Genomic DNA, 576,716 nt, shown 5'->3' with positions numbered 1-576,716 from the left:
CGTTGCAAATGCCTATGAGCATCATCTTTTTCTAGGATGGTTTCACTTTGACTTCACTTTCATTTCATATGCGTTCACTGTCCATGGTGTAGATGATAGTTTAAGAGGGGGTGGGGGAAGCAGCAACTTGGTAATCATTCCACAGCTGACTTCACGTGTTCAGTCATCCTTTTTCTCCAGTAAAATTTTGTGCAACTCATCTGCATCCTCGCTGGTTTTTACCCAAATCAACGTGATAACTGGGATGGTGGCATTCTTCTCATCAGTTGGTGGATTTGGAACACAGATGATAAGAACATTATTTTTCCCTGTTTGGGTACATGGCATATTGGGCGGAATCAGAACATTCAACAATATGTTGCCTAAATGGGTGTCTGCCCGCACCAAAAGCTGTGTCTTCTGATTCACTGTAGGTTTTAAATGCAGGGTACCTATGCCTTTCTCTTTGAACTCATTGTCTTTCTTGTAAAATAGTTTACACTTTTGGAAGTAAAAAGCATCGTCTTCTTTTACTTCAGTAACTACTACTTTGGGTGGCTCATCACTCTCTTTGTCATCTCCACCTTTGCATTCAGTACTGTCACCTTCTATTTGGCCCTCCAATGGTTTAGCAGGAAATGGTGAAGAGACTGGTTTACTCTGGGTAATATCTTTGCCAAATAAACTGGAATTTCCAGGGGAAAATGAAAATCCAGTCAGGGGGTCAGAGCTTAATTAGCCCACAACAGAGCTATCAACTTTCTTGCCGAAGTTCAATGAGGCACTTGCTCCTAGTGATAGGTCTGTTTGCTTTTCAGTTGCAACCTCCACCTTCTTTCCAGGTGTATCTTCAGTTTTGTTGCCATGAAACAAAAACGTTGACTCTTGCTGTAATTTTGTTGAGCCAAAAAGGGAAAGAGACTGTTTCAACTGCCATTTATATTTAAATGCCGTTTAGATTCACTTTCAGAATTCCTGCCACCGTCCCCGTGCTGCTGTTCAATGTTTGCTAGATATTTCTCATAGTCTTTAAAGATAGGCGTCAGATCACAGAGTAGGTTTGTATTCATGTGCTTCACTATCCAATCCCGGACGGAGCAGTTCAAGGCAGCCAACTGCTTGTGATAGGCATTCCTGACACAAGTTTTACTGGAAGCAAGGCCAGAGGAGGAGGGCTGCTGACTGTCCCCATTCGTTTTGGGATTTGAAACTTTTTTCTCAACCAAGGCAGTAGGGCCATTTGCAGCAAGAGAACCAAAGGCTACCTTGGGCTCTGCTGCTGCCCTTGCACTGGTGAAGGGAAGGGCACTGGTTACGTTGTTTCCTTTTGAAAGTCCTTCTAAAGGCTTCCCTCCAGCACTGCTACCAAATCCAGGAAACCATCCTCCACCAGAAGGTACAACCAAACCTTTAAAACCTTTAAAGTTTCCTCCACTGTCAGACTCAAACCCCACATTTCTGCGCTTTGGTTTCTTTATTGCTCTGTTCTTCAAGACTTCCTCACTGGCCAGTGAGAATGTTCCCACCTCTTCAGCTTCATCCTCTTGATCCCAATTCTTATCTGTCAGTTCCTTCTCGGCAATTATTTTGGCCATGTTTCCAAACCTGCCCGGCGGCAGCCGCAGCACTAGCTGGTCTTGAGCACGGCGAAACACAAGGTGCGGCGACACTGGATTTTGAAGTGGCTGGTGGTGTCCGGGCTGTGCGTGCTCCGCCACTTCGGGTGCTGCACTGTGACTCTCAGAGGACTTGGTGCTCCGCAAGCCCTGAGACTCAAACACCATGTCCCTGGGGCGGGGGGCACCTCATGCTGTGTTCAGCAAGGAGGTGACAGCACCAGCTCAGCCCGAGACCGCTGGAGGAATGCCGCAGAACACGCTCCGGTCGGCCGTTTTGTAACTCCAAAGAAGAGAGGTTTAATTGGCTCATGGTTCTGCAGGCTGTACAGGAAGCATTTACAGCAGAGCTGGCCATCTGCTCAGCTTCTGGGGAGGTCTCAGGAAACTTAAAAACATGGTAGAAGGAAAATGGAGAGCCAGTACTTTTCACATGGCAGAGCAAGAGGAAGAGAGGAAGCGGGGAGGTGCTACAAACTTTCAAACAACCAGATCTCATGAATACTCTATCACAAGAACAGCATTACCGGGATGGTGCTACACCACTAGAAACCACCCCAATGTTCCAGTCACCTCCCACCAGGCCTCATCTCCAACATTGGGGATTATAATTCAACATGAGATTTGGGTGGGAACACAAATGTGAACCATGTCATTCTGCCCCTGGCCCCTCTAAAATGTCATGTCCTTCTCACATTTCAAAATATGATCATGCCTTCCCAACAGTCCCCCAAAGTCTTAACTCATTTCAGCATTGACTCAAAAGTCCACGGTCCAAAGTCTCACCTGAGACAAGGCAAGTTCCTTCTGCCTATGAGCCTGTAAAATAAAAAACAAGTTAGTTACTCCCAAGAAACAATGGGGGTACAGCCATTGGGTAAATACTCCCATTCCAAAAGGGAAAAATCAGCCAAAAACTGGGTGCTATAGTCTCCATGCAAATCCAAAACTTAGCAGTGCAGTCATTAAATCTTAAAGCTCCAAAATAATCTCCTTTGATTTCACGTCTTGCATCCAAGGCATACTGGTGCAAGGGCTGAGCTCCCAAGATCTTAGGCAGCTCCACCCCTGAGGCTTTGCTGGGTATAGCCCACACAGCTGCTTTAATGGGCTGGCATTGAGAGTCTGTAGCTTTTCCAGGCACTGGGGACTAGAAGACGATGGCCCTCTTCTCACAGCTCCACTATGCAGTGCCTTAGTTGGGACTCTGTGTGGGGACTCCAACCCCACATTTCCCCTCTGCACCAACCAGCAAAGGTTCTCCATGAGGGCTCAGCCTCTGCAGTAGGCTTCTGCCTGGACATCCAGGCTTTTCAATACATCCTCTGAAATCTAGGTGGAGCCTCCCAAGCCTCAACTCTTGTACTGTGCACACCTGAAGGCTTAACACCATGTGTAAGCTCCCAAGGCTTATGGCTTGCACCCTCTGGAGCAGCAGTCCAAGCTGTTTCTGGGCTGCTTTTAGCCATGGTTGGAGCTGGAGCAGCTGGGATGGAGGTAGCAGTGTCCCAAGGCTGCATATGCCTGCCCCACGAAACTATTCGTCCCTCCTAGGTCTCTGGACCTGTGATGAGAAGGGCCACCACAAAGGACTCTGAAATTCCTTGGACTCTGAAATTCCCATTGTCTTGGCTATCAACATTTGCCTCTCTTTTAGTTATGCAAATTTCTGCAGCCTGCTTGAGTTCCTCCCCTGAAAATGGCTTTTTCTACCATGTGGCCAAGCTGCTGATTTTCCAAACTTTAATGCTCTGCTTCCCTTTTAAATATAAATTCCAGTTTTACATTATTTGTTTGCTCAAACATGTGAACTTAGATTGTTAGAAGCAGCCAGGTAACATCTTGAATGCTTTGCTGCTTAGAAATTTATTCTGCCAGATACCCTAAATCATCACAATCATCACTCTCAAGCTCAAAGTTCCAAAGATCCCTAGAGCAGGGGCACAATGCCTCCAAGTTCTTTGCAAAGCATAACAAAATTGACCATTGCTCCAATTATCAATAAGTTCCTCATCTCCATCTGAGTCCTCTTCAGCCTGGCCTTCACTGTCTGAATCATTATCAGCATTTTGGTCACAACAATTTAACAAGTCCCTAGGAATTTCCAAATTCTCCCTTATCCTTGTCTTCCGAGCCCTCCACATTTCTAACCTCTGCCCATTACCAGCAGTGGTTCCAAAGTTGCTTTCACATTTTCAGGAATCTTTATAGAAATGTCCCACTCCTAGGTACCAATTTTCTGTATTAGTTGGTTCTTACACTGCTATAAAGAAATACTGGATACTGGGTAATTTATTTAAAAAAAGAGGTTTAATTGGCTCATATTTCCACAGGCTGTATAGAAAGCATGATACTGGTCATCTGCTCGGCTTCTGCAGAGGCCTCAGGAAACTTAAAATAATGGTAGAAGGTGAAGGGGGAACCAGCACTTCTCACATGGCTGGAGCAGGAGAAAGAGAGAGAAAGGTGAGGGCTACACGATTTTAAATAACCAGTTCTTGCGAGACCTCTATCACAAGAACAGCCCTAGGGGGGTGGTGCTAAACCATTCAAAACTACTCCCATGTTCCAATCACCTCCCACCAGGCCTCACCTCCAACACTGGGGATTACAATTCAACATGAAATTTGGGTGGGGGCATAGATACAAACCATATTAGGGAAACATTCCTTCTGTTTGAGAAAAGATGAAACAAGAGTAAAAGGGACTTTAGCTCTCTTGAAGCTTAGGTGCCAGCTCAGCCACACACCAAGAGCCTGCTTGGGGTCCCCAGTTTTAGGCTGTGATTCTGGGATGGCATTTCTGGACCTGCCCTGGGCCTGAGGGGAGCCCACTGCCAAGAAGGGAGAGTCCCAGGCCTGAAAGCATTCACCATAAACTGACTGAAGAACTCTTAGGCTTTCGATGCATTTAAGTGGAAGCCAGGGGCTACTCGCCACAGGCATGAGGTGGTGGTGGCCATGGGGAGAGAGTTCTCTGCTTATGGAAAGGGGAGGAAAGAGTGGGAGGGATTTTGTCCTGTGGTTTGAATGCCAACTCAGCTGCAGTAGAATAGAGAAACAGGTAGATTCCTAAAGTTTCTGACTCTAGGCCCTGGCTCCCAGACAGCATCTCTGGACTCACCAGTGGTACCAATGCAGTGGTTATTGTCGGCCTTGGGCAAGACTCAGTACCATGCTGGCTTCAGGTCTGACCCAACAGATTCAATGGTAGTGGTCACAGGGGTACTTGTATCACTCCCCCCACCAGCTCCAACCAGCTCAGTACAAAGAGAGATTCCATTTGTTTAGGAAAAAGTAAGGGAATAGAACAAGAGTCTCTGCCTGGTAATCCAGAGAATTCTTCAGAATTATATCCAAGACCACTAAGGTGGTACCTCTATGAGGCTACAAGAACCATAACATTATGGTGCTTCCTAATGTAAATATGGCTGCAGAGACCAAAATCTTAGATGAAAACCCTCAAGTCTCTTTGAATACCTGGAAAGCTTTCCCAAGAAAGATAGGTACAAACAAGCCCAGACTGTGAAGACTACGATAGATATTAACTCTTCAATGCCCACACACTAATGAACATCCAAAAGCATCAAGACCATCTAGGAAAACATGACCTCACCAAACAAACTAAATAAGGCACCAGGGACCAGTCCTGGAGAAATAACAATATGTGACTATTCATACAGATAATTCAAAATAGCTATGTTGAGGAAAGTCAAAGAAACTCAAGATAACATTGATAAGGAATTCAAAATCCTATCAGATAAATTTAACTAAGATATTAAAATAATTTAAAAAGATTCAAGCAGAAATTCTGGAGCTAAAACATGCAACTGGCATGCTGAAGAATGCATCAGAGTCTTTTAATAGCAGAATTGATCAAGCAGAAGAAACAATTAGTGAGCTTGGAGAAGGGCTATTTGAAAATACACAGTGAAAGGAGGCAAAATGAAAAAGAATAAAAACTGAAGCATGCCTACAAGATGTAGAAAATAGCCTCAAAAGGGCAAGCCTAGAAGTTATTGGCCTTAAAGAGGAGGTAAAGAGAGAGACAGAGGTAGAAAATTATCCAAAGGGATAATAACAGAGAACTTCCCAAATCTATTGAAAGAGATCAGTATTCAAGTACAAGAAGGTTACAGAACACCAAGCAGATTTAACCCAAAGAAGACTACCTCAAAACATTTAGTAAACAAACTCCCAAAGGTCAAGAATAAAGAAAGGATCCTAGGCTGGGCATGGTGGCTCACGCCTGCAATCCCAGCACTTTGGGAGACCAAGGCGGGTGGATCACAAGGTCAGGAGATCGAGACCATCGTGGCCAACATGGTGAAACCCCATCTCTACTAAAAAAAAAAAAAGAAATTAACCGGGTGTGGTGGCATGCACCTATAGTCCCAGCTACTCAAGAGGCTGAGGCAGGGGAATCGCTTGAACCCAGGTGGCAGAGGTTGCAGTGAGCCAAGATCACACCACTGCACTCCAGCCTGGATAACAGAGCAAGACTCAATCTCAAAAAAGAAAAAGAAAAAAGAAAGGATCTTAAAAGCAGCAAGAGGAAAATAAGCAAATAACATACCATGGAGCTTCAATATAGCTAGCAGCAGATTTTTCCAGTGGAAACCTTACAGGCCAGGAGAGAGTAACATCACGTATTTGAAGTGCTGAAGGACAAAAACATTTACCCTACAATAGTATATCTGGTGAAAATGTCCTTCAAAAATGAAGGAGAAATAGACTTCTGAGACAACAAAAGGCTGAAGGATTTCATCAACATGAGATAAGTACCATAAGAAATGCAAAAGGGAGTTCTTCAGTCTAAAAGACAAGGCTGTTAATGAGCAATAAACAATCATCTGAAGGTACAAAACTCACTGGTAAGAGTAAGTACATAGAAAAACACAGAATGGTATCACTCTGTAATTGAGGTGTGTAAACTACTCAGATCTTGAGTAGAAAAACTAAATGATGAACTGAAGAAAAATAATAGCTATAAAAAAATTCCAAGACATAAACAGAACAATAAGATATAAATAGAAACAATAAAAAGTTAAAAAGCAGGGAGACAAAATTAAAGTGTAGGGTTTTCATTAGTTTTCTCTTGTTTAGTGAGAATTGAAAATGACAAGGATTCCCCACTTTCAGCACTGTTATTCAACATAGTACTGAAAGTCCTAGCTAGGGCAATCAAATCAGTGGTGAGAACAACAAACAAGGTTTCCCCATGAAGTAGGGTGTCTTGTAACAGGTATGCCCCTTACTGTTACAAGACACCCTACTTCATGTCTGCCTGGTACTGAGTAAGGGGCATTCCTGTTACAGACCAAGGAGAACTGGAGAAAGAAAGAGAAAATCAGTTCATGGTTACATTGTGGATACCTATTTGAGTGTTCTCAACTTGGTTATTGTTAAAAAACAGAGAGGAGGATATTACTAAACTGACTGATACTACATTGTCTTGTCACCTGGGGCCCAAAAGAGCTAGCAGAATCCACAAACTTTTCAATCTCCCTAAGGAAGATGATGTCCGCCAGTATGTTGTAAGAAAGCTCTTAAACAAAGAGGGTAAGAAACCTAGGACCAAAGCACCCAAGATTCAGCATCTTGTTATTCCATGTGTCCTATGGCACAAATGGCAGTGTATCGCTCTGAAGAAGCAGCGTACTAAGAAACGTAAGGAAGAGGATGCAAAATATGCTAAACGTTTGGCCAAGAGAATGAAGGAGGCTAAAGAGAAGTGCCAGGAGCAAACTGTGAAGAGAAATTGTGAAGAGACACAGACCTTCCTCTCTGCGAGCTTCTATGTCTAAGTCAGAATCCGGTCAGAAATAAGATTTTTTGAGTGACAAATAAGATCAGATTTTTAAAAATTGAAATTATATCAAATATCTTCTCTGATCATAATGAAATAAAATAGAAAGCAATAACAAAAGGAAATTTTAAAACTATACAAATATATGGAAACTAAACTATATGCTCCTAGACAACCAGTGGGTCAATGAAGAAATTAAGAAATTGAAAAAAAATCTTGAAATAAACCATAATGGAAACACGACATACCAAAACATATGGGATACAACAAAAAAGATACTAAGAGGGAAGTTTATAGCTGTAAGTCCCTACATTGAAAAAAACTTCAAACAAAAAATTTAATGATACATTTTAAAGAACTAGAAAAGTAAGAGCAAACCAAACTCATGGTTAGTAGAAGAAAAGAAATAATAAACACCAGAGCAGAAATAAATGAAATTGAATCAAAAAATACAAAAGATCAACAAAACAAAAAGTTGGTTTTCTGAAAAGATAAATAAAATTGACAAAACCTTTAGTCAGACTAAGAAAAACAAGAGAGAAGATCAAAATAAATAAAATCAGGGATGAAGAAGAAGACATTACAATCAATAGTATAGAAATTGAAAGGATAATTAGGGGCTACTATGAGCAACTATATGCCAACAAATTGGAAAACCTAGAAGAAATGGATAAATTTCTAAACACACAAAACCTACCAAGATTGAATCAGAGAGAATTCCAAATCTGAATAGACCAATAACAAGTAACGAGATCAAAACCATAATAAAAAGTCTCCCAGCAAAGCAAAGCCTGCAACCCAATGGTTTTACTGCTGAAGTTTACCATTTAAAGAAGAACTAAACCAATCCTACTCAAACTATTCTGAAAAACAGAGGAGGAGGGAATACTCCCAAACTCATTACGTCAGTATTGACCTGATACCAAAGTCAGGCACCAAGATACACTACAAAAAAAAAAAAAAAAAAAAAAACACCAGCCAATATCTCTGATGAGCATTGATGCAAAAATCCTCAACAAAATACTAGGAAACCAAATTCAACAACATATTAAAGAGATAGTTCATCCTGACCAAGTGGGATTTATTCCAGGGATGCAAGAATGTTTCAATGTACACAAATCAATCTATGTGATACATCATATCAACAGAATGCAGTACAAAAACTATATGATTATTTCAATTAATACTGAAAGGGCATTTAATAAAATTCAGCATCCCTTCATAGTACAAACCTTCAAAAAACTGGATATAGAAGAAACATACTTCAACATAATAAAAGTCATATTTAATGGAACCACAGGTAGTATACTTAATGGAGAAAAAATGAAAGCCTTTCCTCTAAGATCTGTAAAATTACATGGATGTCTGTCTCCCTTCAGTACTGTTATTCAACATAGTACTGGAAGTCCTATCTAGGGCAATCAGAGAAGACAAAGAAATAAAGGCATCCAAACTGGAAAACAAGAGATCAAATTATCCTTGTTTACAGATATTATCTTATATTTGAAACGGCCTAAATATACCAGCAAAAAAAAAAACATTAGAACTGATAAAGAAATTCAGTAAAGTTAAAGGATACAAAATCAACATACAAAAATCAGTAGCATTTCTTTTTTTTTTTTTTAATTTTTTATTGGATTTTAGGTTTTGGGGTACATGAGCAGAGCATGCAAGACAGTTGCGTAGGTACACACATGGCAGTGTGCTTTGCTTTTCTTCTCCCCTTCACCCACATTTGGCATTTCTCCCCAGGCTATCCCTCCCCACCTCCCCCTCCCTCTGGCCCTCCCCTTTTCCCCCCAATAGACCCCAGAGTTTAGTACTCCCCTTTCTGTGTCCATGTGTTCTCATTTTTCATCACCCACCTATGAGTGAGAATATGCGGTGTTTCATTTTCTGTTCTTGTGTCAGTTTGCTGAGGATGATGTTCTCCAGATTCATCCATGTCCCTACAAACGACACAAACTCATCATTTCTGATTGCTGCATAATATTCCATGGTGTATATTTGCCACATTTTTCCAATCCAGTCTATTATCAATGGGCATTTGGGTTGATTCCAGGTCCTTGCTATTGTAAACAGTGCTGCAATGAACATTCGTGTACATGTGTCCTTATAGTAGAACGATTTATAGTCTTTTGGGTATATACCCAGTAATGGGATTGCTGGGTCAAATGGAATTTCTATTTCTAAGGCCTTGAGGAATCGCCACACTGTCTTCCACAATGGTTGAACTAATTTACACTCCCACCAACAGTGTAGAAGTGTTCCTTTTTCTCCACATCCTCTCCAGCATCTGTTGTCTCCAGATTTTTTTTTTTTAATTTTTTATTGGATTATAGGTTTTGGGGTACATGAGCAGAGCATGCCAGATTTTTTAATGATCGCCATTCTAACTGGCGTGAGATGGTATCTCAATGTGGTTTTGATTTGCATCTCTCTGATGACCAGTGAAAATTATATGATTGTTGGCCTCATATATGTCTTCTTTCGTAAAGTATCTGTTCATATCCTTTACCTACTTTTGAATGGGCTTGTTTGTTTTTTTCCTGTAAATCTTTTTGAGTTCTTTGTAAATTCTGGATATCAGCCCTTTGTCAGATGGGTAGACTGCGAAAATTTTTTCCCATTCTGTTGGTTGCCGATCCACTCTAGTGACTGTTTCTTTTGCCGTACAGAAGCTGTGGAGTTTCATTAGGTCCCATTTGTCTATTTTGGCTTTTGTTGCCAATGCTTTTGGTGTTTTGTTCATGAAGTCCTTGCCTACTCCTATGTCCTGGATAGTTTTGCCTAGATTTCCTTCTAGGGTTTTTATGGTGCCAGGTCTTATGTTTAAGTCTTTAATCCACCTGGAGTTAATTTTAGTGTAAGGTGTCAGGAAGGGGTCCAGTTTCTGCTTTCTGCACATGGCTAGCCAGTTTTCCCAACACCATTTGTTAAACAGGGACTCCTTTCCCCCTTGCTTGTTTTTGTCAGGTTTATCAAAGATTGTATAGTTGTATGTATGTTGTGTTGCCTCCAGTGCCTCTGTTTTGTTCCATTGGTCTATATCTCTGTTTTGGTACCAGTACCATGCTGTTTTGATGACTGTAGCCTTGTAGTATAGTTTGAAATCCGGTAGTGTGATGCCCCCCGCTGTGTTCTTTTTGCTTAGAATTGACTTGGCTATGCGGGCTCTCTTTTGGTTCCATATGAAGTTCATGGTGGTTTTTTCCAGTTCTGTGAAGAAAGTCAATGGTAGCTTGATGGGTATAGCATTGATTCTGTAAATTACTTTGGGCAATATAGCCATTTTCACGATATTAATTCTTCCTAACCATGAACATGGAATGTTTCTCCATCTGTTTGTGTCCTCTCTGATTTCGTTGAGCAGTGGTTTGTAGTTTTCCCTGAAGAGGTCCCTTACGTTCCTTGTGAGTTGTATTCCAAGGTATTTTATTCTTTTTGTAGCAATTGTGAATGGCAGTTCATTCTTGATTTGGCTCTCTTTAAGTCTGTTATTGGTGTAGAGGAAAACTTGTGATTTTTGCACATTGATTTTATATCCTGAGACTTTGCTGAAGTTGCTTATCAGTTTCAGGAGTTTTTGGGCTGAGGCAATGGGGTCTTCTAGGTATACTATCATGTCGTCTGCAAATAGAGACAATTTGGCTTCCAACTTTCCTATTTGAATACCCTTTATGTCTTTTTCTTGCCTGATTGCTCTGGCTAGAACTTCCAGTACTATATTGAATAGGAGTGGTGAAAGAGGGCATCCTTGTCTAGTGCCGAATTTCAAAGGGAATGCTTCCAGTTTTTGGCCATTCAGTATGATATTGGCTGTTGGTTTGTCATAAATAGCTTTTATTACTTTGAGATACGTTCCATCGATACCGAGTTTATTGAGGGTTTTTAGCATAAAGGGCTGTTGAATTTTGTCAAATGCCTTCTCTGCATCAATTGAGATAATCATGTGGTTTTTGTTTTTGGTTCTGTTTATGTGGTGAATTACGTTGATAGACTTGCGTATGTTGAACCAGCCTTGCATCCCTGGGATGAATCCTACTTGATCATGATGAATAAGTTTTTTGATTTGCTGTTGCAATCGGCTTGCCAATATTTTATTGAAGATTTTTGCATCTATGTTCATCATGGATATTGGCCTGAAGTTTTCTTTTCTTGTTGGGTCTCTGCCGGGTTTTGGTATCAGGATGATATTGGTCTCGTAGAAGATTTGGGTAGGATTCCTTCTTTTTGGATTATTTGGAATAGTTTCAGAAGAAATGGTACCAGCTCCTCCTTGTGTGTCTGGTAGAATTCGGCTGTGAACCCGTCTGGACCTGGGCTTTTTTTGTGTGGTAGGCTCTTAATTGCTGCCTCGACTTCTGACCTTGTTATTGGTCTATTCATAGTTTCAGCTTCCTCCTGTTTTAGGCTTGGGAGGACACAGGAGTCCAGGAATTTATCCATTTCTTCCAGGTTTACTAGTTTATGTGCATAGAGTTGTTTGTTATATTCTCTGATAATGGTTTGAATTTCTGTGGAATCTGTGGTGATTTCCCCTTTATCATTTTTTATTGCATCTATTTGGTTGTTCTCTCTTTTCTTTTTAATCAATCTGGCTAGTGGTCTGCCTATTTTGTTGATCTTTTCAAAAAACCAGCTCTTGGATTTATTGATTTTTTGGAGGGTTTTTCGTGTCTCAATCTCCTTCAGTTCAGCTCTGATCTTAGTTATTTCTTGTCTTCTGCTGGGTTTTGAGTTTTTTTGATCTTGCTCCTCTAGCTCTTTCAATTTTGACGATAGGGTGTCAATTTTGGATCTCTCCATTCTTCTCATATGGGCACTTATTGCTATATACTTTCCTCTAGAGACTGCTTTAAATGTGTCCCAGAGGTTCTGGCATGTTGTGTCTTCGTTCTCATTGGTTTCGAAGAACTTCTTTATTTCTGCCTTCATATCGCTGTTTATCCAGTCAACATTCAGGAGCCAGTTGTTCAGTTTCCATGAAGCTGTGCAGTTCTGGGTTGGTTTCTGTATTCTGAGTTCTAACTTGATTGCACTATGGTCTGAGAGGCTGTTTGTTATGATTTCAGTTGTTTTGCATTTGCTGAGCAGTGCTTTACTTCCAATTATGTAGTCAATTTTAGAGTAGGTATGATGTGGTGCTGAGAAGAATGTATATTCTGTGGATTTGGGGTGGAGAGTTCTGTAAACGTCTATCAGGTTTGCTTGTTCCAGGTCTGAGTTCAAGCCCTGGATATCCTTGTTGATTTTCTGTCTGGTCGATCTGTCTAATATTGACAGTGGAGTGTTAAAGTCTCACACTATTATTGTGTGGGAGTCTAAGTCTCTTTGTAAGTCGTTAAGAACTTGCCTTATGTATCTGGGTGCTCCTGTATTGGGTCCATATATGTTTAGGATCGTTAGCTCTTCTTGTTTTATCGATCCTTTTACCATTATGTAATGGCCTTCTTTGTCTCTTTTGATGTTTGTTGCTTTAAAGTCTATTTTATCAGAGATGAGGATTGTAACTCCTGCTTTCTTTTGCTCTCCATTTGCTTGGTAAATCTTCCTCCATCCCTTTATTTTGAGCCTTTGTGTATCCTTGCATGTGAGATGGGTTTCCTGGATACAGCACACTGCTGGGTTTTGGCTTTTTATCCAATTTGCCAGTCTGTGTCTTTTGATTGGTGCATTTAGTCCATTTACATTTAGGGTTAATATTGTTATATGTGAGTTTGACACTGCCATTTTGATGCTAGCTGGCTGTTTTGCCCGTTAGTTGTTGTAGATTCTTCATTATGTTGATGCTCTTTAGCATTTAGTGTGATTTTGGAATGGCTGATACTGGTTGTTCCTTTCTATGTGTAGTGCCTCTTTTAGGAGCTCTTGTAAAGCAGGCCTGGTGGTGACAAAATCTCTGAGTGCTTGCTTGTTCGCAAAGGATTTTATTTTTTTTTCACTTCTGAAGCTCAGTTTGGCTGGATATGAAATTCTGGGTTGAAAGTTCTTTTCTTGAAGAATGTTGAATATTGGCCCCCACTCTCTTCTGGCTTGTAGAGTTTCTGCCGAGAGATCTGCTGTGAGTCTGATGGGCTTCCCTTTGTGGGTGACCCGACCTTTCTCTCTGGCTGCCCTTAGTATTTTCTCCTTTATTTCAACCTTGTTGAATCTGACGATTATGTGCCTTGGGGTTGCTCTTCTTGTGGATTATCTCTGTGGTGTTCTCTGTATTTCCTGCATTTGAGTGTTGGCCTGTCTTGCTAGGTGGGCGAAATTTTCCTGGATAATGTCCTGCAGAGTATTTTCCAGCTTGGATTCATTCTCTTCATCACATTCTGGTACGCCTATCAAACGTAGGTTAGGTCTCTTCACATAGTCCCACATTTCTTGGAGACTTTGTTCATTCCTTTTTGCGCTTTTTTCTCTGATCTTGGTTTCTCGTTTTATTTCATTGAGTTGTTCCTCGACTTCTGATATTCTTTCTTCTGCTTGGTCAATTCGGCTATTGAAACTTGTGCATGCTTCGTGAAGTTCTCGTATTGTGTTTTTCTGCACCTTTAATTCATTCATATTCCTCTCTAAGGTATCCATTCTTGTTATCATTTCCTCAAATCTTTTTTCAAGGTTGTTACTTTCTTTACGTTGATTTAAAACATGTTCTTTTAGCTCACAAAAGTTTCTCATTATCCACCTTCTGCAGTCTAATTCCATCATTTCGTCACAGTCATTCTCCGTCCAGCTTTGTTCCCTTGCTGGTGAGGAGTTTTGGTCCTTTCTAGGTGGCGAGGTGTTCTGGTTTTGGGTGTTTTCCTCCTTTTTGCGCTGGTTTCTTCCCATCTTTGTGGATTCATCCACCTGTCGTCTGTGTAGTTACTGACTTTTTGATTGGATCTCTGAGTGGACACCCAGATTGTTGATGATGGAATATTTCTGTTACTTGGTTTTCCTTCTACCAGTCTAGCCCCTTCGCTGTACGACTGCTGAGGTCCACTCCAGGCCCTGCTTGTCTGGGGTGCACCTGTAGCAGCTGCGGAACAGCGAGGGATGCTACCAGTTTCTTTTTCTGCTATCTTTGTCCCAGGATGATGTCTGCCGAATGTCAGTCTTATGGATATAGAGGGGTCAGGGAGTTGCTTGAGGAGACAGTCTGTAGGAGCTCAAGTGCTGAGCTGTGAGCTCTGTTGTTCATTCAGGGTTGCTAGGCTGCTATGTTTAGTTCTGCTGCAACCTAACTCGTAAGAAAACCCCTTTTTTTCCTCAGATGCTCTGTCTGGGGGGGGTTGGGGCTTTCCTTGTGAGTGTCCGCCTCACTGTCCTGCCCAGCTAGGAGGCAGTCTAGTCACTTTTTGCCTGCCGAGGCTCCGCCCTGCTGGTATGAGTTTCGCCCTTTTCCTGCAGGCTCCGCCCTTCTGCTGTGGTCTCCGCCCTGTTTCCTCAGGCTACACCCTGTGGCGGAGTCTCTCTGTTGTACCGGGTTGCCTCGGCGGCAGCGGCAGGCTGCATCATCAATGGGCGTGTACCTCAGTAGGGGCTGATTGCCTCGGTAATGGCTGACGCCCCTCCCCCGCGGAGCTGCACTTTAAAAAAAAAAAACCTATTCACCGGGAGCGTTTGGAATCGCCGTTTTGTTTGTCGCACTGCGCTCCCCCAAATGCTGAGTCCCTGGGATTTCCTGGGCTGGGTCACAGTTCAAGACCCGTTCAGTCTCAAGTTCAGCCCTCTCGGGTCTTAGTTTGCCGGTTCAACAGGGCACCCGTAACAGTGCGCTTTTGTATGGAGTGCTGTGGAGCGCCTCTGCGCTCCGGCGCGGGCCGGAGCCGCACCGGCTGCCGGCTACGCCAGCGGAGACCTCTGCCTGGCGTCCCGCGTCTCTTTTATACCTGGGAATTTCCCCGTTCTGTGGGCAACTAAGATCCGTCTGGAAATGCTTCCCCGACTCACCCTCTCCATGCGTCCAGCGAGAGCTTCAATCCTGGGTTGTTCTCACAGCTCCATCTTGAGTCCCTCACCGATGCAAGAAATTAAAGAGGACACAAAGAAATTAAAAGATGTTCCATGTTCATGGATTGGAAGAATCAATATTGTTAAAATGTCCATACTACCCAAAGCAATCTACAGATTTAATGCAATCTCTATCAAAATGCCAATGACATTCTCCAACAGAAACAGAAAAAAAAAATCCTAAAACTTATATAGAACCACAAAAGATCCAAAAAAGCCTATCCTGAGCAAAAAGAGCAAAACTGGAGGAATCACATTACCCAACTTCAAATTACACTACAGAGATATAGTAACCAAAATAACATAGTATTGGCATAAAAATAGACATATAGACCAATGAGACAAAAGAGAACTCAGAAACAAATTCATACATCTACTGTGAATTTGTTTTCAACAAAGGTGCCAACAGAGGCCCCAACATACATTGGGGAAAGGATAGTCTCTTCAATAAGTGGTGCTGGTCAAACTGGATATCTATATGCAGAAAAATGAAAGGAGACACCTATCTCTTACTGTATACAAAAATCAAATCAAAATGGATTAAAGACTTAAATCTAAGACCTCAAACTATGAAACAACTACAAGAAAACACTCAAGAAATTCTCCAGGACATTGGCCTGGGCCAACATTTCTTGTGAAATATCAAACAAGCATAGACAACCAAAGTGAAAATGAAAAAATGGGATAATATCAAGTTAAAAAGCTTCTGCACAGCAAAGAAAACAATCAACAGTGTGAAGAAGCAACCCACAGAATGGAAGAAAATATTTGCAAACTATCCATCTGACAAGAGTTTAATAACCAAAACATATAAGGAGTTCAACTCTATAAGAAATAAAATTTAAAAAAAAAGAAATAAAATTAATAATCTGATTTTAAATGGGCAAAAGATCTGAATAGATATTTCTCAAGAAATACAAATGGCAAACAGGTATATGAAAATGTGCTCAACATCACTGATCATCAGAGAAATGCAAATCAAAAGTACAGTCAGCTATCATCTCACCCCAGTTAAGATGGCTTTTATTCAAAGGACAAGCAGTAATACATGCTGGTGATAATTTGGAGAAAAGGGATTGCTTGTTCACTGTTGGTGGGAATGTAAATTAGTACAACCACTATGGAGAACAGTTTGGAAACTCCACAAAAAAACTAAAAATAGAGCTACTATATGATCCAGCAATCCCAATGCTGGGTATATTCCCAAAGGAAAGAAAATCAGTATATCTAAGAGATATCTACACTCCCATTTTCATTGTAGCACTATTTACAGTAGCCAAGATTTGATGCAACCTAAGTGTCCATCAACAGATGAATGGATAAAGAAAATGTGGTACATATACACAATGGAGTAATATTCAGCCATAAGAAGATAATGAGATTCTATCATTCACAACAACATGGATGGAACTGGAGATCATTATGTTAAGTGAAATAAACCAGGCACAGGAAGACAAACTTACATGTTCTCACTTATTTGTGGGAGTTAAAATTAAAACAATTGAACCAATGGAGATAGAGAGTAGAATGATGGCTACCATTGGCTGGGAAGGGTAGTGGGGGTTTGGCGGGAGAAGTGGGAATAGTTAATGGGTACAAAAAAATAGAGAGACTGAATGAGATCTAGTATTTGATAGCACAACAGAATTACTATAGTCAATAATACTTTAAAATAATTAAAAGAGTGTAATTGGATTGTTTGTAACATAAAGGATAAATGGTTGAGTTGATAGATACACTATTTACTCTGATGTGACTATTACATATTATGTGCCTTTATCAAAGTATCCCATTTACCCCATAAATATATACACCTGCTATGTACCCACCAAGAATAAAAATTTTAAAAAATTGAAAATGCACTTCAGGAAAGAATATATATTCATGTCCAATTAACATATAGAAAAGTGTTTGATCTCATTAATCATCATGGAAATGCAAATTCAAACCAAATGGAGGTAACAGTGTACCCCTATCAGAATAGATTTTTTAAAACCCCAAATATTGGCCAGGTACAGTGGCTCACACCTGTAATCCCAGCACTTTGGGAGGCAGAGGTGGGCAGATCAAAAGGAGTTTGAGACCAGCCTGGCCAATATGGTGAAACCCCGTCTCTACTAAAAATTCGAAAATTAGCTGGGAATGGTGATGCACGCCTGTAGTCCCAGCTACTCCTCAGGAGGCTGAGGCAGAAGAATTGCTTGAACCCAGGAGGCAGAGGTTGCAGTGTGTCGAGAATGCACCACTGCAGTCCAGCCTGGGCAACAGAGTAAGACTCCATCTCAAAAAACAAAACAAAACAACAACAACAACAACAAAACAAATACCAAGTATTATCAAGGTCCTGGAGCAAGTAGAAAATTCACTCACCTCTCATCAGAGTGTAAACTGGTATAACCACTTTGGAAAACTGGTAATAGCTACTAGAGCTGAAAATGAAAGCATACTATAAAATTCAGAAGTTCCATTCTTAGGTATATATGAAATAGAAATGTGATTAGGTACAAAAATGTTCATGACATCTTCATAATATCCAAAAACTACAAAACAACCCAAATGCCTATCAACAACAGAATGGATGAATAAACCAATATATTCAAGTAATGGAATTTTCTTTGGCAAAGAGGCAAAAAAGAGCTATTGCTACACACCATAAATGAATTTTTTAAAAAACCTACAACCTCAAGCAAAATAATGTAGACAAAATATTATACATATGATTCAGCTTATAAAAAGTACAAATCCAGGCAAAACTAACCTGTGCTTTTAGAAGTCAGAATAGTGGTTACCCTTCAGGGAGGGGAATGTGATTAGAAGGAGCCACAGGGAGATTACTGGTAATAGGCGTGACTTAACATTGTAAAACATCATTGAGGTGTACACTTATGATTTGTGCATTTCTCTGTATGTATGATATACTTCAATAAAAATTTTCCTTAAAAATGCAAAAGTGGGACATAGAACAGTATGTCTATCCGGAAAAACATACCAAATGTTATTAGAGGTTATTGCTGGGAGTTGGGATTTGGAGATCTCTTTACTTAATTCTTATACTTAGATATATTGGGTTTGGCTTCCACAATGAATCATCATCTTTGTAATGTAAATTCATAAATGTGATCACATATATGCCTTTTCTAATGAGGCTTTTTTCATTTTTTATTTGCTGTCTCCCTTCCAAGTCAGCATGACCCTTATCCTACAATAGATAACCTATCTATAAAACCTGTGTCCTTCCACATATTTCTCTGTATTCCTAAAATCCTACACAGATCTACATAGATATATACACATACATTCAGGGTGTTTTTTAGGTTATTGCTTTACAAAAAAAGCAGGGGATACAGAATTGTATCCACACTTTCCCACATATTTCTATTTGCACTAAACAATACTTTATGTACTATATTATTTTTATGATCAAAACAAGCAATAACGCTGTTTTCATTTGGAAAGCAAAAGAAGTACAGGGCTCCTCTTAGCTACCACCTGGGTAGTTCTAGGATTAGTCCATTGGGAAGGATTAGGAGGATCTGAAATAGTGTCAGCAGTTCTCACCTCTCCCAAGCCAAGAATCCCTTCAGAAACGGATACAGGCCTTTCACGGGTGAAGCCCAGGGATGTGTGGCCTAGCTCAATATGAGGCAGGTAACCTGGAAGGGAGGTGGTGCTTATATTTCTGCTAGCTCTTTAAAACAGCCAGCCCTCCCAAAGGAAGGTTGCAAGCATTGCAACAGGCCATTTTCTCTAACTGTGCAGGACCCTTCCCGCTTATTATTCTGGATCATCCCCCTCGTCTTGTGTTCCAGTGTCCACTTTCTGCTTCTCTCCTCCCAGGACAAGTGGTCTACACTCCTCTCTTCAGACTGCTAGTCTTGTTCTCAAACCACCGCGTTACCTAGCTTATGGAGGTGCCTGACAGATTCAGGTGAGAGCATCACTTCTGTCTTATCAACACAGTAGAGTGCAGAGCTACACCTTTAGACAGGGAGGATTCTTATGCCTCAGCCCTCTACAGAAGATATTTCGAGGACACCTTTTCCTCTTCAAGATCTCAGTATGAACCCGCATGCCGCAAGAACAGGCTCTGGCCTCCATTCCTCACACAAAGGCCAAAGGAATGTCTAACTTAGCGCCAAAATTCTGTCCTCTGTGAGGCAGAGCAGGAGCCACCCGCCCCCAGTGAACCGGAGGCGGCAGGAATCCCACCCCCAACCCCCCTTCCTCTCCCCACGACGATCCTCCCGGGGGCGAAAGTCTCCCGGAAGAACTACCGCGCCTCGGCGTTGGTTTCCTGCTGAGCCCCAGCCGGATAAAATTAGTCGATTGCTCACGCTAACTAGTGTCAGAGTCCGCGTCCAGCTGAGGGGGAGGAGAGAGCAGCACCGAGCCGGGCCGCACTCCCGCCCGGGCCTGTCAGACCAGCGGACAGACAGCACCTGTCGTGGGTCTCCTCGCTCCCTCGCTCCCGCCAGAGCCTGTGTCCCCGCCGCGGAGACCGGGGACTGGAGACCGGCGGGATGACACTTCCTGGAGGCATCTTCTCGCAACTCTAGCTCCCGCAGAGACCGCGCCGAGCCCACCTGCTAAACGTTAACACACTGGAATGCCAGGGGAGGGGAAAAGAAGGTTGCACTTCTACTCTCCTTTCCCACCACACACCCTCCCTCCACTGACCTCGCAACGACTGGGCCCTGGCATCTGGGACTGGGGGTGCTAATCGACACTATTTCCCGCCAGGTCCCCATGCCCATTCCACACTCCGGGACTGCCTGGGGATGCAGATGGCCCTCGTCGCTCTGGTCCTGCCGCCGGCCTCGGGCCACCTTGGGCGGGGAAGCGGAGAGTGGGGGGTGGGGTGGGGTAATAACCCGGGAGCCGCGCCACGGAAACGCATCTGTCCCAGCTACTCAGACGGGAATCCGCCCGCCCAGGACAACCGCCCTTCCCGCCTAGGGGAAGGGGGCGGAAGACCTAGTCTCGGGCCCTGCCAAACTGTCGGCGAGCCGGACGGACAGACAGCAGCTGCCGCTTGTCGGAGCTCAGCTCCTCCTCGATCCCCCGCCCTCTCTCTCCCTGCTCCCGCCACCGACACCAGGGGCCGCAGCGGTGGCGACGCCCCATTCCCAGCGCTCGGTCCGGAGGCCTCGAGGTGAACCGGGCTGGGCCGGTTCGAGGACCCCGTACAAGCAGCGGCCCCCTATTCTCTCCCGACCGGCCCGGTCCCTAGCGCCCCAAGGGCGGGATGAGGCCGCTGCTAGCGAAAGACCTGCATGAGACAGACTCGAGGCGGGCCAGGATGAAGAGGCTGAGGGCGGGTTCGGCCTCCAGGAAGCCCTCCCTCCGGGGCAGCAGCCATCCTCCTCCGCCGTCTTCTGCAACCTCCAACCCTGGTCCGGCCCAGTGGGGCTGCTTTCTGCCAAAGACTTGGCCCACCCTTCAAGCGCTTCTTCCCCACAGTCTCCATAAAAACTCTTCCAGAACTCCGGGGATAAACCATGCTAGTAGGAGCTCCCAGCTCAGGCCTGCTCCCCCATCTCACAGTTCCCAGTCGCACAAGGGAGCAAGCGGGATTTCCTAGGCTCGAGAACCCTCCTCCAAGCCTGGACGGAGCCAGCCTCCTCAAGAGTGGTGAGAAGGGCCAGACTGACGCGAAGAGCCGCCTTCCTCAGTTTGCTCCTCTCCTATACTCCTCTACCCTAGTCTCCACCGACTCGCTTCCTTCTGCGCTTGCCTAGTGGTGGGTGAAGGAGAGGATGGACAACCACCTTCACTCCTCCCCCCAGCTTTCACATACACCCTCTGTCCCCTAAGGTGGACTCTCCTGGGAGCGGGGGCAGCCTCACAGATCTGTTTGCCTTAGGCCTTGCAAAGGCAGAGTTTCCTCCTGTCAGTCTGGGATCTTCCAGCTCCCTGCCTCATTCGCCACCTCCTCCCACACTCCTTTCATTCTTCCCCGCAGCATATCTGGACATAGACCACCGTGCACTCCCGGAAAAAAAAAAAAAAAACGTCAGAAATCCCCTCCGAACACCTGTGCGTGGACAAATTACAGTTCACAGGTGTTCCTATGTCCCTCATCAAAAATGACCTTCTCCCCCCACCGTGGGAGGCAACTGCTCTCATGCTGGGTTACAGTAGGGGAATTGAGGCCTGGGGGGAGCTGAATGTGGATTTTGAATGCTTCTGCAAGTCCCTTTCCACCCTACTTCACAGAAAGTAGGGAGGTGAGCACATCTCTCTTCTTCCCTGCTTTCTGCTTCTGCTGTCAGCATCTGCAATTTCCATGCCCACTCTATCACCCAATGAAGGCACTATTTGGGAGTGGCACTACAGCCCTAAGATGGAGGCATGGAAGGCAGCAGAAGCTGAGCCACAGTCCTTGTGCACCCCCTGGCCTGCCCCATGGAGAGCACGTGAAAGAGGAAGTACGCGTCTCAGATCTGCCTTTATGTGGGAGTATGAGTGATTGTCTTCTGTGTTCCTCTCCCCCTTAACATGGAGGAAAAACTCCAAAATGAGCATGCTTGTGCTCCACTTTCTCAATCCTTCTCTCATAATTAAATAAAATTTTCATCACTGAGGGCTAATTTCCAGGGCTTTGCTTTATGCCCACGGGCCACCAAAGGAAGGATTCTTTGAGCTGTTATTGGAGGGGAAAGCAGATGGTCATTTTTTAAATAATTGTTATCACATATCTTCTCTCTCATAGCATGCATTCCCCAAGTCTCTGATCCTTCCTTATCTGGTTTATTGCTAGGGCTTAAATGAATTGCCCAATTTCCCATGGCAACTCAGATGGCCCCAGAAGACTAGCTTAACTCCCCAGGACATTTGTATGACTTTCTAATTGGGGGCCTATCTCGAAAAAGAAGATCACTATCTATACCCATCTATATGGGCTTCCTGCTCTCTAACAAGAACATGTAGAATAGTGTTTATGCTCCCTAGGCTTACATCTTCTCTTTGTCAATTATTTGTTCATTAGTTTAGATAGTTTGCTGTTACTGTTACTCTTCAAGTTTCAGTTTCTTCATTTATATAATTTGATTAAAAATAATTACTCTTTAAGGATGAAATGAGACCAGACATATGAGTGAGTAAATGTAAAGTGTCTGGCCCAAAGTAGTTGTATAATAAGTTTCCCTGTAAGGGAGCCATAGCCTTTCTACTGTACAGATCTGAGGCCCTTTCTCAGGCTTAGATTGACTCCCAGTGTTCCTTTGCTGTGGACACCAGTGCCTCAGCCACTTTCTTTGTATCTCATGTTAGATACCACTGCCTTAGTCTCTTGTGGACTTCTGTAATTTTCTTTCATGGATATATTAAAGTACAAGTTTTACCCACACTGTATTCTAAGTAAAATGGCCTTGCCCAAAGCTGATGCTGCCTACATAGCCACATTTTTTACCATATGATTCTGCCTATCCTCCTTCCCCCCAACCACAGGTAAATTTTTGTGGTAGGGTAGAGAGAAAGACCTGTTCTAAGGATGTAAGCTGGCCTGTATGGGCTGGCTTGAAAAAATTAGCTAGGCCAATCAGATTCTCTCTTTCTTAAATGTAAAATATGAAACAGAAAATGACAACAACGAAAATAGTGAATTTTTTTTTTTTTTTAAACAGTCTTGCTTTGTCACCCAGGCTGGACTGCAATGGTGTGATCTCAGCTCACTGTAACCTGCGCCTCCCTGGTTCAAGAGATTCTCCTTCCTCAGCCTCCTGAGTAGCTGGGATTACAGGCACATGCCACCATGCCTGGCTAATTTTTTTATTTTTAGTAGACAAAGGGTTTCACTGTGTTAGTCAGGCTAGTCTCGAACTCTTGAACTCGTGATCCACCTGCCTCAGCCTCCCAAAGTGCTGGGATTACACACGTAAGCCACCGCATCTGGGCCAAACAGTGAATTATTGCAGCTAAACAGTCATGAGATATAGTTGAGGCTGAAGAAGTCATGATAGGCCATGTACAGGAAGATTTGTTAGTAACCATGAGTAATTAGAGTAATTAGAGGCAGTCATGTGATAGTGGAATGGAAAGAAGCATGCATTAAAAGCATAGCGAAGTCATTATAATGAAGACCTTAAACTCCTGCAATAAGTCTGTAGGTTCACCTTGAAGCCCAAAATATCCCTTACTCCAATCTTGCTGTGGTCCATTCCTGTTACTTTTCAATGAGTGAATGATTCTCATCTCATCATCTAGTACCGCCTACCTACTCACCTCCCATTTCCCTGCCCTGAACTGCCTATCTTGTCTGGTTACTTACTCTTTAGCTCTGTTATATTTCTTCCCTCCCTGCCTTAGAAGCAAACCTATGCACCATAAAGCATTTTGCCTATCATAGCAACTTGATTTCTGGAGAACTGAACTAGTGATCCTGCTCTATCCCCTTTGACCTCCCTGGGTGAGATTCTAAAAATTATCTGATAAATGTGTTTCATTCCTCTACTGACTTGGTGTCTATGTTCACTCTGGAACTCCTCGTCTTTCCACTTTCTCTACAAAATCTCTCAACTCACACTAAATACATATATAAATTATCTACTGCTACAGAATGGAAATAAATGCAGCTACTTTGCTGTCACTGACTTGTGGTTTGGCTCTGACTCAACCTCTTGGGTGCAGGCAAGAGTAATAACTGAACAGTGGCATGTCAGCCAGTGGAAAGAAATGGCCTGGAAATAGACTGAAGCAGGTAGGATATTGGGCTTTCTTGGACATTGTTCTGAATGAAGTGATAAAAGACAATTAATTGAAAGAAAATTGGTCCATGAATTTAGGCATAATGATCAACCTGAATAAGGTGTCTGTACTACTGGTCTTCAGCTACAAATAACAGAAACCAATATAACCTTAGGCAAATAGGGAAATTTATTATAAGTCAGGGTATCTTACAAAACCCAAGGTTAAACAAGTTACTGGACCACAGAAATGGACTAGAACAGGCAACTTCAAAGTCTTTAAAAACTCAGACAACAGGCAACATCATTTATTCTTCTCTTTATTTTTCTCCTTGTTTGATCCTCTGTGATGAGCAGCTTTCTCTGCTTCTTAGAAAACATAGGAAAATAGCTTGCCCATACTGCCAAGGCAGTATTGCTACAGGAAAAAAAGTCTTTCCCTTCTCTCTCTCTCTCTCTCTCTCTCTTTCCCCTGAAATTTCAAATTTTTGGAAAAAGCTTCAAAACAGTCAGGTGCTCCTCCTTGGGCCAATTGAGTTAGGTCTAGGGTTGGAACAGCAGTTATATTCCACATTCACTTTAAGGATCCCATCCCTATGAGAATGGAAGTGGAAAATGGGAGATAGTTTAATGGGTCACCTGAAGTACACAGTCACTCCAAAAGGGATTTACTCAGTGGCCAAGCAGAGGGCATGTATCTGAGAACAAGCCCCAAAGGTCTCTGCTTCCTCAGTAACTGTTCTCGGTTTTCAGTTCCTTAAGAGTGAGGAAAACAAAGATTTAAAATGGGATGGGTGTGGTGGCTCACACCTGTAATCCCAGCAATTTGGGAGGCCAAGGCGGCAGATCACTTGAGGCCAGGAGCTCAAATTCAGCCTGGCCAGCATGACAAAACCCTGTCTTTATTGAAAATACTGAAAAATTTGCCAGGCATGGTGGCACATGCCTGTAATCTTAGCTACTTGGGAGACTGAGGCATGAGAATAGTTTAAACCCAGGAGGTGGAGGTTGAAATGAGCCAAGATCTTGCCACTGACCTCCAACTGGGCAGCAGAGAGACTTCATCTCAAAAAAAAAAAAAAAAAGATTTAAACACAAGAAGAAGTTATACTAGTGAAATAAAATGACTAGCAGCCTGTTTAGTGTGTTGGGTCAAACCTATGACTAGGCCTGCAACATAGTATACACTAAAAAAATGTTATCTATTATTATAGCAATCAGAAGAGGCTAGGTGCAGTTGGACTCTGAGCAAAAGGGATTAAGTAATCTTTACAGATAGTTGCTGCAGAGCATGAAGAAGCCTGAGAGAGGTTTCTGCTATAAAGGAGAATATACCTCCTTAGGAACCAAGACTTAGATTGCTACATACAATGGTCTCTTCCTTGCACAGGGCTGATCAACAATGACAAATTCTTGGGTTAGGACTCTATTTTTTTGAGATTCTGTGCAAACTTTTCTTTTGTTATGACAACATAACAATTACCTCATCCTTGTTACAGTTGAATGCAAGACAACTCTCTGCACATCCCCCCAACCAAATAATTCTATTCCAGTTGTTTCTACTTCAGAATCAGCCAGATTGAACATGGAAAGTACCTGGTGTTTTCGATTATGTTTAGAAGATGTATACTCTCCTTTATAGAAATATGGAAAACACTCAAGTAGCAATATTATAAACACACAACATCCCTCCAGGTTGACTACCTTTTGCTAATCTCCATTTTCTGTTGATTTCTTGAGCATTCCAACTGGAAAGGCTCTTTCTGACCTTGTCCCCAAATGTACCCTTTTGGGGGCCTGTGACTTCCTCTTGATGGTGGAGTCACATCATACACACATATGGAAATAATAATTGGAGTGAATCTGCCTACCATTCCACTAAGTCTATGTCCCAGAGTGGGTGAAGGTTGGGAGACTTAAATCTGCTGTTCAATTGGATGATTTCAGTTTCTGTGTACTTCTTATAGTGTATTTCATCACATTGCGTGAGTTACTAGTGTTTAAGTATATTTAATTTTCATGCAATAAGGGTCATAACCACAAGCCAGCTACTTAATCTGCTGCTTAATTGAAGAAACAGGGATCTGTTCCAACACCGACCTCATTGATAAGCATTATGTAGATATTTAACATGGAGCCTTCATAAATGATTTTCAAGGATAATTTTGACTATATGTAATTTTCCCTTAAATTTTGAATCTCCTCTAGAATCAGGCCTGAATATAAAATGAAATTTTACTGTACCAACTATAATCTGCTGGCTGAGAAAAATTGCTTTTGTCCCTTACCAGCCTACTAAGAGTTTGCGTTTTAGACTACTACAAAGTAAGTATAGCATAGAGAGAACACAAAAAAGCTTGGTCATGGACACCAACCCTCTGAACACTTGGCTAGTGATTGTGAAATTTTCTAGTTGGTGCTTGGGAACTGGGGACTAGAGATGGACATTGTACTTTCCATATACCACCTTACAACCTGTCTTAGTTCATTTGTGCTTCTATAACAGAATACCTGAAACTGGGTAATTTACAAACAAAAGAAATGTATTTTCTTACAGATCTGGAGGCTGGGAAGTCCAAGATCAAGGTGCTGGCAGGTTCAATTGTCTTGTGAGGGCCTTCTTGCTGCATCCACCAGAGGAAAGGAATAATATGTCCTCACATGGCAGAAGGCAGAAGGGCGTACAAGTGAGCAATTCTTGAAGCTTCTTTTATAAGGGACTTAATCCCATTCACATAGGGAGGTGCTCCCATGACCTAATCATCTCTTAAAAGCCTCACCTCTTAATACCATCACAATGCCATTAAGTTTTAACACCTGAATTTCGAAGAGGACAAATTGAAACCATAGCACCTAAGATTCTATTCTGCCAGTAGAGCGAAAGTTTATGGAAAAATAATGAATAGGGTAGTGTGTTTTCAAGTTAGCATCCAGGAAAAAGGCAATTGTAAAGATATGTGGGATGAGGAATGGGGAATAAGATGCAGAAGTTTTGTTAAAAAGGGGACATTGATTGGGAAGGAATGGGATCCTGAAAATTGGAGTGGGAGACTATGAGAAGATCCCAAAGAAGATGGAGACATCAGACTCCTAAATTCTACAGAGTTGTCTTTGCTAGGCATTCTAGTCTTGTCTGAAAAGGTTAGCCCTGCTTTTCCTGAAGAACCTGCAATGACCATCCTTGAGGTAGTTTCCTTGCAAGGCACTGCTGAGTCTCATCAGAACCTATCCACAACCCCTCTTTACTTCTAGACATATAGTTAGGCTCACATTCCAAGAGGCCTTTAAAGGTGTGCTACACACAAAAGCAACTGTATGACTTTCTTCATACAGACAGAAATCTGGGGAATATGTGTGGAAATGGACATTAAGGGTGTGGGATAATTTTAGAAGGGGTAGGAAGTTGAATCAGGCTAACTTTATTAATATGGGTCCACTAAGAAGAAATAGTGAATTGAATGTTTTAGCCCAAGGTGTTAGGGCTCTAACAGTTTGGTTGGTTGGCTGAAACATGGACCAAAAGTGGCCTACACTACATGAAGTTGAAATGACAAAACTGCATTGGTATACTAAAAAGGAAGGGATCTGAAGGCTTACATAGATTAGAATGTTAGAGCCGATTTATTGTTTAAGATCCCTTCACCCACATTGGGAGAACACGCTTTTCATCATGACTGTGAGAAATAGATTTGTGAGGGGAAACCCCAGAATCTTTGAAGAGTTCTGTGGTTGCTTTCCTCTGTAGGTCAGAAATTACAGTGGGAGCTGCTGCCACCAAACTGGGATTCCTAAATGCAATAAAGACAATTGGATCCTGGGCCTGCAGTGTGCAAACGGTGGAACTAAATCATCAAAGAGAAGGTGAGTGTGGTTACTGTGATGAACAGTGGAGTCAAAGCAATAATCAAAATAGTGTAACTTTCAGAGAACTTTGGCACTGACTCGTTAATCATCATGTCCCTAGAAAAGAAATAGATGGGCTGTCTTATAAATTCTTCCTTGACCTGTATAAGTAGGAGCATTCTAGTTTGAATGAACAATGTCTAACTTGAATCACCAAAACATAGATCCACTGTCCAATCAGCTCCCAGACTTCAGCCAGTTAACAGACCCAGAACCCCTTGAATGAAGGAGAAGCCAAGTCCCCTTGAGGAATAATCCTATTATAGTGCCAAAACTTTATGCTGTTACTCTTTTTCATAGACTTCCTCAAAGGAACCTATAGCCATTTATCAAGTGGCTATGCATTGGGGAAAAAGAAATAATCAGACATTTTGGATATTACTGGACACTGACTCTGAACTGACATTCATTCCAGGAGACCCAAAATGTCACTATAGTCCACCAACTAGAGTGGGGGCTTATGAAAGTCAGGTGATCAATGTAGTTTTATCTCACAGCTGTCTCACAGAGGGTCCACTGGATCTCCAAACTCATTTGGTGGTTATTTCCCAAGTTCCAGAATGCATAATTGGAATAGACATACTCAGCAACTGGCAGAGTTGGCACATTGGTTCCCTGATTGTAGATTGAGGGCTACTATGGTAGAAAAGATTAATCGGAAGCTACTAGAGCTGCTTCTACATAGGAAAATAGTGAACTGAAAGCAATACCACGGTCCTGGAGGGATAACAGAGATTCGTACAAACATCAAGTACTTGAAAGATGCAAGATAGTGATTCCCACCACATCCCATTCAACTCACCCACTTGACCTGTGCAGAAAGCAGATAAATCTTGGAGAATGACAGTGGATTATTATGAACTTAACCAGGTGTTTGTCTCCAATTACAGTTACTGTTCCAGGTGTGATTTTGTTGATGAGCAAATTAATATATCTCCTGTTACCTTGTATGTTGCTATTGATCTGGCAAATGCTTTTTCTTGATACTTATTAATAAAAAGGACCACCAGAATCAGTTTTCTTTCAGCTGACAAAGCCAGAAATACATCTTCACTATCTTATGTCAGGGGCATGTCAATTCTCGGGCCCTGTGTCATAATTTTTTCTGCAAGGTCCTTAATCGCCTCTTCTTTCCACAAGTCATCATACTGGTCCATTGAATTCATGATACTATGCAGACTGGACCTAGTGAACAAGTAGCAATTACTGTAAACATATTGGTGAGAAATTTGCATGTCAGAGGGTAGGAAAAAAATCAGGGACCTTCCAACTCAGTGAAGTTTCTAGGTGTCCAGTGGTGTGAGGCATGCTGAAATATCACTTCTAAGGTAAAGGATAAGTTGTTGTATCTGGCCCCTATCACATCCAAAAAAAGAGGCATAATGCCTAGTGAGCCTCTTTGGATTGTGGAGGCAACAAATTTCTCACTTGGGTGTGCTGCTCCTGACGCATTTGTCAAGTAACCTAAAAAGCTGTTAGTTTCGAGTGGAGCCAAGAGAGGCTCCACAACAGGTTTTGGCTGCCATACAAGCTGTTCTGATATGTGGGCTACTTGATCCAGCTGGTCTAGTGAGACTTGAAGGGTCAGCAGCAGATAAAGGTGCGGTGCAAAGCTTTTGTAAGGCCCCTATAGATGAATCAAGTGCAGGCTGTTAGGATTTTGGAGGAAAGCCCTGCCATCCTTTCCGGATAACTATTTTATTTTGGAGAATTGGTTTTTGGCTTCTTAGTGGGCTTTATTTTTTTTAGAGAGAGAGACAGTGTCTCATTCTGTTGACCCAGATGGAGAGCAGTGGCATGATCATGTAACCTCAAATTCCTGGGCTCAAGTAACCTCCAGCTTTAGCCTCCTGAGAACTGAGACTATAGACATGCATCCCCATGCCTGGCTAATGTTTAAAACTTTTTATTTGCATATTTAAAAAATTGTGCATTCCAATAATTAAAATTATTTAAACAAAAAAAAATGACACTCTGATTATACTGCATTACAGACTGCAGGATATCTTGGGCCAGCTTGGCTTTACTCTAGATTTCACATTCGTCCCAACCCACTTCCTCCACCCCACTTCTTCCTTCACCAACATGCAAGTTCTTTTGTTCCCTGCCAGCCAGATAGACAGATGGGAGAGGCAAGCGTGGCCTTCATTGTCAGTAGTTCTTTGATGTGAAATGGGCAGCACAGCTATTTAAACTTGATCCAACCTCTTTGCATCTTACAAAGTTAAACAGCTAAAAGAAGTGAAATAAGAAGGCAATGCTCGTGGAATATACAGTGCATATTGGCGGCACACGACTCATTATGATTCACCTGCTTGCTTCTCCTGTTCAATCATCTCTTTGGAAGGCAGTGGATTTTTCTCTTGCATTTCTGTCTTCTTCAGTTTTGGCTGATCGAATTTCTCAATCTCAGCCATATCAGGTTTGTCAGACATGGTTGCAGAGGAAAAGCGGAGCGAGGCGCACAAACAAGTGAAGTCTGGTGTGCGCAGTGGCCACCACCGAGTTCCAAACTCATTCTTTATCCAGTTTTGTTCCCATGCTGGTGAGGAGTTGTGATCCCTTGGAGGAGAAGAGGCATTCTGGGTTTTGATGATTTCAACCCTTTTGCGCTGGTTTCTTCCCATCTTTGTGGCTTTATCTACCTTTGGTCTTTGAAGTTGATGACTTTCAGATGGGGTCTCTCAGTGGATGTCCTTTCTGATGATGTTGAAGCTATTTCTTTCTGTTTTTTAGTTTTCCTTCTAACAGTCAGACCCCTCTGCTGCAGGAATATTGGAGGTCCACTCCAGACCCTGCTTGCCTGGGAATCATCCCCGGGGCCTGCAGAAGAGCAAGTATTGCTGCCTGTTCCTTCCTCTGGTAGCTTCATCCCAGAAGGGTACCCGCCAGATGATAGCCAGAGCTCTCCTGTATGAAGTATATCCAGAGTGTTTCTTTGGATATACGGGGGTCAGGGAGCCACTTGAGGAGGCAGTCTGTCCCTTATAGGAACTCAAGTGCTAAGCTGGGAGCTCCACTGCTCCCTTCAGAGCTGCTGGGCAGGTATGTTTAAGTCTGCTGAAGTGTGACTCACAACTGCCCCTTTTCCCTGGTGCTGTGTCCCAGGAAGGTGGGACTTTATTTATAAGTCCCTAATGGCCTGCTGCCTTTTTTCAGAGATGCCCTGCCCAGCAAGGAGGTAGTCTAGTCACAGTCTGCCTGCAGAGGACTTGCTGAGCTGCTGTGGGCTCAGCCCAGCTACTGTGTAAACTTCCTTGTGCTTTCATTTACACAGGCAAGGTTAGAACTGCCTCAATAATGACAGACACCCCTCCCCCCACCAAGCTCGACCATCCCAGGCTGAGCTCAAACTGCTGTGCTGGCTGCAAAAATCTCAAGCCATTGGGATTCAGTTTGCTGGTCTTTGTGGGGGTGGGAGCCGCCAAGCCAGATCACTTGGCTCCCTTGCCTTCAGCTCCCTTTTTGTTTCAGGGGAATGGGCAGTTCTGTCTTGCAGGTGTTCCAGGCATCAGCTAAAATGGCCACCCAGTTTTGTGCTGGAAACCCACCGTGCTGGTATTGGCAGTTGTGGGAATCTCCTGGTCTCTGGGCTGTAAAGACCATGGAAAAAGCACAGTATCTCAGCCGGAGTGCTAGAGTGCCCAGAAAAGTCCCTGATGGCCTTCCTTGGGTATGAGGGGGAGTTCTCCAGTCTCTTGTACTTCCCTTGTGAGGCAACACCCTACCTTGCCTCAGTTTGCCCTCCTTGGGCTGCACCCACTGTCCAACCAGTCCCATTGAGATGAACCTGATACCTCGGTTAGAAATGTGGAGATTACTCGCCTTCTGCATTGCTCTCACTGGGAACTGCACTCTGGAGCTGTTCCTATTTGGCCATCTTGGTGGAAGTCTCCTCTTAACTCTATCAATTGTTTCTTTGCCTGTGCAGAAGCTTTTTAGTTGATATAATCTCATTTATCTATTTTTGCTTTTATTGCCTGTGGTTTTGGGTTCACATCCAAAAAAATCATTGCTCATACCAATGCCATGAAGCATTTCCCCTAGGATTTCTTCTAGCAGTTTAACAGTTGTAGTTCTTATTTAAGCCTTTTATCCATTTGAGTTGATGTTGGTATATGATGTGACATGAGGGTCTAATTTCATTCTTCTGCATGTGGATGTCCAGTTTTTCCAACACTTTCCTTTCCCTATTGTGTGTTCTTGATACTTTGGTCAAAAATCAATTGGCTGTAAATGTGAGGATTTATTTCTGAGTTGCCTCTTCTGTTCTATTGGTCTATATGTCTGTTTTAATGCCAGTACCATGCGTTTTTATTACTCTCACTTTGTAATATATTTTGAAGTGACGTATTGTGATGCCTTCAGCTTTGTTTCTTTTGCTCAAGATTGCTTGGCTATTTGAGGTCTTTTGTGGTTCCATACAAATTGTGGATTGTTTTCTATTTCTATAAAAAAGGTAATTGAAATTTTCTTTTTTTTTTTTTTTTGATGTCATGGAGGACAGTAAGTCATTGAAATTTGATAGGGATTGCATTGAGTCTATATTGCTTTGGGTGGTATGGACATTTTAACAATATTAGCTTTTCTAATCCATGAACATGAGATTTTGTTGTTGTTGTTGTTGTTAATGAAAGCTTGTTATGTTGCTCAGGTTGGCCTTGAACTCATAGCCTTGCCTGTTCAAGCACCAGGACAACTAGCCAGAGCCACCACGGCCCCTGAACATGAGATTTTTAAAATTTATTTGTGTCTTCTTCAGTTTCTTTCATCAGTGTTTTATAGTTTTCAGTGTACAACTCATTTATTTCCTTAGTTATATTTATTCCTAAGTATTTTTTGATGCTATGATAAATGTGATTGTTTCTTGATTTCTTTTTTGGATAGTTCATTATTAATGTATAGAAACACTTCTGGCAAGGTGTGGTGGCTCATACCTGTAATCCCAGCACTTTGGGAGGCTGAAGTGGGTGGATAATGAGGTCAGGAGTTCAAGACCAGCCTGACCAACATGATGAAACCCAATCTCTGCTAAAAATGCAAAAATTAGCTGGGTGTGGTGGCATGAACCTGTAATCCCAGCTACTTGAGAGGCTGAGGCAGAAGAATTGCTTGAACCCAGGAGGCAGATGTTGCAGTGAAATGAGATTGTGCCACTGCACTCCAGCCTGAGTGACAGAGTAAGACTCCATCTCAATAAATAAAATAAATTACCAAAACAAAACCTTTACCAGGCACGGCATCTCACACCTGTAATCCGAGCACTTTGAGATGCCAAGGTGGGAGAATCATGAGGTTAGAATATGGAGACCATCCTGGCTAAGCCACTTTATTGCATTTAAAAACCTGTCTCTACTAAAAATACAAAAAATTAGCCGGGTGTGGTGGCACATGCCTGTAGTTCCAGCTACTCAGGAGGCTGAGGCAGGTGAATCACTTGAACCCTGGAGGCAGAGGTTGCATGAGCCGAGATCACACCAGTGCACTCCAGCCTAGGTGACAGAGTGAGAGACTCTGTCTAAAAAAAAAAAAAAAAAAAGAAGAAAGAAAAGAAAAGAAACACTTCTGTTTTTGTATGTTGGTTTTGTATCTTGTAGCTTTACTGAATTCATTTATCAGTTCTAACAGTTTTCTATGCGTTTTCTATCAATAAGGCCATGTTGTCTGCAAACAGTGACAATTTAACTTCTTACTTTCTAATTTAGATGCATTCCTTTCTCTTGCCTAATTGCTCTGGCTAGGACTTCCAGTACTATGCTGAATGGAAGTGGCAAGAGTGGACTTCTTTGCTGTCCTTAAGTGCCATCAACTCTCAGCTGCCTTTAATGTTTGTGGGATTTAACAAGTAACACATTCTGTTGGGTTTTCCTGGTATACATATTTCTGGGGAAAAAAAAAAGAGAACTGTATAATGATTTTTCATTTACCTGCTGAAAAGTAATTATCACTTCTGCACAACAACAGATGCAGGTTATTTAAATGCAGTTTAATTTATCAAATTAATATGCAGATGACAATACTGTCTTTGTGACTATGTTCAGCTAATTTAGGTTTTTGAGATTAATATTAGGATTTTTTGTTTTGTTTTGTAAGACAAAACTATTATTTGTGCAAGCATTACTCTTTGAAATAAAAATTGGCATGTAGCCAATGTTTGCTGCCCACATTTATTTTTTCTATAGAGCTTTAACATAATTTGACTTGGAACTAATGTTTTATTTTTAGATTTCTTATTTATTTCTTTATAGATTATTTTGCTTCAAAATATGTATCAGATTAATACATTGGCAAAGTGTCATTGTGGAAAAAATGTAACCATATTGAACTATTTCATATTTGAAGATGTGTATATATCAGAAATATAATCACTGGGAGAAGTCTGAGAAAGCTATATTGCCATTACTTCTAACATTTAACTGTAGTTTCTTATAGCTCTTATTGTATCTCTTACATTCTATAGTGTAGGCAGGGCCATCTAACTTACCAATTGCTTCCCTTTTTGATGACTGGTACCTTCATTTGTTTTCAAAGGAATTTACTGATCATGAGGTTGGAAAGTCTGTACTTCTCTTGTTCATTATGTATTAATAATCATAAATGTCTAGATTCACCAGACTATCTGTCTCAGTGAAGAAAACGTATAAAGCCACTTTATTGCATTTTGTGTTTTAATGTTACAATTTGAGATCTGTATATTTGTATACAGCCCCGTGGGGTTTTTTTTTTAATAATGTACAAAGGAAAAAAAGAGTGGACATCTTTGTCTTGTTACTGATCTAGAGAAAAGGCTTTCAACTTATTACCATTGAGTATTATGTTATCTCTGGGTTTGTTACATATGACCTTTATTATGTTGAGGTACATTCCTTCTACACCTGATTTGTTGATAATTTTTTATCATGAAGAAATACTGAATTTTATCAAATGCTTGTTCTGCATTTGTTGAGATGATCATATGGTTTTTGTTCATCTGTCACATTTATAGATTTGTGTATGTTGAACCATCCTTGCATCCTTGGGATAAATCCCACTTGAATATCATAGATTATCCTTTTAATGTGCTGTTGAATTTGGTTTGCAAGTTTTGTTTGAGATTTTTGCATCTATATTCATCAGGGACATTAGCCTGTAATTTTCTTTCTCTTTTTCATTTGAAAGAGTGTCTCACTCTGTCACCCAGGCTAGAGTGCAGTGGCACAATCACATCTCACTGCAGCCTCAACCTCTCCAGGCTCAGGTGATGTGCTGTTGAATTTGGTTTGCAAGTTTTAATGTGCTGTTGAATTTGGTTTGCAAGTTTTGTTTGAGATTTTTGCATCTGTATTCATCAGGGACATTGGCCTGGAGTCTGGGTTTGCAAGGGGTGGTCTTGGAGCCTTCATTCATAAGATTCAGCCTGGCACTCAGGTCTAATGTGTTGCATCTGGAGCCTGGGTATGCTGGAGCAGGCCTGGACCCTGGATCCTCTGGAGGCTGGGGCCACAATAACATACCTGGAGCCTAGGACTAGCACGGTGCTGGGCCAGTGTAAAGTCTGGGTATGTGGGGGCTAGTCTAGTGTTTGGAGCTCACTAAGGCTTGCCTGAAACCAGGAACTATGGGAATCAACCTGAAATTTATCTCCTGGTGCCAGCCTGGACGTTGACTATACAGATCCTGGTCTACAGGCTAAATCTCTGAGGGCTGTCCTCAGTCGTTAGGCCTTGGGAACCTAGATACATAGGGTCAGCCCTGGAACCTGGGTCATGGAGCCATGACAGTGCAGGGGTCTACTGGGATAGGCTTGAATCCTGGGTCTGCTAGAGCAGTGTTGGACCCTGAGTCTGCTAGGGCATGGGGCTGCAAGGGCCAGCATAGAGGATGGAATCACAGTGACCTGCCTGGTGCTGGACAAACCTAAAGCCTGTGTCCTCAGGTACTCACCTGGCTTTTGAGGCCAGAGGTACTGACCTGGTGTTGCAGCAGGCCTGAAGCCTAGGACTGCAGGAGCTGGCTTGACACTGGGTAGGCCTGGATTCTACAACTGCAGGGGCAATCCTGGAGGCTGAGTCTACAGGTGCTGGTCTGATGACTAGCGAGATAAGGGCCAGCCTGATACTGTGGTGGGCTTGAAACCCTGGGCCATGGAGGTCAGCCTGGTGCTAGGGATCGTCTGGAGTTTAGGGCTGCAAGTGTGAAGATCAAGTTCACTGGACAGGCCTGGAGCCTCAGGCTGCAGGATCCTACCTGGTGCTGGGGTGGGATTAGAGGCTCAGTGAGTGGGTACCAGTCTTCACCCTGGGGCCACAGGGGCTGGCCTGATACTAGGTGGTCTTGGAGCCTGTCCATAGGGGCCAGCCAGGAGGTAGGGTCCACAGGTACTGGCCTGATGACTAAAGCTGTAGGGATCAGCCTGATGCGGGGTAGGTTTGAAGCCTGTGGCATGGGGACCAGCCCAGTGCTGGAAGGGCAGGGGGTCCAAGGCCTGGGGCCACTGGGGTGGGCCTGATACCTGAGGCCATAGGGATTGGCTTGGTGCTGGGTGGGCCTGGATCCTGTATCCACAGAGTCTGGCCTGATGAACTAACTAGGGCTGTGGTGACCAGTTGGTGCTGGAGTGGGCCTGAAGCCTGTTGCCATGGAGGCCAGCTTGGTTTTGGGGCAGTCCAGATCCTGGGACTGCTGAGGTCATCCTAGTGGTGGAGCAGACTGGAAACTGAGTTCACCATGCAGGCCTGGAGCCTGAGACTGTGGGATCTTGCCTAGTACTAGGCCAGGGCTGGAGGCTCAGTCCTTAGGTACCAGCCTGAAGTCTGAATCTGTGGAAGACTGCCTGGTACTGGGTTTTACAGAGGCTGACCCAGTTTAGGGATCCAAGGCAAAGTATAGTGCTCACTTCCCTCTCCTTCCCCCAAGCAGAGGATATCTCCATGCTGTCTGGTGCTAGGGGAGAAGTAACATGGGTAATGTAAACTGGTGCTTCTTACACTCTTCAATGTGTCTTTTCTTATTTTTGTGCTACACCCAGGTACTATAATCTCTCACCCGGTTTTCTTAGCCCTTCTGAAGGTATTTTTATGTGTGGATAGTTGTTTTAATTGATGTTTCTACCAGGAGACAAGCACTGGAGAGTCCTATTCCACTATCTTGCTGATGTCCATCCAAAAGTCCACTGATTTAACTATTAACCTCATCCAAAAAACATACCTGCACAGAAACACCATCACTGAAATATTCAGAATAATGTTTGACCAAATATCTGGGCACCATGGCCCAGCCAAATTGATACATAAAATTAACCATTCATGGCAAAGTGCCAATTTCTTTCCACCTCAATAAATGGAGCTTGTACTGGAGGAGGAGAGAGATAATAATAATTCATAGAAAAACAGGCCAATAGTTGTTAGGGCATACATTCTTGGTTGGGTTTACATTTATCATCATCCCAGGGATTAGGAATTATAATTTTAACTCTGTAATCCCAGATAGTTTGTTGGTATTTCTTGTGGATTACAGTGTTTTTAATTTTACTGCAATAATCATGAGCCTCCTAGATGCAATATTGTGTGCATACTATCATGAGGAATTCCTTAAATGAGATTTGATAGACAGTGGACAGTAGTTCCAATTGCTTGATTACACTAATTAATAACAGTGGGTTTCATTTGAGTTTAAGTAAAAATTGGTTCACAGAGCTTAGAAGGCACCTCTGGGTCACCAGCAATGTAGACTCTGGCTTGGCTGGAAGAAGTGTTACTAGCAATAATAGAGATAGGATGTAGAGTGCTAGCTGGAGTGTTGATATCTGTGATCATGTTAATAGAATTAACAAATCTGATTAACCAACAGAATGGTTTTCATTGTCCCCAGTCTGACCAGTGCTGTGTATCTCTCTTTTGTAAGCATGTGGAATGCTAAGGTGATCCACCAATGGACATGTAGTTGACACTGGTGAGAACAGGAAAAAGTCAGAAGTCATCTGTGGCCAGCAGTAATGGATCTGTTTTTCCCCTTTGTATTGCCCAAGGGCAATTAATTATACCTCCTGGTAAGTAGATCCAGATTTGTTCCATAGTGTCTTTAGAGGAGCAAAGTATGTGAGTCATATGTCTTTCTTTCTTCAGATAGTAGTGTGTGGTTTACGCTGGAAGCCAAGGTTGTTCCAGAGTTGATGGTTTACTTCAGGTCCTCATTGGGATTGAAGAAGAAGTGGCTAGGCTCTGTACTTTCTATGAAGAGGAAAGCAAAAGTGAGAGTATCAGGTTCTTTTTCTGTAGGTGGTAATGTCAGGGCTCCCATGTTTGTAAAAACTGGTAACTGTGTTGCATTCAGTGTGGGTATAAACAACAACAACAGAAGTTACATCTCTGTTGGTGGTCTCCTGGTTTGTTGTAAATTTAAATATAGTATAGTTGTGCCATAGAGGTGTGAATTTAATGTAATCAAGACTGTGAATAGTATTTTTATACGAGATCACTGTCCTCAGAGTTCTCTCAATAGCCATTGCTTTTTAAAAAATTAACATAGAAATTTATCTGAATTCAAAATAATATGGTTATATCTCAGTAATCCCTGTTTTAAAAGTCCATTACTGGTGAAACCCCAACTCTACTAAAAATACAAAAATTAGCTGGGCGTGGTGGCATGCCTGTAGTCCCAGCTACTCAAGAGGCTGAGGCAGGAGAATCGCTTGAACCCAAGAGGTGGAGGCTGAAGTGAGCTGAGATTGCACCACTGCACTCCATCCTGGCAACAGAGTGAGACTTCGTCTCCAAAAAAAAAGAAAAAGCCCATTACATTTTTTTTTTCTTGAGACAGGGTCTCACTCTGTTGCCCAGGCTGGAGTGCAGTGGTGCAATCAGGGTTCACTGCAGCTTTACCTACCAGGTTCAAGTGATCCTCCTACCTCAGCCTCCTTCATTTCACCATGGGGTTTCACCATGTTGAAAGCTAGGACCACAGGTACATGCTACCATGCCCAGCTAATTTGTGGATTTTTTTTGTAGAGACAGTGTCTCACCATGTTGCCCAGGGTGGTCTTTTTTTTTTTTAATTTTTTATTGGATTTTAGGTTTTGGGGTACATGAGCAGAGCATGTAAGACAGTAGCGTAGGAACACACATGGCAGTGTGCTTTTCTTTCCTTCTCCCCTTCACCCACATTTGGCATTTCTCCCCAGGCTATCCCTCCCCACCTCCCCCTCCCACTGGCCCTCCCCATTTCCCCCCAATAGACCCCAGTGTTTAGTACTCCCGTTTCTGTGTCCATGTGTTCTCATTTTTCATCACCCACCTATGAGTGAGAATATGCGGTGTTTCATTTTCTGTTCTTGTGTCAGTTTGCTGAGGATGACGTTCTCCAGATTCATCCATGTCCCTACAAACGACACAAACTCATCATTTCTGATTGCTGCATAATACTCCATGGTGTATATGTGCCACATTTTTCCAATCCAGTCTATCATCAATGGGCATTTTGGTTGATTCCAGGTCTTTGCTATTGTAAACAGTGCTGCAATGAACATTCGTGTACATGTGTCCTTATAGTAGAACGATTTATAGTCTTTTGGATATATACCCAGTAATGGGATTGCTGGGTCAAATGGAATTTCTATTTCTAAGGCCTTGAGGAATCGCCACACTGTCTTCCACAATGGTTGAACTAATTTACACTCCCACCAACAGTGTAAAAGTGTTCCTTTTTCTGCACATCCTCTCCAGCATCTGTTGTCTCCAGATTTTTTAATGATCGCCATTCTAACTGGTGTGAGATGGTATCTCAATGTGGTTTTGATTTGCATCTCTCTGATGACCAGTGACGATGAGTATTTTTTCATATGATTGTTGGCCTCATATATGTCTTCTTTCGTAAAGCATCTGTTCATATCTTTTGCCCACTTTTGAATGGGCTTGTTTGTTTTTTTCCTGTAAATCCGTATGAGTTCTTTGTAAATTCTGGATATCAGCCCTTTGTCGGATGGGTAAACTGCAAAAATTTTTTCCCATTCTGTTGGTTGCCGATCCACTCTAGTGACTGTTTCTTTTGCCGTGCAGAAGCTGTGGAGTTTGATTAAGTCCCATTTGTCTATTTTGGCTTTTGTTGCCAATGCTTTTGGTGTTTTGTTCATAAAGTCCTTGCCTACTCCTATGTCCTGGATAGTTTTGCCTAGATTTCCTTCTAGGGTTTTTATGGTGCCAGGTCTTATGTTTAAGCCTTTAATCCATCTGGAGTTAATTTTAGTGTAAGGTGTCAGGAAGGGGTCTAGTTTCTGCTTTCTGCACATGGCTAGCCAGTTTTCCCAACACCATTTGTTAAACAGGGAATCCTTTCCCCCTTGCTTGTTTTTGTCAGGTTTATCAAAGATTGTATAGTTGTAGATATGTTGTGTTGCCTCCAGTGCCTCTGTTTTGTTCCATTGGTCTATATCTCTGTTTTGGTACCAGTCCCATGCTGTTTTGATTACTGTAGCCTTGTAGTATAGTTTGAAATCCGGTAGTGTGATGCCCCCCGCTGTGTTCTTTTTGCTTAGAATTGACTTGGCTATGCGGGCTCTCTTTTGGTTCCATATGAAGTTCATGGTGGTTTTTTCCAGTTCTGTGAAGAAAGTCAATGGTAGCTTGATGGGGATAGCGTTGATTCTGTAAATTACTTTGGGCAGTATAGCCATTTTCACGATATTAATTCTTCCTAACCATGAACATGGAATGTTTCTCCATCTGTTTGTGTCCTCTCTGATTTCGTTGAGCAGTGGTTTGTAGTTCTCCTTGAAGAGGTCCCTTACGTTCCTTGTGAGTTGTATTCCAAGGTATTTTATTCTTTTTGTAGCAATTGTGAATGGCAGTTCGTTCTTGATTTGGCTTTCTTTAAGTCTGTTATTGGTGTAGACGAATGCTTGTGATTTTTGCACGTTGATTTTATATCCTGAGACTTTGCTGAAGTTGCTTATCAGTTTCAGGAGTTTTTGGGCTGAGGCGATGGGGTCTTCTAGGTATACTATCATGTCGTCTGCAAATAGAGACAATTTGGCTTCCTCCTTTCCTATTTGAATACGCTTTATTTCTTTTTCTTGCCTGATTGCTCTGGCTAGAACTTCCAGAATTATATTGAATAGGAGTGGTGAAAGAGGGCATCCTTGTCTAGTGCCAGATTTCAAAGGGAATGCTTCCAGCTTTTGCCCATTCAGTATGATATTGGCTGTTGGTTTGTCGTAAATAGCTTTTATTACTTTGAGATACGTTCCATCGATACCGAGTTTATTGAGGGTTTTTAGCATAAAGGGCTGTTGAATTTTGTCAAATGCCTTCTCTGCGTCAATTGAGATAATCATGTGGTTTTTGTTTTTGGTTCTGTTTATGTGGTGAATTACGTTGATAGACTTGCGTATGTTGAACCAGCCTTGCATCCCCGGGATGAATCCTACTTGATCATGGTGAATAAGTTTTTTGATTTGCTGTTGCATTCGGTTTGCCAATATTTTATTGAAGATTTTTGCATCTATGTTCATCATGGATATTGGCCTGAAGTTTTCTTTTCTTGTTGGGTCTCTGCCGGGTTTTGGTATCAGGATGATGTTGGTCTCGTAAAATGATTTGGGAAGTATTCCCTCTTTTTGGATTGTTTGAAATCGTTTTAGAAGGAATGGTACCAGCTCCTCCTTGTGTGTCTGGTAGAATTCGGCTGTGAACCCGTCTGGACCTGGGCTTTTTTTGTGTGGTAGGCTCTTAATTGCTGCCTCGACTTCTGACCTTGTTATTGGTCTATTCATAGTTTCAGCTTCCTCCTGGTTTAGGCTTGGGAGGACACAGGAGTCCAGGAATTTATCCATTTCTTCCAGGTTTACTAGTTTATGCACATAGAGTTGTTTGTAATATTCTCTGATGATGGTTTGAATTTCTGTGGAATCTGTGGTGATTTCCCCTTTATCATTTTTTATTGCATCTATTTGGTTGTTCTCTCTTTTCTTTTTAATCAATCTGGCTAGTGGTCTGTCTATTTTGTTGATCTTTTCAAAAAACCAGCTCTTGGATTTATTGATTTTTTGAAGGGTTTTTCGTGTCTCAATCTCCTTCAGTTCAGCTCTGATCTTAGTTATTTCTTGTCTTCTGCTGGGTTTTGAGTTTTTTTGATCTTGCTCCTCTAGCTCTTTCAATTTTGACGATAGGGTGTCAATTTTGGATCTCTCCATTCTTCTCATATGGGCACTTATTGCTATATACTTTCCTCTAGAGACTGCTTTAAATGTGTCCCAGAGGTTCTGGCATGTTGTGTCTTCGTTCTCATTGGTTTCGAAGAACTTCTTTATTTCTGACTTCATTTCATTGTTTATCCAGTCAACATTCAAGAGCCAGTTGTTCAGTTTCCATGAAGCTGTGCGGTTCTGGGTCGGTTTCTGTATTCTGAGTTCTAACTTGATTGCACTATGGTCTGAGAGGCTGTTTGTTATGATTTCAGTTGTTTTGCATTTGTTGAGCAGTGCTTTACTTCCAATTATGTGGTCAATTTTTGAGTAGGTGTGATGTGGTGCTGAGAAGAATGTATATTCTGTGGATTTGGGGTGGAGAGTTCTGTAAATGTCTATCAGGTTTGCTTGCTCCAGGTCTGAGTTCAAGCCCTGGATATCCTTGTTGATTTTCTGTCTGGTTGATCTGTCTAATATTGACAGTGGAGTGTTAAAGTCTCACACTATTATTGTGTGGGAGTCTAAGTCTCTTTGTAAGTCATTAAGAACTTGCCTTATGTATCTGGGTGCTCCTTCATTGGGTCCATATATGTTTAGGATCGTTAGCTCTTCTTGTTGTATCGATCCTTTTACCATTATGTAATGGCCTTCTTTGTCTCTTTTGATCTTTGTTGCTTTAAAGTCTATTTTACCAGAGATGAGAATTGCAACTCCTGCTTTTTTTTGCTCTCCATTTGCTTGGTAAATCTTCCTCCATCCCTTTATTTTGAGCCTTTGTGTATCCTTGCATGTGAGATGGGTTTCCTGGATACAGCACACTGATGGGTTTTGGATTTTTATCCAATTTGCCAGTCTGTGTCTTTTGATTGGTGCATTTAGTCCATTTACATTTAGGGTTAATATTGTTATGTGTGAATTTGATACTGCCATTTTGATGCTAAGTGACTGTTTTGCCTGTTGGTTGTTGTAGATTCTTCATTATGTTGATGCTCTTTAACTTTTAGTGTGATTTTGGAATGGCTGGTACTGGTTGTTCCTTTCTATGTGTAGTGCCTCTTTTAGGAGCTCTTGTAAAGCAGGCCTGGTGGTGACAAAATCTCTGAGTACTTGCTTGTTCGCAAAGGATTTTATTTTTCCTTCACTTCTGAAGCTCAGTTTGGCTGGATATGAAATTCTGGGTTGAAAGTTCTTTTCTTTAAGAATGTTGAATATTGGCCCCCACTCTCTTCTGGCTTGTAGTGTTTCTGCCGAGAGATCTGCTGTGAGTCTGATGGGCTTCCCTTTGTGGGTAACTCGACCTTTCTCTCTGGCTGCTCTTAGTATTTTCTCCTTTATTTCAACCTTGTTGAATCTGACGATTATGTGCCTCGGGGTTGCTCTTCTTGCAGAATATCTTTGTGGTGTTCTCTGTATTTCCTGCATTTGAGTGTTGACCTGTCTTGCTAGGTGGGGGAAGTTTTCCTGGATGATGTCCTGAAGAGTATTTTCCAGCTTGGATTCATTCTCTTCGTCCCCTTCTGGTACACCTATCAAACGTAGGTTAGGTCTTTTCACATAGTCCCACATTTCTTGGAGACTTTGTTCATTCCTTTTTGCGCTTTTTTCTCTAATCTTGGTTTCTCGTTTAATTTCATTGAGTTGGTCTTCGACTTCAGATATTCTTTCTTCTGCTTGGTCAATTCGGCTATTGAAACTTGTGCATGCTTCGCGAAGTTCTCGTATTGTGTTTTTCAGCTCCTTTAATTCATTCATATTCCTCTCTAAGTTATCCATTCTTGTTATCATTTCCTCAGATGTTTTTTTAAGTTCCTTAGTTTCTTTGCATTGATTTAATACATGTTCCTTTAGCTCACAAAAGTTTCTTATTATCCACCTTCTGAAGTCTAATTCCGTCATTTCATCACAGTCATTCTCTGTCCAGCTTTGCTCCCTTGCTGGTGAGGAGTTTTGGTCCTTTCTAGGAGGCGAGGTGTTCTGGTTTCGGGTGTTTTCCTCCTTTTTGCGCTGGTTTCTACCCATCTTTGTGGGTTTATCCGCTTGTTGTCTGCATAGTTGCTGACTTTTCGATTGGGTCTCTGAGTGGACACCCAGATTGTTGATGATGAAGTATTTCTGTTAGTTGGTTTTCCTTCTACCAGCCTAGCCCCTTCACTGTATGACTGCTGAGGTCCACTCCACGCCCTGCTTGTCTGGGGTGCACCTCTAGCAGCTGTGGCACAGTGAGGGATGCTACCTGTTTCTTTTTCTGCTATCTTTGTCCCAGGCTGATGCCTGCCAAATGTCAGTCTTTTGGATATAGAGGGGTCAGGGAGCTGCTTGAGGAGACAGTCTGTACTTTTTTGGAGCTCAATTGCTGAGCTGTGAGCTCTGTTGTTCATTCAGGGCTGTTAGGCTGCTATGTTTGATACTGCTGCAACAGAGCTCATTAAAAAAAAACCTTTTTTTCTCAAATGCTCTGTGTTGGGGGGTTCGGGCTTTATTTTTCGATGTCCGTTGAAGTGTCCTGCCCAGCTAGAAGGCAGACTAGCCACTGTTTGGCTGCCGAGGCTCCGCCCTGCTGTTGTGTGATTCGCCCTGTTCCTGCAGGCTCTGCTGTGGTCTCCGCCACGCCCTGGGGTGGAGTCTCTTCGTTGTAGCGTGTTGCCTCGGCAACGGCAGGCTGCATCAGCATTGGGCATGTATCTCAGTAGGGATGGGTTGCCTCGGCAACGGCTGGCTGCGTCAGCAGTGGGCGTGTATCTCAGTTGGGGCGGGTTGCCTCGGTAGTGGTGGACGCCCCTCCCCCACAGAGCGTCTCGGACCGTCTGCTCGGGATAGTTTGAAATCGCGGTTTTGTTCGTCCCACTGGGTATCCCAAACGATCTGTCCCTGCAATCCCCTGGGCTGGCCTACTGTCCAAGTCTCATTCAGTCTCAAGTCCAGCCCTCTCAGGTCTCAGGTTGCCAGTTCAACAGGGCACCCGGACAAGCGCGCCCTGTGGGGATTGCTGGGTAGGGCCGGCCGCCGCCGCCCCGGCTGCCGGCTTCGCCAGGCAGACCTACTGCCTGGCGTCCCGTGTCTTTTTTATACTTGGGAGTTTCCCCGTTCTGTGGGCAACAAAGATCAGTCTGGAAATGCAGCTCCGACTCACCTGTTTGTGGATTAACGAGTGCTCCAATCCTGGGTTGTTCTCACAGCACCATCTTGAGTCCCTCCGTCCCCAGGGTGGTCTTGAACTTCTGTGCTCAAGCAGTCTTCCTGTCTCAGCCTTCCAAAGTTTTAGGATTAGAGGTGTGAGCCACCGTACCTGGCCTCATTACAACTTTCTATATCTCTTGCTCTAGGATGATAGGGCAGGTGAAAAACCTAAGCAATATTCCTTAATAAAGCTTATTGTTGCATTTGCTTTGCAGTGAAGTGGGAGCCCTGATCTGATTGTATAACTTGTGTTTCTCCTTAATTCTATAGAAACTGTTTTGTTAACTACTCAATATAACATTAGGAGACATTGGTGCTTCACATAAGTAGGGCAATAGAGGCCTAATCTGCATTGTTAAGGCATATCTACTGGCTTCAACAACTGCAGGGAAAGGCCCAATGAAGTTGATTTGACAGTCCTGATGTGGCCCTCCTCCTCTGTAAATTTGTCCAGTGTCTACATTTCTGGCATGTGATATAGTCCCTGCTGACTGTGTAAATGTCTCTGTACTGCACCAGCTCCTATATTAATAATCCATTTTCATAACCCCATGATACCCAAATGCCCTGACCTCTAGGGTACCCACCAAAAGAAGGGGTAGGGGTGGCTCATATCAAAGTTCTGGGAACGCTCCCTCCTTTAAAAGACCTACCTGTTTTGGTTATCTGGTTAGTTCATTGGCTTTAGTGTTTTATCATCACTTCTCTGTGTCTTGTTTGGTATTTACAAAGATATGGTGCACTAAGATGAGCAAAACAGAAACTAATGTGGCTGTTTTTTTCTTGTATCTCTTGACCTCAAATGTCTTGGCCTTGTGTTTTCCAGCTGTGATTTTTGTCAAATTTCTGACCAAATAGTGAGCCCATTAGACACCTACCAAGTATCAGTGAAAATAAAAACCTTAGGAAAATGTTTGTCAACGGCGTTGTCTATAGCTAGGAGTATTGCACATGGCTCAGCTCATTGGGCACTTTGTCTGTCCCCCTTATGAAAATCAGGGTATTTGCATATGTGTGATAGGCTGTGGCTGTCCATTGTCTGGCTCCCTTATACACTGTGCTTACTTCATTGGAAGACAGGCCATTGTTCTTCTCGATCTGAAAGTGTTAAGCATCCTCTTTATTTCATATTGAGCAAGAGGTGAAGGCATTTCTGGGGGTTATGGCTAGTTAACCTCTGAAGCAAAGTATGTGATTATTTCCACTCCAATAAGGACAGGTTTAGTTCTATTTTGTAGATACCATTTCCACATTAATAGGAAATCCTCTGTTACTGATCTAATTTTACAGGGAAGTTTTTCCATTACCCAGGGAAAAATAGGAATCTCAATCCATAGGGTAATTGACTCTGCCTCAGTAAGGGCTTCAGTTTCAATAAGTGCTCAGTACTCTGCCAGGAGTTGCCTCTCTAGTGGTGAATAACCTTTGGGCTGAGTCAGGGAGCCTCATACATCAGAAGCCCATGTATATATAAGCATTTACTTGTTATTTGGTTCAGAGCCTCCAGAAGGCAAATCTTTAATCTGCTATGATTTGAATGTGTTCCCCAACATTTATGTGTTGGAAATTTAATCCCCAATGCAACAGTATTGAGAAGTGGGAACCTTTAAGAAGTGATTAAGTCATGGGGGCTCTGTCCTCATGAGTGAATTGATATCATTATAGACTGACTGGGATCCTTATAAAAGGATAAATTTTGCTCAATTCCCTGTCTCTCACCTGCTTGATACCTTTTGCCATAACGGCAATAAGGCCCTCATCTGATGCTGGCACCTTGATCTTGACTTCTCAGCCTTCAGAACTATGAGAAATAAATTTCTTTTCTTTATAAATCACCCAATCTCTGTTATTGTGTTATAGCAGCACAAAATGAACTAAGATTTGGTTGAAATTTCTGATGGTTAAGTTCTGTTCTCAAGACACTCGTGGAACTTTCAAAGTGATAGCCTCCTTCAGTTTAGTGACTGTTGTTGGTCAGAGCCCTACTGAAAAATGAAAAATGATGGGCTTTTCAATATATAGGGACCAGCAAGTATTGGAGGTGAGGAATGTTTTGACACCAAAATTCAAACATTGGTACTAAATGTGAAGCCTTCTTTACCAATGTGGGAGGTTGGAGCGCTAGGTGCTTATCCTTCACCAGATCAGAAATAGTTTGGCCTTCTAAATTCCAGATATAGTCCCCAAATTTAATAGACTGTGATGGCCTCGTACCTATGCAGGAAAATGGACCATCCTTTCTCAGTGAGGTGTTTATTCACAGTTATGATGGACTGTGAGACAGTCTTGGTCAAATCCAGTGAGAAGGATGCCATATATGTAACTCAGCCAAAGCTAAGTTTCTGGTGGAAATGCAGGGCATGCATTTAGGTCCTGTTTACAAAGACCAGACAATTCCAGAGCTATTTAAGTTTCCGATAGGTAACTGGGAAAAGGCATACTGTTGACCATCAAAGGCGAAGGTAAATTGTGATTGACTTTCTTGTGAAATTTTTATGAAATGAACATGTTAGCCAAATCTGTAACTACAAACAATTTATCCTGTGTTGTTTTGAATGTTGTTTACTAATGCAACAATATCTAGTGGGGATGCTCTAATAAAGGGAACAGCCTTGTTAACTCTCTTTAGGCTACAGTTTGCCACCATTTATTAGTTAGTGGTTTTAAGCACAGCCCATATTTAAAGAATTTAAAGGTGAGATGGTAGGAATCAGTGCCTTTCTTTAACTAAGTCAGCTCTGAGAAGCCATAATCCTTCAGTGCCTTGCCTTAGCCTGTATTGTGGTATATTTACCTTCCACACCAATAGGGGAAGGATAACTGATTCCCACTGGGCAGCACTCATCAATACTGTAAAAAGCCTTAAGCTTGTTCCATGAGGTTACCTGCTGACTGAGGAGATACATTCTATTAATGGGAAAAGGGGGTGAGGGTAGAGAAGAAATTAGGACAAACGCATCTTTTAGCAGAAAGTGGGCCAATTTTAATAGTTAAGCAAGTAATTTGCCATTTAAGTAATCCTCTTTGGGGAGGTCGGAGGAGAGGTCCCTTTAAAACATGAGTGATTTGGGGGATTAGAGAGATTTGGGTACCCATGTACAACAAAGCCAGCCAGCATTATTTCTTTCTTGGAGCTCAAACCACAGTTAATGTGGTAAATAGTGATATTCTGCCAGAAGGGTTTCACTTCCATGACCATTGGATCCCTGTGTGGAAGTGGGTTCCTGTTACTAACAGAGATAGAGAAAAAGTATGGAAGGTAAAAAGGTGCTTCGAAATAGGAAGCCTGGCTGAGTGCGGTGGCTCATGTCTGTAACCGCAGCACTTTGGGAGGTTGAGGCTGGCGGATCACTTAATCTCAGGAGTTTAAAACCAGCCTGGGCAACATGACAAAACCCTGTCTCTACAAAAAATACAAAAATTAGCAGGGCATGGTGGTGTGTATCTGCAGTTTCAGCTACTCAGGAGGCTGAGGTGGGAGGATGGCTTAAGTCCAGGAGATGGCTGGGCGCAGTGGCTCACACCTGTAATCCCAGCACTTTGGGAGGTTGAGGCAGGTGGATCACAAGGTCAAGAGATCGAGACCATCCTGGTCAACATGGTGAAACCCCGTCTCTACTAAAAATACAAAAAATTAGCTGGGTGTTGTGGCGCATGCCTGTAATCCCAGCTACTCAGGAGGCTGAGGCAGGAGAATTGCCTGAACCCAGGAGGCAGAGGTTGCGGTGAGCCGACATCGTGCCATTGCACTCCAGCCTGGGTAACAAGAGCGAAACTCCATCTCAAAAAAAAAAAAAAAAAAAAGTCCAGGAGATGGAGATTGCAGTGAGTTGAGATTCTGCCACTACATTCCAGCCTGGGTGACAGAGCCATACCCTGTTTCAAAAAAGAAGAAAAAAAGAAATGGGAAGTCTGCAACAGGTTGTAATCTAACTCTAGTAAGTATTGTGAATGTTGCACTGATTTACCAGAGATTATCCAATTTGGGGCCTTCAACCCCTTTAAAGTGCAATATCCCTCTTGTTCATCTCAGGGTTCTTGCTTAAGCAGGGCCCTGGCTGTAGATAGTTTGTTTGACCTAGGAAGGAGGTGACCTTACTGTTGATAGTTATTTTAATTTAGGCCAGGTGGGGTATTGTTTGTAGAATTAACAGGTAACACTTGGCTTTGAATTTGTCTTTCATGAGTTTCTATTAAATCTATGGCATCTATGGCCTCTTTAATATTTTATTATTAGCCATCATTGCCAGTAAAGAGGACATAACACATATTTGTTGAGAGCCTTTCTGAAAAACAACTAGATGAATTCAGGACTTAATTCAACCTCCTATGGACTTGCCAAGTCATCATACCACAAAAAATGTGTCACCTGATAAGCCCACTCCAACATCCCCAAGTAGTGGAGATCATTGGCCTTGACTAACATTTTCTGTTGACAGTTGGCCTGGGCTGTTGAAAGGTCTACCACAGCCTGGGAAGCCTTTAAAGCCATAGAAAAATCCATATCAAGAAGACATATTTGGGCCAACATCCAAAGTCTCATTTGGGGATCATTACAACCTTCTGCACAAATTGTGCAGGATCCTTTAATAGACATACCGTTTTTTCATCACATACTATGGCAGCCAACTATTTAATGTCAGTCCCCTTTAGGTTGAGCTAGCTCTTTGCCAGGTACATTCTTTCTTTCTTTCTTTTTTTTTTTTTTTTTTTTTTGAGACAGAGTCTTGTTCTGTTGCCCAGGCTGGAGTGCAGTGGCGTGGTCTTGGCTCACTGCAACCTCCACCTCCCGGATTTAAGTGATTCTCCTGCCTCCGCCTCTCAAGTAGCTGGGATTACAGGCACACATCACCATGCCTGACTAATTTTTGTATTTTTAGTTGAGACGGGATTTCACCATGTTGGCCAGGCTGGTCTCGAACTCCTGACCTCGTCATCTGCCAACCTTGGCCTCCCAAAGTGCTGGAATTACGGACATAAGCCACCGCTACCAGCTGCCAGGTACATTCTGTATAGCTAGGCAGCCCCTTTTTCATTCAGTTTCTGGGCTAGGTCCTTAAGGAGAAAAGGAGCCTCAAGGTGAGAGGGAGGCTATGTCTCCTCCACCAAGTAAGAATTAGCACCTCATTTTTGGCCCTCCCTTTTTGTCTTTTCTGTCTTCATTACTTTGCAGGTGGTTACCAGCAAAGCAGGGGCAAGTCATCCCAGTCACTATTGTGACACCATGCTGCTTTTTTTTTTTCCTAGAGGGCATCTGTCCTCCTCTACAGGTAGTTTGGGGTCCTACTTCCTCTTCATGTGGCCTGCTAATGAGAATCTGTATAACAAGGTCCAGCATATATCTTGTGATTTGGAGCACATGTATAGCAGGACAGTGACCTCTTTTAGAGTCCTGGGAGGAGCAGGGGTATAAATTTCCTTAACTTTGGTCACTTTAAGCAATGCAGTGGCTCATGCCTATAATCCTGGCATTTTGAGAGGCTGAGGTGGGCAAATCACTTACGGCTAGGAGTTCAAGACCAGCCTGGCCAACACGGTAAAACCGTGTCTCTACTAAAAATACAAAAATTAGCTGGGTATAGTGGTAAATGCCTATAATCCCAGCTACTCAGGAGGCACAAGAATCGCTTGAACTTGGGAGGTGGATGTTGCAGTGAGCTGAGATGGCGCCACTGCACTCCGGCCTGGGAAACAGAACAAGACTCCATCTAACAAAGAAAAGAAAAGAAGAGAAAAATGCTGTAGCCAGCTCAGCACAAAAATTGGGCTCTCAACGTCCTTCCAAGGAAGGAATAGAATGACATCACTCTCAACAGCATAATCCTGTCACAACACAGAAGCCTACTAACTGCTTGCAAAGGCATCTTTCCCAACTGCTTTTATGTGACCTACCCTAATCTGATGTAGCTACTTTATTAGTTCCTTTGCCTACCATAGTGGCCGCCAAGGACAAGGATGTCCTCTCATCTCAGAGGACTTCAAATCCTTAGCTGAGCTAAGGGAGCTCCTTTCACTGTAGCTGTTATGGGATCAGGGGCAGCCCACCTTTGGTCCAGAAGCATGAACTCTTCTCCTTTTCCTGTTTGGGACCATGGATCTTACAATTTATAGCACCTGCCTAGTGAGGAACCCAGGTGGGCTGGCTGATCTTTCCTGGGCAGCTTAGGACTTCTGACCATAAGTCAGTTCTAGTGGTGTGAATTCACTAAAATACTTGTGCTACAACTTGGCTAGGCTAATGAGGTATATGAAGAGACCACAAAAACTATAGAATGAAGTACAGCAAAGAGTAATGCCATGCTAAATTGATGCAGAGGTATTCCAAATATTGAACCCCAATCACTTAAAGGCCTTCCAAGATCAATTTGCCTATTTATTGTCCTACTGATGGGGATAGACCTCTTGCCAATTGCTTGATCACCAGGATTTTGAGGGTGATCAAAACAACTGACCACAAGGTGGCAGTAGCACACAACAAGCTCTATTTGGATGGCACTTGGACACGTTGCTTGAGAGTAAGACTATCTAGAGGCAGCTATACCAGGTCACTACCTAGAAGGGGAAAGGGCAAGGGAACTCCCAGGGGAGAGCTAAGAGCTGAATCAGAGATTGTGTTTATTTGTGTAGGTGATATTACTCAGCAGCAAGATGGGGAATGTACTAGTCCATTCTCAGACTACTATAAAGAAATACCGGAGACTGGGTAATTTATAAAATAAAGAGGTTTAATTGATTCATAGTTCTGCAGGCTACACAGAAGCATGGCTGGTGGGAGGGGGGCACTCAGGAGACTTTCAATTATGGCATAAGGAGAAGGGGAAGGAAGCACGCATTGCATGGCTGGAGCAGGAGGAAGAGGGTTTGGGGAGGTGAGGTGCCACGCATTTTTAGACCAGATTTTGTGAAAACCCTATAACAAGACAGCATTACGGGGATGGTGCTAAACCATCGGAAACCACCCGCATTATTCAATCACCTCCAACCAGGCCCCTCCTTCAGCACTGGGGATAACAATTGAATATGAGATTTGGGCAGTGATGCAGCTCCAAACCATATCAGGGAGTTTCTGGGTCAGAGAGCATCAGAGGTCAGCATCAGCTTGGATTTTTATAGCTACAGGGTTTGTTTTATCTATGTTTAGTAGATGTTAGGTATAGGTTTTTAGAGTATATAAAGCAAGCTAGCTCTAACTGGTCAATCTGCCAGAATTGGCTTAGTTGCTTTATATTTAAAATAACTGGATGTATACATTTTTGGGCTTTTGAGTTAAAGGCCTGCTGTGAAGAAATAAAAATATGGGGGCAATCTTCAGCTTAATTATATAACAGTAGTGACAATACAGTTTATAATTGAAACACTTTGATATAGACTTTGTTTCCTGGTCATTAGAACACTTTGATTGTAGAAATTGTTTTCTGGTGGATATCAATGGCACACCTCCTCAGAGGGGTTGTTTCAGCATCTGGCCATACAATGGTGTAATGATGCCAGAGAACCAGCAAACTCTTTGAGTATTGTATCTGATCATAAATGTTTTCCATTGTGTCTAATAAGGAGTTAGAATTAAACTCTAAGTTCACAAATCTTCCAAACAAAAACTCAAAGGGAGAAATAATACACTTGCTGAAACAGATGACCTTATTTTAATAAAATCAATGCTAAAGTGTGATAAGAGTCTGGGTTATCATAAGCCAGTGGTTTGATGTTATTTAGCCAAATAATTCTTTGGAGTATGGCCTTACTCTGCCATCATGGTATGTGCAGATGACACCATTCCTTTCCTTGTCATCTCATAAGACACTCAGGATCAAGTGATTCCTAGCTAAGAAACAAGAACGAAATCATCCCATTCTGGATTTAGATGAAAACTCATGATAAAAATGAAGTATAACTCCTGGAGGATACATTGGTTAAGAACCAAGCTTAGTCTATAAGGAATTGCACATGAGATGGCACACATATTTATGCTGTATCAAGGTCACTATTATCTTACTATACCAAACTGAAAACATCACTCTCTGGAAAGTTGTACATGTTTTATTGGGAAAATTATTTTTCCCTTTTGCTCTGTAGTAGTAGGTTGGTTCATTAATAAATATTTGAAAACTTTTGTTTGAAGAAAATTATTTAGGCTAGGTGCAGTGGCTCACACCTGTAAGCCCAGCACTTTGGGAGGCCGAGGTGGGTGGATCACCTGAGGTCAGGAGATCGAAACCAGCCTGGCCAACATGGTGAAATCCTGTCTCAACTAAAAATACCAAAAAAAAATTAGCTGGGCATGCCTGTAGTCCCAGCTACTCAGGAGGCTGAGACAGGAGAATCACTTGAACCTGGGAGGCAGAGGTTGCATTGAGCAGAGATTGTGCCACTGTACTCTAGCCTGGGCAACTGAGGAAGACTCCGTCTCAAAAAAATATATATATATTTAGAGTATGCTTCATTCATTCCTTTTGTCCATAAGAGTGGGGATAATAAGGAGTATTGTAAATTACTGGCTTTTTTGTTTATTTACGGAGCTCTTAAGTTACCAAAGAAATGAAATGATTTCTCCCAGCAGATTCCAGATATTTAGGAATTCCAAAGGTTGAGATGATAACATTCAGTAAGGCCTTGATTGCTATTTCAGCATCTGCCTTAGCTGATAGGAACACTTCTGGTAATTCAGATATCATACACAATTATTCTAATCAATATCTCTTACCTTCTGAGGGTGGAAACTCTATAAAGTTCATTTGCTGCCAGATCCCAGGTAATAATGCCTTTAGTAGTCTTCCTAGGCTTCCTTATGTTCCCCCTATAAACAATTTTTCTGACAAGCAACATATCTTTGTATTATATTCTGAATTATTTGATTTTTATTCCAAGCGTGATAAGATTCCAAGGCATTCAGTATATTTATTTTGTTTAAATTAGCTTGTTGGTAATATGAAAAAGCGATCTGTTCGAAACGGGTTTATAACGTTAGGAAAAATTCACACACTGAGACAACAGATGACTCAGCAAGGCTAGTTTACTTCCTGCAGAAAGGGTGCAACTCGCCGGCAGTCACCACAAGAGCACACCTAAACAAAGGAGACAGGGACATTGATAACTTTCATAACCTGATGCAATCTTCCTACTTCTGTGTCCAGTTTCCATTGGCTGGAACAGAACCTCATATTCTATGCTTGAACCTATTGGCTGAAAACTTGGAAACTTCCTGAATAGATAAGGGGAAAGAAAATGAGGAAGAAGAGAAAGCTAAACAGGAGAATGTCAGGAGAGTTTCTAAATAAGGAATGGCATGACCCAGGGTTTGGAGCTTGCCCAGTTCTGTTCAGACATGCCAGAGCAAGTCAAGGTAGCTGATTTAAGACATAGCTGATTTAGAGAATAAATATACATGGGTATATGTTTGTGCTAATAGTGGATAATGGCCATAGAGAAAGAGATTGTAACTCCTTATAATGTAGTCTAAGATATAAACTTTGAAGAAGAACTTTCCCATCTCTCACAATTCCCTCCTCTTTTTATTTCATAATTCTTCTTTAAACTTATCTCATAGGTCCTTGCTTCATTGTTTGGTTTGGCCTTCCAACAGAAGTAATTTCTCTGGATAGGGTGGAGAAGGAGTTGGAGACAGGTTGGCGAGGGTAGTATTAATGAGCCTTTGCATGAGTCCTCAAACACAGAGTATAACAAAACATCCTACAAGAAGTATACCTAATACTGACTGCTACCAGGGAAGTGAGAACTGATGACAAAGTGTCCTTCCATTTGCCAAACCAATTCTCTAGCCAGTTTGAAATGGGGCTATTTACTCCTGAATTTTTGGCTAGTTCATTAGATAGGGCCATAAGTCCCTGTAAGGCTCTCTTGATACTTCCATCTGGAGCTGTGTTATTTGGAATGAAATTACAGCATTGGGTCTTAATCATTATGCACACACCACCCTTTTCAGCTAATATCATGTCAAGAGCAATCCTGTTTTCCTATGCCATGACCTTAACTGTTTTGCAATTCCCTTAACAGCATACTTGGTATAGTTAACAAATCGTTGTTGATTATAATAAATATAATTTATCCAGTCTACATTTTTATTTATTGTCACCTACTAAAATAGTGTTGATTTAAATCCAGCAGCTATCTGATCTCTGGCTTTAAATTCATTTGGAACTCCTCTTGGGACCCCAATTGCATCTAAGTACACATGAGAATCAAAGGACCCATATGGGGCTCCTCTTGTATGTCACTGGTGGGTTTCCTTTATCTTTGGTTGATGAAATGCCAGGGTAAAAGGGATAGCCAATTGGACTAGAGCACAAGTACCACTCCAGTTATTTGGCAGAGTGTCCAGTAAGGGTCCCCCACAATAACACCATATATCTGTTCGGGGATGAGTAAGGGAGACTGGTGAACCAGGTCTTGGAAGTGCCTGACTTCACTGCATCCTGTAAGTTTCCAGGGAACACTAAGTTCTCCCCCTGTTGTGAGAGACACAAGGTGAACTTCACTTTGGGAGATGGAAGCTGTATGGCCCTAGGGGGCTGACCCTGCAGGGTGTTGAACCTCAGGAAATAGCAGAGAAAGAACTTGGCACAATTCATTATTCCAGGTGTTGGAATTCTGAGAAAGAACTGTGCATTCCATGTCCACTTGATTTAAAGACCATCCAAGTTGAAAGGGGACAACCTGGGCCTCTGGCCTACCATGAGCATAAGCTAACAGTCACATTTATTTAAGGTCAGAATGGAATATTCAATCCATTCTAACCAGGCATTTGCATCCTCATATTCTGTTTCAATGGCTATGATTTTTTTTAGGTCCTCTATATCTACCATTGAGAGTTTGGTTTTGTCATTGTGTCTAGGAGGAATGATTGATAAAGAGGTTGAAGAAGCAATAAAGTGCATTTCAAAAACTTCTTTAGGATTCTTTCTTGAAATGTTGGCTCCTATGCCATAAATACGACTTACTGAAAGGGAAGAGTTTTCAGATGTTGCAATAACAATAGTTACAATGTAATCCTATAGAGGATTACATTGGTTATACTGACAGCTAGAAGGAGTAATTCCTTTGGTGAAATTGATATATAGTTTTAAGGACTGACGAAGACCTGTGGAAGCAGTCTATCTTAAACCTTTAGTGTTCCATATGTCATTAGACTAAGCAGAACATAGAGATTCTGTTTTAGAGAGACATGAGTCTGATTCCTACCAATTAATACAGCTACTATTCCTTGGATTACTAGTATACTTAGAGGAACTCATTATGTCTTCCTAATCTGAGGAAGTCTAAGAGGGACAGAGACATTCTTCCAAAGCAGCAAGCTGTCCTTGGTTATGCAAATTTTTTTTTTTTTTTTAAGATGGAGTTTCCCTGTTGTTACCCAGACTGGAGTGCAATGGCGCAATCTTGGCTCACCGCGACCTCCGCCTCCTGGGTTCAAGCAATTCTCCTGCCTCAGCCTCCCGAGTAGCTGGGACTACAGGCGCACACCACCATGCCCAGCTAACTTTTGCATTTTAAGTAGAGATGGGATTTCACCTTGTTGACCAGGATGGTCTCCATCTCTTGACCTCATGATCCACCCAGAACTTTGGGAGGCCAAGGTGGGCAGATCACAAGGTCAAGAGATTGAGACCATCCTGGCAAACATGGTGAAACCCCATCTCTATTAAAAATACCGAAATTAGCTAGGCTTGGTGGCATGCGCCTGTAGTCCCAGGTACTTGGGAGATTGAGGCAGGATAATTTTTTGGACCCGGGAAGCGGAGGTTGCAGTGAGCCAAGATCGTGAGCCTGGTGACAGAGCAAGATTTCGTCTCAAAAAAATCTAGAGCAAACAGGGGTGTTGGGGCCAAAAAAAAAAAACCCTTGGTTTCCAGTTTTCTAAATCTTGTGGAGTTGGACATTTCTTAAATTGTGAATAGGAATCCCTGGATATAAGCAATGGGGCTTAAATTTCTCCAGTCAAAACATTAGTAGCCCTTTTCACAGCTTGGTGTCAAAATTAAATTTCTTTAGACATTTTACTGTGTCTGGTATGAGCTCCACAATGAATTACAGAAATCTGTTGGTGAAGCTGGAACAACTCTAATAAATTAAGAATTAGTTTACAATGTGATATTTTCATTCACATTGCTGATAGAAAGCCTCTATTCTTCCATATTTGTTACATAGCATGATAGACTCCAAATGCAGATTTACTATCAGTATAGATATTTATTTCAGAATTGGTGACTAATTTAAAAGTTTGTGCAAGAACCATGAGTTCTACTTCTTGGGCTGATTTTATGTTTTCAGAGGATAAGCCTCTAAAACCTCATGAGGAGGTTCTGGGAATATGGCAGAATAGAAAGTCCCAGAAACCTATCTCCCCACCTAGACAGTAATCAAACTGGAAGAATCTGTCTGATGTAACTCTTTGGAACTCTGGAGACTCCAAAGTCTGGAGACTTCTAAAGGCTTGGAACTTCCTTGGAAAGGCTTAGATGGTAAATTGTGGTTAATGCCAATCAATTTCAGCTCTTAGCATAGTAGCAACTACCCATCCCCTACTGCCAGCCATGTGGTAAGCAGGTGTGCACATATTTCTGGAGCAACCTACACACAGCTTGTTGGAGCCAGGGTAGGCAACAATAAGCCCCATCCTCCAAATATCAGGGATTCATGCTCTCTGATTACTAATTGGTGCTTTTAATTACAGATGTGTAGACAAAGAGGTAGGTGGACATCACTGTGGCACTTCCCAATATTGTTTCAAGTCCCACCCACTCTGGCTAAAGTGACTTCCAGGGCATCTTAAGGTCTGGTTCTCTTTTTTCTCCCCTTCATTTTTCTCCTTTTCCTTTTTTTGGGGGAAATAGGACATTCAAAAGCAACTGCATATATAGGGAAAAGTAGAAAGTAACTGTGCACTCCCAGGGAAAGTTACAGACTCAGAAAAGAGCTATGAAAACCTTAGGTTTGTTCCTCAGGCTGCTCCTTGGTACAAAGATAGCCTATAACAATAAGAAACAAAAACAAAACCAATAAGCAGTAATGAAAAACAGTAAACCCTGGGGGAGGGGCTCTGAAAAATCTCAAAAGACTGACTCTTGGCTGGGTGTGGTGGCTCACACCTATAATCCTAGCACTTTGGGACGCCGAGGCAGGTGGATCACGAGGTCAAGAGATCGAGACCATCCTGGTCAACAAGGGAAAACCCCGTCTCTACTAAAAATACAAAAATTAGTTGGGCATGGTGACACGTGCCTGTAATCCCAGCCACTTGGGAGACTGAGGCAGGAGAATTGCTTGAACCCAGGAGGCGGAGGTTGCAGTGAGCCGAGATCGCGCCATTGCACTCCAGCCTGGGTAACAACAGCGAAACTCTGTCTCAAAAAAAAAAAAGACTTACTCTCTTTCCTTATAAAAAGAGAGATATTGGCTGGGAACAGTTGCTCATTCCTATAACTCCAACACTTTGGGTGGCCAAAGCAGGAGGATGACTTGAGCCCAGGAGTTTGAGACCAGCCTGGGCAACATGGGGAGACTCTGTCTCTACAAACATTTAAAAACTTATCCAAGTGTAGTGGTGCATGTCTGTAGTCACAACTACTCAGGAGACTGAGGTGGGAGGATCACTTGAGCCAAGGAGGTTGAGGCTACAGTGAGCTATGATCATATCACTACACTCCAGCCTGAACCACATAGTGAGACTCTGCCTCAAAAATAATAAAAATATAAATAAAAACAAAAAATAAAAAGAAAAAAGAAAAATATTAAACGAATTAGGCTATTGATATGTTAAATTACATGGAAAGCATTGTCAAATAAAAATGATATTTAAAAATTTTTCAATGGTGTTTAACCTTTTTTATATTTGTATGGGTATCTGTCAGTGATATAAATGTTTCAGAAATCATATGAAGTTCATAGAAATTTGTCAATACCCTTGCTCTTTATTACATGTCCAGCATAATTATGTTATCAGTCACAATTCCAGTTTTTATGTTAAAATGTTGTATGCATCAGAAATAGCTAAACTTGTTTATCAAGTAAACTCTCATGAGATCTTTAACTTCGACTATTTTAAGTCCTTTGCCATCCCAGATACTTTTTATTTTATTTTGATTCTTCTCTGAATGTGTTATAGGACAAAGGCCCCATCTTCAAAGAAACTCACGAAAAAGGCAGGTACTCTGAAAGAGAAACCTCTGATAATTTGAGACCATGCCATTCCATTGAGTAAGAATTTCTAGAACTAACAAAGAACTTGATGGATTTGTAAATTGCCAACCCAAGATTAAGCAGAAAAATAATTAATTACATGAGACTAAATTAGCTGATGAGGGTGATTTTCTTTTTTTTTCTTTTTTTGAGACAGAGTCTCACTGTGTCACCGAGCTGGAGTGCAATGGCACAACCTTGGCTCACTGCAACATCCATCTCCTGGGTTCAAACAATTCTCCTGCCTCAGCCTACCAAGTAGCTGGGACTGCAGGCATGCGCCACCAGGCCCAGCTAGTTTTTGTATCTTTAGTAGAGTCAGGGTTTCACCGTGTTGGCCAAGATGGTCTTGATCTCTTGACCTCGTGATCCACCCACCTCGGCCTCCCAAAGTCCTGGGATTACAGGCATAAGCCACCGTGCCTGGCCATGATCAGATAGTTTTAAATAACTAAGGTTGACTTTATGAATCCAATGCTTATAAAGCCCCCTTGGAAAAATCAGTATGCTACCTGATTTACAAGGTTCCCAAACTTTTAGGTGAGTAAGGAAGGTCACTTCCTGGCAGGTCCAGGAACCTTATAATATTTTGGAGACCTCAAGAAGAGAAGAATTTGCTGGGCACGGTGGCTCAAGCCTGTAATCCCAGCACTTTGGGAGCCTGGGGCGGGGGGATCATGAGGTCAAGAGATCGAGACCATCCTGGTCAACATGGTGAAATCCCGTCTCTACTAAAAATACAAAAAATTAGCTGGGCATGGTGGTGCATGCCTGTAATCCCAGCTACTCAGGAGGCTGAGGCAGGAGAATTGCCTGAACCCAGGAGACGGAGGTTGTGGTGAGCTGAGATCATGCCATTGCACTCCAGCCTGGGTAACAAGAGCGAAACTCCATCTCAAAAAAAAAAAGAAGAGAAGAATTTACCCAAATCAATAGGTATTGCAGGTGAAGTCTAAAGGCAAGATCTTGACTTGGCATCAGAGCCTTAAGAGACTTTTAAAAGCCCATTCTAAGATTTCTTATTAAAAGTTTCATCAAAACAGGGGAACAGATCCAAGATGGCTGATTAGAAGCAGTTCAGGATTGCAGCTCCCAGCGAAAGCACAGAGGGTGAGTGGACACCACATTTCCAGATGGATTTTTATTGCCCATAGACCAGGAGATTCCCAGATGGAGAAACCCCACGGGTCACCAGTGTGGCTGTTTTGGCCAGCACAGCTGTTTCACCAGAGCGGCTGTTTTGCCCAGCGCCCCAGTACGGCAGTTCTCCAAACAAAGTGCATGGGTCCAGGCACTGTTTAAGCCAGCGATTGGAGCTCAGGGAAGACAGAGTCACCCATTCAACTGATAGAAAAGGGGACTGAAACGGGGAGCCAGGCCAGGAGATTCCCAGGCAAAAAAGCGCCATGAATCTCAGTGAGGCTATTTCAGCCAGTGCAGTGGGTTGCTGCATGGGAAATCACACAGATCCAGGCGCCTTTTCAACAGGTGACTACAACACCTGGGAGACAAAAAAAAAAAACTGCTCTAAGGCAGAGAGCCAGGTGATCAGGCTCGGCTGGTCCCACCCCCACAAAAATACAGCAATCTGAAACGCTCTGGATTGAGAGTTTCACAGCAAGCACAGCTGAACCCGGGACAGTCCAGCTCTGTGGGGGAGGCACTCCACCACTACAGAGGTAGTCCACCATTACGGAGGCAGCCCACCATTACAGAGAGAGTCTGCCATTATAGAGGTGGGCCACCATTGCTGAGGCAGTTCTAACTATACCCGTATAAACAGGATTGCAGGGAAGTTCACATGGCAGCTGGGCAGAGCCCACAGCAGCTCAGCAAAGCCTCTGCAGGCAGACAGTGACTAGGCCGCCTCCTCGTTGGGCAGGGCAGCCCTGAAAAAAGCCAGCAGCACAACAGAAATTCATAAGTAAAGCCCTAACTCCCCGGGACAGAGAACCTAGGAAAGAAAAAGGGGGGTTTATGAGTTCAGCTGCAGCAGACTTAAACGTACCTGCCCAGCAACTCTGAATGAACAGTGGAGCTCACAGCTCAGCCCTTGAGCTCCTATAAAGGACAGACCATCTCCTCAAGCAGTACCTGACCCCTGTATACCCAAAGAGTCACCTCATAAAGGAGAGCTCAGACTGATATCAGGCAGGTATTCTTCAGGGACAAAAATAGCAGAAGAAACTGGCAGCAACCCTTACTGTTCCACAACCACTGCAGGTGATCCCCAGGGAAGCAGGGCCTGGAGTGGGCCTCAGCAGTCCTACAGCAGAGGGGCCTGATTGGTAGAAGGAAAACTAAGAAACAGAAAGAAATAACTTCATTATCAACAAACTGGACGTCTACTCAGAGACCCAATCTGAAAGTCAACAACTACAAAGGTAACAGGTGGATAAATACACAAAGATGGGGAGAAACCAGCACAAAAAGCATGAAAACACCTGAAATCAGAACACCTCCTACAAGGGATCACAACTCCTCACCAGCAAGGGAACAAGGCTGGATGGAGAATGAGTGTGATGAATTGACAGAATCAGGCTTCAGAAGGTGGGTAATAAGAAAATTCTGGGAGCTAAAAGAACATGTTCTAACCCAATGCAAAGAAACTAAGAACCTTAAAGAAAGATTTGACAAAATGCTAACGAGAATAAACAACTTAGAGGGGAATATAAGTGAATTGATGGAGTTGAAAAAGACAACACAAGAACTTTGCAAAGCATACACAAGTTTCAACAGCCAAATTGATCAAGCAGAAGAAAGAATATCAGAGGTCAAAGATCAACTCAATGAAATAAAATGAGAAGGGAAGATTAGAGAAAAAAGGATAAAAAGGAATGAACAAAGTCTCCAAGAAATATGAGACTATGTGAAAAGACCTAATCCACATTTGATAGGTGTACCTGAAGGTGACAGAGAGAATGAATCCAACCTGGAAAATACTCTTCAGGATATTATCCAGGAAAACTTCCCCAACCTAGCAAGGCAGGCCAATATTCAAGTCCAGGATATACAGAGAACAGCACAAAGATATTCCTCAAGAAGAGCAATCCCAAGGCACATAATCATTAGATTAACCAGGGTTGAAATGAAGGAGAAAATGCTAAGGGCAGCCAGAGAGAAAGGTCAGGTTACCCACAAAGGGAAGTACATCAGACTCACAGCAGATCTCTCAGCAGAAACCCTACAAGCCAGAAGAGAGTGGGGGCCAATATTCAACATCCTTAAAGAAAAGAACTTTCAAACTAGAATTTCATATCCAGCCAAACTGAGCTTCATAAGTGAAGAAAAAATAAAATCCCTTGCAAACAAGCAAGTACTCAGAGATTTCATCACCACCAGGCCTGCTTTACAAGAGTTCCTGAAAGAGGCACTACACATAGAAAGGAACAACCAGTACCAGCCACTCCAAAAACATACCAAATGGTAAAGAACATCAATACAATGAAGAATCTGCATCAACTAATGGGCAAAACATCCAGCTAGCATCAAAATGGCAGGATCAAATTCACACATAACAATATTAACCCTAAATGTAAATGGGCTAAATGCCCCAATCAAAAGATACAGACTGGCAAATCGGATAAAAGCCAAAACCCATCGGTGTACTGTATCCAGGAAACCCATCTCACAAGCAAGGATACACAAAGGCTCAAAATAAAGGGATGGAGGAAGATTTACCAAGCAAATGGAGAGCAAAAAAAAGCAGGAGTTGAAATTCTCATCTCAGATAAAATAGACTTTAAACCAACAAAGATCAAAAGAGACAAAGAAGGACGTTACATAATGGTAAAAGGATCAATGCAACAAGAAGAGCTAACAATCCTAAATATATACACACCCAATATAGGAGCACCAAGATACATAAAGCAAGTTCTTAATGACTTACAAAGAGACTTAGACTCCCACACAATAATAGTGGGAGACTTTAACACCCCATTGTCAATATTAGACAGATCAATGAGACAGAAAATTAACAAGGATATCCAAGACTTGAACTCAGACCTGGACCAAGCAAACCTAATAGACATTTACAGAACTCTTCACCCCAAATCCACAGAATATACATTCTTCTCAGCACCACATCACACCTACTCTAAAATTGACCACATAATTGGAAGTAAAGCACTCCTCAGCAAATGCAAAAGAACGGAAATAATGACAAACAATCTCTCAGACCACAGTGCAATCAAGTTAGAACTCAGAATTCAGAAACTAACTCAGAACCGTACAACTTCATGGAAACTGAACAACTGGCTCTTAAATGTTGACTGGATAAACAATGAAATGAAGACAGAAATAAAGACGTTCTTTGAAACCAAAGAGAACAAAGACAGGACATACCAGAATCTCTGGGACACATTTAAAGCAATGTCTAGAGGAAAATACATAGCAATAAATGCCCACATGAGAAGGAAGGAAAGATCTAAAATCGACACCCTATCATCAAAATTGAAAGAGCTAGAGGAGCAAGACCAAAAAAATTCAAAACCTAGCAGAAGGCAAGAAATAACTAAGATGAGAGCAGAACTGAAGAAGACAGAGACACAAAAAACCCTTCAACAAATCAATAAATCCAGGAGCTGGTTTTTCAAAAAGATCAACAAGAAGAATGATCCAAGATGGCCGATCGCTAACAACCCGGAATTGCAGCTCTCAGGGAAGGCGCAGAGAACTAGAGGACGCCACACTTTCAGACAAATTCTGGTCGCTCACGGAGCAGAAGATCCCCCAGTGGAGGAAACACATGGGTGGCCAGCGCGACTCGTGGCTGGTGCAGCAGTTCCGCCGGCACCTCCGCACGGCAGCTCTCAGAGTAGAGTAAACAGGTTCGGAGGACCCGCACGGGTCCCCAGCAGGACACCAGAGCCTGGAGCAGTGGCTGTGACAGCACCTCGGCGCAGTAGCGCTCAGCACGGCAGCGCTCGGCGCAGAGTAAACGGGACCGGTTCCCCTTCTGACCAAGGTTTGGAGCCCCAGGAAGGCAGAGTCGCCTACTACGGAAACAAGAAGGAAGCCCGACAGGAGAATCCTGGGCAGAAAAGCACCATCAGTTTTAATGCTGCTGCTCTGGCCCTAGGAACTAACAACCTGGATGCCTACTCAAGAGACCTAATCTGAAAGTTAGTAATTTCAAAGACGACAGGAGGATAAATTTACGATGACGGGAAGAAACCAGCGTAAAAAAGCTGAGAATACTCAAAGTCAGAACGCCTCTCCCTCTAAAGATGATCACAGTTCCACATCAACAATGGAGCAAGGCTTGATGGAGAACGAGCGCATCCTGATGACAGAATCACTCTTCAAGGAATGGATAATAACAAACTTCGGTGAGTTAAAAGAACATGTTGTAGCCCAACGTAAAGAAACTAGGAACTTTGAAAAAAAGTTTGATGAAATCCTATTGAGAATAGACAACTTAGAGAGGAGTATGAGTGAAATAATGGAACTGAAGAATACAATACAGGAACTCCGAGAAGTATGCACAGCTTTAAACACTTGAATTGTTCAAGCAGAAGAAGGGATATCAGAGGTCAAAGTCCAACTTAATGAAATAAAACGTGAAGAAAAGTTTAGAGAAAAAAGGATAAAAAGGAATGAGCAAAGTCTCCAAGAAATGTGGGACTATGTGAAAAGACCAAATTTATGTTTGATAGGTGTACCTGAATGCGACGGAGAGAATGAATCCAAGCTGGAAAATACCCTTCAGGATATTATTCAGGAAAATTTTCCTAAACTAGCAAAGCAGGTCAACATTCAACCCCAGGTAATACAGAGAACACCACAAAGATATTCCTCAAGAAGAGCAACCCCAAGGCACATAATTGTTAGATTCACCAGGGTTGAAACGAAGGAGAAAATACTAAGAGCAGCCAGAGAGAGAGGTCAGGTTACCCACAAAGGCAAGCCTATCAGACTTACAGCAGATCTCTCAGCAGAAACTCTACAAGCCAGAAGAGATTGGGGGCCAATATTCAACATCCTCAAAGAACAGAACCTTCAGCCCAGAATTTCATATCCAGCCAAACTAAGCTTCACAACTGAAGGAAAAATAAAATCTTTTATGAACAAGCAAGAACTCAGAGATTTTATTACCACCAGGCCTGCTTTACAAGAGCTTCTGAAAGAAGCATTACACACATAAAGAAACAACAAGTATTAGCCTTTCTAAAAATACACCAAAAAGTAAAGAGCACAAACATAAAGAAGAATTTATACCAACGAATGGATAAAACAGCCGGTCAACATCAAATGGCAGTATCCCTAAATTTAAATTGACTAAATTCCCCAATCAAAAGACACAGCCAAAACCCAATGGCATGTTACATCCAGACCTGTTTCACATGCAAGGATACACAAAGACTCAAAACAAAGGGATGGAGAAAGATTTACCAACCAAATGGAGAGCAAAAATAAATAATAAATAAATAAAAAGCAGGAGTTGCAATTCTCGTATAGGATAAAATAGATTTTAAAGCAACAAAGATATAGTGGTAAAAGGATCAATGCAACAACAAGAGCTAACGATCCTAACACCCAGATACGAGACTTAGATTCAATGAGACAGAAAATTAATAAGGATATCAAGGACTCGAACTCAGATCCGGAAACAAGTAAACTTAGTAAATATTTATAAAGCTCTCCACTTCAAATACACAAAATATTCATTCTTGTCAATACCACATCACACCTACCCATAAGTTTAAATGAAACATTGATTGGCCATTATTAATACCCAATTTTTTTGAAAATAAAGCAATATTTCCATTTACTCTCCCTCTTTCTCTTCCTCTTTCTTCCTCTCCTTTACTTATTTTTTTTTCTTTCCTTCTCTCAAAAAAAAAAAGAAATCAACTTGTAAACCTCTAGATCCAGGTCGGCAATGTCTCTCTCATTGCTTGATTTCCTTCCTTCCCTTCCCTCCCTCCCTCCCTCCCTCCCCGCTTCCTCCCTTCCTTCCTTCCTTCATCCCTTCCTTCCTCCCTACCGTCCTTCTTCCCACCCTTCCTGCCTTCCTCCCCCCCAAAAAATAAAAATAAAAATCAACGAAATAGACCACTAGCCAGATTAATAAAAAAGAAAAGAGAGAATAATCAAGTAGATGCCATAAAAAATGATAAATGGGATATCACCACAGATTCCACAGAAATACAAACCGTCATCAGAGGTTATTACAAACATCTCTATGCACATAAACTAGTAAACCTGGAAGAAATGAATAAATTCCTGGACATTTGCATCCTCCCAAGCCTAAACCAGGAAGAAGTGAAATCCTGAATAGACCAATAACAAGGTCTGAAGTTGAGGCAGCAATTAAGAGCCTACCACACAAAAAAAGCCCAGGTCCAGATGGGTTCACAGCCAAATTATACCAGACATACAAAGAGGAGCTGGTACCATTCCTTCTGAAACTCTTCCATACAATACAAAAAGTGGGAATCCTTCCCAAATCATTTTATGAGACCAACATCATCCTGATACCAAAACCCGGCAGAGACTCAGCAAGAAAAGAAAACTTCAGGCCAATATCCATGATAAACATAGATGCAAAATTTTTCAATAAAATACTGGCAAATCGACTGCAACAGCACATCAAAAAGCTTATCCACTGTGATCAAGTAGGCTTCATCCTGGGGATGCAAGGCTGGTTCAACATACACAAGTTTATAAACATAATTCACCATATAAACAGAACCAAAAACAAAAACCACATGGTTATCTCAATTAATGCAAAGAAGGCCTTTGACAAAATTCAACAGCCCTTTATGCTAAAAACCCTCAATAAACTAGGTATTGATGGAACATATCTCAAAATAATAAAAGCTATTTATGACAAACCAACAGCTAATATCATACTGAATGGGCAAAAACTGGAAGCATTCCCTTTGAAATCTGGCACTAGACAAGGATGCCCTCTCTCACCACTCCTATTCAATATAGTACTGGAAGTTCTAGCCAGAGCAATCAGGCAAAAAAAAGAAATAAAGGGTATTCAAATAGGAAAGGAGGAAGTCGCCGGGTGTGGTGGCTCACACCTGTAATCCCAGCACTTTGGGAGGCCGAGGCGGGTGGATCATGAGATCAAGAGATCGAGACCATCCTGGACAACATGGTGAAACCCCACCTCTACTAAAAATACAAAAAAATTAGCTGGGCATGGTGGCACATGCCTGTAATCCCAGCTACTCAGGAGGCTCAGGCAGGAGAATTGCCTGGACTTAGGAGGCGGAGGTTGCGGTGAGCCGAGATTGCGCCATTGCACTCCAGCCTGGGTAACAAGAGTGAAACTCCATCTCAAAAAAAAAGGAAAGGAGGAAGTCAAATTGTCTCTATTTGCAGACAACATGATTGTATATCTATAAGACCCCATCATCTCAGCCCAAAATCTCCTGAAACTGATAAGCAACTTCAGCAAAGTCTCAGGATATAAAATCAATGTGCAAAAATCACAAGCATTTCTATACACCAATAACAGACTTAAAGAGAGCCACATTGACAACGAACTGCCATTCACAATTGCTACAACGAGAATAAAATACCTGGGAATACGACTATCAAAGGATGTAAACGACCTCTTCAAGGGGAACTACAAACCACTGCTCAATGAAATAAGAGAGTACACAAACAGATGGAGAAACATTTCATATTTATGGTTAGGAAGAATCAATATCATGAAAATGGCCATACTGCCCAAAGTAATTTACAGATTCAATGCTATCCCCATCAAGCTACCAATGACCTTCTTCGCAGAACTGGAAAAAACCACCTTAAACTTCATATGGAACCAAAAGAGAGCCCGCATAACCAAGTCAATTCTAAGCAAAAAAAACAAAGTAGGAGGCATCACCCTACCGAACTTCAAACTATACTACAAGGCTATGGTAAACAAAACAGCATGGTACTGGTACCAAAACAGAGATATAGACCAATGGAACAGAACAGAGGCATCGGAGGCAATACCACACATCTACAACCATTCAATCTTTGACAAACCTGACAAAAACAAGCAATGGGGAAAGGAGTCCCTGTTTAATAAATGGTGTTGGGAAAACTGGCTAGCCATGTGCAGAAAGCAGAAAATGGACCCCTTTCTGACACTTTACATTAAAATTAACTCCAGATGGATTAAAGGCTTAAACATAAGACCTAACACCATAAAAACCCTAGAAGAAAACCTAAGCAAAACCATTCAGGACATAGGCATAGGCAAAGGCTTCATGACCAAAACACCAAAAGCATTGGCAACAAAAGCCAAAATAGACAAATGGGACCTAATCAAACTCCAGAGCTTCTGCATGGCAAAAGAAACAGTCATTAGAGTGAACTGGCAACCAACAGAATGGGAAAAAATTTTTGCAATCTACCCATCTGACAAAGGGCTGATATCCAGAATCTACAAAGAACTAAAACATATTTACAAGAACAAAACAAACAAGCCCATTCAAAAGTGGGCAAAGAACATGAACAGACACTTTACAAAAGAAGACATACATGAGGCCAACAAACATATGAAAAAATGCTCATCATCACTGGTCATTAGAGAAATGCACATCAAAACTATATTGAGATACCACCTCACCCCAATTGGAATGGCAATCATTAAAAACTCTGGAGACAACAGATGCTAGAGAGGAGAAATAGGAACACTTTTACACTGTTGATGGGAGTGTAAATTAGTTCAACCCTTGTGGAAGACAGTGTGGGGATTCCTCAAGGACTTAGACATAGAAATTCCATTTGACCCAGCAATCTCATTACTGGGTATATATCCAAAGGATTATCAATCGTTCTACTATAAGGACACATGCACACGAATGTTCATTGCAGCACAGTTTACAATAGCAAAGACCTGGAACCAACCCAAATGCCCATCGATGATAGACTGGACAGGGAAAATGTGGCACAATACACCGTGGAATACTATGCCACCATCAAAAACGATGAGTTTGTGTCCTTTCTAGGGACATGGATGAACCTGGAAACCATCATTCTCAGCAAACTGACACAAGAACAGAAAATCAAACACCGCATGTTCTCACTCATGGGTGAGTGTTGAACAATGAGAACACATGCACACAGGGAGTGGAGCATCACACACTGGGGTCTGTCAGGGGGAAATGGGGAGGGACAGCAGGGAGTGGGGAGTTGGGGAGAGATAGCATGGGGACAAATGCCATATATAGGTGATGGGGAGGAAGGCAGCACATCACACTGCCATGTGTGTACCTATGCAACAATCTTGCATGTTCTTCACATGTACCCCAAAACCTAAAATGTGATTAAAAAAAAAGTTTCATAAAAACAAATGAAAAAAGACCTATATGATCAGTTAGAATTCTTGCTTCATTTATCTGAATAATATGGCCAAATGTCATGAGATCAGACTTATTTTGTAAACAAGAATCAGAAAGTGGATGACTATAGAGATAAATTTTATGTTTTAATAGAAAACTATAGCACCTTCTTTTGGGTTATTATAGTCCTGTTCATTGTCCTTTAGCTGTGTTTGTTTTTTTTGACCTCTTGTTACACTCCATTTTACTTTCTACTTTTTTATCTTCCATAAATTAGACTGAATCATACCATTATCACAGTTTGTTAGTTGTTACCAAATTATCAATTTCAGTTTTCAACAATATCTGATTGAAATTCTCCAAATTAACATTTCCATTTTTTTCTCTACTCTCCTGATTTGGCATGACAAAACTTAAACCCGAATGCCTCGATCTTCATTGAGACTATTTAAAGAAGCCTTGCAAGCTAAAGCTGAATGCTTCCATTCTCTACTCTAGGAAATAACAATGACTGTGACACTGATGTGTATGCTATCACCAAAGATATTCAAATTGCAAACGAGGAACTTCATCGGATTGCCACTGCTATTCTCACTCCATAATCTAAAGATGTTTTGAAACCAATTATTAAGAAATCTTAACTTGCTGCCCTCTGGATGCAGAAACTTTGTTTAGCATCTTTTCCAACCATTAGTCTTTGTTTTCCTTCTTTTCCCAGAGAAATCCCCTTTATTTGAATGATGATTTAGACCACCCAGCAAATACCCTCTACCACCAATTCTGAGCATATGGTTCAGCTAGTCCTAAATGAACGAAAGGGACTTATATTATTCAAAGTAAAGAAAATGTATCTTACTTATTTAAACAAGAGGAGGGACTGACAATGAAACTCTCCTTGACCAAACTTCAGTTGGACTCCTCTAAGCCCTCTTGTCAACTAGGCCTTGACCTTGGACTTCAGTATCCATCCTTTTTGGGCCTGCATTGCCTAATTTTAGCAAGAATCCTGCTTATTCGATTTAAAGAGAATCCCCCCAACATATATACTTTGATATCTGATCATCATAGCCTACCTGCAGCAAGAAATGTGTTAGGTCAGTTTAGCAAGAATTCCCTCTACCCTTGATGTCACCTCTTGGTAATTTAACAAATACCAAGTCACTCCCCCTACCCTGCTTCTTGGTTATAAACCCCTACTTTTACTTTATTCAGAATTTAGCCCAGTTCTATATCAAGGTTTTATTTTCCCTACTGCAGTAATTTCTGAATAAAATCTGTTCTTACTACTTCAACTACTGTTTGGCTCTGCCCTTCTCTAATAGTGCATATGGTTAATCACATCCTTCAACATTCCTCAGTAAGGTTACATTAAATTCAGTTTCCCACAAAACATGATTTTTTTTTCTAATGGCTGCATGGTAGAATATCATGCCACAATTTATTTTAAAACTATTTTCATCTTGTTGGACGTTTACATGATTTCAAATATTTTCCCATCATAAACAACATCATGACAAATACCTTTTTTTTCTTTTGAGATGGAGTCTTGCTCTGTCACCCAGGTTGGAGTGCAATGGCTCAATCTCAGCTCACTGCATCCTCCACCTCCTGGGTTCAAAGCAATTCTCCTGTCTCAACCTCCTGAGTAGCTGGGACTACAGTTTCACCACTGCCACATCTGGCTAATTTTTGTACTTTCAGTAGAGACAAGGTTTCACCATATTGGTCAGGCTGGTCTCAAACTCTTGACTTTAGGTGATCCACCTGCCTTGGCCTCCAAAGTGCTGGGCTTATAGCAGTGAGCCACTGCACCCGGCCCATGACAAATATCTTTATGCATAAAACCTGATGCACATTTCTAATATGTTCTTTATCTAGAAGTGGATGCTCATGAAAATTATTATTTTTTTTTTTGAGACAGAGTTTCACTCTGGTTGCCCAGGCTGGAGTGCAATGGCGAGATCTTGCCTCACTGCAACCTCCACCTCCCGGGTTCAAAGGATTCTCCTGCCTCAGCCTCCCGAGTAGTTGAGATTACAGGTGCCCGCCACCACGCCCAGCTAGTTTTTTTTTTTTTTAGTAGAGACAGGGTTTCGTTATGTTGGCCAGGCTGGTCTCGAACTCCTGACCTCAGGCAATCCACCCACCTCGGCCTCCCAAAGTGCTGGGATTATTGGCGTGAGCCACCGCGCCCAGCCAAAGATGAATATATTTAAGCTTTAGTACATATTGATACACCATCTTCTGAGAAAACTTTACTAATTTACACTCCCAAGAGCAGTGAGTGAGAGGGCTTATTTCACCAAAGATAGACATATCTTCATGTTGCAGACAGGGAAAAGATTATTAAGCTTTTGATAAGTAAGAATGATGGAATGAGGTCTTGCTGATTGAAACCAATGTGGCTGGAAATATTTGGCATATAATGTGAACTTGTCTGTTTTAGCATAACAACTTGACAGTAGTGGCAAGTTATAAGTTATCAGTGATAATTAAATATAGGCTGCCTAGAAGAATGGCAGTTGAGGGGCCACATAATATAGGTCCATATGACTAGTGTCTGAGAAGCAAACTCACAAATAGCAGTGTCTGGGGTTTCTGGTGATGATCCAGTGAGTTGGCTTTTATTTCTGAGGTTTTACAGTTCTTTTTTTTTTTTTCTTGTTGCTTGAAAAATGATCTTGTTGCAGGTTTTACAGTTCTTTCTAAGTTTTACTTTTTTTTTTTCGAGATGGAGTTTTGATCTTGTTGCCCAGGCTGGAGTGCAATGGCGTGGTCTCAGCTCACTGCAGCCTCCGCCTCCCGAGTTCAAGTGATTCTCCTGCCTCAGCCTCCTGAGTAGCTGGGATTACAGGCATGTGCCACCACGGTCAGCTAATTTTGTATTTTTAGTGAGAGGGTGTTTCTCCATGTTGGTCACGCTGGTCTTAAACTCACAACCTCAGGTGATTTGCCTGCCTCGGCCTCCCAAAGTGTTAAGATTACAGGCTTGAGCCACAGCCCCCCGCAAGCCTTACATTTTTAATAGAAATGTTTTTAGAAGTAATACATGATAATGGTACAAAATTCAAAAGGCACAAAAATGTATATCATGAACAGTACATATTCTATGCCTGTCCTTCAGTCATCCAACTTTCCTTCCTAGAGTCAACCATTAGTACCAGCTTCTGGTTTATCTTCCCAATGATATCCTGTGCAGTTACAAAAATAAATCTCTGGGTCAGGTGCGTTGGCTTATGCCTGTAATCCCAGAACTTTGGGAGGCCGAGGCGGGTGGATCACGAGGTCAGGAGTTCAAGACCACCCTGGCCAACATAGTGAAACCCCATCTATACTAAAAAATACAAAAATTAGCTGGGCGTGGTGGTGTGCACCTGTGATCCCAGCTACTCTGGAGGCTGAGTCAGGAGAATCACTTGAATCTGGGAGGTGGAGGTTGTAATGAGCTGAGATTGTGCCATTGCACTCCAGCCTGGGCAACAGAACAAGACTCCATCTCAAAAAAATAAAATAAAACAGTAAAATAAATATCTCTCTTATAGAGTTCTCATTTGTCCTCCCACCCAAAAGGTACCATATAATACACACTGTTTTGTTCCTTGTTTCTTTTGTCAGAAATTTGGCCTGGATATCATGCCATATTAGTATATTGTAGGAGCAGAAAGGGTGTGATACCTTTCCTCCCCATCATAAGGGTCACAGCAGACACTTCTATAAGAAAAGACAGGTTAACAAGAGAAAAGCATAACAAGTTTATTTGATTATAGTTTTATGTGACACAGGAGCCATCAGCTTGAAGATCCAAAGACCTAGGGTAGACAGTATATTTTTATCCTTAGGTATGATGAAGCATGGACAACCATGTAGAAATATGATTGGCCAAAAATGGTGTGAGCTAATAGTAATAGACTGAGAAGGAGCAGGGGACACCAAGCAAGGCCTGTCCATTCAGATTATTCTTGGCCTCTTTATGCGGCATACCTTCATTATGGGTATAGGACGTCAGGACCCTCTCTGGAATGGGGTCTTATCACTTACACTCAAAAAGGTAGGTCAGGCCGGGCACGGTGGCTCACATCTGTAATCCCAGCACTTTGGGAGGCCGAGGCAGGTGGATCACCTGAGGTGGGGAGTTTGAGACCAGCTGGCCAACATGGTGAAACCCTGTCTCTACTAAAAATACTAAAAAAAAAATTAGCAGCCGGGCATGGTAGCTCACACCTGCAATCTCAGCACTTTGGGAGGCCAAGGTGGGCGCATCACTTGAGGTCAGGAGTTTGAGACCATCCTGGTCAACATGATGAAACACCATCTCCACTAAAATACAAAAAAAAAATTAGCCAGGCATGTGGCTCATGCCTGCAATCCCAGTTACTTGGGAGGCTGAGGCAGAAGAATCGCTTAAACCTGGGAGGCGAAGGTTGCAGTGAAGCAAGATAATGCCACTGCACTCCAGCCTGGGCGACAGAGTGAGACTCTGTCTCAAAAAAAAAAAAAAAAAAAAATTCAGAGACTTTCTTTATGATCAGTCTTTACAAAAGAAAATAGATGAAAGAGAAATATTTCAAGACTTTATGGGAAAAGGGCTTCTGGTTTCTATGATCCACAGTGGGGAACGGGGATTTTAGTTTTTCGTGTTTTTTTTTTTTTTTTAAGCACAGTATGCGACATTTGGATGACAAGGGATTTTAGTTTCTATGGCTAGCCTTGGGGGAGAATGAGGGGTGAGAGACAAGAGAACAGGAGAAGGTCAGAGACAAACTTTGTTTCTAAGACTGCTTCTGAGGCTTTCATTTTGTTTGCTTTTTTTTTTCTAATTTTTAATTTTTGTGGGTACATAGTAGGTGTGTATATTTATGGGGTACATTAAATATTTTTATATAGGCATATAATATATAGTAATCACATTAGGGCTGGGCAAGGTGGCTCATGCCTGTCATCCCAGCACTCTGGGAGGCTGAGGCAGGCAGATCTCCTGAGGTCAGGAGTTTGAGACCAGCCTGACCAACTTGGAGAAACCCCGTCAGTACTAAAAATATAAAATTAGGTGGACGTGGTGGCACATGCCTGTAATTCCAGCTACTTGGGAGGCTGAGGCAAGAAAATCGCTTGAACCCAGAAGGCAGAGGCTGCAGTGAGCCGAGATCGCACCATTCATTGCATTCCAGCCTGGGCAACAAGAGTGAAACTCCGTCCTAAAAAAAGTAAAAAATAATAAAATAAAATAATCACATCAAGATAAATGTGGTGACTATCACCTCAAGCATTATCCTTTGTGTTAGAAACAATGCAATTATACTCTTAATTATTTTAAAACGTACAATTAAATTATTATTGACTATAGTCACTCTGTTGTGCTATCAAATACTAGACCTTATTCATTCTTTGTAACTAATTTTTTGTACCTTATTAACCATCCCCATTCCCCCTGCCTAACCCACCACTACCCTTCCCAGCCTCTGGTAACAGGCATTCTACTCTTTATCTCTGTAATATCAATCGTTTTATTTATTTATTTTTTTGAGACAGAGTCTCAGTCAGTGCCCAGGCTGAAGTGCAGTGGTGCAATCTTGGCTCACTGTGGCCTTGACCTCCCAAGGCTCAAATTATCCTCCCTCCTCAGCCTCCCAAGTAGCTGGAACAACAGGTGCACGCCACCCCAGATGGCTAATTTTTATTTTTGTAGAGACAAGGTCTTACTACGTTGCCCAGGCTAGTCTCAAACTCCTGAGCTCAGGCAATCCACCTGCCTCAGCTTCCCAAAGTACTGGAATTACAGGCATAAGCCACTGTTCCTGGCCAACTGTTTTAATCGTTAACTCCTAAAAATAAGTGAGAACATGAGAAGTTTGTCTTTCTGTGCCTGACTTATTTCACTTAGCATAATACCTCCACTTCCATCCATATTGTTGCAAATGGCAGAATCTCATTTTTTTAATGGCTGAATAGTACTCCATTGTGTATATGTACCACATTTTCTTTCTTTCTTTTTTTTTTTTAACTTTTATTGTAGGTTCAGGGTTACATGTGCAGGTTTGTTATGTAGAAAAATTGCATGACATAGGGATTTGGTGTACAGATTATTTCTTGACCCAGGTAATAAGCATACTACCTGATAGGTAGATTTTCTTTTCTTTTCTTTTTCTTTGAGATGGAGTTTCGCTCTTGTTACTCAGGCTGGAGTGCAATGGCATGATCTCGGCTCACCTCAACCTCTGCCTCCTGGGTTCAAGCGATTCTCCTACCTCAGCTTCCTGAGTAGCTGGGACTACAAGCACGCACCACCATGCCCAGCTAATTTGTTTGTATTTTTAGTAGAGACATGGTTTCACCATGTTGACCAGGATGGTCTTGATCTCTTGACCTTGTGATCCACCCGCCTTGGCCTCCCAAAGTGCTGGGATTATAGGCGTGAGCCACCGCGCCCGGCCTTCTTTTCTTTTTCTTTCTTTTTTTATTTGGAGGCAGAGTCTCACTCTATTTCCCAGGCTGGAATGCAGTGGTGTGATCTCAGCTCATTGCAACCCCCACCTCCTGGGTTCAAGCGATTCTCCTGCTTCAGCCTCCCGAGTAGCTGGGATTACAGGTGCCTGCCACCACACCTGGCTAATCTTTGTATTTTAGTAGAGATGGGTTTCCATGTTGGCTAGGCTGGTCTCAAACTCCTGACCTCAGGTGATCTGCTCGCCTCAGCCTCCCAAATTGCTGGGATTACAGGTGTTCTCTGCATTTCCTGAATTTGAATATTGGCCTCTCCAACAATGTTGGGAACATTTTCATGGATGATGTCATCAAATATGTTTTCCATGTTTGCTTGCTTTCTTTCCCTCTCTTTCAGTGATGCCAATGAGACACAGATTTGGTCTCTTTACATAATCTCATATTTCACGGAAGTTTTCTTCATTCTTCTTTATTGTTTTTTTCATTTTTGTCTGACTGATTTATTCCAGAGAACCGATTTTTGAGCTCTGAGATTCTTTCCTCAGTTTGATTGATTCTACTGTTAATAATTTTTATTGTATTCTAAAATTATTGAAGTGAGTTTCTCAGCTGTATTAACTCAGTTTGGATTCTTAAAATGGCCATTTCATCTTTTATCTCCTATACTATTTTATCGTATTTTTTCAATTCCTTGGATAGGATTTTGACTTTCTCCTGAATCTCAGTCATCTATGTTCCTATCCATACTCTGAATTCTATTTCTGGCATTTCAACCATTTCAGCCTTTTTAACAACCATTGCTAGGGAACTAGTACTGCCATTTGGAGGCAAGAAGATACTCTGGCTTTTTAAATTACTAGAGTTCTTGTGCTGGTTCTTTCTCATTTGTGTGGTCTGATATTCCTTCAATCTTTGAAGTTATTGTCCTTTAGATGAGGTTTTTCTTTTCCTTTTGTCTTCTTTGATGTCTTTGGGGGGTTGATTGTAATAAAAGGTGGGTTCAGGCAATTGGCTTTGTTTCTAGAAGGTTCTAGGGAGCCAAGGCTCAGCTCAGCACTCCTGGACTGCACGCTGTAACTTTAGGGGGCTGATATCAGGCCCTGGCTTTATTTTCTGACCTCTTGAGGTTAGAAATCTGTTGCATAAGAGAGGCTGAGGTGTTCCTGTACCACTGGCCACAACACTCTGATGGATGGTGCCTGCCAAAGTGCTTCACTGGGCAGTGGTAGCAAGATCCATGCTGGTTTACATATGTCAGCAGCAGCAGCAGCAATGCAGCAGGGTGCATGCTCATCGGCTGGGGCAGGGCACTGGTGGATGTAAGGCAGGGCACTGGCAGTTGCAGGGCTGGCAACCTTCATGTATGTATTGACGCCAGCAATGGTGGCATAGCAGAGGAGGAACAGAGTGCGTTCATAATGGCAGCGGTGTAGTGGAGTGCACGTACACACGCATGTCAGTGGAAAAGGGAAGACAAAGTTCACCTGTGCACATGTGCACTGGTAAAGTGTTCAGGGAGAGTGGCCGTGGGCAAGTGCATGTCAGCAAAGCAGCATAGAGGAAGTTTAGTGGGGAAAGAGTGCAGATAGGCTGGTGTGTGTCAGTGGGGTCCACTCTGTTGGAGCTCACTGACAGTCACATGTGGTCTGCCAGCACAGGAGCTATGATACAGGCCCCCAGGAGTCACCCCAATTGAGCATCTGAGGCTGCACTGCAAGCAGGCATAGCCAGGCTGGGTCCCCAGCACAGGCCAGCAGACACAGGAGTGCTCATGTTACACTGACCCTGTCTCACAAGCAGTATCATCCTGTTATGCCCAGGTTTGACAGTTCCCCCAAGGCTGAAATCTCCTAGGGGAGCATGGCAAGCCTTGGGGGGTGGTCATCTCTGCCCATGTTCCACTGCAAACGTTCCCACACCAAACCTCTTGGCTCCACTCTGGCTGAAATCCTGCCTCTACCACCTCTCTAAGCAGCTATCCCTGCCAGATCAAGTGTCCATGTAGGTCATGGGATCTCCTGCTGCCAGGAGGGCAGATCTAGAGGGCTGTCATGAGAGTCAGTCACTACTAGCTTACTCAACTAACCTGTTCCCCAGGAGTCATTGGGAGCCAGGAACAAGTCCCAGTGCACAGTAGCCCCATACATGGTTTCCAGCTTCTTCCTCCTCCATTCCGGCAACTGTACCCACTCTCTGTCCATTTTCAATGCCTTCCCTCTGAAAATCTGCTGGAAGTATGCCATTCGTCCTGATATCCAAGTCCCTTGGTTACAAATGTTTCTTCTGGCTGTGTCTAGTCAGCCATCTTTCACATTTTCTTTGTTCATTTTTCTGTTGATGGACACTTAAGTTGTTTCCAAATCTTGGCTGCTGTGAAGAGTGCTGCAATAAACATGATAGTGGGGATATTTCTTTGATATTCTGATTTCCTTTCTTTTTCGGATATACCTAAGAATGGGATTACTGGGTCATGTAGTAGCTTTATTCTTAGTTTTTTTGAGCACCCTCCAAGCTGTTTTCCATAGTGGTTGGTACTAATTTACACTCCCATCAACAGTGTACAAGGGTTCCCTTTTCTCTACATCCTCTGATATTTGTTATTGTCTGTATTTTAGATAAAAGCACTTGTTCTGGGGTAAGGTGACACTTCATTGTAGTTTTGGCTTGCATTTCTCTGATGATTAATGACATTGAACACCTTTTCATGTACCCACTTCCCATTTATATGTTTTCTTTTCAGAAATATCTATTCAGATCTTTTGCCCATTTTAAAAAATTGGATTATTAGAACTTTTCCTATAAAGTTGTTTGGGCTCCTTATATATTCTGGTTATTAATTACTTGTCAGATGGGTAGTTTGAAAATATTACCTCCCATTCTGTGGGTTGTTTCTTCTCTGTGTTTATTGTTTCCTTTGCTGTGCAGAAACTTTTGACTTGATGTGATCCCATTTGTCCATTTTTGCTTTGGTTGCCTGTGCTTGTGTAGGTATTACTCAAGAAATCTTCACCAAGTCCAATGTTCCAGAGAGTTGTCCAGTGTTTTTTGTTTGTTTGTTTGTTTGTGTTAGAGATGGAGTCTCGCTCATGTCACCCAGGATGGAGTACAGTGGTACAATCTCAGCTCATTGCAACCTCCGCCTCCTTGGTTCAAGCGCTTCTCCTGCCTCAGCCTCCCAAATAGCTGAGATTACAGGTGACTGCCACCACACCTGGCTAATTGTTGTCTTTTTAGTAGAGATGGGATTTCACCATATTGGCCAGGCTGGTCTTGAATTCCTGACCTCAGGTGATCCACCCACCTTGGCCTCCCAAAGTTCTAGGATTATAGGCCTGAGTCACCATGCCGGCCCCAATGGATTTTTTTTTTTTAGTAGTTTCATAGTTTGAGGTCTTAGAGTTAAGTCTTTAATCCATTTTGACTTGATTTTTGTATATGTTGAGAGACAGAGGTTCAGTTTCATTCTTCTGCATATGGATAGCCAGTTTTCTCAGTACCTGAGGCCTTCATTTTGGGGTATTGTTTTCCTGAGTCCCAACAATATAAAAATCTTAATTACATATGTAAGCATATATTCATTATTCAGCATATATTTCTTGAGCACTAATTAGGTGCCACGCTTGTTCTACACACTGAAATACAGCAATTAACAAAACACAGAAAAATCTCATCCCTCATGGACATTGTGTCATAGTTGGAAGGAAAAGAACAAAAATAAATAGGCAAAATATATGCTAAATAGTAGAAAGTGTTATAGAGAAATATAAAATGTTTGTTCAGCCAAACTGAATGTATCCTTGATCACTGTGGGATACCTGCAGAGGGAAAGTGGTCTGCCAGCTGGGCTGAACTTCCCAAAGCCTCGACAGGCCCAAGAGCAGGGAAGAGTCCTGTTCAGGAATCAGAAGCCAAGACCTGAAGACCTTCAGGATTAAAAGACCAATACTTAGCGTGGAGAGGACCCTTGCCTTCTCCTCCTGACCCAGCTGGTCCTCCTGAAAACAGAAACCGCACTAGAGGGAGGAACACCTGCCCACTGACCTGGTCCTGGGCCAAGAGGTCCCTGTCTAAGCAGGGCAGTGAAAGAAGTCTGAGACAAGAATTGTGTCCTGGACTCTGCAAATTCATCAAAAGTAGCAGTTCACCCTTTAAGGAGATTACAGTATACCCCCATGCACATAAAGACCAAATGGAAAGTGGGGGATCGGAGGTCTGCAAAGTGTGGTGAGGGTTGTCCTCCCCTTCAAGCCTGGCCTGTCCCCTGAGAGGTGGCTAGCGATGGAGAGTGGAGGTCATAGAAAATAGATGTTACAGATCTCTATAGCAAAAGAGATTGAAGTAGCCGCCTTCCTCCCCTTGCCTCTCTCCTTCCTCCTCCCTATGTCCTTTGCAGGAAGGAGACACAGGGAGACTGAGTTGGATTCCATAGGACAAAGTACTTTCTACTGATAAGATACAGACAGGGACCCAGCGTGGTGGCTCACGCCTGTAACCCCAGCACTTTGGAAGGCTAAGGTGGGCGTATTACCAGGTAAGGCGATCGAGACCAGCCTGGCCAGCACGCTGAAACCCCGTCTCTACTAAAAATACAAAAATTAGCCAGGCTCATGCCTGTAATCTCAGCTACTCGGGAGGCTGAGGCAGGAGAATTGCTTGAACCCAGGAGGCAAATGTTGCAGTGAGCTGCGATCACACCACTGCACTCCAGTCTGGGTGACAAGAGGCAGACTACATCTGGTGGTGAATGGTGGGGGAAGGGGAGATACGAAAGGCCTTCCTCAGGAGGAAATAAGCATCTGGCACCTGGTTATCACAGAGGTAATCTAAGCAGAGACAGAAGGTCCTTTGTCATTCAGAAAGTGGCTAAACTCCGGGACCCTTGGGGGCTCATTGGCCCTAAAATGCATTGATTCTCTTTGTTTGGAGAAGGAACTCTCCCGCCCAGTTTTGTCTGGTCAGATCAGGTGATTCCTAGGATTTTTGACCTAATAAGAGTTCAGCAACACCCCAGGGACCACAGGCCTTTCCTGGGGTTTTACAAAGGAGCAGCATTAGCATTCATTACTCATTCATTACTGCTCTAATCAGCATCTTAATTGCCAGTCTTACCCTCAGTCTTTATACTTAGTACCTGGTGCATATTCATCCTCCACCCACAACCGGTCCAGCTAAGCTTGGGGGCAAACATGAGATTCCCTAGACCATCTGCATTCCACCTTCTCTGCCTCCCCCTTTTAGAGAGCTCAGGAAATTGGTTTTAATCCACCAAGCTCCCATTGCTTAGTAACAGAAGCGCCTGCTCCTAGCAACCGGGAACCACAAAGATGCTGCAGAAAGAGGGGGCTGTCTGGGCCCTGCTCTTGCTCAGCTAATGACAGCTGGCCTCCCCAGTGTTTTCTCACCCAGCACGGACAATCTGTCTCCGATGCCTGTTCTTGAAAAGCTGATCTCTGGGGCAGCTGCTGACCTCACCACTCAACCTGCCTGCCTGGAGCCCCTCTGAATCCCACCTCCCAGGCCAGCAGGAGGCAGCTCATGATCATAACAGGGTGGCTCTGGGAAGTGATCTTACTGGAGAGGGACAGAGGTCACCAGTTGTGTTGGTTTCTTCAGTCTGGCCTGGTGGGTGAGAGTAGGGTGTCCCACACAGTAGCCTACATCCCTGGGTGAGAGCAATTCCTGCCTGAGTTGGAGGTGGGGGAGCGTGTTGTAATCCAGCCCATTTGATTGTGAAGACAGGCAAGGAACCATATGAGATAATTCCCTCCTAGAGATCAGAAAACTGCGAGTCAGGACAGGCTCGGGCCTACCCAGCCTTTCGGTGACAGCCGGGTCTGAAGTAGTGCCAGAACGTGGGGCTCCCCAGTAGAGTCAGCACCCATGAGAGTGTCAGGCCACTGTGCAGCGCCAGAGACTTCTGCTTCCCCTCCTCAAAGGATAGCAAGGACACGTTTCTCCACCGCCTAAGAAGACCCCTGCCCCCTTGCCTTCTGGGATGGCTCCAGCTTAGGGTGATCACCAGTGCAGATGTTTCCATTTGACGAGCTGCTTTCCTAGAACTGTTGACATAATAATAAGAGTTCAGAAGTGCCCAGGTGAGGTCTGTCCAGAGCTCTAACTCTGTGTACCTGCACTAATTGGCATCTTCCTTAGTCACAGATCTCCCTGGCCTTCACAGGAGGTGCAGGTAGGTGCATTCCCTCTCCGTCTCTCTGGAGCCTCAAGCTCTGAAAGTGGGGCTGTCCCTCCGGAGTAAACCATGGAAAGTGGGGGTGCTGAGGACCCTGCCCCGACTCCCATCGCCCCTGCCCCTGGGCCAGACTCTGAGGCGAGAACAAGCCTTCAGGCTGTGAGCTTCTTTCTTGGCTTCTCCCCTCCCTTTCCCCTTTCTCCCTCACAAGAAAAGGGCTTCTGGTTTCTGCTTTCCATTGCCTGGCAACCGAACCAGCTGCCACAGGCTGAGTGGAGCAGCACAGATGCTGCTCGATGAGGGGCTGAAATGAGTGGGTTCAGTTGCTCTCTCCAGTCATAATCCCCCATCAACAATGCTGCTGGTGCTCACAAATTGGATACAAGGTTTTTTTTTACATTTGCCAGCCTGATGTGTATTTGAAAGGTCTTCCAAAGGCGGACAGATATGCCACAATTAGGTAAACTGCCCCATCCTTTGCTATTTCATACTTAAAATGTGTTGTTGTGGATAATTTCAAGCCTATACACAAGTGGAAGGGCATAGTGAGCCCTCCTGTACACAGCATCCAGCTTCAGCGATTATTAGCACCTGGCCAGACACACATCATTGGATCCATAAGTATTTCAGTATGGAGCTCTGAAAGATAAGAACCCCTTTTAGCATAACTACAGTGTCATTATAATACCTAAAGTAATTAGTAATCATCCCATATCATCAAATGCCCAGGGAATGTCTAAACTTTAAATGTCTCATGTCTCATCAATGTTATGGAGGGTTTAAGTTATTGTGTTTTTTTTTTCCTCTTTATTGTAGTCAGGATCTAAATAAAGTTCACTCATTAATCTATGAGTTCCTCCTCCTGAATATCCTAAAATGACAAGGAACTAGGATTGTCCTGGAAAGCATTGACCTGCAGGCTCTTCCTGAGGCCTTCCCCCCACTCCGCCCCCCCGCGGCCCCCCCCAACCCTGTGAGCTCCGCTTTGAATAACAGAAGCTATTGCTAGTTCCCAGATTTTGAGATGAGACTGAGATTCAAGGCAGTGAAATGAAGAGCTCAATGTCCCCCAGCTACTGAGGGACTGATCAGGTTGTTAACTCATAGCAGGAGTCCAAGCGCCTGTGTGTGCCCTGATGACCACACTCTGACACCCCTACCTGCCCCACCTCTGGAAAGATGAAGGAAGCCTTTTAGGAAGGGGGCAGAAAAGGCCTCCACCACTCCTGCCCGCACCCTTGAGCTGGTCCAGGTCCTATCCAGGATCTGTCAAGACCAGTGCAATCCCACCTTCTGTGACCTCCCCTGCCCATTTCTCTCTTCCCAGGTGACTGCCCTTGGGTACATGTGCCTCAGTCTCCCCCTCACCCAGAAGAAACCTTGATTCCTAAATATCTGTGCCCCACACCCAAGGTGAGCCTCTTTCCGAGCCTTTTGGAAGCAACTCCCCAAAGGGGTGCTGACTGCCTGAGTGAGGGGCCTTGTGTGTGTGCATGTGTGGCAGGGGAGGGTGCGTTGCAAGTACAGGGCAGTCTTTGGAGAGACATCCCAGACCCCGGCCAGGGAGCCAGCCACCAGACACTCCAGAGTGATGGTGTCCCTCTTGTCCTCAGAAGGGGCAAGGGAGTGTTCAGGCAACATCCTGGACCTGAGCATCCTGAGGACAGGGGCTTTGGCCTCACCTCTCCCTCCCATAGGGCTTTTGCCCTCTGGGGGCCACAAGAAGTTCTCATCTGTACAGCAAAGATACTCGAGAGAATCAGCCAGGCTGTCCTGTGGTTGAAGGAGGCCTCTCAGCTTGGAGTAATGGAAATCGCTCTGGCCAGAGCATTCTAGCATCACATCTTGGTCTCTGCTCTTACATCATGCAGCTCAGTGACCCTGGGTGGGGACCTTCTCTTGTGGGTCTCAGTTTCCTTATCTATACAAAGAAGGGGCTGGACCAGCTGCTCTCTAGGGGCCCATTAGCTTTCACGTTTCTATAACCTCCAGGAAAAGGAGACCCATACATTCCTTGGTAAATGGTTTCTGGTCTTAATTACCTTTACTGTCAGGAAAGTCTTCCTGCCTGTTTCCTTCTGTCTCTGAGCCTTGTTTCCTCTGGCCGAAACCCTTGTCTAGATAAGTATGTTTATTGTCCCAGAAGCGCCTGGGCAGGCAACAGGCATTTTCTTCACCACAACTCAAGTCACCATGGTGGGAGAGTGGGTTATAGCCCCCGCCAAGTCCCTGTTCCAGATCCAAAGTGTTCAGGAGGTGGCAGTGTTCAGGCCACACACAGATGAGAGACTGTGGAACCGACTGGCTCCTTGCTCTTCAACGACCCCAACTTCCCTATCTTCCAGATAAGGAAGCAGGAACTTTCCCCAGGAAACACAGAGCTGGGGCAGAAAACAGCTGGGGACCCCTCAGGAGGGATCTTTCCTGAGCAGGGGTGGGGATGATGAAGAGGAGAGCCGGTCACCTAAGGAGCAGAGTTGGGGTGTGAACTAAAGCCAGTTTATGAAACACAACCTCAGGGAGCTCCTGGGTCCTCCTGGGGAAGACAGGAAATACACAGAAACACACACGCATGCACACATCCCACAGGAGAAGAGATTACAAGCATATCTGATTACCAGGTGCCTGAGATGGGACTCTAACTTGTCCACCCTACCCAGGGGCCACGAGTCTCCCAGCAGCTTTATGTATTCAACAAATCGTGACTGAATTACTGGGCATCAAACAGTAAACAAGAGGGACATGTTTCGACCTCTCTTTCTCAGGAACTTGTAGCCTAGCTCGGCAGGGGGCAGATGCTCAAGAGAGGATTCCAATCCAGGGAGCTACCCCCAGGCTAAAGTAAGCCAGGGGACTGTGGGAATCCAGAACAGCCCATGTCAGGGGTTCAAGAACAGTCCTGTGCTGCAGGCTGGGTCCTGTGCTGCAGCCTGCATCCTGGTGAAGCTCAATTAGACCCTCTACCTTGTTGTAAGAACAGAAGGCTCTCTGTGTCCTGGGTTCTTGCCTTGGTGTACTGGAAGAATCACACCTGGGCTTGGAGAATGAGTGCAAGGTTTTATTGAGTGGAGGTGGTGCTCAGCAGATGGCGGAAGCCAGAAGGGGATGGAGTGGGACAGTTTTCCCCTGGAGTTGGGTTGCTCAGTGGCCTGGGCTCTCCTCCAAGTGTCCTGGCCAAACTCTATGCTGTTCTGCTCATCGGCACCTGCGGCATGCCGGTGGATATTTGTGCTTTCCTCTCGACATCCAGTTGCCCATGTGTTTTTCCACTTCTCTCCATGTGCTTCTCTCCATGTCCAGCCACCTGAGTCTTCTGTCAATCTGCTCCTCTGGACATCCAGCAGCTTGTGTGTGTGCCTGTTAGGGTCTAGGTGTTCTCATAGGCACAGGATGTGGGCGAGACAGGCCAAGGGAGGTCTTAGAAAATTCAACATTTGGGCAGGAAAACAAAAAGTCCTGTACTCACATAGGTCTGTGGGCACAGGTTGGGGATACAGCCTTAGCCAGGGACCCTGCCCTTACCCCCTCTGTATCATTTAAATGAACTACCATCTTTCCTTCCCTTTGGTATCACTGGCTGTGCCCATTTCTGGAGGAGTCAGTTCCGGTTGCTTGGAGAAGGTAGCCTTAGGGAGCAATTGGTCTCCCCTCTTTAAGAAAGACAAGGAAGGTTAAGGATGTAGATGACCTTCAGGCACTTTTTTGTCATCTCAGGGAGAATTGGGCAGCTTCTGGGGCTTGGAGGAGAGCTGAAACTCCTCTTCTTTAGATTAGGGGTTCTCAAAGTTTTTTGTTTTTGATTCTCAAGGTTTTGGAGTTGGGACCCCAAAGCTCATGGTTGAGGCTGCAGTGTTTTTTCCAAGCAGAAATTGCCTATTGAAACTGGGTGCCCTTTCTCTTGATGGCTGTGAGGATGTAAAATGTAGGCTATAGGGCCTCAGATAATAGCACAATTTCAATCAATTGTTCTGTAAAATGTTTTCTTCTCTTCCCTGCTGATGCGGAGGGCCAAGATGTTTCCTTCTTCAAAGCAGTGTCTGTGATTTAGCTTCCATTGACCTTGATAATGAACATAAAGGTCCCTGAGTGAGGCTGCCCCTTTTATACAACCTTGTTGCTCTTCTCCTACATATAGGGGTAGGTGGCTGACACTAGAAGGAAGGGGGAAACAAATGAGAAAATGTCCTGTGGATTCTATATTTAATGTGTTCAGTGACATGCAGAGACATTTAAGTGAAATTTTTGAAACCACCTTTGCAAAATGACAGTAAGAGAAATCTGACTGATAGTTGAGTCCATCTTGCATCTTGCTTCTTCTTCTTCTTTTTTTTTTTGAAACAGAGTCTGTCTTAGCCACCCAGGCTGGAGTGCACTGGTGTTATCTCAGCTCACTGCAACCACCATCTCCTGGATTCAAGGGATTCTGCAGTCTCAGCCTCCTGAATAGTTGGGATTACAGCCACTTGCCATCATGTCCGGCTAATTTTTGTCTTTTAGTAGAGATGGGGTTTCACCATGCTGGCCAGGCTGGTTTTGAACTCCTGACCTCAGGTGATCTACCCGCCTCGGCCTCCCAAAGTGCTAGGATTACAAGTGTGACCCACCGTGCCCAGCCTGAGTCCATCTTGCTTCTAACCTCCAAGCAGTCCTTAGTCACTCCTGGGCATAGGCCAAGCTAACTTTGGGAGGAATTAAGTTTGTGATTTAAACTTAAAGCAAGGATGATAATAGCCTTTCCCAAAACTAAGCAGCCTTTGTAAAACTAATGAAAGTTCACAAAGTTAGGATTATAAGAGGAACCTGAATTCTGCTAAGATATAGAGTATAGTTAAACAATAACCAGCCATTGTTCTGGAGGTCACAAGACTTGTAACTTCTAGAATTCCTCCTGTGGATAATATCACTAGTGTAGAACCTAAGATTGGTCTTCTGAGATATTTTTCAGACTTCTGCATTCTGACAACCAACTGACCCAACTGAGAGGCGGACTTCAGACTCGTGATGCAACTGATCCTGTGCGCCCCCCTCAACCAGAGGCAGTCTCAGCACATGACCGTAGTTTTCCACACCTCTGTGATTGCATCCCAAATCAGTCAGCAGCATGCATTCCCTAGTCCCCTGTCCACCAGCTGTCCTTGAAAACCTCTAACCTCTGAGCCTTTGGGGAGACTGATTTGAGTAATAACTGTCTTCTGCATGGCTGACCTTGTGTTGATAAAGCTTCTATCTCTATTGCAATAGCATGGTCTCAGTGAATTGGTTTTGTCTGTTGAGTACACTTTCAAGGAAACACTAAGGAAATGCCTTATTTTAGCTGCCTGGTCAGTTCCATTGTTTGGGTTTCTGGGTCTTCCTGTTTTCAAGGCTGGTTTGTAAATCCTGAGCTATAGAGGAGCTGTGTGTTTTCTCAAAAGAGCAGATGGGCCCTCTGGTCCCCAGCATGACCCCCTCCCCCAATGACTTTTTATCCACCTGGAGGTTTTTGCTCTTGGCTGCTGGCCCAGGCAAGGGGCCTGTGCCCATGGAAAACAGTGGGTTTCTAGTCTTTTTTTTTTGAGACGGAGTTTCGCTCCTGTTACCCAGGCTGGAGTGCAATGGTGCGATCTCGGCTCACCGCAACCTCCGCCTCCTGGGTTCAGGCAGTTCTCCTGCCTCAGCCTCCTGCGAAGCTGGGATTACAGGCATGCGCCACCGTGCCCAGCTAATTTTTTGTATTTTTAGTAGAGACGGGGTTTCACCATGTTGACCAGGATGGTCTCGATCTCTTGACCTCGTGATCCACCCGCCTCGGCCTCCCAAAGTGCTGGGATTACAGGCTTGAGCCACCGTGCCTGGCTGGGTTTCTAGTCTTTTGAGGCTCAGGGTTCCATCTCCTTTCTGTCTCCCAGGCCAAGCCCCACCCCTATCAGACTTTGGATGAGGGAGAAGGCACAGGCATGGTAGCAATGGCAATGAATCTGTCTTGAATCAAATTTTAGTCAGGCTCTTCTAAGACCTCTTCCTGACTAAATCTGGACCTTGTCCTCATCCTTGCCAGACCCGTGTAGCCCCAATTTGCAGCAATCTGGCTAAGTCAGTTTATTTATGTATTTATTTATTTGAGATAGAGTTTCACTCTTGTCATCCAGGCTGGAGTGCCGTGGCACCATATTGGCTCACTGCAACCCCTGCCTCCTGGGTTCAAGGGATTCTCCTGCCTCAGCCTGCCCAGTAGCTGGGACCACAGGTCTATGCCACCACACCAGCTAATTTTTTTTTTTGAGATACAGTCTTGCTCTGTCACCCAAAATGGAGTGCAGTGGTGCAGTCTCAGCTCACTGCAACCTGTGCCTCCTAGGTTGAAGCGATTCTCTTTCCTCGGCTTCCTGAGTAGCTGCGACTACAGGCACATACCACCATGCTCAACTAATTTTTGTATTTTTTTTTTTTTGAGACAGAGTCTCGCTCTGTTTTTCAGGCTACAGTGCAATGGAGAGATCTCAGCTCACCACAACCTCCACCTCCTGGGTTCAAGTGTTTCTCCTGCCTCAGTCTCCTGAGTAGCTGGGACTACAGGTGCACGCTGCCATGCCCGGCTAATTTTTGTATTGTTAGTAGAGACAGGATTTCACTAGTTGGCCAGGCTGGTCTTGAACTCCTGACCTAGTGATCCGCCCACCTTGGCCTCCCAAAGTGCTGAGATTGCAGACGTGAGCCACTGTACCCAGCCTAATATTTTGTATTTTTAGTAGAGACGAGGTTTCACCATGTTGGCCAAGTTGGTCTCAAACTCCTAACCTGAGGAGTACTTTTCAAGGTGTACTCCTCTAACCTGAGGTGTACTTTTCATTGTAAGTAAATGTACATACAATTACCGTACATGTTTCATTAAATTTACACTTAGTAATTTCATTTTTGAGTGACTATAATTGATATAGTATTTTAATTTTAGCATCTACACATTCATTGCTAAGAGATAGAAATACAATTGATTTTTGTATGTTTTTCTTTTTTCTTGTGACCCTGCTATAATCATCAGTTCTAGGAGGTTTTAATTACTTACACTTTTTTTTCTGTTTTTTTGAGATGGAGTTTCGCTCTTTTTACCCAGGCTGGATTGCAATGGCACGATCTCGGCTCACCGCAACCTCCACCTCCTGGGTTCAAGCAATTCTCCTGCCTCAGCCTCCCGAGTAGCTGGGACTACAGGCGAGCACTATCATGCCCAGCTAATTTTTGTATTTTTAGTAGAGACAGGGTTTCACCATGTTGACCAGGATGGTCTTGATCTCTTGACCTTGTGATCCACCCGCCTCGGCCTCCCAAAGTGCCGGGATTATAGGCGTGAGCCACCGTGCCCGGCCTTTTCTTTCTTTTTTTTTTTGTGTACTTATAATTTTTAAATGTTGACATCTAATTCACAAATATTGTTATACAATCTGTGTGTCAAACTAAACACATTTGTTAACCTAATTCAGTAATAGGGCTACTGTTTCATATTTTCTGACATAATGATATTGATGAGCCAAAATAAGGCTTTCCTTCTCCTGAGACTAGAAAAGATTTCCTAGAGAATGGAAATGTAGGACTTAAAAGGCTGAGTGCATCCTTAGTAAAAGGACAGAGACTCTTCTTCCTCCAACTCTGGTCCAAACGCCTGAGGGCATAGGAAATGAAACTCCAGATGGTTTGGAGGAATCCAAACACAGAAACCTGTGTTCCTCCTTTCCTAAATAGGGTGCAGCACAGTGATGAGACCCAATAATATTGGTTGTTCAGTGTGATGTAGGAGTTTCAAATTGTGTTTTGGCAGATTGGACTGAGATGGCCCCACTTAGGGGCTGAGAGTGTATTTTGTTGAGACAGCACAGAGAGTGAGAGAATTAATCTCTAGGAGCCCAAGAGGGTCATAGAAGTGGAAAGGAACTCAGTGGAATAGAAGGGATCTTAGCTGGGAATGAAAGATTATATTTATGGTGGTTCATAAAAGAGTGTAGATTCAATGAGATACTATCTCACACTAGTCAGAATGGCTATTATTAAAAAGTAAAAAAAAATAGATGTTAGTGAGGATGTAGAGAGAAGGGAATGCTTATACACTGTTGGTGAGCGAATAATTAGTTAAAGCTCTATGGAAAACAGTATGGAAATTTCTCAAAGATAGAACTGCCATTCAACCCAACAATCCCACTACTGGGTATCTACCCAAAGGAAAAATACTCATTCTATGAAAAAGACACCTGCACTCATATGATTATCACACCACTATTCACAATAGCAAAGTCTTGGAATCAACCTAACCATGCTTCAACAATGGATTGGTTAAAGAAAATCTGATAGGTATACACCATGGGGTACTATGCAGCCATATAAAGTAATAAAATCATGTCCGTTACAGCAACATGGATGCAGCTGGAGGCCATTATCCTAAGTGCATTAATACAGAAATGGAAAACCAAATACTGCATTTTCTTATTTATAAGTGGGAAATAAACAATGAATGTAAAGATGGAAACAGTAGACACCGGGGACTACAAACAGGGGGAGTGTAGGAAGGGGAGAAGTGTTGAAAATCTACCTATTGGGTACTATGTTCACTATTTGGGTGATGGATTGAATAGAAGCCCAAACCCCAGCATTATGCAGTATATCCATGTAACAAACCTACACATATACCCCCTGAATCTAAATTTTCTTTTAAAAGAAACACTATTACGAAATGAAAAGGCAAGCCACAGACTGAGAGAATGCATATGCAAAACTTATCTCCAACAAAAAACTTATGTAGGCCAGGCGTGGTGGCTCACACCTGTAATCCCAGTACTTTGGGAGGCTGAGGCAGCAGATCATGAGGTCAAGAGACTATCCTGGCCAACATGGTGAAACCCCCACTCTACTAAAAAACACAAAAATTAGCTGGGCATGGTGACACACACCTGTAGACCCAGCTACTGAGGACGCTGAGGCAGGAGAATCACTTGAACCCAGGAGGCAGAGGTTGCAGTGAGCCAAGTTGGCGCCATAGCACTCCAGCCTGGCAATAGAGAGAGACTGACTCAAAAAAGAAAAAAAAGACTTTTGTAGAAAACAAAAGAACTCTTAGACTTGGTGATAAGATAACTTAATGAAAAATGGGCAAAAGTTGTAAACAGACACTGTACAAAGACATGTAAAGAAAGCAAACAAATCTATAAAAAGATTTGAAAAAGTAATATCGCCAGGCATAGTGACTCATGCCTGTAATCCTAGTAATCTGGGAGGCCAAGGCTGATGGGTCAATTGTGCTAAGGAGCACAAGACTAGCCTGAGCAACATAGTGAGACCCTGCTTCTACAAAAAAATACGTTAGCTGAGTGTGGTGGTGCTCATCTGTAGTCCCAGCTACTCAGGAGGCTAAGGCGAGAGGACTGTTTGAGTCCAGGAGGTCGAGGCTGCAGTGAGCTGAGATTGTGTTACTGCACTCCAGCCTGGGTGACAGAGTGAGATTCTGTCTCAAATGTAAATAAATAAGTAAATAATGTGGCTTCAGTTACAAATAAGATACATTTTTTTTTTTGAGACGGAGTTTCACTCTTGTTGCCCAGGCTGGAGTGCAATGGCACCATCTTGGCTCACTGCAACCTCTGCCTACTAGGTTCAATCAATTCTCCTGCCTCAGCCTACCAAGTAGCTGGGATTACAGTTATATGTCACCACACCCAGGTAATTTTTGCATTTTTAGTAGAGATGGGGTTTCACCACATTGGTCAAGCTGGTCTTGAGCCCCTGACCTCATGATCTGCCCTCCTTGGCCTTCCAAAGTGCTGGGATTAGAGGCGTGAGCCACTGTGCCTGGCCTTTGTTTTCTTAGATATTTTACACACACACACACACACACACACACACACACACGCGCACACACACACACACACACGTCCAAACTTCGTCATCAATATCTATATGTCCATGATTTGCTGTTAAGGTGTTTTGTTCTGTTTTGTTTTGTTTAGAGACAGGATACCTATCACTCTGTCTCCCAGGCTGTAGTGCAATGGTGTGATCATGGCTCACTGTGTAGCCTCCACCTCTGGTGCTCAATCAATCATCTCACTTAAGCCTCTAGAGTAGCTAGGACTACAGGCACATGCCACCACACTCAGCTAATTTTTGTATTTTTGGTAGAGAAAAGCTCACTATGATGCCCAGGCTGGTCTCAAACTCCTGGGCTCAACTGATACTCCTGGTTTGGCCTCCCAAAGTGCTGGGATTACAGGTGTGAGCCACTGCGCCCGGCCTGTTAAGGTTTTTTGTTTTTGTTTTTTTTTTTTGGACTGCTCTCTCTCTCTAAGCAGCTCATATACATTATACATTTTGTTTCTGGTTTATTTTCATTAAACTACACACTCTATGCAGGTCCAGACAGAGATGTCTCTTTCAATATTGTTTAAAAGCTAATGAGGAAAGATAATTCAAAGTCATCAATATGATAAAATTAAAGTTACTTTGGCAAAGTCACAGATTTTCAGAATCAGCTTTATTTGCCCTATGGATCTCTGAGGAAATATAACCTCCTCAGGGTGTTCTTGTGTATCTAAAACAGAACCACATCCTTTCCCTCTTCCCCTCCATACACATTCTCTTTTTATTCTTTTACTTCCAGTTCTTTTTCTCTATAGCAATTTATCTTCATCTGACACACTGTTTAATAGACGTTAGGCCAGTGCTTCTAAACTTGTTCTGATTTGTTCACCAGTATAGATCCAGCTCTTCCAATAGTGCCTCCTAATTAAATGTGTTAAATCAAAATACACCAAAAGAACCCCTAAAGTGATTAGTGCTCAGAATGACTACTCAATAACTAGAGTTGCCTGTGGGGCAGAAGCAACACATTAATTGTGGGGCATATACAAATGATTAACTTTTCTGAAATTTTTTTTCTAGCTCTTTCCTCCTTTAACATGGTAATTAAAGCTCACATGCCTGAAAGTATCCTCAATCTATCAACCTTTTGGTCAGTGACGGTTTCAGAGAAAATAATACAATTATCAATCAGCAAAAGGAGGGGGGGAAGATGACAAAGGGAAAAGATTTAAGCGGTAGCCTCACTAGAACATTCCCTGGCTAGGTGTCCGGATTTGCCACAGCGGAAGCAGTTGACTTGGATCGCCTTGCTGCAACTGATGGCCATGTGGCCGGTCTCGCCACATCTGTAGCACTTGACCTCGGCGCAGTCTTTCTGAATGTGCCCAAGTTTGCCACAAACGTAGCATTTCTGCTCTTTGCGACGATCACAGTCACAAGCCAGATGTCCTGGTCTGCCGCAGGTATAACAGCATTGGTCTCTCTCTCGTTTAGGTTCGTTACAGTCTTTGGCGATGTGGCCGCTTCTCCCACAGTTGTAGCAGATGTTTCCGAGGACACAGTTCTTAGCTTGATGACCAGACTCACCGCAGCGGTAACAGGTGTATGATAGGGTGGTGGAACTGCATTGAGAACCTCTGCCATGGCCTCTGTCTCCTCTCCCTCCAGCTCCTCCTCTAGGGCATCCCCGGGCCGAATAGCCAGAGCGTCCACACGCGAAGGAATAGTTACTACTCATGGCTGTGGTGCGATCTTCCAGTGAGCAGGTCCACCTCGGCCCGGGAGGCCACCGCCCAACTCCCCTTAGGGCGGCTTAGAAAGAAATAGCTGTCTTCCGCTAGGGTTCTCAGTGACGTCATACAAGGTTTGCACACGGCCCCATTCACGTGTCACGGGCATTCTGGAGGCCCTTCCTGCCCGACTTTCCTCCTACTCAAGAAGCCAAAACCATAATAATCTATTAACTGAGTAGTGTTGTTTTCTGTTTTTGTTTGTTTCAACACTTGGGTCATTGAATTCGAATCCCTTCCTATCAGAAAATTAGACTTGTAGAAGTTTTCATAATTTAAGACTTAGGCTTTCTCTGTGGTCTAGTATATGATCAATTTTTATATATGTGCTACGGACATGGGAAAGAATGTGTGAGATATATGTAATGCAATAAGCAAAAGAAAGAAATAATAAGAAATTAGAGTTACTAATTTTTTGTTTTTAAAAAAAATAAGTGTCCATAAAGATAAGAGATACATAAGATAGAAAAATGCCACAGTGAAAAGACATGCATAATTTAGCCCATCTTATTGCAAGAATCTTAGCTTTCAATATAATCACTACCATTTAAGTTATAAAACAACAGGATTGAAGAAATCAGTATAAAAACAAAGTATTATTATTTGGAAAATAAAAACTACAAAACCAGGCCAGTTGTGGTGGCTCACAGCTGCAATTGCAGCACCTTGGGAGGCCAAGGAGGGAGGATTGCTTGAGCCCAAGAGTTCGAGATCAGCCTCGGCAACATGGCAAAACCCCATCTCTACTGAAAACAAAAACAAAAACAAAAAAACATTAGCTGGAAGTGGCAGATGGTGCCTGTAGTCCCAGCTACTTGGGAAGCTGAGGTGGGAAGATCACCTGAGTGGGAAGGTCAAGGCTGTAGTGAGCTATGATTGTGCCACTGAACTCCAGCCTGGGCGACAGATCAAGACTCCGTCTCAAAAAAACAAAAAACAAACAAACAAAAAAACCTACAAAACAAGATACATTTAAGTATTGGACAGATTTCCTCTCTGTTGCTCTCCAAGTTGTTTGCACCTAATATAAGTTTCACAAGGATTTATGAACATGTTGCACATTCATATAGATATAGAAATGAGTATAGGAGGCTGGGTATCATGGCTCACGCTTGTAATCCTAGCCCTTTGGGAGGCTCAGGCAGGCAGATCACTTGAGTACAGGAATTTGAGAGCAGCCTGGGCAACATGGAGAAACCCTGTTTCTACTAAAAAATACCAAAAAATTAGCTAGGCTTGGTGGCTTGCACCTATATATAATCCCAGCTATTTGGGGGGCTGAGGTTGGAAGATCCCTTGAATCCAGGAGGTAAATGTTGCAGTGAGCCATGATCATTATCGGGCCACTGCACTCCAGCCTGGATGACAGACCCTGTTTCAAAAAAAAAAGTATGGAAAATTAACACTGAAACATCAGTAGTAGCTATTTTGGGTTATAAGATTGATTATAATTTTTTACCTCCTCATTTTTCAATTTTTGAAATGAGATTAGGCTTTGTACTTTAAAAAATCTATAATACACTTTTTCTTTAATAGTTAGATGTTTTGCATGTGAATTTTTTTCAAACATCCAGCACAAATGTTTTGGTAAAACCAGACATAAGAATACTGAATGTAGCAATTGGCCTTTATTTTCAGCATGACTTAATCGCAATGTGAAACCGCCTCCTTAAATGCAACCACAAAAAACATCTTTTTAAAAATTAAAGTTGAGAGCCATGTAGCATGTGTAGTTGCCACATAAAGTGTATATAGTTTGAAGAAATGAATTTGATTCCTAAACAATGAAATGGTGTTGCATAAATGGTATCAGAGGTTAAAAATTTGATATACCCTTGTTAAATTAGCCCTTTTTTGGTCTTTTTTTTTTTTTCTTTTTTTTTGTGGAGAATGGTTTCTCAGTATGTCGCTCAGGCAAGTCTCAAACTCCTGGGATCAAGCTATCCTCCCACCTCTGCCTCCCTAAGTTCTGGGATTATAGGCATGAACCACCTTGCTCAGCAAACTAACTTTATTAATTATCATGTTGAAATTCCCTTTAGGTTTATATTTTAATTAAAGCTATACATGATTGAGACAATGTATCAAATCCATTTTTTGTCACAGTAGAGAATATATATGTTTATGTGGATCTTTTTAATTTTAAATTAAAAAAAATTTTAATGTTTGTGGGTATATAGTAGGTATATATATTTATGAATTACATGAGATATTTTAGTATAACCATGCAATGCTTAATAATAACATTATGGAAAATTGTGTATCCATCCCCTCAAGCATTTATCCTGTGTGTTAGAAACAATCTAATTATATACTTTTTGTTATTTTAAAATGTGTACTTAAATTGTTATTGACTATAGTCACCCTGTTGTGCTATCAAATACCAGATTTTATTCATTCATTCATTTTTTTTTTTTTTTTTTTGAGACAGAGTTTCGCTGTGTTGCCCAGGCTGGAGTACAGTGGCTTGATCTCAGCTCACTGCAGGCTCCGCCTCCTGAGTTCTAGCGATTGCCTGCCTCAGCCTCCCTAAGTAGCTGTGACTACAGGCACGGGCTACCACACCTGGCTAATTTTTTTGGTATTTTTAGCAGAGACAGGGTTTTGCCATGTTGGCCAGACTGGTCTGACTTCAGGGGATCTGCCCACCTTGGCCTCCCAAAGTGCTGGGATTACAGGCGTGAGCCACCGCGCCTACCCATTTTTTTCTAACTACTTTTTTTGGTATCCATTGACAATCCCCACCTCCTCCCCAACCCCCTACTACCTTTCGCAGCCTCTGGTAACCATTCTTCTACTCTCTATCTCCATGAGTTCAATTATTTGATTTTTAGAACCCACACAAAAAAAGTGAGAACATGCCATGTTTGTATTTTCTGTGCCTGGCTTGTTTCACTTAACATAATGACCTCCAGTTCCATCCATGTTGCTAAAAATGACAGAATCTCATTCATTTTTATGGGTAAATAGTACTCCATTGTGTATAAGTACAACGTTTTCTTTATCCATTCATCTGTTGATGGACACTAAGGTTGCTTCCAAATCCTGGCTACTGTGAACAGTGCTGCAATAAACATGGGAATACAGACATATCTTTGGCATACTGATTTCCTTTCTTTTGGGTATATGATCCAGCAGTGGGATTGCTGGGTCCTATTTAGCTCTATTTTTAATATTTTGAGGAAGCTCCAAACTGTTCTCTATAGCGATTCTACTAACTTACATTCTCACCAACAGTATAAGGGCGTTTCCTTTCCTCCACACCCTTGCCAGCATTTGTTATCAAACTTTTGGATAAAATCCATTTTATCTGGGGAATGATGATATCTAATTATATATTTGATTTACATTTCTCTGATGGTCAATGATATTGAGCACATTTTGTATGCCTTTTGGACATTTATATGTTTTCTTTTGATAAATGTCTATACAAAACTTTTGCCCATTTAAAAAATTGGACTATTAGGTTTTTCCCTACACACTTGTTTGAGCTGTTTGTATATTCTGGTTATTAATTCCTTGTCAGAGGGGTGGTTTGTGATTTGCAAATATTTACTCCCCTTCTGTGGGTTGTCTCTTCACTTTGTCGGTTGTTTCCTTTGCTGTGCGGAAGCTTTAGAACTTGGTGTAATCCCATTTGTCCATTTTTGCTTTGGTTGTCTGTGCTTGTGGGATAGTACTCAAGAAATTTTTGCCCAGACCAGTGTCTTGGAGTTTCCCCAATGTTTTCTTGTACTAGTTTCATAGCTTGGAGTCTTAAATTTAAGTCTTTAATCCATTTTGATTTGATTTTTGTATATGGCAAGGGTCTAGTTTCATTCTGCATATGGATATCCAGTTTTCCCAGCACCACTTATTGAAAAGACTGTCCTTTCGGCCTGGTGCAGTGGCTCACGCTTGTACTCCCAGCACTTTGGGAGGCTGAGGTGGGCGGAGCCCCTGAGGTCCGGAGTTCAAGACCAGCCTGACCAACATGGAGAAACGCATGTCTCTACTATAAAAAATGCAAAATTAGCTGGGCATGGTGGCACATGCCTGTAATCCCAGCTACTTGGGAGGCTGAGGCAGGAGAACCACTTGAACCCAGGAGGTGGAGGTAGCAGTGAGCCGAGATCACACCATTGCACTCCAGCCTGGACAACAAGAGCAAAAACGCCATCTCAGAAAAGAAAAAAAGACTGTCTTTTCCTCACTGTATGTTTCTGGCAATTTTGTTAAAAATGAATTCACTGGCCAGGCATGGTGGCTCATGCTTGTAATCCCAGCACTTTGGGAGTCCGCGGCAAGTGGATCATGAGGTCAGGAGTTCAAGACCAGCCTGGCCAAGATGGTGAAACCCCGTCTCTACTAAAAATACAAAAATTAGCTGGGCGTGGTGGCAGGTGCCTATAATCCCAGCTACTCAGGAGGCTGAGGCAGGAGAATTGCTTGAATCCAGGAGGCGGAGGTTGTAATGAGCCGAGATCGCACCACTGCATTCCAGCATGGGCGACAGAACCAGACTCCATCCCAGGAAAAAAAATGAATTAACTGTAGGTGTGCGAATTTCTTTCTGAGTTGTCTGTTCTGCTTCATTGGTCTATGTGTCTGGTTTTTTTTTTGTTTTTGTTTTTGCCAGTACCATGCTCTTTTGGTTCCTATAGCTCTGTAGCATAATTTGAAGTCAGGTAATTTGATTCCTCCAGTTTTGTTCTTTTTGCTCAGGATAGCTTTGGCTATTCTGTGTAATTTTGTTCTGTTCCATTGGTCTATGTGTCTGTTTTTATGCCAGTACCATGCTCTTTGATTCTTATAGCTCTGTAATATAATTTGAAGTCAGGTAATTTTGGTTTTGGTTAGCTCTTGCTTTTCTAGTTCTCTAAGATGCATCATTAGGTTATTTGTGTAAAGTTTTTCTTCTTTTTTGATGTAGGCACTTACAGCTATGAATTTCTGTCATAGTACTGCTTCCGCTGTATCCCATTGGTTTTGACATGTTGTGTTTCTGTTATCATTTGCTTCAATAAAATTTTCACTTTCCCTCTTACTTTCTTCATTGACCCACTGGTCATTCAGGAGAATATGGTTTGATTTTCATGTGTTTATGTAATTTCCAAAATTCCTCTTGTTATTGTAGTTTTATTTCATTGTGGTCACAGAAGATGCTAGATATTATTTCTTTTTTGGGGGGGGATTTTTTGCTTGTTTTTTTGTTCAAGGTAATAGTGACCTCATAGAGTAATTTTGGAGATCTTCCAGTCTCTTATTTTTTGGGGGGAATAGTTTGCAAAGAATTGGTATGATTTCTCCTTTAAATGTCTGGAACATTTCATTAGTGAAGTCATCTTGGCCTGGGCTTTTCTTGGGGGAAGTTTAAAGATCATTAAGTCAGGTGCACTGGAAGTGATCCCCTGGCTGGCTGGGCTGGCCGGGTTTGAGCGTCAGGAAGACCCTAAAGATTAGACTGGAAGAAAAGAAAATAGAAACCATGTTTTGAAGATCTGCATTACAGGTACTTCATCAGTTTGTAAGACATGTGTCCAAAACAACTACCAGTTTGGTTCTTGAAAGATCCCTGAATCATGTGCAGTTACTTGGGTGAGTGGGTCAGGACCCTGTCTTAAGACAGGTGGAAGGAAAAAATCCAGTTACAATATTTTCCCTAGCAACAAATGAGATGTGGCGATTAGGGGACAGTGAAGTTTACCAAATGGGCGATGTCAGTCAAAAGACAACATGGCACAGAATATCAGTATTCCAGCCGGGCCTCAGAGATGTGGCATATCAGTATGTGAAAAAGGGGTCTTAAATTTCTGTGGAAGGGAAAATGGACTATGGTGAATAAATACATGGATAAAAATAATGTGAGGTGGGCTGGGCGAGGTGGCTCATGCCTGTAATCCCAGCATTTTGGGAGGCTGAGATGGCTGGATCACAAGGTTAGGAGTTCGAGACCAGCCTGGCCAACATAGTGAAACCCCGTTTCTACTAAAAATACCAAAAGTAGCCGGGTGTGGTGGCACATGCCTGTAGTCCCAGCTACTCAGGAGGCTGAGTCAGTAGAATCACTTGAACCTGGGAGGCAGAGGTTGTGGTGAGCCAAGATTGGGCCACTGCACTCCAGCCTGGGCAATAGAGCAAGACTGCATCACACACAAAAATAATAATAATAATGTGAGGCAACAAGCAACAGGATTCATAGCTGATAATATTATATTTCTGAGTGACCAAGCGAAAGAGGAGTAGAATGGATGATTCTTCTTTGGCCATCATTTGGTACAGTCTCATTTCCAGATCATGTATAATCTTTACAGTTCCCAAAAACAAAAATTAAAATACTCTTTTACATAATAAATTTTCTAAAAAAAGATCACTAAGTCAGTTTCTTTACTTGTTATACGTCTATTCAGATTTTCTAGTTCTTCTTGAGTCAGTTTTGGCAGTTTGCATTTTTCTGGGAATTTGTCTGTTTCATCATTGTATCTAATATACTAGCATAGAGTTGTTCATAGTATTCCTTTATACTGCTTTCATTTTTGTAATGCCATTAATGATGCACAGCTGTTCATTCCTGATTTTAGAAATGTGAGTCTTCTCTTTTTTTTGGTTGGTCTAGCTAAAGGGTTTTTCAAAAAACAAATTTTACTTCTATTATTTCTATTCTATATTTCTTTTTTTTCACTTCAATTTGATTATTTTTTCTGCTTTAAGCTTAGTTTTCCTTTCTTTTTCAGTTTCTTATCGTGGATGGTGAGATTATTACTTTGAGATCTTTCTTTGTTTATAATGCTGGTGATTATAATTATAAATTTCCCTTTAAGCACTGCTGTAGCTGCATTCCATAAATTTTGGTATATTTTCTTTTTCGTTCATCTCAAAGTATTTTCTAATTATTCTTATTATTTCTTCTTTGACCCTTTGGCTATTTAGGAATATGATGTTTAATTTCCACATGTATGTGAATTTTCAAAATTTTCTTCTCATTTTATTTGTAATTCCGTTCTAATGGGATTGCAGAACATATAATTCCAATCACTTTACATTTGTTGAGGCTAGCATGCAGTCTGTTGTTGAAAATGTTTCGTGAGTGCTTGAGAAGAATGTTCATTATGCTGCTATTGGTTGGATCATTCTATAGAGGTCAGTTAGGTAAATTTTGTTTGATAGCATTGTTGCAGTCTTCTATATGATTGCTAATTTTCCATCCACTTGTAGTATCCATTATTGAGAGTGAAGTATTTAAGTCTTCAAGTCAATTCTTACTGTTGAATTATGAATTTATCTACTCAATTTTGAAAGTTTCCCCGTGTATTTTGGGACTTTGTTTTTAGGTGCATATATATTTATGATCATTATAGTTTCTGGATGAATTGACCCTGTTATCATTATAAAATGCTTTAAATTGTTAAATGTTTCTCAGAGGTGTCCCATTTCTCTTCATCTCACTGCTACTCTAAGCAGGCCACCATCACCTCTTGGCTAAGTGCTTCTTCTAAAATATAAAGATGATCATACCACTTTTGTGTTTAAAATATTTATTACCAATAGTAATAATTAGGCCTCTCTATTAGGCCTGAGAGAGGATGCAACTTTCCCAAGATCAAATTAAGACTATGAACAAGGACTAGATCCCAGGTTTACCGATTCCTAGTTGAATATTTGCTTTATTGTATCGTATCTACTACTGAGCTGGGTACTCTTGATTAGCCCACTGAACCTTTATTTAATTCTCTTTCATGTTTGAGAAGTCGTAAAGTCAAAGCATTCACTTTTCACACACCCTTGCGGCCATGGGCCTGTAGGTAAACTAGGTTATTTTAATTAGAATCAACTGCTCAGCATTTGGAAGGCATATGTGAAGTGGAAGCCATCTTCAAGCCACATATTGCCTGTTTTGCTGGTAAGTGAGTTGTGCAGAGTTACCACTCAAATGTAATAGCATTTTAGCATGAATTCTCCAGCTCTCTACCAATAATCAGTTATAGTGGTCACATCAGCTGCAGTGGTTTTTTTGTTGATTGTTTGTTTGTTTTCCATTTTGGTTTTAAATTCCCTGGATCACAGCTCTCTGGGTTCTTGAATTCATGAGACTGGTAGTAGCCTTATAGGTCCTAACAATTCTAGTTGATAAGCTTTATATTCTTCTGGGAGTCATTCCTTGAGATTCTCCTTAGAATGCATTCTTCCTTTCCTTCCAAGTAACTTGTAAGCACCCAATTTATTATATTAAGTTCCTTCATCTAAAATACAGAAGGGTTTTTTGGTTCTTGCACTGAACCATGACTAATACAAACATTTCCAAAATTACAGTAACTTCCTTAACAATATACCAGTTCTCTTAAATGACACCTGTATATTTTATAACCAGATACCTTTATTGTTTACACAGAAGAGTAATATGTTATTAGCCCTAGTGTATCTCTTTTTTTCCCCAACTGAATTTTGTTGTAAAAGGTAAATTTCTGCAGAATTTATCAAGAAGTTAGTAACAAGCTCGATATGTTTCTTGGTCTCTTAGTCATCTTATTCACGTATTCAAACTAATTAACTTTTGACAATGAAATCAAGGCCTTTATTAATATAAGTTTGTTATTGTACCATCTTGCCAGTTTTTTCACTTCCCGTTACTTCCTTTTTCTTTTCTTTTCTTTTTTTTCTTTTTTTTTTTTTTGAGAAAAGGTCTCACTCTGTCACCTAGGCTGGAGTGCAGTGGTGCAATCAGGGTTCACTGCAGCCTTGATCTGTCGAGCTCAAGCGATCCTCCCACCTCAGCCTCACAAGTAGCTGAGACTACAGGCATGTGCCACCGTGCCTGGCTCCCTTTTTTTTTTTGAGACATAGTCTCGGTTTGTCGTCCAGGTTGGAATGCAATGGCTTGATCTCAGCTCACTGCAATCTCCACCTCTTGGGTTCAAGTGATTCTCCTGCCTCAGCCTCCAGAGTAGCTGGGATTATAGGTGTGCATGACCCTGCCCAGCTAATTTCTTGTATTTTTAGTAGAGATGGGATTTCACCATGTTGGCCAGGCTGGTCTTGAACTCCTGATCTCAGGTGATCCGCCTGCTTGGGCCTCCCAAAGTGCTGGGATTACAGGCATGAGCCACAGTGCCCAGCCTACTTACTGAATTTTTTGTAGAGATGAGGTTTTGCCATGTTGGCTAGGCTGGTCTTGAACTCCTGGCCTCAAGTGATCCTCCTGCCTCGACCAACCAAAGCACTGGGATTACAGGCATGAGCCACCAGTTAACCTTCTTCTTCAAAGTCTCAAAGAGCACACTGGTTCTTCTTGTGCCAGAAGAGATTAGTACTATCATGAAAAAATTACAGGACTCTAGGAAGACAAAGGTACTTCTTGTTTTCTAAATATTTTACATTTTTTTTTTTTTTTTTTAGATGGAGTCTCTCTCTCTGTCACCCAGGCTAGAGTGCACTGGCATGATCTCGACTCACCACAACCTCTGCCTCCTGGTTCAAGAGATTCTCCTGCCTCAGCCCCTTGAATAGCTGGGATTACAGGCACAGGGTGCCACGTCCAGCTAATTTTTTTGTATTTTTAGTGGAGATGGGGTTTCACCATGTTGGCCAGGCTGATCTCAAACTCCTGACCTCAGGTGATCCACCCACCTCAGCCTCCAAAAGTGCTGGGATTACAGGCGAGAGCCACCATGCCTGGCCTGTTTTACAGTTTTGTAATGGTAGCTTTTGGGAAGTTAAGGACAGTCTCATGTCAGATTTAGTCAATATACAATTTGGCAAGGTAAAGCTGAATTCAAGGGACTGAGAGAGTCTTCTTGACTACCTTTCCTTCCTGTGCTACAACCTCAACTGAGAGTATTCACAGGTTTCAGGAAATCTGTATTAGTCATGGTTCTTCAGAGAAAGAGAACACTGTGTGTGTGTCTGTGTACACACATGTGCATAGACAGAAAGAGAGAGGGAGAGAGAGAAAGAGATTTTAAGGAATTAGTTCACATGAGTGTAGAGGTTGGCAAATCTAAAATCTGCAAGGTGGGCTGGCAGCCTGGAGCCCCAGGAAAAAGCTGATACCGTAGTTCAAGCACAAAAGCCATCAGGCTGGGAACCTAGAGAAGAGCCAATGCTACAATTCAAAAGCAATCTGTTGGCAGAATTCCTTCTTACCTGGGATAGATCAGTCTTTTGTTCTATTCAGGTCTTCAACTGATTGATATGGCCCACCCATATCAATGCTTTATTCCACTAATGGAGGGCAATGCTTTATTCAAAATCCACTAATTTAAATGTTAATTTCATCCAAAAGCACCCCTCACAGAAACATCTAGAACTGTTTGACAAAATATCTGGGCATTGTGGTCCAGCCAGAATGACATGTAAAATTAATCATCACATCCTCTAGAAGAAGCCCAGTCTCCTAAGAAATGTATAGGATGGAGGAAAAGAGAAAAATAAAGTCTCAGATGTTGGTTTAAAATGGGTGGATACAATAGAGGTGCCCAAATTTCTCCCTTACCACTCCTTAGGAACTGCTTGTGAACTGGGAAGTTCAGACAAATAGGCAGGCCTAGGACTCTAAGTATTTTATAGGGTTTAAAATTTACAAGCTATGCCTCTTTCCTTAATTTTTTTTCAGATGGAGTCTTGCTCTGTCACCCAGGCTGGAGTGCAGTGACACGATCTCAACTCACTGCAACCTCTACCTCCCGGGTTCAAGCAATTCTCCTGCCTCAGCCTCCCAAGTAGCTGGGATTACAGGCGCCTGCCACCACATGTGGCTAATTTTTGTATTTTTAGTAAAAATGGAGTTTCGACATGTAGGCCAGGCTGGTCTTGAACTCCTGACTGCATGATCCACCCGTCTCAGCCTCCCAAAGTGCTGAGATTACAGGCGTGAGCCACTGCGTTCAGCCTGTGCGTCTTTCTTGAATTTCTCTTCTTAAGGGGCCATGGTGCATTATGGAAGTTTTTCAAAATAAAGATATGTGGAAAGAATAAGTAACCCAATCTGTAAGAATTATGTGCTGCATGACCCAAAGCTTTTCCAGAGAAGGAAAACGAAATCATAATGACCAATAGCAGGAAATTGTGAATTGTGGGGTAAATATCAGTTGAACTTCCATCTCATTATCACTGAAAATACAGGTGCAATCTCTAAATCCTATTTAGGGAAGATGGGATTTTTCTATCCAGAACATGGACCTTAATGTTAATGACAGATTTATTTGTTAATATTTATTTATATAGAGATCGGGTCTCACTTTTTTGGCCTGACTAGTTTGGGACTCCTGGTTTCAAGTGATCCGTCTACCTCGGCCTCCCAAAGCGCTGAGATTACAGGTGTGAGCCACCATGCCTGGCCTGTTGATTTATTTTTGAGTGGCTCCCATGTACCAGGAACTGTGCCAGACACAAGGAATACAAAGGCAGATAACAGCCTTAATCAGAAGGCAGGGTAGGGTATGGCTTAGAAGGACACTGAAATAAAAGGTTACCTTTGTACCTTTGTACAAAAAAGAAAAGAAAAAATGAATTATGTGCTGATTTCAATTTTATAATACTTTCAAAAATGCAATGCTGTCCATTTATTAAAAAGAGTGAAGATAATCAATAATTAGGAGTATGAAAAAGTAGTGAAAACAGCACAATATTATATCTATAAAATGTTGATGTTGGTCTGTGCCATTGGTAAATGGCATTGGTGGGGGGAAAGTTGAGTCTCTTATGCATTGAGCCTTTGGGGTGATGTGTAGTGATTTCCATAGGGCTGAGTCTAGGACCAAGCTCCTTGCCTGAATTGAAGGTAGAAGTTCCTTGAAAGAAACAGAACCAAATCTGTTTGCTGATGAAGATTTGCCTGTGCATGGTAAAAACACAACCTCAAATACAAATATAGTGTGGTAAAAAATGTTAATGTTGGCCCGGGGCTGTGGCTCATGCCTGTAATCCTAGCATTTTGGGAGGCTAAGGCAGGTGGATCATGAGGTCAGGGGGTCGAGACCAGCCTGGCCAGCATGGTGAAACCCTGTCTCTACTAAAAATGCAAAAAATTGGTGGCACGCACCTGTAGTCCCAGCTACTTGGGAGACTGAGGCGGAGAGTTGCTTGAACCTGGCAAGTGGAGGTTGCAGTGAGCCAAGGTCGTGCCACTGCACTCCAGCCTGGGTGACAGAGGGAGACTCCATCCCCCCACAAAAAAGCTAATGTTAAAACATTATATATACATTTTTCTTTCCTTCTTTCTCTCTTTCTTTCTCTTTCTTGCTCCCTTCCCTCCTTTCCCCTCCCCTCCCCTCCCCTTCCCTTTCTTTCCTTTCCTTTTTTGATGGAGTTTCACTCTGTCACCCAGGCCCGAGTGCAGTGGCGTGATCTCAGCTCACTATAACCTCTGCCTCCCAGGTTCAAGCGATTCTGCTGCCTCAGCTTCCTGAGTAGCTGGGATTACAGGCGCCTGCCACCATGCTCAGCTAATTTTTGCATTTTTTTAGTAGAGACAGGGATTCACCATGTTGGTCAGGCTGGTCTTGAACTCCTGACCTTAAGTGATCCGTCAACCTTGGCTTCCCAAAGTACTCGGATTATGAGTGTGGGCCACTACACCTGGCCCCACATTTTTTTTTTTTTTAAATAGAGACAGAGTCTTGTTATGTTGCTGCCCCAGCTGGTTTCGAACTTGTGGGCTCAGACAATCTTCCTGCTCTGGCCTCCCAAAGTGCTGGAATTACAGGCATGAGCCACCACGCCCAGCCAAAACATCATATATTTGAACAAAAATCATAAGAGAACACAAAGATGCTTGCTATGGTTTGAATATGTCTCTCAAATTTCATATGTTGGAAATGTGATCCTCCATGTGGTAGTGTTGGGAGGTGAGGCTTAAAGGGAGGTGTTTGGGTCAATAGGGCACCACTCTTATGAATAGGTTAATGCTATTATTGAGGGAGTGGGTTTGTTATTTCAGTAGTGAGTTCCTTAAAAAAGGATGAGTTCTAGCCTCCCCTTTCGCTCTCTCACTTTCTCTCTCTCTGCCCTTCCATCATGGGATGATGCAGCAGGAAGGCCATTGTCAGATGCCAGTGCCTTGATCTTGGACTTCCCATTCTCCAGAACTGTGAGGAAATAAATTTTGTTCTTTATAAATTACCTAGTCTGTGTTATTTTGTTATAGTGGCATAAAATGGACTAAGACAATACTAATGGGTATGAAGTTTCTTTTGGGGGTGATGAAAATATTCTAAAATTGACTGTAGCGGTGGCTGCACAATTCTGTGAATATACTAAAAGCCATTGCATTGTATACTTTAAGTTGGTTAGTTGTATGATATGCAAATTATATCTGAATAAAACCATTATAACAGAAAAAGAGAACAGAAATAAAAGCATTTGTTAAAATAGTGTTGTAAAATTTAAGGTAAAATCTCTTATATTTTAACTTTTGTTTAATAATAAATGATTATTTTAATTTAGGAGAGGTTCTTTGTACCACTGAAATTTCAGCATTTCTTTTTTATTTAGTACATTCCTATTTCTCTCTTTTCTTCATATGCACATTGTTGTATAATCTTTTTGCGTGCATTATATGAAAAATACAAACCCATTTTTTTCTCTGAATAATGTTGATATAACATTCTTCCAAAGTTAATTCGAGAGGATGATGATGTACAAGTTTATGGGTTTTAGGATTTATAAATTTGTGTGTCTCAGTTTTTGATATGTCCAAACTGGCCTTTTTAGAAAGCAAGAAGACTCAGGCACCAAAGTAAAACACAATAAAGTGAAACAAAATGTTATTTTGTATTCTTTCTAGTTCACACCCAAAGAGGTATCTATTTCAGAGCCTCTTGAATAAATAATGCCATTTCTCTGAAAATTAATATTAGAGTTCTCACAAAAGACAGGAACAGGCCTGAACAGTGAAGGACACTGAATCTCATTTTTAATGTCCAGATAATTACCAGAGTTGTGAATAGGAAGAAAAGACCTTTCCATGTTGATGGCCTATTGCCTCTTACCCCCAAACTTGATTGAACACCCTTGCAGTTTTTGTTCTGGTTCCCTGTCTCTGGATATTCTCTGTGGGTCATCATCAATAAGGAGTTCTGTTCGCTCGAGATGGGCTGGTTGGGAGAGGGTGACAGCTACTTTGGAGAGGGTGTGTGGGAATATGTTTTTTCTGTTTTTTGAGAAGAGAGTCTCACTCTTTTGCCCAGGCTGGCGTGCCGTGGAACAATCATGGCTTACTGTAGCCTCGGATTCCTGGGCTGGAGTGATTCTCCCACCTCAGCCTTTTGTTTGTTTGTTTGTTTTGTTTTGTTTTGAGACGGAGTCTGGCTCTGTCGCCTAGGCTGGAATGCAGTGGCATGATCTCGGCTTACTGCTACCTCCGTCTGCCGGATTCAAGAGATTCTCCTGCCTTAGCCTCCCAACACCTCAGCCTTCTGAATAGCTGGGAGTACAGGCACGCACCTCCACGCCCAACTAATTTTTGTATTTTTTTGTATAGACGGGGTTTCTCCATGTGGCCCAAGCTGGTCTCGAACTCCTGGACTCAAGGGTTCTGCCCACCTCAGCTTCCCAAAGTGCTGCGATTATAGGTGTGAGCCACTACGCCCGGACTACAGTCTTAAATTTTGTTTTGTTTTGTTTTGCAGTAATTTTTACAATTTTTTTTTTTTTTTTTTTTTTTTTTGAGACGGAGTTTCACTCTTGTTACCCAGGCTGGAGTGCAATGGCGCGATCTCGGCTCACCGCAACCTCCGCCTCCTGGGTTCAGGCAATTCTCCTGCCTCAGCCTCCTGAATAGCTGGGATTACAGGCACGCGCCACCACGCCCAGCTAATTTTTTGTATTTTTAGTACAGACGGGGTTTCACCATGTTGACCAGGATGGTCTCGATTTCTTGACCTCGTGATCCATGCGCCTCGGCCTCCCAAAGTGCTGGGATTATAGGCGTGAGCCACCGCGCCCGGCCCAATTTTTACCATTTTCAACATCAGGCATAGGAGGACAGGAGTAAGAGGCTTAAGAGGGCTGCAGACTGGAAGGGAAGGTGAAGAATTGGAGGGTGGCGCACTAACAATAACGGAGGGAATAAAGGTAAACGGTGGGCTAAGAATAATGGGAGGGGTATTGACGAAGGAAGGATGGGCTGAGCGAGGGATGATGGTGGAGGCCCCTGTGACCGAGGGGAGGGGAAAGGTGGAAGAAGCAGAGTGGGATGGGGGCCCTGGGAAAGGAGTGAAGGAGGTCTGTAGACGGCTGAGGGTTAGACTCCGAGAGACGGGAGTGGGAGGGGGAGGAGGGTAAAGGGCGTGCGCAGCGCATGCGCTGGAAGCACACTGCGGCGATTCTGGAGAGGTCCTTTTCTGGCCTCAGCGTTGCGGCTCGAGGCACAGCTGGTCCTGTGCCTGCTGTCCATTGCCGCTAAGGCCTGCTGCTGCCATTCAAGGATGTCTCCCTCTCTCTCTTTCATGCCGCTCTCACCACCCCATCTTGGGACCGCCGGCTCTAAGAATTCCTGCTACAACACTGAATTCAACCAGGAGGTAAAGGAACGATGTAGGGGAAGAACAGAACATGGAGGGCGGCGGAGGGAACTTGGGCCAGGAAGATCTTTAATTTGTGCATTTTTCCAGTTCACGGGAGGAAAAAATGGAATCCGTTATAGGCCCCAGTTCTCCAAGGATGTTGAGCATTTGCTTCCCATTGTGAAAGGAATGCAGACTCCTTTCCTCTAACTAGAGTCAAGGCACCTGAGCATCGGTGTTTTCCATGTTCCCTGTTTAAAACATTTGGGGTTCGTCATTTGTAGTAGATGTATTTAAAGGGCAAGGCCTTAGGATTAGGTTCATCCGATTGTTTAGCAGAGTTTTCCTTGGCTTTGTTCAGGTTGGCGGGTCTTACGTGAATCCTAGGGTATTCTAGCCCCCTCCCTTGGAGTCAGTACCGATTCCATTTAGATCTGGGTTTCACTCTGATCACCTGCAACGCCTTCTTTCCCGGATTCAACTTCCCTAGTTTACCGCATCTACTCGCTTTAGGGAAGGCTGGTAGTGGCTCTCCTTGGGCAATGGGGCAGAACTGTGGCGAGAAATACGTCCAGAGAGCATCAGGCATGCATATTGTATATTAATGGGAGCAAGAAGGAAGAGGACTAGGGCGGTGCGCAGGGTATTTGAGAGGCTGGATGAGGAGGCGCGGCACCAAGGGGCGGCGCTCAAGCTTACAGTATTTGAGAAGACCTGAGTTAAGGGGAGGGGCTCCAGTGGGTGGCGAGGAGAGGGAGGCACGCATGCGCAAGGCTTGAATGGAGTGGGGGTTGGAGGGTCGGGAAGAGAAGGACTCGCATACATATTTACGAACGCAAAGTTGCTAGAAGTTGGCACCAGAGATTGGGAGGGAGAGATGGCGCTCATGCGTATTTGAGACATCTTGATGGTTGGGGAAAACGGTAAGGAGGAAGCGGCGCGCATGCGTATTTCAAAAGGAATGCCGGAGTGGGGGGAGGAGGTGCTCAGTGTTCGTGTAATTAAGGTTGCAAAATGGCGAGGGGGGAGGTAAGCTGTCTTTGGTTGGCCATCTTGAGCTATCAGGCCCTGCAGAGAACTACCCTTTTAGCTGAGTGAAGGGATCAACCTGAGTTGGAGTTTTCCTATGCTGTGGCCAGATATACTAGAAATTAACCCAGAATCTTAGCCTATCACTGGCCTATCGGTAAGTGGGTTCAAAAATGAGGAGGCGACGATGACTCTGCAAAAGGTTGCGGCAGCGGCGGTGCGTAGGAAATGCGTAAAAAGGGAGCACTTGGAGACAGGCCACATTTGGGCAGTATGCTTTCGGAGGCCTCTCTCTGGCTTTCCGATCTTGGGCCGCTGTACTTGGCTTTGAATAGTCATTCCATCAGAGTAGCAAAGCACAGTGCTTGTAGTGTGAGAATCTAATGTTGATGCCCTTGATTACCGAAAGCCCTTGATTTTCTCCCCTGAGAACATAGGCGTGAGGATTTGGATGTGTTTCCAAATGCTTGTTACTCTGCCGTAAACCTGGAATTTGGACCTATGGCTGCCTGGGACTCATACTGTTGCGGAGAAAGATTGAAAAGTAGTTAATGGCAGTGGTGGTATGAAGGTAGCCTGGACTTTCACCCTTTCCTTTATTTTTTCTCCTGTAGAACTTTCAGCACGGTTTTGTCAAGGGAGAACATTAGAGTTTCTTTTCTTTTTTAAAGGCAGATGTACTGTCATGACTCCAAGGGCACAAGATTAAAAAGTGAAAAAACATCTTCCAATAATCCTAGCTATGATTTCGTGGTGGTACTTTTCCTTCTCTGGGTCTATTTCTCTCTCCCCCCCCCCTTCTCTCTCTCTCTCTCATTTATTTACTTTTAGACAGAGTCTTGCTCCATTGCCCAGGCTGGAGTGCAGTGGTGCGATCTCGGCTCACTACAGCCTCTGCTTCCCGGGTTCAAGCGATTCCCGTGTCTCACTCAGCCTCCTGAATATTAGCTGGGGTTACAGGTGGGCGCCACCACGCCCGGCTAATTTTTTAATTTTTAGTAGAGGCAGGGTTTTGCCATGTTGGCCAGGCTGGTCTCGAACTCCTGGCCTCAAATGATTCACCGGCCTCGACCTCACAAAGTGCTGGGATTACAAGCGTGAGCCGCCGCGCCCGGCCACTGGGCCTATTTCTGCATCTGTAATAATAATTATACTTAAACGTCTATAGCACTTACTACTTGTGACGTTCTGGTCTGCGTGCTTTTATTTACATAGGCCGTAACTCATTTGGTACTCTCAACAATCTTATGAAACAGCAATACTGTTATTAAGTTTTTGCAAATGAGATATTTGAGGGACGCAATTTTAATTTGTTCAAGGCTTTACAGCCAGTTGAATGGCTGATACTGGGTTTTTATCCAGGTGGGATGGCTCCAGAAGCCTGTGCTCTTAAGCGTTATGCTTTATCTCCTAAAAAGAGGAGGCGAATTTAAGGGAACCTTCTTTTACGGTTTCAAAATTTGTTTGTAACTAACCAAAGCCGTTTGAGAAGGGAGACTTGTTTTCTGTTTTTGACTGCAGAGTGTAGGGTTACATACCTAGGAGATAAAAGTAAAGAATTGTTGATTTGGTGCCTAGTGGGGTGACTATCCTTAACTACCCTTGTCTTCTGTGCTTTTTGTTCTGCAGAGGGTCTAAAATGGCCGACTGCGGCAGGCTGGACACGCCCTTCTTGTTTTGCCTGATTTTCTGTCTGATTCTAATGCTTTGAGACATCTAACCAGTCATTTGCTGCAGTAGGTTTTTTTTTTTAACCTATTATTAATATTTCACCATGTTGATCCAAATATACAACAGCGATGGAAAAGTTATTGTCTTTTTTCTTGTTATAAAAGACTGAAAGCATGGGTGTTTTATTTTCATTATTTGCTTAGGGATACATTCGTGGAAGTGGAGTTCGTACATCAAAGTACGGACATTTTAAACTCTCAGTATGTATTGCCAAATTTCTTCCTAAAAAGGTTGTATCAATTTTTACTCATACAAATGCTGAATGTTGTTTTTTAATTTTTAATGGATAAAAACCAGTATTAATTTTTCATTTGCTTATTAGCTTAGATTCTTTCTTCCTCCATATATTTGTCAGCAGTTTTCTTTTATGTAATGATAGTTCATATCATATGTTGATTTATGCGTTGAAGCTTTAGTTTAGTGTTTATTATTACCTGAGTGTGTTCTGTAAATAAAGATTATTACTTTTGTAATGTTATAAATACCTACTCCATGTTATTGTTTGCCTCTTAATTTTTGTTTTTAAATTTTTGGTTAGTACAGATTTGAAATTATTTGGCAAATATATCTTCTATTTTGTGATTTTTCTTCCATTGTTTAAATTTGAATAGCTCCCTCAGTCTAGAAATTTGGTAAATATTATAACTTTGCCTGAGGATAACTATCAAGCATGGGAGAAAAAAGATCCATAATTTCATCACCCAGAGATAACTATTGTTAATAAATTTATTCACTTCATTCTATGCATTTTTCTATGCAGTTGATGATATATTGTGTACTATTTTATATTGTGTTTTGTTTTAAACATTATATCACATAAATGTGGTATAATTACAATTCTTTGTAATTGTCATTGTTTCATGACGTTCTGTTGTATGGAAGTATTTTACAGATTTTCATTATTTTAAATTATGTAATGAACGTCTTTTCATTTGGTTTTTATTATTTATATATTTTGGGTTAAGAGACTTCTAGAATTAGTTATTTGTCAAAAGGTTTGAACATTACAAAGAATTGGCATAGTTGCTTTTTTCAAAAAATTAATGTCAATTTTCGTACCCAGTCATTTAGGTACTTATAAAAAATATTTTTGCTTTTGTTTTAGGTACTTATAAAATATATATATTTTACATTCCATATGTAAATGAATGAATGATACCTTCGTGTTTTTTTTTTTTTTTTTTTTTTTGACAGGCTCTCCCTCTTTCACCCAGGCTGGAGTAAAGTGGCTAGATCATGGGTCACTGAAGCCTCAACCTCCAGGGCTCCAGAGATTCTCCCACCTCAGCTTCCTGAGTAGCGGGACTACAGGTGTGTGCCACCATGTCCAGCTAATTTTTACATTTTTTCGTAGAGATGGGGTTTTGCCATGTTGCTCAGGCTTGTCTTGAACTCCTGGGCTCAGGTGATTCTCCTGCCTCAGCTTCCCAAAATGCTGGGATTATAGGGGTGAGCCACCATACCTGGCCGATATCTTTGTTTTGTGATACAGTTCTCTGATTATTGGTAAGGCTGGACTTTCAGATCTCAATTACTAGCTCTTATTTCCTTTTGTGAATTATTCAATTTGTACCTAAATGTTATTTGTAAATTGCAAATGTCATTTGTCGAAGATATGCTCCCAGTAATATTTGTTGCCATTGAGTCTGAAGAAATGTTTGCAATTCCAAATATAACTTGTGTGGATACATGTCTGGTTCTTGGTAGCCATTTTGAGATTACATTTGTCTGATCTCTATCTTATTTTTGTTTTTATTTTTAGTGTGGAGGTCTTGCCCAGGCTGGTCTGGAACTCCTGGGCTCAAGCGATCCTCCCACCTTGGACTCCCAAAGTGCTGGAATTACAGGCGTGAGCCACCTTGCTCAGCCTTGTCTGACTTTTAAATAGAAATCCATTTCTTTTTATCTAAAAGGAAAGCACTTTTGAGTACTGCACAACGTTGGTGCTCCCTGGCTTTGGGTGTGGGGAGAAGACAGGGCAACATTTGTCCCTAATGAGAAACTAATTTAGACAAGAAACAAAACAGTGGTCCCTTCTCTCCGATGCATTCAGGGACTGGTCTTATTTTAAATATTTCTGAGTGGTCTGAGGGAGGATATGGGCAATAGTGAAATGTCCATATTTATACATACTGTTAAGTGCTTTGAGGATGTGAAACACTAATAGGAACACTCTAGCATCTGAGAAGGCACCAAGAAAGAGCTAATTGGCAGAAAAGAACAGTGAATAGGCAAGAGCAGTTTAGTAACTTTAGGGGAAAATAGTATGTTAAACTTATTAAATAACAGCCTCCTAAAGACATTGGATCTCAAAACAATGATCTCAGTATAACTGTCAACAACTTACTGATGTTATCTGCCCAATTTGCTGGTACAGAGCAAAAAAGCCATTAAAAACGTAGGCATTATTAAGAAAAGTATGAGGCACAGAAAAATACCATCCTATTTGTATAAAACCATCTGAACCAAATAACTATTACAGTGGTAATCTTGTCTCAACGAGTCTGTTACTATTACACGATTTTGAAAAGGGAATGGGCAGAGTGTGTTACCTTTCAGTTTCATTTTCCTTGTTTATAATACATAGGTGAATTAGATAGTCTTAAAGGTTTTGGAGGGGTCTAATTCTGGTTTCCTGAACCTGAGTGTTATTTCTAGTTCAGAAAATCTGTCCAAATAAGTAAGTGTTCTAACTTATTCCTACCCTATGATCTGTATATTATCTATTTTATATTTAATAACATTCTAACTTATTTTTTTCAGTGAAGGATGAGGATTATTGGATTTAGAAGTGCCAAATGAGCTGTTACTTACTGCTTTTTGCTATCCAGTTACACTGGGTTAATCCAGTTAGTTGTAAGCTCCCATTTTTCAGCATTTTGCTACCTGTAGATATTAAACCAGGCTCATGTGTATAGTAGAGTGGGGAGGTTAAGAGGAGTATAAGCAAAAAAAAAAGGTCATGTTTTAGATGAGGGGGTTTAGAAGGTCCTTTATTGGAAGTCTGTGCATGGAAGTCCCATTTTACATCATGCCAGTGTCTAGTTCCCAAATCCATCTATGGCCAGGGGTTAGGGAAAGCCTGAATATTTGAAATAACCGAAAAGCATTTAACTTTTGATTTCTATAATTTATTCCTCCCCTCTCTTGATGTTACAGCCAGCAACAGCCTGGAGCAGCATCCCCTGGAAAGAAATTTTACATCGGCCATTATAATACAACCTGATAAGTGTTACAGCACTTATCAGATTGTATTGTAATTGTCTGTGTATATGCCTGTCTCTCTTCCTGTTATCAGTTAGACTGTGAGCTCCTTGAGGGCAAGAAAGGTGTCTTCATCTCCAGAGCCCAGCCTGGCACATTAGTAGGCCTCAGTAAATGTTTATTAGATGAATAAATGAATGACTCATCAACAAACATTTATTGTGTGCCTGCTAAAGTGATCTCCACAGGCTCTGGATTGTCAGCTGTTTCTTCAAAAAGCATGTGGTCAGAAACTTGTTATTTCTTTCTAGTTATGTGTATATCTTCTTAAGAGTTTCTCATGAGACAATGCCATTTTGTGTTTGGATTTCAGTCCTTCGTATTTACAGATGTTGCAACTGTTGCTACTGCTGACACTTGCTTTCTTGGTGGGACTTGAGTGATAACTGTTAGATGAGGGCTTTATCCTCAGGGCCCAGGTCATCATCCAAATAGTATTCCTAGGTAGGACTTTGCATTTTTCTTTCTTCTTTTTTTTTTTTAAAGAGACAAGTTTTTGCTCTGTTGCCCAGGCTGGAGTGCAATGGTGTGATGACAGATCACTGTAGCCTCGAACTCCTGGGCTTAGGTGATCCTTCCACCTCAGCATTCTGAGTTAGGACAATAGGGTGTGCCACCAGTCCTGGCTAATTTTTGTATTTTTTGTAGAGACGGGGTCTTGTTATGGTACCCAGGCTGTTCTCAAACTCCTGGATTCAAGATATCTGCCTCTCTTGGCCTCCCAGAGTGCTGGGATTACAGGTGTGAGCCACTACACCCAACCAGACTCCATATTCTAAACCAGGAGTGGGCAAACTTTATTGCCCATGGGCTACCTGTTTTTGCAAATACAGTTCTGTACTGGAACACAGCCATATTCATTCATCTATGTTTTATGTGGGGCCATTTTGGAATCCCAATGGCAGAGTTAAGTAGCTATTAGTTTGGTGCAAAAGTAGTTGCTGTTTTTGCCATTAAATATATTGGAGACATTGTGGCCTGCAAAGCCCTTGTAGAAAAAGATTGCTGTGCCTGCTCTGGATCATCACTCAACAGTGATGGTTTCATTCCTCATTCCATTCACCAGACCAGAAATTCATATTTATTTATAATTCATATTTACTTTATTTGTCATTGCTTGTGACAAGTCTTTTTCCTTTTTTACAGATAAGCCAGCTAAGACATGTTTTAAAGTAGGAGATTATAAGACCTCCCCCAGGGTCCTGCACTCAAGTCAGTTATACCCTATCCTTTAACATCAAGCTTTGAACCTCTATTCTAGAAATAACTTTTATTATATTCAGACTTGAAGCATGTGAACATAGCATGCTTTGGTGCTTCACCCTTGCTCCCCTCCTTCCTGCACAGTTCTTTGCAATGAGAATATGGGAAATAAGGATTTAATGTGGGCTAAGGCCAAAAGGTAAGCTGAGGCAAATATTTAGAGGATCCTAATGGTAATTTTTATTTTTGCCATGCCACGAGGTGTGTTTTATTTTCATTATTCATACAAATAATTTTCTATAATATCCCGGGGCAGACCGGAGAATTTGGCAGTCCGATTGGGGGGGTCCCTTCAGAGACCCACAGGCCAGTGGCATCGGCGCGGAGTGCCCAGGTTCACAGTGCAGCTTGTGGCTCGTGTCCATCTTGCAGGTGGCTCTTCCTCCACATCAGGACTAGGGTCTCGAAGATGACGGGGGCAGGAAATCCTCCAGGCTCTTAGGAAATTTCACTCCGCTTCTCCTGCTCAATGGTCTCTTTGGTCGGCAGGGTGTTCTTCTCCTGCGTCTCCGTTTTCTTCAGCTTGGCCTTATCGAAGCTGGCGATTTCTCCCATATCTGGTTTGTCTGCCATTTTCTAAAAACAATCCGTACGGTCCCGCTCCAAGATCGGGCTCCCGGTGCTCCCACTCGCTTTGCTGCAGCTAGAGACCCCTAATGGTAATTTTTAAATGAAGAAGTGGGGTGTCCAAAATATTAATTTATTTAGATGTATGCAGGTAGTGAGCCAGAGACCTTCCCCTTATGCCTCTCCAACTTTACGTGTACTATCTTGGTAATCTACCTATGAATACGTTTTGATTCATTTCACTTCATTAAAAAGTCAGAGAGCTCAAAGTCATGTTTGAGAAAGCTAAATCTAAAACAAAATGGAGGAAACATTGAATAGGCTCATCTTGTTGGCTAGGATCATCCTAGGAATAAAATATAATAGAAGGAAAGGACTTATAGCCATATTTTTAAAGCTGCTTGCTGGATTTTCCCCAACATTTTGTTGTGAAAGTTGTCATACATACAGAAAAGTTGAAGGAACTGTACAGTGAAAAGCCATATACCCAACACCTAGATTTTATAATTAACATTTAATTATACAGTCGTGTGTTGCTTAAAGACAGGATGTGTTCTGAGTAATGCGTAATTAAGTGATTTTATTGTGTGAGCATCACAGAGGACTGTACTTACACTAACCTAGATGGTATAGCTTACTATATACCTAGGCTATATGATATAGCCTATTCCTCCTAGGCTACAAACCTGTACAGCATGTTGCTGTATTGAATACTGTAGGCATTTGGAACACAATGGTAAGTATTTGTATATCTAAACATAGAAAAGGTACAGTAAAAATGTGGTGTTACCATCTTATGGGACCACCATTGTATATGTGCCTATGACTGAAATGTTACTAAAAGGTTCAGGACTGTTTGCATTATCACATTAACTCATCTTTGTTGAGTAGGTTTTAAAAATCCATCTGTCATCCATGTTAATGTCATCTATATCTGACCCATCATGGTGCTGAAAAAGTTTCTTTTCATTCTTATTTGTATCTATCTTCTAAGTCAGCATGAATACCAGCACATCTCAACTATGTGTAAGCAGATCTTACACTCAACTATGTGTAAGCAGGAATGAGAGTCTCGGGGAGAGAATCCATGTTGTTTCTGAAAGGAAATAGCCATAGCTCACTGTTTTTTTTTTTGAGACAGTCTTGCTCTGTCACCCAGGCTAGAGTGCAGTGGCGCGATCTTGGCTCACTGCAACCTCCGTCTCCTGTCTTCAAGCAATTCTCTGCCTTAGCCTTCTAAGTAGCTGGGATTACAGGCCCCTGCTACCAGGCCCAGCTAATTTTTGCATTTTTAGTAGAGATGGGGTTTTACCATCTTGACCAGGCTGGTTTTGAATTCATGACTTCAACATCCACCCAACTTGGCCTCCCAAAGTGCTGGGATTACAGGTGTGAGCCACTATGTCTGGCAAGCTCACTTGTTTACTGGAAATAGTAGAAGGAAGGAAAGATGGAAGTCCAGGTCAAGTGTCATATTGCCCTGTACCTTACTCAGTTCTCTGCCTTTGGGGTAGGTGGTTTTCTGAATAGCTTCTGCTTGTTTCTTTCCTTTAAGGCTTGCTAAAGGAGAAAAAACAGCATCATATTGAAATGCCAATGAGGCAATATTTAGCGTTAGCATAATTCCTTGGAATTCTAGCAAATGGATTTTTAATTTGGGCTACTAATAGTATTCTTTCAGCCTTTTTTGTTAGCAACAGCTGCAGTTTCAATTAGGAATCACCATGAAATTTTGTTTATCTTTGTCCATGGACATGATAATGTTAAATGTTACCTATTTGTGTCTATCTCCTTGGATTTAAACTCAAGGGTACAGACCGTGTTTTACTGATCTTGGTAATTCTCTTACACTGTAAGGTTTGTATTCATTTATAGGGATATACCCCCAAATATGTGTTTAACATTATTACAGAAGATTTAGATATGAGCACATTTTCATGGTGTTCATAACAGTTAAATAATGGAAAAACGTACCTAGTCAAGAATAGGAATTTGGTTAAATACATTTTGTTGTATTCATGTAATGGCACAACATAGCCATTAAAAATTAGTCTTGTAGATAAACATTTGACTTGGAAAGATGTATACAGTATATTAATTGAAAAAGGGCTAAAGAGCAAAAGTATGAGTTCATCTAATCATTGTAAAATAAGAATTCATGTTTGTGCATGTACATGAAATTTGTTGGAAGAACATACCCCAAGTGTTAAACTTTCCTGGGATTCTGGCTGATTTTTGCATTCTTTGCCTAATATAGTTCTGGAATTTTTTTTTTTCCCAGTGGTCATCTATGACTTTCAAAGTTAGAGACACATTGAAACTATTTCCATTTTAAAATTGTTGACCCAAACAAAAGTGGAATAAATGGGGATGGTGAGGGGGCCTGGAAACTGGAGGAATTTAGTTCAGAAAAGAGCTGGGTGGGGTAGGGGAAGGGAGTGGTAGAAATAAGATCACTGTCTTCAGAGGAAGGCACTAATTACCACCTACCCCTCTATTCCTGGCTCTGTAGTGCAAGCATTTTCTGGATCAGTGTTTACGCTTACCATTTATTTCCCAGTTAGGCCCTCTACGCATTCTCTTTCTACCCTTGTCCCTCTGGGCTTTAAAGCTACAGTAGTCGCTAATGGCAGCAGCTGCTTATGAATATGCAGGTCTTGCTCTAGTAAATGGTGGCCTTAGTTGCACCAATAAAGAGATGGCTCAAGTCTATCAAGGCCCCTGCTTCCCCTCTCCTCTCAGCTAGGCAGCACTAATCTTCCATAACTATGGTGGGAGAACTTTCTACCTGGGTCTTATGGTCACTAGTAGATGAGAGGACAGATACTTTCTTGCTGGTGGGTAAGTCCTGGGTAACTGCTCCTTGGGTCTTCCAGGGGTTTCAGTTTAGGGTTGCCTGTATCTCACTGAGTAAGTAACAGAAAACTTAGCAGTATATGCTAGTGCTGCCAGCATATAGTGATAACAGTAACCTGGGCTTTGGGCTATTGCTGAATTGCCAGATTTCTGGGTTACTTTTCATGCTAAGCAGCTAGGGACTGAGAAACTTATAGGCAGTAGGCTGCTTCCTTAGAAAGAAAGGATTCTGGCCAGGCGCGGTGGCTCAAGTCTGTAATCCAGAGTTTTGGGAGGCTGAGGCGGATGGATCATGAGGTCAAGGGATTAAGACCATCCTGGCCAACATGGTGAAATCCCATCTCTACCAAAAATACAAAAATTAGCTGGGCATGGTGGTGTGCGCCTGTAGTCCCAGCTACTAGGGAGGCTGAGGCAGAAGAATCAGTTGAACCTGGGAGGCAGACGTTGCAGTGAGTGGAGATTGTGCCACTGCACTCCAGCGTGGTGACAGAGTGAGACTCCGTCTCAAGAAAAAAAAGAAAGGACCCCTTGGCTGGGTACGGTGGCTCAGGCCTATAATTCCAGCATTTTGGGAGGCCAAGGCGGGTGGATCAGGAGGTCAGGAGTTCGAGAGCAGCCTTGCCAAGATGGTGAAACCCATCTCTACTAAAAATATAAAAATTAGCCTGGCGCCCTTGGGATATCCTGTAATCCCAGCTACTTGGGAGGCTGAGGCAGGAGAATCGCTTGAACCTGGGAGTTGGAGATTGGGCCACTGCACTCTAGCCTGGGTGGCAGAGCAAGACTCCGTCTCAAAAAAAAGGGAAAGGATCCCTTGATAGTCTTTGGTTTGTGTCTCATGACTCAGAGCCTGTTATTCCAGTGGTTGATTCATGAAGGTAGGGGCCTAGCCACTGGTCTGCCTAGCTTTTTGTGGTCCTTTTAATAGCCCAGGCAGCTGGGTGAGGGAGCAGGTAATGTTCAGTTCCTTTTCACTTAAGGTAAGGTGAGTCCTGATGGGAGTTGAGATTGTAAGTGATAGGGGCTTGGTCCAAGAGGTCAGGGTTTTGTAACCTTTTCCTATCAGTGTGAAAACCAGATGCCATCTGATGACTAGATGAAGCTTTCATTCACCTTTTGCAGGCTGCTTTGGTCAGGACTAAAGAATATAGGTTCATTAACTGCCAGACACAGAAAGGCCACTAAGGGATCAAGTTTACCTCCTTTCACAGTAGTGATATTGAAGTCTAAAGAGGGGAAGAATTTGAGGGAATCTACGCAGATAAGCATGAAAATTCTCATCTGAGTACTAATGCTTTGGTGTCATCATTGGTACCTCTGTACCCAGGTTATCTCATTTAAAATAAGGGCAGGAATCCTTAGTACAAACTGTAGATCTTGCAACTGCCTTTGCCAGATAATATAATTGTGGTGCTAGCATGAATGCTTAGCAAGAGTAAAATCTGAGATCCATGGTGTGGCTGGCTGGATAACTTGACTAAGGTGGTAAAAATAAAATTAAGGCTGCATCTCAAACCTTGACTGTTCCATCTTACGTTTGTTTTTTTCTTCTCCCTGTGCTATAGGTGATGCCACACGCAATCAGAAACTATGCCACTGGTGAAGAGGTATGTTTAGCCCTGCCTGGTTAACCTCCAGCGAGGTTATTAGAGAATTGGGAGAGGCTCAAATCAATATCCTGCACATAGTCATCAAACCACTGTGAAGTCTTGGTAAGTGGTCAGTGGCTTTGGTGGGCTTGTCCAGTTAGTGGGATGGGGTAGGGTAAGGTTTTTTTTTTTTTTTCTGAGACAGAGTCCTGCTTTGTTGCCCAGGTCGGAGTGCAATGGCGTGATCTTGGCTCACTGCAACCTCCGTCTCTCGGGTTCAAGCAATTCTCCTGCCTCAGCCTCCCAAGTAGCTGGGATTACAGGCACCCACCCCCACGCTCAGCTAATTTTAATATATTTAGTAGAGACAGGGTTTCATCATGTTGGCCAGGCTGGTCTCGAACTCTGACCTCATGATATGCCTGCCTCGGCCTCCCAAAGTGCTGGGACTACAGGCATGAGCCACTGTGCCTAGCCTGGTAAGGGTTCTTAATAGGCACTAGGCAATTACTGGATATTTTCACATTATGATATGAAAAAAATCTTAAAATATTCAGGCCGTACTATAGAATAAAAAATCTAACCTCTTTTTTCCCTATTCTCCCATTTTTACAGATGGGGGAATTAGAAATTGCCCAAGATTATATGAGGCCACAAAGTAGATGGCACAGATTGCCCAAGATTATAGCTAGTGGGCATAGAAAATGGATTTGAATACAAACCAGTACTGTGTCTTGTACTCAGTGCTTCATCTAGGTTCTATCAAATCCAAAGAAGCCATGTGAGACAGAAACGTTTTTATTTCACAGTAAAAGATTTCTTTTCTTTCTTTCTTAAATAGAGATGGGGGTCTTACTGTGTTGCCCAGAGTGGTCTTGAACTCCCAGGCTCAAGTGACCCACCCACCTTGGTCTCATTTCACACTAAAAGATTTCTGTAATAGCTCCTGAGATTTTACTCCTCTGATGTTGGAAATTTCCACGGTGTAAAGTTTTATTATGCAAAAAATCACCTGGGGTGCTTGTTAAACATGCAGATTCCTGGATGGCCAGAAAACTTGTCCTTGGTCAAGAGTAACATTAAGATCTGCCTGTTACTCATACCGATGCTTTCTGCCCAGCAAGTTTCATCAGAGGGCGAGGATGAATTATGGTTGCCACGGATGTCCTTGTGAGGCAGTTGGGAAGCCTTGATAAGTTGTCAGTGGCTTTGGTGGGGTTCCCCAGTTGGTGATAGAAAAGAGAAGGGAAACTGGTCATGATCTGGCCCTTCTAGCCTTCTTTCAACAGTTGTTAAGTACGTAACTACGTGCCAGAGAATGTTGCAGACATTAACAAAGTCTTGCCACAGAACTTTTGTTCTTGTGAAGTTAGACAAAGGGATAAGTAACCAGTAAATGTATAATGTATCATAAGTGTTATATCAATTCTTTTTTTCCCATTATGATGTGAAAAATGATTAGGTTAAACTAAGCAACATCTTGTGGTTTTCTCCCTTCTTCCCATTCTCCTTTTTGATACCTGCCACAGTTGCTCAGTGCAATGGAGGCTGACCAAACTGAGTGTTGGGAAGGTCATAGATAGCAAACAGTCTTTTTTCTTTTTTTTAACTTCTCACTAGGCTGGATTGTGAAGGATATTTGAAAAGTATTTTAAAGTCTACCAGATCCTCCATGTGAGTGACCATGCAGCAAAAGAGCGAGGGTCCTCTCAGTGCTTGAGGTAACATAGTGATTAAGGTAAGTAGGGGAAGAGAGGCTGACTTTGCCTTGATTCTTGTCAGGGAGGCTCTTAGAAATGCCATTTCCAGAGTATAAATGACAGGCCAGCACTTTCAAAGCCTGCAACTTACTCTATAATATATTCTTCTTAAAACGATTCATGTAGATTATATGCTTATCCAGTCTGATCACTCCTGCAGAAGATCAGAATAACTGAAATATGGGTGATATAAGCTCCTGCTTTTATAAATGTTTTGTTGAAACACAGTTGTGTTCATTCATTATTATCGATAGCAGCTTTTATGCTATAGCAGAGTTGAGTAGTTGGAATAGAAACCATATGGACCATAGAGCTTGAAATATTACTATCTGGCCCTTCACAGAAAGTTTGCCAATTCTTGGCATAGGTTAAATAAATGTACTATGTCCACAAATCCTCCTCTCCCCATTTTCCTTTCAATGGGACTTGCATTTACAGTTGATCCTAGAATGTATGGAATCTCATAGTAATCACCTTGCTTCTGAATTTCTTCCCACTCAAATTAAGCTCACCAAGAAAGCATATTCAGAAAGTGGGCTACATATACAGAAGGAACTATGTTTTATATGCTTCATTGTAGTTAACTCATTTATTCTCTATGTATGGTTCCCCCATTTTTTCCTTCTATTCAGGGATAACTTTTAAAATTGAGCCATTCATGAGTATCCAAAAAGTTACAACTTATGTTTTCTAATTTAAGACTTTATCCTTATTTTAGTAAACTTCCCATCTCTGGCTTTTTTTGTATATTTCTGCAGATGTCTAATAAACCCCCTTACAAGATTAATTTTCTGCAGTTCTCTATTGGGGAAATACATGACATTTAGCTTTTTAATAATTTGATGCCATTCATTGAGCACCTACTGTGTGCTTTATGTACCCTGTCTCATTGAATTCTTATAGAAAACTGAAAGAGTTAGTTTTGTGTTGAGTTATTACTACCACCATCTCAACAATGAGTCTTAGAAAGCTTAAGTAACTTTACCTAGGTCACATTGTAATCAGTGGCAGAACTGGGACTTAAGAGCATTTTCTTTCTCTCTCTCTCTTTTTTTTTTTTTTAAGAGATAGTGTCTCACTATGTTGCCCAGGTTTGTCTTGAACTCCTGGGCTCAAGCAATTCTCCTGTCTCCACCTCCCAAAGTGTTAGGATTATAGGCAAGAGCCCTCATGCCCACCCCTTGCATTTTTTTTTTTTTTTGAGACGGAGTTTCGCTCTTGTTACCCAGGCTGGAGTGCAATGGCGCGATCTCAGCTCACTGCAACCTCTGCCTCCTGGGTTCAGGCAATTCTCCTGCCTCAGCCTCCAGAGTAGTTGGGATTACAGGCATGAGCCACCATGCCCAGCTATATTTTGTATTTTTAGTAGAGACGGGGTTTCACCATGTTGACCAGGATGGTCTCAATCTCTTGACCTCGTGATCCACCCGCCTCGGCCTCCCAAAGTGCTGGGATTACAGGCTTGAGCCAACGCGCCTGGCCTAATTTTGTATTTTTAGTAGAGACGGGGTTTTACTATGTTGGCCAGACGGGTCTTGAACTCCTGACCTTGTGATTTGCCTGCTTCTGCCTCCCAAAGTGCTGGGATTACAGGCATGAGCCACTGCGCCTGGCCCTATTATCTAAATGTTAATTTTAAATATTAATTTTAGTGTACTTCTTTGATTATTTTCTTTAGAGAAATTTCTGGTTACAGAATCAAGCTTATTAGCATTCACTGTACATTGGCATCATTAAAACTAGCTAGACTCAAGAAGCAGATATTGAATGGGTACCCCTTCTTTACTTTCCCCTGATTCACTCTATTCTGGTCTTCACAGCTAAGTGAGTATGTACTCTGAATGGTTGTTTTATTGTATACATCTTTCTGTTTGAAAGTCTTTGTGTGTGTATACTGTAGAGCAGGAGTCAGCATACTATGGCCCTTGGACAAAATCCAACCTGCTACCTGTTTTTGTAAACCAGTGGCCTATCGTTTGGTCAGTTATCTTTTATGCTCTGAAATGTCTTTGTTTTTTTATCTGCTCTCAATACCTCTATGCCCTTTGTATATAAGGGTAACCATGTTGTTCTTTCCTGCAAAATAATAATACCTTTCCTTCCACTCAGAATAGCTGCCTAATACATACAATGAATAAGGGTCACGTAGACTCAAGAGTAGAGATGGAGGTTGAATGTGGTAGCTTGTGCCTGTAATCCCAACACTTTGGGAGGCTGAGGTGGGAGGATTGCTTGAGCACAGGTGTTTGAGATCAATCTGGGCAACATAGCAAGATCTCATCTTTGCTGAAAAATAAAAGTTAACTGGGTATGGTGATGCATGGTTGTAGTACCATGTAGTGCCAGCTACTTGGGAGGCTGAAGCAGGAGGATCACTGGAGCCCAGGAGTTTATGGTTGCAGTAGCTATGGTCGTGATGCCGCACTCCAGGCTGAATGACAGATCAAGACTCTCTCAAAAACAAACAAAACAAACAAAAAAAACAAAGTATGTGTGACTTTACACATACTTTTTGTTGTTACTGCTTCATCACTGGTTCTCATCACTCAGTGTTCTTTCCCTTACACCAGATCATAAGACAGTATTCTGACTTGACAACTTAGGTCAGTTTATTAGAAATAGTCTTTAATTAATTTGGTAAATTACCAAGAATGAACATTCATTCTGCTAGGTCTAAGTTTTGCCAGCTGTTTCATTAAGGGACACTCTATGGCGTGGGTTGGCAAACTTTTTCTGCACAGGGTTAGGTAGTCTCTCTATTCAACTCTGCTGATGTGCTGATGTAGCATGAAAGCATCCATAGACAATATGGAAACAAATGAGCATGATTGTGTTCTGATAAAACTTGATTTACAAAAATGGGTAGCAGGTTGGATTTGGTCCAGGGGCCATAGTATGCTAACTCCTGCTCTACAGTATACATACACAAAGACCTTCAAACAGAAAGATGTATACAATAAAACAACCATTCAGAGTGATTTGATTTGCAGTGTGTACAATATAATAAAAATAATACAGCTGTATTTGAGTCAGCACTGAAAAGTCTCCTCTGAACTGTGTCTTACCTGCATGAATTGCAGAATATTCATATGAATACTATGAATATTCTTCATGGGCCATGTTATTACCATCCCTTAGATGAATCTCTTCATTGTCATGGGTCTTTCTTTGCATGGTTTAGAAGTGATGTTGTCTTTATATTATGTTATTTGTTCTTAACCTTACATTATCAGCTCTGGTGTGATTACCTTTTTCACCAACATGTCTTCTACCCTACTTAGGCTTATAAGTGAATTTAATACAGAGTTTACTTTGGATATAATCATTGTCTTAACAGGTAAGGTAGTGGGACTGTGCTATGTCAAACACTAAATTTGGCTTTCAGGATGAGGAAGTATTAATTCTTCCACTGATATCTCAAAAGATGATCTGGACAAAGGAACAGGTATCTCAGACAGGTAAGGGATTGTTGAATATAAAAGTAAATATTCTTCTTTGACCTTTTTGTTGTATTTGTTTGTTTAATAGCTTGCCTAATAATGAGCCAACCTTGTATTTTTTTTTTGAGACGAAGTTTTTTTTTTTTTTTGAGATGGAGTCTCGCTCTGTCGCCTAGGCTGGAGTGCGGTGGCGCGATCTCGGCTCACTGCAACCTCTGCCTCCCGGGTTCAACCATTTTTCCTGCCTCAGCCTCCCAAGTGGCTGGGATTACAGGTGCGCATCACCATGCCCAGCTAATTTTTCATATTTTTTTTTTAGTAGGCATGGGGTTTCACCATGCTGGCCAGGTTGGTCTCTAACTCCTGACCTCATGATCCACCCGCCTGGGCCTCCCAAAGTGCTGGGATTACACGCATGAGCCACTGCACCTGGCCAGATTCATACTTTTCAAGAATTTTGAATTATGTTTGCTAAATTTGATATTTTAAATTTCATTTTCTTTTTTTATTTCTTTTTTTTTCATTATCCCCTTCTCCAAGTTAGAATAAATTTTATTTTCTATTTGATTTATTATTTTTTTTTCTTTTCTTTTTTTTATACAATGAGGGTCTTACTCTGTTGTCCATGCTGGAGTGTGGTGGTGCTATCATGGCTCGCTGCAGCCTTGGCCTCCCAGGCTCAAGGGATCCTCCTACATCTCATCCTCCTGAGTAGCTGGAACTATAGCTACACACCACCACACCCGGATAATTTTTGTGTTTTTTGTAGAGATGGGGTTTCTGCATGTCACCCAGGCTTTTCTCAAACTCCTGGGCTCAAGCTATCCGCCCGCCTTACCCTTCCAAAGTGTTGGAATTACAGGCGTGAGCCACCAAGCCCAGCCTTTTTCTGTGTTTGAAAGTAAGTTGTTTTGCAGGGGATGGCAGTCTTTTTCAATCATTGATGTTATGGTCACTAATGAAATCTTTTGTTGCCTATCATTTTAAACTGAATTAAACTCAAATATATCCCATGCCATTAAACATACTTTAATAACATCTTGTAAAAATTGGCACATAATAAACCATTGCATGAATGTAAAAATTTAACTTGTATCTGATATTTGGAATCTTGTTTTAATTACTGCTCTTTTAATTGTTTGTAAATAATGCTACAGTGAATATCTCTGTAGATAAATTTTTGTTCATATGTGTGTTTATTTTCTGAGGCTGGAAAAAATATGTAGTCCTAGTAGTGTATAAGAATGCCTATATATTTTTTTAACTTTTTCTCCAGTATACTATATTAATGTTTTAAAAGATTTTGCCAATTGTGAAGGTAAATTTGATATTTTAATTTGTATTTCTTTGATTCCTAACAAGATAGAACAGATAAAAATCTTGGGTCTTATTTTTGAATTTATTTTTCACACTTTTAGTTTATCATATGTTGCAGATATTTCCCCCAGTTTGGCCTATAAATTATTAATTTGTATGTAGCTCAAATATCTTTTTCTTTACCCACTTGTGTTTTATAATAGGAAGATAAATATATTTTCTTATAGTTTATAATTCCTTTATACTTTTTGTTTATTCAATTAATATAAATCTTTCCCACTGGGAACTTCTTTAGTGTGTGGTATGTAACTAATTTTTCTAAATGTCCAGCACATTCAGGGCTTGGGGGGTTGTAGAAAGGGTACTTGTGGAGCTCTCAACAGCAGGACGCTGAATCTTTTCTCCAGTGCTCTGCTTTGAACATTACTTAAATATTCTCTGAGCCTGTTTCAGTTTTCCTGCCATTGGCTTATGCTCTCTTCTATGATGGGAGTTGGCAAACTTTTTCTGTAAAAGGCCTGATGGTAAATATTTTAGGTTTTGTATATGGTTTCTGCTCTTGTAGCATGAAAGCAGTCATGGACAATACATAAATGAATGAGCATGGCTGTGTTCCAAGAAAACTATTTAAGAGAAAGGTAGTGGGCTGGATTTGATTTGTTGGCTGTAGTTTGCCAATATGGGCTTTATGATACTGTTCTCTTATGACTTCTGCTTACATAGTTTCTGCTTAGTCATAGTGAGCTTCCTTATATTTATGTCTTTGATTTTCCCGTGTAACTTCTTAGAGTACCTTTTTCACCTCTGGTTTTGCTACTGATTACCTGTTTCCATATTTCACAATTTTAAGTTTCCAAGAGCACAGGCAGTAGCTAAATTAGATCCTTTTTATGTCACCACTATCATGTACTTTGCTTGGCTGTCTCCCCTGTTGCTTTAATGTAACCTATTCCAAATAGCTACATTCCTTTTGAGGGTCTCTTCTTTGGATTCCAGATTTCATTGGAAGAAATGGGCTCATCTGGATCATTTTAAAGAAGTTTATGGAGTTCAACTCTAGTGTGGTAACATTAATGTGATTAAGATCTTCTCTTTTTCTTGTGCGCGTCATCTTGTTCCTACTACGGATTGGTTTCCTCATACTCTGTCTCCCTCTAACCTCCTGGCTACTGAATACTTACATTTTTTTCTCATTAATAACGAGCTTTTGCAACTGCTATAGGTATGACTTTCCTTTTACATCATCTTTCTCTCTACAGACTGTTGGCTTTAGTTCTTGCTGCTCTCCATGCTGCCAAGTTGTCAATGAGAGTCTGATTCCCGGTGGGTTGTTAGGTTTCCTGAGACCTTAGAGATAGTAGTTGCTATTTGGCAGGTCTCGGACATTTCCCCCTATTGATTACTATGTGCACATGTATCTCTTACCCTATTTATAATACAATTTTGCTTTAGCCTAACACAATCCAGCTACTATAAGTGTATCCAGAATCAAGCTCTAAAACTAGAATGCAACCCAGTCATGTAGCATCCAGAAGTACCTGACCATCTTTTGGAACTTGACAGTCTCATAGTTAACTCTGCAACCTTACTCTCCTTATATCCTGAGGCTACTTTATATGCCTGTTAGATTGTATCAGATCCACTTTCTGATTCTACATTCTGATCTACAAATACGTTTTGTTTGTTCTTGCTTATAGGCATTATTGGTTCTCATCACTCAGTATTCTTTCCCTTACACCAGATGATAATATAGTATTTTTTTTTTTTTTTTTTTTTGAGACAGGGTCTTGCTCTGTTACCCAGGCTGGAGTGCTGTGGTACGATCTTGGCTTACTGCAACCTTCGCCTCCTGGCTCGAGCAATTATCTCACCTCAGCCTCCTGAGAAGCTGGGACTATAGGTGTGCGCTACTACACCCAGCTCATTTTTGTATTTTTTGTAGAGGTGGAGTTTTGCTATGTTGCCCAAGCTGGTCTCAAACTTCTGAGCTCAAAGCGATCTGCCTGCCTCAGCCTCCCAAAGTGCTGGGATTATAGGCATGAGCCACCATGCCATGCCCATAATATAGTATTCTGACTTGACAATTTAGCTCAGTTTATTAGGAATGTCTTTAATTAAATAGGTAAATTACTAGGAATGTAGTAAATTACATTACTGCCATGAACTCCCTTCCTGCTACATACTCACTTCCTCATTTCTATTCTTTATCCTATCGCTGATGGATAGTTTCTACTTCTTTATTTTTTTTTTAACTAACAGAAGCGAGTCTTGCTATGTTGCCCAGGCTATTACTGAACTTCTGGCCCCAAGTGATCTTTCTGCCTTGACTTCCCAAAGTGCTGGGATTACAGGCATGAACCACCATGCCTGACCAGTTTCTGCTTATTTATAGCTTCTGACTCCTGTGCCTACTCCTCACAAGCTGATATATTTAAATCTTTCATGCTTCTTATGTAGCTGTAGTATGTTCTTTTACCATGTATCCATTCCCTTCAGTTGCTGAGTTTCTATTCTTCTGTTTTTCCCAATTGCAAATTGAATCTAATTTTCTCATCTTATCCTTGTTTGGGGAGGGCTTTCATGTCACAAGTCATAGGCTATTTATTGACCAGCTTGTGGATGTATGCCCTTGGGTCTGAGCCATACTTGCTCTTGGTCCGACTAACTTTGGATTTGGAGGAGGGATAGTTGGTCATAAGAATGCTTTCTTAGCAGGCATGTTTGCCTGGCAATGAAAGTTTTTCTTTAGAAAGATTTTGGGCGTGGGTAACACTATGACACATTCATTCTATTTGATTTAGCTCCCCGAAGCTGCTTGATCACAGCATCTATGAAGTGTCTTAAAAACTCACTTTCTCCTGGGTAAAAGCTCTAAAAGTTCCATGATCTCACAAGCTGGTTTGCACATCTTCAAGACAAATAGGATTCTCTTCAGGTTCGTCGCCAGTTTCCTAAACTGCATTCCTCCCAGCGGGGCTGTTCTGCTTCTTGCTATTGGTTAGGCACTTGTGATTGCTAGAAACAAATTCTCTTTTGATCTCACATAATGACAGGTTATTTGCAGGCTACCTGTGGGGGAATAATGGTGACTTGGATCACATGTAGTTTCACATACAGGTGATCTGGATGTGTATAGGTTGTATGCATTTACTAGAGCATTTTATATAAAAGACTTGAATATCTGTGGGGGATTCTGGAACCAATCCTGCTGTGGTTACCAAGGGGGACCTTAATATGATTATGCCTGTTAGGGATGGGAACTGGATTCAGAGAAGCTTAGGAAACTCAGCAGCCAGAGTTTGTACATCTTTCTGTTAGCGTTGCGCCATCTATGTAACTTGCTACTTTGTCTCTGCTTATCTTTTGTGTCTTATAATTTCTGCTTTTAAGTATTGGCTCACCCATCCACTTTATTTTTTTTCTTTTTTTTTTTTTTGAGATGGAGTCTTGCTCTGTCACCCAGGCTGGAGTGCAGTGGTGAGATCTCAGCTCACTGTGGCCTCCTGGGTTCAAGTGATTCTCCTGCTCAGCCTACCGAGTAGCTGGGATTACAGGCATCTGCCACCATGCCTAGCTAATTTTTGTATTTTTAGTAGAGACGGGGTTTCACCAAGTTGGCCAGGCTGATCTCCATCTCCTGACATCAGTCGACCCGCTCAGCCTCCCAAAGTGCTGGGATTACAGGCATGAGCCACTGTGCTTGGTCCTCCATCTCAGATTTTTAGCATATTTATACATTCTGCTTACTCATGGCTTCATCTTCCTCATAAGTTTTGCTTGCTTATGATCCTCTTGATTTCACCTCTGCATTGTGTTAGCTTGCTGTGTATCCTTTCAGCTTCAGTTTCCTTTGCTAACTGTGATGACTTTTGATAGCTCAATTCCAGTTCCTGAAAAGACAAATTTACTAGGCCTGTTGTATCCCAGTTTAGTTAGATATTTATATACTAGCAGCAATAGTTTGTGGATCTTCAGTTTTGTGTCCTGTCATTAATATGATGATTACCATTACCCTGTTTTGCTGCTTTTACTTTGCTTGTTTCTTGTAGCTTAAATGTATCCATTAACAACTGACTGTTCCACTTCTCTCTCCTTTGTTTCAAGGACTGCAATTGCGAATGCCTGTAGGATCCAGATGCCGTAAATGTATAAGATGGTTCTGGTGTTTTCTTCTTTTCTTGAAACATTGACTTTTGTGTGTGAGAGAGGTGATCTTTTGTTCAATCATCTTTGATAGAGACATTAGAAGAGCAATTTCTTTAAAATATAAACAAGAGTGCAAATGGGATTGTAAAGGGCAACTGACGCTTCTAGGAGGATAGTAGGGAGTATTTGACATGTTTAATTGGGACATATTTCCTTCAAAGGGGAAGACTTTAGTACTTGACTCCTGCTGATTGTTGCCCAGTGGAAATGTCTGCTTAAGATTACCAGCTGTCTACAAAAAGCCTGATTCGCTTCAGGCTTTTTTATTAAATCTAGAGATGATTTAAAGTATATGAGAGGATGTATATAGGTTGTATGCAATTACTAGAGCATTTTATTTAAAGGTCTTGAATATCTGTGGGGGATCCTGGAATCAATCGGGTTGAGGTGGGCAGCTTCAAATGTTTTAAAATGTTTCAGGCAGACAGAATATGTTTATAAATGCTTTTATGATTTATGATAAATCATAAAACGATTTTATGATCTCATAGCTTCTATTTCTTCATAGTTTTGGCTTATCCTGGTATGAAACATGGGTATGTACCATTACCTCTTCAACTCAGCCAGGGGCTTGGCAGTTTCCCTTGCACAGTGTTTAAAACTGGGCCACAGTTTTGAATGCAATTGTGTATATTAAAATGAAGTATATTAGGAAAGAATAGATTTACATAGAATACAGATAAGGAAATAAGAAAATATCAACCTTCATCTGGCAAAGAAAATACTAGCCTTCATCTGGCAAAGGGCATCATCAGGCATCACCAGGAGGTGTTCTGTATCCACAGGTTCCATATCTTTGGGTTCTACCACCGCAGATAAAAAATATTGGGGAAAAAAGTGCAATAATACAAATTTATAAAAATACAGTATAACTGTATGGTGTTTATATTGTATTAGTTATTATAAATAACCTAGAGATTTAAAGGGATGGGAAGATATATATAGGTTTTATGTAAATATACCATTTTATATAAGGGATGTGCATATCCATGGATTTTAGAATCTGTAGGGATTCCTGGAACCAATCTTTCATGGATACCGAGGGATGACTATTGTTTTGTGAAATTTTTGTCCCAGCTATATATTTGTATGTATGTATGTATGTATCTTTGGTCCAGTATAATTGTATAATATTTCTTACTATGGCTTAAACAACTTTATAAGACATTTTGAGCAACCTGATATCCTCTGGACCAGATTGTTCCTGTAGACAGTTCTTTTTTGCGTACACAGTATTTCTCTAAAATCAAGTGAATGTTTAAAAATTGAAAAGATTTTAGATAAAAATCTGGATTTTTATTTTCTCCTGAAATATCAGAAGATGGGGTCTAAATTCACATTGAGGCCAAGCAGTGGTAGGCTCATTTTAAAGAAGGGCCTTCTTCTCTCTGGTTTACCATATTGTATACTAACTAGCTTGGTCTTACTTTTGTATATTACCTGAGTAGCCACTTAAGGCATTTTGAACAGGTGACTTACATTCCTTTGTCTTTTTCAAATCAGCTGTGGCAGGCCCAAACCTTGCCTTTGGTGGGCTTAAGTAAGATCTGGTTTCCAGTACAAAGGCAAAGGCAGATGAGGATTATTAGTATTCCATTTTGCCCTATGGATGATATTCTCAGTGCTTTCTACTGGAAACTCACAACCAGTTCTGAATGTGCCACATATGTGATTTGCCCTTGCTGTCCAACCCTGTTCTTACTGCCATTTAAAAGTAACCAGGCCAGGTGTGGTGGCTCATACCTATTATCTTAGCACTTCAAGAGGTCAAGGTGGGTGGATCACTTGAGCCGAGGAGTTTGAGACCAGCCTGGGCAACATAGCAAGACCTCATCTGTACTAAAAATTTTAAAACGCATTAGCTGGGCATGGTGGCTGGTGTCTGTAGTCCCAGGCTGAAGTAGGAGTATAGCTTGAGCTCGGGAGGTGGAGGTTGCAGTGAGCCATGATAGCACCACTGCACTGAAGCCTGAGCAACAGAGTGAGAGCCTGTCTCCAGAAAAACAAAAAATTATGTTTGGAGTTTGTTTCCAAGCAATAGAAACTTGCTTAGGCTAAGTCAAGTAAGAGGAAGAGGTTGTGAAGCTATACATATGACAGTTTGGCAATCTGGTATTTCACAGGAATCTAACTGGAGAATTTGGGTGGCCAATCACCTCAGCGTAGTAAGGGATTCAAGGAAGCTTTTGAGAACCTCATCAGCTTTCTACCTTCCCTGAACAAGTGTGTCTTATTTGTAACTGAACTTGTCAGTTTAACAGTATGTAGTAACTGGTATTAGACTCAGTTTTTCAACTAGATTTGTAATTTGGCACAGTAATGAAACCTTAAGCCAATGCACCTATTCTGGTTTTTTTGTTTGTTTTGAGACGGAGTCTAGCTCCATTGCCCAGCCTGGAGTGCAGTGGCATAATCTTGGCTCATTGCAACCTCTACCTCCTGGGTTCAAGCGATTTTTTTTTTTTTTTTTTTTTTTTTTGCCTCAGCTTCCTGAGTAGCTGGGATTACAGGTGCTCATTTCCACTCCTGGCTAATTTTTGTATTTTTAGTAAAGATGAGATTTCACCATGTTGGCCAGGCTGGTATTGAACTCTTGACCTCAGGTGATCCGCCTGCCTCACCCTCACAAAGTGCCGGTATATTTCAGTTTTTTGCTTTGAGGGACTGGCTGCTACATTGTAGAATATCTTATATCCCTGACTGCTTTCCACTAAGTGTCAGTGGTGACCTGAATCTAGTCATTATGGCAACTGAACATATCCCTACTAATGTTCACAGCACTTCCTATGAAATGCACCATCTGGTAAGAGTCATTATTCCAAAGCTCTACTGTTGACAGTGGTTCCATTTTTTAAAAGACCTCATCTGTACTAAAAATTTTAAACATTATTTTCTATGGCTATGTATTGAGTAAGCATTTTGTGCAATTCTGTTTTTCTTAGAAGAGGCTGAGGGTGTGTTGGCAGACACCGTGACTGCTGTGACAGGTGTATTTTATTATGTGGCAGCCAGATATTTCTTAATATTTATATATTAAATATTTACTTTTTTTTTTTAAACGTACTCTTGCTCTGTTCTCAAGGCTGGAGTGCAGTGGCGTGATCGTGGCTCACTACAACCTCTGCTTCCTGGGTTCAAGCGATTCTCTCGCCTCAGCCTCCCAAGTAGCTACGATAACAGACACCTGCCATCATGCCTGGCTAATTTTTGTATTTTTATAGAGATGGGGTTTCCCCATATTGGCTAGGCTGGTCTTGAACTTCTGACCTCAGGTGATCCGCTGCCTTGGCCTCCCAAAGTGCTGGGATTACAGGTGTGAGCCACCACACCTGGCTATTTACATAATATTTTTAACCTAGAGCCCCTTAACATACTATAATTTTCACGTATAGAATCCCTAATGTATTCACCTCTGCCACTCTAGATAGTAACACAAATTGCTGTCTAGTTCTTGTGTCCCAGAATGATGGTATCTGGTAGCCTGAAGCATGAGCCAAATTAATAGAAACAGAAAGTAGTTGCCAGGGGGTGCCAGAGTGGTTGCCAGGAGCCTGGGGGAGGGGGAAAGGGGCATTGTTTAATGAGTATAGAGTTTCAGTTTTGAAAGATGAAAAAGTTCTGGAGATTGGTTGCACAAAAATGTGAATATACTTAATACTACTGAACTGTATATACTTAAGTAGTTAAGATGGTACGAAAAATAGAGCAACAGTATTTCACTAAGCAGGCAGTTTACACAGAGTATCACCAGGGACATCAGAATATCCTTAAGCATATTAAAACACAGCATCTTCAGAGAAAAATAAGGCAAAGGACCATCTTTGATGCAGCCTCCCAATTCTGTATATCAGAGTTCATCCAGCATACTGGCCCAACAGCCAGATCTGGCCAACCACTTATTTTTATACAGTCTGTGAGCAAAAATAATTGTTTACATTTTTTAATTGTTGAAAAAATCAGAATCATACCTAATAACGTGAAAATTATAAGAAATTAAAGTGTCAGTGTCCATAAATAAAATTTTTTTGGAACAGTCACACTCATTCTTTTTTTTGTTTGTTTTTTGAGATGGAGTTTCGCTCTTGTTGCCAGGATGGAGTGCAGCGGTGTGATCTCAACTCACCACAACCTCCACCTCCCGAATTCCAGTGATTCTCCTGTCTCAGCCTCCCAAGTAGCTGGGATCACAGGCATGCACCACCACATCTGACTAATTTTGTATTTTTAGTAGAGACCAGGGTTTCTTCATGTTGGTCAGGCTGGTCTTGAACTCCTGACCTCAGGTGACCCACCTGCCTCAGCCTCCCAAAGTGCTGGGATTACAGGCGTGAGCCACTGCGCCGGCCTCACACTCACTCTTATGGGTGTTTGTGTGTGGCTGCTTATTTATTATGCTCCAGTAGCAGAGCGGAGTAATTGGGACAGAGACCATGTGGCCTACAAATCCTAAAATATTTTCTGCCTGGCCATTTACAAAACATTTAAAGTTGGTCTGTTACAAAAATTGCCAGGTCCCTCACAGCATCATCTTTGATAGCTTTAAATGCCTAATTTGCAGCATTGTCATGGTCTAATAGGGACTATTATCATTCTATTCTCTTATGTTTGATGGGGATTCTTATTTCCTTACTCCCTACTGTGACACTTTACTTCCAGAAAACTCATTCTTGGTGAACTTCAGTTGTGGCTGAAATCCCTTTAGCAATTTCTGTAGGCTCTTGTATTGTTAAGAAATGAACATCTCTTGGGCCAATTGCTTGGGCCAGCCAAGCAATTGGGACCACCCAAGGCTGGCCTTGTTCAGCCTCTAAGATCGACAGAGATCTCACAAGAATTCAAGTAAGGAGAATTCTGTATTTGAGTAGAGTTAATTTAAAAATTAAAGAAAAATTTTAATTCAGTTTCCCAAGTTTGGAAGTTTTATTTCAAGACAGATCTGGGAATGTCAGCAGCAAGGATTTGTGTCTTCCATCCTAGTATAACCACCTTTAACATTTAATTTCTCTGTGTGTCTATTCAGTGCCTTCCTTATTGTTGACTCAGCCTTTACTAAGTTTGCATTCTGCTTCCCCATAAATTTTCAACTATTCATAATTAAATGTTGCTTGTTGCCCCAGTGTATGACATAGTGCCCAAGGGGATTTATTTCATGTTTTCCAACTTTTTTGCATTTCACAAATTCTATTTATTTTGCATTTCACAGACTTTATTCCTTAGTGTAAGAATTTCAGTGGCTTAACTCTGCCTTGCTTGGGTAGTTACTTTCTGAGTTTTGTGATGATACATAGTAGTACCTGGGAAGTGTCCCCCACATCTAGTACTTTCTGCTTTGGACTACAAGGCAGATCATATTCTAAAAATCATTGCTGTCTAGGACTGCTTCCCAGAACTATGTTCTCCGGAACTGTGGGTGGGACAGTTTACGTTCGAAGGGAATGTGAGTATGGCCACCACTTGGTTCAGATGTGTTCCTATTACATTTCTACATCTTGGACACTAAGCCCATATGCCCCTCATCTTATATATACATTTCTAAAGATGCTTCTGTTTATACTCTTCCAACTCTTACTGAAGCAGCAACATTAGGAACGAAGTTTCAGCCAGATGCTATAGTCGGAAGTAATGTCATGAGACCATTTTAGAAATTTACCTGCCAATTTCATTCACAAGCCCAGGAGGCGGAGGCAGGATTATTGCTGAGCCTAGGAGGTAAAGATTGCAATGAGCTATGATCGCTTCGCTGCACTCTAACTTGGGTGACAGAGCAAGATCCTGTCTCAAAACAAAACAAAACAAAAGAGATCCTTAGAAACAATTTAGATAACGCATAAAGAAATATAATCAAGATAAACTATAATCTTGTCACTCAACTGAAAATTCTATGAAACTTTTGGTGTATAGATTTTTACTGATTTTTATTTTTTTGAGACAGAGTCTCGATATGTCACCCAGGCTGGAGTGTAGGGGCGCAGTCTCGGCTCACTGCAACCCCTGCCTCTCAGGTTCAAGCTATTCTCATGCCTCAGCCTCCCGAGTAGCTGGGATTACAGGCATGTGCCACCATACCCAGCTGATTTTTGTATTTTGCAATAGAGATGAGGTTTCGTCATGTTGGCCAGGCTGGTCTCAAACTCCTAGCCTCAAGTGATCTACCTGTCTTGGCCTCCCAAAGTGCTGGTGGCCCAGGCATGAGCCACCGTGCCTGGCCTTTGTGTTGACTTTTAAATACCAGATTTCTTTGATATTATTGAGCTTATATTTTTTCTAATGATGCCACCTATTTTGATTTTCTGCTTAATCAAGCAATTTTATGATTCTAATTTGGCTGTAGGAAAAGAATGTACTCTTTATGTGGAAACAAGTATTCTGGTTACATTGATGGGTTTGTTTCTTTTAGTAAATTAATAAAAGGACACATTGAAGATTATTTACTTTCTTATATGTCAGATATAATGAATGTCCTTATAATTTATCTTTTTACAGTTGACTGTTTCCTTACCAAATGTAATTTTAGTCATAGAAGGTGCAGCGAATACTCTCAGGACTCTGAAACATAGTTTGTACCCATGGAAAAGAGCCTAACAAAAATATTGATAGCTTGTATATGTTCCAAGTGAAAACTCTCTGTCCAATGTTAGAAGGTGCTACCATGTATAACCCTATTGCAAATAGAGTGAGGACAGCAGTTCCCACAAGTGTGGTGTGGTAGGTAATTTCCATCTAAAATTTTACTTGCCAAGATAAGAATTCCCCTTTGGGGGTCTATGAAGTTCCTTGGTTTTATTTTCCCAAACAAAGAAACCTCTGGGTTATGGGCACCTTGTTCACTTTCGTTACCTGGCAGAATTTGCAAGATAATTGCCCAGAACTAGCATGTTGATTCACATTTTTACATTACCCATCCCTTTTTTAATTTTTCTAAGCTACAGAATATCACTTGATTCACAAGAATAAGCAGGATTAGTCGAAAATGTAGGCAAAAAGCATAAAAACAATTAATGAGACTAGGATTTAATGACAAATGTATGATAAGCTTTGGAGCAAAATTTTTCACTCTAGTCCTCATTTTTAGTAAAAACTAATTATGAATGAACTTATACTTGGCCTTATTATTTGCATAAAGTGTAGCATAGGCCTTTTGGATTGGCTTCGATGAAACTCTGTTCCACAAGGAATTTCAGATAAGACTTTTAAAGCCTAGCCGAGCCATGGGTTTGTATCCTCTAATACATGTGAATTGGGTGATCCTCTCCTCTTGAGGTCCCAAGGTAAACTCGGAGCTTCCAGGCCTGTTAGAAAGTGACATTTTATTTTTTTTTTAACCAACCACAGGTTAGGAACCCTGTGTGGGGACTGTGGAGACAAGGTATGAGGCCAGTTCTCCCCAAGGGGCTTTTATTGGCTTTGCATGTGAAGCTTGATTCCTTAAAGGGAAACACACCTTTTCAGTCAAAGCCTTGATAAAATAACCATAACCAGTTTTCCTAATTGTGTTCTGTTGACAAAGAAAAATGGAGTCTTACTGCACTGATGCAAACAACTATATTGCCATAAGTTAAGAGTATTCACAGATAGTTTCCAAATTCTAGAGGAACCAGGCAGAGAAAAATAAACATGCTCCAAATTTTGTTCACAGGGGAATATCTTTCTCAATTATTAAAAGCCATAAATAGTTTAAAATAACTTTCCTTGATTCTAAAAATTAAAACAAGGATCAGCAATATTCCAAGCAAAAGTTAAAAAGGTTGCTTTACTTTTCTGAGTGTGGTCCACTTACTTAACTTTTGTCTTGTTTGATCTTTGTCAACATGTCAGTTCTTTCTGAGTCCCATATGTTCTTTATTTCAACGTCATAATCTTTAAAGCTATTAAAAACCTATGTTTGAGAATACCTGTTAAAGTCCTTAATATAGCTTGATTATAAACTGTCTTTTGAGAAGGAACAAAGCAAGGCAACAATTATCTGTGAATGATAAGTTTCCAGGATAGCTAATGGTTAAAAATATGGCTGACAAAGAAGTTTATTTATCTTCATGGTTTATAATAACTTTACCCTTAATTAAGATTGATAGCATATACTTAGACATTAGAATTTTAGAAATCCCATACAATTTTGGAACATATATTAGTATTATTGGCCAAAATATAACTTAAGATTGGACATCATTTTGGCAATTTCATGTGATTAAAAATGTCAAATGATCCTGTTTACCTCTTTCCTGAATGTTTTACATTCCCTCTGAACCATCCCAAAAGCCAGGCATCGGGAAGGACAATTTCTAGATGGCCATAAATTATTCTGCCAAAATGATGACTCAAAAGGCAAAAACATTTCATAAGCCTTTACTATGACATGAAAATTTTGTTCCAAGCAAAATTTTACCCTTGTATTAGTTTATTAATGTTAACCCCAATTCATTTACATGAAACCTTATAGATTATTCCATCTAATCCTAACCAATTTGACCGTGAGGTGAAATCTTTACAAATCTTTTATAACCCTTTTACTAAAGGGCAGATTAGTGCCTTTAGACCTCCTTGCTATGCTTTTATTTTAATGTTTAATTTATGAAAAGACCATGTAGATGCTATGGGAGAAGATGGTGTAGTTCTTCAACCATGCATTTCATTGCAAGGCAACCCAAAGCCAATTGACTTATTTTATAATCAGTGCATCCCTAATGGGAGTCTCATCTCCCAGTGGTGGGTGTGGATGTTTCCTTATCTTCCAGGTGGCCAACAGCATGCTTCTCTGATTTATAACTACTATTAGCCATCCCTTACAGTGTATTTTCTACCTAGTTATTACACACTAAAGCTCTCTCATAATGCAAAGTAATTTCTGATACCCCCAAAACTCAAAACTGTCAGAAAACAATGCAAAACAGAACAGAGCCTTTGATTTTGAGAGGGATCTATCTCCTTTTAATTGCCAGGGTTTCATAAGGAAAACAGAGGTTTTTTCCCCAAAACAGTGTTGGTTGCACCTCCTCTGGTTTTCCTCAGGAGTCCCATACTACCAGAAGTTATTTTAGGGCCTTTTATGCATGCATTAAGAGTGGTAAGACAAAAAAGTGGAGAAATATAGTTCAGTCAACTGAGAAGAAAAGAGGCTTTTTCCAGAAAAAACAAGATTTGAGAAGAGAAAAACATAAAGGCCTTTTTTTCTTCTGAGACAGAGTTTGGCTCTTGTTACCCAGGCTGGAGTGCAATGGTGCGATCTCGGCTCACCGCAACCTCCGCCTCCTGGGTTCAGGCAATTCTCAGTCCTCAACCTCCCGAGTAGCTGGGACTACAGGTGCACACCACCATGCCCAGCTAATTTTTTGTATTTTTAGTAGAGATGGGGTTTCACCATGTTGATCAGGATGGTCTCGATCTCTTGACCTCGTGATCCACCCGCCTCGGCCTCCCAAAGTGCTGGGATTACAGGCGTGAGCCACCGCAGCACCAGGCCTTTTAAATATACCTATAACTTGAATATCTACTTTTAATTAAGTACTCTGTAAGAAAATCCTTTTAAATCCCTTGTTGCTTGACTTTAGCCACACCAAGAAGTTAAGATTTTTGGCTTTTAAACCTTACAGAAATTTTCCTTACAGGTGAAGCCAGAGCCTAAATTAGGTTATGACTTAACAAGAAGTGTACAAGGTATTTTTAAAAGGAGTGATAGGCAGCTTTTGAAACTGTCATTGCAAAACTGTCACTGAGACAATGAAAGAGATCCGACCCAAGCAGCTCCATTTTGTTTCTAGCCCCAAGCTGTTCTTGCCCATTGCTGGGCATAGGCAGAACCAACTTTGGGAGGAGCCTGGTTTATAGTCTATAGTCTCAAACAAAGATGATATACTTCCCAAGATATACTTCCCTCTTGCCTGGGAACCAGACCAAGAAACTAGCCCCAGGATTAGAAACCCAGCCCAGGAGCCATGTAGCCGGAGGCTACAAGATTTTAACCCTCCCTAAACTGCTCTCAGGATCAGTGCTTAAGATATATTTTGTAACCCTGCCCTTGATGGATCAGCTGGCACCACCCAGATTGACAAACTGGCTTATATGATTTAGTACAAGAAGACAGCCACCACTGTAAAATGGCAGAGACAAAGTATTGCCGTGGGGTTACAGATTATGTTCCCAAAGACATGAAACAAGATGGAGGCCTGTAGCCAAGTTTGCCACCAAACACTTTGCTGGGCTGGCTTGAACAGCAGGCTACTGGGGTCCTGGGCCTGCATCCTAACCCACAATACCCTTTCTTTGACAGAACCATACAGAAAGACATGCAAAGCATACAAGATTGTCTACAGCTTAAGACCAAGCTTACAAATCCTTTTTCATTAATTATACATTTACAGAGAACATAAACAGTGATCCTTATTATCCCTTTTACTGGTTTGCAGAGGGAGAGAGAAGCCAAAATCCCAACTGGTAAGAAATGTTTACCGTTTTGCTGGCATATCAGGCTTCTGTGTTTCCTTTCCCCTAGCTCAACTCTACACCAACCATTTTAAGATTTGAAAGATTAACTTTTCCCAGGTTAGAACATTAGAAAAGAGATAGAAGCCATTTTGAACCACAAAAGAAGGAAAAACGCCATAGAAAGGAGTTTCAATCGGGTTGTTAAGAGATACTGGCTCTGCAGTGAGGGTTTGACTTAGCAGCAACATAACATCCCTCCATATGAGGTCAAATACTTGAGTTACATTTTGGAAAGCTTCTATATACCTATCAGGGTTGTCAGAAAACCAGCCTCAGTTTCCCTTTACTTGCCTAAGGTCCTTGAAGGGGCTCCAAATAAGGGGACCCTCATGATTTCCTTGAAAGTTAATAATTTTGGGGAACTCTTTTCCCTGGGCCTGCCCAATATGGTTGCTAAAAGAGCTGGGTTGATCTTACAATACATTAAGGGTCAGTAAAAAGGTCATACCCTTGTGCAAAAGAAAATAAGCTACTTTTTCTTCCAAGTTTCAAGGTCAGAGGAGTCCCAGTGCTTCAACATGCCCTCCAGGGGAAGCCCATTAGAGTCTTGGCTCCCAGAGTTTTATTGTAGTTTGGTCCTGTAGGCATTTTCTGCTTTGCATGTACCAAAATTCCAGATGCCCGGAAGGAAAGCAGGTATTCAACATGACTTACTTTTATTTGCACAAACAATCTAGTAAAACGTCAACCTTGGCAACAGGTCTTCCTAAGGATACTAGTCTCAGGCCTGTGCACATAAGTTGAATGTGTAAAATAGATAAATATTGGACCCTTCTGTAACTGATCACATGCAAACTGCTTAATGGCAGAAGTGGGCCGATTTAATAAGAATGAGTTTAAATACATGATTCTTGTTATATTTGGGGCATGCTAAAAAATACTGGGAGTCCTTTAGGTTATGTTAAAGAGCATAACAGGATTTAAACAAAATCTTTACTATATTGGCTGTTTTTGTTTGCTTCCTCTTGCTCTCATACTATGCATATAGTTAAATGAAAGAACTGTGTTAATTTAAAAATTTGGGTGTCATTCCTTCCCCACAGTTTATTTGGAAATTGGCGTTCAAGAAGTGCATGGGAATATTAAATTTTTATTGTGTGGTTTCACATCAGTGTAATTAGAATACAGGAAGTTTGTTTAAAATAATAGTTATCTTCATTTGACAAGATTTAAAAACACAGATTGGCTGTGGTATCTGGGCATAATTTGATACAGGTAATAGCATTTTCCTCCATATTGAAAATTGAGGTAAGTTTTGTAACCTCTTTGATGCATTCTCCTAGTAGAGTTAAAAATGTTGAAGTGTAGCCACCAAAATGTTCATGTTGGTTATCCTTTTTTCTTAATGAAAATGTACTACTTTGCTGGAAAAAAGTTAATAATTTTATTAGTTGGTAGGTAAATAATGAGTGATAGATACTGTTATGACACCAATTGACACCTACTGGGTATCCTGCAATTCATTTCAATTCTGACACTAACTACCAGGCACACAAAATGTTCACCCACCAGGAAGCTCCTTGAGCTTCGAGTGTCCAGAGTTTTATTGGCCATGTGATTAACTTCCTTCTTGAGCTCCTCTTTGCTTTCTGAACATCTGGGGGTGTGGCTGAAACTTCCAACCCTCTAATCATATGTTTGGTCTTTCTGTCATGGCCAGGCCATCCTTTGAAACTATGTGAAGCCCTACCTTGAGTCACCCCTAAGTGTAAACTCAGGTATAGTCCAAAGGGGCTCTTTACGAATAACAAAGACACTCCCATCAATCAGGAAATTCCAAGCCTCTCTGAAGCTCTGTACTAGGAACAGGTGACAAAGACTAGATTTATTCTTCCTTAAATGACAGTTACATTTTTGTATTTTGCCTCTGGTTTTAGTAAGGTTTTTGTTGTGAAGAACACAAATGCCAGATCAAATGAAGGGGCTATAAATTGCAAGGCTACAAGGGATTGTGAACAATAAGGGAGATAGAGGTTTTACTGGAAACCCACCAAAGGAACTATGGTATATAGCTATGCCTCTAAGTAAAGGGAACTAGAAAGCTATTAGGAAATCTAGGCATCTGGAGAAACTATGTTTTTGTATGTGCATCCATGTTTGCTGCATTTTTTGCTTTGTTGTCATCTTGCCTCAGGTTGTTTTGCTCTCTTGTTTGACTTTCTATGCCCTTCTCTACCCTAGAGCATCCACTTACTCAGAGTTTCTGCTTCTACATGAATGTTTAGAACTTAAGTTCTAGTTTATATGTGGCTATGCATATTGAAAACTTGGGTTCCCTTTTTGGAGACAGGGTTGTACAGGCTGTTGCACAGGCTGCATTGTGGTGGTGTGATCATAGCTCATTGCAACCTTGAACTCCTGGGTTCAAGTGATCTTCCTGCCTAAGCCTCCCACCACCCCCTGCTAATTTTTTTGTTGTTAGAAAATAGGGTCTGACTATGTTGCCCAGATTGGTCTTGACCTATGGGCCTCAAGTGATCCTCCCACCTCAGCTTCCCAAAGCACTGTGATTACAGCCATGAGCTTGAGTTCTTATTGACATTCAGCCTGATGGGCTCTTTCCTAGCTATGCTAGTCAGCTGGGCTGAGGAGTCAAGGGAAGACAGGCTTATTACTATGGAAAGCACTTCGAAAACATTAAAATATTTCTCTTTAAAGAGTGCTTATCAAAGCTCAAAGCTGAACTGAAAAAAGAAAAAAAAATTGGAAAGAGTACTTAAAATATTAAGGATACTAAGTATGTCAATCATTTTCTTCTTTCTTTATTTTTTTTTTTTGAGATGGAGTTTCACTCTTGTTACCCAGGCTGGAGTGCAATGGCAGCGATCTCAGCTCACTGCAACCTCCACCTCCTGGGTTCAGGCAATTCTCCTGCCTCAGCCTCATGAGTAGCTGGGATTACAGGCACGGGCCACCTTGCCCTGCTAATTTTTTGTATTTTTAGTAGAGACAGGGAGGGTTTCACCATGTTGACCAGGATGGTCTCGATTACTTGACCTCGCCGTCAACCCGCCTCGGCCTCCCAAAGTGCTGGGATTACAGGTGTGAGCCACCACGCCCGGCTCCTTTTCTTATTTCTAATATCAAAAGAATTCCTAAAACAAAAGATTGATAAATGTCATGACATACAATTTAATTGGGTTTAATATATTTAATAAATATTTGACTTCTGATTTATTTTCATAAAGGAATTATGAACTATTAGACCAAATCAGTATATTTGTGTATATTTTTGTATATTCTTCCAAAGTCTTTTAATTCTTAATCTGATATTTAAGTGAAAAGGGTTTATTCTTCTCTGTCCTAATTACTTAAGTATGTATTCCATTTGTCAATGAAACCATCCTTTGCTCACTAAATTGTAAACACATCTTTATCTTTCTGTCTTCAAACATCAGAGCCATAAAATAAGATTCATAAATGCATCTACATAAAAAATGAAATATTTTTAATATATTAATATTTTTAAACACAAAATATTTTGTGTGAAAATGCTCTAAATGAAGTCAAAAGAGAAATGAGAAACTGGAAACTATTTGCATCAAAAGACCGTAGTTAAAAATGAGCAATGGTTATGAACAGATAATTCCCAGGAAAACCAAGGGCACTTTAACATATAAAAGATTGCTTAATTCATTTATAGGAGAAACATGAAAAACTACAGAAAGTTAATATTTGAGAACTTTGTTGGCAGGACTGTGGGAAAACTGACACTTACAGAATGCTGGAATGCAAAATAATATAATACTTATGAAGGACACTTTGGAGATACTTATCAAAGTTATAGTTGCCCTGGGGAATCTCCCCTGGGTTCTGGTGGGTGGCGGCTGTGGGGCTGTAGTTAGCCTGTCCTGGCCCTGTGGCTTGTTGGGCTTGAGGCAGCATTTGCATATGTTCCAGGGTGGCTTTTCCCCATGTCCTCACTCAGTTTCTGGAAAGGAGGAGGGAACTCAGCAGCTGTCACAGTACCTTTGCTTAAGGCAAAGCCAGAGATCTGGAGTTTCAAAAGAGCTGGGAACAGAGGTTTGAGCCAACCCACCCACTCCTCCTTTTGAGCCCCAAGGCAGGTGGTTTCCTGCTGCTAGCTGAGTAGAGGCGGCCTTCCTCAGGGTAAGGGAGAAAAAAAATTACAGTCACCTTTATTTCATCTAGCGATTCCTCTTCTAAGAATTATCCTACATATCTGAAAAAGTGAAACAAGTTGCATATGTAACATTGAAGAATATTTTGTAATAGAAAAAGGTTGGAAACGATCTGGGGGTCATCAATAAGGGTCTGGATAAACTGGTAGATTCTCATAATGGAATACTAGAATGCTGTAGAAATGAATGAAGCGGCAGTCTATGCAGTAATATAAAATTTCAAGGCAATATTAAGTGAAAAAAGGTGAATAAAGATAATACATACAATGAGTTTTCTTCTGTGGAAGAAAATGGTCGAAACATACATGTTTACTTATATTTTTTAAACACATAGCACTGAGATATAATAGCAGTTACCTGTAGGTGCTAGGAGAATGGGGCAGGTATATCCAGAGTGAGAACAAAAATTTTCTATATATAATGTTTGGAAGATCCAGGTGATTTGTTTTTCCTTTTTTGGTACATGTAGTAAAATATATATAGCATAAAATTTACCATTTTAATAATTTTTAAGTTGCAATACAGCGGCATTTTTTTTTCTTTCTCTCACTCTCTCTCTCTCTTTTTTTTTCTTTTTTTTTAAGGCAATCTCACTCTGTTGCCCAGGCTGGAGTGCAGTGGCGAGATCAGGACTCACTGCAACCCCGACCTCCTGGGCTCAATCAATCCTTTCACCTCAGCCTCCTGAGTAGCACGTGCCACCATACCTGGCTTTTTTTTGAGACAGGGTTTCCTTTTGTCACCCAGGTTGGAGTGCAGTGGCATAATCTTGGCTGACTGCAACCTCTACCTCCTGGCCTCAAGTGACTGCAATCCTTCTACCTCAGCCTCCTGAGTAGCTGGGACTACAAGCACAGGCCACCATACTCCACTAATTTTTAAATTTTTTGTAGAGATGAGATTATAAGTTGTTTAAATAAAAACAGTAATATGTGCAAATGGTAAGTAGTACAAAATTCAATTTGTACTAAATTTGTTCTAGTTAAAAGTCTTTCTGCTTTTAGATTTCCAGTGCTTAATCTTCCTTCCTCCTTACCAGATACAAGCAACCTTCCAGAGATGGTCTCTGCATATGAAAGACAGTGGTCTTATTATGAAGTTGTCATATTGAAGGAACAATAGCTTGATAAAAGCTGAAAAATAAATCTGTAGACGAATTTTTAATAGTGATATGTAAGCAGGTAACCTAAATAAAAATTTGGCAACAAGAATCCAGGAGCAAATTCATGATCGATACACAATTGGGAAAATGGTATTCATACCAACCATGCAAAAATGTTTCAATTTTAGAAAATCTTTGAATATAGCTTTTAGTAGGTCAGAGGAAATGAATATCACATGAGTAGCTTCTTTTTAGTACTTTTATGATTTAGTTTTTTTAAGTTATTGATCAATTTGGATTTCACTTTGACGCTGGTAGCCATATAATGATCTCACATTTTATTTTAAATGACTAGCTATTGTCTCAATACTATTTATTGAAAAAATCTACATTTTGCTCACTTTTTTTTTTTTTAAAGAGACGGGGTCTTGCCATATTGCCCAGGCTAGATTTGTACTCCTGGGCTCAAGCGATCCTTCCAACTCAGCCTCCTAAGTACCTGAGATTGCAGGCATATATACCCCTGTGCCTGGCTTGCTCATTCAGTTGAAGTTCTGTATATCAAATACTAAATTCTCACCTATTTGAGTCCATTTCTAGACTCACTTGTTGGTGGTATCATTGACTGTCTTCCTGTGATAGCATAGAATTATTTTGATTGTGGAAATACTATAAATGTTGCTATTTATTGTGTCTACTTGCTGCTTGTCTGCATTTAGACTCATTTATGTGATGCTGTTCCATATACTCTAAATTTCTTCGTTCTGTTTTAACAATGTTTGAGTCAATGACTTTTCATGACTCTTGTCTTCCCTACTTCAGCAATTTATTAGTCTCCATCTTGAATGTTTTTATTAATCTATTTTGTGTTAATTCTACCCAGGTTTTTTATTTTCCTTGCTACTATTACACATATATATATTTCTGCCAGATGTCACATGGTATAAATTCCTATATGGACTTTGTAACAGAAAATTTACTTACTAAAGTTAATATAGGATGCTTTTTAATAAGTGAATGTAATATAGTAAGAGTAGCAGAGCTATATTAGAAACATTTCTGATAATTCATGATCTGTACTTTGTTGCATGCCCATTGCTGCATACTGCTTGTGTTTTTGGTTGAGTCATAAGTAATTTTTATGGGGGTATGTCAGGACTGTAATATTCATAGAGAGTTGTCTGCCTTGCCATGGTCTTTGCATGGCTTTAACAGGATCTCTTTTCATACACAATTCAATTTTATGTTTTTAGTAGCATCAATTTTATTGTTTAACATGTGACTCTGGACTATGCATCAGAATACTTGGCTGTTAGGGTGAAATGAAAGTACATGGCTATCATATTTTAAGTAGCATAATTTAACATTTCTTTATCAATAAGACTTTAGATTGTCCCTTCACAAAAAATGGTGCAGTGAAAACTTATCCTTGTATTTTTTTACATGTAGTTCTGTGATTTCTATATGATGGCATCCTTGAAAAAGTTGGTAAAAGTATGAATAGTTCTGACTTATTAAAGTTCTTCTCAAATTGCTCTTTCAAAAATATTTTGGTTTATACTGCAGTGTTAACCATTTTATAGTTGCTTAAGTAATTTTCTTCAAGTACACAAGGCTATGTAACTTGTATTTTACCACTATACCACAAAACAGGTTTTCCAAAATTGTCCTTGTGCACCAGGGATTTTACAAGGATGTTATAAACTTAGATCAGTTTGATTTACTGAATTTGTAGTAAGTATAATTTTTAGTACTTAGAAAATTCAAAATGTGTGTTAATCTGTTTATAAAGTAAATTTTTATGAGGATGGACGTAATCCTGTTTTTTTTTTTTTAAATAAATGTTTTGTTTCAGACGTTTTTTATTTACAAAAAAGTTACATAGTACAGAGTTCCCATATGTTCCACACCCAGTTTCTCCTATTGTTAACATCTTGTATTAGTCTAGTACATTTGTCTTGTATACTACATTTGTCTCCTTCTCCTTTATAGCCCTTGGTAACCTCTAATCTACTTTCAGTCTCTAAATTTGCCTGCTCCAAATATTTTATATAAGTGGAACCATACAATATTTGTCCTTTTGCGTCTGGCATATTTCACTTAGCCACAATGTCTTCAAGGTTCATACATGTTATAGCGTATGTCAGAATTTTATTCTTTTTTCTAGCCAAATAATATTTCATTGTATGTATATGCCACATTTTGTTTGTCCATTCATTTTGTTTGTGTACCATGTTTTGTTTATATACCACATCTATTAGTATGTATTTGTTTAGATACACAATTTGCTTATAATACCACATTTTGCATTTCTGCTGTCTAATGGATTATTCTGCTCTGGAACATTCATGTGATGCTTTTGTTAATTGCTTACACATTTTATTAAGCTAATGAGCTTGGTCACGGTAACATAAAATCAAGAATTGTCTAACTTTTGCAATAAAAATCTTGAAGTTGACTCTGAAGTATTAAGATACAACTTCAGTTTACTGGAATTATGAGGCAGCCGTAACGATATTATCATAGGCTATCCAAAAATTAACACAAATATTTTCTATTCTAGATATGATATATTGACATCATTGTTCATTCTTTTCCTCCTTGGTTAAAGTGAAACAGTTACATTAAAATAGTTTTATGTGGCTGGACGCGGTGGCTCACACCTGTAATCCCAGCACTTTGGGAGGCCGAGGTGGGTGGATCACGAGGTCAAGAGATCGAGACCATCCTGGTCAACATGGTGAAACCCTGTCTCTACTAAAAATGCAAAAATTAGCTGAGTGTGGTAGCGCACGCCTGTAGTCCCAGCTACTCAGGAGGCTGAGGCCGGAGAATTGCTTGAACCCAGGAGGCGCAGGTTACAATGAGCTGAGATCGCACCATTGTACTCCAGCCTGGGTAACAAGAGTGAAACTCTGTCTCAAAAAAAAAAAAAAAAGTTTTATGTGATTTTAAAAAACATTTTTTTAAGCTTTTTTTTTTAGAGGGGTCTCACACTGTCTAGCGGGCTGGAGTGAAGTGGCAAGATCTCGGCTCATTGCAACCCCCGCCTCCCAGGTTCAAGCAATTCTCCTTGCCTCAGCCTCCCAAGTAGTTGGGATTACAGGCTTCCACCACCACACCTGGCTAATATTTTTATATTTTTAGTAGAGATGGAGTATCACTATGTTGGCCAGGCTGGTCTTGAACTCCTGACCTCATGATCCCCCCGTGTCAGCCTCCTAAAGTGCTGGGATTACAGGCATGAGCCATGTGCCCAACCTAAGCTATTCTTTTTTAATGTAGGTCAGTGTGTTGTGTAAAATTGATGACCACTACCTGAACATCTGTTGCTTTCTTTTATTCCTTGATATTCCCCCATATTCTCTGAGGGCCTTCAGTCAATTTTTTAAAGGAAGGAATAAGTTCAAATACATATCTATAACTTACAGTTATAAAGAATCATTTTATTTACCTCCAGTATACTTTATATTAAAAAATTATTAAAGGCCATAGGTATTCATTTTCAAAAATTTGAAAAAAAAGCATAGAACAATTAAAGAATATGCAGAACCACTGGATTATTGCTATATTTCTTTCTAGTGTGTATGTATATTGATGACATATTTAGGTGGCTCTTAACAAGAACATTTTCTTGTCTTTAGATGTGAATTCATAGAAACCTTTAATTTGGACCATGATTGTTTTAAAACATTTCCTTTTGTTTTTTAATTAAATTTTTTTCTTTTTAAACATTAGGACTTAGTTTTTTACTAAATTTGAACATAATACATTTAACATACTATGGACACATTTTTGTGTGCATATTTCTCTGACAACTTCTTACTATAAACTAAACTTGTTAGAAACCTGATTTTGTGTGTGTGTGTGTGCGCGTGTGTGCGCACATGCACATGTGCCTGTTTTGCATTTCTATTCTTTGTTTTCTAGTTTCATCCGTATGTTAGGACATGGCTCTGTTCATTTCTGTTTCACTAGATGATTTTAACGACTAGGGTTATTTTATGCTTTTAATCTGCTTTTCTAATACTTTTCTATCAATAACAACTGTGATACTTCTCATTTAAATATTTATTTGTTTATTTTTGAGACAGGGTTTCATGCTGTCACCCAGGCTGGAGTGCAGTGTTGTGATCTTGGCTCACTGCAGCCTCTTTCTCCTGGGTTTGAGCAATTCTCCTGCCTCAGCTTCCTGAGTAGTTGGGGCTACAGGCAGGCACCACCACTCCTGGCTAATCTTTGTATTTTTAGTAGAGACAGGGTTTCACTATGTTGGCCAGGCTGGTCTCCAACTCCTGAAGTCAAGTGATCCGCCTGCCTCAGCCTCCCAAAGTGCTGGGGGATTACAGGCGTAAGCCACCATGTCTGGCCTCATTTAAATATATCTTAATTACCGGGTGCAGTGGCTCACACCTGTAATCCCAGCACTTTGGAAGGCTGAGGCGGGTGGGTCACGAGGTCAGGAGTTGAAGACCAGCCTGGCCAACATGGTGAAACCTCGTCTCTACTAAAAATACCAAAATTAGCTGGGTGTGGTGGCGGGCACCTGTAATCCCAGTGACTTAGGAGGCTGAGGCAGGAGAATCACTTCAATCCAGGAGGTGGAGGTTGCAGTGAGCCAAGGTCGCACTATTGCACTCCAGTCTGGGCGACAGAGCAAGGCTCTGTCTCAGAAACAAAACAAAACAAAACAAACCTCTTAATTATCTCTTACCTGTTTGTTCCATTCTAGGCAGTGCATTCTTTTTTTATAGTAGTCTTTTGATAACAATAGTTAACAGGCCAGGCACGGTGGCTTGTGCCTGTAATCCCAGCACTTTGGGAGGCTGAGGCAGGCAGATCACCTCAGGTTGAGAGTTCAAGACCAGACTGGCCAACATGGTGAAACCCTGTCTCTACTGAAAAAAACAAAAAACAAAAAAATGAGCCAGGTATAGTGGTGCTTGCATATAATTCCAGCTACTCTGGAGGCTGAGGCATGAGAATCGCTTGAACCCGGGAGGTGGAAGTTGCAGTGAGCTGAGATTGTGCCTCTGCACTCCAGACTGGATGAGAATGAGAGTCCATTTCTAAACAAAAAACAAAAACCCAGTAGTTAACATTAACTGAGCACACATTAACTGTTAAGTGTCACACACTGTTCTATGTATGCATAGCTCAGTTTTTAACTTAGGAAGTAAATTCTAATAACAATCCTTATTTTCTTCAGATAGGGTATTTGAGGGCAGCTACTATCAGTAACATAGACCCCAGTATCACATAATGAAGACTCATTATCTTTATCAATGATGCTTCAGTTGGAGGTAAAAAATAGGTCCTTTTCAATATCCAGTGGTGACTGCTCCTAGGAAGATCAGCCATGGATACACAATCTGAAAATTTTATAGCACAGGTAGGTAGGATTAACTGCAGTGCCTCTCCATCATTTTCAGGATTGTTCGTAACCTGGGCATACTTTCCCCAAATAAGTTTGCCTCCTTGCGTCACAAGGCCCAGTTCGCTCACATTTACCTCAATGACAGTACCTTTGGTAATAACACCCAAAGTTGTATACAGTGGGGATGAGGGATTCTTCTTTACACCAAGTATTGGTAGGCAAAAGGTGGCTTTCAGTTCAGGATGTGTCACATGGGCTTTCTTGAAACGCAAGCCCATTGGCCTTATGAATCTTTCATATTTAGGTGGTTTTCTTGTAAAGCCATCTCCAACAAAGCATACTTTAGTAACCATCCTCTTCCATGCCTTCTTCTTTCTCTTTCCTGTTCGAATAACTTTTAATACTTCTGTTTCTCCCTGGGCACGGACTTTAGGCAGAGGGACTTCCCATTTTCCCGCCTTCTCTTTTCGTTTCTGTTTAATCATATTGGAAAGTACTTTAGCTCAAGATTGTCCTTCTCTGTCCAGAAGATAGGCAGGTACTGCTCCCTGTGGAGTCTTCTCATCATTCTTTTGTTTGGTGTTTCTCTTTTCATGCATCTTGATAGTCTTTTTCATTTGTATTTTCTCAGCGTGGCGCTGTTTATGGTAAAGCTTAGCTTTCAGACCATTTTCTTTGCCTTCTTTGAACGTTCATGAGCCTCTCAACTTTCCTTCTTTCTCTTTTTCTCATGGTAATCCAAACGGTATCCATAGCGTTTACGATGTAATTCTATATATTCGTTCTGTGGCATGGTGATGGCCGCAGAGTCGCCACTAGCAGCCCCTGGGGTGTAAAAATGCTCTTAATATTCAGGTCTCTCAACTGCAGTGCCTCTCTAGTACACACCTGGATGTGACCATTGTGTCCACATGTTTTTCAAACCTAACAGGAACAATAACCTCATTTGGATATGACTTCTAAAAAGGCTATTTTTGCTGGACTTGGAGGCATGCGCTTGTAGCCTTAGCTACTTGAAAGGCTGAGGAGGGAGGATTGCTTGAGCCCAGGAGTTCTGAGCTGTAGTGAGCTATGCCAATTGGCATCAATATGGTGACCTCCCTGCCACAAGGGACCACCAGGTTGCCTGAGGAGGGGTGAACCAGCTCAGGTTGGAAATGGAACAGGTCAAAATTCCCATGATGATCAATAGTGAGATCATGCCTGTGAATAGCCATTACACTTCAGCCTGGGCGACATAGCAAGAACCCCCCCCCCGCCTTTTTTTTTTTTTTTTAAGAGCCACCTTAGGAAGAAATGTCCTTTTTTGTTTTTCTTTTTAAAGTACATTTCTTCCTAAGGTTGGCTTGTTTTAGGGTTAGCCAAACCTATAGGTTCTTCTAATTGATATACTCATCTCACCAACACTAATGTTACTATTGTTTTTAATACATTTCAAAGAGGTCATCAAACCAATAGAAGTTCAGAACTGGGCAAGAATGGCCAGCCAGTAAATTCTAAATTTTCTCTTTGAAACCTCATTTCTTATAATGCAAGAATGTAACCTCTTAATTGCTCTATTTGTATTACATCATCGTCTTTGGACTTTCCTACATACCCTTGACCTCTCTGGTATTTCCTGTTATGGTGAGTTTGTTCTAACAACCTTATTATAGTTATGTTTTTGCACATTAACCACACTCCATGGAAGAAGCCCTTTAACATGAGACTTGTTCTTAAGTACTATACTGGCTCTGGCTTCCAAGTAGAGGATTACCCTTTGATTACTTTATCTGGCTACCAGGACAGAAAGATTCTTGGGAGCCAACCTGCCATCAGGTCAACTATTTTGCTACAAATACTACTTTGCAGGTTTAGTCCCCTATACTTTCAGGTCTTCAGCCTCAATTTGACTTCCTGTCTTGTTCAATGAGGATTTTGGAGTTATGTCAGGTGAGGAATCAATCTATCCAGTCTGGAATGTTGCTGGGAGGAGGGCTGTCTTTCTGTAACAGGGGAAAGTGTTCTTTATTTGAACTACAGAGTAAGTTGTAGACTATAATGTATTGTGCAATTGTTTGATTTTAAAGAAAACTCTTTACTGTTCCAAAACTGAACGTCTTATGTCTGCATTCCTATTTATTATGGTCTCCTCTGGGCCTTGCGGATATTGTTTCCTGGATCCTCTAACAAGTTAATTAGTGGCATTAATCCTCTAACGAATTAATTATTAATGTACATTGTACAGATAAATGTAATTGGAGAGAAAATAATTTTAACAGGATCAGAATCCCTTCCAGTTCCAATTTAAATTTGGAGGCTTAATTCATGGCATCTTATAGTTCAAAGAAAGCTTTGAATTGTTTAGGATATACTAACATATATTAAAGGAAGAGAAGTATGGATAAATTTCCCAGTAGTTGCCTAGCAGAAGCATATACTTAGTAAGTATATGACTTACTAAGCAGGTGATCACGAGTGATTTAGGGAGCCCTTTGTAGTTTTCCCCTATTTACCTTTACCCTTTTTCCATATCACCAATGACCTCTTAATTTTCATATTGCCTATAGAATTAAGTTAGTCTGTCCAAGAAGTCACTTTGTTTTACCCTGGCCCCAGTGCATTCTTAAATATCAGGGGTTATATTCCCTTTTACTCAGGCATTGGATGACTCATGTTCCCTTATATCAAACTAAATGGTACCCTCGTGTCCTGAGGGCAGGACGGTAGAAGAAGAACTCATTTGGCATTAGACTTTTTCATGGTGGACAACCTGCTGCTTATTTGGAAGAACTTCATCTTCAGAATATTGATCCAAGTCCTTTGGGGCTGCTGCTACTGCCAGAGTTGTTTTGAGTTTGACAGTACCTCTCCAGAGCCTCAAGGTAAGGGACATGTGGTTTCAAAGGTGGAATACAAGTCCATAATCTATAAAATACTAGAGCTTAATGGATGACTGCTTCATTACTCTGATTATACCCATCAATTTTTAGGTTTGAACATTGAGATATGGGGTTGGGTGTGGCGTGGCTTGTCTGTACTTCCCCAGGCTAGATTGAAAACTCAAGCCAATTGCACGTGCCCTTCGAGTACTTTGTTTTTGGAGTTTAAGAGGTTTTAGAGTCTTGGCTTCTCATTTATTATATAACAAAAGGGAAATAAAAAGTAAGAGTGGGATAGTGTATAACTGGTAAACATCTCCTGTAATATAAGTGTTGATGTTATCAGGAATTTTATTCCTGAGGGTTTGGGAGAGAAGGGAAAGAGGGGAAGGGATGGAGAATCCATCTAGAATCTGTTTCAAAGAAGGAAAAAAACTGCATAATGCTTTGAAGAAATTGATCATCAGTCCGAGAAGAAATGTGATCACATCACCCCCAAGTCTGTCCCCATCTCATTACAAGTCATAGCCCTACTTTTACCCCCTTTTGCTGGTTTCATGTATTTTGAGGGTTAGTAATTGTCTGTGCTCTGGGTGAATTCAAACACTGTGCGAGGGACCAGTTGGTTTAGGCCATAAGAACTATATGGAAGGGATGGTTTCTTGTGATACGGAGCTGTGGTGTCTGTGTGATGGGGAGCATCAGAGAAGGTGTTTGGGGCAGCATGGAGGGAAGGGTACCTATCCTGTAAGGTTTTGTAACTGATCAGGTGCCCTAAAAGTCAGGAATGACTGCAGTTCTATTACCAAGCCCTGACAAGCAACCATTGTGATTATTAGCAGTGACTTTGAAAAATATTACTACTTTGCAGCTTTACTATTTCACTTTCAACCTGCTTAGTATGTTGAAAATGAAGTTTATGGACTATCTTTATATAGAAGTCCCAACTTGTAATGCCACCATTACATCCAGGCTTCCTCCCTGCCCTTGCCTGGCTTCTAGTGCCATACTGGGGTTGATGGGCCAGCCTGTGTCCTATCAGTGTTTTCTGAGTACTTATTATTCTATTCAATTTTTGGATTGATGGGAGAGAGGCAGAGGGGCTAAAATGGGGATTGAGCTATGTATATTTCTAAAGATTTCTTGTGGATTTCACATGTTCCAAGTAATCTTAGTGTTTGGCAAGTACAGGACATTTAAGCAACAAACACAACTACAGACATTAGAAGTCATCTTGTTCAGCAAGTTGGCTTTAAGCATGTCCTATATTCCATGTTTTACGCTTGAGAGTACAGTTAGGAAAAGTTAACTTACTGAGAAGTTTCACTGATCCTGGAACTATATTCACCTGGTACAGGAAACCAGTGTTCTTCAAAAGTGATGAGAATGCCTTGAGAAGATGATAGGAACCAGCACTGTATATTTGTTCCCCAGGGAATACTGCAACATGTAGGCAAGGCCCTTGGTGACCTAATAATATGTATTTATGAAATTCCATGGGTCCCTTGGGATGGAGGCTAAAAGGGTTAGCTTTGGGTTAGCTGTGCTTTTCACCAACTTCTGCTTGACAGGATCAGAAGACTGCTGAGACAGATACGGCTATGTTAAGCTCTTCATGTTCATCTTAGGAACTCACTGCACACTATTTTGTAACTACTTGTGCTGCTCAGAGTTAGGAGATCTTGGATGGGACTCCAAAACAGATGGTATGGGATTTAACAGATTCCATACCTTATGTTAGGACCAGAGCAGGTAGTAAATCATGTAGTGATATGATTTTGACCCAGAAGGATGGTTTTGGGTATCAACCTCAAGAATGTCTGCAAAAGGTTTTCAATGAAGACAACAAAGAATACCAGTGCTTTCATCGGAAGGAGGAATGAGCCTGATGGTAGTAGTGCCTTTTGCTTGTGGTACATGTAGCCAAAGGAGCTCTGTGATGCCAACAGACATTGAGAAAGGTAATCTTGGATCACTGCCAGGTGAATTGGCCAGTGCACCTTGCATTGAGTACTCTATATTGCATTATCTGTACTTTGTATGAGGTGCTTATTGTACTTAGTTTTTAGGGCCCTGAAAGCTTTCTTTGCACTTACTGGTTCAAATCCCAGCATCAACTACATGTTGAAAGTAGTCAAGAAAAGAATGATTTGGCTTATTTTAAGCTTTAACAGTAACATACTGACAGCTTATGAATATATATACACAATATAATTTATATCAATATGAATATATAACCAGCTTAACACATCTTCAGATTTAGATTCAGCACACAAAATAGCATTTTAAAGCAAAATACTTTGGATTTTATGTATGAGAGAACTACGAACTGTACACTTTCCACAAAGGGGGGAATAAATACTTTTTTCTGTGTCGTTGGAGTATGGGTGGGATTCGTGGATACCTTTCTCTGGTTCACCATTTCAGTGATGTTAAGGAACCTCATGTTGCAGCACAGAAGATTTTTCATCGTTGGAAGTTAAGGTTAGTTCACTTTCATTGATTCTTCCCAACACTGGACTAAAGCATTTAATCTGGAAATGCATAGGTCTCTATATAGCTTGTCATAACTTCTATCCACAGAAAGGGGCTTTCTAGAACTTGTCAGCATATTGTGAAATATCTCCTATATCAACTGGTAATAAGAAATCAGAATTGCAGCATTAATGAAGTATCACCTAGATTGAACTAAGCAGGAAAATTTTAGATGGGAGTTTACCATCACAACCAATACACAATAGTTCCTGAATCCTAAAAAGGTGGAGTTCTTGATGGTATTAGTGCCTATATTCAAATTATTTGTTCTCTGGAAAGATGCTGATAAAATTTTGTCTGGCACCATAGTATACCTGCTCTATGGGAACCATATATTTGCAATAGAATCTCCACCCACTGGCAAGATGATAGCTCCAAGGACAGTCATCTTCCAAGTGGGCATTAAGCTGTTAGCTTTTTTTTTTTTTTTTTTTTTTTTTTGCTTCTTAGTCAACTGGGGTTTTTCTGCTACGGTTCTGAACCATTTACCTGGTAGACGGGGTTATATATTCCAAGCTAACCACTACTGGGTTAAGGGACCTAATGTTACTAGTATCCACTTAACTAATTTCAAACATTCTTCCTAGGACATAGTTTCATAAAATTAAGGTTTGACAGACTGAAACCCAAAATTAGTAGTATAGCTTCTCTTAGCCGTTTTTAATGAATGCCTTAGTAATACTTTGGCTTCTTGAAGAGAAGCTAATGTCAGAACCCTTTTGAAATCGTCCATCTGCAGCCAGGCATGTAATCCCAGCACTTTGAGAGGCTAAGAAGGGCAGATCATGAAGTCAGGAGTTCAAGACCAGCCTGCCCAACATAGTGAAAGCGCATCTCTACTAAAAATACAAAAAAAAAAAAAAAAAAAGGGCGTGGTGGCAGTTGCCTGTAGTCCCAGCTACTTGGGAGGCTGAGGGAGGAGAATTGCTTGAACCTGAGAGGTGATGGTTGCAGTGAGCCGAGATCGTGCCAGTGCACTCCAACCTGGACAACACAGTGAGACTGTCTTTAAAAAAAAAACCATCCTTCTGCCTCTTTTATACGTGTTGATATATGCTTCTTTGCAGCTGCATTGTCAACATCCACTCCTGGATTGCTGTCCTGAAGTAGGATAAAAAAGTAGTGCTACCCTATTTTCTGGCTTCCCTGATTACTTTTTATATTTTATGTGGAGACAAGCTTTTCTTGCTACGTTGCCCAGGATGGTCTCAAACTCCTGCGCACAAGCTGTCTTACCACCTCGGCTCCTCAAAGTGCTGAGACTATAGGGGTGAGCCATGGCATCTGCCCTGGTTTTTCAAATTGGATGTAACATCCAATTAGCAGCGAAACTCAGCAAATGGAATATTTTGATCTGTGTATAATTGAAATTCCAATTTTGGTTTCTCAGGGCAAAATGGGGAACAATGGAAATCTTTCATATGTATTTGTATGGCCTTTTGGAAATAATAGGTGCAGTACTATCTTCAATGTTTAGACAGTAAAATTTTAATATTTTGCTGCTGAAAAAACAGGATCTTAAGGATTAATTCTTAGAGATACTGTTCATGCTTGCTCACATATACATAGTGATAGGGGAATCGTGTTTACGGTTTTTGTTTTTGTTTTTTTGGTGCAGTGTCTAATTACATTTGCCAACTGAAGTTACCTAGTGGGGATGTTTCCATTCTGTACCAATTGATATTGGTACAATCAATTTGCTCAATAAAATTAAAGATATGGTACTTGTTTTTGGAATGGTGAACCACTGATGTGCAAATCTGTAGTCCCTAACGTAGCCTTTGCTATCTGACATGTTTGACATCCATTTTGTCAAATTGATTCACCTCAAACTTCCTTAGGTTTTGCCAAATTTGTGTGATCACGTTGTGTTACTAATGTGTAATATCAGCCTATAACTTCAGCCAGCTACTTTTTATTTGTAGATGCTGCTTAGAGGCTTGCAAATATCACTGAATATGTGGAGTTCCTTGACTGTCCACTCTGTTGCCCTTTTAGAGAGTGTATTATGTGCACATTTCTTGTGTATTTTTCAGCTTAATTAGGATTCTTCAGTTCTTTCCAGCTAATATTAAAGGTTTTAAAGGAACTATTCAATGAAATGTATTTCCATAAGTTTAGTACCTGTGTACTTTTTCTTGGGGGTGGGGGTTGGTGAGGGGAGTCATGAATTTTTGGCAATGTTAAGTATCTTATTGCCCATATTTTTCACGTCTAAATGCCAAATTTTGTGATGTATTTTTCACAAATTATTCTGAATCTTCAGTAGTGCTTTATTTGCCCTCACAATGTTGCCCTTTATAAATTGATAAATTTATGAATGAAGAAATTCTTCTTAGTATAGCACTTCAGCAACATTGGAAATCAATTATTCAATAAAAAAAGGCATTTTTAAAGAAACTTTCGCAAGTAGCAGAGGAAAAAAAGACATTTGACAAAGCAACCAACGTTTTTGCTTTTAAGTGTAGAGGTATATATCCTTTGATCCTTTAGCTTGAATGTTTCATAACCAAATTTGATTTCTTACCATTGTCATTTGCAAGTAATTTTAGAGCTCCCTCCCCTGTATTATTAGCATGTATTTTTCTATCACGTTTGTAATTTTAACATTTTTAATTTGGTGGTTCTTCAGGAACTTGGTAATGAATCAATTGGAAATTATGTACTAAATTTGTCTACACAGCATCCTCTTTAGCTGGTGGCATGGAGTCCAAAGTTCAGAATCTGTATCTGCTCCTAAGTAATAGGAATATCATTCTTGTCCAACAGGCAAAAATAGTTTTTACAAGGACTTTTGGCAAGTCAAAGTTTATACCGTATGGGTGAATTTAGTCAGAAATATTTGCTAGATTCTCTTGGTTCTCGTCTGGCCATTCATTCAATCCCAGTAACTAGGTTAATAGTGTTCAGTTTTCATAGGTTGTAATGTATTGGGCCTTTCTGGATTCATTGTGGAATTCTGGACAGTTGATGTCTAATCACAAGTTCTGGGTGCATAATTTGTACCATGCTGCGTAGCATTTTGCTGATATAGATGGTTGGAGATTCATATGAGTATAGGAAATCAGTTCCATTAGAGCTACAATTTAATGGCTCAGTGCTATTTGCCCAAAAATATATTGAAATTGGTAGAGACCTTCAAAACTTTAAAATGTAATTTTTTAATTGTACACTGGTACTGTAATTCTTCGGTTCACTATTGTCTCATTACAGTTATGCCCTTTTTAAGGCCCTCTAAAATTAAGGGCCCTGTAGAAGTGATGGTCAACTCTACTTTTTGAACGAACTATTAGATTTGGTGCTATCTTGTGAAGTAACTTGATATGAGAGATGTGTAGTATGAATTTTGGCCACATGGTTATGCCCTTGGCAGAATTGCACATATCTGAAATTGTTCCGTAATTTTTTTCGAGTATTACTATCCAACACTTCCATTCATAGTCACTAGTGTATTGTATAATTGTTAAGTGTCCTTTATTCATATATTTAAATATTTTAAAAGAATATTCTTGTAGGATTTTGAGGCCTAACAGTGTATTTCCATTGTTCAATGTATTAGAAGGGCTACTTCCTGATACCTGCATTGCCTTCCCAATCTGTTTATCATGAACTTCTAAATTTTGGGAATTCCTGTCTCACTAAGCAGTGATAATGGAAATTTGCTAGTAACTGTTTATAGTTTGTGATAGTGGCATTAGTAACATTTTGATTGTTTATAGTTTGTGTATTGGCACTAGTAACATTTTGATTGTTTATAGTTTGTGATAATGACATTAGTAACATTTCCCTTCAGAGATTATTACTCCAATAGAAATCTAGTTTGCTGTTCTATTAGTGAGCCGACATTAATAGTGTAGCTTTCTTGAGGGGATTGTAATTTTTAACTATTTTAGTAGGTTCAGATATGTAGTTTTGCTTTTATGATTTCTTTGTTTATAGCTCAGTTTTTGTTACATGATATGTGAATTAGTAGGCTTGCCATTACCTGTATATAACTCAAAAGCTAGATTTTTCACCCTTGAATCTTAAAACTCCAAGGAGCCATCCAGATTTGTGTAGTCTGTTGCAATAAAAAGACTAGAAAGAAAAATTGTTGTGGAAATCTTGCAGTACTCAGTTCACCCAAAAGACCTTTTAGAAATGTTAGTTCACTACCATCAGAAATTTGGTTATAGGAAGATCATAACATAATCTGATCTCCTAACTATAGAGCAAAAAATATATTCAGTTAAAAGCTGTTTACTTATGTCATTTTATTTCCACACCAAGATGAGTGACATCTTTAAATTGGTCAGTGTACTTGTATTAAAATGGCTGGTTTCCAGTACAGTAATTTCCTCCATCCCTTATCTGTGGGGATAGGTTCTAAGTCTCCTGGTGGATCTCTCAAACTAGATGGTACTGAACCCCATGTGATTTTATCTACACATACATACTTGTGGCAAAGCTTGAGGTCTGACAGCAAAATTAGCATGAATTTATTTTTCCTGCACAAACTCCTGGGTTCAAATGGTCCTCCTATCTTGGCCTCCCAAAGTGCACTTAGATTCGTTACTAAAGCTCTAGGCAGCCTTGGTATACAACTTTTTTTATTCCATTGTAATCACTCACCTTTTTACTAAAGAAAGTACTTCATGGTTTCTCTTTGGCATATCTGAATTGTTGGCATCACTACTCTTATATTGGGGTGTTAAGCACTGTGTTACTGCAACAGTCAATCTGAACCGAGAAGGGCACTGACTAATGGGTGGTAGCATATAACGTGGGATATACACTGGAAAAAGGAACAATTCTTTTTGCTGGACACCAATCAATTTAAAATTTATGAATTGTTTATTTCTGAAATTTTCCATTTAGTATTTTTGAACCATGTTTGACCCTGGGTAATAGAAACTGTGTAAAAGAAAACCATAGACAAGGGGAGAATACTGTAACTTTAGGGCTCTTTCCCCCCATTTCTGTTTTATTTTGTTTCCCTTATTGTTGGGAAGTATGTTCATTGTGGCCTCCTTGTATACAACAAGTAATTTTTGGTGGAAAATAGAGTACTACCATTAGTCCATAAAATGTTGTGTTTCTGAAATGATGTTGGATGCTTGTTATCATGGATTTGTTTCTGATAGAGATATTAATACGGTACCCTGGTCAGTGTGCTAGTGAGCCAAAAATAAATTTGAAGATTTTCATGGATATCTGCATCTTTTTTCTTTCTTTTTTTTTTTTTTTTTTTTTTTTTTGCTTGTTACAAGTACTGGTTTATATGCTTTTACATAGTTTTATTCCCTTTGTATTGTCAGAAGTGTGCCCAGTGTTGTACCTTGTGGACTCAAAGAATTTGTGGATATTCTGTAGTACCACCTTAGTCCACAATGCGTTGTCCTGAAATGATGTTAGTTGCATAGCTTGCATCACTAATTTGGTTTCTCTAGAGTGACTACTAATATGGTAACCTAATCACTGTGCTATGTTTAAGGATTTCCAAAGGTGCATGATATAATTTTTGCATTTTTCTGGTTATAGTTCCTGGTGTATAGAGTGCATACGTATTTAATATTGTCTAGTAAGTGTGTTGATGTACAATTTCCTGTTTAATTCAGTACTATTATTAGCTACATGGTTCTGCTTTATTGTTACCATAAAACTAAATATATACTGTTTTATCTTCATCAGGCACCAGTGTTAGTTTGTTTCTCCTAAGTAAGTTGACCTCATGGGAGTTCATCATGTCTGTGGATTATATTTTACTGTTAAAGCCTTAATGTATTACTGTTTCAAAACTTGCAAGTATTGGTATTTCACATGTTTTTAAAAGTACTGTTGTACTTTTTTATTTTTTTAAGACAAGCTCTCTCTGTCACCCAAACTGGAATGCGGTAGAGCAATTATAGCTGATTGCAGCCTCAAACTCCTGGGCTCAAGCCATCCTCCTACCTCAACCTTCTGAGTGGCTGAGACTACAGGTGTGCACCACTAGTCCAGCTATTTTATTTTATTTTATCTGAGACAGTGTCTCGCTATGCGACCCAGGCTGGTCTCAAAGTCCTGCGCTCAACTGGTCTTCCCATCTTAGCCTCCCAAAGTGCTGGAATTACTGTACCTGGCCTACGTGTTGTACTTTTATTTCAGTAAGTTCAGTTGACGTTTGTTAAATGTACCCCAGTAAGCACATGGCCTGTGGTAAGTCCTGTTGTGTACTGAAAAACATATGTGTTACTGTACTTGTCATATAATTGTCCTCTGTCTTCCAAGGTTTTTAATTTTATTTTTTTAAAACAGTCATCTAGGGCCCATAAATATGATGTAGTAATGAGTGATGGTTTTCTTTTGCTGGTATTCTCTAGCAACTCCTATGGTATACCTCACAGTATTTTCATTCTCATCTCATTTTTGATTTCAAAAATAATTTTTTTTCATGGCAAAATTTATTTAGGTAGTGCGCTTTAGTGTTGTCACCTGGTGGTTCAGCACATGATAGTGCTTTACATGTCTAACTTCATTGTTTATCTTTAATTCAGCATTGCTATTTAGAGGGGGTGCATTCTAATACTATTAACCACTTAACCCTTTGCCATTCCAGTTGGCTGTCTGGAATTTTGTCTGTTAGTAAAATCTTAGCTTTTAGTGAAATGTTAGCTACTAAGAGCTGCTAAGCATAGCCTAAATGGCTCTTGAGATACTGTTACTTACCATATTATGAAAGCACAGGCCCATGATTTGTCATACTGCAAAGTTTGACTTAACTACTTTAACAAGAAACATATTCCAAAATTTTATCATGGTGTGCAGTCATTGCTTCTATCTTGCTGTCCTTTATTTATTTATATAATTTTTTTTAACTTTTTTTTTTTTTTTTTTTGACTGTTACAAAAGTTTATTTAACAAAAAGTCTAATAGGAAAATGTACATGACCTAATTTTTACATCATAGTAAAACAGGCCCTATGGAGAGAGGACGTGGGTTTCTCCGCTGAACAGCCATTATACTCGTTCCAAGGCTTCTAACATGATGATACTATTTCCTCGTATTACCATTCCAATATTGTTCTGTTGTCCACTAGTCGCCATCTCCACACATTCATCTATCACAAGATTCATAAAGGGATCAAATCCCCGCAATATTCCTTGGACATGTCTGCCACCATTTAATTTCAATGATAACTTCTTGTCCATAAATTTTTTCAACTCGGGAGGGTGAGCTTTGCTCATGATGTCTACTCCGTGGGCACACAGAGGCCTTGGAATGGAATGCCTTTTTTTTTTTTTTTTTTTTAAGAGACAGGGTTTTATCATATTGGCCAGGATAGATTTGATCTCCGGACCTCATGATCCACCTGCCTGGGCTTCCCAAAGTGCTAGGATTACAGGCGTGAGCCACAGTGCCTGGCAGCTGTCCTTTATTAAGTAGTATTAATTTAAACCGTAGTCACCAAGAAGACTGTATTTTGGTAGATTTTGGGGTTTATCTGCAAGTAAGAAAATTTATTTTCTACTGCTTTGTATTGGTAGTTAGATATTGTTATATTTTCAAATCTTTGAATGAAAAATATATTATCTAGTTGAGTCAGCAAGCCCTGTGTATTATAGATGTGGTTCTGCTAACATTTTTCTCTATCGATGGTTGAATGTAAGGTAACTTTATCTAGTTTTTAGTTTCTTTAGTGGCTCGTTTTTGCAGTCTTACCTCTGCTACTCCTCTATTAGATTATTATTTAACCCAACAGTATTATGGGATCTTTTGACTTCATGGCGTTACTGGTAAACTTACATGTTCTGTTGGATGAAAATGTTTCACTTACAGTACTAATTGCCATGTGGTATTCCTTTACTTTCTCCAACATTTGCTTATTTGTTTTTATTTTGTATCTACCTGTATTGAGCAGTTAGGTGCTTGTACAAATCCTCTACCTTCACTCATGGTCAATATACTGTAAACATTACTTGGGGCCAACTTGCCAATGGTTTTACAGTTAACAAATGGTATTTCAAATTTGTAATAAGAGTAAATGCTTTGGAGTAGGAACGCCTATCTCAGCAATCCTGCTAAGCAATATACTCTGGATAAAGTAATTACCTTCTTTTGTTAAAAGAATTTGTGATATGATTCATATAATATAAAGTTCACCATTTTAAAGTTTAGTGACTTTTAGTATATTCATAGAGTTGTGTGACCTTTGCCACTATTATAGTTTACAACATTTTCATCATCACCTCATTAGCACTTATTTTCCATTTCCCTTTTGCCAACCCTGCCAACTACTAATTTAGCCTTTTGTCCCTATGGATTTGTCTATTCTGGACAGTCAAATAAGTCATGCAAATTTTGACCCTTGTTATTGGCTTCTTTTAATTACCATGTTTTTTTGAGATTCATCTAGATTGTGGTATATATTACTGTTCTTTATTAATAATGTTTCACTGTATGGGTGTATCTCATTTATCCATCATTTGACAGATGTTTGCATTTGCAGATGTTGTCTTTTAAGAATGGTGCTAAAAACATGTACAACTTTTTATGTGGGCATGTTTTCATTTTTCTTGGGTATACATTAAGAAGTATAATTTCTTTGTCATGGCATGTCTAGGTTTAACATTGTGGGTAATTAACAGATTTTAACAAAGTGCCTGCACCATTTAACATTTTCATCTGCAATATGAGGAATTACATTTATTCATATTCTCACTTGTTGTTTTCTGCCTTTTAAAATTATGGCCACCTAGTGGATATGAAATATCTCATTGTGCTGTTGACTTGTATTTCTGCATATAGCAACTTTTCATTTGCTTAGTGATCATTTGTGTATCTTTGGAGAATTATCTATTAATATCCTTTGCTCATTAGAATTGGGTTATGTGTCATGTTGTTATCAGAATTCTTTATATAATCTGGATAACAGACCGTTATTGGATGTAGGATTTGCAATTATTTTCTTCCATTCTTTGTATTGACTTTCTACTTTTTTGATGATATTGTTTACAGCACTGAAGTTGTTAATATTGATGAAATCCAATTTATCTATTTTTTTTTTTGTTACTTGTGATTTTAGTGTCATAGCAAAGAAACCATTACCTGACCTAAGTTGTAGCTCTTACATTTAGGTGTGTGATTCATTTGGAATTTGTTTTTGTATATAGTTTAAGGAAGAAGTCTAATTTACTCCTTTTGCATAGGATATCCAGTTATCTTAGCACTATTTGTTGAAAAGGTGACTTCACCATTGAATTGTCTTGGTACCCTTGTTGAACATCAATTGATTCTAAATATAAGACTTTATTTTGGACTCTCAATTTTATTTCATTTATATCTATGTCTATCCTTATGCCTATACCACACAGAATTGATTATTGTAGCTTTGGAGTAAATTTCAAAATCTGGAAGTATGAGTTCTCCAGCTTTGTTCTTTGCTTTGGCCTTTTCATGATTATTCTGAAGGCTTTGAATTTTCATGTGAATTTTAGGATCAGCTTGTAAATTTCTACAAATTGCCAGAATTTTGCTAAGGAGAGCATTTAATCTGTAGATCAATTTGTAGAGTATTGCCATGTTAGCAGTATTAATTCTCCCAATCTATTAACAGTAGATACGTTTCCATTCATTTTATTTTAAATAATATTGAAAATGGAATTATTTTCTTAACTAATTTTGGATTGTTCACTGCTAGTATATTAAAATAAAATTAGTTTTCTCTTGATTTTGTATCTTTCAGTCTTTCTGAATTCACTGGAAAAGGTTTTCTAATGGTTTCACTATTAGCATTTTTTTGTGGATTTTTTTGGGTTTTTATGTTTATGTCACCTATGAATATAGATAGTTGTACTTTCTTTCCAATTGAATTGACTTTTAAAATTTCTTTTTCCTGCCTAATCACAATGGTGAAAACCTGTACAGAAGTAGCAAGAACAGTCATCCTTGACTTGTTTCTGACTACGGGTAATGTAATAGATTTTGACCATTAAATAATGTTAGCGGTATGGTTTTTTTTTTGTTTTTGTTTTCTTGTCCAAGTTTACAGAGCTAGCTATATAGTATTTGTAGATAGCCTTTGTCAAATATAGATATCTCCCTTTGTTCCTAGTTTGTTGAGGATTTTAAAATTATAAATAAATTTTGTCAAATGCCTTTATGTCTGTTGACACATCATGAGGTTTTATCTTTGTTCTATAAGTAACGTATATGTAACTATCATGTATTAAATTAATTGGGGAAGTGTTTCCTCTTATAAATATTTTTTGAAAAATTATGTGAATAACTAATGTTTATTCCTTAAATGTTTGACAGAATCTTCAGTGAAGTTATCTGTTCATGAATGTTTCTTTATGGGAATTTCGTATATTAACTATTCAATCTGTTTTTATAAGTATTCAGGTTTTTTGTCTTGTGTCAGATTTGGTTGTTTGTGTCATCCTAGGAACATAAACATTTTGTACAAGATATCTAATTGGTGTACTATTTTTGGTTATTCCTTTCTAATTTTTTTATTTTCCTATAACATTGGTAATAATGTCTTTTAAATTCTGATTATATTTGTGTCTTCTGTCTTTTTCATCTTTGGTCTAGCTACAGATTTGTTCATTTTAAAAATTGTTTCAAGGAACCACATTTGCTTTCCTTGATTTTCCAGTATTTATTTATGAGATGGAGTCTCTCTCTGTTGTCCAGGCTAGAGTGCGGTCGTGTGGTCTTGGCTCACTCTAACCTCCACGTCCCAGGTTCAAGTGATTCTCCTGCCTCAGCCTCCTGAGTAGCTGGGATTACAGGCTCGTGCCACTATGCCCGGCTAATTTTTTTGTATTTGTAGTAGAGACTGGGTTTCACCATGTTAGCCAGGCTGGTCTCGAACTCCTGACCTCAGGTGATCCTCCCACCTCAGCCTCTGAAAGTACTGGGATTACAGACATGAGCCACCACACCTGGCCTTTTTATTTACTTTTACTCTAATTTTTTATTTTCTTTGTCCTAATCTTTTTTTCTTTTTAAATTTTTTATTGGATTATAGGTTTTGGGGTACATGAGCAAAGCATGCAAGACAGTTGCGTAGGTACACACATGGCAGTGTGCTTTGCTTTTCTTCTCCCCTTCACCCACATTTGGCATTTCTCCCCAGGCTATCCCTCCCCACCTCCCCCTCCCACTGGCCCTCCCCTTTTCCCCCCAATAGACCCCAGTGTTTAGTACTCCCCTTTCTGTGTCCATGTGTTCTCATTTTTCATCACCCACCTATGAGTGAGAATATGCGGTGTTTCATTTTCTGTTCTTGTGTCAGTTTGCTGAGGATGATGTTCTCCAGATTCATCCATGTCCCTACAAACGACACGAACTCATCATTTCTGATTGCTGCATAATATTCCATGGTGTATATGTGCCACATTTTTCCAATCCAGTCTATTATCAATGGGCATTTGGGTTGATTCCAGGTCTTTGCTATTGTAAACAGTGCTGCAATGAACATTCGTGTACATGTGTCCTTATAGTAGAACGATTTATAGTCTTTTGGATATATACCCAGTAATGGGATTGCTGGGTCAAATGGAATTTCTATTTCTAAGGCCTTGAGGAATCGCCACACTGTCTTCCACAATGGTTGAACTAATTTACACTCCCACCAACAGTGTAAAAGTGTTCCTTTTTCTCCACATCCTCTCCAGCATCTGTTGTCTCCAGATTTTTTAATGATCGCCTTTCTAACTGGCGTGAGATGGTATCTCAATGTGGTTTTGATTTGCATCTCTCTGATGACCAGTGACGATGAGCATTTTTTCATATGATTGTTGGCCTCATATATGTCTTCTTTCGTAAAGTATCTGTTCATATCCTTTGCCCACTTTTGAATGGGCTTGTTTGTTTTTTTCCTGTAAATCTGTTTGAGTTGTTTGTAAATTCTGGATATCAGCCCTTTGTCAGATGGGTAGACTGCGAAAATTCTTTCCCATTCTGTTGGTTGCCGATCCACTCTAGTGACTGTTTCTTTTGCCGTGCAGAAGCTGTGGAGTTTCATTAGGTCCCATTTGTCTATTTTGGCTTTTGTTGCCAATGCTCTTGGTGTTTTGTTCATGAAGTCCTTGCCTACTCCTATGTCCTGGATAGTTTTGCCTAGATTTCCTTCTAGGGTTTTTATGGTGCCAGGTCTTATGTTTAAGTCTTTAATCCATCTGGAGTTAATTTTAGTGTAAGGTGTCAGGAAGGGGTCCAGTTTCTGCTTTCTGCACATGGCTAGCCAGTTTTCCCAACACCATTTGTTAAACATGGAATCCTTGCCCCATTGCTTGTTTTTGTCAGGTTTATCAAAGATTGTATAGTTGTATGTATGTTGTGTTGCCTCCGGTGCCTCTGTTTTGTTCCATTGGTCTATATCTCTGTTTTGGTACCAGTACCATGCTGTTTTGATGACTGTAGCCTTGTAGTATAGTTTGAAATCCGGTAGTGTGATGCCCCCCGCTGTGTTCTTTTTGCTTAGAATTGACTTGGCTATGCGGGCTCTCTTATTTTTTTTCTTTTTTCTTAGAGACGGAGTCTCAGTCTGTCACCCAGGTTGGAGCACAGTGATATGATCTTGGCTCAGTGCAACCTTTGCCTCCTGGGTTCAAGAAGTTCTCCTACCTCAGCCTCCTGAGTAGCTGGGACTTCAGGCGCATGCCGCCATGTCTGGCTCATGTTTTGTATTTTGGTAGAGATGGTGTTTCACTGTGTTGACCAGGCTGGTCTTGAACTCCTGAGCTCAGTCAATCCACCTGCCTCAGCTTCCCAAAGTGCTAGGATTACAGGTGTGAGCCACTGTGCCTGGCATCTAATCAATTTTTAGTTTGATCTTTTCCTAATTTCTCAAATTTGAAGTTTAGATTATTTATTTGAGATCTTCATTTTTAATGTAGGTAACACAGTTGTACTTTTCCCTATAAGCACTGTTTTTTTGCTGCATTCCATAAATTTTCTGTTTTGTTACGTTTTCACTTATCTCAAAGTATTTTCTAATCATTTTTGTGATTTCATCTTTAACCCATTGGTTGTTTAGGAGTTTCTTGTTTAATTTACACATATTTGTCTGTCTGTTTTGAGACAGAGTCTCACTCTATTGCTCAGGCTGGAGTGCAGTGGTGCAGTCATGGCTCATTGCAGCCTTGACCTCCTGGGCTCAAGCGATCCTCCTGCCTCACCCTCCTGATTAGCTGGGACTACAGGCATGTGCCACCACACTTAGATCTATCTTTTTTTTTTGGTAGAGACAGTGTATCACCATGTTTCCCACAGTGATCTTGAACATCTGGGCTCCAGAAATTCTCCCACTTTGGCCTCCCAAATGTTGGGATTATAGGCATGAGCCACAGCACCTGTCTTGCATATTCGTGAATTCCCCAAATAGCTTTTTTAAAAATTGATTTCTAATTTCATTGGGGGGAACATACTTTATATGAGTTCAATTTTTTAAATTAATTGTGACTTGTTTTATGACTTAGAATATGATCTGTGTTGAAGAAGGTTTCATGTACACTTGAGAATAATGTGTATACTGTGGTTGTTGGATGGATTTTCTATGTGTGTTTATTAAGTGATATAGTTGTGTTGTTTAAGTCTTCTGTGTTCTTATTGTTTTTCTGCCTGGTTCTATTTTTGAAAGTGTATTGATGTCTCCAAGTCAGTGCCTTAACATCCTGAGTAGTTGGGACTACAGGCATATGCCACTATACCCAGCAATTTTTCTGTATTTTTCTGTAGAGACACAGTTTCACCATGTTGCCCAGGCTGGTCTTGAATTCCCAGACTCAAGTGCTTAATCCGCCTCAGCCTCCCAAAGTGCTGGGATTCCAGGAATGAGCCACCATGCCTGGCAAATTTTATTTTTTGTTTTATTTTGTCACATTATTAAAGCTACTCCAGCTTTCCCTTGATTTCTGCTTGCCTGGTATGTCTTTTTTCAATTTTTTAACTATCAGCCTTTTTTGTGCCTTGTTAATCTGAATAGCTATTTTATTGGGTACCCTTTTAATTCTCTCCCCCACGCATTTTTTAATGTATTTTTTGTGTTTACTTTAGTTTTTAGTGTTTGCCCTGATATTACAATGAACATTTTACCTTGAAATATTTGGCTTCAGATTAATATCAACTTAGTTTTAATAGCATAGGAAATTTGCTTTACTATATTTCCATTTCCTCCCTCTCCTTTGTGCTATTATTACTATACCAATTACATTTGTATACAGTATAGGCATGTCAACACATTTTGTCATTATTTCTTTATCCAGTTGTCTTTTAAGATAGATCTATGAATAAAAATGTTACACAAATAGATCTATTCTGTTTTTTATAATTATGTAATCACCTTTAGTGGTGCTGTTTATTTTTAATGCATATGAGTTACTGTCTAGTATTCATCCATTTCTCTCAGAATCACTTCCTTTAGCATTGCTTGTAGGGTCTCCTAGCATTGAAGTCTTTTAATTTTTGTGAGTCTGTGAATGCCATAATTTCTCCTTTGTTTATGAAGGATACAGAATTTACAGTTGACATTCTTTTTACTTCAGCAGTTTGAATATATTATCCCATTGTTTTCTGGTCTCGATTTATGATAAGAAGTCAGCTGATTATCTTATTGAAGACCAGTTAAGAGTGATGAGTTTTTCTTTTGCTGCTTTCAAGATTCTCTTTCTGAAGTCTGGCTTTGATAATTTTACTACTATTTGTAAATTTGAATGTCTTTGAGTTTATTCATTTATTTTTAAGACAGGGTTTGGCTCTGTTGCCCAAACTGGAGTGCAGTGGCACAATTTCAGCTCACTGCAATGTCCACCTCCCAGGCTCAAGCGATTCTTCCACATCAGCCTCCCGAGTAGCTGGGACTATAGGTGTATACCACCACGCCCAGTTACTTTTTGTATATTTTTTCAGTATAGACAGGGTTTTGCTGTGTTGCCCAGGCTGGTCTTGAACTCTTGGGCTCAAGCAATCTGCCCACCTTAGCTTGCCAGAGTTTATTCTTTTTGGCATTTGTTGGTCTTCTTGCACATATGTGTGTGTGTGTGTGTGTGTGTGTGTGTGTGTGTGTATATATACACACACATTTTTTTTTTCGAGATGGAGTCTTGCTCTGTCGCGCAGGCTGGAGTGCAGTGATGCGGTCTCGGCTCACTGCTGCAACCTCCGCCTCCTGGGTTCAGGTGATTTTCCTGCCTCAGCCTCCTGAGTAGCTGAGATTACAGGCACCTGCGGCCATGCTGGCTAATTTTTGTATTTTTAGTAGAGACAGGATTTCACCCTGTTGGCCAGGCTGGTCACAAACTCTTGCCTCGTGATCTACCCACCTCAGCCTCCCAAAGTGTTGGGATTACAGGTGTGAGGCACTGCGCCTAGCCTTCCTTGCACATGTTAATATTTTTGTCAATTTGGGATTTGGGAGCCATTATTAATTCACATATTTGTTTCTGCCCCTTTTCACTCCTCTCATTATGTTTGTTGTGTTTACTAAGAATAATTCTTTTTCATTATTTTATAATAAGAGAATTTATTGATAGTATGGCTGAATTTCCTATGTAGTGTGCTTGTTTTGTTGTTTGTTAAAGATGCTTGATTATAACTTACATTTCTTCTTTGACTCAGTAGTTATTTAGTGTGATGCTTCATGTTGATGATTTCTAGCTTTCTTTTTCCTCAAAAAAAATTATGTTTTTATTTCATTGTAATGAGGCAATGTGGGTGCTGTCATTTCCTACATGCCTAGTTTTTAATAACAACCTTATGTTGCAGGGCAAATCCCTCATTCTTCTTTTTTCCAAAATTTTCTTTCATTGTCATGTAGTTGTTATTTTATGTGAACTATAGAAACAGTTTGTCAAGTGTTCACAAATACCATTGGAATTTAAATTGGAATGGCACTGAATTTGTAGATTAATTTTGGGAGAGCTGCCATTTTTACAATCTTCCCATACATTAATGTAATATTTTTCTCCTTTTATTTATGTCTTCACTATTTGTGTATGTATATTCTACTTATTACTTTCAATATCACGGTTTCTGAAAAAAAAAAAAAAAAAAAAAAGATGTCTTTGGAACTGCAATTCTGGTGGGAAAAGTACACATGTCATCTGCATAGACTAGGGCCATCAGTAGGGAATGTCATTCAAAATGTGTTTTGTGTTTGATCTTACCATTTCTTCCAAATGTTCCTAGAAGAGCAGCCTGCATTATTTATAATGTTCTGTATTCCTGGTTTAGGTAAGTCCAGAGGTGAGAGCTGATTTGAGAAAAATGACATAGGAAGGCATTTGTTTTCAGTAATGTCAGCATCCCTTTGACCTCCTTTCCCATTTGGAAGGACTTTCTTCATCCTGAAAGCTTCTCTAGACTTGGTGCTCATTCTTTTTAGGATTTGTACTGGTTGAAGACTTTCAAAGCCTTCAGTATAACTGGTTATGTTCTTACTAGAAAAGTACTTGGCGGGCTGGGCGCAGTGGCTCATGTCTGTAATCCCTGCACTTTGGGAGACCGAGGCAAGTGGATCACTTGAGGTCAGAAGTTCAAGACCAGCATGGCCAACATGGTGAAACACCATCTCTTCCAAAAATTAGCTGATCAAGGTGGTTCATGCCTGTAATCCCAGCTACTCAGGAGGATGAAGCAGGAGAATCGCTTGAACTCGGGAGGTGGAGGTTGCAGTAAGCCGAGATCACACCACTGTACTCCTCTAGCAGACACAGCAAGACCCTGTCTCAAAAAAGAGAAACAAAGAAAAGTTTTTGGGGCCAGCTGGCCTGTAATCCCAGCACTTTGGGAGACTGCAGAGGGTGAATCACTTGAGGTCAGGAGTTCAAGACCAGGCTGGCCAACATGGCAAAACTCCATCTCTACTAAAAATACAAAAGTTAGCTGGACGTGGTAGCACCACCTGTAATCCCAGCTACTTGGAGGCTGAGGCAGGAGAATCACTGGAACCTGGGAGGCAGAGGTTGCAGGGAGCCGAGATCGAACCACTCCAGCCTGGGCGACAGAGTGAGACTCCATCTCGAAAAGAAAAGGAAAAGGTATTTGGAACCAAAGAAGATAAATTCTGTCCGATTGTTAGTTTTGTTTTCATTCTAAGAGCAACTGTTTGAGAGCAAGTTGGAGGAGAACATCCAAGATATGGAGAGGGGGATCTGAATGTAGATCTTATTACAGGCATCATAGGAAGTAGAGCTATTTAGATTTTAGGAGAACTCCAAAAAGAAGAATTTGTCTTTGCTTTGTTGTCTTCTGTCTGTTTTCAAATCTCTTACTGGGTCAGGGACTGTTGTCTTTTGCTGTTTTCGAAGGCAGTCCTAATTAATAGAGAATCAGTTTTAAGGACTCTCCAAAGATGACTCTTGGAAGTGACACCTAGAGGCTTGTATGAACACTTGGAATTGAACTTGAGAATCTCCTTGGGTGGAATGAGAATTTGGATTACTTGCACTTGAAGGTCACCTTTATTACAGAGATTCTGTGAAGATCTCAGTTGGCAAATGAGTGTGCCGCTTTACACCCCAACTCTCTGAGGCATGTTAGAGAGGTAGAGTAAGTTTTCTTAGGTAATGTCTAATTAATGGCAGAGCACCCACCAACACTCATATAGCTTAATTCTCTTTAATTTGCATAGCACCTTATTATTTCTTTTTTTTCTTTTTTTTTTTTGTAGAGATGGTGTCTGGCTGTGTTGGCCAGGTTGGTCTTGAACTCCTGGGCTTAAGCAGTCATTCCACCTAAGCCTCCCAAAGTGCTGGGATTACAGGCATGAGCCACCAAGCCTGACCTTTTTATCTTTTTTTTAGTTAATTAATTTATTTTTGTGCTTTATTGTTTCTAGAAGCTTTTTACAAACATGATTTTATTTGACCCTTATAACAATTTGGTTAGGAATATGAACAGATTCACCAATGTGTCTAGTTTATAGGTGGAAAACAGGCTCAGAAGCTCTTTAGAATATCATGAGAGTAGGGGTTCTGGGGAATTACTTAGTACAACTTCTGTATTTTGCACTTCAAGAAACTGAGTACCAAAGTTAAAAATCTGGATATTTGGTCGATGTTCTTAGATTTGTGTTAAGGGAAGACGATTGGATTAGATGATCTCATGTGGTATGGGAGTGGATGGTGTGTTCCTTGTATCAATTATGTAATATAAAGTTAATTGATACAAGCTCAACATATTAGATTAAGTGGCATTTTAGCAAACATTAATGAAAGGCACCAAAGGTTTAAGGGGAACTTTAAAACATTAGGTAGCAGCTTGTAGAAGATATTTAAGGCCATGAGGTCCTTCTTGGCCTTAAAAATACTTCCTGCTCCAGGCTCAAGGGTCAACTGGGAACAGGGCCACCATACCTGGCTAATTTTTGTATTTTTTGTAGAGATGGGGTTTTGCCATGTTGTCCAGGCTGGTCTCAAACTCCTGGGCTCAAGTGATCTGCTCACCTCAGCCACCCAAAGTGCTGGGATTATAGGTGTCAACCACCACACCCAACTGAATGAGTTACAAGTTTGTGATCTGTTTTTAGCCTTTGTCCACAGCTGTGGAAGTCACTGTTAACTCTGTAACATAGGTTCTCAGAATGATGGCTCTCTTGACTATGACACAGATTGTAGATTTAGAAGCTCCAGGATGGGAGGACCTTAAAAGTCCTTATCCCAAATAGATTGTTTTAAAGTGATCCCAGTTCAAGTCCCTCGATAACATACTCGACAAAGGGTCTTAACTTCTGAGTAAGTTTACTTGGTAATTGGGGACTCCTTCTTGAGTTAGCTTGCCCCTTCTTTTGAGACCTCTTTACAATATTGAGCCAAAATATGTTTTTCTATAGCTTCAATTCATTCAGCATATTTGTTTTGTACTATTACTCAAGAACATTCCTTTATTCTCACTCCTGCATCTTCAGCATCTCTCCTCTCTACTGTCTTTTGAGCTGCCAGGCACTGTGCTGGGTAATGGGGATACGGAGATTAATTAGACACAGTCCCTGTCCTCAAGGAGTTCTCAGTCTAGTGAGAGAGATCAACATCTATGTACACGTATAAATACAACAGTATGGTATTCTCTACAATGGAGGTATGTACAAGGTACTCTGGAGTTCAAAGAGAAATCATTTTACAGATTCTGGAAATGCCAGAGCTCAGAATCCCTGATATGTGAGTTGAGTCTTTAAAGAAATAAAGTCACCTTTTGACTAGGTGAGAAACAGGGAAAGGCTTTCTAAACAAAAGTGTGGACATTGGAAGTAGTATGATGAGTTAGGGGAACTACAAATAGTTCTCAAAATTAGGCTGGAAATGTAGGCCAGGAATAGGACTTTGTACAGTATGCTGTGGGATTTGGATTTCATTATTAGTGTTTTCAAAAAGGGGTGCTTTTAGATGATCACTGTCAGTAATGTGGAGTGTGTTCAGAAATGTTTTCAAATCTGGACAGGGAGATGAGTTAGAAGCATACTATGGTGACTAAGGTGAGAAATGATGTAGGGCTGAAAGGAGTGGGAGTGGTGAAGAGGGGATCATCTCTTAGGAAGTTATAAAAATTTAGTATAAAAATTTAGTCATGCGTTGCTTAGCAGTGGGGACATGTTTTGAGAAATGTGTTGTCAGGTGATTTTGTCATGTGAACATCATAGAGTATATTTAACACAAACCTCTCTAAATGTATAGCCAGTAAATACCTAAACTATATAATATAGCCTATTGCTCCTAGGCTACAAACCTGTACAGCGTATGACTGTATTGAATACTATAGGTAATTATAACACAGTGGTAAGTATTTGTGTGCCTAAACATATCTAAACATAGAAAAGGTACAGTAAAAATGTGATATTATGATTTTGTGGGACAACTGTTATATATGAGTTCATCATTGACCTAAACATTGTGAGGGAGCACATGACTGTATAGACATAATAGAACTTACAGAAAAATTAGGGTAGCAAGAGAGGGAAAAATCAAGGCATTCTGACTTTGACAAATATGCATCCCCCTACTCCTACCCCTGACCTTGATGAAAAATACTGTCATGTTCTTTAAACGAATGTTGCAATTAACTCCTTTTGGACCATGATTTGACTATACAGATTTTGCAAGATTCTTTTCTGGGAACAGCTGTATGTGAAATGTTGAGACTCAGGGAAACACCTGAATTGCAGCAGACATTTTACGGTATTGCTAAGTTGCTGGTCCTTCTCATTAGTAGCTTTCACTGTCATATATCTTCCAAGGATTTTTTTTTCTTTTTTCTTTCTTTCTTTTTTTCAATTAACCAAAAGTGAAAACTTTTTTTTTTTTTTTTGAGACGGAGTTTCGCTCTTGTTTCCCAGGCTGGAGTGCAATGGTGTGATCTCGGCTCACCGCAACCTCCGCCTCCTGGGTTCAAGCAATTCTCCTGCCTCAGCCTCCCAAGTAGCTGGGACTACAGGCACGTGCCACCATGTCCAGCTAATTTTTTGTATTTTTAGTAAAGACGGGATTTCACCATGTTGACCAGGATGGTCTCGATCTCTTGACCTTGCGATCCACCTGCCTCAACCTCCCAAAGTGCTGGGATTATAGGTGTGAGCCACCGTGCCCGGCCTAAAAGTGAAAACTTTTATATCAGAGACTCAATTGAGGAAGTAGTGATCTTAGTCATTATTGGCCACTATTGGCATAATTGCTTTAGTTGACTTACGGATCTGAAAATGTTTATGGCTATACCTCAAGTAAAAAAAAAATTCACAATTAAAAACCTAAACACATCCAGTGTTTATTTTTTCTTTTCTCAAAGCTATATAAAATCAATGTTCTTGGGCAATTTTCCAACTAAGGCTCTGAGTACTGATATTTAGGATTTAGAGAATGTCTTTCTATGACCAGAATGGACAGTGAGGAAATTTTATGTAAGCAGTACTGGGTTTTTCAGGGGGGTTTGTGTAAACTTGCCATCCTGGAAGGCAGTCAAGGGAGGAAGAGTTAGGACAGGAGGCCCTGATCAGAGCAGCAATGTAAAGTGAAAGTTTGGGCCTTGGGACTAGGTAGCCTGGGCTCAGATCTGCTCTCACACTTACCAATGTGGTCTTGAGCATGATTCTTCACTTCCCTAGGACTTTGTTTTCTTTTATGTAAAATAGGAATAATATTTATTTGCAATGATGGGTGTGCAAAATGTAAGGACTTAAAGGGACTAATTATGTAAATTGCTTAGAACAGGCCTGGAATATGCTAAATGCTGTATCAACTATTGTTGCTGACAATGGTATTGACTATGACAAGTATTAAGAGATTTGACTAGAGGCACTTAAATTTGGAATGATCAGTGATGATGTTAGGGTTGAGAAAGAAAAACAGTAACTGACTTCAAAGTTTTCAATGGTATGCAAGTGTGAGGTCACTTCACCTTTTATTTCTCTGTCAGGTAGAGTGGGAAACCAAATGAAATCAGTCCATGCTCTAATCACTAATCTATTGCCTTTGCTGTTAGTTCTAAATAGAAAGCTGTTGAAAAGTTTTTGTATTACACCTGAATAAAGGTTATCCTGAAAACAAACAAAAAAAATGCATTAGAGTTTGTCAAACTGGATTGGAAACCTAATTCAACTGCTTACTGGCTGTGTGATTTAAACTTATTGAACCTCAGTTTCTTCCTTTAATATAACCATTAATTTTCAGAGTTTCCTTTGAAGATATTTTTGTAAAGCGTTTGTCATAGGCACTCTATACATTAATTACAGCTATTATTGTTAGATCTTGGGATACCCAACACGTGACAAAAACAACAGCAAATCCTGGTGCCTAGGAGGACTTCATGGATCCAGCAGCAACCTGGAGTGGTGCTCCTCTGAAGAAATCCTACTCGGATGGATATAATACAACCTGCTAAGTGTCCTAGCACTTAGCAGGTTGTATTATCATTGTCCGTGTCTATGGCTCTCGTCTACCAGACTTTAAATTCCTTAAGGGAAAGGACAGTGCCTTATTCATCTTTGTATTCGCAGTGCCTAATCCGGTGCACATTGTAGGCCTCATTAAATGTTTGTTGAATGAAAAAATGAATCATCAACAGACATTAATTGGGCGCCTGCTCTGTGATCTCCATGGGCTCAGCTTGTCCCCGCCAGTTGCCAACAACGTCCAAGCTCTCTTCAGAATGCTTACTCCTGACGCTATTGCTCTCTTCTAATTCTTTTGTTGAGAACTTTTCTGTGTAGTGTAATGATAGCAAATACACTTCATCTCAAGTACCATCTCCAATTGATAATGCCTGCCCTTATTATGCTTTATAAAAAAATTCCAAAGCCAGGTCTTATCTCAGTGTGAAAGAGAGATATAACTATTTAGTGATGTCTGCTGAGGGTGGAAGAAGGGGGATTAGCAGCACAAGTGCCTCATATGTCATATTTGCTATTGTGTTGTCTATGAAATACTTCATTTCTATGCCTGCAGTTTAGTCTTGGCTACTTGCTGATGTTGCATGGCTGCTGCTGCTACTGTAATTGCTGTTAGTTGCTCCTTGGGTTGGACCAGAGTGCTCATTGTCTGAACAGAAACCTCATCCTCACAGTCTGAGGTTTGCTCCTGTGGCCGATATTTAAAGTTTTCCCCTTTCAACTTTACCCCAGCTATCCCCTTACCTGCACTGACAGGTAGGCCTCCACTTTCCTGTTCACCTTTCACCAGGTTCATATTTTCTTTATGTTATTTAGTGTACTTAATCATTATTTAGTGAGAAGCTTTTCTGGCTGTAGATATGACAACCAGAACACAAGTTAAAGCCACTTCTTCAGGGCCTTACAGTGAATCATTTAACATGAGAAAAAAATTGAGTGTGCAGACCATGGGCAGAAGGAATTGAGAAGGGAGTAATTGTAGATGTGAGAAAGAGAGAGATAATAATAGATGGAATAAGATCTTGAAAGATGAGGCAGGTGAAGCTGGAAGGGTGAAATTTATGGCTCTAGAACACATGTAGTTGGAGGGTTAGCCTTAGGTAACTGGAACTACCTCTTTGCTGGAGCACAGAGACAGGGATAGGGATAAGGAAGAGGATTTGGCAAGGGTGGTGAAGATTTGTAATTGTAGAGGTGGAGGAAGCTGACCAGGAACAGGAATATGGAGACAAAACCTTCTGATACAGAAAGACTAGAGGGCTGTATATGAACTAGAGTCTCTAAGGAACGTTCAAGACAAAACACTGGAGTGAGACCATTAACAGGAGAGTTTATGGTATATCAAAGTAAGAAACGAGTTTGAAACTGGGTGAGAAACTCAGGAAAATATGAAATGGTTTTGGGGCATGGTCACAAGCAGTGTTTCGTTGCCTCAATTGATTGAGGGGTGGACAGCTAGCAAGAGAGCAGTTATACAGAAATGGATTTAAGAATCCAAACTAAGGCCAGGTGTGGTGACTCAGGCCTGTGATCCCAGCACTTTGGGAGGCTGAGGTAGGCAGATCACTTGAGGTGACGATTCAAGACCAACCCAACCAACATGGTGAAACCCTGTCTCTACTAAAAATGCAAAAATTAGCTGGGTGTAGTGGCACATGCCTGTAATCCCAGCTACTCAGGAGGTGGAGGTTGCAGTGAGCTGAGATTCTGCCTACTGCATTCCAGCCTGGGTGAATGGGTGACAGAGTGAGAGTCTGTTTAAAAAAAAAATCCAAACTGGACATGGAAGTAAGGTCAGGAGTGGCCTCAGTCTGGGCCAAAAAGAGGCTTTAATGTGAACAAGGTGAGGACTGAGTAATTGGAAAACTGGAGTGATAGGACCTGTAATCACAGTAGACTTTGGAGCGTTAGACTTCAAGACTAGAGTGGTTAACATACCTGTGAAGCTAGGATGTCAGATGATCATTTACATGACTTTTTTTTTTTTTTTTTTTTTTTTTTGAGATGGAGTTTTGCTCTTGTTACCCAGGCTGGAGTGCAATGGCGCGATCTTGGCTCACCGCAATCTCCGCCTCCTGGGTTCAGGCAATTCTCCTGCCTCAGCCTCCGGAGTAGCTGGGATTACAGGCACGCACCACCGTGCCCAGCTAATTTTTTGTAGTTTTAGTAGAGACAGGGTTTCACCATGTTGACCAGGATGGTCTCGATCTCTTGATCTCGTGATCCACCCGCCTCGTCCTCCCAAATTGCTGGGATTACAGGCGTGAGCCACCGCGCCCGGCCTACATGACTGTTATAGTAACTCAGGATTGTAGTAGAAGCTGGGCTTAGACTGAACTCTGGGCCAGGTACAAAAGTCTTCAGTGACTTTGAGGAATGACTTGAAGGTTGGCACATGACAACTGTGCAAATACTAGAGAAGAAAGACTGTAGTGGGATAGTAGATGAGCTTTAGAACAGTGGTGATTTTTTCTTTTATTGAGTATCTGCTCTATGCCTGACACCTTGCTAAATGCTATCTGTTCACCTCTTTTGGATCTGTCACTCTTTGGGAGTGGGAGAATGAGCAACAATTCCTGGTAAGTACAGCTAGGGGAGCCATTGGCCCTTAGCACTGCTGCAATCTTGTGGCCATCTCTTAATTTTTCAAAGGAGCTCAGGCTGGTCAGCTTGAAGTAGCATAAAGAGATTTATTTAGGATCTAAACTTTTCCTTGATCTTGACCTAAGTTTGTTACATGTTACAAGTGTTTGTTGGCCATGTTCCATAATGTACTTTGGCTTCAGAGCCTCTGAGTTGAGGAGTGAGCTAGTGCTGCTCTTAAAAAAACAAACAAACAAAAAAACCTAGTCATAGTACACACATATTGATTAACCAGAACAAGACACAATGTTATTAATTAATTCAGCTTTTTAGGATAAAGGGTAGACAAAAGAAAGCTCACATCAATAGGTGAGTAACAACCACTTTGTAAAATTCATTCTAGGGTCAGAATACATCTAATTTAGTGGTCCATGTTGTAGAATTTCCCCGTGCTGTTAGGGAAGAGGGCTGGAAATTGAGGCAGAGAGATGGCCTTAAGGACTTTGAAGGTAAAGTTTAGGAGAAGAGAGTCTATAAAACCTTTGACATGGCATGCAGACATTTTTTTTCTGAGTACATTTTACTGGGGAGACGATCCATGTCTTTTATATTTTTCAAGTGACTCAATATTCCAAAAGTTTTAGAACCACTGTGTTAAAGTGATCAGGCCCTCAGACAACAACCCCTTTGTAGGATCTGCTTTATATTTATTCCTCAGGAGAAGCTGGTAGAAGACTTCATGTGAGGGAGAAGAAAAGGAAAGAAGTAGCAGGGGATGACTATAGCCTCTCTTCATCTCAGCTTCACAAAGCATCATTCAACAAAGGGATCACTCTATTGAGGTCCTCTCCAGTTCACAGGTTGCTATTTTCAAATGCATGCTTAGATTTCTCTTTTCTCCTGTCTCTTTTCAGAAGTTATTATACTCACAGATATGTATATGTGAACAGTTATTTCCCACACAGCTCCCCATGTTTACAGAAAAAAAAAATTCCTTAAAAGACAGAGTACTTGGTCTGTTAGGTCTTCAGTAATGTTGTGGACCCCCACTGCTGGAATATAGGCCACCAGAGATGGGTTTGGATTTCAGCAATAAATGACCCAGCTTCATAGAAGGAAAGTAGTCAGCTGATTTGAAAGTAACCCAATCCTTGTGCTTATATTTGCTTATGACTAAGACATATCACTGATGAGATCAGTGAAAGCTATAACTTTCTCCTTCCACCAGCACTTTCCCATGTATATGCCTTTGGGAGTCACCCTCTTCTTTCATTTGTACTTTCTTCCCGTTACTTAAGACTCAGAGAGGCATGAATGCTAAGTTTGAGGTTGAATTTGTCATAGTTACTGCTGTAGTTGAAAAATACTCAAATTGATTACTCTGATGCCTGTTCCTTACCTGATCTCATGTCAGCCATTGGAGATGTAGCCAAGACCAGCAACCCTGCAAACTCCAGCCCCAGGATTTATGCTGGTTATAAAATACCAAAAGGAGGGCTTTCCCCATCCCAGGTCCCCCTTCTGATTTGGTCATTAGATATGTCCTTGTTTAGGACTTATAGTAGATATGAACAAAAACAATATCAGAAGTCCTGGTTAGTTTTTGTCTCTCTTGAGGATGGGCAAGATAGGGTATAAGGGAAGTGGAAATTCTTGTGCATTTTTTTGTTTTTTTGGAGGTGGTGCCTTGCTCTATTGCCCAAGCTGGAGTGCAGTAGCGTGATCTTGGCATCTCGGCTTACTGCAACCTCTGCCTCCTGAGTTCAAGCAAGTCTCCTGCTTCAGCCTCCTGAGTTGCTGGGACTACAGACACATGTCACCACACCTGGCTAATTTTTGTATTTTTAGTAGCGACGGGGTTTCACCATGTTGGCCAGGCTGTTCTCCAACTCCTGACCTCAAGGGATCTGCCCACCTTGGCCTCCCAAAGTGCTGGGATTACAAGCGTGAGCCACTATGCCTGACTCAAATACATTTCTAATGAATCCCCAGAACACCTTTGGTCATACCTGTTACCTTATCCTGACTCTTGCCTCATTTTTCTTTTCTAGAGTTATTCTAGTGAATTTCTTGCTCTCACTGACCTTCCATTATTTTCCCCACCTTGATGACTTTCAGTAGGTCTCTTTTGCTTTCTCTCATCCTCAGCCATTTGTCTCTAATAAGCCCCCATCTGGAAGGAGTTTTATCGTGAATGAGTAAATGAAACCTTAGAGAGTATTGCAAATTACATTCATATTGCCCTTGGATATAAAAGAGAGGCAGATGCATTTGCTTTTGGGGTCTTAGTCATGAATTCTTTGCCTAGGCCAATGTCCAGAAAAGTTTTTTCTGGTTATACTTTAGAAATTTCATGGTTTCAGGTCTTAGATTTAAGCCATTGTTCTATCTTGAGTTGATTTTTGTATAAGGTAAGAGAGATGGATTCAGTTTCATTTTCCACATATGGGCTATCTAGTTTTCCCAGCACCATTAAGTAGGGTGTCCTTTCCCCAGTTTACGTTTTTGTGTGCTTTGTCAACGATCAGTTGCTTGTAAGTATTTGGCTGTATTTCTGGGTTCTCCAATCTGTTCCATTGTAACCAAAAATCACTTGTACCCCAAAACTTACTGAAATAAATATTTTACAAAATAGGAAAGAGGAGGTGGCTATGAAATTCCAAAATGGAATTACAGATGCTTGACCTAATTTAGTGGATATTGGACTGAGAAGCTTACATGAATGAGGCAAACCTGAGATCTGTGATACTTGTAAGTGAAGTTAAGAGTGAACTTACTGCCCTTAGGAATGGAGGGAGGGAAGGAAAAGAGAAAAGTGAGAGATGCCATAAAATCTGTTACTTCAATAGATTTGGAGTAATCCTTTGAAGCAGACAGTGAGACTTACTTCATAAATCCATAACTTTTTAATGAAGATTGGAGAGAAGTTGTTGCACTGTAATACCTCTGCTGCTACGTGTGAGAGTCATTGCCAGCCACTATTCTCATGTTAAGCTGCCCTTGTGGAAGTTTCTCTTGACCCAATTTAGAAACACCCCAAAACAAGATTTGTAACTTATAGGAATTCTTTGATTCTGTAACAAGGGGTCTGTGACCTCCCTTAAAGAGACCAAGTACACAGGAGATAGTACAAGTAGTACTAAATAGCTAGTTTTAAAAAGTAGATAGGTGAGATGAGACAGGGACAGTGGACAGAATGGCTCCAGGCATACCCAAACACCACATCTGGCATAAGGAAATAGTACAATGAAAAGTCTATTCTTGGACCTACTTACTACTTGTCATTCCCCAGGGCATGATGGAATATCTAAAATAAAAAGAGCTGCTTTGGAGAAGGATTGCAAAAGATTCTTTCATAGAAGAGATTTAGAAGAGGGGAAACTCCAAATTACATAAGGTGGGCATTATAGGTTTTAAAAACATTGGTTCCCTATATGGGTCATGGAAATTGATCCCAATATCAGCCTATGGCTTACTAAGCCAGTTTAACTGAAAGATTTAATGCACTTGGAGGGATGCGGCCACCTGTGCTCTCACTTTGACAAGTGTTTATCACCAGTGAGTGCAGTACCTAAAGGAGCAAGAGGACAATAAGCACCCAGTGGACAACAGTGTGACATTTTGAGTGAAGATAGCAACTGAAAAGATCATGGGCTTAACTAGATTGGGCGGGGCTTGTTTTTTTTTAAATTAAAAAAATGTTTTCCTTCATGATATATGTAACAGGTGATTGTTGTTAAAAAATAAAGTGGAAAGTATGAATTAGAAAGTAAATAATATGTACAATTTCACAAGCCAGAAAACAATAATTTGTAACATTTGGGTGTATGTCCTTTCAGTCTTTTTAAAAATTATGTATACAACACGGTTTTATAAGAAAATGGACATCATATGGTATATATTGTTTTATTATCTAATTTTTTCATTTGAAAATTCACAAGCATATTTCCATGTTATCATTCTTTGAAAAATATAGTATAAAGTGCTACATACTATCATATGGATTAAACAGTTTATTTAGATGATATGTTATTGGACATTTTGATTATCAAGTTTACTTATAAAATGTAATGAAGAACATCATTGTACATTAACCTTTATGTGCATCTATAGTTATTTTTTTAGAATAAAGTTCCAGAATTAAAATTATTTGGTTTGGATGATGAGAGCATTTATTAGGGCATCTGACAGTGGTGTTGAATTTTCCTCAATACAGTTGTGCAAATTACATTCCCACCAGTGGTGTATAAATGTGAATATTCCTCCATACATTCATCAAAACATGGCCTTTCTATTTTTGTAAATCTCTGCTAATTTAATAGGTAAAAAATACCTTTATTTCTTTAAAATTTTTATTTCTTATTTACAGTAAAATTCACTCTTTAGTGAATGGTTCTATGGGTTTTGTCAAATGCACAGTCATGTAACTACCCTAGTACCATACAGAGAAGTTCTGTCACTTTAATACTTTATCTTGGTGGCTCTTTTTGTATTCAACCCCTTGCCCCATACTCAATCTCTGGAAACCATCAATTTGTTCTTCATCCCTATGGTTTTGCCTTTTTCAAAAGGTCATATAAATGGAATCATGCAATTTGTAACCCTTTTTGTCTGGCTTCTTTCACTTAGTAAAACGCAGTCAAAATTCTCCCATGTTTTGTGGATAATTATTTCATTTCATTTTATCACTTTTAGTACCTCATTGTGTAGATGTACCACAGTTTTATTATCCATTGACTAACTGATGAACTTGTAAGATGTTTCTGGTTTTGGTGAATATGAACAAATTTGCTATAAACTTTCAGGTACAAGTTTTGTATGACATAAATGCTCATTTTTATAGAGTAAATGCTTTGGAGTGGGAATAAGTGCAAGACTGTTATCTAAAGTTTCCCTATCATTTTGCATTCCAATCACAAATACGTGAGAGTTTCAGTAGCTTCATATCTTTACTAGTATTTGGTAATTTGGTATTATACCACATTATATATGTATATATATATATATATATGTATAAAATACCAAATTTTATATATATATATATATATATATACATTCATTGAAATTTTAATCATTGTTAGAATTTGTAATTCCCTAATGATATATGGTATTATCCTTTTTTGTTTATAATTGATACACAGTTGTGCATGTTGAGGGATACAATGTGATGTTTTAGTACATGTGTACATTGTATAATGATCAAATCAGTATATCACTTCAAACCTTATGAGGATCTTACAGTTAAAGATAATATATTTTTGAAAAGTGTCTGTTCAGATCTTTTGCTCCACTTTTTATTGGATTATTCCTTTTCTTACTGTTTTTAGATTTTTAAAAAATATATTAATACAAGTCCTTTGTCAGATACATTATTTAGGAATAGGTTTTCCTAGTCTGTGGTTTGTCTTTTCATTCTTTGAACACTGCCTTTTTTAGAGCAAAAGTTTTAATTTTGATATGATTCACTTTATTAATATTTTACTTTTGATGTGCTTTTGATGTACAATGTAAGAACTCTTGTCTAACCCAATGTCATGAAGATTATCTCATATTTTCATCCAGGAATTTTATAATTTTAAGTTTTACATTTATATGTATGATCCTTTTTAAATAAAGGTTTGTATAAAGTTTAGCTATGGGTCAGGGTTCAATTTTTAAAATACGGCTATCTAATTGTTCTAGTATCAGTTAAAAGATTGTTTCTTTTTTATTGCATGCTTTTGGACTTTTGTCAAAAATCAACTAATTGTATTTGTTTGGGTCTAAGTCTGAGCTGCCTATTCTGTTTCATTGCTATCAATTCACAAGTACCACACTTTCCTAATTACTTTATAGGAAATCTTAAAATTAGATAGTATGTACAACTTCATCCATCTCAAAAATCATGTTGATTACTACTTTGCTTTACCATATAAATTATAGAATTGTTACTTTCTATAAAAAACTCTGCTGCTGGGGTATCTATTGAGATTGAGTTAGATCTATTGAATTTGAAGAAAATTTCCATCCTCACAATATTTTGTCTTTAGGCCACAAATATGGTATAGCCATATATTTATTTTGGTCTTTTTTTTTTCACTTTCAGTATACAGATCCTCGACATATTTTATATTTATAGCAAATGTTTTATACATTTTCTACTGTTGTAAATGGTAGCGGTTTTTAATTTTCAAACATTTGTTACTAGTATATAGAAATAAAATCACTTTTTAAAAATTTAATGGCATTTATTGTTTTTCAATTTAATAAAACACATCTAGACAACACAATGATTAAAAATGTTGACAGTTGGGACTATGTAAATGTAAAGATCACAATTTTTACGTTGATAATATAAAAGTAAAAATATAGTAGACAGTTTATGGGGACAGAAAAGGAAGTGAGTAGGAAGGGCAGAGTGGGAATCTTAATAGGTTCATCTTTTATAGAGAGAACACACTGATGTGATTGAACAACAGATAGGTATATATGCATCTGAAAGTCACTTTGGTATGTTGATCTTGTATCCTGCAATTTTGCTAAACTCGTTAATTATAGGAACTTTTATGTATATTTCTTGGCATTTTTTACATACAATGGTATCTGTATAGTTTACTATTTACATGTGAATGCTTGCTTTTTATGTATTCTTGAAATACTGCATTGGCTAAGACTGGCAGTAAGAAGCTAAGGGGAGTGTTTGGAGCACACGTGTGTGCCAAGTCTCTGATCTTAGTGGGGCCTGGGGGCAGTGTTCAGTATTTCATTAAGTATGATATTAGCTGTAAGTTTTTTGGTAGATATTCTTTAACAGTTTAAGAAAATTTCCTACAATTACTAGATTTCTCAGAATTGTTTTAAGAACGTGAGTTGATAATTCAATTTTGTTAAATAGTTGTTCTGAATCCATTAAGATAATCATGTGTTTTTCTTTGTCATTATAGCCCATTGCATTGATTGATTTTCTTTATTAAGGTGTATTCATTCCCACACAAAATTCATGGGGGTTTTTTGGGGGGAGGTGGGGAGGTAGTACCACTTTATTCAGTGTTGTAGGAAATTTCAGGTTACTTCTTAAAAACAAAACCTGGGGAACCTGGCCAACATAGTGAAACCCCATCTTCACAGAAAATTACGAAAATTAGCCAGGTGTGGTGGCGCATGCCGGTAGTCCCAGCTGCTTGGGAGGCTGAGGCACGAGAATCGCTTGAACTCGGATGGTGGAGTTTGCAGTGAGCCAAGACTGCAGCCATGACCTCCTTGGCTCAAGCGATCCTCCTGCCTCAGCCTCCTGAGTAGTCGGGACTACAGGCATGCACTACCATGCCTGGCTAATTTATTTTTTGTAGAGACAGGGTTTTGCCATGTTGCCCAAACTGGTCTCTCAACTCCTGGGCTCAAGAGATCCACCCACCTAGGCCTCCCAAAGGCGTGAGCCACTGCACTGTGCCCAGGTTACTTCTTAAAACCTGGCCAGGTGTGGTGACTCACACCCGTAATCCCAGCACTTTGGGAGGCTGAGACAGGATTGCTTGAGCTCAGGAGTTCAAGGCCAACCAGGCTAAAATAGCAAGACTCCAGCTATTGCGGAGGCTGAGGTGGGTAAATTGCTTGAGCCTGAGAGGTTGATGCTGTAGTGAGCCATGATTGTACCACTGCACTCCAGCCTGGGTGACAGAGGAAGATCCTGTCTCTAAAAAGAAAACACACACACATGCACGCACACACACACACACAAAATAAATGAAAAATTCCCAAAGTAACAAAGCAGGAAATAATTCTATGATCTAAAAAACAAAGAGTGGTCCTTGAGTTGGAGGGAGGAAGAGTCAGTTAAGTAGCTCACACAGATAAGGAGAAACCAGAGTTGAGGTTTGTGTGGCTTCTAGGCATTAAGTTCTCCACCTAAGGCAAGGGATAACTAATTGCTCTTGAGGGATAATTAGTAGTTCTAGAAAAAAGAAAAAGGTTGATTGGGAGAAGGGACCTAAGGAGGGAGGATGGTGCATGTGGCTGAGTATAATGGACCTTCCTTCCTCTCTGGCCCTTTGAGTTCCTACTCTCAACAAAGCTGGAAAGCGCACACTTGTATTTCATTCATACAGGCATGTGCCCTGCCCCTCAGGGTCCATAGCTGTTCAGTATGGCAAAGGGCAGACTTGCTTTCTTTTTTACTTTGCTGCCTTGATGAGGTTAACACACTGGAATGAATGAAAGAGGAGGGCAGGACATCTGCCAAAGTCCAAGGAATGAGAGTATATGAAACAGTTGGGAAAAGGATTGACATTTCAGGAAGCTGACCTCCAACTGATCACTGGTATTTAATCTGATGCTTCCCTCAAGTCCTGACTGCTTTTTCTGGAGGCAGAGAGGCCAGGCTTAGAGTTGTACCAGCTCCTCCAGACCACCCCTCCCTCTATCCCCAGGGCCCATCAGGTGAGCGCCTGCAGAAGCTAGAGGCAAGTCCCAGCTCTCCTTGTATAGCTGATTATGCCTTGAGACAATCCATTTGGGGGATTCTCCTGTGCTCCAATTCACCAACTTCTGCTGATGGCTCAGAGCAGGGTAAAGCTTCTCCTAGATAATCCCTCCCCCAAAATCGAGTCCTCAGGGATGGTTATTAATTGAATAACCTCCAGGTTATCTACTTTGGGAAAAGCAGGAATGCTATAAACTGAATTACTTTCCATCAGTGGCAGAAGCCAGACACCTTGAAATCAATTGTCCTTCATTCTCCAGAGTTCCCAAGTGGCATTTCAGAGCTCAAGAATTTACTCTTCCATCCAGATGTTCCTCTCACACTAAGTCACCCACCCCAGGTCTTAGGAACAGATATCTCCAAGCCAACCACCCCAGTGAAAAATACAGGTTTCCACACCAGTTTTCCACACCAGCTTTCCAATCATTAAAAGTACACATGCCCCCATGGTGCACCTGGGTTATCACAAAAAAAATTACATTTATGTAAAGTAAAAAACATAATGTGGAACAAACATTTACATATACATGTCTATTGTTAGAATTCCAGTGAATATACAGTTTTCAAGTGTGTAAATAAGTTTCATAGCACTACAAATATACAAGTAATCTGAGAAGTTTACAGTGGTCCCCATTACTAAAGGAGATAAAATAAAATAGCTATAGATAATTAAAAGCTAGGGTCAGGCGCGGTGTAATCCCAGCACTATGGGAGGCCGAGGCAGGCTGATCACAAGGTCAGATCAAGATCATCCTGGCCAACATGGTGAAACCCTGTCACTACTAAAAATACAAAACTTAGCTGGGTGTGGTGGCATGTGCCTGTAATCTCAGCTACTTGGGAGGCTGAGGCACGGGAATCACTTGAACCTAGGAAGTGGAGGTAGCAGTGAGCTGAGATTGCACTACTGCACTCTAGCCTGTTGACAGTGAGAGCCTGTTGACAGAGAGTGAGACTTGTCTCAAAACACAAACAAAAAGCGAATTAGATACATCAAGTTATAGTATCATTCATACCACAGCAAACAAAATCCTGAAGAGGAGTTCTGCTGCCAATCGTCTTGATTTTTAACCTAAATATAACAAGAACATACATAAAAGAGATTACCGATTTAGTAAATGCTATCATTTCATACCCCATCCACACCATTGGCCTGTGATATTCTTCCCTTGGGAGAGCATCAAGATTTGATGAGATTCTATTATAACTTGTAGAAAAAACGAGCAACACAGAAACATTCCAATTCCAATCTTAGGTGAATTCTGATGAAATTCCCTGAAGAACTGAAGTAGTGCTTTCAGTTAAGGGGAAAGGTGCCCTAGTTTTTTTTTTTTTTTTTTAAATATGTCTTTAAATCTAGTTTTAAAAACATAGCAATTGGCTGCTTGTGGTGGCTCATGCCTATAATCTCAGCATTTTGAGACGCCGAGGAGAGAGAATTGCTTGAACCCAGGAGTTCAAGACCAGCCTGAGCACATAAGGAGACCCCCATGTCTACAAAAAAAAATTTTTAAGCTGGGCATGGTGGAATATGCCTGTGGTTCCAGGTACCTGAGGACTCTGCCTCAAAAATAAATGCATAAAATACAGCAATCCAAAAATATGACATCTTTCTCTTCACAATTTTATAACAAGGGGGTAAGATGCCTGTGAATTGATTCATTATGAAAAATGCCTTCCTTCTTCCCCAGGACAGTAAGAGGGTTTTCACCTTCACTGTTCTTAGCCATGTCCTTCCTCATCACCAGAGAAAGCAAAGAAGACTCTTGTTGTTCTGCTTCTTGCTCTCTCTGGTTTTTTTTTGCAGCTTCCAAATTTTCTGGAGCCATGTTTTCTCTAATGTCCTCACAGACAAGTGGTCAGTAGGATGGCAGAGACATGGACTTCAGAGAGTTATTGGTGAAAGACTCAAAGAACCACCTGTCATAAGACATCCCACTTCTTTCCCCAGGTTCCTTCCAAGACTGAGCAGCCAGGTTTTTGATAGATGAGAATAAATGCTTCTTTGTAAAGCCCTGGGGCTTCAGGTAGAAAAAAGGACTGCTGTACTTGTTCTCACCTTTGGTTTCTGGTTGCTCCAGTTTAACATGGTTTCCACTGATACAGACATTAGAGTGGGAAAGGACTTCATTCTCTGATGAAGACCGCCAAAAGGGGAGTCCTTCCATTTTGGGAAGGGTGACGTTGATTTCATTTAGCGGCTTAAGATATGTACTTGATATTATCTTGTGAGACATGACATCCAAAGCTGAAGACGAGTCCCTTTCATTTTATCACTGTTCCACTGGGACTGAAAGTCTCCCAGATGAAGCAGCACTTTGGCTTTGAAGTTGTCAGGGCAGACATGGACCAGGAAAACAGTGTTTTCTGCAAATTTGACTTGGAAAACAAGGTCTTGATCCTTCTTATCTTTGGATGAAGACTAATCATCACTGTCGACTGAAAGTGTAGTGCTGGAGACTATGGCAGAGGCAGCATCTGTTGCACTATCCATATTCTTTCCCTTGATCTTGTCTTTAAGTTTTCCAAATGGATTTCGAGGCTTGTCTTTGATGAAAAGGTCAAACATACTGGCAGTCATGTTGTTTCTCAAAAACTGAATGTCAACCTCAATTTCTCCTCTTTATCCTTCTTTCCTGGTTTGGATTTCAAGGTATACCACTGCATCTTCTTGCTGCCCTAGTCTGGGTACAGCTCCTGCAGGTCCACCTTGGCAAGGCCCAGGAACAGTAGCAGCAGCAGCTCAAAGGTGACCTCCTCCAGCCACACAGGTGTGCCCAGGCTGTGCTCTGACACTGAGATGGCATACTTCTCCTTGCCCATCTGAATCACTGGGTACATGTTGCTTGTACCCTCAGGCTTTTGGCCTTCGGCCCCTGGCCCTATGCCTGCAACACTGTCACCTGCACGTGGATTGGGAACCACATAGCCCCGGACCTGCTGAGGGCATTAAGAACAGGATGATAATGCCTTGGCTGACTGATCTGAGAAGATTGCCATGACCCATGGCCTCTATGGCTGTCCTACCACCAGAAAATTCATAATGTTGTGCAGGCATTACCACTACCTAGTTCCAGAACATTGCCATCACCCCCAAAAATCCTGCATCCATTAAGCAGTCACCTCTATTTTCCCCCATTCCTGTCAACCACTGATTTATGTTCTGTCTCTATGAATTCCCCTGTTCTGGGTAATTCATGTAAATGGAATAATAAAATAGATGCCTTTTTATCATGGGTTTCTTTAACTTAGGATGTTTTATAGGGTAATCCATATAGCATGTATTAGTACTTCATTCATTTTTTTCTTTTTGAGATGGAGTTTCATTCTTGTTGCCCAGTCTGGAGTGCAATGGTGTGGTCTCAGTTCACTGCAACCACTGCCTCCTGGGTTCAAGCAATTCTCCGGCATTGGCCACCCAAGTAGCCAGAATTACAGGTGCCTGCCACCAGGCCCAGCTAATTTTTTTGTATTTTTAGTAGAGACACAGTTTCACCATGTTGGCCAGGCTGGTCTTGAACTCTTGACCTCAGGTGATCCACGTGCCTCAGCCTCCCAAAGTACTGGGATTACACGCATGAGCCACCATGCCCAGCCTTCATTCATTTTCATGGAGAAAAATATTTTATTGTACCACATTTTGTTTATTCATTTATCCATTGATTGGTTGTTTCTACTTTTTTGTGGCTATTATGAAGAATATTGCTGTGAACATTTGTATACAAGGTTTCAGTGGACACAAGTTTTTATTTTTCTATATAATAATATATACCTAGGAGTAGAATTGCTGAGTCATATTGTAATTCATTGAATTTTTTGAGGAACTTCTCAACTGTTCTCCATTGTGGCTGTGCCATTGTATATTCCTACCAGCAATGTATGAAGTTATAAATTTCTCCACATCTTCACAACACTTATTTTCTGTTTTTCTTTTTGATTATAGCCATTTGTAAAGTGGTATCTCATTGTGATTATATTTTGCATTTCCCTAAATGATTAATGATATCAACATCTTTTCATGTGCTTATTGGCCATTAGTATATTTTCTCTGAAGAAATGTGTATTCAAGTTCTTTGCAGTTTCTAAATGAGTTATTGTCTTTTTGTTGTTAGGTTGTAAGAATTATATTCTGGATAACAGATCCTTTAGATACGTAATTTGCACATCTTGTCCCATTTTGTAAGTTGTCTTTTGTCATTTTACTTTATTTTTTGTTATATTGCTTTTGTTTTGGTATCATTACTGAGAATTCATTATCAAATTAAAAGTCATGAAGAGTTACTCTTATTTTTTCTTCTATAATTTTTAGTTTTAGCTCCTGTATTTAGGTCTGTAATCAATTGGACTTAATTTTCAATGTAGTGTGAGGAGTCCAGCTTCATTATTTTACATGTATCTACACAATTGTCCCAAAGTGATTTTTTGAAAAATATTATTTTCTGATTGTATGATCCTGACACCATTGTAGAAATTCAATTGAATATATATATGAGTTTATTTCTGCAGTCTCAATTCTATTCTATTATTCTAAATGTTTGTCTTTGCACCAGTACCACACTATTTTGATTATTGTAGTGTTGTAATAAAATAGACAAACATTTGGCAGATTCATCAAGACAAAAAGAAAAGTATATAGAAGTAATTTATGAAATAAAAGGGGGAACATATTGAGAAACACCATAAAGATTAAAAAGATTAAGGGACAGTGTTAAAAATTTATGCCAATAAGATTGAAAGTTTAGAGGAAAGAGACAAATTCCTAGCAAAATATAAATTATCAAAACCTACTCAAGAAAAAATAGAAATCTTATATAGTCACAAGGCATTAAATAGTTATTCAACTCTTCCTAGAGACCCAAATATATGCTTTCTGCCAGTAACTCACTATAAAGAAAAAGAAAAAAATAATATATTGTGCAAACACTGGTCAAAAGAAAGTTGGAATGACAATATAAACAAAAGTGGACTTCAGAAGAAGGAATATCATCAGGGAGAAAGATGGCACTTCTTGGCAAATGGCCCTCTGATAAAGACATAACAATACCAGAAGTAAAAATGACAGAATTGCAAGGGGAAATTGACAAATTCACAATTATATTTGGGATTTCAATACTTTATTCTTAATAAAAAATTAGCTAAAAAATTAATTTGAGCTAAATAAATTCGCTAAAAAGTTAATAAAGATAGATCTGAACAACACTAGAATCAACTTGTCCTAATGTCCTATAACCAAAAGTAGTAGAATTCACAATTTTTCAAGTACACATGGAATGTTCACCAAAATAAACCATATCCTGATTTATAAAATAAACTAACAGACTGGTTTCTTTCATTTAGCAATATGAAATTAAATTTCCCCATGTCTCTTCATGACTTTATACCTCATTTCCTTTTATTGCTGAATAATGTTTCATTTTGTGGATGGGACATAAAATGTTTATCTGTGTACCTATTGAGGGACACCTTGGTTGCTTCCAAGTTTTGGCCAATATTAATAAAGCTGTTACAAACATTCATTTGCAGGTTTTTGTGTTATCATGAACTTCCACTCATTTGGTTAAATACCTAGGAATATAATTGCTACACAGTATGGCAATCCTGTTTAGTTTTGTAGGAAACTGCAAAATGTCTTCCAAAGTGGCTGTATCATTTTGCATTTCCACTAACAGTGAATGGGAGTTCCTTATGCTTCACATCCTTGACAGCATTTGGTGTGGTCAGTGTTCTAGATTTTGGCTATTTTGTCAGGTACATAGTGGCATCTCATTGTTTTAATTTGCAATTCCCTAATAATATATGAGGGGACTTCAAAAAATCATGGAAAATGGAACTAAAAAATAAAAATATAAACTTCTTAACATAAGCTCCATCAAGTTCAAGACACTTTTTAAGCAATGATACCAGCCATTTGGTCTATCCCTAAAGAACTGAGGGTCCTGAGAACTTAATCAAGTTAATGAAGTCTATTTTACATTATGAACTGAAGAAAAATGAGTGCAGTTTAAAGATTTGTTAAGATTATGAAACAAAAAGAAAGAGCCAAATCAGGACTGTAAGGTGGATGAATGCCTAATGATTTCCCACCAAAGCTCTCACAAAATTGCCCTTGTTTGATGATAGGAATGGGCAGGAGTGTTGTGGTGGGTAAGGACTCTAGTGAAGCCTTCCCAAGTGTTTTTCTGCTAAAGCTTTGGCTTTCCCAAAACACTTTCATAATAAGCAGATGTTATTGTTCTTTGGCCCTCCAGAAAGCCAACCAGAAAAATTCCTTAAACATTCCCAAAAATCATTGCCATGACCTTTGCTCTTGACCAGTCCACTTTTACTTTTACTGGACCACTTCTACTTCTTGGTAGCCATTGCTTTAATTGTGCTTCACCTTTAGGATTGTACTGGTACAGCCATGTTTTGTCTACTGTTATAGTTCTTCACAAAATTGCTACAGGATCTTGATACTACTGTTAAATTTTCCATTGAAAGCTTAGCTCCTGTCTGCTGCTGATCTGGGTGCAATAGTTTGGGTACCCACTGAGTGGAAAGTTTGCTGAATTTTAATTTTTCAGTCAGAATAGTGTAAGCTAAGCCAATTTAGATATCTATGGTGTTGACTATAGTTTGTGCTGTTAATTCTTGGTCTTCTTCAATTAGGGCATGGGCATAATTTTTTTCAAAAATTGATGTAGAAGGTTTGCTGCTGTGTGCTTCATCTTCAGCAACATCTCATCCCTTGCTTCTTAAAATGAGCTATCCATTTGGAAACTGCTGATTTCTTTTGGAGAATTGTCCCCATAAACTTCTCATGAAGCATCAGTGAATTTACCATTCTTCCACCCAAGCTTCACACTAAATTTGATGTTTATTCTTGCTTCAATTTTAGCAGAATTTGTTACTCTGATAGATGCTCTTTTCAAACTTAGGTCTTATCTTCTTAGTGCCTCAAACTAGATCCTGTTCAGACATTTTATAACAAGTTAGTATGAGTTTATTTTGGTATAAAAATTGGACTCCATAATTTTTATGCATTTTCATTACTTTTTGGAAGACAATTCATATCACCTTAAGCTTCTTTTAATTTGCCTCTTTTCCATATGTATATCTTCTTTGGTGAGGTGTCCTTTTCAGATGTTTGTACATTTAAAAATCAGTTATTATCCACTCCCACCACTTCTTTTCAACATAGTACTGGAAGTACTGTCAAGAACAATTAGACAAGAAAAAGAAATTAAAGATATCCAAATTCGAAAGGAAGAAGTGAAATGATCTCTCTTTGCACATGATATGATTCTATATATAGAAAACCTCAAAGACTCCACCAAGAAAAATGATTAGATCTAATAAATGAATTCAGTAAAGTTGCAGGATATAAAATTAATGTACAAAAATCCATGTCAGTTTTATTCATAAATAACCTAGCCGAGAAATCAAGAAAATAATCCCATTTATGGTAGCATAAAAACACTTAAGAATAAATTTGACCAAGAAGATGAAAGTGCATCAGCATAACCTGCACACTGAACACTACAAAACATTGCTGAAGTAAATTGAAGAGGACCCAAATAAATAAAAAGATATTCCATGCTCATAGACTGGAAGAATTAATGTTAAAGTGTCTATACTACCTAAAGCAATATATAGATTCAATGCAATCCCTATTAAAATCTCATTGGCATTCTTCACAGAAATAGAAAAAAAATCATACAATTTTTATGGATCCACAAAAGACCCCAAATAAGTAAAGCAATTCTGATAAACAAAAAATGCTGGAGGCATTATACTTCCCAATTTAAATTTATATTACAAAACTAGAATAATCAAAACAATATAGTATTGGCATAAGAGATACACAAAACAGTGGAACAGAATAGAGAGCCAGAAATAAATCCAAACATAAATGGTTAATGAATTTTTGACAAGAACACCAAAAAGAGGAAAGGGTAGTCTCTTCAATAAATAGGTGGTGGAAAAACTTAATTTCTACATGTAAAAGAATGAAACTAGACCCCTTATGTTACATCATACACAAAAATCAATTCAAAATGGATGAAAGACCTGAATGTAAGAGCTGAAGCCATAAATTTCCTAGAAGAAAACATAGGGGAAAAACTCCTTGACATTGGCTTTGGCAATGCTTCCTTGGATATCACACCAAAACCTCAGGCTACAAAAGCAACAATAAATAAATGAAATAATTATATCTAAAAAAACTTCTACACAGAACAAAACAATAAAAAATTGAAAAGGCAATGTACAGATTAGGAGAAAATATTTGCAAACCATGTATCAAACAAGGGTTTAATATCCAAGATTTAGGAAGAACTCATAAAACTCAATAGCAAGACAACATATAGCCTGGTTAAAAAAAAATAGGGAAAGGACTTGAATAGACGTCTCTTCAAAGATGACAGAAAAATGACCAACATGGATATGAAATGCTGCTCAATATTACCAATCATCAGGAAAATGCAAGTCAAAACTACTTTGAGATACCACCTCACACCTGTTAGGATGGTCATCATCAAAAAGACAAGAGCTAACAAGTGTCGGTGAGGGTGTGGAGAACAGGGAGCACTTGTAGGTTGTTGGTGGGGATGTGTTATAGATTGGTGCAGCCATTATGGAAAACAATATGGAAGTTCCTAAGTAAATTAAAAATAGAACTACCATATGACCCAGCAATCTGTATTCTGGGTATATCCCCAAAGGAAATGAGATTATCTGCACTCTCAAGTTTATTGCATCACTATTCACAATAGCCAAGATATAGACACAACCTAGGTGTTAATCAATGGGTGAATGGATAAAGAAACTGTGATATAGATAGATCACTAGATAATTTGAATAGTATTTAGCATTTAAAAAGAAGGCAGTCCTGTTATTTGCCAAAACATGGATAGACCTTGAAGACATTATGCTAAATAAAATATGCCAGACACAGAAAGAAAAACATTGTGTGATCTCACTTATATGTGGAATCAAGAAAAAAATGTCAAATATATAGAGATAGAGAATAAAACAGTAATTACCAAAGTCAAGATAATGTGGAGGAAATGAGATGTAGGTCAAAGGATGAAAAATAGCAAATATGCAGGATGAACTAGTGAAAAGATCAAAAATCAAATGTACAACATGAGGACTATAGCTAATACATATGATATATTGTGTTTGGAATTTTTTGCTAAATGAGTCGATTATACCTGCTCTTGCCAAAGAGGGAATAATCAGTAAGTATGTGAGCTGATTATTTTTACACTATAGTTTTACTATATATAGGTTTCTTTTAACATTGTGTTGTATACCTTAAATATAGACAATAAAATTTATTTAAAAAATTTAAAAAATCAGGTTGTTTATTTTCATTGTTGAGTTTAAAGAGTTCTTTGTATATTTTGGATAAAAGTTCTCTATTAGAATGTCCTTTGCAAATATTTTATCTCAGTCTGTGGCTTACCTTCTCATTCTTTTTGCAGTGTCACAGGTTAGAAGTTTTTAATTTTAATGAAGTCTAATTTATCTATTCTTTCTTGCATTGGTTGCACTTTTGGTATTGCATCTAAAAAGTCATTGCTAAACCCTAGGTCAACCAGATTTTCTCCTGTGCTATCTTACAGGAGTTTTATAGTTTTTCATGTTACATTTAGGTCTATGATTCATTTTAAGAACATTTTTATGAAGGGTGTGAAGTCTGTGTCTAGCTCCCAGTAAAGGCTTGTTATATCTCACCTGGAGTGTCAGGCTGCCAACATTTCTTGTCCCCTCCAGGCTTCAGGCCAGCACCTGTGGATGGAATCTCCTGACCAGTACACACAGACCCCAGCTTCAGGATAACCCTGGCAGTCCCAGGCACCAGGCCAGCACCCACAGCCCTAGGACACAGACATGACCCCAAGTATCCAGCTTCTAGGCTTGCCCCACTCTCAGGCCCATCCCCATAGCCCCAGACTTCAGGCAGATAGATACCCAGGGACCCAGTTTCCAGGCCTGTAGACCCTTGCTCCAGGCTAGCCTTTACCAACCCAGGAACCAGTCTTCCACAGTCACAGGCTAGCCATCACATCTCCAGACTCCAAGCCAGCATCTACAGACTCAGGCTCCAGGCCTTCTCTAGCATCAGGCTGGTGCCACTCTAGCACTCCAGTGCTAGGGTGGTACCAACTGACACCAGCACCAAGCCTGCTCCTGCAGCCTCAGGGTCCAGGCTGGCCCCTGGAGACTCAAGCTTCAGACCCAGACCAGACTCCAGATTGGCCCAGTACCAGACTGGCCCACATGACCCCAGGCTTCAGGCGCTCCCCCCGACCCCCAATAACATTGCCAGCTCAGTCTCTTCAGCCCCAGACTCCAGGCCAGCACTTGTGGACCTAGCCTCCAGCCCCACTCCAGCACCACGTTGGCATGCACAGAACCAAGTTTAAGGCCACTCCCAGAAGTCCAGCAGAATCAGGATCCAGGTCTGCCCCAGGAGTCCCAGTAAACATAACGATATGAATCTAGAAATCAATAACAGAAGAAAAATTGGAGAATTCACAAATTTGTGGAAATTAAATGACCTGCTCCTGAACAAAGAGTCAAGAAGAAATTAAAAGAAATTGAAAAATATCTTGAGACTAAAGAAAGTGGGAACAACACGTCAATCTTATGGGATGCAGCAAAAGCAGTTCTAAGAGGGCACTTTATAGCAATAAATGCCTGCATCGAAAAAGAAAAAAGACTTAAAAATCCAGACGGGTGTGGTGGCTCATGTCTGTAATCCCAGTGAGCCACTGGGAGGCTCACTTTGGGAGGCCAAGGCAGGTGGATCATGAGGTCAGGAGTTCAAGACCAGCCTGACCAACGTGACAAAACCCTGTCTCTACTAAAAATTAAAAAATTAGCTGGGCATGGTGGCGCGTGCCTGTAGTCCCAGCTACTTGGGAGGCTGAGGCAGGAGAATTGCTTGAACCCAGGAGGTGGAGGTTGCAGTGAGCCTGGATCATGCCACTGCACTCCAGCTTGGTGACAGATTAAGACTGTCCAAAAAAAAAAAAAAAGAAATCCAAACTAACATTATACCTCAAGGAACTCTTAAAAAAAAGACCAGCCTAAACTGAAAGCTGGCAGAAAGGGAGTAAAGGTCAGAGTAGGAATAAAAATGAATAGAGAGTAGAAAAACAACAGAAAAGATAAACAGAACTAAGAGTTAGTGTTTTGAAAAAATAAGCAAAATTAAAACTTTTAGCTGGACTAAGAAAAAGAGAGAAGTCTGAAATGAATAAAATCATAAATGAAAGAGAAGGCACTACAACTGATACTACAGAAATATAAAGAATCAAATACTATGAGCAATTATATTCCAAAATATTGTATAACCTAGAAAAATGGATACATTCCTAAAAACATACAGCCGACTGAGATTGAATCATGAAGAAACAGAAAATCTGAACAGATCAATAGCAAATAAGTATATTAAATGAGAATCCAAAACCTCCCAACTTAGAAAAGCCCAGAACTTGACCACTTCACTGTTGAATTACACCAAACATTTGAGGAAGAACTAATACCAATCCTTCTCAAACTATTCCACAAAATTGAGGAGGAGGGACTACATTCAAACTCATTTTAAGGCCAGCATTACTTGGATACCAAAGCCAGACAAGACACTATAAGAAAAGAAAACTACAGGTCCTGATGAACATAGATACAAAATCCTCAACAAAATGCTAGCAAACTCAATTCAACAACACATTAACAGATCATTCACCATGACCAAGAGGTATTTATCCCAGGGAGGAAAGAATGGTTCAACATATGCAGATTAATAAATATGGTACATCAAATAAATAGGATAAAAGACAAAAGCAAATTGATCATCTCAATAGATGCAGAAGCATTTGACAAAATATACTTTTACAATAAAAAGCTTCAACAAATTATGTATAGAAGGAATGTATGTCAACACAGTAAAAGCTATTCATATATAACAACCCACAGCTGACATCATACTTAATGGGAAAAAGCTAAAATCTTCTCTGTGATCAGGAACTAGACAAAGATACCCACTCTTTTCACTTCTATTCAATAGAATACTGGAATTCCTAGCAAGAGCAGTTAGTGATGCAATAAAAGGCTTCTATTTCAGAGAGGAACAGGTGAAATTATTTCTGTTTGCTGACAACATGATCTTATATAGAAAACTGTAAAGGCTCCACCAAAGAACAATTGGTTCTAATAAACATCTTTTGAGAATTTACAGGATACAAAATCAAGATTAAAAATCTGTAGTGTTTCTACACACTAACAAAAAATTTCTGAAAAAGAAATCAACAAAACAATTTCGTTTGCAATAGTCGTAAAACTAAAACTCTTAGGAATAAATTTATCCCTAAAGGTGAGAGATCTGTACACTGAAAAATAAAAAAAGCATTGATTAAAAAACTACAGAAAATTCAAATAACTATAAATGATATATCCTGTGCTTTTGAATCAGAAGAATTAATATTGTTTAAATGCCCATACTAATCAAAGCAATCTACAGATTTTATGCAATCCATATCAAAATTTCAGTGACATTTTCACAGAATTAGAGAGAACCACCCAAAAAGTTGTATGGAACTATAAAAGATGCTGAATAGCCAAAGTAATCTTGAGCAAAAAAATAAAGCTGGAGGCATCACATGTCCTGATTTCAAAATCTACTATAAACTTACAGTAATCAAAACAAGTTGATACTAGCATAAAAACAGACAAATAGACTAATGGAGCAGAACAGAGCCCAGAAATAAATCCACACATTTACAGTCAATTGATGTTTGACAAAGGTGCCAAGAACACACAATGAGGAGAGGAGTATCTCTTTGATAAATGGTGTTAGAACAACTGGATATACAGACATAGAATAATAAAATTAGATCCTTATTTCACACCATATACAAAAATCAACTCAAAATGGACAAAGGTCTTAAATGTAAAACCTGAAACTATAAAACTACCAGAAGAAAACATATGGGAAAAATTCCATGTCACTGGTGTGGGCAATGATTTCTTGGCTTTAACCCCAAAAGCACAGGTAGCAAAGCCAAGAATGGACAAATGCTATCACAACAAATTAAAAAGCTTATGCACAGCAAAGGAAACAACAGAGTGAAGAGACAACCTATAAAATGGGAGAAAATATTTGTTATCCACACATCTGATAAAAAGTTAATATACAAAATATATAAGGAACGCAACTCAATAGCAAGAAAACAAATAACCCAATTAAACAATGGACAAAAAGACCTAAATCGTTATTTTCAAAAGAAGACATACAAATGGCCATTAGATATATAAAAAAAAAAAATTCTCAACACTAATCATCAGGGAAATGCAAATTAAAGGCCACAATATCACATCACACCTGTAGAGTGAGCTAGTATCAAAAAGAGGAAAGGTGGGCAGCGTTGCGCAGAGTGTAAAGAAAAGGGAATCATTGTACACTGTTGGTGGGAATGCAAATCAGTACCACTGTTATCAAAAACAATACAGAGTTTCCTCAAAAATATTACTATATGATCCAGCAATTCGACTTCTAGGTAAACATCCAAAGAAAATGTAACCAGTATGTCAAGAGATATCTGCACTCCCATATTATTTACATTATTCACAACAAACCCCTAAGGTATGGACTCAATCTAAATGTCCATTGACAAATTAATGTATAAAGAAACTGTGGTGTATGTACAGAATTGAATACTGCTTAGCCTTTAAAAAGGGTATCCTGTCATTTGGGACAATATGGATGAACCTAGAGGATAATGTGTTATGTGAAGTAAGCAAGCACAGAAAAACAAAAACTCCACATCAGTCCCAACAGCACCAACCAGCACCATTTGGTGCTGTTCCATTTCCTTCTAAACAGTAGATACTTCTGATGGATTCTTGGCATCAACTCCTGTTTCAAAAAAGTATGAATAGTTTTATGAATATGAAAGAAAATTTCATAGCTGTTTATATCATTCATTCTTAAAGATCAATCAGAATAGGTGATTTTTAAATAAATTAAATAGAAATATGAAGTATCTCTACAAAGTAGTAACTTGAGGCCTCTTCCAAGCAGGAGAAAAGGGAGCTAAATTGCAAGCTCTAAGAGTTTCTGCTACTGACATCACAACACAGAAATCCAAGTGCGTACTTCCAGTGAAAGCATAAGGTACCTTTCCAGGTGTATAGTCATTGAGAAGGGACAGTAAAACTGATATTTTTTATATCAGAATGTCATTTTTGTGTGCTTATGCCTAAAATTAGGTTATTGGTGCATACACTAGTTACATTTGTGAATTTTTAAAAAGTCTCTTCTAATTTCCACATGGTTAAAAACAATCTAGTTATTGGGCTGGGTGCAGTGGCTCACACCTGTAATCCCAGCACTTTGGAGGCCGAGGCGGGTGGATCACGAGGTCAGGAGTTCAAGACCAGTCTGACCAACAGGGTGAAACCCTGTCTTTACCAAAAATACAAAAATAAGCTGGGAGTGGTGGCGCGCACCTGTAATCCCAGTTACTCAGGAGGCAGGAGAATCGCTTCAACACGGGAGGCAGAAGTTGCAGTGAGCTGAGATCGCACCACTACACTCCAGCCTGGGCAACAAAGTGAGACTCCGTCTCAAGAAAAAAAAAATCTAGTTCTCTTAAAGCATTACAAAGTTATCTGGAGAGTGCAAAGATTTCAGTCCATACACCTTTCTCCACAAAGCAGAGCCAGAAGTAACTGACTATTGTGCCTAAAACTGTTTCATTTTTAAAAACAAGTGCCATTAATATGGAGTATCTAATAAATATATAAAATAATGTGTATGTTAATTAGCTCAATTTTGCTCTTCCACAGTTTACATATTTCAAAACAATGTTATACATGATAAATATATGTAGTTTTGTCAATTAAAACATAAATTTAAAAAATGGAATATCACATAGAAGCCTAGAACAAAAATATAAAGAGAAATATCTGACATTTGATAAGAAAATGATAAGACAATGATAAGAAAAAATGATATAGAAGGAAAAACATTCACTACTTTAGAAACACTTTATATTGTTTATTAATGGCTTCTTGCCCCAAACTTTTATTTTCATGACCCTAATAAAGCAAATTATTGGAAAAATTGGGAGTGAGGACAAGGGTTATATAAAAATTTTATTTTAGGAAAAATTACATAGCAGAAACTGAATTTTCAAGACATTTACAATATGAAATCATGTTGCATTTAGTATTGTACTTTGTTAGCAACTTAGAATATTCCCCAAGTCATAAGCTACAATTATTTTTATTAGGTTTTTTTTTTTGAGACAGAGTCTGTTGACCAGAAGTCTGTTGGCCAGGACTGGTCTCGAACTCCTGACCTCAGGTGATCCACCTTCCTTGGCCTCCTACCATCCAGGTTTTATTTTTAAACCCTTTATTACTAAAATAATGTTATAGACCAGAGAAATTTTAAAAAGGGGATGAAAATTTTCATCCCCCCACTGTATTTTCGCTAATGTTAATAACTTACATAACCATAGTGTAATTATAAAAAAATTGGAAATTAATTTGGTACAATACTTTAAATTTAATTACTCACTTTATTTACATTTTACCAGTTATGCAACGAATGTATTTTTCTGTTCCAAGATGCAACTCAGGATCTCACATTGCCTTTAGTTCTCATTTTTCTTTGGTCTCTTAATCTGTGACAGGCCTTCAATCTTTCCTTGTCTTTCATGACCTTGGAAGTTTTGGAGAGTGTATGTCAGTTATTGTATTGTTTGCTATCGTTGCATAAAGCAACCAAAAATTTAGAGGATGAAAACAACACAAATTTATTATCTCTTCTCTTGGCTCGAAAGTCCAGGTGTGTATTAGCTGAGTTCTCAAGGCATCAGTGGGCTGAAATCAAAATGTCACCTGAGACTGATCTTATCTGAGGCTTAGGATCCCCTTCCAAATTCACTGGTTGTCAGCAGGATTTAGTTCTAACAGTTTGAGGACTGCAGTCTTCCAATTTTTTTTTTTTTTTTACTATTGTCAAGGGTTTGCTCTGTTTTTAGATGCTTCCCTCAGGTCCTAGTCATGTGTACCTCTCACAATATAGCAGCTTACTTCGTGGAAGCCAGCAGATAAATCTCTAGTCTGCTGTGGGAGATTCTTCTATAATGTAACGTTATTATAATAGTTACTCTTTCATCACCTTTGCCATAGATTGTGACCTAATCAAGGCATTGATTATTCCATCATATTTAAAGGTTACAACCACACTAAAAAAAGAGGGTGTTGGCTGGACACTGTGGCTTACCCCTGTAATCCCAGCACTTTGGGAAGCCAAGACGGGCAGATAACCTCAGGTCGGGAGTTCAAGTCCAGCCTGACCAACATGGAGAAACCCCGTCTCTACTAAAATTACAAAATTAACCAGGCGTGGTGGCACATGTCTGTAATCCCAGCTACTTGGGGGGCTGAGGCAGGAGAATCACTTGAACCCGAGAGGCAGAGGTTACAGTGAGCCAAGATCATGCCATTGCACTACAGCCTGGGTAACAAGAGCAAAACTCTGTTTCAAAAAAAAGAGGGGGTTAATACTGGGGAAAGTGAGACTTAGGAGCTATATTTGAATTCCACTTACTATTTTTATTGTTGAGTGTTCCTCAAGTTGGATTAGTTGAATCTTATGATTACATTAAGGTTATGCATTTTTGATGGTAATACTACAGAGGACATGTTGTATCTTCTCAATGCATCATATCAGAAAATATGTGATGTTGATGTTTGTTATTGCTGGTGATGTTAATTTTTTTAAAGTTTTATTTATTTTTAATTGACAAATAGTAATTATATATATTTCTGGGGTACAACGTGATGTTTCAATACTTGTATACATTGTGAAATGATCAAATCAGGTAATTAGCACATCTGTAATCTTAAATATCATTTCTTTGTGGTGAGAACATTTAAAATCCTCTCTTTTAGATATTTTGAAATATACAGCAAACTATTAATTATAGTCACCTTGCTGTACGATATAACACCAGAATTTTCCTCCTGTCTAACTGTACCTTTGTACCCATTGGCTAATGTCTCCTCTTTCCCCATTTACCTCTTTCTTCCCAACCTCTGGCAAACACCACTCTACTCTCTAGTTCTGTGAGTTTGACTTTTTAAGATTCCTTATGTATGTGAGATCAAACAGTATTTGTCTCTCTGTGCCTTGCTTATTTCACATAATGTCCTCTAGATTCATTCATGTTGTTGCAAATGACAGAATTTCCTGTTTTTAAAGAGCTGAATGGTATTCTATTGTGCATATAAATCACTTTTAAAAATTCATTCATCTCTGTAATCCCAGCACTTTGGGAGGCCGAGGCGGGTGGATCACGAGGTCAAGAGATTGAGACCATCCTGGTCAACATGGTGAAACCCCATCTCTACTAAAAATACAAAAAATTAGCTGGGCATGATGGCACGTGCCTGTAATCCCAGCCACTCAGGAGGCTGAGGCAGGAGAATTGCCTGAACCCAGGAAGCGGAGGTTGTGGTGAGCCGAGATCACGCCATTGCACTCCAGCCTGGGTAACAAGAGTGAAACTCAGTCTCAAAAAAAAAAAAAAAAATTCATTCATCTGTTGGTAGACACTTAGGTTGTTTCCATATCTTGGCCACTATGAATAATGCTACACTGAATATGGGAATGAAGATATATCTTCAGCATACTGATTTCATTTCTTTTGTTTTCAAAAAATTTTTAAATTTTTAAATTTTTATTTTAAGTTCCAGGATATACAAACAGGGTGTGCAGCTTTGTTGCATAGGTAAACGTGTGCCATGGTGATTTACTGCACCTGTCAACCCATCACCTAGATATTAAGTCCACCATGCATTAGCTACTCCTGATGCTTTCCCTCCCCCCGCCCCCTAACAGGCCCCAGTGTGTGTTGTTCCCCTCCCTGTGTCTATTTGTTCACATTGTTCAGCTCTCACTTATAAGTGAGAATATGTGGTATTTGGTTTTCTGTTCCTGCATTAGTTTGCTGAGAATAATGGCTTCCAGCTCCATCCATGTCCCTGCAAAGGACATGATCTTGTTCCTTTTTATGGCTGCATAGTATTCTATGGTATATATGTACCACATTTTCTTTATCCAGTCTATCATTGATGGGCATTTGGGTTGCTTCCATGTATTTGCTATTGTGAATAGTGGTGCAATGATCATACACATGCATGTATCTTTATAACAGAATTATTTATATTCCTTTGTGTACATACCGAGTAATGGGATTGCTGGGTCAAATGGTATTTCTAGTTCTAGGTCTTTGAGGAATCACCACACTGTCTACCACAATGGCTGAACTAATTTACATTCCCACCAACAATGTAAAAGCATTCCTATTTCTCCACAGTCTTGCCAGCATCTGTTGTTTCTTGACTTTTTAATAATTGCCATTCTGACTGACATGAGATGGTATCTCATTGCGATTTTTTAAAAAGACTTTTAGTTATTGAACCAGAAATTTAAAACACAATGATAAACTACTTAGAAAACAAAACTACTACACATAAAAATGGATGGGATTTGAGCATATTTGAAGTTAGAGATAGTTCAGAATCCCTCAATGCATTCCTTTGTATACAAACAAAAAATAATCATCAGTCTCAATGAGTTAGGGGTAAAAAATCTAAAGAAAACAAAATAATAAGCCTAAAATTAGAAATTAACATATTTTCAAACAAAATTGCAACTGATAAACAAACCAGAATTCTAGTTTTGTAAACAGAAAACAGATATCCTTAATAAATCTAGTCAAGTAAACAGAAAAAGTGGCAGAATTAGGAGAAAGTAAATTTCTTAGAACTTAGAAATGGCATAATTAATAGAAAAGAGATGGCTATTAGAATTATCTGCTAACAACAGATGTTTAAATTTCAATGAAATAAAAATTTTTCTTAGAAAGTATACATTACTGGCCTGGCACGGTGGCTCATGCTTGTAATCCCAGCACTTTGGGAGTCCAAGAAGAGCAGATCACCTGAGGTCGAGAGTTCGAGACCAGCCTGACCAACATGGAGAAACCCCATCTCTACAAAAAACACAAAATTAGCCGGCATGGTGGCACATGCCTGTAATCCCAGCTACTTGAAAGGCTGAGGCAGGAGATGTACTTGAACCCTGGAGCAGAGGTTGCAGTGAGCCAAGATTGCACCATTGCACTCCAGCATGGGCAACAAGAGCGAAACTCCATACCCCTCAAAATAAAAAGCATACATTACTTAATATTTACAAAATAGTAAACATAAAAGGAGAAATACATTTCAAAACAAATTTTTAAATTTAAAGTTGCTTAAATTTAAAAATAGATTACATTATAATAGTCACAAAAGAAACTGACAGTTATAAAGAAATTATTTCCATAAAGGGTGCTGAACTCAAAAGTTCCACAAGCACAGTCTTTCAACCTTTCATGAACAAAGTACTCCAGTTAGTTATAATTGCTTAATGCACAGAAAGATATACAGTTATCCTGTTTACTTTAGAGAGCTACTCAAAATTTATACAATAGCTAAAAAGACAAGAAATAACAACAAATCAACAAATCCAGGAGCTGCTTTTTGAAGAAAATATTTTATTTCTTTTAAGTATATACCCAGTAATGGGATTGCTCTGTCTTATGGTAATTATATTTTTAGTTTTTTGCTGTACCTTCATACTGTTTCATGAAATGACTGTACTAATTTATAGTATCACCAATGGTGTGCTAGTTTTCCCTTTTCTCCACATCCTCACTGACATTTATCTTTCATCTTTTTGATAATAGTCTAACAGGTGTGAGATGATATCTTGTTGTGGTTTTGATTTGCATTTATCTGATGATTAGAAATGTTGAGCATTTAAAAAATATATCTGATGTCCATTTGTATGTTTTCTTTTGAGAAATGTTTGAGTCCTTTACCCATTTTCTAAAAGGGTTATTTGTTTTCTTGTTATTGGGTAGTTTGAGCTCCTTATAGGTTTTGGATATTACTTTCTTATTCAGTGTATGATTTGCAGATATTTTCACTCAATCCATGGGCTTTTCCCTCACTCCGTTGTTTCCTTTGCAGTACAGAAGCTTTTTTAGCTTGATGCAATCTCGTTTGTCTAATTTTGCTTTTGTTACTTGTGCTTTTGGGGTCATATCCAATAAATCTCTGCCCACATCAATGTCATGGAAATTTTCTCCTATGTTTTCTTCTAGCAGTTATATAGTTTCAGGATTTATGTTTAAGTCTTTAATCCATTTTGAGTTGATTCTTGTATAAGGAGTGAGATAAGGGCTCATTTTCATTTTTTTTTTTTTTTTTTGTGGATATCCAGTTTTTTCAGTGGTATTTGTTGAAGCAACTGTCCTTTCCACATTGCATGTTCTTGGTACTTTTGTTCAAAATCAATTGACCACAGATGTGTAGGTTTATTTCTTGGATGTCTATCTTATTCCACTAGGTGATGTGTCTGTTTTTATGTCAGTAGCATGTTATTTTAATGAGTATAGATTCATAATATATTTTGAAATCTGGTAATGTGATGCCTCTAGCTAGCTTTGTTATTTTTGGTCAGTATTGCTTTGGCTATTTAGTGGGTTTTTGTGTGTGGTTCTATACAAACTATAGGATTTCTTTTTCTATTTAAGACTGATTATATATACATATATATATATACATATATATGTATATATATATATATATTTTTGAGACAGAGTTCACTCTGTCACCCAGGCTGGAGTGCAGTGGCACGATCTCAGTTCACTGCCTCTGCCTCATTGGTTCAAGTGATTCTTCTGCCTCAGCCTCCCAAATAGCTCAGATTACATGCTCCCACTACCATGCCTGGCTAATTTTTACATTTTTAGTAGAGACGAGGTTTTTTTCATGTTGACCAGGCTGGTCTCAAACTCCTGACCTCATGTGATCTGCCCACCTTGGCCTCCCAAAGTGCTGAGATTACAGATGTGAGCCACCATACTCAGCTAAGATATTAGAATTTTGATAGAGATTTCATTGAATCTGTGGATCACTTTGAGTAGTATGGATGTTTTACCAATGTTAATTTTTCTAATTCACGAACACAAGATATCTTTTCATTTGTTGGTGTCCTCTTTAATTTTTTCCATCAAAGTTTTATAGTTTTTACTTCCTTGGTTAAATTTACTCCTAAGTATTTTTTGGTGCCATTATAAATGGGATTGTCTTTTTAATTTCTTTTTAAGTTCATTGTTAGTGTACAGAAATGTAAACTCGATTTTGTATCCTGCAATTTTACTGAATTCATTTATCAATTCTAGCAGTTTTGGCAGAAACGTAGGGATTTTCTTTTTTTTTTTTAATTTTATGATTTCTCGGGATTTTCAATGTATAAATTCGTGTCATCAGCAAACAGAGACAATTTAATTTTATCATTTTCTATTTGAATGCCTTTTATTTATTTGTTCTGTCTAATTGCTCTGGGTAGGGCTTCTATTACTATGTTGAAAAGATATGGTGAGAGTGGACATCCGTTGTCTTTTCCTTATCTTAGAGGAAAAGTCTTTTACTTTTCACCATTGAGTATAATGTTTGGTGTGGGCTTGTCATATATGGTTTTCCTTTGTGTGTTGATGAACATTCTTTCTATACCTAATTTGTTGAGAGTTTTTATCATAAAAGAATGTTGAACTTTGTCAAATTCTTTTTCTACATTTATGGAGATGACTATAGGGTTTTTGTCATTTATTCTGTTAATATGGTGAATCATATTTACTTATTTGAATATGTCGAACCAACCTTGCATCCTTGAGATAAATCTCACTTGATCATGGTAAATTATCCTTTTAATGTACTGTTGAATATGATTTGGTAGTATTTTGTTGAGGAATTTGGCGTTTATGTTTATCAGTGATATTGCATTGTAGGGTTTTTCTTTCTTGTAGAATCTGTCTGGCTTTGATATCAGGGTGATGCTGGCCTCATAGAATGAGTGTGGAAGTATTTTCTCCTATCCAACTTTTTGGAAGAATTTGAGAAGGATTAGTATTAGTTCTCATTTAAACGTTTGATGGAATTCAGTCATGAAGCCATCTGGTCCTGATAGAAGACTTTATATTACTGATTCAATCTTCCTACTCATTATTGGTCTGTTCAGATAATCAATTTCTTCTTAGTTTAGTCTTGGTAGGTTTTATATTTCTAGAAATTTATCCATTTTTTTCTAGGTTTTCCCCTTTGTTAACATGTAATTATTTATAGTTTTCTCTGATGATCCTTTGTATTTTTGTGTTATGGAATTTTAATGTCCCTTCTTTCATTCATGATTTTATTTATTTAAGTCCTCTCTGTTTTTGTTAGTCTAACTAAAGTTTGCCAATTTCATTTAGCTTTACCAAATACTAACTTTTAGTTTCATTGATCTTTTCTTAATTTTTTAAAATTGATACATAATATTATACAAATACATGGGGTGTATATGATATTTTGATACATGCATACAATGTATAATGATCAAATCAGGTAATTCAGATATTTATTGCCTGAAACATTTAATATTTTTTGTGTTGGAAACATTCCAAATCATCTGGTCTAGCTGTTTTGAAACATACAATACATTCTTGAAACTATAGTCCATTATGTTAAGCAAAATAATCCAGGCACAGAAAGACAAACATCACATGTTCACATTCATATGAAGGAGCTAAAAATGTGATGTCATGGAGATAGTGAGTAAACTGATGGTTACCAGAGGTTGGGAAGAATGGGAGGGGGGAAGGAGGGGAAGAATGGGAGGGGGGAAGGAGGGAACGAAGGGAATTTGATTAGTGCATGCAAATACTGTTTCATTGATCTTTTCTATTGTTTTTCTAGACTCTAGTCCATTTGTTTCTGCTCTGGTTTTTGTTTTGTCATTTCTTCTTCTAACATTGGGCTTAGTTAGTTTGTTCTTTTGCTTGTTCCTTGAGGTGTAACATTCGGTTATTTAGTTGAGATCCTTTTTTTTTTTTTTTGAGACGGAGTTTCGCTCTTGTTACCCAGGCTGGAGTGCAATGGTGCGATCTCGGCTCACCACAACCTCCGCCTGCTGGGTTCAGGCAATTCTCCTGCCTCAGCCTCCAGAGTAGCTGTGATTACAGGCACGCATCACCCAGCTAATTTTTTGTAGCTTTAGTAGAGACGGGTTTTCACCATGTTGACCAGGATGGTCTCGATCTCTTGACCTCGTGATCCACCCGCCTCGGCCTCCCAAAGTGCTGGGATTACAGGCTTGAGCCACCGCGCCCAACCCGAGATCCTTTTATTATGATTATTTAGTATTTATTGGTATAAAATTTCCTCTTAGAACTGCTTTTTCTGTACTTCTTAAGTTTTGGTTGTTGTGTCTCCATTTTTGTTAGTCTCAAGATATTCTAAAATTTCTTCTTTGTCATAATATTAATAGTTTTTCAGAAGCATGTTGTTTAATTTTCACATATTTGTTAATTTTCCATGATTTTTTTTTTTTTGAGACGGAGTTTCGCTCTTGTTACCCAGGCTGGAGTGCAATGGCGCAATCTCGGCTCACCGCAACCTCCGCCTCCTGGGTTCAGGCAATTCTCCTGCCTCAGCCTCCTGAGTGGCTGGGATTACAGGCACGCGCCATCATGCCCAGCTAATTTTTTGTATTTTTAGTAGAGATGGGGTTTCACCATGTTGACCAGGATGGTCTCGATCTCTTGACCTTGTGATCCACCCACCTCGGCCTCCCAAAGTGCTGGGATTACAGGCTTGAGCCACCGCGCCTGGCCCCATGATTCTTTATGTTATGGATTTCTAGTTTTATAATGTTGTGTTTGGAAAACATACTTGTTTTTTTTGTTTGTTGTTGTTGTTGTTGTTGTTTTGAGACAGAGTTTCGCTCTTGTTACCCAGGCTGCAGTGCAATGGCGCGATCTCGGCTCACTGCAACCTCCACCTCCTGGGATCAGGCAATTCTCCTGACTCAGCCTCCCGAGTAGCTGGGATTACAGGCACGCGCCACCATGCCCAGCTAAGTTTTTGTATTTTTTTTTTAGTAGAGATGGGGTTTCACCATGTTGACCAGGATGGTCTCGATCTCTTGACCTCGTGATCCACCCGCCTCGGCCTCCCAAAGTGCTGGGATTACAGGCGTGAGCTACCGTGCCCAGCCTGGAAAACATACTTGATACAATTTCAGTCTTCTTAAAAGTGTTAAGACTTGTTCTGTGGCATATATATATGTCTCTCTCTCTCTCTCTTTCTCTCTCTCTCTCTGTGTGTGTGTGTGTGTGTGTGTCTGCATATTTTTAGAGGTAGGGTCTCACTATGTTGCCCAGGGTGGCCTTGAACTTCTGGGCTAGGCTCAAATGATCTTTCTACCTGAGCCTTCCAAAGTGCTGGGATTACAGGTATGAGCTACTGTGCCTGGCCTGTGGCCTATTATATAATCTATCCAGGCGAATGTTTCATGTGCATTGAGAAGAATGTGTATTCTGTTGCTGTTGGGTTGAACTTCCATATGTCTGTCAGGTCTAGTTGGTCTAAAGTAGGTCAAGTTCAATGTGTCCTTATTGATTTTCTCTCTAGATGAGCTGTCCAATGTTGAAAATGGAATATTGAAGTTTCCTCCTATTATTGCACTGCAGTCTTTGTCTCCCTTTGAATATCTTAATGATTGCTGTACATAAGTGCTGTAATTTTAAGTGCTATAATGTTAGGTGTATATAAATTTACAATTGCTACATCCTCTTGATGTATTTACTCCTTTATTACTATATAATGACATTTTTCATCTTTTGTTATAGTTTTTTTATCCCCCAAAGTCTATTTTTTTAAATTTTGGGACAGAGTCTTGCTCTGTCACCCAGGCTGGAGTGCAGTGGCACAATCTCAACTAACTGGAACCTCTGCCTCCTGGGTTCAAGTGATTCTAAACTGCCTTAGCCTTCTGAGTAGCTGGGATTATAGGTGCTCACTACCATGCCTGGCTTTTTTTTTATATTTTTACTGGAGATGGGGTTTCACCATGTTGACCAGGCTGGTCTCTAACTCCTGACTTCAGGTGATCTGCCCACCTCAGCCTCCCAATATGTTGGGATTATAGGCATCAGCCACCACACCCGGCCCTTAAAGTCTATTTTGTCTCAAATAATTGTAGCTACCATCCTAGATGTTTAATTGGAAAATAATTTAAAATAATAATAATAATAATAATAATAATTGTAGCTACCTCTATTCTCCTTTTTGTTAGAATGTCATTTTCCATTTCTTCAAGTTTGAGTTTCCTTTAAGGTTAAGTGAGTCTCTTAAAGGTAGCATATACTTGGGTCTTGTTTTTAATCCATTCTGCTATTCCAGTTTTTATTGGAAAATTTAATCCATTTACATTTAAAGTAATTATGAATAAGGACTTACTAGTGCCATTTTGTTAATTATTTTTGGTTGTTTTGTAAATCTTTTGTTCCTTTTTTTCTCTCTTACTTTTTTTGTGATTTGATGCCTGTCTGTAGTAATATGCTTTGAATATTTTCTTTTTATCTTTGGTATATCTATTATAGACTTTTGTAGTTACCATGAGGCTTACATAAAACATCTTATATTGGTCAGGCATGGTGGCTCACCCCTGTAATTCCAGAATTTTGGCAGGCTGAGGCGGGTGGATCACCTGAGGTCAAGAGTTTGAGACCAACGTGGCCAACAAGTTGGCTCCATATCTACCAAAACCCTGTCTCTATAAAAAAATACAAAAATTAGCAGGACATGGTGGTACATGCCTATAGTCCCAGCGACTTTGGACGCTGAGGCAGGAAAATCACTTGAACCCCTGAAACTGAAGTTACAGTTAGCCATGATTGCACCACTGCACTCCAGCCTAGGTGACAGAGTGAGACTTCATCTCAAACAAACAAAAAAATCCCATCTTATACGTATAACAGGCTATTTTAAGCTGATAAAAACTTAATTATATAGATATGAGCTGAGATGAGTAAAAAATAATAACAATTTTTATTACATACATAGATCCTACAATTTTACTCCCTATCCTCTCATGTTTTATGTTTCTGATGGCAAACTTTACATCTTTTTATAATTTGTATCCCTTGACAAATTATTATAGATTGAATTGTTTTAATAGCTTCATCTTTCAATATTTATACTAGAGATCATTGATTTATGCACTCCAATTACTCTATTAGAGTGTTTTGAATCTGATGATGTATTTACTTTTACCAGTGGATCTTATGCTTTCATATGTTTTCACATTAATAATTAGGATCCCCCTTTAGCATTTCTTGTAAGGCAGGTCTAGTAGTGATAAACTCTCTCAGCTTTTGATTGACTTAGAAAGTCTTTATCGCCTTTTTCTTTTTAAAAGATAAGACTGCTGGTTACAGTATTCTTGGTTGACAGTCTTTTTTTTTTTTTTTTAAGCTTTTTGAATATGTCATCTCACTCCCTCCTGGACTGCAATGTTTTTGCTAAAAATTTCACTAATAGTTTTATAGGTGTTTCCTTACATGTGATGATTCACTTTTCCTTTGTTGCTTTCAGCACTCGTTGTCTTTAAATTTTGATAATTTTAGTATGCTGTGTTTTGGTGTGAGTGTATTTAGATTTATCTTATTTGGTGTCATTTGAGATTTCAGATTCTGGCTTTCTTTCCTTTTCCAGGCTTGTGATGTTTTCTGTCATTATTTCTTTGAATATGTTTTCCATCCCTTTCTCGCCTCTCCTTCTGACATGTCAGTGATGCAAAATTGTTCTGCTTGATGTTTTCCCATAAATACCTTAAGCTTTCTTCACTATTTTTCATTCTTTTTTCTTTTTTTCACTCAGATTGGATGATTTTCAGTGACCTGTCTGAGTTCACCAATACGTTCTTCTTCTTAATATAGTCTGTTGTTGATCCCCTTCTATTGCAGTTTTCAGTTTATTCATAATATTCCTTAGGTTTATGATTTTTGTTTGGTACTCTTCTCTACTTTCTATTTGTAGAAGTTCTCAATTTGTTCTTGTATTGTTCTCTTGACTTTGGTGAGTATCTTCATGGCCACTACTTTGCGTTCTCTATCAAGTAAATCACATTACTTTACTCAGGTTGGTTTCTGGAGATTTATTTAGTTTTTTTGGGGGGACCATATTCTCCTGTTTTATAATATTTCTTGACTTTCCATGTTGGTTGCTGTGCATTATCTAACACCACTATGTCTCCCAGTCTTGTCAGACTGGCCCAATATAGAAGAAGGGCACTGCCAATCCGTCCAGCCAAAGATTTTAAGGTGTGTCTCAAATCTTTGTGTTTGTCCAGGCTTCTATTTTGTTTTTGGTGCCCACCTGGAGCTTAGAATATGCTAGGCCCCATCAGTACTTTAAGTCCAGAAAGGTAGGAGCCTGACTCTCTAGATATAGCTAAAATGGTTGGAGGGTTGGTTCTATGTTTCAGTTCTTTATATCTTTATGGTCAAGCTGAGCATGGATATTAAGTTCTCACTCTATCTGCACTAAGCTAGGTAGTAAATATGTGGCAAAATTTGTACTCATGTTCAGGCTGCACCCTTTGATCCTAAGGAGCTAGCTGCTGGATGTGAACCCATCATATGTCCACCTTTCTGTTTTTTGTGGTCTAAGGTCACTAAGGAATGCAAAGCTTCATTTACTCTCAGTGGTAGTTTGTTAAGAAGATAGTCTCTTGGGTGGGAGTATAGAAGTTGTGGCACAGAGCACATGGCCAAACATCTTCCAGGAACAATGGGAGGCCTGGGGTGAGCCAGAGAAAAGGCTCATGAACTGCCAAACTCTGGCTGCAGCTGCTAGTGGGCTATTGTTTGTTTGCCCCATTGCCTCCCCAGTGGAAGTTTATTAGAACTCAGGCCATCAAGTAGCCACTGGAAGGGTGTGCCATACACCCCTTCTGGGGAGAAAATAGGAGCTGTATATTCCTTCTCCTTTTATGCAATGCTCTAAGAAGATGTAGTTCATAAGCATGTGTGCATACCTTAACAGGTATGCAAAACTTTGTTCTGTCATCTAAGAAGACTCATGTATGCCTAGTGCTTTCTGCTACCAGAGCTGTTGAGATTCACATGGAGTGGCTGGCAAAATATTGGAGAAGTTTTAAGATTATAGTCTCAAACCTTTTGGAAGGCCAAAAGATTTTAATGAGACAGGCTGAAGGTAGCCAGTTCTTACAATAGAGCATTAAGTCATAGGGTAAAGATTAGAATAATAAAACCTTCCCCAGATAAGTATGTTTACTCCGAATTCCTTTGTCCCTACTCTAATTTGTTTACTCATGTAAACTTTGTGCTGGGTGGCCCTCACAGGGGGATGTTGAAGGGGAATTACCTGTGAATGGTGTTTATTCTGGGCCCTGGAACCAAAAGCTTTTATCATTTGTAAAACCACTCCTTTAGCAATGTCAATTATCACAAGCATGTTGACTTAGAAACTCTGTTATTAAATCTATACTGAATAAATGTGAGGAGGAACAGGGAATCATGGTCAGTTAGTTGTAATTGCCCTCTGAAAGCAGTTGATGACCATCCCTAATCCACTCAACACTGTATTCTGTGTGTGTGAATGCATTCATTCATCTGTTGCTGAGTCAGGGTCTGCAGGACAGACCTTCACAGGTGGTGATCAATGTCTAAGGTGGTGACACCAACGTTATCAGTGTCTCAGATTGTGACCCTGATGTGACACTTGTCACAGCTGGTGCCTGAACAGGGACATCTATGTGATCAACACCACAGCTGGTGCCCTGTATGAGGAAGTCAATGCCATGCAGAGCTAAGAGGTTTAGGATGGAGTTCTTTGGGAGGGAGCTATAAAAGTTGTGACACTTGCTGCATGGCCAAACCTCTTCCAGGGAGAAATAGGGAGCATTTTATTTTTTGACATGGAGTCTTGCTATGTTGCCCAGGCTGGCCTCCTACTCCTAGGCTGAAGTGATCCTTTCATTTAAGCCTCCCAATTAGCTGGGACTACAGGCACATGACACTGCACCTGGAAGGAGCTGCATTTTAAAAATAAAATTTCGGATTCAGGGGATACATGTGCAGTTTGCTACAAGGATATATTGCATGATGCTGAGATTTAGGCGTCAATTGATCCCATTACCCAAATAGTAAATATAGAACCCAATAGATAGTTTGTCAACCCTCCTTCCCCTCTTTTGGAGTCTCCAGTGTCTATTGATCCCATGTTTATATCCATGTGTACCCATTGGTTAGCTCCCACTTATAAGAGACAATATACAATATTTGGTTTTCTGTTTTTGCATTGTTTCACTTAGGATAATGACCTCCAACTGCATACATGTTGCTGCAAATGACATGATTTCATTCTTTTTCATGGCTGCATAGGATTCCATGGTATATATGTATCATATTTACTTTATCCAATTCACCACTGATAGGGATCTAGGTTGATTCCATATCTCTTCTATTGTGAATAGTGCTGTGATAAACTTACAAGTGCATATGTCTTTTTGTTAGATCAACTTATTTAATTTGGATATTTATTATTTCATTTTGCCTTGCTATAAAAGAATACCTGAGCCTGGGTAACTTATAAAGAAAATAGATTTATTTTGGCTCATAGTTCTACAGACTACAAGAAGAATGGAGCCATGATCTGCTCTGGTGAGTGCCTCAGGAAGCTTAAAATTGTGGCAAAAGGTGAAGGGGGAAGAGGTTCATCACATGATGAGAGGGATCAAGAGAAAGAGCCACAGAATTGCTAGGCTCTTTTCAACCACCAGCTCTCATATGAACCAACAGAGCAAAAATTCACCCACAACCATGAGGAGGACACCTATACATTCATATGAGAGATCTGCCCTCATGACCAACACACTTACCATCAGCCCTTACCTCCAGCATTTGTTGGGGTGGGGGGAGCTGTCATATTTCAATACGAAATTTGGAAGGGAAAAATATCCAAATGATATCATGTATATACCCAGTAATGAAATTGCTGGGTAGAATGGTAATTCTATTTTCAGTTCTTTGAGAAATCTCAAAACTGCTTTCCACAAGGGCTAAACCAATCTACCATCCCACTAACAATGTATAAGCATTCCCTTTTCTCTGCAATCTTAACAACATCTTTTATTTTTTGACTTTTTATTAATAGCCAATCTAACCTGTATGAAATAGTATCTCATTGTGGTTTTGATTTACAATTCTCTGGTGATTAGTGATGTTAAGCATTTTAAAAAATACATTTGTTGGCTGCATGTATACCTTCCTTTAAGAAATGTCTGTTCACGTCTTTTGCCTCCTTTTTAATGGGGTTGTCTGTTTTTGCTTGTTGACTTGTTTCTGTTTCTTATAGCTTCTGGGTTTCAGTCCTTTGTCAGTTGCAAAGTTTTCAAATATTTTCTTCCCATTCAGTAGGGTGTTTGTTTATTCTGTTGCAAGTTTCTCTTTCTTTGCAGAAGCTCTCTAGTTTAATTTGGTCTCCATTGTCAATTTTTGTTTGTGTTTCATTTGTTTTGAGGACTTAGTAATAAATTGTTTGCCTAGGTCAATATCTAGAATAGTATTTCCTAAGTTTTATTCTAGAACTGTCTAACTTTGAAATCTTACATTTAAGATTTAATCCATCTTGAGTTAATTTTGGTATATGGTGAGAAGTAGGAATCCAGTTTCATTCTTCTGCATATGATTAGTTACATTTCCCAGCACCATTTATTAAACGGGATGTGCTTTCCGCATTGTTTGTTTTTGTCAGCTTTGTCAAAGATCATTTGGTTATAGATGTGTGGTCTTATTTCTGCATTCTCCATTCATTCCTTTGGTTCATGCATTTATTTTTGTACTAGTCCCCTTATGTTTTGCTTACAGTAGCCTTGTAGTATAATTTTTAGTCAGGTAACATGATGCCTCTAGTTTGTTCTTTTTGCTTAGGACTGCTTTTGTTATTTGGGTTCTTTTTTAATTCATATGAATTTTATAAGTTTTTTCTGCTTCTGTAAAAAAAGACTTGGTAGTTTGACAGGATCTGCATTGAATCTCTAGATTGCTATGATCGGTTTGGACATTTTAATGATATTGATTCTTCCAATTCATGAGCATGGAATATTTTTCCATTTGCATCATCTCTGATTTCATTCAACAGTATTTGGTAGTTCTCCTTTTAGAGATTTTTCCCCTTAACAATTAGATATAATTTAGATATTTTGTGCCTTTTTATTACTACTATTATACTTTAAGTTCTGGGGTACAAGGGCAGATCATGCAGGATTGTTACTTAGGTATACACAGGCCACGATGGTTTGCTGCATCTATTTCCCCATCACCCACATTAGGTATTTCTCCTAATGTTATCCCTCCCCAATCCCTGACCCTCTGCTATCCCTCCCCTAATCCCTAATGCCCAACAGACCCCAGTGTGTGATGTTCCCCTTCCTGTGTCCATGTGCTCTCATTGTTCGACACCCACTTATGAGTGAGAACATGTGGTGTTTGGTTTTCTGTTCTTGTGTCACTTTGCTGAGGATGATGGTTTCCAGCTTCATCCATGTCCCTGCAAAGAACATGAACTCATCCTTTTCTTATGGCTGCATAGTATTTCATGATATATATGTGCTACATTGACTTTATCCAGTTTATCATTGATTGGGCATTTGGATTGGTTCCAAGTCTTTGCTATTGTGAACAGTGCCACAGTGAACATACATGTGCATGTGTCTTTACAATAGAATGATTTATAATCCTTTGGGTATATACCCAGGAATGGGATTGCTGGGTCAAATGGTGTTTCTATTTCTAGATCCTTAAGGAATCACCACACCATCTTCCACAATGGTTGAACTAATTTACACTCCCACCAACAGCATAAAAGTGTTCCTATTTCTCCATATTCTTTCCAGCATCTGTTGTCTCCAGATTTTTTAATGATCGCCATTCTAACTGGCGTGAGATGGTATCTCAATGTGGCTTTGATTTACATTTCTCTAATGACCAGTGATGATGAGCATTTTTTCATATGTTTGTTGGCTGCATGTCTTCTTTTGAAAAGTGTCTGTTTATATCCTTTGTCTACTTTTTGATGGGGTTGTTTTTTTCTTGTAAATTTGTTTTAGTTCTTTGCAGATTCTGGATGTCAGCCCTTTGTCAGATGGATAGATTGCAAATATTTTTTCCCATTCTGTTGGTTACTGATTCACTCTAATGATTATTTCTTTCACTGTGCAGAAGCTCTTACATTTAATTAGATCCCATTTGTCTATTTTGGCTTTTGTTGCCATTGCTTTTGGTGTTTTAGTCATGAAGTCCTTGTCTATGCCTATGTCCTGAATGGCATTGCCTAGGTTTTTTTTCTAGGATTTTTATGGTGTTAGGTTTTATGTTTAAATCTTTAATCCATCTGGAGTTAATTTTTGTGTAAGGCATAAGGAATGGGTCCAGTTTCAGCTTTCTGCACATGGCTAGCCAGGTTTCCCAATACCATTTATTAAACAGGGAATCCTTTCCCCATTGTTTATTTTTGTCAGGTTTGTCAAAAATCAGATGGTTGTAGATGTGTGATGTTACTTCCCAGGCCTCTGTTCTATTCCATTGGTCTATATCTCTGTTTTGGTACCAGTACCATGCTGTTTTGATTACTGTAGCCTTGTAGCATAGTTTGAAGTAAGGTAGTGTGATGCCTCCAGCTTTGTTCTTTTTGCTTAGAATTGTCTTGGCTATGCAGACTCTTTTTTGGTTCTATATGAAGTTTAAGGTGGTTTTTTTCTAGTTTTGTGAAGAAGATCAATGGTAGCTTGATGGGGACAGCATTGAATCTATAAATTACTTTGGGCAGTATGGCCATTTTCACGATATTGACTCTTCCTAAGCATGAACATGGAATGTTTTTCCATCTGTTTGTGTCCTCTCATTTCCTTGAGCAATGGTTTGTGGTTCTCCTTGAATAAATCCTTCACGTCCGTTGTTAGTTGTATTCCTAGGTATTTTATTCTCTTTGTAGCAACTGTGAATGGGAGTTCACTCATTATTTGGCTCTCTGTTTGTCTGTTACTGGTGTATAGGAATGCTTGTGATTTTTGCACACTGATTTTGTATCCTGAGACTTTGCTGAAGTTGCTTATCAGCGTAAGGAGATTTTGGGCTGAGATGATGGGGTCTTCTAAATACACAATCATGTCATCTGCAAATAGAGACAATTTGACTTCTTATTTCCCTGATTGAATACCCTTTATTTCTTTTTCTTGTCTGATTTTTCTGGCCAGAACTTACAATACTATGTTGAATAGGAGTGGTGAGAGAGGGCACCCTTGTCTAATGCCAGTTTTCAAAGGGAATGCTTCCAGTTTTTGCCCATTCAGTATGATATTGTCTGTGGGTTTGTCATAAATAGCTTTTGTTATTTTGAGATATGTTCTGTTGATACCTAGTTTATTGAGAGTTTTTAGCATAAAGGGCTGTTGAATTTTGTCAAAGGCCTTCTCTGCATCTACTGAGATAATCACGTGGTTTTTGTCTTTGGTTCTGTTTATGTGATGGATTACATTTATAGATTTGTGTATGTTGAACCAGCCTTGCATCCCTGAGATGAAACTGACCTGATCATGTTGTATAAGCTTTTTGATGTGCCGTTGGATTTGGTTTGTCAGTATTTTATCGAAAATTTTTGCATCAATGTTCATCATGGATATTGGCATGAAATTTTTTTTTTTAGTTGTGTCTCTGCCAGGTTTTGGTATCAGGTTGGTGTTGATCTCATAAAATGAGTTAGGGAGGATTCCTGCATTTTGTATTGTTTGGAATAGTTTCAGAAGGAATAGTACCAGCTCCTCTTTGTACATCTGGTAGAATTCGGCTGTGAACCTATCTGGTCCTGGAGTTTTTTTGGTTGGTAGGCTATTAGTTGCTGCCTCAAATTCAGACCTTGTTATTGGTCTACTCAGGGATTCAGCTTCTTTTTGGTTCAGTCTGGGAGGGTGTAAGTGTCCAGGAATTTATCCATTTCTTCTAGATTTACTGGTTTATGTACAGAGAAGTGTTATAGTAATTTCTGATGGTAGTTTGTATTTCTGTGGAATCGGCGGTGATATCCTCCTTATCATTTTTTATTGCATCTATTTGATTCTTCTCTCTTTTCTTTTTTATTAGTCTTGCCAGCAGTCTAATCTGTTTTGTAAATCTTTTCCAAAAACCAGCTCCTGGATTCATTGATTTTTTGATGAGTTTTTTTTTTTTTTTTTTTTTTTTGTCTCTATCTCTTTTAGCTCTGCTCTGATCTTAGTCAGTTCTTGTCTCTTGCTAGCTTTTGAATTTGTTTATTCCTGCTCCTCTAATTCTTTTAGTGGTGATAATAGGGTGTCGATTTTACATCTTTCCTTGCTTCTCATGTGGGCATTTAGTGCCACAAATTTCCCACTAGACACTGCTTTAAATGTGTCCCAGAGATTCTGGAACGTTGTGTCTTTGTTCTCACATTGGTTTCGAAGAACATCTTTATTTCTGCCTTTATTTCATTATTTAACCAGTAGTCATTCAGAAGCAGGTTGTTCAGTTTCCAAGTAGTTGTGCAGTTCTGAGTGAGTTTCTTAATCCTGGGTTCTAATTTGATTGCGACTGATGTGATTTTCATTCTTTTGCATTTGCTGAGAAGTGATTTACTTCCATTATGTGGTCAATTTTAGAGTAAGTGCAATGTGGTTCTGAGAAGTATGTATATTCTGTGGATTTGGGGTGGAAAGTTCTGTAGATGTCTATTAGGTCTGCTTGGTCCAGAACTGAGTTCAAGTCCTGGATATCCTTGTTAATTTTCTGTGTCATTGATCTGTCTAATATTGACAATGGGGTGTTAAAGTCTCCCACTATTATTGTGTGGGAGTCTAAGTCTCTTTGTAAGTCATTAAGAACTTGCCTTATATATCTGGGTGCTCCTGTATTGGTTGTGTATATATTTAGGATCGTTAGCTCTTCTTGTTGTATCGATCATTTTACCATTATGTAATGTCCTTCTTTGTCTCTTTTGATCTTTGTTTTTTTAAAGTCTATTTTATCAGAGATGAGAATTACAGCTCCTGCTTTTTTTTGCTCTCCATTTTCTTGGTAAATCTTCTTCCATCCCTTTATTTTGAGCCTTTGTGTATCCTTGCATGTGAGATGGGTTTCCTGGATACAGCACACTGATGGGTCTTGACTCTTTATCCAATTTGTCATTCTGTGTCTTTTGATTGGGGCATTTAGCCCATTTATATTTAAGGTGAATATTGTTATATGTGAATTTAATCCTGCTATTTTGATACTAGCTGATTGTTTTGCCCATTAGTTGATGCAGTTTCTTCATTCTGCCAATAGTCTTTACAATTTGGTACACAAAACCATGTGTAGTGTTTCCTTCAGGAGTTCTTGTAAGGCAGGCCTGGTGGTGATGAAATCTCTCAGTAGTTGTTTGTCCATGAATGATTTCATTTCTCCTTCACTTATGAAGCTTAGTTTGGCTGGATGTGATTCTGGGTTGAAAGTTCTTTTCTTTAAGTGCCAAGAACCAGCTCAGCCAGGAGACTCCCACCCAGGATGGGCTGAAGGCATTACAAGGCAGTGAGAGGCAGTGACCTAGATAGCCAACAGAGTGGATCTACTCTGGGGACCAACAGCCTGAGAGCCTGTGGGCCTTGCAGCTCTCCAGAACTGAAGGCCCTGAGCAGAGATTAATCCATGCATTTATTTGTTCTTTGACAGGTGATTCTTATTAACACACAGGTGTGTTACATGCACATGTAACTCAGGAATATACCAAGTAGGCAGCCGTTACCCACCTATCACTACTTACAAACTACAAGGTATCCTCCACAAAGGAGCCATGGGGGCAGGGTAAACTTAATGTTTCTCAACATTTGAGGATGTTGAATATTGGCCCCCACTCTCTTCTGGCTTGTAGAGTTTCTGCTGAGAGATCCACTGTGAGTCTGATGGGCTTCCCTTGGTGGGTAACCCTGCCTTTCTCTCTTGCTTCCCTTAGCATTTTTTCCTTCATTTCAACCCTGGTGAATCTGATGATTATGTGCCTTGGGGTTGCTCTTCTTGAGGAATATCTTTGTGGTGTTCTCTGTATTTCCTGACTTTGAATGTTGGCCTGCCTTGCTAGGTTGGGAAAATTCTCCTGGATAATAACCTGAAGAGTGTTTTCTAGCTTGGATTCATTCTCTCTGTCAAATTTAGGTACACCTATCAAACATGGATTAGGTCTTTTCACATAATCCCATATTTCTTGGAGGATTTGTTCATTTCTTTTCACTCTTTTTTCTTTAATCTTGCCTTCTTGTTTTATTTCATTGAGTTGATCTTCGATTTCTGATATCCTTTCTTCTGCTTGATTCATTCAGCTACTGAAGCTTCTGTATGCTTTGTGAAGTTTTTGTGCTGTTTTTCAGTTCCATTAAGTTGTTTATGTTCTTCCCTGAGCTGGTTATTCTAGTTAGCATTTCGTCTCACCTTTTTGCAAGGTTCTTGTTTCTTTGCATTGGGTTAGAGCATACTCCTTTATCTCAGAGAAGTTTGTTATTACCCACCTTCTGAAGCCTGCTTCTGTCAATTCATCAAACTCATTCTCCATCTAGTTTTGTTCCCTTGCTGGTGAGGAGTTGTGATCGCTTGGAGGAGGAGAGGCGTTCTGGTTTTTGATGATTTCAGCCTTTTTCCACTGGTTTCTTCCCATCTTTGTAGATTTGTCTACCTTTGGTCTTTGAAGTTGGTGACTCTTGGATGGGGTCTCTGAATGGACATTCTTTCTGTTGATGTCAAAGCTATTTCTTTCTGTTTTTTTTTTTTTTTTTTTTTTTTTAAGGTGTGCACTTTATTCAACTGGTCTCAAGTCAGTGTACAGGTAAGCCCTGGCTGCCTCCACCCACTCCCAGGGAGACCAAAAGCCTTCATACATCTCGAGGGACAAAAAAGGGGTAGCCAGAGGCTAAAATCTTTCAAAATAAAACAAAATAAAAAAAGTATTAAGGCGAAATTTAAAAATTTTTTTCATTACATAATTTACAACAAAAGCAATGCTGTTACCTCCCATGTGGACTTGGGAGAGAACTGGGCCATTCTCCTTAGAGAGAAATGGGATGGCTTTTGGGAGGGCAAGGGACTTCCTGTAACAATGCATCTCACGATATTTGGAATGACTTAAAAAAAAACAATGTACACAATCAAGTCCTCGGCCACATTGTAGAACTTTGGGGGATGCTCGCACCAACCGACTGCTGTCACCTTCACCGTTCCAGTTTTTAAATCCTGAGTCAAGCCAAAAAAAATAACCAAACCAAAACAAAAAACAAATAAAGCCATGCCAATCTCATCTTGTTTTCTGCGCAAGTTAGGTTTTGTCAAGAAAGGGTGTAACGCAACTAAGTCACAGTCCGCCTAGAAGCATTTGCGGTGGACGATGGAGGGGCCGGACTCATCATACTCCTGCTTGCTGATCCACATCTGCTGGAAGGTGGACAGCGAGGCCAGGATGGAGCCACCAATCCACACTGAGTACTTGCGCTCGGGAGGAGCAATGATCTTGATCTTCATTGTGCTGCGTGCCAGGGCGGTGATCTCCTTCTGCATCCTGTCAGCGATGCCAGGGTACATGGTGGTACCACCAGACAGCACTGTGTTGGCATACAGGTCTTTGCGGATGTCCACGTCACATTTCATGATGGAGTTAAAGGTAGTTTCGTGGATGCCACAAGATTCCATGCCCAGGAAAGAAGGCTGGAAGAGTGCCTCAGGGCAGCGGAACCGCTCGTTGTCGATGGTGATGACCTGACCATCGGGCAGCTCATAGCTCTTCTCCAGGGAGGAGCTGGAGGCCGCCGTGGCCATCTCCTGCTCGAAGTCCAGGGTGACGTAGCACAGCTTCTCCTTGATGTCACGCACGATTTCCCGCTCAGCTGTGGTGGTGAAGCTGTAGCCGCGCTCGGTGAGGATCTTCATGAGGTAGTCAGTCAGGTCCCGGCCAGCCAGGTCCAGATGTAGGATGGCGTGGGGGAGGGCATACCCCTCATAGATGGGCACAGTGTGGGTGACTCCGTCACCGGAGTCCATCACGATGCCAGTGGTACGGCCAGAGGCGTACAAGGAAAGCACAGCCTGGATGGCCACATACATGGCTGGGGTGTTGAAGGTCTCAAACATGATCTGGGTCATCTTCTCACGGTTGGCCTTGGGGTTCAGGGGGGCCTCAGTAAGCAGCACGGGGTGCTCCTCAGGAGCCACACGCAGCTCGTTGTAAAAAGTGTGGTGCCAGATCTTCTCCATGTCGTCCCAGTTGGTGACAATGCCATGCTCGATGGGGTACTTCAGGGTCAGGATGCCTCTCTTGCTCTGGGCCTCGTCACCCACGTAGGAGTCCTTCTGACCCATGCCCACCATCACGCCCTGGTGCCTGGGGCGCCCCACGATAGAGGGGAAGACGGCCCGGGGAGCATCGTTGCCCGCGAAGCCGGGCTTGCACATGCCGGAGCCGTTGTCGACAACAAGTGCAGCGATATCATCATCCATGGTGAGCTGGCGGCGGGTGTGGACGGGCGACGGAACGGCAAGGGCGAGGCTTTGTGTTCGCGGGGTGGACGCGGTCTCGGCGGTCTTCTTTCTGTTTTTTAGTTTTCCTTCTAACAGTCAGGCTCCTCTGCTGTAGGACTGCTGGAGGTCCACTCTAGACCCTGCTTGCCTGGGAATCACCTGTGGGGGGCTGCAGAACAGCAAGGATTGCTGCCTGTTCCTTCCTCTGGTAGTTTCATCCCAGAAGGGTATCCACCAGATGACAGCCAGAGCTCTCCTGTATGAAGTGTCTCTTTGGATATACGGGGATAAGGGAGCCCCTTGAGGAGGCACTCTGTCCCTTATCAGAGCTCAAGTGCTATGCTGAGAGCTCCGTTGCTCCCTTCAGAGCTGCTGGACAGGGACGTTTAAGTCTGCTGAAGTGGAACTCACAATCGCCCTTATTCCCAGGTGCTGTGTCCCAGGAAGGTGGGGCTTTATTTATAAGTCCCTGACAGGCTGCTGCCTTTTTTCAGAGATGCCTTGCCCAGCAAGGAGGGAGTCTAGTCAGTCTGCCTGCAGAGGCCTTAGTGAGCTGCCATGGGCTCTGCCCAACTGCTGGGTAACCTTCCTTGCGATTTTGTTTACACATTTAAGGTTAAAACTGCATCAGTAATGGAGGACTCCCCTTCCTCGCACCGAGCTTGACCATCCCAGATAGAGCTTAAACTGCTGTGCTGGCTGTGAAAATCTCAAGCTGTGCTGGCTGTGGAAATCTCAAGCCAGTGGGTTTCAGTTTGCTGGTCTTTGTGGCAGTGGGACCAGCCAAGCCAGATTACATGGCTCCCTGCCTTCAGCCCCCCTTTTTTCAGGTGAATGGGTGGTTCTGCCTTGTAGGCACTCCAGGCTCTGACTAAAATGGCCACTCAGTTTTGTGCTGGAAACCCACGGCACTGGTGTTGACAGGCACCAATGGGAATCTCCTGGTCTGTGGGCTGAAGAGACTGTGGGGAAAGTGTAGTATCTGAGCCAGAGTGCCAGGGTGTCCAGAAAAGTCCCCGATGGCCTCCCTTGGGTAGGAGAGGGAGTCCTCTGGCCCCTTCCTTGCACTTCCCAGATGAGGCAACACCCCACCCTGCCTCAGTTTGCCTTCCTTGGGCTACACCCACTGTCCAACCAATACTATTGAGGTGAACCTGGTACCTTGGTTGGAAATGTGGAGATCACTTGCCTTCTGTGTTGCTCTCGCTGGGAACTGCGCTCCAGAGCTGTTCCTATTCAGCCATCTTCTAAAGGCTCCCTTTGTGGCTGTTTTAAGTGGGATTGCATTTTTATTTGTTTTTCAGCTTGAATGTCATTGTTGTATAGAATGCTACTAATTTTTGTACATTGATTTTATACCCTTAAACTTTGCTGAAGTCATTTGTCAGGTATATGAGTCCTTTGGAGAAACCTTTAAGGTTTTCTAGGTATAGAATCATGTCATCAGTGAAGAAAGATAATTTGACTCCCTCTTTCGATGTCTTTTATTTCTTTCTCTTGCCTGATTTCTCTGGTTAGGACTTCCAGCACTATGTTGAAAAGGAGTGGTGAGACATTCCTGTATTGTTCCACTTCTTGAGGGGAGTGATTCCAACTTTTGCCCATCCAGTATAATGTAGGCTTTGGGTTTTTCATAGGTGGCTCTTACTGTTTTGAGGTATGTTTCTTGATGCCTAGCTTGTTGAGATTTTTTTTTTTTTTTAAGGATATTGGATTTTGGCCGGGCGCGGTGGCTCACGCCTATAATCCAAGCACTTTGGGAGGCCGAGGAGGGTGGATCACAAGGTCAAGAGATCGAGACCATCCTGGCCAGCATGGTGAAACCCCGTCTCTACTAAAAATACAAAAATTAGCTGGGCATGCTGGCGTGTGCCTGTAGTCCCAGCTACTCGGGAGGCTGAGGCAGGAGAATTGCTTGAACCCAGGAGGAGGAGGTTGCGGTGAGCTGAGATCGTGCCATTGCACTCCAGCCTGGGTAACAAGAGCGAAACTCTGTCTCAAAAAAAAAAAAAAAAAAAAAGGTATTGGATTTTATTGATTTTTTTTCTATATCTATCGAGATGACAATTTAGTTTTTGTTTTGACTTCTCTTTGTGGTGAATCATATTTACTGATTGGCATATATTGAACCAGATTTTCATCTCAGGAATAAATCCTACTTGATTATGTCAATGTTATCTCTTTGACATGCTGCTGAATTCAGTTTGCAAGTATTTTCTTGAGGAGTTTTCCTTTTTTGATTTGGTTCTCAGCTTGAGTTATTGGTGTATAAAAACGCTATTCATATTTGTATGTTTGTTTTGTATCCTGAAACTTTACTGAAGTTGTTTGTCAAGTCTAGGAGACTTGGAGGAATCTTTAAGGTTTTCTAGGTGTAGATACATATCAGCAGTAAAGAGAGATTATTTGTCTTCATCTCTTCCTATTTGTATGTCTTTTCTTTCTTTCTGATTCCTTTGGATTTTTCATCAGGGATATTATTCTATCATTTTTTTGTGTGTGTGTATCTTTGTCAGATTTGGTATCAGAATGATATTGGTTTCATAGAATGAGCTAGGAAGGAATCCGTCTTCAAGTTTTTAAAAAAAATTTCAGTAGGATTAGTATCAGCTCTTTGTATGTGGAAGAATTCAGCTGTGAAAGCCTCTGGTACAGAGTTTTGTTTTTTCTTTTTTTGGGTTTTTTTTTTGTTGGTTGGTAGGTTTTTTAAAATTACTGATTCAATTTTGTAAGTCACTCTTGGTCTGTTCAGGAATTCTATTTCTTCCTGCTTCAGTCTTGAGAGGTATTATCTTTCTAGGAGTTTAGTCATTTCCCTTAGATTTTCTAGTTTGTGTGTATAGAGATGTTTATACTAGTCCCCGAGGCTCTTCTGTATTTCTGCAGGATTAGTTGTAATGTCACCTTTGTCATTTCTGATTATGCTTACTTGCATCTTCTGTCTCTTTTTATTTATTTTTTTATTATTATTTTTGAGATGGAGTCTCACTCTGTCACCCAGGTTGGAGGGCAATGGCACAGTCTTGGCTCACTACAACCTCCACCTCCTGGGTTCAAGTGTGATTCTCCTGCCTCAGCCTCCAGAGAGGCTGGGATTACAGGCGCACACCACCACGCCTAACTAACTTTTGTATTTTTAGTAGAGAAGAGGTTTCACCATGTTGGCCAGGCTGGGCTGGAACTCCTGACCTCAAGTGACCTGCCCACCTCTGCCCACCAAAGTGCTGGGATTATAGGCATGAGCTACCACGCCAGGCTTTCTCTCTCTTTTTAAAAAATCTAGCTACGGCGAGTGAGGCGTGGTGGCTCACGCCTTAATTTCAACACTTTGAGAGGTGGAAGCAGGCGGATCACCTGAAGTCAGGAGTTCAAGACCAGCTTGGCCAACCTGATGAAACCCCGTCTCTACTAAAAAGTACAAAAAATAGCCGGCCGTGGTGGCACGGATCTGTAATCCCAGCTGCTCGGGAGGCTAAGGCAGGGAGAATTGCTTGAACCCGGCATGCGGAGGTTGCAGTGAGCTGAGATCACGCCACTGCACTGCAGACTGGGTGACAGTGCCAGATTCTGCACCACAATAAACAAACAAACAAACAAACAAAATCTAGCAAGCAGAGCCAGTGGGGACCGGGTGGGTGCCTCAGTCCCCTTCCCCTCCCCTTGCCTGGCCTCGTGGTCTTCTCTCAGCAGCCGGACCGGAACTGTATGATCCTGGAAGTTCCGAGCCTTAGCTGTGTGGAATAAACAGTAATGGCGGAGGCTGTAGCTCCCGGAACAACGGCCACAACATTAGGAGCAGTAGTGGTAGCGGTGGTGGCGGCAGCAACCTCCTGCACCCCGATCCCCACAGTCACCGCCCCATTCCTGGGTGGTGGCAGTGACAGCAGCCACAGCTGGGTAGCCACGGCCACCACTGCAGCGGTGGTAGCCGCTGGCTGGACTGAACAGGTCACCTTGCTGTTATATTATGCATGGAGTTTGTAAGACAGAGATAACTGTGGATACTTACATGACCTCTCTGACAGTTCGTATGGTGTAGTGTGCAAGTATTTTCAGCGAGGGTACTGTGTTTATGGAGACCGCTGCAGTTATGAACATAGCCATTGAAACAGGAAGAAGCAACTGCTACAGAGCTAACTACAAAGTCATCCCTTGTTGCTTCCTCAAGTCTCTCATTGATAGTTGAAACAAATACAGGTGAAGCTGAGTCAAGAAATTCAAACTTTGCAACTGTAGGAGTAGGTTCAGGGGACAGGGTGAATGCTATTGAGTTTGTTCCTGGGCAACCCTACATTGGCCGTACTGCACCTTCCTGCACTGAAGCACCCCTGCAGGGCTCAGTGACCAAGGAAGAATCAGAGAAAGAGCAAACTGCCATGGAAACAAAGAAGCAGCTGTGCTCCGATGCTGCAGTGGGAGAGTGCCGATACGGGGAAAACGTGTCTCCACAAAGATTCATGTGACATGTGTGGGCTGCAGGTCCTGTATTGGATAGATGCTACCCAGAGATCACAGCACATAAAATGGTGCAATGAGGCCCATGAGGAGGACATGGAACTCTCATTTGCTGTGCAGCACAGCAAGGACATGTTGTGTGGGATCTACATGGGGGTGGTCTATGAGAAAGCCAACCCCAGTGAGCACTGCTTTGGGGTCCTCTCCATCTGCAACCACACCTACTGTCTCAAGTGCATTCGCAAGTGGAGGAGTGCTAAGCAATTTGAGAGCAAGATCATAAAGTCCTGCCCAGAATGCCGGATCACGTCTAACTTTGTCATTCCAAGCGAGTACTGGGTGGAGAAGAAAGAAGAGAAGAAGAAACTCGTTCAGAAATACAAAGAGGCAATGAACAACAAGGCACACAGGTTTTTTTTTTTTTTTTTTGTAGGGAGGAAGGAAGGAATGAAGGAAGGAAGGAAGGGAGGAAGCGGGGAGGGAGGGAGGGAGGGAGGGAAGGGAAGAAAGGAAATCAAGCAATGAAAGAGACATTGCCGACCTGGATCTAGAGGTTTACAAGTTGATTTTTTTTTTTTTTGAGAGAAGGAAAGAAAAATAAAATAAAATAAAAAATAAGTAAAGGATAGGAAGAAAGAGGAAGAGAAAGAGGGAGAGTAAATGGAAATATTGCTTTATTTTGAAAAAAATTGGGTATTAATAATGGCCAATCAATGTTTCATTTAAACTTATGGGTAGGTGTGATGTGGTATTGACAAGAATGTATATTTTGTGTATTTGAAGTGGAGAGCTCTATAAATATTTATTAAGTTTACTTGTTCTGGATCTGAGTTCGAGTCCTTGATATCCTTATTAATTTTCTGTCTCATTGAATCTAAGTCTCGTATCTGGGTGTTAGGATCGTTAGCTCTTGTTGTTGCATTGATCCTTTTACCACTATATCTTTGTTGCTTTAAAATCTATTTTATCTGATACAAGAATTGCAACTCCTGCTTTTTATTTATTTATTATTTATTTTTGCTCTCCATTTGGTTGGTAAATCTTTCTCCATCCCTTTGTTTTGAGTCTTTGTGTATCCTTGCATGTGAAACAGGTCTGGATGTAACATGCCGTTGGGTTTTGGCTGTGTCTTTTGATTGGGGGATTTAGTCGATTTAAATTTAGGGTTACCGCCCTTTGATGTTAACCGGCTGTTTTATCCATTCGTTGGTGTAAATTCTTCTTTATGTTGGTGCTCTTTACTTTTTGGTGTATTTTTAGAAAGGCTAATACTGGTTGTTTCTTTCTGTGTGTAATGCTTCTTTCAGAAGCTCTTGTAAAGCAGGCCTGGTGGTAATAAAATCTCTGAGTTCTTGCTTGTTCATAAAAGATTTTATTTTTCCTTCAGTTGTGAAGCTTAGTTTGGCTGGATATGAAATTCTGGGCTGAAGGTTCTGTTCTTTGAGGATGTTGAATATCGGCCCCCACTCTCTTCTGGCCTGTAGAGTTTCTGCCGAGAGATCTGCTGTAAGTCTGATAGGCTTGCCTTTGTGGGTAATCTGACCTTTCTCTCTGGCTGCCCTTAGTATCCTTTCCTTCGTTTCAACCCTGGTGAATCTAACGATTATGTGCCTTGGGGTTGCTCTTCTTGAGGAATATCTTTGTGGTGTTCTCTGTATTACCTGGGGTTGAATGTTGACCTGCTTTGCTAGTTTAGGAAAATTTTCCTGAATAATATCCTGAAGGGTATTTTCCAGCTTGGATTCATTCTCTCCGTCGCATTCAGGTACACCTATCAAACGTAAATTTGGTCTTTTCACATAGTCCCACATTTCTTGGAGACTTTGCTCATTCCTTTTTATCCTTTTTTCTCTAATCTTTTCTTCACGTTTTATTTCATTAAGTTGGACTTTGACCTCTGATATCCCTTCTTCTGCTTGAACAATTCGAGTGTTTAAACCTGTGCATACTTCTCGGAGTTCCTGTATTGTATTCTTCAGTTCCATTAATTCACTCATACTCCTCTCTAAGTTGTCTATTCTCAATAGGATTTCATCAAACCTTTTTTCAAAGTTCCTAGTTTCTTTACGTTGGGCTACAACATGTTCTTTTAACTCACCAAAGTTTGTTATTATCCATTCCTTGAAGAGTGATTCTGTCATCAGGAGGCGCTCGTTCTCCATCAAGCCTTGTTCCATTGTTGATGTGGAACTGTGATCATCTTTAGAGGGAGAGGCGTTCTGACTTTGAGTATTCTCAGCTTTTTTACGCTGGTTTCTTCCCGTCATTGTAAATTTATCCTCCTGTCGTCTTTGAAATTACCAACTTTCAGATTAGGTCTCTTGAGTGGACGTCCAGGTTGTTAGTTCCCAGGGCCAGAGCAGTGGCGTTAAAACTGATGGTGCTTTTCTGCCCAGGATTCTCCTGTCGGGCTTCCTTCTTGTGTCCGTAGTAGGCGACTCTGCCTTCCTGGGGCTCCAAACCTCGGTCAGAAGGGGAACCTGTCCCGTTTACTCTGCGCCGAGCGCTGCCGCGTCGAGGTGCCAGCGGAACCGCTGCGCTGACCATGAGAGTGGCGCTGGCGACTCGTGTGTTTCCACCACTGGGGGAACTTCTGCTCCGTGAGTGACCAGACTTTGTCTGAAAGTGTGGCATCCTCTAGTTCTCCGCGCCTTCCCTGAGAGCTGCAATCCCGGGATGTTAGCGATCGGCCATCTTCGATCGTTCTCCCGGCACACAGGTATTTTGAAGAATGTGGGAGCTGCCCATTTTGAGGGAACTGTTTTTAGAAGCATGCATACCCTGATCGCTGTAGAGAGGATCCACAGAGACAGAAAGTGGGAACATCAAGCAGACACTGGGCCCAACAAAGGAACCACTTCTGGGAACTCATCGAGGAAAGAGAACAACAACCCCTTTGACATCGAAGAAGATGTTGTCACCTTTGAGCTGGGTGAGATGTTGCTTATGCTTTTGACTGCAGGTAGGGATGACGAACTGACAGACTCTGAAGATCAGTGGGAGTTGTTTCATGATGGAAGATTTTTTATGACTTGGATCTATAGCAACCTTGTGTGGCATGTGAACTGGTCTGCTGACCCCAGGCAGCATCTGTTCCCTGTGGTAGTATGGCAGTGCATGTGTTCTCTCTGAGGCAGGCCTATCAACTCCAGGTGCTGTCATTAAGAATTTTTACCCAGGGCCTGTCTTCTCAACCCCTCACCTTTCCCTGAGGAGTTGTTGTTTTCCCTGTTGAAAAAAGTTACAAAAATAAGTCTTAAAGTTAGTTTTTGTAATACAAATTTAACATCAGACAGTTAGTGTAGGTATGTTGCATCATCTGTTTTCAACCAGATTGTGTTTATGAACTTTTCACACACTCATTTTGAGGACCCCACGTTTGAAAGTAAAAGCAGTGGCCCTGCTTTGGGGTCCAAGAATAGGAGGGATGGGTGAAGGTACCTAAGCTGGCCAGTAGCCTTCTGCTCCAGACATGGGACATAGATCCTTGAGATTTCTAGTGAAACCTGCACATCTGTGTTTTTATACCTGCTCCCTACCCTGTAATCCCTACTACATGCACTTGTTCTGTGGTTATGGTCTCTTGTTTAATTGCACACAATTAGTACTACTGGGTAACCAGAACTAGGTGTGATTGTGTTGATATTTCTACTGTTTTGCATGATAGAAAAATGGAGAAAGAATACTTATCAAAGATATAGAAGCATAACATCAATGCTCAGTTGGAAGTTGACTCCTGAGGGCTGACATTGGTGTATGTGAGTGTGGGTGTGTGATAAGCTTCTCATCCCTGCATAGATGCAGTATTTTTAGACTTAGTAGAAAAACCCAGTTTAGTGGTTTAAGACTTGTGTGGCAGATAGATCTTAAAGAACAAAGCAGTATGTTGGTAGTTGTCCGTATAGCAGCACAAGCTCTGTCTCTATATAGAGAAGTGGGGTTAGCCATAAAGGTTAAAACTACCCATTTATTCCATATATTAACACAAACTGGGACTTGGCTACATAGTTGTATTTAATGTTTTACAATCTATCCTTTCCAGTACAGGCACTATCTAAAAAACCTTTGTCCTCGTTGGGGGCATTTTGTTGTCGGGTTTTTGTGTTTGTTTTTGTGGGTATTTGCGTCATTCCACTCTTGAGCTTTCAGGTAGAGAGATGGGATTCAAAACTCTGTTCTAAGGTGTTTGTTGTAGTGGAACAATGGGTTTGTAGTAATAAGTCATACTTTTGCACCGAAGAGGAGGGCTTTGGAATCCCTAAGACTAGCTAAAGTTAAGTTGTTGGAAGAATTCCTTGATTCACAAAGGCAAATTTTACCTTTGTGTTTTGTCACTCTGTTTCCTGAATGTAACTCTGGGATTCTCCTATTTGGCCATCTACTGCTTTGATTCCTTGGATCTGACCCATTCTTTCACTTTAAGAAAAACAAGTAATTGTTGCAGAGGTCTCTGTATTTTGCAGCTGCCCTTTTGTAAGAAGCACTTTTCGCAAATGAAACAATTTTTTAAAAATCTAGCCAGCAGCCTATTAATCTTTTCTATCCTTTACAAGAAAAAATTTTCATTTTGTTGATACTATTTATTTATTTATTTTGCTGTCTATTCTATTTAGTTCTGCTCTGATTTTAGTTATTTATTTTCTTCTGCTAGCTTTCGGTTTAGTGCTTTTCTGAGTTTCTAGTCCCTTTAGGTGTTACATTAGCTTGTTAATTTGAGATCTATTTGTCTTCTTAATGTTGACTTTAAGCACTGTACTTTTGACACATCCTTGGGATTTTGGTATGTTGTGTCTCTAGTTTCATTTGTTTCAAATAAATTTTTAAATTTATGTCTTAATTTTATTATTTCCCCTATAGTCATTCAGGAGCAAGTAATTTAGTTTTCATGTATCTTTGTAGTTTTGAGAGTTTTTGTCAGTTTTGATTTCTATTTTTATTCCACTGTGATCTGAGAAGATGATTGATATGATTTTTATTTTTATTTATTTATTTATTTTGAGACGGAGTCCTGCTTCTCATTCTGTCGCCCAGGCTAGAGTATAGTGGTGCGATCTTGGCTCACTGCAACCTCTGCCTCCCGGGCTCAAGTGATTCTTCTGCCTCAGCCTCCCGAGTAGCTGGGACTACAGGCCCTTGCCACCACACCTGGCTAATTTTTTGTGTTTTTATTAGAGATGGGGTTTCACCATGTTAGCCAGGATGGTCTTGATCTCCCGACCTCATGATCCGCCTGCCTTGGCCTCCCAAAGTGTTGGGCTTACAGGCATGAGCCACTGTGCCTGGCCATGATTTTAATTCTTTTTTCAATTTGCTGAGACTTGCTTTTTGACTGCATATGTAGTCAGTCTTAGAGTAGGTGGAAATGAGAAGAATATATATTCTCTGGTTGTTGGGTGGAATATTCTGTCAATGTATATTAGGCCTAACTGGTCAAGTGTCAAATTTAAGTCCAGAATTTCTTTGTTAGTTTTCTGCTTTAATGATCTGTCTAATGCTTTCAGTGGGGTATGGAAGTCCCGAATTATTACTGTGTGGCTAAGTCATTTCCTAAAATAAGTAGTGATTGTTTTTATAAATCTGGGTGCTCCAGTTTTAGGTGCATATATATTTAGTTAAATCTTGAATCACACACGTTATCATTATGTAATACTGTTCTTTGTCCTTTTACTGTTGTTGGTTTAAAGTCTGTTTTATCCAATACAAAAATAATGACCTCTGCTGTTTTTTGATTTCTATTTGCATGATAGATCTTTCTCCATCCCTTTAAATTGTGCCTATAGGTGTCATTAAATGTGACATATATCTCTTGAACACAGCAGAAAGTTGAGTCTTGTTTTCTTATCTAATTTGCCACTTCATTTCTTTTAAGTGGAGGATTTAGGTCATTTACACTCAAGCTTTATATTGATATGTAAGCTTTTTTTCCTATTGCAGTATTCTTAGCTAGTTGCTTCGTGGTCTTGATTGTGTAGTTGCTTTATAAGATCTGTGGGCTATGTACTTATGTGTGCTTTTGTGGTAGCAAGTATCATTCTTTCATTACTATGTATGGAACTCCCTTAAGCATCTCTTGTAGGGCCAGTCTGGTGGTGATGAATTCTCTTAGTGATTGCTCATTTGGCAAAGACTTCATTTCTCCTTTCTTTATGATGCTTGGTTTAGCAGGATATGAAGTTCTTCGCTGGATTTTCTTCAAGAATGTTGAAAATAGGCCCCTAATCTCTTCTGGCTTATACAGTTTCTGCTGAGAAGTCCACTGTTAGTCTGATGGGATTCTCTTTATAGGTAATATGACTCTTTAGTTGCCTTTAAGATTTTTTATTTTGTGCTGACCTTGTAAACTGATGACTGTGTGCCTTGGGAATAGTCATCTTGTCTAGTATCTTGCAGGAGTTCTCTGTATTTCTTTTATCTGCATGTGGACCTCTCTAGTAAGATTGGGGAAATTTTCCTGGGTTACATTCTCAAATACGTTTTCCAATTTGTTTACTTTCTCTTCTCTCTCAGGAATGCTGATGAATTGAAGGTTAGATCACATTATATAATCCCATATTTTTTAAAGGCTTTTCTAAAAAATGTATTTTAGATACAGGGGTACTTGTGGAGGATTGTTATATAGGTAAATTGCACACCATGGAGATTGGGTGTACACATTGTTTCATTACCCAAGTAATAAGCATAGTACCTGATAGGCAGTTTTTGATCCACACCCTCCTCCCACCCTCCACTCTCAAGTAGGTGCTGGTGTCTGTTGTTCCCTTCTTTGTATTCATATGTACTCAATGTTTAGCTCCCACTTATAATTGAGAACATGTACTATTTGGTTTTCTGTTCCTAAATTAGTTTACTTAGGATAACGAGCTCCAGTTCCATTCATGTTGCTGCGAAGGGCATGATCTTGTTCTTTTTTATGGCTGTGTGTTATGCCATGGTGTATATGTACCATATTTTTTTAATCCTGTCAACATTGCTAGGCATTTAGGTGAATTCATGTCTTTGTGGTTGTGAATAGTGCTATGATGAATATACATATGCATGTGTCTTTATGGTAGAACAGTTTATATTCCTTTGTGTATTTACTCAATAATGGGATTGCTGGGCCAAATGGTAGTTCCATTTTAAGGTATTTGAGAAATCTCCAGACTGACTGCTTTCTACAGTAACTGAACTAATTTACATTCCCACCAGCATTCCCATTTCTCTGCAACCTCACGAGCATCTTTTTTTTTTTTTTTTTGACTTTTTAGTGATAGCCCTTCTGATGGGTGTCAAACATGGAATATTATACCAGTTCTTTGTGTCTTCTCTGATTTGCTTCAGTAATATTTTGTAGGATTTCTTGTAGAGATCTTTAACCTCCCTGGTTAGCTGTTTCCTAGATATTTTATTCTTTTGTAGCTATTGTGAATAGGATCGTTTTCTTGATTTGGCTCTGAGCTTGTAGATTTTTGGTGTATAGCATATGAAGAATAGTTTTAAATTTCTGATCTTACAATTCCAACATCACTACCATATCTGAGTGTGGTATTAATGCTTGCTCTGTCTCTTTAAATTATGTATTTTGACCTTCGCTATACCTTGTAACTTTTTTTAACAGCTAGACATAAGATACTGGATAAATAGAACCCTGGTAAGTGTTTTTTCAGGTGGTAAAATGTTGGGGGAAGGGAAGTGGTCCATGGTTCTATAAATTAGGTGTTAGCCTGTGCTTCTAAAAATGTGAACCTCACCAATGCTTCTCAATCCTTTCTGCCCTAGGATAGGATGGCTAGAGTAACACTGAGTTTGATTTTTTTTTTTTTTTTTTTTTTTTTTTTTTGAGATGGAGTTTCACTCTTGTTTCCCAGGCTGAAGTGCAATGGTACCATCTTGGGTCACTGCAACCTCCGCCTTCCAGGTTCAAGTGATTCTCCTTCCTCAGCCTCATGAGTAGCTGGGATTACAGGTGTGTGCTACCACACCTGGCTAATTTTGTATTTTTAATAGAGACGGGGTTTCTTCATGTTGGTCATGAACTTCTGACCTTAGTTGATCCACCTACCTCAGCCTCCCAAAGTGCTGGGATTACAGGTGTGAGCCACCACGCCTGCGGAGTTTCATTTTCCTTTTTCTTTCTTTATGTGGAAGGCTCCACGGGGCTAGATTTGGGTATTTTCTCTCCCAGGTCAGTTAGACTCTGATAAAATGCTAATGGTTTAGGCTCCGGTAAAGTAGTTTCTCTTGAGGCAGACCTTATTAAGAAAAACAAAATGCTCTGTCATATTAAAAAGTGGTTTCTTTTTGCCTTTCCTTTTCAGAAGCATGGGAGGATTTTTTTTTCCAATGTTCACTGTGAGAATCTATGAGGTAAAATTCATAACCATGTTTCCCCGTCATTAGACATATCTCCAAAGTTTTTACTCCCAGACTTGTCTGCTCTAAGCCTCCAATAATTTGTCAATTACAGTTCAGGTTTTTCTACCCTGGTACTGGTTCATGCTGAAGTTCTGCTTCGAGGTTTTCACTCCAGTAAATTATGATTCTCTGTATTCATATGTCTGCCTCTCTGATTTTCGGGGCAATAATTTTCCCTTTGATTTCACTTTTCTGACAGTTAAAAAGAGTTCATTTTTCAGTTTGGTCAGCCTATTACTTGTTGCTAAGGTGAAGCGACAACCTCCAAGCTCCTAACATGCCAGAAACTGGAAATTACTCATTCTCTTTTATGACTGCATACTACTCCACTGTATATATGTATAGTCTATGTCTAATCACTTTCCTATATATGTGCATTTAGGTTGTTTCTAATGCTTAGCAATTGAAACTATTCCACACTGAATAACCTTGACCATTTGCACTTTATTGTTGGATTTAATTTCTAGATAGATTTCTAAAGTGAAATTTTTAGCAAAATGTAAGGGCATATATAGCTTCATTAGGTATTGCTAAATTTACCTCTGGAAAAATTTTGACAATTTGCATTTCTGCTAGCAGTGGGTAAGAGTGGCTTTTTCCTCCTGGCCTCACCAACAAAATGTACTTTTGTACTTTAAAATGTTTCCAACTTGATAGGTGAGGAATGAAGTAAGCTTGAATATTTTTTGTATGTTGTAGTTCAGTTTTTACGTGCTTATGTGAATTATCTACATACTTTCTCCTATTTTTCTCTCAAGTGTTTGGTACATCTCTCCTCAATTGTGTGTGTGTTTGTGCATGTGTATGGATGTAAGTGTGTATATGTATATTAACACACACACACACATATATACTTATATAAAATGTATATTAGCCCTTTGTGTTTAGGATATGTTGCAAATATATTTTCCCCATTATCAGTTTTCCTTTGAATTATCTTCGTTTTCATGCAAATAGTTTCTGTTTTATTTACTCAATGTTATCAATATTTTCTTTTTCTTATTTTTATTTTTTATTTTTTTTATTGTACTTTAGGTTATGGGGTACATGTGCAGATCATGCAGGATTGTTGCATAGGTACACACATGACAATGTGGTTTGCTGCCTCCATCCCCCGTCATCTACATCTGACATTTCTCCCCATGTTATCCCTCCTTGACCTCCCCACCACCCCCCTGCTGTCCCTCCCTTGGCCTCCACAAACAGACCCCAGTGTGTGGTGCTCCCCTCCCTGTGTCCATGTGTTCTCATTTTTCAACACGTGCCTATGAGTGAGAACATGCAGTGTTTGATTTTCTGGTCTTGTGTCAGTTTGCTGAGAATGATGTTCTCCAGGTTCATCCATGTCCCCACAAAGGATACAAACTCATTGTTCTTTATGGCTGCATAGTATTCCATAGCATATATGTGCCACATTTTCCTTGTTCAGTCTATCGTCGATGGGCATTTTGGTTGGTTCCAGGTCTTTGCTATTGTAAACAGTGCCACTATGCACATACATGTGCATGTATCTTTATAATAGAATGATTTATAATCCTTTGGGTATATACCCAGTAATGGGATTGCTGGGTCAAATGGAATTTCTATTTCTAGGTCCTTGAGGAATCACCACACAGTCTTCCACAATGGTTGAACTAATTTACACTCCCACCAGCAGTATAAAAGTGTTCCTATTTCTCCACATCCTCTCCAGCATCTGTTGTCTCCAGATTTTTTAATGATCACCATTCTAACTAGCCTGAGGTGGTATCTCAATGTGGTTTTGATTTGCATTTCTCTAAAAATCAGTGATGATGAGCATTTTTTCATGTGTTTGTTGCATTTTTCATATGTCTTCTTTTGAAAATGTCTGTTCATATTCATTGCCCACTTTTGGATGGGTTTGTTTGTTTTTTTCTTGCAAATTTGTTTTAGTTCTTTCTAGATTCTGGATATTAGCCCTTTTTCTGATGGGTCGCTTGCAAAAATTTTTTCCCATTTTGTTGGTTGCCAGTTCACTCTAATGATTGTTTCTTTTGCTGTACAGAAGCTCTGGAGTTTAATTAGGTCCCATTTGTCTATTTTGGCTTTTGTTGCCAATGCTTTTGGTGTTTTAGTAATGAAGTCCTTGCCTATGCCTATGTCCTGAAGGGTTTTGCCTAGGTTTTCTTCTAGGGGTTTATGGTGTTAGGTCTTATGGTTAAGTTTTTAATCCATCTGGAGTTAATTTTAGTGTAAGGTGTCAGGAAAAGGTCCAGGTTCTGCTCTCTTCACACTGCTGGCAGTTTTCCCAACATCAATTATTAAACAGGGAATCCTTTCCCCATTGCTTGTTTTTGTCAGGTCTGTCAAAGATCAGATGATTGTAGATGTGTGGTGTTGCCTCCAGGGCCTCTGTTCTGTTCCATTGGTCTATATTTCTGTTTTGGTACCAGTACCATGCTGTTTTGATTACTGTAGCCTTGTAGCATAGTTTGAAGTCAGGTAGCATGATGCCTCTGGCTTTGTTCTTTTCACTTAGGATTGTATTGGCTATGCAGGCTCTCTTTTGGTTCCATATGAAGTTTAAGGTAGTTTTCTCCAGTTCTGTGAAGGTCAGTGGTAGCTTGATGGGGATAGCATTGAATCTATAAATTACTTTGGGCAGTATGACCGTTTTCCTGATATTGATTCTTCCTAAACATGAGCATGGAATGTTTCTCCATCTGTTTGTGTCCTCTCTTATTTCCTTGAACAGTGGTTTGTAGTTCTCCTTGAAGAGGTCCTTTACATCCTTTGTTAGTTGTATTCCTAGGTATTTTATTCTCTTTGTAGCAGGTGTGATTGGGAGTTCGCTCATGATTTGGCTCTCTGTTAGTCTGTTATTTGTATATAGAAGTGCTTGTGATTCCCGCACTTTGATTTTGTATCCTGAGACTTTGCTGAAGTTGCTTATCAGTTTAAGGAGTCTTCTAAATGTACAATCACATCATCTGAAAATAGAGACAATTTGACTTCCTTTTTTCCTAACTGAATATTCTTTTTTTTTTTTTTTTTGTCTAATTGCTCTGGCTAGAACTTTCAATACTATATTGAATAGGAGTGGTGAGAGAGGGCATCCTTGTCTAGTGCTGGATTTCAAAGGGAATGCTTCCAGTTTTTGCCCATTCAGTATGATATTGGCTTTAGATTTGTCATAAATAACTTTTATTGTTTTTAGATATGTTCCTTTAATACCTAGTTTATTGAGAGTTTTTAGCATAAAGGGCTGTTGAATTTTGTCAAAGGCCTTCTCTACATCTATTGTGATAATCATGTGGTTTTTGTCTTTGGTTCTGTTTATGTAGTGGATTACATTCATAGACTTGTGTATGTTGAACCAGCCTTGCATCCCTGGAATGGAGGCTACTTGATCGTGATGGATAAGCTTTTTGATGTGCTGTTGAAATCGGTTTGCCAGTATTTTATTGAAGATTGTTGCCACTATGTTTATCACAGATATTGGCCTGAAGTTTTCTTTTTTTTGTTGAGTCTCTGCCAGGTTTTGGTATCAGGATGATGTTGGTCTCATACAATGATTGGGGAAGGATTCCCTATTTATGTCTTGTTTGGAATAGTTTCAGAAGGAATGGTACTAGCTTCTCTTTATATGTCTGGTAGAATTCAGCTGTGGACCCGTCTGGACCTGGACTTTTTTTCGTTGGTAGGCTATTAATTGATGCCTCAACTTCAGCCTTTGTTGTTGGCCTATTCAAGGTTTTAACTTCTTCCTGGTTTAGGCTTGGGAGGGTTCAAGTATCCAGGAATTTATTTATTTCTTCCAGGTTTACTGGTTTATGTGCATAGAGTTTTTTTGTAGTAATCTCTGATTGTAGTTTGTATTTCTGTGGACTCAGTGATGATATCCCCTTTATTGTTTTTAATGGCATATATTTGATTCTTCTCCATTTTCTTTTTTATTAATCTGGCTAGTTGTCTGTCTATTTTGTTGATATTTTCAAAAAACCAGCTTCTGGATTTTTTTGATTTTTTGAAGGGTTTTTTTAATGTCTCTATCTCCTTCAGTTCTGCTCTGATCTTAGTCATTTCTTGTCTTCTGCTAGCTTGTGAATTTTTTTAATCTTGCTCCTCTAGCTCTTTCAATTTTGACAATAGGCATTAATTTTAGATCTTTCCTTGCCTCTCATGTGGGCATTTATTGCTATAAATTTCCCTCTAGACACTGCTTTAAATGTTTCCCAGAGATTCTGGTATGTTGTGTCTTCATTCTCGTTGGTTTTAAAGAACATCTTTATTTCTGCCTTCATTTCATTGTTTTTCCAGTTGACATTCAGGAGCCAGTTGTTCAGTTTCCATGAAGCTGTGCAGTTCTGAGTTAGTTTCTTAATCCTGAGTTCTAATTTGCTTGCCCTGTGGTCTGAGAGACTGTTGGTTATGATTTCCATTCTTCTGCATTTGCTAAGGAGTGATTTACTTCCAATTATGTGGTCAATTTTAGAGTAGTTACAATGCAGTGCTGAGAAGAATGTATATTCTGTGGATTTGGGGTGGAAAGTTCTGTAGATGTCTGTTAGGTCCACTTGGTCTAGATCTGAATTCAAGTCCTGGATATCCTTGTTAATTTTCTGTCTCATTGATCTGTTTAATATTGACAGTGGAGTGTTAAAGTCTCCCACTATTATTGTGTGGGAGTCTAAGTCTCTTTGTGTGTCATTAAGAACTTGCTTTATGTACCTGGGTACTCCTGTATTGGGTGCATATATATTTAGGATCGTTAGCTCTTCTTGTTGCATTGATCTTTTTGCCATTATGTAATGCTCTTCTTTGTCTGTTTTGATCTTTGTTGGTTTAAAGTCTATTTTATCAGAGACTAGGGTTGTAAGCCCTGTTTTTTTTTTTTTGGTTCACCATTTGCTTGACAAATCTTCCTCCATCCCTTTATTTTGAGCCTGTGTGTGTCCTTGCATGTGAGAAGAGTTTCCTGAATACAGCACACCAATGGGTCTTGACTTTTTATCCAATTTATCAGTCTGTGTCTTTTGATTGGGACATTTAGCCCATTTACATTTAAGGTTAATATTGTTATGTGTGAATTTGATCCTGCCATTTTTATGCTAGCCGGATGTTTTGCCCGTTAGTTGATGCATTTTTTTTTCACTGTGTCAATTGTCTTTACCATTTGGTTCATTTTTGTAGTGGCTGGTACTGGTTGTTCCTTTCCTTGCTTAGTGCTTCTTTCAGGAGCTCTTGTAAGGCAGGCCTGGTGGTGACAACATCTCTTAGCAATTGCTTGTCCATAAAGGATTTTCCTTCTCCTTTGCTTATGAAGCTTAGTTTGGTTGGATATGAAATTCTAGGTTGAAAGTTCTTTTCTTTAAGGATGTTGAATATTGGCCCCAACTCTCTTCTGGCATGTAGAGTTTTTGCTGAGAGATCCACTTTGAGTCTGATGGGCTTCCCTTTGTGGGTAACCCGACCTTTCTCTCTGGCTGCCCTTAGCATTTTTTTCCTTCATTTCAACCCTGGTGAATCTGATGATTATGTGCCTTGGGTTGCTCTTCTTGAGGAATATCTTTGTGGTGTTCTCTGTATTTCCTGGACTTGAATGGTGGCGTGGCTTGCTAGGTTGAGGAAGTTCTCCTGGATAATATCCTGAAGAGTGGTTTCCAGCTTGGATTCATTCTCTCTGTCACATTCAGGTACACCTATCAAACATGGATTAGATCTTTTCACATAATCCCATATTTCCTGGAGGCTTTGTTCATTTCTTTTCACTCTTTTTTCTCTAATCTTGCCTTCTCATTTTATTTCATTGAGTTGATCTTCATTCTCTGATATCCTTTCTTCTGCTTGGTCGATTTGGCTATTGAAACTTGTGCATGCTTCACAAAGTTCTCTTGCTGTGTTTTTCAGCTCCATCAAGTCCTTTCTATTCTTCTCTAAGCTGTTTATTCTAGTTAGCATCTCTTCTAACCTTTTTTCTAGGTTCTTAGTTTCTTTGCATTGGGTTAGCACATGTTCTTTTAGCTCTGAGAAGTTTGTTATTAACCATCTTCTGAAGCCTGTTTTTGTCAGTTCATCAGATTCATTCTCCATCTGTCTTTGATCCCTAGCTGGTGAGGAGTTGTGATCCTTTGGAGGAGAGACATTCTGGTTTTTGGTGTTTTCAGCCTTTTTGTGCTGTTTTCTTCCCATCTTAGTGGCTTTATCTACCTGTGGTCTTTGTAGTTGGTGAGTTTTGGATGGGTTCTCTGAGTGGATGTCCTTTCTGTTGATGTTGAAGCTATTTCTTTCTGTTTTTTAGTTTTCCTTCTAACAGTCAGGCCCCTCTGCTGTAGGACTGCTGGAGGTCCACTCTAGACCCTGCTTGCCTGGGAATCACCTGCAGGGGCTGCAGAACAGTAAGGGTTGCTGTCAGTTTTTTCTTCGGTTATCTGTGCCAGAAGGGTACCTGCCAGATGTCAGACTGAGCTCTCCTTTGTGAGGTGTCTCTTTGGCTATATGGGGGTTGGGGAGCTGCTTGAGGAGACAGTCTGTCCCTTATAGGAGCTCAGGTGCCATGCTGGGAGCACCATTGTTCCACGCAGAGCTGCTGGGCAGGTACTTTTCCGTCTGCTGCAGTGGAACTCATAACCACCTCTTTTCCCAGGTGCTCTGTCCTAGGAAGATCGGCTTTATTTATAAGTTCCTGTCATGCTGCTGTCTTTTTTCATAGATGCCCTGCCCTGCATGGAGTAGTCTAGTCACAGTCTGCCAGCAGAGGTGTTACTGAGCTGCTGCAGGCTCTGCCGAGCTGCTATGTGAACTGCGTTGGTAGTGGCAAACTGCCTTGGTAGTGGTAGTCACCCTTCCCCCCCGACTGAGCTGGACCATCCTGGGTCCAGGTGCACTTGCTGTGAAATTCTCAATCCAGAGTGTTTCAGATTGCTTCTTTTGTGGGGGTGGTACCCACTGAGCCAGATCTCCTGGCTCCCTGTCTCTGCCCCCTCCCTTTCAGTTGAATGGGCAGCTCTATGTGCCAGGCATTCTAGGTGCCAGTTGAAGCAGCTGCCCAGATTTGTGTGAGTTTCTGTGTGCCAACCTGGCACCGGCTGAATCCACCGTGCTGAACACTCATGGCGATTTTTGGCCCAGGAATCTTGTGGTCTGTGGGCAATGAAAATTTGTTTGGAAATGCGGTGGGCACTCACCCTCTGTGTTGTTCTTGCTGGGAACTGCACTCTGGAGCTGTTACTATTTGGCCATCTTGGATCCTCCTCTTTATCTGTATTTTCTACTATGACCTCCAAATTTTCAGTCATATTTAGAATGTCTTTGTGTACATGAAACTTAAAGAGGATATGACCTATATTTTCTTTTAGTATGTTGTCATTGTTTTTCAGTTAGATCTCTAAATCATGTGGCATAAAGTGTTATTTATATTGTAAGATATAGAATTATTTTTTCTTTTTCCAAATTTCTATGCAGTTGTCCCAGTGAACCAATAAAAATTCATTTTTTTTCTAGTGATTTGATTTTCTTTAGTGATTTGATATGCCACTATTATGATCTACTAAATATTCACATCTGTTTAGACCAATTTTTGGACTTTCTAATCTGTTATACTTATCTATTTGCTCTTCCATCTACCAATATGTCACTCTTTTAATTATAGAGTCTTCCATATATATTTTATTGTTGATAATGATGTTCCCTAGTTATATTGTCTCCGTTTATTATTTTATTTTTCTTCAACTCACCTCACTATAAATTATTTTATTTTCTTGTCTCAGTTTTTTGGTTTTTCTTGCTTGTTTTTTTTATATATGAACTTAAATATCAATTTTAATGATACTGCAAATTCTTGGTATTTTATTAGGATTTTTGGCATTAAGTTTATCAATTAACTTAGAACTAATATTTTTATAATGTTCAGTCATCCTATCTGATGTGAAAAAATGGATTTTGATTTGTCTATTTTTCTGTCTTTCAGTTGTTCTAATTTTTTCCTCACAATTTTTGCCTGTTTGTCATTTAAAAACTTATAGTTAATTAACCTTAAAGTCATTTTATATGAGATATTCTCTATTTTTCAATCAATAACAGTTTATTTTAATTTTATGTCAGAAAGTTTCAACAACAAAAATTTTAACATGTGATATTAGAAAATAAGTTTTTATAAGATCAAATTTACTGTAAATATGTGTTTATACATTGTTTTGAAATCCGTTTAAACTTGCATTTTACTTTATTTTTGATTTTTGAAACACTGATATCTTAATTTACTTATTTAAATTATTTTATAAATTTCAACTTCTGTTTTAGATTCAGGGGTACATATGTAGGTTTGTTACACTGGTATATTGTGTGATACTGAGGTTTGGGGTATGATTGATCTTAGCACCCATATAGTGAACATAGTACACAATAGGTAGTTTTTCAACTCTTCCACTACTTTCTGCTCCCCTCTTGTGGAGTACCCAGTGTTTATTGTTCCCATTTGTGTCCATGTGTCCCAGATCCTTAGCTCCCTCCCACTGATAAGTGTGAAGATGAAGTATTTGGTTTTCTGTTCATTTGTTAACTTTGGATAATGACCTCCAGCTGCATCTGTGTTGCCACAGAGGACACGATTTCATTCTTTTTTATGGTATATATATACCATATATACCAAATTTTCTTTACCTAATACACCATTAATAGGCACTTAGGCTAATTCCATGTCTTTGCTATTGTAAATACTTCTGCTATAAACATACAAGTGCATGTGTCTTTTGGTGGAATTATTTATTTTGGGGGGAGGGTGTATACCCAACAATGGGATTGCTGTGTTGAATGGAAATTCTGTTTTAAGTCCTTTGAGAAATCTCCAAATTGCTTTCCACAGTGGGTGAACTAATTTACATTCTTACCAACAGTGTATAAGAGTTCACTCTGCTCCACAGCCTCACCACCATCCATTATTTTTTGACTTTTTAATAATAGCCATTGCAATGGGTGTGAGATGTTATCTCATTGATTTGTATATCTTTTAAAAAAGCTTTTATTTTAGGCTCAGTGGTACATGTGCAGGTTTCTTATGTAGGTAAACTCGTATCATGGGAGTTTGTCGTAGAGATTATTTTGTCACCCAGGTACTAAGCCTAGTACACAGTAGTTACATTTTTCTGATTCTCTCCCACCTCCCAACCTCCACTCTCAAGGAGATACCTATGTCTGTTTTTCCCCTTTGTGTCCATGTGTGTTCACCATTTAGCTCCCACTTATATGTGAGAACATGTGGTATTCAGTTGCCTGTTCCTGCATTGGTTTACTAAGGATGATGGCATTCAGCTCCAATTACCTAATTGCCAAGGACATAATCTCATTCTTTTTTATGGCAGTATAGTGTTCTATGTTGTATATGTACCACATTTTCTTTATCCAGTCTACCATTGATGGTCATTTAGGTTGATTCCATGTCTTTGCTATTGTAAATATTGCTGCAATGAACATACATGTACATGTTGTGTCCTTATGATAGAATGATTTATATTTTGGGAAATATATACTCAGAAATGAGATTACTGGGTTGAACCATACTTCTGTTTTTAGTTCTTTAAGGAATTGCCACACCGCTTTCTACAATGGTTGAAAAGATTTACATGCCTGCCAACATTGTTTAAGTGTTTCCTTTTCCCTGTGATTTTACTAGCATCTGTTATTTTTTGACGTTTTCATAATAGGCATTCTGACTGGTGTGAGATAGTATCTCATTGTGGTTTTGATTTCCATTTTGCTTATAATCAGTGATATTGAGCTATTTCTTTTGTTTGTTGGCAGCTTGTATGTCTTTTGAAAAATGCCTGTTCATATCCTTTGTGCACTTTTTAATGGGGTTGCCTGTTTTTTTTCTTATAAATTTTTGTATAGATGCTGGATATTAGACATTTGTCATATGTGTAGTTTCCAAATATTTTCTCCCATTGTATAGGTTGTCTGTTTATTCTATTGATAGTTTCTTTTGCTGTGAAGAAGCTCTTTAGTTTAATTGTATTTCATTTGCCAATTTTTGCTTTTGTTACAATTGCTTTTGGTGTCTTTATCATAAAATCTTTATCAGTTGCTATGTAGAAACTGGTATTGCCTAGGTTGTTTTTAAGGGTTTTAATAGTTTTTGGTTTTACATTTATTAATCCATCTTGAGTTGATTTTTGTATATGATGTAAGGAAGGGAATCAGCTTCAATCTTCTGCATCTGGCTAGCCAGTTATCCCAGCACCATTTATTGAATGAGGAGTCATTTCGTTATTGCTTGTTTTTGTCAGCTTCATCAAAGAGCAGATGGTTATAGGTGTGCAGTCTCATTTCTAGACTATCCTGTTTCATTGATCTATGTGTCTGTTTTTGTACCAGTACCATGCTGTTTTGGTTACTTTTGCCCTGTTGTATAGTTTGAAGTTGGCTAATGTGTTGCTTCTAGCTTTGTTCTTTTTGCTCAGGGTTGCCTTGGCTATTAGTGTTCTTTTTTTGGTTCTGTATGAACTTTAAAATCGTTTTCTCTAGTTCTGTGAAAAATGTCAAATGGTAGATTTATAAAAATGGCATGGAATATGCAAATTGCTTTGGATAGTATGGCCATTTTAATGATATTGATTATTCCTATCCATGAGCATGAAATGTTTTTCTTTTTGTGTCATCTCTGATTTTTTTGAGCAGTGTTTGTAATTCTCATTGTAGAGATCTTTCACCTCCCTGGTTAGCTGTATTCCTAGGTATTTCATTCTTTCTGTGGCAATTGTGAATGGGATAGCATTCTTGATTTGGCTTTTCACTTGACATTTGTTGGTGTATAAGAATGCTAGTCATGGGATTGGAGATCTCGTTGTGTCCGCGGAAAGGTGAGTCTGAGCTGCATTTCCAGACTGATCTTTGTTGCCCATGGAATGGGGAAATTCCCAAGTGAAGAGGAGACGCGGGACGCCAGGCAGAACTTCCGCCTGGTGAAGCCGGCAGCCTGGGTGGCGGCGGCCGGCCCTACCCAGCGCTCCCCACAGGGTGCGCTTGTCCGGGTGCCCCGTTGAACCAGCAACCGGAGACGTGAGAGGGCTGGACTTGAGACTGAGCTAGACTTGGACAGTGGGCCAGCCAGGGGATCGCAGGGACAGAGCATTAGGGTTGGCCCAGTGGGACGAACAAAACCGCGATTTCAAACAAGCCCCGGGCAGACGGCCCGAGACGCTCTGAGGGGGAGTGGCATCCACCATTACCGAGGCAACCCGCCCCAACTGAGATACACGCCCATTGCTGACGCAGCCAGCCGTTGCCGAGGCAACCCGTCCCTACTGAGATACACGCCCACTGCTGACGCAGCCTGCCGTTGCCGAGGCAACCTGTCCCTACTGAGATACACGCCCACTGCTGACGCAGCCTGCCATTGCCGAGGCAACCTGCTACAACAGAGGGACTCCGCTGCAGGGCGTGGCGGAGACCACAGCAGAGCCTGCAGGAACAGGGCGAATCACACAACAGCAGGGCAGAGCCTCAGCAGCCAAACAGTGGCTAGTCTGCATCCTAGCTGGGCAGGACCTCAACGGACATCCAAAAATAAAGCCCAAACCCCTCAACACAGAGCATTTGAGAAAAAAAAGGGTTTTTTAATGAGCTCTGTTGCTGCAGAATCAAACATAGTAGCCTAACAGCCCTGAATGAACAACAGAGATCACAGCTCAGCAATTAAGCCCCTATAAAGTACAAACTGTCTCCTCAAGCAGCTCCCTGACCCCTCTATATCCAAAAGACTGACATTAGGCAGGCATCATCCTGGGACAAAGATAGCAGAAAAAGAAACTGGTAGCATCCCTCGCTGTGCCACAGCTGCTAGAGGTGCACCCCAGACAAGCAGGGTCTGGAGCGGACCTCAGCAGTCGTACAGTGAAGGGGCTAGACTGGTAGAAGGAAAACCAAGCAACAACATTCTGGGTGTCCACTCAGAGACCCAATCGAAGAGTCAGCAACTACGCAGACGACCAGCAGACAAATCCACAAAGATGGGAAGAAACCAGCACAAAAAGGAGGAAAACACCCAAAACCAGAACACCTCACCTCCTAGAAAGGACCAAAACTCCTCACCAGCAAGGGAACAAAGCTGGACGGAGAATGACTGTGACGAAATGATGGAATTAGACTTCAGAAGATGGATAATGAGAAACTTTTGTGAGCTAGAAGATCATGCATTAAATCAATGCAAAGAAACTAAGAACCTTGAAAAAAGATTTGAAAAAAGATTCGAGGAAATGATAACAAGAATGGATAACTTAGAGAGGAATATGAATGAATTAAAGGAGCTGAAAAACACAATACGAGAACTTCGCGAAGCAAACACAAGTTTAAATAGCCGAATTGACCAAGCAGAAGAAAGAATATCTGAAGTCGAAGACCAACTCAATGAAATAAAATGAGAAACCAAGATTAGAGAAAAAAGCACAAAAAGGAATGAACAAAGTCTCCAAGAAATGTGGGACTATGTGAAAAGACCTAACCTACGTTTGATAGGTGTACCAGAAGGGGACAAAGAGAATGAATCCAATCTGGAAAATACTCTTCAGGACATCATCCAGGAAAATTTCCCCCACCTAGCAAGACAGGCCAACACTCAATTGCAGGAAATACAGAGAACACCACAAAGATATTCCAAAAGAAGAGCAACCCCAAGGCACATAATCATCAGATTCAACAGGGTTGAAATAAAGGAGAGAATACTAAGGGCAGCCAGATCAACCAGACAGAAAATCAACAAGGATATCCAGGGCTTGAACTCAGACCTGGAGCAAGCAAACCTGATAGACATTTACAGAACTCTCCACCCCAAATCCACAGAATACACATTCTTCTCAGCACCACATCACACCTACTCTAAAATTGACCACATAATTGGAAGTAAAGCACTGCTCAACAAATGCAAAACAACTGAAATCATAACAAACAGCCTCTCAGACCATAGTGCAATCAAGTTAGAACTCAGAATTCAGAAACCGACCCAGAACCGCACAGCTTCATGGAAACTGAACAACTGGCTCTTGAATGTTGACTGGGTAAACAACGAAATGAAGGCAGCAATAAAGAAGTTCTTCGAAACCAATGAGAACGAAGACACAACGTGCCAGAACCTCTGGGACACATTTAAAGCAGTCTCTAGAGGAAAGTATATAGCAATAAGTGCCCATATGAGGAGAATGGAGAGATCCAAAATTGACACCCTATTGTCAAAATTGAAAGAGCTAGAGGAGCAAGATCAAAAAAACTCAAAACCCAGCAGAAGACAAGAAATAACTAAGATCAGAGCTGAGCTGAAGGAGATTGAGACACGAAAAACCCTTCAAAAAATCAATAAATCCAAGAGCTGGTTTTTTGAAAAGATCAACAAAATAGACAGACCACTAGCCAGATTAATTAAAAAGAAAAGAGAGAACAACCAAATAAATGCAATAAAAAATGATAAAGGGGAAATCACCACAGATTCCACAGAAATTCAAACCATTATCAGAGAATATTACAAACAACTATATGTGCATAAACTAGTAAACCTGGAAGAAATGGATAAATTCCTGGACTCCTGTGTCCTCCCAAGCCTAAACCAGGAGGAAGCTGAAACTATGAATAGACCAATAACAAGGTCTGAAGTTGAGGCAGCAATTAAGAGCCTACCACACAAAAAAAGCCCAGGTCCAGACGGGTTCACAGCCGAATTCTACCAGACACACAAAGAGGAGCTGGTACCATTCCTTCTAAAACTATTTCAAACAATCCAAAAAGAGGGAATCCTTCCCAAATCATTTTATGAGACCAACATCATCCTGATACCAAAACCCGGCAGATACCCAACGAGAAAAGAAAACTTCAGGCCAATATCCATGATGAACATAGATGCAAAAATCTTCAATAAAATATTGGCAAGCCGATTGCAACAGCAAATCAAAAAACTTATTCATCATGATCAAGTAGGATTCATCCCAGGGATGCAAGGCTGGTTCAACATACACAAGTCTATCAACGTAATTCACCACATAAACAGAACCAAAAACAAAAACCACATGGTTATCTCAATTGACGCAGAGAAGGCATTTGACAAAATTCAACAGCCCTTTATGCTAAAAACCCTCAATAAACTCGGTATCGATGGAACGTATCTCAAAGCAATAAAAGCTATTTACGACAAACCAACAGCCAATATCATACTGAATGGGCAAAAACTGGAAGCATTCTCTTTGAAATCTGGCACTAGACAAGGATGCCCTCTCTCACCACTCCTATTCAATATAGTACTGGAAGTTCTAGCCAGAGCAATCAGGCAAGAAAGAGAAATAAAGGGTATTCAAATAGGAAAGGTGGAAGCCAAATTGTCTCTATTTGCAGACGACATGATAGTATACCTAGAAGACCCCATCGCCTCAGCCCAAAAACTCCTGAAACTAATAAGCAACTTCAGCAAAGTCTCAGGATATAAAATCAATGTGCAAAAATCACAAGCATTCGTCTACACCAATAATAGAGTTAAAGAAAGCCAAATCAAGAATGAACTGCCATTCGCAATTGCTACAAAAAGAATAAAATACCTAGGAATACAACTCACAAGGAATGTAAGGGACCTCTTCAAGGCGAACTACAAACCACTGCTCAACGAAATCAGAGAGGACACAAACAGATGGAGAAACATTCCATGTTCATGGTTAGGAAAAATTAATATCGTGAAAATGGCTATACTGCCCAAAGTAATTTACAGAATCAACGCTATCCCCATCAAGCTACCATCGACTTTCTTCACAGAACTGGAAAAAAACACCATGAACTTCATATGGAACCAAAAGAGAGCCCGCATAGCCAAGTCAATTCTAAGCAAAAAGAACACAGCGGGGGGCATCACACTACCGGATTTCAAACTATACTACAAGGCTACAGTAATCAAAACAGCATGGTACTGGTACCAAAACAGAGATATAGACCAATGGAACAAAACAGAGGCACCGGAGGCAACACAACGTACATACAACTATACAATCTTTGATAAACCTGACAAAAACAAGCAATGGGGAAAGGATTCCATGTTTAACAAATGGTGTTGGGAAAAGTGGCTAGCCATGTGCAGAAAGCAGAAACTGGACCCCTTCCTGACACCTTACACTAAAATTAACTCCAGATGGACTAAAGACTTAAACATAAGACCTGGCACAATAAAAACCCTAGAAGGAAATCTAGGCAAAACTATCCAGGACATAGGAGTAGGCAAGGACTTCATGAACAAAATACCATAAGCATTGGCAACAAAAGCCAAAATAGACAAATGGGACCTAATCAAACTCCATAGCTTCTGCACGGCAAAAGAAACAGTCACTAGAGTGGATCGGCAACCAACAGAATGGGAAAAAATTTTTGCAGTCTACCCATCTGACAAAGGGCTGATATCCAGAATTTACAAAGAACTCAAACGGATTTACAGGAAAAAAACCAGCAAGCTCATTCAAAAGTGGGCAAAGGATATGAACAGACACTTTATGAAAGAAGACATATATGAGGCCAACAATCATATGAAAAAATGCTCATCGTCACTGGTCATCAGAGAGATGCAAATCAAAACCACATTGAGATACCATCTCACGCCAGTTAGAATGGCGATCATTAAAAAATCTGGAGACAACAGATGCTGGAGAGGATGTGGAGAAAAAGGAACACTTCTACACTGTTGGTGGGAGTGTAAATTAGTTCAACCATTGTGGAAGACAGTGTGGCGATTCCTCAAGGCCTTAGAAATAGAAATTCCATTTGACCCAGCAATCCCATTACTGGGTATATATCCAAAAGACTATAAATCGTTCTACTATAAGGACCCATGTACACGAATGTTCATTGCAGCACTGTTTACAATAGCAAAGACCTGGAATCAGCCCAAATGCCCATTGATGATAGACTGGATTGGAAAAATGTGGCACATATACACCATGGAATATTATGCAGCAATCAGAAATGATGAGTTTGTGTCGTTTGTAGGGACATGGATGAATCTGGAGAACATCATCCTTAGCAAACTGACACAAGAACAGAAAATGAAACACCGCATATTCTCACTCATAGGTGCGTGATGAAAAATGAGAACACATGGACACAGAAAGGGGAGTACTAAACACTGGGGTCTATTGGGGGGAAAAGGGGAGGGCCAGTGGGAGGGGGAGGTGGGGAGGGATAGCCTGGGGAGAAATGCCAAATGTGGGTGAAGGGGAGAAGAAAAGCAAAGCACACTGCCATGTGTGTATCTACGCAACTGTCTTGCATGCTCTGCTCATGTACCCCAAAACCTAAAATCCAATAAAAGTTAAAAAAAAAAAAAGAATGCTAGTCATTTTTATACATTGACTTTGTATCCTGAAACTTTGCTGAAGTTGTTTGTCAGGTTAAGGAGCTTTTGGACTGAGACTATGAGGTTTTCTAAATGTGGAATCCTTTCTTCAGCAAACAGGGATAGTTTGACTTCCTTTCTTCCTATTTGGATGCCTTTTATTTTTCTCCTCTTGCCTAATTGCTGTTGCCAGGACTTCCAATATTATGTTGAACAGGAGTGGTGAGAGAGGGCATTCTTGTCTTGTTGCGATTTTCAAGGGGAATGCTTCCAGCCTTTACCCATTTAGTATGATATTGGCTGTGGGTTTGTCATAAATGGCTCTTATTATTTTGAGGTATGTTCCTTTAATATGTAGTTTACTGAAAGTTTTTAACATGAAGGGATGTTGAATTTTGTTAAAAGCCTTTTCCACATCTACTGAGATGACCATGTGCTTTTGGTTTTGGTTCTATCTATGTGATGAATCACACTTATTGATTAGTATATGTTGAACCGACCTTGCATCTCAGGGATAAAGCATACTTGATCATAATAGATTAGTTTTTTGATGTGCTGCTGGATTTGATTTACCAGTATTTGGTTGAGGATTTTTACGTCACTGTTCATTAAAAGTATTGGCCTGAAGTTTTCTTTTTTGTTGTGTCTCTGCCAGGTTTTGGTATCAGGATGATCTCATAGAATGAGTTGAGGAAAAGTCCCTTTTCCTCAAGTTTTTGGAATAGTGTCAGTAGGAATTGTATCTGCTCACCTTTTGACATCTGATAGAATTTTCAGTGAATCCATGTGGTCCTGAGCTGCTTTTCTGGTTTGTAAGCTATTTATTACTGATTCAATTCTGGTTAGTGGTAACATCTCCTTTTTTATTTCTAATGCTGTCTATTTGCATCTTCTCTCTTCTTTATTAGTCTAGCTAGCAGTGTATCTATATTACTTTTTTTTCACATAACAAACTCCTTGCTTTGTTGATATTTTGAATGGGTTTTTGTGTCTCAATCTTCAATTCAGCTCTGATTTTGGTTATTTTTTTGTCTTCCACTAGCTTCGGATTTAGTTTTTTCTTGCTTCTTAGCTTTTATTCTTGCGATGTTAGGTTGTTAAGATTTTCTAACTTTCTAATGTGAGTTTTAGTACTATAGATTTTCCTCTTAACACTTAGCTGTGGCCCAGAGATTCCACTCTATTATATATCTGTTCTCATTAGTTTCAAAGAACTTATTTCTGCCTTAATTTTATTATGTACCCAAAGTCATTCAGAAGCAGGTTAATTTCTATGTAATTCTATGGTTTTGAACAATTTTCTTAGTCATGATTTCTACTTTTATTGTACTGTGGTCCAGGAGAGTGGTTGAAATGACTTTTAGCTATTTTGCATTTGCTAATGATTGTTTTATGTTTGATCATGTGGTCAATTTTAGATTATGTGCCATGTGGCATGAGAAGAATGTATATCCTATTGTTTTGGGGTAGACCGTTCTGTAGATGTCTGTCAGGTCCATTTGGTCTAGTGTTGAGTTCAGGTCCTGCATGTCTTTGTTAATTTTCTGCCTTGATGTATACTGTCTAGTACTGTCACTGGAGTGTTTATGTATCCCACTATTATTGTGTGGGAGTGTGTTTATTTGAAGGTCTCTAAGAACTTGCTTTATGAATCTGGGTGCTCCTTTGTTGGGTGCATACATATTTAGGATAATTAGGTCTTTGTCTTTTTTGATCTTTGTTGGTTTAAAGTCTGTGTGAAGTCAGGATTGCAACCTCTGCTTTTTTTTTCTGTTTTCCATTTGCTTGGTAAATTTTTCTTTATCCCTTTATTTTGAGCCTGGGGATATCATTGTATGTGAGTTGTGTCTCTTGAAAATAACATAATTTTTGGTCTTGCTTCTTTATCCAAGTTACCACTCTGTTCCCTGCAGTTGGGGCATTAGCTCTTTTACATTCAAGTTTAGCATTGGTGTGTGTGGATTAGATCTTGTCATCATGTTGTTAGCTCCTTATTTTGCAGACTTATTTGTGTGGTTGCTTTATCATGTCACTGGTCTGTGTACTTAAGTGTGTTTTTGTAGTGGCTGGTTGTTGAGAAAAGCAGCAAAGGAGAAAGGAGAGAGTGCCTACATAAATTGGTTGAGTAACATGTAAACAAGGAACAACAAACTGTGGAAGGCTGCAGGAGGCCTCTGAGGAGGAAGGTCTCTCTGTGCCTCATGTTCTGGTGCAGTGTGACCTAGGCTCTGTTACCATAAACATTGTGCTTAAGGACATAAAACCCCTTCATAGTACTGTGACATAGCCAGACTTGTAGGCTTCTTGTGAGGTCCATGTTCCACCAGCTGTACATGGATAATAAGCTAAAGATAACCACATGTTCTTGTTTTGTGAAACTCCCAAATCACCACTATTATCAATCCTTAGGATGACACACCAGTTCTGGCTCACTGACTTACTTCCAGCTCACTGATTCACTCCACCATCACTCCACCATCACTCCACCCCTACCCTATAGATCAAAGTGATTGTAATCAATAAATAGTGTGGATGATCAGAGCTTGGGGCCTTCACTGTCTCCTCCAGTAATGACTGATGGCCCCCAGGTCCCACTTTCTCTCTTAATCTGTCTTTTTGTCATTCCTTTGTCACCACCAAACTTGGGGTACCCACGGGTGTGATGTGGGGCTGGCTTCCTACATTCTGGTATCCAATGTGGGGTGGGCTGAAGGATTTTGGTGAAGGCATGCCTGAGCATGGTAAAGTGGAGGAACAACAAACAAAGGAACCCCGAGGATGAAATTAATCAGCACTACAGGTAGGTGGAGATGCTCAGGAATGATGCCAGGGTAATGAGACAAGCTAAAAGTAGATATGTTCCTTATTTACATTTAGTGAATCATCTCTTAAAAAAAGGGGAAGTTGAAGTTCTCTATCAGTTGTTTTTGATGAATCTGTGTTTTCTTACTTTGTTCTTTTGTTGCTTTGTCTTTCATTTCCTTATAAAGAAGGAGCTGGGGAAGAAGGAGACTATAACTTGGATGAGAAAATTAAAGATAACCCAGTTAAGAAAAAAGAAAAAATAAAGGAGAAAAAAGAAGGAGTCTGTCAGCCCTTCCGCAGTATTTTATCAAAGAATGGCCAAATCCGCCTGATATTCCTCTGTTAGAGGAGTAAGAGGCCATTTCAAAAGTGAAACTTGCTGCTCCAGCAGTGGCATTCAAGCCAACAAGCTCAGCCCATGGCTAGCAAATGCTGCCAGGGTCAGGGGAGCAAGCAGCACAAGAGAAACACAGACAGCAAGCCACAGCTGGGTGGGGCCAGGTCCAGATACCTACACTTTGCACTCTGCAGGTGTCCCACAGAGAAATTGCGTGTGTTCTTTGTAAACAAGTAACATCCCAAATTGTAATTCTCTGCTAAAATTTCAGTAAAATTTAAGGATTTGTAAGACCTTTAAATGTGGCTCTTTTAAAATCTAGTTTAAGTAAAGCAGTAACCTCTGAAGGAAGAGAAATTACAACTAGCCCATTAATTAGTAAGAAGCAATCAGAAGCAAGCCATGTAGCTTTGTTCCTCAGTAGAAAAGAATTTCCTAATTAACTTATAAGTTGCAAAACCTGCTTAATACTGTAAAAGAAAACACTACTGGCACAAGCCTTATTTGCCCTTAATTTTGAAAATTAGGATAATAAATTTCAATCAGGTATAAAAGAAGGGCTTCAAGCTTTAGTCAAAATTCTAAAGGTTAAATAAGTGTAAGTGTGCATATGAGAAAGCAGTGTGGAGTGATTCCTCTCTGCAAGATCTGTAATTGTTTCAGATGGCCTATAGGCTGGAAAGAGCAAAGGGAAAGTGAAGAGAAAAGTAAAAAAGACCTTGGAAAGGGTGGGGGAGGATAGTTAAAATTCTCCCCTGGAAAAGAAAAGGCAGTAGCAGCAACAAGATAGTTCAAGGCCTCGTGCCGGGAACCTTGTGGGCAGAAAACCTGTGCCAGCAGGGGAAAAGACCAGCAGTCCAAAGCAAGTCCTGCTCCAGCCAACAAAATGTTAAAAAAAAGGGTTAAGGTATGTTGGAAGATGGAAAGAAGATGTGTGTAAAAGAGAGAGAAAGAACAGGAAAACAAAGAGAAAGAGAGGCACAGAAAGTTAGAGCATGTCTAAGTTTGTCAGTGAAAGCTGTAAAAATGTTAGAAGAAGGGATAGGGTATTTTGAAAGATGGAAAGAGGATGTGTGTGAAAGAAAGAGAGAAAGAGGTAAGGAAGGCAAAGAAAAAGAGAGACACAGAAAGTAAGAAATATGTTAAAAGATGGAAAGAATATGTGTGTAAAAGAGAAAAAAAAACTTGTTTTTCCAATTGACTAAAAATGTGGCTAAAGCTTTAAAAGTACTCTCTTTTTATGTGTGTGGAGAGACCACTATGGGAGACCGGTGGCTGTGGGAAACATGCAAACTTGTGCCCACCAACCCAGTTCCTAATGTAACTTTTGGAAAAAGACCTAAGAGTAGCAATTTCTGAGTCTTAAAGACCTCCATTATCGGGCAGTACTGCCTAGCCAGAACAGGAAAAAGCATAACAGTCCCAGTGGGAAAACTAGACTGTTTAGAACAAAAACTATACAATGAAACCAGTGAAACAACTGCTTGGCGACGTTTAAACTGTACTAAAGTTAACCTCTTTCAAAAGTTTCCAAAAATGTCTCATGGGGTTATTGTATTCCATTTACATAATTAATCAAATTATTCAGTTACAAGTTATTATGGAAATTCCCTCTTCCATAAAGAAATAGCACCTGGAAAGGCCTTTAGACAGGGAACAAGGAGGAGGGACCCAAAGGGCCCTGGATGCCCCTTTTTAGCAGGAAGTAGTTGCAGAAGAACAACTTCTGCCCTATTTCCCAAAAGATTTCTGAGTCCCAACTCCTTTAGGAAAAAATGTAAGAGTAGATAGTCAGGTTCCAAGGTGCTTAAGGAAGCTGCTAATATATTGGCAGCCCCAAAATTTGGATAAAAACGCTTGGAGGATCTATAATTGCTGTTATAATTATGTTATTAATCTGTTCTGTTTCTCTTTGTGTAGTCTGCAAGTACAGATCCAGAAGCCTCCAAAATAAAGATAAAGGTGTAGTTGCTTACTTAGCTTTGTGAAACAAAAAAAAAAAAAAAAAAGAGGGGGACAGGGAATATAGAACTCCACAAATACAATTTAACTTAGCATTATTAACTTAGAATTTTTTTAAGCTTGCCAAGGGGACAACAAAGAACAGCAGCTAAACAATACCTAAATAAACAATCCAAAGAAAAAAACTTAAGGCAATTAATCTGGTGACAAGACCCATTAACACAAAGTTGGAAAAAAGACAATGTAATAACATGGGGGAGAGGATTTGCTTGTATCTCTCCAGGTAAAAATCAACAACCAATCAAGACATTTAAAGCATTATCATAAGTGGCAGTTATCACCATTGCATCTGCAGATGTTGGGGCCAACATCAGAGACAGACCCAACACCGCAAACAAACAATGATAGCAATGGTGATTTTAGATAAAAACAGAGGTAGATATATTGGGAAAAGCAGCAAAGGAGAAAGGACTTGCAGAGTGCCTACATAAATTGGTTATGAGTAACGTATAAACAAGGAATAACAAACTACGGAAGGCTGCAGGAGGCCTCTGAGGAGGAAGGTCTCCCTGTGCCTCATGTTCCAGTGCAGAGTGACCTAGGCTCTGTTACTATAAACATTGTGCTCAAGGACATAAAACCCCTTCATAGCACTGTGTAGACTATGACATAGCCAGACTTGTAGGCTCCTTGTAAGGTCCATGTTCCACCAGCTGTACATAGATAATAAGCTAAAGATAACCACATGTTCTTGTTTTGTGAAACTCCCAAACTACCATGGTTATCAGTCCTTAGGATGACACACCAGTTCTGGCTCACTGATTTACTTTCAGCTCACTGATTCACTCCACCATCACTCTACCCCTACCCTATAGATCAAAGTAATTGCAATTAATAAATAGTGTGGATGATCAGAGCTTGGGGCCTTCACTGATTCCTCCGGTAATGAGTGATGGCCCCCAGGTTCCACTTTCTCTCTTAATCTGTCTTTTTGTCATTCCTTTGTTGCCACCGAACTTGGGGTACCCATGGGTGTGATGTGGGGCTGGTTCCTACAGCTGGTAATAGTCTTTTGTTTCCATATTTAGTACTTCTTTTAGTAGCTATTGTAAGGTAGCTCTGGAGGTAACAAATTCCTTCAGCATTTGCTTGTCTGAAAAGGATCTTATTTTTCCTTCATTTATGAACTTACTTAGCTGGATATACAGTTCTTGGTTGGAATTTCTTGGTTTTAAGGATGTTGACACAGGGCATGGTGGCTCACGCCTGTAATCCCAGCACTTTGGGAGGCTGAGGCAGCCGGATCACCTGAGGTCAGAAGTTCAAGACCAGCCTGGCCAACATGGAGAAACCCCATTTACTAAAAATACAAAAAATTAGCTGGGCATCATGGTGGATGCTTGTAATACCAGCTACTTGGGATGCTGAGGCAGATTTGCTTGAACCTGGGAGGCAGAGGTTGTGGTGAGCCAAGATCATGCCATTGCACTCCAGCCTGGGCAACTAGTGCAAAACTCCATCTCAAAAAAAAAAAAAAAAAGAAAAGAAAAGAAAAAGAAAAAGAAAAGAATGTTGAGTATAGGCCTACAATCTCTTCTGGATTTTAGGATTTCAATTGAGAGATCTGCTGTTAGTCTGATGGACTTCCCTTTGTAGATGACTTGTCCTTTCTTTCTAGGTGTCTTTACCTTGTTTTTCATTTCAATCTTGGAAAATATGATGTATATGTGTCTTGTGGATGATCTGGTGAAGTATTTTGTGAGGGTTCTCTGCATTGTTTGAATTTGAATGTTGGCGTATCTAGCTAGCTAGTTTGGGGAAGTTTTCATGGATCATATGCTAAAATACATTTTCCAAGTTGATTCCATTGTCCCTCTTTCAGGGACACAAATGAGTTTTAGATTTGGTCCATTTACATAATCCTATATTTCTAAAAACTTTTGCTCATTCCCTTTCTTCTTTCTTTAAAAATTCTTGTCTGACTGTCTTATTTCAGAAAGTCAGTCTTTAAGCTCTGAGATTTTTTCCCTCTGCTTAACCTATTCTGCTCTTAATACTTGCAATTGCATTATGAAATTTCCATAGTATGTTTTTCAGTGACATCAGGTTGGGTAATATTCTTTTCTTTACTGGCTTTTTTGTCTGTCAGCTCCTGTATTATTTTATTGTGATTCTTAGCTTCTTTAGATTGTGTTTCAATATTCTTCTAAATCTTGATGACCTTCATTCCTATCTATATTCTGAATTCTATTTTTGTCATTTCAGCCATCTCAACTTGTTTAAGAACTCTTTGCTGCAGAACTAGTATAGTCATTTGGAGGGAAAAAGGCACTTTGGCTTTTTGAGTCTTCAGAGTTCTCGTGGTGTTTCTTTCTCAACTTTGTAGACTGATGTTCTTTCAACTTGTGAATTTTTTTTTCTTTTATTCTATTTGATGACCTTGGGGATTTGATTATAATATGCAGTGTGTTCAGTTGACTGGCTTCATTACTGGAAGATTTTAGGATGCCAAGGAAAACTTGGGACTCCTGGACTGTACACTCTTATCTCTGGGGTACTGGTATCAGGCCCCAGCTTTGATCTCTGGTTCCTTACGGTAAAGAACCTTCTAGAGGGGCTGAGATATTCCCAGATTCTGGTCACAACACTCCAATGGTTGGGACCAGCCAAAGCATTTTGCAGGGTAATGGCAGTGGGATTGTCCTTGATTGCATATGCTGGCAATAGTGGCAGTTAGCAACAGTAGGTTGCTTGCTTGTTGGCAGTGGCAGGGTGGTAGCAAGCATGGGGGTACTGACCTCCATGTGGGCTTTTGCAGCCACAGTGGTGGCAATAGGGCTTATAGGGTAGGGGCTCTTGCAAGTATTTGTGACAGGAGTGATGTTAACATGGGGATGGGGTGCCGGTGGTTGTAGTACTCTGCACACCTTCTGTGTGCATTTATGGTGGCACTGGTGGCTGCTCAGGGCTGGAGGTGTGTTAGCTGTTTTCTGTGCCTAGTTTTGTGTTGGTAGCTTTAATGCAGGGGCAGGGCACTGGTGGGAGTGGGGCTGGTGGGTTCCATGCCTACCAATGCTCCTATGACAGTGGCGGTGCAGGGGTAGGAGTGGGTAAAGTGCCTTCACATCAGCAGCAGTGGCATGGCACACCCATGCACTGGTGGGGAGGGAAAGGAAAGACTAGGTCAGCCCATGCACACATGTCCTGGCAAAGTGATTGAGTGGTGGGGGTGGGCAAGTATCTGCAGGCAAAGTGGTATGTGGGAGAGTCTGCAGTTGAGGGGTGGTAGAGATCGGCTGGTGTGTCCACTGAGGCTGCTTTGCTGGAGCACTCTGCTGTTAGATGTGGTTTGCCAGTGCTGGAGTTACAATGTGGCACCGAGGAGATACCTGGGGGCTGCACTGCAAGCAGGTATGGCTAGGCTAGGGCCCTAGGAGAGGCCAGCAGTCGAAGGGGTGCTCTGGTCAGACCAGCCCCATCTCATAAGCAAGACTGCCCTTCAAAGTTCAGGCCCAACAGTTCCCCTAGGGCTAAAATCTCCTATGGGAGCAAGTCAAGCCTAGGTGGATGGGTGCCCTTGGCCATACTCCACTACAAATACTCTCACATCAAACCCTCTAGATTCTGTACTGGCTGGAGCTCGGCCTCTACCACTTCCCTAGGCAGCTTTCCCTTCCAGTCTAAGTTTCTTTGGTGGTCAAGGGGTGTCCTGCTGGGATTCCAGAGGCCTGTGGTGAGAGCAGGTTGCTCCCTGCTTATTCAAGTCATCTCCTCTGCAGGAGTTGTTAAGGGCTAGAAATTAGTCCTTATGCACAGTAGCTTGGTGCAGAGTTCCTATCTTCCTCTTTGTCTTCCCTCCATACACTCTTAATGCTTATCTTCTGAAGATCTGCTACAAGTGTACCAGTCTTCTTGACGTCCTGGTCTGTCAGTGGGAGATGTTCCTCCTGGCTCCATCTAGACAGCCATCTCAGAGCAGTAATCTTTGTGCCTCCAATGGGCTGGTTTCCTCACCTTTTAATCCTTAGAATAGTGATTTTTTTTTCTTTGCTTTCCTTTCTAAAATACTTCTGCTTTGATAGGGCACTGTTTTTCCCTTTAATCCTCTTCCCTTCTTTCCTTTGTGTAAGTCAAATGAACCTCCCATTTATCCTAAACAACCTCAGAGAGAGCCTAGTTTGTTCCTTTTGTTGTGCAACTATTTTAGTAAAATCAGAATAAACACAGCACATGCACTGCCAGCATCTAAAACTAATACAACAAGCAATTACTAAACTTACAGTGACTAGAGGTTCAATGGTTACATTAAGCAATTCTATTCTTTATTTACTGAAAATATTGCTGGCTAATAAAATCGAATGTGAAAATCACTGATTATGACAATACACAAAAATAACCACATGTGAGGATTGCAAATATGCCAGACAATCACTGAAAACTGAACAAAACAAAACAAAACTCATAAGAGATTTTCAGGTGTATTGTGCCTTGATCTAAAACTTGTAAGTAGCTGCACTTGACAGTATTCAGGTAAACAAACAAAACTCAGAGAACTTTTGTGGATGTGGACACTTCACATCAGTGTTTAGAAGTGTTTCATTAATATCTTATGACAAGTATATCAAAACCTTGGCATGTTTTAATTTCAAGTTGACGATTTTGTCCTAAATTTTGTTAGAAAATTATAGCTATACTGCCATCTGCTTAATTTGACTCATGTTTAATAAGACTTAACATTAAAAGCTCACACCGCCCTGAAATATATTATTTCACATATGGTGACATGCAATATTCAAGTGCCAGTATTTTTTGTACTGTCTTTTGGTCAAGTTTCTTTAAACTTTTAAAGAATCGTTTTTATGCTTACAAAAGTAAATATTTGTCAAAAATGTTTAATAGCTATTACACAACTAGCAGCAAAAAGTATCTAAAATCTTGTGTGCAAACCATTTTCTTCTCAACTATTATTCCATGGTCCCAAATTAAATTTTAAAATCTACTTCTTGACAGGCTGCATTCAACAATCTCCAAGAGACAAAATAAGATTGGAAGTTTGAGGACATGCACACAATACATATATATATAATTCTCTGAATGTGCAGTAAAATAAGTACTTTGTAAAACATATGGATAAAATGCACAGGAGACTAAACCTATACTAAATGAAATAGCACCATAACAAATTACCTCAATACTGTCAAGTAAACCTACTTACAAGTTTTAGATCAAGGCACAATACACCTGAAAAGCTTTAAAAGAAACAAAAACCTCCCAAGGACCCCTTTTCCTCTCAATCTACCTATAATAACTCCTATAACATTTTCCCCTTTGGAGATGTCACCACAATTGCTGTTAGGTGGTTTTGGGCAATGACTCTTTGTGACTGCTTCCTGCTAAAAAGGGGCATTGAATGGGGATTAGCAGCCAGGTCTCCTCCTGGGGTCAATCTAAGGATCCTCAGAAGAATAGCATGTCCATGCATGGTTCAATTTGTAGCACCAGTTGGAGTTTGATTGCTTCTAGGCTAGAGAAAACAATTCGAGCTATAGTATTAAATATACAGGTTCCAAATATTAATACAAGACATATAAGCAAGAGAGGGCTGAATAAAGGGCTAATCGCCAGGTACAGGGGCTCACACCTGTAATCCTAACACTTTGGGAGGCGGGGGTGAGTGGATCACCTGGGGTCAGGAGTTCAAGACCAGCTGGCCATCATGGTGAAACCCCATCTTAAAAAAATAAATAAATAAAATAAAGGGCTAATCAATTTCATTAAAAAGACTGGAATTCATTAAAGACAGATTATAGCCACCCAGGGCTTAAGCCTGCATTTTCACCGAGCCTGTCAATAATTTTGATTTGATCTTCAAGTAACTGTAGATTTTCCTCTACTTTACTAGAGGTGTTAATCCACAAGAAGCATGTTTCATTTAAAGTGCACAGGTACCTCCTACTTCAGCTGTAAGGACATCTAAGGCCCATCTATTCTGTGCTACTACTGAGGCTATTCTATGGATTGTTGTACTTATATAACTCCTGCTGTTGCCTTCCATCCTTGTTGCATCATAATGGCAAGGAGAGGAATACCAGCAAACCAGAAGAGGCCTTTCTTTGATTATAGAATTCCCCATTCATGGTCTTTCTAAGATGGGATTGTTATGTGCGTGCCCTCTCCAATCTTCTCTTTTGGTTTAATCTCCCCATAAGGGCATGGAAATGATAGATCTCTTTGTTTGGCATGTTCTAGATAGTGCACTTTCTAAAAAGGAATCTAGGTTAGGGATGTCTCCAGATGATGTGGCCATGTCAGTGGAACTTAAAAATAATAGGTTGGAAACCACTGCTACTATAGCGTGAGTTCCTTAGTGTTATTGAACTGAGCAAACTGCTCAGGACAGACCTAGCAATTAGTCTTATGACAAATGGGCCATGGCTGATATTGTAGGAGCTAAAGGGTGTGATGTATCACTAACCCAATAAAAAGTCCTAGTGGACTTAGTTGAAGAATTTCCCTTTGGGGGGGGGGGTCTATGAAGTTTCTTGGTTTTATTTTCCCAAACAAAAAAGCCCCTGGGTTATGGGCACCCTACCCACTTTTATTACCTGGTAAAATTTGTAGGATAATTGCCCAGAACTAGCATATTGATCCAGATATTTATGTTACCCATCTCTTTTTGTTTCTTCCAAGTTGCAGGAGATTGCCACTTGATTCACAGCAATAAGCAGGATTAGTCTAAAATGTAGACAAAAAGCTCAAAAAAAATTAATGAGACTAGGATTTAATGACAAATATATAAGCTTTGGAGCACAATTTCTTTCTCCAGTTCTCATTTTTGGTAAAAACAAATTACAATAGGATTGTGTGTGTTGCTCATAGAATAAACTTTAGTCTTATATTTGGCCTTATCATTTGCATAAAGTGCAGCAAGAATGGTTATTTCTACATAGGTCTTTTGGATTGGCTTTGATGGAACTCTGTTCCACAAGGAATCTCAGATAAGACGTTTAAAGCCAAGCTCAGCCATGGGTTTGTATCCTCAAATACCTGTGAGTTGGGTGATCCTCTCCTTTTGAGGTCCTAAGATAAACTTGGAGCTCCTAGACCTGTTAGAAAGTGACATTCTTTACTGACCACAGGTTAGAAACCCTGTGCAGGGACTGTGTAGACAGCATGAGGCCAGTTCTCCCCAAGGGGGTTTTATTGGCTCTGCATGTGAGCTTGATTCCTTAAAGGGAAATGCACCGTTTCAGTCGAAGCCTTGGCAAAATAACCAGTTTTTCCAATGGCATCCTATTGAAAAAGAAAAATGGATCCTTATTTCACTGATGCAAACAACTATATTGCTGTAAGTTAAGAGTACTCACAAATAGTTTCCAAATTCTAGAGGAACCAGGCAGAGAAAAACAAACATGCTCTAAATTTTGTTCACAGGAATATACCTTACTCAATTATTAAAGGCTATAAATATTTCCAAATAAATTTCATTGGCTCTGAAAAACAAAGCAAGGATCAGCAATATTCCAAGCCAAAGTCAAGAAGGTTGCCTTAACTTTCCAGGTTAATGAACTCTTGTTTTGCTTGATATTTGTGAATATGTCAGTTCTTTATGAGTCCTGTACATTCTTTCTCTATTCCAATGTTATGATCTTCAAAGCTATTAAAAACCTGCATTTCAGAACATCTGTTAAAGTCTTTAATATAGTTTCATTATAAACTGTAAAAGACCATATAAAATCCTTTTAAGTTTAGTCAATGTTTATATATTTTGCAAGATTAATATTTATAATCTTCCATAACTTTTTTAAACCTCTAGCTCTATGTAATCCATCATCCCAGGGCAAAATTTACATTTCCATGCTTTCTTATAATCTTTTACTAGGAAACCCCCATATTTTACTGTTTTTATGTGCCTTGCATGTAAAACCATTTGGTGATCTCAAATACATGGTGCACAGTTAACTTTTAACAGCTTTTCTTTTTGTTGAAAAACCTGGTTGGTAAGGAATTTTAATTATGCACCAGGTATGGTGCCAATCCTAGGACCCAGACAGAAGTGCAGATGAAGTCTGACTTTTCAGCATCTAGCTCCATGTGTCCCGGGCCTTACCTATCTGTAAAGTGGGCAGTGTACAACCTTGGAACATTTACCAAACCTAGTATCTAAGTTGTATGATTTAGACCACCTATTTGCATTTTGACAACACTTGCATTTTACCAATAATCCTTAAGACGTTGTATTTCTTAAATTTATGTGAACTAAAAAATATTTGATTTAAAGCACTTATTTTTCTTTAAGCCAATTAATTAGAGCTCTTTTTATAGACACTACACATAACACATGTACAGCAACATGAACAGACAGAAAGTTTAGCACTGGTAAGATTATTTATTAGCCAGTTTCTTAATTGGATTACTGGCTTCAGGGTGGAGCCCTTGGAGGAACAGGGTCAGGTAGCATGCATTAAGAGTGGTAAGACAAAAAAATGGAGAAAAGTAATTCAGTTGACTGAAAAGAAAAGAGCCTTTTCCCAGAAAAATGAATTCCAATAAGAGAAAAACACAAAGGTCTTTTAAATATATTTATAACTTGAATATCCACTTGTAATTAAGCTGAGCACTCTTTGGCTGGGCACGGTGGCTCATACCTGTAATCCTGGCACTTTGGGAGGCCGAGGTGGGCAAATTGTGAGGACAAGAGATCAAGACCCTCCTGGACAACATGGTGAAACCCTGTTTCTACTAAAAATGCAAAAATTAGCTGAGTGTGGTGGCACATGACTGTAGTCCCAGCTACTTGGGAGTCTGAGGCAAGAGAATTGCTTGAACCCAGGAGGCAGAGGTTGCACTGATCTGAGATCACGCCATTGCACTCCAGCCTGGGCGATAAAGTAAAAAAAAAAAAAAAAAAAGCACACTTTCAGAAAATCCTTTCAAATCCCTTCTTACTCAATTTAGCCATGCCAAGCACTTAAGATTTTCAGCTTTTGAACGTCACAAAAAGTAACCTCACAGGTGAAACTGACAAGCCTTAATTAGGTTATGACTTAAACTTGAGTGTACAAGGAATTTTCAAAGGGGTGATAGGCAGTCTTTGAAACTGTCATTGCAAAATTGTGACTAAAACAGTGAAAGAGATCTGACCCAAATAACTGTATTTTGTTTCCAGCCCACAAGCTGTTCTTGCCCATCCCTGGGCATAGGCTGAACCAATTTTGGGAGGAGCCAGGTTTATAGTTTATTGTCTAAAACAAAGATAATAACAGCCCCTCTTTAAGGGCCCCTTTTGCCTGGAAACCAGACTAAGAAACTAGACATACAAGTAGAAACTATGGCTTAGGAGTCATGCAGTTGGAGGCTACAAGATTTTGATCCTCCCTAAACTGCTTTCAAGATCAGTGCTTAAGATATTTTGTAGGCCGGGCACAGTGGCTCATGCCTGTAATCCTAGTCAGGAGTTCAAGACAAGCCATGATCAACATGGTGAAACCCTGTCTCTACTAAAAATATAAAAAAAAAAAATTAGCTGGATGTGGTGGTGGGCGCCTGTAATCTCAGCTACTGGAGAGGCTGAGGCAGGAGAATTACTTGAGCCCGGGAAGTGGAGATTGCCGTGAGATGAGACCATGCCATTGCACTCATTGCTTGAGCCTGGGCAACAAGAGCGAAATTCTATCTCAAAATGAAAAAAAAATTTTTTTTTGTAAGCCCTGCCCTTGATGGATCAGCTGGCACCACCTAGATTGACAAACTGGCTTATCCGATTTTGTGGAACTGACTTAGCACAAGAAAACAGCCACCATTGTAAAATGGCGGAGACTAAAACAAAGTATTGCCACGTGGTCACAGGTCATATTCCTAAGGACATGAAATAAGATGGAGACCTCTAACCAAGTTTGTTACTAACTGTTTTGTTGAGCTGGCTCAAACAACAGGCTTATGGGGTTCTGGGCCTGCATCCTAACCTAAGATACCTCCCCACCTTTTTTTTTTTTTTGCAGAACCATACAGAAAGATATGCAATGCACACAAGATTGTCTACAGCTTAGGACCAACTTTACAAATCCTTTTCCATTAATTATAAATTTACAGAGAATATAAACAATGATCCTTATTATCCCTTTTACCAGCTTGCACAGGGAGAGAGTAACCAAAAGGCTGACTGGTAAAAAATTTTTATCCTTTTGCCAGCATGTCAGGGTTCTGGGTTCCCTTCTCCCTTGCTCAACTCTAAGCCAAGCATTTTAAGGTTTGGAAAACTAACTTTCCCCAGGTTGGAAGAACATTTAAAAAGAGAAAGAAACCATTTTAAAATGCAAAAGAAGGAAAAACACCATAGAAAGTAGTTCTAATTAGGGTTAAGAGGTATTGCCCCTCTTCCTGTTGGGAATGGTGTTTCTCCTATTTCTTTACCTTCACTATTTTCTCTTTTCCCTTTTGGCCTACTATAGGAGACATATTGCTCATCTCCAAAAATCTGTTCTGCTTGCAGAAATGCCTGTTTTAGCTGCAGTTAAGGTTTGGCTTAGGAGCAGCATAACATTCCTCCATGAGAGGTCAAACACCTGAGTTAAATTTTAAAAATTTCTATATACCTATCAGAGTTGTCAGAAAATTGGTCTAGGTCTCCCTTTACTTGCCTAACGTTCTGCAATGAAAGAGAACTTGAAGGGGCCTCAAATACGGGAATACTCAGATGTTTTCCCTGGAATTTGGGGGGATTATTTTCCTTGGGCCTGCCCAATATGATTGCTAAAAGAGCTGGGTTGATTTTACAACTCTTGAAAAGATTTAGTAGAAATGCCATGTCCTTGTGCAAAAGAAAATGAGTTGTTTTTTCTGTAAAGTTCTGAGATTAAAGAAGTTCCAGTGATTCAGAGTGCACTCCAGAGGGGTACAAGCTGAAGATAATTTGTTACCCATTTAGAAAAATAAGTGAGAATAGAAGCATCCTCTTAATCTCCTTCCTTTCCATATGGCCCAGAGTAGAGGAGAAGACAGGGAGCATCCTCTGAATGTCTCTCCTCTCTGGTTTCTGGATCCTGGCACCATGTTAAATGTGTCCCCCATGTTTGTAGTTGTGGTCCTCCAAGCCATGGAACCGGATGAGCTAAGCTATGCTTACCCATGCAGCCTTAACTTATCCACCCTGTGTGATTGCCCTTTGACTTCCTAGAACCTGTGTGATTTTCCTGGCTCTCTGAAAAATGGATCACCGGAAAGACCATGTCCCCTTTGGGCAAGTCTCCTTTAATGGAGGCAATGTGCTAGATTGGCTGCTATTACAGAATGGTTCCAGTTAACTTCTGAACTTAAAATTCCCTTACTAATTAAGTATTGTTTTAATCGGAGACAGAATAGGTGCCTTAAAAGAATGTAGGAACCGAATGGCCATTTTCCTACTGATGGGACAATATTGGGACTAAAATATGGCTGCAGAAGACATCTTACTCCTATCTGGTAAAGGCAGAAACTTCCCAATCTCAGAAGAAGCCTAGAGCCTGATTTCTAATGGTGTAAAGGAAGCCGGGGTGTTACCATGAAAAAAAAAAAAGTGTCTCATGTAGAGGATTTTTATTTACACTAGGTGGCGCTATTACCTTAGAAATACTATGTGCTTGCCAAAGACGGGGAATGGGGAAAACTGTTCCCAGAGGCATTTTCCTGATCTTGCCTTACAGGATTACTTTCCTAGGCTGTAAAAATCCCTGCACATTTCATACAGAGAAAGAGTAAGATGCCACAGATGGCGAAGGAAGAAGAGTTTTGCAACAGAATAATTGAGGATTCTCTGCCAACATCAGGAACAGGCTATTTTGGAGGCTGGGTCTGGTCCAGAGGCCTTTCAATCACGCCAGGATGTGCCCTGGCCAGAAATTCTGTTGCCTCAGAACTTTTCCCAGCATCACATGATGGCAAGGTCTCCCCATGAAAAGAAGCTAGTTCAAAACATGGCCAACATTCCCAGTACTCATGGGTATTGGGGGGTTCTCCATGTTCTCACCAGCAAGTCTCACATTCGAGTCTTTAGTATGTCAGCCAACACTAAGTGTATGTACTAGGCTGATGGATGCCCATTCCTACGAAAATACAGATGCTTGCTTGCGACTTTTTAGATAAATATATCTTTTTGGCTGTAGGCAGAGTAGGCTCTACCTCTGAGAATATCACACAGAAAGTAGTTTGGGTTGATTTTTTAATTTTTATTTTAATATAGAGGCCAAGAGTGCCTTGGAATGATAGAACAGATTTTCAGCTTGCTCCAATATTTACCGCTACAATGGAGGTTGTACCTCAGTTTCCCAATCAATGCACCAACAGGATATGGCTCCGATGACTGGAGAAACACTAGGGTCCTTAGTCTCGCGTCAATTTAGGTAAAACGACAGACACATGGAATGGTTTTAAGGAGAGGAGAGTTTAATAAGAAAGAAGGAAGGAAGAAGAAAACAGCCCCCACTTACTGAGACAGAGGGAGGTGAGATTCAAACAAAGAGAAAAACCCCAAGTGTGGTGGAAAAGTGGCTGCTTATATGAAGAGGCTGGAGGAGGTAGTGCCTCATTTGCATAGGGCTCATGGGATTGGACCAGACATGTTATTCACGCAGGCAGTGAAAAAACTGGCCCTCCCACACTAGCCTTTGAATATGCAAATGCAGGGCACCATAATGTTCTACACATGTGTGGATATGTGGGGGCAGCCATGTTGCCAGACACATGTGGAGGCAAGGGCAAGAAGAAAATGGTGGGAATCGCCATGTTTGGGTGGACCCAGTTTCTAATGGCCTGCATTTGCATATCAAAGATTTCTGGCCTAGCTCTAAGAACCGGGGCTTTCCTGCTAGACAAGAAGCATTTCTGGAGCTGATTTAAAAGAAACAAAAACTTCCCAAGGACCCTCTTTCCTATCTGCCTAAAATAATTTCTTAATAACTCTTAGAACAAGAGTTATAATTTCCTCCATATCCATCACTGTGTAGAAGCCTCCATAGCCACCTCCACCAAATCCTCTGCTGCTGCCGTGATCACCTCCACCAATGTGGCTGCTGCTTGCATGGCTACTACTAAAGCCAGAACTGCTGGAACCACTATTTTGTCAATAGTCTCTGAACCAAATCCTCCACTGAATCTTTTAGATCATGCACGACTACCACCCTTGTAATAGTGTTTATAAGCTATATTTTCCAATCAAGCAGGCACTTCTTGTTTAGCTTCTACAAGAAGATCCAACAAATCCTTTGTAATATTTATATTTCTTTCATTAAAGGATGAGGTGGCAAGGCCCCAGTTTCATACATGTCCTGTACAGCCAATACAAGGCGCATATTCTTCAGTATCACTTGGCAAATCAAAATTGAAGCATGTTTCACATTTGAAATGTCTAGTCCTTGTGCTGCCACAGCTGTAGCCACTACAATTGGGCATTTTCCCAAGCAAAACTGGTGAAGGGCCTCCTTCTTGATCTCTCTGTGATTGGTCTCCATGAATACGAGTACAAGCATATCCTTCTTGGTATAAGAAATTCTCCAGAGAAACTCCCCTCTTTTTGGTCTCCACAAACACTAAAGTCAGTGAAGAGATCAAGCAGAAATGATTGTTTATCTGGCTCTTCCACCCAAACTACTTTCTGTGTGATATTCTCACAGGTAGAGCCTACTCTGCCTACAGCCAAAAAGATAGATTCCTTCAAAAAGTCATGAGCAGACCGGCGTGGTGGCTCACGCCTGTAATCCAAGCACTTTGGAGGCCAAGGCAGGCAGATCACCTGAGGTCGGGAGTTCAAGACCAGCCTGACCAACATGGTGAAACCCTGTCTTTATAAAAAAAAAAAAAAAAAAAAGAAAGAAAGAAAGAAAGAAATTCTGTGTCTAAAAATACTAAATTAGCTGGATGTGGTGACACACGCCTATAATCCCAACTACTCTGGAGGCTGAGGCAGGAGAATCACTTGAACCCAGGAGGTGGAGGTTGTGGTGAGCCAAGAACATGCCATTGCACTCACTTCAGCCTGGACTAAGAGTGAAATTCCATCTCAAAAAAAAAAAAAAAAAGTCATGAGCAAGCATCTGTATTTTCTTAGGAAAAGTAGCACTAAACATCATGGTGTGATGAACGCCCTTTGGTAGCATAGTATCTTGTTCAAGTATACAACATATCTGAGGTCCAGATCCCATATCCAATATCCTATCAGCTTCATGCAACACAAGTATTTGCAGAAGTCTAATCCAATCTTTCTCCTTTCCATCATATTCACTAGATGTCCTGGCATGGCTACTAACAAGTGGCATCTATGTTCTAAGTCCTGAATTTGCTGACCAATATCAGCACCACCATAAACTATACAAGGATAAACTCTAGACTGGTATGAAAATTTTCTGGCTTCCTTATAGATCTGTATAGCCAATTCTTTTGCTGAGGCTAAAATCTAGGAGATTGGGTATTGTTCATGGCACCCATACCTTTCATTTTCCTTCACAGCCTTCAAAGCTTTTCTTGGACAATCTACATATATCTGACTCAATATGAGTAAAAGAAATGCTGCAGTTCTCCCAGACCCTGTTTGGGCACAAGCCATTAAGTCTTTTTGCCCCCTAATAATAGGAATGACATGTTTTTGCAGTGGAGTAGGATGACTATAGTGAGTGAGCTCAATGTTCCCCATGATAATTTCTCCCATGTTAACATCGCTGAAGTTTTCAACATGTGGAAGAGTTACTGCTGATTGTCTCTATTGGTGTATCATCATATTTCTCAAGGTTAATCCCAGTGTTTCCCCCAGAAAAGAGTACCTGCTCCAAGCATTCAGTTGGTGGAAATGGTTTTGACCAATAATCTTCATCTGAATTGTCACACCGTTGACTGTGTCTACTTTGTTCAAATTTGCCAAAGCCAGTTCTGTCGCCACAACTGCCAATACCATCATAATCACTCTGTCCACAACCATCAGATCCTTCCCTTGATCCACTTTCACCATCACTGAAATAACCAGGCTTTCCTCTTGAATTTCAAGACTCAAAACTGCTATATGCATCCTTATCTTTGTGACAATTCCAACCTTAACTGTCTTTATATAAGGGAGTTTCAGGACTGAGATAATGTTATCAGCTTGTAACAGGCACAGAAATAGTTTGGCAACTTGTGACAGACTTACAATATATCACCCTGTGACTTTTGTGGTGGCAGTTTTTAAAAAACAGGATTTTACAGGTATATGTAAAATATACAAGTATGGATAATAAATATTTGTTTTCCCTGTCCTCCTTGGAGCTGCCCATATGGCTGTAATCAGGCTTTGCTTAATTGTAGCATGTCTGGCAGCCTTGATGTTGTGCCTAGGTAGGAGTTCAGAAATGCAGCTGCAGAGAAATCAGAGTTGGGGGAAGAGGTCAGCTTGCATGGAGAGGGTTTTCTGAGGCAGCTTATTCCTAACATTCCAGCCTCTTAATAAGTAATAGAGGAGGGGCACCATGGTCATTTGGCTGCTTCTTGCTGGATGGGGCATCGTGTGGGGAGGGGCTAGACTGTAGGGATTGTGGTTCCTGGAACTGCCAGTATCCTTGAAGCAGCATCATGAATCTTGTATTGTTTCATTGGTGAAAGCTTTAATATGGTTCTGTAAAAACTGGGTGAGGAGAGGCAGGGGCTAAATGCTAGAAGGAGGAAAAGGGTTATGGCAGGACCCAGGGGGGCAGTAGCCAGGGTGCCCAGGAGTTATGGAACCATTAGGGCCAGGTGAACTGACGATCTTTAAATTTTTGTACTTGGTCTTTGAGCTTTTTGACAGCATCTCGTACTAACCCAGATTCATTGAGGTAGAAAGAGCATTGTTCATCTAAAAAAAGGCACAGGCATCCTTTCTCAGCAGTGAGGAGGTCTAGACCTCTGGTTTTGTAGGGTGACTGCTGCTAAAGGGTTCAGTTGGTTTTGGAGGTGCGTGACAGTCTGCTATTTCTTCTAGGAACAATTGGAAATCTTGGAAGAGTGACTGGAAACATGACAATGAGGTTCCTAGGCTTCCTGCTCCTAATCTGACACTAGTTATGACTCCAAGGGTTACTAATAAGGGAATGAACTGTATTGCTCTTTTTGAGTGAGCGTGTAATATAGCAGGGACAGGGAGTTCTTGGTTTGGAGAGACAAGGTTAATATTGGTAGAATGGTAGACTAGGGTGCAAGTACCTGTCCAGCTGGTAGGGAGACAGAAGTACATCATGGATCCGCAGAGAAAGAAGATGCCTGCAGTGTTAATGCAAACAGACAAATAGATTGAGAATAGGTGTTGGAGTGTGTAAGTTCCTTGTTTGGAGGGACTTGTTTCAGCTTCAGCAACCCAGAGTGAGGAGGAGAGAGAGACCCCCTTGAGGACTCCTGTCTGGAGAAGGGGTTTCCGTGTTTGAGAGGCAAGAGGGGAGGTAATGCAGAGGGGCTGGGTAAAGAGGCTTTTAGCATCAGAGGAAACTGAATAATCTACTTGGAGTGAGGTATGGAAAGAGGGATGAGAGATCATTTGAGTTGAGCCATAGGCAGAGGGAGAGATGGTGCCTACGAGTATGTGTCTGTTGAAAGAGGTAACACATAAGGGGGCTTGGCCAAGTTTTGTGGTGTGGAGGGTTATGGGACTTTGGATGGCAGGGTGAGGGAGTTTTGGTCGGTTGTAATTGACAGTATATGTGGAGAGAAGTTTGGTAGCTCCGTTAATTAAGGTAGTGGGATAGTTCCCAGTGAGGGTGAGGGCTGTGTCTACAAAGGCAGAGTCCTTTTGGATGGTTTATGAAAGGTGAATGGGAATATGGTCCCAGGGCTGAAAAATTGGGATGGCTGAGTAGGCAGTAGAGGAAAGGGAAAAACAGGTCCAGCAACGAGAAGCAAGTGTAGAGTTGGAGTGCAATAACAAGGAGTGAGTGAGATTGAGAGATTGTTCAAGAGTTGTAGAAGTGAGAAAGGATACGGAGGGAGCAGAGGCAATGAGACTGACTATTAAAAGGCTTAGGAAGGGCCGGGTGTGGTGGCTCAAGCCTGTAATCCCAGCACTTTGGGAGGCCAAGGCAGGTGGACCATGAGGTCAACAGATCGAGACCATCCTGGTCAACGTGGTGAAACCCCGTCTCTACTAAAAATACAAAAAATTAGCTGGGTGTGGTGGCGCATGCCTGTAATCCCAGCTACTCAGGACGCTGAGGCAGGAGAATTGCCTGAACCCAGGAGGCAGAGGTTGCGGTAAACCGAGATTGCGCCATTGCACTCCAGCCTGGGTAACAAGAGCGAAACTCCGTCTCAAAACAACAACAACAACAACAACAACAACAACAACAAAGGGTTAGGAGCTTGAGAAAGAATCAGAGTCTGTATCTGGGGGAAGGAGATGGTAGGGGCTGTATGGAGAGGTGGTCTCCTCTAGAGGGTCTATGAGGTGGCTCATAGCGTCCCATGGGTAGTCAAATTTTCCTTGCAAATGAGCAATGAATAGGTGAGTTAAGATCTTTCTATGCATGGGAATGGGGAGAGAAGAGAGGACTTCTAATATTTGGTGTGCTATGGAACGGGGAGGTTGTTTCTTGTCACAAGGACGTTGGCACCTGGAGTAAGGGCAGAAGTGATATATGAAGGAGTTACTGCTCATGGGTCTTCCTCAGAGACAGATGTAAGGTGGAGTTTGGTTGGATTAAGGAGGGTGCTGCAGAACTGGTGGAGGATGGCAGTTGGTGGGTCAGTGAACATTTCAGGAGCTCTTTTTAATCTGGAAAGCTGGTATGAAGAAATATGTCCTGAGAGTTTAGCTGCGGCAGGGATCATGAGAAGAACTTGAAAGGGACCTTCCCACTTTGGTTTAAGGCTTGCTGGGTTAAGAGTTTTTAGAAAGACATGTTCTCCTGGTAAGATGGTCCAGTTGGTGGGGCCTTCATGGGGCTTTGGGAGGGCCTGGTCTGCTTGTTCATGGAGGAGATGGTGAAGAGGGAAAGTGTTGGGAGGTATTCTTCTAGCTGAGAGTTAGAAGTGAGACTGTTTTGTAAGGGGAAAGGGCATCCATACATTAACTCAAATGGGCTAAGGAAGGAGGGTGCTTTTGGGCTGGATCTGATGCGAGCTAGGGCTATGGGCAGAAGGGAAGTCCAGGAATTTTGGACTTCAAGATTGAGTTTGGTTAACTGAGTTTAAGGATCCCATTTGCCCTTTCAACTTTTTCTGATGACTGGGGTCAGTGTGGGATATGGAGGCGCCACTGGATGCCAAGGGACTGAGAAACTTGTTGGGAGATGAAGCTAGGGCCGTTGTCTGATTGTATGGAGCACGGAAGACCAAATCTAGGAATGATTTCTGTTAAAGTAATTTGGGAGACTATTGCAGCTGTTTCTGAGGAGGTGGGAGATGCTTCTACCCACCTAGAGAAGGTGTCTGTAAGATTAGGAAGAAACTTAGTCTTCTTAACAGGAGGCATGTGGGTAAAGTCTATTTGTCAGTCTTCCACTTGGAGTGTTCCTCTGAGCTGATATGTAGGAATAGGAGGAGAGCAGAGGGCCCCTTGGGAGGAAGTGACAGAGCATATATGACAGTTTGAGGTTATGTCTTTCAGTGAGGTAAATAGGTGGGGGAAGATAAATAAGGGCAAAGGAGTAGGTACAGGGGGTGTGCACAAATATGGAAGGACTGGTGAAGAGATGATAGAATTTTTTTGGTTTGTGCTTGGGGGAGGATGAGTTTTTGATCTTTGACTATCTATCTAGTTCCCTTGGAAGGAGGTCCATTGTAGCAGTGAAGCGTTTTCAGCAGGGGACTATTGGGATTGGATGGCGGGGGTAATAAGGAGGAGAGGGGCAGGGGAAGAAGAAAGGGAGGCTCCTTTTGCTCCCTTGTTGGCTTTTCTGTTTCCTCTTGAGTTCTCATCTGACCCTATTTGGTTTCCTCAACAGTGTATAACTCCTGCTTTAGCCAGAAGGTGTGCAGCTTGGAGTCGTTGGTAAATAAGGGGGCCATTAGTGATGATCCTTTTGGCAGTAAGAAATCCTCTCTCTTGCCAGATGGTGGCATGAGAATGGGGAATGAGATAAGCATATTTGGAGTTGGTATAAATGTTGACTCATTTGCCTTTGGAGAGGGTTAGTGCCCTGGTGAGAGCTATAAGTTCTGCCTTTTGGGAGGAGGTCCCTGGGTGTAGGGGTTTAGCTTCAATTGCTCAGTCAAGGGAGATGATTGCATACCCAGTGATTTTATGGGAGTCAACTGACTTGAAAGAGGAACCATCTATAGATAACTGGTGGTAAGGATCGGGGAGAGGTTCAGGGGAGATATTAGGGAAATGAGGCTGTAGGTGATCAAGGATTGATCCTTTTACCACTATATCTTTGTTGCTTTAAAATCTATTTTATCCGATACAAGAATTGCAACTCTTGCTTTTTATTTATTTATTATTTATTTTTGCTCTCCATTTGGTTGGTAAATCTTTCTCCATCCCTTTGTTTTGAGTCTTTGTGTATCCTTGCATGTGAAACAGGTCTGGATGTAACATGCCATTGGGTTTTGGCTGTGTCTTTTGATTGGGAATTCAGTCAATTTAAATTTAGGGTTACTGCCATTTGATGTTGACTGGCTGTTTTATCCATTTGTTGGTGTAAATTCTTCTTTATGTTGGTGCTCTTTACTTTTTGGTGTATTTTTAGAAAGGCTAATACTGGTTGTTTCTTTCTGTGTGTATGCTTCTTTCAGAAGCTCTTGTAAAGCAGGCCTGGTGGTAATAAAATCTCTGAGTTCTTGCTTGTTCATAAAAGATTTTATTTTTCCTTCAGTTGTGAAGCTTAGTTTGGCTGGATATGAAATTCTGGGCTGAAGGTTCTGTTCTTTCAGGATGTTGAATATTGGCTCCCAATCTCTTCTGGCCTGTAGAGTTTCTGCTGAGAGATCTGCTGTAAGTCTGATAGGCTTGCCTTTGTGGGTAACCTGACCCTTCTCTCTGGCTGCCCTCAGTATTTTCTCCTTCGTTTCAACCCTGGTGAATCTAACAATTATGTGCCTTGGGGTTGCTCTTCTTGAGGAATATCTTTGTGGTGTTCTCTGTATTACCTGGGGTTGAATGTTGACCTGCTTTGCTAGTTTAGGAAAATTTTCCTGAATAATATCCTGAAGGGTATTTTCCAGCTTGGATTCATTCTCTCCGTCGCATTCAGGTACACCTATCAAACGTAAATTTGGTCTTTTCACATAGTCCCACATTTCTTGGAGACTTTGCTCATTCCTTTTTATCCTTTTTTCTCTAATCTTTTCTTCACGTTTTATTTCATTAAGTTGGACTTTGACCTCTGATATCCCTTCTTCTGCTTGAACAATTCGAGTGTTTAAACCTGTGCATACTTCTCGGAGTTCCTGTATTGTATTCTTCAGTTCCATTAATTCACTCATACTCCTCTCTAAGTTGTCTATTCTCAATAGGATTTCATCAAACCTTTTTTCAAAGTTCCTAGTTTCTTTACGTTGGGCTACAACATGGTCTTTTAACTCACCGAAGTTTGTTATTATTCATTCCTTGAAGAGTGATTCTGTCATCAGGATGCGCTCGTTCTCCATCAAGCCTTGCTCCATTGTTGATGTGGAACTGTGATCATCTTTAGAGGGAGAGGCGTTCTGACTTTGAGTATTCTCAGCTTTTTTACGCTGGTTTCTTCCCATCATTGTAAATTTATCCTCCTGTCGTCTTTGAAATTACCAACTTTCAGATTAGGTCTCTTGAGTGGACGTCCAGGTTGTTAGTTCCCAGGGCCAGAGCAGCGGCGTTAAAACTGACGGTGCTTTTCTGCCCAGGATTCTCCTGTCTGGCTTCCTTCTTGTGTCCATAGTAGGCGACTCTGCCTTCCCGGGGCTCTAAACCTCAGTCAGAAGGGGAACCAGTCCCGTTTACTCTGCGCCGAGCGCTGCTGCACCGAGGTGCCGTCGCAGCTGCTGCGCCGGGCTCTAGTGTCCTGCTGGGGACCCATGTGGGTCCTCCAAACCTGTTTACTCTGCTCAGAGAACTGCCGCGCCGAGGTGCCGGCGGAACCGCTGCGCCAGCCACAAGAGTCGCGCTGGCCACCCGTGTGTTTCCTCCACTGGGGGATCTTCTGCTCCGTGAGCGACCAGAATTTGTCTGAAAGTGTGGCGTCCTCTAGTTCTCTGCGCCTTCCCTGAGAGCTGCAATCCCGGGATATTAGCAATCGGCCATCTTGGATTGTTCTCCCTCCATCAGTGTTCTATTAGTCATCTTCTCCTTCATCCTCCTCTCCTTCCTCCCCTTCATCATCATCTTCATCTTCTTCACCTTCATCCTCATCCCCTTCTTCATCAATATCTTCTAATCCTTCCTCCTCTTCTTTATCATCATCATCATCTTCTTCTCCTTATCCTTCTTCATCATCCATATCAGGAACCAAGTAGTATTGTAATGGGTTTGGCCAAATGTCATCTTTGATGACCTCTCCTAATCATCAGCACCTGCATTAGAATGGTCAGTAAACCAGGTAAAGAAGCTCTCTGGTTCCTCATGCTGTCTCATCCTGCTGGCTTTATTCTTTGGTTGACTTGAACGTTTCATCAAATCCTTTCCAGATTTCCATTTGATTTCAGTGGACTTTGAAGATGGATCACCACTCTCATTCAGATGAAATTCTTTGGAGAGAACTTTATTTTCAAAGTAAGGATTTTCATCAAAATAAAAATCTATTCTGTAACCTGATTTAATATCTTCAAATTCTGTCACTTCAACTCTGGTCAAATAAAGCAGTGCAGACACTTGTGGATGGTTGACAAATGTTGTTACACAAAAATTTGGGATTTTGGCGATCAATTCTGACCTCTTCTGAAAAAATGGTTGGTGGAGTTTGTTATATTTCTGTTCTACTTTCAAAATCTCCTCACTGGCTTGTTCGTTAAGTCTGTCCATTTCATTTTGTACTTCATCAATGTGTTCAATTGCTTCTTGCTGTTATTTTTCTCCCTTCTTCGGCAAGCCTGCAGAGGCTGATGTCTCCACCAGTCCCTGAGCAGGAGGTGGTCTTGGTTTCTTCTTTTGAGGCAGAAGTGGAGACGGGCGTTTGGGGCCATGCTGCTGGGGAAGTCCGAGAACCAGAGCACAAGTCTTCTTGCTCGTCCGGAAGCAGGCAGAACCCTCGAAATATTTAATTTCTTTGATATAAGTATCAGAATCAGAGGAGAAGGACCCTAGACATTTCCCATCTGGGAGGGATTGGAGAGGGAGGAGGGGATGCGGACACAGATGATTCCCTTAGTCCCTGCTACCTCCTGAAGGGGAAGCAAGGGAGCTGGCTACTGGACATGTTGGGATCAAGAATGGGTAAGGGGTGGAGATGGGGAGGACTCAGTTTGAAATGGGGTGGTTGGTAAAAGAGGGGGAAAGGTTGGAGAAAGGGCAGGAAAGGTTGAAGAAAGGGCTGGAGCGGGAGCATATGGTGGAAGATCATGATGCTCTGGTAGGGGATTATGATGTGGTCGAGGAGGAGGAAAATCAGCAAGGTCAAGGGAAGAGGAGTTGTTGGCTGGGGCTGTGGGGAGTGTGGTAGGAGATGAGTTGTCAGCTGTGGGGAGAGTAACAGGAGGAGAGTCAGGTTTGGAGGGAGTCAGGAGGATTTGGAAAGTAGAACAGGAATGCCAGAGGTAAGGATGGCTATGGAGGGCGAAAAAAGCCTGAACATAAGAAATCTCAGACTATTTCTCATTGCAATGGCAAAAGTTGTCTAAGTTTCTGAGTATACTGAAATCAAAAGTGCTATTTTTGGGCTATTGGGAGCCATTGTCTAATTTGTATTGAGGCCAAACGGTATTACAGTAAAAGATAAGCCTCTTAGGACAGACTTCTGAATGGAGGCCAAGAATATTGAGATTTCACAGGAGACACTCAAGGGGGTAGTATGGAAGGGTTAAACTGACAGGCTCCTACAGCAAATGGGGAAGGGAGGAAGAGACTGCTGATTGACAAGGAAGATTGGAGTGGTGGTCCCCTGCTCTGTGAGCCTTGTCTGAAAGAGAGAAGGTAGCCACTGAGTCAGGTGTCCCAGAAGTAGAGTAACCAGAGGCCTGGAGGTCAGAGGAAGCCCTTAGCCGAGAGCTGGGTCTTTCGGGAAGGCAGAGATGGTCGAGGGTTCCAGGTAAATGTCAACAGTCTCTCTTACCCTTGTGGAGGCTCTGATGGTGGATGAGGTCACCAGCAATGGGAGAGTCTGGGAGATCCTCCGAGTCTTTGGCAAGTTTGGGAAGGGGAGGGTGGCCAGGAGAGAAGTGATAGAAGAGGGAGGGAGGGAGAGAGAAAGAGAGAGAGAGAGAGAGAGAGAGAGAGAGAGAGAGAGAGAGAGAGAGAGAGAGAGAGAGAGAGAGAGAGAGGAGTCCCTTAAGGATGCCCTGCCAGAGCCTACCCCTCCTGGGTTTTGGCACCAATAATGTAGGGTTAGCTGAGAGAAAGGAGAATAGACCCAAAGTCAGGCAAGCAAGTTTTATTAACCTGCCAGGCTGCCCCATAACAATCAGAGGAGGCAGCCTCCAAGCTTACAAAATGAGGAGTTTATATGGCGTGAAATGGGCATAAGGGAGTTTGAGGACTGAGGGAATCTTATCAGCTTGTAACAGGCACAGAGATAGTTTGTCAACTTGAGACAGACTCACAATACATTATCATGTGACTTCTGTGGCAGCAGTTTTAAAAAAACAGGATTTTTCAGGTATGTATAAAACAGGAATTTACAAGTATGGATAACAAACATTTGTTTTCCCTGTTCTCCCTGGAGCTGCCCAGATGGCTGTAATCAGGCTTTGCTTAATTACAGCATGTCTGGCAGCCTTGATGTGGTGCCTAGGTAGAAGTTCAGAAAAGCAGCTGCAGAACAATTAGAGTGGGGGGAAGGGGTCAGCTTGTGTGGAGGGTTTTTTTTTTTTTGAGGCAGCTTGTCCCTAACACCTTTCTCCTGTTAAGTGTTCAAACTATGTTCAAAGAAGACATACACCAAGCTGCAACCAATCCAGCTGTTCTGTACCTCACTTCCAATTTCTGTACATCATTTTCCCTTTTTTGTCTATAAATCTTCTTCCACCACGTGGTTGCACTGGAGTCTTTGTGAAGCTGCTGTGATTCTGGGGGCTGCCCAATTCACAAATTGTTCATTGCTCAGTTAAACTCCTTTAAATTGAATTTGCCTGAAGTTTTTCTTTGATCGATGATTTTTATGGTTCAGAGCTAGTGGTTGCACAACAGATGGATATGTAACTGATCTTTGTTTACTCTGAGGTGCTCTCCGTTGTTTCAGCTAATAGCTGGAAGCATGAAGTGCTCTGTAACATGTGCTTCCAGTTCTGTGGGGGTAGGGGAACACAGCTGGGCAGAGCTGGAACTTCTGGCTTACCCTCAAATATTCCTATGTCAAGTACAGGCAACAGCCCTGATGAAAGTGGCTAGGAGTAGTAGGAGCTCCTAATGAAATGTGCTGAATTCTTTGTGTGGGATTGTGGGGGGGCTGCACCAGCCCCTTGTCCTAGATAGACAAGAATATGAACTGTTGCCTTATCACAACCCTGTTCCAGAGCTCATGACTCCTAGATGAGTCACACACTGTAGTCTAACTCTGGATCACATGTGGTTGAGAGCCTTGGGGACTGCTTAATTTGTGACTTTCCATGGGAGTGGTTTTGGGGCAGAACATCATCATTCAGCTAATTAATATGGATAGCTTCATAGCTTCCCTGTTCTCCAATGTGATATCATTACTTCTTTGAGTAAAAGAGTGGTGAATCTGCCTTTGGGCCTGTGTGTTGGTCATGGTGACATCAGCTGGTTGGGTCAGTTGGACCTCAGGCACTGGAGGAAGTGGTCAGAGGTCAGCAGAATTTGAACAGGGTAGGTAGTTCTCTAACTCCCTAGCACCTAGATTGCTGGCTGGACATCCTGTATGAGTCCTGATGGAGCTAGATTGGAGGGTGGTGGGGTTCCTCAGGTGCTGGTTGTGATGGTAAGGGGGAGGCTGGTCCCGGGGTTACTGGCTAAACTCTTAGGTATGGTTAGGCAGAGCCCTTAGGCAGTGACAGCCTAAGGAAAGATCACAGGCTTGTGGGGTAAGGATTTTAGCAGGGCTCTGGGCCACACAAAAAAATAGTCATGTAGGGGTTGAGTAGCTACACTGGAAGCCACAAAGCAGCAAACCTTATTTGGGAGGGGGTTTTGGGTGTGGCGAGTCATGTAGAAAGCATTCTGGCTGCCTCTGCAGGGCAGCTGCTGATATGCTGGAGGCTTGCACAAGGGCTCAGCTCTTTGTTTCTTCCCCAGTCTGGGGGCAGTAAGGGTGGGGACTGTGGCGGCAGGCAGTGACAGAGGGCCTATCAGTTGCCTCAGGGAGCTCCACCCCAAAAAATGCGGAGCTTCAGCTTATCAGAGTGATCATGTGGGGGTTGGGCAGTTACCCTACAGGACCAAGCAGTGGGTGGCCAAACAGTTAGGGGAAAGGCGAGCCTGCCTGCTGAAGAGTAGGGTGAGAGATGGTTCTTGTTTAAATAAGTCTGTCACCTCTCTACATAGGGCAGATACACAAGTGCTCTGTGCTGAAGGTACCAGTGAAAGCAGTCAGGCTCTTTGTTCCCTCCCTAGCCTGTGGGCAGCAAACGGCGGGTACCATGGCCACAGCAATGGAAGAGGGCCGCCCGTGAGTTTCTTCAGGAGCTCCACTCCAGAGAAATGCTGAGCCAAGACTGGCTGGAGTGCTCAGGCGATGGTGAAATGGCTCTGCTGTAGATCCCATTTGGGAGGCCCTGTCAGGTAAGGAGCAGAAGAGGTGGGGCTTGCAGTCCATCTGCTCATCACTGTGGATGCAGTCTCTATCCTAGGGACATGTGAAAGAGCCTGTCCCACCTTGTTGGCAGGTCTATGCAAGCTGGTGCCTGGGTGCTCAGTGATCCAAGGTCCTTGGGGCTTCACATGACCTTGAGTGAAGGCTCTGTCCAGATTCCAGGTGTCTCTGTGTCAGTTTGGAGACCTGGGGGGTTGGGAGGATCTCCCTTTCCTAGGATTGCAAAGGTCAGTGGAGGAATTGTGGGTCCCTGGGGCTCTCCCTCACTCAACCTTTCCCTGTGATAGTGAGCTTCCCCTGCCTCTGTGCCAGTTCCGGGTGGGTGGCTGCCCTGCTTCACTCCTCTCTGTTCTCCGTGTGTCCCATTGCTTCGGTTATGAGTCCCAGTGTGTTTTCCTGGATGATCCATTTGAAGAGCTAGTGCTTACTAGCCATTCTATTTCATTCATTTAGAAAATTGATCAATTGGTCACCAAAATAATGTGTGATTTTATAAAATAGAAATGTTATAAATAATACAGGTGCTAATGCAATAAAAATAGGTATTACTAGCTAAAACAAAACAAAAACACCCAGAAAGTCTCTTCTACCTGGAAATTTAAAACTTCTTTGAAACAAGTTGGCTTTTCATGAGAGCCAAGTGCACCATCTGCTTCTAGTCAGCCATCTTTATTCTCTACCATTATATCCCACTTTTATTATTTTTGAATATGAAAACATAATTTTTTTATTGCAGTAAAAAGCACATAATATAAAATTTACTATCCTATTCATTTTTAAGTGTACAGTTCAGAACTGTTAAGTATATTCACATTTTTGTAAAACAAATATGAAGGCACAAATTTTAAATTTAATGTTTTGTTCTACTTATTCACTGAATTGATTTATTATTTGAATTAGTTTTATCATTAATTCTTTGAAATTTTCCAGATATACTATTATTATTTACCACATTTATATCTGTATTTTTTCTCTTCCCTGATTACATTTGAGTAATATCTCTAATATAATGTTAAATTAGAGCAGAAATAGTGGACATTTTTGTTTTGTTCTTCATCTTATTGGAAATGCTTTTAGTATTTCTCCATTCAATTAGACACTGGATTTAGGACTAAGGTATGAATATTTTATGTTAAAATATCCATTATTTCTTATTATCTTGGATGTCTTTTTACTTTTAACATGGGTGGGTATTTTCTCTAATGGATTTTGCAGTATCTGTGGAGATAATAATGCTTTTCCTCTTAGATCTATTAATATTGTTTATGATGTAAATGGATTTCCTAATATTAAACCTACTTTGAAATTTTGTTATAAATCCAATTTGCTAATGATGTATTATTTTCTTCACATCTTGTTAGATTCCGTTTGCAAGTATCTTATTTAGTTTTTTTGCATTGACTTTTCTAACTGACATTTGTCTTTAATTTTTTAAATACTATCCTTATCCTGTTTAAGTATGTATTATACTTGGTAGATGAAAGGAGTTACAATATTTTTCTTCCTGTTCAAGAAGTTTGAAGTTTTGGTAGAAGTCTCCTGTGAAACAACTGCACCTGCTGCTTTTTTCATGATGCAGTTTCTTAATAACTATTGCTTCTATGAAATTGTTCTGTTTAAACATTTTAATTCTAATGGATTCAATTTTGGCAGTCCATAGTTTGCTAAAAGATTAGTCATTTTTTCCAGGCTTTATTTATTTGCAAATTTATTTGCATAGAGGTCTAAAAAATATTGTAATTTTATTTTTTGTTTCAGTAGTTATTTCCTTCTGAATATTTCTTTTTTTGTTTTTTATTTGTTTTTTGAGACAGAGTTTCTCTGTTGTTACCCAGACTGGAGTGCAATGGCACGATCTCGGCTCACCACAACCTCCGCCTTCTGGGTTCAAACAATTCTCCTGCCTCAGCCTCCTGAGTAGCTGGGACTACAGGCATGTGCTACCATGCCCAGCTAAGTTTTGTATTTTTAGTAGAGACGGGGTTTCACCTTGTTGACCAGGATGGTCTTGATCTCTTGACCTCGTGATCCATGTGCCTCGGCCTCCCAAAGTGCTGGGATTACAGGCGTGAGCCACCGAGCCCGGCCTCCTTCTGAATATTTCTTAGTTTATTAGTGCATTCTCCTACTTCTCCTGAGCTAATTATCTAGTGATTTGTCTATTTTCTTAATTTTTTCAACAGACTAGAAATTTTGTTCATTAATATAATTAATTTATTAATTTTAAAGTTTCCTACTTTAACTTCTGCTTTTATCATTATTTCTTTTTGCTTAATTTGTATTTACTTTATTGTCCTTTTATCCAGTTTTTGATGCTTGAAATTTAATTCATGTATTTTCAATCTTTGCTTCTTTATTGATAAAAGTGTTCAGTTTAATGAATTTTCCTCTAAGCACTGCGTTATATACACCCCATAGATGCTGATATGTAGTGTTTTTTTGGTCATTATAATTTCTTAACTTCTGTAATTGTAGTTTGCATTTCTCCTTGCACACACTAGACTTGTCTTAAACAAGTTTTAAATTTCCAGGTAGAAGAGACTTTATGGGTGTTTTTGTTTTGTTTTGTCAGTAATATCTTTTTTATTGCATTATCACCTGTATTGTTTATAACATTTCTATTTTATAAAATTGAAGATTATTTTGATAATCAACTGATCAATTTTGTTGTTGTTGTTGTTAATCAATGAGAGCTTCTTATGTTGCTCAGGTTGGCCTTGAACTCATAGCCTCGCCTTCTCAAGCACCAGGACAACTGGCCGGAGCCACCGCAGCTCCCAAACTGATCAGTTTTTTTAAGTGGATCATGGGCTCATATGCTACTCTAATACTCAAGCAAATGTTCTGTATTAGGAAGATGTATAATTTAACATTGTATCCCTAAAATTTAAAGATTATGTTGTCTCTTTTCTCTCCTTAGTTTTTTTTCCCCCCTAATTGATCTGTCATGGACTGAGAGTGATGTATTAAAGTCTTCAATTATTAGCATTTTCTATCTATATTATTGAGTCTCATTAGGTTTTACTTTATAAAGGTCGTTGCTGTTTTTGATGCATGAACATTCATAAGTTATATACTTTGTTAATTGTGTCTTGTACCATTTAAGATTGACATTTGTCATGTTTAATGCCTTTGGACTTGAATTCTACTTTGTCTGATATTAGGTAACTATCACTACTTCCATTTTGCTTCAATTTGTCTACTGTTTTCTTGTTCATTACTTTATTTTTAGACTTTCTTAAACACTCAGGTATGTTTCTTGCATATAATATATGATTGGATCTTATTTTTATTTCAAGTTATAGAGCTTTGTATTTTAGGAAGATAAACCTATTTACATTTATTGATATGACTGACTTGTAGATTTAGATACAAATCTGTTATTTTATACTATGACTAATTTGGTGTATTTGCTATGTTTGTCTCTATGAAAACTTTAGCCCATGTTTTTTAATATATATATTTTCATATTTGGTAAGTTTCTCTTTTCATCCTACTGATTAATTTTATATTTATGCCTTACTGAATACCTTAGTACTCTGTTTTCTCATTTAAGCTTTAGCAATTTTCTCTGTTTCATTTTTTAATCTTTTAATATTGCTTCTAATACAAAGAGTTTTTTCTACTTTCCCCTTCTTCCCACTTTAGTGCATTATTTCCACTTTGCCACGATATATAAGATCTGTGCATTAGTCTTATCACTTTGTTTATGCCTTGGTTTCATTCGTATATATATATATATATGTGCATGTGTGTGTGTATATATATATATATTTTGTTGTTGTTGTTGTTGTTGTTTGAAACCCTCCCCATCAGTCTTTCTGAGAAAATTTTCCCAATATCCTTTGATCAGATGACATGCACCTTTTAAGGAATTTCTCACAGAGGGCAGATGGATATAAAATTTCCTAATTTCTTATCTCACGAAAACTGCTTTTCTATAACCTTGGTATTTGAATAACACTATGGTTGTATATAAAATTATGCATTCTTTTATTGGGCTTTTTTAGTTATTTCATTAAAAATGTTTTTATTTGATATAATAAATGTGGTGTTAAATGAGATATTCAGTATTTCAATGGCATATATTTACACAAAAGTTAAAACACTGGCAAAATAGTGAAATAGTCTCCATAATATATAAAATATTTTTTAAACTTTGAGATATAATTGATAAATGAAATTGTGTAAATTTAAGGTTTCACTCTGATGATTATACATATGTATATGTTGTAAGATGATTTCTTTCTTTCTTTTTTTTTTTTTTTACTTGAGACGGAGTTTTGCTGTTGTCGCTGAGCTGGAGTGCAACGGTGTGATCTCGGCTCACTGCAACCTCCATTTCTGGGTTTAAATGATTCTCCTGCCTCAGCCTCCCAAGTAGCTGGGATTACAGGCACAGGCCACCATGCCTGGCTTTTTGTATTCTTTAGTAGAAATGGGGTTTCACCATGTTAGCCAGGATGGTCTTGAACTCCCAACCTCAGGTGATCCACCCACCTCGGCCTCCCAAAGTGTTGGGATTACAGGCATGAGCCACTGCTCCTGGCTGATTTCTGCACCCAAATTAGTTACCATTCTATCACCTCACTCAGTTAACATACTTTTGCATGTGTGGTATGAGCATTTAAGAACTACTTTCTTAGCACGTTTCAAGAGTACAGTACAATATGGTTAAGTATAGTCACCATGCTGTACATTTGATCTCCAGAGTTTATTAATCTTATAACTACAAGTGTGTACTCTTTGACTGACATCTCCCAATTTTCCCCTCACACAGCCCCTAATAATCACCATTCTACACTCTGTTTCTTGGTGTTCCATTATTTTAGATTCCACATATGAGTGAGATCATACTGTATTTGTCTTTCACTGTCTGACATACTTTACCTAGCATAATGCCCTCAAGACTCATCCATGTTGTCACAAATAGTAGAATTTCATTCTTGTTTATGGCTGATTAATATCCCATTATATATATAGCCAAGACATGGGAACAATCTAAATGTCAGTTAACAGATGAATGGGTAAGTAATTGTAACAATTACTGTCAACAGATATAGGTTGTTTCCATGTCTTGGCTATTGTGATTATTCCCAAATCCAATGTAATGAAGGTTCCCCCCATGTTTGATTTCATATTTTAAATCTTATGTTTAAGTCTTTAATCCATTCCAAGTTATTTTTTATGAAGGATGTAAAATAGGGATCCTGTTTCATTTTATTTTTGCATGTGTATATCAAGCTGTCTTTAAACCATTTATTGAAGACGCTATCCTTTTATTATTGTGTATTCTTGGAAACTTAACTCAGATATTAGTTGATTTTATATGGTTAGTCTGTTTCTGGGCTTTCAATTCCATTGCATTGGTGTAGGTATCTGTTTTTATGCCTGTGCTACATTATTTGGATTTTTATAGCTTTGTAAAATAGTTTAAAATCAGTAAGTGGGATGCCTCCACCTTTGCTGTTCTTTCTTAATATGCATTATCTATTTAGGATCTTTATAATTTCATACAAATTTTAGGATTGTTTTCCTATTTCTGTAAAAAATGTCAGTCAGATTTTGATAGAGATTGCATTTAATCTGTAGATTGCTTTGGATAGTATGAACATTTTAACAATATTAAGTTTTCTGATCCATGATCATGGGATATGTTTCCATTTATTTGTGACTTCTTCAATGTTTTTCATTAATGAATGTTTTATGCTTTTCATTATGCAAATTGTCTTGATTAAATTTATTCTTAGACTTTTATTATTGTTTTTGATGCTATTTTAAGTGGGATTGTATTTATTTTTCTGATAGTTTGTTGTTAGTGTATAGGCAATTCTAATTTTTGAGTGTTAATTTTGTATCCCGTAACTGTGTTAAATTTGTTGTTAATTCTAAAAGTTTTTGGTGGAGTCTTTAATGTTTTCATATATAAGACCTGGCATCTTCAAACGAGCAATTTTACTTTCCTATTTGGCTATCATTTTTCTAACTAGTTGTAATATTTTGGAGGAGGTACATGTGATATTTTGATACATACAAAACTGTGTAATGATTAAATCAGGGTGATGGGTGTATTCATTGACTCAAATATTTATCTTTTTTTAAGGTTAAGAAATTTCTAATTCTTTTTTTCTAGCTATTTTGAACTATATAATAAATTATTGTTAACTAGAGTCACCCTAATGTACTATTGAATACTGTATCTTATTTCTTCTATTTAATTGTATTTTTATACTTATTAACCAATCTTTCTTCATTGCCCCCTCCCTCTATGACTCTGGAAGCCATTAATCAACTCTCTACCTCCATGAGATTCATTTTTTTTTTTTAGCTCCTACACATGAGTGAGATCATAAGCTATTTGTCTTTCTGTGCCTAGCTTATTTCACTTAGTATAGTGACCTCTTATTCCATGTTGCCGAAAATAATAATTCTATTGTTTTAGAGGGATCCACAATATTTCACTGTGTATATGTACCACATTTTCTTTATCCATTCATTCACTGATGAATACATAAGTTGATTCCATACATTGGCTATTGTGAATCATGCCACAATAAGCATGGAAGTACAAATATTTCTTTGATATACTGATTTCCTTTCCTTTGGATAAATAGCCAATACTTGGGTTGCTGTATCATAAGGTAGTTTTACTTTTAGTTTTTTGAGAAATCTCCATATTGTTTTCCATAATGGCTGTACTAATTTACACTCTTGCCAACAGTGTACAAGAGTTTCCTTTGCTCATCATCCTTGCTGGCATTGCTAATTTTTGTCTTTCTGATAATAGCTATTCTAATCAAGGTGAGATGATGGCTCATTATGGTTTTGGTTTGCATTTTCCTGATGCTTATTGATGTTAAGCATTTTTTGCATGTACTTGTTGGCCATTTGTATGTCTTCTTTCAAGAAATGTAAAATCCTTTGCCTACTTCTTAATGAGATTAGTTTTTTTTTTGTTGTTGTTGTTAATTTAGTTTCCTTGTATGTTTTGAATGTTAGTCCCTTGTCAGATGAATAGTTTGCAAATATTTTCTTCCATTTATCAGACTGTCTATTCATTCTGTCAATTGTTTCTTTTGCTGTGCAGAAGCTTTTTAGTTTAGTATAATCCCATTTGTCTATTTTAATTTTTGTTGCCTGTGCTTTTGAGTTCTTAGTAATAAAATATTTCCCTAGACCGATAGCTAAAGTGTTTCTTCTAGGTTTTCTTCTGGTATTTTTATAATTTGGGGTTTTACATTTAAGTCTTTAATCCATTTTGAGTGGATTTTTGCATATGATGAGAGATAGGAGTTTAGTTTCATTCTTTTGCTATGAATATTTAGTTTCTTCAGCATTATTTATTGAAGACAGTGTTATTTATCCAATGTATGTTCTTAACATGTTTGTTAAAAATCAGTTGGCTGGAAATATATTAGTTTATTTCTGAGTTCTCTTTTTTGTTTCATTGGTAGATGTGTCTGTTTTTATACCAATACCATGCTGTTTTGGTTTGATATAGCCTTGCAGTATAGTTTGAAGTCAGGTAGCATGATGCCTCCAGTTTTGTTCTTTTAATTCAGGATTGCTTTGGCCATTTTGGATCTTTTTTGGTCTTATACACATTTTAGAATTCTTTTTCTCTATTTCTGTGAAAAAATGTCATTGGTATTTTGATAGGGATTGCATTGAATCTATAATTACTTTTTGATCCATGAGCATAGGATATCTTCATTTGTATCCTGTTTAATTTCTTTTATCAGTGTTTATTAGTTTGTCTTGTAGAGGTCATTCATCTTCTTCGTTAAATTTATTTTTTTTTTCATCTATTGCAAGTAGAGTCTCTTTCTTGATTTTTTTTTCAACTAGATTATTACTGGTGTATTAAAATGCTACCGACTTATGTAAGTTGATTTTGTATCTAGAAATGTTACTACCCTTGTTATCAGATCTAAGAGTTTTTAGTGGAGTCTTTAAATTTGTATAAATATAAGATCATGTAATCTGCAAAGATGGACAACTTGACTTCCTCTTTTCCAATTTGTATGACTTTTATTTCTTTCTCTTGCCTGATTGCTCTGAGTAGGACTTCTAGGACTATGTTGAATAGGAGTGGTAAAAGTGGGTATCCTTATCTAATTCCAGTTTTTAAAAATAAGGCTTTCAGCTTTTCCCCATTTGGTACGAAGATAGCTGTGGACTTGTCATATATGCCTTTATTATGTAAAGTATGTTTCTTCTATGCCTAGTTTGCGGCTTGTTTTTATCATGAAGTGATGCAGAATATTATCAAATGCTTTTTCTGTTTCTATTTAGATGATCATGTGGTTTTGTCCATAATTCTATTGTTGTGAATATTGTTTATTGATTTGCATATCTTGAACCAATCTTTCATCCAATGAATGAATCCTATTTGATCATAATGAATTAGCTTTTTGCCATGCGGTTGGATTTGGTTTGCAAGTATTTTGCTAAGGATTTCTGTGCTTATATTCATCCATGGATATTGGCCTGTAGTTTTCTTTTATCATTGTGCCTTTTCCAGGTTTTGGTATCATGCTAATGCTGCCTTCAGAGAATTAGTTAGGGAAGAGTCCTTCTTAGTCTATGTTTTGGAATAGTTTTAGTAGAGTTGATACCAGCTCTACTTCTTATGTCTGGTAGAATTTGGCTGTGAGTCATTCTGGTTCTGGGCTTTTTCTGGTTAGTAGGGTTTTTTTAATTACTGATTCAATTTGAGAAATTGATATTGGTCTAGTCAGGATTTCTTTTTCTTCTTGATTCAATCTTGGGAGATTTTGTGTCTCCAGGAATTTATTTATTTCCTCTAGGTTTTCTAGGTTGTGTGCATAGGGGTAGTTTCTGAGTATTTTTTGTAATTCTGTGTGGTAGGTTGTAATGCCATCCTTGTCATTTCTGATTGTGCTTATTTCAATCTTCTCTCCTTTTCCTTTGTTAGCCTAGCTAATGGTGTTTATCCTTTTAAAGAAGAAACTTTTAATTTTATTGATCTTTTTATGAATTTTTGGATATCAATTTCTTTCAATTCTGCTGTGATTTTAGTTATTTATTTTCCTCTGCTAGGTTTGGAGTTAGTTTGTTCTTGTTTTCCTAGTTCCTTTAGAAACTAGAGGTTAGTTTATCAAAACTAGAGGTTCAGTTTAAAGTTTTGATGTTAGATAATTGATTTGAGATTTTTAAAATTTGTTTACTTTCTTTTTCTTTTTCTTTTCTTTTCTTTTTTTTTTTTTTTTGAGACAGAGTCTCATTCTGTTGCCTGGGCTGGAGTGCAGTGGTGTGATCTCAGCTCACTGCAAACTCTGCTTCCTGGGTTCAAGTGATTCTCATGCCTCAGCCTCCCAAGTAGCTGGGATTACAGACATGTACCACCATGCCCAGCTAATTTATGTATTTTTAGGAGAAATGGTGTTTTATCATGTTGGCCAGGCTGGTCTCAAACTGCTGGCCTTATGGACTCTCCCCTCCTCAGCCTCCCAAAGTGCTGGGATTACAAACGTGAGCCACTGCATTTAACAGAGATCTTTTTAATTTCTTAATGTAGGTATTTAACACTATGAACTTTCTACTTGACACTGCTTTTGCTGTATCTTAGAAATTTTGGTATGTTCTGTCACTATTTTCATTTATTTCCAAGTTGTTTACTTTTTCTTCTTCCCTCTCCAGATGACAGTTGTTCATCAGTTTACTCACTTTTCATAATCCCATATCTCTTCAAGACCATTCATTTCTTAAAATTATTGTTTCTTTGTCTGACTAGGTTAGTTTCAAAAACTGGTCTTTAAGCTCTAAAATTATTTCTTGTGCTTTATCCAGTCTACCAATAAAGTTTTCTATTGTACTTTGAAATTCCTTGAGTTTTTAAATTCCTGAAGCTTGGATTGATTTTTTTTTTTTTTAGTTTCTCCATAGGTTATTTGGGTACAGATGGTATTTGGTTACATGAGTAAGTTCTTTAGTGGTGCTTTGTGAGATTTTGGTGGACCCATCTCCCAAGCAGCATACAATGCACTCCATTTGTAGTCTTTTATCCCTCACTCCTCTCCTACTCTTCCCCCAAGTCCCCAAAGTCCATTGTATCATTCTTATGCCTTTGCATCAGATTTATTTTTTTATGAGAGATTTATCTTTTCCTTCATTTCCTGAACTGCTTTAGAAGTTTCTTTATGTTGATTTTCAACTTTGTCTTGGCTATCATTGAGCTTATTTGCAATCCATACTTTGAATGCTTTATCTGTCATTTCTGAGTGTCCACATTGGTAGGGACCATTGCTGAAGAGCTAGTGAAATTCTTTGGTTGCATCAGTACATTCCGATTTTTCATGGTGCCAGCATTTCTTTTTCTGATTATAAAATTTTATTAAGGTATACTTTAGAGAATGTAGTAAATATAAAATTTAGGATCACAATATGAAGAAATTTCTAGTCCTCTCAAAGGTCAACACAGCCCTCAAAACTGCAGAGTGTCTCACTGGTGAGACATTAAAAGCAGTTCGACTAGTGCAGATGTGGATTTTCATGAACATTTATAACTAGAGCATATGAATACCTCTTTCAAGTGCAAAACCACACCACATTACACTAATGCAGCAACAATGCATTTATTATTGTTCTCATTAGTCATTAGTAGTCAACTTGCATAACAGCAAAAAAAGGACAATGGAATTCACAAAGTGGACTAAAAAATGAACCTATCCTTGCAAAACACACATTGTTATGGAAGAGTGGTTAAAAAAGCATATGCACACTATAGAAGCTGTGTTCATTTCAAGGATCTCAATTGTCATTTTCTTTTTTTTAAAATCAAATTATAAGAACCAGATACAACTAATATTTGGGAGGCAGTGTGTAGCTGAAATTTCATTTAACTGGTTATTCAATGAATTTTTTTTTTTTTTTTGAGATGAAGTATCGCTCTGTTGCCCAAGCTGGAGAGCAGTGGCACGATCTTGGCTCACTGCAACCTCTGCCTTCCAGGTTCAAGCAATTTTCCTCCCTCAGCCTCCTGAGTAGCTGGGATTACAGGTATGTGCCACCACACCCAGCTAATTTTTTGTATTTTTAGTAGAGACAGGGTTTCACCGTGTTAGCCAGGATGGTCTCAATCTCCTGACCTCGTGATCTAACCACCTCAGCTTCCAAAAGCACTAGGATTACAGGCATGAGCCACTGCACCTGGCTATTCAATGATTTTTTAAATCCCCATCGATATTTTCTGTCCCAATACAGTTGCAAAATAAATCATAACTTGGCTATCAACTCGAGCTGGGGCTTTGACTTTTTGCTCAATAAAACCAGTTGTTGCAGAAACTCCCTTTAGATATTTAAAAGACAGTTGAAAAATGAGCCTCTTGCTACACACACAAGATGATGGCTATTGCGGGAAAGAGGATTGGCTGGTTCAGAATGTGAGAAATACAGTCCACCATTTCTTCCACCCTCCCCACCCATTTTAGATTCTTTATTGTCCAAAAACCCACTATGAACAACACAGTGAAAGCAGACAGATCATCGTTCTTTCCTGTAGCCAAGGAAGAAAAGGTCAAGTAGGGTCTGCAGATTCTCAACGGCAATCATGTTGTAATTCTGGCCAAGATCATACTGGCAAGCAGGGCAGGAGAAAACCTGTGCCTTAAAGGGGTGCTGTAGGCAATCTTTATAGACTTTGAGGAAGCACTTGGTTGTCACAGGCTGGTATACTACCTCCTGGTAGCAAACACACATAAAAGATTGTTTCAATTTTTTTCATAAAATTTGTTCCTTCCACAAGATATTCAAGCACTTCATCACATAGCTTCTGGTTTTGACAGTATTCTCTGATGAGATGTTGCTGTTGAGTTGAAAAGCCTCAGTTGCTTCTGCTGAATCTAATGCTTTGTATACTTTGGAGGCACTTGGACATCTGAAATCAGCCTTTTTATGGTTGTCCTGGTCTGCTTCTTTGACTGTCCTTTAGTCTTTTTCCCTTCTTTATCTGAAGGTAACCTGCTGGATACTGCAAACATAGACATAATCTTTTCGACTGTTCTATTTCTTCAGAGATCCAAGGAGCAGGTTCAGTATCATCTCTTCTTAAAATATAGTGCCAAACCAAGAATCCATGGCTTGATGAAATCTCTGGCCAGTATTTCACCACCTTATAAATGCCATCGTATCTGTTGCTTTCTATTTGCTGATCTTCCTTTAAAACTGCATATCACTCTGACTGGCTTACCAGCTTTCCAATTCTGACACTCTGCTCCAATTTTATCAACCAATGGAGCATCACAGTTTAGGGCCAATGCCCTGTTCATGTTTGGTACTGTTTGATCAGCTGAATGTATGCCAATTCTTTTATCACCAGCAAGCTTTTTACCACCACTTCCAGTATACGAGAACTCATCACCTCGGTTGACTTTATCTGCAAATCCACCAGCCAGGGCAAGAGAATAAGCCCCATCATTACTTTGAAGATTAATTTCACTAACATGGGGTCTGTGAACCTGCTTTGCTCTCCTGAACTCTGAATCTCCAAGTTGATCCAAAAGGAATACCAGGTATAGGTCCATAATGGGAATAGGTCTGTAATGATTAGAAGGGACAGTAGTACATTCTCTTGTACAACCAACCCAAGCCATCCCCTGCCCCAATCTTTCTGGCTTTCAGTACTAGCAGATGACATCTTTGCTTTCTTTTTACTCGTCTTGAGTAAAAAGTCTTTACAACTTAACTGGAATCAGTTTTACAAGAAGGACAATGCCAGTATTCCTCTTCTGGGACCTTATCCAAAGGTAGATTCAGGCAGCAAATATGATAAGCTACATTACATTCAGCATGTAGAAGCTGCATGTTGGGTTCATCTTTCCCACCCCATACACAACAGGAGCAAGAATCGCATTTCTTATCTGGATCTCCACCACACAGGTCACATTCACGGTTATTTTTCCTTAAAAACTTTCCATCTGCAAACAAAAGATGATGGGCTCCAAGTTTCTCAGTCTTGAAGATTTCACCTACAGATATTATCTTGCAGTCATTTAATGTTGCTTCAGAAGCTCCCAGTAAAATTTTCACATGAAGTTCTTTTTTGGTCCTGGAGATTGTCTTCAATGGGGTAATTTCTGCATCAAACCAGAATCCTCTTTGTCTACAATTTCCTATGTTATAATTAACCATTACCACATCACCAACATTTAGTTCATTTCATTTCAAAATGGTTCTAGCTCGTAGTCTAAGGTCCTTGACATTCATTTCTAGAGTACCACTTTCTGGGTATTCATCATACTGGATATGGTAAATAACGTCTTCATCAGCAGTGACAGAATCTGATTTAGATATAGGGGGTATGTTGTCTAATTTTTTGTGTTCCCTTTGGATTTCTTATTTATATTTCCATTAGTCCTTTTACAAGAACTGCCATTCTTCAGTGGAGTTTTGCTGTCCATCAGAAGCTCCAGGAACACTATACATGTGTACTTCAAACCAAGCACCAAGGCTGACATCTCTGGCATCCACCAATTCATTTACCGTATATAGTCCAAAGCCAGGATCAATAAAATGGGCACGAGCTAATGTAGATGGCTGACTGGAAGGTCCACCCTTGGAGCTTTCTTTGCTTTAGGTGAACTATTAGAAAAGGCTTTGGCCTCAATCTATGTAGATGTGCCAGGAAGATGATTAGGGTCTGGGAAAACTAGCAGTTGAATTATATCATTCAGTCTAACATCATAATCAAATAAGGTATATCCAATTTTCCAACTGCTTGTCCCTTAGAAGAGGCGCTGACACTTGGGCCGTACATCGAACATCACCCACATCTGCTTGCGCAGCTCCTCAATCTTGGCTTTGCGAGAAACGTCCTCAATGATGCAAGTCTTGGAGCAATCATCGGTGCGAACCTGGATCTTTATCTTTGTGTCGGGAGAGGAGCCATTCCCCTTTGTCTCCCCCTGCTCTCGGGGACGCCGGGCACTGCCCGGTCCGTGACCCTTCCCCTGTGGCACCAGTCCTCCCTTGCAGGCGGAAGAGCCACGCACTGGACCGACCAGACCAGTGCCAGCCTCACAGGCCTCAGTGACTCTGCCTGCGAGCGAGGACCCTAAGTTGAGAGACAATTGGAACCATCCTGAGGCGCTGCCGCAGCCATTGCCTCAAAAATAGAAAGAGGCCATGTCTGCTCCAGACACTGTGTTTAATTATAGAGCTGGAGCTCCCACATGAAGGTCAGGGTGCCAAGCCGGATCTCTGGTCCCAGCATTTTTACACTGGTTCCTTCTCACCCAGAGATGCTTACACCTCTATTATTTATTTATTTAGTTAGTTAGATAGTTAGTTAGTTAGTTATTTTTGACACAGAGTCTCACTCTGTTGCCAAGCTGCAATGTCAGCTCACTGCAACCTCCACCTCCTGGGTTCAAGCAATTCTCTTGCCTCAGCCTCCCAAGTAGCTGGGTCTACAGGCAGGAGCCACAAGTTTCAGTTTCACTTTTCTGCATATGGCTAGCCAGCTTTCCCAACACCATGTATGAAATAGGGAATTCTTTCTCCATTGCTTGTTTTTGTCAGGTTTATCAAAGATCAGATGGTCGTAGATGTATGACATTATTTCTCAGGCATTTGTTCTGTTTCATTAGTCTGTATATCTGTTTTGGTACCAGTACCGTGCTGTTTTGGTTACTGTAACCTTGTAGTATACTTTGAAATCAGGTAGCATGATACCTCTAGCTTTGTTCTTTTTGCTTAGGATTGTCTGGGCTATATGGGCTGTTACTTGGTTCCATACAAAATTTAAAGTAGTTTTTTTTTCTAATTCTGTGAAGAAAGACAATGGTAGCTTGATGGGGATTGCATTAAATCTATAAATAACTTTTAGGCAGTATGGCCATTTTCACAATATTGATCCTTCATGTCTATGACCATGGAATATTTTATTTTTATTTGCTTGTGTCTTCTCTTATTTCCTTGAGCAGTGAAGAGTCCTTCACATCTATTATAAGTTGTATTCCTAGGTATTTTATTCTCTTTGTAGCAACTGGGAATGGGAGTTCATTCATGATTTGGGTCTTTGTCTATTATTGGTACATAGGAATTCTTGTGATTTTTGCACATGGATTTCATATCCAGAGACTTTGTTGAAGTTGCTTAACAACTTAAAGTGTTTTGAGGCTGAGACAATGCAATTTTCTAAATATACAATCATGTCATCTGGAAACAGAGACAATTTGACTTCCTTTCTTCTTATTTGAAAATGCTTTATTTCTTTCTCTTGCCTGATTGCCCTGTCCAGAACTTCCAATACTGTGTTGAATAGGAGTGGTGAGAGAGGACATCCTTGCCTCATGCCAATTTTCAAAATGAATGCTTCCAGTTTTTTCCCATTCAGTATGGTATTGGCTGTGTGTTTTTCCTAAATAACTCTTATTATTTTGAGATACATTCCATGAATACTTAGTTTATTGAGAGCTTTTAGCATGAAGTGGTGTTGAATTTTGCTGAAGGCCTTTGCTGCATCTATTGAGAGAATGATATGACAAAATCTCTCAACATTTGCTTTTCTGTAAAGGATTTTATTTCTTCTTCACTTATGAAGCTTAGTTTGGCTGAGTATGAAATTCTGGGTTGAAAATTCTTTAAGAATGTCAAATATTGGCCCCCGCTCTCTTCTGGATTGTAGGGTTTCTGCAGAGAAATCTATCTGCTGTTAGTTCTATGGGCTTCATTTTGTGGGTAATCTGACTTTTCTCTTTGGCTGCCCTTAACATTTTTTCCATCATTTCAACCTTGGTGAGTCTGATGATTATGTGTCTTGTGGTTGCTCTTCTCGAGGAGTATCTTTGTGATGTTCTCTGTATTTCCTGAATTTTGAATGTTGCCCTGTCTTGCTATGTTGGGGAAGTTCTCTTGGATAGTATTCTGAAGTGTGTTTTCCAACTTGGTTTCATTCTCCTTGTCTCTTTCAGATACACCAATCAAACATAGGCTTGGTCTTTTCATATAGTCCCATATTTCTTGGAGGCTTTGTTCCTTTTCATTCTTTTTTCTCTAATCTTGTCTTCATGCTTTATTTCATTAAGTTGATCTTCAATCTCTGGTATCCTTTCTTCTGTTTGATAAATTTGGCTATTGATACTTGTGTATGCTTCACAAAGTTCTTGTGCTGTGTTTTTCAACTCCCTCAGGTCATTTATATTCTTCTCTAAACTGCTTATTCTGGTTAGCAATTCCTATAACCTATTTTCAAGGTTCTTAGCTTGCTTTCACTGGGTTAGGACATGCTCCTTTAGCTCAGAAGAGTTTGTCATTAACCACCCTCTGAGGCCTACTTGTGTCAATTTGTCAAACAGGTTCTCTGTCCAATTTTGTTCCCTTGCTGGCGAGGAGTTGTGATCCTTTGGAGGAGAAGGGACATTCCAGTTTTTGGAATTTTTAGCCTTTTTGCCCTGGTTTTTCCTTCATCTTTTGGATTTATCTACCTTTGGTCTTTGATGTTGGTGACCTTCCGATGGGGTTTGTGTTTGGACATCCTTTTTGTTGATGTTGATGCTACTTTTTTTCTGTTTGTTAGTTTTCTTTCTAACAGTCAGGCCCCTCAGCTGCAGGTCAGCTGCAGTTTGCTGGAGGCCTGCTCCAGACCCTGTTTGCCTGGGTATCACCAGCTCAGGCTGCAGAAGAGGAAATATTGCTGCCTATTTCTCCTGGAAACTTTGTCCCAGTGGGGCACCTGCCAGATGCCAGCCAGAGCTCTTCTGTATGAGGTGTCTGTCAACCTCTGCTGGGTGGTGTCTCCCAGTCAGAAGGCACAGGGGTCAGGGATCTACTAGATGAGGCAGTTTGTCCCTTATCAGAGCTCGAGTGCTGTGCTGGGAGATCCACTGCTCTCCTCAGAGCTCTCAAGGAGGAACATTTAAGTATGCTGAAGTGGCACCCACAGCTGCCCCTTCCTCCAGGTGCTCTGTCCCAGGGAAATGGGAGTTTTATGTATAAGCTATGACTGGGGCTGCTGCCTTTCTGTCAGAGATGGCTTGCCTAAAGGGGAGGAATCTAGAGAGGCATCTGGCTACAGTGGCTTTGCTGAGCTGTGGTGGGCTCTGCCCCGTTCAAACTTTCAGGTGGCTTTGTTTACACTGTGAGGGGAAAACCACTTATTCAAGCCTCAGTAATAGCAGGCGCCCTTCCCCCAACCAAGCTCAAGTGTCCCAGGTCCAGGTCTACTTCAGACTGCTGTGCTGACAGCAAGAATTTCAAGCCATTGGATCTTAGCTTCCTGGGCTCTGTGGGGGTGGGATCTGCTGAGCTGGAACACTTGGCTCCCTGGCTTCAGCTCCCTTTCCAGGGGAGTGAACAGTTCTGTCTCTCTGGGATTCCAGGCACCACTGGGGTATGGGGGGAAAAAAAGAAAAAGAAAAAAATTCCTGCAGCTAGCTTGGTGTCTGCCCAAATGGCAGCCCAGTTTTGTGTTTTAAACCCTGGATCCTGGTGGCATAGGCACCTGAAGGAATCTCTTGGTATGCCTGTTGTGAAGACTGAGAAAAGCATAGTTTCTGGGCTGGAGTGCACCATTCCTCAGGGCACAGTCCCTCATGGCTTCTTTTGGCTAAGAGAGGCAGTGCCCCGACCCCTTGCACTTCCCAGGGGAGGTGATGCCCCCCTCTGCTTTGGCTTGCCCTCTATGGGCTGGTCCCACTGTCTAACCAGTCCCTATGAGATGAACTGGGTACCACAGTTGGAAATGAAGAAATCACTCACCTTCTGTGTTGACCTTGCTGGGAACTGCAGAGCAGAGCTGTTCCTATTTGGCCATCTTTGCATGTTTTTCTTTTTACTTGAAGAACTTCCTTTAATACTCTTTGTAGAACCTGTCCAGTTCTAGAAAGGTCTAGTGAATTTTCTCAGTTTTGTTTGTCTGGGACAAACGTTATCTGTTTTTCATGCCTGACGGAAAGTTTTGCTGGGTACAATATATTCTTAGTGTCAGTTTTTTGTCTTCCGCATTTCAATTATGTCATCCTGGTCCCTCTTGCCCTGCAAGGTTTACACTAAGAAGGCTGTTTCCAGGCAAATTAAAGCTTCATTATATGTTATTTGCTTCTTTTCTCTTGATGCTTTTAGGATCCTCTCTGTCCTTGATCTTTGAGAGTCTGACTTTTTTTTTTTTTTTAAGTATATTCTTGTTTTTCTTGAATCTGTTTAGGTGTTTCTGAACTTTCTGTGCCTGGATATTTATATCTTTTTCTAGATTTGGAATGTTTTATGTTATTGTTCCTTTGAATAAGCTTTATGTTTGTTGGTTTTTCTCAATTCCCTCTTGGATGTCAATATCTGTTAAATTTTCTTTTTGGAGGTTAATCCACATATCTTGTAAGCATTCTTCATTTCTTTTTGTTCTTTTTTCTTTTCTGTTTTCAAGTATCCTGCCTTTAAGTGTAATTATTTTTATTTTTGGTTGATTTACTCTGCTATTGAGAGACTCATATGCTTTTTTTCCGGTTTTGCAAATGTATTTCCAAGACTCAGCATTTCAGTTTGATTTTTTAAATTTCAATCTTTTTCTTTAATTTATCTGAAAATCTTCTGAATTGCTTACTGTTTTATCTTGGAGTTTGTTGAGTTTTCTTAGATGTGCTATTTTGAATTGTTCATCTAAAAGCTCACACATTGCCATCACACTAGGGTCAATCACTGGTTCTTTACTTTGTCCATTTGGGGAAGCTATGATTTTCTGTTTGCTTTTATTTTTTCTAGACTTATATCTATGAAAGATTAGTGATTTATTCCAGTCTTCGCTGGCTGGCTTGCTTTGGTCTTTCTATGATATGTTCGTTTAGAAGTTCTTTGAAATTCGCCTTTTGAGCACCCTTAATTCTAGATCATTGCCTCCTTTTTGGCACTAGATAGCACCTTAAGCCCAGATTTCCCTCAGTTTTTGGTCATATTTGGAGCACTGCCCATCCAAGATAAGAGGGTTTCCAAAGTGTATGGGAAGGCTGGCTAGAAGTTCTTGCTCAGAGTACCCATGATGTATGCCTCCTCCAACATGGTGCTGCTAAAAGCCACTCTAATTTGGCATCCTTCTTGGTTTAGATAAAGAGAAAAATTTTCTAGTTGCTAGTCACACCTCCCTTCTTTGTCTCTACCTTCCCTCAAAGTTTTTCCTCCCTATAGGCACTTACAATACTCTCTGTGGGTTGAAGCAGAAACACTTTCCTGTGAGAGCCCAAGATAGTGTGGAAGCTGACTGACTCAATCTTTCTCTAGTGTAGAAACTGTGAATCCAGGGGGAATGGTCCATGCACAGTGCTCAGCAGATTTGGGGAGGGTCTATTCCTCTTACTGTCCACTTGAAGTTTTTTTACTTCTTTGAGGCTCTGGGGAAATCCCAGCATCAGATTTTAGAGATTTCAGTTCTAGATATTTCTGGTTGAAATCCTGATGCTAGATACTGTTTTTTGGAAGTGAGGGAGGACAGATTGCTTCTGTTCTGCCATTTTGGTAATATTACTCCTTCTATCTCTTCCATTTCTTTTCTTTGTCTAATTGCTCTGGCTAGAGTTTTTGGTACTATGATGAACAGAAGTGGTGAGAATGGGTATCTTTGTCTTTCTTCTGGTCTTACAGAAAAAGCACTCAACTTTTTACCATTGAGTATATTGCTAGCTGTGGGCTTGTCATAGATGACCTTTATTATGATGAGGTACAGTGCTTTCATATCAAATTTGTTGGATTTTAACTGTGAAAGTAGTTGGATTTTGTCAAATGCTTTTTCTGCATCTATTGAGATGATATAATTTTATATTTTATTCTGTTAACTTGGTATATTGCGTTTATTGATTTGTACATGTTAAACCATCACTGCATCCCAAAGATAAATCCCAGTTAATTGTGTTATATGGTCTTTTAAATGTGTTGTTGAATTTAGCTTGCTAGTATTTCGTTGAAGATTTTTACATCTATGTTTATTAGCGATATATGTGTGTAACTTTCTTTTCTTATGGTGTCCATATCTGTCTTTGGTATTAGAGTACTGCTGGCCTCATAAAATGAGTTTGGAGCTATTCTCTCTTCTTCAGTTTTTTGGAAGAGTTTGAGAAGTATTGGTGTTAATTATTCTCCAAATATTTGATAGAATTCACCATTGAAGCCATCTTATTGTGTTGTTTTTATTTTGGGAGGTTTTATTACTAATTTAATTTCCTTGCTCATTATTTTTTGGTTCATATTTGCTATTTTTTCATGATTCAGTCTTGGTAGGTTTTATGTTTCTAGGAATGTTTTCATTTCTTCTGGGTTATCCAATTGTAGGAATATAATTTTTCACAGCATTGTGTTATGATCCTTTGTATTTCTGTGGCAATAGTTGTCATGCCTTCTTTTTAATTTATATACATTTTTTGAGACAGAATCTTGCTGTGTCACTCAGACTGGAGTGCAGTGGTGCAATCTCAGCTCACTGCAGCCTCTGCCTCCTGGGTTCAAGTAATTCTCCTGCCTCAGCCTCCCAAGTAGCTGGGATTTCAGGTATCTGCCACCATGCCCAGCAAATATTTTTGTGTTTTTAGTAGAGACAGGGTTTCACCATGTTAGCCAGGCTGGTCTTGAACTCCTGACTTCGTTATCCTCCCACCTCAGCTTCCCAAGTGCTGGGATTATAGGTGTGAACCACTGCACCTGGCTTTTAATTTATAACTTTATTTATTTATGTCTGCTCTCATTTTTTCATGGCTAGTCTTGCTAAAGATTTATCATTTAAAAAAACTAGTTTTCGGTTCATTAATTGTTTCTATTTTATTCTACTCTGTTTCATTTACTTCTGCTCTGTTATTTGTCATTCCCTTACTTCTAGCTTTGGATTTAGGTTGTTCTTTTCTAATTCCTTGAGGTGGAACATTAGGTTGTTTATTTGTAATCTTCTTTTTTGGGTTTTCTGCTATTAACTTCCATCTTAGAACTGCTTTTGCTGTTCACATAAGTTTTGTATTTTGTATTTTCATTTTCCTTTGTCATAAGATGTTTTAAATATTTCTTAAAATTATTTCCTTGACCTGTTGGTTTTTCAAAAGTGTGATATTGAATTTTCACATGTAAGCATTTGCACATTTTTGATGGGAGTATATTCTGAGAAATATGTTATTAGGTGATCTCATCATTGTGCAAACATCATAGAGTGTTCTTATACAAACCTAGATGGTATAGCTTACTGTACTTTTCGGCTATATTGTGTAGCCTATCACTCCTAGGCTATAAACCCGTACAGCATGTTACTATACTGAATACTGCAGGCAATTATAACAATGGTATTGTGCTTCTAAACATAGAAAAGGTAATGTGTTGATCTGTGTCATTATAATAGCTACATCAAAAGGTGATAGGAATTTTATGGCTGCAGTACAATTTTATGTGATTGCTGTTATATATGCAGTTCATTGTTAACCAAAACGTCGTTATATGTTGCATGACTATACTTGTGAGTGATATAGTTTGGATATTTGTCCCCACCAAATCATGTTGTAATGTAATCCCCAAGTGGATGGATCACGGGAATGGACTTCTCATAAATGGTTTAGCACCATTGGCTTGGTGCTGTCCTCGTGATTAATGAGTGACCCTTCATAAGATATATTTGAAAGTGTGTGGCACTTTCCCCACCCTTTGCTCCTGCTTTCACCATGTGATGTGCCCACCCCTGCTTTGCTTTTTGCCATGTTTGTAAGAAGTCCAAGGCCTCACAAGAAGCCAAGCAGATGCTGGCATCATGACTCATGTACAGCCTGCAGAATTGTGAGTCAATTGAACCTCTTTTCTTTATATATTACCCACTCTCAGGTGTTTCTTTATGACAATGCAAGAACAGAGTAACACAGAAAATTTGTTTTGAGGAATGGGACATTGTACCTTAGCAAAGAATGTGGCTATATTGTATCCATGCCCTGGAGATCTGTGGACGTTTAAACTTAAGAGTGACAACCTAGGATATCTGACAGAGGAAATTTCTAAGCAGCAAAGTGTTCAATAAGTGGCATGGCTACTCCTAACAGCCTGTACTCAGATGCAAGAGCAAATAAATGACTTAAGTTGGAATTTATATTTAAAGATGAAGCAGAGTGTTAAAGATTGGAAAATTTGCAGCACAGCCATGTGTCAAATAAAGAAAATGATTTTGGGGGAGAGGTATCCAAGCAGGCTGCAAAGCAATCACTTGCTAGAGAGATTTGCATGACCAAAAGGAATCCAGGTGCTGATAGCCAAGATAATAGAAGAAAGACTTCAAAGGCATTTCAGAGATCTAGAATGCAGCCCTTCCCATTGTGTGCACAGAGGCCTAGGAGGACTGAATGGTTTTATTGGCCAGGCCCAAGGCACCACTGCCTTGAATTATCCAGTGGTATGTTTTGTTTTTTTTTTTTAAATTTGCTGTACATTGTTTTACGTTTGATTGTTCTGTCAATTTTAGAGTATGTGCCCTGTAAAAATGAGAAAATGTATCTTCTGCTGTTTTTGGGTAGAAACTTCTGTAGATGTCTATTAGGTCCATTTGGACAAATATTGAGTTCAAGTCCTGAATATCTTTATTAATTTTTTGCCTTGATGATCTGTCTAATACTGTCAGTGGAGTGTTGAAGTCTTTTAGTATTATTGTGTAGTTATCTAAGTCTCTTTGTAGGTCTCTAAGAACTTGCTTTATGAAATCTGGGTGCTCCTGTGTTAGGTGCATATATATTTAGGATAGTTAGGTTTCTTGTTCAATTGAATCATTTACCAGTATACAATGCTCTTCTTTTTCTTTTTTGATCTTTATTGGTATAAAGTCCATTTTGTCTGAAATTATAATTGCAACTCCTACTTTTTTTCGATTTGCCATTTGCTTGGTAGATTTTTCTCCATTCCTTTATTTTGTGCCTATTTCTGTCATTGCATGTGAGATGGGTCTCTTGGTGACAGCATGCCATTGAGTCTTGCTTCTTTATTCAGCTTCTCACTCTGTGCCTTTTAATTGGGGCATTTAGCCCATTTTCATTTAATGTTAGTATTAATGTGTGCAGATTTTGTCCTTTTACTATGTTGTTAGCTGGTTATTATGCAGACTTGTTTGTGCAGTGCTTTATAATGTCATTGGTCTCTGTACTTAAGTGTGTTTTTGTTGTGGCATGGCTGTTAATGGTTTTCCCTTTCCATATTTCACACTCCTTTTAGGACCTCTTGAAAGGCAGATCTGTCAGTAACAAATTTCCTTAGCATTTATATTTTTCTTTCACTCATGAAACTTAGTATGGTTGCCTGTGGGATTCCTCTCCAGGGAAACTTAAAACCACTACCACTGGGTATGTTCAGCTATGGGTGGGGTGGCTGATCTGTGGTCCTGATCAGCCTCTGGCTCTGCCTGGTAGAGTACGGGGTAGGGGCTCACAGGAAAGAGGTACTGGCTTCCTCTCTGTATGGTGGCTGTAATGTTCTGAAGGTACCAACATAGTGACTAGGTCCTTTGTTCCTTCCCCACCCTAGGGCAGTTAGGGTGGCACCACTGCAGCTGCAATGGTGGAGGAGTTGTGGGTTGTTTCTGGAATTTTTATCCTCAGAGAACTGAAGAGATGCCTTTAACTGAAATATTCATGTGGGGGAAAAGTAGATGTTCTACAATCCCAGGTTGGAAGGCCTTGCATAGTAAGGACAAGCAGAATTGGGGACCCATGTAGAAAACAGTCTGGCCACTTTTTCTTTGGGGTGGCTGCATCAGGCAGCAATATGCACCAGTCTCTAGTCACTGCTCACTCCCTGGAGCCTGAAGGGAAGAGTGGTGAGGACTGTGAGACAGCAAAAATGGTGGCCTGCTTCTCCCTGTGAGAGCTCTGTCCCAGGGAAGTGCAGAGATGCTGCTAGCCTGAGAGCCCTGACAGGGTTGCTGGAGTCCCTGGTCAGAAGGTCCGGCCTAGTGAGGAGAAGCAGGATCAGGGATCTGTACACTAACACTCTGTCTATTTTTCTGTGGGGTGGCTGCATTTTGCTCAGGATCCATGACAGTCCCTAACCACCACAGTCTCCAGAGCCTGAAGGTAGCAGTGGTAAGGGTTGCAAGACAGAGAAAATGGCAATTTGTCTCTCCATCCCAGAGAAGTTCAGAGCTGCTACTGGCCTGAGAGCTCTAGCAGTGGGTGACTGGAGTCCTGGACCAGAGGGCCTTATTCTCCGAGGTGCAGTGGAGGCATGGCCTGCAGTCTCTCGCTTTTCAGCCCCTTGTATTTGGCCCATTTCCTGACGGCACAGGAGGGAGCCTCCATTGCTGGAGATGCAGCCACCAATATCAGGATGCCTGGGGATCCAAGGCTTCTGGAACTCCACGTGTGCCTGAACAGTGGTGCTGCTCAGACTCCATGTAGCTCTGCATAATGTAAAGGCCCCAGTGGAGTGGGCTCATGAAGTCTCATGAAGGTTACAAAGGTCTATGGAAAAAGTATAAATCTCCAGGGACTTTAACTCAGTCACAATTTCCCTGTGCTGGGGAACCCTCCCCTGGCTCCATGCTGTTCCCAAGCAGGCATTCATCTTGCCTCATTACTATCCATTCTCTGTGGGTTGAGCTGTTTCTTTGATGAATCTTAACTTGTCTTCCTGGATGCTTCCGTTGAAGATCTAGTATTTACTCACCACTTTTTCTTCTCTCCATGAAAATGGTGCACATTAGCTGCTTCTAGTTAGCCATATTAGCCCTGCCCCCAATAATATTATTTTTACTAAAATATGCTTCAGAGCTGATCCTGCTAAGTTAATTATCCTAGTTATCTTGTGACTCGTTTTATATCAGTTATCTGTTGCTGTATAACAAAGTACCACAAATTTAGCAGCTTAAAACAACATACATACCTTCATTATCTCCCAGCTGTTGTGACTCAGAAGTGTGGGGCTGGCTTAGGTGGATCCTCTGAATAGTTCTCATAGGCTGCAATTAAGGTGTTGCCCAGGGCTGAGTATTCATCTGGAGACCTGATTAGGTCCCGAATATGTGAGAACATGTGATATTTGTCTTTTTGTGCCTGGCTTATTTACCTTAGGATAAGGTCCTCTAGTTCCATCCATGTTTTTGCAATTTATTCTTTTTTTATGGCCAATTAGTATTTTATTATTTATTTGTGTGTGAGTATATATAGATATATATTTTTTCTTTATTCATTCACAATTAATGGACACTGCAGTTGATTACATATCTTTGTCATTGTGAATAGTGCTGCAGTAAAAATGTGAGTGCAGGCATCCATTTGACATATTGATTTTTTGCCTTTGGCTAGATGACCAGAAGTGAGATTGCTGAATTGAATGATAATTCCATTTTTAGTTTTTAAAGAAATCTCCATGTTGTTTTCCATAGTGGCTATAATAGTTTACATTCTCACCAACAGTGTATTACCTTTTCTCCACGTCCCCATCGATATCTGTTAATTTTTGTCTTTTTAATAATAGCCATTCTTTTCAGCTATAAACAGTGTCAGTGGTATTTGTGATTACCTTAGTGGTTTAGGGTACAGTTATTAATGGAGGCTGTGGTGAAGTTCTAGTATGCCTGATGGGCCAGTCTCCAGTCGCTAGTAGTTTCAGTGGTGGGTTGAACATGCCTGTCTTTGGGCCTCAGGGTGTCATACACTGGCATCTGTGTATGTGGGTTCAGGTGGGCTGATTTCTGGTCCTTTAAGTGGCTTGCTCATATGCTGGTAGTAGCAGTAATAAGCTGGGCATGTTGTTGGCTTCTTAAATCTCTAGACAGTGGGTATGATGTGTACAATGGCAGTAGTGATGGTGGAGCAACCTATTGGAATCCAAGTAGTTTATGATGATGTTGGCGAGTTGGGTGGATTAGTCACCTGGCCCGTTGGTGGTGCATGTGGGAGGGTGTCAGCTGTGGTGGTATTGGTAGGTTTTGTTGGCCCAACTTTATACACCAGGAGGAGTGTTCAAGTGCCAATGTTGGTGGACTTGGCTGGGTGGTTTCCATGCCCCTGATGGCATGTTTGAATACTGCTAAGTTAGGACTGGATGAGTGGACTTGTTCTCAGGCTCTCTGGTAGTCCATTCAAATGCTGGCTGTGACTGGTAGGAACAGGGTGGTCCCCCAACTGCCAGAAGGATACTCAGGTGAAGGCAACAGTGGCTGCATTGTGGACCTTCCACTGGGGATGGTGAGGCTGTTCTTAGTGAGATCAATGTAGGCAGGCAGCTGTGGGATGCATGGTTTCCTTGCACTTTGATCCCACAGTATCCCACAGTAGCATTCGTGGAACTTATTCTTATAGGATGTGAAAGTGCCCAGTCTCCCCTCTCCCAATTTGGCCTGGTAGCTGCAGTGGCATTGTCAGCCCTAGCCCTCAAGCAGAACACAGCCTTTTGGAGTAGAGGCCCTCAGAATGGTGCTGGCTGTGGGCTGCAGTCAGGAAGGGCATAGACCTTTCCAGCTGGAGCAGTGTGGGCAGATAGCTGTGGGGAGTGTTGTTTGCTTGTGCTTTGGTCTCACAGCAGTGATGGCAGAACTTGTCCTTGAATCGTGTGAAAGTGCTTGCCCCCCACTTTCTTCCTTGGCGCAGCAGTGGAAGCAGCAGCAGCAGCAGCAGCAGCCCTGGACCCAGGGCAAGATGCAGCCCTTTTGAGTCTAGGCTCTCATGATGGTGCTAGCTATGGGCCTGTGATAAGGGAGGGCGAGGCCCTTCTCGGCAGAAGCAGCATAGGTGGACAACAGTGGGGAGTGTGGTCTGCTTGTGCTTTGGTCCCATAGCAGCTTGTGAAATTTGTCTTTGCAATGTTTAAAAATGCTTGCCCTCTCCTCTCCCTCCTTGGCCTGGGACAGCCACAGTGGCATCAACCCCAGGACAGCACACAGTCTCTTGTGGGCTTAGCTATCAGAATGGAACCAAGCTGTAGTTGCTTGGGTCTCAGAAGCTTTTGGGACTTAGTGTTAATTATCTCTCTGGAGAAGTGCCTTTGCACAATCTCTAGGCAACTCCTTTTATTAGTCTCAAGATCTGCATGGGTCAAGGAGTTCTCCCGTAACTAGGATTGTGATAGTCTGTACTGCGAGGGTGGAGCCCTGGGGGAATCCCACTTAACCCCCTTCATGTCTTCATGCCTCTCCCAGGTCCCAGCCCATCCTGGTTGAGCAGGCTGCCTGGATTCCCTCTCCTTTGCTTTCAGTGCATCCTGTCATTTGTCCCTTGAATCTCAGTGTTCTCTCTTAGATTTTCTATTCAAAGAGTGAATACCTACTTTCTATTTTGGTTCTTCTCTGAGGACGCGTATTTTAGCTGCATCTATTGGCTGTCTTGAACCAAACCTTGGAATTTTCATTTGTTATTCGTACTGCCATTATTCACTTGAGTTTTGCCGAGGCTGACCGGCTGTCTCTGAGCAACAGATAACAGAAGTACGCAAACACAGATGTCATACTTATTCTTGAAGTCCTCCACCAGCCCCTGCATGTTGCCAAGCTCCACCTCTAGCTTCTCCTGGCCCAGAGCCTCCAGCTTCCACCTAAGGTTGTTGATGCTCAACAACCATGTTGTCCATGTTGCTCTGAGCCATATTCTGCTGCTGCAGTAGACTCCACGTGGTCTCCAGCATCTTGTTTTGCTGTTCCAGGAACTGTAGCTTGTCTATGAAGGAGACAAACTTATTGTTGAGGTTCTTGATCTGCTGCTTCTCCTGGGTGCACGTGGCCTGGATGTTGGGGTCCACCTCCAGGTTAAGGGGGCTCAGGAATCTATGGTTGACCATGATGATCATGATGCCTGCCATGCCACTGGCCCCACCATAGCCTCTGCCCCAGCCACCCTGGAAGCTGCTGCTGCCCCCTTGGGAGAAGCTTGAGGAGCTGATGCGGGCACCGGACCCCACTTGTGTAGGAGAGACTACTGAAGGCCCCGGGGCCAGAGGTGGACACCTTGTAAGACTTCTAGGTCAACGTGATGGACATAGTAGAGGCAGGAATGGAAGCAGGAGGGCTGAACCAGGTGGAGATTCCAGAAGGAATGCATAAGCTGCTTGTTGATCTTTGCAATACTTTTATAAGGACTTGCTGAGCTTCCTTTTGTTTATTTTTGTGGTATTGTCATTTTTTAGGGGATTTGGAGTTGAAGCATGAAATTATCTGTCAGTACAGCACAGTCCAGATACATGTTAAGGGTTTTGTTTCTTTGTTTGGTATAATAGTGTAAGGGGTTGTAAATTCTCCAGTTTTATAGTTCTGTTTTTTCTTGCAGAATCCTAAATTTGGTGGGAGGAAGGGGGGAGTTTGTAGATCCTCCAATTTTATGGTTCTATTTTTTTTTTCACAGAAGCCTTATTTCCCTCCTTTTCCTTTTTCCGCTTTTTATTGCCCAGTTGCTGTAGGATTCTACTGCATTCCTTTGGCATTTTTTGCTATTATCCAGAACCTATACATTTTGAAGAATGCTGGCTTATTGTGCCTTTTAATGTACTTTAAATTCTTTAGATCATCTTTTCGAGGCATACATCCTTTAAAATACCATCCCTATAGTCAATCTTCTGATATTCCCAGATAGACTTCCACTATTTTCAGAATTGTGTTGGACAATCTTTTTGGCAGTTAATCCAGATCACCTATAGCCCCCTTATTAGCCTCCCTCTTCTGTGTTCTCTACAGTTTTGCATGATTTTCCTTTGCTTGTCACAAATTCTTCATGAAGGCAGGAATATGCTGAGGGTGATCAAGATAATATACTTTGATTTAGTAATTTACTTATCATTATTCACAATTATTTGCAGTTTTGGCATTCTTTGTCTTCAAGTTACGTTGGACCGTGTTTTGGCTTAGGATTTAACTTTTCCCTGTGTTATTTCATATACCTTGAAGAAGAAATTTTGGGAGGTAGGTCACTATGCATTTACCCATGTCTTTGTAAGCCCAGAAATATATACTGAAATTATGATATAGACTACATTAAATTTATACATCAATTTTAGAAAAAGTTATTTTCTTATTATTGAGTCTTCCAATCCATGTGCATTATATATATAATTTATCTCATCAATGTTTGTCATTTTTAGTGTTCAGGTGTTGGACTTTTGGTTTAATTTATTTCTAAAAATTATATTCTTCTGATGTTATTGTGAATGGAATTTTTCTTAATATTTTTTGACTTGTTCATTTCTATTATATAATGATACAATCTATTTTTATTTGTTAATCACAGGTTTCTGTGACATTGTTAAACTTCCTTATTAGTTTTGGTAGTTCTAGTAGTTTTGAGGTAAGTTCCTTTGGATATTTTCTTCAACAACCACTTGTCCAACAGAATCTTGGGATTATTTTTAAATGTGAGACTTTGCCACATGAGAATAAATAAAATTTTACTTTTCTTCCCCCCAGTGTGTATGCCTTTAATTTCCCTTTTTTGGCATGACTGTCTTGGCTGAAACTTTCAGTTGACCATAAATGGCAAGAATGAACATCTTTTCTTTTACTAATCTTATGGAGAAATTTTTTAGACTTTCACCATTAAGTATAATTTTAGTGGTGGGTGTTTAATAGATGTTTTTATCTGTATAAGAATGCTTTTTTTCTATTTCTTGTTTTTGAGAATTTTCATCATGACTTAGAATTAGATTTTGTAAATGATTTTTCTCAAATGATTTTTCTTCATCTATAAAGAGGTTGACATGGTTTTTCCATTGTTTTCTATTGCAGTACATTATGTGAATTTTTGTTTGTTAAATCAACTTTGCGTTCCTGCAAAAGACCTCTTTTTTATAATATAGAAATATTTTATACACTTCTAAATTTTATTTGCTGATATTTTATTGATTTCTTAAAATGTATTAGAAACATTGTTTTATAATTTTATCTTTTTGTTATATCTCTGATAGTATCATTAGAGTAATATACACCTTATAAAATGAGATGACACAAAGAACTTAAAGCTGAACCACCATTTAACCCAGCAATCCCATTACAGGGTACACACAGAAAGAAAAATAAATTATTATACCAGAAAGGCACATGCACTGGAATACTCATTGCAGCCCTATTCCCAATAGCAGACATGAAATCAATACAGGTGCCCATCAGTAGTGGATTGGATAAAGAAAATGTGGTACATATAAACCAGAATACTATGCAGCCATAAAATGAATGAAATCATGTCCTTTGCAGCAAAATGAATGTAGCTAGAGGCCATTATCGTAAGCCAATTAATTCAGGACAAGAAAGCCAAATAGCATGTGTTCTCACTTATAAGTGACAGCTAAGCATTGGGTGCACATAGACATAAAGATAGGTACAATAGACACTGGGGACTACTTGGTGGAAGAAAATGAGAAGGGCAAAGGCTGAAAAACAACCTATTGGATACTATGCTCACTACATGGGTGATGGGATCATTTACACCCCAAACCTCACATCACATAATATATCCATGTAACAAACGTGCACACGTACCCCTTAAATCTAAAATAAGGACTGAAATTATAAAATAAAAAATAAATAAAATGAGGTGTCAAATATTTCTTATTTTATGATTTCAATAGGATTATTACTATATTTCTTTTTTTGAGTTTTAAAAAATGTTATTTATTATTTGTTTCAATACCTTGTGGGGTTCAAGTGGTTTTTGTTACATGAACCAATTATATAGGGTGAATTCTGAGATTGTAGTACACCTATGTGAGTAATGTACATTGTACGTAATGTGTAGTTTTTATCTCTAGTCTCCTTCCCAACCTCCCCCTTCTGAACCTCTGAAGTCCATTATATTACTCTGTATGCCTTTGCACTACTGATAGCTAGCTCCCACTTATAAGTGACAACATACAATTTTTTGTTTTCTACTCCTTTGTTGCTTTACTTAGATAAGGCCCTCCAGCTCCATCCAAGTTGCTGCAAAAGACATTATTTTGTTCATTTTCATGGATGAGTAGTATTTCATGGTGTATGTATATCTTACTTTCTTGATCCACTCATTAGTCAGTGGGCACTTAGGTTGGATCCACATCTTTGTAGTTGTAAATTGTGCTGCTATAAACATACATACACAAGTGTCTTTTTCATATAATGACTTATTTTCATTTGGGTAGATACTTAGTAGTGGAATTGCTGATCAGATGGTAGATTTACTTTTAGCTCTTTAAAGAATCTCCATACTGTTTTCCATAGAAGTTGTGCCAATTTACATTCCCACCAGCAGTGTATAAGTGTTCTCTTTTCCCCACATTCATGTTAACATCTATAGTTTTTTTACTTATTCATAATGGTCATTCTTGTAGGAGTAAGGTGGTATCTTATTGTGGTTTTAATATGAATTTTTTCAATGATTAGTGATGTTGAGCATTTTTTCATATGTTTTTTGGCCATCTGTATATCTTCTTTTGAGAAATGTCTACTCATGTCCTTCGCTCACTTTTAAATGGGATTATTTGTTTAAAAAATGTTAATATGAACCCATAGATTCAAACATAGTTACTATGTTTTTATCTGTTGCTTTTATTATTATTTTATTTTTCCAGATTTAGGGGTACAAGGGCACTTGTGTTACATGGATATATTATGTGGTGATAAAGTCTGGGTTTCAAGGGTACTCAAGAGCCAACTTCAAGAGGCTTCCATTAGACAAATATGGTACAATTTGAACATCAAGAGTATCTGTTGTTTTTTGACTTTTAAATAATGGCCAGTCTGACTGGATGACTGGATTTAAAATGCAATATATGTATATATGTATATACATATATACACACACACACACCATGGAATACTACTCAGCCATATAAAAAGAATAAAATCATGTGTTTTACAGTAACACAGGTAGAACTTGAGGCATTATCCTAAGTGAAATGACTCAAAAACACATGTCCTTACTTAAAAGTGGAAGCTAAACAATGTGTACATATGGACATACAGAGTGGAATAACAGACATTGAAGAGTACAAATGGTGAGAGGGTTGGGAGTAAGGTGAGGGATGAAATACTACTTACTGGGTACAGTGTACACTATTTGGGTGATGAGTACACTATATTTCTATTAAATAATAGACTCCACCAGAGATGACACCTAAGCCTGGAATTTCATTGTGAGAAGCTTTCAAGTTCTGAATTCAATTTTTTGTTTGACTGGGGCCTATTTATATTGTGTATTTTTTTTAGAAACAATTGGTAATTTATGTCTTTGTTAGAATTTGCACATTTTATCTGACTTTTATTATTTGTTGGTATAAAGATTTTCATAATATTCTTTTATAAATCTTCTAATATCTATGGATTCTGTGATATTGCTCCCATTTTCATTCCTGATTTTGATAATTTGTGTCCTCTCTCTTTTTTCCTTATTCATCATAAACTTTTATCAATTTTGTTGATCTCCAATAATCAAGATTAGTTTAAGTATTTTTTCTATATATTTCTGTTTTCAATTTTACTCATTTCTTTTTTGTTCTTTATTATTTTCTTCCTCCTACTTATATTGTGGTTGGTGTGATCCAATGTTTTTGTATTCTTTTTTTTTGGACAGTGAGTCTCACTGTTGCCTAGGCTAGAGTGCAGTGGTGCAATCTTGGCTCACTGCAGCCTCTGCCTCCCAGTTTCCAGCAATTCTGCTGCCTCAGCCTCCCAGGTAGCTGGGATTACAGGCACACACCACCATGCCTGGCTAATGTTTATGTTTTTAGTAAACACTATGTTGGCCAGGCTGGTCTCGAATTCCTGACCTCAGGTGATCCACCCGCCTTGTCCTTCCAAATTGCTAGTATTACAGGCATAAGCCACTGTGCCCGGCCTGTTTTCATATACTTAAAAGATTAGACTATTGATTGTAGATTTTCCTTCTTTAAAAATTTTATTTTTATTTTTTGTAAGGTGGAGCAAGATGGCAGAATAAAGGCTCCACTGATCATTTCACCTACAAGGACACTAATTTAACAACTATCTACATAAGAAAAAAAAACCTTCATGTTTTTAATTTCATATTGCTGGAAGAGGCACTGAAAACATAGAAAAAAACAGACCTGAGTGGAGTCACCGACTCCACTCCTCGCTCACCCTGAGGCAGTGAGGCATTGTACAGAGTGCATCTCTGGGCACTGAGGGAGGGAGAACACAGTTGTGAGGCATTGAACTCAGTACTATACTGTTAGAGTAGAAAGGAAATAAAACTGAAAATCTGTAATGAGAGATTTTAGAGACTACACAAATACATAGAAATTAAATAATATGCTCCCAAATGACTAGCAGGTCAATGAAGAAATTAAGAAGGAAATTGAAAAATTTCTTGAAACAAACAATAATGAAAACCCAATATACCAAAACCCATGGGATACAGCAAAAGCAGTACTAAGAAGCAAGTTTATATCTGTAAGTACCTACATAACAAAGAGGAAAAACTTCAAACATATTGTAAATCCTGTCGAAAATTAAAAGTGGAGCTAAAAACCAAAATTACAATATTAATTACAAAATTACAAATTACAGTATTACAATAATATTTGTTTTTGTATCTATATGGACATTTTTACTGGAGAACTTTTTACTTTCACATAGCTTTGTGTACTGTGAATTATCCTTCTATTATAACTTGAAGGACTTCCGTTTGCATTTCTTTTTTTTTTTTCTGAGAGAAAGAAAGAAAAAAAATAATAAGTAAAGGAGAGGAAGAAAGAGGAAAAGAAAGAGGGAGAGTAAATGGAAATATTGCTTTATTTTGAAAAAAATTGGGTATTAATAATGGCCCATCAATGTTTCATTTAAACTTATGGGTAGGTGTGGTGTGGTATTAACTAAAATGTATATTTTGTGTATTTGAAGTGGAGAGCTCTATAAATATTTATTAAGTTTACTTGTTCGGGATCTGAGTTCGAGTCCTTGATATCCTTATTAATTTTCTGTCTCATTGAATCTAAGTCTCGTATCTGGGTGTTAGGATCGTTAGCTCTTGTTGTTGCATTGATCCTTTTACCACTATATCTTTGTTGCTTTAAAATCTATTTTATCCTATACGAGAATTGCAACTCCTGCTTTTTATTTATTTATTATTTATTTTTGCTCTCCATTTGGTTGGTAAATCTTTCTCCATCCCTTTGTTTTGGGTTTTGGCTGTGTCTTTTGATTGGGGGATTTAGTCAATTTAAATCTAGGGTTACTGCCATTTGATGTTGACCGGCTGTTTTATCCATTCGTTGGTGTAAATTCTTCTTTATGTTGGTGCTCTTTACTTTTTGGTGTATTTTTAGAAAGGCTAATACTGGTTGTTTCTTTCTGTGTGTAATGCTTCTTTCAGAAGCTCTTGTAAAGCAGGCCTGGTGGTAGTAAAATCTCTGAGTTCTTGCTTGTTCATAAAAGATTTTATTTTTCCTTCAGTTGTGAAGCTTAGTTTGGCTGGATATGAAATTCTGGGCTGAAGGTTCTGTTCTTTGAGGATGTTGAATATTGGCCCCCAATCTCTTCTGGCTTGTAGAGTTTCTGCTGAGAGATCTGCTGTAAGTCTGATAGGCTTGCCTTTGTGGGTAACCTGACCTTTCTCTCTAGCTGCCCTTAGTATTTTCTCCTTCGTTTCAACCCTGGTGAATCTAACGATTATGTGCCTTGGGGTTGCTCTTCTTGAGGAATATCTTTGTGGTGTTCTCTGTATTACCTGGGGTTGAATGTTGACCTGCTTTGCTAGTTTAGGAAAATTTTCCTGAATAATATCCTGAAGGGTATTTTCCAGCTTGGATTCATTCTCTCCGTCGCATTCAGGTACACCTGTCAAACGTAAATTTGGTCTTTTCACATAGTCCCACATTTCTTGGAGACTTTGCTCATTCCTTTTTATCCTTTTTTCTCTAATCTTTTCTTCACGTTTTATTTCATTAAGTTGGACTTTGACCTCTGATATCCTTTCTTCTGCTTGAACAATTCGAGTGTTTAAACCTGTGCATACTTCTCGGAGTTCCTGTATTGTATTCTTCAGTTCCATTAATTCACTCATACTCCTCTCTAAGTTGTCTATTCTCAATAGGATTTCATCAAACCTTTTTTCAAAGTTCCTAGTTTCTTTATGTTGGGCTACAACATGGTCTTTTAACTCACCAAAGTTTGTTATTATCCATTCCTTGAAGAGTGATTCTGTCATCAGGAGGCGCTCGTTCTCCATCAAGCCTTGCTCCATTGTTGATGTGGAACTGTGATCATCTTTAGAGGGAGAGGCGTTCTGACTTTGAGTATTCTCAGCTTTTTTACGCTGGTTTCTTCCCATCATTGTAAATTTATCCTCCTGTCGTCTTTGAAATTACCAACTTTCAGATTAGGTCTCTTGAGTGGACGTCCAGGTTGTTAGTTCCCAGGGCCAGAGCAGCGGCGTTAAAACTGACGGTGCTTTTCTGCCCAGGATTCTCCTGTCTGGCTTCCTTCTTGTGTCCGTAGTAGGTGACTCTGCCTTCCCGGGGCTCCAAACCTCAGTCAGAAGGGGAACCAGTCCCGTTTACTCTGCGCCGAGCGCTGCTGCGCCGAGGTGCCATCACAGACGCTGCGTGGGGCTCTGGTGTCCTGCTGTGGGCCGTGTGGGTCCTCTGAACCTGTTTACTCTTCTCCGAGAGCTGCGCGCCGAGGTGCCGGCGGAACCGCTGCGCCAGCCACGAGAGTCGCGCTGGCCACCCATGTGTTTTCTCCACTGGGGGATCTTCTGCTCCGTGAGCGACCAGAATTTGTCTGAAGGTGTGGCGTCCTCTAGTTCTCCGCGCCTTCCCTGAGAGCTGCAATCCCGAGATGTTAGTGATCGGCCATCTTGGATCGTTCCCCATTTGCATTTCTTATAGAGCAGGTCTAATGATAGTGAATTCCCTCAGCTTTTATTTGTCTGGGAATATCTTAATTTCTATTTCATTTTCATTTTTAAAGTATAGTATTGATGGTTGTAGAATTCTCACTAGACAGATTTTTTTCTTTCGAAACTGTAAGAATGTCATCCCACTGTCTTCTGGACTGTAAGGTTTCTGCTGAATAATCTGCTAATATTGGAGCGTCTTTTGACTGTGATGAGTCACTTTTCTCTTAGTGCTTTCAGGATCCTCTCATTGTCTTTTGCTTTTAACAGCTTGGCTATAAAGTGTCTAGGTGTATTTTTGGTTTTATCCTACTTGGAGTAAATTGAGCTTCTTGAATTTGTACATTCATATCTTTCCTCAGATTTGGTAAACTTTCAGCCATTATTTCTTCAAATAATTTTCTTTCTCCTTACTGTCTCTCTTCTCCTGGAACTCATACAATGTGTATATTAGTCCACTCAATTATGTCCTGTGAATTCCTTTAGGCCCTGTTCACTTTTCTCCATTTTTTTCTTTTTCTGACTCAATGATTTTAAATGACCTATGTTGAAACTCACTGATTCTTTCTTCTGCCTGTTTGAGTCTGCTGACAAATACCTCTATTGAATTTTTCAATTTTATTGTATTTTTCAGCTTCAGAATTTTTAAATTTAGTTTCTACCTTTTTCTTTATATTCTCATTTTGTTCATAAAATGTTTTCCAGGCTTCCTTTAGTTCTTTGTTTTTATTTTCCTTTGGCTTTTAGAACATATATAAGACAGATGTTTTAAAGTTTCTGTCTAATAAGTCTGGTGCATGTGTTTCATCAGTGACTGTGTAGAAATTTAATTGATTCACTTGAATAGCCACCTTCCCCTATTTCTTTATATTCTTTGTGATCTTTTATTGAAAACTGAACATTAAAAATAAAATTTTGATTTGCAGTAGCTCTGAATGTCTCTTAAAAAAAAGAAAAAGAAATACAGCTATCCTAGTCTTTGAAGACTGCTATGAAGGCCTTTACTAACTAGGGGGTTGTTGAGCTTTGAGATGAGTCAGGAGTCAAGGCTTAAGGGCTTCCCTGGTCTTTTGTGGGTATGAATTCTGTCTTGCCTTCTGCATGTGGGCTCTTTCCTCCCAATTACATGAGATTATTAATATTTAAAACAGTGTAACCCCAGGTTCTTCTCTGAGCCTTTCTGGCTTGCAGAAACCCTACAGGCCAGAAGAGAGTGGGTGCCAATATTCAACATTCTTAAAGAAAAATATTTTTGCTCCAGAATTTCATATCCAGCCAAACTAAGTTTCATAAGTGAAGGATAAATAAAATCCTTTCCAGACAAGCAAATGCTGAGGGATTTTGTCATCACCAGGCCCGCCTTACAAAAGCTGAAGTAAGCAGTAAATATGGAAAGGAAAAATTGGTACCAGCCACTGCAAAAACACACCAAAATACAAATACCAATGACACTATGAAGAAACAGCATCAACTAATCTGCAAAATAATCAGCTAGCATCAGGGTGAAATGATCAAATTCACACATAACAATATTAACCTTGAGTGTAAATGAGTTAAATGCCCCAGTTAAAAGACACTGACTGGCAAGTTGGATAAAGAGTCAAGAAGCATTGGTGTGCTGTATTCAGAACACCCATCTCACATGCAAAGATACACAGGCTCAAAATAAAGGGATAGAGGAATATTTACCTGGCAAATGGAAAGGGAAAGAAAAAAGCAGGTGTTGCAATCCTAGTCTCTGATAAAACAGACTTTCAACCAACAAAGATCAAAAATGACAAAGAAGAACATTACATAATGGTAAAGGGATTGATGCAACAAGAAGTTAACTATCCTAACTACATAGGCACCCAATACAGGAGCACCCAGATTCGTAAAACAAACTCTTAGAGACCTACAAAGAGACCTAGACTCCCATATAATAATAGTGGGAGACTTTAACACCCCACTGTCAATATTAGAAAGATCAACAAGACAGAAAATTAACAAAGATATTAAGAACTTGAACTCATCTCTGGACCAAATGGACCTAATAGATATCTACAGAACTCTCCACCCCAAATTAACAGAATATACATTCTTCTCAGCACCACATAGTACTTGTTCTGAAATCAACCACATAATTGGAAATAAAGCACTCTTCAGCAAATGCAAAAGAATGGAAACCGTCACATTCTCTCAGACCACAGTGCAATCAAATTAGAACTCAGGATTAAGAAACACTCAAAATTGCACAACTACATGGAAACTGAACAACCTATTTCTGAATGACTACTGGGTAAATAACAAAATTAAGGCAGAAATAATAAAGTTCTTCAAAACCAGTGAGAACAAAGGGACAACATACCAGAATCTCTGGGACACAGCTAAAGCAGTATGTAGGAAAACCAAAAAGACCTAAAATTGACACCCTAACATCACAAATAAAAGAAGTAGAAAAGCAAGAGCAAATTCAAAAGCTGGCAGAAAACAAGAAATAACTAAGATTAAAGCAGAAATGATAAAGATAGAGACATGAAAAGCAATCCTTCAAAAAAATCAATGAATCCAGGAGGTGAATTTTTGAAAAGATCAACAAAATAGACCATTAACCAGACTAATAAGGAAGAAAGAAAGAAGAATCAAATAGACACAATAAAAAATGGTAAAAGGGCTATAACCATGATCTCACAGAAATACAAACTATTGTCAGATAATACTAGAAACATCTCTATGTAAATAAACTAGAAAATCTGGAAGAAATGGATAAATTTCTGGACACAAACACCCGCCTAAGACTAAATCAGAAAGAAGTCAAATCCCTGAATAGACCAGTAACAATCTCTGAAATTGAGGCAGTGATTGATAGCCTACAAACCAAAAAAAGCCCAGGACCAGATGGATTTACAGCTGAATTCTACCAGAGATACAAAGAGGAGCTGGTTCCATTATCTCTGAAATTATTCCAAACAACAGAAAGAGAGACTCCTTTTTAATTCATTTTATGAGGCCAGCATCATCCTGACACCAAAACCTGGCAGAGATGCAACAAACACAGAAAGTTTCAGACCAATGTCACTGGTGAACATCAATGCAAAAATCCTCAAAATACAGGCAAATCAAATCCAGCAGCACATCAAAATGCTTATCCACCACAATCAAGTCAGCTTCATCCCTAAGATGCAAGGCTGGTTCAACATACACAAATCAATAAACAGCATTCATCACATAAACAGAACCAAAGACAAAAACCACATGATTATCTCAATAGATGAAGAAAAGGCCTTCAGTAATATTCATCACTCCTTCATGCTAAAAACTCTCAATAAACTAGGTATTCATGGAGCATATTTCAAAATAATAAGAGCTATTTATGAAAAACCCATAGCCATTATCATAATGAATGGGTAAAAGCTGGAAGCATTCCCTTTGAAAACCAGCACAAACAAGCATGCCCTCTCTCACCACTCCTATTCAACACAGTGTTGGAAGTTCTGGCCAGAGCAATCAGGCAAGACAAAGAAATAAAGGGTATTCAGATAGGAAGAGAAGAAGTCAAATTGTCTGTGTTTGCAGACATGATTGTATATTTAGAAAACTTCATCAGCTCAGCCCAAAATCTCCTTAAGCTGATAAGCAACTTCAGCAAACTCTCAGGATACAAAATGAATATGCAAAAAAATCACAAACATTCCTATACACCAATATTTGACAAGCAGAGAGCCAAATCATGAGTGAACTCTCATTCACAATTGCTACAAAGAAAATAAAATACTTAGGAGTACAGCTTACAAGGAATATGAAGGACCTCCTCAAGGAGAACTACAAACTATTGCTCAAGGAAATAAGAGAAGACACAAATTTAAAAATTCCATAGTCATGGATAGGAAGAATCAATATCATGAAAATGGCCATACTACCCAAAAGCAATTTATTGATGTAATACTATTCCCATCAAGATACCATTGAGTTTCTTCATAGAACTAGAAAAAACTACTTTAAATTTCATATGGAACCAAAAAAGGACCTGTAGAGCCAAAATAATCCTAAGCAAAAAGAACAAAACCAGAGACATCATACGACCTGACTTTAAACTATAAGCCTACAGTAACCAAAAGAGCATGGTACTGATACCAAAACAGACATATAGACCAATGGAATGGAACAGAGGTCTCAGAAATAATGCCACACATCTACAACCATCTGATCTTTTTTTTTTTCTTTTTTCTTTTTTTATTTTTTATTTTTTATTGGATTTTAGGTTTTGGGGTACATGAGCAGAGCATGCAAGACAGTTGCATAGGAACACACATGGCAGTGTGCTTTTCTTTCCTTCTCCCCTTCACCCACATTTGGCATTTCTCCCCAGGCTATCCCTCCCCACCTCCCCCTCCCACTGGCCCTCTCCTTTTCCCCCCAATAGACCCCAGTGTTTAGTACTCCCCTTTCTGTGTCCATGTGTTCTCATTTTTCATCACCCGCCTATGAGTGAGAATATGTGGTGTTTCATTTTCTGTTCTTGTGTCAGTTTGCTGAGGATGATGTTCTCCAGATTCATCCATGTCCCTACAAACGACACGAACTCATCATTTCTGATTGCTGCATAATATTCCATGGTGTATATGTGCCACATTTTTCCAATCCAGTCTATCATCAATGGGCATTTGGGTTGATTCCAGGTCTTTGCTATTGTAAACAGTGCTGCAATGAACATTTGTGTACATGTGTCCTTATAGTAGAACGATTTATAGTCTTTTGGATATATACCCAGTAATGGGATTGCTGGGTCAAATGGAATTTCTATTTCTAAGGCCTTGAGGAATCGCCACACTGTCTTCCACAATGGTTGAACTAATTTACACTCCCACCAACAGTGTAAAAGTGTTCCTTTTTCTCCACATCCTCTCCAGCATCTGTTGTCTCCAGATTTTTTAATGATCGCCATTCTAACTGGCGTGAGATGGTATCTCAATGTGGTTTTGATTTGCATCTCTCTGATGACCAGTGACGATGAGCATTTTTTCATATGATTGTTGGCCTCATATATGTCTTCTTTCGTAAAGTGTCTGTTCATATCCTTTGCCCACTTTTGAATGGGCTTGTTTGTTTGTTTCCTGTAAATCCGTTTGAGTTCTTTGTAAATTCTGGATATCAGCCCTTTGTCAGATGGGTAAACTGCAAAAATTTTTTCCCATTCTGTTGGTTGCCGATCCACTCTAGTGACTGTTTCTTTTGCCGTGCAGAAGCTGTGGAGTTTGATTAGGTCCCATTTGTCTATTTTGGCTTTTGTTGCCAATGCTTTTGGTGTTTTGTTCATGAAGTCCTTGCCTACTCCTATGTCCTGGATAGTTTTGCCTAGATTTCCTTCTAGGGTTTTTATCGTGCCAGGTCTTATGTTTAAGTTTTTAATCCATCTGGAGTTAGTTTTGGTGTAAGGTGTCAGGAAGGGGTCCAGTTTCTGCTTTCTGCACATGGCTAGCCAGTTTTCCCAACACCATTTGTTAAACAGGGAATCCTTTCCCCATTGCTTGTTTTTGTCAGGTTTATCAAAGATTGTATAGTTGTAGATATGTTGTGTTGCCTCCGGTGCCTCTGTTTTGTTCCATTGGTCTATATCTCTGTTTTGGTACCAGTACCATGCTGTTTTGATTACTGTAGCCTTGTAGTATAGTTTGAAATCCAGTAGTGTGATGCCCCTCGCTGTGTTCTTTTTGCTTAGAATTGACTTGGCTATGCGGGCTCTCTTTTCGTTCCATATGAAGTTCATGGTGGTTTTTTCCAGTTCTGTGAAGAAAGTCAATGGTAGCTTGATGGGGATAGCGTTGATTCTGTAAATTACTTTGGGCAGTATAGCCATTTTTATGATGTTAATTCTTCCTAACCATGAACATGGAATGTTTCTCCATCTGTTTGTGTCCTCTCTGATTTCATTGAGCAGTGGTTTGTAGTTCTCCTTGAAGAGGTCCCTTACATTCCTTGTGAGTTGTATTCCAAGGTATTTTATTCATTTTGTAGCAATTGTGAATGGCAGTTCATTCTTGATTTGGCTTTCTTTAAGTCTGTTATTGGTGTAGACGAATGCTTGTGATTTTTGCACATTGATTTTATATCCTGAGACTTTGCTGAAGTTGCTTATCAGTTTCCAACCATCTGATCTTTGACAAACCTGACAAAAACAAGCAATGAGGAAAGAATTCCCTATTTAATAACGTGTGCTGGGAAAACTGGCTAGCCATATGCAGAAAACAGAAACTGTACACCTGCCTTATACCTTATACAAAAATTAACTCAAGATGGATTAAAGACTTAAATGTAAGACCTAAAATTATGAAAACCTTAGAAGAAAACCTAGTAGGACATAGGCATGAACAAAGACTTCATGACTAAAACACTAAAAGCAATCGCAATAAAAGCCAAAATTGATAAATGGGATTTAAACTAAAGAGCTTCTGCACAGCAAAAGAAAATATCAGAATGAATAGGCAATATATAGAATGGGAGAAAATTTTTGTAATCTATTTGTCTAAAAGAAGTCTAATATCCAGAATCTACAAAAAACAAACAAATTTCCAGAAAAAAAAAAAAAAAAACAGCCCCATGAAATAGTGGGTGAAGGATATGAGCAGATACTTTTCAGAAGACATTTATGTGGCCATCAAACATATGGGGAAAAAAAAAAGCTCATCATCACTGGTTATTAGAGAAATGGAAATCAAAACTACAATGAGATACCATCTCATGCCCATTAGAAATGAGGTCATTAAAAAGTCAGGAAACAACAGATGCTGGCAAGGATGCAGAGAAATAGGAATGCTTTTACACTGCTGGTGGGAGTGTAAACTAATCAACCATTGTGGAAGACAGTATGGTGATTCCTCAAGGACCTAGAACCAGAAATACCATTTGACTCAGCAATCCCTTTGCTGGGTATATACCCAAAGGAATGCAAATCATTCTACTATAAAGACACATGCATACGTAAGTTTATTGCAGCACAATTTACAATAGCAAAGACTTGGAAACAATGCAAATGCCCATCAGTGATAGACAGGATAAAGAAAATGTGGTACATATACACCATGGAATGCTTTGCAGTCATAAAAATGGATAATTTTATGTTCTTTCTTGGGACATGGATGAAATTGGAAACCATCATTCTCAGCAGACTAACACAGGAACAGAAAACCAAACACCACATGTTTTCACTCATAAGTGGGAGTTGAACAATGAGAACACATGGACACAGGGAGGGAAACATCACATACCAGGGCCTGTTGGTGGGTGGGGGAAAAGGGAAGGGAGAGCATTAGGACAAATACCTGATGCATGTGGGGCTTAAAACCTAGATGATGGGTTGATAGGTGCAGAAAACCACCACGGCATATGTATGCCTATGTAACAAACCTGCATGTTCAGCACATGTATTCCAGAACTTAAAGTAAAATAAAAAACATATTCCCTAAAGAATTTCTTGAAATAATTATCAATCCAGTAAGAATGAGCACCCTTGGAGACCCAGATTGGGATCCCTAAGTATCTCTTCTCCCCAAAGGAATGAGGGTCTTTTCATCAAATTGCTGATATCAGGGCTAGAATTTATTTTCATATAGAATACAAGGAGAACAACTATATACCAATAATTTGGAAAATCTGGAAGAAATGAACAAATTCCTAGAAACATACAACCTACCAAGATTGAGCCAGGAAGAAATCCAAAACCTCAACAGACCAATAACAAGTAACAAGATTGAAGTCATAATAAAATGTTTTTCAGTAAAAAAAAAAAAAAAAAGAAAGAAAAGAAAAGAAAGAAAGAACAAAAGAAAGAAAAAGCCTGGGACCCTATGGCTTCATTGCTGATTGCGAAAAAGTCTGGGACCCTATGGCTTCATTGCTGAATTCCACCAAACCTTTAGAGAACTAATATCAATCCTACTCAAACTATTCTGGAAAATAAAGGAGGGAATACTTCAAAATCCATTCTATGAGGCCAGAATTACCTGATACCAAAACCAGGCAAAGACCCATTAAAAAAATTAAAAAGGCAAGCAAGAAAAATACAGGTCAATATCTCTGATGAACATTAATACAAAAATCCTCAACAAAATACTAGCAAACTGAATTCAACAATACGTTAGAAAGGTCATTCATCATGACCAAGTAAGATTTATTCCTAGATGCAGTGGTTTAACATACACAAATCAATCAATGCAATACATCAATATTACACAGTGAAGGATGAAAATTTTATGATCATTTCAATGGATGCTGAAAAAGCATTTGATAAAATTCAATACACTTTCATGATAAAAACCCTCAAAAAACTGGGGATAGGAGGAAGATACTTCAGCATAGCAAAAGACATATGCAACAGACCCACAGCTTGTATCATACCGAATGGGGACGTACTGAAAGCCTTTCCTCCAGGATCTGGAACACAACCAGGATGCCCACTGTCACTGCTGTTATTCAACATACAACCAGAAGTCCTAGTTAGAGCAGTCAGTCAAGACAAAGATGTAAATGGCTTCCAAATTGCAAAGGAAGGAGTCAAATTACCCTTGTTTGCAGATGATTAGATCTTATAGTTGAAAAACCTGAAGATGCCACTAAAAACTATTAGAATTGATAAACACATTCAGTAAAATTACAGGATAGAAAATCAACATTAAAAATCAGTAGCATTTCTTTTTTTTTGAGTCAAGCTATTTAATTTTCCAAACTACTCCTTCTGTGGTAACAGGAGGTAAGTACCCTGAGCCCTCACTCCTTAGCACTCTTTGGGCTGATGTAGTTCTGGAGAAGCACCAGCACCTCTAACTGCTGGCTCATCTTGGTGACCTTGCCCTGAAAGCAGCCTTTCTTCCCTGCTCCTTTGCCTTCTAGGACCTTATCCATCCTGGGCCCCAGGATCTCCATTGTCTCAGGTAGCCCTGCCAGTAAAAAGAGCCCAGCACCTTTCTCATCACCCATGGTTAAGAACAAGAAGGAATCCTCTGACCCGATCTCATTGCATGTGATCCTCTGCTCCACACTTAAGCAGAGTGATTCAGTGCTTTTTCAGTTCCATGACTTCTCTCCATCACTTCAGCATCTGCTTCCCAGCAAGAAATATCAGGTTGATTTTATTCCTTTTCCTTTTCTCAGTGTCTACAATCTTAATGACCAGAAGGTCATGGAGATTGCTCATGTAAATCCCACAGCACATGTTGGAATCAACAGCCTTGATGGTAACAATTCCAGTGGGCCCAGTATGATCATCTTGGCAGACCCCAGCCTCTCACCTGCTCCACCTCAGCCTCAGTTTTTGTGCTTTCATGAGCAGCTGATCTCTGATATTTTTTTTCCACTCTGCTCGGTGGCAGTTATTTTCTCTGCATTCGCAGAGGGATTTTCCAGCTCCATCACACTCTGAGATCTCCCTAACTGCCAAGATGTTGTCTTTAACTCAAACAGATGATCAGCAACTACCGTGATGAGATGCTGCCGTGAATGCTGCTGCATGTGGTCAAACCTCCACTCCAAGTCTACTCAGACCCGGACCGGCTTCCAGGATCCAGGGGTTCTGTGTGAAGTGATCAGCCTATGCCACACAGTGGGTCACTCTCAGCACAGAGATGTCATTGATTGTATCACTGTCATCAGGCTGTCTTCTGCCCTCAGGGAAAAGCAGCATGTCTTCCAGCACCATGTGAAAACTGCTCAGCACTTGTTTCTTGCCATTGCTCCCTTCCATCTGTAGCTCCATGGGACCACAGGAGACTATGGTTGTGGTGAAGTCCCAGGCATTGCTATTCTGCTGACACCAGAACACACTCATGGCCATCTCGTGGGCATCAGTAGTGTTTCCATATGCCAACAGTGAACAATCTAAAAAAGATATTAAAAAGTAATCTGATTTACAATAACCACACATAAAATTAAACACCTAGGAATTAACCAGAGAACTTAAATATCTCTAAAATGAAAACTATAAAACACTGAAGAATAAGATTGATGAGATTACCAAAAAATGGAAAAATATTCTGTTTATGTATTGCAAAAATCAATATTGTTAAAATGTCCATAATACCCAAAGCAATCTACAGATTCAGTGTAATCCCTATAAAAATACCAATGACATTCTTCACAGAAATATAATCTTAAAATTTATACCGAACCACAAAGACCCAGAATAGCCAAAACTATCCTAAGCAAAAAGAACAAAACTGGAGGAATCACATTACCTGACCTTAAATCATACTACAGAGCTATTGTAATCAAAGCAGCATGGTACTGGCATAAAAGCAGACACACAGACCAATGGAACAGTATAGACAACCCAGAAACAAATCCACACACCAACAGTGAACTCATTTTTGACAAAGGTGCCAAGAACATGCACTGAGAAAAACACAGTCTTTGTAAATACCTCACAAGCACAAGGAACCAAAGCAAAAATGGACAAATGAAATTGTGTCAATTTAAAAAGCTTCTGCACAGCAAAGGATACAATCAACCAAGTGAATAGATACCCCCAAAGAATGGGAGAAAATATTTGCAAACTACCCATCTGACAAGGGATTAATAACCAGAATTTATAAGGAGCTCAGATAACTCTATTGAAGAAAATCTAGTAATTCAAATCAAAAAATGGGCAAAATATTTGAATAGGCATTTCTCAAAAGAAGACATACATATTGCAAACAGGCATATGAAAATGTGCTCAACATCATTGATCATTAGAGAAATACAAATCAAAACTACAAGATCATCTCACCCCAGTTAAAATGGCTTGTATCCAAAAGTTAGGTAATAACGAATGCTGGCTAGGATTTGTGCACTCTTTGGTGGGAATGTAAATTAGTACAACCACAATGGAGAACAGTTTTCAGGTTCCTCAGAAAACAAAAAAAAGATTAAACTATCATATGATCCAGCAATACCACTGCTTGGTATATACCCAAAAGAAAGGAAATCCATATATCAAAGAGACATCTGCATGCCTACGTTTGTTGCAGCAGTGTTTACAATAGCTAAGATTTGGAAGCAACCTAAGTGTTCATCAACAGATGAATGGGTAAAGAACATGTGGTACTGGCCAGGCATGGTGACTCACACCTGTAATCCCAGCACTTTGGGAGGTCAAGGCAAGTGGATCACAAAGTCAAGAGATGGATTCCCATCCTGGACAACGTGGTGAAACCCCATCTCTACTAAGAATACAAAAATTAGCTGGATGTGATCGTGTGTGCCTATAGTCCCAGCTACTTAGGAGGCTGAGGCAGGAGAATCACTTGAACCCGGGAGGCAGAGGTTGCAGTGAGCCAAGATCGTGCCTCTGCACTCCAGTCTGGTGACATAGCAAGACTCTGTATTGAAAAAAAAAGAAAGAAAGAAGAAAAGAAAAAGAACATGTGGTTCATATACACAATGGAGTACTACTCAGCCACAAAAAAAGAATGAGATCTGGTCATTCACAACATGTTCATTATGTTAAGTGAAATAAGCCAGGCACAGAAAGACAAGCATTTCATGTTCTCATTTATTTGTGGGATCTAAAAATCAAAGCAGTTGAACTCATGGAGATAAAAAGTAGAAGAATGGTTACCAGAGGCTGGGAAGGGTAGCGGGGACATGTGGGGGACATGGGAATGTTTTATGGGTACAGGTTATAATTAGAAAGGATGAATAAGAACTACCATTTGATAGCACATCAGGATGACTATAGTCAATAATAATTGTACATGTTAAAGCAACTTAAAGAGTGTAATTGGGGCTGGACATGGTGGCTCACACCTGTAATCCCAGCACTTTGGGTGGCTGGTGGATCACCTGAGGTCAGGAGTTCGAGACCAGCCTGGCCAACATGGCAAAACCCCATCTCTACTAAAAAAAAAAAAAAAATTAGCTGGGCATGGTGGTGCCTGCCTGTAATCCTAGCTACTGGAGGGCTGAGACAGAGGATCACTGAACCTAGGAGGTAGAGGTTTCAGTGAGCTGAAATCGTGCCACTGCACTCCAGCCTGGGCAACGAGCAAGACTCTGTCTAAAAAAAAAGTTGTAATTGAATTGTTTGTAACTCAAAGGATAAATGCTTGAGGGGATGGATATTTTATTCTCCATGATGGGCTTATTTCACAATGCCTGCCTGTATCACATCTCATGTATTCAATAAATACATACCTCTACCATGTGCCCACAAAATTCTTTTTCCAAATGATTGCATTTATTATAAACAAGTGTGCAGACCCTAGACTCTTAGAAACACAAGAGATATGAAGCTAAGACAGGTCTGGTGAAACAGTAACAGAAGGATGGGGAACACTGAGGTATTAATGTCTGGACCACAGCTACCATCCAGGGCCCCACACCCCATCTTTGGTCCAGATGGCCTCTTGGCCCAGGTGTCCCTACTGCCAGAACACACTGGACTGGGGTATAGGAGTTTCATATTCCATGAGGCTAGTATCAGGGAAAGTAGGGTCTCACAGTTGTCAGATTATCCCTCTCCTCTGGGCCAATTTACTGATGTTTCAGTCTCACATCAACTATCACATTTTAAAACAGAAAACAGGCAAAATATTTAGTTAAAATAAAATGAAAACACTGCAGTGAATAGACTTGAGTGTTCTGGTGGATAGGCCATCGTGATTACCTGTGGGAAGAGCAGGCCAGAAAGGGCAGAAGAGCTCCCTATGGGCAGCTAGGCTGTGTGTGGATGTGGCCCTCCAGGTGGTCCCGCGGAGGATACAGGGACAGGGACAGTCCAGGCAGACAACTATCAAGCGAGTAGGTGTCTGCCTGAGGTGTTCTGGCATCAGAAGGCTGCCTGACCCCCAATGGGCATGACACAGGCTCCAGGGAGCAATGGTACCTCAGCCCAAAGGACAAAAGCCCAACTTGATCAGATGCCAAACTTCACCTGCATCAGGTCCCTGCCTCTGCAAAGGGTACACCCAGCTCTGGGGACAAGCCATGGCATTGAGCAGCAGCTGGTTATGCTGCAGAAACCGGGTCACACCTGCATCATACTCACTGAAAGCTGCACCATCCTGGTGTGATAGGTCACACTTGGTGACCCTAGGGTAGGCTGGAAAAGAACTCCAGAAATGCCTTGGAGAGACCCCCACCTCTCAGGGGCCACCTTGCAGGGTGCTTTCCCCTCGCCCTATTCTTTGAGTTCGGGTTGACATTTTAGGAAGCATAATTTCAGGTGAGGAAGAGAACAAAGTCTGGTCCCAGCCCACTCCGGCAAGGATCATTCCCCATCTCGTCAGCATCAGAGGAAGCCACATATATAGGCAGGACACACACAGCACACACGGGGTGTAAGGAACTGTGCCTGCATACCACTCACACACACAGAACATAACTGAGTAGCAGAAGAGATGATGTGGCATGCTCAGGGGGACACCTTTGGGGCATTTATATAGGCTTGGTTGTGAAGAGGCTGACTAGCAGGGTAGGGCACGGCTGCTCCTCCAGCCAGGGTCTTGTGGTAGACCGGCGGTCCCATGGACTGGACCAGGTAAAGTGGTGGGTACTGCATTGGATAGGGTGCTGCTGGCATCCCTGGCTGGGGGGAATGTGGTGGTAGCTCTTGTAGCTCAGTCAAGGGTAGCTGGGCAGCACACTTGGAAACTGAGTGTAAGGGGCGTGCACCACAGTGGTGAATGTGATGGTGGTAACAACCTGATGTGGTTGGCAGCACATCTCGTACAGGCAGCAGCAGGAGCAGGTGAAGCAGATGAAGATAGTGATGACAGACAGCACAAAGATGGTGAGACCGATGGCCACAGTTGCTCCGAATCCCATGTTAGCTTCTGCCTTCACCCAGGGACTTTCTGTACCCCTGGATTTCCCCTCTTTCCATCATGATCCACTCAGTTTCAATTTTCTTCCCTTTTGGAGAAGAGGAAAGAAAATCTCCCACATTTAAAAAAAATAATAATACAAGGAAAGTATCAGGCAGGGCACAGTGGCTCATGCCTATAATCTCAGCATTTTGGGAGACCTAGGTGGGTGGATCACTTGAGGTCAAGAGTTTGAGACCAGTCTGGCCAACATGGAGAATCCCCATCACTACCTAAAATACAAAAATTAGCCAGGCATGGTGGTGGTCACCTGTAATCCCAGCTACTAGGGAGGCTTAGGCAGGAGAATTGCTTGAATCCTGGAGGCGGAAGTTGTAGTGAGCCAAGATCCACCACTGCACTCCAGCCTGGACAACAGAGTAAGACTCCATCTCAAAACAAAACAACACAAAAAAAGTAGCAAAGACCATTGGATCATGCCAAAGAGACTCAGAAGTCAATTTGATAAAAATCTCATGGGACAAATATGGGGCAATCTGAGCATCAATAAAAATCACAACTGCAATGAACTGTAAGCATAAAATATGTCTCACACAAAGATTTCATATTGATATTTGCAAAAAAAGTAATGTTCCTGTTAGTTAAATTGTGTTTCCCAGTGAAGCTTGGCTCAGTGGCACATGCCTGTAGTCCCAGCTACTCAGAAGGCTGAAGCAGGAGGATAGCTAAAGTCCAAAGGTTCAAGGCTGTAGTGAGTTATAATCATGCCTGTGAATAGCCACTACACACTAACCTGAGCAACACAGTGAAACTGTCTCCAAAAGAGTCCATATGTTGTAGTCCTAACTCTCAGAATCTGAAGTGACAATATTTAAAAGTTAAAAATTTTGAAATGGTAATTAAAATAAAATGAGATGCATGTTAGTAGAAGCCTTTATTCGTTTGAAGTGACTATTGGTAGAAATATGAACATTAAAATGATTTTAGTGAAGGCTCAGAAAGAAAAGAACTGTAAAGAGAGAAGGCTTCTGTCATCTTATGGAATACATATATCATCATGAATACCATATGGTAAAAATACAAATGTATAAGTTTCTTCTGGTGTGGTCTGAAATAGAAATGAGGAACATGTTATTGGAAACAGGAAGAAAGGTTATTCTTGTAATAAAGCAGCAAAGAACTTGGACAAATTGTGTTCCAGTGTTTTGGAAAGTAGAATTTGTAAGTGATGAATGGATATTTAGCTGAGGAGATTTTTAAGCCAAGTGTCAAAGACCTGACCTGGCTTCTTTTTCTTGCTTTATAGTAAAATGTGAGAAAAGAGTTAATTCGAGGAAGGAATTGTTAAGTAAAAAGGAACCAAACTTGATTTGGGAATGAATACTGCTAGCTTGGACTGAAGGGGACAGATATAAGATAAAATGAAGGAAGGCTGATGGACTTTTGGAATTCTACAGAATGGGCTAGTAAAGCTATCCAGCTGTAAATGTGTTATCCTTCAAGAAAAGAGAAGAATAACCCAAAGGTCGATCAGATGTCAGCAGGGCTGTCACTTCCACCTTCATCCCAGAGGCACAGGCCCAGGGAAAATGAGGCTGTATGCTCCAGATTTTATCTAGCCAGGCATCTGCTTGTGAGTGCCAGAGGGTGTGGGTCTGTTTTCTAGGCTGATGTGGGTAGCCACCTGGACTCAGAGGACAGAATACTGAGCCAAAGAAATTTATTCTTGAGTGTTAAAATCTAATGGAATTTTCCCTGTTCAGGTTTGAATTTGCTTGCAATCTATGATCCTTTTTTTTTCTCATTTTTTCTTTTTGAAATAGGGATTTCTATCCTATGCCTTTTCTACTATTGTATTTTTAAAGCTGATAACTTGTCCGGTTTTACAGGTTTTCAGATGGAGAGGAATTTTGCCTCAGGATGAATCATACCTCGAGTCACTCATACCTGATTTCGATGACATTTGTATAATATTTTGGGCTGGATTGTGGGGTGCTGCTTTAAGAATACAGAAGTGTCTTTTGAATTGAGTAATATGTAGGTGCTGGTAGAGTTTTGAGGAACAGAGGGAAGATAGTGTGAAGGCACAGGGTGAAGATGGCCATCTATAAGCCTGAAAATTCTTCCCTGGTGGCCCCTCAGGAGGAACTAACTCTGCTGACAACTTGATTTCAGGCTTCTAGCCTCCATAACTGTGAGAAAATAAATTTCTGTTGTTTAAAGCTAACCCACCTATGGTACTTTGTTATGACAGCCCTCACAAATTAATAAATTTCCTTTGGAAGATGATAGACAACAAACATTGTTTGAAAAGCTTATTTTAGAAAAGGCAAAGAGTGAAACATTTATTTTGACTTCCTATACAAACCGTACCTCAAGTTAAACAAACATCTGTACTTTTAAAGTTTTTTATGGATGGGGTCTCAGTGTGTAACCTAGGCTGGAATGCAGTGACAGTTCACAGGTGTGATCATAGCACACTGCAGCCTTGAATTCCTGGTGTAAAGCCATTTGTTTGCCTTTGCTTCCTCAGTAGCTTGGACTAGAGGTGTGTGTCACCATGCCTAGCTTATAGTCTCTCTTTGTAAGAAACATAGAGCCAGGGGAACATGTTAAATGACATTATTAAAACTCAATCAGCAAAATCCAGACTCTGGAAAAGTCTATATAATAGTGGACCATATTTCTTCAACAAATAATTTGCAAAGAATGAATAAAAAAGAGAATGAGGGGGAACTTAGAGAGTTAAAGAGATTTAAGACACAACAAACTGCAAAACAAATATGTGTAAGATGCTTTGGGTACTGCCTGTGTGCATGTCAAATCATGTCTTCTCTTAATCCAGTCACTGCTGTGGTGACCAGTTCTAGGCAAGCATAATCTGACAGGGCCTTGCATTGGCCCAATGCAGTGTGTATATCTTGCTTCTTGCACAGGGGCTTCTCTGATGGCAAATCATGGGACAAATTACAGACCACTGGACAGTCAGGCATGTGCAAATGGGATGTGTGGCAGAATTAAGTCACGTGGGATTATCTTGACTAATAAGGGAATGGAAGATATTGGCTAAATCCTGCCCTCTTATGTCCTTCAACTAGACAGTTCTGAGATACATTTCATAAAGCAACTCAGAGGGCCCCCCCAGATCATACATGTTATTAGTTGCATGCCAACTTAAATATGGAATTATTCCTTGTACTGGCTTTCCTTCCTTTTGAAAATACTACTATATACTTTATTTCTACTCTTGGGATCAGCTCTCAAATAAATTGCCCCATAGAGCTTTTGTCTGTTTGGGGTAGTGTTTGTTTTTTGTTTTGAGATGGAATTTCACTCTTGTTGTTCAGGCTGGAGTACAATGGTGTAATCTCAGCTCACTGCAAACTTCATCTCCTGAGTTCAAGCAATTCTCCTGCCTCAGCCTCCTGAGTAGCTGGGATTATAGGCATATGCCACCACACCCAGCTAGTTTTGTATTTTTAGTAGAGATGGTGTTTCTTCATGTTGTTCAGGCTGGTTTTGAACTCCTGACCTCAGGTGATCTGCCCACCTCAGCCTCCCAAAGTGCTGGGATTACAGGAGTAAGCCACTGTTCCATGCCAAGGTGGTGTTTTAAAATGTAGCTTTTACTATTATTTAAGTGGATAAGATCAACAAATCAGGAAATCACTGTCATTGAAAAGACTGTTATATTCACAGGTCACAAGAAGAGGCATGCCACACCATTGGGGGTCACTGGAGAAAGCACCAGGGTCAGTCAGGAGGCAGAGGGCAAGGGGAGAGTGTGAGTAAAAGGCTTTATTGTGGTTTCCAAGGGAAGCAATGGTCAAGTCAGAGTAAGGAGGTTTAGAATTAGCTAGTTTGAATAATTTTAGCAGGCTCTATGGCTAAGGGGCTTTTCCTAGTTGTCTGATATCCAAACCTGGGGTGATTGGGGCATGTAAATAGTGACCCTGTGCCTGAAATGCCAATAAAGAAGGTGATTGAAGATATGGACTCTGGAGTGGTTGGTTTGCATATGAAAGACACTTTGATAATCCAATTGTTTACTATCTCTAGAAATTGGCTAACCCTGAAAGGAGCAATCCCTCCAAGGTCAGCACAGCCTCAAGATGTCAAAGCATCAGAATATAGAAAATTAAAGATGTGATTAATGCAATTAAATATAATTGGCTCTCTGATACTTTGATATTAAAAACATACTGGGATGATAATAGAGAAGACTATATAGTAGAACATATGTTTTCCCAGATAGCATAGAAAACATTTTATAATGGGACTAAAAAAAGAGGAATGCAAGTAGAAGTATTAAATATAAAAGTCTTTATAGGCTGGCCCATGATTAAGGTTCTCATTTATATGGCATTTGCAAAAAAAAAAAAAAAAAAAAAGAACTGAAATTTCTGAGATCTCTAACAATATCTTGTTGGAATTGTAAAATGTGTTAAAGTATATATATGTGTGTGGTATATATATATTTATATATACATATTCATGTGTATGTATATCACATATACACATATAAATATGTGTGTGACAGATATAGACACACACACACATATAAATGGTAGTTTCTTGGTGTACACCTGGGTCAAGTTGTTATATATAAAATTTTTGGTGCCAAAAAATAAGTTAGCACTTGAATATTTCCTCAGCAAGGCAGTTTACTTCTATAGCTCACAGATGGAACAATGGCAAGTGCACACCTGGACAAGGGAGGGGAAGGGCTACTTATTCCTGATGGAGGTTGCCCCTACTGCTGTGTCATTCCCCTATTGACCAGGGTTAGACAAAACTAACCCTATTGGCTATTTTAAAGGGAGCAGTGGTACAAGCCAGGGTGGTGGGTTGGGTAGTTTGGTGGGAAGGATGGTTACGGACAGGTCAGAGCAGGTAACTAGGGGTCAAAGCAGGTGAGTGGAGCAGATGACCAGTATGAGTGAGGATGGAGCAGGGACTGGGGGTACAGATGTGAACTACTGATTAGAACTGGTAGAAGAAGTTGTTTACTGAAAAGACAAGGAAGTTAAACTTTAAAATGGAGAATTAAAGAATAAGAGAGCTGAACATACTGACATGCTGATTCTTTGATGAGAAACTTGGCATTCACTGTATCTAGCAATCCTCTATCTTGAATTTTTACAGTTTTTTTTTTCCTCTTCAACCTTCCTTAACATGTCTTGGCTTAGTTGTTCTGCTATCCCTTTGACAGCATCTTTTGTGCAATTAATAAACAGTTGCTGATCATAATAGATGCAATTTATTTAATTTACATTTTTATTAATTATCTATGATAATATTGACTTAAATCCTGCAGCTATTTAATCTTGGGTTTCAAATTTGTTTGATAACTCCATGTTTGTATAAACATGGGGATTAAAGGACCCGTGTAAGGCACTTTAAAAAAAAATTCCTTTTTCTTTTTTAACATGTTGACAGAATGCTAGGGTGAAAGGGATGGCCAATTAGACTAGAGCCTGGGTGCTGCTCTAATTACTTGGCAGAGTACCCAGCAATAGTCCCCTGCAATATCACCACACATTTGCTTAGGGATGAACAAGGGTAGATTGGTTGGTAAGCTCTTGAAAAGGCTTGGTTTTAATGCACCCTGTTAAGTCTTCAAGGAATGTCAACTTTTACCCCTGCTGTGAAAGGCATGAGGTAAAGTTAACATTGGGGGCTGGAAGCCGAATGTCCCCCAGAGGCTGACCCACAGGGCTCTTAACCTCAGGGAACAACAGTGAAAGAGTCTTACTTGACTCGTCACCCTAGGCTGTGGGGTTCTGGAAGAGAGCTACCCTACGGATCATGCCCAGTCCATGAGAGGACTACCCAAGTGGAAAGGGGACAGTCTTGTCTCTGGCCTGCTTGTCAACCAAGTGTAACAGTCACACTTGTTTAGCATGTGAACAGAATATATAATCCAGTCCAGCCAAGAATTTGCATCCCGATGCCCTGTTTCAATTGCTATAGTTTGTTTAAAATTTTTAACCTCTATAACAGCTACTTTGGTTTTGTCCTTGGGTAGGTATCAAGAGAAGGTTTGGTTAGTGGAGAACTTAGAAAGAAAAGGGGGCGCAGCAGGTAAGGAGGCAATAAAGCACATTTTAAAGGATTCTATGGGGTCCTTCCCTGAGACTTCTGCTCCTATACCATAGAAATGACTTAATGAAGGGGAAGAACTCTGGGGAGCAGAGATGGTAATGTGTCTGACAATGGGGAGGGTTAACTCCTACTAAAGTAAAACAAATTTATGGCCTTAAGAGACTGAAAGTAATCTGGGTGGTCGACCCTTGCTCTTTAGTGGTCCACAGAACATTGGACCAACTATGGCATAAATCCTCTGTATGGAAGGGGCAAGTCTCACAGTTAACACTGGGATCTGCATTGAAATCTTTCCAGAGGAAATGGTCCCAATTCACTAATGTCCAATCTGAGTAGAGCCAGGTAGGATAGAGGTATTTTTCTGCAGTGGAGAGTTGTCTTTGACTTGGCAAGTCCCCACAGGGTATAACAAGGCAAGCATCAAATGTAATAGCTTGAGGCAAAACTGACTTTGTTACATTAATAACTAGATGGTCAGCAATAAAGCTAGAAAAGAAGAAAGAGTAATAGAATAGTTGAAAAAGTTAAATTTTTCTTAGTTTTAGTTTGGGAGGGTTTTTCCCTGGGACTATGGCTCATGACTCTGGGGTTGGAAGGGGGTGCCTTTTTGACTTGGATATGATGAGTCCATCCTTTTTCTGCTGTCCAGACTGCCATCTCAGTAGTTAGGAATACTGGGCAAGGTCCTTCCTAGACCCATTTGAGCTTTTTCTTTCCTCCAACGTTTGACAAGGACATGGTCCCCAGGTGATACGGTGTGCTGGAAACTCAAGGGGTGGCACCTGCACTACAAGACCTTTAGTTCTGAGGGAAGGGAAAGTGGAAGATAAATCAAGTATATAAACTGATTTTTTTTGTTTCAAATGTAGGGAGATTAGTAGTAGAATGTCTTTTCGGGAAGCAGTTCAGACTCTTAACAAGGTAAAAAGCCTTCCAACTTTCCCTAATGAAAGTGGGTGTCAGGGAGTATAATATTTTCATTTTATATCCAGTACCTGGGCTAATTTCCCAGTGACGTGCAGTAAAATGAGTCCTATCTGAATCAATAAACACTTTAGATGATCTATTGGAGGCATTGTTATATCGCACTCAGCACAGAAAGTCAACACCAGAACAAAAGTATGCCAAATTGCAGGGTTTATTGCCGGCGACCACGGAGGACTCACGTCTCTCCAACCCGTGGCCCCAAAAGAAAAGAGACAAGACCTTTTTATACCCACAAAACCACTTCGGGAGTGGAGGTAAAGAGTGGAGATGGGAATGAAAGCTGTCAATCACTTCCCAGGCTGAGACGAGGGTGAGGGGGCTCCAGACATTCCGAGGGCCAGGGGACTTTTGTCATTCCAATTGTCATTTAAGTGGTTTACAGAGGTCAAGGTAAACATTAGTTTATACATTATTTGGACAGGTGTGGGGTCCACATAATTTTAGGTTACTTGGCGCCAGGATGGAATTATCTGGGGGTGCTTACTTTGGTAAACAAAGGCCAGCAATTCTGGCAGTTACAGATAAGAGAAAGTATGCAGCTTGTCCTCTCTTTGCATTTTGCAAGGTAATCTTAGTAGTCTACAGAAGCCATGGCTAGTAGTCATTGTGAGGAGAATGGAAACAGTTTTCCCATTTTAAAATGTCATTGTACTGGTTCTAATTCTAGGCCAGCTATATCACATTCCCCCTGTTCTTATAACATAAATTAAATCTTTAATAGGTGTCCTCTTTTTGACACAGAGGCCCATAGTTGGATCTTAGAACCATTAATTTTACCGAATCTATTCTTTCCTGGATAAATTTGCAGAGCATGTTTAAAAGGCATGGTGTAAATGTTAATCTTAGGACCACTAACATCAAGGGTCCTGCTAACCCAGTGAGCAGGGATGTCAGCTAAGGGGACCAAGAGAACCGTTTTTGGTACCAATTTCCTGAGGCTTCTCTGAGGTGTTTCCTTATTTCTAAGTTTTTTCTAACCATAGCAAGACTGTCTCAGATAATTCCAGAATTATTTGCATAGAAGCAACATCGCTTACTGAGAGCCGCATACGGCCCTCCTTCCCTCAAGAACAACAAGTCTAACCCCTTTTTATTTTGCAATACCATTTTGGCTAAGGAGTCTACTTGTTCAGCTAATTTGGTGAGGGAATTTTCTAGATGGGCAATTTCTGCATCTATTTGATGTGAGAGAGTTTGGAAATTTTGGTCCCCAGTGACTAAGGCAGATATTCCTATAGCGGTGGACCCTGCTATTCCAAGTCCCACTAATAGGGGTACAATTATGGGGGCCTGTTTCTAACGTCTGTCTGTATTGGGTGTTATGAGAATTTTACCTTTTATCTGGTGTGGACCTTGGGCATAGATATAGCCTCATTGTCTGAAGCCATTTTTCGGCCACTACATTCCCACACCCCATCTCTTTCGCCTTTACCGTATTTCCCCGCCCCATCTTTTTGCCTTCATTTGTCCTAGAGTATTTGTATCTAGGCTCTCGTTTAAGAGAGTGCAGAGGTCTAGGGAGAAGGTTATGGGATCTCTGGGAATGTATTCTAGGGTTAAGTTGACAAGGGTGGTTCCAGCCCCAAGTACAGTACTAACAAATTGTCCCGTTGAGCCTTCTGTGATGACCTATTGACAATAAGTGGGCATTAAGGGGGGTGGTTACAGGAATCAAAGAGATTAGGATGACAACTGTGAACGGCGCGAAAGTCTTAGCTTTAGGGGGTCCGTTGAGGATGAAACCACTTCCCATCTTGCATCCGGGGGAGTGCAGTCTTGACGTGTGAATGGTGAATCCAGGCAGTCAGTCTGTCCACCTTGACTGCCATGGCAGTGACCAGAATCACGGTGTAGGGTCCGTTCCAGCGAGGAGTCAGGCCGGAGGCAGTGAGTCTCTTTATTAAGACCTTATTTCCCAGCTGGAAGGGCTGGAAGGGGTGTAGCGGCTGGTCAGTGAGGTTCCCTGGAGTAGGTTGAACTTCCCTGATGAGTGAATGCACCTGGGACTGAACAGACTGGAGTGCAAGGACTTAAGGAGTGTATGATTATGGACTTCAGCATGTACGGTGTCCGCAAGTTTGGGGAGTAAGGGAGGGGGCCTCCCAAACATAATTTCAAAAGGAGTAAAGCCTTTCTTATAGGGAGTACATCGGGTACGGAGGAGAACAAAAGGAAGCAGGTTGACCCAGTTTTCACCGGTCTCTAGGATAAATTTTGTTAAAGTTTCCTTTATGCTCCGGTTCATCCTTTCAACCTGCCCAGAACTCTGGGGGCGATAGGCACAGTGTAGCTTCCAGGATACGCCTAGGGCCTTGGCCAGGCCCTGAGAAACTTGTGCCGTAAAGGCGGGGCCATTATCTGATCCCAGTGTCAAGGGCAAGCCGAACCGAGGAACCAGGTCCTGTAGCAATCTCTTTGTTACTACCAGTGCAGTTTCTAACCTAGTAGGAAAAGCCTCGACCCATCCAGAGAAAGTGTCTACAAACACAAGGAGGTATTTATAACCACACGCTGGGGGCTTTATTTCAGTAAAATCTACTTCCCAGTGTTCCCCTGCACTGGCACCCCTAAGTCTTATTCCTACCTGACTAGCCCTATTGGCCCCTGGATTTACTCTGGCACACGTATCACAATGAGTAGAAGTTTCCTTAACAATCTCGTATAAATGTTGAATGTAGTATCTGGCCCTCAGCAGCTCAGTTAGTTTCATTTGCCCTAAGTGGGTAGCCTGATGTATGTCCTTAACTAGAGCCCTTCCTAGAGCCTCGGGGAGCACAATCTTTGTGTCTGGCAGAATCCACCATCCTGTGGAATCTTGCCGTCCCCCCTGTTCTTTAGCAAAGTTTTCTTCCTCAGGTGAGTACATTGGGGTAGGAGGCAGGTTTGGGGTGGGCAGAGTCACAATAAGAGTCAGAGGTTTCATTGGCCCCAAGGCTGCCTATCTGGCTTGCAGGTCAGCTGCCTTATTTCCCCTTGCCTCTGGCGAATCTCCTTTCTGGTGTCCTTTGCAGTGTATTAATGCCACTGCCTTAGGCTTCCATAGAGCTTCTAGCAAGGCTAGGATTTCTTCTTTGTTTTTGATGATTTTTCCCTCTGAGGTAAGCAGCCCTCTTTCTTTATAAATGGCTCCATGTACATGGGCTGTAGCAAAGGCATATCGAGTTTCCGTGTAGATATTGACAGTTTTTCCCTCTGCCCAGTCCAAGGCCTTTATCAGAGCTATGAATTCTGCCTTCTGGGCTGAGGTCCCATGTGGGAGAGCCTGGGCCCAGATAACCCGTTCTAGGGTGACCACAGCTGCCCTGGCATACCTGACTCCGTTGACCATGAAGCTGCTTCCATCTGTATACAGTACCTCTTCCAGGTTCTGCAGGGGGACGTCAGTGAGATCCGGTCTCGCAGCGTGGAGGACATCTATTGTCTGTTGGCAGTCATGTATGGGCTCCTCTGGCTTGCTGTCAGGTAGCAATGTGGTGGCGTTTGACATCCATTTTCTGGGGCTCCACGGAGTAGTGACTCTACCACGTGGGGAGCCACTAAGTTTAACTCCTGCCTCAAAGTCAGCTTGTCTGCCTCTTTGATTAATAGGGCTGTGGTCACCATCACTCTCAGACAAGCTGGCCGCCCAGAGGCTATGGGATCAAGTCCTTTTGAAAGATAGGTGACTGGCTGGGATTAGGGTCCCAGAGTTTGGGTGGACACCCCCTTAGCAACTCTCTGTTTTTCATGCACAAACAACTGGAAAGGTCTAGAGCTGTCTGGCAAGGCTAAGGCTGGGGCCGCAGTCAGGGCAGTCTTGATTGAGCTTGTCAAAAGCCTGTTGCTCTACCTCTGTCCATGTTAAGGGCTGATTTCTTCTAGTGCAGGCATACAGGGGCTTGGCTATCTCAGAAAATCCCGAAATCCATAGTCTGCAGTATCCTACAGCCCCAAGGAATTCTCGAACTTGGCATTTCGTGGTGGGCGTGGGTATTTGCAGCACTGTTTAGATTCGGCTGGGAGCCAATGCCCGGTTGCCTTTCTCTATAATAGAGTCCCAGTAAGTAACTCTTGGCTGGCAGAGTTGGGCCTTTTTAGCTGAGACCTGGTACTCTAAAGTCTGCAAGGTTTTTAATAATGACTGAGTGGTCTCTTTACAGGCCTCCTGGGTTTTTGTAGCCAAGAGTAAGTCATCCACGTATTGGAGCAGGGTACATTCTGGGAACTCAGCTCTGAAAGCTTCAAGGTCTTGGCTCACGCCTCATCAAACAGCGTAGGGGAGTTTTTGAAACACTGCAGCAGTCTCGTCCAAGTGAGTTGCCCAGAAACCCCTGTGTCTGGGTCAATCCATTCAAAAGCAAATATGGGCTGGCTGACTGGGGCCAGTGGTATACAGAAGAATGCGTCTTTTAGGTCCAGGACCGTATAGTGGAGGTGGTCTGGGGGCAATAGACTCAGGAGGGTGTACCGGTTCAGAACTGTAGGATGAACAGTTTCCACTCATTTGTTTACCTCCCTCAAGTCCTGTACACGTCGATAGTCCTTTGTGCCTGGTTTTAAGACAGGGAGTAAGGGAGTATTCCAGGAGGACTTACAGGTAGTAAGGATTCCTCCTTTTAGAAGTCTGGTTATATGTGGAGCAATTCCCCATCTAGCTTCCTGGCTCATGGGATATTGTCGTACCTGGACTGGAGTTGCCGTTGCCAATAGCTGGACCATGACTGGGGTACAGTGACTTGCCAAGCCTGGGGGATTTGTCTCTGACCATACTCCAGGTACCTTTTCTTGAAACTGGCGGAGGAGGTCTGATGTTGGTGGTTGATCTGCTTCTGAGGATAAAGCTTCCTGCAAGAGATACTCGTCTGACAGGGCACAGGTGATAAGGATTTTCTGAGGTGGCCCTGATGTCAAGGGAGGAGGAATTGAGAGGCAGGCCTGAATTTCACAAAAAGAAATATTTGCTTGAAGTTTGTGGAGTAAATCCCATCCTAGGAGTGGTTATGGACACTCTGGAATAACTAGAAAAGAGTGGGTGACAGTACCATTTCCCAGATCAATGAGTCGGTTGGTGGTCCAAGGGCTTGATGTGGTTTTTCCTGTAGCCCCCTGAATAATTGTTTTTCTGTTGGACATTGGTCCCAACGGCTGAGTAAGGACCGAGTGGGCCGCTCCAGTATCGACCAAGAAACTGACAGGTTTCCCCCAACTTTTAAAGTGACCCTGGGCTCCTGGGGGCTTAGTTGATAAGAGCCCGGGGCCTGTCAGTCCTGGGTTTCTAAGCTGAGAATGGCCCTTGGCTGTCTCTCCTGTATTACCCCTCGACTCCTCTCTGGACATTCCCTCCTCCAGTGTCCCTCCCTTCGGCAGAATGCGCATTGGTTAGGCCCCAGCTGGGGCCTCTCTCTCCTAGGGCCTCTCTGCTGGATTTCTGGTCCCCTTGGGATAACTCGGGTTTCCTGACCTCCATAAGCTTCCTGGAGAGCTGCTATTACTGCCCTAGTAACTCTCTTATCTTGTTTGGCTTCTAAAGTGTCTCTATTGTTAAAAACTTTTTGGGCGATCTCTAACAACTGAGTTAGATTCATTCCCTGGAACACCTCTAATTTCTGCAACTTTCTTTTGATGTCTGGGGCTGTCCGACCTACCCTCTGTGGGAATACTAAGCTCGTTAGTAAAAAAACCAGACCGCAGGTTAGGAGAAAATCCTTAAGTTCAGGCTTTATTGAGAGGAAAGAGCCTCCGGGCGGACCAGCCGGGAGGAAGAGGAAAATGGCCACGCTGCTCAGAGGGGCAGGATTGTTTTATAGGGGGCTGAAGGGCTGAGGGTGTGAAGAAGCTGAAAGCCGAGGTAGTGGGCAACTGTTGGTCAGTTTGAACTGCTGGGCGGGAAGCTGGGTGGTGGGAAGCTGGGCAGCAGGAGGGGTAGGGCCGGTATGTAAAGTGAGAGATAAGGGAGCCTCTTTGTGGGGGAGGGAAAGAGAGAGAGAGAGCTTTCGCGGTAGGGGCAGAGTTTTCCAAACATTCCCAACTCCTTAAAGAAAAGAAAAAGAGGGGGTCAGGGGCGTCGGTTGTCTCTCTGGCTACTTCCTGCTGACAAGGGTTGACGGGGGGTTCTGAAGAGGTCTCTTTTCTTAAGGAGCCTGGATGTTCCAGGAGAGGTCTGTTTCTTGCACTCGTTCAGGGTAGGATTGGAGCAGCATCTGGTGGATGGTGACTCGAGTCAGTTCCTGAAAGCGCCGCTGTAGGAACTGGAGAAAGCAAGGAGCAATAAGTAAGATTAGGCAAACGGCTATTAGGGGCCCAAGTAATGGGGACAAGAGGGTATACATAGAGGAAGACCACCACGCTGTGGCTTCAGCCGAGAACTTCTGACTCTGCAGGTTAGTTTTGAGTTTCTGGAGGCTCTCAATTCGAGTTTCTAGTAGGCCGGATTCATTGATGTAGTAACAGCACTCTTCTTGTAGGAAGATACAGGTCCCTCCTCGTTCAGCAGTGAGCAGGTCTAGGGCTCTTCGGTTCTGCAAGGCAACTTGGGCAACTGAGGTGATCTGTCGTTGGAGTGATGCTAAAGACTCAGTAGAGTCATCAATAGCTGCTTGGAATTGTGAGGTCAGTCAGGCTATGGCCAGGTGAGAGTGGACTAGTGCCCCTCCTCCTAATCCTGCTGCAAGTGCTGAACCAGCAAGGGAGACTCCAACGGCAATGGGTAGGAAGGCAGCTCGTCGGGTGCGGCGATGGGGAGTTTGCAGCATCTGGAATTCGGCTGGGGAATATATAGTGAGTCGAGGGACTAGGGTTACTGGGAGGCATAAAAGAGATGAGGAAAGACTAATGTAGAGAGTTTTTGTTAAGGTCTTGTTACACCAAAAAAATGTTCCTCGTGGGGCTGTTATATTAGTGGTTACCCGTATAGTTCTGTTACAGCTAGGGAAGTTTCGGCCTAGGGAATAGCATACAGGTAGCTGTTCAAAATCAGGTGGAGTGTAGAGATCAACTTCCTTGATGGGGGAGAAGGAAGAAGTTGAGGCTGAAAGGTTGAGAGGGATGGGGTAGGGGACTGCAACGAAGGGAGTCTGTCCTAAGAAGGCACACATGAGGCATGAAGTTAGGTCAGTTAGTCCTGAGAGGTTAGCTAACTTGATTCCTTCTTGGAGAAAGGTTAACCAGAAAAACGGAGGCGAATGTGGTTGCAATTGGTCATTCAGAGATTTTTCTTGTAGGCTAATGTCAGAGTGGACTTGGTGGACTGTACGTACGTATGCCTGCCAGATGTACAGGTGGGAAGAGGGATATTTGGTATCTATGTGGTCATACATGGCAGCTTTCTGGGGGCTTTTCCACCGGTTGTCCCAGGGGTCAGGTATGAGAAGGAAATACCGTGTAGAACCGATAATGGTGTTTCCTTCTCCATCTATGTCTGGGATGATTTTGAGCTGAGATCGAGCAGGTACTGTGGACTTGATAGCTATATGTAGTCGACATCTCATCCAAGTACATCCCATGCAGGAGTGCCAAGGAGTATTATTGCATGCTCCTGATGGTTGGTCATGGTTGAAGCACATGAGAGGTATATCAGTATGGACGTTGTGGAATTTGGTGAAGTTCAGATATATGGCACTTTGGCATCCAGCTGCGGGGCAGTCGGAAGTTGCAAGAAGATGGTTGTGGCTGTATGGGGGGGGTATTACAGATGAAGGTGGTTTTGGTATAGTTTTCAGTTAGGAAGAATCTCCATCTGTAGGGGGTGTGGCTGCTAGGCCCTGGTAAGTTTGACAGATAAAGGGCCAGTAGGAATAGCCTTCCAGCATTGGGAGGGCCCATGAGGAGCCTTTTTTACCCAAAAGAGGTGAACCCAAGATGGGATTTCAGCAATTCTTATAGCTGATGGAGTGGTAAGGAGGACTGTGTATGGTCCTTCCCACTTGGGGGCGAGGGGCTTTGGGGAGAGGGACCTGATAAGAACTGAGTCTCCGGGGGAGACTTTCTGTGTATTTTCAGATGGCTGGGTGGGTTGGGGAAGAGAAGCGTTGGCATGTTCTCGGAGAAGGCTGCGAAGGAGAGTAAAGTAGGGGAGGTAGCTGTCTAGAGGAGTGGCCTCTGGCGGTGGGGGAGTTGAAAGTAGGAAGGGGCGACCATACAGCAGCTCAAATGGGCTAAGCTGTGATGGGCCCCAGGGGCTTGCTCTCAACCTGGTGAGGGCAATAGGAAGCAAGGTTACCCAGGATTGGTGGAGCTCAAGCATGAGCTCGGTCAGATGCTCCTTTATTAGGCCATTGGCCCGTTCCACCTTACCAGAGGACTGAGGATGGTAGGCGGCGTGTAGCTTCCACTGAATTCCTAGAGAGGTAGAGACAGCATTAGTAACCTTGGAGACAAAGGCTGGGCCATTGTCTGACTGGTGGCCGGGAGTCCAAAGCATGGGATGATGTCTTGAATGAGATGAATGGCTACCGTCCCTGCAGACTCAGAGGCTGTGGGGTAAGCTTCGATCCAGCTGGAGGAGGCGAGAGGGCTTGAGGTTGCAGTGGAGTAGGTCAGTGGCGAGTGCCTGGCCGAACAGGTGGGGGCTATCTTGGAAACCCTGTGGAAGGACTGTCCAGGCCAGTTGTTGGGACATGTTCGTAAGGGGATCATCCCAAGTGAAGGCAAAGATAAAGTAGGAATTAGGGTGTAGAGGTATAGTGAAGAAGGCATCCTTTAGGTCTAAGACTGAGAAACAGGTGGTCCCTGGGGGAATGTTAGAGAGAATGGTGTATGGGTTGGAGACAACTGGATGTATGGGAATTACAGCTTCATTGACTAAGCGCAAGTCCTGGACTAGCCTATATTGTCCTGATGGTTTTCGTACTGGGAGGATGGGGGTATTACATGGGGAGTTAATGGGAATTAGGATGCCTTGACCTTTTAGTTTCTCTATGATGGGTCTGATACCCATACGGTGGGCTTTAGAGATGGGGAATTGAGGGCGGCAGAGAAAATGAGGCGAGGTCAGTCTTTAAGGCTGACCTGAACTGGCTGGTGGTGGGTAGCTACAGACTGGTTGTTAATGTCCCAGACCTGAGGGTGGACTCCGGGGAGTAGTTCTGACAGGGCTTTTTGGGGTTCAGTGTCTGAGGTGAAAGCTAGGAGAAAGAGACTGTGTGGGTTGGCAGAGGGGAAGGTTATGACGGCCTTCAGCTTTGAAAGGATGTCTCGCCCCAGAAGGGGAACTGGGCAGGTGGGGATTACTAAAAAAGAGGTGGGGATTACTAAAAAAGAGTGGGTAAATGGAGTAGAGTTATATGAGCACATGAGTGGTGGGGTTTGGTAGGGGATACTTGGGGTCCTGTCAATTCCCATGACCGAGACCTGGGAAGGAGTGAGACGGCCAGAATAGGAAGGAAGTGCAGAGTAGTAGGTAGCCCCCATGTCTTGTGACCCTAGGCTCGGCGAGGGTAACCAGAGTCGGTAAGCCAGGGCCCATCTAGTCATCTAGCAGCCCTAATAGACTGGGGAACGGAGCTCCCTCAGAGGTCGGCTCCTGGCAAGCAGGCTCCTCCCTACTGAGGGTGACTGCCGGCTGCGTAACACCAGTGTGTCTGTTTTGAGGAACCGGCACCCTGGGGAAGCTGGGGCAGTCTGACTTCCAGTGTCCTGGGAGGTGGCAGATAGGGCAAGGCTTATTTGGTGGCCGTGGTTGTGGACAGGCTCGGGACCAGTGTCCTTCCTTTCTACATTTGAAACATGCCCCTGGAGGGGCATGGGTTTCGGCCTTGGGCTTCTGGTTCCCTGCCAGCCTTAGAGCCGCCACTAGGGCTTGGGTCTGGAGGGCAGCCTTCTGCTTCATGCGAGTTTGGCGGGCAGCCTCAGCCGCATCTTCCCTGGCATTGAATACTTTAAAGGCCATTTTTACCAGGTCTTGGATGGGAGTCTCTGGCCCCTCTTCTGCTTTCTTTAGTTTCTTTCTTATGTCAGGTGCTGATTGGGAGATAAAGTGGGAGGCTAATACAGTGGCCCCGTTTTGGGAGGCCGGATCTAGTCGAGTATACCGGACTAGGGCTTCTTATACTTGAGTGAGGTATTGGAATTCTTTAATATAGGTGGATGGGTTGGCTGAGAAGGATCCTAAATGTTTCTCAATTTGGGACAGGTCTTGGAGTGAGAAAGGAACATGGACCCTGATTAAACCTTCTGCACCTGCTACTTCTCGGAGTGGGGCCAGGATAGCTGGCTGGTGAGAGCAGGTGTGGGCCGCCACCAGAGAGGCAAGAGGAAGTGAGGCCTCTGAGGGAGGGGGCTCAGAGGGAGTAGAGGAAGAGCGAGGCATGGCCTCTGAGGTAGGAGGTGCAGAGGGAGTAGGGGAAGGGCATGCCATTGATGGCGACTGGTTGCTGAGATTGGCAGGAGAGGACAGATGTTCAGGCAGATCCTCCGGTGAGGAGTAGGGAGAGGGAGAGGTAGTGGAGGAAGATTTACGAGGGGTTCGAGCTAAGAGGATTTGGTAGGTAGAGCAGGAAGAACATAGGTCGGGGTGGGTATGGAGGTCCCAAAAAGCCCGAACGTAAGGAATTTCATTGTCCTTGCCCGCGCGGCGACAAAAGTCGTCGAGATCTTGGAGGGTGTTGAAATCAAAAGTGCCAGTCGGGGGCCAATGTGACTGGTTACCGAGTTTGTATTGGGGCCAAGGCACCTGAGACAGGAAGATAAGCTTTTTCTTTCTGAGGGTTTGGGAATATCCCAATTTGGTAAAATTTCGCAGCAAGCACCCAAGGGGGGTGCTCAGAGGTATTTTGGACTCCGAATTTCCCATGGCAGGCGCAGCTACAGACTCTCCGGCGTGGATGGGCAGATGCAACGAAAAGGCATCCCCGTTCGTTGCAAATTCCCCGGAGTACAATTAAGTACGGAAAGGGAAGCGGTCAGAGGGGTGTCCCCCATCTGGCGGCTGTCCCTCGGAAGGCTCCTGGAGCCAGAACGGAAGATTACCTTGGCTCGGCCGAGACTAGGCAAGGAGTCCGTGCGGAACGCCGGAGAGGGAGCAACTGCACCGTGCCGTAGGAAGAGGAGACGGGAAGCGGGGGAAGGCAAAACAAGAAAAACTTGGCCTACCTTAATCGGAGCGTGAAGGTGGCAGGGCCAGTGTTGGGTAGGTCGGGGAGGGGGGCCGTGGCTGGGCCAATGGCCCCTCCCGTCCCGGGTTTCGTCACCATTTGTCCGACCTACCCTCTGTGGGAATACTGAGCTTGTTAGTAAAAAACCGGACCGCAGGTTAGGAGAAAATCCTTAAGTTCAGGCTTTATTGAGAGGAAAGAGCCTCCGGGCAGACCAGCCGGGAGGAAGAGGAAAATGGCCACGCAGCTCAGAGGGGCAGGATTGTTTTATAGGGGGATGAAGGGCTGAGGGCGTGAAGAAGCTGAAAGCCGAGGTGGTGGGCAACTGTTGGTCAGTTTGAACTGCTGGGCGGGAAGCTGGGCGGCGGGAAGCTGGGCAGCGGGAAGCTGGGCAGCGGGAGGGCTAGGGCCGGTATGTAAAGTGAGAGATAAGGGAGCCTCTTTGTGGGGGAGGGAAAGAGAGAGAGAGAGCTTCCGCGGTAGGGGCAGAGTTTTCCAAACAGGGACAGACTGGGAAACAAAAGCCAGATTGATGGCCCGCTGATTCTCTGGGGCCTCAGGGTCAATAGGGGTGTAGGTGCGGTAGGCGTCCTGTAGGAGCTCAAGGAAAGCGGCAGGAGGCTCCTGTGGACCCTGGGTCATGGTCCCTACCTTGGAGAGGTTGGTAGGTTTTCGGGCTGCTCCCCTAACACCCTCTAATAAGTACTGGTGAAAATTGTTCAAAGCCTGCATGCCCGCTGGGGTGTTTGGGTCCCATTGGGGCCTGGTGGAAGGGAAAAGTTCATTTATTTGTTCCTGATGGTCTTGTATTGACCCTCCACCCATCCCAAGTATTGCTTTATAGGCCTCTTGTCTAATCCTACTTCTCTCCTCCGTGGTAAAAAACACCAGGAGCAGCTGCTGACAATCATCCCATGTTGGACGGTGGGTTTGTAAAACTGACTCCAGGAGTCCTGTGAGTGCCTGGGGCTTTTCAGAAAATGGAGGGTGTTGCGCCTTCCAGTTATACAAGTCACTAGAAGAAAAGGGGATATGAACAAAGAAGGGGCGGCCCCGACTACTGCCATCTGCGGGAGGTGCCTCCTGGATGGGCAACAGCTCTGGCGGGTGTGGGGCCCTGCTCCGAGTGTGGAGAGGAGACAAGGGCTGGTTATTAGTACTGTCCGGGGAAGGGAGCCTGGACCCTGCCCCCAAGGGCCGAGGATAGGGTGGAGGTAACTCTTGGTCTTCGGCAGGGCCTGGAAGAACAGCAGGCGCTGAGGGGCCCTTTTTAGGGCCTGCTAGCATAACCTGAAGTCCAGCACGCTTTATACATTTTTCAAGCCAAGGAGGCGGGTGCTGGTTCAGCCTCAGCCATTGATCTATGTATAGAAATTGATCAGGTTGGCCCGGGGACCCTGACACTATGTTCCAGACAGCCTGAGTTGTCTTGGGGTCATATACCAAGACAACTTTGGGCTACCCCAAAGGCTGGCCACTCCAGCTCACAAAGGGTCCGAAGCCTCTTTGGGGTTAGCTTAACACCATACTGGCCAGAGAACCCTAATTTAAAGTTTTCCATCATACATCGGAGGGGAGTGCATGGTCGGGACTGTGACGACCCCATTTGGTCGTTTTCTTTCAGTTTTAAAATTTCCCTTGAGAGATTTTACTAGTTTAAGACTAGCTTTATTGAGGACTTAAACTAATAATCTTGCAGCCTGCAGCCCACCCCCCACCTTAATTGCTGTGCTAACAAATAATTTGCACTACAAAGAGTTAGAAAACTGTTCTTATGGCCAGTTTTTTTTTTTTTCTTTAAGATGCAAATGCTACACTCTGAGGCAGTGTGGTCTGCCTGAATGCCAGGTGGGGTGGGCGGCAGGCAGACAGGAAGAGAGAAAGAGAAAAAAAAACCGCTTTCGAGTCAGTTTAAAACTGAGCTCCAAGCCCCTGGGCCGGCCGCGAGTTCCACGCCTCTACAGCTTTTGTCACCTTTACACAGGGACCCAGAAAAGCATTTAATTCCTGTCTCCCTCTCTCTCTCACTTCCGTGTCCTTTCTCTTGGGACTCTTGCTTACTACTCGTGTCTCTTTCTGTGGTATAGCCAATTTTGAAAAGCCTTTAATTCAAATTTTGCCCTCTCTAAAGCAGGTTTTAGTAAGGCCTCCGCAGCCAGGTCCTGCAGGGACCAGACAATTGAATTGGTGGATCTGTCTCTAGTCCTATCCAAAGGAACAGGGAGTAGGGGCCAGGGTAAGGTGGCAGTCTCTCTCTCCGCAAACCACAGCTGGTGAGAATAAGCTCTGTGGAGGTTTACTGCTGCTCGGGCATAATCTTCCCGATTATAGGCTCTCCTATCCAAAGACCGTGGAAAAGTGGGGATATGGCAAAAGAGATGAACTAACAGATCAACTGGGTGTGTATTTTGTACCCACCACAATTCATAGTGCGAGCAAAAGAGTTGCCAATCTGTCTTTAGTGGTTTATGGCACCCGAATTCCCAACAATTGGGATGATGCCAGTATGCCTCCCTATGATACACCACTGGGCACTGCCCATAACAACATTGGACACTTTTCTGACAGAATAGGCAGTTACCAGTTTTCCATCCCAACTTGACAAAGAGCTCTCGTAGACCCTGATCTAGGACTTCATTTCCTACAACTCCAAAGAAACTACTTCCGAGGTGCCAAGGGCACAACTGCCTTCCCGACATGGGCTCAGACCCAGCACGGGCAAAAATACTCTTTTCCCGGTGGAGATGGCTGGGAGAATTTACAGACCACAATGATCATAACAAGGAAGAAAATAAAAACAACTAAAGTTAAGACTATTTGCCACATGGCGGAGAAAGAAAGAATGAGGCCTCAGTGATAGAAGAAAAAGATGAGAAAGAAGGAGAATAGAGTAATCTCTGCAGGGATATAATCAATGAAAGTTCCCTGCATCCAGTGTATGTCTGCTAGCAGAAGTCTAATAATACTGGCAAACTTACAGACGAGACAGGACCACATACAAGAGTGACAAACAAAGGGTGGGAGCCTCCCAGAGATCACTCAGTTGCCTGCCCGGCCACACCCCCAGAGGGGTATTTCAGGAATGTCTTGACAAAGGTGTACCCGTATAATCCCCAGGCCTGGTCACCTCAGGATGGAAGTCCAAGTAGGACAGCTCTGAGGTGAATCACCATTATGCCTTATGATGCTCCTGTGGAACCGCGAGTGGAGGCCCACTCAAGCCCCGTGGCTTTCAGCCATGGGACTATATAGATACTCACACACTCTCTCACTCACACAGAGGCTACGGAAAACAATCAAATGCTGCCACCCACTATGCCAGCTACCAGAAGGCTGCCACCCACTATGACAGCCACCAAAAGGCTGGCACCCACTATGCCAGCCACTCGACGCTGATATACCCACTATACCAGCTACCCCATGCGGGTACCCACTGTACCAGCTACCAGAAGGCTGGCACCCACTATGCCAGCTACCAAAAGCTGATATCTACTATACCAGCTACTCGACTCAGGTACCCACTGTACCAGCTACCAGAAGGCTGCCACCCACTATGACAGCCACCAGAAGCCTCAAGCGACGTCTTGGTGAGGCTTGCCAGGTCAGAGTTGCAGTGACTCGTCAGTCCCCCAACACAGGCCCTTTCCCTTGAACCGGTTCCCAGATTCCAAACCAACCTAACTCCGGAGGCTTTTAGGACCCTGAAGAATTTTGGGTGAATGTCAGCCGGGTGGGTGCTACTCCGCAGTGTCCCTCTGGGGTCCTGAGACAGCTCAGGGGGCACCTCCCCTAGAGGCTTCTGAGGTGGGAGTGGCCACCCGGGTGAGACTGTGAAATGGCTTTTGTCTGCTGATGAAAAATAAGATCTTGCTGGGGCCTCCAAATGTTATATCACACTGAGCACAGAAAGTCAACACCAGAACAAAAGTATGCCAAATTGCAGGGTTTATTGCCGGCGACCACGGAGGACTCACGTCTCTCCAACCCGTGGCCCCAAAAGAAAAGAGACAAGACCTTTTTATACCCACAAAACCACTTCGGGAGTGGAGGTAAAGAGTGGAGATGGGAATGAAAGCTGTCAATCACTTCCCAGGCTGAGACGAGGGTGAGGGGGCTCCAGACATTCCGAGGGCCAGGGGACTTTTGTCATTCCAATTGTCATTTAAGTGGTTTACAGAGGTCAAGGTAAACATTAGTTTATACATTATTTGGACAGGTGTGGGGTCCACATAATTTTAGGTTACTTGGCGCCAGGATGGAATTATCTGGGGGTGCTTACTTTGGTAAACAAAGGCCAGCAATTCTGGCAGTTACAGATAAGAGAAAGTATGCAGCTTGTCCTCTCTTTGCATTTTGCAAGGTAATCTTAGTAGTCTACAGAAGCCATGGCTAGTAGTCATTGTGAGGAGAATGGAAACAGTTTTCCCATTTTAAAATGTCATTGTACTGGTTCTAATTCTAGGCCAGCTATATCACAGCATCTTTGTGTAATTAATCTGTATACTTTGGAATGGCCTTAGGCCTGGATTCCTTCCCCCGAGGGGTACTTTTTTTATAGTTTGTTTATTAGTTTTCTTACGTACTAAGAAACTGTCTGTAACCCGTTTGGCCAGGGTACAAATTTCAATGCACCCATGAACTCTGAGGACTGTGTCACACACTGTTTTGGGCCCCCAGTGGGTCCCTAGGTGCAGTTGGAAGAAGATTCCCCTCATAAGGGATTTGGATAACATTTCTCTCTGGTCTGGGAATATCCATTTTCCTTCTGAATTCTCTTTAGCACCCTTTTTTAAGGTTTTAATTTCAGATTTTTAAATTTTTATTTTACTTTAAGTTCTGGGGTACATGTGCAGAGCTTGCAGGATTGTTACATAGGTATACAAATGCCATGATGATTTGCTGCTTCCATCCAGCTGTCACCTACATTAGGTATTTCTCCTAATGTTATCCCTCCCCAATCTCTCCACCCCCTGCCCTCCATTCCCAGCGCCCTTCTCCCAAACAGACCCCAGTGTGCTTCCCTGTGTTCATGTGTTCTCATTGTTCAACACCCAGTTACGAGTGAGAACATGTGGTGTTTGGTTTTCTGTACTTGTGTCAGTTTGCTGAGAATGATTGTTTCCAGATTCATCCAGGTCCCTGCAAAAGACATAAACTCACCCTTTTTTATGACTTCATAGTATTCCATGGTGTATGTGTGCCACAGTCTATTTTGATGGCATTTGGGTTGGGTCCAAGTCTTTGTTATTGTAAACAGTACCACAATGAATATGTGTGTGCATGTGTCTTTACAATAGATTGATTTATAATCCTTTGGGTATATACCCAGTAATGAGCTTGCTGGGTCAAATGGTATTTCTTTTTCTAGATCCTTGAGGAATCGCCACACCATCTTCCACAATGGTTGAAGTAATTTACACTCCCACCAACAGTGTAAAAGTGTTTCTGTTTCTCCATATCGTCTTCAGCATCTGTCATCTTCAAATTTTTTAATGATTGCCATTCTAACTGGTATGAGATGGTATCTCAAAGTGGTTTTGATTAGCATTTCTCTAATGACCAGTGATGATGAGCATTTTATTATATGTTTTTTGGCCACATAAATGTCTTCTTTTGAAAAGTGTCTGTTCATATCTTTTGCCCACTTTTTGATGGGGTTGTTTTTTTCTTCTATATTTGTTTTAGTTCTTTGTAGATTCTGGATATTAGCCCTTTGTCAGATGGGTAAATTGCAAAAATTTCTTCCTATTCTGTTGGCTGCTGGTTCACTCTAATGATTGTTTCTTTTGCTGTGCAGAAGATGTTAAGTTTAATTAGATCCCATTTGTCTATTTTGGCTTTGGTTGCCATTGCTTTTGGTGTTTTAGTCAAGAAGTTCTTTTCTATGACTGTGTCCTGAATGGCATTGCCTAGCTTTTTCCTCTAGGGTTTTTATGGTGTTAGGTCTTACATTTAAATCTTTAATACTTCTGGTGTTAATTTTTGTGTAAGGTGTAAGGAAGGGGTACAGTTTCAGCTTTCTGCACATGGCTAGACAATTTTCCCAACACCATTTATTAAACAGGGAATCCTTTCCTCATTGTTCGTTTTTGTCAGGTTTGTCAAAGATCAGATGGTTGTAGATGTGTGGTGTTACTTTTGAGGCCTCTGTTCTGTTCCATTGGTCTATATCTCTGTTTTGGTACCAGTACCATGTTGTTTTGATTACTGTAGCCTTGTAGTATGGTTGAAAGTCATTTAGTATGATGCCTCCAGCTTTGTTTTTTTTTTTTGCTTAGGATTGTTTTGGCTATGTGGGCTCTTTTTGATTCCATATGAAATTTAAGGTGGTTTTTTCCAATTCTGTGAAGAAGGTCAGTGGTAGTTTGATGGGGATAGCATTGAATCTGTAAGTCACTTTGGGCAGTATAACCATCTTCACGATATTGATTCTTCGTAACCATGAGCATGGAATGTTTTTCCATCTGTTTGTGTCCTCTCTTATTTCCTTGAGCAGTGGTTTGTAGTTCTCCTTGAAGAGGTCCTCCACGTCCCTTGTTAGCTGTATTCCTAAGTATTTTATTCTCTTTGTAGCAATTGTGAATAGAAGTTTGCTCATTATTTGGCTGTTTGAATGTTACCGGTGTATAGAAATGCTTGTGATTTTTGCACATTGATTTTGTATCCTGAGACTTTGCTGAAGTTGCTTATCAGCTTAAGGAGATTTTGGGCTGAAATGATGGGGTCTTCTAAATACACAATCATGTTGTCTACAAATAGAGACAATTTGACTTCCTCTTTTCCTAATTGAATACCTTTATTTCTTTTTCTTGCTGATTGCTCTGGCTAGAACTTCCAATACTATGTTGAATAGGAATGGTGAGAGAGGGCACCCTTGTCTAGTGCCAGTTTTCAAAGAGAATGCATTCAGTTTTTGCTCATTCAGTATGATATTGTCTGTGGATTTGTCATAACTAGCTTTTATTATTTTGAGATAGTTTCCATTGATACCTAGTTTATTAAGAGTTTTTAGCATAAAGTGCTGTTGAATTTTGTCTAAGGCCTTCTCTGCATCTATTGAGATAATCATGTGGTTTTTGTCTTTGGTTATGTTTAGGTGATGAATTACATTTATAGATTTGTGTATGTTGAACCAGTCTTGCATCCCCCGGATGAAGCCTACTTGATCGTGATGGATAAGGTTTTTGCTGTGCTGTTGCATTTGGTTTGCCAGTATTTTATTGAAGATTTTTGCATCGACGTTCATCATGGATATTGGCCTCAATTTTTTTTTTTAGTTGTGTCTCTGCCAGGTTTTGGTATCAGAATGATGTTGGTCTCATAAAATGAGTTAGGGAGGATTCCTTCTTTTTGTATAGTTTGGAATAATTTCAGAAGGAATGATACAAGTTCCTCTTTGTACATCTAGTAGAATTCAGTTCTGAACTGGTCTTGATCTGGACTTTTTTTTGATTGGTAGGCTATTAATTGCTGCTACTACTTCAGACCTTGTTATTGGTCTATTCAGGGATTCAACTTCTTCCTGGTGTAGTCTTGAGAGGATACAACTGTCCAGGAATTTATCTATTTCTTCTAGATTTACTAGTTTATGTGCATAGAGTTGTTTGTAGTAATATCTGATAGTAAATTGTATTTCTGTGGAATTAGTGGTAATATCCCCTTTATCATTTTTTATTGCATCTATTCGATTCTTCTCTCTTTTCTTTTCTTTTTTTTTTAAGTCTGGCTAGTCATCTATCTATTTTGTTGATCTTTTCAAAACACCAGCTCTTGGATTTATTAGTTTTTGAAGGGTTTTTTTTGTGTGTCTCTATCTCCTTCCTTCAGTTCTGCTCTGGTCTATTTTTATTAGTTTTTAGACCAAAGAAAGTCGAACACCATTTTATATCCAGATAAACCAAATTTCAACTTTATATTAGTGTGCTATTAATATTAAACTCAATTATAATAAAACCTGGTAGATATATTTTTCCAATTTTAATGTCTTACCATAAGGTAAAATTTTTATAGACTCTTTTTAACCCTGTATAATTTTTGTCAAAGAGCAGGTTAGTGCTTTAAAAATTTTTTTTAAGTGTTGTGCTTTTATTTTAATGACCAGTTCACAGAAAAACTTGATGATACCCCTTTAACATTAGCCAAGATGTTTACACACAGAATTTCCTTTATAATTAACATTTTAAAACTTGCTTAAAGCTTCAAAACCAATTTTTTTTTTTACTTTTTAAAAATGTAGGCAGAAATCCACAAACTTATGTCTTCTTATAATCATTTTACCAAAAGTATATTTTACTTTCCTTACACACCTTGCACATAAATTGTTTATTCAATAGTTTTACATTCAGGAGGCCTAATTACTTTTAAACTACACAACATTTTTGCATAAATTTACTTTTGTAACATTTTTCATGATTTTCACAGACGATCTTCAACTTTCTGACTTGTAAACATCCTTTTCTTTAAACAGCCAGTTAATTTCTTTTAGGATGAGAATTTACCAAATAAGATTTCCCTAACTCTATTTCTATAAGAGTTTCACTATTAATTACTGAATACCCATTGTGTCTTTTTTCCTTAATCAACAGGGATAAACCATTTAAACCTGCTGGGTTAAGGAAATTATTAGTGATTAATGTTTAATTATTATTTATTATTTTTCTAACGGAATAGCCTTTAGGATTTTTGAGTCAGTAAGCTACTTTTCGTCTTTTCTTTCCTATTTTTTTTTTGACTTAGGATAGTTCTGACCCGGTGAGGTATGCTCACAATTAGTTTTACTTTAAGGTTTTTATTTTATTTCATTTCATTTCATTTTTTATTAGCAAAGCAGTTGCCACTACAGATTGAATGCATTTGGGCCATCCTTGGGCCACTAGGTTAAGGATTTTCGCCAGGAAAGCTACCCGCTGTTAGTGGCCTCCGTGCCTTCCGGCAAGTACTTTTAAGGCTACACCCTTGTTTACACTGACAAAAAGATGGAATGCCTGCTTAATGAGGGCAAAGCCAAGACAGAGGCAGTTACAAATAGATGTTTTAACCGTCCCACCTGTTGGATTTCCGGTAATTGTCAAATGAGGGTTGTTTAGCCTGTCTTGCATGAAGTTTTTGTATAAGGGCTTTGTTTTTAGGGCATAATGAGGATTAGACAGTGTCTGACTAATCCTAACATTTTCTAAGTTCTTGTTGAGTCTCTGGCAGAGGCAACAATATAATGCCTTCAATGCATTTAAGCTTCATTTTCCATTTACCTTTGCTAATTAAATAATAATATTTGACTAAATAAATTTTGGGACTCTGTAAACCCTTGGGGTAAGACTGTCCATCGGTATTGCTATTTTTGACTGGAGTGAGAGTCTTCTCACCCAAAGGCAAATAGGTCCTGGCTGTCCTCTGCCAATGGACAAGCCCAGAAGGCATTTTTTAAACCTACTACTGTAAACTACTGGTGATTATAATAGTATAAGGATTGGGAACAACAGGGTTTAAGAAGCCCATCATGGAAAAGACTTTCAATTATCAATTATAGGTTTTAAATTTACCATGGCTTTAAAAATAATAGGGTACCCTGCTTTCTCTTTACTACTTCTATCTCTTCCTTTCTCTCTCTTTTTGTCTCTCTCTCTCTCTCTCTGACTTCCTCATTTCCCTCTGTCAGTCTTTCTCTCTCCTCTAGTATTTTTTTCTCTCTCTTAGAAGCTCTTTGACAGGTTTACCTTTCTAGTTCTCTATTTATTTATTTATTTATTTTGTAATTTATTGTTAATATTTGGCCAATTGTTAGTGACAAAATGAAGTTTTAACATTCTCTGCCCAAGAGGATCCTCAAGACCTAGACCAGCATATTTTCCTGCATGTTTTCTTGGTGAGCTGTGTTGCTATTGTCCCACTGGGGGTCTTGGACAGGAAATTTTTGATCCGCTATAGGAACATTTTGGCTGTGGGCGGGGGGTGGTGTTCACGTTCCTAGGCTCCCATAGCAGCTCTATAAATTATACCTCTTTTTCACCCTAAGAAGAGGGGAAAGGGAAGTTCTGAATTTTTTTTTACATTGTTCTATCTCACATTGAAATCCTTTCAGGGAAGGGTACTCAGGCTGGTAGTGAATGGGCTCTTGGGACGATTCCTAAGGGGCAGGGTTATAAGGAGAGGGACAACAAGAATAGAGGTGTCTGGGACAGCAGCTGCCTTTTCTTGTTTTTGGTCCCGTCATTATTCTACTAATATTTTAACATTAGGTGTAGGGGATTATTAGGGGAAATATTATTGTTACTAGCTTTATCCTTTTTACCCCTTACCCTACTTGGGGTGTTTCCCATTTTTGGGGTAAGGCACAATTTCCCTTACTGGAAATGTCTCACCTTTTGGGGTGAGGCTCAACTTCCCTTACTAAAAGTGTCTTGCCTTTTTTTTTTTAACCCCACAGACACCCCGGCCAAGGAATACTCTACTGCCCACCCTGTTGGAAATACTTCGGCGGCTCCTGGGCATTTCCTTCCTTGGTCTATGCACAGATTTGCATGGTTGCTGCGGTATGTGAGGATCCTTTACCTTAGGTCGCTGGCCGGTTTCTTTCTGCCTTTCTGAGAGTATGGGCTTATTTCTCACACTAGTTCGGTCCTGACTCATGATGCCACTGCAATGAGGCAGCAGGAGTGCTCTTCCTCAAGAGAGAGAACCAAACACTGCCCCTGGAGGGGAATGGGGTCCCCATATTGGCCACCGAGATTGTTATATGTAAAATTATATGTAAAATTTTGAGTGCTGCAAAAGAAGTAGCACTCAAATATTTCCTCAGCAAGGCAATTTACTTCTATAGTTCACAGATGAAACAATGGTGAGTGCACACCTGGACAAGAGAGAGGAAGGGGCATTTATTCCTGATGGAGGTTGCCCCTACTGCTGTGTTGTTCCCCTACTGTCTAGGGTTAGAACACACTAACCCTATTGGCTATTTTAAAGGGAGCAGGGGTACCAGCCAGAGTGGTGGGGTGGGTACTTTGGCAGGAAGGATGGTTGTGGGCAGGTCAGAGCAGGTAACCAAGGGTCAAAGCAGGTGACTGGAGCAGGTGACCAGGATGAGTCAGGATGGAGCACTGGACAGGGGGAACAGATGTGAACTACTGATTAGAACTGGTGGAAGAGGTCGTTTATTGAAACCACAGGGAAGTTAAACTTTAAAATGGAGAATTAAACAGTAAGAGAGCTGAATATACTGCCATACTGATTCTTTGAAGAGAAACTTGGAGTTCACTATATCGAACAAAGTAAAGAGTCAGTTATGTTGCAGCAGGTTATGAACTGGTAAGTTAGTAAAGTATATGTAGAGATTAGTAGTACTTGTGTGTGACCAAGGGAAAAGGGCGATTGCTGTCGTAGTGATTGGAGAAGGGCAGGAGGTCATGGTGGAAAGCTGGAGGTGGAGTAGGAGAGGTCCCCTCTCTATGGATTCAAGGAGTTGACTAACACGTGTCAGATCCTTCTGGGAAAAATAATGCTCTCCATTAATTTTTAGAGAGGTACATATAGTTGTAACCTCTTCTAGATTTTCTATATATGTAACCTCTATGTACTTAAAAACACATTATGTATGAGACTGCAATAACTTGGATGTTTATCCCATCCAAATCACATGGTGAAATTTGATCCTCAGTGTTACACGTGGGGCTTAGTGAGTGGTTTGTTATCTCCCTTGGGCATAGGCTCATTGTTAAAAAGAGCTTGGTACCTTCCTTCTTGAGACAGAAATGCTGGTTGGTTTCCTGTTTTAATATGGTCTGGAAAAAAAGGATAAAGCTCACTCAAGCTTTAGCTTATCTAACCCTCAACCAATCAGTAACAAAAGACTCAAGAAGTAATTATCTGCAAGTTTCTATTTCAGGGGGCTAGGGACTTCCCTGGAGCATCTGCATGTGCAGATAGACTTAGACTCCAACCTACAGTTAACCCTTCCTAATTTTAATGCTAAAAAATCATGCCCAAGGGTGATTTAAAGGGTAATGCTAGATATAATGTATGAAGAAGCATATTGAGCCACTGCACAAACACAAGAGAAACCTCTCCTATACATGTCCTGATGTAACTCTTCCCTATAGAAATATCCTATAAAACTAACCCAGACACTTCCCTTGTAGAGCAGCCTATTCTTATTTGTAAATGAGGAATGTGTTGCCATCAGAAGTCAAAAAGGACTAAAAGATGTTGGACTTGTAGATTCTAAATGAATGTATCCAATAAATCTCCTTGGAGGATGATGTTATACCTGTGATCCTAATTTTAATGGCAAAAGGTAAAAGGTGAAAGCAGGCTCTCAACTGCAAAGATTGTGCAATGGCAAAGCTGTTAAGGTATCCCATGGGTGGCCTGAAGAAGAGTATTGTGTCCCTTTGGAGAGGAAGGTAAACTTTGGTGAGATGCTGTTGAAATAGGCACTGAACAGAACATATTAGCCAAATATGTAATAGCAAAATATCTACCAGTTTTTGACTGGATAGAATCGATCATTTTCATAATATTGGATATTTGGTATGGGGGCCTTAATGGATGAGATCATAGGTTGTAATAATCCATCCTGAGATGCCATTAACTGTATTTTTTATATCTCTGTATCTATGCCAAATAAATGTATTTTTCCAGGTTTAAGAAAATTGGAAAATTGGGCTGTCAAGTCAAGAAGCAGTGGAGATAATCACTTCTTTATTAATTAGGTTTTTAAAATTGTGGCAAAATGTACATAATATGAAACTTACTAGCTTAAAACCACTTTTAAGTTTCCAGTTCAGTAGTATTAAGTACATTTCCATTGTGGTGCAACCAATCTTTTGCAAAATTGAAACTCTATAGCCATTCAACAAAACTCCCATTTCCCCCTCCTTTCAGCCTCTAGAAACCACCTCTCTACTTTTTGTTTCTATGAATTTACTCTAGGTACCTCATATAACTGTATACAGCATTTATCTTTTTGTTATTGGTATATTTCACTTAGCATAATGTCCTCAAGTTTCATCCACGTGTCAAAATTTTCTCCCTCTTTAAGGCTGAGTAATATTCCATTGTATTTATATACAGTATCTTCTTTATTATTCAATTATTTGTTGTTTATTTCTTAATCAAGGTACATTGGGTTGGTACCATCTTTTGTGTATTGTGAATAATGCTGATACGAACATGAATGTACAAATGACTGCTTGAGTCCCTGCCTTCATATCTTTGGAATACATACTGAGAAGTAGAATTGCTGGATCATATAGTAATTCTGTTTTTAATTTTTTTTTTTAGACAGCCTCCCTCTGTTGCCCAGGCTGGAGTGCAATGGCATGATTTCAGCTCACTGCAACCTCCATCTCCCAGGTTCAAGTGATTCTTTTCCCTCAGCCTCCAAGTAGCTCAGATTAGTCATGTGACACCACGCCTGGCTGATTTTTGTAATTTTTGTATTTTGTTGGACTGAAATGTTAAAAGGAGTTATTTGAGCACACAATTATGTCTTTCAGTTAAAACAGTTATTTGGGACCAATCAGAGATGTGAAAGTTCTACTGAATGTTTAATGTTGAATGTCTTTCACAAGAGCATGGTATATTCTCATAAGTGAAATTTTTGTCTTGGTTACTATTAGTAATGTCTGCAACTCTGAAGGGAAAAAGGAGAGTTCTAGCAAACTCTTGTATTGTCACCTTAGTATATGTGGAGATGTGTGATTTTGATTTATATTTTGGATATATGTGAGGCAAGAGGTTCTCAGAGCTTTACCTTGAAAAGGGGAACAGCTTTTAGGAAATTACCTAATAGTGTATAATAAATATGAAGATGAAACCATTTGTTTTGGGGTGTGTGTTTTTTAGAGACAGGCACTTGGGCTGGAGTACAGTGGCATGATCATAGCTCACTGTAACCTCAAACTCCTGGGCTCAAGTTATCTTCTGTCTCAGCCTCCTGAGTAGCTAGGACTACCAGTATGTGCCACCATGCCTGGTTAATTTTTTTTTAATTTTTATTCTTTTTGTAGAGACAGGGTCTCACTATGTTGCTTAGACTTAGCTCAAACTCTTGGCCTCAAGGGATCCTTTCACTTCTGTCTCCCAAAGTACTTGTATTACAGGTGTGAGCTATGCCTGACCAGGACCATTTGTTGATCAGGGCATCCAATGCTAAGATGACTGCCTGAGGTCTGGCCAAGTGTGTTATTTCTTGGGCCCCATTCTATTAGGGACATCTTGGCTAAGGGACGGAAAGCAGCAACATTCTATTAAGCTCTATCACATATGATAGTTAGCAATGCTGTTCACATAGTCTGTAAACGATTATTACTTGTCACTCAATTAATCCCAAGGGGCTTCCCAGAGAGTCCAGGGGTCAAGGTAAGAAATTATCTCCTCCATTACCTGACATCTAGAAAGAGACTAAGAATAGGGGTATCCACCTGCTCCTGCAGGTGGAATATACTAGAAGGCCCAAGTTTGGCTCCACACCATTTTAACAAGGCCTTCCTTCATAGCCAGGCTGAGCTTGTGTGTTGCTGCTTCCATGACCCAAAGCGTAACGGGCAAGCTGCGTCTAGAGGGTCACAGGCTCAAGATCTATGAGATCCTCTATTTCCAAATGTGCCCAGTATGTAGTCAGATATTTGTTGTTTTAATGGTGTATAGCACAAGACCCAGAGGGACAATATGTGGCATTAAAAGCCCTGGGGCAACTAATGGCCATCAAGAGTGTTCCACAGACTCCAGAAGACGTGAAAAAGTTGCAGTGAATGAAGTTTTTTGAAAGCACTAACAGGAGTAATGGTTAATTTTAATTTATCAGTAAAAAAGATACTGAATTTATATCTTTTTAAACAGCCAGCTAATTTATTTTAGGACAAGATTTTACCATATAAGATTTTCCTAACTATTTCTACAAGAGTTTCCCTATTAATTACTGAATACCCATTGTGCCCTTTCCCCTTAATCACCAGGGAGGAACCATTTACACCTGCTGGGTTAAGGGAAATATTTGTGGTTAATGTTAAATTATTATTATTATATAATATATATCATTTATATAATATAAATTATTATTATTATTATGTACTTAGTGAGTGTGTCAGATGAATCTCCTTGAAAGAGGATGTCATTAATGTAATATCAGACCTTTGTTCCTGGAGAAAGATAGATGCCATCAGGGTCTTATCTGCAAAGATTGCATGTGATAAAAAAGCCATTGTGGTAGTCCCAGCATTTTGGGAGGCCAAGGCAGGTGGATCACTTGAAGTCAGGAGTTTGAGACCAGCCTGGCCAGCATGGTGATACCCTGTCTCTACTAAAAATACAAAAATTAGCCAGGCATGGTGGCATGTGCCTGTAATTCCAGCTACTTCGAGGCTGAGACATGAGAATCGCTTGAATCTGGGAAGCAGAAGTTGCATTGAGCTGAGATCACACCATTGCACTCCAGCCTCGGTGACAGAGCAAGACTCTGTCTCAAAACAAAAAAGCTGTTGTGGTACCCTGTCGGTAAACTAGGCAAGATACGTTGTGTCCCTTTCAGAGGTGGAAGCAAACTGCAGCTGAGAAGCCATTGAAACAGGCATTAAACAATATATTAGCTAATCTATAAGAATAAAATATTTACTGATTATTGACAGAATAGAATAAATAATATTAATAATTTCACATATTGGGTAGGGAGCCTTGATGGATGGGACCACGCCAGTAAGGTAGTAGTAAGCCATCTTGAGAACCCCTTTTTAAATTTATTTATTTCAGATTTAAAAGCAGTCAAATGTCAAAATGGTCTGCTAAATGGAAAAGCATTGAGAGTAATCACTTCTTTATTAATTGGGTTTCACATAATAAGTTTTAAGCTTTGTGACCCCTATTTTAGCTTACATTGGGCCATATGAATTCTTTTAACTGAGTGTTGATGGAATCCCATTTCATCAAGCCAATTTTTAACAGCCAAAGGTTTACTTTGATCTTATTTATTTCCAATATGATATATGTTACAGCATTGGGTACTATGACTATGAGAAATTTAGGCAAAGCAACAAATTAAGGCATATCCATTTCTTTCTCTATTATATTTAGTTACCATTTTAAGAATATAGGGGCCACAGTGTTTAAACTTATTGAAGTGCCCAGGTATAATTTGAGCCCCAGTATTGATTAATCCCATAGATTTTTTTTCAATTTTGTTTCATTTTGTCAATTGTTAAAGTTAAGTTATAATCTGTGTTGTAGAAGTACAGAAAACAATCAGCATGATTAAAAAAAATTTTTTTAGACAGGGTCTCACTTTTGCCCAGGCTGGAGTGCAGTGGCATGATACTAGCTCACTGCAGCCTCAGACTCCTGGGCTCAAATAATCCTCCCATGTCAGCCTCCCAAATAGCTGAGACTAAGGCACAGGTCACCACTCCCAGCTAATTTTAAAATTTTTTGTAGAGATGGGATCTTGCTTATGTTGCTCAGTCTTGTCTCCAACTCTTGGCTTCAATCTTCCCACCTCAGCCTCCCAGTGTGCTGGGATTATAGTTGTAAGTCACCATGCCCTGCCTAAACCTTTCTGTTATATCTAATTGAATCAAAGTGTGGAATTTTGCTTTTAGTTACATATAACATATAGACATATATACAACTTATTATACATTAATATAAAAAACATATATATAATTTATTATATATCTTTGATTTTATACCCTTTTATTAGGGCTTTATTCATAAATCAATAAGTAATCTAGGGCTAGTATTTTGCTTGCTAGAAGTAAAGTTTCCTGAATTTTTAAAGTTGAAGTTCCTCTTTGTTTTTTTCCTTGAACTTGAAGCAAGTGAAAGCAGCAGTATTTTTTCCTTTTTTTGTTTTGTTTTGTTTTAGGTTTTTAGCCTCCTGACACTGTGGTTCATAGTTTTTGTATCTAATTGATTAGAGAAATAGAGGGAGGAGGAAGGGACCTGCTGTCTCTAGGCAGTAACCTTTCCCTGGGACATCCCCCAACAACTGGATGATGAGTCTCCACCCTTCTTTGCTTTTAAGTAAAATATTTAGAATGGCTTGTATTTCTAGGCAGCTAAAAATATTTTCCTTTTTCTCTTTTTGGATGTTTACCTAACAAGCTCCTGGTGGTTCCAAGTGGCTCTTGTTGTGAGCAGTGGCCTCCATTTGTGGTTTTCATTGGTCCTGTTGTAGGTAGCTGCCTTGCTCTGCAAGGCATCCCAATCAACATCATCTGGGTTTGGATCAGCCTCCACTAGAGCAACAGTGGCAGGATCACTTGGCAAGGCCCCAGGCCCTATTTCTTTAATAGTTTACTAACCTCCTCAGAGATCATGAGAGAGTTGGGAAAGAAATGTTCTGGCCTTTTAATTTTAATCATTAAGTTCTATGTCATCACACACAATGGGGTTAGACTGTTAGGTTAACACATAGGGTAAGGATATCAAGAGTGACAGAAGGAAGAAAAGGCAGAAACATGGATTGTACATCCCAGTGCCACTGCTGCCAGTGAGGTACTGTCATCTCCCTGGTGAAGTAGGCACCCCTCTTGTCATGCTGGAAAGTCTAGCCTCAGATATGGCCTCACCAATTCAGTGAGTAGTCAGAGTACATCTTCCTCTTGCAATCTGAACACACTCAATTTAGGGAGGGGAGTTTTGGTGGTAGTTGATAAAGACAATAAGAAGCAGTATGCATCAGCTCAGACACACATCAGCAAGCCACAGAGCCTTCTCAAATGGTTTTAGCCAGGTGAGAGGGCTAGCTAATAAGCCAAAAGCAGTCTAAAGGCATTTTGTTGTGTCCCACGTCGTCATGACCACTCTGCTTGATGCACCAATTGCTATATATACATATATTTTTGAGATGGAGTTGCACTCTGTTGCCCAGGCTGGAGTGTAGCGGTGTGATCTCAGCTCACTGCAACCTCCGCCCCCCTGGTTCAAGCTCCTGCCTTAGCCTCCTGGGTCGCTGGGACTATAGGCACATGCCACTATGCCTGGCTAATTTTTTTTTTTTTTGTATTTGAGTAGAGACAGGGTTTCACCATGTTGCCCAGGCTGGTCACAAACTCCTGAACTGAGGCAATCTGCCTGCCTTGGCCACCGAAAGTGCTGGATTATAGGCATGAGCCACTGCTACCGGCCCAATTGCTATATTTTTTAAATAAAAACTGGTCTTGGCATCTCTCTCTGGAGAGTGGTCACAAATTCTAGCCCTGCCCTGACAAGACTCCGGAGGAGGTTGTCCTGGATGTTTATAGCGTATCTTTTATCCTTTATCCTGGAGAACAGCCTAATGCCTGAGTGCCTAACTCACTTGCCTGTCATCAGGTGTCCTTCTGATAAGAAACATGTTTATACTGGAAGATGCCCTTGTGGCTCTTCTCCAATGTGCATCCAGTTTATTCCTACCAAGATAGCCACTCTCTAGGAAAGCTCTAACCAGGAAAAGAGTTAGATTCAGATATGATCGTCGGGTGAGTCACAGAAGAGGCAGCACAAAAAAGAATATATGAAATAACAAGCAGTTTTTATTACTTACAGATCCCTGAGAGAGGAGGACAGCATGCCTCACAGGGCCATTGGGAAATGGGGAGTCCATCAAGATAGGTATGTTCAAACAGTGGGTGAGGATCAAGAGAGAGGAAGTGAAGGACATAAGGGTCAAAGCCTTTATTGAGGTCCAGGATGTTACCCAGAGTTTCCTAAGGGGAGTTCTAATTGATGGTTTTAAAACAAGTAGGTATGTGTTCCATGAAGGTCTGCATAGTCCATGCAGAGTGTGGAGGTCTGTGGGTGAGTCCAGTAGGTTGTATTGAGCTATTCCAGAGAAAGGGGGTAACCAGGAGGTGGTTGCATAAGGCAGTTATCTGGATCAACCAGATTGAGGAACTAGGAGGATATGGAAAACTGCTAACTTCGTTAAGGGTGGCTAAGCCCTGCTTCTGGCATAAGAAAGTCCAATTTATGCTTAAAAAGGATACTGAGGCAACATCAAGTTATAAATATTCACTGCACTATTTTCCATAGCAGCTGTACCATTCTACATTCCTACCAGTAGTGCACAAGAGTTCTAATTTCTCCACATCCTTGCCAGTGCTTGTTATTTTCTGTTTTGTTTTTTGTTTGTTTTGTTTTCAGAGTAGACACCCTAATGGGTGTGAGGTGGCATCTCATTGTGGTTTTGTTTTCCATTTTCCTAGTGATTATTGATGTTGAATATCTTCTCATGTGCTTGTTGGCTATGTATGTATCTTCTTTGGAGAAATATCTTTTCAAATCCATTTCCCATTTTAGTCAGGTTATTTTTTGTTGTTGCTGCTGTTGATTTGCAGAAATCCTTTATATCATGATATTAGCTGATTATCAGATATGTGATTTTCAAATATTTTCTCCCATTCTATAGGTTTCCTTTTCAATTTGTTGATTCTGTCATTTGATAGCTTTTTAATTTTGATTCAGTACAATTTACACCTATTTTTACTTTTGTTGACTGTGTCATGGTATTAATTTGTATCCAAGAAATCATTGACAAATCCAATGTCATGAAGCTTTTCTTCAATATCTTCCTCTAAGAGTTTATAGTTTTAGTTCTTATGTTTAGGTCTTTGATCCATTTTGAGTTAATTTTTGTATATGGTATAAGGTAAGGGTCTGACTTCATTCTTTTGTATGTGGTGTTTTCTCAACACCATTTGTTAAAGAGACCATCCCTTCCCCATTAAATAAACTTGGAACTCATGTCAAATATCATCTGGCCAGTTCCATCCAAGTTATTGCAAATAGAACAGGGTGACTATAGTCAATAATAACTTAATTGTACATTTTAAAATAACTTAAAGAGTGTAATTGGATTTTTTGTAACTCAAGAATAAATGCTTGGGGGAATGAATTATCTGTGACGTGCTTATTTCACATTGCATGTCTATATCAAAACATCTCATGTACCCCATAAATATATACATCTACTATGCACCCACAAAAATTAAAAAATGAGAAAAAAATCATTTGACCATATGTACAAGGATTTGTTTGTTTCTGGGCTCTCTATTCCATTGGTCTATATTTCTGTCTTTATGCTTAATTAAGTTTTACCTAAGTTGCAATCTTTGAAAGTCCTGTTTTAACCTACATAGGGACATATTAACTATTTTAACTGGAGGTTTGTTGGGTCCCATTTTATCAGGTCAATGTAAAAGTGCAAAAAGTTAATTTAATTTTAATTTTTAATTCATTATGCTGTAGAATCTAGGCTCAATATTGGATATTTTAGATAAATGAGCACTATACCCCTGGGAAAGGCAGGGAAGTCTACAGTAAAAGTGAAACGTATGTGTTTTTCCTCTATTTTATATTTAGTTACTTTTCTAAGATTATAAAGGATATAATGTGTATTGTTTCCTCACTGCTGTTGCGATTCATCTTCTGACCCAGCGGGTGTAACAGATCACAATCTTAGAAACCAGAAGTGTAATGCTCAATGAAAAAGGAAAAGGGGGGAGAGCACTTTATCCCTTCTCTGCTTAAGACCCCTAATGAGGTGATGCAATTGATTGAGGATAAAGATCTCCAGGTGTAACTACAATATGAGCCTAGGAATTGATTAAGTCTATGGAGCTTTGTTCACTGGTGCATTTTAGCAAATGTTTACTGTTTATGTTTACATGATTATTATTATATACAATTTGTTATGTAAAACTTTAGTACATTCATTTTAGTATATAAATTTTGGATTTCTAATTGTGTCAAATTCTGGATGTGTGTGTGTGTGTGTGTGTGTGTCTTGTGGGTATATATATCTATATTTTGGAAATCCAACATTTTAAATATATTTTAATATACTTTGCATTTTATATTAATATGTATACACGTGCATACATACATTGGTTTACATAGAAAAGAAACCACAGGCCTGTTGTTTACTATTTTTAGGAATTTGACACATTTCTATATTTTGTAGTCACATGAATGCAATTATATACATATATACATATTGTTTTATAAAATTGTTTTAAAGTCATTAAAAATATATGCATTTATAATATATATTTAATTGTATAATTATTTTACTTGTGCTTTTAAATGTTAAAATACATATTAACATAAAATACAAATTATATTAAAGTATTTTATATAGATATATAATTTCTATTACCTTTTATTTTCTCCCTCTGTATTTAGGAGTTTTAGCTTTAGCTTTTTTTTTTCCTCTATTTTTTGTAAGGGGGAGCATCTAGATGCCTAAAGCCACCATTTTTAGTTTTTGTCTCTGGCTGATAACTCTGTGTGGTCCTTTTAGGTGGTTATAGAAAGAGAAAGAGAGGGAAGGAAACCTGCAGCCTACTTTCAGGCAGCTTTATTTTATTTCCAAGCTTTCCAATATACCTTCCAGGGAATAGGACTTGCACCTATGGAGCTATAACAGTCTCTCCTTGGGACAGCACAGTTATCCTCCTTGTCTGAAGTATCAATCCCTTTCATTTGTTCTCTTCCTTTCATTCTCTTTCTTTTTCTTTCTTTCTTTATTTTATTTTATTTTTATTTTTATTTATTTATTTTTTTTTGAGACAGGGTTTCACCATGTTGGTCAGGCTGCTCTCGAACTCCCGACCTCAGGTGATCTGCCTGCCTCAGCCTCCCAAAGTGCTGGGATTACAGGCATGAGCCACCGCATCCGGCTTTCTTTCTTTCTTTCTTTTTCTTTCTTTCCATCCTTCTTTTTCTCTTTCTTTTTTCTTTCTTTCTCTCTCTCTTTCTTTTCTTCTTTCTCTTTCTTTCATTTTGGTCTCATCTGCTTTATTTTTTGAGTGTCTACCAAATAAAGTCCTAGTGGTTCTGAGTGGTCCTGTCCATAGTAGCAGCCACCCTCTTTAGAGAGTCCAAATTGACTTCTGAGGGATCTGGGTCCATGTCCAGGAGAGTGACAGTGGCCTTATCAGTATTTTTGAGGTTCCAGGTTGTGAACATAAGGCTCTTGGCATGCAATAGCACTCAAGAAGATCCATGCACGTTATCCAGGCATTTTATATTCCTCAATCAATTGCATGACCTCATCAGGGGTCTTAAGGATAGCAGGGATAAAGTGCTCTTTCCCTCTTTCCTTTTTCATTAAGCATTATGCCTCTGGTTTCTAAGGGCATGATCTCTTGCTCCTCCCTGGGTCAGGAGATGAACTGCAAGAGCAGCAAGGCAAGCAACAAAATAAGAACACCTTTTGCTGGGTGCCATGCCATGACCCTGAGGTGGAATCCCTCACACTTACTGTTTGTGGTTTGGAACAAATGAGGGTCTCCAAAGAGCACTCTTTCTACTCAGTAGGGCAGGCTGAAATGTATGGTAAAATAGCAGTTGTTTGTCCCACCAATCAGTTCTACACTGTCAATTGATCATCCTCACTCATCAGGCCTGTCCCATGACCATTGGAGGGAAGTCATACCTTACTCTGTTCACAAGAACCTTTTATATATTTTGCTAGTCAATGTAAAAATAGGTGCCCCAGGAGCATCTTCCTGGGATCTAGGAAAGTAACATAACTCAGACCAGAACTTGGGAGAACTCAACTTTCAAGTTCTAAATTTAGGGTTGGAATCCATGGAAACACCCAGCAAATACAACAAATAGCAATTGCAGCCATAGTGCAAGTGTATACCAGAAGGCAGTGGTATGTTTCAAGGCTTCTGCACCATCTGGTGAAACCAATTAGGAAGCCAAGAGAAGTCTAGTGGCATATCATCCCAGTGTGAGGCCAAACCACCCTGCTTGCTGCATGAAATGTTTTACAACATAGTTTTATCACTATTCAGGTATAGTGAGTCCAACTGATCAGAAGAGGATTACCATTGAAAAGATAGTTTGTGATATAGATCCTAAGGAAAAAGGGCATACTACACCATGGGAGGCCATATGAGGAAGCACTGAGGCCAGTCAGGAGACAGAGATAGGGAGGGGAAATGTGAACAAAAGCCTTTACTGTGGTTTCCCAGGGAAAGAACAAGTGTAGAAGAGTAAGCAGGCTTATAATTGTCTAGTTTTAGCAGGCTCTGGAGCATCAGGGTTGTCCCTAGTTTTCTGATACCTGGTCCTGGGTTGACCAGGGTGGATAGATAGTAGCCCAGAGTGTAAAAGGCCAATAAAAGAGATGGTGGAGGGGTATGGGTTCTAGAGTGGTTGGTTTGTGCAGAAAAAAAAAACCTCCAACAGGCCTATTGTTTACTATTTTTAGGAATTTGACACATTTCTGTATTTTGTAGTCACATGAATACAATTGTGTACATATTATTTTATAAAATTGTTTTAAAGTCATTAAAATATATATGTACTTATAATATATATTTGATTATATAATTATTTTACTTGTACTCTTTTTTATGTGAATTCAAATTATTTTCGGGTGTCACTTGCTTTTTGCCTAAGGAATTTCTTTAGTATTTCTTATAATATGGGTCTGATAGCAATGGATTTTTTTCAGTTTTTGTTTATTCAGAAATGTCTTTATTTCAAATTTATCTTGAAAGGCAGTGTTGCTGTATATAACATTCTTGAATCACGGGGATTTTTTTCTTTCACCTCTTTAATATATTATTCCACTGCCTTTTGACCTCCATTTTTTCTGATAAGAAGTCAGCTATAAATCTTACTGGTGTTTCTTTATTTGTGATGCCTTGTTTTGTCCTTACTGCTTTCAAGATGTTCTCTTTGTTTTTGTCTTCCAGCACTTCTACCCTGATGTGTATGGATGTGGGCCTCTGTGTTTATCTTACTTGCAGTTCGTTGATCCTATTAGATGTATGTAGATGAATGTTTTCATCAAATTTGGGAGAATTTAAGCCATTATTTAAATTAAATAGTTTTTATGCTCATTTTCTTCTCTTTTTCTGATAGTCCCATTATGTACATGTTAGTGCACTTAATGGTGCCCCATCTTTGAGTTTATTTTCATTTTTATTTGTTTTTCACTCTGTTTTGCAGATTTGCATAATCTCTATTAATCTATTTCCAAGTTCACTGATTCTTTCTTCTGACAAATTAAATCTACTCTTGAGTTGCTCTTGTAAATTTTTCATTTCAATTGTTACACTTTTAAATGTCCAAATTTTCATTTGGTTCTTTTTTATAATTTATTTTTTTCATTGATATTCTTTAGTTTCTGAGATATTGTCATCATATCTTCCTTCACTTCCTTAAGCATGGTTTTCTTTAGTTTCTTGAACATATTTAAAAGAGTTATATTGAAGTCTTTGTCAAGTCTAACATTTATGATCTCTCACAAGAAATTTCTGTTGACTCCCTTTTCTCCTGTGCATAAGTCTGGCTTTCCTGTTTATTTGTATGCCTCATAAATTTCTGTAAAAAGTTGTGACTTTCATCCTACTATGCCTACAATTTCCCTTTTCAAGAATGTTCTTTATGTGTAATCATATACTATGTAGCTTTTAAAATCAAACTTCTTGCATTTAACAAACTGCATGTGAGTTTCATCCACATCACTGAATCAGCACTTTGTTCAAATACAACATTTTTTTTTAACAAGTCATCATTTTAAGGACCATATGTTTTTGTTTCTATTTGACAAATACCTAAGAGTAGAATTGCTATAGCATATAGTGAATTTATAGTTAATTTGATAAGGAACTAAAACTATTTTCCAAAGTACTATACCATTTTGAATTCACACCAACAATGTATGAGAGTTCCATTTGTTCTGTGTCTTCAATCAGCACTTAGTTTTGTCAATTTTATTTTTCAAAATTTTGCAACTAGGTAGATCTCTTACCGTGGATTTAACTGGCATTTTCCTAGTTAATAGTACTGTTAGTAATGTTTGTCTTCTGTGTTTATTTGTCGTGTATATCTCTTCTTTAATCTTTTGTCCATTTTAATTTTGTTTAGAATTATTGAGCTGTGGAAGTTCTTTATAGATTTTGGATACAAAGGCATTATCAAGCATTTGTTTTGAAAATATTTTCCCCAGTACATGGCTTATCTTTTCTTTCACTTAGTTGTGTTTTTCATAGAACAGGAGATTTTGGTCTATATACAGTCCAATTTATCATATTATTTCTGTTTATCCTTTTGGTGTTGTAACTAAGAAATGTTTGCCTTTATCAGTCACACAGTTTTCTCATTTTCTATTATAGACATTTAATTGTTTTTAATTATATGCTTATGTCTATAATATCCATATATGTTAATTTTTATTTAAAATGAATGTTTTTCATCATTATTTGTTAGAAAGACAGTCCTTTCTCCATTGAATTGCCTTTGTATCTTTCTTAAAAATCAAATAATCATACATGTATAGCTCATTTCTGGACTTTCCATTTTGTTTCAGTGATGGAAAGTCTAGAAATAAGTCACACGTATATAATTAATTGATATTTCTGAACTTTTCATTCTATTCTGTTGATCCATGTGTCAAAACTTCCACTTTTTTCACACTGTTTTGACAATAGTTTGAAGTAAATCTTGAAATCTGTCAGTGTGAATTTTCGAACTTTGTTCTTATTTTAAAATATTGTTTTGACTCTTGTAGTTCCTTTGATATTCCCTGTAAACTTTAAAATCAGGTTATCAATTTCGACAAAAAGCTTGTGAAGACTTTGGTATGAATTTGATTGAATCTATAGATAAGGGTGGGGGGGTTGATATATTCAAAATACAATTAAACTGTTTAATTAAACTTCTGTGTTTGGTGGTGTTCAATCTAAAGGCAGAACAACTAGAAATCATATATATATAAGGTATGAAGAAAACAGAGACTCTTAACCAGGTCTACACACACTAATCAGCTCCCACAAGTGCTTAAGGTCAAATCCCTATGATAAATTATACATACATACATAGAGTATAGACACACACACATACACATCTTAGTGTGTATGTATGTGTATAAAATTGTATAATTTGTAATAGGAACTTGACCTTATGTAATTATGGGAGCTGATTGAGCAAGCTCAGCAGAACTATTTAACAGTCTTTCTTTCTTCATATATGACACTTGAATTCTGCAGGGCAGATAGTCAGGAAGAAGACAGATATAAAGCGGTTGAGAGAATGAACAGTTTTGAATCCATAATCACAAGCTGGAGCCCACAAAGATAGACTGAAACCTGTGTCACTTCTTCTTATTTCTGGCCTTGGTGTTGTGGGTGTCCTGCAGAACCTGGAAAATGATGAATATGCATGCCTTGCCCAGGAGTTGGCGAATAAGAAGAATTCAGACAAATGAGGAATGATTGAAGGCTAAGCTCTTGCCTTATGCCAATGAGATGTGTCAGCAGATTTGCAACAATGTGTTTGACATAAAAAAAATGGTTACTGCTGCTTTATTTCTGCTATCCAAAACTCATACATGAATCTCTCTTTGGGCCTAAACTAATCAGAAACATACAGAAAAGGGTGTTATGGAAAATGTAGTTCAGGCTAACAAAGTGGATACACTACAATGCCAACATAGTTTAATTTTACTTATTTTATCACTGATGTATAGTTTTCATTATACAGATCCTGTACATATTTATTTAGGTCTACATCTGATTATTTCAAGTTTTGTTATGTCACTTTGAATGGCACACTTTAAAAAATATTTCCAATTGTTACTTACTGGTATATTAACATAAAATTTTTTTCTTTCCAATTGTTATTTTAGGTTCAAAGGGTACATGTGCAGGTTTCTTACATCGGTATATTGCATGTCATGGGGGTTTGGTGTACAGACCATTTTGTCATTCAGGTAATCAGCATAATACCTGATAGGTTCTTTCTCATTCCTTGCCCTCCTCCCACTCTTCACATTCAAATAGGCCTCAGTGTCTTTTGTTCCCTTTTTTGTATCTATGTGTACTCAGTGTTTACCTCCAATTTATAAGTGAAAACATGTAGTATTTGGTTTGCTGTTCCTGCATTGATTCACTTAGGATAATGGCCTCCTCCAGCTCCATCCATATTGCTGCAAAAGATATGATCTCATTATTTTTTCATCGCTGCGTAGAGTTCCATGGTGCATATGTATCAAACATTCTTTATCCAGTCCACCATTGATGAGAATCTAGGCTAATTCCTTTGTTGCAATTGTGAATAGTACTGTGATGAACACGCATCTTTATGGTAGAATGACTTATTTTTCTTTGGGTGTATACCCAGTAATGGGATTGCTGGGTCAAATGGCAGTTCTATTTTAAATTCCTTGAGAAATTTCCAAACTGATTTTCATAGTGGCTGAACTGTTTTACATTCTGCCTGGGAGTGTGTAAGTGTTCCTTTTTCTCTGCAATCTTGACAGCATCTGCTACTTTTTTCTTTTTAAACATAGCCATTCTGACTGGTGTGAGATGGTATCTCATTATGATTTTGGTTTGCATTTTTTAATGACTAGTGATAGTGACCATTTTTTATATGCTTGTTGGCTGTGTGTATGCCTTTTTTTTTGAGAACTGTTTGCCTATGCCCTTTTCCCATTTTTAAATGGGGTTATTTTTTGCTTGTTGATTTGTTTGAGCTCCTTATGTTCCTTACAGATTCTGGATATGAGACTTTTGTTGGATGCATAGTTTGTGAAATTTTCTCTCATTCTGTAAGTTATCTGCTTACTCTGTTGATTGTTTCTTTTGCTGTGCAGAAACTCATTTGTATAATTATATCCTGTTTGTCAATTTTTGTTTTTATTGTAATTCCTTTTGGAGTCTTCATCATGAAGTCTTTCCCTGGATGATGTCCAGAATATTATTTCTTAGATTTTCTCCTAGGGTTTTTATGGTTTTAGGTTTACATTTAAGTCACTAATTCATCTTGAGTTGATGTTTTTTTTATGTGGTGAAAGGTATTGGTTTAGTTTCAATCTTCTGCACATAGCTAGCCAGTTACCCTAGAAGCATTTATTGAATAGGAAGTCTTTTCCCCATTGCTTGTTACTGTTGGCCTTACTAGACATCAGATGATTGTAGGTGTGTGGCTTTATTTCTGTTTCCCTAACCTTTTCCATTGATCTATGTCTCTGTTTCTATACCAGTACCTTGCTATTTTTGTTACTATAGCATTGTAATGTAGTTCGAAGTTGGGTAGTGTGATGCCTCCAGCTTTATTCTATTCACTTAGAATTGGTTTTGATAGTTGAGCTCATTTTTTGTTCCATATGAATTTTACAATGCATTTTTGTAATTCCTTGACAAACATCATTGGTAGTTTGATAGGAATTGCCTTATGCAGCACGAACATTTTAACAACATTTATTTTTTCCTATCTGTGAGCATGGAATGTTTTTCCATTTTTTTGTGTGTGTTTTTTATTTCTTTCAGTACTGTTTTGTAATTCTTATAGAGATTTTTTTGCCTCCATTTTTAGCTGTCTTCCTAGGTATTTTATTTTTGTGGAGATTGTGAGCAGGAATGCATTCTAGATTTGGCTCTCAGCTTAGGCATTATTGGTGTTGAGAAGCACTACTAATTTTTGTACATTGATTTTTTTTATCCTGAAACTTTGCTGAAATTGCTTATCAGATCTAGAAGGCTTTGGGCAGAGATTATGGGGTTTTGTGAAGCAAAATAGTTTTACTTTCTCTCTTCCTGTTTGGATGCCTTTTATTTCTTTCTTTTGCCTAATTGCTCTGGCTAGGACTTCTAGTACTATGTTAAATAGGAGTTACGAGAGTGGGCATCCTAGTCTTGTTCTGGTTCTCAGTGTGAATGCTTCAGGTTTTGCCCATTTAGTACAATGTTAGTTGTGGGTTTGTCATAGATGGTTCTTATTATTTTGAGGTATGTATTTTTGATGCCTAGTTTGTTGAAGGTTTTTAACATGGAGGGATGTCAAATTATATCAAAAATCCTTTCTGCGTCTATTGAGATGATCATGGTTTTTGTTTTTAGTTGTTTATATGACAAATCACAAATATTGATTTGCATATGTTGAACCGACATTACTGCATTTTGCATTGCAGGAATAAATTCAACTTGATTAACTTATTGATGTGCTGCTGAATTTGGTTTCTTTGGATTCTGTTGATAGATTTTGCATCTGTGTTCATCAGGGGTATTGGTCTGAATTTTTTTTCACTGTGCTGCTGCCAAGTTTTGGTATCAGAATGATGCTAGTCTCATGGAATAAGTTAGGGGAGGAGTCCCTTCTTCTCAGTTTTTTGAAATAGTTTCAGTAAGATCAGCACCAGCTCTTATTCAGCCGTGAATCTCTCTGATCCAGGCCATCTTCTGGTTGGTAGGTTATTTATTTCTGATTCAATTTCAGAACTCATTATTTGTCTGTTCATGATTTCAGTTTCTTCCTGGTTAAATGTTGGGATGTTGTATGTGCCCAAAAATTTACATATTTCTTCTAGGTTTTCTAGTTCATATGCAGAGAGGTGTTGTAATAATCTCTGAGGGTTTTTTGTATTTCCGTAGAGTCATTGGTAATGTCCCCCTTTTCATTTCTGAATGTTTATTTTTATCATCTTTTGTTCTTTACTGGTTTAGCTAGTAGTCTACAAATCTTATTTAGTATTTTAAAGAACCAAGGATTAGTTCATTGATTTTTTTGCCTGTTTTCTCTCATCTCTGTTTCATTCAGCTCATCTCTGATTTTGGTTATTTCATGTCTTATGCTAGCTTTGGGACTGGTTTGTTTTTATTTTTCTAGTTCCTCTTGGTGTGATGTTAGGTTGTCAATTTGAGATCTTCCTATCTTTTTGATATGGGTGTTTAGCACTGTAAGATTTCCTCTTAAGACTGCTTTAGCTGGGTCCCAGAGATTATGGTATATTGTATCTTTGTTGCCATTAGCTTCAAAAATACCTTGATTCCTGCCTTAATTTCGTTGTTTACCTAAAAGTCATCCAGGATCATACTGCTTAATTTCCATGTAGTTGTATGGTTTGAAAGACCTTCTTGGTTTTGATTTCTATTTTTATTGCACTGTGGTCTAACAGTATGGTTGGTACACTTTTTTTTTTTTAATTTCTTAGCAATTGCCTTATGGCTGAGCAAGTGATCAATTTTAGAATATGTACCATGTATAGATGAAAAGAATGTATATTCTAATTTTGTTGGGTGCAGTGTTCTGTAGATGTCTGTTAGGTCCATTTGGGTAAGCATCAAATTTAGGTCCCAAATATCCTTGTTAGTATTGTCCCTTGATGATCTGTCCACTATTGTCAATGGGGTGTTGAAGTATCCCACTATTATTATGTGGTTATCTAAGTCTCTTTGTAAGTCTCTAAGAATGTGTTTAATCAATCTGGATGCTGCAGTGTTGGGTGCATACACATTTAGTTACATTTTCTTGTTGAATTGAAATTTTTATCATTAAGTAATGCCCTTCTTTGTCCTTTTTGGTCATTGTTCACTTAATGTCAGTTTTGCCTGATATAAGAACAGCAGCCTCTGTCTTCTTTTGTTTTCCATTTGCTTGATAGACCTTTCTCCATCCCCTTACTTTCAGCCTATGAATATCCTTTCATGTAATATGAATATCTTGAAGATGGCATAGAGTTGGGTCTTGCTTCTTTATCCAACTTTCCACTCTAAGCCTTTTAAATGTGGGTGTTTAACCCATTTATATTCATGGTTAATATTGAAATGTGTAGATTTGGTCTGTCATCCTGTTGTTAGCTGGTTGTTATGCAGACTTGATTGTATATTTGGTTTCTAGTATTGATGGTCTATGCACTTGAGTGTGTTTTGGTGGTGGTTAGTAATAGTCTTTTCTACCACTTCTCAGCCTTTGGACTAAGATTAAGATTTTTTCCATGTTTAGTACTACATTAAGGACCTTTTGTAAGGCAGGCCTGTTGACCATAAATTCCCTTAGCATTTGCTTGGCTGGAAAGAATTTTATTTCTCCTTTGTTTAAAAAGCTTAGTTTGGCTGGATATGAAATTCCTGGTTGGATTTTCTTTTCTTGAAGGATGCTGAATATAGGTCCCCAATCTCTTCTGGCATATAGGGTTTCTGCTGAAGGATTCACTGTTAGTCTGATGGAGTTCCCTTTATAGGTGACCTGCCCCTTCTCTGTAGTTACCTTTAATATTTGTTCTTTGGTATTGACCTTGGTTAGTCTGATCACTATGTGTCTGGGGGATGGTTCTCTTGTTATATTTCAGGGGTCACCTGAATTTTCTGAATTTGCATGTTGACCTCTCTAGCAAGGTTGGGAAACTTTTCATGGATAATGTCCTCAAATAGGTTTTCCCATTTGCTTGCTCTCTCTCCCTCTCTTTTAGGGATGCCAAAGAGTCATAGGTTTGGTCTCTTTACATAATTCTATATTTCTTGGAGGTTTTGTTCATTTTCTAATTATTTTTTCTTATTTTTGCTTGACTCAGTTAATTTGAAGAACCAGCCTTTGAGCTCTGAGATTCTTCAGCTTGATCTATTCTGCTGTTACTTCTTCCCATTGTGTCACAACATTTTTGTAGTGAGTTTTTCAGCTCTATCGGCTCAGTATGGTTCACTTCATAAAATGTCTCTTTTGTTGGCTGAGCACGTTGGCTCACACCTGTAATCCCAGCACTTTAGGAGGCCGAGGTGGCTGAATCACCTGAGGTCAGGTGTTAGAGACCAGCCTGGCCAACATGGTGAAACCCTGTATCTACTAAAAATGCAAAACCTAGCTGGGCATGGTGGCAGGTGCTTGTAATACCAGCTCCTCAAGAAGCTGAGGCAGGAGAATGGCTTGAACCAGGGAGGTGAACGTTGCAGTGAGCCAAGATCATGCCATTGCACTCCAACCTGGGGGACAAGAGTGAGACTTCATCTCGAAAAAACAAAAAGTCTATTTTGTCTTTCATATCTTGAATTATTTTACTGGATTCCTTAGAATGGGCTTCAACATTCTCCAAATTTTGATGGTCTTTATTGTATTCAGATTCTGAATTTTACATCTGTCATTTCAGCCATTTAAGCCTGGTTAGGTACTATTGCTGGAAAACTAGTGTAGTCATTTGGTGGTAAGGAGACACTCTGGCTTTTAGATTTGCAAGGGTTCTTGTGCTGGTTCTTTTTCATCTGTGAGGGCTTATGTTTCTTTAAATGTTGGATAACTTAGGTATAGTCAGTTGACTTCATTTTTGAATGTTTTCAGAGAGTCAGGCTTTGTTTAGGGTCTTTATTTGTTACTGAACTTTTCATCTTGATTTCACAGGATGGGTATATTAGGAAAGCATTTTTGGTGTTGAAGTTTGGGCTGTGGCCTTGTAGATGGTGCTTAAGTGTAATGGGTAGTAGGTAGGCTCTTGCTCAGTTACACAGCTCCTCTGTATTCCTTTACAATTGCAGCCATGCTCCATCTAAGTGCTCTGAGAGTGTGGGCTCTTATCCCACTTGATTACTGGCTTCAGATCTCACCTTGGCACCATCAGGCTGCACACCACAGCCCTGGGGTAAGTTCACACTTCCTGTTCCCTTTCCGTTTGGGGGCAGCAGTGGCGGGGCCTTGCAATGACAATGAAAGAGGACTTTTCACTTGTTTCTTGAAGCTCCACTGCAGAGAAATGCAGAGTCACTGCTGACTGAATCAGTCATCCAGGTGTGTTGCAGCTGTGTTGCAGGTACAAGTCAGGGGGCCATGCCTGGTGATGAACACAGGGAGTGTGTGGTTTGTGTGGAAGACAGGCTGGCTTCTTCTTCATAGGGCAGCTATGGTGTGGTGTAGGTGTGAGTAGAACCCTCAGGGTCTTGAGACCTTCCCCAGTCTGTAGGCAGCAAGGGCAGTACCACTGCTCTGGCAGTAGCAGAGGGGTTTTCAGTTGCCTTTGGGAGCTACACCCCAGAGAAATGCAGAGCCACTATCAATGGAAATGTTCAGCCAGGGGTGGAATGGCTGCCCTGCAGTCCCTTGTTGGGGGCCCCATTTGGTGAAAAGTATGTGGTGAGGGATCACAGGAAAGAGAGATTTGGCCCCTCTCCATATGGCACCTCCAGCATACTGGAGTGAAATGAACAGGCCCTTTTTTTCTTTCCCAGCTTGAGGACAGGAAGGGTGGTACTGCTGTAGTTGCAATGACAGAGGTGCAGTGGGTTGACTCTGGGATTTTCTCCTCAAAGAAACAGAAAGCCACCACTACCACCTTCAGGCAGGGGAGGGCAGCTTTCCTGGGGGCACAAGTCAAGCGACCCTGCCCAGTAAGGAGTGGCAGGAACTGGACCCATATGGAAAATAGCCTGGTTACCTTTCCATAAGGCAGTTGTTCTGTGCTGGAGGGCCCATGATAGTTCTTAAGCTCTTCACTTCCTGCTGCCTAAGGGCAGTAGGGGTAAGAGCTGCAAAGCAGCCAAAAATGGTAGGCCTGTCCTTTACCTCTAAGAGCTCAATCCCAGGGAAATGCTGGGATAGAGCACAGGAGGGGCTTGGGTGACCTTGCTGGGGTCCCAGGTTGGGAGGTCCTGCCCAGTGACAAGTAGCAGAGGCTGAAGCACATGTGGGAAACCATATGGCTGGTTTTCTTGTAAGGAAGCTATGCTGTGCTGGAGGCCTGCAATAGTCTTTAACCATTTCACTTTCTCCCCAGCCTGAGGGCAGTAAGAGGCAGGGGCTGCAATGTGGCAAAAATGATGGGCCTCTCTTTTACCTCTGGGAGCTCTGTCTCAGGGAAATGCAGAACTGATACTAGCCCAAGAGCTCAAGCAGGGATGAAGTGGCTGTTCTGGCTTCCCAGGCCAGTGGGCTTTGTTCTGGTGAAATGTAGGGAGGTGAAGCCTGTGGTCTGTTTGCTCTTCAGAACCTTGGATGTGGCACATATCAATAGATTTTGAGAGAAAGCCTGGCCTTCTTTACAACTAATTTTTGTACATTGATCTTTAATCCTGCAATCTTGCTAAATTCATTAATATTAATAGAAATTTTTGTGTATTCTTTGGGAATATTTTACATAAACAGTCATGTCATCTTTGAACAGAGACAGTATTTTTCCTTCCTTTCCAATCTGTATGGTTTTTTTCCACTCTAAGTCTTGCTTGAGTTTTACTTTTTTTTGAGACAGAGTCTCACTCTGTTGCCAGGCTGGAGTGCAGTGGCACAATCTTGGCTCACTGCAACCTCTGACTCCGTGGTTCAAGTGATTCTTTTGCATCAGACTCCCAAATAGCTGGGATTACAGGCACGTGCCATCACGCCCGGCTAATTTTTGTATTTTTAGTAGAGATGGATTTCACCACGTTGGCCAGGATGGTCGATTTCCTGACCTGATAATCCACCTACCTCAGCCTCTCAAAGTGCTGGGATTACAGGTGTGAGCCACCATGCCCAGCCATTAATTTATCATTTTAAGAAAGCATCTTTTGTTTTCAATAATTTTTTCATTTTGAATTTAAATTACTCGTGCTATCATCTTTGTTATTTTCTCTCTTCTTTTTGCTTTGGGTTTAATTTGCTTTTATTTTTGTAGTTTCATATGGTGGAGACATATCATCAATTTGAATTTTTTTCATTTATAATATAAACATATAAAGCTATGTTTTATAAGCATCGCTTTAGTAGACATCTCATAAATGTTGACATATTGTGGTTTCATATTAATTCAGTTAAATATTATCTATTTTTGAGGCAGTTCACAGCAAATGGTAAAGAAATTAGCAAAAACTTTTCCCCAAATAGGCAACCAACATTGTTGAGATGAAATGCCATTTCAGATGTGCTGAAATTAAACAAAAGCATACAACAAATTAAAAAGCATGTATTCAACAAGGAACAATTAAACCTTGCTGAAAATGATGGAACCCTTGGCATTGTAACTTACAACTGTTCCTATTCACCACACCATACCCCCACGCCCACTATCATAAGATGGTAAACTGGCAGTTGTGCTGTCCCCAGAGTCACCTAACTTGATTTGGATCTCTACAAAAATGCTTCTCACCTAACTCACTGTCAAAAGCAATTAGGTGGTGGCAAACAATTAGGTAAATTCAACATTGTGTCACTTCATTGCTGCAAGAAACAAGATAAAAATTCAGTGGACAACCTGAGAAATGAGAAATTAATACAAAACTTTGTGAGGTGGTTGATAATGTGGCTGAATAGGAACAGCTCTGGTCTGAAGCTCCTAGCGAGATCAATGCAGAAGGTGTGATTTCTGCATTTCCAACTGAGATACCCAGCTCATCTATATGTCTATTTTTATGCCAATACTATGTTGTTGTGGTTACTATACCTCTGTAGTATAATTTGAAGTCAGGTAATGTAATTCCTCCAGTTTTGCTCTTTTTGCTCAGGATAGCTGTGGCTTTTCTGGATCTTCTGTGGTTTTATGTAAGTTTTAGGATTTTTTTTTTTTTCTATTTCTGTTGGAGAACATCACTGGCATTCTCATAGGGATTGCATTAAATCTGTAGACTGCTTTGGGTAGTATGGACATTTTGACAATATTGATTCTTCCAATCCATGGACATAGAATATCTTTCCATTTCTTTGTGTCCTCTTCAATTTCTTGCATCAGTTTTATAGTTTTCATGATAGAGATCTTTCACTTCTTTGGTTAATTCCTAGGTATTTAATTTTATTTGTAGCTATTGTAAATGAAATTATTTCTTGATTTCTTTTTCAGATTCTTTGTCATTGGCATATGGAAATGCTATTGATTTTTGTATGTTGATTTTGTATCCTGCAACTTTACTGAATTTATCAGTTCTAATGGTTTTTTGCTGGCATATTTATGTAGTTCCAAATATAAGATAATGTCTGTAAACAAGAATAATTTGACCTCCTTATTTCCAATTTGGATGTGTTTATTTCTTTGTCTTCTCTGATTGCCCTAGATAGGACTTCCAGTACTATGTTGAATAACAGTGTTGAATGGGGTCATCCTTGTCCTTTTACAGATCTTAGAGGAAAGGCTTTCAGTTTTTTTCTCCATTCAGTATACTACCTGTGGTACCACTGTATACGGCTTTTATTATGTTGAGGTATGTTTCTTCTATATCCAATTTTTTGAAGGTTTGTGTTATGAAGGGATGCTGAATTTTATTAAATGCTCTTTCAGTATTAATTGAAATGATCATATGGTTTTTGTCCTGCATTCTGTTGATATGATGCATCACATAGATTGATTTGTGTACACTGAACCACCCTTGCATCCCTGGGATAAATCCCACTTGGTCATGATAAACTATCTGTTTAATGTGTTGTTGAATTTGGTTTCCTAGCATTTTGTTGAGGATTTTTGGATCAATGCTCATCAGAAATATGGGCCTGTAGATAGATAGATAGATAGATGATAGATACATAGATAGACAGATAGATAGATTTATTTATTTATTTAGTGGTGTGTCTTGGTGCCTGATTTTGGTATCTGGTTAATACTGACCTCATAGAATGAGTTTGGGAGTATTCCCTTCTCCTCCGTTTTTCAGAATAGTTTTAGTAGGATTGGTTTAGTTCTTTCAGCAGTGAAACCATTGGTTGTAGGCTTTGCTTTGCTAGGAGACTTTTTATTATGATTTTGATCTTGTTACTTGTTATTGGTCTGTTCAGGTTTTGGAATTCTCTCTGATTCAATCTTGGTAGGTTGTACGTGTCTAGGAATTCGTTCATTCCTTCTAGGTTATCCAATTTGTTGGCATGTAGTTGCTCATAGTAACTCTTAATAACCTTTCAATTTCTGCAATATTGATTGTAATGTCTTCTTCATCCCTGATTTTATTTATTTTGGTCTTTCTCTATTTTTTCTTAGTCTAGATAAAGCTTTGTCAATTTTATTTATCTTTTCAAAAAACCAACTTTTTGTTTTGTTGATCTTTTGTATTTTCTGATTCAATTTCATTTATTACTCTGATGTTTATTATTTCTTTTCTTCTACTAATGATGGGTTTGGTTTGCTCTTGCTTTTCTAGTTCTTTAAATTTATCAGTTTTTGTTTGAAGTTTTTTTTTTGATGTAAGGGTTTATAGCTATAGACTTCCCTCTTACTATTGTTTTTGTTGTGTCCTATATGTTTTGGTATGTTGTGTTTCCATTATGGTTTATTTCAATAATTTTTTTCCATTTTTTTTTATAATTTCTTCATTGATCAACTAATAATTTAGGAGCCTATAGTTTGATTTCCATGTGTTTGTAGTTTTCAAAATTTTTCTTGTTATTGATTTCTGTTTTATTTCATTGTGGTCAGAGAAAATATTTGATATAATTTCAATTTTTTTGAGTCCGATCTCATTTGTTATTCAAATCTTATTTCTGACTGGAATCAGACTTAGAAGTAGAAGCTTGCAAAGAGGAAAGTCTGCATCTTTTCACAATTTGTTCCTGGCACTTCTCTTTTGCCTCCTTCATTCTCTTGGCCAAAAGTTTAGCATATTCTGCAGCTTCTTCCTTATTTGCCTTAGTATGCTGCTTCTTTAGAGCAAATACGCTGCCACTTGTGCTGCGGGACATGTGGAGTAACAAGACGCTGAATCTTGGGTGCTTTGGTCCTAGGTTTCTTATTTTCTTAGTTTAAAGTCTTTCTTACAGCGTACTGGTGGACATCATCTTCTTTAGAGAGATTGAAAAGTTTGTGGATTCTGCTAGCTCTCTTGGGCCCCAGGGGACAATACACCATAGTATCAGTCAGTCCAGGAATATCCTTCTCTCCTTTTTTTTTTTTTTACAATAACCAAGTTGAGAACACCCAGATTGATATCCACAATGTAACTAAGAAGTGATTTTCTCTTTCTTTCTCTAGTTCTCCTTGGTCTGTAACAGGAATACCCCTTAATCAGTACCAGGCAGACACGGCCATGGGTCAAGACACCCTGCTTCATGGGGAAACCTTGTTTGTCATTCTCACCACTGATTCAGACCACAAAACACTTCCATTCTTCACCTAGAGCATCAGCAGCAACTGCTGTGGCCATACACTTCTCATAAAAAGTATGGGATGAGTTTATGTCTTTTGCAGGGACATGGATGAAGCTGGAAACCATCATTTTCAGCAAACTAACACAAGAACAGAAAACCAAACACCACATGTTCTCACTCATAAGTGGGAGCTGAATAATGAGAACACATGGACACAGGGAAGGGAACATCACACACCAGGTCCTTTCGGGGGCAGGGGGCTGGGGGTGGAATAGCATTAGGAGAAATACCTAATGCAGATAACAAGGTGATGGATGCAGCAAACCACTATGGCATGTGTTTAACTATGGGATAAACTTGCGTGTTCTGCACATGTACCCCAGAACTTGAAGTATAAATATGTATATATATCTATATATATGTACTACTTTATATTTATTTATATATATGGCACATATGAAATATTTTATTTTGATATACACTTTAATATTTAAAAATTAATTTTGCAAGTGCGGGTACAGTGACTCACACCTGTAATGCCAGCACTTTGGCAGCCCAAAGCAGGAGGATTGTGTGAGCTCAGGAGTTGAAGACCAGCCTGGGCAACATGAGACCTCATTCCTACAAAAAGTTTTTAAAAATTAGCCAGACATGTTGGTGTGTGCTTGTGGTCCCAGCTACTTTGGAGACTAACATGGAAGGATCTCTTGAGCCCAGTGTTTCAGGACTGCAGTGAGCTATGATCAAACCACTGCACTCCAGCCTGAGTGACAGAGAAAGATCCTGTCTCAAAAAAAAAGGAGAAAGGAAAAAAATTAAAAGCTTTGAAGTCCGCAGTGTATTTCTGAGAATATGGAAGGTTATGTGCATATTCAGGGCTGTTCAGGTGCTTATGAATGCTCAAGAAGCTCTTGTTTCTGACTCATTCTTGGATGACTGAGGTCGTTGATCAGGAGGAAGTGAAAACTGAGGCTTATTTGCAAACTAATTGAACTTGGAAAATATGCCCTACATATACAGGTCTCAAAAAAGGGTAGCACCCTGACTGATTCTTGGCAGTTATGGAAACTTTTGATTAAGCATTAGCTGACCACTAATGTATTCTGACTCAGAAAGAACCCGCAGGAGGCCACAGAGTTTTTTTTTTTTTAATTTAAAATTTATTGAGTGGGGTTTAGTGGTTATGCACTGCAGGGAAAACAATCTCTGTATGAACTAGCTCAGGTAATTCACTGAATAAAAAAAGAAACTAGCAGTGGCAACAAAAACAGCACCCTCTGAACACGGCTAATCAGAATCCAGAATTGCTTAGAATGATCTTAAATATCTATATTTTTAAGAAGAATAATGAGATATGCAAAAAAAAAAGCCAAAAAACAGAAAAGCATTACCCATGAATAGAAAAAAAAAAAAAAAAAAAAAGAAGAAGCAGTCAACAGAAACTGATTTTGTGAAAGCCCAGATGTTGGACTTACTAGACAAAGGCTTTATATCAACCACTATACGTGACATATTATTTATTAAACCAGCATCATGTTAAAAAAAAAAAAAAAAAGCTAAAGTAAATCATGTTTAAATAATTAAAGAGGATTGAACCCTCCCGGCTTGGGCTCCTGAGGCACTGAGGTCTTGGGGAGGCCCAGATACTCCCATTACTGTCCTGGCTGGAGAGCGGTGAGTGGTGGGGAGGGCAGCAGCCTGGTGCTCTCCTGGTGGGAGGTGGAAGGTGGCTGCCAGGCTGTAAGCTGAGGTCTGCATGCCCATCCTTCAGCTGCTCCCATCACCCCTAGCCACACCATGGCCCTAAAGGCTGAGGGCACTGCACCTGACTGCTTGAGGTGATGCTCAAATGTGAGGAAGGGGAGAATGAGAAGGATGCCATGGTTGTGGCCCTAATTCCACAGGTTTAGTTGATGTTAAGAGTGACCCAACAAGAGAAGACCTGACTGCCTAGACCCAGCCCTCTGGAGGTGGGCAGCAATGACTGTGAGGAGCCCAAGCAGCATGTGTCTTGGGACCAGGAGTTTCTGGTGGGCAGCAGCCCAAGATGAAGTGGGCCTGCACTGTGCATGGTGTGTGGCACTGAGATCCTGGCACCCTCAGCTGACGTGGCTTACTAGCACATCCTGGAGCAGCATCCTCACAGTGTGGACTTGAGTCCTTCCAAGAAGAACAACATCCTGGAGACCTGGAGTGAAGGGGTGGCTCTCTTGCAAGACGTCAGAGCTGAGCAGTCGTCCACACCCAACTCAGACTCAGGCCAGGATGCCCAACTAGACCCAGACTCTAACCCAGACTCTGGCAGAATGCCAGCTGAAATTGTCATTCTCCTGGACTCTGAGAATAACCCATCCCTCCCTTAAAGGAGCCAACCCAGGGGATTCTGTCTCCTCAAGCTTCTTGCTGCCCTTGCCACAGAGCCAGGAAATAAGAAGCCCTGTGGTCAGAGATGGAAGCCCCCAGGGGGCGAGGAAGCCAGAAAGAAAAGAGGCAGACCATGACCAAAGACCTGGACCATGGCCAGGAGTGGTGGCTCACGCGTGTAATCTCAGCACTTTGGGATGCTGAGGCGGGCAGATCACCTGAAATTGGGAGTTCAAGACAAGCCTGACCAACATGGAGAAACCCCATCTCTACTAAAAATACAAAATTAGCTGGTCATGGTGGCACATGCCTGTAATCCCTGCTACTTTAGAAGTGGAGGCAGGAGAATCACTTGAACCTGGGAGGCAGAAGTTGCAGTGAGCTGAGATCACACCATTGCACTTCAGCCTGGGAAATGAGGAAAAAAATCCATCAAAACAAACAAAAACAACCTGGACCCTGACCCAGAGCCCCCACTTCCAGACTCATTCATGGAGACTTTTGCAGCACTAGCCGAGATCTGATACCTCACTGGTGGCAGCTTCCCTGTTGGCTTCGTCCTGCAGCTCTTTTCCCACACCAAGCTCAGGGGCCCAGACAATAAGGACTCACCCAAAGACAGGGAATTGGCAGAATGAGGCCTTCCCCGGGTGGAGAGCCCCTCCTCAGCTCCCACTCTGGGGCTCCACGGGACACTGGATCTTAAGGTTAGCCACATGATGATGGAAGAACCCCTGGTGGTCAGCCTCCTGCAAGACTGGTCCAAACACCCCCAGGGCATCAAGCATGTGAAAGCAGGTGACATGTTTATATAAACTAACAATAAACATGTGAAAACAAAAATATAAAAGAGACAATATTGTACTTGTTATATCCTGAAATTTTCTTTGGCTTTTTAATTATTTCTGTTTATTAGCATTCTGTTGCAAGTCATACTAACAATAAACATGTGAAAACAAAAAGGCCCATGGTTCTGTCGGAATCCAACACCACGTGGCATGATAGCCAGAGAAAGGAAATGGAGTGTTCTTGCTTTCCTGGGGAGGCAGTGTCCCCCCTTGTAGCTTATAACGCAGAGCTTCCTGCCTCAGCCACCTGGTGGATAGCATAGAAGCAGGTGCCAAAGGAGGAGAGTGCTGGGGCAGCATTCACTGTTATTTTGGGGCACTGGAACATGTCTGCTCCTGGCAGGACTGAGGTCGGCAAGAGTGGCTGAGGGTGTCATGCAGAAGGGCACTGGGCCTGTAAAGAACACCTACCCCAGTCCTTTGCTGACCTCCACCTCTCTGTCTCCCATGATCTCCTCCACTCTCCCCCGTTCCCCAACATTCTCCCTTGGCACAGTGCCTTACATAAGAGGTGGTCCTAAGGGGGTTTGAACTGAGTCCCTACTACCTCAGGAGATACGTCACTTCTCTACTTGTTCAGGCTCCTAAACCAGGAGGCATCTATTATCTCTTCCTGTTCCACCCCTCCAGAGGCCTGAAGCTGCCTGCCTGGCTGCCCCATTCACTCCCATTCTCCTTTTCATCTATTTCCCTGTTGTATATATCACCTTCGTTGACAATAAGTAAAAAGTTGGGCATGGTGTCATGTGCTTGTAATCCCAGCTACTCAAGAGTCTCAGGTAGGAGGATTGCTTAAGTTCAGGAGTTTGAGATCAACCTGGGCAACTTAGCAAGACCCTCTCTCAAAAAAAAAAAAAAATTAAAGAAATGTATGGCAACAATGACTTGCAACAGAATGCTAATAAACAGAAATAATTAAAAAGCCAAACAAAATTTCAGGATATAACAAGTAAAATATTGTCTCTTTTATATTTTTGTTTTCACATGTTTATTGTTAGCAGATATAAATAAATTTTTATGTTCATGTCTTATGTATTATATCCTGCAACCTTGCCAACTCACTTGTTATAGCAGTATTTTTTTCTGTTCATTGGGATTTTTCGTATACAAAATTGTCCTCTGCAGTGACTTCTTTACTTTTCTTTTCATATGTATTCCATTCATTTCTTTTTATTGCCTTACTGCATTGACTAGACTTCCCTGTATTATGTTGAATAGGAGTGACATGAGCAAACATCCTTGCCTTATTCCCTAAAGCCAAGGGAAAACATTTAGTCTTTCACTGTTGAGTATGTTGGTACCTGTAGGATTTTTGTGTCTGCCCTTTGTGTCAAGGAATTTCCCTTTTATTCCTAAGTTACTGAGAGAGTTTTTTAAAATTAATTAATTAATTTTTTTTTTATACGGAGTCTCGCTCTGTTGCCAGGCTGGAGTGCAGTGGTACCATCTCAGCTCACTGCAACCTCCACCTCCCGAGTTCAAGCAATTCTCCTGCCTCAGCCTCCCGAGTAGCTGGGACTACAGGTGCACGCCACCACACCCAGCTAATTTTTGTATTTTTAGTAGAGACAGGGTTTCACCATGTTAGCCAGGATGGTCTCAATTTTTTGACCTCATGATTTGCCCATCTTGGCCTCCCAAAGTGCTGGGATTACAGGCATGAGCCACCGCACCTGGTGAGAGGTTTTTTAAATCATAATGAAAGTTGAATATTATCTAAAAATTTTTATGCTTCAATTGGTATGATTTTCATCTTTATCTTGTTGATATGGTAAATTACATCAATTTTGAAATGCTGAATAGCCTTACATACCTGGAATACATCTTAACAGTCGAGGTATATCATTATCTTTTATGTTTCTGTATTCAGTTTGCTAGTATTTTCTAGAGAATTTTTTATTTATGAGAGATACTGATCTGCAGTTAAGCAAACATCTTTGCCTAATTTGGGTATCACGGTGATAAGGTTTGGTTCTGCGTCACCACTCAAATCACGTCTCAAACTGTAATCCACATGTGTCAAGGGAGGGACCAGGTGAGAGGTGAATGTGTCATAGGGAAAGTTTACCCCATGCTGTTCTCATGATAGTGACTGAGATCTCACGAGATCTGATGGTCTTATAAGGGTTTGGCACGTCCTCCACACACTTTCTCTCTCCTGAAACCATGTAAGGTATGCATGCTTGCCCTTCTGCTATGATTGTAAGTTTCTTGAGGCCTTTCAGCCATGAGAAACAGTGAGTCAATTAAACCTCTTTCCTTTATAAATTACCCAGTATCAGGATTGTTTTTTGCAGTGTAAAAATGGACTAATATGGTAAATTAGTACCAGTTGCTATAAAGATAACCTGAAAAGGTGGAAGCAACTTTGGAACTGGGTAATGGGAAGAGTTTTGGGGGCTCAGAAGAAGACAGGAAGATGTGGGAAAGTTTGGAACTTCCTAGAGATTTGTTGATTGGCTTTGACCAAAGTACTGATAGTTATGTGGACAATAAAGTCCAGGCTGAGGTGGTCTCAGATGGAGATGAGAAGCTTATTGGGAACTGGAGTAAATATCACACTTGCTATGCTTTAGCAAAGAGACTGGTGGCATTGTGCCCCTGCCCTAGAAATCTGTGAAATGTTGAACTTGAGAGAGATAATTTAGGGTATCTGGCAGAAGAAATTTCTAAGCAGCAAAGCATTCAAGAGGTGAGAGTGTAAAAGTTTGGAAAATGTGCAGCCTGACCATGTGGTAAAAAAGAAAAATCCATTTTCTGGCAAGAAATTCAAGTCAGCTACAGAAATTTGCATAAGTAATGTGGAGTCAAATGTTAATCACCAAGACAATGAAGAAAATATCTCCAGGACATGTCAGAGATCTTCATGGCAGACCCTCCAGCTCCAGTTATGGCTAAACCGGAAGGTACAGTGATGGCTGCTGCTTCAGAGGGTGCAAGCCCCATGCCTTGGTGGCTCCCACATGGCATCAGACCTGCAGGTGCACAGAAGTCAAGAATTGAAGTTGGGAATCTTCACCTAGAGTTCAGAGGATGTATGAAAATGCCTAGATGTCCAGGTAGAAGTTTGCTGTCAGGGCAGAGTCCTCATGAAGTACCTCTGCTAAGGTAGAGTGCAGAAAGGAAATGTGAGGATAAAACCCCCTCACAGAATCCCCACTGGGGCACTGCCTAGTGGAGGTGTGAGAAGAGGGCCACCATCCTCCAGATCCCAGAATGGTAGATCCTAGAACAGTTTGCACTGTGCACCTGGAAAAGATGCAGGCACTCAACACCAGCCCATGGGAGCAGCTGCAGGGGCTGAACCCAGCAAAGCTACAAAGGCAAAGCTGCCCAAGGTCTTGGGGGCTCACCCTTTGCATCAGTGTGCCCTGGATGTGAGACATGGAGTAAAAAAAATTATTTTGGAGCATGAAGATTTAATGACTGCCCTACCAAGATTTCAGACTTGCATGGGGCCTGTGGCCCCTTTGTTTTAGCAAATTTCTCCCATTTGGAATGAAACATTTACCCAATGCCTGTACCCCCATAGTATCTTGGAAGTAACTAACTTGCTTTTGATTTTATAAGCTCAGAGGCAGAAGGAACTTGCCTTGTCTTAAATGAGACTTTGGACTTGGACTTTCATGTTAATACTGAAATGAATTAAGACTTTGGAGGACTATTGGAAAGGCATGGTTGGTTTTAAAATGTGAAAAGAGCATGAGATTTGGGAGGGGCCAGGGGAAAATGATATGGTTTGTTTCTCTGTCCCCACCCAAATCTGTAATCTTCATTTGTTGAGGGAGGGATTTGGTAAAGGGTGGTTAGATCATGAGGGTGGTTTCCTCCATGCTGTTCCCTTGATAGTGAGTGGGTTCTCATAAGATTTGATGATGGTTTTATAAGTGGTTGGCATTCCTCTTCCCTCTTTTCTGCCATCATGCAAGACACGACTGTTTCCCCTTTCACCATGATAGTGAGTTTCCTGAGGCCTGCCTAGATATGCTGAACTGTGAGATGACTAAACCTCTTTCCTTTATAAATTACCCAATCTAGGTCATTTCTTTTTAGCAGTGTGGAAATGGACTATGGAAACGGACTAATACACAAGGTAATACTAGTCTTATAGAAACTATTTGGGGGGAACTGGTCGGGATGAGTGGTGGAGGGACAGAGACCTCTGTGGGTTGTGAGGCCACCCCGGGCTGAGGCAGCAACAAGAGGGACTCCCTGGGAACCGCGGGCTCTGTGCACCTCATTATCAAGGATCTTGGAGAAATTCATTCAAGGCTTTTGGATCACAGACCAGTTATTCAAGGAGAAACTCGTTATTTTGTAAAAGAATTTGAAGAGAAACATGGTCTTTGAGAAATGCCTGTTCTTGAAAATTTGAAGAATATAATCCATGAAACAAATGAACATACTCTTCCCAGATGTAGGGACAAAATGTGGGACAATCTCAGCCAAGTTCTCCAGAGATATTCATAGTGACCACTTAATAGCTAGTGAGAAACAGCACATGCTCCAGTGGGATGACTGGGATGACTTCATGAAGGAGCAGCCCAACAAACGGGCCGAAGTGGATGAAGAGCACAGAAAAGCCATGGAGAGGCTTAAAGAACAATACGCTGAGATGGAGAAGAACCTAGCAAAATTTTCAACCTTCTAAGAACTTGAACCACAACAACCACAAACTAATGAGATGTTCACCTCTCTCCTGAAAAACATCCCCATCAAACCACTTAGCCTCTGCTTCAAGCTTAGCAATACATTCAATGGTACTTACACCAGAAGAAAGAAGCTTCTACTGTCATCCTGATTGGATGTTTAAAGAAGAGTGCCACATATTTCCAGCTTTAAGTACCTATATATGATTATTTGGAAGAGGAATAGGAAGGAAAATAGAACAAATATACTCTTGGTTAGTCAGAATTGATCATCTTTTCCATTGATTAGCTCAGAGAACTGTAGGTGTAGACTTCTTAGGAAGATCATGTAATCCATTTTTATACAGGGTGAACAATAGTTTATTATTGTGGCTTAATGGGCAGGTATAGAAGCTGCCTGTCATAGCCTCCTTGGCTGTTGGAAGAATGTATAAAGTGTTATTGCATGAGTAAAGTAGAAAAAAAACTCAGCTGTCCTTGGAGCAGAGATCACATTTCAGAGAGGTGAGAGTGAAAACATTATCTCTACTGCGGCAAAGGTGTCCATGTTGTTGTTTGAACTGCCTCTTGGGAAGGGTTGCAGATTTTACAGTGCAGCATAATGCCATGTACTTCCATGGATGAGAAGACATACATGTTAAGTTTTGCTGCCTTCCAGCACAAAACTATTTTCAGCTTTTAAAGCATGCTTAGAAGGAAAAGTTTACCAAAAATATAATGACATTTAGTTTTTCCAAGAACTATAATCTTGCCCATAGTATTTACATCATTTTCGTGTCTCTTTTGCTATGGGTAAGCTTTATAAGATAAATAAAATCTATACATGTTTCGACTGTTTAATGAGTAATCAACAGAATCTGCCAGGGAGTCCCTCTGGAACCATATAAAGTTCCTGGCTTTGAAGGAACCAGAAGTGTTTGCCCACATGGCAAATGATCCATGTTAAATATAAGCCCTTTTTAGTGTTAAATGTCTATTTTCATAAGCATGTATATGATGATGAAATGTGTACCAATTCTGTCATCACCATGATCTTTAAAAATCTGCATTTAACAATCAAATTGAAGCCAGGTGCAGTGGCTCATGCCTGTAATCCCAGCACTTTGGGAGGCTGAGGCAGGCGGATCATTTGAGGTCAGGAGTTCAAGACCAGCCTAGCCAACATGGTGAATCCCTGTCTCTACTAATAATACAAAAATTAGCCGGGCATGGTGATGCACGCCTGTGATCCCAGCTACTCAGGAGGCTCAGGCATGAGAATCACTTGAACCCGGGAGGCGGAGATTGCAATGAGCCGAGATTGTGCCACTGCATTCCAGCCTGGGCAACAGAGCAAGACTCCATTAAAAAAAATATATACTTGAAGAACTAAGTTGATTTTTTTTTGTTTGCCATAAACCAAGCAAAAGTAAAATGCAATAATTTCAAGAGGTTTATGGTAAACAAATTTGAGGTATGAATAAATCTTCCACATATTTTTTTATTGCTCTTTAGTAAAGAAAGGCAGAAAAAAGAAAATACCCAGCTCTCTTGTGTTATCTCCGTGTGGCAACTCCATAAAATTGACAATGCTTGCCTGTGTTGAATTTATGGCTTAATGTCAAAGTTTCATTCTTGGCTGCATGTTGAAAACCTGATTAAAGTTAATAGAGGAGAGAAAAAAACAAGAAACCATTTGGGAAGTATTTTGTCATCTTGCATTTTCTGGAAAGGGGCATGTAAAATTACTCGTAACTCCTTTTGAAATGGAACACTATATATCCATAAAAACGGATGAGTTCATGTCCTTTGCAGAGAATGGATGAAGCTGGAAACCATCATTCTCAGCAAACTAACACAAGAACAGAAAACCAAATACCACATGTTCTCACTCATAAGTGGGAGTTGAACAATGAGAACACATCACACACCACGGCCTGTCAGTGGGGGTGAGGGGCACAGGGGAAGGATAGCATTAGGAGAAATACCTAATGTTTATAGATGATGGCACATGTATACCTATGTAACAAACCTGCACATTCTGCACACGTACTTAAAAGTATAATTTTAAAAAGCATAAAAAAAGAAATGCTAGGTAGAATTCTCCAGTGAAGACCTTTGTACATGGATATTTCAGATGGTCTTATAATTTTTGCATCAAACATCAATTATGTTTTAGAATCTCATAAGAAGTAGAAAATTCCATTATATTTACCACTACATGTATTCTTTCCAATGTTACTTTCTTTCTTAAGTTCCAAACCCTTTTCTTTTACCATTTCAATTTGTTCAGAGTACTTCTTTTAGCCTTTCTTTAAAAATATGTAAACTAGTGACAAATTCTTAGTTTTACTACAGCTGAGCAAGGTTTTTATTTCAGCATAATTCATGAAGGATATTTTTTCTGGATATAGGATTCACCATTGGCAGTTCTTTTCTACTAGTACTTGAAGAATAGTTTACCACTTTCTTCTGTCCTCTGTGGTTTCAGGTGAGAAATATACTGTTATTGGAATTTAGGTTATCATATAAGTAATGTACCATCTTTCTCTTAGTTTGTTTGTTTTTTTAAATTTGTCTTTAGGTTATCAGAAGTTTAATTATGTCTTGGTTGAGATTTATTTAGGTTCTCCTATTGAGATTCACTGAGCTTCTTTATCTGTAGGTTTATATATTTTACTTTAGCCATTATATCTTCTATTTATTTTTAGTCTCACTCTCTCTTCTTTCTTTCTAGGACCCTGATAAAACACTTTAGCTGTTTTGTTATTATTTCACATGTTCCTGAGACAGTTTACATTTAAGTCTATTTTCTCTCTGTCAATCTATCCTCAAGTTTACTAATTCTGTCCTGTGACATATAGATTCTACTAATAGAATTGCCATCCAGCAATCTGTTATTTCAGTTATTGTATTTTCAGTTGTATACTTTTCATTTTTAGTAGCTTCTACTTTTTCACTGAGATTTTTTATTTTTTCATTTGTTTCTAGAAAATTTATAATTGGTTGTTTAAGCACTGTTATAACTACTTTAAAACTCTTTTTGGGGACTGGGTGTGGTGGCTCACATCTGTAATCCCAGCACTTTGGGAGGCCGAGGCGGGCAGATCACGGTCAAGAGATTGAGACCATCATGGCCAATATGGTGAAACCCTGTCTCTACTAAAAATACAAAAATTAGCAGGACATGGAGGCACATGCCTGTAGTCCCAGCTACTCGGGAGGCTGAGGCAGGAGAATCACTTGAACCTGGGAGGCGGAAGTTGCAGTAAGCCGAGATTGCACCAATGCACTCCAGCCTGGCAACAGAGTGAGACTCCATCTAAACAAACAAAAATAAAACACTCTTGGATAACTCAATCATGATTCATCTATGTATTGTTATCTGTTGTTTATCTTTTCTCATTCTTTTTGTGAGTTTCCTGGTTCTTGGTATAACAAATACATTTTTACTGTATGCAGGACATTCTGTATATATTATGGGACTCTGCATCATAACAATCTTTTTTAGCAGTTGTTCCTTGGTAAAGGTGTATCAGCTGGGCTGGGTGGGTGTGTTTATTCAGCTTTCCTGCTAGCTCTGCCAACATCAACCTGGTAAGTTTCTGTAGCACTGATTCACACTATCATTGCAGTTCAAATCCCACCTCTACCTTGCTGATATCTTCTGGTAAAAGTGAGGCAAAAACTAACATCACCTTTTAAATTCCAAGTAAATGTGTGATATCTGCTCCATAGTGGGCTCTGCTGCCCCAAGGAAGAGCAAAAGAGGAGAGCCAACTCACAATGCTTTGTTGTGAGCTGCAGGTAGGGGTGGAAGCAAAGCTCTTTGCTGTGTCCCACTTACAGGAAGGCAGGGACAGGTGCCAAACATAATGACAACTAACCCCATTTCTCACCACCTTGTTCTACCTCCTTGATGCTGGGTGGGATTGGAAGCTCAGCTTCCCACTGGGTACCCTTGACACTGGGTGGTAGGGTGAAGACTAGTGGTGACTAGTCTTGACTGGAACCACCTTGCTCAGTTGCTTCCGGGTGCTGGTGGAGGTTCAGCTATCAGCTGAGCTCTGTTGATATTACCCTGGCTTGGGAATTGGAGCACTTCTTGTTTTCACCAGGGTCAGCTCTCTACTTGACCTTGCACTTTCCAGTGGGAAAATAATACTACTGCCATCTGCTTCCGCAGGGTGGGGGCTAAGGGTAAACATGAAGTAGAAGATCAACTCATGGATTTGCCCCACTGAGACCTTGGGGAGAAGGATTTGCAGTATTTTCTTGGTGTTTGACTAGGGTTAAACAAGGCAAGTCAAACCAAGGTAGCTATTGCAAGAATGGTTTTCTGTTTTGAGGCTGTCCTCTTCCTGTCTTTGGCAAGGGGGAATAGACTTTTCTTGGAATTTTTTGGCATGTACCTATTGGCAGTTCTGAGTTGAAGATTCTGACAGTGTTCTGATCAGTATATATGGGATGCAATAAAAAAAAAAAAGGAACTCACCATCATGCTGTTACTTAAGTTCTGAGGTCCTTAAGCTTTCTGCCTTTTTTTTTTCACTTCTCGGAGTCTTCTGTGCTTGTTTGTTGTGTTATGTTGAGAACTTTTAGTTGTAAAAGAAAGCATGCAGGAGAAATAAGACTACTGCATGTTGGAGGAAATGTTAAGTACACTTCACACATCTTTAAGTTATGAAAATTAAAAGTATGATTATTGACACTTTAACATCAATAGATATGTTAGAAAGTAAAGACAAGGACATAGTCTAGAAAGTAAAACAAAAAGAATGGGAAGAAAAAGGAGTTAGGAGTTGCAGAGAGAGAGACTACATTCAAGAGATCAGAAATTAGAGCGTCATGAATTTTCAATGGCAACATTGGAGGATAAAAGAAAATGAACAATCTTTTAAATTTTAAAAAATAATATATAATAGTTGTACATAGTAATGGGGAACATGTAATATTTTGATACATGCATACAACGCATGATAATCAAATCAAAGTAATTGGGATAACCATCACTTTAAACATGTATCATTGCTTTGCGTTGGGAATATTCCTAATCTATTCTTCTAGCATTTTGTAATATAAAACAAATCATTGTTAACTGTAGTTAGTTATCCTATGGTATTATCAAACTGTAGAACTAAATCTATCTAATTATATTTTTGAACTCATTAATCAATCTTTCTCCATATCACCCTCCCCCATACCCTTTGCATACTCATAATCACCATTCTACTCTCTACCTCCATGAGGCTTTTTTTTTTAGCTCCCCATGAAAACATATGATATTTGTCTTTCTGTCCCTGGTTTATTTCACTTAATATAATGACTTCTAGATCCATCCATATTACTGCAAATTGCAGGATTTTATTTTTATGGCTGAATAATATTCCTTTGTGTATGTATACATTTTCTTTATTCAATCGTCTGTTGATGGATACTTGTGTTGATTCTTTATCTTGACTATTATAAATACTACTGTAATAAATAAGGGAGTACAAGTATTTCTTTGTACTCCTTTTGCACTGATTTTCTTTTGTTTGGATATGTACCCAGCAGCAGGATTGCTGGGTCAGATTGTATTGTCTTTTAACTTTTTGGAAAAAAATCTGCATACTATTTTCCATAGTACTGTACTAATTAATTTACACTCACTAAAACAGTGTACATGCATACCTATTTCTCTGCATCCTTACTGATATCTGTTATTTTTTGTCTATTTGATAACAGCCACTTTAGCTGAGGTGATGATGTCATCATGTTTTACATTTCCATTTTGCTGAATATTAGTAATGTTAAACATTTTCTCATATACCAGTTGGCCATTTGTATGTCTTTTAAGAAATGTCTTTTGCCCATTTTTCAATCAGTTTTTTTGTTGTTGTTGTTGTTGATGTTGTTTTTGACATTGGGTTGCTTGTGTTTCATATATACTCATTATTAAACCCTTGTCAAATAAATAGTTAGCAAATATTTTCTCCCAATTTCTAGGATATCCTGCCATTGTGTTGATTATTTTCTATGCTGCGCAGAAGGTTAGTAGCTTGATGTAATTCCATTTGTCTATTTTTGCTTTTGTTGACAGTGATTTTTGAGGTCTTATCCAAAAGTCTTACCCCAGACTAATATCCCGAAGTGTTTCTCCAAAACTTTCTTCTAATAATTTCATAATGTCAGGTGTTATCTTTAGGCCTTTAATTTACTTAGATTTTATTTTTGTATATAGTGAGAGATAGGCATCTAGTTGCATTTGCATATGGTTATATAGTTTCCCCAGCACATTTTATTGAAGACACTGTCTATCCCCACTAGATATTCTCAGCACCTTTATCAAAAATAAGTTGTAAATATGTGGATTTATTTCTCAGTTCTCTATTCTATTCCACTGATCTATGTACCTGCTTATATGACAGGACTATGCTATTTTGGTTACTAGGGCTTTGTAGAACATTTTGTAGTGCGATGCCTCCACATTAGTTTATTTTGCTCAGGATCACTTTGGCTATTTGGGTCTTTTTGTGTTAGATATTTTAGGATTGTTTATTCTATTTCTGTGAAGAATGTCATTGGTATTTTAATAGGATTGAATCTATAGGTTGCATTGGATAATGTTGACATTTTAACATCATTAATTCTCAATCCATGGCTATAGAATATCTTTCCCTTTTTGTACCATCTTCTATTTCTTTTATCGATGTTATATAGTTTTCCTTATAGTGATTCTTCAGTTTTCTAGCTAAATTTATTTCTAAGTCTTTTTTTTTTAAACTATTGTAAATGGGATTGCTTTCTTGATTTATTTTCAGACTGTACACTGCTGGAATATAGATAAAGTCCACTGATTTTTGTATGCTGATTTGGTCTCCTGAAACTTTATCGAATTCATTTATCAGTTCTAACAGTTTTTTTGGGTGGAGTCTTTAGGTTTCTCTAAATATAACATCATGTCATCTGTGAATAAGAATAATTTAAGTACTTTCTTTTCCATTTGAATACCCTTTATTTCTTTCTCTTGCCTAATGACTCTGGCTAAAACTTCCAGTACTGTGTTGAATAAAATTGGTGTAAATGCACATTCTTATTTTGTTCATATCTTAGAGAAAAAGCTTTTAATGTTTCCCCATTCAATATTATCTTAACTATGGATTTGTTATATATGGCCTTCATTTTTCTGAGGTATGTTCCTTCTCAAACTCCTGGGCTCAAGTGATCCATCTGTCTCAGCCTCCCAAAGTGCTGGAACTACAGGTGTGAGCCACTGTGCCTGGCCAAGGTATGTTCTTCTTATACAGAGTTTATTTAGAGGGTTTTTGTTTGTTTGTTTTTTCATGATGAGATACTGACTTCCAATTGTTTTTAGCATCTATTGAAATAATCATGTGGTTTTTGTCATTGGTTCTGTTAATGTAATATATCACATTTATCGAATGATGTATGGCCAACTATCCTTGAACCCCTGGGTTAAATCCAGTTTGAATATGGTAAATGATCTTGTTAATGTGTTGAATTTGGTTTGTAGTGTTTGGCTGATAATTTTTGCCTCTATAATCATCATGGATATTGGCATGTAGTTTTCTTTCTTTGATGTGTCCCTCTCTGGTGTTGGTATCAGAATAATGCTAGCTTCATGAAATAATTTTGGAAGCATTCTGCTCTCTTCTAATTTCAAAATAGTTTGTGTATAAATGCTATTAGTTCTTCTTTAAATGTGGTAGAATCCAGCAGTGAAGCTATCAGGTCCTGGGCTTTTCTTTGATGAGCCTTTTGTTAGTGCTTCAATCTCATTCCTCATCATTGGCATTTTCAGTATTTTAAAATTTCTTTGTCCAATCTTGGTGCACTGCATGTGTCCAGAAATTTATCCCTTTTTTTTAGGTTTTCCAATTTATTGGCATATAGCTGTTCATAATTAGCCCCTAATGATATTTTGTATTAATATTTTTGTGGCCAGGTGTGGTGGCTCATGCCTGTAATCCCAGCACTTTGGGAGGCCAAGGCAGGCAGATAACCTTAGGCCAGGAGTTTGAGACCAGCCTGGCCAACATGGCAAAACCCAGTCTCCACAAAAAATAAAAAAATAAAAATAAAAAAAAGTTATCTGGGCGTCTCCACCAAAAATAAAAAAAATAAAAAAGTTACAGGTGACACCCACCTGTAATCCCAGCTACTTGCGAGGCTGAGGCGAGAGAATTGCTTGACTCCAAGAGGCAGAGGTTGCAGTGAGCTGAGAATGCACCACTGCACTCCAGCCTGGGCAACAGAGAGAAACTCTGTCTTAAAATAAATAAATAATGAAAATTAAAAAAATAAATAAATAAAAATCTGACCTATAAAACTCAGAACTGTAAAATCTTGTTATCAACTATTAATCCAGAATTACTTTAAAAAATCATTTAAAACAGCTTTATACACTATGCCTCCATAGATGGCTATATAGCAATGTAGATGATCCAAAAAAGACTATTACAAAAAAAAGTAGATTTTTAAAAAATGAAAATATAATACCCAATTTTGTTTCTGCCTTTGTTTTTTTTTTTTTAATACTTTAGGTTCTGGGGTACATGTGCAGATCATCCAGGATTGCTGCATATGTACATACATGGCAAAGTGGTTTGCTGCCTCCATTCCCCTGTCACCTACATCAGGAATTTCTCCCAATGTAATCCCTCCCCATCCTCCCCACTCCCCACTGTCCCTCCCCTAGCCTCCCCAACAGACCCTAGTGTGTGATAACTTCCCTCCCTCTGTCTGTGTGTTCTCATTGTTCAACACTCGCCTATGAGTGAAAACATGTGGTGTTGTTCTGTTCTTGTGTCAGTTTGCTGAGAATGATGGTTTCCAGATTCATCCATGTCCCTACAAAAGACACAAACTCATTCTATTTTATGGCTGCATAGTATTCCGTGGTGTATATGTGCCACATTTTCCTTGTCCAGTCTATCATCAATGGACATTTGGGTTGGTTCCAAGTCTTTGCTATTATAAACAGTGCCACAATGAACATATGTGTGCATGTGTCTTTATAACAGAACAATTTATAATCCTTTGGGTATATACCAAGTAATGGGATTGCTTGGTCAAATGGAATTTCTATTTCTAGATCCTTCAGGAATCACCACACTGTCTTGCACAATGGTTGAACTAATTTACACTCCCACCAACAGTGTAACTGTTTCTATTTCTCCACATACTCTCCAGCATTGGTTGTCTCTAGATTTTTTAATCATCACCAGTCTAACTGGCATGAGATGGCATCTCAATGTGGTTTTGATTTGCATTTCTCTAATGACCAGTGATGATTAGCATGTTTTCATATACTTGTTTTCCTCATATATGTCTTTTTTTGAGAAGTGTCTGTTCATATACTTTGCCCACTTTTGAATGGTTTTGTTGGTTTTTTTCTTGTAAATCTGTTTTAGTTCTTTGTAGATTTTGGGTATTAGCCCTTTGTAAGTGGGTAGATTGCAAAATTTTTTCCCCATTCAGTTGGTTGCTGGTTCACTCTAATGATTGTTTCTTTTGCTGTACAGAAACTCTGGAGTTTAATTAGATCCCATAAAAATATGGAACACTTCATGAATTTGCGTGTCATCCTTGCACAGGGGCCATACTACTCTGTGTCATTCCAAATTTAGTATATGTGCTGCCGAAGTGAGCACAATACCTGATTTCAATAGAAACAAAGGATCCTGAAGTGAAATGAAGGGAATTATTTAAATTAAACATGTTCACAAAAGTTATTCTACATTTACTGTTAAAAAAAAAAAGTCCATACACATGAAGACCATTAAAGATTACAGACAATATTTTTTTTAAATGTATTACAATTTTAGAAATAAAAATGAAGGTATTTAATATTTGCTCATGTCTTCTTATCTTTGTTCCATCTATTTCCCATTTTTAATTAGTTATTTCAAATTTTTATTTTACTTTTGAGACAGAGTCTTGCTCTGTTGTCCAGGCTGGAGTGCAGGGGCACAATCTCAGCTCACTGTAATCTCCACCTCCCAGGTAAAAACAATTCTCTTGCCTCAGCTTTCCAAGTAGATGGGATTACAGCCATGCACCACCACGCCCAGCTAATTTTTGTATTTTTAGTAGAGACAGGGTTTCACCATGTCCGCCAGGCTGCATAATTTTTGTTTTATCTGGATTTATAGCATTCAATTTTTTTGTAATAATTTTCATGGTTGACAAATTTTAGTCCAATATTTAAATGAATTTGAAGTTTAATTCTTGTCCTTTTACAATGTCTTTGTTATTCCTGAGATATTTATTCTGAATCATTATTTGATTCATCCCCTAATTGGATAAATTTATTGTAAAGTAGTTACTTCAAGAAGATCACATGTGTTCTACATTTTGTGAGGTCTTTTATGCTGAGAATGTCTGCATGTTACTGTAATTGGTTCATGTTTGATTTTCATCTCAAGGTAGTACTGATACTGTATAATTTTTCTTGTATCAACTATTGTGGAGAAATCAGATGTCAGCTTTATTTTCTCCTGTCATTTTAATTAATTCAACAACTGTTTTATTGAGTGTTTACCATATGTCAAGCATATTTCTATGCTTTAATAATTCATTGAAAAAACAAAACAAACAGAAAAGTCACTATCATCCTGTTGCTTACCTTATAGGTGACTTGGTTTATCAGTCTGGAAGGCTTGATGTTTATCCTCAAAGTCCAAGAGTTTAAGAACAATACATCTTAATTTATTTGTAAAATAATACACAGGTGTGTGTGTATATATATATATATATATATATATAGTTTAAATTCTATATTTATATATGTATATTTTGTTTAAAAAACCTCTTCTCTAATGACCAGTGATGATGAGATTTTTTTCATGTTTGTTGGCTGCATAAATGTCTTCTTTTGAGAAGCATCTGTTCATTCCTTTGCCCACTTTTTGATGGGTTTTTTTTCTTGTAAATTTGTTTAAGTTCTTTATAGATTCTGGATATTAGCCTTTTGTCAGATGGTTAGATTGCAAAACAATCAGAACACATGGGCACAGGGAAGGGAACATCACACACTGGGGCCTATCTGGGGGTGAGAAGCTAGGAGAGGGATAGCAGGGGGTGGGGGGGTTTGGGGAGGGATAGCATTAGGAGAAATACCTAATGTAGATGATGGGGTGATGTATGCAGCAAACCACCATGGCACATGCATACCTATGTAAAAAATCTGTACATTCTGCACATGTACCCCAGAACTTAAAGTACAATAAAAATAAGTAAATAAATATAATTTTTTAAATGTCTTAAATATGGGCTTCAGTATGGCTGACTAGAGACATCTGATATTTGTCTCTTCCACAAAACAAAGTAGCCTATTTGGCTGGATTTTTCTGGGAGCTGCAAAAGTCTCGTTAGGGGAAAAGGTAAGTGAGTGATCCCCAGCAGTCTACACTCTCACCATGAACTCCTACATCCTAGCCACAGGAAAAATCCTAGATCCTCATGGGTCCTGAGACTGAAATAGGAAGCTTCCTGGAGACTGTGAAAAGGCATTGCTTCAGAGAGGAATCTCATGCTGAGTCCCATATACCTCATGATCCTCAAGTAGCTATGGCAAAGCACCAAAATGAAAGCCCAGCCTCCATTAGACTGTATCTTGCCCAGGGGCCCAACATCCCCTGAATCCTTACATCTCCGGATCTTTATTGACATTCTGACTACAGCCACCACTGCAGCTGCCTGCTGCACCTAGAGCTAAAGTACAAGCCATTGGTAAACACCCTGCTGCCCACAGCAGGAAACCTATTATGCATATTCAAGTGCCCTAAGGACAAACTCCTCTGCCCACAGCAGGCTGCTGCATCAGGTGCTGAAACATAAGCAAATTATGTGCTTCCCAGCTGCCTACAAACAGCTGTGCTATTGAAAGAAATTCCACCCTTCTCAGCAGCAGGGATGACTTGCAGCTGCTGCTGCTACCATCAGAACATTTTGCCTTATGTCTATGGTAGGCCCCTCCCGACCACAGCAATTAGTTGCATACACCACCAAGGTGCCTGAATATAAATGTGCTTGGCCAGGCTACTCCCTCCCGCAACTCAGTGCCAGAGCATGTCATCCTGTGAACCACTTAGCCAAGTCCACCACTTGCAGATTACAACCACAGTGGATACCCACCTCCATGAGCCTCCTGTATACCTGGCAAGTGGAATGCCCAGCTGTCACAGCCACCATCTACACCAGCATGGACCACCTGGGCTATACTTGCTGTCAATGGGCCTGAGAACCAACCTACCACCTAGTCTACCACTGCTACCAGCACCTGGGCATCCTAGCAAGCCACCTGGATGCCCAGGAATCAGCCCACTTGGACCTGCTAATACTGGGGCCAACATATGCCACTCTGGGGCCCAAGGACAGGCATGCTTAGCCCACCAATGGGGCCTAAGGATGGTCTCAATCAGCAGCCCCATCCCCAGCCAAACTTAACCCCAGCCTCCATGAACAACCACACTCTAAACCTCTAAAAAAATCAAAGACACCACTGATATTTTTTTCATCAAAAGAAATTTAACAGATTTCATTACTTCAGCCACTCAGAATGAAAGCCAAAGTGTCTTAACCAACAAACACAATTGACACCATCTTAAACCCCCCCCCCACAAAACCAACTCAAACAGTTAAAAGAAGTGACTGTTACAACAGATGCACAGATATGAACATTAAAACACAATAAACATTTAAAAAGCAAGAAAGTATGACAGCTACAAAGGAGCACAATAATTCTCCAGCAAAATATTCTAATTAAAAAAAAAAACCTTGGATAAAGAATTCAAAAATAAAATTAAAGAAGCTTAGTGAGAAAAAATAAAAACAATACAAATAAATCATAACAATAATTCAAATGTGAATGAGAAATTTTGCAAAAAGGTAGATAGCATTAAAAAAACAGAAATTCTGGAACTAAAGAATTCATTAAATGAAACAAAAAAGACACTTGAAAAACTACAAAAATATATTAGATGAAGCAAAAGAAAGAATTTCAGAACTTGAAGACAAGTGTTTGAAAATACCATGGACAAACAAAAAATTTCAAAAGTAAATAAAAAGCATGAAAATAGTCTATGTCACATGTAGAAAACCATAAAGTGATTAAATATTTGAATTTTTTGTCCCAGAAGGGTAAAGGAAAACAAAAAGGGTAAAAACCTATTTAAGAAAATAATGGATGAAAACATTGCAAGTCTAGGAAGAGATTTAGACAACCAGAAACAAAAAGTTCAGAGATCCTCAAACAAATACAATGTAAAAAGTTCTTCTCTATAGCACATTATAGTCAAACTTTCAAAGTCAAAACAAACAGAAAACTGCACAACAGTAAGAAAAAAGTATCCAGTCACTTGTAAGGGAACTCCCAGTATATAACTGTAGAATTCTCAGCAGAAACCTTAGAGGCCAGAGCAGAATGGGATATATTCAGTGTTATAAAAAAAAAAAAAAATCCTGTCAGCCAAGTGTACTACACCCAGCAAAGTCATCATTCATAAATGAAGGAGACATGAAATCTTTTTCAGAAAAGCAAAAGCTGAGAGAATTCATCACCACTCGACTGGTCCGACAATAAATGTTTAAGGGATTCCTTTATCTGGAAGCAAAGGACAATATCTACAATCATAGAAATGCACAAAAGTATAAAAACCACCGATAGAGCAAAAACAAAATTAGTGATGAGAAAAATCTCAAATGTTATCACCACAGAAAACCACCAAGCCACACTGAGAAACAAAAAGAAAGAAACTAAGGGTATACAAAACAATATAAAACTAATTAGTAAGATGACAGGAAGAAGCCCTTACATATTAATAACCTTGAATGTAAGTGGACTAAACTTTGTACTTAAAATACATAGAGCAGCTGAATGAGTATTTTTAATGTCCCAAATATGCTGCCTACAAGAAAGTTATATCACCTGTAAAGATCCATGTAGAATAGAAGTATAGAAAAAAAATATATGTTCCATGCAAAAACAAAAACAAAAAAGTGAGCAGAAGTAGCTACACCTATCTAAGATACAGACTTTAAGTCAAAACAGCAAAGAAAGACAAAGAAGATTACAATATAATAATAAAGAGATCAATTCAACAAGAAGATATAATTCTAAACATATATACACCCAAAACAAAAAATGCCAAATATGTAAAGCAAATGTTATTAAAACTAAAGGGAGTAATAAACTCTAATAATAATAGTTTGAGACCTCAACATTCCACTCTCAGCATTAGATACATAATCTAGAAGAAAATTAAGAAAGGTAGCATTGGAGTTAAATTGCACATTAGACCAAATGGACCTCATAGGCATTTACAGAACATTTGAACAAACAGCCACAGAATGGACATTCTTCTCATAAAATAATTGAACATTTTCCAGAATATAACATGTTAGGACACAAGTTTCAGCAAATTTTTAAAAATCAAAACAATATCAATTATAATCTCAGAATACAATGAAAAAAACTAGGAGTCAATAACAAGAGAAACTTGGGAAACCATACAAATATATGAAATTTAACAACAGACTCCAGAATAAGCTGGTCGAGAAAGAATATAAGGAAGAAATTTTTAAAAACATATTGAGGCAAATGAAAATTAGCACATGGTATGCCAAAACCTATAGGATACATCAAAAGCAGTGCTCAGAGGAAAGTTTGTAGCAATAAATGCCTACACCAAAAAGTAGGAAGAATCCAAATAAATAATCTAATGATGCACCCCAAGGAACAAGAAAAACAAAAGCAAATGAAACCCAAAATTAGTGGAAGAAAAGAAATAATAAAGACTAAAGCTGAATTAATTAGAGACAATAAAAAAATCAACTAAGTAAAAACCTGTTTTTGAAAGGATTGATAAACAAAATTGATAAACTACTGGCTGGGCATGGTGGCTCATGCCTGTAATCTCAGCACTTTAGGAGGCCAAGTCAGGTGGATCACCTGAGGTCAGGAGTTAGAGACCAGTCTGTCTGACATGATGAAACCCTGTTTCTACTAAAATATAAAAATTAGCTGAGTATGGTGGCTGGCACCTGTAATCTCAGCTACTCGGGAGGCTGAGGCAGGAGAATCACTTGAACCCAGGAGGAGGTGGTTACAGTGAGCTGAGATTATGCCATTGCACTCCAGCCTGGGCAACAAGAGTGAAACTCCATCTCAGAAAAAAAATAGAAAAAAGAAAGATAAACTACTAACTGGACTAACCAAGAAAAAAGACAACCAAACTGAGCACAGTCAGAAATAATAAAGGAGACATTATAACTGATACCATAGAAATACAAAAGATCATCAGAAAATATTATGAACACCTACACACTAACAAACTGAAAAACCTAGAGGAAATGGACAAATTTCTGGACATATACAGTAGAGTAAGATTCAAATAGGAAGAAATAATAATTTTTTAAAAAATCTGAACAGACCAATAATGAGTAATGAGATTGAGTCAGAAATTTTAAAAATCCCTCAACAAAGGAAAGTCCAGGAATATAGGGCTAAAATGTTGAATCTTACAAAAGAGTTAAAGAACTATCACCAATTCTCTGCAAAGTATTTCCAAAAATTAAAGAGAAGGGAATTCTTCCTGACTGTACAAGGCCAGCATTATCCTGATACCAAAACCAGACATGACAAAAAAGAAAACTATAGGTAAATACCCCTGATGAACACAGACCAAAAAAAATCCTCAACAAAATAGTAGTATATCAATCTGACAGCACATTAAAAAGGTTATACATGGCCAGGTATGGTGGCTCATGCCTGCAATCATAGCACTGTGGGATGGTGAGGCAGGCAGGTTGCCTCAGCTCAGGAGTTTGAGACCAGCCTCGGCAAAATGGCAAAACACATATAAATCAATAAAAATGATAACTCATATCAACAGAATAAAGGACAAAAACAATACAATCACCTTAGTAGATGCAGAAAAAGCATGTGATAAAAATCAGCATCCGTTCATGATAAAAACTTTTAAGAAACTAGGCAAACTACAGCTGATAACATACTAAATGAGGAAAAAGTTAAATCTTTTTCACTAAGAACAAGAACATGACAGGCTTGCCCACTTTGCCACTCATAGTTAATGTAGTATTGGAAGTCCTAGCCAAAGCAATCAGGAAAGAGAAAGAATTAAAAGGTGCTGGTTGCAGTGACACACGCCTGTAATTCCAACACGATGGTAGGCCAAGGCTGGCAAATCACTTAAGCCCAGGAGTTCGAGACCAGCCTGGCTAACATGGTAAAACCCCATCTCTTCTAAAAATACAAAAATTAGCCATGTGGTAGCACACGCCTGTAATACCAGCTACTGGGGGAGCTGAGGCACGAGAATCGCTTGAACCTGAAAGGCAGTGAACTGAGATCACACCCTGTATTCCAGCCTGGGCAACAGAGCAAGACTCTGTCTCAAAAATAAAATAAAATAAAGAATAAAATAAAATGGCATTCAAATAGGAAAAGGAAAGTCAAATTATCTCTTTTGATAGTAACATGACCTTATATCTAAAATGCCTAAATACTCCACCAAAAACTCTAAGATCTTAAGAATAACTTCAGTGAAGCTTTAGGATATAAGATCAAGGCATAAAAATCAGTAGCATTTCTTCACACCAATAATTAACTAGTTGAGAAAGAAGTCAAGAAGGCAATCCTATTTACAAAAGCTACAAAAAAAAAAAAAACCCAAAAACTAGGAAAAAGTATTTACCCAAGCAAAAAGAAGAGGTCTACATGGGAATCGATAAAAGACTTATGAAAGAAAATAAAGAGGACACAAAAAAATGAAGAGAAATCCCACATTTGTGGCTCAGAAGTTAATGTTGCTAAAATGACCATGCTTTTCAAAATAATCTAGAGATTCAATGCAATCCATATAAAAGTACCAATGTCATTTTTCACAGAAATTTATTTTTAAAATTTCTAAAATTCACATTGAAGCAAAAAAGAGCCAGAATAACTAAAGTAATTCTAAGGAAAACAAAACAAAACAAAAACAAATGTGAAGGCATCATACCACATGACTTGAAAATATATTACAAGGCAATAACAACCCAAAGAGCAAAGTATTAGTATAAAGAACACAGAATAAATAAATCCACATATTACAGTTAATTCAGTTTGAAAAAAGGTGCCTAGAACATATATTAGGGAAATGATACAATGTGGTTTGGATAAATGTCCCCACCCAAATCTCATATTGAAATGTAATCCATAATGTTGGAGGAGAGGTCTGGTGAGAGGGGATGGATCATGGGGAAGGATTTCTCATGAATGGCTTACCACCATCCCTCTTGGTACTCCCCTCACAATAGTAAGTTATTATGGGATCTGGTTGTTTAAAAGTGTATAGTACCTCCCTATTTATTCTCTTGTTCCTGCTTTTTCCATGTGATGTGACTGTTCTCCCTTCATCTTCTGCTATAATTGTAAGCTTCCTGAGGCCTCCCCAGAAGCCAAGAGGGTGCTAGTTTTATGCTTCCTGTACAGCCTACAGCACATGAGCCAATTAAAACTCTTCTATTTATAAATTACCCAGTCTTGGGCATTTTTATAGCAAAGTGAGAACAGCCTAATACACATACCCTCTTCAATAAATGATGCTAGAAAACTAGACATGCATATGCAGAAGAATGAAAGTGGACCCTTATCATATAGAAAAATAAACTCAAGATGAATTAAAGACCTCAATATGAGACCCCAAACTATAAAGCTACTTGATAAAAGCATAGAAAAAACACTTTAGGACATTGGTCTAGGCAAAGATTTTAAGAATAAGACTTAAAAGCACTAACACAAACAAAAATAGACAAATTGAGTATATTTAATTAAAAACTTTCTACATCAAAAAAGAAAGAATCAATAGAAAGAATTGAAAAGCTGTTGAATGGGTGAAAATATTTGGAAACTATTTATCTGATAAGAGACTAATATCCAGAATATACAGGGAACTTAATAACTTAACAGTATAAAAACAAATAATCTCATTAAGAAGTGGTTAAAGGGGATGAATAGACATTTCTCAAAAGAAGACATACAAATAGCTATAGGTATATTAGAAAATACTCAACCTCACTAACCTTCAGGAAGATAAAAATCAAAACCACAATGAGATATTATCTTACCCCCCTTGAAATGGCTATTCTTAAAAAGACACACACCAAAAAAACATGTTGGCAAGGATGCAGAGAAAGGGAAATTCTTATACAATGTTGATGACAATGTAAATTAGTACAGCCACTATGAAGAACACAATGGAGATTCTTCAAGAAACAAAAAATGGAACTACTATATGATCCAGCAATATTACTATTAGGTATTTATCCAAAGGTAAGAAAATTAGTATTATCATAGGAATACCCCTATGCCCATGTTTATTGCAGTTCTATTCACTATAGCAAAGACATGGAAGCAACTTCAGTGCTCATCAGTGGACAAATGAATAAAGATTAAGTGGGATGTAGACACAATGTAATACTATTTGACCATGGATTGAACTAGTGGTCATGATGTTAAGTGAAATAAGCCAGGCACAGAAAAAGAAATATCATATCATCTTATTCTTATAAAGGCGCTAAAGAAGTTGACCTCATAGAGATAGAGAGTAGAATTATAGATACCAGAGTCTAAAAAGTCTGTGTGAGTATGAGTGGAATAAAGAGAGACTGGCTATTGGGTACAGAAACACAGTTAGTTAGAAGGAATAAGTTCTAATGTTTGATAGCAGAGTAGGATGACTATAGTTAAAAACAATTTATTGTATATTTCAAAATAGGAGAATGTGAAATGTTACCAAAATATTCAAATAATAAATACTCTAGGTGATGGACACTCCAATACTCATAATTAATCATTACATAGTCTATATAGATGACAAAATATCACATGTACCCCAGGAATACATGTACTTATATACATTTTAAAAAAATTTAAATGTCTTGAATATAGTGTGCTTCTTTGTTATTCAGATTGTTTTTTCTTTGTGGAAAATTTTCTTCTACTGTGTCTCTGAATACGTCTTCTATTCCATCTCTGGACAGCCTACATAAGGGAAACCAATTGTCCTAATGTACAATTCTATTTCTCTTTTATTAGTTTTTCGAATTTTATTAATATCTTTGTTTTTCACCAGCATTTACTTTAATGATCTGAAACTTTACTTGCAGTAATTCCATTTTATGTTGTTTGCATTTTCTTCCCCCATTAAGGCATAACTGACAAATAAAAATTGTACGTATTTATGATGTACAATATATTTTGCTACATGAATACAATGTGAAATGTTCAAATCAAGAAAATTAACATTCATCATGTCACACATTCTTTTTTGTGATTGAAACATTCAAGTACTCTTAGCAATTTTAAATATGAAATACACTATTATTAACTATAATCAATACACTGTGCAATAGATTGCTAGAATTAATTCACCCTAACTGAAACATTGTAAAATGTGACTATCTTCCCATTTCAGTCCTCCACCACATTCCATGACAGTCATCATTCTATTCTGTTTCTAAGTCAGCTTCCTAAGACCACATATAAGTGAGACATCCAGTATTTGTCTTTATTTAACTAGGTTAATTCACTTAGGACAATGTCCTACAGCTTCACCCACAGTATTTCAAATGACTGAATTTCCTTATTTTATCAGACTGAATAGTACTGCATTGTGTGTGTGCATGTATATATGTGTGTATATATGTATATGTGTGTGTTTATATATATATACACATATACAAATATATATATATCACAATTTCTTTATCCATTGATTCAGCAATGAACAATTAATTCCATATAATGGATATTGTGAATAATACTGCAATAAATATGGCAGTGCAGTATCTCATTGACAAAATGCGTTCAGTTCTGTTAGACAAATAACCAGAAGTGGGTTTGCTGGATCATATGGTAGATCTATTTGTAATTTTTTTTTTTTAATTTTTTATTGGATTTTAGGTTTTGGGGTACACGAGCAGAGCATGCAAGACAGTTGCGTAGGTACGCACATGGCAGTGTGCTTTGCTTTGCTTCTCCCCTTCACCCACATTTGGCATTTCTCCCCAGGCTATCCCTCCCCACCTCCCACTCCCACTGGCCCTCCCCTTTTCCCCCCAATAGACCCCAGTGTTTAGTACTCCCCTTTCTGTGTCCATGTGTTCTCATTTTTCATCACCCGCCTATGAGTGAGAATATGCGGTGTTTCATTTTCTGTTCTTGTGTCAGTTTGCTGAGGATGATGTTCTCCAGATTCGTCCATGTCCCTACAAACGACACAAACTCATCGTTTCTGATTGCTGCATAATATTCCATGGTGTATATGTGCCACATTTTTCCAATCCAGTCTATTATCAATGGGCATTTGGGCTGATTCCAGATCTTTGCTATTGTAAACAGTGCTGCAATGAACATTCGTGTACATGTGTCCTTATAGTAGAACGATTTATAGTCCTTTGGATATATACCCAGTAATGGGATTGCTGGGTCAAATGGAATTTCTATTTCTAAGGCCTTGAGGAATCGCCACACTGTCTTCCACAATGGTTGAACTAATTTACACCCCCACCAACAGTGTAGAAGTGTTCCTTTTTCTCCACATCCTCTCCAGCATCTGTTGTCCCCAGATTTTTTAATGATCGCCATTCTAACTGGCGTGAGATGGTATCTCAATGTGGTTTTGATTTGCATCTCTCTGATGACCAGTGACGATGAGCATTTTTTCATATGATTGTTGGCCTCATATATGTCTTCTTTCGTAAAGTGTCTGTTCATATCCTTTCCCACTTTTGAATGGGCTTGCTTGTTTTTTTCCTGTAAATCTTTTTGAGTTCTTTGTAAATTCTGGATATCAGCCCTTTGTCAGATGGGTAAACTGCAAAAATTTTTTCCCATTCTGTTGGTTGCCGATTCACTCTAGTGACTTTTTTTGCTGTGCAGAAGCTGTGGAGTTTCATTAGGTCCCATTTGTCTATTTTGGCTTTTGTTGCCAATGCTTTTGGTGTTTTGTTCATGAAGTCCTTGCCTACTCCTATGTCCTGGATAGTTTTGCCTAGATATCCTTCAAGGGTTTTTATCGTGCCAGGTCTTATGTTTAAGTCTTTAATCCATCTGGAGTTAATTTTAGTGTAAGGTGTCAGGAAGGGGTCCAGTTTCTGCTTTCTGCACATGGCTAGCCAGTTTTCCCAACACCATTTGTTAAACAGGGAATCCTTTCCCCATTGCTGGTTTTTGTCAGGTTTATCAAAGATTGTATAGTTGTAGATATGTTGTGTTGCCTCCGGTGCCTCTGTTTTGTTCCATTGGTCTATATCTCTGTTTTGGTACCAGTCCCATGCTGTTTTGATTACTGTAGCCTTGTAGTATAGTTTGAAATCCGGTAGTGTGATGCCCCCCGCTGTGTTCCTTTTGCTTAGAATTGACTTGGCTATGCGGGCTCTCTTTTGGTTCCATATGAAGTTCATGGTGGTTTTTTCCAGTTCTGTGAAGAAAGTCAATGGTAGCTTGATGGGGATAGGGTTGATTCTGTAAATGACTTTGGGCAGTATAGCCATTTTCACAATATTAATTCTTCCTAACCATGAACATGGAATGTTTCTCCATCTGTTTGTGTCCTCTCTGATTTTGTTGAGCAGTGGTTTGTAGTTCTCCTTGAAGAGGTCCCTTACGTTCCTTGTGAGTTGTATTCCAAGGTATTTTATTCTTTTTGTAGCAATTGCGAATGGCAGTTCGTTCTTGATTTGGCTTTCTTTAAGTCTCTTATTGGTGTAGACGAATGCTTTTGATTTTTGCACATTGATTTTATATCCCGAGACTTTGCTGAAGCTGCTTATCAGTTTCAGGAGTTTTTGGGCTGAGGCGATGGGGTCTTCTAGGTATACTATCATGTCGTCTGCAAATAGAGACAACTTGGCTTCCACCTTTCCTATTTGAATACCCTTTATTTCTTTTTCTTGCCTCATTGCTCTGGGTAAAACTTCCAGTACTATATTGAATAGGAGTGGTGAAAGAGGGCATCCTTGTCTAGTGCCAGATTTCAAAGGGAATGCTTCCAGTTTTTGCCCATTCAGTATGATATTGGCTGTTGGTTTGTCATAAATAGCTTTTATTACTTTGAGATACGTTCCATCGATACCGAGTTTATTGAGGGTTTTTAGCATAAAGGGCTGTTGAATTTTGTCAAATGCCTTCTCTGCGTCAATTGAGATAATCATGTGGTTTTTGTTTTTGGTTCTGTTTATGTGGTGAATTACGTTGATAGACTTGCGTATGTTGAACCAGCCTTGCATCCCGGGATGAATCCTACTTGATCATGATGAATCAGTTTTTTGATTTGCTGTTGCTATCGGCTTGCCAATATTTTATTGAAGATTTTTGCATCTATGTTCATCATGGATATTGGCCTGAAGTTTTCTTTTCTTGTTGGGTCTCTGCCGGGTTTTGGTATCAGAATGATGTTGGTCTCGTAAAATGATTTGGGAAGGCTTCCCCCTTTTTGGATTGTTTGAAATAGTTTTAGAAGGAATGGTACCAGCTCCTCTTTGTGTGTCTGGTAGAATTCGGCTGTGAATCCGTCTGGACCTGGGCTTTTTTTGAGTGGTAGGCTCTTAATTGCTGCCTCAACTTCTGACCTGGTTATTGGTCTATTCATAGTTTCAGCTTCCTCCTGGTTTAGGCTTGGGAGGACACAGGAGTCCAGGAATTTATCCATTTCTTCCAGGTTTACTAGTTTATGTGCATAGAGTTGTTTATAATATTCTCTGATGATGGTTTGAATTTCTGTGGAGTCTGTGGTGATTTCCCCTTTATCATTTTTTATTGCATCTATTTGGTTGTTCTCTCTTTTCTTTTTAATCAATCTGGCTAGTGGTCTATTTTGTTGATCTTTTCAGAAAACCAGCTCTTGGATTTATTGATTTTTTGAAGGGTTTTTCGTGTCTCAATCTCCTTCAGTTCAGCTCTGATCTTAGTTATTTCTTGTCTTCTGCTGGGTTTTGAGTTTTTTTGATCTTGCTCCTCTAGCTCTTTCAATTTTGACGATACGGTGTCAATTTTGGATCTCTCCATTCTCCTCATATGGGCACTTATTGCTATATACTTTCCTCTAGAGACTGCTTTAAATGTGTCCCAGAGGTTCTGGCACGTTGTGTCTTTGTTCTCATTGGTTTCGAAGAACTTCTTTATTTCTGTCTTCATTTCATTGTTTACCCAGTCAACATTCAAGAGCCAGTTGTTCAGTTTCCATGAAGCTGTGCGATTCTGGGTTGGTTTCTGTATTCTGAGTTCTAACTTGATTGCACTACGGTCTGAAAGGCTGTTTGTTATGATTTCAGTTGTTTTGCATTTGTTACGCAGTGCTTTACTTCCAATTATGTGGTCAATTTTAGAGTAGGTGTGATGTGGTGCTGAGAGGAATGTGTATTCTGTGGATTTGGGGTGGAGAGTTCTGTAAATGTCTATCAGGTTTGCTTGCTCCAGGTCTGAGTTCAAGCCCTGGATATCCTTGTTGATTTTCTGTCTGGTTGATCTGTCTAATATTGACAGTGGAGTGTTAAAGTCTCCCACTATTATTGTGTGAGAGTCTAAGTCTCTTTGTAAGTCATTAAGAACTTGCCTTATGTATCTGGGTGCTCCTGCATTTGGTCCATATATGTTCAGGATCGTTAGCTCTTCTTGTTTTATCGATCCTTTTACCATTATGTAATGGTCTTCTTTGTCTCTTTTGATCTTTGTTGCTTTAAAGTCTGTTTTATCAGAGATGAGAATTGCAACTCCTGCTTTTTTTTGCTCTCCATTTGCTTGGTAAATCTTCCTCCATCCCTTTATTTTGAGCCTTTGTGTATCCTTGCATGTGAGATGGGTTTCCTGGATACAGCACACTGATGGGTTTTGGATTTTTATCCAATTTGCCAGTCTGTGTCTTTTGATTGGTGCGTTTAGTCCATTTACATTTAGGGTTAATATTGTTATGTGTGAATTTGATACTGCCATTTTGATGCTAAGTGGCTGTTTTGCCTGTTAGTTGTTGTAGATTCTTCATTATGTTGATGCTCTTTAGCATTCAGTGTGATTTTGGAATGGCTGGTACTGGTTGATCCTTTCTATGTGTAGTGCCTCTTTTAGGAGCTCTTGTAAAGCAGGCCTGGTGGTGACAAAATCTCTGAGTACTTGCTTGTTCGCAAAGGATTTTATTTTTCCTTCACTTCTGAAGCTCAGTTTGGCTGGATATGAAATTCTGGGTTGAAAGTTCTTTTCTTTAAGGATGTTGAATATTGGCCCCCACTCTCTTCTGGCTTGTAGTGTTTCTGCCGAGAGATCTACTGTGAGTCTGATGCGCTTCCCTTTGTGGGTGACCCGACCTTTCTCTGGCTGCCTTTAGTATTTTCTCCTTTATTTCAACCTTGTTGAATCTGACGATTATGTGCCTTGGGTTGCTCTTCTTGCGGAATATCTTTGTGGTGTTCTCTGAATTTCCTGTATTTGAGTGTTGGCCTGTCTTGCTAGGTGGGGGAAATTTTCCTGGATGATGTACTGAAGAGTATTTTCCAGCTTGGATTCATTCTCTTCGTCCTCTTCTGGTACACCTATCAAACGTAGGTTAGGTCTTTTCACATAGTCCCACATTTCTTGGAGACTTTGTTCATTCCTTTTTGCGCTTTTTTCTCTAATCTTGGTTTCTCATTTTATTTCATTGAGTTGTTCTTCGACTTCAGATATTCTTTCTTCTGCTTGGTCAATTCGGCTATTGAAACTTGTGCATGCTTCGCGAAGTTCTCGTATTGTGTTTTTCAGCTTCTTTAATTCATTCATATTCCTCTCTAAGTTATCCATTTTTGTTATCATTTCCTCATATCTTTTTTCAAGTTCCTTAGTTTCTTTGCATTGATTTAATACATGTTCTTTTAGCTCACGAAAGTTTCTCACTATCCACCTCCTGAACTCTAATTCCATCATTTCGTCACAGTCATTCTTTGTCCAGCTTTGTTCCCTTGCTGGTGAGGAGTTTTGGTCCTTTCTAGGAGGCGAGGTGTTCTGGTTTCGGGTGTTTTCCTCCTTTTTTCGCTGGTTTCTTCACATCTTTGTGTATTTATCTGCTTGTCGTCTGCGTAGTTACTGACCTTTCGATTGGGTCTCTGAGTGGACACCCAGATTGTTGTTGATGAAGTATTTCTGTTACTTGGTTTTCCTTCTACCAGTCTAGCCCCTTCACTGTACGACTGCTGAGGTCCACTCCAGGCCCTGCTTGTCTGGGGTGCACCTCTAGCAGCTGTGGCACAGTGAGGGATGCTACCCGTTTCTTTTTCTGCTATCTTTGTCCCAGAATGATGCCTGCCAAATGTCAGTCTTTTGGATATAGAGGGGTCAGGGAGCTGCTTGAGGAGACAGTCTGTACTTTATAGGAGCTCAATTGCTGAGCTGTGATCTCTGTTGTTCATTCAGGGCTGTTAGGCTGCTATGTTTGATTCTGCTGCAACAGAGCTCATTAAAAAAAACCTTTTTTTCTCGTATGCTCTGTGTTGGGGGGTTCGGGCTTTATTTTTGGATGTTCGTTGAGGTGTCCTGCCCAGCTAGGTGGCAGAGTAGCCACTGTTTGCCTGCCGAGCCTCCGCCCTGCTGTTGTGAGGCTCGCCCTGTTAGGGCAGGCTCTGCTGTTCTGCTGTGGTCTCTGCCACGCCCTGAGGTGGAGTCTCTCTGTTGTAGTGGGTTGCCTCGGCAATGGCAGGCTGCGTCAGCAGTGGGCGTGTATCTCAGTAGGGATGGGTTGCCTCGGCAGCGGCTGGCTGCGTCAGCAGTGGGCGTGTATCTCAGTTGGGGCGGGTTGCCTCGGTAATGGTGGACGCCCCTCCCCCACAGAGCGTCTCAGACCGACTGCACGGGGATCGCTTGAAATCGTGGTCTTGTTCTTCCCACTGGGCTAGCCCAAACACTCTGTCCCTGCAATTCCCTGGGCGGGCCCACTGTCCAAGTCTCGCTCAGTCTCAAGTCCAGCCCTCTCAAGTCTCAGGTTGCCGGCTCAACAGGGGACCCGACAAGCGTGCCCTGTGGGGAGCGATGGGCCAGGCCAGCCGCCACCACCCCAGCTGCCAGCTTCGCCAGGCAGAGGCACTGCCAGGCGTCCAGCATCTCCCCTATACTTGGGAATCTCCCCATTCCGTGAGCAACAAAGATCAGTCTGGAAATGCAGCTCCGACTCACCTCTCCGCGGACTCAAAGAGACTATTTGTAATGTTTTGAGGAATCTCTATAGTATTTTCCACAATGACTGTACTAATTTACATTTCCCATAAGCCGCAAGTCATCCCTTTCCTCTGCATTCTCTCCTACATTTGTTATCTTTTGTATCTTTAAGAATAGAGATTCTAACAGGTGTGAGATGATATCTCATTATGGCTTTAATTTGCATTTCCCCGGTGATTATTGATGTTGAGCATTTTTTCATGCATCTGTTAGACATTTGTATATTGTCGTTGAGAATTATCTATTCAAGTCCATTGTCCATTTCTAAACTGGGTCATTTATATGCTTGCTATTTAATTGTTTGTGCTTGATGCTTTCCCATTTGTCTATTTTTGCTTTTGTTGCCTGTGCTTTTGGAGTCAATTTTTAAAAACGCCTTGCCAAAAACAATATCAAGATGCTTTTTCTCTCTTTTCTTCTAGTAGTTTGATGGTTTCAGGTCTTATATTTAAGTCTTTAATTCAAAGTAATTTGATCATTGTATACTGTGTGAGATAAGAATCCAATTGCATGTTCTGTATGTGGTTATCCAGATTTTCCAACCCTATTTATTGAAGAGATTGCCTTTTCCCCATTGTCCGTTCTTGGCATTTTTGTTGAAGATCAAATGACTGTAAATGTATGGATTTGTTTCTGGTATCTCTGATTTGTTTCACTGGTCTATATATCCATTTTTATGCCAGTACCATTTTGATTTGATTACTATAACTTTCAAGTATATTGTGAAATTCTGTAGTGTCTTGCCTCCTACTTTGATATTTTTGCTCAAGATTTATTTGACTATTCATGATCTTTGTGGTAATATACAAATTTTAGAGCTGATTTTTTCTATTTCTTAGGAAAATGCCATCATTACTTTGGCAGGGATTGCATATAATCTGTAGATTGCTTTGGGTAGTGTGGACATTTTGACAATGTCAATTCTTCTGATTCATGAACCCAGGATATCTTTTTATTTGTGTCTTCAATTTCTTTCATACATGTGTTACTATTATCAGTATACAAATATTTCACCTCCTTAAATTTATTTCTCAGTATTTTATCTTTTGAAACTATTGTAGAGAGTCTTGGATCCTCACGGGAGGTGGGAGGCAGGAGTAGATTGTAGCTCTGACTTGGATGGACAGAACAGTGTGCAGAGGCTTGCATCATGAATTTTAGCACCATGATGACTGCAGGAATAAAGCCAAAAACCCGAGAGGACCCTCAGACTCTCTGAAGGAAGCAGACTACTCCTGCAGAACCCAGGAGACACTCCAAATACTCTGAGTGCCCAAACTGTGGAAGTGGGAAAGGGAGTTTCTCTGCCCCTAAACACACACAAGCACTGGGGAAATTGAAGGTCTAGTTTCTGGGGGAAGATTTCGAACTTACCTGGAACTGAGTCAATTTAAAGAGCCAAGCAAAATCCAGGGGTAGAGAAAGAATCAGACAGGCCCTGGGAGGTCACTGGGTCCCCAAGCAGGCCATTCATGCCTCGCATCACAGGGATCTTTCAAGAAGGCAGCCAGTGGTACAGGGAAAATGCCACAAGGAGAAGGAAGTCTTCAGGAGAACTTTCTAACAATTTGAACTGGTTGAAAATCCTCCTGTCCAGAACTTGGGGGAGAGCATAAATCAGGCATGCATACTCCACAGGCAGGGTAAGAACTAATGCCCTTTTCTTTTGCAGCTGGGAGATGGGTAGACTGGGACAAGATCTTGGCCCTGCTTTTCTACTGCATGAAAACAGACTGGGTGTTGTTAGTGGGGGCACAGTGGGAGTGAGACCAGCCATTCAGATTGTTTGGGAGCTGAGTGAGGCCTGTGACTTCTGGCTTTCCCTGACTTCCCAGAAAACCTGCATGACTCAGTAGAGGCAGCCATAATCCTCCTAGGTATACAACTCCACTGACCTGAGAACCTTACCCCATCCCCCACAGCAGCCACAGAAAGACCCACCCAAGGAGAGTCTGAGTTCAGACACATGTAGCCATGCCCTTACCTGATAGTCCTTCCCTATCCAACCTGGTAGCTGAAGACAAAGGGCATATACTCTTGGGAGTTCTAGGGCCCCACTCACCACTGGTTCCTCTCCACAATACCACAGCTGATGCTCTCTGGAAAGCACCACCTCTTGGCAGAAGGCTGACCAGCACAAAAATAGAGCATTAAACCACCAAAGGTAAGAACCCTCACAGAATCCATTTCACCCCCTGCCACTTCCACTAGAACAGGTGCTGGTATCCACGGCTGAGAGACCCATAGATGGTTCACATCACAGGACTCTGTGCAGATAACCTCCAGTACCAGCCCAGAGCCTGGTAGACTTGCTGGGTGGCTAGACTCAGAAGAAAAAAAAACAATTTCTACAGCTCAGCTCTCCAAAAGTCATATTCATAGGAAAAGGGGGAGAGTACTACCTCAAGGAAACACCTCATAGGACAAAAGAATCTGAACAACAGGCTTCAGCCCTAGACCTTCCCTCTGATGGAGACTACCCAAATGAGAAAGAACCCGAAAACCAACTCTGGTAATTTCACAAGACAAGGCTCTTTAACACCCACCCCCAATCACAATAGCATACCAGCAATGGATCCAAGCCAAGAAGAAATCCCTGATTTACCTGAAAAAGAATTCAAGCAGTTAGTTATTAAGCTAATCAGGAAGGCACCAGAGAAAGATAAAACCCAATGCAAGGAAATCCAAAAAACAATACATGAAATGAAGGGAGAAATATTCAAAAAAAGTAGCATACAGAAAAAAAACAATCAAAACTTCAGGAAACATTGGATACATTTATAGAAATGCAAAATGCTCTGAAAAGCTGCAGCAATAGAATCGAACAAGTAAAAGAGAGAAGCTCAGAGCTCGAAGACAAGGTCTTCAAATTAACCCAATCCAACAAAGACGAAGAACAAAGAATAAGAAAATATAAACGAAGCCTCCAAGAAGTCTGGGGTTATGTTAAATGATCAAACCTAAGAATCATCAGTACTCCTGAGGAAGAAGAGAAATCTAAAAGTTTAGAAAACATATTTGGGGAAATAATCGAGGAAACTTTCCCAGCCTTGCTAGACACCTAGACATCCAAATACAAGGAGCACAAAGAACATCAGGGAAATTTATTGCAAAAAGATCATCACCTATGCACACTGTCATCAAGATATCTAAAGTTAAGATGAAGAAAAATATCTTAACACCTGTGAGACAAAAGCTCCGGGTAACCTAAAAAGGAAAATGCATCAAATTAAAAGCAAATTTCTCAGCAGACATTCTAAAGCTAGAAAAGATTGGGCCGTATCTTCAGCTTCCTCAAAAAAAACGATTATCAGCCAGTAATTTGGTATCCAGCAAAACTAAGCATCATATACAAAGAAAAGATGTAGCCTTTTTCAGAAAAACAAATGCAGAGGGAATTTGCCACTAATAAGACACCACTACAAGAACTGCTAGAAAGGAGCTCTATTATCTTGAAACAAATCCTGGAAACACATCAAAACAGAACCTTTAAAGCATAAATCTCACAGGACCTATAAAGCAAAAATACAATTTAAAAAGCAAAACAAAAAACCAAGGTGGACAGGCAACAAATAGCATGATGAATGGAATGGTACCTCACATCTCAATACTAACATTGAACGTAAATGGCCTTAATGTTCCACTTAAAAGATACAGACCTACAGAATGAATAAGAATTCACCAACCATCTATCTGGGCCTTCAAGAGACTCACCTAACACATAAGGACTCATATAGTGGTTTTCTGTACATATCAACCTGTCATCTAGATTTTAAGCCCTGCATGCATTATGTATTAGTCCTAATGTTCTCCCTCCCCTTGTCCCCCACCTCCCTGGCAGACCCTGGTGTATGATGGTCCCTTCTTTTTTTTTTTTTTTTTTTTGAGAGAAGGAAAGAAAAAAAAGGAGTGAAGGATAGGAAAAAAAAAGAGGGAGAGAGAACGGAAATGTTGCTTTATTCTAAAAAAAATGGGTATTAATAATGGCCAATCAATATTTCATTTAAACCTATGAGTAGGTGTGATGTGGTATTGACAAAAATGTATATTTTGTGTATTTAAAGTGGAGAGCTCTATAAATATTTATTAAGTTTACTTGTTCCGGATCTGAGTTCGAGTCCTGGATATCCTTGTTAATTTTCTGTCTCATTGAGTCTAAGTCTCTATGTATCTGGGTGTTAGGATCGTTAGCTCTCATTGTTGCATTGATCCTTTTACCACTGTATCTTTGTTGCTTTAAAATCTATTTTATCAGATACGAGAATTGCAACTCCTGCTTTTTATTTATTTATTTATTTTTGCTCTCCATTTGGTTGGTAAATCTTTCTCCATCCCTTTGTTTTGAGTCTTTGTGTATCCTTGCATGTGAAATGGGTCTGGATGTAACATGCCGTTGGGTTTTGGCTGTATCTTTTGATTGGGGGATTTAGTCGATTTAAATTTAGGATTACTGCCATTTGATGTTAACTGGCTGTTTTATCCATTCCTTGATGTAAATTCTTCTTTATGTTGATGCTCTTTACTTTTTGGTATATTTTTAGAAAGGCTAATACTGGTTGTTTCTTTCTGTGTGTAATGCTTCTTTCAGAAGCTCTTGTAAAGCAGGCCTGGTGGTAATAAAATCTCTGAGTTCTTGCTTGTTCATAAAAGATTTTATTTTTCCTTCAGTTGTAAAACTTAGTTTGGCTGGATATGAAATTCTGGGCTGAAAGTTCTGTTCTTTAAGGATGTTGAATATCGGCCCCCACTCTCTTCTGGCTTGTAGAGTTTCTGCTGAGAGATCGGCTGTAAGTCTGATAGGCTTCCCTTTGTGGGTAACCTGACCTTTCTCTCTGGCTGCCCTTAGTATTTTCTCTTTCATTTCAACCCTGGTGAATCTAACGATTATGTGCCTTGGGGTTGCTCTCCTTGAGGAATATCTTTGTGGTGTTCTCTGTATTACCTGGGGTTGAATATTGTCCTGCTTTGTTAGGTTAGAAAAATTTTCCTGAATAATATCCTGAAGAATATTTTCCAGCTTGGATTCATTCTCTCCGTCGCATTCAGGTACACCTATCAAATGTAAATTTGGTCTTTTCATATAGTCCCACATTTCTTGGAGACTTTGCTTGTTCCTTTTTATCCCTTTTTCTCTAATCTTGTCTTTTCATTTTATTTCATTAAGTTGGACTTCAACCTCTGATATCCTTTCTTCTGCTTGATCAATTCAAGTGTTTAAACCTGTGCATATTTCTCAGAGTTCCTGTATTGTATTCTTCAGTTCCATTAATTCACTTATATTCCTCTCTAAATTGTCTATTCTCATTAGGATTTCGTCAAACCTTTTTTCAAAGTTCTTAGTTTCTTTACATTGGGCTGCAACATGTTCTTTTAACTCACAGAAGTTTCTTATTATCCATCTTGTGAAGCCTGATTCTGTTAATGGGATGCGCTCATTCTCCATCAAGTCTTGTTCCCCTGTTGATGAGGGACTGTGATCCTCTTTAGAGGGAGAAGCATTATGATTTTGAGTATTCTCAGCCTTTTTACGCTGGTTTCTTCCCATCATTGTACATTTATCCACCTTTCATCTTTGTAATTACCAACTTTCAAATTAGGTCTCTGAGTGGACGTCCAAGTTGTTAATTCCCAGGGCCAAAATATGAGCAACCCACTGCGCTGGCCAAAACAGCAACATTAAGACTGATGGTGCTTTTCTGCCTGAGAATCTCCAGTCTGGCTTCATTCTTGAGTCCGTAATAGGCGACTCTGACTTCCCGGAGCTCCAAACATCGGTCAGAAGGGGAACCAGTCCCGTTTACTCTGCACCAAGAGCTGCCGCGCCGAGGTGCCGGCAAAACTGCCAAAAGAGTCATGCTGGTGACCCGTGGGGCTCCTCCACTGGGAATCTTCTGCTCCGTGAGCGACAAAAATTTGTCTGAAAGTGTGGTGTCCTTTCATTTTCTGAACTTTTACTGGGAGCTGCAATCCCAAGATGTTAGTGATCAGCCATCTTCGATTGTTCTCTCGATGCTCCCTTCTCTGTGTCCATGTGTTCCGATTGTTCAACTCCCACTTATGAATGAGAACATGCAGTGTTTGGTTTTCTGTTCCTGTGTTAGTTTGCTGAGAATGTTGGCTTCCAGCTTCATCCACGTCCTTGCAAAGGACATGAACTCATTCTTTTTTATGGCTGCTTTTTTTTTTCTATTCTTATATCAGACAAAATAAGCTTTAAAGCAACAGCAGTTTAAAAAGACAAAGAGGGACATTCTATAATGGTAAAAGGCGTTGTCAAACAGGAAAATATCACAATCTGAAACATATATGCACCTAAAACTGGAGGTACCAAATTTATAAAACAATTACTAATAGACTTAAGAAATGAGATAGACAGAAACACAGTAATAGTGGGGAACTTTGATATTCAACTGACAGCACTAGACAGATCATCAAGATAGAAAGTCAACAACAACAACAAACCAATAAATTTAAACTATACCTTGGAACATATGGACTTAACAGATATATGCAAAACATTTCATCCAACAACTGCAGAATATATATTCCATTAAACAGCACATGGAACATTCTCCAAGATAGACCCTATGATAGATCAGGAAACAAATCTCAATAAGTTTAAGAAAACTGAAATTTTATTAAGCACTGTCTCAGACCAATGAAATAAAACTAGAAATCAACTCCAAAAGGAAGCTTAAAAACCAAGCAAATACAAAGAAATTAAATAATCTGCTCCTGAATGATCACTGGGTCAAAAATGAAATCAAGATAGAAATTTAAAACTTCTTCAAACTGAATGACAATAGTGACACAACCTATCAAAATCTCTGGGATGCAGCAAAGGCAGTGCTAAAAAGAAAGTTCATAACCCTAAATGCCTACATTAAAAAGACTGAAAGAGTACAAACTGACATTCTAAGGTCACACCTCTAGGAACTAGAGAAATAAGAATAAGATAAACTGAAATCCAGTAGAAGAAAGGAAATAACAAAGATCAGAACAGAACTAAATGAAATTTTAAAAAAAAGTACAAAAGATAAATGAAAGAAAAAGCTGGTTCTTTGCAAAGACAAATGAAATTGATAAACCATTATCAAGATTAACCAAGAAAATAAGAGAGAAAATCCAAATAACTTCAATAAGAAATAAAATGCAAGCTATTACAAACTGACACTACAGAAATACAAAAGACCATTCAAGGCTACTATGAATACCTTTATGCACATAAACCTGAAAACCTAGAAAAGATGGATAAATACCTGGAAAGATACAACCCTTCCAGCTTAAATCAGGAAGAATTAGATACCCTAAACAGACCAATAACAAGCAGTGAGATTGAAATGGTAATTTAAATGTTACCAACAAAAAACAGTTCAGAGCCCAATTGATTCAGAGTAGAATTCTGCCAGACATTCAAAGAAGAATTGGTACCAATTCTATTGACACTATTCCACAAGATAGAGAAAGAGGGAACCCTCCCTAATTAATTCTATGAAGCCAGCATCACCCTAATACCAAAACCCAGGAGAGGACATAACCAAAAAAGAAAACTACAGACCGATATCTCTGATGAACACAGACGATAAAATCCTTAACAAAATGCTAGCTAACTGAATCCAACAATATATCAAAAAGATAATCCACTATGATCAAGTGGGTTTCATACCAGTGATGCAGGGATGGTTTAACATACACAAATCAGGATACACCATATAAACAGAATTAAAAATCACATGATCATCTCAATAGATGCAAAAAAAGCATTCAACAAAATCTGCCCTTTATGATTAAAACTCTCAGCAAAATCAGCATACAATGGATATACCTCAATGTAATGACAGCTATCTATGATAAATCCACAACCATAATAATACTGAATGGGAAAAAGTTGAAAGCATTCCCTCTGAGAACTGGAACAAGAAAAAAGATATCCACTCTCACCATTCCTCTTCAACATAGTACTGGAAGTCCTAGCCAGAGCAATCAGACAAGAGAAAGAAATAAAAAAGAATTCAGCAAAGTCTCTAAATACAAGATTAATGTACACAAATAAATAACTCTCTTATACACCAACAGCAACCAGGCTGAGAATCAAATCAAGACTCAACCCCTTTTGCAATAGCTGAAAAAAAAAAAGAAAAAAGAAATATATCTAACCAATGAGGTGAAAGACCTCTTCAAGGAAAACTACAAAACACTGCTGGAAGAAATCATAGATAACACAAACAAATGGGAAACACATCCCATGCTCATGGATGGGTAGAATCAATATTGCAAAAATGACAATACTACCAAAAGTAATCGATAAATTCAATGCAATCTCCATCAAAATTCCACAATTATTCTTCACAGAATTAGAAAAAACAATTTTAAAATTCATATGGAACCAAAAAAGAGCCCGTATAGCCCACTAAGCAAAAAGAACAAATCTAGAGGCATCACATTGCCTGATTTCAAACTATACAATAAGACCATAGTCACAAAAACAGCATGGTAATGGTATAAAAATAGGTACATAGACCAGTGGAACAGAGTAGTTAACCCAGAAGTAAACCCAAATACTTACAGCCAACTGACCTTAGACAAAGCAAACAAAAACATAAAGTGGGGAAAGGTCAATTTTTCAACAAACGGTGCTAAAATAATTGGCTGGGCACATACAACAGAATAAAACCGGATCCTCATCTCTCTCAACTTATACAAACAGCAACTCAAGGTGGATTAAGGACTTAAATCTAAGACCTGAAAGTATAAACATTCTAGAAGACAACATTGAAAAAATCCTTCTAAACATTGGCTTAGGAAAGGATTTTATGACCAAGAACCCCAAAGCAAATGCAATATAAACAAAGATAAGTAGCAGGGATTTCATTAAACTAAAGAGCTTTTGCATGCCAAAAGGAAGAGTCAGCAGAATAAACAGACAACTCACAGAGTGGGAGAAAACCTTCACAATCTATACATCTGACAAAGAACTAATATTCAGAATCTACAACAAACTCAACAAATCAGTAAGGAAAAAACAAACAATCCCATCAAAAAGTGGGTTAATGACATGAATAGACAATTCTCAAAAGAAGATATGCAAACGCCCAACATATAAAAAACTGCTCAACATAGCTAATGATCAGGGAAATGCAAATCCAAACCACAGTGTAATACCACCTTACTCCTCCAAGAACGGCCATAATCAAAAAATCAAAAAATAGTAGATATTGGTATGGATGTGAAAAAGGAATGAGTCAACAGCATTCACAGTGACCTGGATAAGATTGGAGACTATTATTCTAAGTGAATACATTCAGGAATGGAAAACAAAACATCAAATCTTCTCACTGCTATGTGGGAGCTAAGCTATGAGGACACAAAGGCATAAGAATGATGCAACGGACTTTGCAGGGAAGGGTGAGTGAGGGGTGAGGTATAAAAGAGAACAAATAGGGGCAGTGCATACTGTTTGGGTGATGGATACACCAAAATCTCATAAATCACCACTAAAGAACTTACTCATGTAACGAAATACAACCTATACACCAATAAGTTAAGAAAATAATTTTGAAAATTGAGCTGAAGTATGCAGGCACAATTAACTCTTCTTACTGACTTAAGTAAGATGTAACCCATATCACTGGCCTTATTAGTACAATGGTGTCAGCCTGTGCAAAGTGATTTTCATCGAGTTGACCAGTGACATTCTAGATTAGCACCAATAGAAATGTAATGTGGTTTAAGCCAGGCACAGTGGCACACACTTGTAGTCCCAGCTAATTCTGTGGCTGAGGCAGGAGAATCGCTTGAGCCCAGGAGTTCAAGGCTAGACTGGGGCAGACTATTATTTTAGTGTGGCCCTATCTCTAAAAATAATAATAATAAATGGGCAAAGGACATAGACACTTCTCAAAAGAAGACATACAAGTGGCCAACAAACACAAAAAACTGCTCATCATCACTCACCATCAGAGAAATGTAACTCAAAACCACAGTGAGATACTATCTCACACCAGTCAGAATAGCTGTTACTAAAAGGCCAATCTACTGATATTATTATATGAATCATTTAGGCAGACAATTAACAGATATGCTTCATACCCAGATAAATATCTTGATGCTGAAACTAAGCTTGATATGTTAAAAATTATACACACAGAAAAAGATAATTGGTGCACATCTATCCAGGTTCAAATGGATCCCACCAGGCATTGCCCAAAATTTCCCAATATTCTTCAATGTCATAAGAAAGGACTTCAACCTAACATTGAGGGCCTAATGTGCAGGAGCCTTCTAATAATTTACCCTAACACTTGAACACTACTATCTTGCCAGTGAAGAAACCAAAAGAATGACAAAATTATTTTGGTCAACACTTCATGATAATCAACAAAATCGTTATCCTTTACTTCCCAGTAGTACCTAACCCAAATACCAACCTGTCAACAATTTTGCATGAAGCTACCTGCTTTACTATAGTGGACCTTGGTTCTGCCTTTTTCAGGGTGCAAAAGAGTCAGTACCTTTTTGCCTTTACATGAGCAGGTAAAACATACCTGCTGGATCATGTGCCAGGAGCTCAATGACATCTACTACTGTTTTTCCTTTGTCTTCAGTCAAGATAAATGATTCAAATTTCTCTTGTAATTAAGTTGAGATACAATATGTAGATGATTTCCTACTAGAAAATGAAGAAGCCCATACAAATGGATACATTTACTTGATCTCAGCCTTAATAGAAAGAAAACAGTTAGAAAGGACAAATTATAAATTTGTACAAACACTGTCCATATTTTTAGGACATGACCTATCTAAGGAGGACTGAAAACTCTCTTCCTATAAAGACTATGGAAATGATCTTAGACCACTCCTTAGAAAGTAAAAATTGATAGGACATTTAGGTTTGAATTGGATATTGCAGATTATAGTTGTAAAGATTTTTTCTTTTTTTTTTTTTCCTCAAAACTTTAAATGGGTTGACTAAGTCCAGAATAAAATACCAGTGCCTTTGAAAACTCAAAAATGAGTAGGCCTTCTGTATCCTTAAGAAATTTCCACAACAGCCTCCTTTCCAAGTCATTCCCAACTATAAAAACCTTTTTTGTTGATTTGTGCATGAGGACAAACTCTAGGGCTTCAAGGAAAACCATCAAATGAATACTGCATACTCTAGGCTAAAACTTGATGCAGATGCAGATTTATCCACTTTTCTCTAGGGCAATAGCTGTCAACACGAAACTTGATGTTTCTGTTGAACTACTTCTAGGTTCCATGTTTTAGCCATGGTTCTTCAAACAGTAGATGCATTAGTACTCACTGAGAACAAACAATACATTTCAGTCTGCCAGTTAACATCTTACGGGATTCTTTTTCTCTCTTCCTCTTACATTACAATTTACCAGTGCGACAAACTAAATTGTGCTACCCTTCCACCCATAACATAATGGGAATCCCAAACTCGTATTATAATAGCTATATAGTTTCTTTTTCAGATATATTGCATAAATATGAATCCTTTAAATATAAAATGAATTGGTTTTTAGCATATAAAAAAGTTGTGCAACCATCACAACTTTTAATCACTCCAGAAAGAAAGCTCGTACCCATTAGTAATCATTCACCATATTTTCTTCAATGTTTCCTTCTAATAGTTTCACAGTCTCAAGTCTTACAAATTGCAAAATCTGTCACTTTGCTTGTTATGGATTTAGATTTTCTTTATCTTCCTGAGACAATTTTATTAGTTGTGTCTGTCTGGAAATTTCGCCATGTCACCTAGGTTATATATTTTAATGGGATACAATTTGTTATAGTATTTCATCATAAGCTTTTAAAGATAACTGCAGAGTCAGAAGTAATTCCAATTTTTCAATCCTCATTATACTAATTTAGGCTTTCTCTATTTTTTTTTTTTTTGAGGTCAATCTACCTAACTCTCTCTATTCTCTGAATCTATTTTAAAATCAACTAGTGATTTCATCAATTTTCCATTTGCTTTTGGTTTAGCTCCTCTTGTATTGCCTTTTTTTTTTTTCTTTTTGAGACAGAGTCTTGCTCTGTCACCGAGGCTGGAGTGCAGTGGTACAATCTCGGCTTACTGTAACCTCCACCTCTCAGGTTCAAGTGATTCTCCTGCCTCAGCCTCCCAAGTAGCTAAAATTAGATACACCCACCACCATGCCCAGCTAATTCTTGTATTTTTAGTAGAAATGGAGTTCACCATGTTGTCCAGCCAGTCTCCAACTCCTGACCTCAAGTGATCTGCCCACCTCAGCCTCCCAAAATTCTGTGATTACAGGTGTGAGCCACTGTGCCAGGCCAGTTTTCTCTTTTATTTCTATCTCACTTAAAAAAAAAAAAAATGTTTCCTTTATTTTTGTACTGGCACTTACGGTTAAAAATCTCTAATTATTTTCCAAGTGGAATTACTACCCCTGTCCAAGAGACCTTAGAGAGCTGCCTTGTCTTTCACATGAGGTCAGAGCAAGAAAAGACAAGCAATAAACCAGGACCCTCAATAGGCACTGAATATGTTGCTGACTTGATCTTAAAGGTCCTGGTTCCTGATAAATGAATATATGTAATTTATGCCTAGTGAATAGTATTTTGTTATAGTAGCCCAAATATAAATCTCTCTGGGTAGTATTAGAGCATTAACATTAATAATTCCTTAATACATAAGCATAAAATATCATTCTATTTTCTGTACCCTCTTAAAATCCTGTGATCACTTTTGTAGTTTTCCTTAGAGTTAACTGGACATAACTTATTACTCAAGACAACTTTGTCCAGAACAATGTCATGGAGAATTTCCCCATTCTTTTCTTGTACTGTTTTTATAATTGGAGGTCTTAAATTTATATCTTCAGTCCATTTGGGTTTGATTTTTCTATAAGAAAAATTATGGGTCTAGTTTTATTCTTGTGCATATGGATATCCAGTTTTCCTAGCACCATTTAATAAAGAGACTGTCCTTTTTCAAATGTCTGTTGTTGGCATCTCTGTTAAACATGAATTCATTGTTGATGTGTGGATTTGTTTCTGAGTTCTCTATTCTGTGCATGATCTATATGTCTATTTTTATGCCAGTATGCTGCTTGGGTTACTATAGCTCTGTAGTATAATTTGAAGTCAGATAATGCGATTCCTCCAGTTTTCTTTTTGCTCAGGATACCTTTGGCTATTCTGGGTCTTTTTTGGGTCCACATAAATTTTAGGAGTTTGTTTTCTATTTCTGTGAAGAATGTTGTTGGTATTTTGATAGGAATTGCACTGGAACTGTAGATTGATTTCAGTAGTATGGGCATTTTAACAATATTGATTCTCCCCATCCATGAACACAGAATATTTTTTTCGTTTGTTGAAAATGAGTTCACTGCAGATGTATGGATTTATATGTAGGTTCTCTGTTCTATTCCATTGGTCTATGTGTCTGTTTTTATGTCAAATACCATCATGTTTTGGTTACTGTAGCTCTGTACTGTAACTCAATATGATATGTGATTTCTCCAGTTTTGTTTTTTGGTCAGAATGGCTTCATTTATTCTAGGTCTCTTGTGGTTTCACAGTTATAGGATTGTCTAAGCCATTGGTCACTGCATTAGGGGGCACCCCAAGCACAGGAATGCTGTGAGTATTGTAGACTCACAGAGATACTGCCTTGTTGCTATTTGGTAAGATATGGAACTATTCTGTAGATTCACGGGTAAACATATTCTCTTCCCTTTCTTCCCCCTGAACAAATAGTCTCTTTCTCCATACAGAGCTGCTTAGAACTGGGAGATGGCTGACACAAGTACCCTGGTGACCACCACCACTGAGACCGTGCTTAGCTAAACCCAAAGCCAGCACAGCACTGGGTCTCACCCAATGCCCACATTGAAGACTGCATTAATACCACTAATGTTCCTTAAGGGCCAAAGAGCTCTACAATCAGCAGATAGGAAACAGAGCCAGGCTTGTATCCTTCCATTCTGGGTAATAAACTCCTGTCTTATTTTCCTTCTTCAGTGCCTAGTTCCTTGCTATTATGCTAAAATCAGATACTGTGATCATTCACTCAATTTTTAGTTTTTACAAAGTTGTGTTCTTGTGTGTATTCCTTCAGGAGGGGTGGGGGCGTATGATCATTGGAGGATTCTATGGAGCCAACCTGCTCTTCTGCTTTGCCAGCATTCTTACTGTTCTCCTTCTAGGACACAAATTATTGGTATGCTGATAGATTTTGTGGTGTTCCACAGTTTTTAGGTTCTATTCATGCTTCATCAATTTTTCTTTCACCTTCTCAGACTGGATCATTTAAATTTCTCCATCTGTGAGTTCTCCAACTTCCTATTCCTACTGCTCAAATTTGCTTTTGAGCCAATAAACTGAAATTTTCTTCCCACTTATTGTCTTTTTCAGCTCCAAAATATGTATTTTGATTTATAAATTATATCTTTTAATGTATTCTCTACTATTCATATACTGTTCTCTAGGTTTCCTTTAGATCTTTGAACAAATTCAGACTTGATTAAATGACTTCTGTCTAGCACAAGCATACTGTGGATATACTAGAAAACTACAATAAAGTAAATATCACAAAAAGGCAAGTCACATAAGTTTCCCAGTGCATGTTTACAATATACTGAGGACTATTAAGTGTACAACAGCATTATTTTTTAATCTAATTAATATTCTTTTAAATTAGAAAAAACATGTTATTGCTGATGAGATTCTAATCTTTCAGCAAGTCAGGATATTTTTGCTGTGGGAGGCTACTGCAACAGTGTTGGTTGATGCTGACTAATCAAGGTGGTGGTTGCTGAAGAAAGCTATTGTGATGTTCCTTGAAAATTAACAACAGTGATATTCGCCACATCCTTCCTTTCATGAACGATTTCTCTGTAGTATACAACACTGTCTGACAGCATTTTATGCACAATCGAACTTACAACTTAAAACCTGCTATTTTTTCACCTAAACTTATATCATATTTTAAATCTTTTGTCATTTCAATAATGTTTAGAGCAGTTTCACCAGGAGTATATTCCATTGAACAATTATTTTCTTTCTTCATACGTAAGAAGCAACACCTGATCCATTCAAGTTTGATCATAAGATTATAGCAATTTAGTAACATCTTCAGTCTCCACTTCTAAGTGTTCTCTTCTGATTTCTACAAAATCAACAGTTACTTCCTCCACTGGTGTCTAGATCCCCTCAAAGTCATCCATAATGGTTGGAATCAACTTCTTCCAAACTGCTGTTAAAGTGAATATTTTGATCTTCTACCATGAATCATAAACGTTCTTCATGACATTTATAATGATGAATACTTTACAAAAATTTTCAATATGCCTTACACAGATTCATCTGAGGACTCAGTATTCTTCTGAGGACTCAGTATCTAAACCTTCTGAAGTGTATTTCTTTAATTACAAAATGTGAATGTTGAAATTACTACTTGATCCACTGTCTGCAGAATAAATGTTGTATTAGTAAGAATGAAAAAAAAATTAATCTTAGAGTTCTTGGCTTACTAGGTGCATTAGTGGTGATTAATAACTTTTTTTTTTTTTGGAGACACAGCCTTGCTCTGTCATCATTAATAACTTTTTTTTTTTTTGGAGACACAGCCTTGCTCTGTCATCCATGCTGAAGTGCAGTGGTGCTATCTAAACTCACTGCAACTTCTGCCTCCCGGGTTCAAACAAGTATGCTTCAGCCTCACAAATAGCTGAGATTACAAGCATGTGCCACCATGCCTGGTTAATTTCTTTTTGTATTTTAGTAAGGTCAGTGTTTTTCCTTGTTAGAATAATATTTTTAAATAAAGACTTTTATTTGCAGTTGTTGGACTCATCAATAAGATGACATATTCACTAATCAATCTGCAAACAGATGTGCTGTCAGCAGGATCTTCTTCCATTTACAAAACACAGGCACTCCATTTTCAGAGAATTGAAGACATAGGACCTTGCTCTGGATTAGGCATTAGCTTGAGGGTATGTTATAACTTGTTTGATTTCTACATGAATCACAAAAATGTTCTCCACATCAGCAATAAGGCTGTTTGGCTTTCTCAATATTTTTCTGTTCAGTGAAGTAACACTTTTAATTTTCTTGAAAAACATTTCCTTTGCTTTCACAACTTGGTTATTTGATGCAAGAGGCCTAAATTTCAGCCACGCAGCCTGCAACATTTCTTCCTCACAAAGTTTAATCATTTTCAGATTTTAATATAAGGTGAAGAAAGTGCAAGTCTTCCTATCACTTGAACAATTAGAGGCCATTTCAGGATTACTGTGTCTCCTATTTTCTTTTTAAGACAGAGTCTTGCTTTGTTTCCCAGGCTGGAGTGCAATGGCATGGTCTAGGCTCACTGCAACCTCCACCTCCCAGGTTCAAGCAATTCTCCTGCCTCAGCCTACCAAATAGCTGAGACTACAAGCGCATGTCATCCCACCTGGCTAGTTTTTGTATTTTTTGTAGAGACGGTGTTTCACCATGTTGGCCAGAATGGTCTCAAACCCCTGAACTTGTGATCCACCCACCTCGGCCTCCCAAAGTGCTGGAATTAACAGGCATGAGCCATCGCGTCCGGCCTTCTATTATCAATATGGTTCTGTCTCAGGTAATAGGGAGGTCCAAGATGGAGAAACAAGATGAGGTAACAACTCATTAGAAAAGCAGTCAGAACAAACACATTTGCTGATTAAGTTCATGATTTTACATAAGTGAGACTCATAGTTCAATAACATAATAATAGTAATAAGAAAGAATTCTGAAGAAAGTTCACTTACTATACCTAAGAATAATAAAGATAAAAGTTTAAAATTAACAAAATATGATATAGGATACAAAGTCAACACAATGCTGTTGGAAAATGGCACCAATTGACTTGCTGGATGGAGGGCTGCCACACCTTTTGTTTTTTTTTTTTTACAAAAACATGACTAGGCATTGCAATTCCTTAGATAATTTAATTCTAAAGATTTTACTTTTTGTTAGCTATTGTAAAAGGGATTTTCTTGATTTCAGACAGCTTGCTGTTTCATTATAGAAACATTAGTAATTTGTTTTTGTTGCACTTGTATTCTCCAATTATATTCAATTCCTGTAGACCTCTGTACATATGATCATGTCATCAGAAAAAAAAAAAAAAGAATTAACTCTTTCCAAGTTAAGTGCTTTTAATTTTCCTGCCTTGTTGCTGTGGTGAAAACTTCCAGTACTATGTTGAATATAAGTGATGAGATTCTGCATTTTTTATGTTTTTTATTTGAGGAAAAGCTTTTATGTTTTCCTCTCTGAATAATACGTTAGCTCTAAGTTTAAAAATCATGGCATTTATTACACTCGTTGCCTAGAATTCAGCCACTCAGCCTTTAACATGCCTTTTTCACCAAGTTTAAGCATTTTTAGAGGCCATTTCAGGGTTATTGTTTGTCTTATTTTCAATATGGTTAGTGTCCCAGAGAATAGGGAGACCCAATTCTATGTCTAAATATTTGAATTCTTACCATGAATATATTATAAATATTCTCAAATGCTTTTATGACTGAGATGATCATATGCTTTTAATCCTTTCTTCTCTTAATGTAATGCATAACATTCATTTCCATATGTACAATCATTTGCATCACTGGGTTGAATACCACTTATGAAAAATTAAATGTTTAATGTACTTGAATTCAACTTCCTAGTTTGTTGTAGAGGATTTTTGTGTCTATGTTCATCATCGATATTGGCCTCTGGTTTTCTATTATTTTTAAAATTTGCTTTATTAATTCATTATCTCACAATTATAATTGTATTTATAGAATTCAGTGTGATGTTTTCACATGTATTTAGGTTGTATATTAATCCAATCACATGCAGTTATCCTATCTTTGTAATGAAAACATTGAAAAGTGTCTAGTCTGTTTTAAAATATACAATATTTTACAGTTAACTGCAGTAATGATAGTGCGTGAAAAAACACAATAATTTATTAGTCCTATTTACTGTCACTTTATACCTAATGGCCAAATCAAACGCACCTCCCTGGTCTGTTGTAATCGCTGTTCCACTCTCTGACTTAAGGATATCAAATTTTTATTTTCTTAGTATCCACATAAGTAAGATAACACAGCATTAGTCATTTAGTATGTAGCTTATTACAATTAAAATGTTTTCAAAATTCATTCATGTTATTGCAAATTACAGGATTTCATTATTTCTTATGGCTAAAAAGTATTGTACTTTGTATATAAATATATAACATTTTCTTTGACAGTAACCCACTGTGGGACACTTAAGTTAATCCCATATCTTAGCTATTGTAAATACTACTGCAATATATCAGGCAGTACAGATATCCTATTACTTTTAGCTGTATGCCTGATAGTGGGATTCTGGGATCATAAATCAGTTCTGTTTATAAATTCTTAGAAATCTCCCAACTCTTTTCCACACTGGCTATACTAACAATCACATCAACAGTGTGTAAATATTTTGATTTGTCCAATCCCTCACCAATAGTTGTTTCCTTTTGTCATTTTGATTTAGGAATTCTAAGCGGAAGTGGTGTTTTCTTGTGAATTTGGATTTGTGTTTTCCAGAATATTAGGGATACTGGGCATTTTTTTTTATGTACATGTTGGTCATTTGTATTTATTCCTTTCAAAAATGTCTATTCAGTTCCTTTGTCAATATATTTTTTTAACTAATATTATTTTTTTCTTGCTATTGAGTTAATTAGTTATATCTTCTTACTACTAACTCCTTGTCACATGTATTGTTTGCAAGTATTTTCTCCAATACTGAAAATTGATTCCCCACTCCTTTAATACTTTTGCTGTGCAAAAGCTTTAAGCTTTGATGTACTGTCATTTGGCTTTTTCCTTTTATTCCCTGAAAATTTCAGGTCTCATTTCTAAATCCTTGCCCAGCAAAATATCACTGTTCTTCAAGAAGTTTCATAGTTTCCAATTTTACATTTAATTCTTTATTCCACTTTGAGTTAATTTTTGTGTATTGTTAAGATGTAGACTTCTAATCTAATTATTGTGCATGTAAATATAAAATTTACAAGGTACTGGCTAAAACATCCTGAACTAAGTTAAATAGAGGTGCTGAGAGTGGGCAAAAGTTTCTTCTTTACCTTAGAAGAAAATATTTCATGTTTTCTTCATTGATTATGATGTTAGTTGTGGGTATTTCATTTACTGCCTATATGGTGTAAAGATACATTCCCTTTATGCCTAATTGGTTGAGAACTAGTGTTATAAAATACCAAATTCTACTAAACTGTTTTATTTTTCAACCTATTGAGATGATCGAATGGTGGTGTTCCTCCTCCTTCATATGAGTATTTAAAACATCCTTGCCTCACAGGGACAAATCCCATTTGAACATGGTCCATGTGAACACGGTGAATAATTCTCTTTATAAAGTGGAATCAGGTTTGGCAGAAATTACCAGTAAAACACTGTGGACATATCTTTGACAGATTTTTATTATGGATACGATTTACTTGTTATTGGTCTCTTCAGATATTCTTTCTCATGACTGGATTTGCATACATCATATGAGTATAAATTTTTTAATTTATTCTACTCTGTTCTTTATTAGATGCTTCGTTCTGTAAAATTTGTACTGCTTGTTCTTCCCATTCTATTAATAGTTGCTTCAGGTGTAACATAAGTTTATTTTTTAATTACTTTTCTGGTATCACAAACATTAGTATGTTGTGTTTCATCTTTCACTTGTCAAAATATTTTTTAACTTCCAAATTGATTTATTGATTCGCTCATTCATTATTTAAAAGCATATTGTTTAATTTCTATGTGTTTGTGAACATTCTAATGTCTATTCTAATAATTCCTAGGTTAGTGCAGTGTGCTTAAAAATGTGGTATAAATTCTGTACTATTAAATTTAATATTAATCTTGATTCCTAACATAAAACCTATGTAAAGATCCATCTTCTGTTGAGAAAAATGTAGACTGTGCTGCTGTTAGATGGAGTAGTCTGTATTATTTGGCATAAAGTATAGTGTAGCCAGATGTTTGTGTCTAGATGATCTGTCCATTGCTGAAACTGGAGTACTGAAGTCCCCTACTATTACTGTAGGGCAATCTATCTGTCCACTCAGAACTCATTTGTTTTATATAATTAATAACTTCTATTTTTGGTGCATATGTATTTACAATTACTATAACCTCTTGCTGAATTAATCCTTTTTACCATTATGTAATAAACTTGTTTCCCAAATTTTATAGTTTTTGGCTTCATGTATAGTTTAATGATATAAGTTTAACTACTATTACTCTTGCTTTTGATGAAAAACAATAGTAATTTTTTTTCATCCTATTACTTTCAGTTTTTCATCCTATTACTTTCAGTCCATGTGTCCTTACAAGTAAAGTTAATGTTTTAATATCCATTCTGCTACTCTATTCTGAATGAATAATTTAATGCATTTACATTCAAAATACTGTTAATACTTAAAGAAATAATGGTATTTTGTAAATTGCTTTCTTGTTTATTACTAGATCCTTTCTTCATTTTTTTTACTCTGCCACTACCTTGTATTGTAATTATTTTATCTTGTGAGATTTTAAAATTTCTTTATTTTTTGTGTATCTACTACAGATATTTGGTGGTTCCATGAGACAATAAAGACATCTGATAAGCTATTTTAAACTAATAATAACTTAATTTTGATTGAAAAATAACCTGTAACATTTTTACACCAATCTCTGAATTTTGAATGTTTACCTGGATACATAAAAGCTGTACATTTTAGAAGGTACATGTGGTATTTTTATACATGCATATACTCTAGTAATTAAACTAGGGTAGTTGGGACATGCACCACCACAAACATTTCTCACTTTTTATTTGGGGAACATTATAATTCCTCTATTTCAGCAACCTTAAACAGTCACATGAAATAACTGTTCACTGTTCTTCCCTTACTGTACTATCAAATACTAGGACTTATTTATTCTACTTGTTTTTGTACTCAGTAGTCGAAATTGTTGTCTTCCCCTCTTGGATAGAAGACCATTCAGTAACCAGCAATCAACTCTGCACACCAGCCAGATCAACTGTTTTATACCCATGTTTAACATACATGTGAGAACATGCAGTATTTTTTTGTGCCTGACTTCTTTCACTTACTATAATTACCTCCAATTCCAGTCATATTACTGAAAGTGATATGATTTAGTTCCTTTTAATGAACAATTCACAATAGTGCATATATATAACATCGTCATTTTCCTTGCATCCTTTGATAAACATTCAGGTTAACTCAAAAGTTATTGTGACTAGAGATGTAATAAGAAGTGGATAAAAATATCACCCTAATATATTGATAATTTTCACTGTGATAAATACCGAGCAGTGCAATTGCCACAGTACAGTGGTTATATCATTTGTTTAATGAGACAACACAATACTATTTTCAAAAATGGCTATACAAATTCACATTCTCAGAAATGGTATACGACCATAACCAACTGTATGCATGGTCACCACCATCTGTTATTTGTCTTTCAGACATTTGTTTTAAATGAACAACATTCCATTGTGGCTTGAAATTGCACTTCCTTGATGATTAATGATGAAAATTTTTACATATACCTATTGGCAATTTATGCCTTCTATTGATAAATATTTGCTCTAATAATGTATTCTCAAAAAATCAGATAATTTGCTTACATTTTAATGACGTGAATATAAATTCTTGCCCCTGTAAAAAACAGTTATCCATTTTTTTCTCATTATGAATTGTCTTCACTATATTCTTACCTCCATCATGCAGAGACATTTTAGCTAGATGTAGGAACAAATGTCTATTTTTGATTTTGTTGCCTGTTTTTCAGAGCTTACCAAACAATCCTTGCCTAAACAAATATCCAGAAGCATTTATATAAAGATTTTGTCTACCATTTTTATACTTTCAGACAGAAGTATTTAATCTATATTAATTTTATTTTTACATATGGTAAAAGATTCATTCTTCTGCATATGATTATCCAGTTTTCCCAGAAAGTTTCATTGAAAGCATTATTCTTTTGACAACATATATTTATGGTGGTTTTTAAAAATGAGGTTGTTTTTGTAAATGTCTGGATTACTGAGCTCTCGATTTCATTCCATTGATCTACGTGTATATTATGCCAATATATCACATTATGTTTACAATGACATTGTATTATCTTTTGAGACTGTCCACTGATTTTTAATTTATTTCTATGAAAAATATCATTGGTATTTAATACAAAAACAATGAATCTGCAAACTGCTTTAGGCAGTAATAATATTTTAATTATGCTTCAAAAGTTTGACTATTTGACGTTTTTGTAGAGATTCCAAATGAGATTGCTTTCCTGATTTTTTCTGAAGACTGTTCACTGTTGGCAAATGTAAATGCTACAAATTTCTGTATTGCTCCTTAGAATCCTGCAACATTATTTAACTTCTTTTCATTTGGATGCCCATTATTTCACTTGTTTAGTAGCTCTGGATAGAATGTTATGTGGAATAAAAGTGGATATCCTATCTTGTTCCAGATACTAGAGGAAGGAATTTCAATTGTTCTTCATCATATTAGCTATAGACTTGTTATATGTGAATTTTATACTTGTTTTTATTCTGGATTTACCTACCACTAACTAGTTCACTTGTTCATAAAAATCATATAGGTTTAAATACTATGAGTGCATGATAATATGTATATATATGGGACACATGATATTGGAATACAAGAGTGTCATGAGCAACAATCAAAACTCAGTAATGAAGGTACCCATTATCTCAAGCATTTATCATTTCTCTGTGTTAGGAACAATCAACTACTATGGTAATCATTTTCAAATATACAGTAATTACTTCCTATAGCTGTCTTATTTTTCTCCCACAAAACAGATGTTATTTCTACTTTCAAACTGCATTTTGTACTCCTTAACCATACTGTCCTTATTTCCTTTTCTTTTCTTTTTTATTTTCTTTGAGATGGAGCTTCGCTCTTGTTACCCAGGCTGGAGTGCAATGGCGCGATCTCGGCTCACCACAACCTCCGCCTCCCGGGTTCAAGCAATTCTCTTGCCTCAGCCTCCCAAGTAGTTGGAACTACAGGCGCGCGCCACCACGCCCAGCTAATTTTTGTATTTTTAGTAGAGACGGGGTTTCACCATGTTGACCAGGATGGTCTCGATCTCTTGACCTCGTGATCCACCCGCCTCAGCCTTCCAAAGTGCTGGGATTATAGGTGTGAGCCACCGCGCCTGGCCCTTATTTCCTTTTCCTAATACATAAACCCATTACTGATAAATGTCATTCCACCCTCTGAATCCATAGATTGTTTGTAGCTACCACAAATGAGTGAGAATACACAATCTTTCCATGCCTGATTTATTTTACTCAATATTATGTCCAACTGTTTCATACATGTAGTTGCAAGTGACAGGATGTCATTCTTAAGTATGATTGAATATTCATTCTTCTGTGTATACACACCAAACTTTTTTTTTTTTTTAATCAATTCATCAATTGATGGACACACAGCATGACTCTATACACTACTGGTTGTAAATACTAACATAAACGTATCAGTGCAACTAAATCTTCAGTATATTTACATCTTTTCTTTCGGATATATATCCCACAGGAGAAATGCTGAATAGTATGGTACTTTACCAAGTAGTTGTTTTAGAAAACAGTGAACATTGGCCAGGCACAGTGGCTCATGCCGGTAATCCCAGAAGTTTGGAAGGCTGAGGTGGGCGGATCACCTGAGGTCAGGAATTTGAGACCAGCCTGGCCAATGTGGTGAAACCCTACCTCTACTAAAAATATAAAAATTAGCTGGATGTGGTGGCACGTACCTGTAATCCCAGCTAATTGGGGATGCAGAGGTTGCAGTGAGCCAAGATCAGACCGCTGCATTCCAGCCTGGGTGACTGAACGAGACTCTTGTCACCAAAGATTAAAAAAAAGACAGAGAGAAGAGGAGGAGAAAGGGGAGGGGAGGGGAGGAAAGGGGAGGGGAGGAAAGGGGAGGGGAGGGGAGGGGAGGGGAGGGGAGGGGAGGGGAGAAACAACACAGAATATTGTTTTCCAAAAGGGCTGTAATATAATTTAAATTCTCCCAACAGTATTATCAAAGATCCCTTTTGGCTTCTTGCTTGACAGCATTATTTGTCCTTTTGATAATAGCTATGTTAACTGCAGTGAGAGGATCTTGCATTGTGGTTTTAATTTGCATTACACTGAAGATTGATAATGTTGAGCATTTTTTTTCAGTTACCTCTTGGTCATGTGTGTGTATTCTTTGGAGAAATGGCTACTCTATTTGCCCATTTACAAAATCATATTGCTTCTTTTCTTCTGATGATTTGACATTGCTGCCACATCTATATTTTCAAAATAGTTTCTGTCCTTCTAAAGGTTTAAAAATCACTCTTTTGATGGTTTCCTTTAGTGTGCAGCTTTTTTAGCTGGATGTAATCTCTTATCTGTTTATGCCTTTATTCCTTCTGCTCCTGAGATCTTACTCTAAATCTTTAATCAGACCAATGGCCACAAGAATATTCACAGTGTTTTCATTTAGTACTTTTATATTTTCAGGTCTTAGATGTATGCATATCATTTATTCAGGTTTTACTGTTGCAAATGATCACAGGGGTGTAGGTTCGTTCTTCTGCAAATGATTAACTAATTTTCCAAGCACTATTGATTGAATACACTGTCCCTTCCCCAGTCTACATTTATGGCACCTTTCTTGAGAATAAGTTGACAGTAAATGACTGAGTTTATTTCTGGGGTCTCTGCTCTGTTCCATTAATCATGTATCTCATTATGCCAATATCATGACATTCATTTTTTGATGGGAAGAGCATTCAATCTCTCTACCATTATAGTCAATATTTACACTTTAATAAAATTACACTTCAAATACATGAGCATGAAATACTTTCTCATTTCATTGTTTCCTATTCAATATCCTTCATCAATCCTTTATTGTTTTCCTTGTAGAGAACTTTCATCTCTTTCATTATTTTACTACTTCACATTTTTTATAGCTAGGAAATAAAATTGTTTCTTAATTTCTTTTGCAGATTATTTACTGTTGGCCTACGTAAATGCTATAGATCTTTCTAAGATTATTTAGTATTCTACATATACTTTAAATTCCTCATTGAATGTTCTTTATTTCATAATATTGTGTACTTACTCTGGCTAGAACGACTAGGCCGGCATGGAGTAAGTGTGCTTGTCTTGTTCCAGATATTAGTGGAAAATATTTCAGTTGTTCCTCATTCAGTATGATGTTAGCAAATTTACTGTTGTTTTTAATTTTAGGCATACTCTATGAAGTTCGTTTTAGTGAAAATGATGTATTTTTAATAGTTGTATGTATTATGTTATATATAATAGTTGCATATATGTACATATTTTGGGGACATATGATAGTTTGAAACAGATCAAACCAGGGTAATGGAAATGGCCATTACCTCAAAGATTATCATTTCTCTGTGGAACAATAACTTCCACTGTGTGGCTATATTGAAATGCCCAATAAGTAATTATCAACTATACTTGCCCTATTCTGCTCCACCAAGACAGATCTTATTCCTACTATCAACCTCTACTTTGTACCCTTTGACCACATTTTCTTTGTCCCTCCATCCTTACTACACTTCCAAGCCACTGATAACCATTACCCTACCCTCTATCTTCCATAAATCCAGGAAGGCATTTATTTTAGCAAACACAGGAGTGAGAACATATATTTGCTTTTCTGTCTGCCTTATTAAACTTAACATTATTTCAAACCACTTCCATCTATGTGGCTGCATATTACATGTCATTCTTATTTATGGCTGAAGTATACTGCATTGTATATATGACATTTTTTACATCCATTCATCCACTGATGGACACTCAGGGTGACTCCATATCCTAGTTACAGTGAATATTATTGCCAAAAATATGCCACTGCAGGTATGTCTTCAATAGGCTTATATTATTTCTTGTGGATGTATGCCCAACAAGAGAAAAGCTGGATAATATAGTTCAGATATTAGTTGTATTAGAAAACTCAATTATTACAGAAAGTCTGTACTAATTTACTTTCCCCTAACAGTGTATGAGAATTCCCTTTCACCTTCAATAGCACCAAAATCTGTAATTTTTCCTTCTCATGTTATCCTTTTTTCCTTTTCATATTATCCATTTATATTGTGGTTGTGATTTTCAGGTCTCCAATGATTAGTGATGTTGCACCTTTTTTAACATTCATAATGGTCATTTTCATGTCTTCACTTGAGAAAGGTTTCTGCAAACTGTTTTTTCATTTCTAAATCCTATTGTGGTTTTGCATCCAAATTAAGTGGTTTGAGCTCCTTATGTTTTCTGGATATTATACCCTTCTTACAAGGGGTTTGTATTGACAGCTTATAAATATTTTATATCATTATGTATATAACCTTTTCACACTCATCAGTTTCCTTTGCTGTACAAAAGTATTTTAGTTTCGTATATCCCATTTATTTATTTTGCTATCACTGACCATTCATTTGAAGTCCTATTCATAAAATGTTTTCCAGAGGAATACTTTGAAATATTTAGCCCTAACATTTTTCTATTAATGTCATATAAGCTGCTAATATATTTAGGTATTTCCTCCATTTTGATGTAATACATGCAAAGCATGTAATGTAGTAGTCTAGATTCACTCCTCTACAAATAAATATCCAGTTTTCCCAGGACTATGTACTGAAGACAGTCCTTTGCAAATACCATGTTCTTGACATCCTGTCAAAAATGAGTTAAATTCAAAAAAAGAAGATTTCAGGTCAATATCCCTGATGAACATAGATTTGAAAATCCTCAATAAAATACTGGCAAACCAAATCCAGTAGCACATCAAAAAGCTTATCCACCACAAACAAGTTGGCTTCATCCCTGGGATGCAAAGCTGGTTCAATGTACACAAACCAATAAACGTAACCCATCACATAAACAGAACCAATGACAAATATCACATGGTTATCTCAACAGATGAAGAAAAGGCCTTCAATAAAATTCAACACCCCTTCATGCTAAAACTCTCAATAAACTAGGTATTGATGGAACATATCCCAAAATAATAAGAGCTATTTAATACAAATCCACAACCAATGTCATAGTGAATGGGCAAAAGTTGGAAGCATTCCCTTTGAAAACCAGCACAAGACAAGGATGCCCTCTCTCACCTCTCCTATTTAACATAGTATTGGAGGTTCTGGCCAGGGCAATCAGGCAAGAGAAAAAAATCAAGGGTATTCAAATAGGAAGAGAGGAAGTCAAATTTCTCTGTTTGCAGATGACATGATTGTATATTTTAAAAATTCCATCACTCAGCCTAAAATCTCCTTAAGCTGATAAGCAACTTTACTAAATTCTCAGGATACAAAATCAGTGTGAGAAAATCACTAGCATTCCTATATACAGATAATAGAGAGCCAAATCATGAGTGAACTCCCATTCACAACTTCTACAAAGAGAATAAAATACCTAGAAATACAACTTAAAAGGGATATGAAGGACCTCTTCAAGGAGAGCTACAAACCACTGCTCAAGGAAATAACAGTGGACACAAGCAAATGGAAAAATATTCGATGCTCATGGAGAGAAAGAATCAATATCACAAAAATGGCCATCCTACCCAAGTAATTTATAAATTCAATGCTATCGCCATCAAACTACCATTGAGTTTCTTCACAGAATTAGAAAAAACTACTTTAAATTTCATATGGAACCAAAAAAGAGCCCGTCTAGCCAAGACAATCCTAAGCAAAAAGAATAAAGATGGAGAAATGATGCTACCTGACATGAAACTATACTACAAGGCTACAGTAACCAAAAGAGCATTGTACTGGCACTAAAACAGATATATAGACCAATGGAACAGAACAGAGGCATCAAAAATAACACCACACATCTCCAACCATCTGATCTTTGACAAACATGACAAAAACGAGCAACAAGGAAAGGATTCCCTATTTAATAAATGATGTTGAGAAAACTGGATAGCCATATGCAGAAAACTGAAACTGGACCCCTTCCTTGCACCTTATACAAAAATTAACTCAAGATGGATTAAAGACTTAATGTAAGACCTAAAACCATAAAAACCCTAGAAAAAAACCTAGGCAATACCATTCAGGACATAGACATGAGCATAGGTAAAGACTTCATGACTGAAACACAAAAAGCAATGGCAACAAAAGCCAAAATTGACAAATGGGCCCTAATGAAACTAAAGAGCTTATGCACAGCAAAAGAAACTATCATCAGAGTGAAGAGGCAACATATAGAATGGGAGAAAATTTTTGCAGTCTATCCATCTGACAAAGGTCTAATAGCCAGAATCTACAAAGAACTTAAACAAATTTACAAGAAAAAAACAAACAACTCCATCAAAAAATGGGTGAAGAATATGAAGACACTTCTCAAAAGAAGACATTTTTGCAGCCAACAAACATATCAAAGAAAGCTAATCATCACTGGTTATTACAGAAATGCAAATCAAAACCACAATGAGATACCATCTAATGCCAGTTAGAATGGTGATGATTAAAGTCAGGAAACAACAGATGCTGGAGAGGATGTGGAGAAATAGGAACGCTTTTACACTATTGGTGGGAGTGGAGATTAGTTCAACCATTGTGGAAGACAGTGTGGTAATTCCTCAAGGATCTAGAACGAGAAATATCATTTGACCCAGAAATCTCGTTATTGGGTATATGCCCAAAGGATTATAAATCATTCTACTATAAAGACACATGCACATGTATATTTATTGCAGCACTGTTCACAATAGCAAAGACTTGGAACCCACCCAAATGCTCATCAATGATAGACAGGATAAAGAAAACATGGCACATATACACCATGAAATACTATGCAGCCATAAAAAGAGATGAGTTCATGTCCTTTTCAGGGACATGGATGAAACTGGAAACCATCATTCTCAGTAAACTAACACAAGAACAGAAAACCAAATGCCGCATATTTTCACTCATAAGTGGGAGTTAAACAATGAGAAAACATGGACACAGGAAGAGGAACATCACACACCGGGACCTGTCTGGGGGTGGGGGTCTAGGGGAGGGATAGCATTAGGAGAAATACCTCATGTAGCTGCCGGGTTGATGGGTGCAGCAAACCATTTCTTTTCTTTAAGCTCTCATTTCAGGTTCAGGGTACACATCCCGGATTGCTATATAGATAAATTGTATGTCATGGGGTTTGGTGTAGAGATTATTTCATCACCCAGATAAAAAGCATAATACCCAATAGGTTCTTTTTCGAATCTAATCCATCCTTTCACTCTCCACCCTCAAGTTAACCCCAGTATCTGTTGTTTCCCTTTGTGCCCATACATTCTCATTTATTTAAGAGAATATGCATTATTTGGTTTTCTATTCCTGGGTTAGTTTGTTTAGGATCATGGCCAACAGCAACATCCAAGGACATGATCTCATTCTTTTTTATGATGTTGTAGTGTACCATGCTGTATATGTATGTTTTCTTCATACAGTCAACCATTAGTGGCTATTAAGCTTCACTTCATATCTTCACTATTATCAAGAGTTCCCCAATGGACATGCACATTCATGTGTCTTTATGGTACTAAAATCTATACTTCTTTTGGTATAAAACCAGTAATGGGAATCTGGCATCAAACGATACTCTGGTTTGATATTTTCTGCAAAATCACCAAGCTGCTATCCACAATGGATGACATAATTTATAATTCAACAAGCAATCTTTAAGCATTCCCTTTTATCTGTAAACTCGACAACATACTATTTTTGACTTCTTAGTAATAGTCCTTCTGGGTGGTGTAAGACAGAAATGCAGTGTGGTTTTAATTATCATTTCCCTATGGATTAGTGATGTTGAGCATTTTGACATATGAATCCTGGATGCATGTATGTCTTCCTTTGAAAAAATGTCAATGTACTTTTTCATCTTTTCAATATGGTTATTTTTCCCTGTTAAGTAGCTTATAGATTCTGGATATTAGAACTTTCTCAGATGCATATTTTCAGATATTTTTTCCCATTCTGTACATTTTGTGTTCACCATTGATAGATTCTCTTGCTGTGCAGAATCTCTGTAGTTTAATTAGGTTCAATTTGCCAATTTTTGTTTCTGCTGCCATTACATTTGGAATCTTCATCATAAAAAATTTTCAAAACCTATGTTCAGCATGGTATTTCCTAAATTATAGCTTAGCATTTTTATGGTATTATATTTTAGATTTAAGCCCTTACTCTATAGAGTTATTATATGTAATGAAAAGAAGGGGTCCAGTGCCAACATTGAATATATATAGCTAGTCAGTTATACCAGCAGCATTTATTGAACAGGAAGTCCTGTCTGCATTGCTTATTTTGTCAACTTTGTTAAGAAGCAGATGACTGTTAGTGTACAGCTTTATGTTCTATATTCTGCTCCACAGGCCTCCATGTCTATTTTCGTACAAGTATCATGCTGTTATGCTTACTGTAATCTTGTAGAATACTTTCAATTCAGGTAATGTTATACATCTAGGTTTGTCTAGAAATTGCCTTGGCTATTTGGGCTTTCCATTCCATAAGATTTTTTTTTTTTTTTTTTTTTTGAGACGGAGTTTCACTCGTTACCCAGGCTGGAGTGCAATGGCGCGATCTCAGCTCACCGCAACCTCTGCCTCCTGGGTTCAGGCAATTCTCCTGCCTCAGCCTCCTGAGTAGCTGGGATTACAGGCATGCGCCACCATGCCCAGCTAATTTTTTGTATTTTTAGTAGAGACAGGGTTTCACCATGTTGACAGGATGGTCTCGGTCTCTTGACCTCGTGATCCACCTGCCTTGGCCTCCCAAAGTGCTGGGATTACAGGCTTAAGCCACTGCACCCGGCAAGAATTTTTAAAGGTTTTGTTAATTCTGCAAAGAATGTCATTGGTAGTTTGAATCGCAATTAATGTATAGATTGCTTTGGGGATTACAACAATTTTAACAATGTCATTTCTTCCTACTTGTGTCAGCTATGATTTCCTTCAGTAGTGTTTTATAATTCTTATTATACTGATATTTCACCTTCCTGGTTAAATGGATTCCTGGGTAATTTATGCTTTTTTGTGGCTATTGTGAATGGGTTTGCATTCTTTATTCAACTCTGACCTTCGATGTTGGGGCTGTTTAGAAATGCTAAGTTTCAGACTGATTTTTTATACTGAAACTTTTTGGATCTTTTGTATCTAATCTAGGAGCTTTGGGGCTTTGAGGTTTTCTATGTATAAAATCATGTTGTCTGCAGAGATTCTTTTATTTCTCTTCCTATTTGGATGCCTTTTCTTTCTATTCACTGCTCTGGGTAGAATTTCCAGTAGTATGTTGAATAGGTGTGGTAAAAGTGGGCATCCTTGTCTTGCTCTGATCATAAAAAGAATGCTTCCAACTTCTGCCAGTTGATTATGAGATTGGCTTTGAGTTTGTAAAAGATGGGTCATTATTTTGAGATGTTTCTTTAATGCCAAGTTTGTTGAGGGCTTATAAAATGAAGTAACGTTAAGTAAATTGTATTAAACTTTTCTGCGTCTATAGAGATTATCATGTGGTTTTGGTTTTAGCTCTGCTTATGTAATAAATCACTTTTTTTCCCCTGTTTTGTATGTTGAACTAACCTTGCATCACAGAAATATAGCCTCCTTAATCACAGGGGATTTGCTTTCTGATATGCAACTGGATTAGGTTTGCTGGTATTTTCTTGAGAATTTTTCCCTTTAAGTTCATCAGGGATATTGGCCTGAAGTTTTCTGTTGGTGTTGTGTCTTTGCCAAGTTTTGGTATCAGGTAATGCTGGCTTCATAAAATAGTTAAGGGAGGAGTCCTTCCTCCTTGATATTTTGGAATAGCTTGAGTAGGAATTTCACTAGCTTTTCTTTACATACCTGGTTGTATTCAGCCATAAATCCTTTGGGTCCAGGGCTTTATCTTGTTGATAAGTTTTTATTACTGAATCAGTTTAAAAATTGGTTATCTTAGTTATTTCTTACCTGCTGCTAGCTTTGGAATTAGTTTACTTGTTTTTTAGTTCCTCTGCTTGTGATGTGAGCATGTTAAATTTAAATAATGAACTTGTTAATTTCTGCCTTTTCATTATTTATACCAATATAATTAAGGATAAAGTTGTTTAATTTCCATGTAATTGTATAATTTTAGGTAATCTTTGTGTGTGTGTGTGTTGATTTCTGTTTTTATTGTGTTCTGGTCCAAAGATCTGTTTAGTATGATTTTGCTATTTGAATTAATAGGACTGTTTTATGAGCCACTGTGTGGTAGACTGTAGAGTATGTGCTATGTGCAGATGAGAATGTGCACTCTGTGGTTTTGGGTGGAGATTAATATGGATGTCTGATAGGTCCATTTGGTCAAGTGTCAAGTACAGAATCAAAATAAGTTAGATTTCCGCCCCAGTGACCTGATTAATAGTATCAATGGGTGGTCAAGTTTCCCACTCGTCTGCTTATCTATGTTTCTTCAAAAGTCTGTAGGAACTTTTTACAAATGCGCATAATCCTGTGTTCAGTGCATATATATTTTGGTTAGGTGTTCTTGTTGAGCTGAAGCCTTTATGATTATAAAATACCTTTGTCATTATTGATAATTGCTGTTTTAAAGTCTGTTTTCTATGAAATTAGAATAGCAATGTGTCTCTCTTCCTTTTTTGTTTGCTTGGTAGAATTTTATCCATCTCTTTACCTTGAACAAATGGGTGCCATTACTTCTGAAATTGGTTTCAGCAACAGTATATACAGTTGGGTCTTCTTTATACAACTTGCCTCTCTTCATCAATTAGGACAGTAACCTATTTAAGTTCAAACTTAACACTGATATGTGCATATTTGATTCTGTATTACTATTAGCTGGTTGCTGATTATTCTGCAGAGTTAATTGTGCATTTGGTTTATAGTGTCAGTGGTCTGTGTACTTAAATGGGTTTTTTGGTGGCCAGTAATTGTCATTCCTTTCCATATTGAGCACTCACTTAAAGATGTCTGGTAAGGCAGGTCTGGTGTTAATGAAATGCCTTGGCACTTGCTTGCCTATAAAAGATCTTATTTCCCTTTCACCTATAAAGCTTAATTTGGCTGAATATGAAGTTACTGGTTGGAATTACTTATTAAAAACACTGAATATAGGTATCCATATCTTCTGGCATACAGGGAACCTACTGAAAGGTATGCTGTTAGCCTGATGGGCTTCCCTTTGTAGTCTACCCAGCCCTTCTCTGTAGTTGATTTGGACATTTTCTTTCATTTCAATCTGATAGCTGTCTGGGAGACAGTATTTTACAGGGTTGTCAGAATTTCCTGAATTTAAATTTTGGTATGTCTAGCAAGGTTGCAGAAAAATTCACAGACAAACTAAAAAGTTGCTTGCTTTCTCTGCCTTTTTTGAGAATGTCAGTGACTCATAGGTTTGAATGCTGTGTTGCACAGAGATTTTGTTCAGTTTTTAAATTCTTTTTAAAATATTTGACAACTAATTCAACTAAACAGTCCTGGTGCTCTGAGACTCTCCTCAGCTTCATCTACTCTGTCAATACTCCCAATTATATTACATAATTATGTAGTGTGCTTTTCAGCTCTACAAGATCAATTTGCCTCTTTGTTGAAATGGGCATTTCAGTTTCTAACATCTGTATTGTTTTATTATTTTCCTTAGATTCTTTAGATTCAGTTTCAACGTTCTTCTGAATCTCAATGATCTTCATTCATACCCATATTCTTAACCCTGTCATTTAATCCATCTCAGCCTGGTTAAGAACATCTGCCAGAGAGCTAGTGTGACCCTGTGGAAGCCAGAGTTTGGAACTCTGGATTTTACAACTGCCAGAGTTCTGGAAGTACTTTCTTCTCACATATGTGGGCTAAGATTCTTTCAATATTTGAAGATGCTGTGCTTTGTATGACATTTTTCTTTCATCTTCAATGCCCTTGGGGTTTGAGGGGCGAAGTGGGTTCAGCTGAATGGCTTCATTTCTGGAAGATCTTAGGGGAACAAGGCTGACCTCAGGATTACTGGGCTGCATGTTCTAACTCTGGGGAAGCAGGGTCAAGAAACTAGTCTGTTCTCTGGTCACTCAAGGTTAGAAATTTACTGAACTGGAGGGGCTGATGTATTCCTGTTATAATGCCCACAGTATTCAAATAGAAGTGTGGCAGCCATAGTACATCATTGGGTTGGTGGCAGTGGAATCCATGCTCACTTGCTTATGCAAACAGTCTCAACAGCATGGAAGTGTGCACATGTGTCTGATGGGGAGGGGCACTGAAAGAGGAGGGTTTAGCATTGTTCATGTTAGAACTCATGCCAGTGGTTGCAACAGATACAAGACCCTGGAGGAGACTACTTGGTTGCCACCCATGTGCACATTTGCACTTGGGGAAGAATGGCAAGGTTGGAGTTGCTGGTGTTCATTTGCATCAGTAACAACACACAAAGGGTAAGGTTACCATTGTTCATGCCCACCAGTGATGGCCCTGTAGGGGTGGGATTACTAACACCTATAAATAGATTTGTGCTCTCTGATAAGCCAAGTTTAGTTTCAATATACAGATTTCTGGTTTGTAGATGTTACATTGCTGTGTATGTATATGTATGCATGTCACATTCAGATTTGGTTAGCGTTATATTGTCATATAACTTTAAGTCAGGTAATGTGATAATTCCAGCTTTGTTCTTTTGGCTCAGGATCACTGTGTCTATTCTTTGTCTTGTTCCTATTTCTGTGAAAAAATCACACTGTCATTTTCAAACTATAAATTGCTATACATAGTATGGGCTTTTAACAATACATCTTCTCCTACTAAATGAACATGCAGTATCTTTTGATTTACTAGTGTCCTCGTCGTTTTCTATCAGTGACTCATAGTTTTCCTTGTAAATACACTTTACTTTATTGGTTAAGTTTCTTCCTATATACTTATTTGTATTTATTGGGTTATTTATAATTCTCCCTTTCTAATATGAGTAACTATTTCTTCCTCTTCTTTCTTACACTATTAAAGTATTCTATATTTGTGTACCTTTTTCTATGAGTTGTAAACATTCAGACGTTTTCCTTTTGCTTATTAATGTCCTTATCATTCAGACTGAATTACACTTTTTAGCATTTCATGTAAGACAGGTCTGATGTTGACAAAAACTCCTCACCTGTTGTGTGACTAGTAAAGCATTTTTTTCAAGTTTGAAGAATATTTTGCTGGATTTGATATTCTAATTTGGCAGGTTATTTCCTTCAACAATAAATATGTCATCAGAGCCCGGAGTATTGAGCCGCTGTGCTGAGTGGCGCCGTGGTCTACGCGCTTCTTGGACACCATGTCTCACCTGCCAATGAAACTCCTGCGCAGGAAGATCGAGAAGTGGAACCTCAAATTGCGGCAGCAGAACCTAAAGTTGCAGCAGTGGAACCTAAAGTTGCAGGGGGCCTCAAATCTGACCCTATCAGAAACTGAAAATGGAGATGTGTCTGAAGAAACAATGGGAGGTAGAAAGGTTAAAAAATCAAAACATTCTATGAATGTGGGCTTCTCAGAAGCTCAAAATGGAGATGTGTCTCAAGAAGCAGTGGAAAATATAAAAGTTTAAAAATCTCCCCAGAAATCCATCGTCTTAACCAATGGAGAAGGAGCAATGCAGTCTCCCAATTCAGAATCGAAGAAGAAAAAGAGAAAAGTGGTGAATGATGCTGGGCCTGACACAAAAAAAGCAAAAACTGGAAACCAAGGGGAATCTGAAGAATAAAGTGCCAAGACTCGTAAAGAAACAGAAAATAATGTGGAGAAGCCAGATAATGATGAAGATGACAGTGAGGGGCCCAGTCTGCCCCTGGGACTGACAAGAGCTTTTGAGGATACTTCATTTGCTTCTCTATGTAATCTTGTCAATGAAAACACTCTGAAGGCAAGAAAAGAAATGGGTTTTATAAACATGACTGAAATTCAGCATAAAAGTATCAGACCACTTCTGGAAGGCAGGAATCTTCTAGCAGCTGCAAAAACAGGCAGTGGTAAAACCCTGGCTTTTCTCATCCCTGCAGTTGAACTCATTGTTAAGTTAAAGTTCATGCCCAGGAGTGAAACGGGAGTCCTTATTCTCTCACCTACTAGAAAACTAGCCATGCAAACTTTTGGTGTTCTTAAGGAGCTAATGACTCACCACGTGCATACCTATGGGTTGATAATGGGTGGCAGTAACAGATCTGCGGAAGCACAGAAACTTGCTAATGGAATCAACATCATTGTGGCCACACCAGGCTGTCTGCTGGATCATATGCAGAATACCCCAGGGTTTATGTATAAGAACCTGCAGTGTCTGGTTATTGATGAAGCTGATCGTATCTTGGATGTTGGGTTTGAAGGGGAATTAAAGCAAATTATTAAACTTTTGCCAACACGTAGACAGACTACGCTCTTTTCAGCCACCCAAATTCAAAAAGTTGAAGACCTGGCAAGGATTTCTCTGAAAAAGAAGCCATTGTATGTTGGTGTTGATGATGATAAAGCTAATGCAACAGTGGATGGTCTTGAACAGGGATATGTTGTTGGTCCTACTGAAAAGAGATTCCCTCTGCTTTTTACATTCCTTAAGAAGAACCGAAAGAAGAAATTTGTGGTCTTCTTTTCATCTTCTATGTCCGTGAAATACCACTATGAGTTGCTGAATTACATTGATTTGCCCATCTTGGCCATTCATGGAAAGCAAAAGCAAAACAAGCGTACAACCACATTCTTCCAGTTCTGCAATGCAGATTCAGGAACACTATTCTGTACAGATGTGGCAGCAAGAGGACTGGACATTCCTGAAGCAGACTGGATTGTTCAGTATGACCCCCCTGATGACCCTAAGGAATATATTCATCGTGTGGGTAGAACAGCCAGAGGCCTAAATGGGAGAGGGCCTGCCTTGCTCATTTTGCGTCCAGAAGAATTGGGTTTTCTTCACTATTTGAAACAATCCAAGGTTCCATTAAGTGAATTTGAGTTTTCCTGGTCTAAAATTTCTGACATTCAGTCCCAGCTTGAGAAATTGATTGAAAAGAACTACTTTCTTCGTAAGTCAGCCCAGGAAGCATATAAGTTGTACATATGCGCCTATGATTCCCATTCTCTGAAGCAGATCTTTAATGTTAATAACTTAAATTTGCCTCAGGTTGCTCTGTCATTTGGTTTCAAGGTGCCTCCCTTTGTTGATTTGAACATCAACAGCAATGAAGGCAAGCAGAAAAAGCGAGGAGGCGGTGGCGGATTTGGCTACCAGAAAACCAAAAAAGTTGAAAAGTCCAAAATCTTTAAACATATTAGCAAGAAATCGCCCGACAGCAGGCAGTTCTCTCACTGAGGACATGCCTTTCTTTCATCTTGAATAACTTTGTCCTAAAGTGAATTTTTTTTACCCCTTGATTTAACAGAATTTTTGTAGCCTTTAGAATTTGGACTTCGTAACAAGAGTATAAATTGACTTGGGTTGCAAGCACTGAGCACTGTTACTTCTATCAAGTCTCTCTTTTATTTTTGAGATACAAAACAGGCTTTGTTTTCTTGGTTGCCCAAGGGCAGAGCAAAGAATATATGGTCTTTCTTATGATTATATAATATTTTAATTTTAAATATCCCTCCCTCAGACAAATGTATGTTACTGTTTTAATATAATTCTTTTTGTACCTCTCCTTCTTGTTTGGTGAAGATTTCTGTGGCATGGATTGCTGTTCTTACTGCTGTAAAGGTGACCTAGTATACTGGGCAGCTGGTGGTAATGCAGAGAAAGAGTCTCAGGTTATTTTTTGTTTTTAGTTATTTCTTGGACCTTGACAATATCTCATGACTCCTCCTGAAAATGCTGCAGCATAAAAGAGCAAAGAGCTCAGAAGCACTTTAGGATTAGGGTGCCATTGCTTTTATAGATTCTTGATTTCAAAGCAATGAGTTTTTCTCGGGTGTTTCGGTTTTTTTGGAGCGAAAGCTATGGGTTGTAATTTCAATAAAGTGTCAGTAGCAGTCATAACATTCGATGGGAAGGGGGTAGGAAGAGGGTGAAATTGAGATGCTTAAGCCTTATTTACATCAATAGAGGTGTAATATACTGCATTTCTTCATTTGGTAACAGCAAAGACTAAAAATGCACAAAGAATGGTGATGCTCCTCAATCAGATTTGTTTAATTCAAGGTGGTTTGGATTTTGGTAAGCCTTTTTACTCTTTAGAGTACTTAGAAGACAGGGGCAACTTCCTTGGACTTAGAGCCAAGCTATCAAACAGTGCCCAGCACAGGTTAATGTAAGCTTCTTTCTGAGAAAAATTACCTCTTCCAGGCCGTGAAACAAAAAATACATTTTCTATGAAGATTGACAAAAAACAAAGTTAGAAAAAAAAAAAAAAACCAAAGTCAGTGATTTAGTCAGATGGGTTTTTTGTTATAGGAGCATTTGATTTCTAGTGTTTTGTATAGTGTATAACTACAAAACAGTACATTATGTAGCAATTCAAAACCAAAGTTGCTAGCATCATTTGGCTGTTGTGCCAGTTAATCATAGGATCCCATTAAATGTAAGAAGTGCTAACATCTAATGTAGAGGAAACTGTTTGTTAAAGAACATTCCAGTAGGAAAAGAAAAGAACAATCTTCTATTTCTGGGCTTGGCTGTCATCAGCCTGGTCAGACCTGTCCTAGGCTTCCAACCTTGACTGCTGGGCTCCTGGACTGGCTTCTTGGATTCCTATTTCCTATTTCCTAACTCCCTCCAGGATCATGTTTTCCTTCCCCCCCCACCAGAAATAATGTTTTTTAAAAGACAAAAACAAAGGGAAGAATATTTAATTACTGAGCAGAAATAAATACTACTGATATTTTGTACATAATCTAATTTTTATATGCATGTTTGTGCTTTTTAATTTTTTTTATCAAAAATGAAGTCATCTACATACTGCTTGTAACCAGCTTGTTTCATAACATGGTATTTTCCTGTGTCATTAAATAATTACCTCATATTGAAAAAAAATATATATGTCATCATACTCCTAGACTGTAAACTCTTCACTACCAGATGTATCAGAGCTCCTTTATAATTTTTTTTGTTTTGTTGCAGTTTTTAGGACCGTTTAAATTTTCCTCGACCTCTGGACATTTGATTGTTACATTCCTTGACATACTCTTATTTTAGTTGAATCTGCTTGTTTCTGTTTTACTTGTACTGTCTTGTACCTGGGTAATCACATCTAGATATACACATATATATGTCAGCTCACTGTAACTTCTACCTCACAAGTTCAAGTGATTCTAGTGCCTCAGTCTCCCAAGTAGCTGGGACTACAGGTATAAGCTACCATGCCCAGCTAATTTTTATACTTTTAGTAAGAGATGGGGATTTCACTATGTTGGCCAGACTGGTCTCGAACTCCCAACTTCAGGTGATCTACCCACCGCAGTCTCCCAAAGTGCTGGGATTACAGGTGTGAGCCACCATGCCCAGCCTTTTTCTCTAAACTTTCACCTCCAAACTCTCTCTAAGAATGGTAAGCCTGACATTTCAAGATTATTTTCTTCACCTTGTAGGCATGCTTCATTCTTTTTGCTTTTTTCTCACTGTGTATTTTCATATAGCCTGTCTTTAACAATACTGATTCTTCTTTTGCTTGATCATTTCTGCTATTGAGACCTTATGGTGCATTTCTCCATTCAGTCACGGTTTCTCAGTTCCACTATTTAAGTTTGTTTCATCTATTATTTCAGTATTTGTTAAATTTCTTTAATAAACTCCTAAATTGCTTTCCTGCAATATCATGGTGTTTGGTATTATCCCAAAATGTTTCTCTTGAATTATTAACCTGACATCACCATCTTATTAGGGTCAGTCAGTGGCTACTTGTTCTGTATATCTGAGAAGGTCATGGTTCATAGTAATTTTGAATTTCCTGTATGAGAGGCAACTTAGCTACATCCCTCCAAAACTAGATCCAATAGTCCTTAAAGACGTCACGTCTCCTGGATGGGTGTTGTGCTTGAGGAAGTTCTTCAGTGGTCCAGGCATTTAAGAGTTAGGTATTTATAGAATCTTGCCTGTGGTTCCATAAAACAGTAAGTGGTAATTTTCTCTTTTAAAGTGGCTTGAATCCTACAGGTAAAGCACAAGCAGGCAGGGTAATCAGAAGCCACTCTGTTATTCTGGAAGCTGCAGAGAAAGGGAACCCAGAAACCTGGTATGCCAGTAAAAAGGGACACAATAGGAGAAATTGGTTAATTCATCAAGGCTTTGCCTGAAATGGCATGCTTCCCTTAAGGAATCAAAGTTGATTTGTACAGCCAATTAAAGCCTGTTGGGGAATCTGGCTTCATACCTTGTCCCCACAGAGCCCCCGTACAAGGTTCCTAACCTGTGACCCTGCACTTGATGGATCAGCTGCCACCACCCAGATCAATAAACTGACTCATCCGATCTTGTGGCCCCCCGCATCCAGGAACTGACTGGACACAAGAAGACAGCTCTCCCTATGATTTCATCTCTGATCAATCAGCACTCATGGCTCACTGACTTCCACCGACACATCAAGCTACCCTTAAAAAATCTGCTTCCCAAATGCTTGGAGAGACTGATTTCAATAATAATAAAACTCTGGAGACACACACAGACACACACACACGCACATACACACACACACGAGTTAGGTATTTATTCCAGTCTTTGCAGTCTATACTACTTTGCAGCTGCTCTTCACAGGGCGTTTAAAAAATTAAATGTGATTGTGTTGTTTCATCTAATAATGTAATCATTGCAGTCATTTCATCACTAGAGGGCGACCTAGGACCAGGAACACAGGCACACTTGAAGACTCCCACATACACAGCACTGGTGGACGTGAGAAATACAAGGATACAACTTCCTGGATTACTAGGCTTATACCCTCACTGTCTCATATTTTGTTCCCCCAATTGGAATAAGCCTCTGTGCACTCAGTTGCCAAGACTTGAGGAAGGGTTACTAAAATTCCTTATTACTGTATTGCAGTTTCTCTCATATTAGGTTGCTTGCACTTTGCTTTATATATTTTGATGTTCTGCTGCAGGGTGCATACATATTTACGATTTTTATAACGTCTTCCTGAATTGATCCTTCACAAGTATTATGTAGTAATATTTTTGTCTTTTTCACTTAATAGGTATTAAGTGAAAACTTTGGTATCTAAGTACAGCTCCTGTAGCTATTTATTGGTTTCCATTTCTATCAAACACCTTTTTGCATCTCTTCACTTTTAGTCAATGTGTATCTATATAAGTTAATTTTTTTACATGCAGCATATAGTTGGGTCTTGATTTTTTTAAAATATCCATTGAGCCACTCTCTTTTATTTCTTTTGAGGGTGGGGGTCCTAGAACAATATTACTGATAGGTAAGAAATCACTATTGACGTTTTGTTTGGTACTTTTTTGTCGTTTTATCAATTATTTTTCCTTCCTTCTCCCACGTGGCTAAGTGATTTTCTTTGGTAGTATCTCATAAAAAGTATTTTGAAACAGATGATAATTTTCAGCATAAGAAATATAAACAGCCAATCAATTTTATACTTTAACTCAACCCCCCCACATTTTAACTTTCTCATGTCTATTTTTATATTGGCTATATTTTATGATGCTGCTATACTTTTCATAAACTTGCACCTTACTCTTATGAATATGAGAAGCTTACATATTCTTATAAGTATTAATTTCTTCTGAATTTGCCTATGTATTTGCATTGGCCACTGAGTTTTGTAACATCAAACTTTTTCTCTTTGGACATTAGCATAACTTTTTCATCATAAAGAAGTTTTCATTTCTTCAATGATGAGTCTAATGAATTCTCACCATGTTTTCTTCCTTTCTGTAAACGATGTTATCTCTTAATATTCCAAGGAAATCTTGTGTGGATACAGTATTGTTGGTTAATTTTTTTCCTTTAGTATTTTATGTCATTTTACCCTCCCCCCTTGCCCCGATAGATATACAATTTCTGATCAGAAGTCTGTTAACAAACAAATTGAAAGTACATGTTACTTGCTTTTCTCTTGCTGTTTTCAATGTCCTTTTTCTTTGTAGTATGTTTTTGAGATTACATATAAGCCTTGGGGTATTCTTATTTAAACTGAATCTATTTGGTCTTCAACATTGTTGTACCTGAATATTTGTACCTTTCACTGCATTTGGAATATATTCTGTTATTTCATTGAATAAGCTTTCCTGCCCTTGCTATAACAAAACTACTACTTGAACACCAATGATGACTTAATTTGCCGTTTGGACGTTATTCTCTATATCCTGTAGATATTCTCTAGACCTTTTCATTCCATTTCTTTAATCTCTACAGATTCCCCAATACCCTATATTTAAGATCACTATTTTTCTATTCTTGATCCATTCTGCTAGACAGCCTCTAATAAATTTTTCAATTCAAACAATTACTTCTCATTTGCAATACTTATTTGGTATATTTTATTATTTCAATCACTTCATCAAGTTTCTAATAAATTCTTGGATTTTTTTTTCATTATACTGGGTTCTACTACATTTCCTTAAAATTGCATTTATAAATTCTTGATTTTTGAGCTCAAACATTACCATATCATTATGGTTGGCAACTGGTTCCATGCTTTCTCTGTTCATGGTGGTCACGGTCCATGGCTTGCGGCTGTTTCTTGTAGACATATGCCTATAGTTTCACACTGAATCATTATGTACTTATTCCAGTCTCAGTGGTCTAGCTTCCTTTGGTCCTCCTAGAGTATGTTTTCTTAGATATTACTTGCAGTTTTTGAGACTACTTAATCTGTTAGTGCTGCCTATTTTAGATTTGACTCAGCTCTCACAAACATTTTGAGCATTGCCCATACCACATAGGGGTACCAAAATCAATCCTTTGGCTGTACAGGAAGGTTGGATAGGCATTTGTGCAAAGAAATATGAACTCTACCTATTGCATTATAGTACTGCTGAACAGCCACTCTGACTTAAAATCTATGTTGTCTGATGTAAAGTCAATTATTTTTCAGGCTAGAGTTGTGAATCTCAACTGGCCCAACTGTCTTTCACTGCCATCATGGGATTTTCTCCCTACAAGCGCACACAATACTTCCTGTTTGTTAAGCTATTAACAGTTTTTCAACAAGAGAAGCCAAGATGGTGAAGAAGCTGTCTGCGAAAATCTCACATTTATCCCATGTTGAATTGATGAATGTGGAGAAATTTTTCCACACATGATGGCAGGCAGATAAGACTGTCAAAAATACAGAACAAACCCTTTATCTGGTCCACGTTTTTCACTTCTCTGTAGTCTCAGGAAATGTCTCAGCTTCAGATTTCAGTTCTGGAAAATTACTTGTGATAATATGGGTGCTGAATATATTACTGATGTTCTATGAGGGTAAGTAAAACCAGAGTATTTTTACTTTGAGATTTTGGTGAAGCACTCTATTCCTGATTTCACAAATATGCCGAAATTAATTGTTGTAGTTATTAATAGTTTATAGATGGACATGATGGCAGGTGCCAATAATACCATCAAATCAGAAGGCTGAAGAGGGAAAAGTGCTTGAACCCAAAAGTTTTACACCAGCCTGGGCAACATAGCAACAGCCACCTAATTGAAAAAGTTTTGTGTATTAACCTAAACAATGAAGATATACATTATTTGTATGCCACCATTAAAGTACATCAGTATTGTGAATTTGAGTTTTTACTTACCTTTTACCAGTGAGTTTTATACATTCCTGATTTTGTATTATGCATGAGCTTTTTCTTTCAACTTGAAGAATTCCTTCTAACATTTCGTTTTAATGAATAACAAGAAAAGAGAGGTGAAGTCTTCAATAATATTTGTGGACCCATTTCTATTTTCAGCTTATTTTCTAGATATATTAAAATTGCTTAGTTCCATCCAAATATTGGAATTTAGGAATTATCCCAGATAATTTTCCCTGTCATTTATGTTTCTGTTTCATCCATCCATTGGTAAGTGTTCACATTACTTATCATTTTTCTTATTCTTCCGTATAAGCTGTTACTCTCCTGTATTAAAACCATTTTTCTAGGTGCTTACATATTATGTTAAAATAAAGACTCACAAAATGCTGCAAATACAGTACTGTTTACACATACCACTTACCTAAATTCCCCAATGGTGACATTTTTCCATTAATATAGTACAATATCACAAGCAGCACCTTGACATTGGTAAAATGTGCATATTTACATATTTTATCACATATACATATTTTTTTAACCACTGCATGACTCAGAATACAGAACTCATCAGTCATTAAAAATGGATCACATCCACTAGTCTTATAATCCACATACAATCTCAACTTCCACCATCCCTAACAGATGAAAACAATATTCTGTAACTATTAATTTTATCATGTAAAGATACCTGAAAATAAGCATTATGTTAGAACTAGAAATTTGTTTTTCCTTCGGAATTGAGAATCATCTAAGGCTTATTGTACAGTAATAGTTTATTCCTTTTAATTTTTCAGTTGCACTATATAATATGGAAGTAACAGACGTATTTAACTGTTTACCTGGTGAATAGTTGTTTCCAGGTTCTATTACAAATGAAATTTCTGTGACCACTCAAGTACAGGTTTGCACAAAACATAAATTTTGATTTCTATAAAATTGCCCAGGACAGTAATTGCTCAGCCTAACTACATGTTTGTTTAGCTTTAAAAGAAATTGCCAAATAATTTTCCAATGTGGTATACAGTTTTATATTCCCATCAGCAATAAAGATTTAATTTTTTTCTACATTATTCCCAGCCTTTGAAATCATTATGTTTTAACTATTTCACCTATCAAAATAAATCTGCTATAGGCCTGGTAAGGTGGCTCACCCGTGTAATCCCAGAAATTTGGGAGGCCAAGGAGGGTGGATCACCTGAGGTCAGGAGTTCGGGACAAGCTAAGCCAACATGGTGAAACCCCGTCTCTACTAAAAATAACAATAATTTACTGGGTGGGGTGGCAGTCAGCTGTAATCCTAGCTACTTGGGAGGCTGAGGCAGGAGAATCGCTTGAACCAGGGAAGCTGAGGTTGTAGTGAGCCAAGATTGCACCACTGCCCTCCACCCTGGGTGACAGAGTGATTCCATCTCAAAACAAAACGAAACAAAAAAAACTCTGCTGTAATGTCCCATCATAGAATTAATTTCCATCATGTTCTTACTGAAGTTTCTGTATCTTCCATAAAACGATCTTTTACATTTGCTCATTTTCCAATTTAAAGATTTGGATTTTTAATATTGTCTATGGAGAATTATGTAAATATTCTAGCGATAACTCCAGTGTTGAATATGAGATTTGCAAACGTTTTCCATGTAGTTTGTATTTTCATACTATTTATGGTTACTATGCAAAGCAAAAGAAATAAGCTTTGATGTCCTTCCCTTTTTCAATTGATTTTTATTAATAAACTGTCCTTTTCATACTTGTCTTTTTCTTTCTATTTGCCTGAATACTGCTGATAATTGTTTTTAAGTATATATTTTAATTATACTTTAAGTTCTGGGGTATACGTGCAGATCTTGCAGGATTGTTACATAGGTATACACATATCATGGTGGTTTGCTGCTTCCATACCACAATCACCTACATTAGGTATTTCTCCCAATGTTTTCCCCCCAAATCTCCCCACACCTGCTATCTCTCCCCTAGCCCCCCATCCCCCAACAGACCCTAGTGTGTGCTGTTCCCCTCCCAGTGTCCATGCATTCTCATTGTTCAAAACCCACTTATGAGTGAGAACATTCAGTGTTTGGTTTTCTGTTCTTGTATTACTTTGCTGAGAATGATGGTTTTCAGATTCATCCACGTCCCTGCAAAGGACACAAACTAATCATTTTTTATGGCTGCATAGTATTCCATGGTGTATATGTGCTGCATTTTCTTTATCCAGTCAATATTGATGGACATTTGGGTCAGTTCCAGGTCTTTGCTATTGTAAACAGTGCCACAACAAACATACGTGTGCATGTGTCTTTATAATAGAATGATTTATAATCGTTTGAGTATAAAACCATTTACAGGATTGTTGGGTCAAATGGTATTATTTCTAGATACATGAGAAATTGCCATACTGCCTTCCAAAATAGTTGGACTAATTTACACTCGCACCAAAAGTGTAAAAGCGTTCCTATTTCTCCACATCCTCTCCAGCTCCGCTGTCTCCAGAGTTTTTGATGATCATCATTCTAACTGCCATAACATCTTATCTCAATATGGTTTTGATTTGAATTTCCCTAATGATGAGTGATGATGAGTTTTTGCCCATTCAGTATGATATTGGCTGTGAGTCTGTCGTAAATAGCTTTTATTATTGTGAGATACATTCCACTGATACCTAGTTTATTGAGAGTTTTTAGCACAAAGGGCTGTAGAATTTTGTTGAAGGACTTTTCCACATCTATTGAGATAATCATGTAGTTTTTGTCTTTGGTTTTGTTTAGGTAACGAATTACCTAACAGTTTATAGATTTGCGTATTTGATGATTTTGAATCAGCCTGCATCCTAGGGATGTAGCCTACTTGATTGTGAGGGATACATTTTGATGTGCTGTTGCATTTGGTTTGCCAGTATTTCATTGAAGATTTTTGCATTGATGTGCATCATGCATATTGGCCTGAAATTTTCCTTTTTAGTGTATCTCTACCACATTTTGGTATCAGGATGATGTTGGTATCATTAAATGAGTTAGGGAGGATTCCCTCTTTTTATAATGTTTGGAACAATTTCAGAAGGAAAAATATCAGGCCCTCTTTGTACCTCTGGTAGAATCTGGCTGTGAACCAATCTTGATCTGGACTTTCTTTGTTTACCAGGCTATTAATTGCTGCCTCAACTTCAGACCTTGTTTTCAGTCTATTCAAGGATTCAACTTCTTCCTGGTTTAGTCTTGGGAGGGTGTAAGTGTACAGGAATGTATCCATTTCTTCTACTGGTTTATGTGCAGAATTGTTTGCAGTAATCTCTGATGGTAGTTTGTATTTCTGTGGAATCGGTGGTGACATTCCCTTTATCATTTTTTAATGTACCTATTCGATTCTTCTCTTTTCTATTAATCTGTCAAGTGGTCTATTTTGTTGATCTTTTCAAAAAACCAACCTCTGGATTTATTTTTTTGAAGGTGTTTTTGTGTCTCTGTCTCCTTCAGTTCTGCTCTTAGTTATTTCTTGTTTTCTGCTAGCTTTTGAATTTGTTTGATCTTGCTCCTCTAGTTTGTGATGACAGGGTGTCGATTTCAGATCTTAACTCATTCTCATGTGGGCATTTAGTACTATAAATTTCCCTCTAGACACTGCTTCAAATTTGTCCCACGGATTCTGGTACATTGTGTCTTCGTTTTCATTGGTTTTGAAGGACATCTTTATTTCTGCCTTCATTTCATTATTTATCCAGTAGTCATCCAGAAGCAGGTTGTTCAGTTTCCATGTATTGTGCAGTTTTGAGTGAGTTTATTAATCCTGAATTCCAATTTGATTGCACTGTGGTCTGAGAGGCTGTTTGTTATGATTTCTGTTCTTTGGCATTTGCTGAGGAGTGATTTACTTCCAATTATGTTGTCAATTTTAGAGTAAGTGTGATGTAGTGCTGAGCAGAATATATATTCTGTGGATTTGGGGTGGACAGTTCTGTAGATGTCTATTAGGTCCACTTGCTCCAGATATTGTTCAAGTCCTGGATAATACCCTTGTTATTTTCTGTCTTGTCGATCTAACATTGACAGTGGAGTGTTAAAAGCCTCCCACTATTATTGTGTGGGAGTCTAAGCCTCTTTGAAGGTAGTTAAGAACTTGCTTTGTGTATCTGGGTGCTCCTGTATTGGGTGCATAAATATTTAGGATACTTAGCTCTTCTTCTTTCATTGATCCTTTTACCATTATGTAATGCCCTTCTTTGTCTCTTTTGATCTTCACTGGTTTAAAGTCCATTTTGTCAGAGACAAGGATTGCAACCCGTGCTTTCTCTTTATTTTTGCTCTCCATTTGCTTGGTAAATCTTCTTCCATCCCTTTATTTTGAGCTCTGTGTGTCTTGCATGTGAGATGGGTCTCCTAAATACAAGATGGGTCTTGACTTTGTATCCAATTTGCCAGACTGTGTCTTTTGTTTGGGGAATTAAGCCCATTTACACTTAAGCTTAATATTGTTATGTGTGAATTTGATCCTGTCATTTTGATACTAGCTGGTTGTTTTGTCCATTAGTTGATGCAGTTTCTTCATCGTGTCGGTGGTCTTTACAATATGGTATGTTTTTGCATGGAAAGGTGCTGGTTGTTCCTTTCCATGTTTACTGCTTCCTTTAGGAGCTCCTGTAAGGCAGGCCTGGTGGTGACAAAATCTCTCACCAATTGCTTGTCTGTAAATTATTTTATTTCTCCTTTATTTATGAAACTCAGTTTGGCTGGATATGAAATTCTGGGTTGAAAGTTCTTTTCTTTAAGGATGTTGAATACTGGCCCCACTCTCTTCTGGCTTGTCAGGTTTCTGCCCAGAGATCCACTGTGCGTCTGATGGGCTTCCCTCTGTGGGTAACCAACCATTCTCTCTGGCTGCCCTTAGCATTTTTTTTCTTCATTTGAATTCTGGTGAATCTGATAATTATGTGCCTTGGGGTTGCTCTTCTTGAGGAATATCTTTGTGGTGTTCTCTGTATTTCCTGGATTTGAATATTGGCCTGCCTTGCTACATTGGAGATGATCTCCTGGATAATATCCTGAAGAGTGTTTTCCAGCTTGCATTCATTCTACCCATCCTATTCAGGTACACTGATCAAATGTAGATTAGGTCTTTTCACATAATCCCATTATTTCTTGGAGGCTTTGTTCATTTCATTTCACTCTTTATTCTCTAATATTATCTTCTCATTTTATTTCATTGAGTTGATCTTCACTCTCTGATATCCTTTCTTCTGCTTGATCGATACAGCTATTGAAACTTGTATATGCTTCACGAAGTTCTTGTGCTGTGTTTTTCAGCTCCATCAAGTCATTTATGTTCTTCTCTAAGCTGGTTATTCTAGTTAGCATTTCATGTAACCTTTTTACAAGGTTCTTAGTTTATTTCCACTGGGTTAGAACATGTTTCTTTAGCTCAGAGAAGTTTGTTACTACCCACCTTCTGAAGCCTGCTTCTGTAAATTCATCAGACTCATTCTCCATCCAGTTTTGTTCCCTTGCTGGTGAGAAGTTGTGATCTCTGGGAGGAGAAGAAGCGTTCTGGTTTTTGGTGATTTCATTCTTTTTGTGCTAGTTTCTTCTCATCATGGATTTGTCTACCTTTGATATTTGAAGTTGTTGACTTTTGGATGGGGTCTCTGAAGGAACGTTCTGTCTGTTGATGTTGAAGCTATTTCTGTTTTTTAGTTTTCCTTCTAACAGTCAGACCTCTCTGCTACAGGACTGCTGGTGGTTCACTCCAGACCCTGCTTGCCTGGGAATCATCTGAGGGGGCTACAGAACAGCAAGGATTGCTGCCTGTTCTTTCCTCTGGTAGCTGCATTCCAGAAGGGTATCAGTCAGATATCAGCCAGAGCTCTCCTGTAGGAGGTGTATTTTTGGATATATGGGTGTCAGGGAGCCACTTGAGGAGGCAATCTGTCCCTTATTAAAGTTTAAGTGCTGCACTGGCAGCTTCATTGCTCCCTTTAGCATTGCTGGGTAGGGATGTTTAAGTCTGCTGCAGCGGAACTCACAACCACCCCTTTTCCCTGGTGCTCTGTAACAGGAAGGTGGCGTTTTATTTCTAAGTCCTTGACAAGCTGCTGCCTTTTTTCAAAAATGCCCTGCCCCACAAGTAGGGAGTCTAGTCACAGTCTGCCTGCAGAGGCACTGCTGAGCTGCCGTGTGTGGGCTCGGTTCAGCTGTTGTGTGAACTCCTTTGGACTTTTGTTTACATTGGTAAGGTTAAAATTGCCTTGGCAATGGCAGATGCCCTTCACCCCACCAAGATAGGCCACCTTGGGTCAAGTTCAAACTGCTATGCTGGCTGCAAAACTCTCAAGCTAGAGGGCTTCAGTTTGCTGGTCTTTCTGGGGGTGGGACCTGCTGAGCCAGATCACTTGGATTCCTACCTGCACCTCCCCTTATTTCGGGTGAGTGGGAGGCTCTGTCTAGCAGGCATTCCAGGTGCCAGCCAAATGGCCACCTGGATTTGTGCCAAGTACTCAAGATGCCAGCTGAAATGGCTGCTCAGATCTGTGCTGGAATCCTGCAGTGCCTGTCGGCCCCAGAAGAACTCTCCAGGTCTGTGTGTTGTAGTGACCATGGGAGAAATGCAGGATCTGAACTGGAGTGCTGGAGTGGCTGGAAAAGCCCCCAATGGCCTCGGCTGAGTAAGAAGGAGTCCTCCAGCTTGTTGCATTTCCCAGGTAAGGCAGCGCCCCATCGTGCTTCGGTTTGCCCTTTTTGGGCTACACTCACCGTCCAATGAATCCCATTGAGATGAACCTGGTACCTCAGTTGGGAATGCGGAGATCACCCTCCTACATTGTTCTCATGGGGAACTGTGCTTGGCAGCTGTTCCTATTCAACCATCTTGGTGGACTCCCCACAGTGCTTAAGTTTTCTAATCCACAAATATGAGATGCCTTTCCACTTACATATTCCTCAACTCCTGACACATATTTTGTGATATTCACATTTCTTTCTTTCTTTTTTTTAGTAGTCAGTAGTGTAATGTTAAATCCAAGAAAGAAAAACAAATAGTCACCTCTGCAGCAGCTCATTAACCACTGGTAACACATAGAGGTCAATGTACCAGAACTTCAAAAAAGTGTTGATACAATTGAATACCCTTCCACTATAAATAGGATGGAGGATGGGTCACTGTATCCATATTACCAATGAGTCACCCCAAGAAACACAAGCAGCCCCATCCACCCTCTTTCAGGGGGTAGAGCCACTATACTTCTCATGTAGATCAGCTATATTGTCACTGGAGAGTCAGACCCAGTCATCCTCCTGCAGGTGGTAGAGACCGACTGCACCTCCTGAGTAGGCATCTCTGCAGGTGGCTTGGTAGATGGCTCAATGGGCCAGATCATAGAGGGCTGCGCCACTTCCAGGTCATAGGAATAACCCTGATCCATGACCCATTCACATATACAGAGCAAGAACCTACAGAGAGGGTGGCCCCTGAGATCCAGTTCCCTTCACTGTCCACATAGTAGAGGCAAGGTCTTCTCTTATCCCAGCCACAGATCATGTTGCCCATGGACAGCCCCATGCCTTTGTACTGATACACCATGTTGGCAAGCTGCTTTGAGGCAGCTGTACAGAGATGCATTCCTTATGTCGAAGCTCATAGATTCAACATTGCTCAGCCAACAGCTATTCCCAGAAGCTACAATCCACTAAGTCCTCAGCCATGGTGCCTAGTAGGGAGGGATTTATCTCTATAATCTTGTTCACCATCTGGGAGGCAATGTAAGCACGTGCTGTCGCTCTGGAGTTGACAGCACTATGACTCCATGGTGGAACCTGAAGGCCAAGGCGGTTGTTCCATGAAGCATTTCGATTCCTGGCTCCTCTGGGACACCCCAGCCAGTCACAGCCAGGATCAGCCTATCACTGGGACACCCTGGACCCAGATTCAGCAGATCTGCACAACCTTCGAGTCTGAAAAACCCACACTGGTTCACGTATACTGGTCTCTCCAACACACGGGCGGGTGCCATGTCTAGTGTGGGCCGATACTCACATTTCATGCTAAATTTCATTTTATCTCACAGTGTTTTCTCTCAATATTAGTGTAAATAAAAATGTTTCAATGATTTGACTTTTGAATTATTCTTTAATAATGTATAGAAATACAAGTGATTTTTGGATTGTAATCTTAAATCACAAAAACTTGCTGAGTGATCTTGTTATTGGAATCCAACCTTATTGGATCCACTGGGGTTGTATATGTACAAAACCATGTCATCTGCAAAAGGTTTTGCTGCTTCCTATTTTAAAAAGTTTTGTTTCTATATACAATGCAATTGATGTCACAGAACCTCCAGTACACTGTTGAACAGAACTGGCAAGTGTTTTATTCTGTCCTTGTTCCTCAACTTATAGAGAAAGCAGCCTTTTTTTTCTTTTTCTTTTTTTTTTTCTTCGAGTCTCGCTCTGTTGCCCAGGTTGGAGTGCAATGGCTTGATCTCAGCTCACTGCAACCTCCACCTCCCAGGTTCAAGTATTTCTCCTGTCTCTGCTTCCCGAATACCTGGGATTACAAGTGCCTGTCACCACACCCAGCTAATTATTGTATATATATTTTTTTTTAAGTAGAGAAAGAGTTTCACCATGCTGGCTAGGCTGGTCTCAAACTCCCAACCTCAGGTGATCCACCCACCTTGGCCTCCCAAAATGCTGGGAATACAAGTGTGAGCCACCACACCCGGCTCAAAAGCATTCATTAGAACTATGTAAAAGATTAGTTTTGAGGGTTTTCTTTACTTTTTAGAGACAGGGCCTCACTCTGTTTTCACTCTGGAGTACAGTGCCATGATCATACCTCATTGTAACCACAAACCTCAGCCTCCCAAGTAGTAAGTCCTATAGGCATGTGTCACCACATCTGGATTTTTTTTTTTTTAAAGATATAGAGTATCCTTATATTTCCTAGGCTGATCTCAGACTTCTGGCCTCAAGTAATCCTCCTGCTTTGGCTTCCTCAAGTGATGGGATTACAGCCACAGCAGCAGGCTCTAGTTGTGGATTCTGAAAATATGCCCTTTATTAGGTTGTGGTGGTTTACTTTTTTGTTTAACAAATACTTTTCCATCATCTATTTTTCATTTTTTCAAGGGTCACCCAGGCTGGAGTCCAGTGATGCAATGTCTGCTAACTGTAACCTCCACTTCCTAGGTTCAAGTGATTCTTCTGCCTCAGCCTCCCAAGTAGCTGGGATTACCCATGACTGCCACCACACCCAGTATATTTTTAGTAGAGACAGGGTTTCAACATGTTAGCCAGGCTGGCCTCAAACTCCTGACCTCAAGTGATCTGCCTGCCTCAGCCTCCCAAAGAGCTAGGATTACAGGTGTGAGCCACTGTGCCCTGCCCATGGCTATTATAAAATATTTTAATAAACAAACAGTTTCTGGTGAGGTTACAGAGAAAAAAAGCATGTTTATCCACCAATTGTTGGAAGTGCTAGGATTACAGGCGTAAGCCACCACCCCCAGCCCTCCACAATCTATTTAGATGACCACGTTTTGTTCCTTCAGCCTATTGAATGCTGTAGAACACTAATTATTTCCAGCTGATAAAATAATGTTACATTCCAGGGATACATTGTACTGGGTACTGGTGTATATTCCTGTTTATATGTTACTATATTTGCTTTGCAAAATTTACTAAAAATTTTTACAGATCCACTCATAAGCGATATTATCAGTTTTCTTTGCTTATGATGTTTCACTTTGCTTTCTTTTTATTTTTTTTTTCTTTTAACTTTCTGTTGATTCATAGATGTTTCACTTTGGTATCTAGGTAACAATAGCATCAGAGAACCAGTAAAAAATATTACTTGCTCTTCCAGGCTTTTAAAATGTTTTTAACAAATTGGTAATTCTTTTCACATGTTTGGTATAATATACAAAAAAAAAATCCATTTGAACTGGGGATTTACCTGTGTGTCAAGGGCAGGGGTGAGTTTTTAAATTAACAATTTATTGTCTTCACTTTGTTTTTTTCTTGAATGAGTTGTGGCATTGTCTTTCTAGGAATTTGTCTACTCCCACAAAGACATTGTTAAAATACTAATCCCTTATATGGAATAAAGTAATTAGGAACATCAGCTTTGACATTTCTCATTTTAATAAAGTTTTATTTTATGAATAAGTCAACACAGTGTACTTTTCCTAGTACCTAGTACCCTCTCAAAGAATCAATTGTTAGTTGTGCTTCTCAATTATTTTTAATTCTCTATTTCCACACTAACCTTGTTTTATGTCCTTTCTGCTTTGATTTTAATTTGCTCTTCTTTTAGTCTATTTTCTAAAGTTGGAAATTAGGTCAGTAATTTGAAGTACTTCTCATTTCATTAAAATGTTCATAACTATTAATGTCACTGTAAGCATTGCTTTACACATCTCACAGAATTTGGTATGTTGTTTGTTTTCATTCACTTTCCAGCTTTTTTGAAGTTGCTCCTTAGATATTTCTATTTATATTCTATTTCTTTCAAATTTTTGTATTTTATAAACTGCCTACAACAGACGCCTTATAGTTGATTGTTTTTTAAATATCCATTTGATCAATCAGACAGGTTTGGATTGCTTGATCCATCAGTATATACCTGGATTTAAATTTTTAATTATACATTTCAAATTCTAGGTCTATCTTATTTTACAGAATTCCTTCTATACTACTTTTGATAAGTTAATATTTTCTAATGTAATGCATTATTATTAATGATTATTCCCTCTATTTTATGAAAATACTTTCCAGTGGTTGCTATAGGGCTTCTCTTTTTTATAACTGACAACTAATGATTGTATATAATTCAAGGGAATAATGTGATGTTTTTCTACTTATACATAGTGTAACAATTAAGTTAAGCATATTAACATATCCATAACTTCACCTACTTTTGTGGTGACAACTTTAATATCTACTTATAAAAATTTTAAAACATACACTCAGTGACAATGGTCACCATGCTTTGAAACAGATGTCTAAAACTTACTCCTCCTAACAGAAACTTCATATTCTTTGACCAACATCTTCCCTTTCCCCATCTCTCCAACACCCACATCCTGGAAACCATAAGATCACACCTTCTACCTCTTAGCTGTATTTAGATTCCACATACAAACATCATGCAGTATTTGTCTCTCTGTGCCTGTCTTATGCCATTTAGCATAGTACACTACAGAGTCATCCATGTTGTCACAAATGACATTTCCAAAGGCTAAAAAATATTCCAGCATGTATACACAACACACTTCCTTTGTCCATTCATCTGTTATGAAAACTTGAGTCCTTTCAATACACTAGCTTTGCAAATAATTCCAAAATAAGGGAGTGCAAGATCTCTTCAACATACTGCTACAATTCCTTTGGATACATATCTAAATAGAGATTGGTAGATCACATATTTCTACTTTTAGTTTCTTAAGGAACCACCATATAGTTTTCTAAAATGGCTATACTAATTTATATTCCCACTAACAGTGTTGGGGTTTCCTTTTTTCCACATCTTTGCCAGCACCTTTCATCCTTTTTATAGCCACGCTAAAAGGTGTAAGGTAGTATCTTCCAGTTTTGATTTGCAACTCACTAATGATTAGAGATGTTGAACATTTTTTTCATGTATCAATTGGCCACTCATATCTTCCTCAGAAAAATTTAAGTTCAGGTCCTTTTCTGCTTTTTAAAGAAAGTTGTTTTCTTGCTATTGAGTTTGGGTTCCTTATATATTTTGGATATTACCCCTTATCAGACATATGATTTGAAAACGGTTTCAAAAATCCCATGACTTCACTATTAACTGTATCCTTTACAGTGAAGATGCTTTTTAGTTTGATGCAACTCAAGTTGCCTAGCTATGTTTTTGCTGCCCATGCTTTTAAGGATTTATCCAAGAAATCACTGCACAGAACCACATCATAGACCTTTTCCCCTATATTTTCTACTAGTAGTTTTACAGTTTCAAAAGCAACATTTCAGGCTTTAATCCATTTTCAGTTGATTTTTCTATACGCTGATAAAATGGTCTAATTTCAGAAATATAGATATACAGATACTGCAAAACAATTTATTCAAGAGACTATCCTCTCCCAATTCTCTGCGCCACTTTTGTCAAAAATCAATTGGATGAAAATATATGGATTACGTCTGGGCTATCCTGTTCCACCAGTCAGTGACTCTGTTTTTATGCTGGTACCACGGTTTTTTTTAATGACATTGGATTATAAAATCAGGTAGTATGATGCCTCCAGTTGTGTCCTTGTTACCCAAGATTACTTTAATGTCTTTTGTAGTTCCATACAACTTTTAGAATTTTTTTCATATTTCTGTAAAAAAAAAAATTGAAATATTGCTAAGAGATTACACAGAATCTGTAGCTTTCTTTTAGCAGTATGAAAATTATAACAATAAATTTCCCAATCCATGAACAAAGAACAATTTCTATTTATGTAATCTTCAATTCATTTCATCAGTGTTTTACAGTTTTCAGTTTACAGCTTTTTAATCTACTTGGTTAAATTCATTTGTAAGTTTATTTACTAAGCAAACAGTGTAAATGTGATTAGTTTCTTGATTACGTTTTTGGGTAGTTTGTTGTTAGTGTATAGAAATACTACAGACTTGTCAATTTTGTATGTAGCACTTTAGGGAATTAATTTCATTAGTTCTCTATTTTTTCTTTTTATGAAGTCTTTAGGGTTTTCTAGCTATAAGATAATCAGGAGAGACAAGTTCTTTTCTTCTTTTCCTACTTAGATGTCTTTTATTTCTCTTTCCTAAATGCTCTTGCTATGACTTCCACTATAAAACTGAATAGAAGGAAAAAAATTGGCATCCATGTCTTGTTCCTGATCTTAGAGAAAAAGCCTTCAGCTCTTCACTGTTGATTATAATTTCAGCTCTGGGAATGTCATATCTGGCCTCATATGTGCTGACACATTTTCTTTTTATACCTGAGTTGTTCAGATTTATCATGCAAAGAGGTTAAATATTGGGCCAGGGCAGTGGCTCACAACTATAATCCCAGCACTTTGGAAAGGCGCAGAGGGCGGCTCATCTGAGGTTATAGGGTTTGAGACCAGCCTGGCCAACATGATGAAATCTTGTTTCAACTAAAAATACAAAAGTAAGCTGGGCGTGATGGTGGGTGCCTGTAATCCTAGCTGCTCGGTGTTACAGTGCACCCCAAGTTTCTCTTCAATTCTTTGACCTAGGTCACCCCTGGCTATCTGCTCTGACCTACCCATAAACATCCTTCCCACCAAAACATGCACCCTGCCACTCCAGCTCAGACCCCTGCTCTCTTTAAAATAGCCAGTTGGGATTAGTCTAGTTTGTGCTGTCTAATCCTAGACAACAGGGGAATGACAAAGAGTAGGGACAACCCCCATCAGGCATAAGTACCCCTTCCTCCACTTGCCCAAATGAGCAGCCACCATTGCTCTATCCATGAGCTGTACCCTTCTACAGAAGTAAACTGCCTTGCTAAGAGGATTTATCTTCAAGTGCTATTTCTTTTGTGGCATTGAAATCTTACTTAAAACAACTCTAGGGACTCGTCCAGGATTCACCATTCTCCTCTGAGCAGTCTCGGGCCCTCTCTTGTGAGATGGCATCCTGCTGCTTCATTGCAGCAGCCTGAGAAGTAAGGGATCAAGACCTATCTGATGTGAGGAACAAGACCGACCTTTAAAAACTGCAAGGAATCTTCTAAAAGCAGACCCTGGGGGGAGCGGGGAACTGCAAGGAAAAAAAAAGGCCTACGAATACCACAGAATTAAGCAACACTGTGCACAGATGAAGAAAAAGATGCCACCGGAGTAGAGAAAGCAATGTGTCTTATTCTTTTATAAGGCAGGGTAAATTTAAAACTACAATTGGTAATTGAAGGTCTTCTCCTCAATGGGACTCTTAAACCCTATTGTTCCCAATCTATTACTATTACAATCACCAGTAGTTCACATTAATAGGTTTAAAAGATGTCTTCTGAGCTTGTCCACTGGAAGAAGACAGCAGAGATCTACTTGCCTTTGAGTGAGAAGACCCTCACTCCAGTCGAAAATAGCAATACCAATGGACAGTCTTACCCCAAGGGTTTTCAGAGCCTCCATCTATGGAGACTCTTACACCCTAAAAATAAAGCCCTTATACAAAAAGCTCAGGCAAGACAGGCTAAACTCCCTGATTTGGCAATTACCAGAAATCCAACAAGTGGAAAGGTTACCTCCTTAAGCAGGCATTCCATCTTTTTCTCAGTGTAAACAAGGGTGTAGGCTTAGAAATACTTGCCCAAAGGCACGGAGGCCACTGGCAACTGGTAGCCATCCTATCAAAAATCCTTAACCCAGTAACCTGCGGTTGGCCCAAATGCATTAAGGAACAACACTTACTTACAAACTTTGCTAAAAGTTAGCACTGTAACATGTATTATCCTAAATTCTAATCTTCTGGCTTTAGGCAGTCTGGTCCACAGGCAAAAATAAGTTTGATTTGGAAAAGAACAGTTATCAACTTCGGGGAAAAAAAAAAAAAAGACAATTTATGTAAAAAGAATCTTGACAATTTATGTAAAAAGAATCTTACATGGTAAATTCGTGTCCTGAAATAAATTAACTGGCTGTTTAAAGAAGGGGAATTTATGCGAGAAATGTTGTATACTGTTTACAAGTTAGAAAGTTGAAAATTGTGAAAGCTGTGAAAAATTATAAAAGGGAATTTATGCAAGAAATACTATGTAATTTAAAAGTAATTCGACCTACTAAATGTAAAACTATTAAACAGTTTCTGTGTAAGACATGTAAGGAAAATAAAATACTTTTGTTAAAAGGATTATAAGAAGGCATAAGAATATGGATTTCTACTTACATTTCAAAAAAGGTAAATATATGTGTGTGTGTGTATATATATATTTTTTTCTGAAAGTTTAAGCAAGTTTCAAAATGTTAATTATAAAGGAAATTCTGTGTGTAAACATACTGGCTAACGTTAAAAAAGTATCAAAATCACAACAGTCTTTTTGTTGTTGTTTTTTTTTTTTTAAAAAGAAAGCACTAACTTGCCCTCTAACAAAAATTATACAGGGTTAAAAGGAGTCTATAAAAATCTTACCTTATGGTCAGATATTAAAATTGAATAGATATGTCTAAAAGTTTCATTAAAATTGAGTTTAACATTAATAGCACACTAATGTAAAGGTGAAACTTAGCTTATCTGGTATAAAATCATACAGGAAGCACTGTCCAATATAAAATGGTGTTTGCTTTCGTTGGCCATAAAACTAACAAAAATAGGTGCTAAAGAGAATTCAGAAGGAAAATGGATATTGCCAGACCAGAGAGAAATGTTATCCAAATCCCTTATGAAGGGAATCTGCTTCCAACTGTATCTACAGACCCATTGGGGACCCCAAGCCATGTGTGATGCAGTCCTCAGAGTTTATGGGTGCATAGGAATTTATACCCTGGCCAAATGGGTTACAGTCAGCTTCTTAGTATGTAAGAAAACTAATGCACTATTAAAAAAAAAAAAAAAATTACCCCTCGTGGGAAGGAATCCAGGCTTAATGCCATTCCAAAGTATCAGATTAATTACACAAAGATGCCTCCAATTGATCATCTAAAGTGTTTATTGATTCAGATAGGACTCATTTTACTGCACGTCACTGGGAAATTAGCCCAGGTGCTGGATATAAACTGAAAATGTCATACTCCCTGACACCCACCTTCATTAGGGAAAGCAGGAAGGCTTATTACCTTGTTAAGAGTCTGAACTGCTCCCCAAAAAGACATTCTACTACTGATCTCCCTACATTTGAAACAAAAAAATCAGTTTATATACTTGATTTATCTTCCACTTTCCCTTCCCTCAGAACCAAAGGTCTTTTAGCGCAGTTGCCAACCCTGGAGTTCCAGCACACCAGCATTAGCTTGGGTACCATTAGCTTGTCAAAAGTTGGAGAGAAGGAAAAGCTCAAACTGGCCTAGGAAAGACCTTGCCTGGTGTTCCTAACTACTGAGACTGCAGTACAGACAGGAGAAAAAGGATGAACTCATCACAATCAAGTCAAAAAGGCATCGCCTCCCCACTCTGGAATCAGGGGCCATATTCCCAGGGGAAAGACCTACAAAAGCTAAAAAAATTTAACTCTCTTTCATCTATTTTATTACTTTCTTCTTTCCTTGTTCTATTGCTGACCATCTAGTTATTAATGTAACAAAGTCAATTTTGATGCAAGCTATTACATTTGATGCTTGCCTTGTTACACCCTCTGGGGACTTGCCAAGTCAGACAGCTCTCTACTTCAGAAAAATAACTGCTTTTCCTGGTTCTCCTCAGACTGGACATTAGTGCATTAGGACCATTTAGTCTGGGAAGATTTCAATAAAGACCCCATTGTCAACTTCGAGTCTTGCCCCCTGGATACAGAGCTTTTATGCTGTAGTTGGTCCAACGTTCTGTGGACCACTAAAGAGCAAGGATGAACCACCCCAACTGGTACTTGTAGTTTCTTAAAATTATATATTCATTTTACTAGTTACCGCTCCCCATTGTAAGACAGATTACTGTCTCTGTTCTCTAGAGTTCTTCCCCTTCATTAAGCCGTTTCTATGGTATAGGAGCATAAGTCTCAGGAAAGGACCCCACAGATTGCTTTAAAATGTGCTTTATTGCCTCCTCACCTCCTTCATCCCTTCTCCCTCTCCTAAGTTTTCTGCTAACAAAACCTCCTTTCGCCATCTACCCAAGGATAAAACCAAAGTAATTGTAGAGGTTAAAGATTTAAAACAAACTATGGCAACTGAAACAGGGTATCAGGATACAAATGCTTGGTTGGAATGGATTAGATATTGTTTCCAAGCTAAACGAGTGACTATTACACTTGTGCGACAGGCAGGCTAGAGACCCAGACTGTCCACTTTCCACTTGGGTAGACTGCTCACAGACTGGGCATGAGCTGTATGGTAGCTCTCTTCCAGAACCCCACAGCCTGCAGCGAGGAGTCATGTAAGACTCTTTCACTGTTGTTTCCTGAGGTTAAGAGCCCTGCGGGTCAGTCCCCAAGGGCCATCTGGCCTCCAGCCTCTGATGTACCTCCCTTTCATGACAGGGGGAAAAGTTGACATTCCTTGAAGACTTAACAGGGTGTAGTAAAACCAAGCCTTTTCAAGAGCTTATCAATCAATCTGCCCTTGTTCATCCCCAAGCAAATGCGTGGTGGCATTGTAGGGGACTATTGCTGGGTACTCTGCCAAGTAATTAGAGCAGCATCTGTGCTCTAGTCTACTTGGCCATTCTTTTCACCCTAGCATTCCATCAACACGATAAAAAAAAGAAAAGAAAAACTGTAGAAAGAAAGAAGTACCTCACATGGGTCCTTTAACGCCCATGTTCATGTAAACACTATTGGAGTTACCAAATACATTTAAAATCCGAGATGAAATAGCTGCGGATTTAAGTCAGTATTTTCACAGGTAACAATTAATAAAAATGTAAATTAAATAAATTACATCATGATCAGCAGCGGTTTATTAATTCCACCAGGGATGCTGTCAACGGGATAGCAAAACAACTAAGCCAAGACATGTTAAGGAAGTTTGAAGAGGAAAAAAAAAAAAACTAAAAATTTAAGATGGGGGATTGTTACAGTGAACCCCAACTTTCTCTTCAAAAAATCAGTATGTATGTTCAGCTCTCTTACTCTTTAATTCTCTACTTTAAAGTTTAACTTCCTTGTAATTCCAGTAAACAACCTTCTCCACCTGTTCTAATCAGTAGTTCACGTTTCCCCAGTCCCGGCTCCATCCTGACTCATCCAGGTCACGTGCTCCGGTCATATTCTTTGACCTAGGTCACCCCTGGCTACCTGATCTGACCCACCCACAACCTTCCTTCCTGCCAAAACACCCACCCTGCCACCCAGGTCGGACCCCTGCTCTCTTTAAAATAGCCAATTGGGATTAGTCTAGTTTGTGTGGTCTAACCCTAGCCAACAGGGGAATGACACAGCAGTAGGGAGGACCCCTGTCAGGCATAGTACCCCTTCCCGCCCTTGTCCAAAGGTGCCGCCACCATTGCTCCATCCGTGAGCCACACCCTTCTATGGAAGTAAACTGCCTGGCTGAGAGGATTTATCTTCAAGTGCTATTTCTTTTGCAGCATTGAAATTTTACTTAGAACATCAAGAGGCTGAGGCAGGAAAACCTGGGAGGGGGAGGTTGGAGTGAGCCGAGATCGTGCCACTGCACTCCAGCCTGGGTGACAGAGACTCTGTCTCAAAGAAAAAAGCAAGTTGTTAAATACTGTCAATTATTTTCTGGAAGTATTGAGACATCATGTAGTTTTTGATGTTCATTTTAATGCGATGTATCAAATTTACTGATTTGTGTATGTTTAACCATCCTTAAATGCAAAAGGTTATCTCCCCATGTGATCATGGAAAAATTATCTCTTTAATTTGTTGTTGAATTCAGTTTCCTGCCATTTTCTTGGGGGTTTCTGCATCTATGTTCATCAGGGATATTGGCCTGTAATTTTGCCTTCTTCTAGTATCCTCATCTGACTTTCGTATCAGATTAATGTTGGCCTCATAAAACGTGATTGGAACTTATTCCCTCCTCTTCGACTTTTACATACAGTGTGAAAAGGATTGGTATTAGCTTTTCTTTAATCTTTTACTCATTTAGGGAAAAAAAGGGCAGCCCGATGCCAGCACTTATTTTACATAAACATGCTCTTTGAGGCTGACACAAATCTCACTGATTTTCAGTGTGAAAATAAAATGCACAAACTATTCTTCATGTTATTTCTAAACAGAACTAACATGTGAATCATCAGAATTGTTTATTTCCGAAGAAAATCAATATCTTTGGACAACAACTGTTCAAGAATGATATTAACATTATGCATAGGAATGCTACATTTTCTAGAATTTGAGATTTTCAGTGATTGAAAATTACTATACTTTGTAAATGGAAATACCACTACCATAAATCGAAAGATGTGTTTTGCTTCCAAACTCAATATATTAGAACAATGTAAAAACAATAAAAGCAAGATATTTCTTAGCAAATTTATCTCAGGGTAAATGTGGGCAAGTTTGGGGCAAATGAGAAAAGGGTTAAATGTTTGGTAGAATTCAGAAGGGAATCTGTAAGTTCCTGGTTTTCTTTCATGAGAAACTTTCAATTATTGATTCAGCCTTCTTACTCAGTTTTTGGTCTTTTTATTTATTGTTTATTGCTGAATTTTATTATTTATTAAAATATCACCTGTTTTGTAGTTTTTCTAGTACTATTATTTTTCTAGTCTCATTTATACATACTATAATCTTTGTTATTATCTTCTTTTGGTTATCTTAGATGTACCATTAAATTGTTTGAGATATTTCTTCTTTGTACTTGTAGGCATTTATTGCTAAACCTTCACTCCTAGAATTGCTTTTTTTTTTTTTTTTGCATAAGTTTTAGTACTTTGTTTTCATTTTTGTTTTTCTGCAAATAACTCTTAATTTCTTCCTTGAACCACTGATGGACAAGTAATACATTATTTAATTTCCATGTGCTTGTGAATATTCTGAAATTCCTCATATAATTGATTTCTAGTTTCATACCATTATGGTCAGAAAAGATACTCAATATGATGTCAATCTTTTAAAATTCTTAAGACTTGTTATATGACCTAAGATATGATTTCCTCTGGGGAATATTCTGTGTGGACTTTTGAAAAATGTGTATTTCACTGCTGTTGAACAGAAGACCACATAAATGTCTTTTGGGTCCATTTGGTCAACTTTGGTTTTCAAATGTGGGTTTAAGTCTGATGTCTCCTTATTGATGTTCTGGCTGAATAATCTTACCATTGCTTAAAGAGGTGTGCTGAAAGTCCCAACAATTACTGTATTATTGCATTTCAGTCTATATTTTCCTTCAAAGCTTTTAATATTGGCTTTATAGATTTAGGTGTTGTAATGTTGAGTGCATATATGACTTTTATATCCCATGAACAGACCACTTTATCATTATATGACTCTGTCTCTGCTTACAATTTTTTACTTTAATTCTATTTCATCTGATGTAAATATTAGTATATCTTCCTCTGCTCTCTTGGTTTCCATTTACATGGCACATCTTTGTCCATCCTTTCCCTTTCAATTTACATGTGTACTTAAACTGTCTTGAAGGCAACATAGCAACACATAGATAAGACTTTTCAATATCTATTCACCCACTTTAATGTACTTTGATTAGAGAATTTAATCCATTTATATTCAAAGTACTTATTGATAGGTAAAGAATTTCTACTGTCATTTTGCAATTTACTTTCTAGTTGATTACAAATCTTTGATTTTCTCTTCTCTTGCTTTTTTTTATGTGACTCAATGTTTTTCTGTAGTGGTATGCTTTCAACCCTTTCTTTTTATATTCTGCAGAACTACTACGAGTTTTTTGCAAATCTCGTGACTACAATGAACCTTACACAAAGCCTCTTACACTTATGAGACTTTTAAATTAATACAACTAAAATTAGGTCAATTACTCAAATGCTATGCTTTTACTTCCATCCACCCCCACATTATGTTCCTGATGACATAATTTATATCATTTTATAATTTGCATAATTTGTTGCTATAATTTTGTCTTAACTTTTATAATCTGTTTCCACACCACCATTATAGTATTAGCGTATTCTCAGTTTGACTATGTACTTTTGTTTTGTTTTATTTTTGAGACAGTCTCACTCAGTCACCCAGGCTGCAGTACAGTGGCATGATCTTGGCTTACTATAACCTCTACGTCCTGGGTTCAAGTGACTCTCCTGCCTCAGCCTCCAAGTAGCTGGAATTACAGGCACACACCACCACACCCAGCTAATTTTTGTATTTTTAGTAGAGACGGGGTTTCACCGTGCTGACCAGACTGGTCTCAAACTCCTGGAATCAGGTGATCCACCACCTCAGCCTCCGAAACTGCTAGGATTACAGGCGTGAGTCACCACACCTAGCAGACTATATACTTACTTTTACCTGGGAGCTTTATAATCAAATGTTTTCTTGTTTCTAATTAGCATCCTTTTACTACAGTTTGAAGGAGGGACTCCCTTTAGCAATTCTTCCCATGCAGGTCTAGTGGTGGTAAATTCTCACATCTTTTGTTTGAGAACTTTATATTTCTCCTTCATTTTTGAAACACGGGATTGCTGCCGACAGTATTCCTAGATGGCAGTGATTTCCTTTCAGCTTTTTCTATATATCACCCACTACCTTCTGGCCTGAAAGTTTCCTGGTGAAGTCTGTTGACAGTCTTCCATGGACCATTTTGTATGTAAAAGGAGACTATTCCCTTGCTGCTTTGAAGATTCTTTTACCTTTGACTATTACAATATGTTTTGGTCTCAGTCTCCTTGGATTCATCCTACCTAACGTTGAGATTCCTAGATCTAAATTTCTTTTTTCTTTTTTTTGAGACGGAGTTTCGCTCTTGTTACGCAGGCTGGAGTGCAATGGCGTGATCTCGGCTCACCGCAACCTCTGCCTCCTGGGTTCAGGCAATTCTCCTGCCTCAGCCTCCTGAGTAGCTGGGATTACAGGCACGCGCCACCATGCCCAGCTAATTTTTTTTTTTTTTTTTTTTTTTTGTATTTTTAGTAGAGACAGGGTTTCACCATGTTGACCAGGATGGTTTCGATCTCTTGACCTCATGATCCACCTGCCTCGGCCTCCCAAAGTGCTGGGATTACAGTCTTGGGCCACCGCGCCCGGCCTAGATCTAAATTTCTATTTTCTTCCCAGACTTCCAAGGTTTTCTGACATTATTTCTTCAAATATGTTTTCTGTCCTTTTCCCTCTATCTTCTCCATCTGGCAATTTATAAATTATTCCCCTTTGAAGGAGTCCCAAAATTCTCTTAAACTAACTTCAGTCTTTTTTCTCTTTTCTCCTCAGATTAAATGATTTCCAATGGCTTATCTATAAGTTTCATAGTCCTTTCTTCTGCTTCATCTATTCTGCTGTTGGACACATCTACTAAATTTTTGAATCCAGTTATTGTGTTCTTCAACTTTATACTTTTTGATGTCTTTTCTTTATGAAAATTCTCAGTTTGTTCATGCATTGCTCCCAACACCTCAGTGAACCTCTTTATGACTGCTCTTTTTAATTTCCTGTCAGGTTAACCACATATCTTCATTTCATCACGGTTGACTTCTGAAGACTTATTTTCTTTTATTTAGAACCTATTTCCCTATGTCTTCATTTTTCTCGACTCAATGTGTCGGTTTCTGTGAATGAGATAAGATAACCTCCTCCACCAGTCTTGTTAAACTGACCTTGAGAAGGAGATATTTCTCCCCAAATAACCCAGTGAAAGATTCTAGATGCCTCTTAACTTTGTTCTTCTATAACCCACTTTTACTGGCCTCCAGAGGTGAGGATAAACCAAGTCATAATTTTGCCTTGAGGCAGGAACTGGTCGCTAAGAATGCAGCTGGAAGGATTAGTGTTATAGGTGTGTTTTTTTTTATTATTATTATTTAAGACCTTTATTAACAGGTGCTTGCAGTTTGTTGACTTTTTTGAAAAAATCAAGTTGTAATCTTTTATTACAAATTAAAAATGAAGTTCTTAAAAATCTCAACTTGACCAGATATGAAACAATTTAAAAACCTTTAAAGGCGTATTGAGAAAAACCAGGCCTTTTTAAAAAACACGTTATTACCAAAAAGAGACATCTTTAGGTAAAAATAATAAAAACCCCATGCTGCATAGATAATGCAGATAGTTCTATTTATCTGGTCAATGCGCAAAAGCAAGCACTTAAGGTCTTCAGCTCCAATCTTCTGTTCATTTCTTACTGCTGGAATTTCTTATTTCTTCTTGTTGGATGACTAAACCAGATGATGGTAGAGATGGTAAGCCGGCATTTACTCAGCCCCGCCCTGCTCAGCCTCGGGAGGGGACGAATTCTCAGCTGGTGGATCCACTGCTTTTGTCTCTTTGCCATCTTGTGGTTTAGGGTTTTCTGGGCGTCTGCCTCTGTAATTGAAGTTGCGGCGGTACGACGTTGAGGTGGCTGCTGACCTTGGGTCTCATCTCCTTGATTTTCTTTATCCTCTTCATTGCCATCCTCTCTAGGCTGTCTTTTGCAAGGAGGGCCCCTGCGGAATCGTGGTCTATATCCCCGATACATATTCTGCCTCACTGGTCTACCTTGTTCTCCTGCACCCTAGTTGTCAGCACCCTCCATCACTTCTCCCTGCACAGGAGGGTTGGAATATTGTGGTCGACACCCATAGGGTCTCCGCATGTAGTAAGGTGGGAACCTTCGCCTGCCGTAGGGCCGGCGTTGTTGGGCCTGGCCTTCGGGAGCACTCTGATCCCTCGTTCTATTCCCCACTCTCACTATTCTGGTAATTTTGCTGGTAATTGCGTGGAGGACCCCTATAACGTGGATAGCGTCTATAATGGTTAGGTCTGCTGCATATTTACTGCCTTGAACTGGAACGCCACCAGGACCTGTAACATTTGCTGCCTCCACACCCTTTTCTCCTTCAACAACATCAAACTCCACAGTCTCTCCATCTCCTACACTGCGAAGGTACTTCCTGGGGTTATTCTTCTTTATGGCAGTCTGGTGTACAAATACATCTTCCTTGGTGTCATTCCTGTTGATGAAACCATATCCGTTCCTTACATTGAACCATTTTACTGTTCGCAAAACCTTCGTTGCGATGACCTTATTGTCCCCGCCGGCAGGCGCCACCGATGTGAGGCCGCCCGGGCCACCACTCCCTGTGCCGCTGCCTGTAGTTCCGGGCTTGGTGTCGGCGGCGCTGAGGGCGGGGGCGGCGGGCAGCTGCTGGGTCTTGGCCTAGCTGCTCATGTATGCGGTGATGGTGACTGGGGCCGGCTGTGGCAGCTACGGCTCCTCCCGGGATGTGATGGTAACTAGGCCGGCGGCAGCGGTGGGGCTACTCAGGGCTCTTTGGGGTCCGCCCTCTGCTCCTGATCGAACTATAGGTGTGTTTCAGTTCCTTCTTTCCTTTGAAGACGCTGAGAGACAAAGTTTACTTCCTACTGATTTTGCACCACGCCAAGTAGAGAATTTATGGTAGACACTTGTTGTGTCTTTGAGACTACTCAATCTGAAACTGAGGAGATAACTACTGAATGTTTCCAAGTTTGAAAATCACCTATTCTCAGTGGTACAGGAGAGTCAGGAATGAAGAGCAATTTCAACTCCCAGAGCTGGGTGATATAGGAGCCAGTACCTTGAATGAGGGATGTAAAATATGGGGTAGTCAATATGTGTACAAATTACTCCCTGGCAAAGTCTGTAGAAACGAATTTATCATCAAAGCAAGCCAGATAAGCACGGGAAGTACGCAGTCGCATAATCAGGCACAATGAAGTCACACAACCTCCTGCTAGTAAGCATTTGAAAGCCTGGACATATTGCTGGAGCAATCTTAAGAAGAAATTGCAAAGAACATTCATCTCCCTTTAAGGCTTCCTGAAGTCTCACAAACTCACTCTACACAGAATCTCCAGGCCAATACATTGTTGGAACAAGGCTGGTACATAAGAAGGCAGGTAAAGTGCAGTCCCTTGCATACAAGGTAAGAGGTCTGTCTCCCAGTCTCCTTCCAGGGAGAGACTGCAAGGTTATACATATCTGCAGCAAGCTGGGAAGACAACGTGGTGAATTTTGACCATTCCAGTCTTGCTCATTGAGGTCTCAAATCTCTCTTTTTTTTTTTTTTTTTTTGAGACGGAGCTTCGCTCTTGTTACCCAGGCTGGAGTGCAATGGCGCGATCTCGGCTCACCGCAATCTCCGCCTCCTGGGTTCAGGCAATTCTCCTGCCTCAGCCTCCCGAGTAGCTGGGATTACAGGCACGCGCCACCATACTCAGCTAATTTTTTTTGTATTTTTAGTAGAGACGGGGTTTCACCATGTTGAACAGGATGGTCTTGATCTCCTGACCTCGTGATCCACCTGCCTCGGCCTCCCAAAGTGCTGGGATTACAGGCTTGAGCCACCGCGCCCGGCTCAAATCTCTTTCAAGGGAGACTATAGGCCTGGATTAATCACTGGAGCAATCCAAGGAAGATGTAGGGAGTGCCATCCCTCCCATTAATGCTTGAGGAGGTTTATTCTTCATTTGCTACTGGGCTCCTAGATACAGGCATGATAGAAGACACAAACACAAGAAGCTGCCAGAAATGTGCAGCCAAATTGTTTCCAGTGAGAAGCTAGAGGGTGTGCTGATCCCAGGAGATACAGCTGCTGGCGGTGCTCCTGCAGTTCAACCCCCCACCCATTCTACTGTTCTTCAAGGAAATGCTCTAGTGCCAAGTCCTTGTGCTCCTCATATAACGTGATTTAAGGGAAAAATCCTCTGGTAGAGAATGTAATAACTGGGATATTATATGTGTGCTATCAACCCATCATCCCTCAGGAAGAGGATGTGAGTTGAGGATTCTTTCCCAATTGTATAGCCTGTGCTCAGAGTGAGGTTTATCCATGCATATACCTCAGTTTATCCTTCCCAGTTTGTTGTAGATATTTTCTCAATCATTCATCGTGTGAACATCTTTCAATTACATTTTGGCTTTCTCTTGGATATAACTGATCCACATGTATGTACATACTTGGCGTATTCATGAGAAGAGGGACAAAACAGGCACCTCCAACTCTATCATGTTGCTGACATCTCTCTCTAGGACTTTTCTTACACATCCTAAAGACCTCTACTTCATATTTGTACTAACATGAGTATAAAAATATTACCTCTATATATCTCTATAACTTCTCCCTTTTGAGTCATTATTATAATACAATAAAATCCTCCAAATTCTATACTTATGTAATTATATATACTCAGGTCAGAGAAAAATGGTTAGAATTTTATTATCCTTATTTTGTCTGGTTCTTTTATATTACCCCTGTGGATCTGAGTTACCACCAAGAATTATTTCCTTATTTCAACATAGTTTTGTTCTCAACCACATCCTTTGTAATATTATTAAATAGATCTCATTTCTGTATGTTGTAAGCTCCCAAACACAAGTATGAAAATGACTGCATACAATACACATATATGAATATTTATAAGTATATAGTATATAGGCATATATGCCAGCTAATAGATAAAAATATGCATTTATACTAGCCTCTATAATTATTACATAATTACGACTGGCACTCTGATTTTTCATAGGAAGTTCAATTACAGTTTAGAGTCAGTATTCTTTAGTCTCAAAAATTTGCTTTTGTTTTGAGGTGATTCTGCTAAAAACAAATTCTCAGTTTTTGTTTATCTAGCAATGTCTTTACCTTGATTTAAGAATGTTAGCCGTAGTTCAGGTAAAATTTTGAATTTACTTCTTCTACACTATTAATATGTCATATCCCATCGCTGTGGCGTTGATTATTCCTGTACTATTTGGGTTTCTTTGTACATCAGTCATTATTCTCTTCATGTTTCCAAGATTTTCGCTTTTACTTTCATAATTTTACTTTGACGTGTCTAAGGAGGAATCTATTTGCAATTATTATACTTGGAATTCTTTACACTTCTTGGATGTTTAATATTTTTTCATGATATGGAAAATGCTCAGGTATTATTTCTTTAAATATTTTTTTCTATCAGCTTGTTATCCTCATGTTCTGGCACTACCACTGCACATATGTTGGTACTCTCAATGGCTTATGGCATTTCTCTAAAACTGCATTTTACTTACTTCTTTATTCTGTATTATTTAAACTGGATGATTTCTATCAGTCTATCTTCAAATTCAATGATTGTTCATTCTACCAGTTAAAATCTAATGTTAAATCTCTCAAACTGTAATTTTTGTTACTATACTTTAAAACTCCAGATTTCCATATGGTTCTTTTCCATAATTCTTACCTATTTATTTATATTCTCTAATTGTAAAATTATTATATCACTGCCTCCTGAGGTATGGTATCCTCTAGTTCTTTTAAGATATTTATAATGACCAATTTGAAATATTTGTCTGCTTACTAAAACATCTTAGGCCTTCAAAGGTGAGTTTTTTTTTTTTTTTTTTTTTTGGCCAGTCTTCTTCCATAAGGTCATATTTTTTCTTTATGTCTCAATTATTTTTGTTGTTGAAAATTAAACATTGTCGGTAATATATGGTAGCAATACTGGCTATCATCACTCTAGGACAAGGTGTTACTATTTACTGTTTTATTTTTACTAGTTGACTGTAATATTTTAGTAAAGTCTACTTCTCCAATGTAAAACCTATTATGTCACTTCTCAGAAAGCACAACCCTGGAAATGTGCACAGTTAAAATGGGATGAGAGAGGTTTAGCAGGGCTCATTTTTTTTCTCTTCTATTATATTGAGCTATTACATAGTCAGTATTAACTGCTAGCTGATCTTTCTTTTGTTCAAGCAATTCCCTGAGGAATATAATTCTATATAGTCTTAATACAATTCTGAGACCTTTGCAGTGGTACTTTCTGAGACCAATCTTTGTTTTGACACCAGGAGTTTTTTGTCTTAGTTCTTTTCCTGTTTCTCTGTGGAAAGTTACCTGGACTGCAGTTTAGCTGTTTGCTCTCATGAATCTGTCAGCTTCCTAACTGCTTACTATAAAAACAGCTACGATTTTTTTGGGGGCACTGCCATTAAGCTTGATCTTCCCCAACCCTGTTTTAAATAAAGTTAGTTTCTCTGTAGAGCTCTGTAGAGCTCTGTTCTTATGTCCTGCCTATGTGTCCCACTTGGCAAAAATTTTATAGTCATAGCCACTAAGCAGGAAGACGAATCAGTAGCTACCTTCCCTCAAAGTGACAATCAAACTTTACAAGCTGGGAACTGGAAGTCTGCCTATTTTTCTTTCAACTTAGTCAGTATGGAATTTCATTGGTACAAGGAATAAATAAGGAGGATTAAGAGCTCTGTATTCTAAGCACATCAGCCTTAAGAAGAGATTCTTCTCTATGAGAGTTGGGTTAAGGACGGTAGTCCTCTGACAACTGCAACTGCCTGTTAAATTAGCTTCTACAACAGTGAGGTAGGGAAGATAGGAAATGAAAGCACTGTGCCATTCCTGACTTTCAACCTCCACTGTTGGCTAAAAGAGAGCAACGTTCTCTATGCTTGGCTGCACACACCTGGAGTTCATGTAACAAAGAATCTTCAACTTACAAATCTTTAGTAAATTCTTCCTACATTTTTTCATTTACCGTATGTCCTTAGGAAAATTTCCAGAGATGTTATGTGATTAGGGTTGTCTACAATCTCCACCACTTATATTTGCTTCACTAGAAAGTGGATCCACAGAACTCCTCAGGCTGCCATTCCAAAAATGCAACCACCTCAGTTTCACAAGGTTTGATGCTTGCCTCTCATTGTCAATTTCCTGATACATTATACCTTCAATACAGCTTTTCTCTTTCCCCAAGGAAGGAGTCAAAGAACCATTTCAAAGTTTAGGGGAAGTCATTAAAAGTAGACGTTTTAGATTCCAAAACTAAAGATCAATTGTTTTCTCGCTTGGTTGCAGACTCCATATTATTGAATTCTATTATACTGCTGACTTTTACAACTTATTTTTATTATGTACTTTTTCCTCATTTGTTAACAAAGAAGGTACATTTAATAAAAGGTGTGGATTATCATAAAATCTCACCAATCTGGGGGGAAAACCCCCTTTTAAACTAAACAATTTAGCTACCAAAAATTTTAAACAATAAAACAAAGAATACACAGAATTTAACATTTATGAACACAGGTAAATTTAGACACAATTTGATATACTGCATTTTTTCTGCATAATAATGAATAATGAATATGTGGATCTACATAGTCACTGTAATTCACATTACTATTACAATGACAAAACATTTTATTTTTCAGTTGTCCTGTACTTATACTAGTATTTATCCTCAATGATATTTTCTCTACATATCTTTACATTTGTATAACTCATTACATAGAGAACATTTCCATCACATTAATACATTTAATTCACATATTTGAATTACTACTGGTCATTCATATAAATACATATTAAGATAAATCATCAAATACATGAAGAACTTGTTAAGGAAAACATATAAAACATGTTAAAGGTACAAGAGGTTTTCACCTAATGTAACCTAGTGTAACCAACTTAACACATAAGGAAAATCATCTAAGTGCCTCAAAAGGGTTCATTTAAAAAAAGCAATGGGAAAATGTATAAGTCCACTTTTGGGAATGACTGTGGAATGTACAAAATAGAGGGTAAGGATTCTCAGTACTGGGATCTTACTTAAATGCATATTTTCAAGGACACATATTACAAAATATGATACATGGAAGAGAGTATAAATTTCATGTATATTTAAAGAATTAAACAAACTTCAGGCAGAAAACATTACAAGTATCTTTAACATGCCCATGTATGTTTCTGTAATTGTATCTTATGCCATTATCCTGACTTTTGTTGAATCTACTCCGCTGCTGTGGTGAACATTTAGATTCATAATATAGTTGTAGTTAATTCACTTTCATTAATGTGTAACACTTCACACACACAAAAAAAACACACCACAATTAATGTATCTGCTATGTTACAATCTTATAAATTTTTTCCAGTTTGGAACTACTATAAATAGTAATGATACAAACATTTGCACATATGTTTTTAGGTGAACATAAATGTATCCCTGTGGACACATACCTAGAAGTGAAATTTCTTAGTCATGGGATATATAGATGTTCACCTTTATGACATATTGTCAAAAAGTTACCCAAAGTCGCTTTCTTCAATTTCACTACCATCACCAATACATAAAAGATGGTGGTGAGCTATGATATCCTCATCGATAGCTGACCTCCTCAATCCTTTCCATTTTAGCCATTCTGGAGAATATATAGTGTTGTTTGAACTTTTGTTATTTGTGTCGTACGACAAATGAATAGCTATGGTTGTGTCCCAGAAGAAGTTCATGTCTGTGCCAATCACCTGTGGTATTGATGCAATGTCATATTGAATCCAATGACTTGCTGATAAATTTTTGAAATGAGGCATATGCGACAAGTGACAAATACCTATAATATTGAGTCATATCTTTAGACTGTCTCATAAAAAAATTAAAAACTGGTTATAAAAAATCTGAAATACAATCCTGACTACATAAGAACAAGAGTCAGCAAACTATAGTCTGGCATACAAATCTAGTCCACCATCTTTTTACATTTTTTAAAATCTTAATTATTTTTTATTGAGGTAAAATTTAAGTATCATAAAATTTATGATTTTAGGCCGGACATGGTCCTCACACCTGTAATCCTAGCACTTTAGGAGGCGGAGGCGGGCGGATCACGAGGTCAGGTGTTCAAGACCAGCATGGCCAATATGGTGACACCCCATCTCTACTAAAAAATACAAAAATTAGCAGGGTATGGTGGTGTGTGCCCGTAGTCCCCCAGCTAGCTACTCAGGAGGCTGAGGCAGAAGAATTGCTTGAATCCAGGAGGCGGAGGTTGCAGTGAGCTGAGATCGCACCATTGCACTCCAGTCTGTACAACAGTGAGACTCCGTCTCCAAAAAAAAAAAAATTACCATTTTAAGTCAATACTACAATTCAGTGGCTTTCAGCACATTCAAATTTAATGCAACTATCATCATGCTCAAGTTCCATAACATTTCAACACCCCAGCAGAAAATCCAAGACTGATTAAACAGTCACTCCCCATTATCTCTACACATAGCAACTGGCAAGCACTAATCTACTTTATCTTTGCAGATTTGTTCTTCGTATTTCATGTAAATAGAATACAACATGTAACTTCATGTGTATGACATCTTTCACTTAGCATAATTATTTGTAGACACATCCATGTCGTATGCATCAGTACTGCATTCCCATGTAAAATGGAATAATACTGCATTACATGGACATTTGTTTACTCAGTCACCAAATGATGTACATTTGAGTATTTTCCACCCTTTTACTATTGTGAATCCTGCTGCTACAAATATTTGCATACATGTTTTCATTTGAAGATACCTAGGCAATTAAGAATGTATTGCGATGTAGAATTTCTGGGTCATAGAAATTGTTTAATTTTTTTGAGGAACCAGCAAACTGTTTAACACAGTGGCTTCACAGTTTTGGGGTTTTTGTTTTGTTTTAACACAGAGTTTCTCTATGTCCACGCTGAAGTGCAATGACACAATCTTGGCTCACTGCAAACTCCACCTCCTTGGTTCAAGTGACCATCCTGCCTCAGCCTCCCAAGTAGCTGGGATTACAGGCGCCAAGCACCACGCCCGGCTAATGTTTGTATTTTTGGTAGAGATGGGATTTCACCACCGTGGCCAGGCTGGTCTTGAACTTCTGACCAGCCAGCCTTGGCCTCCCAAAGTGCTGGGATTATAGGTGTGAGCCACCACGCCCAGCCAATTTCACAGTTTTAAATCACCAAGAGCAAAGTCCAAGTGTTCCAATTTCTCTACTTTCTTGCCAACATTTTGTATTTTCCCTTTGTCCTATCATAGCCATCCTAGTGGGTATGAAGTGGTAACTAATGATGGTTTGGATTTGCATTTCCCAAAGAGTGAATAATGTTATTACACGTCCTTATTCACTACTTATATATCCACTTTTATGAAATGCCTTAGGGTTTTTGTGAATTTATAAATTGGGTTTCCTCTTTCAGCTTTTGAGACAAAAGAGTTCTTTACATATTTTGAATGCTAGTATCTTCTCAGATATATAATTTGCAAACATTTTCTCCCATTCTGTGGGTTTTCTGTTTTCTTAAATAGTGTGCTTTGAGCAAAAGTTTGCAAGACAATAATTTGAATGTTTCTAACATAAAGGCAAACATTTAAGGTTATAGATATCCCAAGTATACATATTTGATCTTTATAAATTATAAGAACGTAATAAATTACCACATGTACCCTGAAAATACATATATGTATAAAACGCATCAATTAAATAAAAAATTATTAAAGGGGAATTAAAAACTTGAAAGACTTACACAATGAAATATCAAAACCTATTATAAAGCAATAGAAATTAGGACAATGTGGCATGGAGAAAGAATATAGTTTTCCTCATTTAATTTTTAAAATATATTTTTTAATTTACATAAAATAAAATTTATACATTCTGGTATGTAGGCATTTGAGTATGAATTCTTTCACTGACGAAACTCATTTAAGGGTCATCTACATTTTCACATGTATCAATAATTCATTATGCAAAATTGTTCAGTAATATTACATTATATGAATGTAACATACTTTTCATCTACTACTCTATTTAGGGACAGTCAGGCTTTTACTAGTTTACAAAAAAAACCTGCTATGTAACCTGAGCACAATGGTGTATTTCCACAGTCCTAGCACCTCCCTGAAGCAGAAGGATCACTTGAAACCAGGAGCTCAATGCTAGCCTGGGCAAGATAGTGAGGCCCTGTCTCAAAAAAGCAAAAACTAAATAAAAAACAGACATTATCAGTCACATAGATTGAATTAGTATTTTTCGAGTACTACACCAAAAATGACAGAATACATTTTATTTTTAATTGTACAAGTTAGGTTTATTAGGATGGACAACATTCTGAACTATACAATAGTCTCAATATAACTAAAAACACTGAAATCATAAAGAACATGTTCTCTAACCACAATAGAACTAAACTAAAAAACAGGTATAATAACCAGGAAGACTGCAAATATTTGGAAACTACACGTACTTTTCAATAATCACCAGGTCCGTTATAAAAATTGCAAGAGAAAATAGGTAACATTTTAAACTGATTTATAATGAAAATATAAAATCTGTGGGATGTAGCTAAAGAGAGAAAGTTATAACTTTAAATGTCTATGACAGAAAACTCTTCAATGATCTAAGATGGGGTAACCAAGTTACAGCCTGTTAAGACTGTGTTCTGTCCTTGTATATAATGTTTTATCAGAACACAGCCATGTCTGTTAATTTAGATATTAGCTATTGCTTCTTTCTTGTTACAATGGCAGAGCTGAACAGTTGTGAAAAACCATATGGCCCATAAAGCTAACATATTTACAATGTTGTCCTATAATAATAAGTTTGCCTATACCTGACCTAAGCATCTTTACAAAAGGAGAAAAGAAAAACAAATTCAATGCAAGCAAAAGGAAATTATAAAAAGCAGAAATTACTGAAATATTTAAAATAGAGAAAATATATTTTTACAAATCTTAAATAAAACAGAATTTTCTAGACAGATTGAGGGAAAAAAAACAAACATGCAAGATCAGAAATTAACGGATTACAAGAAAATGAGGCAATATTATGGACTGATATTTATTGATTTCCAAGAGATAGTATTAAGTAAAAAAAGCAAAATGCTAAAGAACATAGAACACTACCTTTCTAAGAATTAAAAATAAGGCCAGGCGCAGTGGCTCACGCCTGTAAATCCCAGCACTTTGGAAACCAAGGCAGGCATATCACGAGGTCAGGAGACTAAGACCATTCTGGCCAACATGGTGAAACCCCGTCTCTTAAAAAAAAATAAAAAAGAGAAGAAGAAAAAAATTAGACAACATACATGCCTGTCACAAGGACAAACCAGAAAAAAATGAGTGGTTACCTGCAAGAGGTGGGGAGGCAAATGGGGTAAAAGGGATACAGGAGAGAGTGACACTTCTCAGAATGACACTTTTAAATTTTTAAAGAATGTTAAGATCTTAAACACTCAAAAAATAAAATTATATCAATAAGAGTATACTGGTGAGAAAAGCTAAAGAAATGAATGTAGTCATATTTCATGTATGTATCATACACATAAAAGGAAAAGCAGGTAAATGAGAAAAGAAAGGGGAAGAAACATAGGAAGGAACAGAAAAATGGACATGTAAAGGGGAAGAAATGGAAGGAAGAGAGGGAGGAAGGCAAGGAGGTAGGCAAGCTTGCTTGCTTCAAGTATCTTATAAACACTAGGGAGGGAATACTGTGTGGGGTAAGGAGCAGACAAAATACAAAGAAATCTTTATTTTTAGTAGTTTGTTTATTGTTTTTTGGATGAAGCAATTTTGAAACTGTTTTAGATGTACCAAAAGTCCCAGCTACTTGGGAGGCAATACTGAGTAAATGTTTATTGTTTGTTTGATTTTGTTTGTGTGTGTTTCTTTCTTTCTTTTTTTCCTTTTTAGAGACAGTCTGGTTCGGTCACCCAGGCTGGAGTGCAGTGGTACGATCTTGGCTCATAGCAACCTCCGCCTCCTGGCTCCAGTAAATGTTTTTGATGTTAGGAGCCAATCTTCTCACTGGGCATAGAAGGCAGATAAATTATGGAATGGAAAAAAGCCAAAAACAAAACACTGTAGAGATGGGTTGGAACTGAAAGTACAATATGAACTCACATGATTTTTTAAATATATTTGTATATATATTTGTGTATATAAATGCATGTATTAACTAGCTCATTACACTAAAAGGTACAAGAATCAAAGAATCCCCAGGAGCAATGAGCCACCTAGTGCCCAGATCTTGGCTTATAAATCAAATTCCCTCACTAAAGCGAACCAAGCCTCCTATAAAATGAGTCTTATTATGACAGAAAGTTAAAGAAATACTCAAATAAATGTTGGAGACATATCACAAAGATAGGAGAAACCGTTTAAAAGCAATCCTACTGCCAGGGACGATGGCTCACACCTGTAATACCAGCACTTCAGGAGGCCAAGGTAGGCGGATCACTTAAGGCCAAGAGACCAGCCTGGCCAACATGTCAAAACCCTATCTCTACTGAAAATACAAAAATTAGCCAGAGGCTGGGTGCGTAGCTCACACCTGCCTGTAATACCAGCACTTTAGGAGGCCAAGGTGGGTGGATCATCTGAGGTCAGGAGTTCAAACAGCCTGACCAATATGGTGAAACCCTATCTCTACTAAAAATGCAAAAATTAGCCAGGTGTGGTGGCATGCACCTGTAGTCCCAGCTACTCGGTAGGCTGAGACAGGAGAATTGCTTGAACCCAAGAGACGGAAGTTGCAGTGAGCCGAGATGGCAGCACTGTACTCCAGCCTGGGCAACAGAGGGAGACTCCGACTCAAAAAAAAAAAATTACCGGGAATGGTGGTGCACACCTGTGGTCCCAGTTACTCGGAAGGCTGAGGCACGAGAATCGCTTGAACCAGGGAGGTGGAAGGTGAAATGAGCCGAGACCACGTAACTACACTCCAGCCTGGGCGACAGAGCCAGACTCTGTGTCAAAACAAACAAACAAAAAACCTCCCCCTGGCTAAATCTAGAACATTTTAAGTATAAAACAATTAAAGGTAATTAAATTATAAATCATTGAAAATGGTAGTAATGACCAAGCAAAGTGGCTCACGCCTGTAGTCCCCGCACTTTGGGCGGATCAACTGAGGGTCGGAAGTGAGACCAGCCTCAAACATGGAGAAACCCGGTCTCTACTAAAAATAGAAAATTAGCTGGACATGTTGGCGGGCGCCTATAATCCCAGCTACTGGGGAGGCTGAGGCAGGAGAATTGCTTGAACCCGGGAGGCGAAGGTTGAAGTGAGCCGAGATAGCTTCATTGCACCCCAGACTGGACAACAGGAGCGAAACTCTGTCTCCAAAATAAAAGAAAATAAAAGGTAGGAATATAAGTCCCTCATGGTAATAAACAAATCAGGGAGAAGGGAGGTTTTGTGCTTACAGTATTATGCTAAGGCCTGACTAGTAAATCAAGCAGGGGTACTGGAGTTGCAAAGTAACCATGGCAAAGAATGAGCAAGGAAAAGGGTAATCAATGAATGCCAAATCCAGGCGGACATTTTGATGAGGAACAGGACATTTTCAAGAGCTTAAAATGTCTCACTACCTTATCATGAAACCATTCTGTATCTATACTGTAACAGTGTGAATAGTCTGGTTGGAAACTACAGTTTTACAAGGCTGTGGAAACACTATAGATGATAAATGGGTAAAAACACATGACAACTGAATGCAATACCTGCTTCTAGAGTATTAAAGAGGTTGAAAATGTGATTTAAAAAAACATTTTTATAAAACATGGAAGGTAGTTTAGACAAAATTTAAATAGTAAATTTATGAGGTTGACAAATGTACTGTGGTTATAGTTATAAGGGTGCTCAGGAAGCACCCACGGAAAGTATATTTCAAAATAGTTAAAAGATGTAGAATATTACCAATACAAAGAAAGGATAAATGCTTGAGGTGATGGATATACCAATTACACATTGTATGTATCAAAATATCACATGTGATCCATAAATATGGGTAAATATTATGTATCAATTAAAAAAAAAATTGTCTCCAGACATCTTGACAAACGCCCACTAGGGGGCCAAAACCACCCCTAGTTGAGGACAACAGGACTAAATACATCAGACATTTGATCCTACCTGAGTTCTGTGAAAGTAAAAAAAAAAAGATGACATGAAGGATAATTTACCTGGACTTTTACTGAATTGGCTAGAAAACAAAAAGCATCTGAATGATTGAATAAGGAAGAAAATATGAATCTCATTAAAATCACTATAACCCTCTACCTGTTCTCTAGAGATGAAAAAAAAAAACTGACAAGACAATCTCTTTCTTATAATGTAACTAGTATACAGATGCTAAACAGAATATGCTCTACAACATAGGAGTAAAAGTAGTAGATCTGGAGTTAGGAGGCATGAGTTCTCACTAAATAGCTTCATTTCAATTGGGCTTCAGCTTAATGATCTATAAAATGGAGGTGTCATGAGAAGGCAGTAGAGAGGGCTGTAAATAGATTTCTTAATTTTTTTAATTCAATAAACGATGACTTATATTCTAGGTACAATAGTCAGGGTTAGTATATAAATGATGAAACGACAGATCTCCTTCAAGGAGATTACTACAGACTATCAGAATGACAGAGAAAATCAAAAAACAACTACAATAATACATATAAGCATTATAACAGAAGCATGTACAAAGAGCAGCATAACCACAAAAATGTAACCCAAATCTGCTTAAGGAAATCAGGAAAACCTTTACAGGGAAGTAGCATTTGAGCTAAAACTTAAAAGAAGAATAAGAATTTTGTGAGAACAAAAAGAGTAAGAAAGGGAAAGGTATTCCAGTTAGAAAGGCAACTGTACTGAGCTTTGATTCTTTTTCATAAAGAACAGCATATTTAAGGAACTATACGCATTTCAGTGGCACTATAAGATAAATGGAAAAGAGGTGAAAAGAGATCAAGCTTCATATCTAGACTAAATCCTGAAGCTTGTATGCCATGAAAACTGTTTTACTACTGTAGATGCTAATTGAAAATTTATGTGGTAAACAGATCACCCTTGTAGTAGTGTAAATACTACTACTAAGTAGTGAAAATAAGATTGGAGGGGAACAACCCGAGAGAACAATCAAGTGACTACTGCAATAGTCCACATTAAGGTAGTAAAGGCCTACAAAAGGACAATGGTTAGTGGACAGGAATGGAAAGTACTGAGGAAAGATAATGGGCAGAACTTAAGTCTGAATGTTGGAGGAATTATAACCAGTATTTATTGAGAATTTTGCTGAGTATCTTTTTTTGTAATACTTCATTTAATCCATATAATACCCCTAATGGGGATGGAAAGCAGTCCAATGTGCTAGAAGCTACTTTGCCAAAGAATCAGTTTGCCATTATTTACCAAATATTTGTTTCAGGGACTATTCATCCTGGATATATTCAAGAAATGTATCCTTGGCTAACTTAAAGAAGAAAGAAGAAAGGACACTTGCTGTAAATAACTACTGTGGTTACACCACTCCAAACTTCCAGAATATCCCATAAGTCAAAAATAATAATGAGCGAAAAAAAAAAAAAACAAGTTAGAGAATAAGTAGCATTTAAAAATATATAAATAGCATTTTTTAAAACTTTAATAACATGGAGAATGTAACCTTGTTATTTATTAGTATATACCTATACACTAAAAGTATTTTAAAAATGCACGGTGGCCGGCCGTGGTGGTTCAACGTGTCTAATCCCAGCACTTTGGGAGGCCAAGGCGGGCAGATCACCTGAAGTCAGGAGTTTAAGTCCAGCCTGGTCAACATGGCAAAACCCTATCTCTAAAAGAAAAAGAAATGCATGGTAAGGATATGTAACTTCAGAATAGGACTTAATTGTGGTATGAGATGGAAAGGTACAAAGAGAGCTTCAATTGTATCTATGATGTCTTAATCTCTTAAAATCTGAGACAAATACGGTGAAGTATGAGACCTGTTAAAGCAGAGAAGTGGTAATAAGTGTTCAGTGTGTCATTCTAAGTATTTTCAGTTTGATATATTTCATTGAAAAAACTCATTTGAAAATTTAAATGAGGCCGGGCATGATGGCTCCTGCCTGTAATCCCAGCACTTTGGGAGGCCAAGGCAGGTGTATCACAGGTCAGGAGTTTGAGACCAGCCTGGCCAACATGGTGAAACTCCGTCTCTATTAAAATTACAAAAATTAGCTGTATGTGGTGGTGGGTGCCTATAATTCCAGCTACTCGGGAGGCTGAGGCAGGAGAATCATTTGAGCCTGGGAGGCAGAGGCTGCAGTGAGCTGAGATCACACCATTGCACTCCAGCCTGGGTGACAGGGTGAGACTCTGTCTCAAAAAACAAAAAAACATAAAACCTGAAATGAGTTTTTTAGACAGGCACAGTGGCACACACCTGTAATCCCAATACTTTGAGAGGCTGAGGTGGGCAGATCACGAGGTCAGGAGTTCAAGACCAGCCTGGCCAGCATGGTGAAACCCCGTCACTACTAAAAATACAAAAATTGGCCGGGCATCATGCATGTGCCTGCAATCCAAGCTACTCAGGAGGCTGAGGCAGAATGGCTTGACCACAGGAGGCAGAGATTGCAGTTAGCCAGGACTGCACCACTGCACTCCAGCCTAGGTGGAATGAGACTCCATCTCAAAAACAAACAGAAAAACACCAAACAAACAAAGAAAACAAAGCTTCAGATGCTAAGCTTCATATTTTATACAGAATAAAGTCCAAGTTACCAAGGAGGGTACTCTAAGGTTCTGTACACTCTAGAATCAAACTGCTTTTCCTTTCACATCACCTACTGCTCTCCACCTAACATAACCCACATGTCACAGACAAAGTCAATATATCATTCTAGGCCAGGTGCAGTGGCTTGCACCTGTGATCCTAGCACTTTGGAAGGCGAAAATGTGTGGATCACTCGAGACTGGAGTTCAAGACCAGCCTGGCCAACATGAAGAAGCCCAATTCTACTAAAAATTTAAAAATTAGCTGGGGCTGATGGCACATGCCTATAATCCCAGCTACTCCGGAGGCTGAGGCACCAGAACTGCTTGAACAGGTAGGCAGAGGTTATAGTGAGCCGAGATCGCACCACTGCACTACAGCGAGACTCTGTCTCAAAAAAATAAAAATACTGTTATAAATATGCCATAAGCCCGGAAAAAAATTATTTTGCTCTTATGGTCTCTCAGAATATTCTTTTTACCAATCTGTATCAGGAAAAATTCATACTAATTCTTGAAAGGCAAACACAAATTTGACCACCTCTCTGAAACCAGCTTTGATAAGCAAATTCAGAATGAGCCTTTCTCTATGTTCCACAGCACGTAGTTTATTCCTTTACTATTACAACATGTCACATTGTCAGTTTCTTGTTCACTGAAGATAAGGGTTTATTACTGCTGTTGATCTTGCCAAAGAACCAGATTTTGGCTTTTTAAAGTTTCTCTATTATCTGTTTGTTTTCCACCTCATTGATTTCTACTCCATTATTTCCTTACTTGCACTTACTCTAAGGTTTACTTTGCTGTTCTTTTTCTAGCTTCCTAAGGTAGAAACTTCGGTCACTGACATTTATAGACTTTTCTTTCTTTACAACAAAAGCATTTAAACTATAATTTGCCCTCCAAGCACTGCTTTAGCTACATTCCATGAATTATGATATTACATTATCATTACCATTTGGTTAAAAATATTTTCTAACTGTGATTTCCCTTTGACTCATGGTTCATTTAAAATTGTACTGTCTCATTTCCAAATATGTGAAACATTTCTAGATATCTTATTTTAATAATTTCTATTTTAATTTTACTTGCATTGTGGTGAGAGAATATATATACATTTCAATCATTTAAAATTTATCCGCTGGGCACAGTGGCTCATGCCTGTAATCCCAGCACTTTGGGAGGCCAAAGCAGGCGCATCACCAGAGGTCAGGAGTTCGAGACCAGCCTGGCCAAGAAGGTGAAACCATCTCTACTAAAAATACAAAAATTAGCCAGGCGGTGGCACATGCCCATAATCCCAGCTACTCGGGAGGTTAAGGCACAAGAATAGCTTGAATCAAGGAGGCAGAGGTGGCGAAATTGCACCATTGCCCTCCAGCCCGGGTGACAGAGCAAGCGAGACTCTGTCTCAAAAAATAAATCTATCAAAGCACACACAAAAAATGTATCAAGGCATATTTCATGGTCTATCATTTGGACTATGTTGGTGAATATATGATGTACACTCACCTACTTCACCATTTGAGGAAGTCGTGTTCAATAATTATCAATTATACTGAGGTGGTTTGTAGTATTCCTCAGATCATCTATGTCTTTACTAAATTTTTTTTTTTGCTAGAAATTTATTAAAAAAAATCTTTAGCACTAATTGTAAAAGTATGTTTTTCCTCTTAATTTTGTCAATTTTCGCCCTCTCTCTACATATGTGTGTGTGTGTGTGTGTGTGTGTGTGTGTGTGTGTATATATATATATATATATTTTTTTTTTTTTTTTCTTTTTAGACAGAGTTTCACCCTTTCGCCCAGGCTGAAGTGATGTGATCTTGGCTCACTGCAACCTCTGCCCCCCCGGGGTTCAGGCGATTCTCCTGCCTCAGCCTCCCCAGTAGCTGGGATTATAGGCGCCAGTCACCACGCACAGCTAATTTTTATATTTTTAGTAGAGACGGGATTTTGCTATGTTGGCCAGGCTGGTCTCTGACTCCTGACATGAGGTGATCCGCCCACCTTGGCCTTGTAAAGTGCTGGGATTACAAGTGTGAGCCACTGTACTAGGCTGCTTTATTATTTTTAACTTCCTACTGGCATGAATTTATGATTGCTACAGCTTTCTGACGAATTGATCCATTTAACATTATGAAAAGTCCCTCCTTATTTCTGATAATACTCTGTCTTATGGTCTGGTTTGTATGATACTAATAGCACCATCCAATCCCCAGCTTATCTGTCTGTACTTTTTTTTGAGACAAGAGTTTCGCTCTCACCAAGGGTAGAGTTAAGTGGATCAATTCTTGCTGAATGCAGCCCCCAACCCCCCGGGTTCAAGTGATTCTCCTGCCTCAGCCCCCCGAGTAGCTGGGATTACAGCATGCACGACCACACCCGACTAATTTTTGTATGTTTAGTAGACATGGGGTTTCTCCATGTTGGCCAGACTGGTCTCGAACTCCCAACCTCAGGTGATCCGCCTGCCTCAGCCTCCCAAAGTTCTGGGATTGCAGGTGTGAGCTACCAAACCCGGCCAGAAAAACATTTTATCGTACAATCTTAACTCCCTCAGTTGCTCTTCAAGTTCAATACTTACATGGATTCAATGCTTAGCACCAGCCCACTGTCACAGCTCCTCTATTCCAGTGTTCTTTACTTTCGTTTACTTCTTGGTTAATTATATTTGACTGTTAAATACCTTGATCAGGAAGGGCTTATAGATGCTAATTCCATGAGTTATTTTACATTTTATTAACATCGGACTGTCTCCTTAATACTTGCAAGACAACTTGTATGGTTATAAAAAAGAAATTGTGATGTGCTCCAGTCATTATGGTGAACTTAAATGCTATGGAAAACCTCACCCAAAGTAACAGAAAGTAGAAATGCTGAGTAAAACAAAATAAAAAAATAACAATATATAAGAAATACCAAAAGGATCAAAAGAAATTCCTCGGATGCCAGAAACAAGGCAGAACTCAAAGCCACTGTTGTAAAGTCTGAGTAACAGACTTGTGCCCCCAAGTGTGAAGAGGTGCTCAAGGCAGGAGCTCCCTGAATGAGGCCAAAGAATTACCTATCTAAAAAAAGAAAGTGACAATTAACGATTCCACAAGCAACATATAAAAGTAACCTTTCCCTTTGGGAGGCCGAGGCGGGTGGATCACGAGGTCAAGAGATAAAGACCAGGCTGGTCAACATGATGAAACCCCGTCTCTACTATAAATACAAAAAATTAGCTGGGCACAGTGGCACATGCCTGTAATCCTAGCTACTCAGGAGGCTGAGGCAGGAGAATTGCCTGAACCCAGGAGGCGGAGGTTGCGGTGAGCCGAGATCGCGCCATTGCACTCCAGCCTGGGTAACAAGAGCGAAACTCCGTCTCAAAAAAAAAAAAAAAAAAAAGTAACCTTTCCCCATCACTGTCAACAGTAGTTGCGTCCAGTTAATTTATCCCAATAAAGTAGATAAGAAAGGATATTGTACTAATACTACAATTTGCATTTCCTTCAGTGTCTTTTTTTCTGTCTTTCATTGATTTCAATAAGCATTGCCACTGAATTACCTATTCATATCTTTTACCCATTAACCTACGATTTTTCTTACTAATTCCTTGAAATGGAATAAACAGCAAGCCTTTACTTTTTTTTGGAACAGGGTGGTACTCTGTCACCCAGGCTAGAAATGGTGCGATCTCAGCTCACTGCAACCTCCACCTCCCTGGCTCTCATGGGATCCTCCTGCCTCGGCCTTTTGAGTAGCTGGGACTACAGGCACCTGCTACCATGCCCAGCTAATTTTTGTATTTTTGGTCGAGATGGGGTTTTGCCATGTTGCCCAGGCTAGTCTCAAACTCCTGAGCTCAAGTGATCATCTCGGCCCCCTGTGAGCCACCATACCAAGCCAAGCCTTTATTTATCTTTTATACACGAAGCAAGTTAGGTATCTTTTGAATTCTGTTTCTGGCATATTTTATCATAAAACTTTTTATCTCTAAACTTTATATATTTAAGTCTAATTTTATTTTTAAAACTCATTATTTGGAAGCTGTTATTTTCAAAACTGAAAAAAGCTAATTTTCAGCAATATTAAAATGTTTTAAGACTTCACAGTTTTAGCACTCTCCTACACTCATCTATTACTAAAAAATTGATGCAAGTCTTAACACAGCCTGAACAAATTTATTATCAACAATCACTTGGAGTATATTTTTAATTATTTTTCCAAGTTTACTTTTCTTCGTCGCTTAATTCGCTATAGACCAAAGATCCCCTGGGCAGAATTCTGACCAAAGAAAACTACCACCAATGAAGACCTTTTCATAATGACAAAGAAGTTAAAAAAGACTTAACAGTGTTAAAAGTCTATGTAGAGTTTCAAAATAACTTAGGCAAAAATTAATAGAATTTCAAGGAAAAGCCATTCACAATTAGATTGAAAGACTTCAATGTATCTTTCCCCATAAATGATAGAAGTAGATAGAAAAATCACTGAAGGATATAAAAGACTTGAAAACTCAAGACTTATTTGACCTAGCTGATATTTTATAATTCTTCAGCCAACAATGGCAGAACACACATCTTTTAAAGAACACACTGAACATTTACAAAGACATACCATATTCTGGGCCATAAAAGAATCCTGAACCAATTTTAAAAAAACAAAATTCATAAAACTATATTCTTTGACCATATGAGAATCAAAATAGGTAATAACCACAGAAAGATCGCTGGAACATCCCTAAATATATGTAAACTAAATAGCACATTCCAGGACTAAAAAGAAATCAAGAGGGAAATTAGGAAGTATTTTGAACAGAATCAAAATGAAAATGTCAAAATTTGTGGGGTGGCACCAAAAAATGTATGTAGAAAAAAACAGCACAAAATGCCGATTTGAAAAAAAAAAAACCTTAATTCAGTGACTTGGAGTTAAGAAACTAGAAAAAGAAGAACAAATTAAACAAAAAGCAAGCAGAAAAAAGAAAATAATAAACACCAAACCAAAAATCAATGAAATAATGTCCTTAATATCTTTTCTTATCTTCCTTGTTATCTTTTAATTCCTTAAAAGATACAAACTACCAAAGAATATAGAAGCTGGGTGTGGTGGCTCATGCCTGTAAACCTAGCACTTTCAGAGGCAGAGGCGGGTGGATCATTTGAGGTCAGGAGTTCGAGAGCAGACTGGCCAACATAGCAAAACTCCATCTATACTAAAAACACAAAAATTAGCTGGGAGTAGTGGCGTGAGCCTGTAATCCCAGCTACCTGGGAGGCTGAGGTTGAAGAATTACTTGAGCTTGGGAGGCAAGGTTGGCAGTGAGCGGAGATCGCTCTACTGCACTCCGATCTGAGCAACAGAGTGAGACCCTGTCTCAAAAAAAAAAAAAAAAAAGGCCGGGCGTGTTGGCTCACGCCTGTAATCCCAGCACTTTGGGAGGCCAAAGCGGGTGGATCACCTGAGGTCAGGAGTTGGAGACCAGCCTAACATGGTAAAACCCCTTCTCTACTAAAAGTATAAATATTAGCCGGGCAGGGTGGTGAGCGCCTGTAGTCACAGCTACTGGAGAGCATAAGACAGGAAAATTGCTTAAACCTGGGAGGCAGAGGTTGCAATGAGCTGAGATCATGCTACTGCACTCCAGCCTGAGCAAGAGTGAGATTCCATCTCAAAAAAACAAACTACCAAAGCTCATTCAAAAAATATATAACCTGGCTGGGCACAGTAGTTCACACCTGTAACCCCTGCACTTTGGGAGGCCGAGGCGGGTGGTCAGGAGTTCAAGACCAGCCTAGCCAACATGGTGAAACCCCGTCTCTACTAAAAATACAAAAATACAAAAAAATGTAGGCAGGCATGGTGGCACATGCCTATAGTCCCAGGTACCTTGGAGGCTGAGACACGAGAATACCTTGAACCTGGGAGGCGGAGGTTGCAATGAGCCGAGATCAAGCCATTGCACATTGCACTTCAGTGGGGCAACGGAGTGAGACTGTATCCAAATATATGTATATTTATGCCACTTGAATATTCACATACCTATTAAAGACATTGAATTAGTAATTTAAAAGCTTCCATAAAGAAAACACCGATAAATTCATAAGTACATTCTACCAAAACATTAAAGGATTAAAAAATACAGATTCGGCCGGGCGCAGTGGCTCATGCTCGTAATCCCAGCACTTTGGGAGGCCGACGTGGGCAGATCATGAGGTCAAGACATCGAGACCATCCTGGCCAACATGGTGAAATATCGTCTCTACTAAAAATACAAAAATTGGCCGGGCGTGGTGGCATGTGCCTGAAGTCCCAGCTACTCAGGAGGCTTAGGCAGAAGAATCACTTGAACCCAGGAGGCAGAAGTTGCAGTGAGCCGAGATTGCGCCACTGCACTCCAGCCTGGTGACAGAGCAAGACTCTGTCTCAAAAAAAAAAAAAGCATATATGTATATATATATGGATTTTGGGGTAGGCGTGCCAATATGGCCGAGAGGAGGCAACACAGAAATGCAGCTCCCAGCAAATCAGACTTCGAGGGCTAGAGGACTTCATGATTCCATGCGAGGTGGCGGTTTTGGTGGGACTCATAGGACACTGAAAATAATAGCCCAGAGAAGGAGCAGAAGCAGGGAGAGAGCCACCCAGGGAGGATGAACCAAGACAGGGCAGCTGGAATGTGCAGCTGGTTCGAAGGATCGGGGACTTCACCCTCCTCGGTGCTCTGATTTGGATCCTGTGCTTACCTCAACCCTCCTGTAACTCACGGTCCATGAGAGCCCCACCAGACTGAGGGGCGCCATGCGTTGTCAATTCATATCTGCACTACTGCTCCTGCCTGGTGTCCCACTTGTTGTCAAAGGGATCTGGGCAGAAGTTTGGACCAAGGCCAGCGGGACGGACCATCGAACAAAAAGAGGCAGAGTTGAAAGCAGGGAAACAGGACATAAGGCCTGGCAGGTCCCACCACCACAAAACTCAAACTGAAGCCGGCAGGCTAGAGAGCTTGCAGGGAATACACCAGTTTGACCCCAACCCGGAAGATCAAGCTCCGGGAAGGAGAGATGCCATTGGGAAGGCCGGGCTAATCTAGCCTGCAAACAAACCAAAGGGGAGGACCACCCACCCAGCAGCCTGACTGAACCTGAGGCAGCCCAGCAGCGCTTCTACAGGCCAAAAAAGGTATAGTTTCAACCTCAACAGAAATAAAGTCCACTGAGATTACTCCTAAAAGCACCAACTTATAAGACCAAAGGGAGATGAATTCACAAAGATAGGAAGAAACCAGCACAAAAAGGATGAAACCGTCAAAGACCGTAACACCTTTTCTCCTCCCAGGGATCACAACTCCTCACCATCAAGGGAACAAAACAAGACAAAGAATGAGTTTGACGAACTGACAGAAGCAGGCTTCAGAAAGTAGGTAGTAACAAACTTCTCTGAGCTAAAGGAACATGTTCTAACCCAATGCAAAGAAACTGAAAACCTTGTAAAAAAGTTAGATGAAAGGCTAACTAGAATCACCAGCTAAGAGAAGAACATTAATGACTTGATGAAGCTGAAAAACACAGCATGAGAACTTCGCAAGGCATACACAAGTTTCAACAGCCAAATCAATCAAGTAGAAGAAACGACATCAGAGATAGAAGATCAAATCAATGAAATAAAATGAAAACGCAAGATGAGAGAAAAAAGAGTGAAAAGAGACGAACAAAGCCTCTAAGAACTATGGGATTATGTGAAAAGATCTAATCTACGCTTGATCGGTGTACCTGAATGTGACAGAGAGAATGAATCCAAGTTGGAAAACACTCGTCAGGATATTATTCAACAGAACTTCCACAACCTAACAAGGCAAGCCAACATTCAAATCCAGGAAATACAGAGAACACCACAAAGATACTCCTCGAGAAGAGCAACCCCAAGGCACCTAATTGTCAGATTGACCAGGGTTGAAATGAAGGAAAAAATGCTAAGGGCAGCCAGAGAGAAAGGTCCAGTCACCCACAAAGGAAAGACCATCAGACTCACAGCAGATCTCTCGGCAGAAACCCTACAAGTTAGAAGGGAGTGGAGGGCCAATATTCCACACTCTTAAAGAAAATAACTTTCAACCCAGAACTTCATATCCGGCCAAACTTAGCTTCAGAAGTGAAGGAGAAATAAAATCCTTTACAGACAAGCAATTGCTGAAAGACTTTGTCACTACAAGACCTACCTTACAAAGAACTCCTGAAGTAAGTGCTAACCATGGAAAGGAACAACCAGTATCAGCCACTACAAGCATGTGCCAAATGGTAAAGAACAATGACACAATGAAGAAACCGTGACAACTAACAGGCAAAACAAACAGCCAGTAAGAAAATGACAGGATCAAATTCAAACATAACACTATTAACTTTGAATATAATTGGCCTAAATGCCCCAATCGAAAGACACAGTCTGGCAAACTGGATAAAAAGTCAAGACCAATTGGTGTGCTGTATTGAGGAGACCCATCTCACGTGCAAAGACTCACACAGACTCAAAATAAAGGGTTGGAAGAAGATTTACACCAAGCAAATGGAGAGCAAAAAAAAACCAGGGGTAGCAATCCTAGTCTCTGATAAAATGTACTTTAAACCAACGAAGATCAAGAGACAAAGAAGGGCATTACATAACGATAAAAGGATCAATGCAACTACAAGAACTAACTATCCCAAATATACATGCACCCAATGCAGGAGCACCCAGATATATAAAGCAAGTTCTTAAGGACCTACAATGAGACTCCTGCACAATAACAGTGGGAGGCTTTAACACTCCACTGATAATATTCGACATTTCAATAATACAGAAAATTAACAAGGATATCCAGGAATTGAACTCAGATCTGGACCAAGCAGACCTAACAGACATTTACAGAAATCTCCACCCCAAATCCACAGAATATACATTCTTCTCAGCACCAGACTGCACCTACTTTAACACTCCACTGATAATATTCGACATGTCAACGAGACAGAAAATTAACAAAGATATCCAGGACTTGAACTCAGATCTGGGCCAAGTGGACCTCATAGACATTTACAGAAATCTCCACCCCAAATTCACAGAATATACATTCTTTTCAGCACCACATTACACCTACTCTAAAATTGACCACGTAATTGGAAGTAAATCACTCCTCAGAAAATGCAAAAGAATGGAAATCATAACAAACAGTCTCTCAGACAACAGAGCAATCAAATTAGAACTCAGGATTAAGAAAAGCACTCAAAACCGCACAATCACATGGAAACTGAACAACTTGCTCCTGAATGACAAAGGGATAATCAATGAAATGAAGGATGAACAAAAAAATGTTCTTCAAAACCAACAAGAAAGAAGATACTATGTACCAGAATCTCTGGGACACATTTAAAGCAGTGTCTAGAGGGAAATTTATAGCAATAAATGCCCACACGAGAAACAAGGAAAGATCTAAAATTGACAACCTATCATCAAAATTGAAAGAACTAGAGGAGCAAGATCAAAAAAACTCAAAAGCAAGCAGAAGACAAGAAATAACTAAGATCAGAGCAGAACTGAAGGAGATAGAGACACAAAACACCCTTCAAAAAAAATCAATAAATCCAGGAGCTGGTTTTTGAAAAGATCAACAAAATAGACAGACTGCTAGCTAGAATAATAAAAAAGAAAAGAGAGAAGAATCAAATAGATGCAATAAAAAATGATTAAGGGGAGATCACCACCAGTTCCTTAGAAATACTAACTACCATCAGAGATTACTACAAACATCTCTACGCACATAAACCAGTAAATCTGAAAGAAATGGATAAATTCCTGGACACTTGCACACTCCCAATACTAAGCCAGGAAGAAGTTGAAACCCTGAATAGACCAGTAACAAGGTCTGAAGTTGAGGCAGCAATTAACAGCCTACCAACCAAAAAAAGTCCAGGTACAGACGGGTTCATAGCTGAATTCTACCAGATTTACAAAGAGGAGCTGGTACCATTCCTGTTGAAACTGTTCCAAACAACACAAAAACAGGGAATCCTCCCTAACTCTTTCTATGAGACCAACATCATCCTGATACCAAAACCTGGCAAAGACACAACTGAAAAAGAAAACTACAGGCCAGTATCCATGACGAACACTGATGCAAAAATCTTCAATAAAATACTGGCAAACTGAATCCAACAGCATATCACAAAGCTTATCCACCACAATCAAGTAGGCTTCATCCCAGGGATGCAAAGCTGGTTCAACATACACATGCTAATCTATAAACGTAATCTACCACATGAACAAAACCAAACACAAAAACCACATGGTTATGTCAACAGATCAGAGAAGGCCTTAGACAAAATTCATCAGCCCTTTATACTAAAAACTCTCAATAAACTAGGTATCAATGGAACAATATCTCAAAATAATAAAAGCCATTTACAACAAACCCACAGCCAATATCATACTGAATGGGCAAAAACTAGAAGCACTACCTTTAAAAACAGGCACTAGACAAGGATGCCCTCTCTCACCACTCCTATTCAATATAGTATTGGAAGTTCTAGCCAGAGCAATTAGGCAAGAAAAAGAAATAAAGGGCATTCAATTAGGAAAAGAAGAAGTCAAACTGTCCCTATTTGTAGATGACATGATCCTGTATTTAGAAGACCCCATCATCTCAGCCCAAAACCTGCTCAAGCTGATAAACAACTTCGCCAAAGTCTCAGGATACAAAAATCAATGCACAGAAATCACAACCATTCCTACACACCAACAACAGACAAACAGAGAGCCAAATCATGAGTGAACTCCCATTTACAATTGCCACAAAGAGAATAAAATACCTAGGAATACTTAAGAGCTTCTGCACAGCAAAAGTAACAATCATTAGAATGAACCAACAGAATAGGAAAAAATTTCTGCAATCTACCCATCTGACAAAGGGTATCTACAGAGTCTACAAAGAACTAAAGTAGATCTACAAGGAAAAAAACAAGCAAACCCATTCAAAAGTGGGCAAAGGATATGAACAGACACTTTTCAAAAGAAGACATATATACAGCCAACAAACATATGAAAAAAATGCTCATTATCACTGGTCATTAGAGAAGCGCAAATCAAAACCACATTGAGATACCATCTCACGACAGTCAGAATGGCAACTATTAATAAATCTGGAGACAACAGATGCTGCAGAGGATATGGAGAAAAAGGAACACTTTTACACTGTTGGTGGGAGTATAAATTACTTCAACCATTACTGGAAGACAGTGTGGCGATTCCTCAAGGATCTAGAAATACAAATTCCATTTGACCCAGCAATCCCATTACTGGGTATATACCCAAAGGATTATAAATCATTCTATTATAAATACACATGCACACGTATGTTCGTTGTGGCACTATTTATGATAGCAAAGACCTGGAACCAACCCAAATGCCCATCAATGACAGACTGGAGAACGAAAATGTGGCACATATACACCATGGAATACTATGCAGTCATAAAAAAACAATGAGTTCACGTCCTTTGTAGAGACAGGGATGAATCTACAAACCATCATTCTCAGCAAACTGACATAAGAATAGAAAACCAAACACCACATGTTTTCACTCACAGGCAACTGATGAACAATGAGAACAACTGGGCACAGGGAAGGGAACAACACTCAGGGGACACGTGGGGGGAGAGCAGAAGGACAGCGGCAGCGGGGTGGCAGGGAGGATGGGGAGGGATAACACCAGGAGAAATGCCTGATGTAGGCGACAGAGCAAAGGGTGGATGGAGACAGCAAACCACCATGGCGTGTATGTACCTATGCAACAAACCTGCAGGATGCAGGATGTGCACATGTATCCCAGGGGCAAAAGTACAATTAAAATACTAGGCCGGGCACAGTGGCTCATACCTGTAATCCCAGAGCTTAGGGAAGTCGAGGCAGGTGGATCACCTGAGGTCAGCCTGGCCAACATGGTATAACCCCGTCTTTACTAAAAATACAAAAAAAATTAGCCAGTGTGGTGGCACACACCTGCAATCCCAGCTACTTGGAGGACTGAGGAAGAGAGAATTGCTTAAACTCAGGAGGCAAAGGTTGCAGTGAACCCACGTATCACCACTGGACTCCAGCCTGGGCGATAGAGTGAGACTCCATCTCAAAAAATAATAAGAAAAATACGGATTCTAAAAAATTCATTACAGAAAACTCAAGAGATAGTACTTAATGTCCTACTCATTTTAATGTGGCCACAAATACCCTGATATTAAACCTCACAAAGACATTATAAGAAAAGAAAATTACTTTCCAATCTTCCTCATGAAGATAAATGTTACATTCCATGGTTTTTTTCCAACTTTTATTTTGGTTTCAAGGTATACATATACAGTTTGTTAATGAGTAAATTGTGTGCCACTGGGGTTTGGTGTACAAATTATTTCATCACCCAGGTAGTAAGCATAGTACCTAATAGGTAGTTAGTTTTGAACCTCACCCTCCTTCCACTATCCTCTCTTGAGTAGGCCCTGGTGTCTATTGTTTATATTTTTGTGTCCATGTGTACTCATGTTTACTTCCCACTTACAAGGGAGAATATGGGGTATTTGGTTTTCTGTTCCTGCATTAATTTGCTTAGGATAAAGGTCTCCAGCTAGATCCATGTTGCTGCAAGAGATATGCTTTCATTTTTTATGGCTGCATAGTATTCCATGATATAAATATATCACATTTTCTTTATCTAGTTGACCATTGATGGGCACCTATCTAGGTTGACTCAAATGCAACAATTCTTAACAAAATGTTAGGAAATCTAATCCAACAATATGAAAATTAGGTAAATTATATGTTATAGTGAACCCCAAGTTTCTCTTCAAAGAATCAGTATGTCAGCATGTTCAACTCTCTTATTCTTTAAATCTCTATTTTAAAGTTTAACTTCCTTGTAATTCCAGCAAAAAACCTTCTCCACCAGTTCATCGCTAGTTCACATCTGCTCTCCCTCCCCGCTGGCTGTATCCTGAGGCATCCAGGTCACATTATCTCCCCTGGCTACCTGCTCTGACATGCCCATAACCATTCTTCCCACCAAAACACCCACCCTGCCACTCCAGCTCAGACTCCCTACTCTTTTTAAAATAGCTGATTGGGATTAGTCTAGCTTCTGCGGTCAAATCCTAGCCAATAGGGGATGACACAGCAGCAGGAACAACCCCTCATCAAGCATAAGTACCCCTTCCCCCCTTGTCCAAGCCTGCGGCCGCCATCATTACTCCATCCGTACCCCCCGAACCCTCCTATAGAAGTAAACTGCCTTGCTGAAAGAACATATCTTCGAGTGCTATTTCTTTTGCGGCATCGAAATTTTACTTTTAACAATTCTGGGGGCTTGTCCAGGATTCACTGTTCTCTTCCAGGCAGTCTCAGACCCTCTCTTTTGAGGAGACGCGTCCTGCTGCTTCATTTTACAGCAGCCTCCTGGGTAAGGGGTAGAGACCTACCCGATGTGACGAACAAGCCCAGCCTAAAACTGCCTTGCTGAGAGGACATATCTTTGAGTGCTATTTATTTTGTGGCGTCAAAATTTTACTTATAACATTATATTATGACAAAGTAGAACCCTACTTTTTTCGTAAAATCTAAGCCTGTTTCATAACTCAAAATTCAATCAATGTAATTCAATATATTACATTTAAAACTGTATTATCACCTCAGTAGACATAAAAATAGAATTTGACTAAACTGAAAACCCATTCAGGCTTTAAAATTCTCCCAAAACTAAGAATGAAAAAGAACTTATTTAATCTAACAAAAGAAACCTATAAAACAATTAACAAAAACAGGTAACTAAAGTCATACTTAATGCAGAAAGATTTAGTGCTTTACTTTCTCCAGAAGTTGGGAATAAGACATAGATTCCCATTCTCACCACTTATTTTTTTGTTTTTGTGGGGGTTTTGTTTTTCTTTGAGACAGGGTCTTTGTTGCCCAGGCTGGAGTGCAGTGGCACAATCATGGCTCACTGCAGCCTTGACCTCCCAGGCTCAGGTAATCCTCCCACCTCAGCCTCCCTGGTAGCTTGGACTACAGGCACATGCCACCATGCCCAGCTACCATATTTGTTTTTATAGAGACAAGGTTTCACCATGTTGCTCAGGGCAGTCTTGAACTTTTAAGCTCAGGAGATCCACCCACCCTGGCCTCCCAAAGAACTGGGATTACATGCATGAGCCACTGCACCAGCTTTCTCACCACTCCTAGTCAACATGGGAGTTTTGGGCAGTAAATATAAGGGAAAAAAATGTAAAGACAGTGAGACTGGAGAAGAAATAAAATTGCCCTTATTTGCATATGAAATGATCCTATTTGTAGTTCTATTATGGAATCCTTATTTATTTATTTATTTATTTATTTATTTATTTTTGAGACAGAGTTTTGCTCGTTACCCAGGCTGGAGTGCAATGGCGCGTTCTTGGCTCACCGCAACCTCCGCCTCCTGGGTTCAAGCAATTCTCCTCCCTCAGCCTCCCGGGTAGCTGGGACAACAGGCGTGTGCCACCATGCCCAGCTAATTTTTGTATCTTTAGTAGAGACAGGGTTTCACCTTGTTGACCAGGATGGTCTCGATCTCTTGACCTCGTGATAGACCCGCCTCGGCCTCCCAAAGTGCTGGGATTATAGGCGTGAGCCACTGTGCTCGGCTGGAATCCTTATTCTTAACCTAAGAATTCCACAGTATAACTACTATAACTAACAAAAGTTTAAGGAAGTAATCAGATACAAGATTAAAATAATGTTACTATTACTAATTCTTAACTTCTAAAAAAGAAAACATACACACATAAAAGACTAAAATCAATTATATATCTGTATACTAGCAATAAACTGAAATTAAGAGAACTCCATTCTGAATAGCATCAAAAAGAATAAAACACTTAAAATAATTTTAACAAAAGAAGAGAAAGATTTATACACTAAAAACTGCAAAATACTGCACGTAGAATTTGAAGCAGATATATAAATGGATGAAACTATATGAAAATCCTTGTTCATGGACTTGACAATGCAATATATATTTATGAAGGCAAGTCTTATCCTATTGATCTATAAATTCAATGCAGTCCCTATCAAAATCTCAGAAAGCTTTTTTTAAATAGAAAATTGCAAGCTCATTTTAAATGCAAAGAATGCAGATCACCTGAAATAATGTTGAAAAACCACAAAGTACATGATCTTTCACTACCCAACTTTAAAACTAAAGTATCAACAATAATCAACTGATGAAAGACCAGACACAGAAAACAACTGATGTAATGGACTTCATGAAAATTAAAAATTTTAGTACTTCAAATGACACCATTAAGAAAATAAAAAGACAAGCTACAGACTGAGAAAAAAATGTGGAAATCACATTTCTGATAACACACTTGAGTACAAAATAAAGAACTCCTACAATGTAATAAGAAAGTAATTTTAAATGAACAAGATTTAAATAGATATTTCATCAAAGACATAAAAATGACCAATAAGCAAATGAAAAGATGCTCGATTCCGTTAGAATTTAAGAAAAGTCGAAACAAAATCACGATGAGATACTACTTCACACCAATTAGAATGGCTATAATCAGGTAATAATAAGGAAAGAAACTCCTCTTTCCAGTCTCTTGTCTCAAAGGAGGAGGAAGTAAAAGTTGAGACATAGCAGGCATGACATCAGTGGCCTGGAGGTTAAAGATTAAAAACTCCCCCCACCACCCTTATGATCTCAGGTGATCTTAAGGGTGGGGACAATATGGAGAAATGCCCTCTATTGTTCCCATTCAATCTTGCTCAACAAACCCCCATCATTGATCACGACCCCCTCACATGTACTTTCTAAAACTGTAAACCCAAGACCCTTTCACATGTAATATCTAGCGTTGTAAGCCTATATAAAGGCAGAGGTTTCCTTTGTTAGATGAGCTTGGCTGCTAGGCAACTATACCACCTTGCTCCCGGCCAAATAAATCACCCCTTCCTTCCCAGTCCCGTGTTCGAGAGGTCTGTTTCTTACAGTTGCTCCTGCTTTAATAACAAGTGATGATGTGGAGAAATAAATGTTAACTCATACATGGTTGGTGAAAATGTAAAATAGCATATTCACATTGGAAATCAGTTTGGTAGTTTCTTTAAAAGCTGAATAAATACTTGCTATATAACCCAGCTATTCTATTCTAAGGAATCTACAGAATAGAAATGAAAATATATTAGGACATTTACATTAATGTTCACAGCAGTGTTTATTCATCATAATAGCCCTCCCACCAAAAAAAAAAAAAACAAAAAAGGAAACAATCCAACTTTTAGTCAAGTGCTGCACAGAGAAACAAAATGTGACATATTTATAAAACTGAATAATACTCAGCTCTAAAAAGGAATAAAATACTTATAAATGCTACCACATGAATAAATCTCAGAAACATTTTAATAAATGAAGGAGGTCAGACTCAATAGAACAAATCCTGTATGATTTCATTTACATGAAATGTCTAGAAAGGATGAACTTAAAGACAGGATATCGAGGTAGCCTGGGACGGGAGCAGAAGAGACTATAAATGGGCTTGAAGAAACTTTTGGAAATAATAAAATGTTTTAAAACTGGATTCTGATGACAGCTTCAAGCTATAAGTTTACTAAAACTAGGTGAATTGTACACTTACAATGGATAATTTTTATGGTATATTATACCTTAGCAACACTTAAAAAAAGAACCAAATTGAGATGTTTTTTAGTGAAAACATACAACATTTACAATAAAAAATATATATCCACTGGAGATCTCAATAGCAGAATGCAGACAGGAACATGAAACAGAATTTGAGATCAATAGAAATTACCCAATCTGAAAAATAGAATTAAAAAAGATTGAAACAGAACAAACCTCAGGACCTATGGAACAATAGCAAAATGTCTAACATACATGTCATCACAGTCTCAGAATGAGAAAAAAAAAATCATGCAGAAAAAATGTTTGTAGAAATAACAGCCAAAAACTTCCCAATTTGATAAAAGATAAATCTACATATTTAACTTCAGCAAAGCCAAACAATATAAACTGAAAAGGCGTGCCCAGAAATACCATAAATTGCTGAAAACTAAGGAAAAAGGAAAAAATTTGAAAACAGCTATAAAAGAACCCAGCACATTACATATGACGAAGGAATGATTCAAACGACGGCAAATTTATTATCAGAAACTATGAAGGACAGTAGTAGAAAAATACCTTTAAAGAGCTGCAAGAAAAAAAAAAAATCCCATCAATTACCAATTCTATATCCAGCGAGTGAAAATGTTTTTCAGGAATGAAGGTGAAATGAACACATGCCTAGATGAAGGGAATTTAAGACAATTCACCTCAGGCAGAGTGGTGATTAAATGATAAAAGGAGGTCTTTAGTCTGAAGGGAAATGATTAACTAGGGAAAGCTTAGATCTTTAAGGATGAGGGAAAAACAAAAGAACTGGTTAAAAAAAAAGAAGTGGTAAATTACTAAGTAAACATAAAAGACTCTTTTTCTCTTCTTATTTAAAATATGTATAACTCCTGGAAGTGGAAACACAATGCAAATGCAAAACACATGGCAACTATTTAAAAAATTAGTGAGAAAAAATAAATCAGTGAGGGAGTATAGAGAGATGCATATGGGTATAAGGCTTCCATGTTTTACCTCAAGTGGTAAAACATTAAATCTACCTAAACTGTTAGATGATTGTTTATGAGATACAATTCGAATGTATAAAAGATAATTAAGGGTGGGCACAGTGGCTCACACCTGTATAATCCCAGCATTTGAGAGGCCTAGGCAGGCAGATCATCTGAGGTCAGGAGTTCCAGACCAGCCTGGCCAACGTGGCAAAACCCTGTCTCTACTGAAAATACAAAAATTAGCCAGGCGTCGTGGCACATGCCTGTGGTTAGTCTCAGCTACTCGTGAGCCTGAGGCAGAAGAATTGCTTGAACCCAAGATGCGGGAGTTGCAGTGAGCTGAGAGTATGCCATTGCACTCTAGCCTGGATAAGAGTGAGACTCTGTCTCAAAATAAATAAAGATAATTAAGATGGAATACTAAAAAATGTTCAAATGATACAGAAGAAAAATGTAAGAAACAGAAATAAAAATAACAAAGACGACAAACCTCAAATATATAGGGCTCTAAAAACAACATAACTACCTCACTTAGAAAAGGCTTGACAAAAGCAAAGTTATGATTTTTTTTTGACCCTATCAGAGAAGTGAAATCACAGGACAAAAAAATACAGAAATCTGAAAAAAGGTAGGTACCTGCAAGGAAAAACAGAATCTGAGCATTTGATTACTGGGACAAATGCCATGAACGTCAATATACAAGCAGGTAGAAAGATTTAACTAGAAATTACAATCAGTTGCCTAAAGGCCTAGTGTGGGCTAGCATGAGATTAGGAAGCCCCTCAGGTTTCAAATATGGAGGTGGGGTTGCAGACACCTGGAGCTATTATCAACAGGTAGCCACAGGAAAGATCAGAGATCACAGAGAAAGACCCCTTTGTTACTATCTGGGGGAAAGAAATAGCAGCTATGGCTGAAAAATCAAACCAGATCTACCTTTCTTAACTTACAGAAAAGATCATGAAGTACTGGGTAAGGGAATATAAGGCAGACTAAAATTTCCCAGAGGTCTCTTATCTCACCTAAGGAGCAAAAACCTTAGGGCAATTTTCGGGGACACCCTGGAGTGGAAGCCAACAAGGGCTGGGTAAGGAAATAAGGAACACATAAAGCTTTTTAGCCTTAGGGGAGGAATGGAAATAAATACTAGGCATTGACGCCGAAGAAAAACGACTTACGATAGTGACACCCACAAGGACCCCATTCACAGTGCCTACTTAAGGCTGAGTCTAAATCAGAACATTAGAGAATATGCCTCTTCCCCCGACCCCCCCCAACCACAGGCTAATAAATAATAAATATCAAGTAAAATTAGAGTAATGCACAGGGGAGAACTGAAAAACACAGCCCCTCTCTAGAGAAGAGTGAAAAGGTAAAAATCCAAAGCCTAGCAAGGTACAAAAACAAGGTATCGCTGGGCACGGTGGCTCACGCCTGTAATCCCAGCACTTTGGGAGGCCGAGGCGGGTGGATCACGAGGTCAAGAGATGGAGACCATCCTGGTCGACATGGTGAAACCCCGTCTCTACTAAAAATACAAAAATTAGCTGGGCATGGTGGCACGTGCCTGTAATCCCAGCTACTCAGGAGGCTGAGGCAAGAGAACTGCTTGAACCCAGGAGGGGTAGGTTGCGGTGAGCCGAGATCACGCCATTGCACTCCAGCCTGGGTAAAAAGCGAAACTCCATCTCAAAAAAAAAAAAAAAAAAGGTATCATTTACAGGGTTTGAAGTTTCTGATGCACAGAAAGTAACCATGCTAACAACAAACTTTAATCCCAGCCCAACTCCTAATTTCACACAAACCTCCACAATAATAGCCTAGATGAAGAAAAGGTGTGCTTATCTCAAAGAAAAAATATATATATATCTCAGTATCTACTACATTATACAATGTCTGACTCTCAACCATAATTATAATGTATACGAAAACAGAAAATAATACCATCTGAAAAGAATACAATCTTCAAACCCAGACTCAAATATGAGATGCCAAAATTAACAGAAAATGAAAAGTAACTGTAATACCTTGTGTCCTTCTTACTCTCATTTATTAGTTCCAAGTTTTGGGAGATGCTCTAAAAACGTCTAGGTAGACAATCTTATATTCTACAAGGAAAGATTTATTTCTTCCATTCTAGTCTATATTTCTTTTTCTTGTATCAGCAGTGATGAGAGAGGACATCTTTGCACTGTTCCTGATCTGAGCAGTAACATCCAGTCTCCTACCATTAATAAGTGGAGTAAGACTAAATGCAAAAGAAGCTATACGTAAGCATTATATTCCAGTTGATAAAGTTGTTTCCAGTGAAGGTAAAAATCAACAATTTTGAAACAGCTCTACCTGTATAATGAAGTAGTACAATCATGTAAATGAATGGTAAATGTTAGAAGACAGGCTCTTCTCTGTTGGAGTGAATATAGACAAACAAGGAGATACATGACTAGAATTAACCATGTGGTAATGGATTAGTTAGAAATATCAGTAGGAACTCACGTGCAGCCAACTAAAATATCGATAGTTACATACAAAAATATATATAAATAGGTATCTATACATGGGTTGGTATACATATCTATCTATACTTCCTCTGAGAAGAGTTGGCTGTAGAATACAAACCTACATGCCAGGTGCAGTGGCTCACACCTGTAATCCCAGCACTTTGGGAGGCCAAGACAGGTGGATCACCTGAGGTCAGGAGTTCGAGACCAGCCTGGCCAACATGATGAAACCCCTTTTCTACTAAAAATACAAAAAATTAGCCAGGCATGGTGGTGGGCACCTGTAATCCTAGCTACTTGGACGCTGAAGCAGAATTGCTTGAACCCAGGAGACAGAGCTTGCAGTGAGCCAAGATCGCGCCACTGCACTCCAGCCTGGGTAACAAGGATAAAAACTGCATCTCAAAAAAAAAAAAAAAACCTATATAAATTGTTCTGTTTTCCTACCTATTAGCAATGAACAATACAAAAATGAAATTAAGAAATCAATTCCAAACTGGGCGCAGTGGCTCCCGTGTGTAATCCCAGCACTTTGGAAAGCCAAGACGGGTGGATCACGTGAGATCAGGAGTTAAAGAGCAGCCTGACCAACGTGGAGAAATCCCGTCTCTACTGAAAATACAAAAAAATAAAAATCAGCAGGGCGAGGTGAGGCAGGAGAATCGCCTGAACCCGGGAGGCAGATGTTGCAGTTAGCCAAGATCGCACCATTGCACTCCAGCCTGGAAAACAAGAGCGAAACTCTGTCTCAAAAAAAAAAAAAGAAACAAAAGCAACCAATTCCATACAAAATAGCTTCAAAGAGACTAAATCTTTAGGAATAACTCAACAAAGAATTGCAAGATTTGTATAAAGAAAACTATACAATGTTCTCGAAGAAAATTTTAAAACTGTTACAGTGAACCCCGTTCCTCTTCAAAGAATCAGTACCTCAGTATGCTCAGTTCTCTTATTCTTTAATTCTCTATTTTAAAGTTTAACTTCCTTGTAATTCTAGTAAACAACTTTCTCCAAAGGTTCTAATCAGTAGTTCACATCAATCCCCTCCCCCCAATCCTGACTCATCCTGGTCAGCTGATCACCCTTGGCTACCTGATCCACCTGCTCTGACTGTCCTTCCCGCCAAAACACCCAACCTGCCACTCCAGCTCCAAGTGGTATGTGCTCCCAAAAAACACATAATCTTACAGGTATATGCACCTAATCAAAGGTTTTCCAAATGATTAAGACAATAGATAGATATGTGAGCCGAGATCGCACCACTGCACTCCAGCCTGGGCAACAAAAGTGAAACTCCATCTCAACAGCTATAAAAAGACAAGTGGGCAAATCCAAAATTAGTTTGAGATTTCAACACTGCTCTCTAAAACATTAATAAAACAAGTAAAAAGTCAGAAATGGTATGGAGGGCCTGAACACTAGTATCAAACAACTTGATATAATGATAGAACACTTTAAGCAACAACAGAATACATATTTTTCTCAATTATATGTAGCATTCACAAAGACAGATCAGGTTTTGGCCTATTAAATAAACCTCAATTAATTATTTAAAAAATCAGAAAAAAATACAAGGCATATTCTGAGACCATAAAAATTAGAAATAAACAACAACAGCAAAAATCTGTAAAATTCCCTCAAACAATTGGATATGAAACAAGAAACTTTCAAATAACACATAGGTAAAAAACAAAGCCTCATAAAAAATTAAAACATGGATTGAACTAAAGAACAATACAAATACAATATATCAAAACATATAGGATGCAAAGGAAATTAACAGGGAAATTTATAGCACTTAATACTTACATTAAAAAATAATAAATATCTAAAAGCAGTAACCAAAGTTTGTGCCAAAGGAACTAGAAAAAGAAGAGCAAAATAAATATAAAGATGAAGAAAGAGAATAATAAGCATTGAGAGCAGGCATCTGAAACAAAAAACCAAAGAACAGAGACATACAAAAAAAAAAAGGAAATCAATAAAACCAAAAGCTGAGGCCAGGCGAGGTGGCTCACACTGATAATACCGGCACTTTCGGAGGCTGAGATGCATGGATCATGAGGTCAGAAGTTTGAGACCAGCCTGGCCAACATGGGGAAACCCCATCTCTACTAAAAATACAAAAATTACTGGTGGCGGGCACCTGTAATCCCAGCTGCTCAGGAGGCTGAGGCAGGAGAATCACTTGAACCTGGGAGGCATAGGCTGCAGTGAGTTGAAATTGTGTCATTGCACTCCAGGCTGGGTGACAAGAGCAAGGCTCTGTCTCAATTTTAAAAAAATTAAAAAGCTGATTATTTGAAAACACTGACAAAATTGAACAACCTCTAGTCACAGAAATAGAGAATATGTAAATCATCAGTACCATAAAATGATGCCAAAGATATTAGGATAATGAAGGAATACTATAAAAAATTCTATGCCCATGAATTTGCTAAGTTATACAAAATGAAATGATTATGTGAAAGACACAGACTACCAAAATTTGCTCAAGAAAACCCGAATAGCCCTATTTCTAGTAAGTAAGTTGAATTTGAAGTTATAAACCTCCTAACGATGAAAACCATAGGCCTACATGGTTTCAATGGTGGATTCTACCAAACAATCAAGGAAGAAATAATATCAACTCTACACAATTAGTTCCATTAAATAGAAGAGAACATATTTCAATTACAAAGCTAGCATTACCCTGATGACAAAAGCAGAGAAAAACATTACAACAAATGAGAATTACAAATAAAACCATACATTTATGTTAAATTGGGTTTTGACAAAGGCGTCAAGAACATACAATGAAGAAAGGACTGCCTCTTCAGTAAATGGTATTGGGAAAGTTGTATATCCACATACAGAAGAATCAAGTTAGACCTTTGTCTCATATACAGAAAACAACTCAAAATGAATTAAAGACACTAGACCATAAACTGTACAACTACTAGAATAAAACATAGGGAAAATGCTCTTGGTCTGTGCAAAGATTTTATAAATATCACCCCCAAAAGCATACACAACTAAGGCAAATATTTTAACTTAAAATGGGATCACATCCAACTAAAAAGTTAACTACACAGCAAAGAACACAATTAACTGAACACAGCAACAACCCACAAACTGGGATAAAATAGTTGCAAATCACATATCAAATAATGAGATAATACTCAAAATATATAGAACTTCAACAATTCAATAGCAAGAAAACCAAGAATCCAATTTAAAAGTGGGCAAGGGACCTAAACAAACATTTCTCAAAAGAAAAATATAAAAATAGCCAATGGACGTATGAAAAACTGTTCATTATCACTTGCAAATTAAAACTACAATGAAGTATCACCTCATACCTGTTAGTATGGCTATTTCCAAAAAGACAAAAGATGGTATTGTTGAGTGTGTGTAGAAAAGGGAATCCTTGTGCAGTTGGTGAAAATGTCAATTAATATAGCCATTTCAGAAAACAGTACAGGTTCCTCAAGAAACTAAAAATAAATTTATATATAATCCACCAATCTCACTTTTTGGTGCATATGCAAAGGAACTGAAAGCAGTATGTCACCGGGTGTGGTGGATCATGAGGTCAGAAGTTTGAGGCCAGCCTAGCCAACATAGTGAAACCCCATCTCTACTAAAAATGCAAAAATTACCTGGGCATGGTGGCGGCCAGCTGTAATGCCCAGCTATTCGGGAGACTGAGGCAGGAGAATCACTTGAACCTGGGAGGCAGAGGTTGTAATGAGCCGACATCACACCACTGCACTCCAGCCTGGGCAACAGAGCAACACTAAAAAAAAAAAAGGAATCAGTATGTCAAAGAGATATCCGCACTCTTGTGTTCACTGCAACATTATTTACAATAGCTAAGATATAGAAGCAATTTGCATGTTCATTATGAGATAAAGAAAATATGATATACGTACATAACAGAATACTATTCAGCCTTTAAAAAGAAGGAATTCTGTTATTTATGAAAACATGGATAAACCTGGAGGACATCATGTAAGTGAAAAATGCCAAGCACCAAAAGACAAATACCACAAGATCTCACCTATATATGTAGAATCTAAAACAGTCAAACGCATAGACATAGAGTAGAACAGTCGTTACCAGTGACTGGAAAAGTGAGGTGGATGGGGAAAGGGGAGATGTTGATTAAAAGGTTAAAAATAAAAATCTCAGATATGAAGAATAAGTTTTAGTGCTCTATTGCACACAATGGTGACTATAACAAATAATGTACTATACTTTTCATAATTGCTAATCGAATAAGTTTAATTGTTTTCACCATCAAAAAACTGGTAAGTATCTGAGGTAATGGATTTAATTAGGCTGATTCAATCATTCCACAATGTAAACATATATCAAAATACCACACTGTGCCCCAAATATATAATATACACAATTTTTAAAAAAATTTAAATAGGAAACTACAAGTCAATCTCTCTAATGGGCATAGATAAAAACTTGTCAACAAAATATTAACAAATCCAACGATATAAAAAAATGATAATACACTGAAATTAGCTGGGTTTCATACAAGGAGTGCAAAGTTGGTTCAACATTTAAAAAAATGAATAAAATTCAATATCAATCATTTAAAGACTGCACAATCATGTCAATAATACAGAAAAGGGCATTTGCAAATTCAACATCTTTTCACAATAAAAACTCTCAGAAAACTAAAAGTAGAATGGAGGTGCTTAACCTAATAAAGGGCATCTATGAAAGACCTATAGGTAACATGCAGAGTGGAAAACAGTGACCTCCCACTCTACCCTATTCAATATTGTATTAGAAGGCCTATAAAGCCAGAAAAACAATTATAAGGCACATATATTGCAAAGGAAGAAATTTTTAAAAGACTCTTATTTGCAGAAAACAACTGTGTCTGGAAAATATAAAATAATCTATTTTAAAAAAGAACCTTTTAGAACAAAAAAGGTGAGTTAAGCAGGGTTGCAGAACACAAGGCCAATAAACAAAAATCAATCATGTTCATATAAAGGAGCTAGGAATAACTAGAATTTCAATTGAAAAAACACAAACAATACAATTTTAATCATAGCACCCCCAAAAGAAAATTCTTATGTATAAATCTAACAAAATATGGCAGGATCTATATTCTGAAAACTACAAAACGTTGATGAAATAAATCGAAAAAGATCTGGATAAATAGGAAATACTATATTCATGAATCGGAAGACTCAGTGAGGTACAAATGCTCTCCAATTTCATTTAATAGATTCAATAACATTCCAACCAAAATTTCAGCAATGTCTCCTTGTAACTATTGCCAAATTTATTCTAAAATTTATATTAAAAAGCAAAGAAACTAAAACAGCAAAAACAATCATGAAAAATTAAAAAAAGTTGAAAGTTAATACTACCTGATTTATAGACTTAAAAGAAATATTTAGTAATCAATACCATGTGGTACTGGTGAAAGAATAAATACAAATATCAGTGGAAAAGGAGTCCAGAAAAATACCATTCAAATCTAGTTATTTTCAACACAGATGCAAAAACCACACAATGTAGAAAGGATAATCTTTTTTTTGTTGTTGAGTCAGAGTCTCACTCTGTCCCCAGGCTGGAGTGCAGTGGCTCCATCTCAGCTCACTGCAACCTCCGCTTCCCAGATTCTCCTGCCTCAGAGTCCCAAGTAGCTGGGACTACAGGTGTCCACCTCCACGCCTGGCTAATTTTTGTATTTTTAGTAGAGATGGGGTTTCACCATACTGGCCAGGCTGGTCTCTAACTCCTGACTTGTGATCTCTCCACCTCAGCCTCCCTAAGTGCTAGGATTACAGGTGTGAGCCACCAAGCCCGGCCTGAAAGGATAATCTCTTTAACATAAAGTGCTGAAACAACTAGAGGACCACATACAAAAAAAGGTGACAACGTATTACCTCACTCATTATTCGAATATCAATTAAAATGAATCATGGACCTAAACGTAAAAAGATAAACTATATGACATCTACAAGGAATAATGTAAGAAAACACTTGAACATTAGAAATTGTAATAAAGGTACAATATTAGTAATAAAGGTACAATATTAATGCTAGTTGATAAATTTTTTATAGGAATTTAGGCAGTTATAAAACCACTTTACATTTATAATAGAGTAGAACAAATAAGTAAATATCAATAACAGGACTCAGTTTTCTTACTATTAGAGAAAGAAGTTTTTTGTTTTGTTTTGGGGTGGGGAGCGGGGGCAGGGACAGTCTTGCTCCTTCACCCAGGCTAAATAAAGTGCAGTGGCGAAATCTTGGCTCACTGCAACTTCCGCCTCCTGGGTTGAAGGGATTCTCCTGCCTCAGCCTCCCAAGTAGCTGGGATTACAGGTGCCTGCAAACATGCCTGGCTAATTTTTTTATTTTTAGTAGAGATGGGGTGTCACCATGTTGGCCAGGTGACTCTCGAACTCCTGACCTCAGGTAATCCACCCTTCTCAGCCTCCCAAAGTGCTGGGATTACAGGCGTGATCCACAACGCCCGGCCCGAGAAATAAGTTTTAAAATAAGCACGTGGCCAGGAGCAGTGACTCATACCTGTAATCCCAGCACATTGGGAGCCCAAGGTGGGTGGAACACCTGAGAGAGTGCGAGACCAGTCTGACCAACATGGTAAAGCCCCATCTCTACTAAAATACAAAAATTGCTGACCATGGTCCCGTCTTTAATCCCAACACTTTGGGAGGGCGAGGCAGGTGGATCACTTGAGGTCAGGAGTTCGAGACCAGCCTGGCCAACATGGCGAAATTCCATCTCTCCTAAAAATACAAAACTAGCCAGGTGACATGGCGCATACCTGTAATCCCAGCTACTTGGGAGGCTGAAGCAGGAGAATCACGTGAACACGGGAGGCAGAGGTTGCAGTGAGCCTGCGCAACAGAGTGAGACTTGGTCTCAAAAAATAAATAAAATAAAATAAAATAAGCAAGTATGAAAGCTAATCTCAGATGACAGTCAGATATCACTGTACATTTATGTTTAAGAGATAGCTATATAAGCTCTCTTCGTCGTCGTCGTCTTTTTTTTTTTTTAATTTTTTTTAAATTTTTATTGGATTTTAGGTTTTGGAGTACATGAGCAGAGCATGCAAGACAGTTGTGTAGGTACACACATGGCAGTGTGCTTTGCTTTTCTTCTCCCCTTCACCCACATTTGGCATTTCTCCCCAGGCTATCCCTCCCCACCTCCCCCTCCCACTGGCCCTCCCCTTTTCCCCCCGATAGACCCCAGTGTTTAGTACTCCCCTTTCTGTGTCCATGTGTTCTCATTTTTCATCACCCACCTATGAGTGAGAATATGCGGTGTTTCATTTTCTGTTCTTGTGTCAGTTTGCTGAGGATGATGTTCTCCAGATTCATCCATGTCCCTACAAACGACACGAACTCATCATTTCTGATTGCTGCATAATATTCCATGGTGTATATGTGCCACATTTTTCCAATCCAGTCTATCATCAATGGGCATTTGGGTTGATTCCAGGTCTTTGCTATTGTAAACAGTGCTGCAATGAACATTCGTGTACATGTGTCCTTATAGTAGAACGATTTACAGACTTTTGGATATATACCCAGTAATGGGATTGCTGGGTCAAATGGAATTTCTATTTCTAAGGCCTTGAGGAATCGCCACACTGTCTTCCACAATGGTTGAACTAATTTACACTCCCACCAACAGTGTAGAAGTGTTCCTTTTTCTCCACATCCTCTCCAGCATCTGTTGTCTCCAGATTTTTTAATGATCGCCATTCTAACTGGCGTGAGATGGTATCTCAATGTGGTTTTGATTTGCATCTCTCTGATGACCAGTGACAATGAGCATTTTTTCATATGATTGTTGGCCTCATATATGTCTTCTTTCGTAAAGTATCTGTTCATATCCTTTGCCCACTTTTGAATGGGCTTGTTTGTTTTTTTCCTGTAAATCTGTTTGAGTTCTTTATAAATTCTGGATATCAGCCCTTTGTCAGATGGGTAGACTGTGAAAATTCTTTCCCATTCTGTTGGTTGCCGATCCACTCTAGTGACTGTTTCTTTTGCCGTGCAGAAGCTGTGGAGTTTCATTAGGTCCCATTTGTCTATTTTGGCTTTTGTTGCCAATGCTTTTGGTGTTTTGTCGTCGTCATCATCTTCATCGTCATCCCAGCCAAACCACTGTTTCATCTCATCGAGGAAGGCCCGGTAATCACCTAGGATAGGGCTATCCATCTCGATGTAGGGCACCACCCACTCCTCGGCTTCCCCGGTGAGGAGGCTGATTAGGAATGCCACCTTCATGGCGTCGTTGCAGAATTGGTTCTCGTTCACGAGCATGTAAGACGCCGTCTGCACGATAAACTCGGGGAGCCGAGAACTCTCGCCATTAAACGTTTCGGGGAAGGGCACCGGGCAGCTTGGCGGACGTACCTGGCGCAGCAGGCTGGCCCTCTCGCACACCAGCAGCCGCAGCTGTTCCATGAGCTGGCTGCTCTCGATGCTCAGGGCGCGGTGCCGCATCAGGAGCGCATGCAGCAGCAGCACCAGCTCATTCACCATGGCGAACGGCTTGGAAGTACAGGGCTCGGCTCGGTGCGGCTCGGCTCGGACAAGATATGCCGGTAAAGACCATGGCTTCCACTCACTCCTTTGTGCCTCCTGGTGTTTACCCACATGTCCTTGCATGATGTGGTGAGCCTCCCCCCCTCAGAAAATCTCTAAAGAAGGTTTGGGGGGACTCAAGATGGCGCTGTGAGAACAACCCAGGATTGGAGCTCTCGTTGTGTCCGCGGAGAGGTGAGTCTGAGCTGCATTTCCAGACTGATCTTTGTTGCCCACGGAACGGGGAAATTCCCAAGTGAAGAGGACACGCGGGACGCCAGGGAGAACCTCCGCCTGGCGAAGCTGGCAGCTGGGGTGGTGGCGGCTGGCCCTGCCCAGCGCTCCCCACAGGGCGCGCTTGTCCGGGTGCCCTGTTGAACTGGCAACCGGAGACGTGAGAGGGTTGGACTTGAGACTGAGCTAGACTTGGACAGCGGGCCAGCCCAGGGGATTGCAGGGACAGAGCGTTAGGGCATAGTGGGATGAACAAAACCGTGATTTCAAACAAGCCCCGTGCAGACGGCCTGAGTCGCTCTGTGGGGGAGGGGCGTCCACCATTACCGAGGCAACCCGCCCCAACTGAGATACACGCCCATTGCTGACGCAGCCAGCCATTGCCGAGGCAACCCGTCCCTACTGAGATACACGCCCACTGCTGACGCAGCCTGCCGTTGCCGAGGCAACCCGCTACAACAGAGAGACTCCGCCACAGGGCGTGGCGGAGAACACAGCAGAACAGCAGAGCCAGGGCGAGCCTCACGACAGCAGGGCGGAGCCTCGGCAGGCAAACAGTGGCTAGTCTGCATCCTAGCTGGGCAGGACCTCGACGGACATCCAAAAATAAAGCCCAAACCCCTCAACACAGAGCATTTGAGAAAAAAAAGGGTTTTTCTAACGAGCTCTGTTGCAGCAGAATCAAACATAGCAGCCTAACAGCCCTGAATGAACAACAGAGCTCACAGCTCAGCAATTAAGCCCCTATAAAGTACAAACTGTCTCCTCAAGCAGCTCCCTGAGCCCTCTATATCCAAAAGACTGACATTAGGCAGGCATCATCCTGGGACAAAGATAGCAGAAAAAGAAACTGGTAGCATCCCTCGCTGTGCCACAGCAGCTAGAGGTGCACCCCAGACAAGCAGGGTCTGGAGCGAACCTCAGCAGTCATACAGTGAAAGGGCTAGACTGGTAGAAGGAAAACCAAGCAACAGAAATACTTCATCATCAACATTCTGGGTGTCTACTCAGAGACCCAATCGAAAAGTCAGCAACTACGCAGACGACCAGCGGACAAATCCACAAAGATGGGAAGAAAGCAGCGCAAAAAGGAGGAAAACACCCGAAACCAGAACACCTCGCCTCCTAGAAAGGACCAAAACTCCTCCCCAACAAGGGAGCAAAGCTGGACGGAGAATGACTGTGACGAAATGACGGAATTAGAATTCAGAAGATGGATAATGAGAAACTTCTGTGAGCTAAAAGATCATGTATTAAATCAATGCAAAGAAACTAACAACCTTGAAAAAAGATTTGAGGAAATGATAACAAGAATGGATAACTTAGAGAGGAATATGAATGAATTAAAGGAGCTGAAAAACACAATACGAGAACTTCGCGAAGCATGCACAAGTTTCAATAGCCGAATCGACCAAGCAGAAGAAAGAATATCTGAAGTCGAAGACCAACTCAATGAAATAAAACGAGAAACCAAGATCAGAGAAAAAAGCGCAAAAAGGAATGAACAGTCTCCAAGAAATGTGGGACTATGTGAAAAGACCTAACCTACGTTTGATAGGTGTACCAGAAGGGGACGAAGATAATGAATCCAAGCTGGAAAATACTCTTCAGGACATCATCCAGGAAAACTTCCCCCACCTAGCAACACTCAATTGCAGGAAATACAGAGAACACCACAAAGATATTCCGCAAGAAGAGCAACCCAAGGCACATAATCGTTAGATTCAACAGGGTTGAAATAAAGGAGAGAATACTAAGGGCAGCCAGAGAGAAAGGTCAAATTACCCACAAAGGGAAGCCCATCAGACTCACAGCAGATCTCTCGGCAGAAACACTACAAGCCAGAAGAGAGTGGGGGTCAATATTCAACATTCTTCAAGAAAAGAACTTTCAACCCAGAATTTCATATCCAGCCAAACTGAGCTTCAGAAGTGAAGGAAAAATAAAATCCTTTGCGAACAAGCAAGTACTCAGAGATTTTGTCACCACCAGGCCTGCTTTACAAGAGCTCCTAAAAGAAGCACTACACATAGAAAGGATCAACCAGTACCAGCCATTCCAAAATCACACTGAATGCTAAAGATCATCAACATAATGAAGAATCTACAACAACTAACAGGCAAAACAGCCACTTAGCATCAAAATGGCAGTATCAAATTCACACATAACAATATTAACCCTAAATGTAAATGGACTAAACGCACCAATCAAAAGACACAGACTGGCAAATTGGATAAAAATCCAAAACCCATCAGTGTGCTGTATCCAGGAAACCCATCTCACATGCAAGGATACACACAAAGGCTCAAAATAAAGGGATGGAGGAAGATTTACCAAGCAAACGGAAAGCAAAAAAAAGCAGGAGTTGCAATTCTCATTTCTGATAAAATAGACTTTAAAGCAACAAAGATCAAAAGAGACAAAGAAGGCCATTACATAATGGTAAAAGGATCGATACAACAAGAAGAGCTAACAACCCTAAACATATATGGACCCAATGCAGGAGCACCCAGATACATAAGGCAAGTTCTTAATGACTTACAAAAGGACTTAGACTCCCACACAATAATAGTGGGATACTTTAACACTCCACTGTCAATATTAGACAGATCAACCAGACAGAAAATCAACAAGGATATCCAGGGCTTGAACTCAGACCTGGAGCAAGCAAACCTGATAGACATTTACAGAACTCTCCACCCCAAATCCACAGAATACACATTCTTCTCAGCACCACATCACACCTACTCTAAAATTGACCACATAATTGGAAGTAAAGCACTGCTCAACAAATGCAAAACAACTGAAATCATAACAAACAGCCTCTCAGACCATAGTGCAATCAAGTTAGAACTCAGAATTCAGAAACCGACCCAGAACCGCACAGCTTCATGGAAACTGAACAACTGGCTCTTGAATGTTGACTGGGTAAACAACGAAATGAAGGCAGAAATAAAGTAGTTCTTCGAAACCAATGAGAACGAAGACACAACGTGCCAGAACCTCTGGGACACATTTAAAGCAGTCTCTAGAGGAAAGTATATAGCAATAAGTGCCCATATGAGGAGAATGGAGAGATCCAAAATTGACACCCTATCGTCAAAATTGAAAGAGCTAGAGGAGCAAGACCAAAAAAACTCAAAACCCAGCAGAAGAAAAGAAATAACTAAGATCAGAGCTGAGCTGAAAAAGATTGAGACACGAAAAACCCTCCAAAAAATCAATAAATCCAAGAGCTGGTTTTTTGAAAAGATCAACAAAATAGACAAACCACTAGCCAGATTGATTAAAAATAAACGAACAACCAAATAGATGCAATAAAAAATGATAAAGGGGAAATCACCACAGATTCCACAGAAATTCAGACCATCATCAGAGAATATTACAAACAACTCTATGCGCATAAACTAGTAAACCTGGAAGAAATGGATAAATTCCTGGACTCCTGTGTCCTCCCAAGCCTAAACCAGGAGGAAGCTGAAACTATGAATAGACCAATAACAAGGTCTGAAGTTGAGGCAGCAATTAAGAGCCTACCACACAAAAAAAGCCCAGGTCCAGAAGGATTCACAGCCGAATTCTACCAGACACACAAAGAGGAGCTGGTACCATTCCTTCTAAAACTATTTCAAACAATCCAAAAAGAGGGAATCCTTCCCAAATCATTTTATGAGACCAACATCATTCTGATACCAAAACCCGGCAGAGACCCAACGAGAAAAGAAAACTTCAGGCCAATATCCATGATGAACATAGATGCAAAAATCTTCAATAAAATATTGGCAAGCCGACTGCAACAGCAAATCAAAAAACTTATTCATCATGATCAAGTAGGATTCATCCCGGGGATGCAAGGCTGGTTCAACATACGCAAGTCTATCAACGTAACTCACCACATAAACAGAACCAAAAACAAAAACCGCATGATTATCTCAATTGACGCAGAGAAGGCATCTGACAAAATTCAACAGCCCTTTATGCTAAAAACCCTCAATAAACTCGGTATCGATGGAACGTATCTCAAAGTAATAAAAGCTATTTATGACAAACCAACAGCCAATATCATACTGAATGGGCAAAAACTGGAAGCATTCCCTTTGAAATCTGGCACTAGACAAGGATGCCCTCTTTCACCACTCCTATTCAATATAGTACTGGAAGTTCTAGCCAGAGCAATGAGGCAAGAAAAAGAAATAAAGGGTATTCAAATAGGAAAGGTGGAAGCCAAATTGTCTCTATTTGCAGACGACATGATAGTATACCTAGAAGACCCCATTGCCTCAGCCCAAAAACTCCTGAAACTGATAAGCAACTTCAGCAAAATCTCAGGATATAAAATCAATGTGCAAAAATCACAAGCATTCGTCTACACCAATAACAGACTTAAAGAAAGCCAAATCAAGAACGAACTGCCATTCGCAATTGCTACAAAAAGAATAAAATACCTTGGAATACAACTCACAAGGAACGTAAGAGACCTCTTCAAGGAGAACTACAAACCACTGCTCAATGAAATCAGAGAGGACACAAACAGGTGGAGAAACATTCCATGTTCATGGTTAGAAAGAATCAATATCGTGAAAATGGCTATACTGCCCAAAGTCATTTACAGAATCAACGCTATCCCCATCAAGCTACCATTGACTTTCTTCACAGAACTGGAAAAAACCACCATGAACTTCATATGGAACCAAAAGAGAGCCCGCATAGCCAAGTCAATTCTAAGCAAAAAGAACACAGCGGGGGGCATCACACTACCAGATTTCAAACTATACTACAAGGCTACAGTAATCAAAACAGCATGGTACTGGTACCAAAACAGAGATCTAGACCAATGGAACAAAACAGAGGCACCGGAGGCAACACAACATACATACAACTATACAATCTTTGATAAACCTGACAAAAACAAGCAATGGGGAAAGGATCCCATGTTTAACAAATGGTGTTGGGAAAACTGGCTAGCCATATACAGAAAGCAGAAACTGGACCCCTTCCTGATACCTTACACTAAAATTAACTCCAGATGGATTAAAGACTTAAACATAAGACCTGGCACCATAAAAACCCTAGAAGGAAATCTAGGCAAAACTATCCAGGACATAGGAGTAGGCAAGGACTTCATGAACAAAACACCAAAAGCATTGGCAACAAAAGCCAAAATAGACAAATGGGACCTAATGAAACTCCACAGCTTCTGCACGGCAAAAGAAACAGTCACTAGAGTGGATCGGCAACCAACAGAATGGGAAAGAATTTTCGCAGTCTACCCATCTGACAAAGGGCTGATATCCAGAATTTACAAAGAACTCAAACAGATTTACAGGAAAAAAACAAACAAGCCCATTCAAAAGTGGGCAAAGGATATGAACAGATACTTTACGAAAGAAGACATATATGAGGCCAACAATCATATGAAAAAATGCTCATCGTCACTGGTCATCAGAGAGATGCAAATCAAAACCACATTGAGATACCATCTCACGCCAGTTAGAATGGCGATCATTAAAAAATCTGGAGACAACAGATGCTGGAGAGGATGTGGAGAAAAAGGAACACTTCTACACTGTTGGTGGGAGTGTAAATTAGTTCAACCATTGTGGAAGACAGTGTGGCGATTCCTCAAGGCCTTAGAAATAGAAATTCCATTTGACCCAGCAATCCCATTACTGGGTATATATCCAAAAGTCTGTAAATCGTTCTACTATAAGGACACATGTACACGAATGTTCATTGCAGCACTGTTTACAATAGCAAAGACCTGGAATCAACCCAAATGCCCATTGATAGTAGACTGGATTGGAAAAATGTGGCACATATACACCATGGAATATTATGCAGCAATCAGAAATGATGAGTTCGTGTCGTTTGTAGGGACATGGATGAATCTGGAAAACATCATCCTCAGCAAACTGACACAAGAACAGAAAATGAAACACCGCATATTCTCACTCATAGGTGGGTGATGAAAAATGAGAACACATGGACACAGAAAGGGGGTCTACTGGGGGGAAAAGGGGAGGGCCAGTGGGAGGGGGAGGTGGGGAGGGATAGCCTGGGGAAAATGCCAAATGTGGGTGAAGGGGAGAAGAAAAGCAAAGCACACTGTCATGTGTGTACCTACGCAACTGTCTTGCATGCTCTGCTCATGTACCCCAAAACCTAAAATCCAATAAAAAATTAAAAAAAAAAAAAAAAAGAGAGATAGCTATATAAATGTATATGTAAAAATAATTGAATAGATATAAGCATTACTATGTATGCATACATTTTCTAGCTTTCTGTTTAGGAGGTTCAGAAGCAGTTATACCTCAGTAACTAAAAAGGCACTCAGTGCTCATTCCATGGTTTCTAAATGTATTTTTCAATAAAAAGTACCTGGCTCCGTATTATAAAAATGGATAAAATTAAGGCTGCTCCAGGGAAAATACAAGATAAGACTATACTACCTTGTACCAGAAAGTAAGCAATAGCTCCAAAAAAAGATGTGGGATTATGTATAATTAACAAACTAATAATTATTCAGGAATCCAGAATGATAGAAACAAATGATTGAATAAATAAGGGAGAGGAAAAAAAATCTTCCTTAGAGAAAATTTCCCAAAAATAAATATATATATATACATACATGTAGATACCCTTCCAGATATGAAGGTTAATTCTGCTTCCCTTAAATGTGGACTAAATTTAGTAACTCACTTCCAAAGCATAGAGGATGGAAACAGAAAAACAATAACTTTACAGTGGAGAAACCTGGCAACCTGAACTAAGTGATTAAGAGCAACATCAGCCGGGCGTAGTGGCTCACGCCTGTAATACCAGCACTTTGGGAGGCCGAGGTGGGTGGATCACGAGGTCAAGAGATCGAGACCATCCTGGTCAACATGGTGAAACCCCGTCTCTACTAAAAACACAAAAAAATTAGCTGGGCATGGTGGCGCGTGCCTGTAATCCCAGCTACTCAGGAGGCTGAGGCAGGAGAATTGCCTGAACCCAGGAGGTGGAAGTTGCGGTGAGCCGAGATCATGCCATTGCACTCCAGCCTGGGTAACAAGAACGAAACTCTGTCTCAAAAAAAAAAGAGCAACATCATCAGTAATGAGTAATGCTGAAATCCTTTATATGTATCCTGATATGAACCTATGGGAAGGGTACTTTATCTGTGTGGTATTCTTCCCCAAAATCCATAATGCCAGTTTAATCATGAGATGACTATCAGACAAATCCAAATTGAGAAATATTCTACCAAGTACCTAACCCATATACTTTTTAAATCTGTCAAAGTTATGAGAAGCAGAAAAAGACTAAGAAATCATGGGGACTATGATACTTTGGATTGCATTATGAAAAAACAAAAAGGAAAAATATTGGTGATATCTAAATAAAATCTATAGTTTACAGGCAGGCACAGTGGCTCACCCCTGTAATCCCAGCACTTCGGGAGGCCAAGGTGGGTGGATCACAAGGTCAGGAGTTCGAGACCAGCCTGACCAACACTGTGAAACCCCATCTTTACTAAAAATACAAAAATTAGCCGGGTATGGTGACGGGCGCCTGTAATCCCAGCTACCTAGGAGGCTGAGGCAGGAGAATCGCTGGAACCCGGGAGACAGAGGCCGCAATGAGCCAAGATGGTGCCACTGTACTCCAGCCTGGGTGAGAGAGCAAGACTCCATCTCAAAATTAATAATAATAATAATAATAAAATCTGTAGTTTACTTAATATTGTGCCAATGTTAATTTCTTAGCTGTGATAAACAGGTTGTGATAAACATAGGATGACAGTATTAGGGAAATCTGGGAACTCTCCTGAATTATACTGAAAATAGTTCCATAAATTCAAAACCATTCCAAACCAAATCATTTTTTTAAAATGAGATATAAATCCAACAATATGAAGAAAATCACAGTACATATAATAGGACTTCACACTAACTAAATAAAAGACAGTGCCAGACTAGACTAAAAAACATCATCTGGTTCTGGTAGGTAGAGACCTAAGAAGAGCATCACTTTCACCCTTACAAATACATAGGGTAGGATGATAGGAAAGAAGTTCACAACTTTCCTTGAATCCCACAGAGACATGAGTTTTACTGGGCCCAACCAGCCAAAATCTAAGTTGAGGTGCCCCAAAGAAATCATGAGACACACCTCCTGGCTTACCTATGAAAGTAGATGCAATCAGACATCGGTAAGAGATCAACTTCAATTGGTGATGAGGAAGTGTTAACTGGCGAGTGAGTGTGAAGGAGGGGGCACAGAAATTGAGAGGTCTGCTGACTATTCAGATATTTTCTCCACTAACCCATTCAAGAGATCACATGAAAGATTGGTGCCAGTGATAATCAGAAATTACCCTCAAGGTACACACCTGAAGGAGGGGAACAAAATTTGTTTGGGGAGGATCAAAGAAATCTATTCTGATCCTACTCCATCTACAAAACAAAATCCTTACTCAGTGGGAGGAAGAGCAACAAACACTGTGGCCATTAGGACAGTTGTAAAAACTCTGACTCTGGGAGAACCAAAACAGAGGTGAAAAAAATTAGCTATGAAGAAAGACCAGAAATACACAATGGGTCCAAAACTACAGCAGGACGAAGAGGGAAGAGTACTGAGTATAACACAACCACGAGACCAAGGACAGTGGTGTCTAAAACTAAGCCTTAATAAATAAAACAACAGATAGGGCATGCTCCTGCCAACCAGCGACCAGGCTAAAAATGTCATACAGCAACAGCAAGAGAACCACTACTGAGAAAGGGACAATAAATGTGGAAACAGACACTCTCCAAGACATAGCACAAAGGAAAGACTCAACCTTAGAGCGACATTTAGGAAAACCAGAGGCTATCTCCCCTACCAAACGCCTTGCTGTGTCACTGAGAAAAACTGAGACAGTTTCCTGGTCCTCAGCTAGGGAGCAGCAATGCAGAGGTTTTGCCCACAGGGAAAGGCAGGCTGTAATAAAAGTGTACTGAAAGTATCCCCAAAAGAAACGACTTAATTTGGAACACAATGGGGAGGAAAACAAAAGCCTAAGGATGTTTCCAATAACAATAGAGATTTTGGTGGTAAGCAATTAAGGGAAGATTAGTAACTACTTGAGAGCAACAAGCTAAAGGAACACCAGCTAGAAGACTTCCAGAGAGAACCACAGAAAGAGACAAATAAGAGCCCACCTGGGATCTGAGCCAACCTCAAAGGTTGGGCTCAAATATGATCTCTACAAAAGGGCCCAAATTTGGATCACATAGGCAATTTATGCCCCAGGACATGGTCAAAAACAATAGATCAATCAGCCTGAAATTACGGCAAACTAATGATTAGGTGAGATAACAGAGGCTAACAGTTTAACAGAGAAATTAGCAAAAGACACTGTGGGCCAGGTGTGGAGGCTCAGGTCTGTAATCCCAGAACTTTGGGAACAGTTGCCACTATTGCCTGGTAAGAATGGCTCTCTGTGGCTAAACTGTATATACAACCGGGTTTGTGCTGAACATCTGCTTTCCTTCTGCAAGTCTGGAATTTTGCTAAGTGCTAGGCAAAGGGTGCCTGCATGACCAGACCCCAATAAAAGCTATGATCGCTGAGCCTCTAATGAGCTTTCCTAGTAGACAACATTTCATATGTGTTCTCAGAATGCATTCCTGGTATGTCCTGCGTGACCATAGTTGGAGGCTTACACCTGGCTTTAAATTTAGCCCCAGGCATCTTTTCCCTGGGCTGATTTTGCTTTGTATCCTTTCATGGGAATAACTCATAACCAAGAGTAAAATTATATGCCAGTCCTGTGAGTAATCCTTGCAAATCACTGAAAGAACCCTTGTGTTGGGACTTGCCAACATAAAAGTACAGATCTCAAACACAGCAGACAAAGACATCAAGGAAGTTAATACAAACATGTTCAAAGAACTAAAGAAAACCATATTTAAAGGGGCCAGGTGCAGTGGCTCACGCATGTAATCCCAGAACTTTGGGAGGCTGAGGTGGGTGGATTCCCCTGAGGTCAGGAGTTCGAGACCAGCCTGGCCAACATGGTGAAACCTTGTCTCTACTAAAAATACCAAAGAAAAAAAAAAAAATTAGCCAGGCATAGTGGCGGGTGTCTGTTAATTCCAGCTACCCAAGAGGCTAAGGCAGGAGAATCGCTGGAGGCAGAGGTTGGAGTGAGCCGAGATTACGCTGCTGCACTCCAGCCTTGGCGACAGACTGAGACTGGGTGACAGAGTGAGACTTCGTCTCAAAAACAAAACAAAACAAACAAACCCAAGACCCTAGCAGACAGAGACACAAGCAGCTGGACATGGAAAGGAACACATTAGCATAAGATACAAGTGGCTAGACATCAAGAGGATGTCAAGGGGAGCATGCCAGCAAAAGAACACACCAACAGACACTGGCAGGACATCGACCGACCTGTTGAATGATGTAGAGTTTGGCCTGGGGGTCGGATGATAGCCTGGGTGACCAAGCAGCCTGATGCCAGGGAAAAACCATATCTCTTCTGATATTCCATTTGCTAAGAGCTACTTCCACTCCATAAAACATTGCACTCAAGCCCACGTATGATTCTTCCAGTACGCCAAGGGACGAACCCCAAAATACATAAAGCCCTCTGTCCTTGTCATAAGGCAGGGGTTTTAATTGAGTTAGCCTACAGACAGCTAAACTAAAAGAGCACCCTATAACACACGCCTACTGGGGCTTCGGCAGTAAACAGTCACTCCTAGTGAGGAGGAAAATAAAATAAAATAAAATAAAAATTATACTTAAAATAGGTTGCTAGAAGAATCACACTAAAGCTAAGTAAGTAACCCCTCCCAGCTCAACTATTAACTGCAGCTGCAGGCTTATCAAGCAAAACACACACATTCCAAGTAAGTCATAAAACTGTACTTAAAGTTAGAATAGCGGACCCAGTAGAACCCCCTCCTCCCGTAAAGATAAGGAAGTTGATACCAGCACCCAGGCATGTATCTCTACCCATATATACTTCTGCTGTCCTTGTTTTTCTTTACCCCAGCTGCAAGGCCATGAGACCAAAGTAAACCATGTAGAAAACATGTTTTTCAAGACTGCAAAACTGTCACAAAGTAAAATTAATTGCTTTGGTCTCAAAACTTGTTCCCTGCCTTGTTTTTCCCGCCCTTAATGTATAAAAGCAGCATATAATTCTGGGTTCGGGGCCATAGCCATTTGGAAACAGTCTGACTGTGAGCCGGTACACCTAATAAAATTCTCTTAAAGCCTCAAAAGTCTCTCTGTTGTTTTAAAATCCTGCTACACTAGACAGCCATGTGCAGTGGCTCATGGCTGTAATCCCAGCACTTTGGGAGAACATGGTGGGCAGATCACGAGGTCAGAAGTTTGAAACCAGCCTGACCAACATGGTGAAACCCTGTCTCTAGTAAAAAATACAAAAATTAGCCAGGTGTGGTGTTGCATGCCTATAATCCCATCTACTTAGGAGGCTGAGACAGGAGAATCACTTAAACCTGGGAGCTGGAGGTTGCAGTGAGCCAAGATCGTGCCACTGCACTCCAGCCTGGGTGACAAAGCAAGACTCCGTCTCAAAAAAAAAAAAAAAAAAAAAAAATCCACTCCTAGACATTGCTGTGGGGTCGGAGCCCCACCAGCCTGCCAGGCTGCATGCTCCACCTAGAGGTTTGGGTGGTGGGGCACTGAAGACGCAATCCAAAGCCCCATCACATGTCCTGCGAGAGGACAAAGCAACTTTTCCTATTTCGCTTCCTCTACTGGAACCGAAATACAACCATTTTGAAATACATGTAAAGTAACAAGTTTGAAACACATGACAGCATTCTATTCATATCAATGTCTCCACTCAAGATAAACTATTTAATTACAGCCTAACTGACCTGGAGAAAAGAAAATACCCAATACCAGCCCCTCTAGCCTTTCTCTTGGGGTAATGGAACTACCCAACTCAGCCCCCTCTAGCCATCATATCCCATGTAAGTGGGGGATAGAGGACACTGAGAAGCAGTTGCAAAGTTCACAGCCCAGAAGCACAGGCTCATTAAAAAACTAAGAATCAATCATAGGTATAGAGAACATTTCCACTTACCACACATCTTACCACCGTAACACTAAAGGCCAGTGTACCAAGTTCCTTTTACTCAATACTGTCTGGCTTTCAAAAAAAAAATGGCCAGGCACAGTGGCTCACACTTGAAATCCCAGCACTTTGAGAGGCTTAGGTGGGTTGATCAACTGAGGTCAGGAGTTCAAGACCAGCCTGGTCAACATGGTGAAACCTCGTCTTTACTAAATATACAAAATATTAGCTGAGCATGGTGGCAGGCACCTGTAATTCCAGCTACTCAGGAGGCTGAGGCAGGAGAATCGCTTGAACCCCAGGAGGTGGAGGTTGCAATGAGCTGAGATCACACCATTGCACTTCACCCTGGGCAAAGAGGGAAACTCCGTCTCAAAAAAAAAAAAAAAAATGTACAAGGCATTTTAAAAAGTGAAAACACCCTTTGAAGGGAAACAGCAAGTATCAGTACCAGACAAGTATGTCATGGGTGTTAAAAATTATCACACTGGGAATTTAAAATAACTCTGATTTGATTAACATACTAAGGGCTCTAAGGAAAAAAGTAGACAATATCCAAAAATACATGTGAAATGTAAGCAGAGATGGAAATTCTAAGAAAGAATCAAAAACAAATGCTAGCCGGGCATGGTGGCTCACGCCTATAATCTACCACTTTGGGAGGCTGAGGCAGGTGGGTCACCTGAGGTCAGGAATTTGAGACCAGACAGACTAACATGGTAAAACTCATCTCTACTAAAAATACAAAAATTAGCCAGGCATGGTGGGACATGCCTGTAATCCCAGCTACTCAGGAGGCTGAAGCAGGAGAATCACTTGAACCCGGGAGGCGGAGGCTGCAGTGAGCCAAGATCACACCACTGCACTCCAGCCTGGGTGAAAGAGCAAGACTGTGTCTCAAAAAAAAAAAAACCAAACAAATGCTGAAGATCTAAAACACCACAACAGAAATGAAGAATGACTTTGGTGGACTCATTTGTATACTGGACATGGCTGAGGAAAAGAATCTCTGAACTTGAGGAGAGGATATGTCAATAAAAACTCTCAAAACTAAAAATCAAAGAGAAATAAGACTTAAAAAAAAGAGAGAACAGAATATTGAAGAACTGTGCAGCAACCATAATGGCTGTAACATGTGTGTAACAGGAATACCAGAAAGAGGAGAAAGAATGGAACAGAAGCAGTATTTGAAGTAATAATGATGGAGAATTTTCCCCAAATTAATGTCAGATACTAAAGCACAAATCCAGGAAGCTGAGAGAACACCAAACATTATAAATGCCAAAACAAACAAACAAAACTACACCTAGGCATATCCTATTCGGCCTGCAGAAAATCAAAGATATAGAAAAAAATCTTCAAAGACACCACCAAGTGGAAAATAAAAAACAGCTTACCCATAGAAGAGTAAAGATAATTCTGACTTCTCAGAAAACATGCAAGCAAGAAGAGTGAATGAAGTAATTAAAAGTGTTGAGAGAGAGAAAAAAATAACCTAGAATTCTGTACCCTGTGAAATCGTCCTTCAAAACTAAAGGACAAATACTCTTTCTCAGACAAACAAAAATTGAAGAAATTTGTTGTCAGTAGATCTGGCTTCTCAGAAACTTTTTTTTTTTCTTCAGGGAAAAGGAAAATGACATAGCTCAGAAATTCATATCTATATAAAGAAAGGAAGAGGCTGGCACAGTGGCTCATACCTATAATCCCAGTACTTTGGGAGGCCAAGGTGGGCAGATCATAAAGTCAGAAGTTCAAAGCCAACATGGTGAAATTGCACTACCAATGAAGTAATACAGTGTTACTTTAAAGTGGACTTATAAATATATATTGCAAGCTCTAGGACAACCACTAAAAAGGTATAAAATAGACCAAATAGACCAATACCTCGAAAGAAACAAGGTGTCAAAACTCATAGAAAAGGAAAAATAATATACACTATGAACAAGTGGGGTTTATCAGGTATACAAGACTGGTTTAACATTTGAAAATCAACTAATGTAATCCATAATATCAACAGGCTAAAGAAGAAAAATCACATGATCATTTAAACAGATGGAGAAAAAGCATTTCACAAAACCCAACACCCATTCATAGTAAAAACAACTCAGCAAATTTGAAATAGAGGGGAACTTCTTCAACTCAATAAAGAGCTTAACAACTACCATCATACTTAAAGTATGAAACTGGCTGGACGCGGTGGCTCAAGCCTATAATCCCAGCACTTTGGGAAGACAAGGCGGGCAGATCACCTGAGGTCAGAAGTTGGAGACAAGCCTGGTCAACATGGTGAAGCCCCATCTCTACTAAGAATACAAAAATTAGCTGGGTGTGGTGGTGGGCACCTGTAATCCCAGCTACTAGGGAGGCTGAGGCAGGAGAATTGCTTGAACCTGGGAGGCAGAGGTAGCAGTGAGCCGAGATCACACAGTTGCACTCCAGCCAGTGTGACAAGAGTGAGACTCTGTCTCAAAAAAATGAAAAAGAAAAAACAAAAAAAGGTAAGAAACTAAACACTTTCCCATTAAGGTCAAGAACAAAGCAAGGGGCCAGGCACGATGACTCACACCTGTAATTGCAGCACTTCGGGGAGGTCGAGGCACACAGATCACCTGAGGTTGGGAATTCAAGACCAGCGTCACGAACATAAACTCCATCTCTACTAAAAATACAAAATTAGGCAGGCGTGGTGGCACATGCCTGTAATCCCAGCTACTCAAGAGGCCGAGGCAGGAGAATCGCTTGAACCCAGGAGGCAGAGGTTGCAGTCAGCTGAGATCACCCATTGTACTCCAGCCTGGGCAACAAAAGCAAAACTCCCTCTCAAAACAAAACAAAACAAAATAAAAAAATGGTACCCTATCGCATGACAAGCTGTCTGGTCTGTGGGAAAAGGCATTGCACTCCAGCCTGGGTAACAAGCAAAACTGTCTCAAAAAAAAAAAAAAAAAAAGGAAATAAAACATACACACATTGGGAAGGAAGACCTCATACTGTCTTTGTTCATAGATAACATGAACATCTGAGTAGACATTTCAAACAATAAACCAAAAAAACCAAAGTTAATATACAGTAGCAAATTGCTTCCCAATATACCAGCAATTAACAGGTGGAATCTGGAATTTAAAGCAAAATACCATACACATTAGTGGCCCCAAAAATAAAATATTTAGGTATAAATCTATCTACCAAAATATATACAAGATCTAGATGAAAAAAAGACTACAGAACTCTGATGAAAGAAAATCAAAAGAATTACACAAATGGAGAGATATTCTATGTCTGTGACTACAAAGACAGTATTGTCGAGACATCAGTTCTTCCCAACTTCATCTATAGATGTCATGCAATTCCAAACTCCCAGCATATTATGGATATCTGCAAACTGACTGTGAATTTTATATGGAGAGGCAAAAGACTCAGAATACCCAACACAATATTGAAGGGGAAAGAACTCACTGCACGAGGTGCAGTGGCTCACACCTGTAATCCCAGCACTTTGGGAGGCCAAGGAGGGCGGACCACTTGGGGTCAGGAGTTTGAGACCAGTCTGGCCAATGTGATGAAACCACATCTCTACTAAAAACACAAAACTTAGCCAGGCATGGTGGCGTATGCCTGTAATCCCAGCTACTTGGAAGGCTTAGGCAGGAGAATCGCCTGAACCCAGGAGGCGGACGTTGCATGGAACCAAGATTGTGCTACTGCACTCCAGCATGGGCAACAGAGCGGCACTCAGTCTCAAAAAGAAAAAAAAAGAATAAAGTCACTATTTGACTTCAAAACTTAATCAATAGCTATGGTAATCCAGACAGTGTGATATTGCTGAAGGAATAGATCAATGGAACAGAATAAAGAGCCCAGATAGAGACTCACATAAATATAGCCAACTAATCTTTGAGAAAGAAGCAAAGGCAATATAATGGAGCAACAAACAGTGTTGGAATAGCTGAATATGCAAATGCAAATAAATGAATCTAACACAAACTTTATGCCATTTACAAATATTAACTGAAAATGTATGCCAGACCTAAAAGTAAAACGCAAAACTGTAAAAATAAAACTCCAACATTAGAGAAAACCTAGACATCACTGAGTATGGCAATTACTTTCTAGATACAATACCAAAAGCACAATCTATAAAAGAAATAATTGACAAGCTAAATGTTACTAAAATAAAAAAAAATTTACTCTACAAAAGACACCATTAAAATATGAAAAGACGGCCAGGTGCAGTGGCTCACGCCTGTAATCCCAGCACTCCGGGGCACCGAGGCAGGCTGATCACCTGAGGTCAAGGGTGCAAGACCAGCCTGACCAACATTGAGAAACCCCGTCTCTACTAAAAGTACAAATTTAGCCAGGCATGGTGGTGCATGCCTGTAATACCAGCTACTTGGGAGGCTGAGGCAGGAGAATCCCTTGAACCTGGGAGGCAGAAGTTGCAGTGAGCCAAGATCGCAGCAGTGCACTCCAGCCTGGGCAATAAGAGTGAAACTCTGTCCCTCCAAAAAAAAAAAAAAGAAAACCAACAGAATATGCCTGCAAAAGACATATCTGATAAAGGACTGTTACCTAAAATATACAGACAGCTATTAAAACTCAATAAGTAAACAACCCAATTTTTTTTTTTTTTAGGGATTATAGGTGCTTTCCATTACACCTGGCTAATTGTTTTTATTTTATTTTATTTTTTTATTTTTGGAGACAGAGTCTCACTCTGTTGCCCAGGCTGCAGTGCAGTGGCATGATCTCGGCTCCCGCAACCTCGGCCTCCCGAATTCAAGCGATTCTCCTGCCTCAGCCTCCTGAGTAGCTGGGATTACAGGCGCATGCCTCCACACCCGGCTAATTTATGTATTAGTTGAGACATGATTTCACCGTGTTGGTCAGGCAGGTCTCGAACTCCTGACCTCGTGATCTACCCACCTCAGCCTCCCAAAGTGCTGGGATTACAGGTGTGAGCCACCATGCCCAGACTATTTGTATTTTTAGTAGAGATAGCATTTCGCCATGTTGGCCAGGCTGGTCTCGAACTCCTGACCTCAGGTGATTCACCCGTCTCGGCCTCCCAAAGTGCTAGGATTACAGACGTGGGCCACCACACCAAGCCATGCATGATTTTTAACATCCTACAGGGATCAGTTACAAAACACTGTTCCACTGAGCAATGCAGATATTTCAAATGTTGACATATTTCATTAAGCAATACATAAAAACTTTTATTAAAATCATCTCTCACCTGTAGTCCCAGATACTGGGGAGGCTGAGGTGGGAGGATCGCTTGAGCCCAGGAGTTCTGGGCTGCAGTGTGCTATGCCAAGCAGGTGTCTGCACTAAGTTCAGCATCAATATGGTGACCTCCCGGGAGCGGGGGACCACCAGGTTGCCTGAGGAGGGGTGAACCAGCCAAGGTTGGAAACGAGCAGGTCAAAACTCCTGTGCTGATCAGTAGTGGGATCGCACCTGTGAATAGCCACTGCACTCCAGCCAGGGCAATATAGCAAGACCCCCGTTATCTTTAAAAAAAAAAAAAAAAAAAACTTCTCTCATATTAACAGAAAAGTCCTTAAGTATTGGGAAGCTATCAAGCTCACAGAGGCAGATACAAGTATATAAAAATTATAAATTTTGTTTGAAAGCTAATTTAAAATAGGCAACAAGTATTATAAGTTGTTTTCCCAGAAAGGATAAGCCCATTTTACTTAGAAAAACATAACTGCCCAATACCCAAGTGTAAAAACCATAGCTTATCTATTAGGTATTCTTCTAAGTATAATGTTGTAAATTTTAAAAAGTCAGCAACACAGCTTAATGACAATGTTACAGGTGATTTTCGTCAAGATAACTTAAAATTCAGTTTGCAGAACTGCTTCAGGCATACTTCCTTTTTCATCACATCATATTAAGAAGACATGTACTCAAGGGTCAATATTTAATAGAACTAGTAACTTTTACTGCCTATCAAAGACATTTTTTGAGATAGTCTTACTCTGTCCCCTAGACTGGAGTACTCATTTTCAAAATGGTTTTAGCTACTTTAAGGCCTGCGCCTTACCACATAAATTTTAAAATAAGCTTTTCTATATCTACAAAAACGTACTAGGATTTAAATAGAAATTCCATTAAACCTATCAATTTGTGGAGAATTGACATCTTTACTATCTACTAAAAATACAAAATATTGAGTTTCCCAAGTCATGAACATGGTACGTCTTTTTAATTATATAGGAATTCCTGAGTTTCTTTCATCACCATTTTGTAATTTACAAAATAAAAGTCCTGTACATGTTTACCTTTGTCTAAGTGTGGTATTTCTTTGGAGTGCTATAAATGGTATTGTGTTTATAATTTCCATTTCCACATATTAATTGCTAGTATATAAAAATGTGATTCATGGCCGGGCGCAGTGGCTCAGGCCTGTAATCCCAGCACCTTGGGAGACCCAGGTGGATGGGTCACAAGGTCAGGAGTTCAAGACCAGCCTGGCCAAGATGGTGAAACCCTGTCTCTACTACAAAATACAAAAATTAGCTGGGCATGATGGCAGGGGCCTGTAATCCCAGCTACTGGGGAGGGTGAAGCAGAGAACTGCTTGAACTCGAGAAGTGGAGGTTGCAGTGAGCAGAGATTACACCACCGCACGCCACTCCATCCTGGGTGACAGAGCAAGACTCCATCTCAAAAAAAAAAAAGAAATGTGATTCATTTTTGTGTATAGATCTTTTACCCTGTGGTGTTACTGAACTCATTAGTTCTAGAAATTGGCGGGGGGGGGGGGAGGGGGCGGTAGTTTAGATTCCTTGAGATTTTCTACATAGACAATCATGCCATTTGCATATAGGGACAAATGTGCTTCTTTCCAAATTGGGATGTCTCTTATTTCTTGTTCTTACCCTCACTACAGTGGCTTGAATTTCTAGTACTATGTTGAACAAGGAAGGTGAGAATGGACATCCTTTGCTTTTTCCTGATCTTAAAAGGGTAAGATTCAGTCTTTCACCATTATGTATAATGTCAGCTATAGGTTTTTTATAGATGCTTATTCCTCATTCTCTGAAAATCATTATCAAGAATAGGTATTTGACTCTGTCATAGGTTTTTTTCTACATCAATATAATCGATTATATGATTGTTTTTTAGCTTGTTGATATAGTACACTACTATATTTACTGATTTTCAAATGCCAAACCAATCTTATATATCCATAAGACTGATTTTCAGACCAGGAGCGGTGGCTTACGCCTGTAATCCCAGCACTTTGGGAGGCCAAGGTGGGTAGATCACGAGGTCAGGAGTTCAAGACCAGCCTGGCCAACATGGTGAAACCCAGTCTCTACTAAAATACAAAAAGTGGCTAGGCCTGGTGGCAGGCACCTGTAATCCCAGCTAGTAGAGTGGCTGAGGCAGGAGATTGCTTGAACTTGGGGGGGGGTGGGGGCTGCAGTGAGCCGAAATGGTGCCACTGCACTCCAGCCTGGGCAACAGAGTAAGACTTTGCCTTAAAAGAAAAAAAAAAGACTGATTTTCAATTGCTGAACCAACTATAAAATATAGTTATTTTACAAATATTATTATATAAAATATAGTAGTATGTTTATATAAAATATAGTTACTTTATAACTACAAAAATTCCAACTTGGTCATGGTCTATAAATTTCTTTTCATATATTGCTGTAATCAATGTGTTAATACTATGTTAAAAGTATTTGGGGTCTAAAAGGAAGATCTGGTCTGCAGTTTTGTGGGAGTTTCTTGTACTAACTTTGTCTTATTTTCACATCAGGCCAATATTAGTGTTAAAAATGAGTTAAATTTTTTGAATGAGATTATATAAAACTGCTTTTAATTATTCTTTAAATGGATTGTAATATTTAACAGTGAAATCATTTGCATCTGAGATTTCTATTTTGGGATCAATTACACATTCAATTTCCTTAATGGTTATGGGACTATTCAAATTGCCTATTTCATCATGACTTAGATCTTTTATTTAAGTCTTTTACTTCTAAGTTGATGATTTATAAGATTCTTCATATCATGCCCTTATACTTTTAATGCCTACAGACAGGATCATTCCTGATATTGATGAATTTTGCCTTCTCTCTTTACCTCTGTTATTCATGACAGAAGTTTACCAATTTTAGAATGTCTTTTGTAGAAAGCCAGAGTAGCCCACCCCCTCTGCGGGGGATCAGCAGCAAGGCTGCTGTGACCTTTGGGTGACCTCCAAGAGAAGCGAAACCATAATAGGGGAATGTGCATGTCTCAGAGAAGAGCAGTCAGACCTAGCAAAAGATAACCAGCTTTCACTGACCTTGCTGCAAGATAGTTGTTAGCTGAGGTATGTTAACTTAAGTACGAGAATTATAATCACAGGCTGTTCTGGGTAACTGCACCCTCGCTCTGCTATGTGCTTTGTGAAGACATAAAATAAAGTACTTTGAGGCAGGACAGGCCAGAGAAACAGGTACTTTCACTTTCCCGGACCACCTGGGCCCACTTTTCTCTATGTCCTGTCTTTGTGTTTTTCTTCATCCCCCACCGTTCCCTCTTAGGTCTTTGAATCCTTGTGCAGCTCAGGACGCAGCTCACGCCAGAGTTTTCGTAAAATTGCCTTTTTGTTTCACTGATTTTCTCTAATTTCCTCTTGTAAAAATCACTGATTTCTTACCTTTATTACCTTTCTTTTGCTGGCTTTGGGTTATGCACGTAGTTTTCTAGTTTCTTGGGGTAGGAACTTACGATTATTGACTTCAGACATTTTCTCTTTTCTTTTTCTTTTTCCTTTTTTTTGAGAAAGAGTCTTGCTCTACTGCCTAAGCTGCAGTGTAGTGGCATGATCTCGGCTCACTGCAACCTCTGCCTCCCGGGTTCAAGTGATTCTCATGCCTCAGCCTCCCAAGCAGCTGGGATTACAAGCACGCACCACCACCACACCTGGCTAATTTCTGCATTTTTACTACAGATAGGATTTCGCCATGGTTGCCCAGGCTGGTCTCAAACTCCTGAACTAAGGCAATCCGCCTGCCTTGGCCTCCCAAAGGGCTAGGATTACAGGCATGAGCCACTGCGTCTGGCCGACATTTCCTCTTTTCTAATGAAAATATTCAGTGGTATAAATTCCCCTCCATACCATGGTTGAATACTATGTCCCACATGTTCTGTTAACTGTGTTCCATTTTCACTAAGATAAAGACATACTGTTTTTCTTTTTTTTCCTCTGAGATGTCCTCTTTGACCTATGGATTAACAGCGCTATTGAGACCGGGCATGGTGGCTCACGCTTCTAATCCTAGCAGTTAGGGAGGCCAAGGCAGGTGGATTGCCTGAAGTAAGGAGTTCAAGACCACTCTGGCCAACATGGCAAAACCCTGTACCTACTAAAAACACAAAAATTAGCTGGGCATGGTGGCACACGCCTGTCATTCCAGCTCCTCGGAGGCTGAGGCACAAGAATTGCTCAAACCCGGGAGCGGAAGACTACAGTGAGCCAAGGTCGTGCCACTACACTCCAGTCTGGGTAACGGAGTGAGACCCTGTCTCAAAAAAACAAAGAAATTTTAAAAAAACTATCCAGGTGTGGTGGCTAACGCTGTAATCCCAGCACTCTGGGAGGCCAAGGTGAGTGGATCATGAGGTCAGGAGTTCAAGACCAGCCTGACCAATATGGTGAAACCCCATCTCTACTAAAAATACAGAAATTAGGGGCCGCGGTGGCTCATGCCAGTTGTCCTAGCGCTTGAGGAGGCAAGCCTATGTGTTCGAGGCCAACCAACCGGGGCAACATAAGAACGTCTTTCACTAAAAAAAAAAAAATACAAAAATTAGCCAGGCGTGATGCCGCGTACCTGTAGTCCCAGCTACTCAGGAGGCTGAGGCAGGAGAACCGCCTAAACCAGGAGGCGGAGGTTGCAGTGAGCCAAGATCATACCACTGCACTCTTGCCTGGGCAATAGTGAGACTCCATCTCCGCTCCCCCTCAAAAAAGATAAAGTACAGGGGACTTTTAGGGCAATGAAACTATTCTGCATGATATTGTAAGGGTAAATGTATATATATTTTTAATAACCAAATAGAATTTATGACACAAAGAGTAAGTATACTTTAAGGTAAGCTATAGGCCGGGAATGGTGGCTCAAGTCTAATCCAGCACGTTGGGAGGCTAAGGTAGGTGGATCATCCAAGGTCAGGAGTTTGAGACCAGACTGACCAAAATGGTGAAACCCCATCTCTACTAAAAATAAAAAAATTAGCTGGGCATGGAAGTGTGCGCTGTAATCCCAGCTACTCCAGAGGCTGAGGCAGGAGAATCGCTTGAATCAGGAGGCAGAGGTTGCAGTGAGCCGAGATCATGCCACTGCACTCCAGCCTGGACAACAGAGCGAGACTTCCTCTCAAGAAAAAAAAAAAGGTAAGCTATAGCCGGGCGCAGTGGCTCACGCCTGTAATCCCAGCACTTTGGGAGGCCGAGGCGGGTGGATCACGAGGTCAAGAGATCGAGATCATCCTGGTCAACAAGGTGAAACCCTGTCTCTACTAAAAATACAAAAAATTAGCTGGGCATGGTGGCGCGTGCCTGTAATCCCAGCTATTCAGGAGGCTGAGGCAGGAGAATTGCCTGAACTCAGGAGGCGAAGGTTGCGATAAGCCGAGATCGCGCCATTGCACTCCAGCCTGAGTAACAAGAGCGAAACTCCGTCTCAATTAAAAAAAAAAAAAAGTAAGCTATAAACTTTAGTTAATAATAATGTACAATATTGGCCCCATAATGACAAATGCACCACACTAATGCAAGGAGTAGTAATAGTGGGAATTGTTTGAGAGAAATGAAGGAGTACTGGGAACTTTCTATACTTTCCCTTCAATTTTTCTGTAAAACTGCCCCCCAAAATAAACTCCTAATTAAAACATAATAATAATGCTATTAGAAATATTAAATTGGGCTGGTCAAGGTGGCTGACTCCTGTAATCCCAGCACTTTGGGAGGCTGAGGCAGGTGGATCGCCTGAGTTCAGGAGATCAAGACCATCCAGGCTAACATGATGAAACCCCGTTTCTACTAGAAATACAAAAAATTAGCTGGGCGTGGTGGCACATGCCTGTAATCCCAGCTACTTGGGAGGTCAAGGCAGGAGAATTGCTTAGACCTGGGAGCCGGAGGTTGTGGCGAGCCGCGCCACTGCACTCCAGCCTGGGCAACAAGAATGAAACTCCGTCTCAAAAACAAAAAGATTATATTATGGGCCAGGCGCAGTGGCTCACACCTGTAACCCCAACACTTTGGGAGGCTGAGGCAGGCAGATCACCTGAGGTCAGGCACGATCTCAGCTCACTGCAAACTCCACCTCCCAGTTTGAGTGATCCTCCTGCTTCAGCCTCCCGAGTAGCTGGGACTACAGGTTTGTGCCACCACGCTTGGCTAATTTTTTGTATTTTTAGTAGAGATGAAGTTTCACCATGTTGGTCAGTCTGGTCTCAAACTTCTGACCTCAGGTGATCCACCCTCCTTGGCCTCCCAAAGTGCTGAGATTCCAGGCGTGAGCCACCACGCCCAGCCTATATAGTCATATTTAAAATGAGTCTCATATTAACATATATCGTTAAGTCACTGCCACTCTGACAATCTCTTATCCTTTAAATAGCACATTTAAATGATTTAAATATAATGTAATTGTTCATATATTAAGGTTTAAGTCTGCATTTATTTTTCCTGTGTTCTTAGTTTTCTATTTGTCTGTTTTTATCTTCCTTTAGGTGGGTTAGCAGAACATTTTATAAAATTCTAATCCCTTTCTAGAGTTTTTGCATATACTGCATGGCTTTTTTAGTGGTTGTTTCACATTATATATATACATTACTTATTACATTCTACTGCTGTCAACATTTTATTAGTTCGTGTGCAGTGTAGAAACTAACTTTTCTTTATGTCCCTTAATCCTCTCCGATTTATACCATATTGTCTTACATATTTTCTTGCTTGCTTTCGAGACAGAATCTCACCCAGTCACCCAGGCTGGAATCCAGTGGCATGATTTCAGTTGATTGCAACCTCCACCTCCCAGTCTCAAGCGATCCTCCCACTTCAGCCTCCCAAGTAGCTGGGACTACAGGTACACACCTTTACACCCAGATAATTTTTGCATTTTTTGCAGAGATGGGGTTTCATCATGCTGCCCAGGTTGGTCTCAAATTCCTGGGCTGAAGCCTTCTGCCTGCCTCAGCCTCCTACGGTGCTGGAAGTATAGGCATGAACAACCGTGCCCAGCCACATATTTTCTTTAAATACATTTTCTTTAAATGCATGTAAATGCAATTATTAAATGATGAATAAAGAAAATGTGGCGCATTCATATACAGAATAGAATATTATTCAACCATAAAAAGGAACTAAGTACAAATTATATGCTACAGTATGGATGGATGTTGAAGATGTTATGCTAAGTGAAAGAAGCCAGACATAAGAGATCACATATTACAGCTGACCCCTGAACAACATGGGTTTGAACTGCGTGGGTCCATTTATATGAATACAGTATATAATAAATTACCATAGAAAGTATGTGTTAATTGACTATGTTATTGGTAAGGTTTCCAGTCAATAGTAGGCTATCAATAACGGTAGTTAAGTTTTGGTGGAAGTAAACATTTTATGCAGATTTTTTACTGTATGAGGGGTTCATACCCCTAACCCCCCACTGCTAAAAGGTCTACTGTATATGTAGACCTTTGTATTAAATATTCAGAACAGGCAAATCCATAAACAAAAAGCAAATTAGTAGCCATGGAATAGTGAGCAAAGGGAATGAGTACAGGGCTTCTTTTAAAAATGATTAAAATCTTTTAGTACTAGATAGCAGTGATGGATGCACAACACTGCAAATGTCTGAAATGTCACTGAACTATATACTTTAAAATGACTTAAACACTTCTGTGTATTTTGCCACAATTAAGAAAAAAAATACTATAAAGTGAAAAGAAAAGTAGCTAACTGAAAAAAATATCTGCAGGCCAGGCACAGTGGTTCACATCTATAATCCCACCACTTTGGGAGGCCGAGGCAGGTAGATCACGAGGTCAAGAGATCAAGACAATCCTAGCCAACATGGTAAAGCCCCGTCTCTACTGAAAATACAAAAATTAGCTGGGCATGGTGGTGCACGTCTGTAGTCCCAGCTACTCAGGAGGGTGAGGCAGGAGAATTGCTCGAACCCACGAAGGGGAGGTTGCAGTGAGCTGAGATCACACTACTGCACTCCGGCCTGGTCACAAAGCAAGACTTCTCCTCAAAAAAAAAAAAAAAACCTGCAACATTATAACAAAAAAAGGCAATTTTCCTTAATTTATGAAGAGTGTCTACAATAAGAAAAAAGTCCAAAAACCAATATTTTTTTATAGGACCAAGAATATTAACGAATAGTTTACAGGAAAAAAAAAAAAACTTTCAAATGGATTAAAACAAAGTTCAAATTATCTTGAACACTGACTTTCTCCCTTTCCCCTTCAATTTTCTCACAAGTGGCATTCTTATCTCTTTCACTAGATAGGGGAGAGTTCTTAAAGCTCAGTTCTAGTCCCCCTAGTTTGCTTTCCTGGTACTAGAAATGCTGCCACGGTATAATTGGCAGAGTGGATGGACCAACATTCACAAATTATTTTCCCTATATTTAATCATTAACAGTACAGTTGGCATGACCCCAATTCATGTTTTGTGAAGTTCAACAAGCCAATTTCATAAAACCAACAAAAGAAGAGGGTATAGAGAATTGCTCTAAATTTTAAAAGGCTCAAAAGACATAAAAATCAAATGCAATATGTGGTCTCTGAATGGATCCTAGTTTTCAGAAAGCAGCTATTAAAAACATCCTAGGGACAAATGGAAAAATCTAAATATGAATTGGGTATTAAATATTAAGGAATTACTGTTAATCCTAGTATATGCAGTGATGGCATTGTGATTATATAGCAAAAGGTCCTTGTTTGTTATATACTTATACTGAATTATTTAGAAGAAAATGTAACTGTAATTTACAATATTTTGGGGGAAAAGGCAAGTAAGGCAAAATAACAGCTGCTAAATCTAAGTGATCTATATATGGAAATTCATTATGTTATTCTCTCTCCTTTCATTTGAATGTCTAAAATTTTTCATAACAGATGATAAAATACAAATAAATTCCTGACCTATTAATTCATTTCTCACCAACTAAATATCTACCTCATTAAGCAAATAATTATTCTAGAAAGAACACTTGTGAATATACAATATAGAAGTTAATATTATTCATAACTTCAAAATGTCCTTTAATTTATTCTTATGTTTCAGAAAATAGGCTTCTCCATTATTGTTGACCTATGCATTTCAACTAGTATGCTACTTCACATAATCACTTACTTATTAGTACACTTTAAATGTTCACTTGGTTCTGGTTCTGCTGCTTTACTTTCCCTAACCCCCAATTAGCCTACATCAATATCTTCATTGCTAAAACAGTACAGCTTCAACAGCACTAGAAGACAGTATCTAGCTACATGAGAAAAGCTGCATTACTCTGCCGCAAAATAAGAAGAGGAAACCCTAAGAGCTAAGTTTCTTTTCTGTCCAGTGTGTAATCACCATTTTCCTTCATTCTTTTAAGCTAATGTGTCAAACATAGCTTAAAGTACATAGTTTAAGTACTATAAATTCTTTTTAAAAAGCTATGTTGATAATTATTTTACCTGGAAAGTATCAGTTTGCTTTTAAACATTATTCGAAGATATACTCCATAAGTGTAATTTTATTATACCTCAAGAACTTTTTTTTTTTTTTTTTTTTTTGAGACAGAGTCTTGCTCTGTCACCCAGGCTGGAGTGCAGTGGCACGGTCTCAGCTCACTTGAATCCGTCTCCCGGGTTCAAGAGATTCTCCTGCCTCAGCCTCCTGAGTAGCTGGGATTACAGGCATGCGCCACCATGCCCAGCTAATTTTTGTATTTTTAGTAGGGATAGGGTTTCGCCATGTTGGCCAGAATGGTCTCCATCTCCTGATCTCATGATCCGCCCGCCTCGGCCTCCCAAAGTGCCGAGATTACAGGCATGAGCCACTGCACCCAGCCCAAGAACAGTTTAATAAGAACTCTTCCTCTTAATTTTATAAACATTAACCTCTTAAATCTGTATAAGACATTCTATTTAATGTAACTCCTTAAAAAAATCACATCCCACAAATGATTATCTTTAGTGACAAAAATCTAAGTCTAGCTTGTTAAATTTTCCTCTGTAACATATTCTCTTAACAATTCACATCCTTGAATACTAAGTCAGTTCCTGCAAATGAACTAATCAATTTTTTAAAAACTAACAAAAATTAAAAGGTATCAAACATTGCTCTCATAAAAATAAATACAAAATTAACATATTGCTAGTCAATGCAATTTCAAACGAACAATGCAAAATTTTAGTCTTTATATAGATTTAATCAAGTGTTTTGGCTTCTCCTAAGGGTTAAGAAGTTTAAAATTATTACTATTATTATTATTATTTTTTTTGAGATGTTGTCTCACTCTTGTCACCAAGGCTGGAGTGCAACGGCACAATCTCGGGGCTCACTGCAACCTCTACCTCCAGTTCAAGCGATTCTCCTGCCTCAACCTCCCGAGTAGCTGGGATTACAGGTGCCTGCCACCACACCCTGCTAATTTTTTTATTTTTTAGAGACGGGGTTTTGCCATGTTGGCCCGGCTGGTCTCTAACTCCTGACCTCAGGTGATCCACCCACCTCAGCCTCCCTAAGTGTTGTGATTACAGGCATGAGCCACCAAGCCTGACCAAGTTTGAAATTATTAATGGTCTTTTTTTTTTTTTTTGAGACGAAGTTTTATTGTTGGTGTCCAGGCTTGAGTGCAATAGCACAATCTTAACTCACCGCAACCTCTGCCTCCCAGGTTCAAGCAATTCTCCTGCCTCAGCCTCCTGAGCAGCTGGGATTATAGGCATGCACCTCCATGCTCGGATAATTTTGTATTTATAGTACATACGGGGTTTCTCCATGTTGGTGAGGCTGGTCTTGAACTCCTGACCACAGGTGATCCGCCCGCCTCAGCCTCCCAAAGTGCTGGGATTACAGGCATGAGCCACGGCGCCCAGCCTAAAATTATTAATGTTCTAACCAGCTGTTTACAGAGTTGTTCCACTAACAAAATCCATGTCCTGGACTTAAATAATTGCTAAAATGTTTTACACATAGCAGCTAAATTAATCACACTAATATGATACCAGAAACAACTGATTCATCTATGTGCAACCTCATTTCCTTCAGATGCCTCCAAGACAACTGAAATTCATAGGTTTTGTCCAGTTGCAATTACAGACTCAAATCAGCTTGGATTTGAGTTAGGATACATGGATTGTTTTTTTGTTTGGTTAGTTGGTTGGTTTTGTTCTGTTTTTCAATTCAGGCATCTTGCTCATGGAACACTCATTATTTGCTTGAGATTGCTTTAATTGCCAGCTGCTTACCTTATTTACCACTGGAGTATAATCTACACCCTTTGACTCAATTGCTTTCTAAATTATCCCTTCAATTAATAACTTTCTAGGCTCAAAGCAAAAAGAAGAAAGAAAGGAATATTTATTGGCCACGATTACAGTAACAGTCAGATAAGGCTGGGCGCAGTGGCTCATGCCTGTAATCCCAATACTTTGGGAGGCCAAGGCAGGTGGATTACCTGAGGTAAGAGGTTCAAGACCAGCCTGTCCAACATAGGGAAACCCATCTCTACTAAAAATACAAAAATTAGCCGGGCATGGCAAGGCATGCCTATAATCTCAGCTACTCTGGACACTGAGGCACGACAATTGCTTGAAACCAGGAGGTGGAGGCTGCAGTGAGCCGAGATTGTGCCACTACACTCCAGCCTGGGTGACAGAGTAAGACTCCGTGTGTGGTGGGTGTGTGTGTGTGTGTGTGTGTGTGTGTGTGTGTGTAAAATAAAAATAAAACTAGCCAGGCATGGTGGCGGACGCTTGCAATCCCAGCTATTTGGGAGGCTGAGGCAGGAGAATTGTTTGAACTCAGGAGGCAGAGGTTGCAGTGAGCCAAGATCCGTGTCACTACACTATAGCCTGGGTGACAGAACGATACTGCACTTCAAAAACAAAACAAAACAAAAGTCAGATAGACACTTGATTTCTTCTTTCTCATTGATATTTTTTAAATTCATCCGCAGGCCAGCTGCAGTGGCTCATACTTGTAATCCCAGCACTTTGGGAGGCCAAGGCGGGCAGATCACTCACAAGGTCAGGAGTTCAAGACCAGTCTCACCAATATGGTGAAACCCCGTCTCTACCAAAATTACAAAAATTAGCCTGGCATAGTGGCCGGCACCTGTAGTCCCAGCTACTCAGGAGGCTAAGGCAGGAGAATTGCTTGAACCCGGGAGGTGGAGGTTGCAATGGGCCGAGATCAAGCCACTCTCCAGCCTGGGCAACAGAGCAAGACTCCATCTCAAAAGAAAAAAAAAAAGAAAAAAATTTCATCTTCAATATTTACAAAAAAAAAAAAAAAAATCCATGCTAGTAGTTGATATGTCACAGAAATTTAAGAAATGCATGGTAAAAATCACTACGTTTAAAATAATGTTTACCTCTGGGGATGAGAGAAGAGACAGATGCATTCGGGGTTGGGTACACAGACCACTTCAACTGTCATGTTAATGTTTGATTTTTTTTTATGTTGGATGGTGAGAAGAGAGATTCTTTGTATTATTCCTTATATATTTGTATATATCTTATGTATTTCATAACATAATTAAAGTCTCACCTAAAAGATAAAGAAAAGTTAATCTCACATTCTTTCATCACCCCCTGTACCATCAAAAAAAAAAAAAAAAATGGAATCATACTAGAGGATTCCGCAACTTACTTTTCTCACCTAATCATCCATCGTAACATCCTCTAGGTCAAAAGTCAAAATATTCCATTAATATTTATGTACCAAAATTTATTCAGACATTCTCCTATTGATGGATACACAGGTTGCTTCCAGTTGTCACAACAAAGTTGTACAAAAGTATTCTTGTTCATGTGTCATTATATACTGGTACTTTTATCTCTGTAGGATAGATTCTTAAAAGTCAGACTTTTGAGTTCCAGTTTTTGTTCAAGAGACATCTGTATTTTTTATTTCCCTAAATATTGCCAGGTTCTTTTGTAAAAGGTTGCAGCAATTCATACTCTCCAGCAATGCTTGAAATTTACTTTAACCATATAAGCATTTAACCACATGTTAGATGTCACTTTTTACTGTCTTACCCATATAATAAACATGTTATGCTTAACATAGATTTAATTTCACCAACAGATTTGAAAACAGGAGACCCAGCTCTTTTCTGAGTGAGTAATCAACCTAGCAATATACAAAATGTGGCAAATACCCCAAAGATTAAGTGTACACACACACACAACTCTGAGATACTTCAAGAACAAATATTGAGTATTATATGCCCAAAACTCCACATTTAAAGTAGATATAGTGGGCATAGAAAAAATAAAATTGTTTAATCTAGTGCATAATGAATACGTTACAAACAAGTTAATCAAAACTAAGAAGTTTGGACGCCAAAGGCAGATTAAAAAAATAATAAGTCAGGCCCAAGAAATTAGGCTGTTGCTAAGAGCACTCCGAGGAGATGGAATCCATTTTGGCCCGACACGGTGTTAATAAAAACTCATTTAAACAAGGAAAAAGGAGAGAACGACCCAGATATCCCTCCTAGAAGCTAGCTTCTGCAGCCTCCTAGCCTCATCAGTAGAAGTTAGGTGATCAGAGAGAGAAATTATTCTCCGATATTTTGAAGAGACGGGAGAGAAAAATGGAATATAGGCCGGTTACTCCTCCCACTCATTACTCCCCCCACTCAGGCCACGCGATCTCAAAGTGTGTAGCCCCGCCAACGGCCACTTCTCTAGCCAACGTGAGGCTAATGACTCACCACAACAATATAACTGGAGAGTTTCTGTACTTTTGTTAGTGGAGTCATACTTCGGACGCCTTGCAACCCCCTTTAAGGACGCAGTAATTGTATCCCGAGCAAACGCCGCCATCTTAAGTCTTCCACTAGCACTAGGGCATAGGCTGATAAAAGCCGGGGGTGGGCGTCACAGGCAAACAGGCCCCGCGCCCAGCCGCAGTGCACTACCTAAATGCCTCCGGCGGCAACGTGCCGCAGCCTTTGCCGTGGCCCCTCCCCCAGTTTTCCTAACGTGTTGCACTTCCTCCTTATCTCTTTTGAGATGCCCTCTTCCTTCTTCTTTCTCTTCATTCCTTTTTTCCTTTCCCAACCCAAATTTCTTTTAACTTTGCCTCGACTCCTTTCTTTTTTCCCTATTTCCAGATCTCTCACTCTCATTAACTTTACATCACAAGTGCATGGTACTTTATGATAGACAAAGCTGTCATTTACTTCTGTTATCACACTAAGTCACTGCAACGTCAGATAAGCTGAGGACTGATTTTTTTTTTTTTCTGTTTTATAGATGAGGAAACTAAGGCACAAAGAGGTGACCCAAATTTCCAAAAGTTCCAACAGTTATTAAGTGCTAGAATGAGCTAGAACCTACTTCTTTTCACTTGACTAAGCCCCGTGTTCGGACAGATGAGTGTGTATGTACTTCAACCAACTAATGGGAAAACTGACGCCGGAAAGTTTTGGCCTAGTCACACAGTGAGTCCATCAATGGCAAAACTGGATTCAGAACAAGCTGCTTCCTTTAATTCTGTAAACAAAAGAGTCTTCATAAAAGAGTCGATAGTCGGGTGTGGTGGCGAGTGCCTGTAATACCACTGTAATACCAGCTACTTGGGAGGCTGAGGTGGAAGAATGACTTGAAGCCGGGAGGCGGAGGTTGCAGTGAGCCAAGATCACACCACTGAACTCCAGCCTGGGCGACCCAGCCAGACTCCGTCTCAAAAAAAAAAAGAGTTGGGATGCTACTCTTGAGCCTAAAAGTCCTTACATCTTCCTTCTTCTTCAATTTATTTGTTTTTTGTTTTTTGGTGGTTTTTTTTTTTTTTTTTTTTGAGACGGAGTTTCGCTGTTGTTACCCAGACTGGAGTGCAATGGCACGATCTCGGCTCACCGCAACCTCCGCCTTCTGGGTTCAAGTAATTCTCCTGCCTTAGCCTCCCGGGTAGCTGGGACTACAGGCGTGTGCCACCATGCCCAGCTAATTTTTGTATTTTTAGCAGAGACGGGGTTTCACCTTGTTGACCAGGATGGTCTTGATCTGTTGACCAGGATGGTCTCGATCTATTGACCTCGTGATCCACCCGCCTCGGCCTCCCAAAGTGCTGGGATTATAGGCGTGAGCCACCGCGCCCGGCCTATTTATTTGTTTTTTTATTTTTTTTCTTTTTGAAATGCAGTTTTCCTCTGCCGCCCAGGCAGGAGTGCAGTGGCATGATCTTGACTCACTGCAACCTCTGCCTCCCGGGTTCAACCGATTCTCCAGCCTCAGCCTCCGTAGCTGGGATTACAGGAGTGTACCACCATGCCTAGCTAATTTTTGTATTTTGAGTAGAGAGGCTCACCATAATGTCCAGGCTGGTCTCGAACTCTTGACCTCAAATGATCCACCTGCCTCAGCCTCCCAAAGTGCTGGTATTACAGGTGTGAGTCACTGCACCCAGCCTCCCTCTTCTTTTAGATTTAGCTCAATTAAATTGGCTGGGCGTGGTGGCACGCGCTTTAATCCCAGCTGCCCGTGGGGCTGAGGCAGGAGAATCGCTGGAACTCGGGAGGCAGAGGATGTAGTGAGCTGAGATCGTGCCACTACACTCCAGCCTGAGCGACAGAGCAAGACTCTGTCTCAAAAAAATAATAATAATAATAATATATATATGGATTCAGCTCAAGTCCTGACTCTTCTAAGAGGCCTCTATATTTATCAAAAACTTTATCTCTGTTGTTCCTACTCCATGAGGGAAAATATACTACCTGGATACCAGCCCCAAAAGTATTAAATAACCAAGGTCAAAACTTGTTTGTGAAGCACTGTGTGTGAGTGGTATATGTTTGTAGGGGAAGGCTTGTGCTTCACAGGTAAGGAAAAGACACTTTAGAGGCTCTAATCCTTTACAATTCTGTAGTTTCTCTCTATGCACTAATGTTGACTCTGGTGTTCTAATGTGATCATACAAAGCCTCTTATTCTATTCATTTGCCTCATTACTTTTTCTGTCTTTATTTTGATATTGTCACCCTCAAAAGGAAGGTAATGATACACAGTTGTAGAAAACATCCAGGCATTGACATAGGAACATTTTGGAGTAAAACACTACATAAAACCAGTTATGTGGGCTAAGACGCGGTGGCTCACACCTGGAATCCTAGCACTTTAGGAGGCCAAGGCAGGCGGATCATGAGGTCAGGAGTTCGAGACCAGCCTGGCCAACATAGTGAAACCCGGTCTCTACTAAAAAAAATACAAAAATTAGCTGAGCATGGTGGCCCGAGCCTGTAGTTCCGGCTACTTGGGAGGCTGAGGCAGAAGACTCGCCTGAACCCGGGAGGCAAAGGTTGCAGTGAGCTGAGATGGCCCACTGCACTCCAGCCTGGGAGACAGTGAGATTTCGACTCAAAAAAAAAAAAAAAAAACAGATATGTGTCCAATGGTCAGATGGTCAGTAAAGAGGTGGAGAGGTCTTTAAACTGAAACTGTGTCATCTAGGGTTTAGGCATGCTTGAGCATATTTTGGAAATTTATAAGACAGGCACCAAAAGCCAATTGCAAAAGGAACTGTTGAGCTCCTAAGAAAGAACTAGTACTAAAAGAGTATGGAATAAGATAGACAATGTAGGGTAAAAGAAGGATCAAGTCTGAATGTTGCAGATGAAGCAAATATGACTGTAAATTCTGACACATTTTCTTGAGTGGCATTCTTTTGGCAATAGCACGCAGTGTATTTATTTTGAGCCAGTACAAAATATCTCTCTGCAGTAATTTTTTTTGTTTTTTGGAGACAGAGTCTTGCTCTGTCACCCAGACTGGAGTGCAGTGGCACGATGGTTTCAAGCGATTCTCCTGCTTCAGCCTCCTGAGTAGCTGGGATTACAGGTGCCTGCCACCATGAACAACTAATTTTTGTATTTTTAGTAGAGACAGGATTTCACTATGTTGGCCACACTGGTCTCGAACTCCTGACCCCGTGGTCCACCCGCCTCGGCCTCCCAAAGTGCTGGGATTACAGGCATGACCATCCTCGCCCCATCGGTTTCACTCATTTTTATCCCCCTTTCTACTTACCATTAAATTACTGCAGAGAGGCCAGGCACGGTGGCTCATGCCTGTAATCCCAGCACTTTTGGAGGCTGAGGCCAGCAGATAAGGAGGTCAGGAATTCGAGACAAGCCTGGCCAACATAGTGAAACCCCGTCTCTACTAAAAATACAAAAATTAGGTGGGTATGGTGGTGCGTGCCTGTAGTCCCAGTTACTTGGGAGGCTGAGGCAGGGGAATTGCTTGAACCTGGGAGGCGGAGTTTGCAGTAAACCGAGATTGTGCCACTGCACTCCCGCCTGGCAACAGAGCAAGTCTCAGTCTAAAAAAAAATAGAAGTGATGTCTTTATCCAAGGCACTATGCTGGGAACAAGGTAGAAATAGAAGTGAGATTTGGGGTCAGGAGCGCTGGCTCACACCTATAATTCCAACACTTTGTGAGGCCGAGGTGGGTGGATCACCTGAGGTCAGGAGTTCGAGACCAGACTGACCAACATGGAGAAACCCCATCTCTACGAAAAACACAAAATTAGCCGAGCATGGTGGCACATGCCTGTAATCCCAGCTACTCTGGAGGCTGAGGCAGGAGAATTACTT

At 39.8% G+C, this 576,716-nt stretch overlaps 2 protein-coding genes, 1 non-coding gene and 19 pseudogenes across 13 annotated transcripts; 6 read left to right on the top strand and 16 right to left on the bottom strand.

Moving 5' to 3' along the window:
* LOC100413060 (nuclear pore complex protein Nup50 pseudogene) overlaps positions 1-5,337 on the bottom strand; it is a 5,886-nt pseudogene extending 549 nt beyond the window's left edge.
* On the top strand, positions 5,022-7,917 carry LOC118150481 (small ribosomal subunit protein eS6 pseudogene; annotated as a pseudogene).
* Positions 7,918-30,124: 22,207 nt separating this feature from the next.
* LOC144581177 (thymosin beta-4-like) lies at positions 30,125-30,445 on the bottom strand. The gene has a single exon (XM_078363878.1). The coding sequence runs from the start codon at positions 30,409-30,411 to the stop codon at positions 30,277-30,279; it is 135 nt and encodes a 44-aa protein (XP_078220004.1). The 5' UTR covers positions 30,412-30,445; the 3' UTR covers positions 30,125-30,276.
* A 62,476-nt stretch (positions 30,446-92,921) lies between these two features.
* Positions 92,922-94,078, bottom strand: LOC100405848 (zinc finger CCHC domain-containing protein 13; annotated as a pseudogene).
* A 5,428-nt stretch (positions 94,079-99,506) lies between these two features.
* Positions 99,507-100,264, top strand: LOC100405477 (single-stranded DNA-binding protein, mitochondrial-like; annotated as a pseudogene).
* A 9,072-nt stretch (positions 100,265-109,336) lies between these two features.
* On the top strand, positions 109,337-450,223 carry LOC144581236 (biogenesis of lysosome-related organelles complex 1 subunit 5 pseudogene; annotated as a pseudogene). Its single transcript, XR_013531812.1, has 6 exons — positions 109,337-109,536; positions 121,797-121,943; positions 123,441-127,038; positions 290,294-290,461; positions 368,605-368,710; positions 371,457-450,223. The product of XR_013531812.1 is annotated as a biogenesis of lysosome-related organelles complex 1 subunit 5 pseudogene (transcript).
* Positions 109,337-474,841, top strand: LOC100403415 (ATP-dependent RNA helicase DDX18 pseudogene; annotated as a pseudogene). The gene is made up of 5 exons (XR_013531807.1): positions 109,337-109,536; positions 121,797-121,943; positions 123,441-127,038; positions 368,605-368,710; positions 371,457-474,841. The product of XR_013531807.1 is annotated as an ATP-dependent RNA helicase DDX18 pseudogene (transcript).
* LOC100411275 (E3 ubiquitin-protein ligase makorin-1-like) lies at positions 110,249-255,676 on the top strand (annotated as a pseudogene). The gene is made up of 4 exons (XR_616475.5): positions 110,249-110,441; positions 121,797-121,943; positions 123,441-235,293; positions 237,603-255,676. The product of XR_616475.5 is annotated as an E3 ubiquitin-protein ligase makorin-1-like (transcript).
* On the top strand, positions 110,249-450,223 carry LOC100409123 (spindlin interactor and repressor of chromatin-binding protein-like; annotated as a pseudogene). Its single transcript, XR_008478946.2, has 8 exons — positions 110,249-110,441; positions 121,797-121,943; positions 123,441-127,038; positions 290,294-290,461; positions 368,605-368,710; positions 371,457-398,406; positions 398,713-399,086; positions 399,236-450,223. The product of XR_008478946.2 is annotated as a spindlin interactor and repressor of chromatin-binding protein-like (transcript).
* LOC100405375 (thymosin beta-10) lies at positions 116,983-117,457 on the bottom strand. Its single transcript, XM_017968325.4, has one exon. It carries the CDS (start codon positions 117,376-117,378, stop codon positions 117,244-117,246), a length of 135 nt encoding a protein of 44 aa, XP_017823814.1. The 5' UTR covers positions 117,379-117,457; the 3' UTR covers positions 116,983-117,243.
* Positions 153,472-154,454, bottom strand: LOC100412352 (ribosome biogenesis protein NSA2 homolog pseudogene; annotated as a pseudogene). Its single transcript, XR_013531595.1, has one exon. The product of XR_013531595.1 is annotated as a ribosome biogenesis protein NSA2 homolog pseudogene (transcript).
* LOC108589783 (small nuclear ribonucleoprotein G pseudogene) lies at positions 165,941-166,251 on the bottom strand (annotated as a pseudogene). The gene has a single exon (XR_013531813.1). The product of XR_013531813.1 is annotated as a small nuclear ribonucleoprotein G pseudogene (transcript).
* Positions 193,547-220,337, bottom strand: LOC100411992 (rab11 family-interacting protein 1 pseudogene; annotated as a pseudogene).
* LOC100404409 (actin, cytoplasmic 1 pseudogene) lies at positions 229,200-230,492 on the bottom strand (annotated as a pseudogene). Its single transcript, XR_013531808.1, has one exon. The product of XR_013531808.1 is annotated as an actin, cytoplasmic 1 pseudogene (transcript).
* Positions 277,614-279,364, bottom strand: LOC100410920 (ATP-dependent RNA helicase DDX3X-like; annotated as a pseudogene).
* LOC118150480 (protein SET-like) lies at positions 285,749-286,921 on the bottom strand (annotated as a pseudogene).
* LOC100410558 (E3 ubiquitin-protein ligase UHRF2 pseudogene) lies at positions 301,989-315,529 on the bottom strand (annotated as a pseudogene).
* Positions 328,270-336,050, bottom strand: LOC144581235 (alanyl-tRNA editing protein Aarsd1 pseudogene; annotated as a pseudogene). The gene has a single exon (XR_013531809.1). The product of XR_013531809.1 is annotated as an alanyl-tRNA editing protein Aarsd1 pseudogene (transcript).
* On the bottom strand, positions 339,224-340,341 carry LOC118150479 (protein shisa-5 pseudogene; annotated as a pseudogene).
* LOC144576549 (proteasome subunit beta type-5 pseudogene) lies at positions 407,158-572,957 on the bottom strand (annotated as a pseudogene). The gene is made up of 3 exons (XR_013531811.1): positions 572,834-572,957; positions 536,594-536,730; positions 407,158-486,096 (listed from the first exon to the last, which is right to left on the bottom strand). The product of XR_013531811.1 is annotated as a proteasome subunit beta type-5 pseudogene (transcript).
* Positions 413,304-413,405, bottom strand: LOC118150753 (U6 spliceosomal RNA). The gene has a single exon (XR_004738901.1). It is a non-coding gene; the product is annotated as a U6 spliceosomal RNA (small nuclear RNA).
* On the bottom strand, positions 496,627-572,957 carry LOC118150443 (Y-box-binding protein 1 pseudogene; annotated as a pseudogene). The gene is made up of 3 exons (XR_013531810.1): positions 572,834-572,957; positions 536,594-536,730; positions 496,627-504,337 (listed from the first exon to the last, which is right to left on the bottom strand). The product of XR_013531810.1 is annotated as a Y-box-binding protein 1 pseudogene (transcript).
* Positions 572,958-576,716: the final 3,759 nt, after the last annotated feature.

The sequence above is a fragment of the Callithrix jacchus genome, chromosome X (assembly GCF_049354715.1).
Source record: "Callithrix jacchus isolate 240 chromosome X, calJac240_pri, whole genome shotgun sequence".
Lineage (NCBI taxonomy): Eukaryota > Metazoa > Chordata > Mammalia > Primates > Cebidae > Callithrix > Callithrix jacchus.
The sequence above is the reverse complement of the archived record's forward strand: the minus strand, read 5'-3'. Positions and strand labels throughout refer to the sequence as shown.

Excerpts from the sequence above, each read along its gene's own strand:
- LOC144581177 (XM_078363878.1), bottom strand. The coding sequence starts at position 30,411 with ATGTCTGACAAACCTGATATGGCTGAGATTGAGAAATTCGATCAGCCA.
- LOC100405375 (XM_017968325.4), bottom strand. The coding sequence starts at position 117,378 with ATGGCAGACAAACCAGATATGGGAGAAATCGCCAGCTTCGATAAGGCC.